The 576,716-nt window shown below is 39.5% G+C and overlaps 2 protein-coding genes, 1 non-coding gene and 1 pseudogene across 8 annotated transcripts; 1 reads left to right on the plus strand and 3 right to left on the minus strand.

The window, feature by feature from the left end:
- Nucleotides 1-4,489: 4,489 nt before the first annotated feature.
- On the minus strand, nt 4,490-455,234 carry LOC149203292 (DNA-directed RNA polymerase III subunit 1-like). Of its 6 annotated transcripts, none has more exons than XM_089403379.1 (28): nt 455,091-455,234; nt 445,921-446,090; nt 445,600-445,712; nt 443,709-443,858; nt 443,353-443,512; nt 408,816-409,015; nt 408,582-408,688; nt 408,395-408,494; nt 405,430-405,648; nt 405,167-405,315; nt 404,826-404,967; nt 404,504-404,644; nt 371,415-371,603; nt 346,231-346,426; nt 318,217-318,310; nt 297,890-298,124; nt 263,396-263,587; nt 262,991-263,089; nt 203,171-203,374; nt 202,732-203,007; nt 155,654-155,801; nt 127,314-127,465; nt 71,278-71,433; nt 70,983-71,099; nt 70,688-70,755; nt 26,905-27,109; nt 5,063-5,265; nt 4,490-4,544 (listed from the first exon to the last, which is right to left on the minus strand). In XM_089403379.1, the coding sequence occupies exons 2-28, from the start codon at nt 445,988-445,990 to the stop codon at nt 4,493-4,495; spliced, it is 4,137 nt and encodes a 1,378-aa protein (XP_089259505.1). In that variant the 5' UTR covers nt 445,991-446,090; nt 455,091-455,234; the 3' UTR covers nt 4,490-4,492. The 6 variants fall into 6 exon arrangements, with proteins under 6 accessions (XP_089259505.1, XP_089259502.1, XP_089259504.1 ...); XM_089403376.1 differs by having other exon boundaries at nt 445,580-445,712; XM_089403378.1 differs by lacking the exon at nt 455,091-455,234 and adding an exon at nt 446,455-446,752.
- On the minus strand, nt 334,850-336,030 carry LOC149203293 (autophagy protein 5 pseudogene; annotated as a pseudogene).
- On the plus strand, nt 392,960-393,061 carry LOC149203294 (U6 spliceosomal RNA). The gene has a single exon (XR_016254093.1). It is a non-coding gene; the product is annotated as a U6 spliceosomal RNA (small nuclear RNA).
- Nucleotides 455,235-514,696: 59,462 nt separating the features above from the next.
- Nucleotides 514,697-515,422, minus strand: LOC149203295 (uncharacterized). The gene has a single exon (XM_089401821.1). It carries the CDS (start codon nt 515,420-515,422, stop codon nt 514,697-514,699), a length of 726 nt encoding a protein of 241 aa, XP_089257947.1.
- Between the last annotated feature and the right edge of the window lie 61,294 nt (nt 515,423-576,716).

Genomic DNA, 576,716 nt, shown 5'->3' on the forward strand with positions numbered 1-576,716 from the left:
GATGGAGTCTACTGTCTAGGTGGATTCTCAACTACCCTCTAGTAGTAAATGCTACAATGACTCACTTACTCCTTTGAGTTCAATCACAAGGCTTCACCCAATATCCAAACGGAGTATTACTTAGTCCATTAGGTTAAATCCACTATCCATGTGATCTCTTAGTTGTCTTTTCATTGCAAGCACCACAAGAGTTTCCAATACATTGTCCAATTGATTATCAGTTATCTAGCAAGCGCCATAGTTACTCATATTGCCCTATCCAGGTGGTTAATAACTATACAACTAGCACCATAGTGATTTAGTCATCCACTAAGTCTCCCACTGACCAGTGAGGCTTCAACACACAGTTTGGTGGCCTTAAACACATCAATGTGGGGAATAACATCCCAAATCCAGAGTATAGGTTTTAGTCACAACTCCGACATTGCTCCATGCACTGCATGGCCAATGTCCGAGGACTTATCTCTCTCTAGTCTTGTTCTCCTTGCACCAGTATTTGCTTCAGTTGTTTCCTCTTCACATTTTTTCCTGTTCGCTTTTTTCTTCTACTTTCACTTCTCTTTTTTCTTTTTGTTTCCTTTCTTGTGTCTCTTCATCTATCGAAGAGAGTGCCTACCCCCTTCTTCCAACTTACTAAGTAAAAGAAAATTTTGGGCACTCCCTCTCCCTTTGTCCAATCACATCTCCTGCTATATGTCAAGAAGTGGTTCAATTAATTGTGCCACCTTCTCCATCTTCAAGGTTGAGGGGCATTGTAATCCACTTTGTCACTCTCCCACTCCTCCACTTTCCCTCGGACTTGGGTCTCTGTGTCCCTCGCTTCCACCCAACATTACATTTTTTTAATTATTTACAAGAAAATAATAATACTTTAATTGTTTATAAGATTTGTCTCAATTAGTCATGGCTTCCACGCTATATTTCACAATTTTGATCACACATACAAAAACAGGGGTAAAAAGGTGGGACTATTACAAACCCCACCCCCTTAAAGGAACATTTTCCTCAGTGTTTTGTAACTAGAAAGCAAAAGAACAAAACTAAGCTTTATAACCACAACTCTTGCATTTGCTTAATCATTAAACCAAAACTGGGTAGAGTTCCTTTTATCTTCCATCTCCCATGTTGCTTCATTTGGTCCAAAGTGCTTCTATTGTACCTTGACTTGTTCTATTACTCAATTTTGAATCATGATCTATCTCCAGTCCATGATGCACAATGTTTCTAGTTGAAATTCTCCCTCGAATTCCACTTGCATCACAAACTAATCAATTACATTATCAGTATCATGTACATACTTTTTAAGCAAAGAAATGTGATATACATTGTGTGCCTTTACAATAGGTGGTAAGGCTAGTTTATAAGCCATTGGTCCCACTCTTTCCAAAATCTGAAATGGTCCACAAAACCTAGGTGCTAACTTAGCACAAGACCCCACTTTCAGTGAGCTCTTCCTTGGTTTGATGCGGAGATATACATGCTCTCCCACTTGGAATTCTTTATGCATTCTCTACTGATCTACATAACTCTTTTTCCTATCCTAGGCTACTTTCAATTTCCACCTGATATTGATTACTTCATGCTCCATTTGTTTCAACATGTCAAGTCCAAGGACCACTTTATTCACTAGGTCATCCCAACTGACAAGGGTAATGCATTTCTGACCATACGAACAGGCTCATCTTCATTGACTCTTGGTACCTTTTGTTGTATGTGAATTCAAAAAATGGCAAGAATTCTTCCCACTTCTTTGGTTGTCGCATGACATACATCATTAACATGTCTTCGAGAATCATGTTTACCCTTTTGGTTTGATCATCTGCCTGACGATGATATGTTGTACTAAAAGCTAGTTGGCTTACAAAACTAGCAAACAATGCCTTCCAAAAATTGGAAATGAACTTGGCACCCCAATATGAGATGATTTTCTTAGATATGCCATGCAATTTGAATTTTTCCTTCATGAATATCTGAGCTATGTCAATGGCTTCGAGGTTGGAATTGACGGCTATAAAGTGAGCTTGTGTACTCAATTTGTCTACTACAACCATGATGGCATCATGTTGTTTGGTTGTCTTCAATAATCCCGTAATGAATTCCATAGATATCACTGCCCATTTCCACTCATGGATTGGGATTAGTTGTAGCAATACTACTAGATGTTTGCATTCTACTTCGACTTGTTAGCATTCCAAGCACCTAACAATGTACTCAACAACTTCCTTCTTCATCTGTGTATGTCTATTATCGTTTTCTGATAGCCAGGATGACCTGAGTATGGCCTTTATGAAACTCATCCCTTATGAGCTTCTTCGAGTCATTCGCACTAGGCACATACCACCTGTCCTTGAACAACAACATACCATCATCAATGAGCTTGTAGCTCTTTCCCATTGCTCCTTTTGATTCTTGATATAAGCATTTCTTCACATGCTAGAAATGCTCATCACATGCTAATGCCTCTTTGATCCTTTCCTAGGTGTTAAACACACAAGTGCTTATCGCTGCCAAGTGCGCTACTTGTAGACTTCTACTGAGTGCATCTGCTACTCAGTTTTCTTTTCCTTTAATATGTTTTATTTCAAAATCAAATTCACCGATTAAAGCCAACCATCTAACTTGTCTAGCATTTAACTTGGGCTTATCAAACAAATATCTCAGCGCTTCATGATCTGACATCAATATAAATCTTCTTCCAAGCATGTAGTGTCTCCATTGCAGTAGTGGATTCACTGCAAGAGCCATGGCTAGTCAACTTTCATGCATGCTATCTTAAGTGAACTTTTGTGTGGGATTCTAAAAACGATCAAAGCTCAATCATGGTATTAACAACTTGCAAGGAAGTTGGGTTTGAGATTAATTGCATACACATCACACTATAATTAACTAACTTGTTACTAATTATCATTTCCTGGTTTTATCTTGCTCTTCATATAGGATTGGTGCATTTCCAAGTTCTAGGTCATACAATTTGTGAATATGAATGAAGAGCGCAATAAGGTTTTGAAAATTAAAGTTTGCCATCATACATTAAATCATTTTGAAGATAAAGGATGATAACAACCCAAAGAATCTCGAAAATACTCTAGCTACTAGAACATTTGTATCTTCATGATATACCTCTTGTAGTCCTTATATTTGTGTGACGCGGGAGTTGAGGACTTTGTGTGCTAGGGTTTATGTAACATAATCCTAGAGAAGACTTAGAGCACTAGAGTTGAAATTTGAGTGTGATCTTCGACGCATGGAACCCTACAAAAGACTTGGAACACTTATGCTAGTGAAGCTTGCGTCAAAATCAAGGTGGAAAATCTCCTTTGCCACTTGTGTGATGCAATTGGAAGACCCTTTGGTGCACCTATTTGTGTGATGCTAACTTGTTATGCAGCCTTTGATGTAGCTAGGTGAGCTTGGCAAGATACCTTGCTGGGCTATGTTATTGCTAGTTAGAATTTATTGTTGATGGTGAATGCCCTAGCTAGGGTATAATAGCAATTAGTGTGCCCGTGCTTGAATGAGTTAAAATGATGTGTTGTACCATCTCATAATGAACTAAACTATCAGTATTATATGGTATCTTCATTTATGTTTGTATAATACGAAGTGTACCATTGTTGTCCAATTTGTATGTGTTCTCATTGTTTATGAGTGGTATCTTGGTTGTTTCTTTATGTTGATTTATTCAGACAACTTCGCTGATATATTATGTGATTCAGCATTGTACGAACCATAGCCAAACTGTCATGTATGTCTATATCAGGGAGAACTTATATCACTGAAATAACTGATTTCGTTAAATCATTGCTTATGAGTCCTATATCACATATAAAAACCGTTTATGAGCCATTCTCTTACACATGGCAATCAATTGATGTTTATGAAATTTAATAATTCCTGATACATGGATTTCAAATAAGCTTCTTCGATGACCATATTCCAAACAAATTTCGGGTATGCCTGGCACTCTATTCTGCCACTTTAACTTCCAATTAATTTAATTGGCTACATATGTGCACAATAACTCGTATTCTTGTCGAAAATTAGATGCATGTGAAGCGAGAATTCGAATTCGCATGTCTTTAGATGCAGAGTACATCATCTCCTTTCCGTTAACCATACAAACATAAGGAAGACAATGCCTTCAACACCTCTGGAAAATCGAAAATTGCATGGAAAATATCTCCGATGGTAAGGAATAGATTCCCAACCTGTATTAGCAATTCTTAACTTCTAAAACATATTTAAATTTACATGTACAGTTAAATTAACAGCTTATACAGAATCAGGTGCCACAACAATATTCTAAAACAATCACGTGAAATTTAAACCCCTATTCCTGGAAAAATGATCATTCTTTCTCAACACCAACTCTTTGCCTGACACTTTTGTCCACTTACACCAAAAAGGAAGTCAAGAAATCTGTGCAGGACTTTATCGCAAACTTAAAGATATTCCATTGCCGCTGATCGAGCAACAGCTTCTTTCTCAATCCCTATGAAATGAGTGGATTAGAACCATACTCTAGTTTCGGTAAATGATCCACCCTGCAAAACAGAAACTCAATTAAGTTTTATGATTATATGAAAGAAGAGATAAATAAGAAACATTTGATAGTGCACGCACGTTTTGAACTGATATTGACTCAATGCCTGCGATCGGTAATGCATGACAGATCATAGAACATAAATTCCTTTGCAAGATTAAAATCCATCAAAAGACTGACAATTCTGTTCATACTCTGAATGGATATGAATAGGCTCTATGTGACCTAATGGGTAAAGTACGATGACAGTAACTGATGTCTGTATCTTCCCATCCTAAGACTTTTGACGAAGGAAGTGCTTCATTGCCTACACTTTGCAGTATAGGAGTACGATATAAATTAAAACGCAAAGACCCCTTGATTTTCAGTAAATCTAGTCCAGTTGGCATTGGTATGACCATAGTAATGCACTAACTCACACCTTCAATCCAGGATAAACTTTTACCAACAAAGTGCTTCAATTTCCTAAACTTTGCAGTAGAGATGTACGACAAAAAAATGAAAATGCAACGACAATACCTTTGTCTGATTTTCAGTAGACCTGTTCCAATTGGCATTGGTATGCCCATGATAATGCACTCACTCACACCTTCAATTTGATCAAGTCTCCCATGAATGGAGGCATCAAAAAGATGATCAGTAGTCTTCTCAAATGATGCAAGCATTAAGACACTATCTTTCATCTTTGCAATGCCAAACCTTGTTATTCCCAGAACTTCACCCTGATTAAACACAATTAAACATTGTAAATCAGTAAAATTGGAAAACTGTATAATACTGGCCAGATATAGCAACCTCATTCTTCCAAATCATCTTGCAAGAACTCACCATTTTCAGTGTGAGATTAAAAGCAACAAAGCCTAAAAATTTGATCGCTCATTTCTCAACAAGCTTTGGATTGACTAGCAAAAAGCACTTTCCTAGTCTGAACTCTAAACCAATGTTGTAAACTTCGGCATTGGGATAAAATCAGCAAGGGGCTGGAAAACCAAAAAATTGTAAAAATTGCAAAAATATCAGTACACATCAGCAAACATCGGAAAAATTAACATACCACCAAATTATCGGTAAAAATCAGCAAACATCGGCCAGACCAAAAATTGCGAAATCAGGATAAAATGACGATAAAATCGATATGTTTGCAACATTGCTCTAAACATTTCAAATCACAAGAAGGTTTTGATATCAACATCCATGTCTCTTTTTATGAGTTATAATGATAAGTGATGCAGCTCTCCCAATCTGATTGGTTTATTTTCGAATGCTGAAGTTGTCGATATGACTGATGTTGGATGGGAAGTCCTTGTATCATTTAAGAGTATTTGAAGCTTAACTGATTGTAAATATAGCAAATGAAGTGTCTAAGAGTTGTTGTGAACAAGAATATCTTGTCAACACCAGCTTAGTTCTCAATAAACAATCCCTGTAATATTTGGAATATCCAGATCTTGACAAATTGTAAATAAGGGAATGAAATGCCAGAGGTTTGAACAAAAAATCCTGCCAATGTTGAGTAGTTGATGTTATCGTGAAAGGAATAACTTAGATTTTTTCCAACATTTTCTGGAATATTTTAATCATATTATTGATATTCATTGTAGTTCTCGCTTGAACTGATGTCAATCAAGTCATTCTTGTTGCTGGTCAAGTCATTCAAGTAGTGGGTAGTTGGCACAGTGTTAGGGATTCGATGCTTTCTAAGTTACAGTATTTGGTGTTAATTTTCTGAATACCATATATGATTTGTATCCCAAGCAATTTTTTATGACCCGGAAATTTATTTAACCTAGGTAAATTATTTTTTAAAATTGATGAATAAAATACACTCGTATTTTAACAATAAATTTGACATCATTGTTTCCACTGTTGATTAAAGTTATAATGAGTTCATAACAATCATGAATTGGTTGTGGATAGTAATTATTTAGAAGTAAATCAGGCATAAAATTTGGGGACAATTAATAACAAATACAATATGTACTATCATTAACTGATATTCGCTTTGATTTAGATAAATTTCCTATTTATGCTAGCTTTCATAATTCTGCCATACATCTAAGCCAGAACCATCAAAGGCATCACCATATATTCATCGGATTGAATTTTGAAGGGGCCTATCCAAGATACACTGTCTGACAAAACCAAGCCACCAATTCCACTCTATTTTATTTTCACTGATTTAACTGCAAAACCAAAAAAAATTCCAAAATAGTTATGGATGCATAGCTAAATTCTCGACTAGATAAATTATCAATGGAAATCAATGAGAATAGGAATGACAACAAAGAAAAAGTAGAGCAACTCAGAATGGATATAAAAGCAATCACTGTTGCTGCAATGTCCCAAATGCAGAAAATTTGGAACAGACAGTGATATACAAAAGCAAATGCGATTCATACACAGAAAAATTAAACGAACAACAAATGCTCAATACACAACATAAATGTGAACCAGCTGAGCCATTTTATTAATGGAGTGGAGCAAGTACAATAGTGCAGAAAATGCACCTAGGCTTGCCTCAAGGGCAAGCTTGACAGAACTCAGGTGTCAAACAGTAATCTCAATGCTGGAAAGAACTGCTCCTCTAATGCTCTGCGTTGTCTCCTAGTAACTACAATTATTGGCTAGAAAGGAGCTGCAAGAAACCCCGCCTTCGGTGCTCAGAAAGTGATGAAACTCCAGCCAAAAACTATTTGGCCAAAACCCACAAAAACCCAGAAATGGTTTGGCCCAATTTTGACCTCCCAAAATCGACCCCCCAAAGGCAATGTGCAATCCCTAGCAATTGCAATGTCTGCTGCAAAGATACGGCTGAAAACCAACTTCCAGTGCTCAGAAAATTCTGAAACATTTATATCTAGGATCCTTGTCAAAAACCCAAAAATGGTTTGGCCAGATTTTGACCTCCTAAATTTGACCTCTTCTATGGTCCACGCCCTCCAACCAGCTCCAGAAATACAACCTGCAAGGAATGACCACAAATTCCTCCTCCAAGCTCTGAAATGGAAGCAAACACCACTCCAAATATCTCCTCTAACCTCCACGGAAAAGCTCAATCTCAAGGACTGATACTCTACCCACCAAATGAGCTCCCACACACTACCTCTACGCTAGCCCAGGTAGTGCGAAAGTCACACTGCCAAGCTAGAAGCTCAATCAACTCCCAAACTCTCCTAGATGCTGACAATCCTCCCTAGCCTCCTCTCCGGAAAATCTCACATCAAATCTCCATTGCTAAGCACCACCAATGAACTCGGCCTCCTCTCCACTGCATCTCCTAGTAATACGCACAACCTGGAAGGGAATGCTACTGCTGGGAATCACAATGTGATCCTCCTCCTGAAGAAATGAAGAAAACCTTCCTAGGGTGGCACTCGAAGTCCCCCGAAGAAAGGGTGAGCTCTTTGCCTGAAGAACTCGTGCTAAACAGCTAGTGACTCAGCTAAGCAGCTCAAGCAACCAAAGAGAAATCGATATACTCCAATAAGATGATTGAAATGAGGAGGGCTACCTTCATTATATAGATTTCGTGGAGCACTTTTCCCTCCATCATGGGCCCTCACTTAACCACCTACATGCAAAACTTAACCACCTTCATGCAAACTGAACTAGGAAGTGCATCTTTCCCTAGTGTGGGTGGCCCCCATGTGTAATTTAACCACAACAAAATAACTTCTCCTAAGTCTAATCTCCTAATAAAAATCGAATGGGCCCCATCACCTCCAAAATCGGCCCCAAAATATAGAAATTAATCCTGTTCCAAAATAATTTAGGAAGGGACATTACAGTCCTCCCCTCCCAAATGTTGTTTGTCCCCAAGCAACTTCAGTGTTGGATGCTCAAGTATGTGCTCGCCCTCCCAAGTAGCATCCTCATCCGGCAAGCTCCTCCAATGCACCAAAAAAAATTGCTTGTCCTCAAGAAATGCCTGAGCAAGCATCCTCTCTAACTGTTGCTCCCCACTGTCACTGCAAAATGTGCCAGGGTCCTAGATGTGCCACTGGATCGTGCCTAACCTCTGCACTGTCCTGATATGAAAGAATCCTTCAATACCAAGATCCCAGGCCATCCTGTCCAACATGAAGCTCCTCTCGCTCCACTCATTATCCTGCCCGGTGCAAGTACTAGAAGTCCCCTGCTCCATCAGTGACTCGCTAAAGCCCAATGGAAGATTTGTATGATCTCCCCCTGTAGTAGCCAGCACATCCCTAAAGGTTATTGAGTTGTGAAGAGTTGTGATGCCCCAACTCCCTGCTAGTCCCAGAGTGGTGCCACCATGCTAATGTTGCACTGCTCTGACTATGACATACTCCCCATCGTGTGCAGACAATATCCTCCCCTCCTAAGGCCTAGTGGCGAAAAATCGGTGAGAGTCAAGCTCATCCTGCCCAGGCCTCTCCATCATCCCAATATCTACCCCTCCACTGCCAATCTCAAGTTTGAGCCATATAAGGACAAGTCTGCCTCGCCATGCAATGGAGGTTTCAATGATCCCCCATGTTTCAAACCCAAAGTGAACTGGAGCATCCTCTGCCATGACCCTGCTCATCACAAAGTGGAGTGATCTGCCCGCCAACTGGATCCTCGGATTCCCTAAACATACAGGGAGCTCATAACTCCCACTCCTCACAGGATGTCGTTGTGTAACGTCATTACCAACTAGAACCCATCTTGCCCTCATCTTTGATCCCTGTATGTATTCCCTGGCTGGAACCTAAGTACAAGGAGAAGGTCTCATGCCTGTGAACCTGCACTGCTCCTGCCAGACCACGCAGTGAAATCCGCTATACCAACTACTAATGATACACCTCGACACTGCTTGGAGTCTAGGTACCCTCCTGTAGACGAAGTCTACCATCCACTGTCCCTCAAGTGTGAGATCAGGTGTGGAATATATGCTACCTCAGCTACAAACCACACCATCCCTAAGCCTGTATCTGACTGTTCATGCTCCTACCAAGGGTCTCAACTGAAGAGTCTCCTCCTGACTAATGGCACGCGGTGTCTCATCCAACTGTCTAGGGTGAGCCTCCCATACCTGCTGCCTAAATGGAGCGTGTTAAGGGGAAACAACCAAACACTCTGTGACTGTAACCAACATTGGAGGATGATGGGCGAGTATGTCCCAAACGGTATGATCAACATTCTGACAGAATGCCCAAGAGTGATTCTACAGACAACACTCTCTCCGCCTTGGATTTGCTGATAACTTCCTCGAAGCCTTGTCTACGCTAAGCATGGTGTCCTCAGATGCTCAACAATGTCCTCATCGATCCTAGGTGAGCTGCATCTAATGTTACACCTAATGACCCTGCCCATATGCCTCCTTGGAGGCAACACTCCAAGAGCTTGCTGCGTCGCACCATGCATCACTGCACACCACCAAGCAACACCACATTCCTCGACATGCCACTGTATGCCACAACCTATCCCTATACACCACTGGATACCCCTGGCTACAACTATGCTATCATGTATTGTCCTGTGTCCCGCTTATGTCACTACACCAGTCACTCCCTGTATGTACTCAATGCGACGTGAGGCACTCCCCCATGCTTCTTCATGCCCATCTGCAAACCAATGCTCCACGCTAGATGCTCCTACCCATCCCCAAATGAGGTGGCCTAAAGTTGTGTCCCTATGCATCGACCCACACCCGACTAGTATCATCACCTCCATCGTCGCATCATCATACACTCCAGTGAATGGATCTTCACTCCAAATCCTCCCTGAGGGATCCGAGAAGTGAATCTCCCTATGTGTCAACAGTGATGCTACCCCTGCACTGCTCCTCTACATCCTCTGTGGCCCACACAAAAGTGAAGAATCCCCAACTCCATACAAGGCGCCATCTGGTGGCTTGCCAATGCTACCTCCTCCGACAAACTCCTGCGAGAGTGCTGATCACCCCGTGATCCTGTGTACAAACGTCGTACCAAGTCAACCCAAGAAGCTTGTCCATAAACTAGATGGCCACTAGTGCTCACCGAAACTCTCCTAGTGGAGGTGCACGCTCGACTGCTAAGTCAACTATACCCTCAAGGTCGTAGTCAATTGGTATACCTGGGAAATGATAGGTGGTCCCTCCAAGGTCCCAATGCCAGTCGAGGCTTCTAGCATCCCTAGTGCCTAGAAACTCTTGATGAACCCCACCTGGGTCCACTACCATCTCCGTAGCCCACTCCATCGGGTACCAACTTAGAATCTCTTGCCACCCAACCCCAAGAGAGGGATCGAATGCATGAACTCGCACGCATAGAACAACCCTAGCACTCGGGTGTTGCACCCTGTGCAACTCAAGTCGTCTCATCTCGCTATCCTGGTCAATACATAAAATCTGACTAGGTAACTCTGTCTCTCTCTGTCCAATGGGCCAAGGTAACCCAACAGTGCTGCCAACCCCGTCTATGTATGCCTGAAGAGGGTTGCTCTCACGCTCCAACGTGCACTCTAGCTGCACCAGTAGGGAATCCAACCGCCCCCTAACGTGAGTCAATTTGGCCGTGGACTCGACACAAACCACTCTCATGCCCTCCAGTTCCTCGTTCTACTGCAACATAGCCTCACGCACTAATGGGACCTTCCTTTTTAGTGCTAGAAGGTCAGCCTAAAACTGGTGGAATTGTCGTGGGCATCTATCGCCTGTAAATTCAGTCACAGCTTCAGATACCTCAGCAACTGTTGGCATCTCGTCCATGGGTGCCTCCTCCTCAACAAATGGCTCTATGTGTGTAGGCTCTATCTTCTCCACCAAGGTGTCACCTAGGGCTATCAAAGAGGTCTCTAATAAAAGAGACTCTTTTGCCACACTGGGTATATCAATTTTCTCCTCACCATCTTGTGGGCTCTCAACATCATGCTCAACCTCCTCCTCAGGCTCTTGATATCTAAAGCCAGCGCTCCACCAGCAAAAGCGCTCTCTGGTCTCACCCTCTAACTGTCTTTGTCTTGCCTGCTCCTTTTCAGGAGATTTGGTGCCCTGATCTGGTTGACTTTTCCCACATGATGTAGATGGTTGCATCCCCACAGCCCACTCACCTCCAACATCTCTGTTATAAGGTTGAGGATGGTTTTGGTCTGTCACCCTCCTCAATTGGGCTAACCGTTCATCGTCCCAGTGAATTCTACCCGAGAATTTCTGCATACTAGATTTCCCTTGAGCCATGGGTTTGTCTTCGATTTCACCTGTCACTGTGCACTCATAACTAAACCTTCCAGATCTTCTGGCTAGTTTCCCACAGTTGGGCAAAGATTATGCTCTGATACCATTGTAATGTCCCAAATGCATAAAATTTGGAACAAACAGTGATATACAAAATAAAATGTTATTCATACACAAAAAAATTAAATGAACAATAAATGCTCAATACACAACAGAAATGTGAACCAGCTGAGCCATTTTATTAATGGAGTGGAGCAAAAAAAATAGTGCAGAAAATGCACCTAGGCTTGCCTTAAGGGCAAGCTTGACAAAACTCAGGTGTCAAACAGTAATCTCAATGCTGGAAAGAACTGCTCCTCTAATGCTCTTCGTTGTCTCCCAGTGATGAAACTCGAGCCAAAAACTCCTTGGCCAAAACCCAAAAAAACCCAGAAATGGTTTGGCCAGATTTTGACCTCCCAAATTCGACCACGGCTATGGCCCATGCCCTCCAAACAGCTCTAGAAATATGACCTGCAAGGAATGACCACAAATTCCTCCTCCAAGCTCTAAAATGGAAGCAAACACCACTCCAAATATCTCCTCTAACCTCCACGACAAATCTCAGCCTCAAGGACTGATACTCTACCCACCAAATGAGCTCCCACACATTGCCTCTACACTAGCCCAAGTAGTGCGAAAGTCACACTGCCAAGCCAGAAGCTCAATTAGCTCCCAAACTCTCCTACATGCTGACAATCCTCCCTAGCCTCCTCTCCAGAAAATCTCACGTCAAATCTCCACTGCTAAGCACCACCAATGAACTCGGCCTCCTCTCCACTGCGTCCTCTAGTAATACGCACAACCTGGAAGGGAATGCTACTGCTGGAAATCACAATGTGATCCTCCTCCTGAAGAAATGAAGAAAACTTTCCTAGGGTGTCACTCGAAGTCCCTCAAAGAAAGGATGATCTCTTCGCTTGAAGAACTTGTGCTAAACAACTCGTGACTTGGCTAAGCAACTCGAGCAACCAAAGAGAAATCGATATACTCCAATAAGATGATTGAAATGAGGAGAGCTACCTTCCTTATATAGATTTCGTGGAGCACTTTTCCCTCCAATTTTACCTCCATCGTGGGCCCTCACTTAACCACCTTCATGCAAACCGAACTAGGAAGTGCGTCTTTCCCTAGTGTGGGTGGCCCCCATGTGTAATTCAACCACAACAAAATAACTTTTTCTAAGTCTAATCTCCTAATAAACATCGAATGGGCCCCATCACCTCCAAAATCGGCCCCAAAATATAGAATTAATCCCGTTCCAAAATAATTTAGAAAGGGATATTACAGTTGCAGTCCAAGATTTGAAGGACATGTCAAAAAATGTCACTGCTCAACCGATCTTGTTGGAAATCCCACCCAGTTTCCTACTAAATCTTATCCCACCTATTACTCAACCCCATAAGTTTACACAAGTGCCTAATTATACATTTGCTCCACCAACTAATATTTCACAACCTACTTTCTCTTCGCAATGTAATATTATTTCTTACCCCAATTAGCAAAAAACGACAAAATATCCAATAATCTATTCATGTCCACTTAAACCAATTTTGCTAGTCCGAATATATTAATCGCTTGATGACAAAGGGAAACCAACCTCAAGAGCTCAAACACATTCCCTCATACACATAACAAGGGGCTCCACATGCATAGAGGTTTGAACCTCAACAACTTAAATGGCAATGCCTTGTCCCAACTAGTGTTATCAGAACCGGACCAGAACCAACCAGTCCAAACACTTTGGAGGCAAAACCGATCCAACCAAGTGCCTCGAATTAGAAAATGTTGGTTCAGTACAAAACCATTAGGTACTATTCTTGTATGGAACGATCCAGTTTGGTACCGAACAAACCTTTTTTAACTAAACTAAACTATTTTTCACAGAACTTGCCTCTGTACAACATAACTAAGGACCCAAGAAATTCAGTTTTCCTTTTCTTTAAACAATAATTTATGAGTGGAGCTGTCTAGTACTCAACCATAGGGCCGTACTAATGCTATGTATTTGATGGTAATGTTAAATTCTTCTTTTTCTTTCATTTTCATTCTTTTACTTAAATTTTTAACATTATCAATAATTGTTTTAGGATGTTTTGACACTGATTCCAACCTCATTGGATTTCATAAGGAGAAAGTAGAATTTTAGATCTTATTCAAAATTCAACGAACTTTAAGGTTTTCAAGATTTCAAGATTGCAACATTTCCATTGGAGTCTATCATGTATGGGAGTATGGAACTAGCATTTAATCAAGCGCACCAAGCCCTCTATGTACCTCGCCATTAGTGGCATTAACTGTTGAACTTCTCTATCATGACCCTAGTAAAAATGTACCCTTTAGCCAAGAAAAATCACTAATTTTGCATGCTAAGTTTTTCCTATATTATTTTAATGCTTAAAGGGTAATATTGATGACGAAGATCCCAATATAGGTAATGAATTTAATGATATGTAGTTATTTGTTGTAGCAAGAATTTTTTTGGACTCTAGAGATCATTTAGAGCCTCTTTGTTGATGTAATTTTGGTCCAAAGATGGATTGCACTCTGTGTTATTTTGGTTATATGTACCCTTAGCTGCTCTATATATGATAAACTTTGCATATTTGTGTATAATGATTTGGATTCATATGGATGCACATGAATATATATGTTTTTTTCTTTTCTTTTTTTTTTAAATATTTTATGTATTTTTATAGACTTGTTATTTGGTCTAGGTTTATTCTCGGTTCTAGTCTAGTTCACAATTTGGGGATTGATTGGTTCAATGACTAGTATGATTTTGTTAAAATCTGACAGTTCTATGCAAAAACTTAAAAATTCTTTGTAGAAACTTGAAAGTTCTATGCAGAAAATTGAATGTACCTTGTAGAAAATTGAGTGTTTTTTGCAGAAAATTGAATGGAATTGAATGTACTTTGCAGAAAGCGAAATGTACTTTTCAGAAAAATGAATGTACTTTGGAAAAAATTGAATGGAACTAAATGTACTTTGCAGAAAAGTAAATGTTCTATGCTGTTGCAATTACTTAGAATGCAGATTTCTTCTTTTAAACTTTTTAGATCAAAAATTGTAGATGGAACATAAACTTAAGGATCATATGAAGACAACGAAGCACAAATATAAGACACTTAGAGTTATAAGTCCAATGACCAGGGAAAACCCAAATGATTCTTCTTCTATTAGATTTCTTCAAATGTTCAGTAGAGTATAGAGAGAGAGAGAGAGAGAGAATGAGAATGAATAAAGTCACCAATGTATGATCAACTTCCAATTGAAGTGCTTTTGCTCTTTTCTTGAATATCTCCTTCTCTTGATCAAATCTTGTCCTTCACGCTTGCTTTAGCTCTTCCCTTGCTCTTACTCTTCACTTGCTCTCACACTTCTCTTGCACACACTCAACACTAACTCTCCTTCTTCACAATGAACATGTTACTCTCAACTCTCACTCACTCTTGCTTAAATACATGAAAAGGAAGAGTTACAAAATGAATTCATGCCTTGAGCCAATAATAGGAAAATTGAATTCCATGAGGGAAGAGTTACTTGAGAAGAAGTGTAACTCATCCCAAGAATAGAGAGAAAGACACACACTTGTCTTGAGGAGTTACAATTAGAATTATGTAGAGAGAGAGTTACACTTACATACGAGAGAATATTTGGTGAGAGCTACAAATCGAGTTGAATGAGGGAGTTACAAGTGCATTTAATGAGGAGTTACACTTTTGTCATACATTGAATTAGTGAGGGAGAGTTACATTCTCTTAAGTGTGGAGTTACTATTTTATTCCAAGAGAGAGGTTCGATTTTCCAAGTAAGAGATTCTCAATTTAATTTACTTATTCCATGAGAGAATTCGTTTTTTATTAATCCATTAAAGGTAAATGACTTTAGACTATTTTATAAATAATAATATCATAATAATAATAATACTAGTAAGGATAAATATATTAATTTTTGACTTGTATAATCACGATTGATTTGATTTTAAAGTGGATTCCATATGTCAAGATCATCCTTGATCATTTAGACATGACTTTCTATTTTTGAAAAGTCACTTCCAAATTGAGACATGACTTACTATTCTTGGAAAGTCATATTAGAATTGTCAGAAATGAAATTTTATTATAGGTGGTGCAAACATAGTTGAAAGATATGATTTCTTCTAGGAAAAATTCATCCCTAAGCCGCCAAATTTTAACACTCCCTCTTAGCTAGGGAGGAATTTCTTTTTGTATCAAAGATATTTACATCCTCTGATCTCATTCATTCATCTCAACTCAACTCTGCTATGAAACATTTGTAACAATGAAGTCACAATCTAAAGAAGAATCATTCACTTGACACAAATTTGGAAAGGAAAGAAACATCACATGTCACATAGACAAAGATTACACTCAGCCAATTTTCATCTCAAAAATTAGGTAATAGAACACAGACATCACATAGACAAGACTCAAACAAGTCACACTGACAAGAATCAAACACAACCAAGTGTCAAGTAGTAGAACACCTGCAACCTAAACAAGTCTCACTACAACTATTGGCCAGATAGGTGGCTCTTCCCACATCCCAGACTGTGGGTCGGATGCATACTGAGGCCTACACTTGTGGCACATACTACACAAGAGGTCCCTCATCCTCAGGAGCTTTCCGACATCATTCCCTAATCCTGTGATCTCTGACAGGGGGGAAACGCAGCTCAGTGTTCTCAATCAGTTGTGACCACTTACCAAAAGGGTAATGCCCATAAGTCCAAGTTGCTCTCTAAAAATTGTTGGAATTTCTAAGTCTAACACGTTAGAAACCCTTCATGCATTTTGCTGATTTATTCCTACCTACTTGTTCTGTTAATTAACAAGTTATTTACCATGTAAATACTGGAAATAAATACAAATGCATGCTCAACACATTACAGATCATCAATTGAAGGAAATAGAAACAAGAACACAAGTGACACCATTGTTTTTGGACTAATGTCCCCGGAAAAGCCCAATGCGGGAAAACCGGTGCAACTATCTGAGGGTTTGATTTATTAAGCAGTTTCATAATACAATCTGGGTGCCAAATCAGGCTCACCCAATAGAGAAAAATCTCAGCAGTAGTACCTCTCAGTCGGAGATAGATGTTCCAGCTAAAACCCCAGATAAACACTCCAGCAGCTTCACAGCTCCAATCTACCCCACGAAACCCCAAAATCAGCCTCTAGGGACTGCGTCAGCTCTCTCTGGCCCAGCATTAGCCCAGCGTCACTCTAGATTGGCCTGCATCAGCCTCTGGAGGCATTATGTCAATCCTCTGGCCCTCTGCGTCACTCACGCTGGCCCTCTAAGGCACTGCGCAGTGCCTAGCTGGCTTTGCGTGAGCCTTGGCTAGCTCTGCGTGAACCCTTGGCTGGTTCTGCATCCCTCTCTCCGACTACTCTGATGATCCTCCCGGTGCTATCTTTGCCTCTCTGCCTCTATATTCACTGCCCTTCAGCTACAACTCTGATCACTCTCTCAACTTTCTCAGCAAACCCAGCCCCAGAAAGTCGAATCTTGATCTCTTGGTGTGTTCTTCAAGTGACCCTCAAGCCTCCTCTTATACTTTTCTCATTGACAAATCAACAGCCGGGATTAAGTCCCTAATCAACAGCTAAGATTAGATCTGGCTTGATCCATGACTTTTGGACCATTCTAACACAGTTTTATATTAATTCACATTAATATTTTATTTTTTCTAAGTTTAGACTTAGGGACACCATTAAAAATATTAATTATTTTAATATCTCCCAGACTGTTTAGAATTTGCCCAAACCCTTTTTGGGTATTGGAGATCTCATGTGCCTTAGACTCTCCACCAATTTTTGTGGCTAGAGCACATCCAATGCTACCCCAAATCAACACTCCCTCTTAGCGAGGACTATGCTCTGGCAATACTCCTCACTGAGTATCACCTTGATCATCGAGCATCGGTCCTTGTGCTGATGCTAGGCCTGTTGCCCATCATCTACACTGCTGCATTCTGTACTGCTACCCATGGCCTTGCCACTGCCACTATTGCATCCGTACTGCAACTCCCTCTCATCTTGTTGCATCGTGCTGCCCATAACACTGTCACTGCTAACTATTGCACTGCAACCTAGTTACTGAGAAGTAAGTAACTAATCTCCCAACTCTGACATCTCTGTCAGGCTAGAGACACCCTTGATGCTGAAACTCCCTTTGTCGCTAACAAGTGCTTCCTCTCTGACCTCTGCGCTACTGCAACAACTCCATGCATCTCGCACTGTTGCACACCTCTTTGTGCCATCCTGCACTACTGAAACACTCCCGTGCTTCTTGCACTGCTGCCTGACGTTGTCCTGCGAATCCTGCATTATGGCTCCCTCTATCGCTCCATCCGCATCCGTCTCTACTGACATCCACTAGTCCTACTACTCCTCTTCAGGGTTCCAGTAGCAAGGTCTAATCCAAGAGGCTGGGTACCTCGAGGATCCTACCCCTCATCGCCTGTAGTCCTCCTGACTACAGCTCGATGTCTCCCCACTTCTTCTAAAGTGGCACATGAGAACTCATGGCACAATCATTGTCTGTCTCCACTTCCTTCTCTGCCCTTGTTGGCACTACCTTGGTCTCGGAGGCCTCTCCCTTACTCTTCTTCCTTGGACATTGGTTCGCATAATGACCCAGCTACCCACAGTGGAAACATTTGATCTTGGAGAGGTCCTTCTTCTTCCGTTTCTCCTGCTTTCCCTCAGATGCTAGGGCAACATCCTCCTCCTCATCCTTTTTCATTCTGATCCCCTTGCTGCTGCTTCCCGCCTTTCTCAGCCTTCTGATCTCTTCTTGGCAAAGAGCAATCCACATTTCCTCCCAATCTGGAAGGGTCGCCCTGCCCAGTATGCTCTAGACAAACACCTCCTAGTCTTCTGAGATTGCGTTCAGGGTTGTTCTCACCATCAATTCTGGATCCGGCGTTGCCCCTATGGAAGTCAGCTGATCCCAGATCTCCTTCAATCGACCAAGGAATGGGTGGATCTGTTCTCCCTTCTTCATCTGGTATGATCACAACTGATTTTCTAGTAGCATCTTCCTCTACATGGAAGTATGCTGATACAACTTGGCCAGGGCCTCCCACATTTCCTTTGTCATGTTCTTCTAAGCAATATGTGGTACTATATGATCCTTGAACCCGTCAAGGATGATACTCTTAGTCCTCGCCATTGCATCCTCGTACTTGTCGTTATCAGCTGGATCAACTGGGATAGCTATCATCCTCAAGGCGAAGTGCTTGACACAATTCCTGTCTAGTACGGATAAGATTTTGGCCTTCTAGACTATGAAGTTTGAGGCTTCGTCCAATCTGTCTTGGCCTCTTACTCTGTGTAGTGCCATTTCGCTGCTCCTCTACTTCCCTCCTGGAAGTTCTCGGTATGACTCCCTCTGAGCCTCAATTTCCCTCCTGGAAACCCTTCTGCCAATGTCGAGATGCCCCTCTCCAATCGTCTGTGCAACTGCAACACTGATCTGGATTCCTTGGCTAGAAATCCACCTCGGCAGCAACTCCCTCTACCTTGGCCTTGCCTTGTTAGGTACTGTTCTGACTACAGTACCCCACTAGCTCCACTCTGCAACTTACCCACAACCTCTTAAACCCCAACAAACTGAAGGTTAGAGCTCCTAGGCTTTGCGCAATCCCAACATCGGCAAATCGACCTCCTCAGCCAACTGCATCAGCCCTCCTTGCCTCTGCGTGAGCCTGCCTTTGCCTCCCTCAGCCTCTATGCTACCTCTTCCTGGCTCAATCTTGATGACACAGGCAATGCATCACCCCTTCCTTGCTGCTACTCTGCTTGGAACTGCTTCTGTCACTCGGGATAGTTGTTTTCTGCTACTGCTGCTTTGTTCGGCTGATGTCCCCAATTCTCCTGTGATTTGCAACCACACTTTGATACCATGTTGGAATTTCTAAGTCTGACACATTAGAAACCCTTCATGCACTTTACTGATTTATTCCTACCTACTTGTTATGTTAATTAACAAGTTATTTACCATGTAAATACTGGAAATAAATACAAATGCATGCTCAACACATTACAGATCATCAACTGAAGGAAATAGAAATAAGCACACAAGTGACACCGTTGTTTTTGGAATGATGTCCCCAGAAAAACCTAATACGGGAAAACCAGTGCAACTATCTGAGGGTTTGATTTATTAAGCAGTTTCAGAATACAATCTGGGTGCCAAATCCGGCTCACCCAACAGAGAAAATCTCGGTAGTAGTACCTCTCAGTCGGAGACAGATGTTCTCGCTGAAACCCCAGATAAACACTTTGACAGCTCCACAGCTCCAATCTGCCCCATGAAACCCCAACGCCAGCCTCTAGGGACTGCGTCAACTCTCTCTGGCCCAGCGTTAGCCCAGCGTCAATTTGGCTTGGCCCGTGTCAGCCTCTAGAGGCACTATGTCAGTCCTCTAGCTCTCTACGTCACCCACGTTGGCCCTCTGAGGCACTGCGCATCTCTTGGCTGCCTCTGCGAGAGCCCTGGCTAGCTCTGCATCCCTCTCTCCGGCTACTGTGCTGATCCTCCCAGTGTTATCTCTGCATCTCTGCTTCTGTATTCACTGCCCCTCAGTCGCAACTCTGATCACTCTCTCAACTTTCTCAGCAAACCCAACCCCAGAAAGTCGAAATCTTGATCTCTTCGTGTGTTCTCCAAGTGATCCCCAAGCCTCCTCTTATACTTTTCTTGTTGACAAATCGATGACCGAGATTAAGTACCTAATTAACGGTAAAGATTAGATCTGGCTTGATCCATGACTTTTGGACCATTTTAACACAGTTTTATATTAATTCACATTAATAAACTTAGGGACTCCATTAAAAATATTAATTATTTTAATATCTTCCGAATTGTTTAGAATCTACCCAAACCTTTTCTGGGTATTGGGTATCAGGAAGATCACCATTTAGGAAAGCACTCTTTACATCCATCTGATGAACTTTCCAATTGAACTGAGCTGCTAGGGCAAGAACAAGCCTTATGGTACTCATCTTGGCTGTAGGATCAAAAGCCTCCTCATAATCGATGCCTTCCTTCTGTGAGAACCCTCGAGCCACAAGACGAGCTTTATACTTTTCTATGGTTCCATCAGCTTTGTATTTTACTTTATACACCCATTTGCAGCCTATGGGCTTTTTTTCGGCAGGAAGATCAGAAAGTGTCCAGGTGTGATTCTTCTGAAGACTCTGGAATTCGGCTTCCATAGCCTGTTCCCACTCAATTGTACCCTTAGCCTCTGAATAGGTTTGAGGCTCAAAGATACTGTGAAGGTTAGCCATAAGAGAAAAATTGACTGTAGACTGTTCTCTGTTCTTATGTCTAGAAGTTCTACCTTCAAGGAGCTCATCATCCCGGAGATCACCTATGGTTTTAGCCCACCATTTAGGCCGAAGAGAAGAAGAACCAATATCAGGATTAGAGGAACCAATATCAGGAGGAAGGGAAGAAGGCTCAAGAGCAATAGGGATAGCAAGAGGAGGATTAGCTTCTGGAGGAAGCTCAGATAGAGTAGTATCAAATCCTGATGCTACATCATCTCGCCCATCAGGTGGACTGACTGGGAGAAGAACACTGTGAGGCGGATCCTCAGAACGCTGCTCAGAAGAAGAAGACTGAAAGAATCCTCTGTCTTCATCAAATACTACATCTCGACTGAAGCTAAGACGACCAGTGGCTATATCTATCAGCCTATAGGCCTTGTGATGATCACTGTAACCTGTCATCATGAGTTTCTGACTTTTGGAATCCAACTTAGAGCGCTTAGCAGATGGAATCCAAACATATGCAACTGAGCCAAAAACTTTGAGATGACTGATCTTAGGCTTACGACCAGACCACACTTCTTCAGGAGTCTTCCCTTTAACAGCCTGAGTAGGTGATCGGTTAAGAAGGTAAACAACAGTAAATACTGCTTCAGCCCAGAATTTGTTTGGAACACTCCTGTGTTGTAACATGGAACGAGCCATTTCCACAACCGTGCGGTTGCGACGCTCGACAACACTGTTCTGATGGGGAGTGTAAGGAGTGGTTAATTGACGTTTGATGCCATGAATATCACAGAAGTTGGCAAAAGCTGAGGAACAAAATTCCCCCCCATTGTCGGTCCTAAGGGTCATGATATTACAACCAGATTCTTTTTCAACTAAAGTTTTAAACTTCTGAAAGGTACTAAGAGCATCAGATTTATTTTTTAAAAAAATACACCCACATGTTTCTACTGAAGTCATCTACAATAAGTAAAAAATATTTGCAAGCAGTGATAGAAGCAGTATTCATAGGACCACAAATATCAGCATGAAGTAACTGAAGTACCTTGGATGCGCGCCAAGATTCTCCATTGTTGAATGAAGACCGATGTTGCTTTCCTGCTTGACAGGCGCTGCATATCCCCAACTGCTGAGTCTGAATATCAGGTAAGCCTGACACAAGTCCCTCCCGAGAGAGCTGAGAGAGATACTGCATATTGAGATGCCCATATCGCTGATGCCATAGAGTGCTGATGGGAGAAACACGTGCTGCTAGAGCCACTTCTGGAAAGTCACCGGTATCAAGTAGCCTGTATAGACCATGGTCCTCTAGGCCAACAGCAACTGTTAGACTGGTCTCCCTGTCAATGATGGAGCACTTGTGTGCACTGAACATAACATCAAGCTGAGGAGAATTCCTCATAATCTGGCTGACAGATAGCAGATTAATCTCCATACCAGGAACGTAGTATACATTTAGAAATATGAGCGTGCGTCCACCAGACTGAATTTGAACTGTACCCCTGCCAGCTACATTGTACTTTTCACCTCCACCAAATACCACTGAATCACTGAAAGGTGAGAAGTCAATAAACCAGTCACGCCTGTGAGAGAAGTGGCGTGATGCACCAGAATCAATGTACCATGCAGAGGACGGAACATGTTCTGAAGACCTTTTAGCCATAAAGGCGTAAAAGGCAGAATCTGTCTGCTCGGAATGTTCTGCAACATTCGCTGTCTGATTTGGCCCTCCCTGTTTCTTCTGTTCAGAAGCAATCCTCTGTCGGCAATCTTTCTTCATGTGACCGAACCTGTGACAGTAATTACACTGCACACTTTTCTTCCTAGCAGGATCAAAAGACTGAGGAGAACCTTTCTGCTGGAAAGACTGATAGGACTGGTATTTTGCAGCAAATGCATTTTCCAAGGGCACTGATGAAGAACCACTACCAAACTGCTGTTTCCACCGATTCTGCTGCAGAAGTTTGGTACATAAATCTGAAAACTTCAAATCAACATTTGTGGTTGTAATGTTGAGAGTTTCGATGAAGTGTTCATAGGATTTTGGTAGACTCTTCAGAGTAATGACTACCATATCTTCTTCCTCCATGGTCCGACCAATGGCTTCGAGCTGATCTCGAATGTCTTTAATTTTGTTGAGATGTTCCTGTAAAGACATATGTTCATCCATCATGATGGAGAACAACTGATTTTTGAGAAAAAATGCTCTGCTTTTGTCAGATGTCTCGTGCAGTTCTTTCAACTGTTGCCAAATTTCGGCAGCGGTCTTGCCAGAGGGAATCTGTGGTAACTGATCATCAGCGACAGAGAGCTTGAGAAGCATAACAGCCTCCCGATTTCGATCATCAAATTTATCTTGATCGGTACCAGCTGTACCGGGACGAAGCTCTTTGCCCAAAATGAGCTGATCAAGACGCCTGTATTCAAAAATGGTCAGCATTCTTTGTTTCCAAATGTTATAGTTGCTGCCATTAAAGCGTTGATTTCCTTCTAACATCAGATTGCTGAGCGTAGCCATTTTCCCAAAGATAATACAGAAGTTTGACACACAACCAAGTGTAGCTGCCTGCTTAAAAATCTTCTTTCAAGATGACTGTACCAAATTGTTAATAAATGCTGTTGTGAAAGAAATAGACTTGCCCACAAAAAAAAATTACTCAGATCTGATCACGCCACTTTAAAAAAATGACTGTGATGCTGGTTTGATCACGCTGTAATACTTACTTAAAAATGACTGTGATACTTTATTCTGGTCCCACCGCTTCAAATCAGATCATAATAATCTTTAATCCACTTTCTAAACACAAAACGTGAATCTGGAGAATACCTTTACTTGACACTGCCGTCACGCGACCTGAAGAATCTCACTGCCGTCACGCGACCTGAAGAATCTCGCTGCCGTCACGTGATCTGAATGTATATACGACTTGACAGTGTTGACTAGCGACTATATACGACTTGCGGGCACAGTCAAGCTAGAATGTATATACGACTTGCGGGTATAGTCTCGCTCTGATTTAAAAAAACACGCGTTTTATTTATTAATACAAATCGGATCTCAGCAAATACCGGTGGCTCGGACTCGGATCTCAGCAAATCGAATCTCAGCAAATACCGGTGGCTCGGATCTCGTCCTGCACGTGACGGACTCTTATCTGGAGAACACCAGTAGCTATAGCAGAAAACGGTTTCGTGGATATTTGTTGACGGGCTTGCTGATACGGATCGGCTGCAACGTTTTCTGCCCCAGGATTTCTCGATTCCCAAGTGGCCGTCTCTCGAGGAAAATCAGCGGCTCCTTCTGGAGAACACCGTGAGCCAAACGTTTGGGACGCAATCAATAAAATACCACAAGACGTTAATGCAATACCACGGGAGCTATATTGCCGTAACTTTGATTACTGATATTTTGCCGTAACTTTGATTTGATTCAGGCGTGCATTTACTGATATATTCCCGTGAGCGAAGGCTGAGCGTCGAACGTTCCTGTATGGCAAAGCAATTCAAATTTTGGTGCCGCTGGAAAGTGCCAGAATTTTGATATGTTTCTAGCGTGCCTTGATTCGAATGGATCCGAAACCCTCCTCAGAACAGACCCCACAGCTCTATTTCGAATCTTGATTCTTCAAAACAAATAAACTGTTCACGATAATGCAGGAGATAAATCCCTTTCTGTATCGAGATTGACGACTGTAAGCTTTTATCACAATGAGCAAAGCCGAGGCTGAGACTCAGTGAAGGCTACCTGGCTTACAGAGGGCTCGACCTTAGAAAGGAATGAAGATCAAGAAATCTGCAGACCCTGAGAGCAGTTTCGAAATGAACTACTGAATTTTTCAATCTATGAAAAATTATTTCGAAAAAAAAAATCCCTGTGCTCTGATACCATAAAACAGTTAGGAACACTCGTGTAAAAGAATATTGAATGAATTAATTCACAAAGAGCAAACAGCTCAATGATAATACAAAGATATTTACAATAATAGAAACATCAGGTTTCTATGTACAAACAGTTTCATCTAAGAAACTGCTAAAAGAATAAAATTAGCAACAGCTAGAAGACTGAGCATTAAATACTAAATAGACATATTCTAATACAAGTGACACCGTTGTTTTTGGAATGATGTCCCCAGAAAAACCTAATACGGGAAAACCAGTGCAACTATCTGAGGGTTTGATTTATTAAGCAGTTTCAGAATACAATCTGGGTGCAAAATCCGGCTCACCCAACAGAGAAAATCTCGGTAGTAGTACCTCTCAGTCGGAGACAGATGTTCTCGCTGAAACCCCAGATAAACACTTTGACAGCTCCACAGCTCCAATCTGCCCCATGAAACCCCAACGCCAGCCTCTAGGGACTGTGTCAACTCTCTCTGGCCCAGCGTTAGCCCAGCGTCAATTTGGCTTGGCCCGTGTCAGCCTCTAGAGGCACTATGTCAATCCTCTAGCTCTCTACGTCACCCACGTTGGCCCTCTGAGGCACTGCGCATCTCTTGGCTGCCTCTGCGAGAGCCCTGGCTAGCTCTGCATCCCTCTCTCCGGCTACTGTGTTGATCCTCCCAGTGTTATCTCTGCATCTCTACTTCTGTATTCACTGCCCCTCAGTCGCAACTCTAATCACTCTCTCAACTTTCTCAGCAAACCCAACCCCAGAAAGTCGAAATCTTGATCTCTTCGTGTGTTCTCCAAGTGACCCCCAAGCCTCCTCTTATACTTTTCTCGTTGACAAATCGATGACCGAGATTAAGTACCTAATTAACGGAAAAGATTAGATCTGGCTTGATCCATGACTTTTGGACCATTTTAACACAGTTTTATATTAATTCACATTAATAAACTTAGGGACTCCATTAAAAATATTAATTATTTTAATATCTTCCAAATTGTTTAGAATCTGCCCAAACCCTTTCTGGGTATTGGAGATCTCATGTGCCTTAGCCTCTCCACCAATTTTCGTGGCTAGAGCACATCCGATGCTACCCCGAATCAACAAAAACCAAGAACTTTCCTTTCGGTAAAGGCTTGGTAAGAATGTCAGCTATCTGATCACCAATGGAGATGTGATAGAGCCTCACTGCTCCTCTCTGCACCATATCCCGGATATAGTGATACTTGATCTCAATATGCTTGGACTTATCTAAAAAGATAGTAAAAGCTACCAGCTGACTTCCTTCCCCCCAAGCTAGACAACATGTTGTGGAGCAAATTAATTTCCATATATTCAACTCTTTATTATGAAATTTGAACACACAAATAAACCAAGCAAGAACACAAGAGAACTTGAAACTGAGAAATACTTCTTATATATCATATCATGGGAGCAACCATTTCTTTATAACAAGGGAGTGAGATAGACCCTAGATGCATAAATGCTTAATGACCCCTGTAAGTCATTAATACAACTCTAAACTACAGATTAAACTAAGTCATAAAGTGCCTTTATTTTTATGCTGAAATACATAGCACCTGAAATATACAAATTGAAATGTCATTAAATTAAACTAAATTGTAAAGCGACTTGATTATTATGCTGATGTACATAGTACCTGAATTATAAAAAATGAAATGTCATTAATTTTTTGATGAGGTGTGTTGAATTCAATTTTTCGTACAAATTCATTTCAAGTTGGCATGATTTAGGGAACAAAAGCAAATGCTAAGCTTGAAGATGTTTTCACATTAGAATTTGCTGAGAAAACTAGCATATGAGAGTGAAACTGAATACAAAATAGCTAGTCATAACAACAAATATATATGAGTTTTGTAGGCTGCTATCAAGCATTTTAAAGCAACAAAGCCTGCACAAGTTTGACTGAGAAAATCTTATCATGTAGTTCATACCTTGAATGTCATAACATCTGCCAGAAGCATCATATGGCGAATATCGATGCTCATCCCGTGACTTGCCATTGTATATTGTATTTCATCAATGATACACCTTCTGGCAGCCTCTATTCCAAGTGTTCTTTCAATCTCGATAACATGATTACTTTTGGTATTCCTCCCATCCACTCCTTCTGTACCCATGACTGCCGCAAGATTTGTACTGCAGATTGTAAAATAACTGATATTAGTTAATATTCCAATTTGCAACTTATCATGCCAAGGTTAGTAATTGGTCTTATATAACATTTAAAGATTGAATTAAATTGTATAAACTTTCAAAATGCATATTGCTCCATGAATGGAATTGAATTGTACCACCCTTCCAGTTTCTACTTTTGTATATCCACAAGTGTTTACATATTATTTCAAAAGAAAGCAAAGAGGGCCAATAAAAGAAAACAAGTTTTATAATATACATCACTCTCCTTCTAGTTGATACGAACCGGAGTGCCTCCCACGAAGTCCATAACATACTTTTAAAGTAAAAGAAGGATAAACCTAAAATAGTTTCTCTGAAACTCATATTGATAAGATTAAGAAACACTAGATATAAGAATTTTCTAATGTTGACCCATAACATTTCATCCTTAAAAGTTCTTACCTTCAAAAAAATATTATGATTTAGTTCAATGAACTGACAACCTGATTAATCATCCATCAACTGAGCTTTATTTTAGAAAAAAAGAAACGTGGAGAATGCACAAATAGGAATCCATAATTTATTTTATTAATTGGATTTTGCTTGCTACCTGTTGAGCATAGAATTTTCATCAGGTAATAAACTTAGAGAGACATTGACACCAAAACTGCAAGTAATCATCCTGTAAATAATGTCAGGAGGATGAACAAGTTCTGCTAGCTTCAAATTTGTGGACAATATCCCCTAAAATTCAAGGCCACTGAGAGAAAAAAGAGATCGCAGTATGATTCCTTGCTGGATGAGGCCACTGCAACTGACATTATTAAACAAATCTTGTAGAAGTGAACTGTAACATTATCACTAAGTCATTTACAATTCATGCCCTCAGGCTAAAAGTAGGATGTAATCATTCACTGGAAACAAATATGGTTATGTTTATCTCTAAGAAGCTTTGTTTATGATGAAGGGCTTCTCAAATGAACAACACAAGATATCTGTAATCGCCGTATTATATGAAGGTTCTCATCAACTCTGTTGACTCACTGAAAACAGAGGTAAGTTCACCATGAATCTTATAGTAGACAGAGCACTGAAATAAATTATCTTTGGTCTCGGGCTATGCATTGGAGAGTCTACTATGCAACCTTCCCATATTCAAGTTGGCAATATATCTCAATAGGAAGATGATAAGAGCCAACGTTGAGCTATACAACCAAAATCTCAAAATCAATGTTGCTTGGGAGCGGGAGCAGGGAGTGGGAGCGAAAACGGGAGCGGGAGTGACCATTTTCAGAAGCTCCCGGTTTGGGAGCGAATCCGGGAGCGATTTTCTAAAAATATATATATATATATTTTATATTTTTTAATTTTTGATACATATATGTCAACAAAAACATGTAGAATGATGAATTAGACATAAAAAAACATAAAAAAACTTAGATTGATCATTGAACCATATCACATCAATCATCTAGAAATTATAATCGTCATCAACCATGTCCACAAGTTAGTAAAATACATATTACAACAGCAACATATGAGTCTCATGAATCATGATTCGTCAAATTCAATCTTAAAGTTTCAACTTCAAGCTTTCAAAATTGAAAATTCAATAACATTTATCATCATTGATCACCAAAATTGTACTTGTAAGCTAAGTAACTAAGTTTAACCATTACAAGAAGTAATATCTTAGATATTTCTAAGTCCTAACTTCTAACTGTTAACATGATATGAAATGTTATAAATTTATAAAATGAAACATGAATAATGAAATGAAATGAAACAACTTTAGTCTTTCACGAAGCATCATATTCATAATTCACAATCATTACCAATGAGTTATAATTTCCAAGGCCCAACTTCAAACTTCAAATTTTCATTGTCACAATGATATATTGTTTACAAAAAATATCATTATGATATGAAAGAGTCAAGAGTCAAGAGTCAAGGACTTAAAACTCAACAGTTATGAAAACTAAAGTCTAATAGAAACTAAAAAAGACAAGTAAACTGTAAATCTACATGTGGCCCTTGCCACGAGAGTCTCCAGGAGTATGAGTAGGTCGTGGTGGTCTTCTAGGAGTCTCCCGCACAAACCGACGACTGGAACTAGAACCTCCACGTGAGGGTGTAGATGGAGTTGGCAACAGCAAAGGAACAAGACTTGGACCTCGAGCACTGTTATTGGATGGTGGAGGTGGAGGTGGCATGGCCACTACAGCTGCTTCATCTTCATCCCTTACAAGTTCCTCTTCCAGTTCTTCAAGATGTACAATGCCATCCTCCAAATTGTCATCCTCTGGGTGATTGTCCCAAATTTTATATGTGGGATCCTCATAAGCCCGATCACAGTAATGACTCAACAACCTCAAGTTGTAGTGCACATAAACCAAGCTTTCTGCTCGGTTTTCATTAAGTCTGTTTCTTTTCACATTATGTATGTAGTTGTAGGTGCTCCAACACCTCTCTGTAGAAGAAGTATTTACAACCTGTGAAAGAACCTTTTTTTCCAATTTTGGCAAAAGTCCCTGGCCGCCATATGTTTCCCACCATGTGAGAGTATCAAATCTATCTCTGTCGTCCATTGCATGGAAGTTACCATACAAACCAGTGCCACTGAAGTATCTGCCTATTTCAAGGCGCACAGCTGCACATTCCTCCCTGTCAGGTACCAACTTTTCTAATGCTTCCAAATATCCTCTAGTTACCTCTGCATCTAAATGGGGTTTGGTCCTAACCCCACCCCCTGGTGCAGGTTGGCCCAACCAAGATGTAGAGTAGTATTTTGGCGTAAGGATATACGCCAAGCAATGTAGTGGAAGATTAAGTCTATTCCACCGTTCACACACACAATCATGAATCAGATTGTACAAGTCGGGATCTCTGTTATGAACAATATCTTTTATTTCCCCCAACATGGTATCCATCTGCTCATACACCTCGCCAATCACTGGTTTGTCTGTATCTGCAAACCGAATCATGTGATAAATGGGCTTGGTGAAATCCAATACTTGCCTCACACTTGTCCAAAACTGACCATCAAGAGCGGCCTCCTCCACCAGTTCAAAACCTCGCTTGTCAGCTGCATTTGTAGCCCTTTCCTTTAATACTTGCCAATGTGGACTTGATACCATGCTAGCCAATGACTCTCTTACCTTCAAAAGGCGCCTGAAGGTGAGGTAATAGCTACCAAATCTGGTCTTCACAATCTTCAACAACTCCAATCTCGAGTGACTGCGGAAAAGGCCATGGGTATTGGTATGATTTGTAATAAATTTTATCATTTGTTTGTCTTTCTTGTACAAATCACCAATCCATTGGTATTGTGCATTTTTGTTTTTGACAACATCATGCATCAGAAGGTTCAACGTGTGAACCAAACATGCAGACCAAAATATGTTGGGGTATTTATCCTCAATAATTGCTCCCGCTGCCTTACAATTAGGAGCATTATCAGTGATGACTTGGATGACATTGTATGGCCCAATACGGTCAATTGTTTCAAGTAATGCTTCTGCAATGTTGATGGCGGTCTTGAACTTGTCTGAGTAATCATGTGCAGTTAGAAAGATGGGACCACTAACAGACACAGCAAGAACACTTATCAATGGCTTGCCTTTTACATTTGTCCATCCATCAGATACGATGGACACCGCATGGTCAGTCCAAGAACTTGTCATTCTATTCAAAGAATGTGATATTTTTTCTTTTTCATGATCAAGGCCAACGGTTCTTGCCTTGTCATACCCAAGGCTCTTGTATCCTTTAGGGGCATCATTTATGGCAGAAACCATTTCGTGCCAATAAGGTGAGCGAAGAACATTGAATGGTATCCCACATGCATAGAGAAACCTGTAAACCTTTGAATCCACATCATTCCTACACCCCTCATCAAGGAAATCTGATATGGTTCTACGCCTTAAAGATGATGACCTTGTGCCTCCATATCCACTGCCTTGGGAGGATGCTGAAGGAGTTCTTTGTGATTGTGAGCTTGGTTCAAAGAAACCTCTTGATTTTTTTGATTTGTATTGGGCTTCCTCCTCTTCCCTTATGTATTTGGCTCTATCCGCTGCTGACACCAAAGGACAAGTTTTGATTCCTATTTGTTTGTCTCCATCCCATGGCCTTTTCCAACAGAGGTGTCTTCTAGCATGGGTGTATGAACCCGTGTAATCATTGTTGTAATGGGGGCAATAAAATTTAGTGATTCCACCCCCTCTCCCTGTTTCAGCCCTGTTAACATATTTCCACAATGGGGTTTGGTCTTGTTTAGTTTTTTGAGGGTCATGTTCACCCTCCTCCAGCTCCTCCTCACCGGGGTTGTCATCAATTCGACTTTATCCAGCTTCTTCATCCCCCTCTTCAGTTTGGCCCCTCCGTTTCCTACTCTCCAACACTATAATAACCATAAAAGGGACCAAGAAGAGAAAAATGCCAAGAAATATAGCCAGGTCCATGGTGTTTGATGTTTGTAGGGTTTTGAATCTGCAAATTAATTTAATTTATTGGGATTAATTAATTTAATTTAAATTCATGATTTTTAAACTAAATAAACTAAATTAAATTAACTAAATTACTACCTAACTAAATTAAACTAACTAAACTAACTAAATTACTAAGTTACTTACCTCTTTGCAGGCTTGCTCCTCGCTCCTTGGCGCTTGCTCCTCGCTTCTCCTTGCTCCTTTGTTCTTGCTCTCCAAGAAACTCAACTCAATGAAGTGATAATGAATTTTTTTTAAGCCCATTGGGCTTTTAAAACAATTTTTTTTTTTTTTAATTTAATTTTTTTCGGGTGCGTGGAATTTTTTTCCGCCGCTCCCAGCGCCTCCCGAAACGCTCCTGAAGCGATTTTTTAATGTTCAGGAGCGATCGCTCTCGGGCTTAAAATTTCGCTTTGAGAGCGATGGAGCAATCACTCCCTACAACGATCCCGAAAATGGCAGGGAGCGGAAATTTTTTTCTGGGAGCGATTTCGGAAGCGCGCCCCTGAGGCGCTCCGGAGCCGCTCCTGCCCGGAGAGCGATTCGGGAGCGGGTTCGGGGGGGGGGGGGGCGCTCCCCCGCAACTCTGCTCAAAATGAATGATAATTGTCACCTGTGGTATCTTGGGGTGCCACTGAAGCCATTCTTCATATGGAGAAAATGATTAGCATAATATTGATGTTTAGGCATGAGGTGCTCCATAAGACTGACCCAAGTTACTTTTAGGTAGGCCTATGTTACTAGATCCTTGCCCCCCTTCCCCAAATACTCATTGAAAAGTTTTAGATTTCTATATTTTTCGGATTCATATAAAAATACATCACGGATCTGAATTTGGAACAAAATCCAGATATAGCATGGATCCATATAGGATCACACATGGATATGTCTGAAATGGATTCCATGTCATACTATGTAAGTACAAGTTGTTTAATAGCCTAAAGTGTGAATAAATGAATCAAACTCTCTCTCATCCTTTCCTAAAATGGATTTGGTGTGGCAATAACAAGATATTAAGATCTATTTTCTTGACCATCATTTCCACAATCATTTTGCAACTTAGCAAGCAAGAATAGTCAAAGTAACACATGACTAAATACATATTACAAGCTCATACACATGACTAAAACCCTAATCTTTGAATATCTATCCTTGGTAGATTTTGTAGTAGAAATCTAAAGGGGTATTTTGCTTAAATTAACTGGGTTACTTTATCCCTAAGATCTGCTAGCAAAGCGTCCCTTGTGAGGATTGTATCTGACCACAAAATAGTAGGGGAATAGTTGCTAAGGTGACAATGGTGACTAAACCCATGGTTGCTCATAATCTAGATTGATTAGTGAGGCATGGCACTAAGGTGCTAGATTTTGCAGTAACAAGCACCATCAATGCCTTGTACCATTTCATGCCAAAAGGATGAGCAAAGAACATTGAATGGTACACTATATACATATAGAAAAACTTGTAATTTTTTCATCCATCTCATTCCAACCTTGGTCAAGCAAATCCAATATTGTTTTATGCCATGAATGTGAAGGAAAAAATACACTAGCATTAGGGGATGGAGATCGACCACCAAACATTCTTTGTGAACTCTCATGTCCAACCCTTGATTTTTTGGATTTTTTTTTGTTTCCTCTTCTTCCTTGTATTTGATTCTATCTTTGGCTAGCACTTGTAGACAGGTTTTGATTCCTATAATCTTACTTTCATCTCATGGCATGATCGCACAAAAATGCTCTCTCAAATGGGTACAAGAACCTATGTAGGTTTTATGACAATGGGTGCATATAAATTTTGTGGTTCTACCCCCTTTCCCTCTTGTAGCCCACCAAAAGTGGAGTACCACTTTGGAGAGCTTTCCTTTCCAATGTATCTTCCTTCAGCCTGTAGCAATAGCCCGTGACAGCCACCTGATAACTTTGATGTTCCACTTTATCTCCGCCACCTGAGCCACCATCATGTCTCCTCGTTCATTTGTTTTGATCGTATGTTTGTAGGTGGGCCATCCAATCCTAAAGGTATGATTTTTCATTATGTAATTAGGTAATTATGCTTTTTTTTCTTGGGCACACGTGGGTATGGATTATTGGGTGACTTGGAAAGAGGAAGGGCTTTGACTATAGTTTTGTTCCCATACCTCAATTACGGGTTAATCATGAATCCTAGTCCTGTGGGATCTCCTTTATTGGCTATTAGCTTTAGGAACGACAATACATGGGAAACCCCGATTTTGGTTGTGTGGTCCTGCTTCCCGATACCATATATCTCACTCCCCTCCACTCATTACAAGCCCTTTTCACATTTTTCTATTTGGGTCCACATTTGTTCGTCGGATCCACAAGGTGTTAGCATCCCCTTCCCCTTGTCCACAACTTGGGTCGAACCTGGAACGATGCCTTGAAGGTTGATGCAACTAAAAATAAAGGTAAAAGCATAATATGGAAACATACAAAAGGAAATAATACTACAAAATGCAAAAGATGGTCGGGACAATAACATTTAGCATGTGGGAAAAAGCTAAATGTGAGCTCTAACCCTTATCAGTATGGCCATCACCTTGGTTCCTAGGGCCCCTATGGGTGGCCAATGCATCATTAAGGAACCCATGCATGTCCCAGACTCCCAACCCTTGGTGAGCGATGAATTGCCCCACCTTAAGGGGATAGTCACTGTTATATCATACATAGCATGCTCTCATCTGTTGAAGAATCTAGGGCAATTAGATATAGTAGGATTCTTCTAGACTTGATAACAATTTGTGAAGCACTTTTTCAATTTAACTTGTTAGCTTGATCTTCTTTTCTTATTATAATTGTATGTGTGTTTACTTCATCAAACTGCTATCAAAACACAAGAAACAAGAACACAAGATATTGGCTCTCTGCTAGGGCAAAACCTCTCTCTCTTAGAGAGGAAAACCCTTTCGTAAATTTCTCTTATTGAAGCTTCTATTGATCAATGCCAAACCCTAGACCCTTGAAAAGAATATCCTCCAAGCACAAGTCAAGTCCTTCCTTCTTCTGACACTTTGTTTCTCGGCACTTCATCCTCCTTTCGGCACTTTGTTTCTCGGCACTTCGTCCTCCTTCTTCTGGCAACTAGTGATAGACCTTGTTATGTGAGCTCTAGTAAGGTCCTTCACTTATGGAGATGCCTTCCTTCTCTTGACCAACTGAGCACCTTCTTGATGTGTAGTTTCAGACTTGATATGACAGCATTGCAGCCCTAGTTTCTCACACGTGTGGGAGGTTTCCTTGTGTATTTGACTCCTTTTACCTTCTCTTGGGAGAGCCTCTTCTTTGCTTGAGTAAGAGGCCTTATAGGCCTAAGTTTCTAGCCCAAACAAAGAGAAATATATGACTGTGATATTGTTGTTGTAGTGACTGCAGAATGCCCTCCTTTTCTCACACGTGTGACTGTAATTCATCCTTAAATCAGCCCTCTAAACTTCGGTTTAGTCTCCTTCACTGCACCAGAGGCTCCTAATGCTCGACTTCTCTCACCCTTTTCTTGACTATCTGCTTCGTTGATTTCAAAGGTAGTTATTTCTTTCCGATGGAGGAGTAGACAACCTCTATATATAGAGGACTGTCCCTCCTTTAGGCCGACTTGAGGTCGACTTGACTTAAGGCCGACTTGGCTTTTCCACGTCGTTTTTGCTTCTTTGGTGATGTTGTTGCATGGAGAGGACTTGTGACTTTGCTTGGAGGGATATCTTTGACTCTAATACATAAATATACATGGTGTAACATGCCCTTAAGGGTCTTCAACATTTTCTTTTGACTCTTTGACTTACCTATAGCACTTTGACATGTGCTAGACCTATTTCAATGAGCAAGAAACTCATTGATAAATATAACAAAAATAATATTTCTTTTCTTGTATAAATACAAATATCAAAATTACATTTATGAAGACCAAACCTAGTTACACTTTCTTCAACACTCCCTCTTAACTAGGGAGGTATTCATAGATCATTACAAGGTGTTTGGCTATTTTTCAATCTTGAAGAATTCACATAAGAGAAACTGGATTGGCAATCCATCTGTTATAGCATCATAGTAACCAACATTGTTTATAGCAAGGCCTTGACTAACAACTCTATCTCTCAAATATCAAAGCACACTGATGGCCAGACCAATGACTTATAGACACCTTAATCATTGTCTCTCAAGGTACATACCCACCCGGATGTTCACTGATTATGACCTTCTAGGACTATTCTTGTCTTGGGTTCCCAACCCTCAAAGAATATTGATCCTCTTACCTACTCTTATCTTGGATGCCTACACATCCTCAAAGAGTATTGGATGCCAAATGATTACCCAATCCTTCCATTCTTTCTTCCCAAGTGAAGACAAGAGTCCTTTGACCAGAAACTTGATCAAGCTCCTTTGTGATTGGCAACTTGTTAGAACTCCCTCTTAGCTACGAACTTGTCCATTCATCAACAACTTCTTCTTCATGGGTCCTTCAACTGCTTGATCTCCTTCTTTCTTTTGATGTCATGAAGTCTTTGTTTTAACTTCTTCTTGGTAGGGCACCGACCATTGATCACTTTCCTTCCTGGCTTTTCATGTCATTGCTTCCTTTGTGGAAAGTGGCCTTCTTGATATATGTCAAGTTCTTTCGTCATCTAGTTACTCCTTTGTCATCTCACTATGCTTCGAAATATTTATCACATAGATGCTAAGTTGTACTTGCTCGTTCCCATACTTCGATTTAGTAGCACTTCATGAATTCATCCCGATATTAATTCAACATCAAATAGTGCTTAGATGGCTTCTTCATCATGACATCTTTGTAGAGTTGAATCAGTTATCTGCACCTTAATATCTCCAAGGCCTTCATAGGTGTCAAGGGTCTTTTGATCTTTTTCTTCCTTTGTCAAAGTTGTCATGCCTACTCTTATCTTGGATGCCCTACACATCCTCAAAGAGTATTGGATGCCAAATGATTACCCAATCCTTCCATTCTTTCTTCCCAAGTGAAGACAAGAATGTTGTGTCTATCTCTTCCTCTTAATTGAGGAAGACATGCCCAAGAGTCCTTTGACCAGAAACTTGATCAAGCTCCTTTGTGATTAGCAACTTGTTAGAACTCCCTCTTAGCTACGAACTTGTCCATTCATCAACAACTTCTTCTTCATGGGTCCTTCAACTGCTTGATCTCCTTCTTTCTTTTGATGTCATGAAGTCTTTGTTTTAACTTCTTCTTGGTAGGGCACCGACCGTTGATCACTTTCCTTCCTGGCTTTTCATGTCATTGCTTCCTTCATGGAAAGTGGCCTTTTTGATATATGTCAAGTTCTTTCGTCATCTGGTTACTCCTTTGTCATCTCACTATGCTTCGAAATATTTATCACATAGATGCTAAGTTGTACTTGCTTGTTCCCATAGTTCGATTTAGTAGCACTTCATGAATTCATCCTGATATTAATTCAACATCAAATAGTGCTTAGATGGCTTCTTCATCATGACATCTTTGTAGAGTTGAATCAGTTATCTGCACCTTAATATCTCCAAGGCCTTCATAGGTGTCAAGGGTCTTTTGATCTTTTTCTTCCTTTGTCAGTGTTGTCATTCCTACTTTCGAGAGATGTCTTTAATGGATCTTACTAGATAATGATCCTTTGTGGCCATGGTGTTCTTCACATGTTTGATCTCTTTCTTTATTTGTTTCTTCATGTATGTTTAGTCAACCACCTCATACTCCTTATGAGGATACTTCTTCACGTTGACCTTCATTGGATTGTAGCGACTGCTTTCGAGCATGTCATCTGTGAAAGAGATCTTTTATACTTGATCATGTTTTAGAACTATTCCCATGATTCAATAATAAATATGATGACATGACTAAACTTTGATGGATACATACCTCATCTTGATTTTGCTTTGATCATCTTGGCCTCATTTGACGGTTCTTCTTGATTGGTGTAGCCTTTCTTGCTTCATCTTTTCTTGCCTACATATCATCCTTTCTTGAATCCCGTGAATGGGACTTCCAATGAGACATTTGCTCTTATTTATCAACCTTCTTTTGAAAATTCTATTAGAGGATCTTGAAGACCCTTATCCTGCAAATGTTTCTTCCTTCTGATGATAGAGGCCTTCAAAGATTCTTAATCATGATCAATTATTCTTTCATTGTGGATGAGGTCCTATAATAGGTATGCTTCTTCTATATGAATATCTTGAGCTATATCTACACCATGCTCCTATATTCTAGAAGATGCTACTTAACCATGCATTCTATCCTATCTTTATATGCTCCTATGCTACTCAAAACTTTGATTAAGTAAAGAGGTTGACTTAGTCATAGTAGAGAACCGGAGGATCTTCCTTCTTCTACTTCTTGTCTTCTTCTTTCATTTCTTGAGTTATGTGAGCTTCTTCTCTTTTTCTCTTGTTGTTGTTTTCCTTAAGTTTGGGACAATCCCTTTTGTAGTGTCCATATTCTTGACATCCAAAGCATTGGACTTTGGACATATCTCTATTACTTGTTCGTCGTGGACCAAATTTGCCAAATTTCCCTTTCTCTTGGCCATGGTAGCAAATGCTTGCTCCTTTGATCCCACATCATCCTTTGCTTTGAGTCTAGTTTCCTCGATCTTGCATAGAGACCATAGTTCACTTAGTGGGGTAGCTTCCTTCAAGGCATATATGCTTGATGTGAAGTTGCCGCAATCCTCAGGTAGAGCATTGAGTACTACAGTTGTCATTTCTCTGTCAAACATGACTTCTCCTAGTTCTTGAAGTTGATCTCTCATCTTAGAGATCTTCATGAAGTAGGGAGCTATTCCTTCCTTTGATATCTTCATTTTGTACAAATCATTTCATAGAGATATCACTTCTGCAGTTGTGCTTACCGAGAATAGCTCTATTAGTTTATCATAGATTTCTTTTGATGTTTCAAATTTGGAAACATAAGGAATGAGAGAGTCCTTGATAGATTCTATTAGAATCCTTTGAGCTCTTATGTTATCCTTATTGTACTTGCCTAAGGCTTCAGTTTGTTCCTTAACAAGGATAGCGATATTCCCTTTGATGAGGTCTAGAAGTTCATTCTCCTTGAGAAGTAAATCAATTCTCTTCTTCCATGCAAGGAAGTTAGTGGTCCCAACCAATTTGTTGCTTTCCTTGCAAAAAGATATTGATGTATGTTCAGGAGGGGACATATATACTTGATAGAGTTTGTGATGTAGTAGTCTTGCTTTCTTCTTGAAGACTTGATGGCTTGCCTTCTTGGATCTTTATAATCTTCAAATTGCTTCCTTTAAATAGACTTGCTTGATGATGAGATATGCTTGGAGAGTGAGGCTCGACTTGTAGTGCTTTTTCCTTTGTAGATGATGTAACTTGGTGTAGTCCCTTCTTTGGATGGATCGCGTGAAAGGCTTCTCTTGTTGCTTAGTAGTCTTCCTTGATGGATAGTAGATGGTAGACCTTCTTGTCCTTGATGTATTTGAGACTTCTTGGCTTGAAGCTTCAATCTTGTAGATGTTCTTGAGATGTCCTTCCTTGATGTGTCATCTTATGAGTGTTCTTGAGATGCCCTTTCCTTGATCTATCACCTTACCTTCGATACAATGTTGATGAATCTAGGGCAATTAGATATAGTAGGATTCTTCTAGACTTGCTAACAATTTGTGAACACTTTTTCAATTTAACTTGTTAGCTTGATCTTCTTCTCTTATTATAATTGTATGTGTGTTTACTTCATCAAATTGCTCCCAAAACACAAGAAATAAGAACACGAGATATTGGCTCTCTGCCAAGGCAAAACCTCTCCAAACCCTAGACCCTTGACAAGAATATCCTCCAAGCACAAGTCAAGTCCTTCTTCCTTCTAACACTTTGTTTCTCGACACTTCGTCCTCCTCCTTCCGGCACATCGTTCCCAACACTTTGTCCTCCTTCTGGACATTGGTGATAGACCTTGTTATGTGAGCTCTAGAAGAGATACTTTATCTTTGATCCTTAGTGAGGTCCTTCACTTATGGATATGCCTTCCTTCTCTTGACCAACCGAGCACCTTCTTGATGTGTAGTTGCAGACTTGATATGACAACACTGCAGCCCTAGTTTCTCGCACGTGTGGGAGGTTTCCTTGTGTATTTGACTCCTTTTACCTTCGCTTGGGAGAGCCTCTTCTTCGCTTGAGTAGGAGGCCTTATAGGCCTAAGTTTCTAGCCCAAACAAAGAGAAATATATGACTGTGATATTGCTGCTATAGTGACCGCAGACTATCGTCCTTTTCTCGCACGTGTGACTATAATTCACCCTTAAATCAGCCCTCTAAACTTCGGTTTAGTTTCCTTCTTCGCTGCACTAGAGGCTCCTTATGCTCGACTTCTCTCACCCTTTTCTCGGCTATCTTCTTCGTTGATTTCAGAGGTAGTTGTTGCTTGTCGTTGGAGGAGTGGACAACCTCTATATATAGAGGATTGTCCCTCCTTTAGGCCGACTTGACTTTTCCACTTCATTTTTTCTTCTTTGGTGATGTCATTGCATGGAGAGGACTTGTGACTTTGGTTGGAGGGATATCTTTGACTCTAATACATAAATATACATGGTGTCACATCCCTTAAGGGTCTTCAACATTTCCTTTTGACTCTTTGACTTACCTATAGCACTTTGACATGCGCTAGGCCTATTTCAATGAGCAAGAAACTCATTGATAAATATAACAAAAATAATATTTCTTTTCTTGTATACATACAAATATCAAAATTACATTTATGAAGACCGAACCTAGTTATACTTTCTTCAACATCATCCCTTGCAGCCCCGAGCAATAAACTAAAGAAAAATCAATAAAAGGAAGAAAGCAAATGAAGAAGGTCTGAAAACAAGGGTTGGCGTAACTCATACGTCCACGTGTGCTCCCTCCCTACATTCATATACCCAAGGTGTGGGATCTCCTTATCATAGCTACCGATGTACCATGGCATGTGGCATGGAGCCTTCCCTTTGTCCCCACTTCGTTCCATCATTATTTCACATGACACCTACCAATTGAAGGATGTACCTATTAAAATTCCACCATTGAAATTCTATTGCAACAACTGGAATTAATTCTTCTAATTATAAAATAATTTAGCAGTTTATCGCTACGACAACAACGAATTAATCACACTGCAATCTTCACAAATAAAATTATTGTGGAAGACAAACTGGAAACTAAGAAAATACTGGCGCACACACAAAAATATAACACCGTTATTTTGGACTAAAGTCCCTTGAAAAATCCAACTTGGGAAAACTGTTGCAATAGCTGAGAGTTTTTATTATTAAGCAATAGTGAGGAAATTTTGAGAATAATTGGATGTCGAAATCTTCCAATCCTATAGAGAAAAATACTAGCAAAAATATTGTGAGGAATTTTCCTCACCCCCAAAAGGAATCCTGGCTCAATCAAGCCAATCGAACTGGCTTTATGACTGCCTTTGCACAGGCCCTGCATCAACTCTACGCAGGCCTGAAACTGGCTGGCTTGGAACTACCTCTGATCAGCTTTTGACTGACCACCACTTGTCTAGAAGCCTCTGGCTTGGCCCTTTGGAAATTCTTTCGGCCACTAGCACCTAAAACAACCCATCTTCCAGCTGAATCAAATTGCCCTCTAGAGACTTCTGTATCAGCCCCTATGTGGCTATCCCTACGTCTCTGCAAGCTACTCTCTGGACCTAGATGACTTCCTTCGTACTCACTGTTTCTTCCCCTCTCTGTCCCTGCTTCCATTCTTTGGCTAGAGCTCTTCCGGCAAACTTTTGTTGCTCTTTGGAAAGTTGAACTACCTAAGGAAATCGATCTCAAGTGTTCCTCCATCTACCCATCGACTTCTTCTTATAATCTCACTGTGGGACTCCAACGGCTAAGATTAAAACTTAATCAATGGCTGAGATTATTTCCTAGTCGATCCCTGTGAGTTTTAGAGAAATCTCACCTTCCTTAATTAATTCCTGTTAATCAATCAGTTTCCCTAAGTTAGACTTAGGAAAAATTTAATTATTGATTAATTAACTTAATTAAGGCATCTCTACGTGGATTTTCCTGAAACCTTTTCTGGGTTATGGAGTACTAATGTTTCTTAGCCTCTTTGATAACTTTCGAGACTAGAACACCATTGGATGCTACAAAAACTAACACTCCCTCTTAGCAAGAAAGGTGTTAGTGCTGAACTGCTCCAACACCCTGTCTCTACAACACCCTTTGTACACGTTGTTGATGTCTAGCATCTGTGACTGCCTGCCACTACCCACCAACGACTGTGCAACTCTGATGTTGCATCTATGTTATTTCTCATATTGATATAATGTTGCCAACTCTGCATCTGCACTGCAACTCCCTCTCAATTGTTCTTGTTGCTACTCCAACTACTGCAACTAAGAAGCATTCGCAATACTGAACCAACTGTGTCTTTGTGTTGCATTTGTCTCCTGAGCATCTGACTACTACTAGCCTCTGCACTATCCACTAAATAATTTGTGTTGTTGTTGACTTTGTTACTGAGCCTCCTGCTCTGCTATCAACACTGCTTTGCACTCCTCGGCACTTGACTGCAACTAGTCTGCAGCTGTCACTCTGGACTCTGATTGGATCAACTGAAACTGATCCATCCTACTATTGAATATTGTGGGTCCCCAAAGCGAGGTAATGGTCCATGAGGAAGACACCTCAATGGACCCTTCCCAAACCTCTACGCAACTCTGGGACTATAACTCCATATTGCCCCACCTCACTCCTTGAGGTATAGTTGCAAACATCACGAAGTCTTCCTCCAACTCAGAGGACAATTTGTCTAGCTCTACAAATTTCTCTGTCTGGTCCGACGTCTCCTACTTATCCTTTTTCCTTTGAGGACACGGTGTACTATAGTGACCAAACTCGTCGAACCTGAAGCACTTGACTTTAGTAGGTCTTTCTTTTTCTTCTTCTCCTCCTGTCCGTGATTGGGACCCTTTGATGCAAGGGCCATATTCTCTTCCTCATTCAAACCCTTATTGCTACTTCCATTGATGGAGGTCTTCAAAAGTGCTCACCTCATCTCCTCCTACTACAGGTTTGACCAAATCTTGTCCCACCCTGGTAATGTGTCTCGTCCCAAGATCCTTTGGACAAAGACTTCCAATTCCTCTAAGACCAGAGTTGCGGGGGAGCGCCCCCCCCCCGAACTCACTCCCAATCTGCCCTCTAGGCGGGAGCGGGTCGGGAGCGCGCTCCCGTTGTGAAATTGAAGCCCAGGAGCGATCAAGGAGAGATCGCTCCCGAGCTTTTAATTTTCGCTCCTGGAGCGACGCGCACGACACCGGGAGACAAATGCGTGAAAAAAGATCGCGGACGCCAAAAAAAATTAATTTAAATATATACATATATATAAGAGCACATTATTGTATATATTGATGATTTGCTTGTATTTAGTAGAGATGTAAATATGCACAAGATCCATTTAGAACAATTCTACCAACTTGTATATAAGCATGGATTAGTACTTTCAGATTCAGAAGAGAAGTTTCAGATTGGAAAAGTCAAGATTGATTACTTGGGTTTACACATAGAAAAAGGACATGTAGAACTTCAGCCACATGTGCTAGTCCATCTATTAAAGTTTCCTGATATAATTGCCGATGTAAAGACCCTGCATAGATTTCTTGGATGTCTGAATTATATAAGAAAATTTTATGCTAAACAATCAGAGGATACAAATATACTGCAGAACAGACTAAAGAAGAAAGTTGTCAGTAGGACAGATGAAATGACAGCCGCAGTAATTAGTATTAAGAGTAAGCTTAATGATTTGCCAAAACTTAAGCTTCCTGATACTAATCTTCCTTTTATAATTGAAACAGATGCTTCTTATCACACTTGGGCTGTAGTTTTGTTACAAAAGCATGGAAGAAAAGAATTGGTTTGTGCCTATTCCTCAGGATCTTTTGATGATACAGAGAAAAAGTATCCTTCTTCTCATAAAGAAATACTTGCAGTAAAGAGAGGAATAAAGAGATTTCACTTGTTCTTGAAAAGTGTTAAATTTATTGTCAGAACATATCTAAAGCATATGAAACAGATGTTGGCAAACAAAAGATTGTTAGAACAAGGTAGTACCAGAGTACTAAGATGGGCACTATGGCTAGAAGGTTTTGATTTTGATATTATTTACAAATCTGGTGCAGAAAATTATCTTGCTGACATGCTTACCAGAGAAGGTGCTCAAGAAACCAAGGAGATCAAGATGTTCATACCACTTAATCAGCACGAAGCTTCTACAAGTCAGTCCAGTCATTTCGAGTCTAAAAGAGTTAAGTATGTTACAGTCTGTAGTAACTGTCATTATGAGTTTTGTCTAGAATGTCTATCAAAACAGGTCTGAGTCTTGCCATTATGCTTAAGACAAATCATTTTGCAAAAATGGTTTGATTCTGAGGAGTCTAGATGGTCATATACAAAAGAGTTACCATATATATATATATATATATATATATATATATATATATATATATATATTTTAAAAAGGCTTGGGGGGCATTTTGTATTTCATTGTGACTTGAATGAGTTGAGGAGAGCCAAGGAGATTGAGCAAAGGAGTGAGGAGGAGCGAGGAGCGAGCGCCGAGGAGCAAGGAGCAAGCCTGCAAGGAGGTTAGTAACTTATTAATTTAGTAGTTTAGGCTTTAGTTACTTAGTAATTTAGTAATTTAGTTTAGTTTAGTTAGTAATTTAGTAAATGTATAACTTATTTAGTAAATGAATCATGAATCTAAATAAATTAAATTAATAAATAGTAAAACTAAATACTAAATAGTAAAACTAAATACATTTTTAATTTTCTCAAGACTCATTCCCATTCCCATTAAATTTTGCAGATTCAAAAGCCTACAAATATCAAACATCATGGACCTAGTTATATTTCTTGGCATTTTCTTCTTCTTGGTCCCTTTTCTAGTTATTATGGTGCTGGAGAGTAGGAAACGGAGGGGCCAAAATGAAGAGGGGGATGAAGAAGCTGGAGAAAGTGGATTTGATGAAAACCCCGGTGAGGAGGAGCTGGAGGAGGGTGAACATGACTCAAAAAACTAAACAAGACCAAACCTCATTGTGGAAATATGTTAACAGGCTTGAAGCAGGGAAAGGGGGTGGAACCACTAAATTTCAATGCCCCCATTGCAACAATAATTACATAGGTTCATAGACCCATGCCAGAAAACACCTTTGTGGGAAAATGCCATGGGATGGAGATAAACAAATAGGAATCAAAACTTGTGCAGCTATGTCAGCAGCAGATAGAGCCTAATACATAAGGGAAGAGGGGGAAGCCCAATACAAATCTAAAAAATCAAGGGGTTTCTTTGAACCAAGCTCACAATCACAAGCACAAAGAACTCCTTCAGCATCTTCCCAAGGCAGTGGATATGGAGGCACAAGGTCACCAGCTTTAAGGGGTGGAACCATATCAGATTTCCTTGATGAGGGGTGTAGGAATGATGTGGATTCAAAAATTTACAGGTTTCTCTATGCATGTGGGATACCATTCAATGTTCTTCGCTCACCTTATTGGCACGAAATGGTTTCTACCATAAATGATGCCCCTAAAGGATACAAGAGCCCTAGGTATGACATGGCAAGAACCGTTGGACTTGATCATGAAAAAGCAAAAATATCACATTTTTTGAATAGAATGACAAGTTCTTAGACTGACCATGGGGTGTCCATTGTATCTGATGGATGGACAAATGTAAAAGGCAAGCCATTGATAAGTGTTCTTGTTGTGTCCGTTAGCGGTGCCATCTTTCTAAATGCATATGATTACTCAGACAAGTTCAAGACCGCCATCAACATTGCAGAAGCATTACTTGAAACAATTGACTGTATTGGGCCATACAATGTCATCCAAGTCATCACTGATAATGCTCCTAATTGTAAGGCAGCGGGACCAATTATTGAGGATAAATACCCCAACATATTTTGGTCTGGGTGTTTGGTTCACACATTGAACCTTTTGATGCATGATGTTGTTAAGAACAAAAATGCACAATACAATTGGATTGGTGATTTGTACAAGAAAGGCAAACAAATGATAAAATTTATTACAAATCATAGCAATACCCATGGCCTTTTCCGCAGTCACTCAAGATTGGAGTTGTTGAAGATTACGAAGACTAGATTTGGTAGCTATTACCTCACCTTCAGGCGCCTTTTGAAGGTAAGAGAGTCATTGGCTAGCATGGTATCAAGTCCACACTAGCAAGTATTAAAGGAAAGGGCTACAAATGCAGCTGACAGGCAAGGTTTTGAACTGGTGGAGGAGGCCGCTCTTGATGGTATGTTTTGGTCAAATGTGAGGCAAGTATTGGATTTCACCAAGACCATTTATCACATGATTCGGTTTGCAGATATAGATAAACCAGTAATTGGCAAGGTGTATGAGCAGATGGATACCATGTTGGGGCAAATAAAAGATACTGTTCATAACAAAGATCCTGACTTGTACAAACTGATTCACAATTGTGTGTGTGTACGGTGGAATAAACTTAATCTTCCACTACATTGCTTGGCGTATATCCTTACGCCAAAATACTACTCTACATCTTGGTTGGGCCAACCTGCACCAGGGGGTGGGATTAGGACCAAACCCCATTTAGATGCAGAGGTAACTAGAGAAAATTTGAATGCATTAGAAAAGTTGATACTTGACAGGGAGGAATGTGCCGCTGTGCGCCTTGAAATAGGCAGATACTTCAATGGCACTGGTTTGTTTGGTACCTTCCATGCAATGGAAGACAGAGACAGATTTGATTCTCTCACATGGTGGGAAACATATGGCGGCCATGGAATTTTGCCAAAATTGGCAAAAAAAGTTCTATCACAGGTTGTAAATACTTCTTCTGCAGAGAGGTGTTGGAGCACCTACAGCTTCATACATAATGTGAAAAGAAACAGACTCAACGAAAATCGGGCAGAAAGCTTGGTTTATGTGCACTACAACTTGAGGTTGTTGAGTCATTACTGTGATCAGGCTTATGAGGATCCCACATATAAAATTTGGGACAACCACCCAAAGGATGACAATTCGGAGGATGGCACTATACATCTTGAAGAACTGGAAGAGGAACTTACAAAGGATGAACATGAAGCAGCTGAAGCAGCCATGCCACCTCCACCATCCAGTAGCAGTGCTCGAGTTCTGAGTCTTGTTCCTTTGCTATCGCTACCTCCATCTACACCCTCACGTGGAGGGCATGTGCCTTCTAGTTCTGGTCGTCGGTCTGTGTGGGAGACTCCTAGAAGACCACCACGACCTGCTCATATAGGAGACTCTCGTGGCAAGGGCCACATGTAGATTTACAGTTTACTTGTCTTTTCTAGTTTCTATTAGCTTTCATAATTGTTGAGTCTTAAGTCCTTGACTCTTGACTCTTGACTCTTTCATATCATAATGATATTTTTTGTAAACAATATATGACTGTGACAATGAAAGTTTGAAGTTTGAAGTTGGCAATTATAACTCATTGGTAATGATTGTGAATTATGAATATGATGCTTCATGAAAGACTAAAGTTGTTTCATTTCATTTCATTATTCATAATGCATTTTATAACATTTCATTTCATGTTAACAGTTAGAACTTAGAAATATCTAAGATATTATTTCTTGTAATGGTTAAACTTAGCTTACAAGTACAACTTTGGTGATCAATGATGATAAATGTTATATATTGAATTTTCAATTTTGAAAGCTTGAAGTTGAAACTTTAAGATTGAATTTGATGAATCATGATTCACAAGACTCAATATGTTGCAGTTGTAATATGAATGTTACCAACTTGTGGACATGGTTGATGAAGATTATAACTTCTAGATGATTGATGTGATATGGTTCAATGATCAATCTATGCTTTTTTATGTTTTTTTATATCTAATTCATCATTCTAAATGTTTTTGTTAACATATATGTATCAAAAATTAAAAAATATAAAATATATATATATATATATATATTTTTAAAAAATCGCTCCGGGATTCGCTCCCAAACCGGGAGCTTCTGAAAATTTCGCTCCCGCTCCCCGCTTTCGCTCCCACTCACAAGTAACATTGTCTGAGACACTATTTAGGGCCAAATGCACAAGCTCTGTAGGTTGAGGCACCTCCCCAACTGTTGAAAGTTGATCCTGGATTTCCTGAATTCTAGTGAGAAAGGGATCTATGCCTTCACCCTTCTGCATCTTGATGTTTCTCAGCTTCTCTTGCAAGAACATCTTTCGTTGCTCAGAAGGATTCTGATATAGCTGAGCGAGAGCATCCCACATCTCCTTGGTAGTGTTCTTAGCAAATATATTCGAGACTATATGGTCGCATACTCCATCCAAGATCATCCACTTCGCCTTTGCCATCTCTTTCGTGAACTTTGTATGTTGATCTACATCGGTCAATACTACCACAATTTTTTTTGCATAGGTCTTCAGGCCAAATTCATCTATCAGGAAGGACATCCTAGCCTTCCAGATGACATAGTTCGAGGCTCCCTCTATGTGTGCTTCCTCTTCCACTCGATGTTGATTCTGCTACAACGACTGCTACAAAACCTTATGCGCCCAAATAAGCTGTCATTTCCCTAATTAATAATTTTTCCAATGGAATTCTCAATTTTGCAATTTTTGGTAGTTAATGAATACTTGTCATATAAACTTAGGAAAAGTGGGTGAAAAAGAGAAATTTATAAAGGTGCCACTCCCAAACATTAGAAAATCCAAGAAGTTCAATGGGAAGTGGAGAGTGGGAGCCACTCCAAGGGAATACACCTAAGTCACATGACGCGAGGACACGAGACACGGAGGACACGTAAATACGAGTATTCAATATGAAACACAGCGGCCTGGAAACAGGACACGGGAGACACGTTTTATATATATTTAATAAATAAATAAATAAATATAAATAAATAAATAAATATAAATAAATAAATAAATATATATATATATATACCGAAATATAGTTTTTTATCCATATTAAATTGTAGGTTGCAGCTTATCTAATCAAATTAAAATATAACTACTTCTCAAAGTTCATAGTTCACTTTAAAAAAATAAATAGAATCAAGATTTACTATTTAGAAATTAGAATGTGATATGTTTGGTCTTGATTCTTGAATATTCAATGTTCATTGTTCATGTACAACTTACAAGCACATAAGAAAATAACTAAAGTCTAATCCTATTGATTTCCTCTGCTCCTCTTGCGAGAAAATGCCATAGCTTTCCTTTTCCCTCTAGATGTAGATGCTGATGCTGGTGGAGTTGGCAGTGGAGTTTGCTATGCTCTAGAAGCTAAAGAACTAGAAGTAGGAGCTATAGGAGGTAGACCACGTCCTCTACTGGTGGCAAGGGTAGCCCGAGCAGGTGGTGTCACCTGGAAACATTACAATCTCCCAATCCTGAAATCCTGAAAAACTGATAAGTCTGCTGCATTTTGAATGAAATCTAAAATGTTACTTTCTCCATATGAAATCTACTGAGGTCAGAACCACTCAAACATCCTGAGTCATTTCATGGTAATGTTAAAAATTTAAGTAAAAGGATGAAAATGGAGATCAAGGAGAATGTCACTTTTATTTTAAGAATTTAACATTATCATGAATACCATATCAATACTAGGGCCTAGACTTGATCATTAAGCTGCCCCACTCAAAAATTATTTGTTTCTTTCAAAAAAAATTGCAGCTTATGCAGGCAATGTTTTCTATCAATGGAATACGCGTTTTCTAGATGCAGGACACGACGAAAATTGGCGAATACGTTTAACATTTTACAGGACACGATGAAAAACGTTTTCGACATGTTTTAGGGCCGTTTTCGTGTCCGACACGTAAAATACGGGACACGGGACCTTGGAGGACGTGTCCTGTGACACTCCTTGCAAGAATTCAAATTAGGTGAGAAAGGGAATTCAATGGGTGGAACCCACAAGGAGCATGAGGGATGGCTGACTATAAATTGGAGGTGAGACTCTCATTTTGGGGGCTTTTGACAATTTGAATTTCTGAATTAGAGTACTCTTGAGCTGCTTAGCCAAGACTACCAGTGCTGCTTAGCACAAGGAGATTCCAGGCGGAAATCTCAGCTCTTTCTTCGATGGATTGAGTGCCACCCTAGGAGAGATTTTCAGATTTAGTGGAAAGCGATTTTCTAGAGTTTCTGTAACAAATCAGTTCTTGTTTCAGCTAGTTTGAACTTCTAGGAGGACACATGGGCAGAAGTCGTTCCACTGAATTAAAGGAGTTTCAAGGGGAATTTTGGCCTGCGAATTTAGGAGAAATTTCACTAAGGGTGGACCAACATTTGGGGTGAATTTCAGAGCTAGAAGTTGTTGCTCCTGTGAGAGCCAAATTCACCATTTTTAGGGCCTGCAGCCCTGCGTAGAGGTGTTGCCGGGCAGATTTTGTGGCATTGTATTCATCTCATTTGTGTTGGGTTTGAGAAAGGATTTCACACACATTTTTCGGAGGAATTTTGCAGGGCTACTCTACAGCTAATTGAGGAATTGTGACATATTCAGCAGTTGTAGTTTGTGGGGCACACAAAATCTGTCAAGGAGGGTGTAGCACCAAATTTGGGTAATTGCGGGAGGTCAGAATTAGCCCAAATCATTTTTGGGTTTTGATGGACTAGCCTCAAGGAGTTTGCTCCTAATTTTGTAGAATTTTGGGGGAGTTTTGGTGCCCCAAACAGCAAAATTATTTGGCAGTCAGTGGGGAGGAGTGAGCTTATTGGGTCTGAGTGGTCAATATAATTTGCCCAGACCCTTTTTGGGTTTTTCTGGGTTTTTCCTGGATTTTTGGTGGAGAGGTCAAGATTAATTTGGCGGAATTTTCTGAGCACTTTTCGAGGCTCAAACAGTGGTTTCTTCGAGCTAGCAGTTCCAAAATTTCTAGGGTCAGTGCAAAACATTGACGAAAAGCCTTTCCTTTGCTTTCGGGTAGCATTTTTCTCACCTAGGATTGTCTAGATTTCTTTGGCAAACCCAGGTGCACACATTTCAAGCAATGTACTCTTTTCCATATATAATAAAATGGTTGAATTTTGGTGCAATTTTGGTGTAAATTTGTTGGTGTTTGATTGTTATTTAAATATATTTGTGTTGTATGTGTATTTTTCTTTGGTTATCACTGTTATTTCCCTTTTGGAACATTACAGTGGTATCAAAGCATGATCTTGGCTAGCTATGGGAAGCTAGCAAGATCATGGACGTTTTGGCCATGCATGCATAGTGACTTGTGAATTTATGGGCACTCTAATGACACAGAAGGGGAAGAGTACACAGGGGATCATGGAGAAGTTGATGAGGCGGAACCGACAGTTGAGGAGGCAAAACCAACAAGTCCTAGAGAGGATGCAACAAATGATGGGGACATTGAGTCATACCCAACAAAGAAGCCATGTGCATGCACATGCAGTCCAACAAAACAATACCCATGGCTAGCCTAGCCAACCTACCATGCCTCATTTTCTGGATGAACCAAAGAAGGGGAGGGAACCCAACACCTTTGTAGATTTGAGGAGGTCCTTCGTGGATAGGATTGATGAGTATGAGGCATTGGACCCTAGGATCAGGAGGGCTTTCTCGTTTGAGGAGCATAGAGGAGGACAGTTAGAGGATGGAGCTAGGAGGCATTACTGTTGATGGAGACCGGACTTTAGATGTCAGGAGCCTGAGGAGGAGATTGAGCATGAAGTTGATGGCACACAAGAGTGCGAGGAGCATGTAGACATACCTAGTGTGACGCAGGTGTCACCCTTGTTGGAGATCCCTTTGATAGCTTCAGCTGGCACCTTGGTGGAGACCGTTGAGCATACACTTGTAGGGCCATCTGTTGAGGATGTATCTGTTGATGAGGCACCCAGAGCTGTGACAGAGCTTCCATATGATGAACACCTATAGCAGGTTGATGAGGGGCCAGGAGACATAGGGGTATCCAAAGTTGTGTCTGAGTTTACAGATGATAGTTTCCCACAACAGTTTCGACAGCTCCAGGCTGACCTTCTAGAATTGAAAGGAAGGCCACGACAGTCCGAGAGACCATTCTACAACAAAATGAGGAGCTAGTGGGCATGAGAGTGGTTTGTGCTGAGTCAGTGGCCAAACTAACTCGCATTGGGGAACAGTTGGATTCCCTAATAACATAGCTAGAGGGGTACACCTTGGAATGTCATAGAAACCCTCTTCGAGAATATATAGATGGGTTACTAATAGGTCACCTATGTACATTGGCAGGAGAGAGGCAATGTTACCTAGTCAAATTTTATGTGTTGACTAGACTAGCGAGATGAGGCAACATGAGCTATGCAGGGTGCAACATGAGCAAGATGGAGGGCTTGTTTTGTGTACGGGTCTTCTTGCATTTGATCCTTTCCTTGGGGTTGGATGGCGAGAGATTCTTAGTTGGTACCCGATGGAGTGGACTAGCTTTATAGAGATGATCGTAGTCCGAAGTGAAGCTCAACAGGAGCTCTTAGACATTGGAGTCTGGAGATGCTGGAGTGGTCCAGGTGGATGTTGGTGGCTACCCACCTATCCCATTTGGACCCCCACAACTATGTCTTTCAGCTTTTTCAGTTTCCTAAATTATAGCATAGTTTACTATTTTTAGCAGTTTTTCGGGTCCTGAACTTCCGGAGCCGTTTTGAGGCCCTAAACGACGTTTTTTGGGAAATCTGGGGCAACATGCGTCCATGGACCGATGTTGCCTCCCAAAGTGGTAGTGCTCGGACAGATCTTTCTAACGAGCTATTGTACACGTCAAACGGAGATCATATGCCAAAGTTACGACCCCGGGAAATTGATGTACCAATTTACCCAAACGGGACCCACAATTTGGCGTTTCATCTTCTAGGGTTAGGTTTTGGAATGTTAAGGGTTTTCCATTGTTTCTCAACAATAAATAGGCCTTTGAGCCTCATTGTAACACAGTTGAGAACAGTTCAGAGGCATGTAGCCGCCACATCTCTTTTTAGAGATAAGCTACCATCGCCCTAGCTGATTTATTTCCATTTCTGTTTGTAAGCACATTTCAGTATTTTACAGTAATGAAATGAAGTATTATTTCCGCTGCATCTCAGTATTTATGGTTATCTCATCTCTGTATTTATGGTTATCTCTGTAATTTGTTGCGTTCCTGTCTAAATCCGGATCAATGGTATCAGAGCGGTCTGTTTTTTCTCTGTTTTTCTTTGCATGTCCCCAACGAGGTCGGGATATAAGGCGTTAGGGCTTGAACTGGTCGAACCTTTGCAAGACCAGCCTCGCAAATCCCGACAGCCTCCCATGGAAGATGAGAAGAAAGACGCGAGGGCAAGAGATCCTATCAAAATCTTGCTCGAAGAAGCGCTCGAGCGGCAAAGGAACGCGATGATGGATAACTTTGCGCAGATCCTTCAGCGGCTACCCAGAGGCGACGCATCGGCTTCCAACAGCGACTCTGGAAACGCCACACCATTTAAGGTACAAGTTGATTTTGAAATCCCCATCTTCGAGGGTCAAATAGACGCAGATGCCGTAGGTAAATGGTTAAATCTGCTAGATGGGTATTTTTCTGTTCATGAATTTTCAAGTCGGGAAAAGATTGTTTTCGCTCTTCTCAAAGTAGCCCCCCACGTCAAGGACTGGTGGGAAACCCACTGCGAGCAGAAGGATGAAAGTACATGCTCACTATTTTCAGCTGCACCCACTTGGAATGACTTCCGAGATGCCATCAAGGAGCAGTACTACCCTGTCGGAAGCTATTAGGACAAATACATCAAATGGACCACACTGCGGCAGGGACGAGACCAAGATGTTCCAGAGTTCACAAACATTTTTCATTCCCTTCGCACACAGTTGGGTATTAAAGATTCTGAGCTGCATCTGGTACTCAAATACTGTGGCTGCCTACACAGATACATCCAAGAAGAAATGGGGTTCTTGAACATCTCCTCACTCGGCACAGCATACCGATACGCTGTCAAAATCGAGCAAAAGTTCAAACAGAAGAAGCGAGACTTTGGATCTGCAAATCCGAAGCCCAAAGAACAAAGCCAAGGCGGGGTGACCCAAGACAACCCGTCGAAGCCACAAGAAAAGAACAACACCACGAAGTCGAAGAAGGACACAAGAAAGTGGTGTGAGTTCCACAAGAGTCCTACTCATAACACCAGTGAGTGTCGGACCAAGCAGTCGCTGGTGGCCGAGTTGAAGGCTTCGGAATCAGATGCATGTTCTGACCCTGAGCCAGAACCTAACAAGGGGAATGGCAAAGGGAAGCAGATCATTGATGCGGATCCCAGCGCCATTGTTGCCACTGCCAAGATCCAGAAGAATGAACCTGCAGATCCAGAAGAGGGGGAGCACCTTTTCCACTCACAGATGTGGGTGAAGGGTTCGCCGCTGCAATTCATTGTCGACAGTGGCAGCCAAAAGAACCTCATTTCAGCAGAGGTCATGAAGCGGTTGGGCCTACCGACTACACCACACCCGCAGCCGTACAGTATCCGGTGGCTTCACAAAGGACGAGATCTAAAAGTTCGCCAACCATACTTGTGGAGGCGACATACTAGGCCAACCATACTTGTGGAGGCGACATGCTGTGTATGAGTCCAGGCCTCACGTTGTCATTATTTCTTTGAATAATTCATTATACAGGATACCGGAGGTAGCCCCACCTACCGCCACATCTTTGATCACCGCTAAGAAAGGAAGCAAGCTCATCTCCCAGACCAAGAAATTCATCTGTCTGGTTCACTCCCAAAGTAAGGGGAAGATTGTCATCACATCCATGACCCCCGCGAAGGATTCCTCCATGCAGCAGCAGCAAAGGGATACAGTCATGACAAGACACAGGAACAACTTCTCACCCACAGGAGTACCACACAAGTTTCAGGTGGGCGACAAAGTTTGGTTGCATCTGCAGAGAGAACACCTTACCAGAACCCATCAGAAACTCAGACCACTCCGACATGGTCCTTACACCAGTACCAAGGCTACGGGTAACAATGCTTTGAAGCATAACATTCCTCCATTCCTTCGCTTGCAACAAGTGATCAATGTGGACCGTCGTCGACCATGCTTCCCACCATTTCTGAACACATCAGAGATGGCAGAACAGCTCACCTGGGACCAAGTTCAGCAAATGGAGGAACTCAACGCAATGGGGACCATTGCTTCCTAAGGGGGGAGGAATGATCCAGGTGGATGTTGGTGGCTACCCACCTATCCCATTTGGACCCCCACAACTATCTCTTCCAGCTTTTTCAGTTTCCTTAGCACAATTTACTATTTTTAGCAGTTTTTCAGGTCCTGAACTTTCAGAGCCGTTTTGAGGCCCTAAATGACGTTTTTTGGGAAAACTGGGGCAACATGGGTCCATGGACCCATGTTACCCATGTTGCCTCCCAAAGTGGTAGTGCTCGGATAGATCTTTCTAACGAGCTATTGTACGCGTCAAACGGAGATCATATGCCAAAGTTATGACCCCGGGAAATTGATGTACCAATTTACCCAAACGGGGCCCACAATTTGGCATTTCATCTTCTAGGGTTAGGTTTTGGAATGTTAAGGGTTTTCCATTGTTTCTCAACAATAAATAGGCCTTCGAGCCTCATTGTAACACAGTTGAGAACAGTTCAGAGGCATGTAACCGCCACATCTCTTCTCAGAGATAAGCTACCATCGCCCTAGCTGATTTATTTCCATTTCTGTTTGTAAGCACATTTCAATATTTTACGGTAATGAAATGAAGTATTATTTCCGATGCATCTCAGTATTTATGGTTATCTCATCTCTGTATTTATGGTTATCTCTGTAATTTGTTGCGTTCCTATCTAAATCCGAATCATGGAGGCCCAGGTTGGCACTGGGATCTAGGTGGGGCTTCCTATCATATATCTGGGATGCAGGATGGCTATGGCATCAATGGGACAGTGAACTCAGTGACTAAGCACACTCATTCCTTGGGGGAGTTCCAATCGGCACTAGTAGCCAAGCGGTTCACAAGCCAACCCCATGGGTTGTTTGGGCATGTTGGATGCACATGGAGTCACAGGGAGAGTAGCATACTCTAGCAGGGGCTGGCCGGAGGAGGTGGCATCAGTAGGCCACCAAACGGGGCATTGTATAGAGACAATGCTCTCTCATGGGCACATTGGACACTAGGCACAATAGTGTCATCCTCGTTAGCATGTGAGAAGATAGACCACTCAGGTCTACTAGGGAAGATGAGGAGGGGTTGCCCACATCATGGTGGGGTCACTAGCGGAGTCGTGGATGTATTGATGCATGTGGGATGGCCGATGATACAGGGTGGTGCAGCAGTTGGCATAGGTGTTCAGTGGTGCACAGATTCGTACCACAGAGTTCAGTGTTCTAGAGAGGAGCAGAGAGGTGTATGGTGGAGTGTCAGGTTGTGCGAGCTTACACTGTGGAGTAGGAGTGATTCACACCACCTCGAGGTTCCACATGGAGCAACAACTACATTGTCACAGGAGGGGTACCGACTGATACAGGATGATATGATAGCTGGTAGTGGTGTCCAACAATGCACAAAGGGGTGCAATTGGGTGCAGTCGTGTGCCAAGGGGCACAAAGATACACGTTTGTACGCAGGGGAGCACAGGGATGCTTGGCCATAGGTAGTAATGTGTGATGCTACCTGTTGTCGCGCGGATTGACACGACAACGCTCAGACCGGGGGCTGTCACTCTGATCCCCGATCCCTCCGTTTAAGCCTGTCTCCCACGGCTAAGGGGGGTAGACCCTGAGGAAAGATGAAGGCCAACTGCCAAACAGTTGGGCCGGGAGACGAGATGCACTAAAATGGTTTTATTGATTTGATAGACCAGTGCCTTGTTAGATTGGTGCCTAAATGATTACTTTCTAGGTGATATAAGAGCATGAATCATAAACAGCAATCACCTATCATCAAATGATCAGAACAATGCTTTAAATATCCAGTAAAAACCACAAAGTTCCTCGAATAACGATATCTGGCAAACTAAGAGAAATAAATTGCTTTGAATAACAGAGAAACCAGATACTTATTTCGTATTCAGACCTCAGCACGAAAGATATACGATGATAAACAACTGAAGGTGGTAAGAGCAATTCTCCACAAAAAAGAAATTTTTATGCTTTTTCAAATTTTTTTTTTTTTTTTTTGAAAACTTAAATAAAAAAAATAAAATTCAAATCTAAAATTTTAAAATCTCTAAAACCTAAGTTTTAAAAAAAAAAAATTTAAAATCTAAATTTAAAAGCTAATCAAAATAGAAATATTTTTTATCTTTTTTATTTATTTTTTATGAAGATGAAAACTAAAAATCTAAACTAAACAAAAAAGTTAAAACTATATTTAAATCTAAATAAAATACAACCTAAATTAAATTAAAAATAAATTAAAATCTAAAAAAAAACATCTATGCTAACCTTTTCTTTTTTTTTTTTTTTTTTTTTTTTATTTTAAACAAACCCTAAAAAAAGAAAATTTAAATTTTACAAAGCTAAATCTAAATTCTAAAAAAAATTTAAAAGAAAATAAAAATGAAACTTTATTAAAACTACTTCCAAAGGGCAAACGTATATCCAAAAGCCTGATTGGAACGAATCAAAACCAAAAACGAGTTCTAATCGTGAATGAAACTAACACACGTGACCACCTAAACGACTACGCCCAGCAAGAAAACGCAGGTATGGAAACGACAGCCCTGACCCGTGCACGCAGAGAGGAAACGCGTTCTACTGCTGAACTATAATCCTAACAACCCAAAAAACGTTTTGCACCCAACCACGCCATCATAACGCTAATATTAAGACAATCCGAGATGAATCGAATGCCAAGCAAATGAAAATCGTAACTCTGGCTCAGCGTAAGGAACTGGAAATCGAAAGTGCGCTTAATCAAAAAAGAGCCGTAACTGCGCACAAATGGCTACCAGAAGTCGACAAGACCAGCCGTTAAAACAAAAAAAAACGCAGAGAGAATGAGCCGTCAGAGCGATAAGCTGAATGCTGCGGCGCTTGGGATTACACTATTATGCTTTGCCTGAGGGTTTACAGCTTAATGAAAAAGATATGAACGCTATCTCAAGCAGAAATTTTTGAACTGATCATATGCATTGCAGGTAAAACCGAGGCAAGAAAAGAAAGAAAAATGGCGATGGGATTATGCTTTGGCGTACAGAACTCAGGTCAAGACGATTTTACGCAGACATTCCAACAAGAACTGGTTTGCAAGTGAACTGAAAGCGTACCTTATGAAAATCGATTGAGAGATTACGTCAGTTTGCAGATATCTCACCCAGATTTGACAGTGTTTGTTTGTGCTAAAGGCATTGTGAGACACGACCCACAGATTCCCGGCTCTGATGACGGCTGTAGGCTGAGGGGCAGGACTATGATAATGATTTGAACCCAGTACAAAATTTTAAATTTTTTCCCGCTCCAGAAACCTTGAAAAATCTCTAGATTTTGATGTACCTGTAATCTGCAAAGACGAAAGCGAAATCTGGAGGACATACACAAAATTTTGCAGTAAAACCCTTCAAGAGAAATTAACTTAAACCAAAATTTCAAAGCTCTAGGATAGCCAGATTTGACAATAGTTGCAGTAATGTTTTCAATATATCAGGAATTTGAACTTTACTGTGAACAGAAAGAAAATCTCTCAGTGTAAAACACAAAATGAAATTTAAATGATTAACCCAGGGCACAATCAGCTGGGCTCTGCACAGAAAAGCCTGTGGGAGTCGGCTGGTTCAGCCCAGAACTTCCCCAGACGCCCACAAATATCCTTCACTTAAAATTTTCCTGCACACCTCAAGCAAACATCAGTAAAGAGGGCAAGAAATGCTACTAGATTTCAAGAAATAATGGAGATACCTGCCATTATTTCAGAAACCCTACAACATTCAAACCCTAGCACATGAGCAAGATACCTGTACTCACAATACTCTGAAAACCAGCTACTATTTACTGCTGAAAACTGAAATATGCAGAAAAAACAAACATCTCACAGCAATTCCAGAGAGTAACACCAGCCAGTTTTGAACCCCAAAGTCTTCTTTATTAATCAGAAATCAGATTACAAGAGAGCTTTCAGTACAGACTCACAGATCAGATAAACCTGTAAAATGACCCCCTAAGACCCTATATAAAGGAAATGATCCCAACGGCTAGTTTTGAGTGATCCATGTTGAAGCGATCTCGACCGTCGATGAGGGTTAAGACATCTCTTAATCTCATCCGTCGATTTTATTATTAAAAAAGATATTTGCATGCATTCACAAAAATATTATTATTTTATTGCTTAGGGTTTTTGCTTTATGTTTTTTTAATTTTTTATTATTTTTTATTTTTTAATTTTTTTTATTTATTTTATAATTTTATTATTTTTATTCATTTTTTTAAATTTTTTAATTCATTTTAAGATGGATCATCAAACTAAGCCGTTGGAAACATCACCTAGGACCTAGGACCTAGGACTCATGAGGGGATTTACAACATTTTCAACCCTCAAGACACATTTCATCATGATTTTTACAATTTACATCTCAAAGGGATGAACCCACTTAATACAGACCCTCATAGAACACCCAGTTCTGCGACACAACTATAATCTAGCAGATTAACATATAAGATTCTCCTAAAGTTCTGATGACGAAATCCATCCCGGCTTTGGGGTCAGGTTTGAAGGAAAACTCTGCCGATCGTAGATCGGTGAGACGAAAAACCTCCCGGGACGCAGATCATCATTAGAAAGTTAGGTCCACCTAGGCAACTTTACACACATGACTCTGATCTGCTTAGATTATTTACAACTTATACATGCAGACTGGGTTTACAACAAAAATGATCAAGCTGTCGATGACTGTAGGCTGGCACGGACATGTCGCTCAGGAGCTACCCCTCTCTGCCAACAGAAAGGAGGTGTACTGCATGGGCAGTTGACCAGTAGTGGTCAACACTACCCATTGGGATTTTGGAGTGTCACCTCCAGGGAGAGCCTGATAGAGGCGACCGGCATGACGATGGGTGTAACTCACACCAAATCGATGAGGATGCAAATGAGCATCATTTGATGATATCCATGGGGACTTGTGCGCCAGTCTCACTTCCACATTGTTTGCAGGCACAACGGAGTTGGATGTTGTCCCTTGATGCCTTCATCTCGGGCAGTAGGATGTAGAAGGCTCACTCAAGACAGTTAGTTGGGGCACAAAGTGTCCAGAGAGAGGCATCTCAGCGGTGGCATGTGGTCAGGGCATGAGCTGATAGGTAGAGGGCTAGTGAGTGCATGGTTTGCGAGGTAGTATATGCTCCACCCTTGAGTTCACACTTAGGGAGGTGATCATGAGTGAGCTGCAAGGGACATTTCTAGTAGGATAGCCCGAGGTGTTATGTGGGCATGAGGTACAAGGGATGATAGTCCTCGTTAGTAGGAGGATGCCTAGGCTCCAGGCAGTACCCGAATACATCGTTAGGAGTTGGGATAATAGATTTCGTTTTGCAGTCTGGCAGGAGCAAAGAATTTCATCATACGCGGGATAGATTCTTGATTCTGGATGCCCATCCATGGGATACATTATACATACATGGGCCAGAGACAAGGCACAGATGGGTCCTAGCAACTAGCAGCGTGTCACAACAGCAGGCAGTGGGAATTGGGAGTTGTGGACCTCTAGTATGGTTATGGGATCCAGGGATCCAGTTGACGTGGGGAGACTCCACTATTTAGTGAGTACGGTAAGGATAGTCAATGATCCAGTTCATTATCAGGTTGACACATGGGGGATCACCAAGGTTTTCACCATATGGCAAGGGAGGTGGTTGTTTAGGATTGCGGCCAACCACGGAGTGATAGGCGGGGGCATTGCTGAGTCCCCTTGGCAGGTTGGGCATAACCTCAATCATCATATATATTATGGCCGAGAGTTGCAGGAGATGACGCTCTGGTACAAGCATGTTAGGCAGTTAGTCGTGACTAGAGTGTTGCAGGGTCTGCAGGACAGTTCCTTCCAACGATGGGCATGGGACCCTAGTATCACAATTCTTAACAGTTCATCTACCCTTGGGAGTGACCTGGGTTTGAGAAGGGGAGATCATTCCAACCTTCCATTGGATTTTAGTGACTCTTTTTTAGCATGGGGAACTTCACCAACATAAAGGGATGATCAACAAGGGTAGTTTAGGGGATGTTTGTGTGGGAAAGGATTTATTTCCACAGGGATCGGGTTGTAAATTTAGGTGCCACCCTTGGAGTACATGAGATGGATGACTTAGTAGAGCATATGTACGTGGAGATAGACAGGACTTTATATGATCATGATGCTCTATTTACTAATGTTATGCGGAGGGCTTCGAGTGCCTATACCAAGTTGGATAATGAGTGGAGCAACGGGTGCTTCATGTTGATCAAGATGGCTTCGAATCCTAATATCGAGGGACTCATTCATGACAGTTAGCTTTTGTAGCATCAGATGTGTTCTAGCCACAAAATATGGTGGAGAGGTTAGAATACAGGAGATCTACAAAACCCAGAAACGATTTCTGGAAATTCCACCTAGAAGTGTCTCAATTAGATTATTAGTCGTTTTTTAAATATTTCCTAAGTCTAAACTTAGGGAATATGGTTGATTAATCAATATTAATTGAGATAAGGTGAGAATAGTCTAGAAACTCACACGGATCGATCCAGAGATGATCCTAGCCATCGATTAAGTTTTAATCTTAGTCGTTGGTGCTCCAACAGTGGATTATAAGAGGAGGTTGATGTGGTGATGGAAAATACACTTGAGCAGTTCGATTTCCAAACTAGTAGCGGTCAATTTCTAGAGAGAGCCAGAGATCGAAGTAGTGAGTGAGGGGCAGAGTCAATGACGTTGGAGAAAGTTTACCAAATCAAGTGAGTACATTTGCAGAGAGGCAAAAGAGCCACAGAGAGGCTGACGCAAGGATTGCGCAGTAGCTTCTAGAGGCAGTTTGATTTCCAAATTCAAGAAGTTGTTTTAGAGTTCCGGTGGCAGAAGAATTTTATAGAGGTTGGGAGAAGCATTTCCACTGTCAGTAGCAAGCAAAAGAGGTAGATCAATTTGAGATCCAGGTCGTATGGATTAGAGATTGTGCAGAGCCGACGCAGAGGGTGACACAAGGTAATTCGTAGAGGGTTTCAGAGGCCAATCTTAAGAGCTGGATTTGCCTGTGGGGTGAGGAAAATTCCTCACTAGATTTTTGCCTGTATTTTTCTTTGTAAGATTGACGGATTTGGCATCCATATTATTGTACTCAGATTTCATTGTCGCTTAATAATAAAAACCCTCACTGTTTCACTGGTTTTCCCAAGTTGGATTTTTCTGGGGATATTTGTCCAAAAATAATTGTCATTTTTATTGTGTGTGCTAGTATTTTCTCAGTTCTAGCGCTATTTATTTCCGCATCATTTTATTTGTGAAGGTTGCAGTTTGTTTATTTCGATATTTGTCGTAACAGATAAATTGTTAGATTAATTAACAATTAGAAGAAATAATACCAGTCGTTGCAATAGGACTTCAGTAGTTGAAATTTTCACAAGTTATCAAAGTGAGACTGATGAGTTGGAGAGCTCAGAAGCAAAAGAAGGAATTTCGTTGTTGAGTAAGAGAAGCAGGCCGAAATTCCCAGGGGCAGTGCAAACCATTCGCCAGAGGGTCGAGTTGCTTGTGGAAATTTGATTTTTCTAAGAGGCAAAAAAATTTTGATTTTTCCAGATCGAGTGATTCCAGAGGCAGAGGGAGCAGCTCAGAATTTTCATTGGCTAGATTTCTGGCTGGATGCAGAGGGTTTTGCAGCAGGTTGCTAGAGGAAAGCTAGCGTCGGGTGGAAGAGAGAAAAGCACACGCAGCAGAGGGAAAGTCTTTCTGAGGGAACTTCTAGTCTCGGAAGTTTGAATTTCTAGTTGCAGATTGGCAGCAGCAGCGAGCAAAGCCACGCATTCCAGGAGGGAGTGCAAGTAACAGAGCAGTAACTGAGCGCAGGGAAAGAGGGAGTTTTCAACATTTTTCAAAGATGGCCACTATCAGGCATAGAGATTAGGATAGGTTGGATGGAGCTTCCAACTACACCATGTGGAAGGCAAGGATGTCCTTCCTTCTCGATGAATATGACCTGAAAGCCTACATTGATAATGTAGTGACAGCTCCCAAGGATGCGATCAGATGAAGGAATACCGAAAAGAAATGGCATGGGCGAAAAGGTTGATCTTAGATGGAGTCCGAGATCATATAGTCTCACGCATAGTTGGCCAAGGGATGTCCAAAGAGATGTGGGATGCTCTCTCCATGTTGTATCACGATGCAGAAGGGGGAAGGCATAGATCCCTTCCTCACCAGAATTCAGGTGGTCTAAAACTAGCTTGCAGTTGTTGGGGTAGCGCCTTAACCCACAAAACTAGTGCGATTGGCACTCAACAATGTCTCAGAGGAGTGGCAGGTATCCGTACAAAGTATCTTGGGCAGAGATACCTTGCCACGATGTGGGCCGATTTGCAACAGGAGGAGTTGAGAAGAGCTCTGTTGAAGAGATCTATCAGTGGCAGTAGTAGCAGTAGGCAAAAGGTGTTGAAGGAGGAGGAGAATGTGGCCCTCACATTTAAGGGTTCCAGTTAGTGGCAAGGGGAACAGAGGAAGAAGAAGAAGGACCTGCGAAAGGTAAAGTGCTTTAGGTGTGGTGAGCTCGGTCACTACAGTACCCAATGTCCTCTAAGAAAGAAGGACAAGGAAGAGAAGCTGGAACAAGAAGTAGCTTCAGCAGAGATCAATAGGCTGTCCTCCAGGTTGGAGGAAGACTTTGCGATGTTCACCAATATACCTCCAAGAGTGAGGTGGGGTGACTTGGAGTTGTAGCCCCAAAGCTACAGATGGGAAGGGTCCTTGAGGAGTCCACCTCATGGATCAATATTAGGCAAGGGGGCCCAAAGTTTTCAGTAGCAAGATGGATCAATGGCAGTAGATGTAGTCAGATACCAGAGTGACTGTGCAGAGACTAGTAGCAATCCTAAACTGGGGAGCATAGTGCAAAGTTGGCAGCAGTGCAAGTGGCACAAAGCAAAGTCAGCAGCAACGCAGATTCTTTAGAGACAGTGCAGAGGCTAGTAGCAGCCAGAGGCTCGGGTGAGAGATGCATCATACTGAACACAATTGATTTAGTATTTTGGATGTTTTTTAGTTGCAGATGCAAAGTTGGCAGCAGTACAACAAAGTTAGCAGCAACACAGGTGTAGCATCAGAGTTGTGCAATGGCCAGTGGCAGGCAGTCACAGAGGCTAGACATCAGCAGCATGACAGGAGATGATACAGAGACAAAGTGTTGTAGCAGGGTGTGCAACAATAGAACACATTCCTCACTAAGAGGGAGTGTTAGTTTTTGTAGCATCAAATGTGTTCTAGCCACAAAATATGGTGGAGAGGATAGAATACATGAGATCTCCAAAACCCATAGATTGTTTCTGGAAATTCCACCTAGAAGTTGTTTAATTAGATTACTAGTCATTTTTTAAATATTTCCTAAGTCTAAACTTAGGGAATATGGTTAATTAATCAATATTAATTGAAATAAGGTGAGAATAGTCTAAAAACTAACACGAATCGATCCAGAGATGATCCTAGCCATTGATTAATTTTTAATCTTGGTCGTTGGTGCTCCAATAGTGGATTATAACAGGAGGTCGACGTGGTGATGGAGAATACACTTGAGCAGTTTGATTTCCTTGGCAGATTGATTTCCAAAGTAGCAACAGTCAGTGATCGAAGAGAGCCAGAGATCAAAGTAGTGAGTGAGGGGTAAAGACAATGACGTTGGAGGAAGTTTTCCAGATAGAGTGAGTGCATATGCAGAGAGGCAGAAGAGCCACAGAGAGGCTAACATAGGGACTGCGCAGTAGCTTCTAGAGGCAGTTCGATTTGCAAAAGTGTTTCAAGAGTCAGTAGCAAGCAGACGAGGCAGATCAATTTGAGATCCAGACCGTACAAATTAGAGCTTGCGTAGAGCCCACACAGAGGGTGACGCAGGGCAATTCGCAAAGGGTTTTAGAGGCCAGTCTTCAGAGCCCAATTTTGCTGTGAGGTGAGGAAAATTCCTCACTAGATTTTTGCCAATATTTTTCTCTGTAGGATTGCCAGATTCGACATCCAGATTAATGTACTCAGATTTCACTGCTTCTTAATAATAAAAACCCTCATTGTTGCACTGGTTTTCCCAAGTTGGGTTTTTCTAAGGACATTTATCCAAAAATAATTGTGTCATTTTCATTGTGTGTGTGATTTCTGCATAATTTTATTTGTGAAGGTTGCAATGTGTTTATTTTGATATTTGTTGTAGCAAACAAATCGTTAAATTAATTAACAATTAGAAGAAATAACACCAGTTGCTGCAATAGGATTTCAGTAGTTGAAATTTTCACAATGACAAGAGAGTGTTGGGGACAAGGATGACTTAGTGGCACATTTGGGACCCCGATATCATTTGCAGTAGCCATGTGGGTAAGCTGATAAAGAGGGCGCTTGTTCAGGCATTGCTTGAGGACAAACAATTTTTGGTGGGGAGGACTATCATGTCCCCAATTAATAATTTTTCCAAGGGAGTTCTAAATTTTGCAATTTTTGGCAGTTAATTAATATTTCACATATAAACTTAGGAAAAGTGGGTGAAAAAGGAAAATTTATAAAGGTGTCAACCCCAAACATTGGAAAAGCTAGGAAATTCAATGGGAAGTGGAGAGTGGGGGCCACTCCAAGGGAATACGCATCCCTTAGAGGAATCTGAATTGGGTGAGAGAGGGAATTCGATGGGTGGAGCCCACAAGGAGCATGTGGGATGGCTGACTAGAAATCAGAGGTGAGACTCTCATTTTGGGGGCTTTTGACACTTTGAATTTTAGAATTAGAGTACTCTTGAGCTGCTTAGCCAAGACTACCAGTGCTACTTACCACAAGGATATTTTCAAGCGGAAATCTCATCTCTTTCCTCGGTGAACTCAGAGTGCCACTCTAGGAGAAATTTTTAGACTCAATGGATAGACATTTGCTGGAGTTTGTGGGACAAATCAACTCTTTTTTAGTCAGCCCGAACTTCCAGGAGGATGCAGGGGCAGAAGTCATTCCACTGAGTTGAGGGAGTTTCAAGGGGAATTTTGGCCAACGAATTTAGGAGAAATTTCACTAAGGGTGGACCAACATTTGGGGTGAATTTCAGAGTTGGAAGTTGTTGCTCCTGTGAGAGCCAAATCCAACATTTTTAGGGCCTGCGCAGTGGTGTTGCCAAGCAAATTTTGTGGGGATGTAGTCATCTCATTTGTGTTGGGCTTGAGAAGGGATTTCACACACATTTTCCAAAGGAATTTTGCAAGGCCACTCTACAGCTAATTGAGGAGGGATTGTGACATATTCATTAGTTGTAGTTTGTGGGGGACGCAGAATCCGTTAAGGAGGGCATAGCACCAAATTTGGGTAATTTCGGGAGGTCGGAATTAGCCCAAATCATTTTTGGGTTTTGATGGACTAGACTCAAGGAGTTGGCTCCTAATTTTGCAGAATTTTTGGGGGATTTTTGGTGTTCCAAACAGCAGAATTATTTGGCCACCAGTGGGGAAGAGTGAGCTTAAAATTTGGGTCACAGGTGGTCAGTAGAATTTGCCCAAACCCTTTCTGGGTTTTTTGGGTTTTTGGTGGAGAGCTCAAGAATAGTTTGGTAGAATTTTCTGAGAACTTTTGGAGGCTCAAACAGGGGTTTCTTCCAACCAATAGTTGCAGAATTTCTAGGGCCAGTGCAAAACATTGAGTAGAAGCCTTTCTTTTGCATCCGGGTAGCATTTTTCTCACCTGGGATTGTCTAGTTTGGTTTGGCAAGCCCAGGTGCACATATTTCATGCATTGTAGGGAAATGCTTCATCTACGAGGTCATCATGTTGTCTAGAAGTTTAGCATGACCTGGGAATCATGTGGAGTATGAGTGGAATAGCATGCCCTCGAGGCCTCAATTTCTCTATGAAAAACTCAAGTGAAAGAAACCATTCATTAGGGGAAATGAGCATAGGCACATCAAAGTGGACCATAATTAGCTATTAAGGGCATAACAATACTTCGAACTGGGATTACCTTCAAATATCTAACTAGACCAAGTCCCATAAAAGTGTTCCCTATCTTTGTAAAGGTGGCTACGTAATCAACTCTATTAGGTACTTCCATCCCCTAAGGAGAGGTGTCATTTCCAAGGTTAACCCTTCAATTCATAGCTGGTAGTGACAATAGGTGGCAACGAAGGGGAACGACTTCATGGCTAAGTGCCATGGCCAAGGGGCCAACTAATGGAGGTCCACGTTCTGAGTGTATAGATGTAATGGGGGAAGAAATCGTGGAGGCATGAGTTACCCCTTTCTTTGGCCTACTTTTTCCACCCCTCTGGTGCACCTTTTACTTTTTGGTAATGCTTTTATATGATGCATAGCTCAAGGGTCCAAGCTTGCTTGTTATGATGTAGCATTTATTTACCCCTTTAAGATGAGTCAATTTATCACTCATCGGGGTTGGGATGTGTAAGGGATCCTTATGATGAGATGGAGCATCTAGAGCTCAAGAACTGAGTGATGGCTAATGAGGAGGGTAGAGCCCATGCTAGGATTTTATACACATGCTAATTATGTCCGGACCATCTTTCCCATTTTAACTTTTCTTTTTCTTTTATTGTAGCCATATTATGCTTTTATCATTCTTGTAGCTGCATCAACTCCCAAGGATAAGTTTTTTGGCCCTACTCAAGGATGTGGATGTATGAGTTCCAAATCGCAATGAACTAATGACAGTTAACCCCAAGGATGGATGTGGTATTAAGCGAATGATGCAAGATTTAAAATATGGAATGGTCATGGACACACTATTTCAATCCAAGTTTCCTAACTAGTGCCCCTCTTGTAACACTAAGGCCTTACTGGAGGTCCAATTGGACTAGGGCTAAAGACTAACCCCCTGGTAAGGTAAGAGAACAAGTTTACAGTCACGATTGGTCAATCATCTAGATCACCCCTTTATCCATGATAGAATGCCCAAAACATTAAGTAAAAGCACTTGATTGCAAAATTGTTAAAGTATCTATTAGAGTGATAGTACATCTTCATTTAAGAGGAATGTCGGATGGTAAGAGGTGAATGACCCATGCAAATGGTAGACGAATGTGGCATATAATCATCATTGAGCAATGTGTCGGGCTACTGGCTGGTTTGCTGTCCAAGATAGGAGAAAAGCTTTCTCCCATAGGGTTACAATTTTGGTGGGTGACAGGGAGCTAAAGTACATGCAATGCCAAATATTAAATTTTGATCTAGTTTACTTTCCCAGCAAAGTATATTGACACTCGTTAAATTGCCACTTACATATCTCTAAAAATCAAAATCAAAGTGATACATGCACAGAAAAGTTGTTATGCAATCCTAATCCTAAATCTATAAGAAACACAGTGTGTGTGGTAAACAATAATCAAAGCATTCTCATTACTACTGGAAACAGGCCCCGCCCTATGCCTTACAATTGAACATGTAAAGATTATCAAATTTCTATTCGATAATGGCATCTTGTAGAAATCCCAAAAAATTCTCTATAGAATCTGCAATCTGTTGCAAAACTTGTCAAGAATCAACATATTTGCATTATAAAAAATTAAATTATAGATTACATTATTTTTAAAATTTTCATTTATCTGGATCCTAGCACTTCGAAATTCCAGCAGATCCATATCTGTATCCTGTTAACTTAGCTTCACAGTAATCGCACACTATAACAAGACTCAGCCATTTTACATCAACAATATATTTTTCTTAATTCTTGAAAGCATCAGTTCTATAATTTAATGGTTAAACCTGAATGTTATTCCAATTGATGTTACACAACCTTAATATATCAATACAATCAGAAAAACATTGTTTGCCTGCCAAGGATCATACTTGCAAGTTCTGGGCAAGTATTCATGAGTTTTGGCAAATCCAACAAGTCTAACAAATCCATGGTGAGCTTTGAATCCTGACAAGTTTTACCCTCAAATTTCGATGAATACTCATTTCAGGCAAGACTTGGCAAAACTCATGAATCTGCCAATTCTCACTGTCTCACAACACTGGTCCTGACTCCTATGTCCTTGATTTATGGTGAATGTCTGATGAATGAGAATTCCATTTATGATAGCTTTCTTTTGGTTTTAGATTCAGATATCAAAATTCTTGTGCGTCAAGGAGTCAAACCTGTAATTGCCCTACAAAAATTCTTTTTATTCTCCCCATCACCTAAGTTGACTAAAATAGCTATCACTTCATAAAATCCCCAAGTTGCAAATTTCTTAGGAATACCCCTCAAGTTTGAAAAACATTAACTCAGAACTGACACAGACTCTGTGGTGACAAGGGCACTTTCCCTCGTTTGCTTGTACATGATATGAACAAAGTTTGTTATCAGACAAAATATTCAAAATGAATGCAATATAAAGAAATTCGTGTACACAATATGTAAATTGTATATAAGTAATTGATAGTAGAAAATATGATGATTTGATAGTACAATGGGGCCCTGTATATATACTACAGCAGACTTCCCTTTCATTAATAGCCATGTCCTTTGGGACATATCCTTTCATAATTATAATTATATTGTATTAATTATTATTATTATTATTATTATTATTATTATTATTTATTTTATACATATTTATGTTCATAACATTTTCTTCCCCTTAAAAATGCTTTGTCCTGAAAGCATATTGATAAAAAGGCTTGATATCGTTTTTTTGTTGTGCAATTTCTTTGCATCTTTCCCAATTCTCGAAGCTATCATCTTTGATGATACAATATCATATGAACCTCTGATTGATAAGCAAATTGTTGAACGGAAAAATTATCTAACCATCCCAATTCAATGTTCTATGGAAAGTTGTGCATATAGGATTTCCAAGATGAATTATTATCATGAGACTTGACAGTACTAGTATCAATATTCTTCTAGAGATGGGTTAATGTTTTCCTTATGAGTGATGTTGATACATTGACTGTTTAATGCACCTACTCTTATGATGTGGACATCAATAATGAGTTCTTGTAATAAGATTTTCCTTTATCATGCTTGTAATCTTCACACAGTGGCTCTTCACTTGAAATTTCTGTTGTTTGCACTACAACATCTGAGTATGTCTCCACTTCAATTGGATTGGGGTCATTTTGAACTATGAGATTAATGGGATCTATAGTTGTTCCCTTTAATTCAACTTGAATTTTCACATCTGAAGATTTCAATGCTTCCCATTCGATCAGTAGTTGTACTTTGTTTTACAGTGACTTCTTATCCTTCTTAAGCTTCTTAATTTGCATAAGTAATTTTTCAATAAAAATTGGCAAAAGGTCTGATTATGGTCAACAACCAGAACCGCAGAGAAACTTTGACCAAAAGAATGACTATGGCTAAATGCCAAGTCAGACAAGGTCTAAGAAGAAGTGTGTCAATGGCCGGGATCCGAATTGGATCCAATATCAAATGAGACGAACAAAGTTTGTTATGACACGAAATAAGTAATTAGCAGTAAAAAATAAGATGATTTGCTGTACAGTGGGGCCCCGTGTATATACTACAGCAGAGTGCTCTTTCATTAATAGCCATGTACTTTGGGACATGTCTTTTCATGATTATTAATTATATTGTATTAATTAATTATCATTATTATTATATTTATTTTATACATATTTATGTTCATAACAGTACAAGAAACTTAGAGACTAATTCCTAAAAGGATAATTTGAGTCATAACAGGTATGAGATCAGAATGATGCTACTTGTCCCAACCTTTCATGAAGCAAAAGATATTTACAATCAGAAATTGCAAGGAAGAGAGCAATAAGGTTCATTGTGCATGAATACTATAAGAAATAAATGCTATTTAAGATGTCAACAACTTTATCGCATATTGGAAGAAACACTTAGCAATATTTGTCAACAAATAGCCATTAAAAAACTGATAGAAGAGTTTGACAAAGTACAGCAAGATTGTGCAAATACTGAACAGAAGTGAATAATGAGATGCAACGTTACCCTTCAACCAACAGGTTGTACTTGCCCTTATCTTGGTTAATGACTGCACGCTCCACTGTTGAAATACCCTGCAAGTGAAAAATACAGAAAACAACCACCCAAGTTATAGGACATAACCCTAAAGGTCAAACTGTTGAAAATATCATTGACAACTTTAATACTTGGAAGAAACGATAAAAAATAGACATTGAATTGCAAAAAAGTTATCATCTTTGAAAGGAAGCTGTCATTTTTGTAGAAAATGAGACATTATAATGAGAATACAAAGAATTACTATAACATTTCTTTCACTGACCTTCACAATAACCTTTGGAAGCATGTTTCTCAAGAAATGCATAGCAAAGTAAAGCTTCATTCTATCTGCTTCAGGTGGAAAAATCACCAGTTTCTCATGGTCCAGAACCCTAAGGTGCTGCAAGATTTCTCATTTTAGAACCGGACATATAATTATCATATCTAAATGAGTAACTCATCTGTAAACAACTAGAAATCAAGGTTTTCCATGTCTAATAGTGAAAGCCAATGATTTTCCATAAATATTTCCGAAATTAAATCTTCAACACCAGAAAACAATGTAAACAAGAATAAACCTGCTGCTTCAGTTTCATTTTTGGAGTGACCAAAATAGCTTCTGCCACAGTATAAGCAGAAATGTCAAGCTGTAGGGACTCAATTCTCTTCATATCTAGCTTGACTGATATAAATGCTTGTCCAGGTCTCAATACTGTCTTTATGCTCTTAGCAACCTATATCAAGAGCATTTGGATAAATAAGAATATAGATTTCTATAACAGGCATCCATGTTCAGAAAATAGGATCTTTACAATTAGATACAGCACAATATATAATAAATTGCTAGCAAAATAAAGCACCGCAAAAACATCATCAATTATACCTTTAGGATTTTCCTTAATTTTCATGCAACAATATTCAACTATTAGTCACTTGAAACGTTACCATCAAAGGAAGGAAAGGAGTTCACTGCCAAAAGTTTTACCTACTTATCTGGAATCTGGATGATCAGATAAAGCAGCTTAACTAGAAAAATAATTATGTATTTACTATTAGGAAATGGGTAGGTGCACTTAATAAAGGATACGGAAGGGTTCCTTTGGTCCTGTTATATTTAGGAATATAGGCATGTATGGTTTTTAAAATTACCTATAATGCTGACCGTTAGGAAAGGAATGTGTTTCTATCAATAGCAATGTCTATAAAATGGCAATCTTGTAAGTTTAGTGGGTGTCCCTTTATGGGACAAGGTGCTACTTCAACATTGTAAGGATGAATGTGCCATGCATATAACTACCCACTGTTCAGACCTAATACCATATCTCAATAACTAGTATTAATGATAAGAACAAGGCCATGAGTATACATATATGAAAAGCAGGACGAGAGCCTCTTATATACCCCAGCAATACTACACATGTAGAAAGAGCAGTCATATCCCATATATGACCACCAATATATAAAGTACAAAAGAGAAATAGTATCACCAAAGGAAAAGTATTTCAGATTATCAAAGGAAAATGGAAAATTCAAGTGACAAGTCAAAGGATCACTCTAATTTGTAATCCCACTCAAGCTGAAACAAAAACAAACATTCAATTCATTCCCGAGTATGTTGTCAAACCGAACAATTTTAAGTGCCTTCTATTTGTTGATTTCTGATAGCATCGGATATGCTCTAAGGTTCAAAATTTGCAGTGAGGCTAGGACACATGTACTCCAGAATACCCAGAAATCGTTTTGGGAAATTCCACCCGAAGAAGGTTTTATTAAAATAAATAATTATTTTTAATGGAGGCCTAAGTCTAAACTTAGGAAATTAAAATAATTAAATGGTATTAATTAAACTGGGGGTGAAACTTCTAGAAGAAGACGAGGATCAAGCCAAAATGATATAAGCCATTGATTAGACTCTAATCGGGGCCGTTGGTTCTCAACGAGAAGATTATAAGAAGAGGCTTGATGGGCATTTGGAAGATACATCGAGTAAGAGATCAAAAGATTGATTTCTGAAGAGAGCAGTGCAGCAATTGCTCGATAAGAGATTGAGGTGATTTCTTGCAGTGAGGGGCAAAGATAGTTTCCGATTGGAGAGTTCCCTGATCCGAGGATACATCGCAGAGAAGGAAGAGAGAGATCCAGAAGAGGCAGCACAGAGCCACATTGGGAAGCATAGGGCCACGCAGAGGCAGCGTAGAGCTTGAGAGGAGATCCGAAATTTGCTAGAGAATCGAGTTCCAGAGCCAGAAGTCGGGGTGTGAGACCGAGAGGGCAGAAAGTCGAAGTTCCAGAGGCAAATCGATCAGCCAAAGGAGTGACGCAGTCCCCAGAAGCTGTGACACAGAGCAGCGCAGTGATTGCGCAGAGGCAATTAAGGGCTAGTCATTCAATGGTTGGATCAGTGTTGGATCGCCAGTGATAGTGTGAGGTATATCTCACTCATCTCTTTGTCAGTTAGATTCTCTGTATTGGATAGCCAACAAGGCATCCAAAGATTGTATTCAGAAATTACTGCTTATTAATACAAACCCTCAATTGTTGCACCTGTTTTCCCACATTAGGTTTTTCCAGGGACATTGGTCCAAAAATAACGGTGTCACTTGTGTGTTATTTCTTTTTTGCTCAGATTCTTGTTTCCACATATTATTTAAAATTGTGAAGGTTGCAGTTGTATTTACTTTGATATTTATATAAGAACACAGTAAATAACTTGCATGGATTAACAAGTACGAGAAGTAATATTAGTTTGCAGTAGTAGTCATTCGGGGATTCTCGAATTTTCACACTGTTGGCCACACTTTGTTAACAATCCAGGAAAGCAAAGTACAAAGAAGTGGAGAAAATTTTTCGAGGATCAAAGTCATCAATTGTCGTCATTCATCCTCGTAAACCCAATTTCTGCAGAGTTTATTGTAAATGATACTAGTATGACCATTTAATTATGTAACAACACCTAGGTAAGTCTCTGATTTTGGCAAAGGATTTCATCCTAGAAAGCTTTTTAACCTTGAATTATGTGTGTTTGTAAACACACCTAATCAGCATAGTTTTTCTTCCAGCGTAAACCCCAAAGCTAGGGTGGAATTCATTGACAAGGTCTTAAGTGAGTCCTAGTGTTTATCGAGTCTGATGTAAAAGTGTGTTTAAGAGTCATTTTAGTGCATGGTCCCTTGCAATCAGAAACCATGGCTATATTATTTTATTATAAGCACACTTGGTTTCATAATAGATCATATTGTGTCACAGAATTGGGTAATGTCTTGAGGGTTTGGTCTGAATGTGTATTTCCCCTTCTAAGGGTTGAATTAATTGTAATATTTTGATGTAAAAATATTTTAGTGCACGATCCCTCGCTATCAGAAGCTATGGCTAAAATATTTGAGGGTGGAAAAATTATTAATCCCCTTTAGAGTCAATTAATTATTATTTTTGGCTAAATTAAATAAAAATCCCAAGCCAAAAAATTAATCAATTTTGAGTCAAAAAAATAGAGAAATTAATTTCTCTCCAAGTGGAAAGTATAAAAGATTCGTGGGTCAAAAAGAAGTCAAATTTTGGAGGTCCTCCACCAAGAGAAAAATGGATATTTTAAGAAAATTTGAGCCCTTGGACCTTGGTGGTTAAGTCAAAGTCAATTTTTTGAGGAAATTAATCCAAAATATTAATTTTTAGATTAATAAAAAATGGTTTTGAAGAGAATTTCGAATTTTTCCTCAAAAATAAAAATCCAATGATGAAGATTGAAAAATAATCAAGTTATTTTCAACGATCAAGATTATTTTGATGAGGATCAAGCCAACTAGCCATTGTTTTCCACTTGGAGGGCTTTTCTCTATATAAGGAAGCCATTTAGCTTCTATTTCCCATCTTTGGATGAGGTAATTTTGCAACACATGTACTCAGTTGCTGCTTTGCTGGAAACATTTTTTTCATCATAGAAAGACTTTGGGGTTCAGTTCATGGTGTTCTTGTATCTGTTGATCTGTGGTATGTGTTGGCTATGTGTTTATCCTATATTGTGTTGAATATATTTCACTGTTATTTCATTTTTCGATGATAAGAACATTCTACTAGTACGAGCTATCTTAGGTGATCTGATTCACTATATAATCTAATAGTTTCTCTTGAGATTAAATAGAGATTTACAAGTACGCTAGTCCTTAGGCTCCAAGTTCACAAACTATGGGGAAGAGCCAACCTTGTTTGGGCTCTAAGCTTTCATTGTGGTGAATTATTTTGCAGGAGGGTTTTGGCTGGTCTATCTTTCCAAATCATTCATCCATAAAATTTATTTAAAAATTTCTCAAAATCTTTTATTTGACCTTGGGCTACAAAGAATTAATTAGCTAATGAGAGTTGATAATTTTAATTTGTAAATATTTGTAAATTATTGTAACCCTTGTTTTGTGTTAAAATTGGCAATTAGGGACAACTTCCACCTTAAGACAGCTCATATGATGTAGATGATTATCGAATTGGATTCTTTTTTCAGAGAGGTACAATTTTGATATAAAGATCATCTCATTCTAACAAGCAGAAATGGAATTATGAATTTATTCTTCCTATGGACAAAATTGTTAAGGTCGGCCTTAGTCAAATGTAGACCCATGAAGCCATATAGATGGGTCTCCTCACCCTCAACGAATTGTATAAATAGGAGCGACCCTTCCCTCATTTGGACATTCACTCATCACACATCACATCATCTCTCTGTTCTCTTATTTGGTTCGTAAAACTATTGGAGGCAGCTTCTCTTCTTCGCATGTGTGGCAGGAGGCCGAGTTTGTCCGGGGCAAAACAGGTTGAAGTTTCAGAGCATTGACCAGCATTGACTAAGGAGGATTTGACTAGTGTCGACCTCGGCTTTTGGGCCAAAATTCTGATTTTTCTAGGCTGCATTTATTGGCACAAAAATCGAGTTTTGGACAGGTTGACTTCAGATTTGACTATAGAAAATTACAGCAGTGTTTCTCTCTCCTTTGACTGGGTTTGACCAAATTGTTTTGGGCTGATTTCGACTCTCCTAGAAGACCGAATTGGACTGTTGTTTGGAGGATATTTTGGGACAACTTTGACCACTATTGACTTTCTGGTTAGGGTTGCATTGACTGCTGATTTGGCATATCTGTTTTGGATATTTGTAATCTCTCTCTTTGCTGAACTATTGAAGAATAAAAAGAAAATTTGATCAAAAGGTTTCCTCACTTGGGGTTTGTCCCTGGCATCTACCACATCTTGTATCCTCTTGTCTTGGCTTGTTTTCTGCATATGATTTTATGTTCTATCTACATTTACTATCAATGTTTATAAGTTAATGTGATTGCTACTGGATATAATTGGAAATTGTCATTGGGTTGCTAAAGGAACATTGAAGTAAATTGTGCTTAAGCATAGAACATACCATTGTTATAAAAAATTAACATTTTATTTTGTAGCACTTGGGGTTTTTGCGGTTTTGAAATTTTTTGTATATATTTGGGGTTTTGGGAAATTCTTTCATTCATTTTGCCTAATAAAATCATCTAACAGTGGCATAACAATTAACTTGCAAGCATATTTCATCATTGGTAAATTATTGGCATTAATTGGGCTTGCATTTCTTGGCATATTTTTTCATTTCTTGAAGGCTATCATATTTATCTAAGGTCTAATATATGTTGTGTAAGGTCTGATATAAACATAACAGTGGTGTCAAAAGTTGTTGACAATCATCTCTTTTCATTTGGCATTTGTTCCTTGCATCTTTGTGCATCTTGAATAAGTGTTTTCTAGTGAAATTTGGTGTTTTTCTTACTGCTGCAATCATTGATCTCTTGGTTGCCCCATCTTGCATTTTTGTATCACTTGCATCCATTTGCATTCTTGCATAGGCATATCACTGTTTGCATTCTCATTGACAAACATAAGTGCTCTAAAAGGTTGATTAAATTGATAAGGTTGGCTTATTGGTCTAAAGAACCATATTCTGGATTAATGCTCTCTTTCTCTCATTGATAGCTAGCATTGTTGCATCTCTGCTTGTCATTGCTATCATATTAATTGGATAATTGATTACATTGTTTCTTGTGGATTTAATAACTTGTTGCAAGTGTGCTTCAAATCTAAAAGTTTGTAATCTTGCAAATCAAGTCACTCTTAAAAGCACTTAATAGATAATCCTAATCGTGATAAGAGTAATCTTGAGGTAATCTATTAAAGAATTGCTAATTGTGTTCATAAGGAATTTAAGTTCTCTCTTTTGTATCTAATTGGCACATTGGAATTCTATTGTTAATCATCATTATCTAATTGGCATTCTAGCATTGTTGAAAGAAGCATTGAATTTGTCCATTTATGGTCATTTCATGAACAATTATCTATTGGTAATCTTGGCAACATTTTCTGGCACCATTTATTTTGTTCATTGAGCACTTTCTTTGGTGAAGATTGTCATTGTACATTTTTAAGTACTTTATTGTTCTAAATTGAATATCATTTGTAACTTGTCTCTAAAGTACTTAAGACATTCAACAACTTCACCTTAAGAGTAATCACTCATATTTTGCACTTGCATTCTAGGATTAGTCTTGCATCAATTAATTTACCTCCAAGCATAAACTTGGTTGATAGAAAGATAGGACCATCTTTCTCATCCAGCTTGCGAAGTATAGACCCTCTTTTTTGGTTAATACGGTGACCTTGCAGTCATCAGAGCCACAGTCTCTGTAGCGCTGGAGGCATCAGGTGGTTAGAACTCCAAGGGAGGCATCGTTAATATAGCCTTTGCTATCTTCCCCTAGGTTTCTCTCTCACAACCTACACTAGAGACTAGCTTCAAAATAGTTGAGAGGAAGGATTCATTTAGATAGAAATGTAATTTAAAATAAACCAAGATATTGCATTTCACTTAGATTTTAGTTGTTGTATTTCATATAAGATAGTGAAACATCCTGTTATGAAACCAGCTCACAAAAAGATAGAAAAGATAGATCAACGACTTCAAAATCAGCCTCTTTAAGGGGGCAACCTCCTTTACATTACACAAATGAATAATTCTTGGATGATACAAATGACAAGACCTCCTTTCTATATATAGCAGTCTAAGGGGTGACAATATAATCAGAGCCTACATAACAATAATATTGCAAGGGAAAAAGAATAACAATAGTGGGCTTTTATGGGGCACAATAATAACAATATGGGGACTACATGAGCACAACAATACAATAAGGGGGGTGCACTAATAACAATAAGGGGCTACACTGGTGGTATAGGGACCTAAGATGCCCCTCTCCTTCAAAAAGTGTTGTCCTCAACGCTTGAGTAGTTCTGGATGCTTCTGTATAAAATTCTCTTCCTCCCATGAGAAATCTTCAGGGGGTATGTTTTTCCACTTGATAAGATACTCTGAAATTAATCGATTTCGTAGCTGTCGGGTTCTGATTTCCGTGGCTACTTCGGGTTCCAATATGATTTTTTCTTTCTCGTCAAGTTCCGACAATATTGTTTGAACTAGGAGCTTGTCACCTATAACCTTCTTTAAGCATGAAACATGGAGAGCTGTGGGCACTTGGGAAGATGCAGGAAGCTCCAATCTGTATGCCATAGTACCAATATTTTGTAACACCTTTTAAGAACCATAGTACCTTGGTGATAATTTATTATCCTTATTAGCTTGCTTGAGGAACATTTGTTTGTATGGTTGTAGCCGTAGAAATACCCAGTCGCCTACATCAAAACTTCTTTCGCTGCGATGTTGATCTGCCTGTTTTTTCATCCTATTATGTGCCAAGAGTTGGAGAACTTGTTGTGAGGTTATCCTTTAAGAGTTGGATAACTTGTTGTTGTTGAGGGTATACCTTAACACCTTCATGAGATACAATATGACCCAAATATTCCACCTCTAGTACTCCAAAGAAACATTTGGAGGGTTTTGCATATAATTGTTTCTCCTCCAATAGTCTGAGCACTCTATCAACATGTTGAACATGATCCTTCCAAGGCTTGTTGTAGATTAGTATATCATCAAAAAATACTAACACAAATTTTCTAAAGAAGGGTTTGAAAATGGAATTCATAAAACCTTCAAATGTAGAAGGTGCATTGGTAAGGCCAAAAGGCATGACCAAAAATTCATAATGTCCCTCATGAGTTCTAAATGTTGTTTTCGAAATGTCTTCAGTCTTCATTCTGATTTGATGATATCCTACATAAAGGTCCAACTTGCTGAAGTAAATTGTTCCATGCAATTCATCCAATAATTCATCAATGAGAGGAATGGGAAATTTATCTTTAATGGTGAGCTTGTTGAGCTCCCTATAATCCAGACACATGTGCCATGATCCATCCTTCTTGTGCACCAATACTACTTGAGCAGAGAAAGAACTTTGACTAGGTTGAATTATACCAGCCTCTAGCATTTTTGCAACCATATGTTCAATTTCACTCTTTTGTCCATATAGATATCTGTAAGGCTTGATGTTTGAAGGAACACTTCCTGGAATCAAATAAATAGCATGATCATGATCACGAATAGGTGGGAGGCCTTTGGGAGTCTCAAATACCTTGGAATGATTGTCCAAGACTTTTTGGAGATCTGGAGAAATAGATGATTTCGACGTGGGAAACTCTAGAGAACATAATTGTGCAATTATGCCACATTGTTCTTTCTTTAGAAGCTTTGTCATGCCGTTAGAGTTGATTATATTTCTCGGTTTCCCTGCGATACCCCTTAATTCAACTTCCTTTCCTTCTGAAAAAAATTCAAGAAAGTTCTTGAAAATTAAAAGTTATTATACCCAAAGATTGTAGCCATTGGACTCTTAGTACAACACCAGCACCACCCATTGGAATGGAAAGCATTGGACTATTCAACACATATTCTCCCATGGATAGCTTGATATTATGGGACTTTCCAGAGCAATTTATGGTTCTTCCATTTGCAACCATCACTTGATACTCTGGTGTTGGATATAGGAAGCAATTAAATTCCTTCGCTATCTTGCAATGAATAAAATTATGGGTACTGCCCGATTCAATCAACACTATTACATTTTTCTTTTTAATATGTCCTTCTATCTTGATAGCTTTAGGAGTGGTTATTCTGGCCAATGCATTACAAGATATGGTCGGATTCATTTCTTCTTTCTCTAGGCTTTGTTCCTAGTGTGTATCCTCTTCTTTTGATGTTTCTTGTTCCTTTTCTTCTTCTTCTTCACAATCTATGTAAAATAATTTATTCTTAGTGTTGATTTGGGATAGCATCAGATGTGCTCTAGACATGAAAATTGGTGGAGAGGCTAAAGCAAATGAGATCTACAAGACCCAAAAATGGTTTGGGCAAATTCTAACCAGTTTGGGAGATCTTAAAATAATTAATATTTTTAATGGAGTTCCTAAGTCTAAACTTAGGGAAAAAAATATTAATGGGTATTAATACAAAACTGGGTTAGAAGGTTTCAAAAGTCATGGATCAAGCCAAATCTAATTTTAGTCGTTGATTAGAGATTTAATCTTGGTCATTAATGGACCAACGAGAAAAGTATAAGAGGAGGCTTGAGCGTCAGTTGGAGAAAACACCAGAGTGATCAGTCATTCATTTTGCTAGAGCGTGATTGCTAAACAAAAGTGAATCAATGATTAGCAGCGAGGGGTAGTGAGTACGAGGCAAAGAGGCAGGGACAATACTAGGAGACCAGCACAGAAGTAGAGAGAGCCAGAGCAGCAGTCAGTCTAGGCTACACAGAGCCCAACAGAGGCAACGCAAAGCCCAGAGAGACTGTGTCATCCATGCAGAGGGCAGAGGGAGTGACGCAGAGGCTCCCAGAGGCTGCGCAGTGCCTCAGAAGCTGACGCAGAGAGTCCTGCGGCTGATGCAGAGGCCAGAAGGGCTAGCGCTAAGCTTCAGTTGTGTCAGAGAGGGTTTCGTGGGACAGGTTTTCTAAATAGTTGTTTCTAGATATAGAGGTATTTTTGTCATGTATTTTTCTCTGTCGGGTGGGGCTGATTTAGGCACCCAATTGTACTCAGATAAACTGCACAATAATATAACCCTCTAAATAGCTCCACCGTTTTTTCCGCATTGTGTTTTTCTGGGGACATTGGTCCAAAAATAACAGTGTTACTTGTGTGCTTGTTTTCTTTCAATTGATGATCTGTAGATGTTGATATTTTACTTGTGTTTATTTCAATATTTACATGGTAAATAGCTTGTGAAGCAATTAAACAAGTAGGAGAAATAAACCAGATAGTACAGGAAGAATTTCTAATGGGTTAGACTTAGAAATTTCAACATGGTATCAAAGCGTGGTCGCAGATCACAGGAAAATTGAAGGCATCAGCCAAGCAGAGCATTTGCAGCAGAATCCACTATCCTGGGTGACAAGTTGATCCTTGCAAAAGGCGACACAAGAAGGAATGACACAGAGGGACTGCGTCATCATTCTTGGCCAGAGAAAGGCAGCGTAGAGGCTAAGGGAGGCAGAATCAGGCTCACGCAGAGCCATGCAAAGGCCAGGAGGGCTGACGCAGTTCGCCGGGGGAGCTGATTTGCCTGTGTCGGGATTGCGCAGAGCCAAGTGGCTCAATCCTTCAGTTGTTGGGGCATAGGAGGTTGTGGGTAGTTTGCAGAACGAAGTTGTTGGGGTATTGTGGTTAGAACAGTACCTAACAAGGCAAGACCAGGTTTGAGGGAGTTGCTGGTGAGGCGGATTTCTAGCCAGGGAATCTGAATCAATGGTGCAGTTGCACAGACGATCGAAGTGGGGCAACTTGACGTTGGCAAAGGGATTTCTAGAAGCAAAATCGAGACTCAGAGAGAGCCAAACCGAGAACTTCTAGACGGGAAGTTGAGAGACTCAACAGGAGTCGAACAGAGGATTTCCAGGAGGGAAGTAGAGAGACTCGGAGGAGTCGAAAGAAGAGCAATGAGATGGCCGTGAATGGGCTGAGAGATCAGGATAGGCTAGACGAAGCATCCAACTTTGTGGTCTGGAAGGCCAAGATCTTGTCCATTCTAGACATACATCGCCTCAAGGGCTTTGTCACGAGAGTGATAGCTATCCTAGTTGACCCGGTAGCTAATGAAAGGTACGAGGAGGCAATGGCTAAGGCTAAGTGCATCATCCTTGATGGGGTCAAGGATCATGTGGTACCACATATTGTCGAGAAGGAAACGACAAAGGAGATATGTGATGCCTTGAAGAAATTGTACCAACATACTTCTGTGCAGAGGAAGATGCTCCTAGAGAATCAGCTAAGGGCATACCAAATGCAAAAGGGAGAGCAAACAGATGTCTTCATTGATCGCTTGAAGATCTATGGCCAACTAACTTACATAGGGGCCACACCGGATGAGGAATTGATGGTAAGGACCGCACTGAACGTAGTTTCCGAGGATTGGGGGGTATTTGTCCAGAGCATACTAGGCAGGACGAGCCTTCCAAATTGGGAAGAACTATGGGTGGCTCTTCGTCAAGAAGAGATCAGACGGTTCACCAAGGTGGGAAGTAGCAGAAAAGGGGTCAGGATCAAGAAGGAGGAAGAAGAGGATGCGACTCTAGCATCTGCGGGAAAGTAGGAGAAAAGGAAGAAGAAGGACCTCTCCAAGGTCAAGTTCTTCCACTGTGGGAATTGGGTCATTTTGTGAACCAATGTCCTAGGAAGAAGAGTAAGGGAGAGGTTTCAGACTCAAAGGCAACGCCTGCAAAGGCGGAGAAGGAAGTTGAGGAGGAGGATGATTGTGTCATGAGTGCTCATGTGCCACTTGAGAAGAAGTGGGGAGACATCGAGCTATAGTCAGACGGACTACAGGCGATGAGGGGCAGGATCCTTGAGGTACCCAACCTCTTGGATTATACCTTGCTACGGGAGGCCCGAAGAGGAGTAGCAGGACTGGTGGATGCAGGTAGAGACGGATGCAGATGAAGCAGCAGAGAGTGTTATAGTGCAGGATTCCCCAAACAGTGCGAGGCTAGCAAGCTGCAACAGTGCGAGAGGCACGGGAGTGTTGCACCCATGCAGGATGGCCTAGAGAGGCATGCAAAGGTGCAAGATGCAGGGAGTTGTTGCAACAGCGCAGAAATCAGTAGAGGGAGCTCTTGTTAGCGACCGAGGGAGCTTCAGCATCGGGAGTGCCTCTAGCCTGACATGGATGTCAGAATTGGGTGGATCAGTTAATTACTTCTCAATAACTGAGTTGCAGTGCAGTAGCAGTATGTAGTAGAATAGGTTGGAGCACACAGTAATAGGGTGCAGTGCTGGGAAGATGGACCAGCAGCAGCACAAATGCAGAGGGAGTTGTCGTACGAATGTAGCAGTGGCAGTGGCAGGCCATGGGCAGCAGTACAGGATGCAGCAGGGTAGAGGATGTTGGGCGGGAAGGCCTAGCATTAGCACAGGGACCGATGCCAGATAATCAAAGTGATGCTCAGTGTGGAGAATTACTAGGGCACAGTCCTCGCTAAGAGGGAGTGTTGATTTGGGGTAGCATCGGATGTGCTCTAGCCATGAAAATTGGTGGAGAAGCTAAAGCACATGAGATCTCCAAGACCCAGAAATGGTTTGGGCAGATTCTAACCGGTCGGGAGATATTAAAATAATTAATATTTTATGGAGTTCCTAAGTCTAAACTTCGGAAAAATAAAATATTAATCGGTATTAATATAAAGTTGGGTTAGAAGGTTGCAAAAGTCATGGATCAAGCCAAATCTAATCTTAGTCGTTGATTAGAGATTTAATCTTGGTCATTGATAGACCAACGAGAAAAGTATAAGAGGAGGCTTGAGGATCAGTTGGAGAAAACATTAGAGTGATCAGTGATTCATTTTGCTAGAGCGGGATTGCTAAGCAAAGGTGAATCAATGATCAACAGCGAGGGGCAGAGATGTAGGGACAATACTGGGAGACCCGCATAGAAGTGGAGAGAGCCAGAGCAGCAGTCAGTCCAAGCTATGCAGAGCCTAGCAGAGGTAGCACAGAGCCCAAAGAGACTGTCTCATCCATGCAGAGGGCAGAGGAAGTGACACAGAGGCTCCCAAAGGTTGCGCAATGCCCTAGAGGCCTGACGCAGAGAGTCCTGTGGCTCATGCAGGTCAGCAGGAGGTTGACGCAAATGCCAAAAGGGCCAGTGCTAAGCTTTAGTTGTGTCGGAGAGAGTTTCTTGGGATAGATTTTCTGAATACCTGTTTCCGAATATAGAGGTATTGCTGCCGTGTATTTTTCTCTGTCGGGTGAACCAATTTAGGCACCTAGTTGTACTCAAATAAATTGCATAATAATATAAGCCTCTGAATAGTTGCACCGATTTTTCTGCATTGGGTTTTTCCAGGGACATTGGTCCAAAAATAACAGTGTCACTTGTGTGCTTGTTTTCTTTTAGTTGATGATCTGTAGATATTGATACTGTACTTGTGTTTATTTTCAGTATTTACATGGTAAATAACTTGTTAAGTAATTAAACAAGTAGGAGAAATAAACAAGATAATACAAGAAGGATTTCTAGCGGGTTAGACTTAGAAATTTCAATACTCAGCACACTTATGACCTTTAGTGTATTTGCTATCACAACTGTAACAAAGCCCTTTTGCTCTTTTTTTTCCAATTGTAGTGATGTCAACCTTGTAGGTTGTGGAAGGCTAGGGACAACAACACTTCCATCTTTATAGTTGTGATTGGTAGGCTTCCTTGTTGCCATAATTTTGCTTTCAATTTTTCTTGCCAACTTGAATGCCTTCTCCAATGAATCAGGCTCCCAAATGCGAACCTCATGTTGTATGTTATCATTTAATGTCCCTATGAACACATCAATCCTATGCTCCTCTGTAATATCTTTTACCCTTATATTCAATTTTTGGAAGTCCTCAATGTGCTCCACCATTAAACCTTTTTGTTTGAGATTTATCAATTGGCTAAAAAAAGTGTTGCTTTTTGTATCTTCATAATGTGCTATCATTTATTCCGTAAAAATTGCCCAAGTGACAATTTGTTTACGAGATCAAAACCATCGATACCAATCAAATTGATTGGGTTGCAAATATAAAGTTACAATGCATACCTTTTGTGTGTTTTGCACATTATGGAGATCAAAATATTGCTCCATCTGTAGTATCCATGTTACAGGATCCTTGCCATCAAACTTTCTTATATCAATCTTTGGAACTTGGTGGGTCTTTATTCCAATGTTAGAGCTTATGAAATGATGATTAACATTTCTTTTGTTCTCATCGTGAGTTTTCTCTACTACCTTTTTCCATTAGGAAGCCTTTCTTGTAGCAACTTTGTCAAACCTTCCTTCAAACCTTCCACATCTTTCTTCAAATCTTCAATGTTGTGATTCTTAGAATCATGATTAACATTTCTTTTGTTCTCATTATGCATTTTCTCTACTACCTTTTCACCATTAGGAACCCTTCCTTGTAGTAACTTTGTCAAACCTTCCTTCCAATCTTCAATGTTGTCTTTCATACCATCCATCTTATCTTCCATGTCTTTCTTTAAACCATCCATCTTAGCTTTTGTTACTTTTTATGAGAGTGAAATTTGTTGCACTTGGTCTCGTAATTTTTGATATATCATGTTGCATTTATTCCTCTTCTTCATGAGTCATGCTAGAGCTTTCAGGTTGCTTACTAGGTGTTTCCATTTTCTTTCTTCGGGACATCAATTAATGATAATAATGCTTCACTATGCCCTTTGAATTCCTTCAAACTAATTTTTCAAATCAGACTTAGGCAAAAATTTTAAAAAACTACACATCTTTTTTCACTTTGTAGGAGCTCAATATTGAATCTATTGTATCTTTGTAATTTCGGATCTCCAAGGCCTGAAATTGCGTCCTGCAGTAGCCCTCTGAGTCCTCTTTCTAACCCTGCAAGTTTGATCAAGATTGGATTCACCAAGGAAGAGTTATGCCAAACTCCCACAATGGCTTGATTATAGACTAGTTCAGTACAAAAAACTTGTACAAAGTGCCATGTGTCACTGTTTCGACCTTAGGACCTGAAACCGATACACAGAAAACTACAGGTTGTCCTCTTTCTGCAACTTCTTATGAAATTTCAATCTAATGCTCAGAAAAAAAAAATTATGTCAATATTCCCTGGTCACCTGTTTGAGATATAATTAAGGATCCTACAAAAACCCTAACTTCCTTGGATCATATCTTCGAAAATGTAGCGAGAAAATATCTGAAATTCGGACCTGAGGTTCAAAAAGATTTTTTCTCAAATGAGTTTTTTTAGCTTCTGAAACATTACAGAAAAAAAGTTATAACGAAAATGCCACGATGCCCTGTTTGGAGCAGCAAAACCCTAGAATCCAAGGCTCTGATACCAAATGTTATGAAACCAACTCACAAAAAGATAGAAAAGATAGATCAACGACTTCAAAATCAGCCTCTTCGAGGGGGAAACCTCCCCTGCATTACACAAATGAACAATTCTTGGATGATACAAATGACAATACCTCATTTCTATATGTAGGAGTCTAAGTGGTCCCAATATAATCCGAGCCTACATCACAACAATAACAATAGTGGGCTTCTATGGGGCACAATAATAACAACATGAGGACTACATGGGCACAATAATACAATAAGGGGTTTGCACTAATAGCAATAAGGGGCTACACTAGTAGTATAGGGACCTAACACATCCTAAAACAACAATTGTTCATCTAGTGGCTTGGTCGATAATTCACATAAAGCAAGTATTTTGACTCCATTTAAGGCAACGGTCTTTCAAGATAATCTAATCAAATCTCTAAACTTGCTAAATTAACCAAGTTGCTAGACCATTCAATTGTGTCTCCCAGACTTGTCAGTTGCTGACGGGTCTTGCCTCTTCACATTCCATAGGGACTACACCCCATAGCATGTTGTAGGGAGATAGCTAGAACGGAGAGGGCAGGGATCAGAGTGACAACCCCCGTCCTGAGCATTGTCGCATCTTTCCTATACAATTTGGGCAACAACACCTACTAGCGAGGAGAATGAGCCTGCAAGCATTGCCATCAACCTCTCTTTCAAATAAAATTACATTGATATAGAGTTGGCAAGTAGATTACAAATTTCAAATGAGGTTAAAAACAACTCACAGCAAAAGCATAATGATAAGATTAATAATCTAGAATTGGGCATCAATCAATACTCCCAAAAATGATAATTTGACATCATACATACCAATGGAGTTGATGAAATTCTTGGGGACTCTTGGTTGAACTCTTTTAGTACTTTTTCCATGAAATCGAATATAAAGTATATAGCATTCAAGCACCAACCAAGTAATTTGTTGATGCGAATTGGATCATTATATTGTTTGTCATCCATCTCGATGCTTATAAAGTGGAGAAAATGGAGGAATCAGCTCATAGACCATTTTTACTGACGGGACCCATTTTGTCAAATTGGTGTTTAAAACCATCTAGGAGCATGTTGAGGCATCAAAAGGCATTTTTTCGGGGTAAAAATTTGCCACTTTAGTGCAACACCCTTTCTTCCTATACTACACAGAGACCTTTCCAACAATGCAAGAATTGCCTCAATCGGAGTTTGTATGCAAAAGTTGTATGTCACTTAGAAGTTGACCTTCCAATTTTTACCTCCATAATTCGAGAGGATGCCATACCAGCCCCCATTATTAATGGAAAAGTGGCTATCCACATGATCATGATGAATAAGACTCTAGAACAGTCCATATTGTAACTCTAGTTAAGAGTTGAAGGAGTCAAACCTAACCAGTAGTAGGGTATCAAGTTGTGTTATAACGAGGCCACTAGGAGGAAAAGGGATTACATTCTTTTTGAGAACATTTTGCTCCATTGATTAGCAGAGTAGCCAAGAGGGATAGAGAAAGAGTACACAGAGAGGATTTCTGTAGTATAGTAGCCTACAGGCCACAAACATTACTTCTTTGTACTCGTATCTTGAAAATACATAGTGATACTCGTAATGTTGAAAATACAAAAAAGCTTGGCCTCAATAGTGTTGAAAATTGGCAGTTGAGGGAACAATTTCCTCCTCGAAGAAGCCCAACAACCCCTAAGGGGATCCCTCTTCTACTTGAGAAAAATCAAATTTGCACATGGAAAAATATTATTATTATGTTGGTCCAAGTCAACATGAAAAAGGTCAAGTCGACCTAGACAGAGAAATTGACCCTCCAACCCATATAAATATGAGTTCGTTGACCACACTTGGATACATAATCCAACACATCACATCTTCATCAAATGGTTCAATATCTTTTGAAATTGCGGAATCAAGTTTACGCGTGTGAAGGACAGAGAAGAGCTTATGTTCGACTTTCATTGACTTTTTGTTTCGGGCCCCTTTTGACCAACGTTGACTCTATTTGACTTTGGATTGTTGGAGCTACTTTGACAAAAAAAATTATTTCTCTTGGAGGTTGAGCCAAAGGAGATTTTGACCGAATTGTTATGGGCAATTTGACTAGCTTTGACCGTAGATTTTGTCTAGGGTTTGACCGCAGGTTGACTGTGGGATTTGACTGAATTGCAGAAAGTTTTTGGATCTGTTTTAACTAGGTTTGGTTGAGGAAGGTTGCCTTCATTGTTGTCCTGACCGAAATTTTTTGACCAAGTTCGACAGTTGACCTTCACTGGTTAGGGCAAGTCATTGATTGTTGTTAATTGTACTTCCATAAGGGTAAAAATTGTAGACTGGTACTATGACCAAATTTGACTTTATCTCTCATCAATGATTGGTTTTTGGATTGTTGATTTGAAAAGTCAAAGCATTGACTTGAACTTGTTGACGAATGTACTATTTCTTTGTTAAACAATTGTTGAATATCTAAGAAGAATTTGGTTGGATTCTTCCCATTGTGAGGTTTTACCATGCTCTTTGACCTAAATCTTTGTCTCATTGATCTTGGTTGTCGTCTATTATGCATATTGTTTATTGTTTTGTCTACAATTGCTTATTGTTATTAGGTGATTGAATATAAATTTGAAAAGTGAATGCTACTGGAAGAAGAAATTGTTTAAGTGATTGTTACAACATAGAACATTGTGAAAAATTAACAAATAGGCTTTAAACAAAAAATAAACTCTTCCCCATAATTATACCAAAAAATCTTCACAAAAAGCTTCTCCAACTCAGCTTCATTTCACCTCTTGCCGATTCCTAAGCTATGAACCTCAGGACTACTCCTTCGCTCTCTTAAACACAAATCCAAATGCTTGAGCGATACCTAGAAGTGCTACTTCATATGCTTATTTCTAGTGCATCTAGGGTCTAGGGTAGGATCAACTTGTCCATTGGCTAAGGCGTCTTATCCACTAGCTAGGCCGACTAGCAGAATGTATGACAAATATTCAAAAAGTCATTTCTCTTCAACCGTGAGGAGTTAGAAGGAATGTCATATATCATAGGAAAGGTCTAAGAATAATCTTTCTAAACATATTTTCTATGTTCCCATTTGAGCTAGGTAATTGGAGTAAAAATGCCTTAAAATATAGGTTATCCAAATGGGGATTAGTTGGACATCCTTTGACATCAATAACAACCATTTTCAACATTGCAGTCATTTTCTATTCAAAGAAAGAGAACGAAGCGACCTCACCTTCCAGATGTGTTTTCTCTCAAAAGGGTTTCCCATGATATATTTGTTAGATTTTGTGGGTGTTGTCATTATGTATTTTTGAGGTTGAGGGAGTAAACACATAGGGCATCATCAAAACCACTTTGGAAGCTAGGATCTAGCCCTACTAGCTTCAGCGAGGGATCTCTCTGTAAATTTTAGCTATGTTTGGTGTAAATTTTAGGCTAGTTATTACTGTACTGATTGTTTTGATTGGATTGTTTGGTTGATTAAATTGTTATAATTCCATTGGGCTATGGAGTCTAAAGATTAACTAGATCTACATCAAATTTTGAAGGAGTTTCACAGGGCAAACTAGGTTTCACTAGTTGGATCTTTCAGAATTTAAATGAATTATGAAACAGAAGAAAAGTAAGATTCAGTAGAAACTAAGGAGCAATGAAGAATTCCTTAATTTGACTTCAGCAGAAAACATATAAATTACTAACAGCCAGAATACGGTGTTTTGTATAACATATCCTATGACAGAGAAAAGAGACAATGATTAAACACATGAACAGAAGAAAAACATCACCAATTCGTACACCACATGAATCCTGTGAAGAATGTCCTTGTATTATTGATGCTTCCAGCAACTTAGAAAATTACAATTCACAGAGGAAATTATATTCAACAATCAACCCTTAATACTTCAAACTATGAAGTATTTATAAAAATAATTACAAAATCGTTGTCTCAACTGACAGTGTATTATTAGCATTATCCTAAACAATAAAATCGATCTTTTGCAGAATCATAGGCAAGGTGGACAACTACATGAAGACGTGGCTCTGTTTTGATGGATTCGGTTGCTAAATCAGCCTATAACTATGTTGTGTTCCATGATGTGCTGGCTGATATTATTACTGCATTCGAGTTGCTTTTTAATCCAGTAAATCACATAGTTCCTCCCACCTTTTTTCATCTGGAATGGTTAACTTAATTACCCTTCAGTAAATCTCATCAACCTCAATACACTTTGCAAATGTTGGCTTTACTATGAAGATATGTTTTACTTCATGTTGGATAAAGAAGCCATTTCCCATTGTCTCTAAGAATGCTCTCGCTGTCATGTTGCCTTTTATACCACTGAATTTAATACTGCTTCTGGCCACTTCCTTCATTTTCATAACATAATCTTCTTGAATAATTAGTTTGTCATTAATCACATATATGCTAGGAAATCCTTTCTGAATTAATGCTTCAATCTTGTTGAAGAATCTATTTACTCCCAACTCCAGTGTTTCACATTTCTCTTCTAATTGATTAATGAGATTTATTTTAGTCAAAACCTTCTTGACTTCCAAGATGGTGGCAGTCCTGTCACTAATTCCTATCTCTTCAAGCTCATACTTATTCTTTGAATTCAGGAATTTGATGATGTTGGAAGCTTTTGTAGGCATGTCTCCCAACTTTTCCCTTACTTCAACAATGGTTTCAGTGGCTTTTTGTATTAGTTCTTTTTGTTCAAAAATGATTTGGATGCATGGCCAAATCTCATTCATGGAGTCTAGAATACCCATCCAAATGGTTTCCTTGGCTTGGGCCAAGGTTTGACCAATTGATGTATCCTTCTCCACCCTCTGTAACCTCTCTAGCAGCCTTTGTGACTTCTGTACTTCAACTAAATGAGAAGCTTCAGTTCTGGCTTTCTGTTCTTGCAGAGCTTTGAGCTGCCCATGCAAATTATTAATTTCTTCTGACTAGATTGACATATTTTCCAATGTCTTTGTCACCTGTTCAACACTTGTAGCTTGAGTTGAAGAAGTTGTAGTTGTTGTTCCTGTAGCTGGGACTTGAGTGATGGGTATAGCATCCAGGGGGACTATGGCTACCCTTTGACTATGTTCTTTCTCTTTGATCATTTTCTCCATTTCTACCTCCATTTGTCTGATCTGAACATTCTTCTCTATGATTAACTTCATCATGTCAGCCTTCTGTGTCTCATTTTCTTCAATATCTTTAGTCAAGGGATCCTCTGTGGCTAGCAGTTTCAGCTGCTTTCTCAATGCTGCAATGTCAAGATTTTTCTTCTTGATGATCTCCTCTGCAGCATTTATATCTTTAGGATCATATCCTATCTTGACTACCAAATCTTCCAAATATTTGATCCTATTGTCCTTTGCTAAAGAAGATACCTTTTCCATTTTTAACTGGGACTGAATGTTTGCATATGAAACCTGCAGCTTTGACAATGACATGGCAATATTAGTTAAGGTAGAGGAAATCATCTCACCAGTTTGTTTATGCATCTCCATTTGATCAATGGGATGGATATCTTTGGTGCTGAATTCAAATGTTGTGCTCTTGTAATCTACTGGTGTCTTAGGATGTGGAATTTGGGCCTCAAGGAAGGCCATCTGCATCTTTCCTTGTTCTGTATCAAAAATTGATAATAATCTGCTCTGTGAACTGGAATTCTGCTTCCAAAACTGAGTGTAGGTGTTGTTCTTAAGAATTTCATTCTTAAGTTTGATCTCTCGGTACCTGTCAAAAATACTTTTTTCCTTTTCTCCTTGGACATCCTGCGAAGCTAGCTCTATTTCTTTTTTACCGTGTAATATTGAAGGTCCAATAGGAGATGTAACAAACTTGCTGCTTGTAGATGGTGTTTCTCCAATTATGATGGCAGCTTGATCTTCTACCTCCTTTTTTGCATATGTCCTAGGAGTCATCTTAGCTCTTTTCCTGTAACTGATTCTGAAATCCTTGGCCTCACTACCTGTTGTTGATGATGATCCCTCCTCTCTCTGTCTTTTACTTGTTTTCTCTTGAGGAGTGGGAGTCTGTAAATTTGAAGTAGAAAACAATTGCTCTTCAGCTTCTTGTAATGTATTCTCTACCCATTCTGATTGGTTCACATATTTCTCTATCTCAGGCCTTGAGGTATGGATATATGGAGTAGTTTTATTTTCTACTCTCAGCTTAGAAATGATACCCCAAGGGTCATAAGACCATGTGAAACTCAAGCTGAATTTCATCTCTTTAAGGATTTTATCTGCTTCTTCTCCTGCTAACCTAGTATTGCATATGAAAGGGCCCACCTACGTCTTTATCCGAAACTGGGACTTCTTCTTTGCCACCACAAAGTGAATATCATCTGAATTTAGCATTTGTCTGATATATTCAAGGGCAAAAATCCTCATGGGGAGGTATTTTGGGAGTTTGTATGGTGCTAACTCGCATCCATAAACTCTGATTTCAGTGTAATTCTGGTATAAATACCAGTCTCCAATCCTGAACCGTCAAATGTAGAATCCTTTTGATGTCTTCATTGATTCTGGGTTGTGCTGAGCTGTTTAGGATATTCACAGCTGGGTGAACAAACTCTTCAATAAACTATTTATAGGAGAATTTTTGATGTTCTTTCATCAACAAAGAAGTCCAAAATATTACAAGTTGTTGGTTTCCCTCTTCATCTAGCTTCTGCATGGAAAAGCTGAACCTGTCTGCTTGATAATATAGAAACATATAAACTAAAATTGAAGTGTACTTAAACACTTATTCTGTTGGAAATCTAAGAAACTGCTCATGGATGTTATCAGCCGGGAATTGACTGAGTGGGGGCCGAAAATAAATGAGTGTCATCGATCTGAGAGGTAGGAGGATCCCGATGTGTTTGATTGCAGCCCCTTTAACCATAAACGACAAACAAATTTTTGTCCATATGCGCCTTTGATATTTGCTTTTGAAACTTAGGATAATAGTTGGACTATCAAACATGGAATTAATATACATTATCCCAGCGTGCCTTTCTTTTATAATGTCACTGAGACTTATGGTAAAAGGCACATAAATACATTTATAAAACCAAACTATTCCTACCTACCCTTTAACTAAGCTAACACTTTTTTTTTCTAAAGGGGTGCATTTAGACTAGCAAACCCATAATTATTTTCTAGTATGAAAAATAGAAAACTACTCAAATCCTATCACTTATTTCTCCTATTGATTCAGATTAAACAGTTGAACCAATGTCATTTTCTACCTAATTACTGGTTTACTAATATTAAATTGTTTGGCAAATCTTTATTTTCTAATCTAATTTACAGAAATTCAAACATGTTTAACCATGATTATATTGTATGATTAAACAAATAACTAGTCATTGTGGCATTTTAAACACGCTGACACAACCTTTATTTATCAATCATGAAAAAAACTATCTATCATTAGTGGCATTTAAATTTGCAACACTTTTAGTATTATTTTCTTTTTGTTTTTCTTTCTTTGATGGGGTTCTATCTTTTATTCTTTCTTTTCAATGTTTTTTTTTGTTTTTCTGTTTATACCATTTTTTCATTTTTATTCTATTTTCTTTTGGAAATCATTTGTAGATTGATAATTATTTACAATATAAGATATCTAAGATAAAATACTCAATCACCTTGAGATCCTATAAATTATAGGACCCTAACAGTGGGCACTAGACTCAGTGCAAACACACACACACACACACACACACACACACACACACCAGAGTTGGTAATAGATTCCTATTAACTTTACGCAGTTGATGAAATGAAACACACTGATGTGTCTAACCATAAACAAATCTAGCATAGCGGACTCATGAAACCAGCAACTAGATCATGCAAAGTAAACATATTATACACAAATTTTGCCCAATCAACACTTCTTCATTAAATTTTTCATAGAACCTACTCGAGCTCCCTTACTAAGATAATGGCCCTCGAGGAAATTACATATACAACAATTACATTGAAACTAATCCAGCAGATCAAGCCTTATATCTGCCCTCAATCTAGCTGATTTGGATCTCCTTTCCTACTTTGTGCACTTTCCTTAAACCTGACACGACTGAGTATCTTACTCATAGCAAACCTACAATAGTACTCATGTAGATCACTTGTTTACTTCAAAGCAAGGTTACTTGGGAGTGGGAGTGAAAACGGGGAGCCTGAGTGTGAGCGAAATTTTCAAAAGCTCCTCGTTTGGGAGCGATTCGAGGAGTGATTTTTTATATAATATATGTTTTTTTATATTTTGATGCATATATGTCAACAAAAGCATGTAGAATGATGAATTAGATATAAAAAGCATAAAAAACATAGACTGAACCATATAATAACAATCACCTACAAGTTATAGTCTTCATCAACCACGTCCACAAGTTAGTAACATAATAACATACAACATATTAAGTCTCACAGTTCATCAATCTTAAAGTTTCAAGCTTTCAAAATTCAATATATAACATTTATCATCATTGATCACCAAAGTTGTACTTGTAAGCTAAGTGTAACCATTACAACAAATAATATCTAACATGAAATGAAATGTTATAAAATGAAATGAAATGAAACAACTTTCACGAAGCATCATATTCATAATTCATTACTAATTAGTAACGAGTTATAATTACCAACTTCAAACTTCAAACTTAAATTGTCATATATTATTTACAAAAAATATCATAATAAATATGAAATAGTCAATAGTTATAAAAACTACTAGAAACTAGAAAAGACAAGTAAATGTATTATCTATTGCTAATGCTTAGGCCTCTTGCCGCCACGAGAAATTTCTATTTTTTAGTCTTGTTGGAAAATCATGATCTTTGTCATTAATATCACCCTCTAAGCATTAACATAAGATAGAAAAAGCATAGCATGTTAAGTCAAGATTTTGTTTGAGTGATGCATACATCTTTAGGAGAGTCATGATAGAGGAGTTCGACAACCAATGTCGCTAACATCAAGGTACATAGAGGGATTGGTGCTCTTGATTAAATATGAGTTCCATACCCTAATACATGACAAAATCCAATGGAAACATTGCAATCCGCTCAATCCTGAAATCCTGAAAAACTGACAAGTCTATTGGATTTTGAATGAAATCTAAAATTCTACTTTCTCCATATGAAATCCAACGAGGTCGGAACCACTCTCAAACATCCTGAGTCATTTCATGGTAATGTTAAAAATTTAAGTAAAAGGATGAAAATGAAGATTAAGGAGAATGTCACGTTTACTTTAAGAATTTAACATTACCATGAATCGCATATCAATACTAAGGACATAGGCTTGATCATTAGGTTGCCCCACTCAAAACTTATTTGTTTTTTTGAAAAAAAATTGCATTTGGAATATTAAGTATTGGGAGTTTTCGCAGTGCATTATATTAGATATCATTCATTCAACTGCGTTAAGTAAGTCATTCATCTATGACCATTTCCATGAGAGGTAGTCGTAACTGACTAATTTCTCATGATTTTTGAATAGTCCACTTAGCACTCATTGCATCGGGTGATGCTCACAGGGGTGAAGAAGTCGGATTGAAACTAGTGAAATAAGTCACATAGCATCATCATCACTTCCAGGGCTTGCACCCGGTAACCAGGACTTCCCGGGAGGTCACCCATATATACCCAGCTAGGGTCTGCACAAAACAGAGACATAGAACTCAGATTTGTCTGAGATTTTCAGATGTCTGCCATAGAATAATTTTCCGATGGGTACAAGGGTCTGCAATCCGCACTACAGCAGGACACAACTTCGGAGGCCTCTGAAACTTCGTAGGCATAGTTACAGTCTTGGTGTAATGATAATCTCAGTACAAGAAAGAACGCAGTCACTATCTCATAGTCTCGACATAATTATAAGAAGGATCTCAATACTCTGTCTCGGCATATATACTATAAACACAATCACAGTAATCACTCTCTCACAATCTTGGTGTATTCATGATGAAGAGGATCTCAGTGATCATACAATCTCAGCATACCTTCTAGATACAGTCATGATCCCAATCACAATCATGGTCTTGGTGATATTCTAATGAAGATCTCGGTGGTAGTGCAGCAAGGTGCAATAATGATGTAACAGTAATAAAGGCCACAATTATCTAAGTGATGATGGAATAATGATGAAGCAGCAGCGATGATCTCAATAGCAATGAAGAAGAGGATTGGCGTCTTGGTCTTGGAGTGGCATCATAAGTCAAGGGTCATGGTCTTGGTATTCGTTAATTGGAATCTCTACAAGAAGAATTTTGTGTAGGTTTTCCTCTCCAAGAGGGAGAGGTTTTGGCCCTAGCAGAAAGCCAAACATCTTGTGTTCTTGTCTCTTTGTTTTGGTAGTTATTTGATGAACTAAGAAGACACACTCTAATAATAATAAAAATAGAAGACTGTGCTAAGAAGTAAAGTTGAATAACTCACAAACAGTTATCATGAGAAGAAGAATCTCATTATTTACGTTGCCCTAGATTCTTCAACATGGAATCAAAGCTAAGGTGTTGAAGTCAAAGGAAGGGCAAGAAAGAGACATTCAATGATCAAGCTTCAGAAAGAACATCAAAGCAGGTTGAAGATATCAAAGAAAAAGGATCAAGATCTACATTGAAGGAAGCTTGTGACATCACCATGGGAATCACGAAGGACAAAATCCATGACAATCAAACATGAAGGATATAGCTCTTGGGAACCTCATTGGACATTAAAGGAAAGGAAGAAATCATCCAGGACAAGGCTCATCATACATCAAGTTAAAAAAGAAACATCTGCCAGATGGGGATATGCAAGATCCTCAAGATTCTCTGGTGGAATCCTCAATGGAGGGTTCACTAATCTAGAGAGAAAGCAAGTGTTTCATCAGGAAATCCTTATGGAATTCATGAGATGATGCCATGATGACATGAGAAATGAAGCAAATTAAGGGATTGAAGATCTTTTCAATCAAGGAAGCTGTTGGAAGAAGCCTCGATGACCTAAAGGTAAAATGAGGTATGTATGCTTGTATTTAATATTATAAAGTCATGTCGTATGGTTGAAGGTAACATGGATCACTACTTCTATCTTGAGAAACATGATCAAGAGAAAAAGGATCTCCTCCTCTAAAAGGATGTAGTAAGGCATAAATCACACTAGATGAAATCAACATAATATGTCCTCACATGAAGTATGAGGTGGTTGACTACAATTAAGAAACTCTATTTGAAAGCTCCTGGGAATGGAATGTGTCAGGAAGGAAGAGATCATGAGATATGCAACCATGATGAAGGCAATCAACATCCAAAAGACCAAGCAAATTTAACTACGAAATCTCCCGGAAAGATATGAAGACTCTGATGGAAGTCTTAAAAAGATGAAGACCCTTGACAATGGATATTTTTGGGAGATGTGTCAACATGTATGCAGGATGTTGATACCTACAGGAAGATGTCATGATGAAGAGCCATCTCGTAAGGTACTATTTGATTTAATGTTATGTTTTGATTTCTTGAATAATATTTGGATGAGTTCATGCAAGGCTATTGGAACAAGAGTTGTAAGTACAAGTACAACTAGCATTCATGTGGTGGATGGAAATCCCTGAAAGAAACATGATGAGGAAGAAGTAGCCATATGACGAAGGTTCCAGATATGTATCAAGAAGGCCACTTTCCATGAAGAAAGGAATGACATGACGAACCAAGAAGGAAAGTGATGGATGGCTAATGCCCTACAAGGAAGAAGCTCGACTGAATTTCATGACATCAAGGAAAGAAATTGATCAAGCAACTGAAGGACCCACGAAGAAGAAGTTGCTGATGAAAAGGAGAGTCGCTAGTTAATATGGAGCTCTGACAAGTCCCTAATTAAGAGCGAGCTTCGACAAGTTTCTGTTTGGAGAGAACTTGGGTACATTCCTTTACAGGAATGGGCATATCCTCCCTAATTGAGAGGGAGAGATAGCCACAACATTTTGGTATTCACATGGGAAGAAAGAATGGAAGGATTGGATAATCATTTGGCATCTGATGCTCTTTGAGGATGTGTAGGGCATCCAAGATAAGAGTAGGCAAGAGGACCAATATTCTTTGAGGGTTGGGAACCCAAGATAAGAATAGTCCTAGAAGGTCATACTCAATGAACACTTGGGTGGGTATGTACCTTGAGCGACAATGATGAAGGTGTCTATAGACATTGGTCTTGCCAACATTGTGCTTTGATCTAATGAAAGATAGAGCTGTCAGTCAAGGCCTTGTTGTGGAAACAATGTTGGTTACTATGACGCTATACAGATAAGTTACCAATCTGATTCTTCTTATGAGAAATTCTTCAGATTGGGAATGACCATATAACATTATGAATACCTCCCTTGTTAAGAGGGAGTGTTAAAGAAAGTGTAACTAGGTTCGGTCTTCATAAATGTAATTTTGATCTTTGTACTTGTAAAAGAAAAGAAATATTATTTTGTCATTTATAAAAATGAGTTTCTTACTCATTGAATAGGTCAAGCACATGTTTAACTGCTTCTAGAAAGTCAAAGAGTCAATGTCATGGATGAAGCTCTTCTTGTGCATGAGAAAAATATATATACGAGTATACAATTGCCCTCCAAAGACAAGCACAATCCTCTTGAAGAAGTCAGGCAGCAAATTAACTAAATATAAATCATGTCGGCTTGCATTAACAGACACACCTCTTCACACTGTCATGCCAGCTCAATATGGAGGACAAATTACTATATATACACAGCTAGGGTCTGCGCAAAACAGAGACACAGAACTCATATTTGTCTAAGATTTTTGGATGTCTGCCACGGGATAATTTTCAAATACGTACAGGGGTCTGCAATTTGCACTATAGGAGGACACAACTTCAGAGGTCTCTAAAACTTCGTAAGCACAGTTACAGTCTCGGTGTAATGATAATCTCGATACAAGAAAGAACGCAGTCACTATCTCACAGTCTCGACATAATTATAAGAATGATCTCAACACTCTGTCTCGGTATATATACTGTAAACACAGTCACAGTAATCACTCTCTCACGGTCTTGGTGTACTCATGATGAAGAGGATCTCAATGATCATACGGTCTCGGTATACCTTCTAAATACAGTCATGATCCCAGTCACAATCATGGTCTCGGTGGTAGTGCAACAAGGTGCAATAATGATGTAACAGTAATGATGGTGTGGTAGAGATGATTTCGGTGAGAAGGTTGCAATGATCTAAGTGATGATGGAACAATGATGAAGCAGCAATGATGATGATCTCAACAGCAGCGAAGAAGAGGATTGGTGTCTTGATCTTGGAGTGGCATCATAAGTCAAGGGTCGTGGTCTTGGTATTCATCAATTGGAATCTCTATAAGAAGAATTTTGTTTGGGTTTTCCTCTCCAAGAGGGAGAGGTTTTGGCCCTGGCAAAATCCAAACATCTTGTGTTCTTGTCTCTTTGTTTTGGTAGCTATTTGATGAACTAAGAAGACACACTCTAATAATAATAATTGTTGGGAATCACGATTGTCGTTAAACCAAAACCCGCAGGTCTTAGTCAATGATCGCATCGCCAGAGATAAGGATCCACGAGAGGCGGTTAGTGCATGTCGCGAAACACACGGGGAGCGTCAGTTTATCCAATGTCCAACAATCTCCCCCCCAACATGAGTTGGGTGTGTATCGAACTCGTGACCTATGCTTTGATACCACTTGTTGGGAATCACAATTGTCGTTAGACCAAAACCCACAGGTGTAAGTCAACAATCACATCGCCAGAGATAAAGATCCACGAGGTCCATGTCACGAAACACACGGGGAACGTTGGTTTATCCAATTTCCAACAATCTCCCCCCAACACGAGTTGGGTGTGTATCGAACTCGTGACCTACGCTCTGATACCACTTGTTGGGAATCACGATTGCCGTTAGACCGAAACCCGTAGGTCTTAGTCAACGATCACATCACCAGAGATAAGGATCCACGAGAGGTGGTTAGTCCATGTCATGAAACACATGGGGAGCGTTGGTTTATCCAATGTCCAACAATAACAAGTGAAGATTGTGCTAAGAAGTTAAATAACTCACAAATAGTTATCATGAGAAGAAGAATCTCATTATCTACATTGCCCTAGATTCTTCAACAACCCCTTCAATGATGGGCATTTTATCACGTCATGAGGTAAGGATGTTCACTGAGAGTTCCTCATCATTTATAGGTTTGATACATATGGATACGCTTAGGACAAAAGTTGTTATATAATAGGGGGTGAAGCTCAAGCTATAATTGGCCTTTCCTTTCTTTATATCCCTTGCCATTTGTTTGCATTTTAGCATTTGGGTTATGTTTTTCCCTTTCTTACAAATGGATCAACCTTGGATATTTTCAACCTCTTCTTATCATAGATGATAATGGATTATGTATTTTTAGATATAATCTAGATTCTAAAATATGAATGGTAATATGAAATTCTTATTTTGTTATATATATGTGTGTCTGTGTGTGTGTGTGTCATTTCCTGCCGTATCGTATCCAAATATTTTGAAAATTTGTCGTATCCGTTTCAAACCCCATATCTGTATCCGTTTCAGTGCAACTTAGCTCAAAAGGAAGGAGTAGAGTATGATGAGATATTCGCACCAGTTGCCCCATATACCACCATCCGTTCGATCATAGCCCTTGCTGCCTCACAAGGATGGAGCCTACACCAGACAGATGTCAAAACTGCTTTCTTGCATGGCTCGTTTAAAGAGGAAGTCTATGTAGAACACCCCGAGGGGTTCGAAGTTCAAGATCGTAAGACACATGTATGCAGGTTGAAGAAAGCCCTCTATGGGTTGAAGCAAGCCCCCGGGGCTTGGTATGAGAGGATTGATAGCTATCTCATAAAGCTGGGACTTACAAAGACCGATGCTGACCCAAACCTATACTTCAAGGTTGAAAAGGACAAGCCTCTCATTCTAGTCATTTATGTGGATGATCTCTTTCTGACAGGTGATGACCCTCTCATTCATCGATGCAAGAGGGAGTTGGCTTCCGAATTCAAGATGAAGGACCTAGGACTAATGCACTACTTCCTAAGACTGGAGGTCTGGAAAAAGCTAGGTGAGATTTTCCTTTCTCAAGGAAAATACATTGTGAAGTTGCTTGAGAGATGTGGGATGATGGATTGCAAGTCTGTGTCTACTCCGATGGAACTCAACTTCAAGAAGCTATGTGGAAGTGTTGTTGGGCCTGGATTAGTGAATCCTTCCGAGTATTGTCAACTCCTGGGGGCCCTAATGTTCTCGGTCAACTCTCGTCCTGAGATATGCTTCGATGTGAACACGCTAAGTCATTTTATGGTTGAACCTCATCACATTCATTGAATTGCTTCTAAGCATCTCTTGAGATATCTCCAGGGCACAATCCACTAAGGACTGAGATACACTACCAGGAATTTGAGGCTGCATGGATATTCAGATTTTGATTGGGTTGGCAATGTGGTGGATCGTAAGAGCACGTCTGGGTGTTGTTTCTCTTTGGGGCCTGCTTCAATATGTTGGATGAGCAGGAAGCGAAAATCGGTTGCTTTAAGCACCACCAAGGCCAAATACATTGCTGCGAGTATGGCTTGCTGTGAAGTTCTTTGGTTGAGAAAGATCTTCAGTGAGTTGTTTGATCACGTGCCAGATACCACCGTGATCTTCTGCGACAACCAGAGTGGGATTATCCTACCAGAGAATCTTGTGTTCCACGACTGCTCCAAGTACATTAATCTCAGGTACCACTTTATCCGGGATATGGTACCATGGGGAGCAATAAGGCTCCAACACATCAGGACGGATGAGCAAGTCGCAAACATTCTCACAAAGCCCTTGGGGAAGGTCAAATTCTTAACCTTCCAAGAGAGACTTAGAGTCGTTGAAAGACCCTCATATGAGTGTCACGTATGAGTTGAATACTGAGCTCTAGGAGCTCGTTTGGGGTACTTCTTGGAGTTATGAGTGACCATAGGGTGAGTGGTTCACCTTCCCCTACTGGTGCGCTATGTACAAGTGAGTGGTTCACCTTCCCCTGTGATACCACATGATGGTTGACATGGGTGTAGGGTGAGTGGTTCACCTTCCCCTACGATTGCAGACACATGTATGTAGGGTGAGTGGCTCATCTTCCCCTACGATTGACATATGCATAGGACTAAGTTGCATGAAACGGGGAAACGGGTATGAGTTTCCGAAACGGGAAGCGATACGAAACGCAACCTCCCCAAATTTTGGACACGGGGAAACGCGAATATATATATATATATGTTGAAAAAATTTAAATATATATATGCGCAATCATAAAGCATAAATGATAAATTATAATTTATTACACTTAAACATTAAGATTTAATTTACATCACATTTACTCATGAATGATCACATAATGAAAATAAAAATATCGGAATATCCAAAAGCAACCTTTATTATATATCCAAATCTCAAAATCAGCCTTTATTTATATTAATATATGAGGTTGCAAGTACAATAAAGAATATAACGCTACAAGAGAGAGATCCAAATCAGGATTTTCCTGCATTCACATCCCATTCCTTAGAAGGACCACTATTTTATTGGGAGTCTCCTCCTACATAGTCGAACAACCTTAGTGCTCTTGATTAAATACACGTTTCATACCCTAGTACCCTACATGATCTTGATTATTGGGAGTTTCCCCTGCATAGAGGGCTTGGTTCTCTTGATTAAATACAAGTTCCATACCCTAGTACATGATAGAACCCAATGGAAACATTGCAATCCCTCAAATCCTGAAATCCTGAAAAACAAATAAGTCTGCTGGATTTTGAGTGAGATCTAAAATTCTACTTTCTCCATATGAAATCCAATGAGGGCGAAACCACTCTCAAACATCCTGAGTCCTTTCATGGTAATGTTAAAAATTTAAGTAAAAGGATGAAAATGAAAAATAAAGGAGAATATCACTTTTACTTTAAGAATTTAACATTACCATGAACTGCATATCCCTCAAACTTCCTGATGAACTACATATCAACACTATGGCAAAAATTCACTTTTATAACTTTAGACACGCATCTAGAAGCAACAATAAGTCACTAACATACCCTAAAAGTAAATTAAAAAAAACACAAGTTAATGAGGAAACGTGGGTCGTACGGCCCTAAAACGCGTCTCCGGTCGTACTAGTCACGTTTTTGTTTCGGGAAACGTGGCAGTACGGCCAGAAACGCGTTTCACGGCCGTACCAAATGCGTTTTCGCGTTTCGTACGGAAACGGACCTCTATACCACGTTTCCTGCAACATAGGCATAGGATGAGTGGTTCACCTTCTCCTATGGCATATGAGTAGGATGAGTGGTTCACCTTCTCCTGCCGATGCCCCAGCGCACATCCTACCCATGGAGTCTGGGGCTCATGGGAAGTACCTCTCATCTGGCCAATGAGTTGGGAAAAGATGGTTAGGGACCATAGCACTACCGCTGAACGCATCGTGTAGTGTTGTACTCCCTATGACTAGGATGCATGGTGTTCAACAACTTGATCTGGGATCAAGGACTGACTTTTGTCAATGGAGAGTGGTAAGGTCTTATGATTCACTCTCAATCACTTCTTCTTCATTATTACTTCATGGTTCAGCAGAGCAGTGCAGAGCATAGCAGTGATGACAAAGATGGTACATGATGACAGGATGGCATGATGATAACAGATGGATTGGCAGGTGGAATTCTCCCTAGTTGAGAGGGAGTGTTAAAATTAGCAACTAGGGCCAAATTCAACCTTAGCACAACTCATATGATGGAGATGATTATTGCATTGGATTCCTCTTTTCGAGAGGTCCAATTTTGATATAAAGATTATCTCATTCCGACAAGCAGAAGTGGAATTTTGAATTTATCTCTCTCATGCACAAATTGTCAAGGTTGGCCTCAGTCAAATGTAGGGCTGAAGAAGCCCAATGGATGTGTCTCCTCACCCTCAACGAATTGTATATATAGGAGTGACCTCTCTCCTCATTTGGACATCACTCATCACATCATTCATCTCCCTCTCCTCTCTTGATTGGTTTGTACAGCTTGGGCAGCCTCTCTCTCTTCTTCGCACATGTAATAGGAGGCTGAAAATTTCAGGACAAGGACAGGCCAAAATTTTAGAGAATCAGACCAGCATTGACCAAGGCTCATTTGACCAAGTTTGACATCGGTTTTCAGGGCATAATTCCGATTTTTCTAGGCCAAGTTGTTGAGCACAGAAACCAAGGTGTTTCAGGCAGGATGACCAAGGTTGACTTCTGCATTGACCTCAGATTTGACTGCAGAAAATTACAGCAATGTTGCTCTCTCCTTTGACTGGGTTTGACCGAACTGTTTTGGGCTAACTTTGACTCTCTTTGAAGGCTAAATTGGACTGTTGTTGACTGAGCTGCTTGGAGGACATTTTCGTGTTGATTTGACCAGCATTGACTTTCTGGTCAGGGCTGCAGTTGACTACTTTTGACTGCTGATTTTGACAGGCTTGTTTTGACTGTGTATTGGGCAAGTAAATTTGATCATTGTACTCTCTCTCTCTCTACTGAACTATTGAATAATAATAAGAAGATTTGATCAAAGGGTTTTCCCCACATTTGGGTTTTTCCTTGGCATCCGCCAAATCTTGTGCCCTCAAGTCTTGGCTTGTCTTCTGCACTTGTTTTATGTTCTATCTACATTTACTGTCAATGTGATTAAGTTAATGTGTTTTCTACTGGAAATAATTGGAAATTGTCATTGCGTTGTTAAAGGAACATTGAAGTAAATTGCGCTAAAGCATAGAACATACCACTGTTATCTAAAATTAACAAGTGTACAATACAATTTTAACTTGTGATTTATACTAAAGTTCCTTAAACATTAAATGACAACACTTAAATGCAAGAATGGCTAAAGTACCTCACAATAGATGACCCATTGTCATCGTATGAGTAGACTAGATTAATGAGTTCACTGACTAAAGAATGGATGAGAGGCATTTGAGGCTGGTTATTTGTGGATCTTAATAGGAGTTGTTGGCTGGCAAGCTGCATCATAGGAGAAAAAATATTACCCTAGGGTTACCCATGTATGTCAATGTGTGACATAATCTACATAAACAAACCTATAATAATACTAATAATAATAATCAAAAGCCACATCTCTAAAATGCATTTGTTCAAGCCAGGGTTGCGGGGGAGTACCCGCCCCCCCTCATGCCACTGCTCCCAATTTGTGCTCTTGGCAGGAGCGACTCGGGAGCGCGGTCTCAGCAAAAAAAAAACGCTCGCTATTTTTTCGGGAGCGCCCTCTCGGCAAAAAAAAACGCTCCCTACTTTTTCGGGAGCGCGCTCTCGGCAAAAAAAAACGCTCCCTACTTTTTCGGGAGCGTTTAATCTTTTTTGCAAGTTTTGTTTTACAGTAATATTCCAAATGCAATTCTTTTTCAAAGAAACAAAAAATTTTGAGTGGGACAGCCTAATGATCAAGCCTATGGCCCTAGTTTTGATATGCGATTCATGGTAATGTTAAATTCTTAAAGTAAAAGTGACATTCTCCTTCATCTTCATTTTCATCCTTTTACTTAAATTTTTAACATTAACATGAAATGACTCGGGATGTTTGAGAGTGGTTTCGACCTCATTGGTTTTCATATGGAGAAAGTAGAATTTTAGATTTCATTCAAAATCAAACAGACTTATTAGTTTTTTAGGATTTCAGGATTAGGGGGATTGCAATGTTTCCATTGGATTTTGTCATGTATTAGGGTATGGAACTCATATTTAATCAAGAGCACCAATCCCTCTATGTATCTTGATGTTAGTGGCATTGGTTGTCGAACTCCTCTATCATGATTCATGACCCTCCTAAAAATGTACACATCACTCAAACAAAATCTTGACTTGACATGCTATGCCTTTTCTATCTTATGTTAATGCTTAAATGGTGATATTAATGACAAAGATCCCTATATGGATCCAAAGGTAATGACAAAGATACCTCTGGATATTAATGCTTAGAGGGTGATATTAATGACAAAGATCCTGCTTTTCCAACAAGACTAAAAAGTTAGACATTTCTCGTGGTGGCAAGAGGCCCAAGCATTAGCAATAGATAATAGATTTACTTGTCTTTTCTAGTTTCTAGTAGTTTTTTCAACTATTGACTCTTTCATAGTTATTATGATATTTTTTGTAAACAATATATGACAGTTTAAGTTTGAAGTTTGAAGTTGGCAATTATAACTCATTAGTAATGAATTATGATTATGATGCTTCGTGAAAGTTGAAAGTTGTTTCATTTCATTTCATGTTAGATATTATTTGTTGTAATGGTTACACTTGGCTTACAAGTACAACTTTGGTGATCAATGATGATAAATGTTATATATTGAATTTTGAAAGCTTGAAACTTTAAGATTGATGAATCACGAGACTCAATATGTTGTATGTTATTATGTTACTAACTTGTGGACATGGTTGATGAAGATCATAACTTCTAGATGATTGTTGTTATATCGTTCAATCTATGTTTTTTTATGTCTTTTATGTTTTTTATATCTAATTCATCATTCTACATGCTTTTGTTGACATATATGCATCAAAATACAAAAGATATATATTATATAAAAAACGCTCCCAGAATCGCATCCAAACCGAGAACTTCTGAAAATGTCGCTCGCGCTCCCGCTCCCAAGTAACCTTGGTTCAAGCAGTTGATCATTCAATGTATACTTATACACAACATCGCATTCCATGATAATCATTTATCCTATTTGTTAACCTCCAAATTTTCCTATACAACTAGACGATTAAGATCTAGCTAGCTTTCCTCAAATTAGTGTTCAATGATATTTGCATCAGGTTTCACAATGAACAAAGCCCATTTTAGAGGCATATCCACCAAATTTGAGGGAAATTTCTATTTTTAGTATTTTTCTAACTTTTGGAAATTTTTACCTTACATGTCAAAAAGGATACATAAAAAGTTTTGGAGCATCTTTCACCACCATTGTAAGCCCAAAGTCACAAGTCAAAAGCAATGTAAAAACCATGTGAGGCCCTATATTAGATATCCTAGACCTGTGTCTTTGTCATTGAGTTATTTTCTTTACTCTGTCAAACCATGGTTGATTCCTTGAAGTTTAATTTTGAGTTACTCTCGTCCTGTATAGGATTGAAGGGCCTTAGGTAAACTCTCTTGTGTACTCATTTTTTTATTGGAGCCTGCAATTATAGGCATAATAAAAAATGTATGGAACAATACAGCCTACGTCAAGGCGCACCTATGTCATTCCACAAGGTTAGGGTCCATTGAATCTGTAGGTGGCCTTGGCTTTGATATAGTAATCCTTATGAAAGCTCTAAGAGCATGGTAGTATCCTTGGACGACATTTAACATTTCCCAAGGAAAGTCATAATTCCCAATACAAAGTGATCTCGGGGGTCAACAAGTCAACTTGGTCCCAGATTATGCAATTTAATGAGGATTCCACACCACGTGGAATTTTTCCAATCAAAGCATGTAGTGGCTAGTTACAACTTTGTCAAACATGGTCAACAAGTCAAAATAATTTTCAAAGGGGGTAGAACAAGCACAGTGTTGGGTAAAATTAGACATGCATTATGTCAAAAGTGATAAGTGCGAAGGGACAAACAATACCCATATGTCATATTTCAGAGATTAGCTAGGGCATTAGAGGACTAGCACATGGAGGTGATGACATAGCATAGAGGGTAAGGATGTGGAAATGCCCTAAAAGATATGGAAATTCTAAGAAAAACCTGGTACAAATACGGACCAGCAGAGTAATACCCCAGTCCCAAAATTGCTAGAAGGGCAAGGGCACTGAGGATCCAGCAGAAGGGTGGGTAAGTTGAATTTCTTGAAAAGAAAAGGTCAAGTCGAATTAGCCATTAGAAGGAAGATGGACCAAGATGTTGAAAAATAGACCAAGAAAGTAGTTGTGGTAACTTGCAAGATAAAAAATTTCAAAAAATGACCAATTTAGATTCCTTCATCAAGTCGCACTCCTCCAAGGACCAAGTTGAATTCATCATGGACCAAACAAGTGGGATGTTGAGCCAATTAAGCCTACTATTTTGACTATTGACCCGTTAAAAAATCAGAAAGGCAGAAAGATTTTCTTGTCTTGACAATCACTTGTGATATTTTTATGTTCTTATTAACGTTCTTTATGTTCTTCTTTTATCTTCTTCTCATCAAGCAATTATCAAATCAAAAACATGAAGATCAATGACACCATATTTTGGCACTCGTCCAGGGCAAAACCCCTATGAAAGGGAAAACCCAGTGAAACTCTTCCACTATCAGATTCAAATCAAATTGAGACAATCCAAGACCTTAGACCTAGACAAAGATCCTCCTTTCATCCACCAACTCAACCTCCTAAGATGAATAGATAAACTTCAATATTCAATCTTAGTCAAACTACTTCAACCCAGCTTCAACTCAGAATTTCGGCCCTCCAGCTTCAGAATTTCGGCCCTACTATAGACCTGCAACTTCGGCCCTCCTGTAGATTCAGAATTTCACACGTGTGAGTCAAAAGAGAGAGAAAAAGGTCTTTAAACTTCTTTCATCCACCAACTCAGCCTCCTAAGATGATAGATAAACTTCAATAATCAATCTTAGTCAAACTACTTCAACTCAGCATTTTGGCCCTCCAGCTTCAGAATTTCGACCCTACTGCAGACCTACAACTTCGGCCCTCTTATAGATTCAGAATTTCACACGTGTGAGTCAAAAGAGAGAGAAAATGGTCTTTAAACTTCTTTTCTAGGGCTCCTTCTTCTTTGCTAACGTATTTGTTTGCTCTACTAGGTATTTCACACTCCTCTTCACCTACAACTGTAGATCGAACTTGATTGTGTGTCTCTTTCAAATGAGTAGAGTAGTTGATTATTTATAGTGGTTTTTGGCTCCTTTTTTAGGCCGACTTGGTGGAGGAGGCACAAACGACACTTTGACACAAAAAAAAATTATTTCTCGTTTTACAAAGCCCAAGAAGGGTCTACTAAATAATGACAAGGACTAGGGCTGGTCACATAAACCCTAGAAGCCTACAATGGAGGCTTTGACCAAAAAATAAAACAAAAAACCATGAATCTCATGCTAATAAATAATTTTTCTTTCATAATAAAAAATTATTTTTCTTTCTTTTAATAAGTACATTACATCATGACTCAAATACAGTTATGAAGACTGACACTAGTTACATTCTTCAACATGACCATCGTGGACCATGAGCAAAGGGAATCTTAAGCTAATCTGTGGAAATTTGTCCAAATTGACACCCTAGTGGATGGATTAAAAATTATTTTGTAAATTTTCATGAATTATTTAGTAAGTCTCCAATAGGTGGACGATTAGTAAAATATTTTCTTGACAGAGAGTCAAAACTAGCCATCAATTAGTTGTTTTCTAACTGTTATAATTTTTTCTATTAAGGATAGCCTCCCCTTGTTTATGAGGTTGTTGTTGTCATTTGAGATTGGTGCCATCATAATAAAAGAGAGCAATCATTGCAAAATTTTGGCTATTCTATATATAATTGTGTAGAAAGATTTTTTTTTTACTTTTTTTTCTTGATATATATACTATTCGAGTGTTAATTTAATTTTCTTGGCAATAAGTAAAACCATGATAAGATTAACGGATCTTTCCATTGAGGGTATACATAGAAGGGGAAAACTAGGGTGCAACCCCACTTTGCCAATTTGTTTTGCAAGTGAATTGATCCAAGCAAGCAAACTATTTCGATGGGGAGCTTTGGATTATGCAGGATCTTGTATTCATCACACAAGATTTGACGATTAGAGATGTCATTGTTAAATTTCCATGAAACTCTACAACTACTTAGATGAATATCTAAAAACTAAAATCTAGTTAACTTTCACCAAGATACAGAGCTTCTTAACAACTTATAAGCAGTGGAATAAAAACACAGAGATAAAAATGAATGCACAAACTAACACTTACTTTTCTCAGGAAACCCAACAGGGAAAACCTGCTTGTTTGATGTGGCTATTTTATTGATTGTTCTTGAGCACTTGGATCTATTACAAGGAAATTTGTCTCTCTTGAGAAAGCATTCTACTTCTCATGCAAATCTCAGCTGATACAATTGATCTCGATTGGCCTAGATCCTGCTTGATATCGACCCTCTAGCACACAAATGTTCCTTTGTTGCCTCCTTTACTTGCTCTGCAAAACCCACTCACTTCTGCTTGGTTTCCACGCACTAGGTCCTTGTTTCCTAGTGCACAAAGGGCCCCTAAATCCTAAATCCTAACACACTTGTGCCTCCTATTTCTTAGGACACAATTCTTGTGCTCTCTATAATCAAGGCTCTCTCACAAACTCGTGAGCTTTGTCTTGTCACAAATCTTTGTGCACAAAACAATGAATTTCCTTGTGCCTTCGTCCTCTTCTTTATAGGCCCAATTTGAAAATGCGAGGAGACCCAATTCAAATTTAGAACTCGACTTGTTGATTAGCGAGTTAACCGAGAGTGATACACTTTCTCTCTCCAATCAACACTGCAGTTCTTAACTTGTCCTTCCTTAAATCAAGATTGAAGACTAAATCGCTCTAATTGAACTTCTGACTGCCACCTCATTTCTATAGTTAAAGTTTAAACTAATGAAGACTCATATTTAACTGAAGCTTCAACTCTACGCATGTTAACTTGATTATTCTAGTAAACTGGAAATAACCCATCTTAACTGAAGTCTAACTCATGAGCACGCTTTCATGCTAGGAGAAGGACAATTTGAGGTCTTCACTGGCTAAGGCACAAGCCAGAAGACCTTTTCTCGCTACATTTTTAATAGCCACTTTGAGAGAGGTCGCTCCTAAGTGGGTTCGAAAATTATCATGGAGATTAAGTCAATAGTGGGGGTTATTTATGCTCAAGAACAAACCCACTCCCTTGTGTTTAGTAAGCTATATCGACCTAAGGATTCAATTTTGCACTTCAACAAGGTTAAGGTAAGTAAAAGCATAGGTATAACCCAACAACCACCTCTTTTATTAGAAATCTAAAACTTCTTATTTTTTGCGCTTTAAATTAGCATAAATTAGCTTGCTGGTTTTAAATTATTTATCTTAGTTAAGAAACATTTCCTTGGAGAAAATTACACAAAATTGTTAGGTCTAACAAAGAATAAGTAAAGTATCATTCCTAGTAGATTTTACACTTGTATCTAGCTCATTTGCATTACAGATTTAAAGATTTCGTGACTGTAATAGATGGGATCTGCAGCGAAAGAGAGGTTTCATGCAATCCAAGTGAGTTATTCCATCAACAAACCTCTTCCATTTACTCTTATACTTCTGCATTTTCATTGTTTAAAGTAAATTTTACATAATTTCCAGCCACATTGAAAGCATAGATCTAAATCTGGAAATTTTTGGGTGAATTTATCCAAGAGGGTTTCACCCATAATTCTCAAAAGCGATTTCCAGTTTGTTGGAAATTACCCTTTTCAGCCATTTTAAGATGAGGGGAGGTGTCAAGATTTACCCTCATATCTCTCGACACTGCTAGATTTGCAATCTAGAAATTCTTAGGCACTTGTAGTGTGGTTGTTATAGACTAAATAGATTATTGTCCCTGCATTTTTTGCAGACTTTACAGTCTACTACATGGGCAGCAAATTGTTTTGATATGTAACTCTCCAACCAATAACCCAAAGTCAAAACTAATTGCATAATTGGTTAGATTATTTTTTGTAAGCCAAAATCCATAGGTCACACGCCATATATTTTATGTTTTGGTGCTACTAAAACCACTGTTTAGTTTTTTTCTGCACAGTCATATCTTTTACAGCTAAGTGGTTCCAGGAGATTAACACCTCCACTTCAAGTGATCCCATACAAGGCACTGATGTTGTTTAGGATCATTTGGGGTTATCTTAGGGACTCCTCTTTGGGCAATTTAGGAGATTGTTGGGCCTAAATAGTGGGGGCGTGGGCCGAGGTGATAGTGGGCCCATGCCCTATGTGTACCCATCCAGCAGGTTGCCAGGACCTTAGTAACGCTGCTAATCGGATCGATAACAGGCATCAAAGTTCTAATGTCTGAGTAAATCACATATTATTCATCCTTGTGAGATCATGATGCCAATGATCTTTTTCTTGGCAACATGCAAGCATTTTCATGACACTGTTATTTTTAGTAGTTAGGGTTTTAAAGCTCACATGTCGATTCTGAGTATATATTTGGATTCCAAGCAAAACAAAAAGAGTAATGACTTATTTAATTGACAAGTGAGATCCTGCTATTTTCATGTCTGTTATAATTGACAGCAATCTCATAGCAGTTCCCTTCATTTTCCGTTTTTCCTATTTTTAAGTAGTCACATTGCCATTTTTGGCACGGCTCTATTTAGCATTAGTATTTTTGGTAGATACAGGTTCTGAACTCCTTGTTCCAATGTGCACATTGTGCAGTGATGAATTGGTTTGAATTGAGCTAGTAGAAGTATTTCAGTGTTTCATGTGGCAGTCATTGAGAGGGTTGTCTATTGAGCCAAACCCTAGGTCGGACTGATGTTAAGCTTCTCCATCTCCAAAACCCTAATGTGACCCCGTTGGTATATTTGAAGAAACTCAAATGTGTGTTATTTTCAAGTGAGAATTTGGCATACTTGCTATTCTAAAACTCTTGGCACGTTGGTATTTTTCAATAATTCAAACTCTTCATTCAGCTTGAATGTGAGATAAGACCTAAACCCTATTTACCTTTTCCATAATGAGGAACCCTAAGCCGACCTCTTCCTTTGTAATTGGAATTTTTTCGAGAGATTCAAGGGAGATCAATCGGCACTCTAATTTGGTGGCATGAACTTTGAGGATAAGTGCACACTACTTTATGAGTTGACATCCATATATGTGACTGCACTATGTCTCTAGTAGTTAGTTGTTTACTGACATATTTGTCAGTTAACAGTATGCTAACAGCCTATTAAAGAAAGTCTTCTAGCAGATCAGCCAGTTATCTTGCACCTCCCAAAGCAGTTATCCAGTAAATTTGCCTTAAAACAGATCTGGGAATGGTTTAACATTTTAGAGTTTATGAAACAGAATTTTTTAAGGAATTCTACTGTTCTTGGCTACGGATCATCCCACAAGAGGCTGCCCAGGTGTGCACTGAAGGCATTGAAATTTGATGCAGAACTTATTTTTGGAAAGTGAGAGGGTACTACCATGCAAACAAAGGATCAACTGTTTTCTACTTGTTATGCCAATGTACAGCAGTAAGCATGTGTTCTATTATTAGCAGGTGCTGGTAGTTAGGCTTCTCTAAACAGCCACATAACAGCAGTGTGTTAATTATTTTGCGATGTCCCAAATGAAGAAAATTTGGAACAACCCTTCAAAAAAATTATCATTCACTTAACAAAAGATTGCCATGTAAAATATAACAGATAAAATGCATGCAATTCCATAACACGATAAGCGGAAAACAATCTCAGCTTTATTATAATATATAAACTGGGGTTTTACAAGCTGGAATAACAAAATTGCTGAGATAGCTGAGATAGCTGAGATAAAACTGGCCTCAAATAGATCTACAATAATGGCGCAATTGGCCTCCAAACAACTGAATATCAATAACTGAAACCTGTGAACCCTGAATGGATCCACCAAGGGAAGAGATGGGCACTCGCCCACTCTCACTGAATTCACCCGAGGGTTTCCGTCCTGGGGATACTACTAAAGTAGAGAACCACATTCTCAAACCTATCCACAAGAAAGAAAATTGAACTCCAAGATATCTCCAAATGTCCTCCTCTTTTATAGATCTAATAGACAGATCTTCAAGCCTCTAGAAGCATCTTATTTTATTATTTTATTATTATTCTAGAAGCTCCTCCATTGACTTTATCAAGTGACCCTTTTAATTTTATTTTATTTCACTTAAGTCACGTTTGGCCCTTTTTCCCAATTAATTATTTTTCCTTACTTAAATGACTAATAAAAGTCATTTTTAATTAAGGAAAATGCAAATTGCCCACCATACTTTATTCGGCCACTGGATGTCACTTCTCAGCATCCCATCCTGTAGATCTTCTCGTTTCGGTTCCATCAATCAATCTCCTCAGAACGCCACCTCGAGCATAATTAATTAAGTTAGGCTCCATAATAATGCTAGCTTTTGAAAGTTGTCGGAATGCGACGAAACGAAAGGAAAACTGTGCGGATGATGGAATATGCCAAGTGAATGCCATCAAATCCCATAAAAACTCCATCAGGACCTCTAATGACATAAACCTTCTCCATTGACCTGGCCATCCCCTGCACTAGCAATCCACCCTGGTTGTACTATGAAGAAGAATAAAAATGGGGACATGATAGTCCTCTACCCCAAGATTGCTTGCCCTCAAGGAATCCAAATATGTGGCCCAACACATCTGAGACCCAATGCCCGGATCCCATACAAAGCACGGGTCTACGTCACGCCTCCAAGTTATCGAAACAAGACTGGATCCTCCAATACCTGGATCCCAATGCCACCAAGAAGGAGCATAAATGCTCCATGGCTCCTGCTATGCTATAGCTCTAGCTATGAATGTTGCCCCACCAACTGTGTACCAGCTCATCACCTCTATCCAATCCAACCTCGGGCATAGGCCAAGGTCATCCCCACTTTGCTCATGCAGGGCTAATGCTAAGGAAACACTGGTGAACTATCGTTCTACCTCCCACTGCTCACTAAAACCTATAGTAACCTCCTCGTCTAAGTGCTCCTACTATTGTGCCTCGAACTAAGGTTGATACTCCATCAAAAGGATACCAACTCATGATCTCCCACCAATCTAATGTATGGACACCTGTGCAAGGGATACATCTGCTATGCTGAAATTGGTCCATGCTCAACCCCTCAAGCTCTACCCGATCAATCAAAATATGTCCAAAAAATCTTGCCTCTCTCCCTCTAATGGGAAAAAGTGGGAAAATTGTGCTGCAACCCCTGTCTATGTACTCCCGGAAAGGATTGCTGCCTGAAAATGTTGCAGCTCGGTTGGCTGCCACTACATCTGTTTCTACCTCATCAATGCGTAGACCCAAAGATGGATGCACTGCCATCTCCCTTGCCTGATAGAAAACTCCACACTCCTCCAGTCCACGAATCTCCTACCAAACTATCCTGTCATACTCTAGCATCTCCTGAAAACAAGATTCAACGAATATTGTCACCCTGCCAACAATCTGTATATCTGTCTACTCCTCATCAATGGCTAACCCTAAGGATGGTTGCTCATCCTCCTCCATCATGGACTCAACATTAACCTCCAATTGGCTCTCCCTAAAAGGCTCATTATGCATACTGTGCATAGTTGACTCATGCTCCACCATATGCTTCTCCTATTGAATCATCACTGGTGATCCATCATCCTGAATGTCTCTCCTAGGACCCACTGACTGCTCATCATAAGAATATGGCCTGTTGTCAACAACTCTACATGACTCGTGCCCCTTGGAGGCATCCTCGTACGAATCCAAGGACTCGTCCAAAGAAGAATCCTCATCCTGAGAGTCAGAAGGAATCTCCTCCTGATCTGACTCATGCTCCTCTATGTGCTCTCCATGCCAAACCCTCACTGGGAGCTCATCTCTCCGAACGTCTCCTCCCCTCACAAGGACAATCTGTTGTGCGTCACATTCACCCATTAAACATGGATGCACATCAAGGCTGCTGTCAACATTTCCATATGATGGTTCAGAAGAACCAATGGACTCCTCTATAGTAGACTCATGTTCAACTAAGGGCCCTTCAATCTTCTTCATAATCAATTGACTTGAGTTCCTTGCCAACTCTGCTTCAATTTTAGCAGTCTCGTCTGCTTCTCTATCCCCTCTGATTTTACATTTGTGATCCAATGTCCACACTCCCTGACATGTAAAACAGATCCGCTCTCTTCTCATTTGATTTTTGCTCTTCTTTGGGGGTTCTGGAGACTGCTCTTGCTTTGGCTCCTCATCTTTTCCAGATATAAACCCTAGAAGGAATCTCCTTATCAAATTTCTTCTAACAAGAGGTTCAGCACAATGGGTTGCAAACTGTCTCAATGATTCATCCATGGGCTAATAAATTTGCAACCTGCAAATCCCTCTATTACTTTAGCAACAAACTTGCTCAATAATAATACAGGGGACAGTTGTCAAATACAAGGCTATGCGTACAAATTCTTAGCAATTATGACTCAATGACATCAATTAGAATTCATGTTCAAACAACTACAGGTGATTGGATAGTTGCTTGATCTTTTGATGATACAGAGATGGCCTTGGATATTTTCCTTGGCTTCAATAATAAATTTAATGAAGTATGTCCTCAAATCAGCCCTTGCAACTTAGCAGTTACATACCTTATGCAAAATAGACCATACAATAGAGCATGCTCAGTTATGAATCCTATCCTCACAAATTAACAAGGCTTTATGTCAATAGTGGCACACAAGACAGCTACAGTAATGCAAGATTGGACATTTGACCATTACAATGGCAATTTTTTACTCAATACAAGGTCCAACAAGGTATCTTATAGGATTCAGATACAGAGATGAATGGTTGTAGTAATTAAATCTCAAACCTTTGATAACAGCAATACCAAACTTGTTCTCAGAAATTGCCACTAGAAAATAGCACAAGATGGTCAATGAGATCTCACATTTTAATGAGGTTCCGCAATGAGAGGCTTCATGAAATGTAATGAGTGAGTACTAAGGTTTTGGTTGTTTTTAACCTCGAGCAAACACACAGTGGCAACCAAATTTCAACCCTCGACCCAGGTTATAATTGACACCATTCACCGAAAATCACCTCATTGTTATGAACATTTATTGAAGCATACTATATGGGTTTCTCCTTAAATAGGTACATAAAACCAATGTGGAAAAAGTCAAAGTCGGGATTAATTCGGCAAGGGTCCAAAAGTTGAAAAATTCCTTAAAGTCGGGAGTTTTTTTTAAAAGTCGGCAAAATTAAAAAAAAACACACAAAATTATTCATTTTTTTTATTTTTTTTAACATCTAGAGTATCCACAACATCAAATAAATGCATTTCCACATAAACATGTAAAGAAAGCTAATATATAATATGTATATGAAGTCTAGTGCTACATCACATATCAAAATAGTGAGTCAACTCTTCAATCTTGAGTCCTGTCTGAGTCTCAACTCTCAAGAGTCAAAATATCAACAAAAAATATAATAAATGTATATCATGAGTCATCTAAAAGTCATAAAGTAATCAGTCACTAAGATCATCTTCCCGTTTTACGAGAATAGGGAATGGCTTTGCCTTTTCCTCTAGAGGAAGAAGGCCCTGCCCCTAGGGATACAAATGGACTCAATCATCCTCTAGAAGCCGATGGAAGAGGTGGCCTCTATCCTATGCTGCTGCTGCCCATCCTAGATGGTGTCACCTCCTCTAAATGTTTTGGGCACAAGAGAAACTCTAGGATGGTGGTTTTGAAGCCACTGATACACATCTTAGTGGGAAGAAATGAGGTCATCTGTCATCCACTCTTCAAGTATGAAGATCTAGTGGGAAGACATGAACGGGCATTTAGAATTTGCCATCCAACACCACAAATTTACACTTGGCAACATGATAGCAGAATTATGAAGGAACAACAGACTAAAGAAGAGATGAGGAACCCTTCTGATTCTCACCAGACAACCCAAAAAATATTCCAAGATATCAGAATGTCTTCAAGGTGCCTATAGATTCCCAATGGATGGTAAAGTATGTCCTCATGGGATTCTTGGCATAACAAACAACAACCTAAAGACTCTACATTAGGATTGCCATCAATGGATGCTTCCATTCTCTGAAGGATACCTGCCAACTTCGGCAACACATGTGAGCTTCCTAAAGAAAAAGTTGATAGCAGAAGCATGCTCTGGAGACAAATAATTACCTGAACTACCTGCTCCAAGAGATAAGGACCAATTGATGTGGAAGATGGAAAGAGGGCTATGCAACAATTCAAAGCAACCAATCAAGCGACACATTCCCTATGTTTGTTGGACAAAAATGCTGCCTACTCAGTTAAGCATTCTAATATTTCTTTTCGCTGTTTGATTTGGGATAGCCTTAAACTTTGCTTACGAAAACATAAATATAGGATTCGGTTTGATGATTAGTTTGCTAGTTTAAAGATTATAGTGGGCTCTATGGGTATGCCCAGTAGTCCTTTTAGAGATTTGAAAATTTTGTTATTTTATTCTACTCTGTAATCAGTAAATATCAAATCCTAAAACTGAATCTATGATATGATCAAGCATGGTAAGGCAGAGTCTAGCTAGTATGGACAAGGATTGAGACTGATGTTGTCAAGCAAAGCTTTTTTTGGCTTTATCATCAAACAATGAAACTTTAATTTTGAGGCAATGAAGCCAGAGTGTGACAATGCACACTGTTGTATGTTAATATAAAAAGTCTTTAATTTACCAAAACAAATAAGGACAAAATATCTGGAAATCCTCCAACCCATCAGGAATGCCCCTGACAAAGTCACAAAATTTCTTTCATGCCTCAACATTCCCCTACCACACTGGTGGATCATGCTAACATCCAAACACCTTAAAATTGTAGAAAAAACACTCTGTCGGCAAAAAACACTTTTGCCGACTTTTTGAGGTGGCCTTTGTCCTATCCGCAGCCTAGGAGGGAGGCCGACTTTTGGGTCGACTCTCGATTAAATCGGGAGTATAACAATTAAATCGTGATTTTTTCCTTTCTGAAAAAGTCGCCAAAAAGTCAGGGGATTAAATCGTTTAGTTGAAAAAATTGCATTTTTAGGATTAAATCACGATTTTTTGCAAACTTTATCCACACTGCATAAAACAGATCTGAAATATATATCTATATATTCTTTAATCCACACTGAAATCAACCACAGAAAAAGCAAGTTTAAATGGCATGGGAGAACCTGGTTTATTAGCTTATCTCCTCAAAGCTGACCCATGTGCTTGAGATAACATACATAAGTTTATGGAGGATTGTTTTCCTTCTTCTAGCTCGAATCTCCACTTCAGAAATTTTGCCTTGTTACTGAGCCACGATATCTTCAGTAATGCAAAGACAGCATTGACCTTGATCTACTAAAACAATAAAATATGTTTAAAATAGCAGCTTGTCCAACAGCTCCGAAAAAACTTTGGTGTCTCCACAGTGGTCTTGTTTTGGGCACCCACGATCGATCCAGCTCAATCGCAATGACCACACAATCGGATAAAGGATTGACCAGACTTAATCCATGGAAATTCAAGAAATCGTGTTGTTTCATTGTTATCGCACAGAACAAAAGTTCGCAGTCTGATCACTCGTCGTTGATTGAAGCTAACTCCTTACATGTTCTACAATGTGAGACACAAATTTGGTTAATGACACACAAGCTACCAGCAATCTGATATAATTCATCGATTCACTTAATTGACGCGTTCGATGCTCCAAGAACTCAGCCGATGTGATCATAACTGCTGCCAAGATTACCAAAAACTAACCCGTGAAATTTGATTGCGCTGCTTCTAATTACAACCATTAGAAAATGAAACCATGCTTTGTTTCTTCAATTCTTCAATGAGTACGCATTCCCTCTTTGGTTTGTATCTTAATCAATGACCTATGCTCCAGCTGCACTTGTTCCTGCTTGTCATGCCCAACATCCTTGTTCACACACACTGTGTATAGTCTGTAACAATGGACACCTGCAATCTTACAACCTATGTCACATTTTGTGTGCCGACATAACTGCAACAAACCAAAACTAGGCATCAATAACATGTGTGAGTCCTCTTAACGCCCCTACGAACACGGGCATTTAGATTATCGCCTTGGCTTTCACACAGGCTTATTAACAATCTCAGCCGAAAATATGATTTGCAAAGAATCACGCCCAGTCCTCATGTAGAGTGTGGTCGAACCTTCTACGGAACAATTATCACGACCCTTGCACAATGTGGCATGAACTCGGCTTTGAATTCAACTGCAACAATTCCACCAATGTTTGATGGCACAATGGAACTCGAGCTTTGCCAATATCTCCACCTCCAATAAAATTTGTTCACTTTAACTTTATGAACTTGAGTCGGCCCCCTTTGGATCTCAGATTAGTAACGCGACCCCCAAATTCGATGGCGGCTCTTCATCGTCCATAAACTTGGCTCAGCGACTAAACAAATTCCACTTTGGCTTTCAGAGATGAATGGGTGCGTTGTGAGCCACATTCTTGACAATAATGCTATCATTTGAAAAATGTGGCCGAAATTTACGCCTGATTTTCTCATCGCAATTTCCTCACTCCCCTTTCATAAATTATCATTCGGCCCTCTAGAATTAAAGGCTTTCGGCCATTGAAGAAAAATTCGATCCCGAGGCAATTTGGTCCTCCAATACTGAACTTTGCCCTTTAGATTTTCAAGCAGATCTTGATACCCAACTTTTAGAACAATTTCTCCTCCATATCAACATCTAAGTGGGCCAATTTGTAGAACTATTTCAGCAACAATTTGTAAGAGGATTTGTTGCTCACTTAATAAGAAAATTTGTCAAGCTCATTTTGACAAATTCTCATTTGTTGCAGGAATAGGGTTTTTTGACTTCCCCAAAAAAACCCTTCAATAATACTTACCACTGAAGACTAAAAAACCCGCAGGCTGAGCCAAGAACAAGGCTCTAATACCACTGCAATGTCCCAAATGAAGAAAATTTGGAACAACCCTTCAAAAAATTATCACTCACTTAACAGGAGATTGCCAAGTAAAATATAACAAATAAAATGCATGCAATTCCCCAACACGATAAGTGGAAAACAATCTCAACTTTATTATAATATATAAACTGGGGTTTTACATGCTGGAATAACAAAATAGTTGAGATAGCTGAGATAAAACTGGCCTCAAATCGATCTACAATAATGGCGCAATTGGCCTCCAAACAACTGAATATCAATAACTACAACCCTGTGAATCCTGAAAGGATCCACCAAGGGAAGAGATGGGTGCTTGCCCACTCCCACTGAATTCACTCGAGGGTTTGTGTCCTGGGGCTACTGCTGAAGTAGAGAACCACGTTCTCAAACCTCTCCACAAAAAAGGAAATTCAACTCCAAGATGTCTCCAAATGTTGTCCTCCTCTTTTATAGATCTAATAGATAGATCTCCAAGCCTCTAGAAGCATCTTATTTATTATTTTATTATTATTCTAGAAGCTCCTCCATTGACTTTATCAAGTGACCCTTTAATTTTATTTTATTTCACTTTTGGCCCCTTTTCCCCAATTAATTATTATCCCTTAATTAAATGACTAATTAAAGTCACATTTTAATTAAGGAAAATGTTAAATCGCCCACCATACTCTCTTTGGCCACTGCAAGTCACCTCTCATCATCCTATCCTGTAGATCTTCTCGTTCCAGTTCCAACGAGCTATTACATTGAGGTGTTCCATCAACTAATCTCCCCGGAATGCCACCTCAAGCATAATTAATTTAGGCTCCATAATAATGCTAATTTTTTAAAGTTGTCGAAATGTGACGAAATGAAAGGCAGACTGTGCAAGTGATGGAATATGCCAAGCGAATGCAATCAAATCCCATAAAAACTCCTCAAAACTTTATCGGCACCCTTGATGATATAAACCTGTTCCACTGACCTGGCCATCACCTACCCTCAAGATCCACCCTGGCTGTGTGAAAATTCCTATACTCAATGAACCCCTACTGCAGCGAAACTGAATTTACTTCTCCTATTTGATTTTAATATACATTATCAAGTTATTTTCTGAAAAAATTTAAGTAAATTACTTCTACAGCCTACACCAATTTAATTTGATTACATGAAACAAGAAATTGAGCAAAGAACAAGATACATAGGACACTGTTATTTTTGGACAAATAGTCCCCGGAAAAGCCCAATGCGAGAAAACCGATGCAACAACTATGAGGGTTTTATATTATTAAGCAATAGTTCTGAATACAATGTTGGATGCCCTCCCGGCAATCCAGTTACAGAGAAAAATATAATGGCGGAAAACTTAGTGAGATTACCTCACTTCACCCAGCAGTTTCCCGCTGATCCGGCAACAGAACTAGCAAAACTTTAGCTATCTCTGCGCTGGCCTTGCGTAGGCCCTGCATCAGCTTCAAAGGTTGTGAGTTAGCCCTGCGCTGTCTCTTCTGCCTCCTAGAGCTTTTGCGTCAACCTTCCCCAGCTGTTCTAGCAGCACCCCAGCAAAATTTCGGATTTCTGCATGAGAACAGCTTCTCCTCTGCACTGGCTCTCCCTGGTTCAACGTCAAGCATGCGTGGGCCTACACTGGCCCAGTGTCAGTCCCTCTAGGTGTTCCGCTGCCTCCACTATTAGCTCTCTGCCTCTCTGCCCAGTATTCTGAAACTATCCCTACCCCTCCGCTGCATAATGATCACTTAGTTTGAATTTCTCAGCTTCTAAGCCCCAGAAATTTCTAAACTCTAGATCAATTTGTTCTCTCAGTGTGTGTTTCTGAATGAACCCCAAGCCTCCTTATACTTTTCTCGTTGAGCCTTCAATGGCCGAGATTAAGTCTCTAATCAATGGCTAAGATTAAAAACTTGACTTGATCCACTTTCTCGAACATTCTCACCCATATTTTGATGAATACCCATTAATACTTTAATTTTCCTAAGTTTAGACTTAGGAACCCCATTAAAAATATTAATTATTTTAATAAAATACAATTCGTATGGAATTTCACCAAACGATTTTTGGGCTCTTTAGAACTCATGTGCCTTAGCCTCTCCACCAATTTTCATGGCTACAACACATCCAATGCTACCAAAAACTCACACTCCCTCTTAGCAAGGAATGTGCTCTAGCAACAATGTTCAACTGCATGTTGCTTTGTCTCTGAAGCATCTCCTTTCCGCATTGTTGTTGCCACCAACACTATGTTGCTGCTACTACTGTATTGCCGCCCATGACATTGCTGCATCTGTACTACCTCTCCCTTTGGATTTGCTGCTAACACTTCCACTGCTAGCTGTGTTCAGCATAATATAGCAGCATAATATCATGTGAATGTTGGAATCTGGCTGCTACTAGTCTCTGACCCTCTCAATCTTTTACGCTGCTGCCAACCTTGCTCTGTGTTGATTAGTCTCTAGTCTCAGGCTGTTGCATCTGTCTCTCCAACCAACCCATTGCATCATCTGACTTTAAGTCCATCTCACTACTGCTGAATCTCGGGCTCCCGTAGCAAGGAATTGATCCAAGAGGTGGGTTCCTCAAGGATCCTACCCACATGTAGTCCTCCCAACTACAGTTCTATATCGCCCCATTTCCCTCCTGGAGATGCGTGGGCACTCATGGCAAACTCATCTTCGTCAATTTTTGTTGGAGCAGCCTTAGGATCTTGTTTCTCATCATTATCCTTTTGCTTCAAAGGACATTGGGATGCAAAGCAGCCCATCTCACCACATCTAAAACATTTCACCTTCGAAATGTCCTTTCACTTCTACTTCTGTTGTCCCTTTGATGCTGAGCTGCGTTCTCCTCCTCCTCCTTGGTCTTCATGCCACTACCACTACTGCCATTGGGGTTGACTGTAACTAGATCCCTCCTTAATTCTTCTTGTTGAAGGGTTGTCCACATCACCTCCCATGAAGCTAGTCTTTCCCTGCCGAATATACTTCGAACGAAAACTTGCCATTCATCCGAGACTCCATTCAAAGTCGTCCTTACCATCGTGGTAGACTGAGGAGTAGACCCCACTGCAGCAAACTGGTCTCTGGTGTCCTAAAGACGTTGAAGATAGGAATTAACCCCTTCTCTCTTCTGCATCAATGTCTGCTGCAACTTTTGTTCTAAGTACATCTTGTGTTGTTTCGAAGAACCTTCATACAATGAAGACAAAGCTTCCCACATTTCTTGGGTTGTATCTTTGCACTGCAAGTGTGAGACCACATGATCTTGAACTCCATTGAGTATGTACCTCTTCGCCTTTGCCTGCTTGGCCTTGCACTTCTTCTTCGAATCATTGTCCACGGGAACAACCACAACACTCTTAACATAAGCTTCGAGATCGTACTCCTTCAGAACAGCTAAGATTTTGGTCTTCCATATGACATAGTTGGAAGCTCCTTCCAACCTATCCTGATCTCGAAGCCCATGTGATGCCATCTTACCCAAATTGTCGAATTGACTCCTCTAGTCACTACGCAGCACTGGTCTGCTGCCCGACAAGTGAAAAATTCAAACTTTAGGCGAGAAACGCCCTCTAAGGAGAAAATTCCCCTTCTATGTGTCTTTTCTCTTTTCCAACAGATTTCAGCCCCAGCAAAAATTGTGTCCTTCAAGCACTGCGCTAAGGCTCTGCGTCACTCCCTCTGCCTCTACAAACTCACCAACCGGAAATCGTACCTTTCTATCGACTCTCTTAGAGAGAGATTTCCTCGGAATCTTTGCTTTCCCGGCACAGGACTGCACAATCCATCCAAGGGGATTCGAATTCCTGTGAAATGCAGCTATTGGCCTCTCTACTCAGCATTGGATTTGCTCTTCCTGTTTCAAAATCAATGTTGTGATACCATGTGAAAATTCCTATACTCAAGGAACCCTTACTGTAGCAAAACTAAATTTACTTCTCCTACTTTATTTTAATATACATTATCAAGTTATTTTCTGAAAAATAAAGTAAATTACTTCTGCAGCCTACACCTAATTTGATTACATGAAACAAGAAACTGAGCAAAGAACAAGATACATAGGACACCATTATGTTTGGATAAAATAGTCCCCGAAAAACCCAATGCGAGAAAACCGGTGCAGCAGCTCTAAGGGTTTTATATTATTAATCATTAGTTCTTAATACAATGTTGGATGCTCTCCTGGCAATCTAGTTATAGAGAAAAGTATAACGGCGGGAAACTGAGTGAGATTACCTCACTTCACCCGGCAGTTTCTAGTTGATCTGATAGCAGAACTGGCAAACCCCTGGTTATCTTTGTGTTGGCCCTGCATAGGCCCTACGTCAGCGCTGCACTATCTCTTCTGCCTCCTGGAGCTTCTGCATCAACCTTCCCCGACTATTTCAGCAGCTCCACAGTGAAATTCTGGATTTCTACGTGAGGGCAACTTCTCCTCTACGCTGGCTCTTCGTGGTTCAGCGTCAAGCCTGTGTGGTCCCAGACTGGCCCAGCGTCAGTCCCTCTAGGTGTTGTGTTGCCTCCACTAGTGGCTCTCTACCTCTCTGCCTAGTGTTCCCGAACTATCCCTACCCCTCTGCTGCAGAATGATCACTTAGTTTGAATTTCTCAACTTCCAACCCCCAGAAATTTCGAACTCTAAATCAATCTGTTCTCTCGGTGTGTGTTTCTGAATGAACCCCCAAGCCTCCTTATACTTTTCTTGTTGAGACTTCAACGGCCGAGATTAAGTCTCTAATCAATGGCTAAGATTAAAATCTTGACTTGATCCGCTTTCTACAACATTCTCACCCATATTTTGATTAATACTCACTAATACTTTAATTTTCTAAGTTTAGACATAGGAACCCCATTAAAAATATTAATTATTTTAGTAAAATACAATCCGGGTGGGATTTCACCAAATGGTTTTTGGGTTCTTTAGAACTCATGTGCCTTAGCCTCTCCACCAATTTTCATGGCTAGAGCACATCCGATGCTACCAAAAACTAACAGGATGTACTATGAAGAAGAATAAAAATGGGGACATGACATTTTTTGCAATTTTTGTGTGCATGTTCAGTTATCAGCAGTTACAAGTGAAGGATTGCTGTCAATCAAAGCATGGCTACAGTGTACAAGTATGGAGTCTTGAGGTTCCATAAGAGGAGTGAAGAGGACAGAAAGAGGTGGATCATTGAGCGAATGGTATACAGCCAACATTATCTTTCTTCTTTTCCAAATTTCTTTTATTGGTACCTCCACTCTGTGCAATGCTTATTATTCAGCCAATCTTGTCATCATGATGCAAACAATCTTTTGGCCAATATACCGATAGGAATTTATTATGGCATGTGTTACAGCTCTTCAAGTCTATTGGTTGAAAAATATTGACCTTAGTGACCTTATTTTGATTTGATCAACACTTGAGGAACACATTCATCTCCTCTCATCATTCACAGTGTAGCTGTCCTGTGAAGTTGAATCTCTCATCATATAACTAAAGTTTTCTTGTGTCCTTGGATTCTTGCATACATATCAAAGACAAATACTTCGTGTACTGATCACTTGTGCTAACTATGCAGGTTTCCTAAGTTGTTGGAAACATACAATCACTAGGGATGCCCCCTGGTGACTGGTAAACAGAGCAGTAATTAGCAACCAGCAAGGACTATTTACTTAACAATTTTGTAGGTTTACTTGCAACAACTCTGAGAGATAACAATATTATAGATGCAATACATTGTTTTCATCTGTATGGGTTCCTTTATGTTATCCTATTTATTTTGGATATTTAGTTTATGAACTGGTTTGATTCAGTACACATTTCAAAAGGGCCACGTAGAAAACACGACAAGCAGGCCACAAGTATAATGTGCCTTAGGGGCAAACTACAGAAAAAACTACAGTGAAGTAGGAGACTCTTGAAATGGAGATAAGATATTAAGATAATTTTATTAAAGTCCAGCAAATGAGCACAAAGTTGGTTGATGGAACTCAAAAGAACAGTTAGCATAAATGGATAGTAGGAGCTTGAAAGCAAGTTCTATCACCACCCTGCTAAAAATAGAAAGAAAAGCTAACTGACTGTCCAAAAGAATAAAAAGAATTTCAGATACAAAACCAACGAAATGAGTAGCCCAGAACTATTCTTTACCATACTCTGTATCTGCACTCCACCTTGTCTTTTTCTCTCTTTTATTTTGATGAAAATGTCGCGTTAAATGTAAGCATCTTTAGTCTCATAGATATGTTGGCCTCATGGATGGTTTATTATCTATCTGTCACTCAAAATTTCTAACAAGAAGCTATGTTTCAAACAAGCAAAGTATTATCACATACAAAATAATTTTCAAATACAACATAATGAAATATCAAAATAACATTACAAAGGAGAACGGTAACTAACAGAAGAAAAGCTGCAAATGTTCTTAGTACCAATGTTTAAAGTACTTTTATATACACATTGCAAAAGATGGCTAAAAATATAAATACCCATAAAAAACATGCTTACTGTGAAAGGGAAATTCCTGCACTAACATAAGAAATGAGCCCTGATCATTTGGGAGAATAAAAAGAGTCCAGATTGCATGGTCATACCTCACCAAGCACAGTTTTTTCAATGCGACCTTTCACTATGCGTGCTGCTTTTACATCATTATCACATATGAGCTTTGCAGTGATAATTGGAGTACTGATATTCTTTGCTGCATTTATAATCTCTTTGATACGAGGGACTCCAAGAGTGATATCTAATTGTTAGTCAAGTAATAACAAAAGAAAAATATTTTCTTGCATCTTTGTGCCATGTTTGAAAATATATAAACAAAAAAAAATTGATATTTCAGCAAAAAAGTATAACAAGAAGAATGCTACATGACAGTGATCCAGTGTCTAGAAGATATATTCTGACCATAGAAGGATCACACAAATTGGGATTGAAATTAGAACCTTACTAATGCCTACAGTTGACCAAAAGGGATGAATTGGACTAAAAGACAACTCAACATGCAGATTGTAGAATCTTTGAACAATTCTTTGGGAAAATCTAAGTCTCATTATAATGTAACTCAACATAAATTTCTTTTCATTCTTGAAAGAAATATAAAAATAAAGGGATAACATACCTAAATAAAATGTAGATGTTGTATCATATAATCATTCCATTGATAAGATAAAGGAAAAAAGAGATCATTTTGTTAATATCCAATGAATGGCCACAAAAGTAGGAAAATGAGACTCGAAACTATAATCCAGTGTAACATTCGAGTAACATTTCATTGAATGAATTTTATAATAAGCCATGGACAAAACAAACAATAATATGTTCATTAATTAGAATTGATTGTATTGATTGTTCAAAACTTCAATGCTTTGGTATTCCACTCATGGTAGGTGGGAGAATGGTGAAGAAGTTGACAGAAAAATGCTACATAGTGGAAGCACAAAAGCAACTCCTATTACTAATCTACGAAAAATAAAATCGCTAAACGAAAAACCCGCTACCCTTCTCTACTTGATTGGAAATGTCTTAGGGCATCTTAAGCTAGAACCATAATGAGACGAATAAGAGGAAGATGACATCCCAATATAATCATCAATTGTTAGTTTAAGTGGCATCAGATGTGTTCTGGCCACAAAATTTAGTGGAGGGGCTAGAATACATGAGATCTTCAAAACCCAGAAATTGTTTCTGGAAATTCCACCTAGAGATCGCTTAATTAAATTATTAGCCTATTTTTAAATATTTCCTAAGTCTAAACTTGGGGAATATGGTTAATTAATCAGAAGTAATTAAGTCAAAGTGGGAATAGTCTAGAAACTCAAACGGATTGACTTCAGGATGATCCTAGCCCTTGATTAAGTTTTAATCTTGGTTGTTGGAGTCCCAACAAAGGATTATAAGAAGTTGATGGGCACTTGGAGAAGATACACAAGAAACACCAAAAGTTTGATTTCCTTGGCAGATCGATTACCAGAGAGCAGTTGCTGGAGACCCAGAGATTGAAGCAGAGACAGTGAGGGATAGAGACAGTGATCCGGAGGAAGTTTTCCAGATTCGGAGATGCAGCAGCAAGGGGCCGAGTTATTCCCAATGAGGCAGCCCAGAGGACTGCACAGTTGCTTTAGAGAAGCAATTCAATTTACTTGGAGAGAAATTAAATTTTAGTTCTAGAGGCCGAGTAGAGGGTCGAGAGTCCCGGAGAAGCGGTTTCTTCAGCAAAGACAGGCAGAACGACTTCATCAGAGGCAGTTCAGAGGCTAAACGTCATAGGGCCTGCGCAGAGTTTGACGCAAAGGGTCCAGGAGGACGAGTTTCTAAAGAGAAGTTGTGCCAGGGTTGCTTGTGGAAAAAGGGTAATTCCCTTAGATAATTTTGCCCAAATTTTCTTGTTGCTAGGATTGCCAATTGGGCATCCATAGATTATACTCAGAATTTCATTATTGCATAATAATAAAACCCTCACTGCTGCACCAGTTTTCCCAAGTTGGGTTTTTCCATGGACAATTGTCCAAAAATAACTATCATTTTTATTGTGCGCTAGAATTTTCTCAGTTTCCAGTGCTATTATTTCCGCAGTATTTTATTTGTGAAGATCGCAATGTGATTTATTCAATATTTGTCATAGCAAATAAATTGTTAAAATTAATTAACAATTAGAAGAATAATTTCCAGTTGTTGTAATAGGATTTCAGTTTTGAAATTTTCACATGGTATCCGAGTGTGAGTAATCATCCAGGAAGCTCAAAAGTGAGTAGGGTTACTAGCCATCCTTATGATGAATACCCTATCTATGACATAGATGATGATGTTGATTTCTGGTAGCATCGGATGTGCTCTAGCCATCAAAATTGGTGGAGAGGCTAACGCACATGAGATCTCCAAGACCCAGAAATTGTTTTCAAAAACTCCACCTGAACAAAGAGATATTAAAATAATTAATATTTATAATGGGGTTCCTACGTCTAAACTTAGGAAAATTAAAATATTAATGTGTATTAATATAAAATTGGGTGAGAAAGTTCTCAATAACGAGGATCAAGCCAAATCTAATCTTAGTCGTTGATTAGGGACTTAATCTCGGTCGTTGAATCGTCAACAGGAAAAGTATAAGAGGAGGCTTGAGGGTCAGATGGAGACACACCAAGTTGACTAGTCAATTCAATTTTCTGGGGCAAGGTTTGCTGAGAAATCGAGTTAGTGATCTATGCGAGGGGCAATTTGGCAGAAGGCCGAGAATACATAGCAGGGAGGTAGAGATAGTGTTAGAGAGACAACACAGAGGTAGCCTGGGCGAATGCAGAGGCAACCAGAGCTGATTCAGAGCTGACGCAGAGGTTTGGAGGGCCAACGTCGGTAACACAGGAGGCCGAGAAACTGATGCAGGTAGACGTAGAGGCTAGCAGTGTTGACGCTGGGCAGAAAGCGCTGCATTGTGGGGTTTTCGTGGGGCAGACTGAGAGCTGAGAGGCAGACACAGAGCCGTAGAGGGTGACGCAATCCTTGGAGGGTGACGCAGTTCCAAAAGTTAGCTTGGAGCAACTTTCGTTGTACAACTAAGGAACAGTCGAAGTTACTATAGGGCCAATCATCCGGTTGCTTATTAGCCAGAATATCTGTCTTTGGAGCAAGGTACTTCTGCCGAGGAAAATCTCTGAAGGGTGAGCCATTTTTGGCACCTTAGTTGTATTCAGAAAACTACATAATAATAAAACCCTCATGTCTGTTGCACCGGTTTTCCTGCATTGGGCTTTTCCGGAAACAATTGTCCAAAAATAACAGTGTCCCTTGTATTTGTCTCATTTCATTTCAGTTCATGATCTGTATGTGTGTGTAGTCTGCAATAGTGTTTTCATCAATATTTAAATATTTAAATAACTTGTTGAATGTAGAAACAAGTAGGAGATAGTAAACCAATGATTGCAGTAGGATTGTTGATGTGTAGATTCAGAAATTTTCACATGGTATCAAAGGGATTGCAGATCACAGGAGGACTAGAGACGCCAGCAGGAGAAATCTAGAAATTTTGCAGCGGAAACACTTGTCCCGAGAGATAGCGTTGTTCCAAAGCTGAAGCGGCACGAGAAGAGGTGACGCAATGCTTAGAGGATGACGGAGAAGCTCACGCAGAGCCTACATCAGCATTTCAAGCCAGGAGGAGGGCTAGCGCAGAGGAAGAGAGGGGCAGATCAAACCTACGTAATGCCCGGTCATCTTTCTCAGCCAGGAAGGATCGACGTTGTGGCTAGGAGGATAGATTTAGCCCAAGTCGTGATTGTGCAGAGCCTAAAGGGCTCAGATTCTTCAGTTGCCAGGGCTAAGGGAGTTGTGCAGATTTTGATTTGAGGGGCTGGTGATACGTTGTTTCTATCAGTGCATAACAGTGTCTAAAGAGAGGGAACCAAGGTAGAGGGAAGTGTTGACCCTGCCGCCTACACCTACCTACAAGTCAGTGAGAAAAGCCTTGAACCCCACAAAGTGTGGTTGGTGGCAGGGAACTCAGAGAAGGGGTTGTCACACTAATCCCGACTCTCTCCATTTGAGCATCTCCTAAGTTAGCTAAGGGGGGTGGTCCCTAATGAAAATTTAAGTTAAAAAATATGTGAGTTTCTAGGAGAATTGTTAGAGTTAAATATATCATTTCTTTAAGATTTATAAGCGAAACCGATATGAGCAATAACCATAAACACATAAGATAAGCATGAAATACATAAACAACCAATGCCTTCAAAGTATTGCTTTTTAAGAAATGAAATTGTTTTCCTTTTAGAATGAAGTGAAATGCTTTCAAATGGAAAGCCCAAATAACCTTGGACTTGAGTTTCCAATGGAAAAGGGTTACTTAGCTTATGCTTCAGCTCCCTTTCTTCAAATTTGAATTGCCTCCAAGAACACCTGTAAGAAAGCAAGCAAAAGAGTTAGCATGCAAAAGAAATAAGACCTCAAATGCTAGATAAAACCAATATGCACACAAATGAAAGAAGAAAATATATGATATTTTTCAAGGTGGAAAAGAAGCAAAGGGTTCATGAAACCCCCTCTTAAATTAATCTCTCAATGTCTTATGAGATTGTTGGATGATGATATCTGATGGTACAAGTGTCCTTTGGATCATCCTTGGCCATGGAGTCTTCATATAATCATCAGGTACCACTCCAGTGGTCAACGGGAAGCACTACCTTGACAGATTTCTAGCCAAAAAATCCAAATCCGAGTTGCAGCGGAAAAGGATTAGCGAGGAGTGGTTCGACAGTTGGCAGGGGGAATTCCAGGAGGGAAGTCGAGACTCAGAGGGAGTCTAGAAGAGGAGTAGAGATGGCAGTCAATGGATTGAGGGATCAAGACAGATTGGACGGAGCTTCCAATTTTGTCATCTAGAAGGCCAGGATCTTGGCAATCCTGGACAAACATCGCATCAAGGACTATGCCTTGAAAACCGTAGTTGTCCCAGTTGACCCGAATGCTAATGAGAAGTATGAGGAGGTCGAGGCGAAGGAAAAATGCTTGATCCTAGACGGGGTCAAAGATCATGTCATACCACATATTGTTGAGAAGAACACAGCAAGGGAGATGTGGGAGGCGTTGACCACCTTATACCAAGGCTCTTTCGTGTAGCGGAAGATGCTATTGGAGAATCAGTTGCGGTCATATCAGATGCAGAAGGGAGAGAAGATAGATCCATTCCTTCTTAGGTTGCAGGAAATTCGCGACCAGCTTACTTCCGTGGGGTCTACACCGGATCCAGAGTTTATGGTCAGGACTGCCCTGAATGTAGTCTCCGAGGAGTGGGAGACATTTGTCCAAAGTATTTTGGGCAGGGCTACTCTTCCCAGTTGGGAGGAGATGTGGGCAGCTCTTAGCCATAAAGAGATCAGGAGGATGTACAAGGCAGGGAGTAGTGACAAGGGAGGTCGAGTCAAGAAAGAGGAGGGGGAGGATGTGGCTCTAGCATTTGCAAGACAGTAAGGGAAGAGGAAGAAGAAGGATATCTCCAAGGTCAAGTGCTTCAATTGTGGGGTGTTGGGTCATTATGCATCCTAGTGTCCCAAGAAGAAAGGCAAGAGAGAAGCTTCTGATTCAAAGGTAGCTCCAGCTAAGGCAGAGAAAGAGGTCGAGACTGATGACGGTTGTGCGATGAGTGTTCATGCACCTCTAGAAAAGAGGTGGGGAGACATTGAGTTGTAGTCAAGAGGACTACATATTAGAAGCAGGATCCTTGAGGTTCCCAAACTCTTAGATCACATCCGGCTACGGGAGCCCTTAACAACAATAGTATCATGACAAGTGTCAGGTGGAGCAAAGTGTGGTGGAGCAGCAAGGCAGGGCTAGAGTGTAGAAGTCCGTAGCAGCACAATAGAGGTTGCAGTAGTGCGAGAGGCACAAAGGTGTTTGCAGCAACGCAGTGGCAACAAAGGGATCACAGGATAACAACAGAGGTAGCTTCAGCATCACGAGGCTTCCAGACTGAATGGGATGTTAGTTTTTTGGTGAAGTCAACTACTTACTTCTCGGTAATTGAGTTGCAGTGCAGCAATTAGCAGTGGCAGTGCTATGGGCAGTATGATGATGCAACATGTTGAGAGGGAGTTGCAGTACAGATGTAGCAGTGGCAGTGGCAGTGTCATGGGCAACAGTACAAGAAGCAGCAATGCAAGGGATGTGGGGTAGCAGGCCTTGCATCATCATAGGTATCGGTGCGGAGGATCAGTGTGATGTTTCGGTGATGAAGCATTACTAGAGCACATTCCTCACTAAGAGGGGGTGTTGATTTTTGGTAGCATCATATGTGCTCTAGCCATCAAAATTGGTGGAGAGGCTAAGGCACATGAGATCTCCAAGACCCAGAAATCATTTGGGAAATTTCACCTGGATGGAGACATATTAAAATAATTAATGTTTTTAATGGGGTTCCTAAGTCTAAACTTAGGAAAATTAAAATATTAATGTGTATTAATATATAATTGGGTGAGAAAGTTCTAAATAACGAGGATCAAGCCAGATCTAATCTCAGCCGTTAATTAGGGACTTAATCTCAGTCGTTGAATCGCCAACAAAAAAAGTATAAGAGGAGGCTTGAAGGTCAGTTGGAGATACACCAAGTTGATCAATCAATTCGATTTTTTGGGGCAGGGTTTGCTGAGAAATCGAGTTAGTGATCTATTGCAGTGAGGGGCAGTTCGGCAGAAGGCCGAGAATACATAGCGGAGAGAAAGAGATAGTGTCGAAGAGACAACGCGGAGGCAGTTTGCGCTAATGCAGAGGCAGTTTGGGCTGACGCAGAGGCAGCCAGAGCTGACGTAGAGGTTTGGAGGGCCAGCGCTAGTGACGCAAGAGGCCGAGAAACTGACGCAGGAAGATGCAGAGGCTAGCAATGTTGACGCTGGGCAAAAAGAGTTGCGTTGTGGTGTTTTCGTGGGGCAGACTGAGAGCTGAGAGGCAGACGCAGAGCCGTAGAGGGTGACACAGTCCTTAGAGGGTGACGCAGTTCTAGAAGTTAGCTCGGAGCAGCATTTGCTGTCCAGCTAAGGAACAACTGAAGTTACTATAGGGCCAATCATCTGGTCGCTGATTAGCTGGAATATCCATCTTCGGAGCAAGGTACTTTTGCCGAGGAAAATCTCTGAAGGGTGAGCCATTTCTAGCACCCTAGTTGTATTCAGAAAATTGCATAATAATAAAACCCTCATATCTGATGCATCGATTTTCCCGCATTGGGTTTTTCCAGGGATGATTGTTCAAAAATAACGGTGTCCCTTGTGTTGTCTCAGTTTATTTCAGTTGTTGATCTGTGTATTTGTGAAGGTTTCTATTGTGTTTATTTCAATGTTTATATGATTAAATAACTTGTCAATGTAAAGAACAAGTAGGAGATAATAAACCAGAAATAGCAGTAAGGGATTTCTGATGAGTTAGATTCAAAAATTTTCACAGATGACATCAATAGGGGCCTTGTCTTGCCTTGCCTTCCATATGATTCTAGGGATATATACGAGCCATCAGTGGATCCTTTCCTTGCCCTTTCTCACACAATTAGTGATGAAGATAAGTCATTTCCCCCTTCCGAGTGTAACCTTGAGGAAAAACAACTCATTAGATGTATCACTTCTTCTCGGCCATGCTCTGAAGACAATGAGCACACGCTGGTTGTCCCTTTTTGATGTGATCATCATATTGAGCAACCAACATGTTGTGGCTCCCCATGTCATTGGACCCTTTTCCTTCCCATCATGACCTTACAGCAACCATGAAGCATGACACCATTAAGGAGGACCTTGATCAGAATGATATGTTGAAGGTAGCCCTTCATCACAACTTCGTGAGCTTGGTTATTGATATCTCCATCTTTGGGCTGGAAGAGAGGATCCAATGGTACAACTCACGTCCCTCTTTTACTTCATCATCCATGATCTTTCATGCATGGTTGCTTTATTTTCCCACCTGCAGCCCTCATGATCTAGCATATGACTATCCTTGTCCTTGCTCCTAGATTTATCTCATGAGTATTCATAGGGGCACATGCTTTTGTATTGATCCATCAATATGTTGGTTATGTTGGCTTTTTTATTACACCTGTCATTGTATCATATGCGTGTTAGGGTAGGATGCATTGCATATTGATTTTTGCTTTAGAATTTAACATCATATTATGTTATCATGCTAGATTAGGTTCATTTAGATTAGATTTGCATTCTAGAGTAGATTTTGTTACTTGTTGATTTTATGGACTAACAAAATCCTGGGTGATCAAAGGACGCCATCAAAACATGCTACCCTATGGACTAACCAGAAGATTGCTTATGTTCTAATGACCCCCGCATTCGAGTGCATGGTTCGTGCACTCTGTTGAGAGGTCATATCCCTATTAGAGCCAGATGTTACCCACCACCTGTGCGTGATCCATATTGGAGAATTTTTCTCCCAGAATTGTCTTCAACCAGCAACCAACAACCACCTGATAGCTCAATGTGCAACCATTCTCCACCACTTGAGCCAACCATTGTGAGCCCCCGCTAATCTATCATGATCATATATTTGAAGGTGGGCCATCCAAACCCGAAGGTATGACTTTTAAGTTTTCATTATGTAATTGGGTGTTTATGTTTCCTTTTCTTGCGCACACTTGGGCATGGAATAGTGGGGGGACTTAGAGGAAAGAAAGGGCTTAGGTTGTTCTCTTGTTTCCTTATCTCAGCTTTCGGAGTTAATCTTGTATCCTAGTCCCGTGGGATCTCCTTTATTGGCTACTAGCTTTAGGAGTGGCACTACATGGGAAACCCTGATTTTGGTTGTGTGGTCCTGCTTCCTGATACCATATATCTCACTTCCCTCCACTCATTACAAGCCCTTTTCACATTTTTCCCATCTGGGTCCACATTTGTCCATTGGGTCCACAAGGTGTTAGCCTTCCCCTCCCCTTGTCCACACCTTGGGTTGGGCCTAGAACGATGCCCTTGAGGTTGATGCAGCGAAAAAACAAAGGTAAAAGCATAACATGGACACATACAACACGAAATGTACCACAAAATGCAAAAGATGGCAGAGACAATAAAATTTAGCACATGGGCAAAAGCCAAACATGAGCTCTACCCCCATCATTATGGACATCACCCTGGTTACTAGGGCCACTATGAGTGCCCTTGCATCATCAAGGAACCCATGATTGTCCCCACACTTGGTGGGTGATGCACTGCCCCACCTTGAGGGGGCTAATCATTGCTATATCTTACACATCATGCCTGCATTCCCTTGCAATCCGAGCAGTAAAATGAAGAAAATCAATAAAAGGCAGAAGGCATATGAAGAAGGGTGGAAAAACAAAGGTCAAGGTAACTCATGTACCATGATTGCTCCCTCCTATGCATAAGGCATGGGCTTCCCTCGTCATAGCTACCCTTGTACCATGGCATGTGGCTTGGAGCCTCCCCTCTTGCCCCTACCCCATTTCATCTCTACTTCACATGACACCCGCCATTTTATGGATGTACCATGGACCTATCATTCCCTCAGAGGTTGAAACCACCTAATAGGGTCTTTTATTAACCTCTCTTGCCAAGGAAACATTTGGGCATGTTTAAAGCCCCAATTGGAAGGGAAAGCCACTATGAACTGTCCACTTTTTCCCTTGATTAGCGAGCTTACATACTCAATTGCACAAATGAATTATTGTATTGGAAGGTGAGGAGACGCAAGTTCCCAAGGTTGACCCTCCCCCCTTGGTCAACACTAATACTGAACTCTTCACGGTACAAGAGGTAGAGATGGTTATCAAGAAGATGGGTGTTCGAAAAGCAAAAGACTTAGCTGAACTCCAAGCAGAATATCCATAATGGGGCTCAAATATTCTTGCACCTCACATTACAAAAATCTTCAACAACATCATACAACAAGGGCTCCGCATGGATTGGACAACTAGTCTGGCAATAACTCTTTTCAAGAGTGGTGATGTCAATAATCCCTCCAATTATAGGACCATCATGATAAACCCTTTGTTTGCAAAGCTATTTCGAAGCATGCTAGAAATCAAAATTAGCAAAAGAAAGAGATAAGCGTGCTAAAGGGAAAGCAGGTTTTAGACCTAAACATTCCACAGTTGATCATTGTGTAACTTTAAGGCACATCATTGAAAAAGTTTGGGAGAAAAAGGAAGAAGTCTTTTGTTTCTTAGTTTATTTCAGAAAAGCGTTTGACTCGGTTCCTAGGGATAAGCTTTGGCACAGAATGGAGGAACTTGGGGTTCCTAAACATTTGAGAGCAGTTGCGCATAGGCTGTATGAAGAGGTGAAAGTCAAAATTAGAACTTCAGCAGGCATTTCTGAAAGTTTTAAAAGCGATATCGGGGTCAAGCAAGCTTGCCCACCGTCTCCTACCCTTTTTGGTTTATATATCGACAAGCTTGAGGAGTGGTTAAATTCGCAAGGGGGTGATGGTATCTATTTGGGCAAGTTTGTTATAAGGCTTCTTTTGTATGCAGATGATTTTATTCTGATTGCTAAATCGGCTCTTGGTTTGCAAGAGCACTTACTATCTCTTGAGCATTTTTATAGAAGTGTGAGGACACAAGTCAATATCAACAAAATGAAAGTAGTGGTCTTCTTTAAGAAAAGAAAACATAACCAACATAAGTTCTACTTTGAAGGCAACATTCTGGAAGAAGTTGCGGATTACAAATACCTCGGAATTGACTTCAACAAAAATCTAAGCTGGAATGGTTTTAGAAAGAAAAGAACTTTGGGGGGTGTTGTCGCACAGATTGTCACGACAACGCTCAGACCAGGGGCTGTCACTCTAATCCCCAATCTCTCCGTTTAAGCCTGTCTCCCGCGGCTAAGGGGGGTAGACCCTATGGGAAAATGATTGACCAACTGTGAATCAGTTGGTTTGGGAGACACGAAAGGAAACCAGCACTCAATTGATTTTATTAATTTAATGGACTAGTGCCTTATGGGTTTGATGTTTAAACGATTACTTACTATACGTTGCAGAAATGTAAACCATGTACAGCAATCATTTATCATCAAATAATTGGAATGATGTAAGAATTCACGATGATCTAGCAATTTTAAAACTTTGAAAAGATAAAGCTTGATACACAACCACGTAAATTTGAACATTAACCAGATATCATATTCATGTAGCTAATTTTCAAAATGATCATTCATGCATGCCAACTCAAATAAGATGATAAACATTCATTCCACATTAACAAAAAAAAAAAAAAATAGCCTTAGCAAAGATAATAAAGCATGATAAATCCCTGAGCTAAGACTGAATCTGGCAAAATATTCCCAAAAAATGATTTTATGACTTTTCAAAGAAAATTAAAGACTAAATAAAAACTCTAAACAAACTAAACTAAAAGGAAAAAAAAATTATATAAAAAAAAAACTAACTAAATTTAAAATCCAAGCTCTTAGAAAAGAAACTTTTATATCTTTTTATATTTTATATATTTTTTATGATTTTAAAATTATATATACTTTTTTGTGATTTTTTTTTATGATTAATAAAACTAAAATTAAAATCTAAAAAAAAGAAAATTTAACAAAACTAAAATCTAATCTAAAACTATATATAAAAATCAAATTAAATCTAAGTCTAAAGCTCTATCCTAAAAAATTTTTCATTAAAAAAATTTATAACTAAATCAAAATAATCTAATGCGTAAACACTAAACAAAACCTAAATAAAACTTAAATTTAACACACAACAAAAATGCAAAATTAAACCTAAACTAACGTCACCTTACCATCAACGCAATGAAGTAAAACACTGGCCCATATATGTTTTGTTTTACAGGTTTTTTGACGGCGGACAGATGCATGTAGCAACAGCGTGGAAGGACTCACGCAGGTTTGCAGGTGGCCCGATGTCCTTCACGTGGATAGCAGGACGAGGACTTGAAGCACGCGGGAGGAATCAACTTGCAGGTGGTCCGACGGACAGATGCACGCTGATCCAGCGCCCCAAAAAACTTTGAATCGTTTACCTAAGCCCGTGTATGTAAAAAATGTGATTTTCTACAGTTGGCGTAAGGTGCGTGAGGGAACGACAAAGCGGATGAAGAGTTTCAACGTGTTTTGCAAGTGCGTGGAGCTCTTCAGCAACTGGAGCAGCGTTTGGATGAGTTGTAGGTTGATCAATGAAGAGCAGATGGGGTTTGATGGAGCTGCGTAGATAGATGCTGATCTGGCTATGTGTAACACTGCTCATGGACAGGCTGCAGGCCTTACGTGAGGGATGAGAGGACGCAAGGCTCCAGGTTTTGAGTGAGCTAGATGGAATAGCACAGCGAGAAAGGGAAAAAACAGCGTGCAGGCAGAGGTTACGATTTTCGAACAGCGTGGATTTGCTAAGGGAGGACCGACGGCTCAGTGGCAGCGGAATAAGAGATGGGGGCAACGTGGATGAGCAAGAAATGTACAAGAGCTCGAATTTCTTCAAAAAAATTAAAAATCTTTTTGGAGAATGTCCTTGCAAAAAAAAATGAAACCCCAAATGGCAAACTGCTTTGAGATTATCTGATGAAACCCTGAAAAATTCTCATATCCTGTGCCTGCAATCCTGCAATGGGAAAACAAAAACCCAGAAAATATATGCAATGATTGAAAATAAAACCCTAAAAACCAGCTACAAAATTACAAAATTATAGCTCTACAACAGCCAGATTTGTCAGTTATCATCAATAATATTTTAGAACTTCAGATTTACTATGAAAATACTTTAGAAATCTCTCATGCAAATCAGAAAACAAACTAAATGATTAACCCAGGATCAAAACTAGCTAGGCTCTGCAAAAAATGCTTGCGGGAGTTAGCGGGTTCAGCCGAGAACTTCCCCAAACTCCCACTGGTCTTCCTCAATAAGGGTTTCCTGCACAGCTCATTTCAACCGTCAATAAAGAGAGAAAAAAAAACAATACTAGATCTCAACAGCAATGGAGATACCTGCCATTACTTCAGAAAACCTAATACCATTCAAACCCTAGCAAGTGAACAAGATACCTGTGCTCAACAATACTCTACAATAAGCTGTTACCAATGGCTGAAAATTACAATATGCAGAAAATAAAATTGCTCACAGAACTTCCAGAGAGTAACACCAGCAAGATTTCAACCCAAATTCTTTCTTTATTAGCACCAGAAAAAGTTTACAAGAGAGCTTCTTCAGCACAAGACTCACAGATCGGATGATCTCAAATGACCCCTAGCACCCTATTTAAAGGAAAAATTCCCAACAGCTAGTTCGAGTGATCCACGTCAAAATGATCTCGACCGTCGATGAGGATCAAGATATCTCTTAATCTCATCCGTCGAATTTTTAATGTATTAAAAAATTGAAATTCTGCATTTATTTACTCAAAATATTATTATTTTATTATTTTTAGGTTTTTTACTTTATTTTTTATTTTTTAAATTTTTTAATTTATTTTTAAATGGATCCTCGAACTTAGCTTTTGGAAAAATCACCTAGGACCTAGGACTTAGGACTTATGAGGGGATTAAAACATTTCTTAACCCTCAAGACACTTTACATCATGACTTTTACAACTTTACATCCAAAGGGGGGAAAACCCATTTGACATAGACCCTCATAAACCACCTAGTTCTGCGACACAACTATAATCTAGCAGATTAACACACTAGGATTCTCCTAAGATTCTAATGACAAAATCCATTCCGGCTTTGGGGTTAGGCTGAAGGAAAACTCTGCCGATCATGGATTGCTGAGACGAAAAACCTTCCGGAACGTAGATTATCACTTAGAAAATTAGGTCCACCTAGGCAATTTACATACATGACTCATATCTGCTAAGATTATTTACAATTTATACATGCAGACTGGGTTTACAACATAAATTGATCAAGCTGTCGATTACTGTCGAATGGCACGGACATGTCAATCAAGCGCTACCCTTTTTGCAAAGAAAAGGGGGTGTACTGCTATGGGTAGTTGACTGGTAGTGGTCAACAGGGGGTTGGAAAGCATTTTATGCTTTTCAAAATAGGTGTCGAGAGGCAGAATTATGGGACTGGAAAACCACTCAAACTCTTTTTGGGCTTCTAGTGATTCTCTATGGTTGTGAACTATGGGCCAGCAGCACATCCGACATGCAGTGGAGACAAATTGAGAAAATTCAAAAGTGTTTGATTACAAACAAATTTAAGATTAAAAACGCAGTTCCTTATGATATCTTGTTAAGTGAAACAGGGACTGCTCCTATTGAAGCAATTGCTATGGTGCAAGTCATAAGGTATTCAAAAAAAATTGAGCAAATGGAATAGGGTAGATGGCCTAAGGTTGTCTTTAATGATAGATTGTGCAAGAGAAAAAAACTTGGATGCAGCAAAATAGCAAATGGTTTATTAAATGGGGTATTTGCTTGAACGCATGTCCCATAAACAAAAAAGAGATAAAAGCTTTTGTTATGGAAAAGTTCCACAAGCATACTTGGGATAAGGAGATAGGAAGAAAGAAAATTTACTATATTAAAGTATTTAATCCCACTCATAGTCATCAACCAAAAGCATACACAGAGGCCAATATCTCTTGGAGAGCCAAAATTCTTATTGCTCAGTTAAAGACTAATTCTCATCAACTCCGTTGTGAAACAGGGCACTGGAAAAGGCCAAAGGAAGTGTGGGAGGAAAGAGTATGCATTTTTTGTTCTTCCGGAAAAGCAGAAACAAAAAAACATTTCATTTTAGAATGTGAGGCCTTCAAAGACAATAGGGAAAGTTATGTAGATATGTTGGCAGCTAGCTCTTGGGATAATCTATTTAGCGAGGGGTTTGTCGAGAAGCTGGGAGCATTTATTTTGAAGCTTCACAGAAAAAGGGCTGAATACATCAAGCAGATGAAGAAGAAATCTATCCCATAGGCTATTTGTAGTGTCGTGGACGTTAAAATAATTTCTTTCTTTCTTTCTTACAAGATTGCAGGTGGGTTTTTCATCTTAGGCTTGGTCTCCCTATACGAGATCTAAGCCCTCCAGAGGGTCACAGTGGCACTTGTAGGGTGAGCATAGAGAGCCATGGGCCTCCAACCATGCAGAGCATTGATTGCCACACCATGGGCTTCTTCAGCAACACCACCTGCTTGCCAATGCCCCAATTGTTCAGAGATGATGATGCATTTGGACCACATTGCCCAACCAGCTACACATTGCACCCAACACTTGGTAGTTGATCCAGGGCACAAAGGAGGTTATGTCTTTCCTAAGGAGACATGGGACGGCTTATGTCATCTTCTGACCCTCATTGATGGAGCATTGACTTGAATATGAGCCACTTGGAGACCCATTTGGAGCCCACAAATCCCAAATAGGGGTTAAGAGATGTTTTGTAGCATATGGAGGGCATCCCCCTCTTTATCATCATTTTTTAGGCCCTCACTCTCATGCTTAGCACATGAGGCATGTTACTGCTCAAACTAGCAAGGGTCCTAAAAGGGGATCCTTGGAGGGATGTTACCTGATTAAGGGCAACAATGGAGAAATATCCCACTGTCACCTCAGTTATGGCTCCCTACTCTTTACAAACTTTCACCGGTGGGAGGAGACCTGATATAATAAGGATCACGAAATAAATAGACCAATGGTAGGGTGAGGGGTGATCTTGAGAGGCCTATTCACAAGAGAGGCTCAAATGAACAACTTGATTTCTTTGGAAGGCAAGGTTAAAGGCTCTTAAGGAAGGGCCCAAGGAGAATTTCAAGGTTTGAGTTTAGGACATGTATCTTATGACGGAGGCCCTCAAACACTAAAATTCTTGTGAAGGCTTGGATTCCAAGTGATCCTTGAAGAATTGTCTTTAATGAAGTATGGGACTATACGGGACCAAGTGGAACTGAGGTTAGGTCAAGGGGGGAGGATTTAGCAACCAATGCTATGCTTGACCTAGTCCGTGTGAAAATTCCTACACTCTGAAGGAACCCTTACTGCAACAAATTTGAATCTACTTCACCTACTTGATTTTTAAATTACATTCATCAAGTTATTCTTTTGAATACTGAAGCAAATTACTTTTGTAGCCTACACTAACTAAATATTTGATCTCATGAAATAGAAAACAAAGCAAAGAACAAGATACATAGGACATACTTATTTTTGGACACAATAGTCCCCGGAAAAACCCGATGCGGGAAAACCGATGCAGCAACTCTGAGGGTTTTATTATTATGCAGGAGAGATATCTGAATACAAATCTAGAATACTCATCAAGCAATCCTTTACAGAGAAAATACTGGCAGAAAATCTGAGAGAGTTTTACCTCACTTCACCCGGCAAAATTCCGACTGATCCAGTACATGACTGGCTAACCCCTACTATTTCTACGTTGGCTCTGCGTCAACGCTATGTCACCTTCTCTGCCCTCTGCGTAAGCTCTCCCAGCTGTTCCGACAGTTTCAGTTGTCCCAGCAGCTCTGGATTCTACGTGCAGGCAGCTTTTCTACATCAGCTCTCCCAACTACTGCATTGCCTCTGCGTCAGCTCTCTCCGCCTCTTTGTTTTGTATTTTCCAGAAAGTCCTTCTCCCAGGTTCTCTCTACCCCTCAGCCGCAAGATCTCCCCAATCGATTTTTCTCCTGAGAACTTCTCACCTCAGAAAATCGATTTCCTCAATCTCTTTGTGTGTGTTTCCAAATGAACCCCAAGCCTCTAAGTTGCACGAAACAGGGAAACGGAAATGAGTTTCCGAAACGGGAAGCGATACGAAACGCGACCTCCCCAAATTTTGGAAACGAGGAAATGCGAATATATATATATCTATATATATATATAGATATATTAAAAATATTTAAAAATTATTAATATATATGTGCAATCATAAAGCATTAATGATACATTTACATTATATGATTATAATTTATTACATTTAAACATTAAGATTAAATTTACATCACATTTACTCATGAGTCATGAATAATCACATAATGAAAATAAAAATATAGGAATTGGAAAATCCAAAATCAACCGTTATTTATATTAGTATATGAGGCTGCAAGTACAATAAAGACTATCGCTGCAAGAACTATAGAGACAAGTCACAAAAGACTAATCCTCATCATAACAATCCTCATCAAAAATAGAAGCAGCAGAATGCTCAACAGTGGATGGTGGTGCTAAAGAAGATGATGCACCAATTCCACTTCCAGAATCGTCCTCAATATTCAGGGCAGCAAGAGAGAGATCCAGATCAGGATTTTCTGCATCACATCCCATTCTTTAGAAGGACCATTGTTGTATTCTGGACCCCTACGAGATGCAAGGCGAAGGTTGGAGTGCACATAAACAAGATCCTCTGCTTTATGTGAGCCCAACCTATTGCGTTTCACAGAATGAATAAAACCATAAGTGCTCCAATTCCTTTTTGTTGATGAAGAGCTTGCCACTTGTGAAAGAATACGAATGGCAAGGCTTTGCAAATGTACACCATCTGTGGCTGAGACTACCCCGAAATGCCAGAAAAGAGAAGAGAAATATGGTTGTAGCTGAGCCAAATCTGCTGCTACTGAAATCTCCTGCTGAAATCTCTTTCTCTTGCTGCTGAAATCTCTTTCTCCTGCTGCTGAAATCTACTTTGCTCACTACTCAAAACACCCTAGCTGAAACAACTGCCAGTCTCCAAGAGAAACGGCTTGCTGAATAGTGTGATGAGAGAATGAGACAAACTGCTCTTTTATAACTTTAGAATAGGTTTCTAGAACATCCTGGAAACCCTAAAAAAAATTAAAAACAAATTAAAAAAAAAATTAAACAACAACTGTTTTTTTGGGGAAACGTGGCCCGTACGGCCTGGAAACGCGTTTCCGGCCGTACGGCCACGTTTCTGTTTCGGGAAACGTGGTCGTACGGTCTTAAACGCGTTTCCAGGCCGTACGGTATGAGGAAACGTGTTTCGTTTCGTTTCCCTTGGGGAAACGACCCCTAGGGCCACGTTTCCTGCAACTTAGCCAAGCCTCCACTTTATACTTTTCTTGTTGAATCTTCAACGGATGAGATTAAGTCTCTAATCAATGGCTAAGATTAAAACATGACTTGATCTGCCTTCTAGATCATTATCACCCATATTTTTATTAATATTTTAATTTCCCTAAGTTTAGACTTAGGAACTCCTTTGAAAATACTAATTATTTCAATAAAATACAATCGGGGTGGAATTTCACCAAACGGTTTCTGGGTTTTTAGTACTCATGTGCCTTAGCCTCTCCACCAATTTTCAAGGCTAGAGCACTTTTGATGCTACCAAAAACTAACAGTCCAAAGAGGGAAAGGGACAAAAGAGTGAATTTTCAACACAAGGCAAAGAGGATCCCAATGAGGTCCTTAGGCCCAAGGAAACCAAGGGCAAAATTGATCTTGAATCTAGCGCTTGAGGTATCTCACAATCACACCATCGAAATTACTTCAAAATTAGAGGGTGCCTAGGAGATACCCGAGCGTAGAGGATGCCAAGAGATCGAATTTTTTCAGTGGGTGGTTTGCAAGATAAATGATGCCCCAGGAGACCTAGAGGGTTAGACCTAGAAAAGAAAAGGAAGATAAAGGTAAGTGATCACCTTTATGGTGGACCAGTGCCTAATCCTTTGGGGATATTTGGAGTTGAGTAATTATGACTATGGACGTTGAATTTTCTATGTCAAGGAGGCCTCAAAGACAACTTCGCATGGCATTAGGGAAGTAGCAAAAGCAACTTCAAGAGCTTTATACTTTGTTTTGCAAAATAGATGGCTTATCAAGATGAATTTCAGTAAAGAACCATATCTAGGAACATTCTTTCATAATACATGGCCTGTACATTAACCATCACTATCTAGAAATCCAATTTCCACAAATTCGCATAAATGGATCCAACAAATTAGCCCTAGTATAGCAAAATCCCAGCAACAATGTATGTGACAAAAATAGAAAGAGAAAATAGCATTAAATTGTACTTATATGTACTAAGAGTATATCCAACCATCAACAATTTGCCAATCAAGAAGCTCCAAGACAAGAGAAAATAATCCAAACATCAAAATTCATTCCATGCTCCAAAAATTCGTCCTCCAAGAAGGATAGCAAAGTTCTCTAAAGAGATTCAAGTCGAATCCAGGTGATGATGATGAAATGAAATCACCTCACTTCTATTTATACACTTCTAATGAGTTCAAATTAGCTAATTAGGCCTATATTAATGTCCAATATAATTAACTTTTGGTGACAAGCCCACCAAACTAGCTCATAAATAGAAGAATTAGCCTCTCAAGAGGTCAAATGATCAATAATACATGTCGTTAGGCCTTATAAGAAGCCTGATGAAGTCCATCAGTGCCATAATGATGAATAGGACTCCCAATAGTAGTGGACAAGGGGATAGCCCCTTGTTCTCCTAATAATAAACCTGTGGTGCTCCCAATGGGCATGGGGGCACACAAGTAACTTCATGGGTCTCCAAGTGGATCGAAGATGCCTGTAGACCATCTGCAAAGGCTCAGATGATGGTGTAAGTCATGCCATATCAACATACAAGTCTTGGGTCATTTGCCATGTGCATGATACAACTGTGGGGGTGCTTGGGCAAGGTGAACTAGTTGCATCTTCCTCGCTCAATCGGTGAATCTCAAGCAATATCTGAACATCTCTGGGGATCCATGGAATGTTGTCTACTGTTGTGGAGGCCCATGGCTCTCTACACACCCTACATGTGCCAATGTAGCCCTCTAGACGGTTCAGACCTCGTATAGGGAGACCAAACCCAAAATGGAGACCATCTGCAATTCTTCACAAGATCCAATGCATCCCCACACCTTCCAGCATATCAAATCATTAAAGTAATCAAGTAAAAGAGTTTAGAAACCATGGAAGACAAGTGGGCACTTCATAATGGCATGCCCTTCCGTAGTGGGCTTTGGCATCTGCTAATGTCTCCCAGCTCCAAAAGGGGTTAACCAATCACCCTATTAAGTGGTCTCTACTTCTAGAGGGGGTAGCATGTCCATGGTACATCCGTCAAATGGTAGTGGTATGTGATAAAATGATAGAATGGACTAGGGGATCAAGGGGAACAACATGGGCGACATGCCATGGTACAAGGGTAGCTAATAAAGGGAAGCCCACACTTCGGTATATAATGTAAAAGAGGGAGCAATCGTGGTACATGAGTTACCCCGGCCTTGATTTTATCACCCTTCTTCATAAGCCTTTTGACTTTTATGATTTTTCTTCAATTAACTACTCGGGGCTCAAGGGAATAAGAGCATGATGTATAAGGTATAGCAATGGATACCCCCTTTAAGGTGGGGCAGTTCATTTCCCACCAAGGGTTGGGACAATCATAGGTTCCTGAATGATAAAGGAGGCTCATCTAGGACCTATAGTAACCAGGGTGAGGGCCATGGAAGAGGTGGAGCTCACGTAATGGCTATTGCTCACGTGCTAAATGTGTTTGTCTCGGCCATCTTTTGCATTTTATGATACAATTTCCTATTGAATGTGGCCAAATATGCTTTTTCTTTTCTTTTTAGCTGCATCAACCTTCAGGGCATCGTTCTAGGTCCGACCCAAAATGTGGGCAAGGGGAGGGGATGGCTGACCCTATATGGACCTAGTGGAGGAATGTGGAACCAGGTGGGAAAAGTCATGAAAGGGCCTATAATGAGGGGAAAAGGGAGTAATATATGTGAGTTGGGGAGCAGGACCATGCATCCAAAATTGGGGTTTCCCATGTAATACCATCCCAAAAACCCAAAGGCCAATAAAAGAGATCCCACGGGACTAAGGTCCAAGGGTAACATCCAAAAGAGGTCTACGGGACAGGAGCACAAACCTAGCCCACTCTTTCCGCCGAATCCCCCCATTAATTCATGCCCAAAGGTTTCCATGATAAGTAAATTATGATACTCAATTACCAAATGACAAGGCATGCCTTTAGGTTTGGGAGGTCCACCTTCAAACATACGATCGTGAAAGATGGGTGCGGGACCACATGGCTAGCTCAGGTGGCGGAGAAGTGGCACAACGAGCTAGTTGGTGGCTGCAAGGGGTTGTTGGCTGTTGGCTAAGGACCATCTTGGAGAAAAAAAATCTCCAAGAGATATCATGAAAAGGCCTAAACGCTAGCATTGGAGAGCACCTAGCATGGGTGACCTGGGCTAAAAGAAGAAATAAAATAATGATTAATGTTTAAGCCATCTTGGTTGGCTTGTAACCAAGGGTTTGTCACCTTCTTTTCACACTTTAGGGGCTTGTTCATTAGGAATTTGAACTACTAACCTTTGTATAACTACAACGAGACCTGGTCTCATTGTAAACCATAATCACTTATATTTTCAGCTAGCACATTAGAGATTTTTGGCTTGCAATTTGTGGACTGATTTGGATGAATTTTTATGTGTGGATAACTTTGCTATCTCTCTTGGAGCTTCTTTTTGGCATTGTGATGGATGGATATACTCGATTATATTGTAAGTGTTATTTAATGCTATATTTCGGAATGTTTAGTAATGTCTAATGCATGGAATATTGCCTCATGGTTGTTAATGTGCCCTAATTGATGAAATATTGTTTAAGCATTGAAACTATTAGGAGATTTTGCATGCGTTACTCATAGATAATGAAAGAATGAATGTTTCTAGGGGATTTGTTTCATATTCATCCTTGAAACTCCATTAACCATTGCAATCAAAGTGTAAATATCTAGAAGTTGTTTATTGTTGCTTCCATTAAGGGTAGTGAAATTTCTTCTAGGTCTCCTTGAAAAGCGAGTTGTCATATTAAGGTCATTCTTGACTCCAATTCTCGCAAAAGGCTAGGCACTAGTCTTAAATCCTTGGTGATCACTCTTTACTTGATACATCATACTTCTTTTCACCCCTTTTTTACCTCTTTTCATTGTCCCTTTAAGGATAAGGATGCTTCCCTAGGGCTTGGTGCGAAATCCATTAGAGGAGTGTGTTTTGAATTTCGTCTAGACAGAACTCTTCCTTAGTGTCTCCTCTAAGAATCCTCAAGTTTTGGTAGATTTCCTATGGTGGAATCTCTAGAAATTTAATGCCCTAGCCATCACACCAAGAGGGAACCCTAGAAGTTAATCCTTCAACTTGGGGATTCTTTGAAGGCATGAGCTTTAGTACTTGTTGAAGTAATCCTTACCTTGCCTTTTCTCTTGTCTACCTTGACCTCAGATGAATTCATATCTCATCATATATCTCAACCCTAGGTCTCATGTAGTTCCTTTTCAGGGGGTTTTCGTGGAAGGTTTTACTAGCTTCTCCCAAAGCTCATACCTTTGTTGAACACTTCCACTGAATGAGCCACCTTGCCTCACTTCTAACCAATTATAGATACATATCTTTCACAAGTGAGTCATACCGGGACTCTTCCCGTCGGTGAAAATCCGAGAAGAGGGACTTAGGTTGTGGTGATAGTGGGCCTCTATCCCAAGTGTTGTTGTGCCCTCTAGCTTTTGCCTATTTACAACGCCTGCTAGTTTATGCAGCAACAAGTACCATGGATTAGTGTGTCATATACATCCTTGAAATTCTCATCTCTAACATACTATTCAATATATCTTTCATGGGCTAAAGAACTATGTTGTAAAACAATGGATTCAATAATAGGTTTTAATAACATATCATCATCTTTGTTTTGTATACCTTTCTTATACCTGATGACCAAATGAAATTGTTCCAAGAATCTCATCCACACAAAATTTCATGACTACTCTAGCTTGGATTGTGATTGAAGACACTGGAAAGGCCGATGATCTATATGGACAATTATCTTTTTGCCCGTCAACATAGTGTTTTCACTTCTTCACACTCTGAACCAAAGCATACACTTCTTTTCCATTGGTAGGATAGTTTCTTATTGCACCAATGAAGGTCTTAGAATGGTAACAAATTTGTTCACTTCGTTGTACTAACACTTCTCCCATGGCATAATCACTTGCATTGGTTTCAATCTCGAAAGGTTGTTGTAAATCGAGCAATCCTAGAACTAGGGTTGTACTCATCTTCTCTTTGAAAGTTTCTTAGGGTTTTTGTTATTTTCCTCCCCACAAAAGACCTGCTTAGTAATTGTCAAAGCATGTAAAAGAGATGCAATAAATTAAAAGTTAGCAATGAACTTCCTCCAATATTGATCTACTACAAAGCTCCTAACTTTTGTTACAATATTAGGCATAGGTTATTTTTTTATGGTGTCAACTTTAGAGGGATCAATTTTCAATTCACCACCCCCTATGATATAGCCTAAATAAACTAAATATGTTTTACCAAATTCACATTTTGACATCTTTAGACATATTTTCTCCTTTTTCAAAATATTTAAGACTTTCCTCCTAACATGCATTACATGACCTTCCCAGTTTTGACTGAAAATTGGAATATCATCTTAGACTATTACAAAATCATCTATGAATGGCGTAAATACATCATCCATAACTTGCATGAAAGTAGCAGGTGTATTACAAAGCTCAAAGGAAATAACCAACCATTTAAATAGACCCTATTTTGTTTTAAAAGCAGATTTCCAAATACCACCTTCAAAAATTCTGATTTGATGATAACCACTTCACAAATCTAACTTAATGAACTAGATTGCATTCCTCACTTGATTTAACAAAACATCAATACGAGGAAGAGGGTAACGATTCTTCATCGTGATCTTGTTCAATGACCAAAAATCCACACACATTCTCCACGTATAAATTTTTTTTGGTATCAGCACAATGGGCAATCTGCATGGAGAAGTACTTGGTCAAATGATTCCTTTCTCCAACAACTCTTGGACTTGCTTCTTGATTTCCTCATTCTCAAACATTGATAACCTATACATACCAAGGTTAGCAATAAGGGCATATTAATGCAATTGGATCTCACATTGTATCTCTCTCTTGGGAGGTAATCCTTTAGATTCCTCAAACATTTCATCATAGTTAGAAACAAACTTAACTAATTCATCTTTATCTTTAGGATCACATTCTTTAAGAGCGTTTGAGTTATCACCATCGTTAGTTTTTAAAAGCACGAGTACCAAACCTTTTCTAGCATATTAACAAATCTTCTCATCTATCTTGTGTTAACAAGGGACAAATTGGTCTTCATTCGATGGGCTCTCATGATATACTCAATCCCATCTTTTATAGAATGATACTTGTTCTCCCCTCTTTAGAAGATAGTTTTCCTATCATACAAATGTGGACTTCCCAAAACAATCCCACGAATATCAACTGGTATATCTAAAACTACCTCAACAATAAAATTGGGTGTAATTGCAAATCTAAGTTTGCATTGTTTAGACGCCTGTAACATAGCATTTTCACATACCCATTCTAAAGGATATGTTTTGGATAAGGCTTAGTTTAAACACTCAATATTTTAACAATTTCTTCAAAAATAATATTGGCTTGTAAACCACTATCAAAGACTGTATCAATCTATGTATGTTTTGAGATGTTAAATATGGTAGCTACGGGAGAAATTTCCTCCTTCCCTCATTTGATTAAGCAAAGGGAATATTATTGCAAGGAGACATTTATAATAAAGGGAATTTGATTTCTCTTCAAGTCGGCATCTATTGGAGGGAAATATTTAACACGAAATTCAAAAAATTTATGTCGGCCTAAATTATAGTCATGTCGACTCAGCTTAACTGTAACGACCTTTAGGCTTTCACACGTTGAAACAATTATAAATAACCAATCAATTTTGTCATTTCGGTATGGAAAAATTCGGATCTCTCTGCAATCTTTGCTTGTCTACTATCTTCGCACGGTCTGCAATCTTCAACCTTTGGTCTGCAACTTTGTATGGAACATCTGTTTTGTGATCTTTGGATGGATCTCATCTTAATATTTCGCCAGGGTTAAGGTTTGGAGACTGGGACATTTCGCAAGGGTTTTGATTTAAGGTTCATTCAGATTATTCTTACGATCAAGCTACAGGATCATGCTCTCTCTACAGGACTATATTCTATTCTTTGGTAATAGGACTATGTTCTTGCCTTTGATTACAAGTCTTAAAGCTACATGACTACTCTCGCATCTGCATCAAGTCTTATGCTACAAGACTTGCATTTCTACTTGAGGACTCTCGCATGGCCACAAGATTAGTGTTCTACTACATATCTTTCAAATGCCTCAAATCAATTCTTTCTTGCTCACTGTAGGTCTATACTCTCTTTCTTGCATCTCTATTATGGATATGATCTCACTTGGTCTCACATCTTTTTAATGGACATGATCTCACATTGTTGTCATCGACATATTATGTATGGCATTTGGCATCCGAACTCTGAATTGAATTCATATATTTATGTGGCATCATTTCTCTATGGTCATTCATGTAGCATTCATGGCATCATCTTATATAGCTCTTGCTTGGTATATTATTTCGCATGGTATAATCATGAGTATTTGACATTGCATGCATCATTCTCTATGTCATTTCATTGGCTAGAACTATAGTGGCTCATTGTGATAATTATACAGCAGTATACTATGGTATTTCTACAGTAGTATTTCCATAGTCGTACATTGTGCAAGTTCTACAGTATGGTATCTCTACAGCAATATTATGGTATCTCTTCTGTGACTATATATTATCTTTTATCGTGACTGACATTGGATGGAATACTTTTGTTGACTTGGATGACTCCAAACTTAATAGATATAACTATGTGACAGTGACATGATGAACGATGTAAAACTATGCCAGCGGTCTCCTTTGAAGTCTTTTATGATACTTATGTCAGAAGTATTCTATGATGCAGTATTCATGATTGATGTTGGGATCCTTGTGCTTATGATATACATATATGATTGTGATCTTGCCCTTACCAGGGTAGCAGGGGTATTGATGTTTTATATGGCTTAAAAGTAATAATGAAAATCGATAATGATGTCCCTTGACAGATATAATGAGTGACAAATGCAATGATATGATTCACCCCCTTAAAGACACCTATGATGGAAGAGGTGAAGATATTAGAGACATAAAAGAATGCTAGGGTTTGAAGGACACCCTAGGCAACTTTGTTCTAACAAGAGAAGTTAGTCTTTCGTGGTTGGGGTTTGGAAGAAACCCCAGGAGTTTGGCCCGGACAATCTTGAAACCCTAGCATGATTAATGAGAAGTTATTCCAGATCATGTGATAGATTCTAGATGGTGACGTGTTGACAATTGGGCATGGCTATTGATGAAGTCAAGATGATCTTGCTCTAGTGACTTCTAGAAAAGTCATGTCATGGGGTCTAGATGATCTTAGCCATTGATTGAAATTAGATCATGGTCGTTGATTCATCAAGAAGAGATTATAACAGCAAGTCGAAGCGGCATTTGGAGACACAATGATTTGTAGTGAGAGAAAGAGTGCAGTGATAGCATGGAGGACATCAAGGGGTGAGGAATCAGCAGTAGTTGAGTAAACAATTTCCGCAGAGAATTTCTTCATCAGCTTCTCCCAGTTTCTGACATTCAAAGGGAGAGATTTGTTTGCATTTGCACATGTGGCAGAAAGAGGCAATTTCTGAAGTCAATTTCTTCCAAGGAAGGCCAAGTCAGTTGTTGGAGGAGGCCGCATTTGCTAGAGGCTATGTGGGATGAATTTCCTTCAACCAGGGCTGCACGTGTGGGCCATACGCACTTGCAAAGAGACAGGCCAAAGTATCTCAATGAGGCCAAGTTGTTTTGCCGAGGCAGGCTGAGTTCCTTCTAGGTGTTTTTATGCGTTGGTAGCTGGAGAAAAGATAATTACCATAGCTTTGCTAATTTACAGCAAGCAGTTGTAATTTTCAAGCACAATTTTTTGCTGAAGAATAATAATAAAATCTTCATCTGCAGCACGGGTATTCCCTAGGGGGTTTTTCCAAGGACTATTGTCCAAAATATCGATGTCTAATTTTTGTGTGCATTGCTTTCCTCAGTTCTTGTTATTATTGGTGAAAATTGCAGTAGTGATTTTACTCGTTATTTGCTGTGATTAATTTCTAAAGACAATCTGCATAAAATAGAAGAATAATTTCCAGTAACTGCAATTAAGGAAATTTCACACATGGCATGTCAACCTCTCACTGAGCTCTGCAATCTGGGACCCTGTTGACTTTTTTACTTTTGAGACCAATTTGCATTAGGAAGCATGAACTACCTAAGGAAGTGTGAAAATGCTACTAATTGTGAGAATGTTATATCTGAGAAACATCTAAGGGATACAACAAAGCCAAGGCCACCTACAGACTTATTCGACTTATAACCATGTGGAAAGACATAGGTGCAACCAACATAGGCTGAACTGACCCCTACATTGGTGATCACCCCTACAAAAGGAAAGCTTCTCAAAAATTATGAGTCCACATATAAGCTCACCTAAGGACCTGCAAACATATCCAGGACGAAGGGAACATGAAATGAACTCAAAGGGACCAGCCATGGTCAAACCATAGCAAGACTTGACTCAACATGACATAGGCTCTAGGATGTCTATAAGGCCTCACATGGTTATTACATGGCTTTGATTGGTGACATTGGGCTTACAATAGTGTTTAGGAATGTTGCAATGGTTATATATATATATATATATATATATATATATATATATACCCCTGCTGAAAGAGGGTAACACCAAAATTTTCATAAATAAAAATAGAGATGTATGCATTGAAGGCAATGTTTTAAAAGTCAAAACCAGAAACCCTTAAGGTCAGACTGATCCAAACCAAAACTGAACAACAAACTGTTTCTGAGACCAGCTTACTAAAAAAAAAAAAAAAAAAAAATTAAAAAAATGTATATACTCATATATATCAAGGTAAATCCAAACCATTGGACACCAAAAATGACAAGTTTGCTCATGCATATCACTAGATACCATGTGGGGGTGAATGTAATAAACAGCACCAAGTGTGATACAGATTTCAAACAAAATACATAAACAGCACTAAATGGACTCCAGAGTGCAAATAACATCAAGCTAGCAGCTACAAGCTACAGGTTGTCTTTTGTTTTCTGTTTTCAACCCTTTTTTCTGCATTGATGGGTATGGACTGGGTAAAAATGGGAACCAGCTGAACTGGCAAATCTCTTGCCCTGTTCAAGGCTCAGTTCAGCAAGTGGGAGGGTTGAATTAACCAAACCAGCCAGTTCCAATTCTGGTTTGGCCAGCTTTTAATACACTGGTTCAAGGCCACCTACTTAGACTCTACTAATGATTGGAGATTCACCCGTCCCACAGAATGTCTTCAGTCAGATGATAGAGTATGGTCAAAAGTGAATTGATCAATACCACTGGGCATTCATTGCCATTCTTCATGGTGCTGAAAGTCACAATGTTCTAACTCCTAACTCACTAATTTGTGGCTTCAACAACCTAGCATATAATATCATCAATAACATTAGGAGCAATTACAAGAACAAATGGAGAAACAATATCGAAGGAACAATTTAGAAATGAAAAGGATACTCATGCTTGCCACTCCAGCAAAATGAAAAGTCTTCAATGTCATTTGTGTGCCAGGCTCTCCAATACTTTGAGCCCCAATGGCTCCAACTGCAGCACCAGCTTCCATTCTTTTGGAATGGTAACGCTTAATGCATGTTTCGATAAAAACCTGTTAATCAACAACAGACAACACATTTATTTAATTGAAACTAGATAAAACTTTCAGACATCTACAGTGATAACAAAACCAATATTGGAACTAAGGATAAATACTGGATCTGAGAACAATTCCAAATAGCAGCTAGAAGAGAACAATTTCTGTTCATTAACCAATATTCCATGTCAGAAATCAGAGTACAGAAAAACCTTAATCTAAGATGATGTCATAAACAAGATAAAATGGAGTAAAATGAAAATAAGGGCTTCCAAGAATTCCATCACGATGGAAGATTTTGCTGTGAAGTTTCTCTAAAGGAAGTCTTAAAACAGTAAACTTTAAAGGATATATGTCCACCAATAAAAGATCCAAAGACAAGGCCTTGTTTCGTATGAAAGTAGAAGATCTAATATCAAGAACAAACCCAAGAGAAGGAATCTTGATAAAGACAGCATTGAAAAACATACAAAGGGCTAGATTCTTGATAGATAATAGACAAGGTATATCAGAAGAAATTCTCCCTCGGTGGATTGAGATGATGTTAGTATAACATGCTATGCTAGTTATGTATAATCTCCTTATACCAAAGATGATAGTCACTACAAATCTCACGTGTCATGCACTATCTTGTTCAGAAAATAAACTAGCTATAGACAAGAAAAAGTGATCCCAAATATTTCATTGTCCTTCCCTAATAGAACAGATTCAAGCTAGTTTTTCCCTAAACCTAGCACCTAGCAATTCATTCACCAGCAGATTGCAGATCTACTGAATGAAAACACACCCAAGTTTTCAACTTAATTAGCAAAAGAAAATTTCACACAACCAATCCCAATAACAATAACACAAATAGATTCTTCCCGATTACAGTTCTTCATCAATATTCAGAACTTACTTGGGATCTCATCCTGGAAAAATGGCCCAACTAAGAAAGATTGCAGATACAGAGTTTCTTGGAATTGATCCAGCAAATCAGGCCTTAGATTGGTCCTTGATCCCCATGGCTGATCTTGATCTCCAAGCTGCCATCCTACATTTCCTTAGACATGGCACACCAGAATGGAAGTCCTCCACTCCTCACTAAGATGCCTCTCTCAATGTCTTGTGTTGTTGTATGGTGTGTCATCTCCTCTCCTTAGCCTTTTATAACTTTACATTGAGCTAAATCCCTAAACCTAATCTCCAAAGTGATTAATGTTTGAGATTAGATTGCGCCTCACTTGCAATCAAGGGCTCATATTAAAACATAATCATTAAAGTAAACACTTTACTTTTCTTAAGTATACTTTAGCTCAAATAGCCAACATAATGATTGTGTTTTTCCTAAGTCAAAACTTAGGCTATGTTACAAAAGCAACTTGCTAACAGTTGAGCAAATGTCCTAAGGAGTTCATGGGTGACTTCTACATGCCTAGACACTTAGGCTAGCGCAGAAGTACCTACCCAAGTTACAAATGACAATACTCCCTCATACCAAGGGAGGTACTTCTACCCCTTGGAAATGGCTTCAATCCTCGAACTACATCCATTGCCTTGGCTACTCCCTCTAAACTAGAAGCCTTCCCCGCCACCTAGCCTATAAGCATCCTTGAAGTCTTACTCCCCTTGATCAAGTTCCTAAAAGCCTCCTACTCCTAAACATCTTGTAAAGTCATCTCATACCAAGAGACCTTGACAAACTTAGAGGTATCCGTCAACTGGTCCTCCCCACCTAAACTTGAAGGCTAACTCCCTCTAAGTTGCTCAACCTTTGGAGCTTCCTACTCCTTGTTCCCTATCATTGCTTTTCTTCCTACCATTGCTTGAACAAGTTGGCACTTAAGCCTATACAAGTTGCTCTCTCTCAATCCAATGACGCCACCCTCATCAAAGCTAGATCCCCTAGGTCTAATCACTGCCTATCCATCCTATAATGCTACACAAAACCCCTTCTTCTCTATCATAGATACTAAGAGAAAATTCCACCTAGATTCTAGTGTTGGAAAATGCAATATGGCAGTTATTAATTTAGATTTTCCTTAACTTTAATAATTGCTTGTGAACTTTATTTATCTTTTTGTTTTTTTAATTAGATCTTCTTCATCAAACAATTATCAAGAACAAAGTAGTAAAGACAATGGAGACAGGAATTAGGCTCCAAGCCAAGGAAAAACCCCTCCAAGGGGAAAACTCAGAAAAAACTCTTCTTCTTATAGAATCTGCTTCAAATGAGAAAACCAAGACCCAAACTCTAGACCAAGTCCTCCTCCAAGCACTAAGATAGCCCTCCAAGAAGCCCTTTCAATAGGATTAGATCAATAAGGTTCAGTCCTTCTTCAACCAACATCCAACTTCAACCTTGATCCCAACTTCAATCTCGTAGCTGCTAGAGAAACCCTAATCCTGGCACAAGACAGTTCTTCAATAGATCCTCCTTTGAGCAAGATAAAGTCTTTCGAAGGTCAACTAAGTCAAATTAGAATATACGCTCTTCTAGCAAATTGATCCTGCAACTTGATCTCCTAAAATTCGGACCTACAATTTCAACCTTCCTTGAAGCTACAAAAACCTGTGTGAGAGCGATAGAGCCCAAAAAGAAACTTTCCTCTTTTTTCTTCTTGGATTCTCCTTACCTTCTAGATCTTCACTCTTCCTTTTTTCTTGCTCCTAGCTTTAGATCAAACTTCTTAAATGAGAGAGATCGAATGAGTGACTAATGAGGTCGAAGTTGCATATATTTATAGGCCTTTCCACGGGGTCGAATTTTGTAGTATTCCAATTGCAAAAATTTGGAATTTTCTTGAAATTTTAACTTAGCAATACTTCAGATAAAATTTCCATTCATAGAGAGAAGATTGCCATGTAAAATTTAATAACATAGAAATGCAAATAACAATAATGAGCAAAATGAAATCTCAACTTTATTTAAAATATATATAAACTAGGGTTTTACATGCCAAAACCATTGATATAGCTGAGATAGAACTGGCCTCAAGAATTTGTTCCAATGCTGCACTAGCCCTCCACCAAAATTGAACTGAAATACCACTGCTAAACTCTCCTGTGAATTTTGGATGAATTCACCAAGGGGAGATGGGTTCTCGCCCAATCTCTCTAAATCACCAAAGGGTTTCCATCCTAGGACTACTAATGAAGTAGAGAACCGGATTCTCAACCTCTCATACTAGAAGAAATATCAAATCCAAGATGTCCTCTAATGGCCTCTTCCACCTATTTTATAGATCTGATGGACCCCTCTAGAAGCTCCTATTTTATTATTACTTTAATCATTGAGAACATTTCCCTCATTTAAAATATCTTTTTAATGTGGGAAAATGGCAAATTGACCACCATACCTCCTATGGCCACTAAAACTCCTTCCAACCATCCCCTCCTATAGATCTTCTTGTTATAGTTCCAACAAGCTATTACACTAAGGTGTTTTGTCAAGTATGCTTCCTAGAATGCCACCTTAAGCATAATTAATTGAGTCAGGCCCATTAATAACTCTATTTTTTCAAAGTTGTCGAAATGCACTGGAATGAAACGCAAATTGTGCAGATGATGGAGTATACTAAGTGAATGCCATCGGACCTCATACAAACTCCTCAAAACCCCTCCAAAAGCCCCAGGGCCTGCTAATAGAGTAAATCAGCTCCTGTGACCTAGCTGCCTCCAACCTTGGGAGTCCATCTTGACCATGCTGTAACCAGAAAAAGGAACATGACAAATCCTCCCGCCCCAAGATTGCTTGCCCTCAAGCAATCCAAACCTATGGACTAGTCTGGTGGTCCAATGCAACTGAGACCCAATGCCCAACTCCCATACAAACCACTGAGTGATGTTATGCCTCTATGTCAACCCACCATGAATGGACCCCTCAATGCGCAGATCCCAAACCAACCTCTCACTGTCATCAACAAATCCTCTTGAATCCCAATGCCACCAAGCACAAGTATCAATGCTCCATGGATCCTAGTGTGTGTTATGTAAAAAAGTAGTTTATTTTAGGTTATTGTTTAATTTTAGGTTTAGTTAGATGAAAGGGCACGATCATAAGATCATGCCCTTTCCCAAAGGGTGTCCATGGCGGTATTTAAGCTAGGAGCCCCATTGTAATCAGACATCATCTGTCTATTCTTTTATTAATAAATTATTTCTATATATATTTCTGTTATCTGGAAGTTTTACACTTCATCTGGTATCAGAGAGGGTTAGTTATCCCCCACTTCCGCTGTGCTCATAGTCTATCTCTGCAGCTCACGCCAATTTTTCTTCCGCCATACAATTCTCCCCAGCAACCCGTCCACCACAACGCTGTCCGTACCCACGTCCCTGCCTTCATTCCTATTCAAATTTCCGCTGTTTGTCATTCTTTGCGCACACAGTCTCAGTTCCGCGGCTCACACTTGGTTTCCGGGTGACCAAAACGTCATACAAACCAGCTGCGGTGGTTCGGTGTGGTGGACCTGCGGCTGCACGGAATAAATCTCTGCGGTTACGGTGATAGTCGATATTCCATATAATTGCCAGATATTCCATATAATTGCCAGCCAGCGGTGTTATTCCATTCGATTTTTTTGAAAGGTCAAAGGTCCTGCCAATCGACACGGCTGTTGACTATCCAACGTGCCTGTCGTTCAATTCAATAGCCTTTGGATTAAATAGCGGTAACAATACATATATGGTATATATATAATTAATATAATATAAATATATATATAAAAGTTATATAACAGTAACTTTAATTTAATCATAAATTATATATATATAATTATATTTTATATATAATTATATTTTATATATAATTATATTTTATATATAAACATTCATATATAATTATATTTTATGTTATATGTAAAATATATAATTTAGTTATAAGTTTTATATATATAGAAAAAGTTAAACGATATATATATAAAAAAAATGTATAACGTGATTTGGTGATTCGGTTATATATATATATCATATTTTAATTATATATATTATATATATAATTTAATTAAAAGTTATATAATTTATAACTTTAAATTTTATATATATATATAATAATTAATAATTATAAATTATAATTATTATAATTTATAATTAAAAAATATATATTAATTAAATTAAATTATTAAATTAATTTAATTTAATTTAAAAATATATATATATATATAATAATTAATTAAATTAAATCATTAAATCAATTTAATTTAATTATTTAAAAAAAAAAAAGAGAGGGAAAACCCCTAAACTGGCAGATAAATACACGCCCCCGCAAACCCGCTCAATGTCGACAATGACAATGGCGGATTTCCAGAAAAGGTTGTTGGAGGCAGAGCAAAAGATAAATAACAACCATGACGAGGTCAAAAAAAGATTAAATGAAGTCGAGAGCAAGCTGGGGGAGCAAGCGGACAAAATCAAAAATCTTGAAGATACGACAAATCGAATAGAGATAAAAATGGAAAGTCAACATGTCCAAACAGAAGTAAACTTCAAAGAGGTCTTAACAATGCTAAAAGTTCTGTGTAAAAGGTCGAATTGTACGCCCGAACAACTACTGAAAGAAGGTGAAGAGAATCAAGAACACGTCTCGTCGGATTCAACTAAGTTCACAGACTCTCATGACAAGGTTGAATCCCCAAAAAAATCAGCGACACCCCACCAAGAAGCAAGTAACACAGTCTTTACAAACAAGCAACTCTGGGATAAATTTACCAATCAACACCCTTTTTTCGCTCAACCATTAGCCACATACCAGAAGAGGGTAAAGGTTGAGATGCCTAAATTCGATGGGAACGAAAAAAACAATGTTGCATGGATAAATAAAGCAGAAGAATACTTTGAGATATATGACATCACTGACGATGACGAAAAAATCAGACATGCATCCATGAAAATGGAGGGAGAAGCATATCACTGGTATATGTGGTGGAAAAAGACAACACACATCATTAGCTGGAGGAAATTTAAAGATGCATTCTTCAAAAGATTCCAAGGTGTAAAGGAAGAAGAGTTCTTTTCAAAACTCATCAAACTACGACAAAAAAGAAGTGTCGATGAATACACTCAAGAATGGGAGACCTTAGTAACACGAGTACCTGGGTTATCAGAATCTCGTCTAATTCAGTCATACATGTCGAGACTCAAAACCCAGTTACAAGCAGAACTTGAGATGCATGATATTACATCTATAGAAGAAGCAAGACGAAAAGCAAAAACAGCCGAAAACAAATCCGAACCAATATTTTGGTCAACAGTGGAAAAAGCTTATGCAAGACGAAGGATACCCCAGTATGTGGACTCAAATAATACAAGATATGTTCCACCACATCGTCGTGAAGATGAAAAATCTAATGTGGAAATGCAAAGGATAAAAGAAGGTAAATGTAAACGTTGTGGTGAGAAGTGGGACCCCAAACATAGATGTGCTAAAGGAAAAGAACCAAAGAACCTATATAATTGTGAAGCAACCAATGATTCAAACAGTGAAGATTATGACGTAGAAGACACAGAAGACGCTCCAGAATTTTCACCAGAACTAGATGATGGAAGTATTCCACAAGTATCATTATCAGCTATGACAGGTATATCACAACCTCAGACTTTAAAGTTAAAAGGACACATAAAGAAGAACAACGTAGTGGTTCTCGTCGACTCTGGAAGCACACACAATTTTCTAGATGCAACCATGGCAAAGAGACTCAATATATTTTCATTTCCCTTACCAAACATGAAAGTGATGATAGCTAACGGTAAGAGGATTGAAAAAGTGGGAAAATGCCATAAGGTTAAATTGCAGATTCAAGACTTCAGTTTAGAGTCTCCGTTTTTCACAGTACCGTTAGGAGGAGTAGATGTAGTCTTAGGTATCCAATGGCTACGAACTTTAGGTACTTATGCCGCCAACCATCAAGTACAATTTATAAAATTCAAATGGGGAGGTCAGAAGTACAAACTACATGGATTCCAAGCACCAGAAAATCATGTTGTATCATCATCTCAGATGATGAAGCTGAGTCGAAGAAGAGCACCTGCTTATGCAATACAATGTCACCAATTAGAAATGTTATCTGCAAATATGACCAGAGAAGAATCACCAGAGATTCAAGACCTACCTATGAAGATGCTGCCTAATACAGAAATTGAGCGTAGAACAGAAGTTAAAACAGAGTCAAACCCCATCAACATCAAGCCATACCGATATCCACATCACCAAAAAACGAAACTTGAGAGATTAATCCAAGACCTTTTAAAATGTGCGACCTTGATCATCTTAGAATATCTGATCAAGTGGAAGGACTTACCCGAAGAAGACGCTTTCTGGGAGAATGAATCATTCTTCAACAACATCCGTCGTTACTTATGCTTTGAGGACAAAGCATTCTTTCGAGAGGAAGGCAATGTTATGTAAAAAATTAGTTTATTTTAGGTTATTGTTTAATTTTAGGTTTAGTTAGATGAAAGGGCACGATCATAAGATCATGCCCTTTCCCAAAGGGTGTCCATGGCGGTATTTAAGCCAGGAGCCCCATTGTAATCAGACATCATCTGTCTATTCTTTTATTAATAAATTATTTCTATATATATTTCTGTTATCTGGAAGTTTTACACTTCAGTGTGTTATAGCTATGACTATGAATGTTGCTCCACTAATCGCATACCAACCAACTCATCACCTCTCTCCAATCCAACCTCTGGCATAGACCAAGGTCAATCCCACTATGTTGATGTTGTGATGGAATGTTGATAGAAGACCAACCTATGCTCTGCTGCCAACTAGCCCATGTAGTGTCCCCTATCTCTAAGCCCCCCCATTGTACCACACTCCTGACTAAGAATGACACTCCAACAGGATACCAACTCATGATCTCCCACCAATCCATCCTTTGGGAAGGATCGGGTGCATAGGCACCTGTATAGGGAACAAGTGTAATGTGTTGCACCATGCTCAACTCATGCAGCTTTGCCCAACCAATCAACCATATATGTCTAGGAATCCCTGCCTCTCTCCCTATAAGTGGGCAACCCATGGTGCACACCCTGTCTATGTACTCCTGGAGAGGGTTGTTGCCTGGAGATATTTCATCTTTGCTAGCTGCTAGTGCATCTACCTGCACCTCGTTAATGGGTAGACCCAGAGATGGATGCACCACGGTCTCTAAAAGAGCCTCCCTCATCTAATCGGAAACCCCATGTTCTACCAGTCCACTCATCATCTGCAATACTGTCTTGTCAGGTCCCAATGCCTCCTTATGACCAATGTCTGCAAATACTACCTCCCTGGTGGTCATCTGTACATTTGCCTGTTCCTCATCAATGGTTGTCCCCAAGGATGCCTACTCATCCTCCTATATCATAGGCTCAACATGAGCCATCAACGGACTCTCCAAAGATGTCCCATCATGCACTCTATGCCCCACTATGTGCTACTCATGTTGAATTGGAATAGGTTGTTGCTCATCGATCTCCTCTACCAAACATGGTTGCATCTCTGAGTCGTTGTCAACAACTCCCCTTGATTGCTCATGCTCCTCAGAGGTGTGCATGGACTCAACTATAGAAGAAGAATCCTCATCCTGAAAATCAGAAGGAATCTCCTCCTAATCTCCCCTTGTCGTCTGCTCGATGCCACCCATGCATGAGTGGTTAGGTCCCCATGGTCCCTTGGAGATGAAGCAAAGACCCTTCCTCCTCAGCTCATTCTTGTTGCATGATCCACCAAACCTAAGCAACTCCTCCCTAGTCAATTGTCTTCTAAACAACCCAATGTTTTGCTCAACCACCCTTTCAGCTAGTTCATAAGCAGTAGGTGAAACAATTGTTCCCTCCTCCAAATGGCCAATAATCTAGACCACAACCTCCTGCAAATGGCATCATAGCCTCCCATACATGAGGACAAAATGGCTTGCATGTGTGTTATGACTGTATCAAAATGATGTTTCTTAATGCTAAAGCAACATTGGAACATCTGCAAGATCAAGTCATCACACTCCAGCTCAAACATGAGGTCATAAGATCTAACCAAGGCCATGACTTCTAGAATCTCTAACCTCTTCCCAAAGGTAGAACCCTCACTGTTATCCAAATCCTGAAAGGTCTCCACTATCAATCTGAAGATTCTCCTCATAATGTCATCATTGTAAGGAGGTATGGGTGCGGTCAGCATCATGATACACTGAGACAAGAGGCAACTAGAAGTTTGACCCCCACACAAGGATGCTCCAAAAAATTGTGTTGTATGACAACAAGCATGGTTGGTTTTAGAGCCAAAACAAAGCTCTTCCCATCTGACTGATGCACCTTGGAGAGGAGTGAAGCAACTTCTTCTAGTTTGAGAAGGGCTTTTATTGTAACCCTCATGAATTTCAAATATGTCCCAAGTGCAAAGATCTTGGATCCCATCACATGTTCATTTTGGGGTTTCTCTTGTTGTAGCATAGAAAGTATCCTCTTAGAAAGGGATTTGTTGATTTCTGCTACTAGTTTATAAAGGGAATTTGTGAAGGTTTCATCCATGTTTTAGCCAAAAAATGACATCAAGCTAACTTAGACACAACAAAAGTATACAATAATGACCAATTGACTATAGACCTCTCATACTTTACTAGTAGCATATATGGCATAAAAACCCATATCTAAATTAATGTATGTATTACGCCACGGTTCAGGGTACTTTAAATAGTTTCTTGTAGGTTGATAGTAGGATTTTGATTGCTATATATTAGCCAATATTTGAATGAATCACAAACCCATTATTTTAATGAATGCAAGGCTTGGGGAGATAAAACTTGGATTGAACATGCCCAAAAAATCTCAATTTACTTCCTCAATCGCACCTTCGTCCAAAACACTTGCAACTAGGTTTTTGACAATGGTATGCTCAATGTATAGGTCTACTCATCACACTCTTCATTGCAGCCATAGGGATCATCGTATCGCACAGCCAAAACCAACGTACAAGACCTCTATTAATGCAGAAGATATTGTGACCAGACACCATATCTACTCCAAACTTGCTCCAATTATCGGATTTCTGACATGGTAGCAGATTACACACCTCCCTTCATTGCACAGGGGCATAGATGTCGATATGTTCCATTGAACTGTCACATGTGGGTCATGCACCACAAATGCCAGCTTAACACTTGCATAACTCTGTGCAATTTAACTTGGGACCCACGTCTGAGATTTTCTACCTCAATCAACCAAGCCTAGCAACTGCTGATATGCAATGCTCTCCACCATGCACATATGAGGAATTATGTTGTTGTAAGATTAACAGCTACATAATAGAAGCATGATTTCCTCCTCATGCTTTTGTTCAGCCACGAACCAACGTTGTGTTTACTCGCACTTTGAACAGTGAACTGACCTTTCAAATCAAAATTTAATTTGGCTGCTATGTTGTTGGCACTTGCAACCCTTCTCGAGTGGCTATAGTGCCCTGTCGCCTATCCTCGATACACACAACCCGCTTAAAAACAAACTGGCCAATAAATCGAACAACTAGCGATCGTCCCTTTTGCAACCACGATTGACTTGGTTTGACAATCACTCGATTCGCTCACAATTTCGTCACGATGAACAAAGGGAATCTGGCGGCTTGATCACAGGCACAACTTCTATCTCGACACTTGAAATGGTGGCTCTTCCGCAACATATAGTTTATTCACCAATTTGTCTTCGATGCGGCTTTCAAATCAAGCGCATTCAACGGCTCCGCACAGCCACCCTTCTCAGTTGCGAATACTTGATTTGATCCAAGAGCCCGAATTGATTCTCTGCAACGTGGAGCACTCTCGACAATTGTTGTGGCCAGGAATTACAAGCAAGTAGCCACAACAATGGCCTGTGTGAGTTACCAATTACAATAGTAATCTATTGCATGTATTCTTAGCCACCACGGCGCCCACTACAATTTTCCTTGTGCGCAATTTAACCATACGCAATATGCTATGTAGGATTGGGCCCCCACTCAAATGCTTTTATACTCATTGGAGGCCACAGCCATCGTCCCGATGTTTTCCTCCAGGAGCTAGTGACTCGCACCCATCAAATGATTCCCATTCTAGTTGATACGAGATATCCAAATACTGGCCCCCGAATGGCATGCAATAAAATAGTGGTAGTTGCATAGTGATTCACACCAACTCGGCACAGATATAATTCCCTCCATCAAATCTTGGCAAACTTCCTTGATCTTCTATTGATTGGAAATATGCTTGATCCACTGCCAATGCCTCTTGAGTGACTTTGCTCCTCTTTCTTCTTCTCCTTTTTTTTTTTTGGTCCCTTTAAAATGTGATACTCCTCACCATGGATCCTTAATGGATTGACTCCTTGGCTGCGTTGCTAGAAACTTGGCCATGAAAGGATATTTGAGATCAAGATATTATGCTATTGTTCAAACAACTTAATTCAACCTTCAATAAGATGCCCTTAGCTTCAATATACTTTGGCCCAAGAATTTTGATAAGAAAGCCCTCAATAAGATTATGCTCTTGGCCCTATGTTGATTTTTAATGTACCTTGGACAAGTAGTTTCCCATGGGTTAGTCTCTACCTAGGGAAAAGTGCCCAAAATAATTCTTTTCCTAAGTGTGACTTTATAAAGTGAAAGTGACTTTATAAGTGGTAAAGTCAATGTTAATTTTTAAAGTGAAAAGTGACTTTAGACATAAAGTACAATGTGGGTACTTTATTTAATGGATGAGTTAAAAAATAGAAAGTGAGAATTAAATGCACATTTATTTTCATCCCTTGATCTAAATGAATCTGAACCATTAGATCTTAGGGTTGCCCAAAAGTCATTTAGAGAAACAAAAGTGGGAAAAGAAAATAGAAATTGCATTCATTCTTCATGAGCAGATTGGAGAAAGGAGGTTGAAAGCTGAAGGAAAGTTATGAAGAAGAAATTTGTTGCAGTGAGCTGAAGGAGTGATTTCTGGGTAAAGTTGGGCATGAAAATCAAGGCATAGAAGATACTAGAAGGTACAATACGAACAACATTTAATGCTATGAGCTGCACACCGTTCAAGAGAAGTTTTTGAGAAAAAATATATATACTTGGAAAAAATCCATACAATCCATACAGCGATACGGAAATCCGTGCAGTCCGTATGGAATCTGTACAATATAGTCCATACAGTGTATATCTATACAGTACATATTTTCAGTTTCAAGTGGGCACAAAAACTGAGGCAAAGTGGGCACGGTTTTCAAGGAGTTTTGGGCTGAAGAGATAAGTGGTATTTTGTTGTTTTGTTTTATCTGCAAATGTATTTTTACTGAACTTGAAAGATCAATAAATGTGAAGAGCTCTCTAATAGGTTTTCCCCGGAGACGATTGAAGGGGTTTTGCCTGGGTCTAAGTTGACCAAAAATATGTGTATTTTTATGTGTGTTGCTGGTCTGTTTATGGCCATATTTATTTTACGCATGTGTTGACAATCCCATTTGTTTTAATCTGAAAATTTCATTTCCAGAGTTCTATATGTTGAACATATGTTTATGGGAATGGGCATTTCACTGAATGGGAGTGATAAGGTGAAATTAATATCGGGTTGGAATTGCAGGAAATTTTTCAGTCATCAAATTTCAACATGGTATCAGAGCTACACGCTGAAAATTGCAGTTTGAATAGCAGACAGTAGTTTGGGACAGCAAACAGTAGTTTGTACAACAAACTGAATTTTTAGACAGCAAACTGATATTTTGGGACAGCAAGGTCAAATTTCACACACACTGAACTTTTGGCACAACAAGGTGTGCTGAAAAGTTCATTTCTCCATTTTCTTGGTTTTGTAAATTTTAGACAGCAATCATGGCCATGTTCGTGAGGATAGAGGACAGACTGGATGGGATATACAACTATGTCGTTTGGAAAGATAGAATTCAGACAGTGTTTGAGGAAGTCGCAATTTGGGACAGTGCAGCAAGTGGTTGTACCTCCCACTGCTGCAGATAACTTGTTGAATCCACAAAAGATAACGCAAAGGCAAAAAGGATTTTGATGGGCAGTCTAAAGGATCATGTGGTTCCTCAAGTGAGAGGAAACACATATGCATATAAGATGTGGACAACTCTAACCACTCTCTATCAGAGTACCAATGAAAGCAGGAAGATGGAACTCAAAGAACAATTGAAAAACATCTGGATGACAAAGGCTGAAAGTATAGTTCATTATCTTGGCAGGGTCAAACAAGTACATGATGATTTGACTGCTATTGGTGAGGCAGTTGCACCCACAGAGTTAGTTAGAACTTAGGATAGTTGTAGCGGGACTTCCTATGTCTTGGGAGGTCTTTGGAGATGTTGTTACCTCTAGGAAAATGTTCCCAATTGGGACAAAGTCTGGGATGATTGTGTGCAGCATGAGATACGAAAGACTGGCAGTGGTGGGGTGAAGATAGCAGATGAGGAGGATGTAGCCTTGATAGCAAGGGGGAAGAACAAAGGGAAGGCCAAGAAAGGGGCCTCATCAAATGGGGCTAACGGAAAAGAGAAGAAGAAGAAAGATACGAATATGTCCAAAGTCAAATGTTGGGCATGTCAGAAGATGGGACACTATGTTGCTACGTGTCCTGAGAGGAAGAACAAGGGGAAGAAGGGTACTGCAGCTTCAGCAAAGGTGGAGCAGTTTGCTTCACAGTTTGACCAGGACTTTGCATTTATTACTTCTACATCTAGTAGGAGTACATCATCTGATGTGTGGTACATAGACAGCGGGGCTTCCTGCCATATTACAGGTGCACGAGAGTTCTTTTTAGAGCTTGAAGAGAACGCACTTGATATTGAGATTGTACTACGAGATGACCGCACTATGAGAGTAATTGGTGTGGGGACTGTGACCTTTAAGAGGGAGTCTTTGCCTCCTTCGAAGGTCATGGATGTTTTGTATGTTCTAGGGATGAAGAAGAACTTGATTTCAGTGTTTTCTATGGAGGAGAAGGGGTTTGGTGTCACTTTCTCAGGAGGGCAGGTATTGGTGCATCCCAAGGGAGATTCTATCACTTAGGCCAAAGTGATTGGAGTCTGCTCTGGGAAACTATACAGGTTCAGTTTTCAATCGACAAGAGCATTGGTGAGTAGCACATCTAGTAGCACTCACAATAGTACCACCAGTGGTAGAGACTTGTGCGAGTTATGGCACCAGAGGATGGCACATATGCATCGTGGAGCTTTGAGAGTACTAAGGGAGATCACTACTGGAGTTCCTAATTTCGGTGTCGAGCATTATGAGGTCTACAAAGAGTGTGCTTTGGGCAAGTACACCAAGTTACCATTCCCAGCGAGCGACAGCAAATCTATAGGTATACTAGACTTGATTCATATTGTTGTTAGTGGTCATATGTCTCATGTCTTTGCGTAGTTATGAGTATTATGTTATATTCATTGATGAATACGCTAGGAGGACTTGGATATATTTCCTGAAGACCAAGGGTGAGGTCTTCAGTCACTTTAAAGAGTTCAAAGCTCTTTTGGAAAAATAGACAAGTAGGACAATTCAGGTCTTGAGGTCAGACAATGGTGGTGAGTACACCGATGGTGGGTCTTCTAACTTCTGCGCATAGGAGGGCATTAGGAGAGAGTTCACGATTCCTTACAACTCCTAGCAGAATGGGGTGTCTTAAAGGAAGAACAGAGTTATTGTTGGGGCTACTAGAGAGATGATTCATGATCAGGGGTCGACTTTGTTTTTCTGGGCTGAGGCCTGCAATATTGTTGTTTATCTTTAGAACAGGAGTCCTCACAGAGTATTGGGGAATATGACTCAGGAAGAGGATTTCACTCGAGAGAAGCCTCATGTGGGACATCTTCGTATCTTTGGATGACTCACATATTCTTATATCCCCAAGGAGCAGAGGAAGAAGCTGGAACCCATGGCATAGAAGGGTATCTTTATGGGTTACAATAAGTCTTCAAAGGCCTATCGGATCTTCATTCCTTCTAAACGGAGAATGGTGATTAGGAGGGATGTGAAGTTCGAGGAGGAGAGGGCCTATTGGAGATCACGGGAGTATGATGAGAGAGAGTCACAAACTGTAATATTCCTAATTAGCCATGGCTAATTGGAATATTCGATTTTGCTCAATTTTGTCTTCTATAGCTATTTATAAATAAAAAGGTGAGGAGAGGGGGACATACTCACTTCATGAATAAAGACACTCCCTAGTAGCACAACGTTGTAACTTAAAAGGTGAGCCAAGGGGGGCCAAAGAACCACGTAGAGGGGGGGCCCACATAGACACTTGGAATGACTGCGCAGATGGTGAGAAACACATGGCAAGAGGAAAGCTACATTGGAGGAGGTGAGCCTTGGGATTGAGAGAGGCCAATGCTATAAATGAGAGAGGAGCCTCCTCATTTTGGTATTCGATTATGTGCATTTGAGCTGGTCACTTCAACTTAGAGCACGCTGGCTGTTTAGCTAGTCTGCAGCACTGTTTAGTGCATTGAGTGTCTCCGTTCGGAAATCTCACCCTTAGCCCCAGGGGACTTCGAGTGCCTGCTTGGGCAAGGTATTTCCATCAGTATTTTTGCAGTAGTTTCATCAGCATTTTGGTGGGAGGATTGAGTATCTTAGATGACTGTGCAGTCTTGAGAGGGATGACGCAGTTCTTTCTGGCAGGAGTTCTAGATTGAGGTTTTGCAGGGGGATTTGTGCTGGGAGGTTGAGCGGGGGATCAGCCCTTGCATATTGGAGGATTTTGGCTGAGTTTCAGGCAGAGTTGTGGTGGGTTTATTTCAGTGGCAGCGCAGAGCCTTGAGGGATTGCGTGGGTCCCCAAGGGGGCGATTTTCGGGGGTCAGCCATTTCAGAAAAGCTTTTTGGGTTTTTCTGGGATTCTTGAGTAGAGTCTGATTCCATAGTTTCAGCGTTTTCTGAGGAGGGGAACAGCCTCAAATCCTCATTTGATTTCCAGCAGCAGAAGCACGGCAGTTCTCCAGCAGCTTGGACGCAGTTCAAAAAGAGGCCATTCCTTTACTATTCTAAGTGTATTTCTTCACTTGCCTTGTGCAAGTCGAAGTGCCATCTTTATGATCACCTCCCGTACTCATTCTATTACTCAGTATAATAAAATGGCTTAGCATTTCTCTCTGCATTTCTTGAGTATCTGCTTATATTTCATGCTTATATTATTACATGTTACACCACTGTTATTTTTATCATTTTGAGCTTCCCGGTTATTATAACATTTATACGTATTTGGTTGGAGTTTATTGGGGTTTGGGGAATATCTCAGAAATGAGATATTACAGTGGTATCAGAGCATAGATCTAGCTCAGCTTGTGGAGCTAGCAATCTATGACACCGGGGGAAAAGCCCTACATTTGTTATAGAGGTAGGAGATACAGGAACACTGGATGTAGGTTGGAGAACACCTACAGAGAGGGACATTGTGTTCCAGTAGTGGACGCAGAACAGGAGGAGCCTATGGTGGACGCAGGACAGGAGGAGCCTGTGGTGAACGCAGAGCAGGAGGATCCGATGGCAGATGATGATGGGAAGAGATTTGCGGACATGCTCCTCAAATCAATACAGGATTTGTCAAGGCAGATTGAGGTGATGGGGCAGAGATTCACGGCAGTAGAGGCTAAACAGCGTGAGAGCCCACGGGTTTTCCAGGTTGGTGAGGGATCAGGTGCATCCCACCATTTTCCAAAGCAGTGCGATATTACTTAGCAGGTGGGCTCGCATGCCCTACACGCTCTACCATGTCCACTTTCTTAGGAGCAGACACGGGGGCCAGAGCCCAGCAAGAGACAGAGCCCGATCATATGGGCGATTATTTTGCAGAATACTAGGCCTATGGGCAGGAGTTCAGGGAGGCTCTCTCATTCAAAGACTTTGTTCAGCGCCAGCGAGATAGTAGACCCCACGACCATCACAGAGGGTACCAGCATTATCATGATGGTGACACCCACCGTGCAGCTAGTAGATTCCACTTGCCTACGTTTGATGGTTCATCAAATAGTTCGGCAAAGTCTTGGGTGGAGAAGCTGGACATTTACTTCCAGCTTAACCAGATGTCAGAGACAGAGGCCATCAAGGTGGCGACATTACATTTGGATGGTGAGGCCCAGGATTGGTGGTTCCATGGGATGGTTACACTCGGACACTCCACAGTGACGACATATGTCGAGTTCACCAAGAGATTGATGGAGAGGTTTGACCGGAGGGATCCGGAACAACACTTTGTGGAGCTGACGAGGCTCAAACAGACTGGGAGCCCAGAGACCTACATTTCAAATTTCTTGAGGGTTTCAGTGATGGTGCCAGATCTATCCACGGCACGGAGGATCTACATGTATGTTGAGGGGTTAGCAGAGCCACTTCGGGGTCTAGTCAGATCTGCTAGACCAACCACCCTTCAGGATGCTATTAGCAGGACCCGAGACTTACAGGATGTCTTACCCAGGACCCAGACACCTTACCCCCAGCAACAAGCTTTCCAGCCTAAGGAGAAGGATGTGAGGATTCCGCCTCTGAAGGGGAATCCAGGACGAGTGCAACTTGATGATGATGCCAGGAGGGAGTTGAAGAAGAAGCGGTTGTGCTTCACCTGTCAGGAGCCGTGGGCACCGGGACATAGATGTGCTGCTAGCAAAGCACATTTTATTGAGGTCTTCTCCGAGAGCAGCAGGGAAGAGGATGAGGAGGATGATGTGGAGGCAGGAGGTAGTCATGCCGCACAGGATCGTTTGCCACCTCCACCACCAGCAGCGGGTGGTGCAGCTTTTGCACCTACTGGAGGGGCCCTTGCAGCGTTGCGAGGAGTTCCCAAGTATTTGACGCTGCGTGTAAGAAGGACAGTACGTGGCCAGCGGGTATCAGTTTTGGTTGACAGTGGGGCAACCCACAACTTCATCGATGCACAGATGGTTGAGTGGAGAGGTATACAGACAGAGAACTTCGATGGCTTTTCAGTTTTGATCCCGGGAGATCAGGCCATGGTGTGTGCTCGTTATGTTGCAGAGCTATCAGTGACAATGGGCACCTACACACTGACTGACCACTTTTTCGTGGTTGATAATCCGAACACCAACATGATATTGGGTGTTTAGTGGCTTATCACTCTAGGGAAGGTCACGATAGATTGGAAGACCCTAGAGATGGAATGGGATGATGAGAAGACAGGGAAGCATGAGAAGATACGGGGACAGCACACATACCCGCCTCAGACTATTTCAGCTCATCGAATGGAGGCAATCTTCCGGAAGGGAGACATAGAGTGGGCAATGGAGCTGCGTGCATCAGAGGCAGGGACTACAGGGTAGACAGTGCACCCAAAGATACAGTCCATCCTTGACCGGTATGCCATAGTATTTGGGGAGATTCCGCCAGGACAGCCACCGGACCGGGGGTTTGAGCACACCATTGAGCTTGAGCAGGGCATACAGGCAGTGATTACTACCCCCTATAGGCATCCCAAGGCCTATTGCCGATCGGGATGAGAATGAGCGGGCCATTCAGGAGTTGCTGGGTCTTGGGCACATTCGACCGAGCACGAGTCTTTTTGCTTCTTCTATGGTGTTGGTGAAGAAGAAGGATGGCACATTGAGGGTGTGCATTGACTACGGGGCCCTAAACAAGAAGACCCTGAAGAACAGGTACCCCATACCCAGGATCGATGAGTTGATGGATGAGTTGAGAGGAGCCCGGTTCTTCTCAAAGATTGATTTGAGATCTGGGTACCATCAGATTCGCGTGAGGGAACAGGACATTCCCAAGACCGCCTTCAGGTGTCACTATGGGCACTTTGAGTTTTTGGTGATGCCCTTCGAGCTAACCAATGCCCCAGCTACATTCCAGTCTTGCATGAATCACATCTTCCGCAGTCACTTGAGGAAGTTTGTGTTGGTATTCTTTGATGATATACTCATCTACAACAGGACTTGGGAGGAGCATCTCCAGCACATTGAGACGGTATTGCGCATCTTGGAGGAACAGTAGTTCTATGCCAAGCTCTCCAAATGTGAGTTCAGGTTGACGGATATGTTATACTTGGGACACATCATAGGAGTGGACGGAGTGAGGGTCCACGAGGAGAAGATCAGGGCCATCATAGATTGGCCGAAGCCAAAAAACGTGACGGAACTTCGAGGATTCATTGGCATTTGTACTTACTACCAGAAGTTCATCAAGGGTTTCTCATAGCTTGCTACACCCCTGATAGATTTGATGAGGAAGGGGGCATTCAGTTGGTCGGATACAACGCAACGAGCCTTTGACAGGCTCAAGGAGGTTATGAGCAGTTGCCTAGTGCTTGCATTGCCAGATTTTATGCAGCCATTTGTTTTGGAGTGTGATGCGTCGAAAGAGGGGATCGGCACAGTGTTGATGCAGGGAGGTCACCCTATAGCCTTTGAGAGTCAGAAGCTCCTCCCGCACAAGAGGTTGTATTCTATATACGACAAGGAGATGCTGGCCATCATGCATGCATTGGCTAAGTACCGACAGTATTAGGTGGGTAACAGGTTCAGGGTGAGGACTGATCACAACAGCCTCAAGTTATTTTTGGAGCAGAAGCAGCTACAGGAGAGGCAGCAAAAGTGGACATACTCCAGCATGTCCAAGAGTGTGATGTTTGCTAGAGGAACAAGGGGGAGATGAACCATCCAGCAGGACTATTGCAACCTCTTCCCATTACGGAGGGGAAATGGGAGTGTATTTCGATGGACTTCATCACAAGGTTGCCCATGATACAGGGCAAGGATTGCATCTTTGTCGTTGTTGATCGGCTGACAAAGTACTCACTTTTTCGCCATATCCGCACACCACACAGTAGCGCAGGTGGTCGAGCTGTTCTTTAGAGAGATTTTCAGGTTACATGGTCTTCCCAAGACCATCACCAGTGACAGCGACAACTGTTTCATGGGCAGATTTTGGCAGGAGCTTTTCCAGTTTCTGGGGAAGGAGTTGACACCGAGTACCAGTTATCACCCACAAATGGACGGGCAGATAGAGATAGTTAACAAGTGGCTGGAAGGCTACTTGTGTAACTATGTCAGTCGGCAGCAGCGAGCATGGCTGAAATCGCTGCATCTGGGGGAGTACTGCTACAACACTACTCATCACATGTCCATTGGTATGTCACCATTTTATGCTTTGTATGGGTATCATCCTTTATCTTTTGCTGTTGTGATGTTTGGTGCTAGCAAGGCTCCGAGAGCCAAGATTTGGATCCAAGAGAGTCGGGATATTCTCCGAGCTCTCAAGGATAATATAGCTACAGCGCAGAACGAGCAGAAGCTGTATGTTGACAAGGGTCGGGTGGAGAGACAGTTTGAGGTAGTGGACCTGGTCTACCTACGATTACAGCCATACTGACAGTCGTCACTGAAGCAAAAGGGGCTTGAGAAGCTCGAGCCCCACTTTTATGGGCCATACAGGGTGATACGCAGGATTGGACAGGTTGCATATGAGTTGGAGCTGCCCCAAGGCAGCAAGATTCATAACATTTTTTATGTATCATGCCTGAAAAAGGCATTGGGGCAGCATGTGACAATGACAGATGAGCTACCACCCATGGATGATGAGGAGCATTTGGTGTTGCATCCAGAGGCTATTATTGATGCCAGGGAGAGGCGGCTACGAAGTAGGACAGTCCGAGAATTCTTCGTGAGGTGGAAGAATTTACCGGATGAGGATGCCACTTGGGAGAGTGAGAAGATCTTGCAGCATCCATAACTTCAGTTGCTTGAGGACAAGCAACATTTTGCCGGGGAAGACTGTAATATTCCTAATTAGCGATGGCTAATTGGAATATTCCATTTTGCTTAATTTTGCCTTCTATAGCTATTTATAAATAAAATGGGGAGGAGAGGGGAACATACTCACTTCATGAATAAAGACACTCCCTAGTAGCACAACGTTGTAACTTAAAAGGTGAGCCAAGGGGGGCCAAAGAACCATGTAGAGGAGGGGCCCATGTAGACACTTGGAGTGACTGCGCAGATGGTGAGAAACACGTGGCAAGAGGAAAGCTACGTTGGAGGAGGTGAGCCTTGGGATTGAGAGAGGCCAATGCTATAAAGGGGAGAGGAGCCTCCTCATTTTTGTATTCCATTATGTGCATTTGAGCTAGTCACTTCGACTTAGAGCACGCTGGTTGTTTAGCTAGTCTGCAGCACTGTTTAGTGCATTGAGTGTCTCCGTTCGGAAATCTCACCCTTAGCCCCGGGGGACTTCGAGTGCCTGCTCGGGAAAGGTATTTCCATCAGTATTTTTGCAGTAGTTTAATCAGCATTTTGGCAGGAGGATTGAGCATCTTAGATGACTGCGCAGTCTTGAGAGGGATGACACAGTTCTTTCTGGCAAGAGTTCTAGATTGAGGTTTTGCAGGGGGATTTGTGTTGGGAGGTTGACCAGGGGATCAACCCTTGCATATTGGAGGATTTTGGCTAAGTTTCAGGTAGAGTTGTGGTGGGTTTATTTCAGTGGTAGCGCAGAGCCTTGAGGGATTGTGTGGGTCCCTAAGGGGGCGATTTTCGGGGATCGGCCATTTCAGAAAAGCTTTTTGGGTTTTTCTGGGATTCTTGAGTAGAGTCCGATTCCATAGTTTCAGCTTTTTCTGAGAGGAACAACCCCAAATCCTCATTTAATTTCCAGCAGCAGCAGCAGCACGGTAGTTCTCCAGCAGCTTGGATACAGTTCAGAAAGAGGCCATTCCTTTGCTATTCTGAGTGTATTTCTTCACTTGCCTTATGCAAGTCGAGGTGCCATCTTTCTGATCACCTCCTATACTCATTCTATTACTCAGTATAATAAAATGGCTTAGCATTTCTCTCTGCATTTCTTGAGTATTTGCTTATATTTCATGCTTATATTATTACATGTTACACCACTGTTATTTTTCTCATTTTGAGCTTCCCGGTTATTATATCATTTATACGTATTTGGTTGGAGTTTACTGGGGTTTGGGGAATATCTCGGAAACGGGATATTACACAGACTTCTCCTCAACAGGGAGATCAAGTACAGGGAACAGGACCTTAGGGTTCTGGATCGACTAGTACAGAAGATACTTCAGTGTCAGTGACATCTGGGGCACCAGTGGCGAGTTCACCAAGCACTTCTTTAGGGAGTCCACTAGTACAGAGTTCACATGACACTGCAGTTGACACAGGCACAGGTGCCAGTACAGGTTCTTCGAGGACAGGTGTTGGTACAAGCACACCAGGGTCAGTTGGCAAACCTTCAGGTTCACCAGAAGAGGATGAGGTTCCCTATGGGGAAGCTTCTTCAGGGAAGAGGAGGCCCAAGTGGCTTCAAGACACATTGAAGGAAGTAGAGTCTGTTGGTCCTCTGAAAAGGGTGAATAGGGAGAGTGTAACACATGAGCGGTTTTGCAGTTATGTAGCCAAGGCTACCAGCATTGTTGACTTTGAGCCTACTACCTATGAGGAGGTTGCCAGCCAGGAGGTATGGAGATAGACTATGGTGGAGTATGCCTCTATCATTAAGAACAATGTCTGGGAAGTGGTGCCTAGGCCTGAGGGCAAGTCAGTTGTGACTTCCTGGTGGCTCTACAAGATCGAGCATGCTGTGGATGGTAGCATTGAGAAGTTCAAGGCGAGGTTTGTGGCTAGAGGGTTCTCACAAATAGAGGGAGTTGACTATGATGAGACCTTCTCTCCCGTAGCTCAATACACTTCTATCTGATCCCTTATTTCTATTGCTGCAGAAATGGGTTGGTAGATCCATTAGATGGATGTGAAGACCACATTTCTAAACGAAGTTATAGAGGAGGAGGTGTATGTTGAGCAGCCACAAGACTTTGAGGTACTTGGGCGCGAGACCCATGTATACCGATTAAGGCGAGCACTCTACGAACTTAAGCAAGCTCCAAGAGCTTGGTATTTGAGGATTGATACTTACTTGTAGTAAATGGGTTTCACGAAGTGTGATGCAGATCCTAAACTATACTACATTGTTGTAGGGGATGATCCACTCATTCTTGTGTTGTATGTTGATGAATTGTTCATTACTAGGGCAAAGAGATTGATGAGTGGTTGCAAGGAGGACCTTGCTATGGAGTTCGAAATGAAGGACATTTGGTTGATGCATTACTTTTGGGGGCTTGAGGCATGGCAAGAGGAGGGGCATATCTTTCTGGGGTAGGGGCAGTATGTTGTGGATGTGTTGAGGAGATTTCACATGGTAGACTGTAGACCCATGTCTACACCTATGATCACCAACTTGAAGAAGCTTCATGCTTCAGATTCTAGTTTGGTGGATCCCACATTGTATAGGCAACTTATTGGGTCTTTGATGTATTTGGTCAACACTAGGCTAGATATATGCTTTGCAGTGAACACACTTAGCTAGTTCATGGTTGAGCACAGGAGGGTGCACCGGGTAGCTGCAAAGCACATTATTCGCTACGTGCAGGGCACTATTGATTATGGTTTGGACTATAGGCGGGGAGATGGATTGAGGTTGGTAGGTTACACAGATGCAGATTGGCCAGGCTATGCTTCCGACAGGAAAAGCACTTCAGGTTGTTGCTTCGGATTGGGTTTGGTAGTTGTGTCATGGTTCAGTCGAACCCAAAAGTCAGTTTCTTTGAGCTCTTCTGAGGTTGAGTATATGGCTGCTAGCCAGGCTAGTTGTGAGGCCATTTGGCTTCGCAAGTTGTTGTATGGCCTATTCAATCAGGAGTTGAGACTGACGGTTATTCACTAGAATAATCAGAGTTGCTTTAAACTCATAGAGAATCCAGTGTTTCATGACAGGTCAAAACACATTGACATCAGATATCATTTCATCAGGGACTATGTTCAGAAGAGGGCAATGAAGCTGGAGTATATATCAACAGATGAACAGGTGGTCGATGTTCTCACGAAGTCCTTGCCAAGAGGCAAGCATGTCCATTTTAGGGACAAGATGGGTGTGGTGAGAAACACTTTCCTTCGTAAGAGGGAGTATTGATTTTTAATGTAACTTGTGTTGAAATTTCTAAGTCTAACACGTTAGAATTCTTCTTGCATTATCTGGTTTATTTCACCTACTTGTTTATTCCTTAACAAGCTATTTAACCATATAAATACTGAAAAACCCAACTTGGGAAAATAGGTGTAGTAGTTCTAAGAGTTTTATTATTAAGCGGCTTTCTTGAGTACAACTAGGGTGCCAAATTGGCTCACCCAACAGAGATATCTATCTAGCAGTAATACCTCTCTTCGGAAGTAGATATTCAGCAAGTCTTCTCCACGAAAATCCTTCCAACGCTTCTCTGAGGCTCTGCGTCAGCCCTCCTGGCCTCTGCGTAGCTCTGAAACCCCCTGCGTCAGCCCTCTGATGCTCTGCGCTGGCTCTCTGGCCTTCTGCGTCACCCACGCAGGCCCTGCTAGCCTCTACGCAGTCACTCTGACCCTCTGCGTGGCTCTAGCTGGCTTTGCGTCTCAATCTCTACACTGGTCCTTCGACACTATCTTTTCCTCTCTGCTATGCACCCACTGCCCCTCGCTGCAACTCTGATCACTTGTTCAAATTCTCTCAGCAAACTCCCCTCCAAAAAATCGAACTAACTTATCAATCTTGGTGTATCTCCAACTAACCCTCAAGCCTCCTCTTTATACTTTTTTGTTGAGTCTTCAACAGCCGAGATTAAATCTCTAATCAATGGCTAAGATTAGATTTGACTTGATCCATGTCTTTTAGAACATTCTCATCCAGTTTTATATTAATACCCATTAATATTTTTATTTTCCTAAGTTTAGACATAAGAACCCATTAAAAATATTAATTATTTTAATATCTCTCTAATCGGATGGAATATCCCCAAACCATTTCTAAGTCTTGGAGATCTCATGTGCTTTAGCCTCTCCACCAATTTTCATGGCTAGAGCACATCCGATGCTACCCTAAATCAACACCTTAGACAAGTGGTTTCCCATGGGTTAGTCTCTACCCTAGGGAAAAGTATCCAATATAATTCTTTTCCTAAGTGTGACTTTATAAAGTGAAAGTGACTTTACAAGTGGTAACGTCAATGTTAAATTATAAAGTGAAAAGTGACTTTAGACATAAAGTACAATGTGGGTACTTTATTTAATGGGTGAGTTAAAAAATAGAAAGTGAGAATTAAATGCACATTTATTCTCATCCCTTGATCTAAATGAATCTAAGCCATTAGATTTTAGGGTTGCCCAAAAGTCATTTGGGGAAACAAAAGGGGGAAAAGAAAGGAGAGACTACATTCATTTTTCATTAGCGGATTGGAGAAAGAAGGCTAAAAGCTGGAGGAAAGCTTTGAAGGAAAAATGTGTTGCAGCAAGCTAAAGGAGTGATTTTTGGGCAAAGTTGGGCACGGAAATCAAGGCATAAAAGACAATAGAAAGTACAATTCAAACAGCATTTAATGCTATGAGCGGTGTTTTTAAAACCGGAACCGGTGACCGGACCGGTCCACCTAATGAACCGGTTTACCGACCGGAACCGGTCTAACCGGCACTGGTTTGGTCTAAACGAACCGGTTTTAAAAAAATACATTAAATAATTAATTTTTAATGAAACAAAACTATTTTTAAGATGTAAAACCATGATTCCAAGCCAATAGAGACAAAATACGCAAAGTTTGCTCATTTATATACCATGTAAAGGTGAATACATCAAAATGGCACCGAGTGCAATACATATCATCAACAAAATAGCAAAATACATAACAAATGAGGCTCTAAATGGCCTATAAAGTCCAAAAACATTGTTGCAAGCTATGAGGCCATTGGCCTACTACAAGTCTACAGTATACACATGATCAATCATCAAGTTCATTACCACTACTAGTAGTAGACACAAGATCATCATCAGGAGCTACATAGACATCATCTGGTTCAGAGTCTGAGGATGCCTCAGCCTGATCTGCAACCTCAGTATCAATGCCACCAATGACAATAGAAGTGGACGTAATGGAAGCACGAGTTTGTCGACCTGCATGAATAGTGCCTTCCATTGGTTCCTTGCCTTTCCTTGATGCCGCTATTGATCCTGGTTCTGATGCCACCACATAATCTGCTTCATACCCCGCCAAAGCCATGTCGATATCAAAATCAGCCTCAAACACAGGTTCTTCAGTCTCCTCCACCCATTCTGATGTTGGATCAATATCGTCCAACACAATGGGATCTAGATCAGGAGTTTTTCTTATCATTTGGAGCTCTAATTGCATTTATTGTTTACCCCCAAACCATGAAATCCTGAAAACCATTAAGTCTGCTGAATTTTTGAGTGAAATCTAAAATTCTAGTTTCTCCATATGAAATCCAATGAGGTCGAAACCACTCTCAAACATCCTGAGTCATTTCATGGTAATGTTAAAAATTTAAGTAAAAGGATGAAAATGAAAATTAAAGGAAATGTCACTTTTACTTTAAGAATTTAACATTACCATTAATTGCCAACATTGTTAGGGTTGAAACACCCTTAGTCCCCCCCGAAACCCCTCAAACACAGTCAAAAACATGTTTTTTTAACTTTATGGTGGTTGTGCCTAAAACCGGCCGGTTTAGGACAAAACCGGCCGGTTTGTAACAAACCGGCCGGTTTCGTCCTAAACCGGCCGGTTTTCACCGGTTAGGGCCAAAAATTGGGCAAATGAAGGGTTTGACCGGGTTTTTAGGCCGGTTCAGACCGGCCAGCTAGCTAACCGGCCGGTTTGACCGGTTACCGGTTTTTCTGAGCGGTTTTTAAAACTATGGCTATGAGTTGCACGTCGTTCGACATAAGTTTTTGAGAAAAAATAATTGAAAAAAATTCGTACAGTCGTACGGAAATCCGTATAGTACAGTGTGTATAGTCCATATCTGTACAATACATATTTTCAGCTTCGAGTGGGCATGGAAATCGAGGCAAAGTAGGCACGATTTTCAAGGAGTTTTGGGTTGAAGAGATAAGTTGTATTTTGTTGTTTTGTTTTGTCTGCAAATGTATTTTTCCTGATTTTGAAAGATAAATAAATTTGAAGAGCTCTCTAACAGGTTTTCCCTAGAGAAGATTGAAGGGGTTTTGCCTGGGTCTAAGTTGACCAAAAATATGTGTATTTTTAGGTGTGTTGCTAGTCTGTTTATGTCCATATTTATTTGCAGCATGTGTTGACAATCCCGTGTGTTTTAATCTGAAAATTTCATTGCTAGAATTCTATATGGGAAAGGGAATTTAACTGAATGGGAGTGATACAGTGAAATCAAAACTGGGTTGGGATTGCAGCAAATTTTTAGTCATCGAAGTTCAACACCCTATGATGATGTTCCCAGCCAAAATCAGTTGATCACGGTTCCTTGAAATTCTACTACAATGTATAAACCCTTCTTCAGAATTTCCCTTTGATCCAAGGGTTTGTATTCATAAATTAATTGTTCCAATACCTACAATAAATTTGGTCTTGCAATTCCAAAAGAAAAACCCTCATGCTGGCAGGAAAACCAGCTCTACTACCACTGTAACATTCCAAATGCAAAAAAAATTAGGTTTTCTTGAAATTTTAACTCATAAATACTTCAGATAAAATTTTCATTAATAGACAGAAGATTGCCATGTAGAATTTAACAACATAGAACTGCAAATAACAATAATGAGTAGAAGGAAATCTCAGCTTTATTTATAATATATATATAAACTAGGGTTTTACATGCCAAAACAACCGATATAACTGAAGCCTGAGATAAAACTAGCCTCAAGAATCTGCTCCAATGTTGCACTGGCCCTCTACCAAAACTGAATGGAACTACCATTTCTAAGATCTCATGTGAATTCTAGATGAATTCACCAAGGGGACATGAGTGTTCACCCAATCTCTCTAAATCACCCGAGGGTTTTTGTCCTGCGGCTACCAATGAAGTAGAGAAACGGGTTCTCAACCTCTCATACTAGAACAAATATCAAATCCAAGATGTCCTCTAATGGCCTCCTCCTCCTATTTCATAAATCTGATGGACCCCTCTAGAAGCTCCTATTTTATTATTATTTTAATCATTGAGCACATTTCCCTCAATTAAAATATCGTTTTAATGTGGGAAAATGGAAAATTTTCCACCATGCCTCCTTGGGCCACTGAAACTCCCTTCTAACCATCCCATCTTGTAGATCTTCTCATTCCAGTTCCAACGAGCTATTACACTAAGGTGTTCTTTCAAGTATACCTCCCAGAATGCCACCACAAGTGCAATTAATTGGGTCAGGCCCATTAATAACTCTAATTTTTGAAAGTTTTCAAAATGCACCGAAACGAAAGGCAAACGGTGTGGCTGATGGAATATACCAAGTGAATGCCATCGAACCTCATAGAAACTCCTCAAAACCCCTACAAAATCCCCTAGGCGTGTTGATAGAGTAAACCAACTCGTGTGACCTAGCTACCTCCAACCTTGGGAGTCCATCCTGACCAGGTCGTAAGCCAAACTAGAAAAAGGAACATGACAAATTCCCTCCCTTGGGCCGTGTTGTCGCACAAAGTTTCTAGGCACCGCGACAACGTTCAGAGTAAGGATTGTCACTCTAATCCTTACTCACTCCATTTAGACTCTCTCCTAGACAAGTCAAGGGAGGTAGTCCCTGAGGTGAATGAATGAAAATAGCCTATGAAACACAAGCTCCAGGAGACTTAAAGATGGACAACTTGATGAATTTAGAACAAATCTTGGTCAACTAAGATGGATAGATTAAACAATTAATACAAATAAAACACAATCACAAGATAGATATGATTATAGACCAATGCCTTTATATTCAATTAACCATAGACTGAACAGAAACGAGCTATCCCGAGCAGTTTATAAATGTGGCAAAGCGACGATTATGAACAATTAAATGTCAACGCAAAAAACTTTATCATGCAAGATTTTCTATCAATTAAATCCCAGATCTTAATTAAATGCATTTTAATTAACTCAAAAAATAGAAATTTTGAGTTAATTTCCCCAAAATTTTGACTTTGACTTAACCCCTAGGGATCAAAGGTTTAAAATTTAGCAAAATAATTAATTTACCTTAATCCCGAGACCTTTCAAAGTTTAATTTTTAAGGACTGATGAATTTTTCCTTTGAAGAATTTAAATTTACCTAGGACCTAAAATTAATTAAATTTCTCACTTAGGATTTTAATTAATTTTTCGCCAGAAAATTTCATTAATTAACCTATGAGGGTATAAATTATTTTTCCAACCCTCGAGACACTTTACACCATGATTTTCATATTTTTTACATCATAAAGGGGAAAACCTATTTGTAAAAGACCCTCACAAATCACCCATTTCTGCGACACAGATATAATCCAGCAGACTAAGCAATTTGTAATAAAATAACCTGACCAAAGAGTTAGGATTATTCCCAAATCACTTTTACATAGAATCGATCTACAACACTAAGATTCGCCTAAGATCCTAGTGACAAAATTCATTCGAGCTTTGGGGTAAAATTGGAGGAAAACTCTATCGACCATCCAAGAATGGATCTTTGCGACAAAAAACCTCCCAGAATGGAGACTGTCACTAGAAATGTAGGTTTACCTAGGTCGTTACATATATGACACGGATCTGCTAAGATTATTTACATTATACACATGTAGAAAGGGTTTACATAACATCTTGGAAATCAAGTTGATGATGATCGCTAAACGGCATGGAAACATCGATCAAGTGATATCCCTTTTGTGAAAAAAGCGGGTGTACTACTATGGGTCGTTGACATGTAGTAGTCAAACATCTGGCTCTACTTGGGGACATGTTGTTGCACAAGAGGAATGTGAGAATCCAGAATCTACATCCACGCAACACACAATATAACATAAGTAGTGTCCATCCACGGTCAGAGATCTAATTTTCCTCCCACTACTTGGGAGCTTACAGTTTCATGTTCTATTTCACTCCCCGATAGGAGTTCTTTTCATGTTTCCCTCACGGTACTACTTCGTAATTTTGAAATTGATAATAAATGCGTATAATGAAGCAAATCCAAATGGAACCCCACAGTGTAGTGAGATGAGTATTTGTGCTAGGGTCTTAGGGAGGGTCGATGGAATACATATACAAAGAGCTTAACTATGGAATATGCATAGATTATGTCAAATATAGTGATTTCTACCATTGAGCTAAGCTAAGCCTAGTGTTATCCTTATATTAGAGCTTACCCGGTCAATTGCTTATATGCTTGCTCCATAATTAGTGGTCTTAGTTGTCCCAAAAATCATCATATAACATTACACACAGGAAAGATATAAGCTCTTCATTTATTAACTATCCTAATAACATGAAAAACATAAATCTAACTACAAAATAAAATACTGAAATAACAGGGTATAAGGTTAGAAATACAATACAAAGATGCCCTATGGCATCAGATGCGTTCAATATAGTGCATACTGAGCATTTTCCTACTTTCAGGCAAATTTGTTGGTTGTTTCTCAGATGTGCCATGTCCAATCCTTGCATACGGTAGGACTTTTTCCTATCCGAAAGTCAAGTTGCTCGCGGCCATCAGATGGATCAAACCACTTTCTCATTCTCTTTCTCTTGCGTTTTTTCTTTATGGCAGGCTGTGATGTTGATGATGATGTGGTCGGCAAACAACTTCCTTCTTGATCCGAAAAACACTCATATGGAAAATTTGGAATGTTCAAGACTTCTGTGACCTGCGCTTCTTTATGAACCCGATCTGTTATGACTGGTGGATCAACCATTTAAGCATCAACCTGATTCTTATCAATTTCCATTTTATCCAAGTCACCTTCAATTAGCCACTTTTCAATGGAACAAATGACCTCCTCATAATAAGATGGAGCTGGCTGTAGCAGACGGGGAGGCTTATGATCTGTTGACGTTTCCTTGTTTCTTTCATTCTCTAACCGATGCTAAAACTTTTGTACCTGTATATTTTCCACTGTTATGGCATCCATCTAGCTAGAGTGTTCAGCCTTCATAGCATTGATTTCCTTGGCATGGTTTTCCTCCATGGTCAATAACCTATTCTAAAGGCATATCTAACCATCTTCCATGTCCTTTATAATTTTATCATTCTTTGCTTTCATGCCCATGAAGCAGTTTTGCATATAGTTTATCTCCTTCTTATTATTTGCTTGGATGGTAGCTAACTGATTATTATAATCGAATATCATGATGGTCATTTCTTCATCCATAGTCGACAATCTGTTCTAAATCGAACTTGTTTCTTCTTGTTAAATTGCTTTCATGGCAGTCACTTGATTTGAATGATTGAATTCCCTGATCGTCATCTTTTCCTCTAGGGCTAATAACTTGCTTTGCATAGAATTAATTTCCCTAGCATGATCAACTATTAATGTTGCTTGATTAAGTTTCATATCTTTAATAAGTCGAGCCTGAATAACTTTTGCATTCTTGATTACTTGAGCTTGATTTAACTGTATGTATTTAACCATTTGAATTAACTCCTTTAAATTATTTTCAATTTCTATAGTTTCCTTTACTACAACTTTCGCTTTGAATTTTTCTTTATCTCCATATCTATCTTCAAAGGCATCAAAGATTGATTGTAGAGAATCAAAAGTGTTATCAAGGAAATTAATAAACCAATCTAAAGCATCTCCAGATAAGGTGAGAATGAAAATCTTCATCTTCACATCTTCATATTTAGAATATGGGTGACACTTTCTTATACAGAGGCTGACATTCTGAAGGTGAGTTTCGGCAGTAAAAGCATTGTTACCTTGAAAAGGAGGAAATTCATCGATGGCTTCACCCAAAACATAAGAATAACTATGCGGAGCTCCCTGAATATTAGTAAAATCACAAGGAGCAAACAAGTCAAAATCCATGATGACTTGTTTAACGGGAAAAAGATGGGCCAAATGGATATCAGAGAGAGAGATCCCTGCTCAAGAAAACCAAAACATCTACAAGAAGCGAGCTTCTAGCAGAAATTCTTGTAAGAAATGGAAGAAGTGGAGTCGCCACTTAAGCATGAATCTCTCACAAAGTTTCCAAAGGCAAAACCGAAAAGTTAGTGGATGGAGGCAGATGGATATTCAAGGAGGGCTCCTCGTCTAGGATTAAATGAATAAATAAGTGGAGTCGCCACCCAAACAGGAAACCAACCGGAATGTCCAGGTGCAAAAAGTGAAGATGAAAGGATTAGATGAGAGAGATGACGAGAGTTAGGATGGTGAGAAATGAAGAGACGAAATGACGCTAGAAAAATGAGATGAAATGTCGTAAAGCCAAATTCCAATAAATAGGTCCTTGTGGCAATGCCAAGAAGTGTTGTCTTTGCCGGCTCAAATGAGAGATGAGAAATGAGAAGAATGATGAGGAAAATGTCGTTGAAATGCCGGGAATAAAATATTCCCGGCAACAATGCCAAAAAAATGTTCTCACACAAAGTGTCTAGGAACCGCGACAACACTCAGAGTAAGGGTTGACACTCTAATCCTTACTCACTCCGTTTAGACTCTCTCCTAGACAAGTCAAGGTGGGTAGTCCCTAAGGTGAATGAATAAGAACAACCTGTGAAACACAGGCTCTAGGAGACTTAAAAATGGACAACTTGAGGAATTTAGAACAAATCTTGGTCAACTGAGATGGATAGCTTGAACAATTAATACAAATAAGACATAATCACAAGATAGAAATGATTATAGACCAGCTCCTTTATATTCAATTAACCATAAAATAAACAAAAACAAGTTATCCCGAGCATTTTATAAATGTGGCAAAGCGACAATCATGAACAATTAAATGTCAACGCCCAAAACTTTATCATGCAAGATTTTCTAGCAATTAAATCCCAGATCTTAGAAGAATTTATCTTTCTCCTATAGTCAATATGAATTTTAAAACATTAATCGCACTTGACAATAGAGAAATCACTACCATTAAAATTAAAATTTTGTAGTTAACATCAAAAACACCAAGGAACTTTAAATTTGAATGTTAATTATCCCTTAGGTAAATGCTAAGCTTATGAAGCAATGCTTAATGTGGCAAATGAAATTTTTAATGTGACCAAAAATCAAATCAAAAGACCTCAATTAAAATTTAAAAAAATTATGGGCCGTAGGCCACATAAAAATTTCTTAAATGTAAAAGCTCAAATTCCTCTTTTGATTTAATTCCTTAGCAATTTCAAAATCACCCAATTTTATTTTTAAATTTTTTTATTTTTTTTATTTTTTAGATTGCTTTTAAATGAAATCAAAATCAAAACAAAAATCAAAGAGTCAAAAAATAAAAATGTGAAACAAAACCAAAAAAAATAAAAAATTGAAAAGTCAAAAATAAAAATAAAATTTAATTAAATAAATCCTAACATAAACAAACGAAATCAAAAAATAAAACCTAAAAAAATCAAAGCGCAAAGTCATAAAACAAAAACAAAAAACGAAATCTAAATTAAATCAAAAATAAACAAATCCACAAAATAAGAAAAACAAACAAAAAATTAAAAAAAATTGAATTCATGAAACCCAACCCTAACAAATAAACTAAGGATAAAGACAAAAAAGAAAGAAAAGGAAAACGAGTTATATGCTTGCAGGTATGACAGCGGAGGAGAAAACAGCGACGGCAAGGGTGGAGCGAGGATTTATTGCAGGTCTGCGAGGACGATGGAGCTGCAATCTCACGCAGAGGAGAGATGGCAGCGGGAGGGGCTTCGAATTTTGCAGACACACACAGAGAAATGGCTGCGGGTTTTGAAGCTTGGAATGACCGCAGATGAGAGAAGGCTGCAGCGATGGAGGGTTTTCGGAATCCACAGAAATGGAGAAGAGCTGGAAGGAAGGGAGAGGACGCAGGTCAAGAGGGCAGCTGCGGATGGAAAGAGGAAAGAGGGTTTAGGCGTTGCAGCAGGGGTATGGCAACAAAACGAGGGGATTCGAATGGAGATGGAGCAACGTTTTTTGTAGGGGTTGAAGGTTGCAACAAAAAGAAAAATGCAGTCTTGGACAATAGCAATGGAGGGGTAGCTTTCGCAGCTGGTTTTTTTAGCAGCGTTTTGCAGGCAGTAGATGGAGAATGGGAGAGGATGGGGAATAGAGGATTCTCTTTAAAAAAATCGAAATTTTCTGCAGCAAAAAATCAAAGAAACCCCAGGTAGTAGTTTGGAAAACTCAGTCAACAGATAAATGGTAGCCAGAAAACCCTTTAAAACATTTTCAGAAATTTTGATTATAATGTTGAATCCTTTTGATTTAGATTTCCTTGAAACCCTTATAAAAATTTAGAGATTTAAAACTTTTTAAACCCTTGGACTAAAAAAAATTTGAATAATGTCCCTAGAAAATTATTTTGATAAACCTCAGAGATCCAGATCTTACCCTTCAGGGCCTAGATATGGAGACTCCACAAATTTCTTCCTCAAATTTGTAGTTGCACGACAACAAGAAAACACCCAAACGTTATATACAATTATAAAAACTAAAACTCAAAAAAACCCACGTTACCAGATCTACCATTATGCCACACAAAGAATTAAATTTTTAAATGTTAAAGGAGGTATTAACTCAAGACCCTTTGTGTATCACCAATAAAATATTATGATAAGCCCGGACCTAATTTAACTAGGCTCTTCCAAGAAAACAGATCGAGAGTTAGCTGGTCCAACTGAAAACTTCCCCTAACACCCGAAGATCTAAAATCAAGATTTCCCTACAAAACTCGATCCAGCCATTAAAAATAGAGCGAGAAAATAATAATAAAACTCAGACAAATAGAGATACCTGCTATTACGTTCAAAATTTAGATTATTATTCAAACCCCAACGACTGAGCAAGATACCTGTACTCAAATCACTCTTTAGAAGCTATCATCAATGGCTTTAGAAAAAATTATGCATGAAAACAACACATCTTACAATATTCCCATGAAGAGTAACACCAACAGAACTTAACCCCAAAGTTTTTCTTTATTATCCAGAAAAAGATTACACAAGAGCTTCTTGCTAAGCACATGGCTAAAAAGTCAAATCGATCAACTGACAAATGACTTCCTATTTAAAGATAAATTTTCAAACGGCTAGTTTGAGTGATCCTCGTCAAAACAATCTCGATCGTTGATGAAGATTACAATATCTTTCATTCTCATCCTTCGAAATATTTGGGTAAATTCAAAATTTTTAATTAAATGCATTTTAATTAACTCAAAAATAAAAAATTTGAGTTAATTTCCCCAAAAATTTGACTTTGACTTAACCCCTAGGGATCAAAGGTTTAAAATTTAGCAAAATAATTAATCTACCTTAGTCCCAAGACCTTTTATAGTTTAATTTTTAAGGACCGACGAATTTTGCCTTCGGAGACTTTAAATTTACCTAAGACTTAGAATTAATTAAATTTCAGGCTTAGGATTTTATTTAATTTTTTTCCAGAAAAATTAATTAATTAACCTATTCGGGTATAAATTATTTTTCCAACCCTCAAAACACTTTACATCATGATTTTAATATTTTTTACATCATAAGGGGGAAAGCCCATTTGTAAAAGACCCTCACAAACCACCCATTTCTGCGATAGAAATATAATCCAACAAACCAAGCAATATATAACAAAATAACCTAACCAAATAGTTAGGATTATTCCTAAATCACTTTTACATAGACCCGATCTAAAACACTAGGATTTGCCAAAGATCCTAGCGACAAAATCCATTCCAGCTTTGGGGTAAGACAGGAGGAAAACTGTGTTGTCCATCTGAGAATGGATCCGTGAGACAAAAAACCTCCCAAAATGGAAATCGTCACTAGAAAAGTAATTTTACCTAGGTCGTTACATACATGACACAGATCTGCTGAAATTATTTACATTATACACATGGAAAAAGGGTTTACATAACATCTTGGATGTCAAGTTGATGATGATCGTTGGACGGCACAAATACATCAATCAAGTGTTATCCCTTGTGTGAAAAAAGGGGTTGTATTGCTATGGGTCGTTGACACGTAGTGGTCAACAAGCTGATTTGTAGTTGCCAAGGCTGACTTGTACTTTGAAGGTTTCCAAGACTTTCTAGACTCAATAAATTCTTTGACAAGGTATATTTTTCCCGGAAGGGTCTTATAATCATGGTGTTGACTCTCTTGACTCATGACAATAAATCCTATCACCTAACAAACCCTAGAAGCATGAAGAACATGCTTTTGGCTAGAATACTATTAGCAAGATATACATATTGAAATGAGTACAATAACAATTATGAAGAACAAAACTAGTTACATTTCTAACATTTAGCACTGGGTCATTAAGATCCATGTTGGCTAATGCTTTACGGACATACACAAAATTGACAAAAAAATTGAAAAAAAATCAAGATGCAATGCTTTTTACTTTGGAATTTTAGTGGGGCACGTGTCCTAAAATCACGACACGTTAGGTATGTTGATTCTTTTAGTAGCTTGTGATGTACTCCTAGCCCTAGGGTTTGGGGATTGGAGGACAAAGCATCACAAGAGTCACTTGTGGGCTTGGAACCCAAGGTATTGGTTTTGCACCCATCAAGATTTGGGCCAAAACCATGAGCACATTTTGACATGTGATGGATAAGGATGATGGCTCTCGGCGAGACTAATCTAATGCAATGAGAATCATCTGATTCTGAGTAGTAGAAAGGGAGATATGAATTTTTGAAGGTCATGAGTGGGGTTTCACCTTAAGTGTCAAGGTTGACTTGTGCCAAATAAGCCTCTTGACAAGTTGGACAGCCCAAGAATGACGTTGGAGGAGCCCGTCTATTAGTGTATAAATATAAGGAGTTGGAGGACACTTTAGGCATCCAACAAGTGCAACATAAAGGTAGTGTTTAGGAGCTAAGGAACTCGGCCAAGGGTGCAAATAAATTTGTGTTGAGGCCGCGGGAAGGAGGCAACTTCAGCGAGGAAAAGAAGGCATCGTCGAGCCTTCTAGTATCTGTTTTTGAAGTGAATAACTTTGATAATAAACAAGGTTAAATAAATATATATTAATAAATTGAATGATGATTGTTTACAGTGAAGGTCCCTGGCTTATATATCGCCATGGGCACCCTTTGGAGAAAGGGCATGATCTTATGATCGTGCCCTTTCGTCTAACTAACCTAAAATTTAAATAATTTTTACATAACATTTCCTTCCTCTCGAAAAAATGCTTTGTCCTCAAAGCATACGTAACGACAGATATTGTTGACAAAATGATTCATTCTCCCAAGAAGCTTCTTCTTCGGGTAAGTCCTTCCACTTGATCAGATATTCCTTGATTGTACGATGTCGAAGCTTTCTTTCTCTAGCAGATAAAATACCTTTTGGTTCTAGAATGACCCTTCCCTCATCATCCAAGGATGGAAGCGTTGTTTGCGCTGATTGATGGTCGCCTAGTGCCCTTTTAAGACAGGAGACATGGAAGACGTTGTGAACACAACTTTTCTCTGGGAGGTTTAAACCATACGCAACTTGGCTAATCTTTTTGTTGATCTGATAAGGTCCATAGAACTTTGGTGCCAATTTGTTTTTTCCTTTCTATTTTAAGGATAATTGTTTGTATGGTTGGAGCTTAACAAACACCCATTCTCTGAATTCAAACTCTCTTTAGGTTATGTTTCAGTCTACTTGTTGCTTCATACGATTCCTTGCATTATTCAAGTTTTCTTTTAATATTTGGACGATTTTTTGGGTTTCTTCTAGTTGATCTTTAACAACAGGTAGATTTGTCTGGACAACAGCTAGATCCTTCCATTTTGGGGGTTCATACCCATACAAAGCTTGGAATGGCATCATTTTTGCTGACGTATGATAAGTAGAATTGTACCACCACTCAGCGATATGTAATCATTGAGCCCACTTATTTTGTTTTTATGTAGCGTAGCAATGTAGGTAGGCCTCCAAACCTTTATTGACAACATTTATTTGTCCATCTGTTTGAGTATGATAAGCGTAACTCATATTTAGGTAGGTTCCTATGTGATTGAACAACTCCTTCCAGAAATTACCCTTGAATTTGGCATCTCTATCACTCACAATGACTCTCAGAAAACCGTGTAACTTATATATATTTTTGCAAAATATTTCAGCAATTTCTTTCGCTGAGTATGATTTCTTTATTGCCATAAAGTGAGCATATTTGGTGAGTCTGTCGACTACTATGAAAATCTTGTCCTTGCCTTCAAATACTGGTAATCCTTCAATAAAGTCCATCGAAATTTCTTCCCATTTCTGATTTGGAATGTTTTGAAGGGTGAAGTAATCCCAGTGTCGTAATATTTTCATTTTTATTCCTTTGACATGTGTCACACTCTGCTACATACTTCTGAATATTGCGACTCATTCCCTTCCAAAAGAAGGATTAACGTGCATTGTAGTAAGTCTTAAAGAATCCTACATGTCCAACTGACGGTGGGTCATGTGACTCCTTAAGTATCTTACATTTAAACTTGGAATTTGCATTTAGATAGATTCTTCCATTATACCATAGAATATCATTCTTCCACTCAAATTTTGAGTTGTTGGGAAGGTTATTGATTATTTTCGTTATTTCTGGATCCTTGGCATACTCACTTCAAATTTCGTTAAGCCATTCAGGAACAACAACCGAGATTGCAAGTAGTGTTGGTTCTTCATCTTTCCTGGATAAGGCATCTGCTACTACATTGTCTTTTCCTCTTTTATGTAATATTTCCATGTCAAAGGCAGCAATTTTTTCAATCAATTTCTTTTGTTCTTAAGAAAGTGTTTTTTGTTGAAGGAGGTGTTGGAGACTATTATGGTCTGTTCGAATGGAAAACTTACTTCCCAAAAGATATTGCCTCCACTTAGCTAGTGTGTGCATAATAGCGAGCATTTCTTTGTTGTATGTGGACTTGAGGTGTTCTCTTTTATTGAGCTTCCTACTTTCAAAAGCTATTGGATGCCCTTCTTGCATTAATACTGCACCTATACCGAATCCGGAAGCATCACACTCAATGATAAATGGTTTAGAAAAATCTGGTGTTGCCAATACGGGGGCATTAGACATAACTTCCTTTAATTTTTCAAAACACTTTCCTGCTTCCTCATCCCATAGAAATGAATTCTTCTTTAAAAGGTTTGTCAGAGGCGCAGTTATATGTGCATAGTTTTTAATAAACCTTCGGTAGTATCCAGTCAAACCTAAGAACCCTCTTAGCTTGGATACATTAACAGGTTTGGTCCATTCTTTTATAGCTTTGATTTTATTAGGGTCCACCTTTACGCCTTCATGGGATATAATGTGTCCAAGGTATTCTACTTCTTCCTTTCTGAAGGTGCATTTGGATTTTTTTGCATAAAATTGATGCTCTTTTAGTAGTGTAAGAACTTTATCCAGATGTTGTAAGTGCTCTTTCCAAGTTTTACTATAAATTAAAATATCGTCAAAGATTACTAATGCAAACTTCCTAAGATGTGGACGAAATAATTCTTTCATAGTTGCTTGAAACATTGCTAGTTCATTGGTTAACCCAAACGACATTACTTTAAATTCATAGTGACCTTCGTGTGTTCGAAATGTCGTTTTTGGAACGTCTTCCAATCTGATCCTGATTTGATAGTAGCCTGACCTTAAGTCCAATTTTGAGAAGTATTTTGCGCCATGTAGCTCATCCAACATTTCGTCGATAAATGGAATTGGGAACTTGTTTTTAATTGTTATTTTGTTCAATCCTCTATAATCAATGTATAGCCTGAATGAACCATCCTTCTTCCTTACTAATACCACTAGAGCAGCATACGGAGTTTTACATTTCGAGATGATCCCACACTTTAAAAGGTCTTGGATTAATTTCTCAATTTCCATCTTTAGGTGATGTGGATATCGATATGGCTTGATGTTGACGGGGTCTGACCTTGCTTTGACTTCTATCATATGCTCAATTTGCCTATTAGGAGGCATTTTCATAGGTAGGTCTTGAAATACTTTTTCATGCTTCTGAATTAGATCTTGTATCTCTGGTGACTCTTCGTTGGTCATATTTGCAGCTAACATTTCCAATTGGTGACATTGTACTACATAAGCGGGTGCTCCTTTTCGAATCATCTTCATCATCTGAGATGATGATACAATTTGATTCTCTGGTGCTTGGAATCCGTGTAATTTGTACTTCTGACCTCCCCATTTGAATTTTATGAATTGTACTTGATGGTTGGCAGCATAAGTACCTAAGGTTCGTAGCCATTGGATACCTAAGACTACATCTACTCCTCCTAATGGTACCGTGAAGAACGGAGACTCTAAATTAAAGTCTTGAATATGCAATTTGACCTTATGGCATTTCCCCACCTTTTCAATATTCTTACCATCAGCTACCATCACTTTCATGTTTGGTAAGGGAAATGAAAAAATATTGAGTCTCTTTGCCACGGTTGCATCTAAAAAATTGTTTGTGCTACCAGAGTCGATGAGAACCACTACGTTGTTATTCTTTATGTGTCCTTTTAACTTTAAGGTCTGAGGTTGTGATATACCTGTCATAGTTGATAGTGACACTTGCGGAATACTTCCGTCATCTAATTCTGGTGAGAATTCTGGGGCATCTTCTGTATCTTCTATATCAGAGTCTTCACTGTTTGAATCATTAGTTGCTTCACAATTATATAGGTTCTTTGATTCTTTTCCCTTAGCACACCTATGTTTGGGGTCCCACTTCTCACCACAGCGTTTGCATTTGCCTTCTTTTATCCATTGTTTTTCCACACTAGATTTTTCATCTTCACGACGATGTGGTGGAACGTATCTTGAATTGTTCGATTCCATAGACTGGGGTACTCTTCGTCTTGAATATGCTTTTTCCGATTTTGACCAAAATATTTCTTCAAATTTCTTTTTAGCAATTTTTGTTTTTCGTCTTGCTACTTTTGTTGATGTAATGTCATGCATCTCAAGTTCTACTTTTAAATGGGTTTTAAGTCCAGAGATGTATGATTGAATTAGACGAGACTCTGATAACCCAGATACTCGTGTTACTAAGGTCTCCCATTCTTAAGTGTATTCGTCCACACTTCCTTTTTGTCGTAATTTGATGAGTGTTGAAAAGAACTCTTCTTCCTTTACACCTTGGAATATTTTAAAGAATGCATCCTTAAATTTTCTCCAACTAATGGCGTGTGTCGTCTTTTTCCACCACATATACCAATTATATGCTTCTCCTTCCATTTTCATGGATGCGTGCTTGAGCTTTTCGTCGTCATCATTGATGTCATATATCTCAAAGTATTCTTCTACTTTATTTATCCATGCAACATTGTTTTATTCGTTTCCATCGAATTTAGGCATCTCGACTTTTGCCCTTCGCTAGTATGTCGCTAATGGTTGAGCGAAAAAGGGGTGTTGATTGGTAAAGGTATCCCAAAGTTGCTTATTTGCAAGAGTCGCGTTACTAATTTCTTGGTGGGGTGTCGCTGATTTTTTTGGAGATTCAGCTTTATGAGAATCTGTTGATTTTGTTGAGTTTGATGAATAGTGCTCTTGATTTTCTTCATCATTTTCGAGTAGTTGTTCTGGTGTAATATTCGGCTTTCTACACAAGAGATTGAGCATTGCCAAGGCCTGTTTTTGGTTCAATTCGGACTGGTTCTTATTCTGATTCATCTGTTGTTCTATTCGATTCGTCATATCCTGAAGCCTCTTGATATCATTAGACTGCCTACTAAACTTACCCTCGAGATCGCTTAGTCTCGTATTGACATCATCAGAGTTGTTAGTCATCTTATTCTCCACTTCAATCAATTTTTTATTAAAATCGGCCATTGACATTGTCGACATTGAGCGAGTTTGTGGTGGCGTATATTTATCTGCCAGCTTAAATTTTTTTTTTAAATAATTAAACTAAATTAATTAATTTAATTATATGACATAAATTTTTTTAATTAAAAAATTTAATTAATTAAATTAACGTTATATATGTAACTTATAACTTATAACTAAGTTATGTATTATATATACTTATATAGATAATTATATTATATATATATAGATATATATATATATATATATATATATCGTACGCTGCGTAGAGTCACATTTGACTGAACGGTCACCTCCCGTCAGATCGTTTGACCTCTGTGCAGATATCACCACAAGCCTACCGCAATGGAGGAGGGACCACGGTGTGAGTACAGTAGCATCGAAAAGGCGAAAGAAGTGAGGTGGACGTGGGTTGGAGGTGTAGAGGAACGAAGTAGTGGGGGAGCGGGGGTTGACGGATAACAATCGGACGATGGAGCTGGGCAGAACAGCGGGATAGCATGGGTGAAAAAAACAGCGGAAGTGCTAACAATGGGGACGGTTGTGAGAAATGTTGACAAGCCTTGGTGGTAGAAGCGGTGAAAACGTGATAGTAAAAAAAACTTGGAGATAGTGAGTCGAGGATGATTTAGCTCTGATACCAGATGAAGTGAATAACTTCGATAATAAACAGGGTTAAATAAATATTTATTAATAAATTGAATGATGATTGTTTACAGTGAGGGTCCCTGGCTTATAAACCGCCATGGGCACCCTTTGGGGAAAGGGCATGATCTCATGATCTTATGATCATGCCCTTTCATCTAAATAACCTAAAATTTAAATAATTTTTACATAACAGTTTTAAGGGTTGGTTTCTATTGCAGGAAGGCCGAGTGTGTCAAGGGCTAAACGTAGGTCAAAGGCAAGTCTGTTGGGTAGCAAACAAGGTAAGGGAACTATGTTTTGGGTGGGTTGTAGGTGACAGTGACGACTGTGGTAGGCCGCAGGCTTAACCACTTCAAAATAAGGGCAGCATGGAGAGGTTTTGGGGCAGATTTGTGCCCAGAACAACAGTATGTATGTGGAGGACTCTTCCTTAGTAGGGCCGCAGAGATTAAGGGTTGTTTGGGTGCTTGTTTAGGGTTGTTGCAGTGTGCCTATGATGCCCTAACCAGTCACTGTCATAACAACAGCAAAGCAGACTTGGAGCAGCAGTTTATGCCTTGTGTTGGGTCATAGTTTATGACCTATTTTGGATCGATTATTGTAGCAGCCTGTGGGAGCCAATTTGGAGGCTTGATTTGGTGATCGGGAGCCTTCATAGGTGCAGATCTTGCAGTGAAGAATTGGGTGCCATTGGTCTGGTGGATGTGAAAATTTCACTTCTGAAATCCTATTGCAGCAACCGGAAATAATTCTACTAATTGTTAATTAAATTTAACAATTTATTTATTGTGAGCTACAGCGAATACTGAATCAATCACACTGCAACCTACACAAATAAACTGTTGAAGAAATAAACATTGGAAGGAATTCTAGCGCACACATAAAATGACAATTAATTTTGGACAAATGTCCCCGGAAAAACCCAACTCAGGAAAACTGGTGCAGCAACTGAGGGTTTTTATTAAGCAGTAGTGAAAGCTAAGTACAATATTGTGGATGTCAAATACTGGCAATCCTGCAAAGAAAATACAGGCAAAAATTTAGTGAGGAATTTCCCTCACCCCACAGGCAATCTCCCGGCAAAACTTGCCTTCAGAATTCAGCCTTCTGAGTCTCTGTGTCTGCCTCTGCGCTACTCTGCGTAGCTGGCTGGACACCTACCCTTGGACTGGACTCTGATGAAGTCATTTTACCTCCTGCTAAGCCAAAAGACGCTTCTCTGGCACTATGGGATTCCTTCCCGGCCTCTGGAGCTAAAAATGTCAAACTCTCCCAGCAATTCGACCTTGCCTCTAGAGGCTACCACGCTACCCCAGCGTCAGCCTCTAAGTGGTTCCTCTGCCTCTCTGCAAATGCACTCACCAGATCAGGAAATCTTCCTCCAACTTCACTATCCCTGCCCCCCTCTCACTGTTTCAATCTCACTGGCTCTCTCTCCGGCAACTGATTGTTGCTACTCAGCAAATCGATCTGCTCATGAAATTGAACTCTACAAGTGTATTCCCCATCACCACATCGACCTCCTCTTATATTCCTTTGTTAGAGCACCAACGGCCAAGATTAAAACATAATCGATGGCTATGATCACCTTGGAATCGATCTGTGTGAGTTTCTAGAAGATTCACACCATAACTTAATTAATTTTGATTAATTAGTCATATTCCCTAACTTTAGACTTAAGAAATATTTAAAAATGACTAATAATCTAATTAAGTCATCTCTAGGTGGAGTTTCCATAAGCGATTTCTGGATTTCTGAGATATCATTTATTCTAGCTGTTAGCGCTTGAAATTTCACCTCAGGCTGAGAAAGGTAAACTTCAAGGCAACATCAAACCATTTAGCCTCGTAGCTAGCCCTACGGGGCAGGAGAAGGCTCTCTCCGGTCTATCTCGGTAAAATCTTCAATAGATGAGATGACCAATAAGGTAACACTGATTTTAGGCTAGTAAACTGATCAAAAGGTTTGATTTGGGGTTTTTTGGGTTTTTGGTGGCAAATTGAGGAGAGGGCAATTTTGGGTGTGGGGATTGGACACAGTTTCTGCAAGGGGTTCCTTGGGGCGAGGTAGGAGACAGTGTTGATGCCTTTAACTGAGGTGGATGGTCAGGAAAGAAAAATGAAGAGCTAAAGAGAGCAAACAATAGCTTCGAATTCTCTTTAGACAGTAGAAAACATTGAAATTAAACAAACTTAAAAGCAGAGCATGGCAGGCATGAATTCTTACTTTAACACTTCATTTGTTTAATGTGCAGAAGTAAAAGAAAGGGAAATGAATCACATAACAAGTTTACAAGTACATTGAGAAACACACCATCAACACATGAGTCCACAAGAATCCCAAAGAGGACTGCAAAACCCTGGTCTTCCTTAGCCAAAAATTGCAGAGATACAGTGAATAATACAATGATAGCTTCTCCCTCAAGAGTCCAACCATCCAACCTGAAGTGTAGAGGGCCTACCTCGAACAATCTTGAAGATTTGAGGGAGTTTGAACGGTTTCGAATTGAATTTGCAGGGGAAACCTTGACGGGTCGCGCGCCACGCCCAACGGGTCGCGCGCGCTTGACGGGTCGCGCCCGTTACAAAATGCACTGCGGAAATGGCGCTGACGGGTCGCGCACATGTCCTGAGCCCGAATTCGACCAGACTTTGCCCAAAACTCTTGAATACTTGCTCACTCTCACTCCTCAATGCCTTGGATGCACAATGAGAGTAAAAGGAGGGAGATTGAGTGTTTATAGGTTTCATTTGAAAAAATTTCATGCTCAAACCCACTTTCTAAAGTTTTCTCATTGACACTTTTTAAAACTGACTTTTTGGCTTCCTTTGTCCTGAAATTGACTCTTTTAGTGCTTTGACTTGATTCTTTTTGCAGGGAGATCATCTGAGGGATCTTGGCAAGGGGACCAGGGTTACTGCTGCCCTTTTGAAGTCTTTTTGAAATTTCATCACCTTTTACAAAAATTTAAAATGACCTTGGGTTTAAAAACAGAGTTTTTAAATCCAAGGTGAAAATGAACTGTACAAGATAAGAATATCAAAGAAACATCTTTACAATCCTCCCTCTGGCTTGCTAAGCACTTATGAACTTTCAGAGACATGACCTTGTACAGATAAATGACCAAAACCCTAGACCTAGGAATTGACTTCAAGACAAAACAAGACAAGCTTTGAAAGAGCTTAATGACTGATATGACCTGATCCAGCAATGCCAAGAGGGGCACAAAGACACCAGCTCCTCCATCAGGGTTATGGCATGCCTAATGGAATGCAAAACATGACACTGATGAGACACCTACCTATGCAAATGCAAAGAGTTTTGATCATTGATGGAGGGCTCAAGACTGACTCTAACACTAGCCTCTCCACAAAATGTCGTGGCTAGAACACATCCGATGCTACAAAAACTAACAGTGGAGGGCATCATCTTGGCTACCCAAAGCAGTCCTAGACAAGCTATCTTGAAGTGGCGAAGAAGAGTTCGAAATTGGTGTCGAAAGTGCAACACTTTGATGGACAAAAGTGACTGCTAGCCTAGCAGATTGGAGCTTGGGAATTAGCCAAACTAGAGAGAAAATTGGATCAGCTTGTGTACATGCAGCAGAAGTGACTTGAAACAATGCTTGGTGGCATCCCTACTGGAGTCTCAATGTGTTGTCCTTTGAAGGACTAAGGGGCAACTAGTGAGCAGTTCGGGAGCAAAGGACCAGCAGGACAAGATACAACATAGAAGCTGCAGCGAAGTTTTCCATTGTATCTAGTATACCATAGATTGTTGTATTATTTAGATTGGCTTAATATAACGAAGATTGGGTTGTACATTATTGTACAATATTTGTTAAAAATTGTGTATACTTGTGCGCATGTAATTTACTGCTTTATATTTTCTGTTGTGCAAAGTAATTCTTGTTGAGATTCTTGGTTTGGTAGTGTCAGAGATTTTAAGATTCTAACCTAGACCCAAGATCGTGGAAATTCAACAAGGTAATGAGTCCAACACATCCCAAACACCTATCTTGATTTTAGGACACATTCAAAAACATGTCAGACACATTTTATGGGTTGTGTTGTGTCCGACACACAAAATACGGGACACGGGGCCCCTAATGACGTGTCCTATGACTTAGCTCACACATCTAGGTTCATGCTTCATAATCCCATGAGAAAAAGCAACTTGAATGCTCAAGGTTGATGCAGCTTTTATAAAAAGGGGAAAAAACCAAGATATAAAGTTCAAAATACAAAAGAAAATGAATGGATATGAATGATAAGTCAAAAGCCAAAGTAAAGCTTGAGCTCTACCCCCTCACTATGAAGTCATTGCCCCAAGTCCCGCACAATGATCTACATACAAAACTCTATATTAAGAACTCATAAATTTTATGTGAAGCGGCAGGTCAAGACTGAAGAGTACATGTCATGTTCACCAAATAATAACCAATTCACACTGCTACTAAATAGAAAAGATTACATTAAGAGCAAAATAACTAAATAATAGCATAATCAATTACTTAAGACAGCATAGATTGTGCTAAATGGGAACCTTCAAGAGGGTTTTGGCTTGGAATAATGGTCACCTGTGCTTCAAACTATTTCAAACACAACTGTGCTTGAAGGATGGGCTTACCTGAAATTGCCGAGGAGTTAAGCCAGAAATCTCTGCTGCAATTCGTTCCAAAACTGAAGAGCCATGTTCACCATTGGCATCCATGGGCAACCCAAGTAGAGATCTAGTGTGTCTTATAGAAGAAATGCACTTTCCAAAAAATTCTGACAGTGAACGACTAAAGGCAGCAGAGCAACCTCCTTCAAGTTGCATGTCATGCATTAGCAATCTATCTTCTACTTTCCTTGAAATTTCAACCAGAGATAATGCACAAGATCCTTTTCGAGGACATGTAGCCTACAGAAAAGTTGTAACAATGTGTAAAGTACTTAAACAATCTAAACCAAAAGCTCAATACAGAGAATCTTTCCTCGTTGCATGGTAATCAACAAAATGTGATAGGAATTATACAATAAATATTTGTAGCTCAAACCTCGTATATGTTGAATAAACTACTGACCTTTGTTTTCATTAGTAAACGATCCATATTTAAGGGAGCGCCATCGTTTCCTTCCATATGAGCTGGGTCCATACCATCATCCCCATATAAAAGCTGGACAATCCCACCACTTGCATTGCGTACTGTCCCATCATAGTGAGTTGAAAGGTCTTCCAAGGCTTTCATCAATCTTCGAGACATATATCCTGTCTCAGCCGTTTTCACCTGATAAAATCCAGAGAACTAATATTAGTAGTGAACAAAATACTGCATGCTTTGTTGATGTATTTTTCATTCAACTTTGTGGAATCAAGACCCATTGAAATTTTCATATCTTATACCTAAGGAGACTGTTCCCTTTTCATATTGGAATTGTCCAAATCAACAACAATAAATTAAGAAATACTGTTTCAAAGCAACTCCGAGTCAATAACCTTCCTGCAACTCAGAAAAATTAGATAGACCACAACAACAACCTATGCCTTAAACATATTTGGAAATCTACATCATCTCTGAAATCTTAGCATTGCAAATCATAATTACAAAAGGACAAATATCTCTTACGCGTTCAGGACCCTTTTAGCATTAGGTCTTTATGCCTATATTCGTATTATATTGTATTTAATAAAGTGTTGTTTTATATAACAGTCACCCAGTAAATATATACGAACAATAACCAAAGACAACTTCTAACTCATGAGTCATGCCTCAATGTAATAATCGATGATCAATACAATCATTGGGCATTATTTGTGTTCAAAATATCTCCTCTCTTATATATGTGTATTTGTAACTAGCAGTGGTATCAAAGCACCAAGATTCAAGTAGGATTAGAGAACAAGATTCAATTGGGACAGGAGGACGAAGGCATTCAAAGAGAATATAAAATAAGAAAATTTTATTAATGTCCAAATACTGACCACTGAAGTAGGTCAATAGGACTGTCAAATACAATGATGCTCATATAAAGCAGGAATTCAAAAATGGCTCCAAGCAAGATGCATAAATTAAGCTGCTGATCACAGCTAAAGCATGAGAACTAAAAGTCCAGATACTAAGTGCAGATCTGAATGAAGGATGTACAATGTGCAAGGATAAAAAATCTGGAGTGCTTCAAAGGCCAGTTTATCAAGATCCAATAGAGCTAGCTGCCCTAACATCCAAGGCCAAGTGGAGAAACTCAAGATAGAAGACTGTCTGGACAAAACCCTTGACAAGGATCTGGACTGTGTACTGCACTGCAGCATAGAAGAAAATTGACCACCACTGGGGCTTGGGTGATCTTGTCTGACTGCTAGGATCGGATCTGGACTGACAATGTCACTGAGGCCTCCAGGAGGTGGGGATAGTCATACGAGCTTGCACTGAATGTGAGATATTTATACCAGGCATCAGAAGAGAAACAACTTAAGACATGAAAAGAGCTATTCACGAAGATTGAGTCACAAAGATTTATCACAACGTCAAGACATAAATCAAAAACAGACAGGCATGATCTCCCTAGAGAAAACATTGTGAAGCCACAAACAAGAGAAATTTTTTGCTGCCAAATAAACAAAGATGCTAGAAGATTGCACAAACAGACAAAGACAATGATGCCAAATGCACAAACACAAGAGAGCACTACATGAAAACAAAGGCAAGACTGCACAAAGACATTACCAAGCATCTTTTTGGCTGACAGACATCAATCAGTCTATAGGCAGCAGAGAAACAAAAGAGCGCTGTTGAAAATTGGCAGCTTCAGTTAGAATTTCATCGGGCAAATTATGGAGAAAATTCATATTTGTGGGTTTGACCAGGTCACCCTGAGACCATAAAGTTTTTTGATGAAGTGGATATCGATACAGTTAGATGTTGATGGGACTTGATCCTTCTATAACTTCTATTGTATGCTCAATTTCTCTTTTAGGAGGCATCTTCATTCGGAGGTCTTGGAATAATTTTTCGTGCTTTTGAATTAGCTCCTGGACTTCTAGTGCCTCTTCGTTGACCAAATTTGAAGTTAACATTTCTAATTAATGACATTGTACTACATAAGCTGGTGCTCCCTTCCAAATCATTTTCATCATCTGGGATGATGATACAATTTGATTCTCCGGTGGCTGGAATCCATATAACTTGTACTTCTGCACTTCCCATTTAAATTTTATAAATTGTTTTTGATGGTTGGCATAGTAAGTGCCCAGGGTTTGTAGCCATTGGATACCTAAGACCACATCCACTTCTCCTAATGGTACAGTGTAGAACGGAGATTCTCAATTATAGTCTTGAATCTGCAATTTAACTTTATGGCATTTCCCTACGTTTTCAATTTTCTTACTATCAGCTACCATAACCTTCATGTTGGGTAAGGGAAATGTGAAAATGTTGAGCCTTTTTGCCATGGTTGAGTCTAAAAAATTGTGGGTGCTACCGCTATCGACCAAAACCATTACATTGTTCTTCTTGATATGTCCTTTTAATTTTAATGTTTGGGGCCGTGATATACCTGTCATGGCTGATAATGATACCTATGGAATACTCTCATCATCTACTTCTGGAGAAAATTGTGGTGAATCTTCAATTTCTTCTACGTCGGATTCTTCATTGTCTGAATCATTGGTTGCTTCACATGTATACAGGTTCTTGGTTTCTTTCCCTTTAACACATCTACGTCTCGGGTCCATTTCGACTGCACACATCACTCTGTCTGCTGTCAACACACCTATGTCTGTTATTTCTTTCCGACAATCCACCAAAACACGTATTCCCTTCCGACAATCCACCAAAACACGTATTCCCTTCCAACAATGAGCTATCCCCGATTTCCCTGTCCGTTGCGTGCATATTTATCCATCGACCGACCCCACAGTTGTTCACTGCTTGTGTGAATACTCATCTATCGACCGACCCTTAGATGGTGGCACCATGGAACGTCATACAATTATCCGTATCTGCTGCATGCATATTTATTTGTCGAATGACCCCACTGTTGTCCACTGTGTGCGTGAATACTCATCTATCTACCGACCCTTGGACGTTGGCACCATTTAACGTCATACAATTATATAGTATAAAGTCAAAATACTATATAGTATTAAAAAAATATTTAATTAATTAATTTAATTTAATTATTTAAAAATATATATATATATATATATATATATGTAATTGTTTAATTAAAAAAAAAAGGATCAAGTTAAGAAAAGTTAAAGCTGGATAAGTATACTCCACCACACCCAATCAATGGCTTCATCAATGTCGATGGCCAATTTCAATAAAAGATCGATAGATCTTGAGATGAAGGTGATCAGACATCGCGAGCAAATATAGGTGCTCTAAGATACATCAAAGAGAATAGAGACTCAGCTCAAGTAGAACCATAATGAATTTAAAAGGGATCATGCAACCCTTTCAAATACGGTGAATCTAAAGATTCTAAATCATAATCAAGTAATGGTGATGTTGACCTATATATGTGACAAGTTGAAGATTACACCTGATCAAATACCCCAAAATAATGAAGCTACTCAACATCTCAATTCTCTAGATTCGTCAAACTCGTCAGACTCACATGAGAAACCCGAGTCTCCAAAAGCATCGTCCATACCCCATCAACAAAATAATAACACGAATTTTCAAAATGTGCATCTCTAGAATTAGTTCTCAAATATGCAGCATGTGAATCAATACCCTCTCTTTACTCCAACAATTGCGACATATCAACGAAGATAAAAACTTGAACTCTCCAAATTTCATGGTAACGAAAAGTGCAGTATTGCATGGCTCAATAAAGCAGAAGAATATTTCGAGATTTACGGTATTGACAATGATGACAAAAAGATCAGGCATGCATCCATGCGAATGGAAGGCGAAGCATATAATTGGTATATGTGGTGGAAAAAGACGACACTTGCTATCAACTAGAGAAAATTCAAAAATGCATTATTTAAAAGATTTCAAAGTGTCAAGGAAGAAGAGTTCTTCTCAGCGCTCACCACACTACAACAAAAAAGAAGATCTGGACGAATACACTCGAGAATGGGAAACTTTAGCTACATGAGTACCTGGATTATCAAAAACTGGTCTAATTCAATCGTACACCACGAGACTTAAACCCCATCTCCAAGTTGAACATGAGCTTCATGACATCACTTCTATAGAATTAGCAAGAAAGAAGGCAAAAGCTGCTGAAAAGAAGCACGAAAAGATGCAATGGCCAAAATTTGAAAGAGTATATTCGAGACAAAGATTTTCCCAAGCTACAAACACAGATAACACAAAATAAGTTCCACCACATCTTCGTGAAGGAGGAAAAACTAACTTGGAAATGCAAAGAATGAGAGAGGGCAAGTGCAAACGTTGCGAAGAAAAATGGGATCCTAAACATAGGTGTGCTAAAGGAAAAGATACCAAAAACCTATATAAATGTGAAGCAACTAACGATACAGACAGTGATGAATCAGACATAGAAGAAATCAAAGACTCCAAAATTCTCTCCAGAACTAGATAACGAGAATATTCTGCAAGTACCATTATCGGCCACGACAAATATATCACAACCCCAGACATTAAAAGGACATATCAAGAAGAGAAATGTAATGGTAATGATTGATACTGGTAGCACTCACAACTTTTCGGACTCAACATTTTCACATTTCCCTTGCCCAACATGAAGGTTATGGTATTGATGGTAAGAAAATTGAAAAAGTAGGAAAATGGCATAAAGTCAAATTACAGATTCAAGACTATAATCTAGAATCTCCATTCTACATTGTACCATTAGGAGTGGATGTCGTCCTAGGCATCCAATGGCTTCAAATCCTAGGCATTTACTCTGCCAACCATTAGAAGAAATTTATAAAATTTAAACGGGAAGGGCATAAATACAAGTTATATGTGTTTCAGCCACTTGAGAATCAAATTGTGTCATCATCCCAGATGATGAAAATGATTCGGAAAGGAGCACCTGCTTATGTAGTACAATGTCATCAATTAGAAATGTTAACTTCAAATCGGGTCAACGAAGAACCACCAGAAGTCCAAGAGCTAATTCACAAGCACGAAAATGCCTTCCAAGACCTTCTAATGAAGATGCCTCCTAAAAGAGAAATCGAGCATACAGTAGAAGTCAAAGCGGGATCAAATCCCATCAACATCAAACCATATCGATATCCATATCATCAGAAAACTGAAATTGAGAGGCTAGTCCAAGATATTTTAAAGTGTAGCATCATCGCAAAATGTAGAAGTCTATATGTTGCTCCAGTTGTATTATTTTGAAATAAAGATGGATCATTCAAATTATGCATCGATTATCAAGGACTAAACAAAATAACAATTAAAAACAAGTTTCCAATTCCTTTTATTGATGAAATGTTGGATGAACTACATGGCGCTAGATACTTCTCAAAGTTGGACTTAAGGTCAGGGTATTACCAAATCAGAGTAAGGGTGGAAGACATAGCAGAAACGGCATTCCGAACACATGAAGGTCATTACGAGTTTAAAGTAATTCCTTTTGGGTTAACCAATGCACCAACAACATTCCAAGCTACTATGAATTGTTGATTTTAGGTAGCATCGAATGTGCTCTAGCCTTGAAATTTGGTGGAGAGGCTAGGGCACATGAGATCGCCAAGACTCAGAAATCGTTTGGAGAAATTCCACCCCGATGAGGAGTTATTAAAATAATTAATATTTTTAATGGGTTCCTAAGTCTAACCAATGCGCTGCATGTGCCAGGATTTGGGATGAACTTACTCTCCGTATCTCAACTTCAAAACAAGGGCTATGTTGTTTTCTTCATTAAGGAGAAAGTATGTGTCAAACACCCGAGTTGGAAAAGGAAGGCCTAGATTGGAATCAAAAGTAACAGGCTATATAGATTACAGCTAGAATCTCCAATGGCACTGATAGGCAGCAATGGAGATGAACTTTAAATATTGGAATGAACTATGGCATAGGAGGATGGGACACTTACACCATGGGGCTCTAAGAATTCTCAGGAAAACAATATCAAGAGTTCCATAATTAAGTACTGAATGAGATGATGTATGCAAAGTGTGCACTCTAGGCAAGTATGCCAAAGTAGCGTTTTCCAGAAGTAACAAAAGAGCTCAGAGTGTGCTAGGATTGATACACTCAGACATCTGCAGACCTATGTCCACAAAAGCTCTTAGTGGTGCCGAATACTTCGTCACCTTCATCAATGACCATTCCAGGAAGACGTGGATCTATTTTTTGAAAACCAAGGATGAGGTTTTTGGTTGATTCAAAGAGTTCAAGGCTCTAGTAGAGAATCTGACAGGAAAGAAGATAAATGTGTTGCGCTCAGACAATGGTTGAGAGTACGTTGACAAGGACTTCACCAATTTTTGCACTAGGGAAGGCATCAAAAGAGAGTGGACAGCTCCCTACAATCTGGAGCAGAATGGAGTAGAAGAAAGGAAAAACAGGACTATTGTGGAAGCAGCTAGGGCAATGTTGTATGATTAGGATATGCCCAAATTCCTGTGGGCAGAAGCATGCAACACGACAGTTTATGTCCAGAACAGGACTCCACACATGGCATTGGGCAAAATCACTCGGGAAAGGGTCTTCACCGGGAAGACACCTGAAGTCAATCATTTCAGGATATTTGGGAGTTTTGTGTATCGCCATATACCTGAAGAAAAGAGAAAGAAATTAGATCAAACTGCTGAGAAAGGATATCATGTGGGATATCGTGAGAATGCTAAGGCATATAGAGTCTATCTTCCAGTGAGTAGGAAGGTAGTAGTTTGGCAGGATGTAAAGCTCATGGAGGACAGAGCTTTCAGCAAATCTCGAGAAATGCCTTTCGAGGAGTAGTCAAAAAACAATCCGTTGGTCCAACCACTTCGACCAGCATAAACTAGTACCAACAATTCTCCTAACGGAAAAGCTTCAAAACAGGAGGAATCTCAGGAAGAGGAAGAGTTGATAGATGTACCCACTACTAGTGGAAGAACGAGTCAGGAACTCCAATAGATTCTACGGGATGCAAAGGACTTCATTGGTGCACCCAAGAACGTGTTGTAGCAGCTATAACCACCCCCCAAAATTTTGGCCTGCACTCAATTTCGGAGCCTCCCTTGAGAGTTTCACTTGATGACTGCACACACACACGGGTTCAGTCCGTGAGCTTGTGTGAGTCTTAGCATTTGCCTTGCTTGTTCATTCCACCCAAGCTTTTGCAGGTTGATGTCAATGTCTTGCTTGCAACCATGTTCTGGTCATGCTCAAGGTCTTTGCTTCATGTGTACATGTTATGTTCGCTATGAAAGCATCTGTCGCACTCACACACGGAGTCACATTCACTATCGCGCAAGCGTCGTCACAGTCGATCAACGATCAATCACGAGTGTCGTGCTTGTCACTTGCACCGTCAGTCAGTCATGTTGAACATGTGTGTCTGGTTGGTTTGAGTCGTCTCGTCGTCAAGTCATGTGGGTGTGTGTTTGTAAGATCACATTTGCATCTTTCACTCATTCACACACTTAGTCATTTTGTTGAAGTTCTAATGACCGAACTCCCCTTTGACAGTCGAACCATCACCCCGCCATTGACTCGATCGACTGTCACCCAGAACCGCGCAGAAGCACCAAACAAGTCTATTCAAGTTGTGCTACCTGCAAGCAATTCAATTAACCCTCATGCTGGCCACCCGGAGAGTCAGACCTGGCAGCCACCCCGGGATTGACTCCCCTCAAAAATTGCGTAGAGGTTGCTGACCTTGCCCGCTCCGCTGACTGGGGAAATTGCGCAGACAGGCCGGACAGACACCCAGTGCCTGTCCTTGTCTCCCTCAGAAAATTGCGCAGTTTTCCCAATCAATCCTTTTGACAGTCAACCGATTGCTCATCCAAAAAAATTGTGCAGTCTTCATGAGCAGTCCATCTGCTGGTCAGCAGTCTGCTCAGATCAGAAATTGCGCAGAGATGATCAACAGGCCAGCCTCCCAGCATCAGTGCAATTTCTCTCGCCAGCAGCTCCCAGCAGCAGAGTGATAGTTCCCTCCAGGAATTGCACAGTTTTTGCTGCCAAGCTCCTAGTAGCTGACTACATGTTCCCCTTGGGAATCGCACAATTTATGTTGCCATTGACCCAACAACCAGCGACTAGTTCCCTCCAGGAATTGTGCAGTTTTCGCTGCTAGGCTCCCGGCTAGTTCCCCCAAAAAACTGCACAATTTCTATTTGATGATCCTCCATGCAATCCGCCCTGTTCCTCCAGAAAATTGCGCAAATTTTGTTGTCAAGCCCCTGCTACCCGCTCGTTTTGGAAAATGCGCAGATTCTGTCTGCCTTACCTTCCTGCAACCCAAATTGTCCCTCCCAAAATTTGTGCAGTTTTTCCTTCCAGCCAAGCCAGACCTCGCAGACAATCACTGTCGACTTGGATTGCCCATCTTCATCACCCAGTGACTCTTGCGCAGTTTTCATCAGCAGTGCTCAGAGCCATCATCCCGCCTCGCAACCTTGCTGCCTCTCCCAGTCACCTGCATCCGAAATGATCATGTGTCATGGTAGACTAGGAGGTTTTTGGATTTGATGTCGTCTCATCATGAGTGACTGCAGGTACAGGTACACCAACAAACATGGCGCGACGATGAATGGGATGAACGAAGGGAGCACATGTAGAAGGACAGGTTCACCAATGAATGAACGAATGATGCATGCGAAGAGATGTGCTCGTGAATGGATGATCATGCAAAGATGTGTTCGCGGACGGACGGACGAGCAAACATGCAAGATGTGCTCACGGACGGACGAACAAACGAACATGCACCTTTCGCAAACAAACAAACCTGTCGAGCCTTCCAACATACAAGCAAGAAGCAACATCAAGCGAACCAACGACCATTCAAGACTCTGCGCACCTTTCCATGGGGAGGTGAAGCTGTAACCAATGTTTTTAAAACCAGAACCGGCCACCGGACCAGTCCACCTAATGAACCGGTTTACCGACCGGAACCGGTCTAACCGAGACTGGTTTGGTCTAAACGAACCAGTTTTAAAAAAATACATTAAATAATTAATTTTTAATGAAACAAAACTATTTTTAAGATGTAAAACCATGATTCCAAGCCAATAGAGACAAAATATGCAAAGTTTGCTCATTTATATACCATGTAAAGGTGAATATATCAAAACACCTTTACTTCCCCCCCAAAACCCCTAAACCACAGTCAAAATCCGTCTTTTTGCACCGTCTTTACTTGTATTGCTATGGTTTAAGAGCTGACCATTATTTTAAATTAGTTTAGGTGACTAAGGTTGCTGTAAGCACTGATGTGGGGTCCCATAACCACCTCATGGATGGAGACTGGAATAAATAGTCCTTGTTTATTACTAAGATTGATAGAGTATATCTGCAATTATAAATTAAAATACTGGATAATGATTGATTGATAAGAATTTATTAAGAATGATATCAACATTGGGCCTCTTGACTGTGTATAGATATACAGTGATTGGTCACGAGGTGTGTGGCCTTTGACCTTTCATTGGCATAATTAGTACTGTTCCTACTACATTGCCACCCTCTTAAGAATGTTTTGTCCTCAAAGCATAGTAAATGAGATTTTCTCTTGCTGAGCATGCTTTCTTGGTAGCATCATCTTTATTTGGTTGTGGGAGTTTGACTCAATTCTTGATTTGAGTGATGGTGAGGTTCCTTTGCAGTGTGCACATCATATTCTAAAGTCTTTTGGCCTAGTTATTCAATGTGAAACCTTGATAATCCATGGTAACATACTTTCTTTGCGGTTATATGTTTGTCTATGTTTCTTGCCCCCTTTCTATTAGTTGTAGATCATTTGTGATGGGAACTTTCAACCCATATAGTTCATAATGTTGTCTTTTCTAGTTGAATTACTTGAACTATTCTTCAAGGTTAATGTTATAAGCACCCCACTGCATCAACTATTCAACACCTAGTACCCTACCCATCTCATTGAGCTGAAGAGCATAGAGTTGTGTTAAATGTTCCAATTCTTGTATTTGAACCATGACTTTATGGAATCTTTTTACTGTCTTGACCTTTTATCGATCAACGATTTTAACTATGGAGTGGGGTACACAATTAGGTTCAGTTTCTTAGCTTAGTTGATGTCTATACAGTTATGGGTACTATTGGAATCTACAAGTATTCTTTTGCTGCTCTTCTAAGGTGCACCATATCTTTCTTTCTGTTTAAGCCAACAGTCACAGCTAAAATTTCTTCTTTAGAGCCACTAGGTGGGTCCACCTCTGATATTTGATCTGATGGATCGTTTGGCAGCATAATTTTTTGTGTTATACAATTGACCCAAGACACTATTGACTAATGGCATTTTCCCTAATGGTTGTGCAACTAGGCTTTCTAGATTGTCTTTATTGTAGGGTTTCAAACCCTCTTTCTGGCCCTTTTACCAGGCTCTCTTGAAGTCTTCACAAAGACTGACCTTTTGTTGACCTGGATCCACTCTGATATTTGATCTGATGGATTGTTTGGCAGCATAATTTTTTGTGTTATACAAGTGACTCAAGAGACTGTTGACTAGTGGCATTTTCCCTAATGTTTGTGCAACTAGGTTTTCTAGATTGTATTTATTGTAGGGTTTCAAACCCTCCTTCTGGCCAGATTTTAGCAAGCTGTCTTGAAGTCTTCAAAGAGACTGACCTCTTGTTGGACTGGATGGACTATTTCTATGACAGTTAATTTTCAGATTGGGCTGTAACAACTTTAGAAGATGATATTCCTGGTACTGACTCCACCTCTCTCACACGTATGGCTGGTTGTTTGAAAAGGGGGACTCCTCTTAATGCTTTTGCTGAAGTTTCTACTAAGCTCTGTAGGACTTATCATCTTCTGAGATTTTTAAAAATGGATTAGCTTTTTGTGTGGATCGTTCTCTTCCACACTGATGTTTTTCCTTCTTGGACATACTATTTACAAGATCATTCTCTTGGTTTCTCTCGGATGTACTTTCAGTGGCAGTGTTATTCTCATCAACAGATCTTGCTGCTTGGTGCTCCTATAGTTGACCATACTAATTCAACGGTCTCTCTTTCAGATTTCCTCAAGAAGCCCCCCTTTATTTGTTGTGTAATTGTGTTGGTATTGGTTCTATGGTGTTTTGGGCTGGTTCTATTTTCAGACAGCCTACATTCATTTATATACCCTTACATTCATTTATATAGCCTTTTGGAGGGAAAACACCTTTACTTCCCCCCCCCCAAAACCCCTAAACCACAGTCAAAATCCACCTTTTTGCATGTTTCACTGGGCGTGCCTAAAACCGGCCGGTTCCGTCCTAAACCGGCTGGTTTTCACCGGTTAGGGCTAAAAAATGGCGAAATGCCCTATCAAACCGGGTTTTTTGGCCGGTTCGGACCGGCAGCCTTGCTAAATGGCCAGTTTGACCAGTAACCAGTTTTTAAAAACGGTTTTAAAAACACTAGCTGTAACACACCATGAAGACATCCATCACCCAGCACCACTGCAGCGCGACATGCACTCCAGCAGCAACACGAATATACCAGCACTCTCATGCCGCATTTTGTCATGAGTCATGTCACCCACATCTCTACTACGGGCCATGTTGTCAAATAATGTAATGTAACATGGAAGTCCAAGAGATCCACTTGTCGTACAAAGAGTCATGTAAAGTCGGAAAGTCATGGAAGTCAAACAGTCATGAGGGTAGTCGAATAGCCACAAGGGTCAGTTTCACCCTTGACTATAAATACACCCTCATTTGTACATGAAAGGACTCTTCACCTCAGCTCCTCCCACATAGCCAAGAGAGTCTGTAATATTTTCTTTGAGGAGTAAGTAGTGGCTCCAACGCCCCTCACATGGGGTTAGTGATGTATGGTGTAACGATGTGTCTTGGAACTTTCGCTTAATTCAGAAGCCTACTAACAGGCCAGCACGCTTTCACACATGTATTGTAATTGTTGTAAGACTAATCTTGAACACTTGTGATGCATGTTGCTTGAACCTGTGTTCTACATTTGAACTATTTCACTTGTTGTAATACATAATCTATTAATGAAAATGTGTTGTATATGTTGTTAATGTTGTCTCGCCTATGTAGACTACTCTCTCGGACATCAGACAGACCTTTCACATAAAACTTGTTGTAAACAACCATTGCACTCGTGTGGACTAATCCGCTGAGTGTTATACGTGTTATCTTCCCTTATGTGTTGTGACTGCCACATCTGTGTGGACTGCTCCGCCGGAAGTTGTGCACATCCTGTTGTGTTGTGTGTTCCTAGCAAAGTTGGGACTTCTCCCAACTGACTTGGGGCTCACTCTCACCCTCTCTCCCTCTACAGTGAAAGAACCATTGACACAAGTAACACTTACACTCACCAAACACGCGAACCTCACTTCTTGAAGACAAAGCAGACCACTCTCCCGTGCTGACAAGCAAGAGTTAAGGCAAATCTTTAAGATAATGGCAACCGATCCATCATATCGGATAGGACTCCCACACCAAATGGTCTGAGGTCTGGTTGGGACTTCATACCAGGGTGATCCCCTAAACGTTGGCAGGTCCAGCATTGTCAACAGAATGATAAAAGGGAGCAAAGACAGCGAGACAGATACCAAGCCCTAGTAGCTCAGGTTGGGTAACCCTCTAGTTTTAAGGTCATTCAGCATCAAGTATGGGTAGATACTATGGTGGAGGAATACAGTGCTATAATGGTCAATGATGTCTGGTAAGTGGTACCTAGGCCTCAAGACAGGTCATTGGTAGGTTCAAGATGGATCTACAAAGTCAAATAGGTTGCAGACAGCAATGTGGAGAAACACAAAGGCAAGTTTGTGGCTATGGGGTATATTCAGAAGGAAGGGATAGACTACGAAGAAACCTTCGCCCCAGTAGCCAGGTATACTTCTATTAAAACCGTGATATCCCTTGCAGCATAGATTGGGTGGGAGATTCACCAAATCGATGTCAAGACGACATTCTTGAATGAGGTGACACAAAAAGAAGTATACATTGAATAGCCAAAGGGTTTCGAGATACATGAGAAGAAATCTCATGTATGCAGATTAAAGAAAGCCTTGTATGGGCTTAAACAGACACCTAGAACATGGTACAGTCAAATTGATGGCTACTTGCAGAAGATGGGGTTTGTCAAGAGTGACACAGATCCAAATCTCTACAATCTTGTCGTATAGAATGAGCCTCTAATCCTAGTGTTAGATGTGGATGATCTTTTCCTGACAAGATCATCCAGGCTCATCAAAGACTACAAGAAGAACCTAGCCACAAAATTCGACATGAAAAATTTGGGACAGATGCATTATTTCCTGGGGTTGGAAGTTTGGCAGCAAAAGGGTGAGATCTTCCTTGGACAAGGGAGATATGCTACAGAGATCTTGAAGAGATTCAGGATGTGGGATTGTACACCTACGGCTACTCCAATGATCACCAATTGGAAAAAGATTGATGCATCCGAAGATAAAAACGTTGATCCCACCTTGTACAAGTAGCTTATAGGGTCCCTGATGTATCTGGTCAATACCAGGCCAAATATTTGTTATGTTGTTGACACCCCCAGTCAGTTCATGGTAGAACCCAAGAGGATGCACTGGGCCGTAGCCAAACATGTTCTCAGGTATATACAAGGAATAGTCGAGCATGGACTATTGTACACCCAAGGCAATGACATCAGGCCGAGTGGGTTCACTGATGCAGATTGGGCTAGAAGTTTAGTAGATCGGAAAAGTACAATTGGGTACCGTTTCAACATTGGATCAGGAATGACCTCTTGGTGTAGTAGAAAACAGAAATTCGTGGCTCTGAGCTCAGCTGAAGCAGAATATATGGCAACTAGCACAGCGTCGTGCGAAGCCATATGGCTTATGAAATTGCTTGTGAATCTATTCAGGAGAAAGATGGAAGCGACTAGGATTTTGTGGGATAATCAGAGTTGCATCAAGCTCTCTGAGAATCCAGTGTTTCATGATCGGTCGAAGCACATTGATATCAGGTGTCACTTTGTCAGAGACTGTGTCCAACGAGGGGCAGTGCAGTTGAGGTACACTCCTACAGGAGAACAGGTGGCAGACATCCTCACCAAGGCTCTAGGAAGAACAAATTTTGTTTATTTCAAGGAGAAGATGGCTATGGTGAAGAATCCATTTCAGTAGCAGAAATGGATAAGTATTGGGAGTTGCAGTGCAACAGTTAGCAGTGGTAGCGCTATGGGAAGCATAATGCAGCATGTTGAGAGGGAGTTGCAGTATAAATGTAGCACTGCCAGTGGCACTGTCATGGGGTGCAGTACAGGCAACAACAATGCAGTGGATGTGGGGCAGCAGACCAAGCATCAGCACAGAGGACCAATGTGGAGGATCAATGTGATGCTTCTATGGTGAAGCATTGCTAGAGCACATTCCTCGCTAAGAGGGAGTGTTGATTTTAGGTAGCATCGAATGTGCTCTAACCTTGAAATTTGGTAGAGAGGCTAAGGCATTTGAGATCTCCAAGACCCAGAAATAATTTGGAGAAACTCCACCCGGATGAGGAGTTATTAAGATAATTAATATTTTTAATGGGTTCCTAAGTCTAAACTTGAGAAAATAAAAATATTAATGGGTATTAATAAAGATAAGGGTGAGAAGCTTCTAAGAGACGAGGATCAAGTTTGTTTTAATCTTAGCCGTTGATTAGAGACTTAATCTCAGCGATTGATTCATCAACAGGAAAAGTATAAGAGAAGACTTGAGGATCATTAGGAAATACACCGACAGATACTCAGTATCGCAAGGAAAATCGATCCTCAAAGAGAAGGAGCGATTTCAGAGGGAGAGTTGCAGGGTAGAGGAAGAGGAGGGCATCAGCAACAGTCAGTCACTGAGGAGGAGGTGACGTAGGGGCATTGAGAGACAGTGCAAAGGGAGACGCAGTCTAGGGGAGAAGCAACCCTCACGCAGGCTGACGCAGATGGACGAAGAACCACACAGAGTGACGCAAAAGTGACGCAGAAGTGGGAGAAGGGTCTCTAGGGTGTCAGTCTCTCAATTTCTCTGTAAAATCGTTCCTTGTAAAGCGATTGTTGCTGAAGATTAATAAAACCCTCATCTATTGCACCAGTTTTCCCACATTGGGTTTTTCCGGGGACAATTATCCAAAAACAACTGTGTTGATTTAATTGGTTATTGTGCATGTATTTTTTCTATGTAATTAAGTGATAACTGTAGTAGAATTTATTTTAATGTTTGTTGAAGGGATTTCGTAAATAACTTATTGTGAAGAATAAGTAGGTGGAATAAATCAGTTGCTGCAATAGAATTTCGTGTTAGAAATTTTCACGTAAACGAGCTATTCTGTCCATATCTAAGGAAGTTTGTGTTAGTGTTCTTTGATGACATTTTAATTTATAGTAAAATATGGAACAAGCACCTACAACATTTGGAGCAAGTTCTTACTGCATTAGAAGAGCATCAATTCTATGTCAAGAAGTCCAAATGAACTTTTGGGAAAGAAGAAGTAGAGTATCTCGAACATATAATATCCAAGGAAGGAGTAAAAGTAGATACTAATAAGATCAAGGCTATAAAGGAATGGCCCAAACCAGTTAATATCTCCAGGCTAAGAAGATTCGTAGGATTGACCGGGTATTATCGAAGATTTATTAAAAACTATGCCCATATAACCGCACCCCTAACAAACCTTCTATTAGAGTCAGTATTTGCATACTGCCATCAGTGATCAAAACTCCTCTTTTCATATTCATATTAGGGTCTCGCTCAGAACTTTTTGTCATTCCACCTAGGTCCTCATTCAAAAATTTACTCACCGATGGTAGCCCTAGTCAAAAACATCACTCTCCCTTAAATTTGATTACTTGTTGGCACATTGTTATACCTTGTTGAATGTACATCAGTCATGAAGTCAAAGTCATCATGTCATCATATCAGTCATGACACCATCAATTCTGGTCAGTCAAGGTTACCATTAGGTCCCAGGGTTTTCAAGGTCCAATAAAACACCATTTCCATTGCATAATGTCAGCAAGTCTCATAGTGATCAAATAACATCTCTTCACTATCTGAGGATGATTTTTAAATAGAAAATCTTGTTTCAGCATGTAATTTTGATTTTAAATGAAATATTTTTTATTTTTCACTATGTAATTTTATGTTTTTCAAATGTAATAAGCACATGATTTCCAAGTTGCTAATTCAGAGCACCAAAACACCTCCAAATTCTATCAAAACCTCAACAAAGTCTTGTTTCCTCTTCTACCAAGTAAGTCACACCAATTTTCCACCTCTTTGCACTCCTAAACAACATTTGTTTTTAGTGTTTTGGTTCCTAAGCAAAATTGGCACTTGGGCAAGTGATAAAACCCTAAATCCATCCCTATCCCAAATTTGTTGCCCATAGACCCTACAACACCTTCCTACATCACTATCAAACCCATCCCTACCCCTACACTATCATTTCCTAGTCCATAAACCCTTTTCCCATAAAACCCTAAAATCTAGGTTTCCAAAATTCCTAGGCAGCGTCTACCATAAACCCGTAATTTAATTATCATTCCCAACTCCCTTAACATTTTCACCTCCTATCACCTCCCACAAGTCCATAATCCCTCCGCTCATCTCCTCAAATTTTTATAGCCCTATCCCTACTCCCTAAACCTACATTTCACTCCCAATTCATCTCCCTAGGGTTTCTAGCCAAGACACTATGGAAGACGAGAAACATAGATTTCATGGACGAAGAAGAGAGGGAAGAGAGAAGGCCACTTAAGGGAGGAAGGATTAACCAGCATTTGGAGAAGCTCCTAGACAAGGCCAACAAAGACAATGACATTCAGAGAAGGATGGCAAAGTATTATCGCTGAAGAAACCAAATAGCAAGGTCAAAACTCAAGAAAGTGAAGTCAAAGCCTGAAACCCTAAATATGCAAGAGGAGAACAGAAAACTTGATATCCTTGTTGTGGCCTCTTTCCATGCTTGACATACTTCATCAGCAGTTCATGTATCAATTTTGACAAGTTTCTAGGCATTTTTTTGAAATTTTTGGGTTTTTGTGCAAACTTTAACAGTTTTTGCACAATGTCACTGTCATATGTGCAGCACCCTAGGCGCCGGGCACCTTCTAAAGGCCCCCAAATGTGAAACCAAGACCACCATTGGATTCAGAAGGTAGTAAACATGCAATTTTTTACTGTTGGCACACCAAAATTGGGCAATTTGACAAGGAGAAATGGCCAAAAACACCTCAAAAATCACATTTCTACCCTCCTTTTCAGCTAGGCACTATGCATAAGAGCAGTCTTGCGAGATTGACTTTTTGGAGGGCCAAATCTTATTATTTTTTGGAACCAAGTACATTTCTAGAAACTAGACAGGACAGGCTTTCCAATGAGTTATCCTGAGCTCAATTTGGACATCCGGAACCCCTTCAAAACTCAGCTGGAAGATGGCGCTACGCACAAACCAAAGGCGTTGCGCATAGACCATTGGCACTGCACATAGGACCATAAACTAATATTTTGCTACATTTTCACACTTTCTCAGTTACTCAAAAAATTTATGAAGTTTTATTGATGTAATAGGTCAAAACTAATGTAATTATGTCTTTCAAAGTTACCTAGGGTAAATACATTAGGTGAGAACTCTTTTTTTCATGTAATGAATCAGTTTCCAAAAAGTGAGGGATGAGTCAGTTTGACCTTCCTACACTCTAGGTTTCAATTCAGATTTTGGTGGAACAGCTCCTTAGTTCATGGATTCGACCCCTGAGGATGGGAGAAGTTGTATCTATCAGCTCTTGACTCATTTCACACGTTGGATGTTGTTGTATTGATCAAAGACACTAGTGTAATCAGTGTTTGGCAGAAATTTAATGAATGAGTTGCAGCTATTTTGATGGAATACCTGTGGTATGGAATTTTGACATAGTTTCTTCTTATGTTGCATATGTTTGAATGTTTTGTACTCTCATGTTTCATTTCACTTCTATGATATGTTGATTTTCAAGTTGATGAGCAGAATACATCTTACATGCTCTGTTTTGGGGAAATCTTCATAATTTGTCCATTTTCTTCAGTTTAGAAAGAATACATGCTTGTCTTGCTCTTTCTAGCACCTCACCAGTCTGATCCATCTCACTCAAGAACCTTAAAGTGTTTGAGTGTCTACCTACCTTGCTCCATCAAATGTCTGCAATCATACCCTTATTGGCCCTGACCTAGTCTCTTTTGACCTAATCCTCATCCAGCAACCCAATTTCAAACAATCAAACCCTTTTGCACATCATAACTAGCCTAAAACCCTAATTCATCTAGCCCTCTTGGCTATGATTTTGTGGAGAGAGCCCTCTCCAACTTGGTAGGGCTAGATACCAAGTCAAAAGGTTGGTCTGTGGTTAACTTAGTTGGACTCTTCCTCAGCCTTGGAGATCTGGAGGAGTGATAACACCTTCTAAAGAACTCATTTCGATGGTATAATGAAGCAGAAAAGTGTTCTGAAGACTTGAAGGAAGTTATGTCCAACACCTCTGTATTGGCAACGCCATCTTTCTCAAAACCCTTTCTAATTGAGTGTGATGCCTCAGGTTTTGGTATAGGAGCAGTATTAATGCGAGATGGTCATCAAATAGCTTTCGAAAGCAGGAAACTCAATAAGCGAGAACATCTTAAGTTTACATACAACAAAGAAATGCTCGCCATTATGCACGCTAGCCAAGTGGAGGCAAAACCTTTTGGGAAGTAAGTTCTCCATACCAACAGACCATAACAGTGTCCAGTACCTCCTCCAACAAAAGCGCTCTCTGAAGAACAACAAAAGTGGATTTAAAAAATTGGTTCTTTTGACATGGTGATATTACATAAAAGGGGGAAGGAGAATGTAGTGGTAGATACTTTGTCCAGGAAAGACGAAGAACCATATTACTTGCTTTTGGTTGTTGTTCCCGAATGGTTTAATGAGATTCGAAGTGAATATGCAAAAGATCTAGAAACAAGTGTTATAATCAATAACCGTCCTCAGAATTCAAAATTTGAATGGAACACCGATAATCTATGGTACAAGGGAAGAATTTATCTGAATTCAAAGTCCAAATTTAAAGCCAAGATTCTCAAGGAGTCACGTGATTCACAGTCAGTCAGACATGCAGGGTTCTTTAAAACCTACTATAATGCATGCTAGACATCCTTTTGAAAGGGAATGAGTAACGATATTGAGAAATATGTAGCAAAATGCGATAAATGCCAGAGGAATAAAAATGAAAATATTATGACACATGGACTATTTCATCCTTTAAATATCCCAAATCATAAATAGGAAGAAATATCAATGGACTTTATCGAAGGTTTACCTGTGTCTGATGGTAAGGATAAAATTCTTGTAGTAGTCGACAAACTCACCAAGTATGATCACTTTATAGGAATGAGGAAATCAGACTCAGCAAAAAAAATTGCTGAGATATTTTGTAAAAATGTTTACAAATTACATGGATTTCCCAAGGTCATTGTGAGTGATAGAGATGCCAAATTTAAGGGTAATATTTGGAAGGAATTTTTCAATAATAAACCTACCTCAACATGAGTTCTTCCTACCATCCTCAAACAAATGGCCAAACAAAGGTTTTCAATAAATGTTTAGAAGCCTACCCACATTGTTATGCCACAGGCAAACAAAATAAGTGGGTTCAATGGTTACATCTCGTTCAATGGTGGTACAATTCTACTTACCACACATTAACGAAAATGACTCCATTTCAAGCTCTGTACGGTTACGAACCTCTGAAATTGAAGGACTTTGCTATTATCGATACAAAACTTCCAGTTGTTAAAAACCAATTAGAAGAAACCCAAAAAGTCGTCCAAACTAAATCTAAATAATGCAAGAAATCGAACGAAGTAGCACGCTGACCGAAATAGAACAGAGAGGGAATTTGAAGTTGGAGAATGGGTATTTGTTAAACTTCAGCCTTACAAGCAGTTGTCCTTAAAACATAAGGAGAAAAACAAACTGGCACCAAGGTTTTATGGACCATACCATATCAACAAAAAGATCAGCCAAGTAGCATATAGTTTAAGCCTTCCTGATAAAAGTCGTGTTCACAACGTTTTCCATGTTTCCTGCCTTAAAAAGGCACTTGGTGAACTATTTAGCTCCTCTAAGCTTGTCCATCAACTCATCTATGCGTGAAATCGGGTACCGATTCTTCAATGTCTTCTTGTTCAAGGCCCATTAGTCGATACACATGCGGAGGGTCCTGTTGTCGCGCGGATTGACACGACAACGCTCAGACCGGGGGCTGTCACTCTGATCCCCGATCCCTCCGTTTAAGCCTGTCTCCCACGGCTAAGGGGGGTAGACCCTGTGAGATGATGAAGGCCAACTGCCAAACAGTTGGGCTGGGAGACACGATGCACTAAAATGATTTTATTAATTTGGTGGACCAGTGCCTTATGAGATTGATTTTTGAACGATTACTTGACAAACGATGTAAGAACATAAACCATGAACAGCAATTATTTATCATCAAATAACTAGAACCATGCTTAAATATCCAGTAAAACCATAAAGTTCCTGTAATGATCAAATCTCAATAACGATATCCAACAATTAAAAGAGATGAATGCTTTAAACAACCACGCAGTTATTGACTAGATAGGATATGCAGCTAACATTCATGTACAAGTAAACATTCATTCCGCATCAATAACTTTTGAATAACTGGATTTGGTAAGCAAGAAAATTTTCCACAAGATGTTTTATGCCCTTTTTTTTTTTTTTTTTTTTTTAAAAAGCTTAAAACTCAATTAAAATCTAAATAAAATAAAACCTAAAAATCCTAAAAATAAAATCTAAGCTAAAACTAAACAAGGACTAAACTAGATTAAACGAAAATAAATCATAAATGAAAATTTAATTTCTAAACAAAATTTAAATTTATTAAATTAAAAACTACAACTACAAAAAACCCTAAGGAAATGAAATTTAAAAAATTAATCTAAAATTTAACAAAACTAAGCCTAAAAACAAAATTTTATAAATAAATCCTTTTTTCACTTTTTTTTTATTTCTCACGTATATTCAAAAAAATCAAAATAAAATTACCAACTGAATTAAAATTAAAACAAAATCTAAAAAAAAAGAAACTACGCTTAAGAACTTATATTCAAAAGATTGAAATCGAAAACAAAAACGAGACTTACGCATAAACCAAAACGACTATTCAAACAGTGAAGCGTAAACCCTAAAAAATGAATTGCTAAACGAGAAAAAAAAAAAAGACGAGTTACCTGCTACCGGCGTAAATAAAATTCGATGCCAATGCAAATATGTTTCAAGATATCACCCGAGGAACGCGTCTGATCAAAATTTTTACCTTTGTTTGTATGCAAAGGAGTGGAGGACGTTGTCTCCTGAACGAGAATTTACCCTCTGTCTCTGGTTATGCAGAGAGATTGTCGACAGCAGAAGAATTGTTGCACAGTGGAGCTCGATTTGGAAGGATGAAGCTCAGGATGGGAGCTTTCGTGCGTCGATTTGGACTAACGGTGGCGCATTTATAAGCTGGCGATTCTTTCTGTGGCAACGCTGGATTTGTGACTGTGCTAAATGTTTCTTGAATTTTCAACCCGCTGATAGACTGTATTTGTTTCTGCCGCTGCAAAATACTTTTGGAAGACCAACACGGTGACTTGGAGAAATTTGACGAGGGTTTCCAACACCAGACAGCAGCAAAACAGACGCCTTTGCAGTCACTTTCTCTCCAGTGGTATTTAAAATGTGTGTTATGCCTATTATGTGAATCCTTAAAACGCTGTCTCGCATATATAATCACCTCAAGACGTCAGGATCCTCTACAAGATACACAACAAAGCCCACAGATATATGCAAAATTTCAAAGTAAAACCCTTCAAAATTAAACTAAAATCACAAAATTTACAGCTCTAGGATAGCCAGATTTAACAATAATTGCAGTGATGTTTTCGAAATATCAGAAGACTTGAATTCTGCTGTGAACAGGAATAAAATCTCTCATGCAAAACAGGAAATAAACTTTAAATGATTAACCCAGGGCCAAAATCAGCTGGGCTCTGCAAAGCCTGTGGGAGTCAGCTGGTTCAGCCTAGAACTTCCCCAAACGCCCACAAATATTCTTCAATAAAGGTTTTTTTTGCACAACTCAAGAAACCATCAGTAAAGAGAGCAAAAATGCTGCTAGATCTCAGAAAGTAATGGAGATACCTGCCATTACTTCAGAAACCCTAACAACACTCAAACCCTAGCAAGTGAACAAGATACTTGTGCTCACAATACTCTAAAAACAAGCTATTATTAATGGCTGAAAAATGAAATATGCAGAAAATTAAACATCTCACAACACTTCCAGAGAGTAACACCAGTAAGATTTGGACCCCAAAGTCTTCTTTTATTAACCAGAAACCAGATTACAAGAGAGCTTTTTCAGTACAAGACTCACAGATCCAATGATCTGAAATGACCCCCTAAGACCCTATATAAAGGAAATGATCCCAACGGCTAGTTCGAATGATCCATGTTGAAGCGATCTCGACCGTTGATGAGGATCAAGACATCTCTTAATCTCATCCGTCGATTTTATTAAAAAATGATATTTTGCATGCATTCACACAAAAAATATTATTATTTTATTATTTAGGGTTTTTGCTTTATTTTATGAATTTTTTATTATTTTTTATTTATTTCATTTTTTAATTTTTTAATTTTTATTTATTTTATTATTTTAGTATTTTATTTATTTTCTTAAATGGATCATTTGAACTAAGCCTTTGGAAACATCACCTAGGACCTAGGACTTAGGACTCATGAGGGGATTTAAAACATTTTTCAACCCTCAAGACACATTATATCATGACTTTTACAATTTACATCTTAAGGGGACAAACCCACTTTAACATAGACCCTCATGAACTACCCAGTTCTGCGACACAACTATAATCTAGCAGATTAACACACTAGGATTCTCCTAAAGTTCTAATAACAAAATGCATCCCGACTTTGGGGTCAGGTTGAAGGAAAACTCTGCCGATCGTAGATCTGTGAGACGAAAAACCTTCCGGGATGTAGATTATCATTAGAAAGTTAGGTCCACCTAGGCAATTTACAAACATGACTCAGATCTGCTAAGATTATTTACAATTCATACATGCAGACTGGGTTTACAACATAAATCGATCAAGCTGATGATGACTGCGGGATGGTACGGACATGTCGATCAGGTGCTACCCCTTTCTGCCAAGCAAAGGGGGTGTACTGCATGGGTAGTTGACCAGTAGTGGTCAACATCTGGCTCTACTTGGGGACACGTTGCTGCACTGTAGGAATGTGAGAATCCAGAATCTGCACCCATACAACACACAGATAAAAATAAGTAGCGTCCATTCCAAAATCATCATATACATTAAGCACAGGAAAGATAAAAGCTCTTCATTTATTGACTAACTAATAACATGAAAAGTAAATCTAATCCTAAAAACAAGAATGAAACGCTGAAAAGACAAAGAGTAGGGATAGAAATACAATACAGAAGATGCCCCATGGCATCAGATATCATCTCTGAAGAACAGCTTGAGCATTTGGCCGTTCGCTGGTAGATCAAGTGGTTCGCCATCCAATCTGCTCAAGTAGAATGAGTTTGGCCCAGCTATATCTCTAATGATGTATGGTCCCAGCCACAAACTATCAAACTTATTATGTTTTCCCGGCTTTTCATTCTTGCGATCCCAAAGTAAAACCATATCTCCAACCTGCAAAGATCTAGATCGAGAGCATTTATCAAAGCTTTTCTTAATATTAGATTGATTTTTACATATAGCCTCAAAAGCTGTCCGACGAGCCTCATCTAATTCCACAATCTGATCTATCCTATTCTGAACAACATCTTTATTAGTGGAAAAATTTTGGAGAAGTTGATAAGCTGGCAATTTTAGGTGCACAGGTAAGGTAACATCCAAGCCATAAACTAATTCAAAGGGAGATTTACCAGTAGATTTCTTCTTAGTAATTCTATCTGCCCATAAAGCATACTTGATTTTGCTGTCCCAAGATTTCTTATTATCTCCTACTATCTTCTTGATAATGGTTATAAGATTTTTGTTACTTGATTCAGCCAAACCATTACCCTGAGGATAGTAATTTGACGAATGAGATAAGACAATGCCATACTTGAAACAAAAGGATGAAAACTCTGAAGAACTAAAAGCCCTGGCATTGTCCGTAGTGATCTTAGCGGGGACACCAAATCTAGTAATGATGTTATTCTCAATGAAATCCATAATCACCTTTTCAGTGGCATTCTTAGCAGGAATGGCTTCAACCCATTTAGTAAAATAATTCGTGGCAGTCAAAATCCATGAGTAGCCATTACTAGAATTTTCATGGAACTTCCCTATGAAGTCCAGACCCCAATGCTGAAAAGGTGCCTCTACAATGACAGGTTGTAGAGGAAGGGCAGCAAGCTTCTGCTTCCCAGTGAATAGTTGACAGGCTTGACACGCTCTAACAAACTTGTGCACATCAAAAAAAATCGAAGGCCAATAATAGCCAGCTCTCAAGATTTTGTGGGCAGTAGTTCTAGCGGCATAATGACCACCACAAAATCCTGAATGAAACTCGGAGATTAATCTTTTGGACTCAACATCGTCAACACACCTAAGCACTATGCCCTCAGGATTTCTCCATCCAAGGCCATCCTTCATAAGGCAGTACTTAGTGGCTTTTAGTCTAAGAGCCCTTCTCTTATGAGCGACTAAATGGTTAGGACATGCAAGATTGGTTAAGTAGTAAACTATGTCCTTATACCATTCATGCTCTGCTAATCTTTTCAATTCTGGCGAAGATAGATCGTTAAGGCAGAACAAACCAAGAGTCTTTTCATTACTTTCAGTTAACATTTGAGCTAAACCTTGGCCTTTGATCAGCTTAGTGGGTCTGATTTCCAAATCATACTCCTGTACAATGTTGCACGAAGCGGGAGCGAAGCGGAAGCGCGAAGCGGAAGCGTCATTTTCCAAAAATCTAGGAAGCGAAGCGTCCGCGGAAGCGTCTGCTATATATATATATTTTTTTATATTTTTTTGCATTTATACTCAAAACAAACATCCCAAATACCAAATTAATTGTAGAAGACATGAAAACATGCATATTTTTGCATAAATCAAGATAGATATGGCATCCATGATTCCATTGTAGTTACTAGTATGTACAACAATCATCTATATTCTAGCTATTACAAACATACATCAAATTTTTAAGCATATTATAAAACATAAAACATTTAAGCATATTATAAAACATAAAACATAGAGCATATTATGATTTATCTAGCAAGTGAGCAACTGTCAACATTTGTCATGTCCAAAATTCAAATAATAATGTTTACAAAATATGTCACTTGGTCACCGCCAAGCCAAAAAGGTTCAAAATTCAAATTCACAAGTCTACAAGTCTAATGAGTAATCTATGACAAAAAGAAGTAGATTGTGAATATATCTACTAATCTCTCCTCCTTCCACCACGAATAGAACGTGATGGCGGGCCTCCACGTGGTGGCAATGAAGAAGATGGTCCCTGTGTAAGTCGTGGCACTGGAACTGATGAAGAAGAACCCCCTGCCGTTGATGTTGAACCATGGAACCTAGAAACCAAGGGACCAGATGGGGGTGGGGGTTGTGGCATATCAACACCCGTGTCATCATCCTAGAATCGCTCAAAAAATTCATGCAAAAAAAAAAACACTAGTTAACAAAAAAATTAAAAACATGAATTAGAGAAATGCTTTATAAGGGAAAATTGGAAAATTCATACCACAATGGACATACCTGGATAAGAGAATCCTCTAATTGCTCTAGTCGCAACACTCCATCCTCCAAATTGGGCTCCTCTGGATTCTTGTCCCAAGTCAACAAGTCTTTATTAGACTTTGCATCTTCACAGTAATGGGACAACAATCGCAAGTTGTAATGAACATAAACCAAGCTCTCTGCCCGGTCTAAATTCAACCTGTTCCTTTTAACACTGTGGATGAAAGAATAAGAGCTCCAACACCTCTCTGCAGAAGAAGTGTTTACCACTTGTGATAGCACCCGCAATGCCAAACTCTGTAGAAGTGGAGTAGGCCCTCCATGCATGTTCCACCACTCAAGAGCAGAAAAATGCTCTCGATCTTGAATTGCATGCATGCTCCCAAATGGACCAGTGTTGCTCGTATAGTTGCTCACCTGTCTCCGTACCAATGCAGCCTCCTCATTATCAGGGATTAATCTACTCAATGCAGCCATATATTTTTCGTGAACCTCTTTATCTTGGTGTGGTTTTTTCCTGACTCCCCCCCCAGGTGCTGGTTTTGAAAGCCATGATGGATGATAGTATTTAGGTGTCAAAACACATGCTAATGCATGCAATGGAACATTTAGCATATCCCATCGTTTTTCCACCTCTTCACGAATATAATTGTACAAGGTGGTATCTCTAGGCTCAACAATGTCTTTAATCTGCCCCAACATGCTATCCATTTGCTCATACACCTCCCCAATTACTGGTCGATCTGAATCTGCAAACTTGATCATGTAATAAATTGGTTTGGTGAATTGCAAAACATATTTAACCTGTGACCAAAAGTAACTGTCAAGAACAGTGTCCTTGACTTCATTAGCACCATCTGTGTCAGTGTTAATTTCATCCCATGTTTCAGCACACACCAGATTAGTTAAAGCTTGTCTCACCCTCACTAGCCGCCTAAAGGTGAGGTAATAACTAGCAAATCTTGTCTTTGCAATTTTAAGCAATTGCAACTTGGAGTAAGTGCCATAGAAGTAGTTTACCCTTGTATGCCCTGTGATGAATTTAATGAGCTGCTTCCCTTTCCTGTAAACCTCAGCAATCCACCCACAATCTTTGTGTTTCACAATATCATGCATCAAAAGGTTCAATGTGTGAACCAGGCACCCAGACCAAAAGATGTGTGGATGAGTACGCTCAATAATTTTTCCTGCTAACTTACAATTTGCTGCATTATCTGTGATCACTTGAACCACATTATTCGGACCAACATCTTTGATTGATTTCAATAGGAGATCTGCAATGTTTGGTGCAGTTGCACTGATGGAGGAGGAGTCATGAGATGCAATAAATACTGCACCACTAGAAGAAACACCAAGAACATTTATCAAATGTTGGTTTCTAATATTTGTCCACCCATCTGATACAATGGATACCCCAGAATCCACCCACTCATGTGTAAAACGTGTCAAAGCTCTTTGAACCTTAGCTTTTTCTCTTTCTAATAACACTGTTCTAGCTTTCTCATAGTTGGGGGCCTTGTATCCTTTTGGGGCTTCATTGATGGCCTTTACCATTTCATGCCAATAGGGAGAGCGAAGCACATTGAATGGTACACCGCAAGCACAAAGAAAACGGACTATCTTTCCATCCACATCATCCCTCCCAGCAACATTAAGGAAATCCCCTATTGTTTTTCTACCTCCAGAGGTTGCAAAAGTACCATGAGGAGATGGGCAACTACCAAATTTAGAGGTTGCACTTGATTCAGAATGAGTTTTTTGTTTCTTGTTTTTTCGTTGTGCAGCCATCTCTATTTGGATGTATTTTTGTCTTTGTTCACTTGAAATGTTTGGGCAAATGGTTACCCCCACAGAACCCTTTTTTTCATCACTGTCTAGCACCCCACAAAGATGCCTCCTCAGACGGGTATATGAACCCGTATATGGTTTTCCTCCATGACAACCATGAGGGCACATCCATTTGTAAGATCCACCACCCTTTCCCCCTTCAAGTTTGGTCACATAGTTCCACAAGGGATTTGATGTACCTTTCCCATCTTGTGCTTCAGTGTCCTCTTCAAGTTCATCCCCTTCCTCCTCATCATACATTGGGTCACTACTATTAGGACCAAGTTCATCCCCTTCCTCTTCCCCTCTATTCCTCACCCTTGCCATCATTAAAACCAAGAGTGGAATGATACAGAGAAGCCAAAAGAACACCATCTTGGAATATGGATATAGGTGGTGGACAACCTGTAAATAAAGGAGCAAGTAGAAACAATGGGAAAGAGTAGGAGAGGGAGGAGAAAAATACAATTTTTTTTTCAAAAAAACAAGGGAGTTTGGGGTTTGAACTTACCTCTTTAGCTCTTGTAGATGAAGTCCTCCAAGCTCTTGCTCCAAGCTCCTCCTCCTTCTCCTAGCTCCTCCTTCTTCACTCCTCCAAGCTCTCCTCTCTTCTCCTCTCCTTTCCTCTCTTCTCTTCTCCTCTCCTCTCTTCTCTTCTCCAACTCTCATAAACTCAAAGTGAGAAAATGAGAAGAGAATGGGGGCTTTATTCTTTTCTAAAGTCACCCTAAAGTCACCCTAAACTCACCCTAACCCACCCCCTCATGCTAGTTAAGTTAAATTTTAAAAGAAATTAAAAAAAAAATACGTTTAATTCGCTGCCTTCGCGGGTTGCGTGCGGGTTGCGCCTGGGTGGCGTGCGGGTGGCGTGCGCTTCCGGGCAGGTTGCGTGGCGCCACCCCTTGCCCGAATCGCCTCCCGAACCGCGATTCCGGGGGGCCGCAACCTCAAATGGCAGGAATCGTTTTTTTAACCCGGAATCGCGCCACCTCAAAAACGGAATCGCGCTTCCTGTGGGGATTCCGGATCGATTCCGTACGATTCGCGATTCTGCCTTTGGATCCGGGGGGGGGGGCGATTCCTGCAACACTGCTCCTGTATCTTAGTAACCCACCTAGCACGAGTCCCTAAGCAATTGGTTTGAGTTAATATGTCTTTAACAGCAGAATGTGGGACGAAAACAATGATCTTAGAATAACCCACATAAGTTTTAAAATGCTTAAGAGACTTGACCAAGGCATAAGCTTGCTTTTCCATGGTATTGTACTTCAATTCGGAGTTTTGAAGTGCTCTACTCATGAAAGCAATAGGCTGCTCATGACCATCTTTATTCTTTTGAAGCAGGACACCGGCAATGGTATCTTCAGAAGCGAAAGAAAAAATCATGAAATTCTTGGAGTAATCAGGACTAACCAGGACAGGAGCTTTTGCAATAGCAGACTTGATTTCCTGGAAAGCCTTTTTGCCCTCTTCGTGCCATACAAATTTCGCATCTTTCTTCAGAAGACTTTGAATGGGCTTAGCTATTTCTGCGTAATTTGGGATGAATCTTCTAATAAAATTTATCTTTCCAAGGAAAGACTGAAGGGATTTAAGATTATGCGGGAGAGGAATCTTTTGAATTGCCTCAATTCTTTCGGGATCGATCTTGATTCCTTCCTTAGAAATGATATGACCGAGTAATTTCCCTTCTGTTACCCCAAAAACAGACTTAGCCGGATTCAAAGAAATTCCATATTCTCTACATCTATCGAAAACTTGCCTAAGATGATCTATATGACTGATACCATCTTTAGAGAAAACAGTAAGATCATCTTGGTAAATTTCGATAATTTTCCCGATTAACCCTTTAAAGGCATAATCCATGGCCCTCTGGAAAGTGGCCCCAGCATTTGTTAACCCAAATGGCATTCTGATGTATTCAAAAGTACCCCATGGTGTTGTGAATGTGGTCTTGTGTCGATCTTCCCTTTTAACCCATACCTGATTGTACCCAGAAAAACCATCTAGTAGCGACATCATTCCAGACCCAGTTACTCTTTGCAACAAAGTTTCCATGTTTGGCAAAGGGTAATTATCCTTTTTGCATGCCAGGTTAAGGTTTCTAAAGTCGACACAAAGTCTTATTGTACCGTTCTTTTTCCTAACAATCACCAAATTCGAACACCATGTCGAATGCCTAGTTTGAGCGATGATCCCTGCTGAAAGCATCTTTGCAAGTTCTTTCTGGACCAAGGGGGCTAATTTCGGATTAATTTGCCTAAGTTTCTGCCGAAAGGGTTTAGCATTCTCGTCCTTTAAGGGAATAGTATGCTCCATAACATCTTCCCTATAGCCCTTTAATTCATCATAGGAAAAAGCTAAAACATCTCTATATTCATGAAGTAAATCAGTTAACTTTTTCCTTTCCTCCAAACTAGTACCTTTACCAATTTTAACTATTTTCGGATTTTCAGAAGTACCAATGTTGATTTCGAGGTACTCGCCTGGGTCCATCTTGTTTTCTTCTCTAAGCTTCGTGGCATCATGTCGATCAAAATGTTGCTCTAAGGCAACCACATTTCTAGGAGTAGGATTTATGATATGTTCATGATTTAAAGATCCATCCTCCTGAGAAATTATCCGAAAATCTTCAAACTCATCCAAACTGTTAAGAAAACGAATGACTTGCTTTTCGTCGTTAAAAACTTGCCAATGCTCCGAGTTATCTGGGACAGATGGTCTAAATATTACTTCCATTTTGATTTTATCGTTAATTAACTCATCAGATAACTGGAAAGTTGTGGCAGCTACAGCAAGTTCATCCGCCAAACTATTTTGTTCTCGAGGGATTGCTTCAAGGTTAAGGGCATCGAAATGCTCCATAGTATCCCACACAGCGTTTCGATAATTTTTTAATCTTTGATTTCTACATGTGAATTTGTTCTTAAGCTGCATGATAACCAGATCGGAATCCCCCTTGATGCTAAGCAATTTAACCCTTAAAGCCTTGGCCAATTCAAGTCCCAACAATATAGCTTCGTACTCAGCAACATTGTTGGTTGCTTCAAATTCTAAACGATAGGCAAACTTGAAAATATGACCAAGGGGAGATTTAAGCACTATTCCAGCACCTTTACCATGACTAGAGGACGCACCATCGAAGTACATATACCAAACTTTATCTTTAAGATCCTTAATCTTATCATCGGGAGGAATTATGAAATTAGACATGATAGAATAGTTCCAGATGTCAGATTGCTCTCTAATTATTTCATTATGAGGCTTCTTAGGATCTTCAACATGAAATTTCCTCTCGGGCTCTCTATTTAGCCTAACAAAACCATCACCGCTAGGAGAGGGAATCATAGCATATGACCAATTCATTTGAATGCTTCCTCCTAAATCAGAGGCCCACTTTCTAGATAACAGCATACCCCAACCATCAGGTACATCAACGACAACAATATCCATAACAACCATGATGTTTGGGTAAACTGAAAGGTGAACTTGTAAATCCTTGATTAAACCATGTACTTCGATTTTCTTAAAATCCATAGCACATATATTATAGTAGGGTCTAGAAACTCTTAAGTTAAGCTGTTCCATGACACTTTTAGTCATAACGCAAGCAGATGCGCCTGAATCCAACATGCAGTTATTCAATTTATACCCGTTGACTAATAAGGTGATAAAGAAGGGTTGATAATCTTTGTTATCAGCATCTACGCTTTGCAGATATATAGGAGCATCATGATAGTCAGCCTCACGAGTCTTTTGTTGAGAAGCGTTGACTTGAGGACCCTGAATTGCTTTTAGTAACTTGTCTCTTTGGGAAGGGATCTTAGCAATTTCAGACACAGGAACCCAGATTTTTGCATTGTTGAACCAACTTCCCAAATCGACATCTATTCCAGAGTTTATGCCAGGGTTTAAAGTTCGAGGGGGAATTTGATTTCCGCTCTGATCTTTATCCCTTCTTTGGTATGTCAAACCCTTATCTCTAGCAATTTCTAAAATTTTCTCAGGAGAGGGTTTCTCACCATATAACCTAGCCAAAATGTCATCTTCATTTTCAAGGTTATTTATACTAAAAGCAGATGAAGGACTCATAACATCATAGCTCCTTTCCCTAACCTCAATCCAATCATTCATAGGCAAAGGAAACTTGCTCCCTACTACGTTTATTTGCTCACCTGTCCCAAACATTCCATTATCCAAGAGTCTTCTGATAATGGGACAAGAGGACTCTTCGTGAAAAGCATCGCAAGCACGACAGTAAGGAGGAGCATTATCAACCAGATTAGTAAGCGGATTAGGAGGCCTCTGCTCACTAGATTGACCCTTTCTTTGCCAATTACTATTTCTGTTATTATTATTTCGAGGCTGAAAATTTTGCGATTGCGCTCTTTCCATTTGAATCAACCTATTCTGCAAAGTGTTTATCTCCTTATTATGATTAATTTCCATAGTTTCAATTTTTTGAAGCAACTTGAGAACAAGCTCACTTTCTGGCTCTTGGACTGCTTTTCCCTTAGGTTCCTTTAGTTTCGTAGCAGCCCTATCAAAACCTGGGATTTCGGATTTCCCAGAAGCTGCCTTGTCCTTTTCAAGTTCTATAGCTAAGGCTTGGCAATCTCTATAATCATTAAGTTTAGCACGCCTTAACTCATAAGATGGTTCAGGACTAAAGGCATCAATGTAAAAGTCTTGGAGAGTTTTATCTGTAGGTTTATAGTCTTGAGGTAATTCTCTAATAATACCATTAAACCTTCTATTAAATTCCTCAATAGTTTCATCCTCTCTCTTTTTCATTAGACTAATAGCTTTTACAAGATGTCTTCCCTCTCTCTTATCTCCATATTTTTCTTTAAATGCATTAATGATTGATTGTAGGGAGTCGAATGAATTTGGAGGCTTTTCTGTAAACCAATCATAAGCATCACCTCCTAGAGTCAAGATAAAAAGAGTCATCCTGACATCTTCATGATCAAAATCAGTAGATCTTGCATACTTAGCCATCCATATGTTGAAATCTCGCAAATGGGAATTAGCAGTAATGGCATTATCTCCTTGAAAGCTAGGCAATTTGTCTATCCCAACAGATGCGATATCATTGGGGTATCCAGGAATGTTAGAAAAATCACAAGGGGCATACATACTCATGGTGATGTGCCTAACTTGACCCTTAAAGAGCAAATGAATATCGGAGAGGGCTTCTTGTCCAAGATTTCCAAGAAGTGTACGAGAAGGGAGTTTGTGCCATCGCACTCTGAAGACCTTTTCAGGATCAGGAGTAGGGTTGCACAGACTGCTTGGATGCCTTCTAGTGTACACTCTTGCAGATAATATAGGAAGTGGAGTCGCCACCTGAACAAGAAGTTAAAAATAGAAAAGCTTGAAAAGAAAGAACCAAGGACAGAAAAACTCTATCCCCGGCAACGGCGCCAAAAAATGTTGTCGCGCGGATTGACACGACAACGCTCAGACCGGGGGCTATCACTCTGATCCCTGATCCCTCCGTTTAAGCCTGTCTCCCACGGCTAAGGGGGGTAGACCCTATGAGATGATGAAGGCCAACTGCCAAACAGTTGGGCTGGGAGACACGATGCACTAAAATGATTTTATTAATTTGGTGGACCAGTGCCTTATGAGATTGATTTTTGAACGATTACTTGACAAACGATGTAAGAACATAAACCATGAACAGCAATTATTTATCATCAAATAACTAGGGTCATGCTTAAATATCCAGTAAAACCATAAAGTTCCTGTAATGATCAAATCTCAATAACGATATCCAGCAATTAAAATAGATGAATGATTTAAACAACCACGCAGTTATTGACTAGATAGGATATGCAGCTAACATTCATGTACAAGTAAACATTCATTCCGCATCAATAACTTTTGAATAACTGGATCTGGTAAGCAAGAAAATTTTCCACAAGATGTTTTATGCCCTTTTTTTTTTTTTTTTTAAAGAAAGCTTAAAACTCAATTAAAATCTAAATAAAATAAAACCTAAAAATCCTAAAAATAAAATCTAAGCTAAAACTAAAAAGGGACTAAACTAGATTAAACGAAAATAAATCATAAATGAAAATTTAATTTCTAAACAAAATTTAAATTTATTAAATTAAAAACTACAACTACAAAAAACCCTAAGGAAATGAAATTTAAAAAATTAATCTAAAATTTAACAAAACTAAGCCTAAAAACAAAATTTTATAAATAAATCCTTTTTTCACTTTTTTTTATTTCTCACGTATATTCAAAAAAATCAAAATAAAATTACCAACTGAATTAAAATTAAAACAAGATCTAAAAAAAAGAAACTACACTTAAGAACTCATATTCAAAAGATTGAAATCGAAAACAAAAACGAGACTTACGCATAAACCAAAACGACTATTCAAACAGTGAAGCGTAAACCCTAAAAAATGAATTGCTAAACGAGAAAAAAAAAAAAAGACGAGTTACCTGCTGCCGACGTAAATAAAATTCGATGCCAACGCAAATATGTTTCAAGATATCACCCGAGGAACGCGTCTGATCGAAATTTTTACCCTTGTTTGTATGCAGAGGAGTGGAGGACGTCGTCTCCTAAACGAGAATTTACCCTCTGTCTCTGGTTATGCAGAGAGATTGTCGGCAGCAGAAGAATTGTTGCACAGTGGAGCTCGATTTGGAAGGATGAAGCTCAAGATGGGCGCTTTCGTGCATCGATTTGGACTAACGGTGGCGCATTTATAAGCTGGCGATTCTTTCTGTGGCAATGCTGGATTTGTGACTGTGCTAAATGTTTCTTGAATTTTCAACCCGCTGATAGACTGTATTTGTTTCTGCCGCTGCAAAATACTTTTGGAAGACCAACACGGTGACTTGGAGAAATTTGACAAGGGTTTCCAACACCAGACAACAGCAAAACAGACGCCTTTGCAGTCACTTTCTCTCCAGTGGTATTTAAAATGTGTGTTATGCCTATTATGTGAATCCTTAAAACGTTGTCTCGCATATATAATCACCTCAAGACGTCAGGATCCTCTGCAAGATACACAACAAAGCCCACAAATATATGCAAAATTTCAAAGTAAAACCCTTCAAAATTAAACTAAAATCACAAAATTTACAGCTCTAGGATAGCCAGATTTAACAATAATTGCAGTGATGTTTTCGAAATATCAGAAGACTTGAATTCTGCTGTGAACAGGAATAAAATCTCTCATGCAAAACAGGAAATAAACTTTAAATGATTAACCCAGGGCCAAAATCAACTGGGCTCTGCAAAGAAGAGCCTGTGGGAGTCGGCTGGTTCAGCCTAGAACTTCCCCAAACGCCCACAAATATTCTTCAATAAAGGTTTTTTCTGCACAACTCAAGCAACCATCAGTAAAGAGAGCAAGAATGCTGCTAGATCTCAGAAAGTAATGGAGATACCTGCCATTACTTCAGAAACCCTAACAACACTCAAACCCTAGCAAGTGAACAAGATACTTGTGCTCACAATACTCTAAAAACAAGCTATTATTAATGGCTGAAAAATGAAATATGCAGAAAATTAAACATCTCACAGCACTTCCAGAGAGTAACACCAGCAAGATTTGGACCCCAAAGTCTTCTTTTATTAACCAGAAACCAGATTACAAGAGAGTTTTTTCAGTACAAGACTCACAGATCCAATGATCTGAAATGACCCCCTAAGACCCTATATAAAGGAAATGATCCCAACGGCTAGTTCGAATGATCCATGTTGAAGCGATCTCGACCGTTGATGAGGATCAAGACATCTCTTAATCTCATCCGTCGATTTTATTAAAAAATGATATTTTGCATGCATTCACACAAAAAAATATTATTATTTTATTATTTAGGGTTTTTGCTTTATTTTATGAATTTTTTATTATTTTTTATTTATTTCATTTTTTAATTTTTTAATTTTTTAATTTTTATTTATTTTAGTATTTTAGTATTTTATTTATTTTCTTAAATGGATCATTTGATCTAAGCCTTTGGAAACATCACCTAGGACCTAGGACTTAGGACTCATGAGGGGATTTAAAACATTTGTCAACCCTCAAGACACATTATATCATGACTTTTACAATTTACATCTTAAGGGGACAAACCCACTTTAACATAGACCCTCATGAACAACCTCAAAACTGACCCTAGGTGGCAGCTAAGGGAGCATCTTACAGTGAGAAGAAAACCGCAACTGCAAATGAGGTCTGTTGCACACATTTTGTCAAAGTGCCAAGGAAGGGAAGTGCCCAATTTTTTCAACATAATCAAATCAAATATCAACAGTCCATGTGTCATGGTTATCCCATTCTGTAAGTTATGTAATGTAAATGATCTTAGTAAAACCTTGAGTCTATGTAACAACCTAGGTAAGCCTATAATTTTGATGGCAAATTTCATCCTAGGACGTTTTTTAACCTCCCTGATTACCTAAGTTTTTAAGCACGGCTAATCAAAAGAGTTTGTTTTCCCTTCAGCTTAAACCTCAAAGCTAGGGTGAAATTTATTGTTAAAATCTTAGGTGAGTCCTAATGTTTTAACCAAGTATGATGTAAAAGTGATACAAGAATAATTTAAGCTAGTTGGCTTAATTATTTTATTACAAATCACTTGGTTTACTAGATCATATTGTGTCACAAATGGGTTATGTGGCTTGAGAGTCTAAGCCAAATGTGTATTCCCTCTTTAATTCTTGTAAATGTAAAATATTATGTATTAGAGGGTCGGAAAAATACTAAATCCCCTCATGTGTAAATTAATTGAACTTTTTAGCAAAATAAAATTAAATCCTAAGCCAAAAAATTAATTAATTGAAGTCAAATTTAAATTGTCTTAGGAAAATAAATTCTCCAAATGGAAAAATTCGTGGGTCTTAAAAGAGTCAATTTTTAAAGGTCCTCCGTCAAGAGAATATTGTATATTTCAAGAAAATTTGGACCCTTAGACTTTGGTAGTTAAGTCAAAGTCAAATTTTTGAGGAAAATACCTCAAAATAATTAATTTTGAGCTAATTAAAATAGAATTAAATGTTAAATTCGAAAATTCCTCAAAAATAAAAAATCAAGAGCCAAGATTAAAATATCTTGAAGTGTTTATCAATGGCCAAGATTATTTTGACAAGGATCAAATAAACTAGCCATTATTTTTCCATTTGGAAGATTTATCTATAAATTAGAGAGTCATTTGAGTCTCTAGCATCTTGATCTCTGGCTAGAATATTGTTGTTGAAGCATTTTTGTAAACTATTGTCCTATTGGGAACTATTTTTTTTGTTATAATAAAAGACATTGGGGTACAACTCGAGGTGTTCTTATTTGTTGATTTTTGGTATGTATTGACTACGGGCTTCCTATGTTTTGTTTTATGTGATTATTTTCAAATAATACAGTGTTTGCAGATACTCAATCCTTGGTCTCCAAGTTCACAGACTGTGGGCAAGGATCATTTTGCTTGGATCCTTAGTTTTTATATGGTGGATTAAATCTTCGCTTAGGCTATAGTGAGCATAAATTTTCAAAAGCATTTTTTAGCCTTTCATCAAAGGAAAAATATTGTGAAATTTATTTTCTCAAAATTCATTTAAAAACCCTTTGTATAATTTGTAAAGTAATTCTGTAATTTTAATTGTAAATTATTTTTCTAACTTGGGTTGGTTTCTTTCTAAATTTATTTTGTATATATTTGGGGTTTGGGTGTTGTGCTTTTATTTTTTGCAAGTTGGATCAAAGGATCAAGTGAAGGAATAAGTAGAACTAGATCTAGGCCCTTGAGGGTAAGATCTAGTCTCTGGACAATTTTGCAGGGCCATTCATTGAAGATTTTTCAACAAAATTCAGATCCAAAGGAAGAAAAAAAATTGAGACAAGGGTTTCACTTTTTCAGGCCACCCAGGGCCAGAAGCAGCCCTCCTAGGGCCAACGTCCTTGGCCTGTGTCAGCCTCCAGAGCTTCTGTGTCATCTTTTTAAAGCCCTTTAGGGCAGGTTGTAGCCTTAAGAGGCCTCGAACTCCCTCTCCTAGCCCAACGTTGGGACTTTAGGGCCTTAAGAGGCCTCGAACTCCCTCTCCTAGCCCAGCGTTGGGACTTTAGGGCCTTAAAAGGCCTAGCCGTGGGCCCTAGGCCACATGGATGACCTACTCTAGCCCAAACGATTGCCCTTTGGGCAAGTTGTCCTCTTTTCAGCAATAATTTACCTCATAAACCCCAGCATCAAGCCTTTCAGGCTCCTCCTTCTTCAATGTTCCTTTCTTGTGACCTTCTCTAGCCTTATTGACCCCCGATATACCTTTCTAGCCTCCTTATCCCTAAACGTTGGCCTTCCTTGGCCTAATGTTGTCTCTTCTTGCTCTTTTTTGCCCTAAAACCCTCCTCTGACTTCTCAGCATTGAATACTTGGTGGTTTTGCAGGTTTTGAAGCTCAAAAATTCTATTTTTCAAGTGGCAACTTGATCCCAAAGTTTCAACAAATTTTGACCAAGGGATCTTCAAGGCCTTGGGCCTAAGGTTTGACCTTTAAACCTTAGACTTATCTCTGTTCTATTACAGCAATTAAATCAGTGAGAATTAAGCCCTAAAATCACACACTAAATGGTCAAAATTGGTCAAAATTGTTAAATTTTGATTTTCATGAATTTTGGCCTCTTGGGCATCTTGGATTTGGCTTAGATCTTATTTTCTGTTGGTTGGAATTTTCTGCTCAACTGAAAATTCCAAATCTGAAATTTCTGAAGCACATTCTTAATTAGGATCAAAATTTTGAAGTTTTCAATTTTTGGACATTTTGGGCATTGTCTTAGGCATTGCTAGTTGGTTGATCTGTCATTTATTTACTATTGTAATAAACATATCAGATTTGAAATTTTTTGAGTCATACCCTCTAAAAACACTAAAAATTGATTTTTTCAAGTTTGGTAAGTTTTTACTATTTTTGGGCAATTTGGGTATTGGTGTTGATATCATTTGCTTGTTGATCTGTTGGTTAATCTACTACTATAACAAATAATTTCAGATCTGAAAATTTATTGAAGAATACATCTTAAGAAGGCTAACATATTTGATTTTTCAGTTAATCAAGATTACTTGGCACTTGATCAAATTTTTGTAGCATTGGGCAAGCATAAGCATTATTGATTTAGCATTTCCTTATTGCTGTCATAACATTAATGAATGTTGAATTTTCGGAAGTGATACTGCTGATTTGACTATTGGGATCTAACTCTTGTGTGGTTTGGCTAAGTTTTACAAAAATTTCATTATTGTGATTGGCATCTCATATCTGAGTATTGGCATTATTGTGATTGGCATCTCATATCTTTGTGAATAAGTTGATCTAATTGGTTAACCATCTAGTAGGAATTTATTGAAGTTTGCACTTGTGTCTCTAAAGCACTTTATCTTGTTCAAGATTGTCTTCTCATCATTGTTAAGTACTCTTGCAATAAGATGATTCTCACTAAGTACTTAAGTAACATAAACAATCTTAACTCAAGATAAATTTCACTCATCATCTTGCATTAAGCATCCTAGATCTAGCTTTGCATTAATTTACCTCCTAGAATAAGTTAGATTGATAAAAATATAGGGCAACCCTTCTCATCTAGCTTGAGGGGCCTCGGCAACTCTTTGGTAATTAACACAGTGACCTTGCAGTTGTCAGAGCCACAGTCTTTGCAGCGTCGGAGGCACCGGGTGATAGGAACCTAACAAAAGGTATCGTTAATCAGGCCCTACTCTTTTAACTGTTGGCTTCCTTTCCACAACCTACCTTGGTGCCCAACTTCAAAATAGTTAAGGGAAGGTTAGATTTAGACTAGACATATAATCTAAAACTAACCAAGATTTGCACTTCACGTAGATTTTAGGACTTGCATTTTGTTGGAACGTGTAACTAGGTCCATGTGAAAATTTCTAAATAGAAATCCAACTGCAATGACTAATATTACTTCTTCTACTTATTAATTCGGAAATAAGTTATTTACAGTGTTTCTATGGAAAATATCTAAATAAATTCTACTGCAACCTTCACAATTAAAATACTGCGGAAAGTAAATGCAAGGAAAAATACTAGCACAAGTTTAATCACAATGACACGATTATTTGTGGACAATTGTCCCCGGAAAAACCTAATGTGGGAAAATCGGTGCAACAGATGAGGGTTTCTTTATTAATCTTCAACAAAATTCTCACGTACAAGATACAACCAGCAGAATAGAAGGAAAATATTTGTGAGAATTTACTAACAACTCTCTCACACTTCTCGGCAAGATTCTGATCCAGGAGAGGGCCTGCTGCCCCCTCTGTGTCTCACTGCATCATCTTCTGTGTGGGGACTACGCAATCCCAGCGTCAGCCTCTATGTTATCCTTCTGCATCACAGCCTCTACATTGTCCCTTCTCTACTCTGCGTCTTCTGCTCCTACACTCCTAAGTGATGTTGCTACCCTCTCTCTCCTCCTCACCTACAACTCTGCCTCTGAATCGATTTCCTCTTGCCGAACTTCGACCAGTGACAAAATCGATCTTACTCGAGTAACTGAATATCTGCCTAGCATGTATTCCAAATGTCCATCGAAGTCCTCCTTATAATCTTCCAGTTGAGAACCAACAACCCATATTAGATTCTAATCAATGGCTTAGATCATTTGGACTCGATCTTCGTCTTCTTCTAGAAGTTTCACCCATAGTTAGATTAATACCCTTTAATTTATTTTAATTTCCTAAGTTTAGACTTAGGGACCCATTAAAAATAATTAATTATTTTAATAAAATTGTCTCCAGGTGGAATTTCCCAAAACGATTTTTGGGTATTGTGGAATGCATGTGTCCAAGCCTCCCTGCAAATCTTGAAACTTAGAGCACATTTGATGCTACCAGGAATCAACACTCCCTCTTAACGAGGAATGTGCTCTAGCAATGCACCCTGTTGAAGCATCACCCTATTCTATAACATCTCCTTTTGCGTTGTTGATGTTTGACATCATTGCCCACCAACTACTGAGCAAATGTTGCATTCATATTGCTTTTGACCCCGCCACTGCAAACACTGCATTTGTACTGCAACTTCCCACCACTGCAACTGAGAAACCCCCAATTTCTGCTATTGAAACGGATTCTCTACCATGCCCATCTACTCCCTGAACTGGATGAACTTAGCTCTTCCTAGAGCTTTTGTGAGTACATCTGCTAGCTAATTTCTTATGGAGACACACTGCAACTGTAATGCCCCATGTTGAACATAGTCTCTGATAAAGTGACATCTGATATCAATGTGTTTCAACCGATCATGAAATACTGGATTCTCAAAGAGTTTAATACAACTCTGATTATCGCAGAAAACATTGGTCGCTCCATCTTTTTCCTGAACAAACTCAAGCAGTTTTCTAAGCCATATAGCTTCACATGTAGCTGTGTTAGTCGCCATATATTCCGCTTCTATTGAGCTTAGAGTTACCGACTTTTGCTTCCTGATGCACCAAGAGATCACTCCTGATCCAACATTGAAGCAATACCCGGAGGTACTTTTCCGGTCTACTAGACTACCTACCCAATCTGCATCTGTGAATCCATTCAATCTCACATCAACTTCTCAGGTGTATTTCAACCCATATTTCACTATTCCATGCACATATCTAAGAATGTGCCTAGTTGCTGCCCAATGCAGCCTTTTCGGGTTCCACCATGAACTGACTAAAGGTGTTGACAACAAAGCAAATGTCTGGCCTAGTGTTGACCAAATACATGAGCGACCCAATGAGTTGTCTGTACAAGGTGGGGTCCTAATGCATCTATTTTCTTCCAGTTAGTGATCATGGGCATAGCCATGGGCCGACAATCCTGCATTCTAAATCTCTTCAAAATCTCTGTAGCATATCTTCCTTGCCCAAGGAAGATCTCCCAATTCTTCTGCCAAACTTCCAACCTTAGAAAATAATGCATCAACCCCATATCTTTCATGTCGAATTCTGCTTCAAGATTCTTCTTGCAGCCCTTTATGAGCCTAGATGACCCTGTTAGAAACAAGTCATCCACATATAAAACCAGAATAAGTGGCCCATTCTACACCATTAGATAGTAGAGATTGAGATCAGCATCACTCTTGACGAATCCCAACTACTGCAAGTAACTATCAATGCGACCATACCATGCTCTGGGTGTCTGATTGAGCCCATACATGGCTTTCTTTAACCTGCATACATGAATTCTCTTTTCATGAGTTTCGAAGCCTTCGAGTTGTTCTATATACATCTTTTCTTCTATCACCCCGTTCAGGAATGTTGTCTTGACATCCATTTGGTGAATATCCCATCCCGTTTGAGCTGTTAGGGATATAACAGATCTAATAGAGGTATATCTAGCTACTGGGGCGAAGGTCTCCAAATCATCTATTCCTTCTTTTTATGCGTACCCCTTTGCTACGAACCTAGCCTTGAACTTCTTTATACTTCCATCTGTGTGAAAATTCCTAGACTCGAAAGAACCCCTATTGCAGCAAATATGAATCTACTTCACCTACTTGATTTTTAATATACATTAACCAAGTTATTCTTCTGAATACTAAAGAAAATTACTTCTACAGCCTACACTTATTAAATATTTGATCTCATGAACCAGAAAATAGAGCAAAGAACAAGATACATACGACGCACTTATTTTTGGACACAATTGTCCCCGGAAAAACCCAATGCAAGAAAACTGGTGTAGCAGCTCTGAGGGTTTATTATTATGCAGGAGAAAATTCTGAATACAAATCTAGGATACTCAACTAGCAACCCTTTACAAAGAAAATACTGGACAAAAGACTGTTGAAATAATCTCACCCTGGCACTAGAGAATCACTGACTGATCCTCAGCTTTGGAGGCTCTATGTCACTTTCTGATGGCCTCTGCGTCAAACTGTGTCACCCTGGGCAGCTTCTGTTAGAAAATTATATATTACAGAGCAATGGAACACGTAAATATATTGTAGAAATACGAACACAAAAAACACATAAAACAAGAGAGACACAGATATACGTGGTTCACCCAATTTAGGCTACGTCCATGGAGAAACAGTCAGTGCTTCCTTTTATATTATCCAACAAACTGAAAAGATACAACCTACAGCAAATCCGTTGTAATTCCCTCTTCGCTCTCACACAATCTCCTCTCTCTTTCTCACTTAGAATGCAGATTCACATAAACGCAATACAATTTCCTCATATATAGCGAGGGGTTGCCTTCTAGGACAAAAACCCTAAGTTAAACATAACTTCTACCGTCAAATCTCCGCCTAATGAACAGCCTAGATTGACTACGAAATTACAACATTTTACAAAGCAATTTTGCATCTATTTTTGCTTCCAGGCGCTGCCCCTGATCCCTCGCCAGGGGGGCGCTCCTAAAGGTCGCAGCCGCCCCCCCTGGACCCCCCTGCAACGTCAATATTATGGGCGGTGTTGCCACCACATTATGAACTGGGGTCCAATGCGGTGATACCTCTTAATAAAGAGGATAATCAAGCTCCACACCCAACAATATCCCACTTGGAGACTGATTATAGCAACTTCATCATTGCTTCATCTGCTGGACAATGACTCCACTTTGGACCTAGCTGTTTATCTTCTTCTTCATCATACTTGAAGACCAATTGAAATGGAGAAAAATCTGTTTCTCCTTGGTTACAACTTTTGTTAACATATCTGCAGGATTCTAGCTAGTGTGTATCTTTTCCAGCTTCAACTGTCCATCTTCCAATGTTGACCGTATGAAATGATACTTGAGCTGTATATGTTTTGTCTTGGAATGAAATGCAGAGTTCTTTTCAAGATGTATGGCGCTCTGGCTGTCACTGTATAACCTGCCCAACTCTTGCTTCCTACCCAATTCATCCAGAAACCTTTGTAACCAAATCATTTCTTTACTAGCCTTTGTAGCAGCAACATACTCTGCATTCGTTGTTGAGAGTGCAACAACACTTTGCAGTTTTGAAACCCAACTGACAAGTATTCCACCTACAGTAAACACATACGTTGTTGTGCTCCTCATGTTATCTCTATCACCCGGCATATCTACATCAACATATCCCTGTAGAGCAATGCTTGAACCACAAAAGCATAATTCTTGATTTGTGGTACCTCTCAAATACCTGAGAATCCACTTCACTACCATCCAATGTTCTTTTCCTAGATTGTTCATGTACTTGCTTACAACTCCCACTGCATGTGCAATATCAGTCCTTGTGCAGACCATTGCATACATTAAACTTCCAACTGCTGATGCATATGGAACTTTAGACATATGAGCCATTTCAAACTGAGTCTTGGGACACTCCTCCTTATTTAATTTGAAATGGTTAGCCAGAGGTATACTAACTGGTTTTGCATTCAGAGTATTAAACCTTTTCAACACCCTTTCTATGTATTCACTTTGAGACAATGTTAACTTGCAATTCTTCCTATCTCTAGTTATTCTAATCCCAAGGATTTGTTTGCAGCACCCAAATCCTTCATTGCAAATGAGTTCGTCAATTTTCTTTTGAGCACATTTATTTCCTGCATGTTAGAACCTACAACAAACATGTCATCTACATACAATAACAATATAATATAGCTGCCATCATTTTGCCTTTCGAGATAAACACAATGATCAAAGTGACATCTAGTATAATCTTGTTCAGACATAAACCTGTCAAATTTTAGATACCACTGCCTTGGAGCCTGTTTTAAGCCATACAAGCTCTTCTTCAACCTACAGACTAGTTTCTCCTTCCCTTTCACTTCATATCCTTGTGGTTGCTGCATATATATCTCTTCCTCCAAATCTCCATGGAGAAAGGTTGTCTTTACATCTAACTGCTCAAGATGCAAATCTTCAGCTACTACTAGACTTAAAATAGTTCTGATTGAAATCATTTTAGCAACAGGAGAAAATATCTCATCAAAGACTATACCCTTTTCCTGTGCAAACCTTTTCACCACAAGTTTAGCTTTATACCTTTTTCTACCTCCATCTTCTTCCTTCAACTTGCAAACCCATTTATTCTGCAATGTTGTTTTACCTGCAAGCAACCTGACTAAGTCCCGAGTCTGGTTATGTGCTAAGGAGTCCATCTCTTCTTTCATGGCTTGCTCCCACTTCTTCCTGATTTCTACCTGCACTGCTTCTTCATAACATTCTAGTTCACCAAAATCAGTCAACTGTACATAATATAATGAAGGAGAGTATCGTTCAGGGGGGTCTACTTATCGGGTAGATCTTCTAACACCACTTTCAGGTGTTTGAGGTGCTTGTTGCTGTTGTGGTTATTGTTTCGGCCGTTGATCATTATGATTTTCAGGCACCATCATTTTTTCTGTGATCTCATCAAGCACTGTGTATTCTCTATTTCTTTTTCTTGTTTCTTTTCCTGCAGCTGATCCTTATACAAAACCTTTTCATTGAATATGACATCTCTGCTCCTAATGATTTTGTGTTTTTCATAATTATAAAAGCAATAACCAAAATCATTAACACCATATCTAATAAAAGTACATTTCTTTGATTTTGCCTCAAGCTTTGTTTTATTTTCTTTATTAATGTGGACAAAGACTTCACAAATAAAAGTTTTTAAAAATGAGTAGTTTACTTTTTTACCTGTCCATGCCTTCTCTGGAATACCACCATCCAAGGAACTTGAAGGCCCTCTGTTTATTAGATAAACAACAGTATCTACAGCATCTGCCCAAAATTGTAAAGGCAATCCTGCATGAAATCTCATGCACCTTGCACGCTCCATCATTGTCCTGCTCATCCTTTCTGACAAACCATTTTCTTGTGGTATTCCTAGAACTGTCTTCTCTCTGTGAATTCCATTCTCTGAACAGTACCTATCAAACTCTTTGCTGCAATATTCACCTCTATTGTCTGATCTGAGACACTTCAACCTTTTTCCTATCTCATTTTCAACCAAAGCTTTCCATTTCTTCAAAGTATCAAATACATCAAATTTATTTCGAATACAATAAATCCAAGTTTTTCTGGTTGCATCATCAATAAAAGTAACATAATAACGAGAGCCACCAAGAGATGATACCCAAGCAGATCCCCATACATCTGTATGCACAAGCTCTATTTTTCGCTCTTCTTTTCTGTCTCAACTCTGAGGAATCTGACTCTCTTCTATTTTCCATAAGCACAATTCTCATAGAATTTTAAATCAACATGCTTCAAACCTGGCAACAAATTTCTTGAGTGAAGAATCTGCATCCCCTTCTCACTCATGTGCCCGAACCTATGATGCCACAATGTCGTATTTTCTCCTATAGAGGTTAAAGCATTAACAGAATTAGAAACACTATTGCATAAATACAATGTACCAACATTTTCTCCTTTTGCTATTCCCAGGGATCCTTTAGTGACCTTCCAGGTTTTATCTGTAAAAGTAGCCACACAACCTTCACCTCCCAACTGCCCTGTTGAAATAAGATTTTTCTTCAGATCTGGAACATGTCTTACCTCCTTCAGTAGCCATTGATTTCCATTCTGTTGTTTTATGAAAATTGTATCCATTCCAATGATTTTATAGGGTTTATCATCACCCAATCGAACCTGTCCAAAATCTCCTTGAACATAAGAATGAAAGCGACCAAGAGTTTGTGTGATAATCAGAGTTGCATCCAGCTCTCTGAGAATCCAGTATTTCATGATCGATCGAAGCACATTGATATCAGGTGTCACTTTGTCAGAGACTGTGTCCAACGAGGAGCAATACAATTGAGGTACACTCCTACAGGAGAACAGGTGGCAGACATCCTCACCAAGGCTATAGGAAGAACAAAGTTTGTGTATTACAAGGAAACGATGGGGATGGTGAAGCATCCTTTTCAGTAGAAGAAATGGATAAGTGTCAGAGGTTGTAGTGTAGGAGTTAGCAGTCGCAATGCTATGGGCAACAACGTGTTGAGATGGAGCTGCAATACAAATGTAGCAGTGACAGTGGAAGTGTCATGGGCAATAGTACAGGAAGCAACAGTGCAGTGGATGTGGGGCAGCAGGCCAAGCATCAGCACAGAAGACCGATGTGGAGAATCAATGTGATGCTTCTATGGTGAATCACTGCTAGCGAACATTCCTCGCTAAGAGGGAGTGTTGATTTTGGGTAGCATCGGATGTGCTCTAGCCTTGAAATTTGGTGGAGAGCCTAAGGCACATGAGATCTCCAAGACCCAGAAAATGTTTGGAGAAATTCCACCCAGATGAGGAGTTATTAAAATAATTAATATTTTTAATAGCTACCTAAGTCTAAACTTAGGAAAATAAAAATATTAATTGGTATTAATAAAGATAAGGGTGAGAAGCTTCTAAGAGACGAGGATCAAGTCCAATATTTGGAGAGACATCGGCAAATACTCAGTATCTCAAGGAAAATTGATTCTCAAGAGAATGAGATCGATTTCATAGGGAGAGTTGCAGGGTGGAGGAAGAGGAGGACATCAGCAGTAGTCAATGACTGAGGGGGTGACGCGAGGACATTGAGAGATAGCGCAGAGGGAGATGCAGTCTAGGGGAGACGTAGCCCTCACGCAGGTTGACGCAAAGGGACGCAAAGCTACTCAGAGCCACGTAGAGTGACACAGAGGTGACGCAGAAGTGGGAGAAGGGTCTCCTATTGATTTGGAGTAGCATCATATGTGCTCTAGCCACGAAATTTGGTGGAGAGGTTGGGGCACATGAGATCTCCAATACCCAAAAAGGGTTTGGGCAGATTCTAAATAGATCAGGAGATATTAAAATAATTAATATTTTTAATGGAGTCCCTAAGTCTAAAATTAGGGAAAATAAAATATTAATGTGTATTAATATGAATCTGTATTAGAATGGTCCAAAAGACACGGATCAAGCTAGATCTAATCTTAGTCGTTGATTAGGGACTTAATTTCGGTCGTTGAGATGTCAACAGAAAAAGTATAAGAGGAGGGTTGAGGGGCACTTGGAGAACACACTAAGAGAGACTAGTCAGTTCAATTTCTGGAGCGGAGTTCGTTGAGAAATTGAACCAGTGGTCTGAAAAGCAGTCATGAGGCAACAAGTACGGAACAGAGAGACAGGAGATCAGCGTAGAAGAGGCAGACGCAAAGCCAGAGGAAGCCACGCAGAGGAAGCAGAGACTGCACAGAGCTAGAAGGGCCTGCGTCATCCATGCAGAGGCTGCAGGAGTGACGCAGAAGCCCAGAGAGGCTACGTAGAGCCTCAGTAGGCTGACGCAGAGGGTTTCAGGCTGACGTAAAGGGTTTCAGGCTATAACAGAGGTCAGTAGGGCCTACGCTGGCTTTAGGAAAGCGTTGGAAGTTTGTCTATCTGTGGGTAAGCCAGTTTGGCATCCTGTTGTACAAAAAAATTGCTGAATAATAAAATCCTCCCTTGCTGCACCAGTTTTCCCACATTGGGTTTTTTCGGGGACATTAGTCCACAATAACTATGTCAATGTGTGCATATTTTTGTTTCTTTATTACGATGTGATATCTGCAGTAGTATTTATTTTAATGTTCGTTGAAGTAATTTCATGAATAACTTACGATGAAAATAGAATTTTCACATAGTATCAGAGCAAAAAATCAGAGACAGAAAGGGAAAATCAGTTATGGGTCGAGACCACGATGCAGAGGCATCCACCTCAGGGGACTCACGCAGATTTTCAGAAGATTGCACAAGAGAGAGAGATTTTGATTTCTCTGTGTTGGGTTTCAGGTTGGAAGAAGAAGTGAAGTGCATGACTAGTGTTGCATCTTCAAAAGTATGGTATATAGATAGTGGAGCCTCGTGGCATATGACGAGAATCAGGGAGTGTTTCTCAGAATATCGAGAAGAGAAGATGAACTTTCAAATCACCATGGGGAACAAGGCAAAGTGTACTCCAGTAAGAAAGGGTACCATAGCTTTTCAGACAGAATCGGGAGAGCAGTTCTATGCCACAAATGTGTTGCATGTGCTAGGATTGGGGATGAACTTACTTTCCGTGTCACAACTACAAGGCAAGGGCTATGACGTCTACTTCATCAAGGAAAAGGCATACGTCAAACACCCGAGCTGGAAAAAGAAAGTGCATATCGGGATCAAAAGTAATCGATTGTACAGATTATAACTAGAATCTCCAATGGCACTAATAGGCAATCATGGGGACAAAGACTTGAACAAACTATGGCACAGAAGGATGGGTCACTTGCACGATGGAGCTCTGAAAATTCTCAGGAGCACTGTAACAGGAGTTCCGAATCTGAGTACGGAACGAGATGATGTATGCAGGGGATGCGCTCTAGGAAAGTATGCCAAGGCGGCATTTCCTAGGAGCAACCATAGGGCCAAGAGTGTACTAGGATTGATACACTCAGATATCTACAGACCTATGTCCGTCAAAGCTCTCAGCGATGCCGAGTATTTCCTTACTTTCATTGATGACCACTCGAGGAAAACTTGGATCTATTTTTTGAAAACCAAGGATGAGGTTTTCTGTCAATTCAAGGAGTTCAAGGCTCTAGTGGAGAATCTGACAGGTAAGAAAATAAAAGTCTTGCTCTCAGATAATGGTAGAGAATATGTCAATAAGGACTTCACTGATTTTTGCGCTAAGGAGGGCATCAGAAGAGAGTGGATAGCTCCTTACAATCCGGAGCAGAATGGGGTGGCAGAGGAAAAACAGGACTATTGTAGAAGCAGCTACCGCCATGCTATATGATCAGGATATGCCAAAATTCCTGTGGGCAGAAGCATGCAACGCAGCTGTCTACGTTCAGAACAGGACTCCTCATCGGGGATTGGGCAAGATTACTCCAGAGAAAGTCTTCACTAGGAAGACACCTAAAGTCAGTCATTTCAGGATATTTGGGAGTTTGCCATATTGCCGCATACCCGAAGAAAAGAGGAAGAAGCTAGATCAGAGTACAGAAAAGGGGTCTCTGACAGGGTATAGCGAGAAAGCTAAGGCATACAGGATCTATCTTCCAGGGAGCAGGAAGGTAGTAGTACGACGAGATGTAAAGTTCATGGAGGACAGAGCTTTCAGAAGATCTCGCGAAATGCCTTCCAAAGAGCAGTCGAAAGAGGATCCGTTGGTCATGCCTCTTCAAACAACGGAAGTGAAGAATCCTTCCTCAGATCGGGAAGATTCTCAGGATGAGGAAGAGGAGCAAACATAAGCACATGTTGGCAGAGGAAGAACCAGCAGGGAACTTCGTCAAATTCTGCGTGATGCAGAGAATTTCATCAGAGAGCCAAGGAACAGTAAAAGGGAGAGAAAAAAGCGAAACAGGTATCAAAGGTTAATAGCTCAAGATGGAGAGCTTGCCAACTTCAAGGAAGCAGCTCAGCATCAGGTCTGGCTAGATGCGATGGTGGAGGAGTATAACTCCATAATGGTAAACGATGTCTGGGAGGTGGTGTCAAGGCCTCCAGACAGATCTGTGGTAGGTTCAAGATGGATCTAAAAGATCAAATATGTTGCGAATGGCAGTATTGAAAAATACAAGGCTAGGTTTGTGGCTAAGGGGTATGCTCAAAAGGAAGGGATTGACTATGAGAAAACCTTCGCCCTGGTAGCCAAGTATACATCTATTAGGACCGTGATATCTCTTGTAGCCCAGATGGGATGGGAGATCCATCAAATGGATGTCAAGACGGCATTTTTGAACGGGGTAATAGAAGAAGAAGTATACATTGAACAACCAGAGGGCTTTGAAACTCATGAGAAGAAGTCTCATGTATGTAGATTGAGAAAGCCTTGTATGGGCTGAAGTAGGCACCAAGAGCGTTGTATGGTCGAATAGATGGCTACTTGCAGAAGATGGGGTTTGTCAAGAGTGACACAGATCCGAATATCTACTATCTAGTAGTAGAGAGCTAGCCATTTATCTTAGTATTATATGTGGATGATCTCTTCCTGACAAGATCATCCAGACTCATTGAAGACTGCAAGAAGAATCTAGCCACGGAGTTCGATATGAAGGATCTAGGATGAATGCACTATTTTCTAGGGTTGGAAATTTGGCAGCAGAAAGGAGAAATCTTCCTTGGGCAAGGAAGGTATGCTACAGAAATTCTGAAAAGGTTCGAGATGGGAGACTGTAGACCTATCGCTACACCAATGATCACCAACTAGAAGAAGATTGATGCATCAGAAGACAAGGATGTCGATCCCACCCTATACCGACAGCTCATAGGGTACATGATGTATCTATTTAATACCAGTTCAGATATTTGCTACGCTGTCAACACCCTCAGTCAGTTCATGGTGGAAACAAAGAGGACTCACTGGGCAACAGCCAAGCACATTCTCAGGTATTTACAGGGAACAATTGATTATGGGCTCTTGTACAACAAGGGGAAGGATATCAAGTTGAGTGGATTTACTGATGCAAATTGGGCAAGAAGTTCAGTGGATCGGAAAAGTACCTCTAGGTACTGTTTCAACATTGGATCAGGAATAACCTCTTGGTGTAGTAGGAAACAAAAGTCTGTGGCTCTGAGCTCGTCTGAGGCAGAATATATGGCAGCAAGCACAGCTTCATGTGAGGCCATATGGCTTAGAAAACTGCTGGTAAACCTATTCAGAAGAAATATGGAGGCAACCAGGATCATGTGTGATAATCAGAGTTGCATCAAACTATCTGAGAATTCAATATTTCATGATAGGTCAAAGCATATTGATATCCGGTGTCACTTTGTCAGAGATTGTGTCCAACATGGAGCTGTACAGTTGAGCTACACTCCTACAGGGGAACAAGTGGTAGATATCCTCACCAAGGCCCTTGGAAAGTCAAAATTTGACTACTTCAGAGAAAAGATGGGGATGGTAAAGAACCCCTTTCAGAAGTAGTGTGTTAGCAACACGAATGTAGAGGGAGTTGTAGTGCAGATGCAGTGTCGGGAGAAAGGACCAACAACAGCACAAATGCAGAGGAAGGTGCAATGCGGATGCAGCGCTGGGAGAAAGGACTAGCAGCAGCATGGATGCAGATGGAGCTGTCGTACAGATGCAACAATGGCAGTGGTAGAACCATGGGCAGCAGTATAGGATGCAGCAGTGTAGAGGATGCTGGGCAAGGAGGCCTAGCATTAGCACAGGTACCGATGCCGGATGATCAGAGTAATACTCACTGAGGAGTATTGTTAGAGCACAGTCCTTGCTAAGAGGGAGTGTTGATTTGGGGTAGCATCGGATGTGCTCTAGCCATGAAATTTGGTGGAGAGGTTAGGCACATGAGATCACCAATACCCAGAAAGGGTTTGGGCAGATTCTAAACAGATCAGGAGATATTAAAATAATTAATATTTTTAATAGAGTCCCTAAGTCTAAACTTAGGGAAAATAAAATATTAATGTGTATTAATATGAACCTGTGTTAGAATGGTCCAAAAGACATGGATCAAGCTAGATCTAATCTTAGCCATTGATTAGGAAGTTAATCTCGGTCGTTGAGATGTCAACAGAAAAAGTATAAGAGGAGGCTTGAGGGGCACTTGGAGAACACACTGAGGGAGACCAGTCAGTTCAATTTTTGGAGCAGAGTTTGCTGAGAAATTGAACCAGTGGTCTGGAGAGCAGTCAGGAGGCAGCAAGTACGGAATAGAGAGACAGGATATCAACGCAGAAGAGGCAGACGCAGAGCCAGAGGAAGCCATGCAGAGGCAGCAGAGACTACGCAAAGCCAGAAGGGCCTACATCATCCATGCAAAGGCTGCAGGAGTGACGCAGAAACCCAGAGAGGTTGCGCAGAGCCTCAGCAGGCTAACGCAGAGGGTTTTAGGCTGACACAAATGGTTTCAGGCTATAACAGAGGTCAGTAGGGCCTATGCTGGGTTTAGGAAAGCGCTGGAAGTTTGTCTATTTGTGGGTAAACCAGTTTAGCACCCTATTGTACAAGAAAATTGTTGAATAATAAAATCCTCCCTTGTTGCACCGGTTTTCCCACATTGGGTTTTTTCGGGGACATTAGTCCAAAATAACTGTGTCAATGTGTGCATATTTTTGTTTCTGTATTACGATGCGATATCTGTAGTAGTATTTATTTTAATGTTTGTTGAAGTAATTTCATAAATAACTTACGATGAAATAAGTAGGAAAAGTAAATCAATTGCTACAGTAATAGAATTTTCACATCTCCAAAGTGTCAGGAAGTTTCCAGGGGAAAGTCTCAAGTGTTTTCTCTCAGTTTCTCTATAAAATAATTCCTTGTAAAAGCGATTGTTGTTGAATATTAATAAAACTCTCATCTGCTGCACCGGTTTTCCCACATTGGGTTTTTTCAGGGACAATTGTCCAAAAACAACAATGTTGATGTGATTGGTTCTTGTATATGTATTTTCTCTATGTAATTATGTGATAACTGCAGTAGAATTTATTTTAGTATTTACTAAAGGGATTTCATAAATAACTTATTGTGAAAAATAAGTAGGTGAAATAAATGAGTTGTTGCAGTAGAATTTCAGGTTAGAAATTTTCACAATTGGATGCCCTATCCAGAGTGCAGATGCTACAGCAAGGACTGGTCACTCATGGTCTGTTGGAGGGCAACATGAGAGTGGACCAAGTGTGGACAATAGATTGGGCATTTATGGTCTGTTCGAGGGCAGAGTGATAGTGCCCAAGTTGAAGCCCCGTGTGCACCATCTTCATGGACTTACGTGGTTTCTAGAGTGTCAGAAGAAGAGCTCAAGGGTTTGATCAGCCAGGAGCAGTTTTGAGTAGCCCTAGACTTGTGTGTGGAGAAGGACATCTACAACAGAAGATGGGCAATCCTCCTAGCCCGTGTTCATTGTGAGAGATGGCATCTTGCAATGATAGGTGGCAACCCTTTGTGCCCTATGTTAGTCTTCATTGGAGCAACGCGGGAAGACTATAGTGGGCTGAAGTCCCTGACTAGTTAAAGAGCAATAGTGGGCAGTTGTGAGTTGTTCACAAACAGAGTTGTGAACAACTCAACAGGAATCTTGATGTGTTGTTCCCTTGATGGACTAAGGCACAACTAGTGAGCAAATTGGATAGCCAAGGTTTAGTGGCCAGATGGACTTGGATCATTGATAGAGGCAGATGTTGCAGATCGGGAGCCGAAGGACCGAGCAGGTACAAGGTATGACCAAGAGGAGCTGAGAAAGCATGCTACATCAGCCAGATGGTCAGAGTATCTTGTTGAGGGTAGATTGGTTGTTGATGGACTGACACCAAGCCCCAGTTTTGTATTCTTGTACTTGTGGATAATTGGGGGCCATTATCCTTAGTACGGGAGACCTAGACTGTCGTATTATTCAGTTGGATTAATATAACAAAGTTGGGTTATTGTACAAAATTTGTAAAAAGTCGTGAATACTTTGTGCACTAGTAGATTTACTATTGTCTATATTTCGTTGTGCAAACTAGCTTCGTTGTGATTCTTGGTTTGGTAGTATCAGTGATTTAAGATTTTCTATCCTAGACACCAATGTCATTGAAACTAAACATGGTATAAGAGCTACTTTGAAGGGCCAATGAATCAGAGTGTGCACAGCGAAGTAGCTCAAAGGGAGATGGGATTGTCTAGATCATGGAGCAGATGGTTCAGTTGAAGACATGGAAATGTGGTCTTAACTGGCTTGGTAACGAGGTTGGCTGGGAGTTTTGGTGGATTGGAGGAGATCTTGTGAACAATAGTTTGTTGTAGGGCAGATTGTCGATCATGCACATCCATTGATTTGCCATGGATCGTTAGGACAACTCGAGTATTGTTTTGGCATGAACGAGATTGGTTTGATCGAGATTGCTTCATGTGATGGACTATAGATTGGCAGGCTAGAGTCTTCATCGGATCGTGATGTCGCATATCCGAGATTAGAGGGATTTGCACGAGTGGTATTTGATCCAGGAGGATGAATGCTTGCAGGGCTGAGTTAGTGGAGATCGTGTAGGCTCAGAGGGAGTCTAGCCTCAGCAGGAGCATCCCTATGGAGGTTTGGGATCTTCAGGTTCAAATATAACAAGGTAGAGGCATTACTGAGATTGCAGGGTTCATTCTTCAAAGTATGTTGTAGTGATGGACGCCAGATCATCTAGTGTCGTTGGTATTGATGGAGACTTCCTAGTGTTGGAAGTACCTTCCTCGCTAAGAGGGAGAGTTGAGATTTGTAGCATGGGAGGTAATCCAAACCCTAGGCTTAAGTGTTGTGGAGGAGTTGGCACACAAAAGAATTTTGTGGGCTTGAAACCCAAGCTTGGGGTTTTGTAGCCATGGAGAGAATTAGACATGTGATGGATGAAGATGATAGAGGATGTTTAGATGAATCCAATGCAACGAAAATCATCGAATTCTGATTTTTCGATGTGTAGATATTGATTTTTGAAGTTTGTGTGTGGCCTTGTGGCTTATGTTGGAGGTCGGATAGGGTAAGATTAGCCCCCATTATAGTTGGATATGCCCACCAAGGGCATTCATTGGAGCTCTTTGAGAAAACTATAAAAAGAGAAGAGAGGTGAAGCATTTCACTCATCCAATGTGCAACGAAACATAAGAAGTATACCTCCGATTTGGCCGCAGGGATTTGGAGCTCGATGAGAGGAGGAATAAGAGACTTCGTCTAGGGTATTTCTCAGTGGTTATTGGGCAGATTCAAATTTGATGCAGGGTCGAGTACTTGAAAGGGATTATTGGCTATGTTTGGCATGATTTTTACAGGCAGATCTCTGAAATTGCTAGTCGCTAACTTGTGCAACAGTCTAGAGGAGGGTTGAGCCCTATATCTCCACTAGGACAAGGGACAAAGGTCTAAATAGAAGTGGAAATAGCCCTAGCAACGAGTGAGGTCAAGGGGGCCCTAGAAGGAGTATCGTAGTTGTCGAGTTCCAACAGCAAAGAGACAATCCAAAAAGGTATGTGATTTAGGTGTTTTGTTGCTAGTGGATCAGTCCTAGAAAAGGACAGTTTGATGAGGTCCTAGTGTAGGACAATTCTGGGTTGGTGTGTGCAAGTTTTGGTGTGGTTTTGTCTCAATAATATAGGTAGGAGATCCCTGGTATCATTGTAGAGGGGGAAAAATTTGTGGTGGTTGTTTGGAGGAGCCAAAACAACCTCAGACCTGTCCCTGGGTGGGAGCAAACGGAGCAACTTAGAGTGAGAAGAAAACCGCAGCTCTAGATGAGGTCTAGAGGCAAGGATCAAGGGCTAAGTGGATTGATATTAGCCCTAACCAGATTGCAGACTTTGCAGCAGTTCCACATCAGCTCATGAGGTGAGTGCAGTCCTAGAAGAGGACAATTTGTGAAGTTTGTTGGCAGCCAGGAGGAAGGGTTTCCTAAGAGACTGGATACCCTAACCAAAGTGCAGATGCTACAGCAAGGACTCGTCACTTGCGGTTTGTTGGAGGGCAGCGTAAGAGTGGACCAAGTGTGGACTGTGGATTGGGCATTTATGGTCTGTTGGAGGGCAAAGTGATAGTGCCCAAGTTGTAGCCCGATATGCACCATCTTCACGGACATAAGTGGTTACTAGAGTGGCAAAAGAAGAGCTCAAGGGTCAGATCAGACAGGAGCAGTTTTGAGTAGCCCTAGACTTGTGTGTGGAGAAGGACATCTACAGCAGAAGATAGGAAGTCCTCCAAGCCCTTGTTCATTGTCAGAGATAAGCATCCTGCAGTGATAGGTGGTAGCCCTCTCTGCCTTATGTTAGTCTTCATTAGAGCAGTGTAAGACGATTATAGTGGGTTGAAGTCCCTAAGTAGTTGAGGAGCAGCAGTGGGCAGTTGTGAGTTGTTCACAAATGAAGTTGTAAACAACTTAATAGGAATCTCGATGTGTTGTGCCCTTGATGGACTAAGGGACAACTAGTGAGCAGATTGGATAGCCAAGGTTTAGTGGCCAGATGGATTTGGATCATTGATAGTGGCAGATGTTGCAGATCAGAAGCTAAAGGACCGGGCAGGTACAGGATATGGCCGAGAGGAGCTGAGAGAGCGCACTACATCAACCAGATGGTCAGAGTATCTTGTTGAGGGTAGCTTGGTTGTCGATGGACTAACACCAAGCCCTAGTTTTGTATTCTTGTACTTGTGGATAATTGAGGGCCATTGTCCTGGTACGGGAGCCCTAGACTATTGTATTATTCAATTGGATAATATAATGAAGTTGGGCTATTGTACAAAATTTGTAAAAAGTTGTGTATACTTTGTGCAATAGTAGATTTACTGTTGTTTATATTCCGCTATGCAAAGTAGCTTCGTTGTGATTCTTCGTTTGGTAGTGTCAGTGATTTAAGATTATATCCTAGACACCAGTATCATGGAAAATCAATAGAGTAGAGCCACTAGACACCCATGACAGTGTTGGTGTCTAGAACATCGACCACAAAGAAGTGATCGGTCATAGAATAATTTCCCATAGTCACTGTTAGACTAGGCACATACCGGGTGCACTGCATAGTCTTGTCTCCCAGCACCAGGAATGAAAACCCCTCAAAGCTCTTAGTCTGTATACCTCTCCGCTCCACCATCTAGGCATCAATGAAGTTGTGGGGTGCCCCATTGTCCACCGGAACTACCACACATTGTCCCTGCACCGTGCCCTTGATCCTCAGCGTAGGATACTTAGTGACTCCCCTCAGTGAACCAATGACCCCTCCAGTAGGTTTGAAGAGGTCTCCACCAGGTATTCCAAACATAGCGATAAAGGGGGTGGCCCCTTGATATCCAAGTGAATGACCTTTGGTGCCCCCAAGTGGCTATGGGGGCACAAAACATCCTCATTGGTCTCCAAATGGATCGAAGAAGTCTGTATCCCATCTATAAGGGCTAGAAGAATGAAGCAAGCCCTCCTATTGTCTCCTATAGCCAGACATATCCTCATTTAGGCCCTAGACCAGCTGCAAAATGTGTGGTGCAAGAGTGGAGTTAGTTGGGCAAGGTGGTCCAAGTGCATCATCATCATCCAATAGGTGGAACACAAGCAAGCAATAGGTGGAACTAAAGGATCCCATGAAGTGGAAATCTGCTCTCTACTATGGTGGAGACCCGTGGCTCTCAACGCTCACCCTACAAATGTCAATATGACCCTTTGGAGGGCTTGGACCCCATATAGGGAGACCAAACTCCACACGAAGATCCACCTACAATCTTGTATAAGATCCAATGCATCCCCTCACCTTCCAGTACAACCAAATATTAGTGCAATTAAGTAAATGAGCTTACAAAACATAAAACCAAGTGGACACTTCATGGTGGCATGCCCTTCCATAGTGGGCTTTAGAATGTACCAATGTCTCCAAGTTCAAGAAGAAGGTTAACCAAGGACCCTATTAGGTGGTTTCGGCCTTTAAAGGGGTGAAATGTCCATGGTACATCCATCAAATGGCAAGTGGCACCTGAGATAATGGTGGAGCGGAGTGGGGCATCAGGGGAAGGTTCCAAGCCACATGCCACAATATAAGGGTAACTATAATAAAGGAAATCCACACTCGAGTATATGAATGTAGGAGGGAGCAATCGTGGTAAATGAGTTGCCCTGGCCTTTGATTTTCCACCCTTCTTCATATGCCTTTTTCTTTTTATTGATATTTATTTTATCGCTGCTCAGGGCTCCAGGGGATGAGAGCATGATGTGTAAGATATAGCAATGGATACCCCTTTAAGGTGGGGCAGTTCATCACCCACCAAGGGTTGGGATAATCATGGGTTCCTTAATGATGAAAGGGGTCGATATGAGGGACCCTAGGAACCAGGGTGATGGCCATAATGATAGGGGTAGAGCTCATGTTTGGCTTTTTCCCACGTGCTAAATTTGTATGTCCCGACCATCTTTTGCATTTTATCGTACATTTCCTGTGTGGACAAGGGGCAGGGGAAGCTAATTCCTTGTGGACCCAATGGAAAAATGTGGACCCGGATGGAAAATATGGTGAATGGGGTTATAATGAGCAGAGGGGAGTGATGTGTATGGTATCGGGAAGCAGGACCACGCAACTAAAATTGGGGTTTCCCATGTCGTGTCACTCCTAAAGCTAGTAGCCAATAAAGGAGATCCCACGGAACTAAGATACAAGGTTAGCCATCAAATTGGAGAGAAGAGACAAGAGTACAAACCAAGCCCATTCTTTCCACTGAATCCCTCCACTAATCCATGCCCAAAAATGTCCATGATAAGTAAACAAAAATATCCAACTACACAATGAAAAGCCAAACCTTCGGGGTTGGAAGGCCCACCTTCAAACATACAATCATAACATATGGGTGAAGGAGCATATGGCTAGCCCAACTTGTGGAGATAGTGGAACATTGAGCTATCTGATGGCTGCAAGGGGCTGCTGGCTGCCAGTTGAGGACCATCTAGGAGAAAAAATTTCTCCTAAGGATACTACCCATGGGTGGTTGGCAACAGGGGCCATATCTCTTGTTGTTTTGTTCATGGATTTACTTCTCTTTATGAAATATTATATGTTGAAGCTTTATTTTGGAGAAAGATTTTCTAAAGTGTTCACCGTAGATCCACAATCTCTTTATCATTCAACAGAATTTGAGATAGAAGTAAACTTACTTGACATTAACAAGGTCATGTAATTATATCTTATTCTTTAGAAGCTTGGCTTTAATCTAGGATTGAACACACCTATGGTTTAATAGTTTTCTATGTTGCAAATACCCATTTGTATTACACAAACAGGGAAGCTTGGATAAATATAAGCCTCAAATGATTAGATTTTGAACAATCAACTCATATGACATCCTCCTACAACCTTCAAGAACACGATAAGAGAATTTCTTAGTGGTGATATATTAGATTTGTAAGTCATTTGTCATCTACTCAGTCTACAATCTCGAATGTTATGTTTATGTAAGCCTCTTAGCAATCAAACAAATGTCTTAAAACTATGCTCTTCATCAACTAGGAATGTGCTTACTGATTTCCAAATGTCAAGTATAAACGTTACATAATTCCAGAAACTAGACACTGAATATGATGTACAATCAAATGACCTATAATGTTAGCCATCTATAATGAATAAGAACATATCTCCACTAATATCTTATTCATGATGGTAATTCAAACTTCGAAATACTTTGTTGAAGCACTTTACAATGTCACCTTCAAAAACTCATAAACCATGGATCCATCATTTCTGAGAACATTCTTCCATTCCATAATATACAACAATAAGCAAAACTATTTTTCATTAGGGGAAATTTCTATAAAACCAAACTGACTGTCAAGTATAATTTACCGCAGTATCCACAAGGCCTTCACGACCACCCATGGTGTGAAAGAAAAACTCTGTTGCGGTCAACCCAGTATAAAATGAATTTGCAACAAAGCCTTTGGCCTGAAAAGGATGCAAAGGTCAACGATTATTTGTGAATAATATATGGAAATAATAGTGTCAGTAAACAGAAAATATCAACATAAATGAAAGACGTGAAGGCTGAAAGAGTGGAAGGAAAAGCTACTAAAATTTGCAGACATTGTAAACTCAATTAGATACAAGCAAAATTTAATCAAGGGGTCATAGAAATGAAGACAAAGACTATATTAATAAGAGAATTATACACTATAATTCTCAAATGTCTACTATATAAAAACAGAATTAATGTATTAGCTCTTTTACACAGACTCAAACAAAATGACCCACCGCTGGTGTCTTGTCATTCCTCGGGAAGTGTGGAAGACTGCGGTCAATAAATCCATTTGGTGCTCGACGCCCTCCAACAGATTGTTGACCAACACAAGCAATCATTTGACTGATGTTAATCGGTGAACCCTTGGATCCACATTGAGACATAATCAATGGGCTGTTACGCCAATGCAACTCCCTAAGACAAACCTGAAAAACAAAAGTTTACATCAGTAACTGAAGTTAGCATCTCTTATATCTGAGACCTGTGATTCTGCTCCATATATAAAAATAAAACTAACAATAAAAGATCTAGGTACATGAACAAAAACCAGTCACAAAAAGTCCAAATTACAAGGTAGGAAGTAGGTTTTTACAATGCATCCAATTTGTAATAGAGCAACAAAAAGGCACTACATGGAAACAAATACTACTTTGAATAAAGAAAAGGAAAAAGAAACCTATACACCACTCTTAATCCTAGGATTGTTTAATAGAAAATCATCAGGAATTCCAAATGTTTAGGAAATAAATGGCTCTGACAATCCTTTCGTCACAATGAAGAACATGTAAGAAAGCAATGACTTAAGGTTGCACATCAACGCTCACTTCTAGATCATAGTAACCAACTGATTGAACATAGATTTTCCCATTGTTCTTCATAGCAACAAACAAATTTAGAGTAAACAATTGAAACAGAATTTGTATTTCCACATTGCTTTCATAAAAAGTAGAAGACCTCATAAAGAAAAATCTAAGAGAATGGAAAATGGGTGATGATGTTTTGATGTAAGCACATATGCAAAGGCATGTGTAGTGGAATATTTAGCATTTCCAACTGTTTTTCCATCTCTGTAACAACCCATCTAATTGACCCATTAATTAAAATGTTAAACTTTATAATATATGAATATATCTATATATATATACATTAAATTTATGGTATATATAGTTAGACTTTACAAATAGCATTTAATAAAAATATATATATCATTAAAAGATTATAACATATTTTGAAATGTTATAAGTATATATATACATCATTAAATATTTATAGCAGATACTTGATAAAATGTTATAAGTGAAAACATTAATGTTTGTAAATTATATTAAATAAAATGTTATAAGAAATATAATTAAAGTTAAACTAAGTATTAAAGAACAGTCATGCATATGCATAAATATAAGCTAAAGTTATGAACTTAAGCCATAACGTGACAGCATGGATATCAATCAACTATAAATACATCACACATAATATCTAAACTCATAAAGACTAACAACCTACTGAAAATTTATGGCAAGAAATATCGCCGAGAAAACTTCAATGCTGAGAGGCGGTGGCTGCAAGTGGGAGGGCGGCCACCGCCAGGCAGGGGGATTTATATAGCAGGAGCCTGACCCGGTGGAGGGGGGAGAAAACAGAGAAGGAAGGACTCATTAGCAGGAAACCCTGAGAAGAGATTTTACAGTAGAGGAGCTTGACTGATCTGAGATCTGGGCACGGAGGGACAGAGAGCCTCGGTGGAGAGCTTCTCTGGATTGAGCAACCAGTTGCTCTGTCTGGTCGGGTGGAATTGGCCGTCTCGAAATTGAATCAAATCAGCCAGCAGTTCAGGATTACCAGTTCTACAGCGCAAACGGGAGTCTGCCAGCAGCTCAGGTATGTACAGATTACAATTTATGTATTTCTGCTTTCAAATTCATGCAAAAATTCATCTGGTTGCTGTAAATTCATAATTAGGGTGCTACACATGGTATCAGAGCCCTGTTCAAACCTTCGGACCTCCCAACCCTACGCTCCTGTACGCTGTGATTAATTGAAACGATTAGAGAATTCCAAGCGTGATTCGATTTGGGGCGGAGAAAACGAAGTACGCATACAGAACTTTGAATTGATTGAATTCGATGGTCTGTCTGGGTAACAGTCCTGCACATTCACTTGAGGTGTTGTGTTCTGTTTGCAGAATTAAGAAATAAACCCCGACCTGCGACAAAAAAATCTACAATCGAATTTACTGTTGTATTTCTTTTGGGTAAATTTTAATATAAGTTAATTAATGAACGAATTGAAATTCGTCAAACCAGCTTTCGATTTCTTTTTTCCGGACGCATGAACCACGTCAAAATCGAACGGCGGCCACATGTGGCCGGCCCAGCCCTGTGTATCGACCTCAAATTAACAAAAATAAATTTTTGCCGTATTAACGCCCAAAATTTCGATACATTAGAATGTGTGAAAGCCTTCTGCTTGCTCGACTTTTCCTTAGCCGTCTTTTGAATCCGCTTTAGCCATTTCCGATTGAGCAATTTGAAATCCGCCGAGGACAGACCCCTTTAATCCAAGCCAAAGCCGACGAGGAATTTCGGATATGGCGGCTGGTACCGAGGGCTCCGCATAAAAGTTATGCCCGCGCTGCCCACGAATTAGGGATTTCCACTGGATTCCAGATGCCTGCGTGAAAAGAAAGTCGCTAAATTCGTGGTGCGCCGGATCCAAACCCTCTGAATAAATATCCAATAACTAGCTACCAATCCCCAGAACAGATTTTGCGGGGTTTTTCGAGGGTTTTGCATAGCCTGCAGAGCATTTCCGCAGTTGTTCTATCATTAAGGCCCAGCAATGGCAGTGATTCCAGCGGATAGAAATGGCCAGGTGACTATTAATGAAAAAAAAAAAAAAAAAAACGGCTCGGGCAACGGCGTTATGGCAGGTCACATGCCATGGGTTGAAGTCTGGTCCACCGCCACGTATATGGTTACGACTTATGCTACATAAAACGCCAACCCATAGTCATTTATATCATATGCTATATATGTTTCAAATGCGCCATATTTAAATACGTATTGCAATGATATCATATGGTTTTCTATATTCATTATTTTTATCTGAGTTTTACATAGTCTATGGCTTCACTCTTTTTTTTTCGAAATTGTTATGAGCTCATGACGTGGTTGAATGGATTATCGATGTGTCATTAAACCCACAAATATAATTTTCTTATTACTGTTGTTTGACGGAAGCGCACAAAAAAAAATAAAAATAAAAATTTTTCACCCTTGTGACGATATCGTTTCATGTTTGATACTCAATTGTTTTTTTTATTATTTGTGAAATAATTTAATCAAGTCACCCTTTTTGGCTTTCAACGTGCCGTAGCAGCTCATGGTCACTCAAATAATAGTCTTGGTTATTGGTCAAGACTCCAGTGCAGTGAGTTCTGTTCTATTTGTATTTTGTTCTTTGCATGGTTGTTCAGTGTTATTACAGATTTACAATACTATACATTGAAAATTACAAAGCAGCATCTTTACAAAAACCATGCAAGTGACCAAAGCCTTGGTCCATAGCAGTTATAGCCTGTGTGATTCATGGCACAAGATGATGGGGCTACACGGCACCTGCATTATAAAATGTTGCCTGTTTTGTGGGACATTGACATGCATTAAAGTGAACACTGGGCACTCAGTAATGCATGCACTTTTCATTAGATAGTTATCTTATTATGTAGGTTGGTGAAAATTTAAACTTTATTATAGGGTACCATGGAAATTGGACTAGATACGGTACCTTTATGGAGCCATAATTATGGGAGCTTCTTCATGTACAACTTCAGGTTGTCAAGGGATTAACCACCTTGAGGAGGTGATTAAATTCTTATGCTATTTTGGTGAATTAAGTGAAGAGGTTGTTAGCTCATTATTTTTTTTATCGTTGCAATTAATCTTCAAATAGGGTCCACCATTTGATTGCCTTGTGAATCTGCCATAGACCCTCTCCATCAGTTCACTTACCAAGTTGCGGGTAAACTTTAAAGTAATGCACATTTATTGATTGCTTGCTATCCCCTAATCATTTTAGAACCAATTCAAGGTGCTCATATGGCCCACCAATTGGTTGTTTAGCTCTCGATTTTCCCTCTTGAATTTCTATGACTCCGTTGCCCAAACAAGGCACTAGTCTCTCCTTTGTCCATCATTCCCCAACCTCAATTTGGTTCCATTTTGTCCTAGGTTGCTACGTTCTCTTATACTCCCATTACATACTACATTCATATTAAGTTCAGTAACTTAGTTAGATCTGCAAATGAGAGGACATTTACCAAATGGTAGTTTGTAATTACAACTATAAACCAATAACAAAGCACTACAGTTTACTTAAAAATACAAGGAAAACAAAAACAACAGTTTGATTACAAAGGAGATATGCTGTCAAAATCCAGAGTTTGCTGGCCATGTGTGCCTCCCTGACATGGTTCATGTCAGAAGCTTTAAACTCACACGATTGAAAAAATGTGATGCTGATGAAACCTTTTCAACCCAGCTAAATGAAAAAACCTTAGTATTCCAGTAGATCCGCGACATCTTCTATCAAGAACTGAATTTTCTTATTAACGGTATAATAACCATTCCACCCTTAGTTGTCATGGCAGGAATCGATAAATTGGCACACTTCCATCACCCGAAGGAAGAACTACTTCTGGGTTGATTACTTCTGACTTTTGGAAATTCCATTAGCTAATTCATGCGCCAATCAGTGGAGGTACCAGCATGTTGGAACCTATAACAAACTGCTTGCAATTTATTGCCAAGTTGTCAATGCTGGTAATCATGCAAACTAAAGATTTAATACATACCCTTGTATTTTATTCAGGGTATGGATACAGATGACCCCCTTAAATGTTATAGTCAGGTTGAGGTATGACAGTTATGTTACCAATGTACACTGTTTTCGTTTTGGGGATGTCATTAGGTAAATAAATTTTGGATGTCTTACCTTAGGGGCTAATAACCATACACTTCTGCATTATTCATTTTTCTTTTTAGAAAACCCTGCATTAGGACAAGGAGGTCGCGTGGCCACCCTCCTTGACCTCGGTACCAGTAAGATCCGCCTAGCGGGTAAAAATAGCAAAACTATACCCGTTTTAAATGTGAAGTTGCAATGAAATTAGTGTGTTAAAATTTGGTTATCCGTCTCCAATTCTTTTTATATATATACATTTTATTTGTGTTCAGGGACCATTACTATGGTAAAGACGTATGAGCGGCGACGACGTGACCAGGCAGCATCATCACCATTAATGCCGCCACCGTCGCCATCGCCACCGCCACCGTCGCCATCCCCCTCACCCTCGTCACCACCAAGGCAGCAGTCAACATCAAACGCTCAAGCGCCAGAGTTGGCTGTGATAATGAACTCTTTGCAGGCCTTGTTGGAAACATTAAAGGAATCCACTAAGGCTAAAAGCAAAGAGGAATCTCAGCATGCAGCCACCAGTTCAGCGGAACCACATAATTTGGAGCCCAGAGGATCGAGAGAAGACATCTCTAGAGAGCTTCAGAAAATTAGACTCCCAGAATTTTCGGGAGGTCGAGCTGGTGAACGCGCTGAGGCATGGCTGGAAGGGATGAACCGGTGCTTTAGGTTAAGAGAATATTCGCCTTCAGCCAAGACAAAAATTGCCGTGTTTCAACTAAAGGAAAGTGCCCTGATTTGGTGGGGAAACCTGGAAAAGCAGCTACACCTTACATCAGACAACGTTCCTTGGGATCTGTTCGAGGAAAGGTTCCGAGCGAAGTATTTACCTCCATATTTTCAACAACAGCAAGCCAGAGCCTTTCATACACTAATTCAGGGAAGTAAAACGGTGGAAGAGTACGAAATAAGGTTTATGGAGCTGGTAAAATACATTCCCTACTTAGACTCTGATGAACGTCAAGCTGAACGTTTCATATTTGGGTTAAACCCCCGCATCAGAGCCTTGGTAAGTATGTGGAAACCGTCATCGGTAGCCGAGGCAGTCGAATGTAGCCGTTATGCAGAAGAGCACCTTGGAATCAAAAAGGATATAGGGCCAGCAGGGCCTTTACAATCAGGACTCCCAGGGAAGGCTCCCCGGAACTTTTTCAGAGGAGGTAGCTCGAGGCCACCTTACAGTAGCAGGTATACCCCAGGTATGGGGACACGAGCTCCCATGGCGGTAAACACTATAGCTGCAGAATCGTCTAGCACCAGACCATGGGCATCGCGAGGGACTACCGGTAGAGGAAGGGGTGTGAGAGGAACCAACATGGGAGGACGCGGCTCGTTCTCTAGAAACTCACACCTTAATTCCAGAGGACCAGCGCAGCTAAATTGTTGGGGATGTGGGGGACCGCATTTCCAGCGTAACTGCCCAGAAGCGTCATCGGACATATTGCAAAGCACTGGGAGGGAGCCGATATCAGCCAAGCGAAGTAATCATAGGATTCATGCAGTAGTCAACCACGACCAAGCAGCCCATCAATCCACTGTAGTGGAATCTTCAGGTATTATCAATGGTGTAAAACTCAAAATCTTATTTGATACTGGTGCCACAGATAGTTTCATTTCGTCATATGCATTAAACAAATGTGGGCTGGCAGCTCGTAGACAAAATGATTTCCACCAAGTGGAAATGGCCTCAGGAGAACTCCAAACCGTGGGCTTGAGTGTGGATCAATGCAAAATTGACCTAGGGGTCTGTTCGACTAAACTAAAAGTGTACGTTACCGCCCTAGGGACGTATGATCTTATCATAGGTATGGATTGGCTGGAAGCTCACCAAGCGTGGGTAGATTGTTATGGAAAAAGGATTTTGGGCTTAAATGATGAGGGAGAAGTAATCCAAATTCAAGGAATTAAGAGAGAAATCTCTTTACGCTACATTTCGGCAATGCAGGTGAAGCGTTGTTTAAGGAAGGGTTGTCAGGCTTATGCAATTCACGAAGTAAGCCAGGATAAGGGACCGTCCTTAGAACAATATCCGGTGTTAGCCGAGTTCCCGGATGTGTTTCCAAAGGAACTACCAGGATTACCCCCGGTAAGAGAAGTGGATCTCACTATTGATTTAAAGCCAGGTACCCAACCGATCTCTAAAACGCCTTATAGAATGACAGCTCCAGAACTTCAGGAATTACAAATCCAGTTGAAGGAACTACTCGATATAGGGCTTATTCGACCCAGTACCTCACCTTGGGGCGCTCCTGTAATTTTTGTGAAGAAGAAAGATGGATCCTTAAGATTATGCATAGACTATCGGGACTTGAATCGCGCTACAGTAAAGAATCAATACCCTATGCCGCGGATCGATGATCTTTTCGATCAAATGAAAGGAGCTTCTGTCTTCTCAAAAATTGATCTTCGATCAGGATATCATCAGCTAAGGATTTCTGAAAATGATATCTCTAAGACAGCATTCCGGACACGTTTTGGGCACTATGAATTTACTGTGGTACCATTTGGGTTAACAAATGCGCCAGCCGTATTCATGAATCTTATGAACAGCGTTTTCCGTCAGTGTCTTGATAAATTTGTACAAGTCTTTTTAGATGATATTCTCATCTATTCCAAGAATGAAGAAGAGCATAAGGAGCATTTGCGGCTAGTATTGACCTGCCTTAGAGAACGTCAGTTATATGGAAAACTGTCCAAGTGTTCCTTCTTTCAGGAAAAGATTCATTATTTGGGTCACATCATATCAGGTGAAGGAATCTCAGTAGATCCTGAGAAGGTAAAAGCGATCATGGATTGGCCAATACCGAGAAACGCACATGAGATACGAAGCTTTATGGGCTTAGCTGGTTATTACCGGAGATTTGTGGAAGGGTTCTCCAAAATCGCGAAGCCAATCACAACCCTCCAGCGTAAAGGTGTTAAGTATGAGTGGACCGAGGAATGTAATAATGCATTCTCTGAACTCAAAAGACTACTCACCAGCGCACCAATCCTAAGAGTCCCTGATATGGGCAAAGACTTTACAGTATGTACTGATGCATCCAAGCAAGGGCTGGGTGCAGTATTGATGCAGGATAGGGGAGTGATAGCTTATGCTTCCAGAAAGCTAAAACCTCATGAAGAACTCTATGCTACTCACGATCTAGAATTGGCCGCTGTGATGCTAGCTTTAAAGATCTGGAGACACTATTTGGTAGGACGAAAGTTTACACTTAAAAGCGACCATCAAAGTCTACAGTATTTGTTCACCCAAAGAGACTTAAATGTCAGGCAAAGGCGATGGAGTGAATTCCTAAGTGAGTATGACTTCGGGATATTATATATTAAGGGAAAGGAAAATGTGGTAGCCGATGCCTTAAGCAGGAGACCCCGGATATTTTCTCTCATACCCATTAAGGTGGACTTAAGACAGCGAGTGCTGGATCGCCTTATAAAAGACAGCTGGTATTTAAAAGTGAGGGCAAGTCTGGAGGGGATTAAGGCAAAAGAATCTAAGTTCGAGGGTTATGAATTAGAAAGCGATGGGATCTTGCGATTCCATGGAAGGATGTACATTCCTGATGATAAAGATCTCCGAGATACCATCCTCAGGGAAGCTCACAAAGCCGTATATTGTGCTCATCCTGGAGTAGGGAAAATGTATGCGGATACCAAGAAACTCTTCTTTTGGGCAGGCATGAAGCGGGATATCACTCAATTTGTTGCAAAATGTTTGGAATGTCAGCAGGTAAAGGCAGATCATTGTCACCCAGCGGGTCTCTTACAGCCCCATGACATTCCTATGTCTAAATGGGAGACCATTTCTATGGATTTTATCACTGGACTACCTCTTACTTCTCAAAGACACAATGCCATTCTGGTAGTGGTGGATAAATTAACAAAAAGCGCCCATTTTATTCCGGTAAGAGATACTTATGATGTTGCTGACGTGGCTCGAGTATTCATAAACGAGATTATCAGATATCATGGAGTACCTAAGAAGATTATATCCGATAGAGATTCGCGATTCACTTCCAGATTCTGGACGTGCATGCAAACAGCCTTAGGTACTCAGCTAAATTTAAGCACGGCTTACCATCCTGAAACTGATGGCCAGACTGAAAGAGTAAATCAAGTACTTGAAGACATGTTGCGGATGTATGTAATGGATCAGCAATCCCACTGGGAAAAGTATTTACCCTTGGTTGAATTCGCTTACAACAACAGTTACCACAGTTCGATTGGGATGCCTCCATTTGAAGCTCTATATGGCAGACCCTGCAGAACGCCGTTAAGTTGGGACAGGTTAGAAGATCGAGTAATAATAGGACCAGAATTAATCCATGAAATGGAAGCGCAGATCAGGCAGATTAGAGAGCGATTAAAGGAAGCACAGGATAGACAAAAGAGTTATGCTGATGCTCACCGGACTGATAGGAGGTATGAAGTGGGGGACCAGGTCTTCGTCCGCATCAGGCCGAATAAAAGTACTATTCGATTCGGGAAAGGGACAAAGTTATCACCCCGATTTATAGGACCGTTTAAAATCGTGGAAAGAGTTGGACCTGTTGCCTATCGTCTTGCCCTGCCATCCCACCTGCATAGGATTCATAATGTATTTCATGTTTCTGTATTAAGACATTATGTAGCTGATCTATCTCATAACATCCAGTGGAAAGAATTGCAGGTTTCGGACGAGGGAGTCATAACGGTCGAACCGTTACGTATACTGGAACGTAGAGTTCGGCAGCTGAGGAACCGCCTGGTGGACCAAGTTAAGGTCCAGTGGGACAAGTATAGTCCTGGGTCCGCGACTTGGGAGGATACAGAGGACATATGTCAGAGATACCCTAGTTTATGTCCATTTTGAAGAACTTTACACTATGTTTAGTATATATATTTACTTCACCTCTGTCAGAGAACCAAAAACATTTGAATGATAAGTGATAAGTACAAAACTTTGCGGCATAATATATGTTTAAATTCATGCTGGTACGTGGATACCAAAATAATATGTGTTTAATTCCTGCTGGTACATGGATACCAAAACAATATATGTGATTATATTACTAATAATAAATGTTGAAGTAAAGATTAAGACCGTCAAATGAATTTACTTCTGGTAGAATTGAACAATATAAATCTGTTTTATCTAATTCTGTTATATGTAGATCATACATAAGTTATTTCGAATATGATGATGCACATCTTACAAATGTTGGGTAAGTATAAGATTGCAGGTAAAACTGCAGATAAACTACGGTTGCAGATATTTGATCCAATTTTCGAGATGACCACGTGATGACAGAACTCAGATCAGTAAAGCTCAAAGTGATTCTATGATAGGGTAATAGCCCTGATACTACTGGAGGGGTGGAGGTGTTACCCACCGTTTATCCTCTGAACCCTGGAGTCATGGGAGGACTGTGCGAGTCACGCTCCCCTAGACGTGTGATGATGACTGCCGGATGCCTACTGGGAATCAGGTCGGTATAGCCGACGCTGTTACCTTTGTGTTATGAATGGTTAGGTCAATAAATTGACGCCATGGCATACTTTAGTAGAGGACGGATAGGATGGGAGCAGAAGAGATTAGGGAGGATAGGATGAGTTTTGAATAGCTCGGGGTCCGGGATAGAAAAGGGTATGACCGTTAAAACCTTGAACCTAAAGCTCTAACTTCGGGACGAAGTTTTCAGAAGGGGGAATGTATGTAACAACCCATCTAATTGACCCATTAATTAAAATGTTAAACTTTATAATATATGAATATATCTATATATATATACATTAAATTTATGGTATATATAGTTAGACTTTACAAATAGCATTTAATAAAAATATATATATCATTAAAAGATTATAACATATTTTGAAATGTTATAAGTATATATATACATCATTAAATATTTATAGCAGATACTTGATAAAATGTTATAAGTGAAAACATTAATGTTTGTAAATTATATTAAATAAAATGTTATAAGAAATATAATTAAAGTTAAACTAAGTATTAAAGAACAGTCATGCATATGCATAAATATAAGCTAAAGTTATGAACTTAAGCCATAACGTGACAGCATGGATATCAATCAACTATAAATACATCACACATAATATCTAAACTCATAAAGACTAACAACCTACTGAAAATTTATGGCAAGAAATATCGCCGAGAAAACTTCAATGCTGAGAGGCGGTGGCTGCAAGTGGGAGGGCGGCCACCGCCAGGCAGGGGGATTTATATAGCAGGAGCCTGACCCGGTGGAGGGGGGAGAAAACAGAGAAGGAAGGACTCATTAGCAGGAAACCCTGAGAAGAGATTTTACAGTAGAGGAGCTTGACTGATCTGAGATCTGGGCACGGAGGGACAGAGAGCCTCGGTGGAGAGCTTCTCTGGATTGAGCAACCAGTTGCTCTGTCTGGTCGGGTGGAATTGGCCGTCTCGAAATTGAATCAAATCAGCCAGCAGTTCAGGATTACCAGTTCTACAGCGCAAACGGGAGTCTGCCAGCAGCTCAGGTATGTACAGATTACAATTTATGTATTTCTGCTTTCAAATTCATGCAAAAATTCATCTGGTTGCTGTAAATTCATAATTAGGGTGCTACAATCTCATTACAAATATTGATATACATGTTCACATCTCTAGGCTCAACAATGTCATCAATCTAGCCTAGCATAAAATCCATGCACTTATACAACTCACCAACCACTGCCTGATCTGAATCTGGAAACTAAATCATGTTATAAATTGGCCTGGTAAACTTCCAGGCATACCTAACCTCTGACCAAGAATGACCCATCACGTACGGTTTCCTGCATTACATGAGCACCATCTCTATTATACTTAAGTCATATCACTCATCACTCAACCCTATACCAACCAAAGCCTGTCTTACCTTCAAAAGGCATCTGAAAGGTGTTGAGAAATCTAGAGCATAGCAATTAAGTGATTTCTCTTCTACTAGTAACTGCTAGTGAGTGCTTTTTACTTCTTTAGATTAGGATCTTCTTTTACTTAGGTTATTAGTGTTCTTTTCAATCAAACAGCTACCAATGCATAAATGATAAAGGGACAAGAGACACAGAATATAGGCTATCAGCCAGGGCCAAAACCTCTCACTCTTTGAGAGGAAAACCCGAACAAATTCTTCTTCTTATAGAGATTCCAATTGACGAATACCAAGACCATGACCTAGACCCTTGACCAAAATGACCTCTCCAAGACCAAGTCAACTTTCTGCAATTTAGCCTTCACTTCTCCAACTCAGATCTGAACTTTTCGGCCTCCTTGACTGTAGTCTTCGGCCTGCTGTAGTAGACTCCTTTCTCGCACGTGTGACTGATAAAGGATAAATTTTGTCCCTTACTTCTTCGCTTAACTAGAGAGGAGCTCTATGTTAACTCGGCATGAAGCATAGACAGCATTCTTGCCTTAACTCAGATTCTTAACTTCTGCAATTTTGGCTTTTCTGCAATATGTATCTTCCCTTACCTTTCCTCGCACGTGTGACAGACTTTGCCCAGAAACAGACCTGTAATCTCTTCGATCTTCCCTTCGAACTTGATCTCTTTCCTTCGCTTGGATGTAGGGCTTCTATTGACCCTTAGATCGAACTATTTCGCACCTTTCTCACTTAGATTACCTTCACCGAAACCTTCTCTTCAAATGAGAGTCAAGCTGCCTATTTATAGTGATCTGCTCATGAATATAAGCCGACTTGACTTGTAGACTAGGCTGACATGCCTTTTGGAGATCATCTTGAGGCCGACTTCTTGGAGGAGCTTGAGCTTGGTCTTGGAGGGTCTCTTTGACTCTTTTAATGACTTACATATATTGTAACATGCCCAAGAAGGGTCCTTCATACATGACATAGACTTAAATTGACTTTTATGACTAGATGACAAATCCTAAAGGCTCACAATGCGAGCCATCACTAAAATAAAATTCCTTGCTCATGAAACCCATGAGACAAGCATTACAATAATAATTTTATGTTTCTTTTTCTCATCAATTACATAAAATCACAATTACACGGCATTATGAAGACCGAACCCAATTACACTTTTCAACACTCCCTCTTAACTAAGGAGGTATTCATAATGGTATTTGGTCATTCTCAATCTGAAGAATTTCTCATAAGAGTTGGATTGGTAACCCATTTGTTTAGCATCATATCAACCAGCATTGTCACATAGCAAGGCCTTGACTAACAGCCCTATCTCTCCACGAGATCTTAGCACTGTTAGTTTTTGTAGCATCGGATGTGTTCTAGCCATGAAATTTTGTGGAGAGGCTAGAATACATGAAATCTTCAAAACTAAATAATCGTTTCTGGAAATTCTGCCTAGAAATGACTTAATTAGATTATTAACGTTTTTTAAATATTTCCTAAGTCTAAACTTAGGGAATATGGTTAACTAATCAGAATTAATTAAGTCAGGGTGTGAATGATCTAGAAACTCACACGGATCGACCTTAAGTTAATCCTAGCCATCGATTAAGATTTAATCTTCGCCATTGGAGTCCCAATAGAGGATTATAAGAAGAAGTCGATGGGCACTTGGAGAAGACACTTGAGGAATTCGATTTCATGAGCAGATCGATTTCCTGAGTAGCAGCAGTCAATCGCCAGAGAGAGAGCCAATGAGATCGAAGCACTGAGTGAAGGGCAAAGACAGTTATCCAGAGGAAAGATTTTCCAAATCCGGAGAGGAAGCAACAAGTGAGCCGAATTATCCCAAAGAGGCAGCGCTGAAGAGAAGAAAAAACGTTCTCAGTTCCAGAGGCTGAGAAGGAGTCCCAGAGGGTCAGAGAGACGATTTTCTCAGCATCTAGAGGCAGAATAACTTCATCAGAGCCCAGTCAGAGGCAAGTCGTCCAACCAGCTACGCAGAGTAGCACAGAGCAGCACAACAGTCTATGTCCAGAATAGAACTCCTCATAGGGCATTGGGCAAGATTACTCTAGAGAAAGTCTTCACCGAGAAAACATGTGAAGTCAGTCATTTTAGGATATTTGGGAGCTTAGCATATCGTCATATACCCGAGGAGAAGAAGAAGAAGTTAGGAACAAGTTAGATCAAACAGCAGAGAAAGGATATCTAGTGGGATATAGCAAGAACGCTAAGGCATATAGAATCTATCTTCCAGGGAGCAACAAGGTAGTAGTTCGATGAGATGTGAAGTTCATGGAAGATAGGGCCTTCAGAAAATCTCGAGAACTACCTTCCGAAGAGCAGTTAAAAGATAAACCGTTGGTCAAACCACTTCAACCCGCGGAAGCCAAGAATTCTCCTTCAGAACAGGAAGAATCATAGGAAGAGGAGGAGCTCACAAATGCACCTACTACCAGGGGGAGAACGAGCCGGGAACTCCGCCAGATTCTGCGAGATCCAGAAGATTTCATCGGTGCACCCAGGAACAATAAAAGGGAGCGAAGACAGCCAGATAGATATCAAGCTTTAGAAGCTCAGGATGGGGAGCCTTCCAGTTTTAAGGAGGCCGCTCAACATCAAGTTTGGATGGGTGAGATGGTAGAGTACAAATCTATAATGGTGAATGATGTCTAGGGAGTAATGCCTAGGCCTCAGGACAAAAAAGTGGTAGGTTCGAGATGGATCTCCAAGACTAAATACGCTGCAAAAGGCAGTGTGGAAAAATACAAAGCTAGGTTTGTGGCTAAGGGGTATGCTCAGAAGGAAGGAATAGACTACAAAAAGACCTTCGCCCCAGTAGCCAGGTATACATCTATTAGAATAGTGATATCTCTTAAAGCACAGATGGGATGGGAGAATTCATCAGATGGATGTCAAAACGGCATTCTTGAACGGGTTGATAGAAGAGGAAGTATACATTGAACATCCAGAAGGCTTTGAGACACATGAGAAGAAGTCTCATGTATGCAGATTGAAGAAAACCTTGTATGGGCTCAAACAGGCACCTAGAGCATGGTATGGTCGAATTGATGGCTACTAGCAGAAGATGGGGTTCGTCAAGAGATGCAGATCCCAATCTCTACTATTTGGTTGTAGAGAATAAGCCTCTAGTCCTAGTATTATATGTGGATGATCTCTTCCTGACAGGATCATCCAGGCTCATCGAGGACTGCAAGAAGAATCTAGCCACAGAGTTTGACATGAAGGATTTGGGACAGCTGGATTATTTCCTAGGGTTGGAAGTTTGGTAGCAAAAGGGTAAAATCTTCCTTGGACAATGGAGATATGTTACAGAGATCCTGAAGAGATTCAGGATGCAGGACTGTAGGTCTATGGCTACTCCAATCATCACCAATTGGAAGAAAATTGATGCATCAGAAGACAAAGATGTTGATCCCACCTTATACAGGAGCTCATAGGGTCCCTGATGTATCTGGTCAATACCTGTTAAAATTGGCAACTAGGGCCAAACTCCATGTGGATCACCTTATTTATGGCTTCTGATATTTTTCCTAGATTCCTCTCATTGAGAGGTGTAGGATTGATCTAAGGATCATTCGATTCCGATAAGTATTTATGGAGATATTAATTTATTTTGATTATGGACAAATTGTCAATGTCGACCAACAAACTTATGTAGGCTCAGAAGCCCAACAATGATTTCTATCCAACCTCAACGTTTGCGTATAAATACAAGGAGCATTCTTCTCATTTGGACAATTTAATTCACTCATCTTCTCTCTCTCTCCTATGCATAAAAGGAGCCTCTCTCTCTCACACGTGTGGCTGAACAGAAGACATCCTAGGGCAAGGAAGAAGCAGAAAGGAGGGCGCTAGGGCAGCAGGTCATCTCTTTGACCAGCGTTGACCAAGTGTTGACCTTCCAGAAGTGCGAATTGGGTGTGGTTTCCTTTCCTAGGCAGGCTGAAATTTTTGGCATGAAAATCGAGGTGATCTGACCTCTGGTTTGACCAGTGTTGACTGCCCTAGTTTAGGGCTTCAAGTTGACATCAGAAATCTGCAAATTGACTGAACTTTTGGAGCTGTTCAAGGGTTGTTTCTTCAGGATGTTCGAGGACAAGTTGATTGGAAATTGACCAAGTATTTTAGAGTTCAATTTCAGCTAGTTTGACCAAGTTTGACTTTGTTGATCTAGGGTTTGTTGATGCTAATATAAATTACAGAATTTAGATTTTGTACTATTTCTCTCTGTTGAACTATTGAAGATAAAAGAAGATTAGATCAAAGGGTTTCCCCACATTGGGGTTTGTCCCTAGCAAGCCGCCACATCTTATGTCTCTTGTCTTGGCTTGTTTTCTATTGATCATTTAATGTTCTATCTGCACTTAATGTATATGTGATTGCTAATTTGTGGCTAATAAGAAGAAAAATAAGTGAACTGCTCTAAGCATAGAACATGCCATAATTTAACATGGTATCAGAGCTGAGGTGAAGACAAAGCCCAAGCAAGAGCAAGAGCAAGAGCAATCACCGAAGAGAAGGTTGGCAAGGCTATCTTAAAAAGAAATCATGGGGTCCATAACACACTTCCCTGCTGAAGACAAACTTCGTGAGAAGTCTGACTATCAAGGATGAAAGATGTCTCTCGATATAACATTAGAAGAGAAGGAAGTGTTGGACCATGTGAGAGGTGGGATTGTTGAACCTCCATCAAATGCATCCGCTGCTGCTAGGAACAAATGGACCAAGGGAGAAGTCAAAGAAAGGAAGATCATCCGGGACTATATCAACAAGCACTTGGTGGCCTATGTTTCTGAGCTAAACACCCCAAGGAAATCTACGATAGACTGGTGAGTTTATTTAAAGTTAATGATGCAAATCAAGTCTTGCTTCTTAGAAATAAGCTGAAGGAAATTAAGAAGGGAAAAAATGAGAGTATGCAAGCATATTTCTTAAGGATCACCGAGATCAAGAACGATCTCCTATCTATTGGGGAAGTAATTCCTGACAAGGAAATGACACTCACAACTCTTGGAGGACTGCCATATGAATGGTATATGTTCAGGAATTCCCTTCACAACGATAACGTAATTCCTGGATTTGAGGAATTAATGGCTAGATGCATTCAAGAAAAAACGAGGATGGAAGAGCAAGAAATGTCCATACTTAAAGGTCATCCCTCTGCCTTTTCTTCTCATACTAAAAGAAGAAACAATTCTGGGGCTAAATTCAAAGGAAAGGTTGGACCAAAGGGTGGAAGAAAAGGACGATGTTACAATTACAATAAAACGGGTTACTATGCAAGGGAGTGCCATGATAAAAGGGACTCACACAGGGATGATGATCAAAATCCCTCTCAAGGAAATCAAAGGAATGGCAGGTCAAATGGCAAAGGTAAAAGAAGTGTCGGAAATCAAGGAAGAGGACAACCATTCAAGAAGGCAAGAAGTTCCAAGTATGAATCTAACACTGTTAACAATAAGCAAGATGAATATTATCTACCAACAGCTCTATCTACTACTCCTCCCCTGGACTCGCCGGGAAATTGGCTTATTGATAGTGGTGCCTCAAGGCACTTCACTGGTTACAAAGAAACTCTCTATAATCTAATAGAGAAGGAAACCAACCTGGAAATTGTTCTTGGAGATAATTCAAAATATCCCGTGAAAGGCGTAGGAAATGTCACTCTTCAATTGAATCAGGCTAATACCATCCACTTACAAGATGTATTATATGTATCTGATCTCAAAAAGAACCCAGTGTCCATTTCGTCAATGGAAGACAAAGGCTACAAGGTGGCCTTCAGTGATGGCGAGGTATGTGTATGAAAAAAGAACTTTAAAGATGCTTTTACTCTTGGATTTCAAGTCGATTCATTATATCAGGTCGGTGGAAGTCCGTTGGGTGTCATGTCTTGTGACACAACTCTTCAGTTCAAACTATGGCATCGAAGGTTTGCTCACCTTCATTATAAAGCTCTACCCGATGTAAGAAAAATGTTGACCGGGATGCCCCAGTTCAGATTAGAGCGAGAAGGTGTATGTCCAGGATGTGCCGAAGGGAAGCTCAAAAGGGGACCATTCCCCTCAAGCCAAAGCAAGACCTTCGATATATTGCAGTTGGTCCACTCTTTCATATCCAGCATGATGCCTGTGAACTCCTTGGGAGGATATTTATATTACCTCACTTTTACAGATGATTATTCTCGCAAGACTTGGATATACTTCTTGAAAAATAAGGATGAAGTGTTCTCCTAGTTTTGGCACTTCAAAGCCTTGATCGAGAATCAAACCGAAAAGAAGATCAAGATCTTAAGACCTGATAATGGAACTGAATATGAATCCAATGAGTTTCATGACTTTTGCAAAGAGGCTGGCATTAAGAGGGAGACTACTACACCATACACTCCTGAACAGAATGGTGTGGCGAAAAGGAAGAATCATACAATTGTGGAAGTTGTCCGTACTATTCTCCATGATCAAAGACTTACGAAGTTTCTATGGGCCGAACCTGCAAATACTGCCGTATATGTACAAAACCGATGCCCTCATCAAGCAATGGGTTCCAAGACTCCCGAAAAAATGTTCACCGGTAAGAAACCTGATGTATCTCATTTTAGAATTTTTGGAAGCCCTGTATATTTTCATGTGCCTAAAGAAAAAAGGAATAAATTCGGTGCATCTGGAAAGAAAGGAATCTTCGCAATATTGCAGTAATCATTATTGGGATTTAGTCGGCGAGGGGAAAAAATCAGAAAAAAATCGTAAAAATCGAGAAAAAAACGTAACATACAAAAATATTCATTTTTTTTTCAATATTTTAATATCTAAAGCATCTACAACATAAAATAAATACATTGACACATAAATATGATAAAAGAACTAATATATAAGATGTTTAATATCATTTCTAGTGCTACATCACACATAATAGTGAATCATGTCCTGAATAGTAAGTCCTGACTCATGACTCCCAACTCAGCCTCAAAATATCGACAAAAAATATAATAATGTATCTCATGAGTCATATCATGAGTCATAATGTCATATAGATTGAAATTAACCAAATAACTAAAGTCTAATACTACTGATTTCCTCTACCCCTCTTGCGAGAAAATGCAATAGCTTTTCCTTTCCCTCAAGATGTAGATGCTGGTGGAGTTGGCAGTGGACTCTGTTGTGCTCTAGAAGCTGAAGAACTAGGAGCTATAAGAGATAGACTACGTCCTCTACTGGTGGCAGGGGTAGCCTGGGTAGATGATGTCACCTCCTCCTCCTCCCCCTCCACTACCTCCTGCTCTGACCAATCATCGGCAGACTCCATGAGAGGCCTCTCAGCCTCAACCCTCCATGCAGCAGTGGTGTCAATCCCATCCAATGAGATGGCCTCCACATCAGGTGTCCTCTCAAGTTGCCTCACCCACAATCGAAGATTGTAGTAGACGTAGGCCATGTCATTAAGTCGCTGGGACTCCAACCTATACAAAGATCATGAAATAATAATTATAAAAAAAAATATTGTTTAATGAATTCAAAAAATTATTTGGAAATTTGCAATATTTTAAGTGTTAAGTTTTAACCTGTTGCACTTCTTGTTGTGTATTTTTTCAAATACACTCCAGTTGCGCTCGTATCCGGAGGAGCTACATGTTTGGCTGAGGATTCGAATGGCAAGCTTTTGCAGAAGGGGTACCCTGGCAACATACATTCTCCACCATGCATCTACAACAAAATTACAAATAAAATTTTAAATAAACATAAGAAAAAAATGAAATTTGAAAGTTGAAGCAAAGTATGAAGTTATGAACTTGAAGAGACAATGAAATTTGAAACAAATTAAAAAATACCTAGTTTTTGTCATCCTATCAGTCACAGCCATGTCAAAGCCAAATGTGCCACCTGCCATCCTGTATGTCTCAATTTCTTTGGATATTTCTGTACGTTCTACTGGAGATCGCACCATCCTCTGAATACAAGTTAAGAATCCATCCATGATCTCAGCATCAAATACGGACCCACATGGGTAAGAAAATGCGGGGTTCAGGTAGATCCCTGCAGCATGAATAGGATGATGGAGTGTGTTGTTCCATCGTTCATCAATCACTTCCCATAAGAGGAGTTGTCTTTGAAACCCGTTATCTCCCTTATTATCATAGTAGGCCCGAATGGATTCTTTCGCCTTGTCCATGGCCTCATACAAATAGCCCATTGCAGGCTTCTCACCATCAACTAATCGAAGAACCTTTACCAAAGGTTCAGTAACGGTGCACACCTCCTACACTCCCGCCCAAAAGTCTTCCTGGTATAGAAGTAATCTGCATATGGCCTCTCCCTCTAGTTTGCGGCTCATTGTCAAAGCACGTCACTCTTCTGAAAGAAACATTCTCTTCACATCCCACATAGAATTCAAGAGGGATTGAAGAGATATAAAACTAGTGGCAAACCGTGTAATGGCAGGGCGCACCAACTCTTTGTTGTTGGTGAATTTTCTCATCAAGCTAAGCACAGATGTATGATTATATATAAATTTTGTAATGGTTTTTGATCACTCAACAATATATTTGACAAAGGAAATTTTCCTTATGTCCTCCAACATCAAATCAATACAATGCGCAGCACAAGGTGTCCAAAATAAAGTAGGAATACTAAGACCAAGACCCTTGACCTATTTGCCTCTCCAAGACCAAGACACAAGCCCTTTTTCATTGTTTCTCTTCCGAGCCCAAGTCAACATTAGAAAATCTTCTGCTCCTTCCTTCTTTTTGACTACCCTTCAAATTCGGCTTCCTAGTCCTTCATTAGTTTCAGCCTCCTAGAATTAGGCCTTCTTTCCATAGGGACTCTTTCTAGCTTGCCTCGGCTTCCTCTTAGACTTGTTCTTCTTCCAATTCAGCTATCTAAGAGGACTGTAATTCCTCTCGACCTTACTGCAACAGATGACCTCCTTCTACGCATATGTGACAGCAGAATTACCCTAAAACAGATCCAAGAAAAATGAAGCTAAGAGCTTTGCTTTTCTTCCTTCTCCCCTCGCTGATAATTAAGCTTCCTTCGCACTGTTTTACTTCAGACTTGACCAAATTACTGTTCTGCAATTTCTCTCTGAAATGGGATCTGAACTGGGCTATTTATATTAATAAAATCCTCCTCTACCTTGTTACAAAATTATCTTCATATAAAAGGTACGATCATTCTTCTTTTAAATTTTGCTCTACATTACTAACATCGTTAAGTCTAGGGTTTTGAATCATAAAGATTCGTGTTTGGGTGATTAATCATTAGATTGAATCTACCCTCATTATATTTTGACCATTTTTATGGAACCCTAAAAGGTTCACTATAAAACCCTAACCTAAGGGTGTGCCAATATTGATTATGAAACACTAGTCTACTTAGGGTTGATGATGAAGTCTAGAAATTATATTTTCTTGATGTTTAGAGTTTTGCTATTGTTATAATAGAAACCCTAGTTCTTAAGCGTTTGTTGTTAATGTACTGTAATCCTAGACCTATAGGGTTTGGTAAATTAAGGTTTATGAGCAAAACTCTTGTGATGTCTATAGTAAGACTCTAGGGATGAAATCTTAGGTGTGTATTCGTTTGTCTAATCGAAACCCTAGTTTTGTCCAAATTGTTATATATATCTAAGTTTAACGTATTAATGTATGTGTCTTGGGTTTACCTAGTAGATATTATTGTGATATGCTACTGCATGATTGTAAAATCATAAATATGTATATGCGAAGTACACTGACCTATTTGTTGTTTCTCATATTTTAGTTCATGAATTCTAGAGTTTGTAACAATGCCCTAGTAAATATTGATATTCTAGGACTTGATGATATTATTAATATGTTTTAGTTTTGATTACGAAAATCTAGGGTTTGGAACAAAACCTAGCAGAGTCTCTCATAGAATATATTAGTGAAACCTTAGATGCATAGTACTGTGATTGGATTATTATTTGATTTGCTATCTCAGGTCTTGTATCTTGAAATGGAATCTATGGTTTGTGACAAAATCCTAGTAAGAAGTTGAAATCTAGTATGCAAATAAATGTGTCTCTTATCAATTATGAACCTAACTATGTATTTGATGTCTAAAGTCTAAATGTTTCCATTGTATTGACATGATTTTGATATAGTTAACTTCATGCTTCGATTTGTATTTGGTTGTACTTTCTTTTGAAGATTTCAGGTACATATTCTTCAAAATGATGAAGATGTTCGTGTAAGCATGATGAAGGAAGTTATGATGATTAAGATGACCTTAATGTTGTAAGAAGGAATGGAGCCATGAAAGATTCTTCGATGTTATGAAAGAAGGAAGTGGTTAATCTCCCTAAAGTTGAGAGGGAGCCTAAATAGAAGAAAGAGTATATCTCCCCAGTTGAGAGGGAGGGCATCTTATGGCAGTGAATACTTTGAAGTAAGCAAAAGTACTATCAATTAATAAAAGACTTGAGAAGTACTAACGCTATATTTGGTGTTGTTGAAGAAGTGGTAGAAGAAAGCTTCCGACAAGAAGTATTTGGATAACTTGATGATGATATAAGCAACATCTGAATGAATGAAGACCTTGAAGGTTTGCGTTTACTTGTATATATATTTGAAAGTTTATTACTGATTGGGGTTGTGTTTGTAACTTTGTACAGGTAAATCTCTCCACAAGAAGGTTGAAACACTTTGGAAGCAAGCTCGGACAATTGGATATATCTAGTTCAGTTTATTAGGGAGAGATGAAGCATCTAATGGCAAATGTTTGGGAGGACATATGGCCGACCTATGTGTTGATGTCTAGATCCTAAAAGGGTAGGGTGGCGTTGGTCATGGAGCTTCGACCTTAGATACGCACCTAGATCCCTGGGTTGATGGTTAGCAAGTAAGCTTGATGGTACCTAAACTGGTTGAAAACTTGAGTCCATCTTAGTCCCACTCGGATAGATTACACTCGTCAAGTATCTAGTCCGCAACACTGAGTGTGGTAGAACTCTTCGTAGTTCATTTTTGAGATCTTCCATGTACCTCTATATATTTGTAATTATGAATAATGAAGAATGTAACTAGTGTTGGTCTTCATAATTATACTTTAGTATTGATGTAATGTATTAATCAAAAGAAAGAAAAAGAAATTTTTATTATTAAAGAAATTGACTTATTAAAGCATGGTTTCATGCTTGGGTCAATTGTTTTTAGGTCAAAGTCTCCATTGAAGACTTCTAGAGTTTATGTCAAGTGTAATTGTCGATGTCATAACATAAAGAACCCTTCTTGGGATTTATTTGTCAAGAAAGAAAATAATTTTCATGTAAATTAGGTCTTTTAGGCATCCTCTACCAAGTCGGCCTCAAACTGGACAAGTCGGCCAAAACGGGGTAGTAGAATTGCTATATAAGGCAGCAACTCGACTTCATTTGGAGCACCAACTCACCAAGTTCGATCTGCACTTTTTGGGCAAAGAAAAAGTGTGAATTTCTAAGGAAGAAGAGAAAAAGGATAACAAAGAAGAAGGAGGTCTCTCACAAGCATAAGAAGTCAAAACTCTATCTCTTTTCCCACACGTGTGAAGTTGTGAAGCTACTAGAGGGACCGAAAATTTGCAATAGCTGGAAGGCCGAAATTTTGCAGCAGTTGCAATACCTGGGGCTAAAATTTTTGGGTTGATGCTAGGTTGTCACTCTTGGGCAAGAAGAGACTATTGAAGGTTGTTGTATCTTATTGGAAGGCTAACTTGGTGGAGGAAGGTTTGTTGGTCTAGGGTCTTAGTCTATCTCATTTGAATTACCGAAGAAAGAGTTTTTGAGTGGGTTTTCCCCTATATAGGGGCTTTAGCCATAGCCGAGTGCCTATATCTGATGTCATTGATCTTTGTGTCTTGGTTTTGGTAATTGTTTGATGAACAAAGTTAATAAGGAACATAAGAAAGATAATAAGAATTCAAAGAGATCACAAGTAATTATCAACATAAAGAAAATCTTTCTTCCTTTCTGATTTTAACACTTCTATGGCACTGGCACACACATTGTTAACCCTGAAGCATGCACTAGCAAAATGATCTTCCTACTACTGCCTTCTGCTAGAAATTACAACCTCCTTTCCTCCTACTGGAAATTTGGAAACGCACTGAGAATTTATGGAAATTCCCTCTCTATGTGCTTTTCTCTTCCTTTCATGCACTGATCAACGATTTCAAAACCCTTGCTGCAAAATCGTTGTGCTAGATCTGCTTTGCGAAATGATTGATCTGCTCACCAAAAACACTCTCTAGCAACTCTATTTACTGTTGCTACTACTCTTGAGACAAATTGAACTTTTCCTCCAAATTGGACTGGAAATCGATCTCTGTCTCTCCTGCAACTCGCACTACCTAGCTAGGCCTGCGTAGATCTAAAATTTTGGGCTTTAATTCTCCTTCTAAATCTGCACAATTTCGCTTCCTTCACTTCTAGAGCCTCTAATCTGATCCTGGTTTTTGATACCATGTGAAAATTCTTGAATGCAACAACTGGAGATTTATCTTCTAATTGTTAGCAGTTTATTTGTCTTATGAATTATTATTAGGCAAATAGCGATAAATTCATTGTTGCATTATTCACAATAAAAACATTGTGGAAATATAAAATATGGAACTACGAAATAGATCCCAACACAAAAAAAAAATTGACACTATTGCTTTTGGACAATTGTCCCTAGAAAAAACCCGATGGGAAAACCAGTGCAGTAGATGAGGATTTTATTATTTCTTCAGCAAATTCAAGAGTGCAATGATCTGCCTACCAAACTGGCAAGGCTCTGGCAATCTATTACTGGCAAAATAATCTGGAAGACACCCTTGTCTACCTTTGCAATTGATATGGCCTCTCCTAGCATGCTCACACTCGACCTAGACAATTGTACTGCAACCCAAAAATGCGCACTTCTTGGCTAGTTATTCGTACAGCCCCAAAAATGCCTCCAGGTGAAACATCTAGCTTCCCTATACCTGTGAAACCATCTTGCTCTGCCTACGAGACCCTAATCTGGCAACTGGAACATGAAACGTGGCTCTTCCGGCAACCTGCATAGGATAAACTAGCTAACTCGCACTGTTATATTCGGCCTCCTTTGCAGATAATTTGGCCTCCCTCTTTCCTGTCTCCTGGACACAAGCAATACTGAGGAAATCTTACTCCCAAATCTTTGTTGATCCCTCGCTTCGATACTTTCCCTAGCTTCAACTGAGCCCTTGTTGAATACCTGCAACCACACACAAGACACGCAAATTCGAGTGTTTGACATGGGGCATGTAGATCCCTCAAAATAGGACACGTAGGGCACGTTATATATTATTTTACAAATAAAATAAAATAAAATAGAAATATATATATATATATATATTAAAAATTAATACTAAATAGATATTTCTTACACAAATTCTCGTTCATGATACAAATTCAGACATAGATATAGATTCTACCTTGTAAATTTAAAACTTGTAAGTTGTACAATGTAACATTATGCATACAAATACAATTGTGATAGATTCATCAACGATCCAATAGGAGAAAGACAAGAAACTGGAGTTTTCTCAATAAGTCATCAAAATCAAAATGTGTTACATAGGTAGTAGCAATGCCAATGGCAAATAGAAATAGCAAATACAAAACAACTACAAGGTAGTAGGTAGTTCATCAATCATCATCATCAAAATCAGCATCATTGTCATGGTCACCACTGCTCTCCTCTATTGCATCCTCCTCGCCTGTATCCAATGTAATCTTTGCATCTGCTGGTGTGGAGGATGACCCCTCAAGAGTATCACCATCATTAAAAGTGACAAGCTCTAGCATTGGGTCATTAAGATCCAAGTTGGTCAATGCCAACTCAACACTGTTGTCCAAACCCATATCATCAGGGAAGACATCCCACATCTTTGACTTTCCCTTCAACCACTCATCCTTCTGCCTATAAATAAGACAAAGGTTTGTGTGCATATACACCATTGTCTCTGCCCTGGACTGCTTAAGCCTGCTCTTCTTGACACTATACAAATTCCTATGTGCTCTAATTCCTCTCACAACAAGATGATGAAGTGACCTGAGAGAGGAGCCTCATGGCTAATTGTTGTAGAGGAGGGCTTGTTGCCCCATGAGTTGTCCACCAAGAATAGGGCTTCTTAGGCCCCTTGTCTCTAATTACATCATAGCCTGTAAATCGCCCAGTGCCAGTGGAAAACTTTGAAAAGGTATCCTCCACCTCATCAACGGATGCTCTATCCTTAAATATTTGCCTCAATGCATCCTTCCTCCCCTGTGAAATTTCACCATCCATGCGAGGAGAGAATCTGCAGGAAGGTCCACCATTCGTCCACTCATGGTTGTAGTATTTTGGGTTTAATGAGTGAGCCAAACAATGCAAAGGTGTGTGATTCTTGTCCCATCTACTGACAAGAATACCGTGTATGGTGGTGAAGAAGACCTTTGATGATGTCTCATACTCAGGGCACTGACTCTCTAAAATAATGGTCATCACAAACTCAATCATGGAATCCTATCCCTCATAAACCTCTCCTAGGATGGGTTGGTTTGTATCTACAAATCATAGCAAAGCAGTGATAGGGTCCATGATCTTAATAGTGAGATCTACCCTCTCCCACCAAACATCATCTAACAATATGTCCTTGACTCTTTTTTAGGCTACTTGATCTTTCTTTCTCCAAAAAGACCAAAAATTTGAAATAACCATGGCCCCAAGAGTAGTCATGACTTCCCTCAACCTCTTCAACATGATGAATGAAGAGGCAAACCGTGTATTTGCAATCCTCAACAATGATAGATGGGTGTACTCCTTGTAGATTGTGAGGGCATTTGTATGATTTTGTACAAAGTTGCGGATATGCCATGCATCCTCAATAACACTTCCAATCCAAGGCACATCAGAAGTAATAGTTTTAAGTGTTGAATTCAAGGAATGGGCAATGCAAGATGTCCAAAATACTTGTGGATATTTAGCTTCCACAATCATGCCAACAGCGTTGCAAACATGTGCATTATTTGTAATGATTTGCACACAAGAATCAACACCTACATCTTCAATAACTTTAATGAACAACTCACCAATATATTGTTCATCCTTGTAGTGTCCAAGTGCATCCACTGATTTCAAGAAAACTGGTCCATTCAAGGAAGACACCATGGAGTTGATGAGTGGGTGGCGTGTTGAATTTGTTCATCCATCAGAAACAATACTAACCCCAGATGTTGGACATGTTGATTTAATAGGCTCAAGCATTTTGTCCACCTCTTTTTTTGCCCTAGTCAACAATGTGGTTCTAAGCTTCTTTGACCCAGGAGGCACATACCCTAATGGAGCCCCTTGAGTTAGAGCTCGGTACATCTCAAAAAATAAAGGTGAGTGTGAAACATTTAAGGATATGAAGTGCAGATAAAAAAAGAATGCAATGGTGATGTCAAGCTCTTCCTGTCACTCTTTCTGAAAAAGCTTGTCTATTGGACCAAGTGCCATTGTCTTTCTTTTTGCTACTTGACCCACACCCCCACCAAAACTCTCAAATGGAAATTTGTTGTTGTTTTCCCTCAAGAATGGAAGGGGATCATCATTCTTTATTTTTAGATGAAGGGGAAGGGAACCAACTGTAGGAATTTACAGGGTAAGTTCCACAGAAAGAATACCAAAAGGACACCGCTCACAACCAGATCTCAAATCAATACACCAGTATTTTTGACGTGGTTAAAACCCTCAGAGTGCAAGGAGGGAAACAGTCCACGGCCTGTCCCAACGTGGGTACTACAGGCAATTTATTAATCAAAGAATGAAAATTTACATAAGCTTCTCTCATGCACGGATTACCCGAACAATGACCCTCCATGCGCTTTAAATAGAACTCATGGACCAATCGGGTGTCAAGCCACGGATAGAGTGTTGGTAATACCGAGGTGAGAGTGAACCGTCGGATCACTACATATCGTGACCGTCGGATTGTAAGTTACAAATTGTACAACGGTAAAGAAACACACTTTACCTAACTCTAACCTAACTCTATGCTAGACCAAGTTGAACTTAACTATATCCTATGTGTCGGAATATCCTAACATCCCCCCTTAAGAACAACTTGGGATAGGATTGAAGGATTTACAAATATGACACAATAGGAGAAGGAAGGAGGCACTAGAGCCTATCCCCCCTTAGTGACAACTTCCTGAACTCCAAGCATATATCGAAGTTTAGTGAACTTCGCCTCTGTGAGAGCCTTTGTGAAGATGTCTGCAACCTGATCATCTGTTGGACAATATTTCACTTCAAGAACATGGTCATGAATGAGCTTTCTGATGAAGTGCATGTGTAGTTCAATGTGTTTGCTGCGCTGATGCTGGACTGGATCTTTGCATAGCTGAATGGCACTTTGATTATCACACCAAAGTGTGGTTGGATGCTGCTGCTCAAAGCCAAACTCTGATAGGATCTGACAAAGCCACAAGGCTTCCTTACTAGCTTCCACGGCACCACGATACTCTGCTTCTGCTGACGAAAGAGAAATGGCAGCCTGTTTCTTACAAGCCCATGTAATAGGTCCTGAACCAAGAGTGAAGACATAACCGGCAGTAGACTTCCGATCATCAAGGTCACCAGCCCAATCAGAATCAGTGAAACCAACTAACAGAGGAGCTGCTTTGGCACTGTAATGAATCCCAAACTGTACTGTACCTCGAACATAACGAAGTATTCTTTTAGCTGCTTTCCAATGACTTTCACGGGGGTTTTGCATAAAACGAGCAACAAGGCCAACAGCAAAGGAAAGATCAGGACGAGTATGGGTTAAATACAAGAGTTTTCCGACAAGTTGACGGTATAAGGTAGCATCAACTTCAGGAGAAGTACAAGAGACTGAAAGTTTGACTCCAGACTGAAAGGGAGAAGGGGCTGGCTTACAGTCTTCCATGTGAAAATGACGAAGAATATCACAAGCATACTTGGACTGGGAAAGGAAAATACCCTCTTGGGATTGCAAGACTTGAAGACCGAGAAAATAGTGTAAGTGTCCTAAGTCTGTCATTTCAAATTTCTTTTTAAGGCTGGATTTCACATGGTTTATAAGGTTGGGATCACTACCAGTAAGAATAAGATCATCAACATAAAGAACAAGGATGATAAGAGAGTTGCCCACTTTCTTGGTGTAGACAGTATTGTCAGAATGACACCTAGAAAAGCCAGATTCTAAAAGAAAGCTATCCATTTTGGCATACCAAGCCCGAGGAGCTTGCTTGAGGCCATAAAGGGATTTCTTAAGTCGACAAACGAGGCTGGAGTCTGTTTGTATGAAGCCAATGGGTTGTTCCATATAGATTTCTTCCTGCAAGTCCCCATGCAAGAAGGCAGATTTAACATCCATTTGATGGACTTCCCATTTTAAAGAGGCAGCAAGGGAAAGAACAAGGCGGATAGAGTTCATTTTGGCAACTGGAGAGAAGGTTTCAGTGTAGTCAATGCCTTCAACCTGTGAAAATCCCTTAGCAACTAGACGAGCTTTATGTTTATCAACTTTCCCATCTGGTTTAATGGAACTCCAAGCTTCTTCTGGAGTGATATTCTCTAGAACCTTAGTAGGAGTGCGATTGATTATATAATTTGCACAATTAATTGCTTCGGCCCAAAAACTAAGACTGAGTCCTTTAGATTGCAGCATACAATTAGCCATTTCCTTTAAGGTGCGATTTTTCCTTTCAGCTACACCATTTTGTTGTGGAGTGTATGGAACAGTATGTTGCATTTGAATTCCATTTTCGGTGCAAAAGTTGATGAATGCGTTTTTAACATATTCTCCACCATTATCAGTTCTTAGCTTAAGAATTTGATGTCCAGATTGTTTTTCAACAAATGCTTTGAAGGCCAAAAAAGTGGTAAATACTTCGCTCTTGAGTTTTAAGAAGTATACCCAAGTGCGTCTGGAGAAATCATCAATGAAAGTTAAGAAGTACTTGCAGCCAGAGAATGAAGCAACAGGAAGAGGACCACATAAATCACTGTGCACAAGCTGTAAAGGGGCTGAGGCGTGCCAAGAGGCACGTTTGTCAAAACTGTCCCGATGATGTTTTCCGAGTACACATCCGGAACAAACACCATCTTTGCAAGATACCATAGGAAGACTTGTCACCATATTTTCTTTACATAGATGCTGAAGGGAGCGATAGTTTAAGTGACCAAACCGCTCATGCCAAAGTTTGCTCACTTCATCATTATGAGCAACAAATACTGAGGGAAGATGGGATGACCCAAAGTTGTGAAACTTATACAACCTTTTGGAATCATCAGCAAGACCAGTAGCTAGAATCTGTTTAGGATCTTTTAGATCCTTGATTACAACATCATGAGGTGAAAATTCAACAATTTTACCTTCACCTGAATGAGTTATCTGATAGACAGATAGAAGGTTGCAGGATAAGTTTGGAACACATAATACATCATTGAACTGACCATTGTCTAGATGAACAGTTCCAGTCCCTACAACATTAAGAGATCTATCATCACCAATATATATATTTTTGGTGTTACAATCATTTAAAGAAGAAAACATGGCTTGGTTTTTGGCCATGTGACAAGAGGCTCCAGAATCAATGAGCCACTCATGAGAATGAGAAGAAGAAGAAGATACATTTAATGCATAACCAGACTGAGATGATTGATGATGACATGCAGAAAGTGCCGTTCCGGAAGTTGAAGTTGAAGTAGGCTCCAGATGGATGTTATGTTTCTTCATTGCGGCTTCCAAGGCTTCCATCTTCTTAAAGCATTTAGATTCTAAGTGGCCATCTCGATTACAAAAGTTACAATGTCTATCAGTCTTCTTCCATTTGTTTTTATTGGTCTTATCATTTTGCTGAAATGATCTTTCATTTTGAGGCTGAGATGGTTTAGGACCATTCTTTTGAGGATATGACTTCTTAGGATTCTTTGAATTTGGGTGCTGCTGGGCGGCTAACGCTTTCGTGGAAGAGTTTCCAAGATTAAGAAGACCAAGGTGTAAGAGTTTTTCTTGTTCTCTTATTAAGGAATCACAAAAGGAGTCAAAGGAAGGGGCCTTGTAGTCTTGTCCTTGACAAATGAAAGCTTCCCTTGTAGAATGGAAAGTGGAAACAAATACAGAGTAGGCTGGTCCTAACTTAGTAAGGATGGAATAAATAAGGTTACCATCATCTTTCTTAACTTTAACACCTTCCAAGAGATATCTAAGGGTCTTGAATTTGGACAAGAAATCTTCAATGCAAGAAAAATTATTAGGATCCAAAGTAAGCAGCTCATTTTCAAGTTGATGGGATCTAATTTCATTTTTAATCCCAAAAACTTTAGCAAGTTTTTCTAATGCTTCATGAGGAGTCTCAAGTCCTGCAATGTGGAATCTAAGATCAGGAGAAATAGACATCCCTATCAAACCACGTGCTTGATCTTGTCTATTTTCCCATTTTGCCGCCTTGTCTTCATCTGTTGGTTTCTTCTCTTGGTTGTGGCTATTCTGAAGAGACCTTTACTTCTAAGTAAATCTTCCATGTATTCTACCCATTGGAAGTAGTTAGTGCTGTCAAGAATGACTTGGCATGGACTTTCCATTTTTTTTAAAAAACTGAAGCTGAAGATGCTGAAAGTAAGTGTACCAACGGATAGATCTCGAAAAAATAGGCGGTTTTAAAAAAAACGGCTCTGAAAAAGGCTTCCGGATGAAGAAGTTATGGCTTTTTGAAAAAAAACTTGTTGACGTTGCCGGCAAAGTGCGCGAATGTGCAGGAATGAAAAAATCCGCCCCCACAAAATGGAGACTTGAACCCAAGACCTCTACTCTCTAAAAATAGCTTTGAACCAATTGATCTATACAAAAAATTTGAGAGAGAGAGAGAGAGAGAGAGAGAGAGAGGGGGGGGGCCTCGGTTTGCGTGCTTGCCTTGAGAAAGCTCTTTTTCCCTACAAAACACAAAACACAAAACCCAACACGAATATGCAAAGAAAAACGAACCTTGCGGCTCGAAGTTAGCTTTAGCCAAAAAACTAGAAATTTAAAAAAAAAAAAATCTCAAGGTTAGCTTTAGCCGAAAAACTAAATATTTTTCTCAATGTTTCTGATTTTCCGAGATCACACTAAGGTGCAGGGAAAAGAGCATACGCATGAGAAAAATCCTTCCTTTCTGTTTCTGATTTGCCCAGATCGCACAGAGTCGCAGGGCAAAGAGCATACGCAGAAATGAAAGGTATAGATCCGGTTAAAAAAAAGCTAAATAAACTGAGACCGAAATAAGCAGAGAGAAATTAACAGTAAACTGCAAAAAAAACACTGTATACCTCCCGATCTGAAAAATGACGCAGCTAGGGCTACCGGAAACCTTTTCGCATGAAACGAAAGGGGTTCCTCACTGGAACAGATGCTCCGAACGCAACAGAGCAGTCCTCTCGGCCCGAAAGCAGTCAGAAACAACAGATCTAGGAAACGACAGCCGCATGCAGTTCTACCGGCTTCAGATTTGGATCACCAACGGACGCGGCCCTCAAATAGCTCTGATACCATGTAGGAATTTACAGGGTAAGTTCCACAGAAAGAATACCAAAAGGACACCGCTCACAACCAGATCTCAAATCAATACACCAGTATTTTTGACGTGGTTAAAACCCTCAGAGTGCAAGGAGGGAAACAGTCCACGGCCTGTCCCAACGTGGGTACTACAGGCAATTTATTAATCAAAGAATGAAAATTTACATAAGCTTCTCTCATGCACGGATTACCCGAACAATGACCCTCCATGCGCTTTAAATAGAACTCATGGACCAATCGGGTGTCAAGCCACGGATCAAGTGTCGGTAATACCGAGGTGAGAGTGAACCGTCGGATCACTACATATCGTGACCGTCGGATTGTAAGTTACAAATTGTACAACGGTAAAGAAACACACTTTACCTAACTCTAACCTAACTCTATGCTAGACCAAGTTGAACTTAACTATATCCTATGTGTCGGAATATCCTAACACCAACATTGGCCGCTTTTTCCATTTCTTTCCTCTTAGCTAAAGAGTAAAGACACATTTTCACATGCTCCAATTCCACAACCTGGTAAGCCCAACAAATGAGCTTTCACACGGTAATAAGTGCTCTTGAAATGATTGTTGCAATAGTTGCATTTCCAAGCAACATTGCCTCCTCCCTTCAAATTGTCATCTGGCCCTTGATCTCTTGTGACATACTTCCACAAGGGGATATTTGCTTTCTTGAGCATGTTGTCTTTCTAAATTTATTTTTCCCTCGGCATTTGAAGTTGTTGTTGCAACCCCACTTCCAACAGAGGGAACACTTACAAACCCTGATAAAATTGGAACAGGAGGGGCATCACCAATGGGGGTATTCTTCCCCATCCTTTGCCCCTTCCCTGTTGCCCTTGATTAAGCCATGAATGCTGTAAAAAATAAAGAAAAAAACGCACAAAATTGTAAAACAAAATGGACATACAAACTATTGTAGAAAAAATGCAAAAAAATAGAAGCAAAATGCACTTACCTGTTGCTTGAATCACCTCCAAAATGCCCCCAAACCCTTTGCTAGTCGCTCCCACACACCCACAGTGAGAGAGACACTCAAGAATGAGTGAGAAATGGGCCCACATCAGGGTTTAAAGGTTGCGCGGTAAGCTTTTCAGAGGGACACGTGTCCCGAAATTAGGACTCGCTGGCCCATCGAATCGGATTCGCATGCCCATCAAATCCCACATGCCAAGGCACGCTAGAGTCATGAATTGGAAACGTGTCCTAGAGAATACTATCTGATTCGTGGGAATCAGGACATGAGGGGAGGGAGGGCGAATCCGGTTTCTTACCCTGTAACTGGGTAGTCAAACTACTCACCTCATTACTGATGCTATCTCCAATCCCTTCAACTTGCTCTTGTAATCACTCGTTGGAGTTTCAATGGCTATGATTACATCTAAACTGATGGCTAAGATCAATTTCACTTCATTGATAGAAACCTCTAGAGCAAAATCAAACTTACTTAATTAATTAACTTTAATTAACCACTTTTCCTAAGTTAGTCTTAGGAAATAATTAAATTATGGCTAATTAATTTAATTAAGGCGTCTCCAAGTCTTATCTCATGAAACCTTTTCTGGGTTTTAGAGATCTCGTGTTCCTTAAACATCATCTAAGACTAGAACACATGTTCGCTACTACCAAACGCAAAAACTAACTAAGAGAGAAGAAACTTGCTCTTGCTTGGTGGAGAAAAATAAGACATCACACACTCTATTTATATTTGTCGAATGAGGTGAAATAACCCAAACGACACACCCCTTCATAGGTTGGGGAACTTGACTTTCCTGGTCCAACTTGTCACTTCAAAAATTAAATTTTTCATAATTCTTCTAGGCTGACTTGAAAAACATTTAGCCATACGGGAATACCTCCCAATGCTACACAAAAATCAACAACATCTAGGAGTTGGTCATACACCATGAACCCTAACACTCATGAAGTTCCCCAAAACATGTTCTAAACACTTATAGACTATCCTCAAAAGCAAACAGCATCATTCCATAAAATTACGATTTTTACAATGGCAACTACTACTAATAGTTTTTCTTTTTCCTACTAACAGGGCTTTTGTAAACTCTTTATGTACATATGTTTTAGTTATAAAAGTATACCATAATGGTACTAAGAAAACGAGTGGAAATGTCACTTTTGCAAGGTTATATTCTAAATGAGATGAAAATCATGCTAAGAATATCATATTAAACATGCTCCAATATTATGTAGATGAACACAACTATGTTCTGCACAACAAGAATAGAGCTCCAAACATTATATCATAAGAAAGGTAAACCAAAATATGCTTTATTCACATACACTGCCAGCAATTTCTCGAATTTTGTTTAACTCGCCAGTGATCTCAGCTTCCAAAGTTTGAGCTGAATTGCAGCCAGGTTGTAGTGTGAGCTTGCCCTTGTTATACAAGTCTATATGCATGTCACATTTATTGTAACCTTCTCTTATCCGTTCTTCCTTTTGTGCTGTGAGGCGAGCTCCAGGTTGTACATCATCTATTCCAATTGAGAAGCCATGATTTCCAATCCATCTTGCACTATAATCAATGTAGAACGTGTCAGGATATCAATCTTAACAATGAATAAATCACATGCTAAAACCAGAATAACAATTAACATCATCATATGAGTAAAACGCTGACAGAAAACATATGTATGATGTTACTCAGCTAAGTATTGATAAATGATCAAGAGTGACCAACTGCAGAAAAATACCGCCCTTAACACAAAATTACACTCAATACCAGAACACACACAGGACAGGAAAGCCCACTTCTAGAGATCAATACTAATCTCTCACTTGGTATCTAATATATTCTTCCTATTCATTGTCTACCAATATAATTATGCTTCTTTCCTTCTCAAGGCCTCTTATGCACACCCTTCAGTAGCTTATAGGCACAGTTACGGGCACAACTACCTTGCCGTACATAATTGTCACTCTCCAAATTGTCTTAGATAACCAATCTATGCATTATCTATATGGGTTGCAGACAACACTGCAGAGGATGCATCCCCTATGTTTCCATGGACCCACTGTATGGGAGTGGGAACATTGCTGTTTTCTTGGGGACATCAAATCAGAGTAAATTTATGGCTGTCTTAGGGGCAATCATGTGAAGTCCTCAACATTCCCTCTCCAAACTGAAATCGCTGAAGAAAATGTAAAAATATGATCAGAAGGCCAACCCATAGAACACACACAGAGGTGTGTGTGTGTGTGTTCTCTAAGGGGTAGCCCTTTGATCATACATCGACATGAATAAAATTTAAAAGGTCATCCCGTAGAGAACACACACACACACACAGAATGGTTGACAATGCTGAAAAGAGGATATATACCCTATGTTTCCCTGCACCCAGGAGATGGGAGGTGTGGGAAACATCCCCGCTTTCCTCTTCAGGGAGAGTCAGAGGAAGTCCCTGGCATCCCCTACCAAAACTGAAGCCCTTTAAAAAACAAAAATGTGTTTTAAAAAATATATGAGCAAAATGTTAAACACAGGTACGTGTGTGCGAGATTTTAAATACATCTGAGTGTGATTAAAAATATCAAAAATAACCATTGAGTAGTATTTAAAACAAACATATTATCAAATGTATCCCAAGGTTGAAGATCTTGAATTGCTCGCAAGCTAGAAGCCCAATATGTTCAATATTTGTTACAAAGTTTTGGAAAACTTACTGTAACGAACGTGTACAAGAAAAAAAAAAACTAGTCAAATTTAAAAAATAAAAGTGAACAGTGGGAAGCAAAAACTACGTTGAAGGCTATGTTACCTGAAAATAATCAAACGGTATCCAGAATGAATTGTTGTAACAGAGGAAATATATTGGTTCTAAAGTCTTCAGTTCCCCTACTCATTACAGAAATCAACCAATGAAACCCAACCAAGTGCACTTAAATGATTACAGGAAACATCAGCTTGCCAATACTCTTCCAGGTGGTAATAGAATGTAAAGAAAAGGGTGGCACCAAGCATCAGTCAGAGATGTTATTTTTGGTAGCTCTGAACCTTAATTGCATGGTAGAGGGAAACAGAACCACATAAATGAAATGGGAACGCGCTGGAAACATTACCCCACAAAAATCAGGAAATGGTAAATGTGATAACTGAAACTTTGAAAGAAAGCATGTAACATTATAATTTAGAATACAGATACATATTCATGAACAAATGAACAAGTGCCAAGGCCCAAGAATATAATGCTACAACAAATACCTACATATCAACAGATTCATTGCCTACATTGGGATCCTCATCATCAATATCACCCTCAAGCATTAAAATAAGATAGAAAAAGCTTAAGATGTCAAATCCAGGTTTTGTTTGAGTGATGGGTAAACTTTTACTAGGGTCATGATTGAAAAATTTTAACAATCAATGCAACAAACATTAAGGTACATATAGGGCTTGCTGCTCTTAATTAAATGTTAGTTCCGTACCTTTGTACACAATAGAATCCAATGGAAATGTTGCAATCCCCTCAACCCTGAAATCCTAAAATCTATTAAGTCTGCTAGATTTGGAGGGGGATCTAAAATTCTACATTCTCTATATGAAATTCAATGAGGTTGGAACCACTCTCAAACATCCTGAGTCAATTAATGGTAATGTCAAACTCTCCTTCAAACATCCTAAGTCAATGAATGGTAATGTTAAAAATTTAAGTAAAAGGATGAAAATGAAAGATAAAGAAGAATTTAACATTACCATGAATTACCTAGCATTGGTAAAGCCTAGGCTTGAATATTAGGCTGTCCCACACATAAATTATTGTTTTTTAAAATAAGTTGTGTTCGGCCCACACACACCACATAAGCATGTTGCACTACACTACACATGACATATGGACATTGAAAAGTGATATATGGATGCTGAAATACGGGATTTTGTGCCTGGAACAAATTTCATCCAGGCAGAAATGCATTTCAAAAAAGTGAAATGCATTTCAGTCATGGTTCGAGGTATCCGTACTGAAATGCGGCTGGTACAAGGGGGGGAGCAAAGGTCCCACATCTCCTGCAATGTAGCTCTAAACTTGTTCTCCACTCTACTTCAACCATAGGAACATTTTCTATAAGGAGAGTACTTTCTTTGGAGGGAGAGTGCTTAATGGGAGAGGTCTCGACTCTCAATTATGGTTGTTTTGCTTCAAAGCCAACTTCTTCATCTGTTTTCTCACTGGGATTAGGAGGACACACTTCTATAAAAATGTGGAGTGGATGACTTGGCACTTTAATTAAAAAAATGTGGTGTTCCATAAAAATATGTGAAGCAGGTGAATTGGCATTTTTGGGCATGTGCCTCCCTCGTTGGCAAATGTATAGTCTCCACTTGTCAATACATCTCCATTTGTAGACCTTGTCCAGGGTTAGGGTTAGTTGACTCTTCTTACTCTATAATTGAAAGGAGAAGCACATCACTTCATTATGAGTAACAAGGTAGAGGAGAAAGCATAGAGTGCAACTCCTTGTATGATTCTTCATTATAGTTGTTGTAGTCATTATCATTTTGACAATGAAGCTTATAGTAGATTACTTGGTGTGATGTTGGTTAGCTAAGGACTTCCTCCAACCACCAAGTCATCCCTCCCTTCTTCTACAGATGATAACCTTCCAGCAGTAACTTCGACCTTGCAGCAGCAGAACTTCGATCTAGTAGCAATAGCAAATCTTTGATCTAGTATCAGCAACAACAACTCGACCTAGAAGTAGCAGTACTTCGACCTTGAAGTAGCAGCAGAACTTTGACCTCTCCAACAGTAGAACCTTGACCTCTCCAGCAATAGAACTTCAACCTCTCTAGCATCAAAACTTAGACCTCTCCAGCAACAAAACTTCGACCCTAGCAATAGCCTAGTAACTTTGCACAAATGAGAGAGATAGCCCAAAACTTTGATCTTGTCCTTCTCCTGCAATTCTTCTTCTTCTCGTGGAACTTCACACTTTTTATGCTTCTCCTTCTTATGTATCGAACTTTTTGAATGAGTGAGCAAATGGATCGAACTACACTTCTATATATAGTCTCTTATGTGGGTCAAATTGCCCTAATGTAGGCCGACTTGGTGTGGAGGTCACAAATGACTTGTTTTACTCAATAATGCTTCTTTTTACATGATTCAAAAGCCCGAGAAGGGTCTCATAAAATGGACAATGACTCTAATGACTCAAGATAAAACCTAGAAGTCCTCAATGGGGACTTTGACCCAAAACATGATGACCCAAGCATGAAACCCATGCTTTAATAAGTCATAATAATAATAATAATAAATTATTTTTCTTTCTTCTGAAAAATACATTTCATTATATGACTCAAATACAATTATGAAGACCGAACCTAGTTACATTCTTCAACACTCCCTCTTAACTAGGGAGGTATTCGTAGTTACACATATATATATATATGCAAGTACAAGGAAGATCTCAAAAAACATGAACCAAGAAGAGTTTAGGCACTCACGGTGCCACACACTAGATTACTAACTAGGGAAATCTATCCGGGTGGGACTAAGATGGACTAAAGCTTTCAGCCATTATAGGCACCTTTAGGCTTACTTGCTAACCATCAACCCAGGGAACTAGGTGCATAATGCAAGGTCAAAGCTCTATGACCAACGCCACCCTCCCTACTTCAGGAACTAGACATCAACACACAGGCCAGCGAGATGCCCCCCCAGGCATTACACAATGCTTGAACACTCCCAATTATTGAAATCGTTAACAAATCTCTCCTGGTCAAACAGATCGGTAACCTCAAGCATGCTTCCAAAACTTCGAGAGATTTACCTGTACAAACACAACCTCATTCAGTAACAATTTTTCAAATACACATACGTAAACACAAACCTTCGAAATCTTTAAACATCTTGATGCTGCTTCACAATTCATCATGGTAGGACTTAGAGGCTTCTTAGAAGTTTTTTCGTTTCCTACTTCACAAATAGCAACATATTCTACAATTGGATCCTAGTTTCCTTCTCTCAACAGCAACTCAATATACCTTCTCCAGTTTCTTCTTCAAGGTATCCATCAGTTGTTGCTTGGATTTGGACCCCTGTTTGACCCCTCAAATCTGCCCAGAAAATTCTGCCAAATTATTTCTGAGGTCCTTGTCAAAAACTCCAAAAAACCCAGAAAGGGTTTGTCCTAGTTTTGACGCTCCAAAATTGACCCCAAATGCTTGGCCCTCCTCCACAAGCAAAAGATGTAGCCTGTAGCAGATGTTGTGTTTGTTGCTCCACCAAAATGCTGGAAAAGCCCCCACAACACTTCCTCGAACTCCACCTCAAGTTTTAGGCCCTAACTCCCTTCACTCCTCAACTCCCAAGTGTGTCTCCTCCAAGCACTACACAATCCCTGCGTGGTTGCTAGTGTCTCCTCCACACAAACTCGCACTCGCACTCCCACTGTCAGAAGAATCGAAAAGGATGGAACTCCCACCTTGGGCTGGCACTTGAATTCCACCAAAGCAAGGGTTGAGATCTCTGCTCAGAGACACTCGTGTGCTAAACAGCACTTGCAGACTTGACTTCCGCCCAGGCATGATATGTCAAAGACAAGTTTTTGAATAGATGAATGAATGCCCAAAATGAGTGCCTCTTGCTCTATTTATAATTCGTGGCTCCTTCTCTCCATGTGGTCCCTTCTCTCTCTCTCTTAATTCACACTCCCTTCTCTTTCCTCTCTCTTCCAAGAGTGCAAGTTCCCTCCTTGGGTCAAATTTCTCTTTCTTGTGGTCCCCACTTTCCACTAGAGCCACAATATTCTCTTTTCCTCCTAAGTCCCAGTGCCGGAATTGCGTCCTCTCCCCAAACTCATCTCTAATGCTAAAAATCAAAATTGGGGATATTATAGTCCTCCTCGCCAAAAATTGCATCTCCTCAAGCAATCCCTGAACCAACGCTTCCTCTGTATGTTGATCACCCCTATCACCATCAGTAATATTGGGGTGGTCCCAAACGTGCCACTGAGTTATCCCAGGTCTCTGCATTGTCTTGACATGAAAGAATCCCTCAATACCAGGATCCCAGTCCATCTTGTCCCACCTGAAGCTCCCCTCGCTCCATTCACTATCATGCCCGGTATAAGCACCAGAAGTCCCCTATATACCTTCAATGAGTATGGTATCAGGTAAATGCGACAACATGCCCAACTCCTCGTGAAGTTTTCCTACCACGTGGGCCATCCCGTGCACTCCAGGAGTATACTCTCGAAGATACCACCCAATCCCTGCAGAGATAGCGTCTCACTCATGTGAGCTTCTCCTGATATCATCCTACTGGCCCACTTGCCATGCTAACGAAGTCTCCAACACCATCGATGACTCGCTAAAGCCCAATGGAATATCTGCATGATCTCCCCCTGTAGTCGTTAGTGCATCCCTAAAGGTTATTGATGATCAGGTCCCCTACTAATATCAAAGTGGTGCCACCATGTTGAAACTGTGTTACTCTGATTATGACATACTCCCCACCGTGTGCGGACTGTATCCTCCTCTCATGAGGCCCAGTGGCAAAAGATATGTGAGAGTCAATCTCATCCTGCCCGGGCATCCCCATGATGCTAATATCTACCCCTCCACTGCCAATCTTGACCCTAATCCATAACAAGATAAGTCTGCCTTTGCCATGTCATGGAGGTCTCAGTGATCCCCCTGTGTCAAACCCAAAGTGAACTGGATCACCCTCTGCCATGACCCTGCTCATCACAAAGGGGAGTGATCCATCCACCAATCGGGTCCCAAGATGCCCCAAACATACGAGGAGCTCATAACTCCCTCTCCTCATAGGATGTCGCTATGTAATGCTTCTATCTGCTAGAACCCATCTGGCCCTCATCTCTGACCCCTGTATTTATCCCCTAGGTGGACCCCAAGTATCAGGAGTATGTCCCACACATGCAAACCTACTCTACTCTTGCCAGACCACGCAAAGAAATCCACTATCCCAACTCTTGACGATACACCTGGACACTATTCAAAGTCTGGGTACCCTCCTGAAGACAAATTCTACCATCCACCGTCCCTCAAGTGTGAGCTCAAGGGTGGAACATATGCTACCTCGGCTATCAACCACGCCATCCCTAACCCTGTATCTGACAACTCGTGCACCTACCAAGGGTCTCAATTGGAGAGTCTCCTCCCGGCTCATGACACGCAGTGTCTCATCCAACTGTCTAGGGTGAGCCTCCCATGTCCTATTGCATGAATGGAGTGTGAAGGGGCAACAACCAAACACTCTGTGACTATAAGCAACACTAGAGGATGATGGGTAGATATGTCCCAAAGGGGGATGATCAAAAATCTGTCGGAATGCTCAAGAGTAATCCCACAGACGACACTCCCTCCGCCTCGAATCTGCTGATAACCCCCTCGAAGCCCTGTCTCCACTAAACATGGTGTTCCCATATGCTCAACATTGTCCTCGTCGATCCTAGGTGAGCTGCATCCAATGGTACACACAATGCCCCGGTCCATAAGTCTCCTTGGAGGCAATGCTCCAAGAGCCTGCTGCACTGCATCATGTGTCACTACATACCACCAAGTATCATCATACTCCTTGACATGCCATTGTATTCTATAACATGTCCCTGTACACCACTGGATACGCTCGGCTACGGATATACCATCCTGTACCGTCCTACGTCCTGTCGATGTCAAGGCACCAGTCACTCCCCGCATGTACTCAATGTAATGTAAGGCACTCCTACTCCACAACGCAATCCAACACACTACAGTACACCACCATGCACCTCCATGTCCACCTGTAGTCCATTGCTCAATGCTAGATGCTCCCACGCATCCCTGCATGTGATGGCCTAGAGTTGTGTCTCTAGGTGTCGGCCCACCCCTGATCGGTATCATCACCTCCATTGTTGCATCACTATGCCTGTCGATGAATGGATCTCCACTCTAAATCCTCCCTGAGGGATCCGAGAAGCGAATCTCCCTCTGTGTCAGCAGTGATGCCACCACTGCTCTGCTCCTCTGCGTCCTCTGTGCCCTGCACAAAAGTGAAGAGTCCCCAGCTCCATACAAGGCATTGTCTGGTGGCCTGCCAATGCCACCTCCTCCGACAAACTCCTGCCAGAGTATGTTGATCACCCTGTGATCCTGTGTACAATCGTCATACCAAGACAACCAAAGGAGTCTGTCCATAAACTGGTTGGCCACTGGTGCTAATCGAGACTCCCCTAGCGAATGGGCACGCTCAACTGTTAGGTCAACTTTACCAACCAAGTTGTAGCCAACCAGCATACCTGAGAAATGATAAGTAGTCCCACCCGAAAGTTCGAAACCCAATGCCAGTCTACGCAAGTCCACCACCATCTCCATAGCCCACTCCACAGGGTACCAACTCAGAATCAATCGCCATCTAACCCCAATAGAGGGATCAAATGCACAAACTCCTGCACACAGAACAACCCAACATGCGGATGTTGCACCCTGTGCAACTCCAATCATCTCATCCCACTACTCAAGTCAACAAATGAGATCTGACTAGGTAGCTCTATCTCTCTCTCTCTCCAATGGGCAAATGTGACCCAACAATGCTGCTAACCTGGTCATCCCCTCTGGTATGTCTAGACAACTCTACCTCCCTCAATCCATTGCGTAGGGATGGGTTGATAACGTTGTAGATCCTGTCAGTGCGCCTCTAAAGCAAACTGTGCTAAAATCCAAATGTGTGGTCTCTATGTTGCCCCTCATCAGTGGCTAGCCCAAAAGATGGTTGCACATCCTCCTCCATCATGGGCTCGACATGAGCCTCCAACTGCTCCTCCATAGACAGCCCACCATGCAAGACATGCTTACCAGTCAGCTGTAGGTGACTATTGTCAAACAAATTTGTCATAGATCTAGATGCCCCTGTACCTATCGGTTCCCCATCAACAGTGGAGATGTCTCTCGGCACCTCATCAACCTATGGTGCACTACTATCACCTAAGAACTCGGTCACAACCCGAGATACCTCATCAATGGATACCTCAACAACGGATGGAATCTCATCAACAGTATATGCTCAACTGTCTCCTTGCCAACTGTGGCTCCTTAAACTACTCTCGTGTCTTCTTTCTTAATCCTCCTCATCATCCCCGCAAAATTCCATTGAATCTCCATTGGTTTGTGCATGCCTCTTAGTTCACAAAACTCCTAAAAAGAGAGGGACACCTGAATGCCATGACTCAAGTATGCCCTCCAGTTTGCTCCGAATAACTCCACATCAGTTGCAATCATGTCTGGATTCCCTATTGTGAAATGAATCAACTTCTCCCCCACATCAATCATCATTTGTTGCATCCTAATCACCTCATTCAAGGTTACCGCCATGTTGATTCTAACCTTTCTTTGGATCCCATGATTTCTTAGTTTTTTTATTCTGGTCTTGTCATAGGATGAAGGGTTTCCCACAAGCTGAGCCAATATTATGACTCTGATACCACTGTAATATTCCTAATGGAAATATACAATGATAAACAAGCAAACATAGCCAAAAACACATAGAAAAGTACTCAAGCATCAAAACACCATTTTAAAGCCAAAAACTGTGTTGCTAAGCCATTTTATTACAATATGAAGAGGGTACAATGAGGTGCGAGAAAGAGTGCTAGTTGAGCCCAAATGAATAATAAGAAAAACCTCTCAGATATGTTGCTACTCTATCTCCTAGCTCTGCGTTGAACTGCCCAAAAATACGTTGTTGGGTGTGAAGATCTCTTGTTAGGGCCTCCTCCAAGACTCCAAAAATTTCGGGAAATTAACCCAACCTCTCCACCAATAACCGACAAAAAACACACGAAGGAATTGGCCAAAAGTTGACCTTGGAATTTCGGCCCAAATTTCCCCTAACTCCTCTAGCTGCTGCCTGGAATGGGACCCCTGTTCACCCCTCAAATTTGCCCAAAAAAATCTGCCAAATTATTTCTGAGGTCCTTGTAAAAAAACCCAGAAAGGGTTTTTCCTAGTTTTGAGTCTTGACGCTCCAAAATTGACCCCAAATGCTTGGCCCTCCTCCACAAGTAAAAGATGTAGCCTATAGCAGATGCTACATTTGCTGCTCCGCCAAAATGCTACAAAAGCGCCCACAACACTTCCCCGGATTCCACCTCGGGTTTTAGGCCCAAACTCCCTTCACTCTTCAACTCCCAAGTATGTCTCTTCCAACCACTGCATCGTCTTTGCGTTGTTGCTAGTGTCTCGTCCACACAAACTCGCACTCCCACTGCTGGAATAATCGGAAAAGGATGGAACTCCCTCCTTGGGATGGCACTCAAAGTCCACCGAAGCAAGGGTTCAGATCATTGCTCGGAGACACTCATGTGCTAAACAACACTTGCAGACTTGACTTTCACTCAAGCGTGTTATGTCAAAGACAAGTTTCTGAATATATGAATGCCCAAAATGAGTGCCTCTTGCTCTATTTATAATTCGTGGCTCCTTCTCTCCTTGTGCTCCCCACTCTCTCTCTCTCCCCTAATTCGCACTACCTTCTCTTTCCTCTCTCTTCCAAGAGTGTGAGTTCCCTCCTTGCGTCGAATTTTTCTTTCTTGTGGTCCCCATTTTCTACTAGAGCCGCAATATTCTCTTTTCCTCCTAAGTCTAAGTCTCAGTCCCAGAATTGCATCCTCTCCCCAAACCCATCTCTAATGCTGAAAATCAAAATTGAGGATATTACAGATAAGTAAACAAAAATACCCCATCACACAATGATAAGTCATACCTTCGGGGTTTGGAAGGCCCACCTTCAAACATACGATCATAACAGATGGGCGAGGAACCACATGATCGGCTCAAGTGGTGGAGAAAATGGCACATCAAGCTATGTGGTGGCTGCAAGGGGTTGTTGGCTGCCAGGTGAGGACAATCTAGGAGAAAGTTTTCTCCTATGGATATCACCCACAAAGTGGTGGGTAACAGACTAAATGGAAAAATGTGGACCCAAATGGGAAAATGTGAAAAAGGGCTTATAATGAGTGAAGGGGAGTGAGATATATGGTGTCAAGAAGCGGGACCACGCAACCAAAATTAGGGTTTCCCATGTAATGTCACTCCTAAAGCAAATAGCTCATAGAGGAGATCCCAAGGGACTAGGACCCAAGAATAACCCTCAAGATGAGGTAAGGGAACAAGAGTACAAGTCAAAGCCCATTCTTTTCGTTGAATCCCACCACTAATCCATGCCCAAATGTGCCTAAGAAAAGCAAGCATAAACACCCAATTACATAATGAAAAATCATACCTTCGAGGTTGGATGGCCCACCTTCAAATTTACGATCATAACAGATGAGCGAGGGCACACAACAGCTAGCTCAAGTGGCGGAGAATACTATCACATCAAGCTATCAAGTGGTTGAAGGGGCTATTGGCTGCCAACTGAACACAAATCTAGGAGAAAATTCTCCTATAGGGGTCACCCACTGGAGGGGGATAACAGGTACCTAACTGGCCCTGACTGACCAATGAATCAGATTTATTGGGCCGGTTTGATATCTCAAGGAACTAAACGGCTGATTTGACTGATTTTCGCTTCGACAGGGACAGTTATTAAAACTATGATATCAAGTAGGCATCATGCTAACAAATTTGAGCCACAATTGAATTTTGGTCCCACAAGCCCAGTGCGTTGGGATACATGCAATGCCCTATAAATCATGGAATGTTGTGAACAGTGAGACTGCCATGCGGAGAAACTGACTTATATAATATATTGTACCATGGCCAAACTTCAAAGAGATGAATATTGTCCCTATGAGAAGGAAACACTTTAGATTCAAGCCTAGATCCATCGAGGTCCATCATGGAGGAAGGTCCTGTGGAGAAGGAAATGGATCCTGCTCCCAGATCCATTGAGGTCCATCATGGAGGAAGGTCCTGTTAGCGCTTGGAATTCACCTAGGCTGAGATAGACAAACTCTCAAGGCTACATCAAACCATTTCACCTCGTAGCTAGCCCTACGAGGTATGAGAAGGCTCTCTCGGGTCAGATTCGATAGATCTTTCAATATGATTAGGCTGACCAATTAATAATAAAGATTTTAGGCTAGTAAATTGATAAGGGGGTTGATTTAATGATTTTTTGAGGTTTTTGGTGGCAATTGGTGGAAGTGCAATTCAAGGTGCGGGGATTGAGCACAGTTTTCACAGGGGGATCTAAGGGGCAAGGTAGGAATGAGTGTTGATGCCTTAATCTGAGATGGATGATCAGAGATGATAGAGGAGAAGCTAAAGAGGGCAAACACACAATTCGAATCCTCTCTAGACAGTAGAAAACATTAAAATTGAACAAACTAAAAAGCTGAGCATGTCAAAACATGAGTTCAAACTTTACCACTTCATCTGTCCAATTTAGAAGCATAAGAGAGATGTGAAACACATAAACAAACTTACAAGAACATGTAGAGAACACACCATCAACAATCAGATCCACAAGAATCCTCAAAGATGTCTGTAAAACCCTGGCTTTCCTTGCCTTCAATTGCAGAAATAGATGCACAATATACAATAAAGCTTCCTTACACCAGAGTCCAACCATGAAAATGAGAAGGAGAGAGCATAATATAGACCATCTAGACCATCTAACTCCTTTCCCCACCTCTAGGGGTCGAGCTCAGCTTCCTAGGAGCAGTTTGAATTAATTCTAAACTAAGAACTAGAAAATAGGCAGCCCAACAACTTGCCTCTATTACTTAGCTAACTCATCCATGCATTAACTTTTCACTTTTTACATCATGGAAGCTTCTAGAAGGGTAAAGAAAGATAAAATCTACCAAAGTCAAAATAGTCAACCATAGTCAAAACAGTGTTTTTTGACCAAAAATGTGAATTCTGGCAAATCTGGAAGTTCTGGTCGCGCCCCTTCACAGCTGTTTTTGAGTGGGTTCCACTGGTCCAAATCAGGTGCAAGATGGCTCATTGGAAAGTTTGGCCTGTCTACTTTCCATCCCAAGTGGAATTTCTGAATTTGGTGTTGATTTGACCCCTCAAAAACCATTTCTCCCAAGGTCACTTTCTGCAACTCAAAAAGTGGGCAGAAAGTCATTTTTTAGGTGTATTTTGAGCTTTTGGAGGCTCAAAACTCAAAATCAGGCTCCTCCCAAGTATTGGTAATTTTTCTTTTTGAATGCCCTTTCCAAAAATGCCAAGTTTTCAAAATTCCGAGCAGCCCTTCAAACTGGTCTCACCCGGGGTGAGACCGGTTCCTAGGAAAAACTTGTAATTGCACAAAAAATTTACAAATGACAAAATTTTCTCCAAATTTCTTGAAATTTGGGCTGGGAGTCCCCAATCAAGTACCATGCTCAGTCAAAGAGGCTTTGGCCAAAGTTTGGAGTGGATCGGGCGTTTTCCTTCGTTTTTGTGCTTTGGCCAACCGTCCTTGGAGCACCTTCGTTTTCGCCGATATTTTTGACATTTCTCTCAAACCATGACACCTGTGTAAAAAATGAAGGAGGTTTTTCTTATTTGGCATGTTATGGACAAAAACCTCTCTCAGTTTTGAAAAATTCATCTTTGATTGCTCTGAAACATCATTTGAGTGCGACTTGTCCCGATGTGTGAAGCAAGGAATTTTGTCGAAATGGAGCGAGATGAAGGGGATAGGGGGCTTCTAAATTCTTGGGGAAATTTTTGGGAGTGGGGAGGGATGTTAGGAAGTAGGGGAAAGTAGAATCTCAGAGATTGAGTGAGGGGAAGGGGTTGAAAAGGGCAAAACACAGACCAAACCTAGAAAATTGCCAGATTGTAGCTAGAAACTAGGGTTTGTGCAAAAATGAGGAATTTGGCGGATATAAGGGATGGGAAGTGTTTGATAAGGTACTTTAAGGATAGGGGAAGGTGTATGAACATCAGGAAACAAGTTTTGCCAGTGATTTGACCATCCAAGAGAAATTGCCTTCAAAACCCTAGGAGAGGGAAATGACCTTGCCTAGGCACAACTGAAGCATGAACAAGGTGTGAAATGACTCATTAGACACTGACATGACAATGACAACCCTATGAATGATGATAGACTCAGCTGAATAGTGACATAGACTGACATTTGGGCAAACCCTAGACCTAATGGCTAGTGACCAAATTTTGCTTGAAGACTCACTGAAATGACAAAATTTGACCTTGACACTTCAAAATCACTTTGTAAGAGCACATTTGATCACTGGAGGAAGGCTGGAAAGACTGACACTAACATTGGCTCCAATGGGGATGGTAGCTCCTTGGAGGTGCCAAGAACCTTAGACCTCTGGGAGAGCAGACCAGTGCTTTACTCATTGGGCAATGGAGTCAAAAACTCAAGCTGAAGTGCATGACTGAAAACTGACACAAACTAACTTAACCACAAGACTAAAATTTGACTCATAAAGGACTCATGACTCAACTAAAAACTGACTTGATACTTGAACACAACCGACAAACTGAAAATGATGCTCAAAGGGGAGCTTATTCATCACAACCTACTCTAACAGTTTCATTCATCACCTGATCAAGTGAAATGAAACAACCAATGCAACCAAGTAAGTATCCCGTCTGTTGTTCGAATTCTCCACAAGTGTTCGCTTATGAACAACAAGAGAGAACTACTGAAAGGCAACTCTGATGGCAACTGAGAAACAGATCCGTTGAATGATATGAACTCTCTATCCGCCTCCAAAAACACTGCATAAGGATCTTGAAATTCAAGCTCACTGGAACTTAGCTCATCCAATGGATTACTTCTCTTTTCCTCATACCATGCATGCAAACTTTGATCTGAGCCTTGTGACGAGACCCCTGCTGAAAATGATGAAGAAACTGGCTGCCGGATCAAATTCATATCAGCACATTTTTCAAGCTCACACATAGTAAATGGAGAAAGACTTTGACTGCAAAACTCATCCAAAACATCAACTATTGGATCATGAAAAACTTGAAAAGACTGCTGCAACCCATTTTCTATTGGTTCCAATGTGACTACATGATTTCCTACATGCTGCTCATTCTGTTCTTTAGGGACAATATGAAAATTCTGCCTTATAAACTGAAATGCCTCGAAACAAAAAGGTATAGAATCTTCCTGCATCATCACATCATGTATTTCATCTTCCACAACTTCATCTATAATCTGACCTTCATCCTCAACATTAAAACTGAGTGATTGTTGATTTGTTATAGGCTTTTCATTTGAAGATGTACTATGCAATCGACCCTTCAAAAACTGAATTGATTCAAAACAGAATGGTACAGAGTCACCTTGAATCATTAAATCAGCTGCAATTTGACAATCAATGGCTTTCGGGGGTTGCAAATCTGAATATGAGAAGTCTTGAACAAAATTTTCATTGCCCTCAAGATGATCTAAATCAAGACTTGTTGACATTTGATTTCTGATTGCATGGTAGTTATCTCTGATGAACTGACATGAATCAAAACAAAAAGGCAAAGATCCTTCACTTACTTCAAAATTTGCTGCACTTTCCTCGTCACTGTCATAGCTGATATATGATGGCTGAACATTGTATTCAAGCTGCTGAAAATGAACTTTTTCCTCCCACAAACCAGCTGCTGATTCGTCTGCAAGATTAGCTTTTGTTTGGAGAACATAATCATCATCATACTGATCATAACGAGGCAAATCATCACTATAAAACACATCATCAAGCATGCATGTCATATCAATAGATCTCTCTTCTCCAAGATGATTAATAAGACAATCATTATCAGATCTATGACAACTAGGGTAAGAAACAAAATGTTTTGGATCAGCAACTTGTTCTTCTTCAATCAGCGAGCCATGAACATCATAATCATTCCTTGCGGTGATCTTGTCCATCATCTTTTCCACTGCACTTACCAAAATGTCAAGCTTTACCTCTAGAGATGTTGATTCGGCCAGATCTATGTTTTTCATCTCTTCTTCCTTCATCCTTGCCCTTCGGATCAGCAGATGAGCCTCTACACTTACTGCACTGTTTTGCATCTCGTGAAGTGTTGCAATGTCCCTTTCTCTCAGCTGAAACTCCATCTCCGGATCAAAGGCACCCGGATAGTGCAAGAGAGCAGATCTAGGAGAAGGTCTTATATCAACTGGCATCGAATAATAAACTTGATTAAATCTGGCCGAAAATTGTTGTACTGTCTCACCTGGCAATCTTTTCAGCTGGTTATACTCTTCTACAATCAAGAAAAGGTTCTGCCCGATCATCCACCTATCGAGAAAAACTTTGACGAACTGCTGGAAATCTGAGATGCTTGCATCAGGCAGAGCTTTGAACCAACTCTTCACTTCAGCTTGCAAAGAAAGAGCAAAAAGCCTAATACTGACATCTTCTTCATCAACTTCAAAAAGATCTAGAAAATTCTCAAAATTCTGGACATGTTGTTCAGCGTTGACATTCTTACATTCACCATCAAACATCGGCAAGTATAGATCATAGTTTTTGGGGAAAGCATGAAGAACAGGAGGTAAAACAAGAGGTTTATACCGATCTGGAATTTTACAAGGTGTAGGGATATGTACAGCAGGTATAGAATCAGACTTGGTCGCTTGAGGTTCATCACAAAATTCGGAAAAAGGATCTTGATCAAGCTCAAAGGCATGCAAATCTTTGGTATTCACAATCTTCAAAGGGAAAGAATCAACTGCAGGCCGAGGATCTCTTCTCAAATACAATATACTTTGCAAAGCCTTCTTGACATTCTTGGGAAAAGAGAAGAAATAATTTACGACAAGGAACAAAATGTCTTGGATGAAATTCCAACTTGAATACCTGATTTTGCTATATTCTCCTTTCATGTTTCTGCTGGTCGGGATCATCCTCCAGTGGAGTCTTTGGATCTGATCGCGAAAATGATTTAGAGTCGCCAAGTGAATGATTTCAGCCTTTCAAGTGTCTGATCGTTGTTCACCATCAACAATCAGATCTGAACTTGATACATGTACTGGGGTAAAGTGTCAATGAAGTGCTACGTTCACAAGCTCACGGAGATTGACTGAAGCAGCGTTTATCTACTAACGCTGATGTAAAACAAGAGCGTTTTCGAAGGCTTCTGGCGTAACTTCAGGCTCCGTCTAAGACTTATGAAACAAACACATCAATGAGCAAACGATTAATTTGTTCTCCCCAGTATGGTCGCCAATATGTTAGCGCTTGGAATTCACCTAGGCTGAGATAGACAAACTCTCAAGGCTACATCAAACCATTTCACCTCGTAGCTAGCCCTACGAGGTATGAGAAGGCTCTCTCGGGTCAGATTCGATAGATCTTTCAATATGATTAGGCTGACCAATTAATAATAAAGATTTTAGGCTAGTAAATTGATAAGGGGGTTGATTTAATGATTTTTTGGGGTTTTTGGTGGCAATTGGTGGAAGTGCAATTCAAGGTGCGGGGATTGAGCACAGTTTTCACAGGGGGATCTAAGGGGCAAGGTAGGAATGAGTGTTGATGCCTTAATCTGAGATGGATGATCAGAGATGATAGAGGAGAAGCTAAAGAGGGCAAACACACAATTCGAATCCTCTCTAGACAGTAGAAAACATTAAAATTGAACAAACTAAAAAGCTGAGCATGTCAAAACATGAGTTCAAACTTTACCACTTCATCTGTCCAATTTAGAAGCATAAGAGAGATGTGAAACACATAAACAAACTTACAAGAACATGTAGAGAACACACCATCAACAATCAGATCCACAAGAATCCTCAAAGATGTCTGTAAAACCCTGGCTTTCCTTGCCTTCAATTGCAGAAATAGATGCACAATATACAATAAAGCTTCCTTACACCAGAGTCCAACCATGAAAATGAGAAGGAGAGAGCATAATATAGACCATCTAGACCATCTAACTCCTTTCCCCACCTCTAGGGGTCGAGCTCAGCTTCCTAGGAGCAGTTTGAACTAATTCTAAACTAAGAACTAGAAAATAGGCAGCCCAACAACTTGCCTCTATTACTTAGCTAACTCATCCATGCATTAATTTTTCACTTTTTACATCATGGAAGCTTCTAGAAGGGTAAAGAAAGATAAAATCTACCAAAGTGCCATGATAATATTACATTTATCCATCATCTACAAGTAAAAATAGTCAACCATAGTCAAAACAGTCTTTTTTGACCAAAAATGTGAATTCTGGCAAATCTGGAAGTTCTGGTCGCGCCCCTTCACAGCTGTTTTTGAGTGGGTTCCACTGGTCCAAATCAGGTGCAAGATGGCTCATTGGAAAGTTTGGCCTGTCTACTTTCTATCCCAAGTGGAATTTCTGAATTTGGTGTTGATTTGACCCCTCAAAAACCATTTCTCCCAAGGTCACTTTCTGCAACTCAAAAAGTGGGCAGAAAGTCATTTTTTAGGTGTATTTTGAGCTTTTGGAGGCTCAAAACTCAAAATCAGGCTCCTCCCAAGTATTGGTAATTTTTCTTTTTGAATGCCCTTTCCAAAAATGCCAAGTTTTCAAAATTCCGAGCAGCCCTTCAAACTGGTCTCACCCGGGGTGAGACCGGTTCCTAGGAAAAACCTGTAATTGCACAAAAAATTCACAAATGACAAAATTTTCTCCAAATTTCTTGAAATTTGGGCTGGGAGTCCCCAATCAAGTACCATGCTCAGTCAAAGAGGCTTTGGCCAAAGTTTGGAGTGGATCGGACGTTTTCCTTCGTTTTTGTGCTTTGGCCAACCGTCCTTGGAGCACCTTCGTTTTCGCCGGTATTTTTGACATTTCTCTCAAACCATGACACCTGTGTAAAAAATGAAGGAGGTTTTTCTTATTTGGCATGTTATGGACAAAAACCTCTCTCAGTTTTGAAAAATTCATCTTTGATTGCTCTGAAACATCATTTGAGTGCGACTTGTCCCGATGTGTGAAGCAAGGAATTTTGTCGAAATGGAGCGAGATGAAGGGAATAGGGGGCTTCTAAATTCTTGGGGAAATTTTTGGGAGTGGGGAGGGATGTTAGGAAGTAGGGGAAAGTAGAATCTCAGAGATTGAGTGAGGGGAAGGGGTTGAAAAGGGCAAAACACAGGCCAAACCTAGAAAATTGCCAGATTGTAGCTAGAAACTAGGGTTTGTGCAAAAATGAGGAATTTGGCGGATATAAGGGATGGGAAGTGTTTGATAAGGTACTTTAAGGATAGGGGAAGGTGTATGAACATCAGGAAACAAGTTTTGCCAGTGATTTGACCATCCAAGAGAAATTGCCTTCAAAACCCTAGGAGAGGGAAATGACCTTGCCTAGGCACAACTGAAGCATGAACAAGGTGTGAAATGAATCATTAGACACTGACATGACAATGACAACCCTATGAATGATGATAGACTCAGCTGAATAGTGACATAGACTGACATTTGGGCAAACCCTAGACCTAATGGCTAGTGACCAAATTTTGCTTGAAGACTCACTGAAATGACAAAATTTGACCTTGACACTTCAAAATCACTTTGTAAGAGCACATTTGATCACTGGAGGAAGGCTGGAAAGACTGACACTAACAGGTCCCATGGAGAAGGAAATGGATCCTGCTCCCATGAAATGAATCTTTCCTTTATGAAATGGATCCTAAAATATCTGGGCCTTTTTTTACCACAAATCCCCACTCAACTATTTTTAATGCAAAAATGCCCAAATGGACAAAAACAAAATCTCCATTCATCCTCTATAAGAATACCTATTCCTCCATTACAGGATACAAAACATTGGGACTGCAGACCAATTCATCCGTCATCTATTGACTCTGTGCATGTTTGGAAGAGTAAATATCCTGGATCAAGGTTTGTCATCTACAGACTCGAGTGCTTGGAGGCCTGAAAACTGAAGCTCCAAGGGCTGTCATACAGACTAGAGTGCTTCAAAGTTCAAACTTCAACCAACTTCAACTGATTCATGAATAGGTCCTAAGAAATGTGATAAAGTTTTACAAAGGATCTCAGAAATCTTATAGCCCTTTCTGTGTGTGTACAATGGGAATGTTAATTTGTTCGACATCTACAATAAGTTGCATGGCAGTGGGGAGATAAAGTACATGTGATGCAACTGATTAAGTTTTATCTAGTTTACTTTCCCTGCAGAGGGTATGGTTCTAGACAAAGTGATACACGTACAGAAAAAACCTTGTGCAGTCCTAATCCTAACATGTATGAACACCACACTTTGTCTGGTAACCAACCATCAAAGCATTCTCACAACTGCTGGAAAACAGCCCTTCCCCTATGCCATAAAAATGAGCATGTTAAGATTATCAAGATTCTGCTGGATTGCGGCATCTTCTGGAAATCCTAAGAAATCTTATAGAGAATTTGGAATCGGTCTGGAATCTGTCAACAAACAAAATATCTGTAGCATAAAATGATAAAATATAAAATATATTTTTTACTATAACACTATTTTTATATTTTTTTGTACTTGTTTCCGGTCCCCACCATATCCAAATCCTGGGCCTTAAAATCTATGGCAGATCAATATCCAGATCTGGATCCTGGTAACTTAGGATAATAGATGACTGGTAGTTCTAAAAGTTGATTATCCCATAGCTCAAGTACCAGACAGTAAATTAACGGAATTCACGAGTATCAATAAACAGATTTGATATTCTCAATCTCTATGCAAAACACTTCCTTTCAAAATATCACTAAGGAACATAAACAGAGTAAGATATGATACCTTAATTTAGCAAGGCGATTCATACAAGAGGCAGCCGCGTGTGTGTTATAGTCTCTCAGAAGAACAGTGAACAATCCATTTTTGTTCCCATTCCCTGCAATAGAATTTTACTTGATGTTCAAATCAATTTAAGTCTTTCTAAGTTAAATAGAAACATGCAGAAAGGTAGAATAAAGCATATCTAAAAAAGTGAAAAATTATCCCTACAATACCCTTTCACTAATTAAGAATTTAAGATATGCCTCAGTCTTTGTTCTTCTATAAGGAAGACAGCTTCTTTATATAATCATCTGTTTTGCAGATTTAGTGCATGGCAAAGCTTAGAAGAACTAGCCATTTCTGTCATGTGCTGCATGTGAGGAAACATCACTAATCTCCTTGACAAGATATAGACATGTAAACAAGTGGAGTAGGCTAAATGTGTAAGCATATTCCAATAAATATGAACAGAAATTTTGGTCATGGCAATGCCACAGAATCCAGATATCTGGCTACGAATTACAACTTCTTTCTAAATCCAGATAAACTAATGATATTGTTAAGGAACTTCATGTCTAATAAGAAGATTGATCTCTGCTGAACCACAGTTTCTGCAACGATTCTTCTGTCTACAGTGGATAAACCACTTTCTAACTTTCAGACATAAGACATAGTTGCCTTATATGTGACCACTTTGGTGTTTACAACATGCACATGTTACCAGCTCTGATCAGTTGTTGGTGTGTAAAGAATTTAACTTTCTTTGTCACATATCCCTCTGTTTTCAATATGAAAGAGACAAGGAATGTTTAGAATGCTAGCATATTGCAGTAAAAGGCATCAAGGACATGACACATCTGAGGACCTGTTAACCCCTAAATTTGTCCCTTGCAAATTTGGAGGGTTAAAGACCAGCACCATTTTATTAGGTTGGAGGTGCAGAGATGGATATGGATACGGGCTGGGTGTTGGTTCTCAGGGAAACTAGTTACAGGATTGATTCATTGATAGTTCAGATACATTTTTACACAGAATGGAGAGAGTTGTTATTTTTAGCAAGTTCCCTACTTTGTAGGATATGGAGTTCAAGGGATGATACAGCAATACTGAACACATATTTGGAGTCCTTATGAACTCCGGATTCCATTGAGGCCTTTCCGGGTGACATACATGGCACTTACTATTTTTATCATGTTTCGTTTAGAGGCTTGCATGTCAGAGATAATGGTATACTGAGAATCCTTGCAAGATTATGATTCCGTGAGCTATTTACAAGTGACGTGTGAGCACCTTCTATTTTTAGCAATGTTTGCATGTCGATTTTGATCACGAATTTGTAATCCTTACTGAAATAGAACCTGCCACATGTTATCATTATCTGTAATAGAACCTGTTAGAGCATAAAAGTAGAAGAAAGCTTTGTCACATTTGGGCTTGTTGGGGTGTTCCTCTTTAACATCAGCTGTGGAAGCATGTTGTTTTCCCTTTCTCTTCTTGTTAGTAGTTATTTCGGGACAATCCATTTTGAAATGCCCAAATTTCGGACAACCATAACATTGAATCTTTGGCATGTCCTTCTTTGACTTCTTGTGATGAGAGCCGCCCTTCTTCACGGGCTACTAATGTTTGAGAAGCTTCTTCCTTCCTATCTCTCAATATAATCCTTGATTCTTCTTGAGCACAAGAGGCCCACAATTCTTCAAATGTAGGTGTTTCCTTCCTGTTGTTTATATCTGTTGCAAATGCATCCCATGATCTAGGGAGACCATTGAGTGTTGTAGTCACAAGTTCACTTTCAGGAATAGTTTCTCCAATTGCTGCAATTTTATCCTTTATTTGAGAAATCCTTACAAAATTTGAACCAACCATGTCATGATTCGCCATTGTTAAATCACAAAGTATATTCTTTAAACTCGTGGCTTGAACAACATTCTTGATAGTATAGAATACATCTTCTAAGAAGTATCCAACTTTGAAATGTAGGGGATGAGATGATCTCTAATGGAATCCACAATAATGCTCATGGCATTGAGATCATCTTCCTTAAACTTCTCTTTTCCTGCAGCATCAACTGGTTCCACAACTTTCCCTGTTACAATATCCAATACCTTGTTCTTCGCAAGAATAATAACAATTCTAACTTTCCAAACCTTAAAGTTTGAGGCTCCCTCTAACTTGTTTTCAGATTTCATAGAGGAGGCCATGGATGCGAATCAAGGACTTCAACAATGATGACCTCAAATTAGGGGTTCTTCAGAAGCGATCTCAAAGTTCCTTTCTTCACCAAAGCTCTGATACCATTTTGATTTTGTAAGTGCAATGATAATTGGCATACTATTTTTTAAAAACCCATAATTACTTTTGATGTAGATCTTCTTTTACTTATATTTCAATATATTTATATATAAATGTACAGAAGATGTGAGATGATGGATTATTACAAATGAGGGCTCGCTTATATGCCTAGGCAGGTGCCTCTTCATGAATGGCCATGTCCTTAGAGACATGCCTCTTCATTAACTACTATTATGATTATTACTTATTTATTTGTATTATTTTTATACAAATACTATTCATAACATTGCCTTCCTCTTCAGAAAGTTGTCCTCAAAGCTTATTGCTAACAAGGCATGTCATCTATTTCTATTAGCATCTTTCGAAATTCTTCAAATCGTCATCTTCGTTGATACAAAATGATAGGATCCTCTAAGTGATAAACAAAATTGTCAAACTGAGAAGGGATCTAACCATCCTAATTTAATTTTTTGTGGGATCATGCAGTTACTTGATACTTCGTGTGAATTTTTATCACAAGATTGAATTGCACTGATATTAGTAGTCTTTGAAACATAAGTTCGTTGTTTTTGTTCTGAGTGATACAAATATGCAGACTGACTGAGTTGTCTGCGCTTGTGATTCAGATCTCAATAACGAGTTCTCGTAATCGTATTTCCCCTTAACATGTTTGTGTTGTTTTCTTGATTTACCTGAAGTATCTTATTTCTTTTAGCTACAGAAGTTGCATGGTTGATTGTTGGGTCTTCAGTTGAAATCTTCGTCGTTTGAACTGCAACCTCTGAATATGTTTTTATTTCCACTGATTTGTCATCATCTTGAGTTATGGTATTGATTGGATCAATATTCATTCTTTTTTCTTAGACTTGGATTGTTACGTCTAAAGACTTTATGCTTCTTTCATGATAAATTCTTCTAATTTGTTTTTCAATAATTTCTTGTCATTTTTAAGCTTCTTAATTTGCATCAATAATTTTTCGTTGTGGTCCTTGAGGCGAGTAACTTCTTTGTTTTTGTTTGCGATAATCTTTTCAACTTCTTTCTACATATTTTGCATTTCCTTCTGGTTTTCTTAAAGAATCACCTTTGAGATATCTTTTACGTCTTTTGGTGTTATTGAATCTGATTTCAATGTAATGCCCTGTAATGTTATTTTTTTCTTTTTGTAGGAAAATGTTAAAATCTTCTTCTTTGTATTTAGGATGAAGGACCCTAAAGTTTCCATCCAAGGCGAACCCAGAATTATCACTATCGTCACAAAATAAGGTTTTAACTATGAATTGTGAGATAAAAGTATAATCCCCAATACTTAGTTGTAGATTGCTTATGTCATATTGTTTGTTAAAAAAATTGTTTCAATTATATTCAATTCAGGATTCACTAATTAGTTAGCACGTTCAGTACTAACATAATTATTAGCTTTAGCAGGATCGATTGATATTATAATATCCCTTCCTACATGTGATCCTTTGATTTTAAATAGTGCATTAACACATTTACTAAAGGTTTTAGGAAATCTTTCATTATTGGTCTCCATTTTTTTCTTTTTCGGGATGAGCTTATGGTTTTAAAGGTAACCCCTTTAACATTTTATTAGTCCTTCAAACCCCTTAAATTATAGCTCTTTTTACTTACATAATAATGAAATATATTTCAATCTATTTTTTTATAACCTTTCCTTTTCTTAAAACACTTTTTAATATGTCCACCTTATATAACAAAGGTCAACTCTTCGCTTTTCGGACGTGGGCTTGGGAACTTGAGTAACTCTTTGTACTTTAAACTTTATAAAATAAGCTCTTCTAAGGTGAAGTATATCCACGTAATAAATCAATTGTTCTATATAATAGCTTCTTTTTAGAAAACCCTTTAATATTTCTATCATTCCATTAAATGTATTTTATTTTTTTTTGACAATACATTCACCATTTAAACTCAGTGATTTATTAATCACAATGAATGGATATGATGTATAGGTACAACCTTTCAAAAAAATAATATTTGCAATGTACAGACTACACAAATAAGTTCGTGCTAGCAATGAACAGTGTAGCAGCTGTTGACTGATTGTGGCAGTGGCTGGCAACGGCAGGGAGAAAAAGGGTGGAAGGCATCAGCGATGACAAGAGAGCCAAATGGCAGGGTTGACGAAACAGGAGGAACAAGATGGCGATAGTGGCAGAACAATGATGGCGATGGTGGAGGAGAAGGCAGTGGCTGGAGAGGGCGGCTTGTTGTGATGGCCGAGTGACAAACTCGAGTGACGACAGATGTGCAGTCCATCGACGACGGCAGCTACAGCTTGTTGGGCAAGTTGTGTCGAGGTTGCGGCTGTCGACTGCAGCCAAAAAGTTTATTTTTTTGGTTTTTTTATTTTGGTTTTGTTTATATATATCTTTGATTTTTTTAATATAATTTTGTTTTTAATTCTTTTATCGCTCTTTTATGATTTTTTTTACTTTTTTCTTTTATATAATAATTTTTTTAATCAATGAATTTATTTATTTTATCCTTCCTCCTTTTTTTGTTAATGGCCAAGGGCGTGATGACAAAAATGGAGAATCTCCAAAATTGTATAGCCAAATGCTTGATTCACAACAGCAACAAAGTTCATGATAGGTTGATGGCCAAAGGTCGAATCAAACTAGCTCTATGTAGCGTTTGAGCTGCCAGAGGATCAAACAACTCTGATACCAAATGTTATATATTTATATAGAAATGTACAGAAGATGTGAGATGATGGATCATTACAAATAAGGGCCCTCTTATATACCTAGGCAAGTGCCCCTTCATGAATGGTCATGTCCCTAGAGACATGCCTCTTTAGTAACTATTATTATGATTATTACTTATTTATTTATATTATTTTTATATAAATTATATTCATAACAATCATTCGGTAACTATACTTCAGAAATTCAACCATATAGAATAGTATAACCAGGTTTGCGGGGGAGCACCCACCCCCTCGTGTCCCCACTTCGTATTCGCACTTTAGTCAGGAGCTACTTTGGAGCTAGTCAGGACCGTGCTCCTGAAATCGCTCTCGAAGGCCAAAAAAACACTACTCCCTGGTTTAAGGGAGCAGTCGGGAACGTTTGCTCCTTGACCGCTCTTGTACACTCCAAGGGCGATTTTTAAGAGGAGGGAGCGGTCAAGGAATGATCGCTCCCCCCCTCTTAAAAAGTGCTCCCATCCGGTGCAAAAAAAAAGTCGCACGACAGAGAGAGAGGGGCGACGGTTAGTGGCGGAGAAGGAGAGGAAAGGGAGGGAAAGGGGAGGGGGAAAAGGATAAATAGACCCTCTCCCCTCCCATTATTCACTTCATCCATTGGAGAGCAAGAGGAGCAAGAGAGTTTGGAGCAAGAGAGAGTTTGGAGCTTGGAGAGAGGAGCTTGGTGAGTGGAAGAGAGAGGAGCTTGGAGGAGCTTGAGGAGCTTGCAAGGGGAGATTGGAGCTTGGGATTGAAGGCCAAAGAGGTAGGATCTACACTCTAATCTAGCATTTTTTTTGTTTATGTTCATTGCTAAATAAATAAATAAATAATTTCTCTATTTCCCATTCCCATTCCTCCATTTTTTTGCAGACTCAAAACTTCAAAGTTCAAACATCATGGTTATATGGCTTGGCATTTTCTTCTTCTTGGTTCCTTTTTTGGTTATTATGGTGTTGGAGAGTAGGAGGGTTGATCATGATGAAGTAGAGGATGAAGAAGTGGGTTATAGTGGATTTGATGAAAACCCCAGAGAGGAGTACCTTGGTGAGGAGGAAGAGAGTGAACATGATTCAGCCCAAAAAACTAAACAAGACCAAACCCCATTGTGGAAATATGTTTCTAGGCTTGAAGGAGGGAAAGGGGGTGGAACCACTAAATTTGAATGCCCCCATTGCAACAAAACTTACACAGGTTCATACACCCGTGCCAGAAGGCACCTCTATGGGAAAAGGCCATGGGATGAAGATAAACCAATAGGAATCAAAAGTTGTGCAAGTGTGTCAACAAAAAATAGAGCCAAGTACATAAGGGAGGAGGAGGAAGCCCAATACAAATCTAAAAAGTCAAAGGGTTTCTTTGAACATAGCTCACAATCACATCAACATGCACAAAGAACTCCTTCAACATCCTCCCATGGCAGTGGATATGGAGGCACAGGACCAAACATCTCTTTAAGGTATAGAACCATATCATATTTCCTTGATGAAGGGTGTAGGAATGATGTGGATTCAAAAATTTACTAGTTTCTCTGTGCATGTGGGATACCATTCAATGTTCTTCGCTCACCTTATTGGCATGAAATGGTTTCTGCCATAAACGATGCCCCTAAAGGATACAAGAGCCCTGGGTATGACAAGGCTAGAACCGTTGGACTTGATCATGAAAAAGCAAATATATCAAATTATTTGAGTAGAATGACAAATTCTTGAACTGAGCATGGGGTGTCCATTGTATCTAATAGATGGACAAATGTAAAAGGCAAGCCATTGATAAGTGTCTTTGCTATGACTGTTAGTGGTGCCATGATTACTCAGAGAAGTTCAAGACCGGCATCAACATTGCAGAACCATTACTTGAAACAATTGAACGTATTGGGTCATACAATGTCATCCAAGTCATCACTGATAATGTTGCTATTTGTAAGGCATCGGGAGCAATTATTGAGGATAAATACCCCAACATATTTTGGTTTGGGTGTTTGGTTCAGACAATGAACCTTTTGATGCGTGATATTATTAAGAACAAAAACCAACAATACAAACGTATTGGTGATTTGTATAAGAGAGGCAAACAAATGATAAAAAATTATTACAAATCATAGCAATACCCATGGGATTTTCTGCAATCACTCAAGATTAGAGTTGTTGAAGATTGAAAAGACTAGATTTTCTAGTTATTACCTCACCTTTAGGCACCTTTTGAAGGTAAGAGAGTCATTGGCTAGCATGGTATCAAGTCCACACTGGCAGGGATTAAAGGAAAGGGTTACGAAGGCAGCTGACTAGCAAGGTTTTGAACAGGTGGAGGAGACCGCTCTTGATGGTCTATTTTGGGCACATGTGAGGCAAGTATTGGAATTCACCAAGCCCATTTATAACATGGTTTGTTTTGTAGATACAAATAAACCAGTGATTGGGGAGGTGTATGAGCAGATGGATACCATGTTGGGACAAATAAAAGATATTGTTCAGAAAGATGATCCCAACTTGTATACACTAATTCGCAATTGTGTGTACACAGTGGAATAAACTTAATGTTACACTACATGCCTTGGCATATATCCTTATGCCAGAATACTACTCTTCATCTTGGTTGGGCCAACCTGCACCTGGGGGTGGGGTTAGGGTCAAACCCGATATAGATCCAGAGGTATCTACAAGATATATGCAAGCATTAGACAAGTTGGTCCCTGACAAGGAGGAGTGTGCTAATTTGCGTCTTGAATTAGGCAGATACTTCAATTGCACTAGTTTGTTTGGTTCTTTGCATGCAATGGAAGATAGAGACAGATTTGATGCTCTCACATGGTGGGAGGCATAAGACAGCATGGGACTTTTGCCAAAATTGGAAAAAAAAGTTCTCTCATAGGTTGTAAGTACTTCTTCTGCAGAGAGGTGTTGGAGCACCTACAGCTTCATACATAATGTGAGAAGAAACAGACTCAATGAAAACCGGGCAGAAAGCTTGGTTTATGTGCACTACAACTTGAGGTTGTTGAGTCATTATTGTGATCGGGCTTATGAGGATCCAACATATAAAAATTTGGGATGACCACCCAGAGGACGATAATTTGGAGGATGGCACTATACATCTTGAAGAATTGGAAGCAGAACTTATGAGAGATGAAGATGAAGCAACAACAACCATGCCACCCCCACCATCCAGTAGCAGTGCTAGTGCTCGAGTTCCAAGTATTGTTCCTTTGTTGTCGCTGCCTCCATGTACATCCTCACGTGGAGGGCATGTGCCTTCTGGTTCTAGTTGTGCGAATGTGCAAGAGGAGACTTGTATAAGACCACCACGACCTGCTCAGAAATTAGACATTTCTTGTGGTGGCAAGAGGAAATTGTAGATAATAGATTTACTTGTCTTTTCTAGTTTCTAGTAGTTTTAATAATTGTTAACTCTTTCATATTTATTATGATATTTCTTGTAAACAATACATGACAATTTAAGTTTGAAGTTTGAAGTTGGCAATTACAACTCATTGGTAATGAATTATGAATATGATGCTTTGTGAAAGTTGAAAGTTGTTTCATTTCATTTCATTTCATGTCATGTTAGATATTATTTGTTGTAATGGTTACACTTAGCTTACAAGTACAACTTTGGTTATCAATTATGATAAATGTTGTATATTGAATTTTGAAAGCTTGAAACTTTAAGATTGATAAATCATGAGACTCAATATGTTGTATGTTACTAACTTGTGGACATGGTTGATGAAGATTATAACTTCTAGATGATTGTTGTTATCTGGTTCAATCAATGTTTTTTATGCTTTTTATATCTAGTTCATCATTCTACATGCTTTTGTTGACATATATGCACCAAATATTAAAAAAAAAATGTATATATATATATATATATATATATATATATATATTATATAAAAAATCTCTCCCAAACCAGGAGCTTCTAAAAATGTCACTCCCACTCCCAATTAACCTTAAGTAGAACAGTAAAGATCACAATGCACAAAGAAGAGACACGATTTACCCTGGGAAAACGCGTCAAGGGGAAAAACCCATCAACATTTTCAATAGAGAAATTCTTCTGTTCAATAAGCCACACCTAGATGTACGGTCAAACCTTGTCTTCCCCTCCAAGTCAAGCCTCCCAATCTGATCTAGCAATTCGCTCTATTGATCTACCCCAAAAATTCACCCTTCTATGTCAACATCAAAAACTCGGCTTGAGAGAGAGAGAGAGAGAAAGAAAGTTAATTTGTCCTTCTTGTTCTTCTTGATCTTTGCTAGGATAACCAAAACTTTTCTTGAGAGAGTGTGAATTGGTGGTAGAAGAATGAGGTCAAGTTGCCTTTATATAGTGATCGGCCTTAGCCAAAGGGGCATGTCTTTTGCCTGGGCCGACTTGACTTGGATGATGGCCGACCTGACAACTTTTGGAGCCAAAAATTACAATTCAAAAATTCAAATTTTCTTCTTATAAAAGTCGCAAAGGGACTTTGACTCAAAATAATTTTTTCTTTTGACTCTAGCATTTAAATTATGCTTTACAATAATAAATACAAGTACATCAAGTGACCCAATATACATTATGAAGACCGAACATATTTACAAATTCAACAACTCATTTCCAAGCAATTGATCTCCATGATACATCTCCCACTGATTTGGAAGAGGATTCAGTAATCAAGCATGCTCTTGAAGAGGATGGTGATCACAAAGAAATGGAAAGTATCAAACCATTCCTCGAAGTTGACAAATGTAAATGGGATTTGAGATGTTCTTTCTTCACTACTAATCCTATAAATGACACAGATATCGAGGGATGTCAAATTCCAAAATTTTGACCACACGAGCAACCTAGTTTTTCCATGGAGTATGCGCAGCAATATCAACTCATACAAAAGCACGCATATGTAAAGGTGCAAAAAGGGGACCTCTACATTCAAGATATCAACGAGATTTTTCAACAGTGGATGTCCTTGATAGGTAATTCCCAAATATACAAAGATCCATTTAACAAGAAGGACATTGTTGGAAAATCATAAAGGCGGAAAGATTTTCTTATCTTGATAATTACTTGTGATATATAGTTATCTTCTTAAGGTCTTCTTTAAATTTCTTTGTCTTCTTATCATCAAGCAACTACCAAAACATAAACATGAAGATCAAGGACACAAGATGTAGGATCTCAGCCAAGGAAAAGCCCCTCTTCTAGGGGAAAACCCAAAAATTATCTTCTCTTCTTTTAGAACCAAATCAAATGAGACAACCAAGACCTTTTGACCAAAACAAAGACCTTCTCCAATCCACCAAGTCAACCTCTCAAGATAATTCGTCCAATCAGCGTCTTCACTACTGCATCAATACTACATCAACCAAAATTTTCGGCCTTACTGCAGTCCTACAACTTTGGCCCCTTCCTGTAACCCAAAAACTCGCACGTGTGATAGAAAAGAGAGAATTTTCGACTTCCTCTTGCTTGACAAGTGTCTCTTTCTTCCTCACCTTGTTTCTCTTCTCCAATATATTTCACACTTCTTTTCTCCTTCTTGCAACTGTAGATCGAAACTTTTTTGGATGGATCATCAAATCGGTCGAGTAGCACTTCTATTTATAGTCTCTTCAAGGTGATCGAATCCCTTCATGAGGCCGACTTGTCTTCTCTTGGGGCTGACTTGGTGGAGGAGGTACAAATTACATATTTGACTCAATTGGTAATTTCTTTCTTGATATACAAAGCCCAAGAAAGGTCTATTACATGATGACAAGGACTAAGGCTCAAGATACAAACCCTAGAACCACACAATGGGTGCTTTGACATAGAAACAAAATAAACAAAGCATGAAACCCATGTTCATAAATAAATTTTCTTTTATAAATATTTATGTTTCTTTCTTTTGACAAATACATTACATCATGACTCAAATACAATTATGAAGACCAATACTTGTTATATTTCTTAACGGACATCCCCCGGATGCGGGTGATATGTGAGACGGGACAGGAGTGGGAGGCTGGACACATGCCGCCCCTCGGCCATCACGTGGCACCCACAGCGAACGGAAGGAAAGGACGAGGGAGGTTTAAGGCGGCGAGGGCATGGGATAGTTAATGCCCGAAGAGCGTATTCGACCCAACGGATGGCAGCAGTAATGGCGGATGTGATCCTGAGCAGGGTAGGTGAGGAGGTTGGGAATAAAATAGGGTGTGAGCAGGGAATGTTGGTAGTTATGCAGACGACTGGCCTCTCTGTCTTGGTTGTGATCCCTTCGCAGACGGACGGGTTCATCACGCAATCGACTCTGGTAGCAGAAAGTCTGGTTCATTTCGCGGCTTGCTGGAATTCTCATCCCTCAATGGTGAGACCTCGACAGCGTATGCTCAGCCGTCGAGGCTCTTCCAGAGGAGGGGTCTCACGCAGGCATGAAGGGGACAGAGTTGGCCATTGCTGCCACTGCAATCTGGCTAGCTCTACTGGAGCCATCCCCCTACATTCCAGTCAATTCATGGATGCAGGGGCATCAGGCTCGGCCACATTGCCAGCCTTTGGCTCCACCATCTTCAATTTTACCAGCTCAACAAATAACCCAAGGATCAGCGCGCATGTTTCTATACTGTTTATTGAGAATGCTCAGGACGATGACGACCCCATGGTTGAACAAGGGCAACCGATGCAAGTCGACCCAGGGCAAGAAGTGCAGGCTCCGGAAGCTGTTATGGAGCCGGAAGCAGAGGTACCGGCTACAGACCCGGAAAAAGCTAAGCACACTCAGAATGTTCAAAAGGCGGAAACTGGGGAAGAGGCAGCGACTTTTCCAACTGAAGATGAAGGAGAAACCTATGGGTGGTGCCGAATTGTGGAAGAGCAATTGGACGAATGAGGGCGCCCGCGCTCAAGGTTCTATTGGCTTTTCACCTGGTCTACTAGTCTTACCGGCAATTTGTCTTTGGTTCAGTTATAGTCTTTGGCGTTTTCTGTTTTGTCATCTCTGTTTTGTAATTTTTGCTAATGTATTGGGCAAGAACAGTCTATGGTGGTCAGTCTCCTTTTTATCTGATGCCCCTGCGCGGGCCTGCATCTACGTTCAGCCTTGGTTTTTAGTATGTTGCCCCTGCGCGGGCCTGCATCTACGTTCAGCCTTGGTTTTTAGTATGTTGCCCCTGCGCGGGCCTGCAGCGATGGTCAGTCTCGGTCTTAGTCTGGTGCCCCTGCGTGGGCGAGAACTTGCTTTTGTGTCTGGTGCATTATCGGCTCTTGGGTGTGATGCCCAGAGTCTGTCTCACACTGGTTTCGCCATGATGTATCTTCAACCTCTATACATATTTTAATAGATTAGTTTTTTACCGAGAAAAAAAAAATATTTCTTAACAGACATGAACCTTGCAATAGTGGGTAGGCCACATCACGTTCAGCTTCAAACAATTCATGAGCTCCCAGCTACCCTTACCAAAAGCCAAATGTAAGTTGTGGTTTCCAATATATTTTTGGTTTTCATGAATTTTCTCATCATTTTCGTTTGCATGAGACTAGGGGCAGTCAAGGAAAACAACAGCCTTTGTATAGGTTCCATTAGGAGCCACCATCAAAAACTCCCTTGCTTGCCAACACAACAAAGAACCATGATGAGTGGCCTTACCATTGCAATGGAAAAGAAGCCCCATTGATCTATGGATTGAAGAAGCCAACAACATCACAGAGGAATATTGACTCTTTTACGAACATGCTGAAGATTTGCCAAAAAACATGGTCCGAGACATGAAGTTCCAAAGTATACTTATATCAAGTTTAATGTTTCACTATTTTGCTTACCAACCAAGCACAAAGGTAAAATTCACGGTCATGATGAATTAATTAAAGATTACATTGGTTATACGATTTTACCTAACATATTTCAGTTCTTTTGATTGGAGTAGGCTATAGGATGAATAAGCTCTTTAGCATGAGTAGTAGATTAGCTTAGAAGTTTTGTTTTCATTGAATGTAATTTCCTTTCTAGCATAGTTCAAACTTCACTTGTGTGAGTTATGTTATTTATATGCTTGCTAGATTAGTTGCATATTTTACTTTATTTTATTGCCATTACATTAGTTATGCAATTTTTTTCTTGTCAATTATGGTTTACTTTGATTTATTGCCATGCTAGGAAGGGATAAGACTTTGATCCAACTCTCTCCCAGTATTTTATGCCAATTTTGTGGCATTGTTTTAGGTGACAGGTGGAAGATTTTGGGGTTCTCACATCCTCCCAAGTGCAGTGTGTGTCCCATAGTTGGAGCAAAGGTACAGACATTTTTCACTTTAAATCATTACCGTTGTAAGCCCAAGGCCACAAAACAAAAAGCAATGTGAAAAACATGTGAATTTTTGTATTTATGTGCCCTAGGCTTTGTGATTGTCAGCCATAACCTATTCATTTGGGCTAAGTCTTTGGTCCCCTTTTCCTACATAGGATTGGTAGAATGTGGATGGATCCTAAGGGGACTCATGGTTTAAAGCGATCTCGGTTATGTAGGGGCAATCACCAATGTATGGCCAATCCAGCTTGCATGAAGGTGTAACTATGTCTTACCACATGGTTATTTGTGCCATTGAGTCAGTGTGTGGCCTTGGTACAATATTCCTTAGACAATTCTCAACATGGAAATCTCACAAAATCAGCACTTTCACATTTCCCGAGGTAGTTCATGTTTCCCGATGCAAATGGTCCCAAAAGGCAAAAAGTCAACTTGGTCCCAAAATGCTCAAAATGATAAGGAGATGGCATGCCACATTGAAATTTCTCCAAACAGTGAACGCATGATGCAGTCACGGGTGGTCAAAGTTGGTCAAACGGTATAGGTGGTTTCCAAGTGGTGAAACAAGGGAAAAACTTGTCAATATCTACATGCATTATCTCAAAATTGGTCTACAAAAAGAGAGGAACAAGACACATGTTCCAGTTTTCCTAGATTCCTAAGGACATTAAAGATCCAACAAATGGGTGTGATAACGTGGCATAGATAGTGATGACATGGAAATGCAAGGGGCTACTTTAGCCAATGAGGCTTACTACAGGTGAAATTAAGGCAAGTGCCAACAAATCAAATGAATACCATTTAAAATTCAATAAGGCATTGGAGATCCCATGCACGGGAGGCAAGTCGACTTGCAACTAGCCACATAAGTCAAAATGCAAATGCAGTCATTGGAGGTCAAATCTAGACATTGCAAGGCCAAAAGGTAAATAATGGGGGTTAAAGGGACCATTTGTTGGGTTGCGAACACAAAAGTAGCCATTAGAATGGAACATTGAGCATCTAAGGACCAAATCAAATTCCAAGAGGACCAAAGTCAAGATGCATGGACCAAAGTGAGCCTTTAACTAGCCATTGGGTTTGAACATTGAGCTTCCAAAGGTCACTATTCATCATTTCTTGGTCTTCCAAGGATGTTGCAAAGGAAACATTGGAGTCCCAAGGAATTCCAAGCCAAGTCAAATCTTTATATGGGCAAACTCAATGAAATAAAAATAATTTTACCAAAAGCCTTACTTAGTCTCCAACATGTGGATGATGTTGAAGCAAGTGTAACTAGGTTAGGTCTTCATAAATGTACTTTTGATATTTGTATTTATTCAAGAAAAGGAATATTATTTTTGTTATATTTATCAATGAGTTTCTTGCTCATTGAAGTAGGTCAAGCACATATTTAAGTGCTTCTAGGGAGTCAAAAGGTCAATGTATTCATTGAAGACCCTTAAGAGCATATTACACTATGTATAAACTTGTATAAGAGTCAAAGGAAATATCTCCAAGCAAAGTCAAGTCCTCTCCATGCAACGACATCCTTCAAGGAGCAAAAATGATGAAGAAACTTCAAGTAGGCCAATGAAGCAACAAAACTTGTAGCTTGTTGACTTTAATGTAAAAATACACAAGAGGTATTTGTAAAAATAATTTATTATATATATATAAAATGTACTAGTGATGATGAATGTTACAATGAAGACCCGCATAATAGCATATATACTAAGTAGGTGTCATTTCTGATCCGGATTTAAATGGGAGCGCAATATATTACAGAGATAACCATAAATACAGAGATGCATTGGAAATAATACTTCATTTCATTACTGTAAAATACTGAAATATGCTTACAAACAAAAAAAGAAATAAACCAGCTAGGGCGATGGTAGCTTATCCCTGAGAAGAGATGTGGCGGCTACATGCCTCTGAACTGTGATACAATGAGGCTCGAAGGCCTATTTATTGTTGAGAAACAATGGAAAACCCTTCATATCCCAAAACCTAACCCTAAAAGATGAAACGCCAAATTGTGGGCCCCGTTTGGGTAAATTGATAAATCAATTTCTCGGGGTCCTAACTTTGGCATATGATCTGTGTTTGACGCGTACAATAGCTCGTTAGACAGATCTATCCGAGCACTACCAGTTTGGGGACTCATGTTGTCCCTAGATTTCCCAAAAAACCATCGTTTAGGGCCTCAAAACAGCTCCGGAAGTTCAGGACCCGAAAAACTGCTAAAAATAGTAAATTGTGCTACAATTTAGGGAAAAAAAACAAAAAACAAAAAACAAAAAACAAAAAACAAAAAAACAAAAAACAAAAAACAAAAAACAAAAAACAAAACAAAAAAACAAAAAACAAAAAAACAAAAACAAAATACAAAATACAAAAAACAAAACAAAACAAAACAAAACACAAAACAAAACAAAACAAAAAACAAAACAAAACAAAAAACAAAAAAACCAAAAAAAAAAAAACAAACAAAAAACAAAAAAACAAACAAAAAAAACAAAAAAACAAACAAAAGAAACAAACAAAAAAAACAAAAACAAAAACAAAAACAACAAAACAAAAACAAAAACAAAAAAAACAAAACTGAAAGAGACAGTGGTGGGGTCCAAATGGGATAGGTGGGTGGCCACCAACATCCACCTGGATCACTTTCACGATTGGGCGTGTCTTTTGGACATGCCTTTTTAGTTAACTAATGACTATTAAATAATCATCATTTTGATTCTTCATTTATTTATATTTATTTATGTTTTCGATTTTCTTCACTTAGTATCTGTGATCTCAATATATAATCTTGGCGATTGTCTCGTCATGTAGCTCATCAATAATATTCCCTTGGATTAATTTTTTTAATTAAATTAATTTATATTAATTATAAATTAATTAAATTAATTTATATGAATTATAAATTAATTAAATTGATTTTATAAATTAAATCAATTGACTTATATTAATTATAAATTAATTAAATTAACTTATTGTATTTATAAGGTTTCTTAATTGATTCACCATCGAACGAATTTGATCCAACTAAAAAGATGTGTTTCTTCAAAATACCTAGCTGGTTATGATTTACGCAGCCGAAATGGTCAATGGGGACACCATGGACGCAACAGACATCATGGATAATTATCTTCAAAACACCGTGGATGCAACAGAACATCGTTGACGTGTTTGGTGGATGATATTGGTGGAAATTCAAGGGCGTTGATGTAATTATCTTGTCCACTCGGCATGTGTTTGCGCGCTTATTATTTTGCAACTTTGGAAGACTACAGCGACGTTGCAAAAAATGAAGTCCACAATGTCATAAATGCTGCAGTCTATGTAAAACTGGCGTTGAGAAATGACGAAGAGTGTATCTTGGTAGCCTCTAATGTTGCATCGATACACAGTGGAATAGTCTCCTACCACTAGAAGGGTTATTGCCTGACCATTCTGTGGGCCCGCTGTGTTTTGGAAGGTAATGTCTTGCCCGATAAAACCTTTCCCAGTGGCAGCTGCAAGGAATTGGAAGGCTTAACACAATTAGAGGATGGTAATCATAAGAAAACTGAACAAACACGGTGTCAAAGGTATAGCCTTTTGGAATTTATACAGCCTTGTTGATATAATTTATCTCATCCCAACATTCCACTGGCAATGCATCAAGAAGATCATCTTGAACTTCTTTTAGATGACGTAAATACAACCAAAGTGGGATCTTTCCAGTTCTACTTGTTTCAAGACTGTCACTTTCACCATGGTTCTGCCGATTTGATAATCCTTTACCAAGATTTGTTCCAGAAGCACCATCCTCAACAACAGGTCCTAGCCTAAGTCGTGCAAAAATTCAATTATACCCATCCATGTCACCTTTTGCAACACATCGCCATAGCTCTATTTGATCTGGTTTTGACATGTTCATTACATTCCTTGTGCTTCCGTTCATTATGAAGGATGCCTCTTTTAGGGAATTAATAAAACTCCATTTCACGTTGTCTTCACCCTCACATGGGCTTAATATATCTGTTGGATACCCTCTAAAGTGAACTACTATATTCCATGGCCTTTCCGGCTCTGCACAAAGAAGATCAAACAAGACTCCAGTTGGAATGTACCATTTCAAAGGTAAGCCTTTGTAGTCAAACCATACTGTATATTTGTTCCAGGAAGCAAGGAACTTTGAAAATGAGGTTTTATGACAGGAATAAGAAGAGGAAGGTATCCATTACGAGGAGCCAAGACCAGAAGAGGTGGGGGGGTAGGAACTGTTGTAACTTCGGAATCGTGCAAATGAACTTGCAATGGAATGTTGCCCATCCACACATACTTGCAAGTAGACGATTCCCTTGATGAAAGCACAAAATTATGATCACTTACAGTAGCAAGCTCTGAACTTGTCACATGTGCAGAAATTTGAGAGGAGAAACAAGTCATCAAACCATCTTCCACTACTCCTTCATCAGGCACATTAAAATCAATATCTAAATGTGGACGACTCTGAATGTCATTTACACCATCAATCACATTGGTTGCAGTAATAATTGAATTGCCTTTACCCACCATCCACATCTTCAGGAGCCTGCATTTTCTCAAGAGCCACAAATGGTAGTTTTTCATTGCCAGCATCTTTATTGTTATGATATTGTACATCTCCTTGTTTCTCAAGATAATCCTCATCTTGATCTATATCAACTTTATCAGAATCATTATCTTGATCATTTTATGCAACATCTTCATTTTCATTATCATCATTCTCATCACAATCTTCTTTTCCTGCTTCACCTTGTTTCATTTCTTCATTGTTGTTGCCATCTTCCTTATTATCGATTTCCTTTCAACATGCTTTAACTTTTGCATATGATTTTTCTAAACGTTGAAATGCTTCTTGAATTTTACTAAACTGCTCCATGAATTCAAGACGTGAATGTAATGGCATATTGTGTGGCGAGCAACATTCAAAGATTCGCATGATTATATTTTGTTGATTTTTAGTAGCATCAAATGTGCTCTAGCCATGAAAATTTGAGGAGAGGCTAAAGCACATGAGATCTCCATAAGATCCAGAAATGGTTTGGTGAAATTCCACCCAGTTAGAGAGATATTAAAATAATTAATATTTTTAATAGAGTAGGAAAATTAAAATATTAATGGGTATTAATATAAAACTGGGTGAGAATATTCTAAATGACATGGATCAAGCCAAATCTAATCTTAGCCGTTGATTAGAGACTTAATCTCGGCCGTTGAAAACTCAACAAGAAAAGTATAAGAGGAGGCTTGAGGGTCAGTTGGAGATACACCAAGATGATCAGTCAGTTCGATTTTCTGGAGCGGGGCTTGCTGAGAAAATACGAACAAGTGATCTGAGTTGCAGCGAGGGGCAGTGAGTACATAGCAGAGAGGCAGAAATAGTGCCAGAGGGCCAACGCAGTGATTGAGGAGGCTATGCAAAGCCAGTAGGAGCCACGCAGAGGCAACCAGAGACTACGCAAAGGCTGAGGGGCCTGCATGGGTGACGCAGAAGGCCGGGGAACTAACGCAGAGAGGCATAGGGCTGACGTTGGGGGTTCCAGAGCTACGCAGAGGCTAGCGGGGCTGACGCGGAGCCTTGGAGAAGCGTCGAAAGGATTTTCGTGGGGCAAACTAGTGTTGAGAAGTTGAATATCTGCTTCCGAGAAGAGGTATTACTGTCGTGTAGAAATCTTTGTTGGGTGAGCCAATTTGGCACCCTAGTGGTACTCAAGAAAGCTGCTTAATAATAAAACCCTCATAACTGTTGCACTGGTTTTCCCAATTGGGTTTTTCTGGGGACGATTGTCCAAAATAACAGTGTCCCTTGTGTGTTTGTCTATTATTTCAGTTGATGATCTGCATATGAGTTGAGACTGCATATGTATTTATTTTCAGTATTTATATGGCTAAATAACTTGTTAATAAATAAACAAGTAGGTGAAATAAACCAGATAATGCAATAGGAATTTCTTACGTGTCAAACTTAGAAATTTCAACATGGTATCAAAGCATTGCAGATCACAGGAGGACTAAAGGCGCCAGCATAATCAGAAATATTTGCAATAGTAGCAGTTGTCCTGAGAGACAAAGTTGCTCCTAAGCAGAAAGCAATAGAGAGGGAGTGACACAGAGGGTCTACGTCATCATTTCGAGCCAGAGAAAGGGCCAGCGCAGAGGCAGAAGAGGCTCACGAAGAGCCATGTCATCCTACTCAATCAAGTAGGCTTGACGCAGTTGGCCAGAGGAGTGATTAAGTCTTTGCCGGATTGCACAGAGCTAGAAGGCTCAGTTCCTTCAGTTGCTAGGGCATAGGGAGCTGTGGACAGATTCTGGATTAGGAAGCTGGTGGGGTGTTGTTGTTGTCGAAGTAGAACAGTACCTAATGGGACAGAACCAAGGTAGAGGGAGTCGTTGCCTTGATGGATTTCTAGCCAAGAAATCCAGATCCGAGTTGCAGTTGCAAAGAGGATCAGAGAGGAGCGGATTGACAGTTGATGGGAAGATTTCCAGCAAGGAAATTGAGACTCAAAGGGAGTCTAGGAGAGAACTTCCAAGAGGGAAGTCGAGACTCAGAGGGAGTCCAAAAAAGGAGCGGAGATGGCAATGAACGGACTGAGGGATCAGGACAGGTTGGATAGGGCCTCCAACTTTGTCATCTGGAAGGCCAGGATCCTGTATGTTCTAGATAGACATCGCATCAAGGGCTTCGCCTTGAGAATCGTGGCTATCCCAGTCGACCCAGCTGATAATGAAAGGTATGAGGATGCAATGGCGAAGGCAAAGTGCATAATCCTTGATGGGGTCAAGGATCATGTAGTACCGCATATTTCCAAGAAGAACACGGCAAAGGAGATGTGGGATACCTTGACGACATTGTATCAGGGCACTTCCGTGCAGAGGAAGATGTTGTTGGAGAATCAGTTGCGGTCGTATCAGATGCAAAAGGGGAAGCAGATAGATCTATACCTCAGTAGGTTGCAAGAAATTCGAGACCAACTTCCTTAGGGGCCACATCGGATCAGGAGTTCATGGTGAGGAACGCCCTGAATGCAGTCTTCGAAGATTGCGAGACATTTGTCCAAAACAGTTTGGGCAGAGTTGATCTTCCAGGATGGGAAGAGATGTGAGCAGCTTTTCGCCAAGAAGAGATCAGATGGTTGACCAAAGCGGGAAGTAGCAGCAAAGGAGGTCGAATCAAGAAAGAGGAGGAGGAGGATGCGGCTCTAGCATCTGCGGGACAGCAGGGGAAGAGGAAGAAGGACATCTCCAAGGTGAAGTGCTTCCATTTTGGGGAGCTAGGTCATTATGCAACCCAATGTCCCAGGAAGAAGAATAAGGGAGAGGCTTCTAACTCCAAGGCAACTTCGGCTAAGGCGGAGAAAGAAGTCGAGAATGATGACCACTGTGCCATGAGTGCTCATGCAACTCTAGAGAAGAGGTCAAGTGACATCGAGCTGTAGTCAGGAGGACTACAGAATATGAGGGGCAAGATCCTTGAGGTACCCAAACTCTTGGATCATATCCAGCTACGAGAGCCCTGAATGACAATAGCAGGATGACAGATGTCGATAGAAGCAAGATACGGATGGAGCAACAAGGTAGTGCTAGAGTGCAGAGGTCTATAGCAGCACAATGGGGGTTGCAGCAATGCGAGAGGCACAGAGGTGGTTGCAGCAGTGCAGAGAGGCACAGAGATGGTTGCAGCAGTGCGAGAGGCACAGAGGTGCTTGCAACAATGAAGAGGCAGCAGAGGGAGCACAGGATAGCAGCAGAGGTAGCTTCAGCATCAAGAGGCTTCTAGACTGACAAGGATGTCAGTAGTTGGGTAGATCAGTTACTTACTTCTCGGTAACTGAGTTACAGTGCATCAGTTAGTAGTGGCATTGTTATGGGCAGCGTGTTGAGAGGGAGCTGCAGTACAGATGCAGCGTGTTGAGAGGGAGCTGCAGTACAGATGTAGCAGTGGCAATGACAGAGCCATGGGCAGCAGTACAAGAGACAGCAGTGCAGTGGATGTTGGGCAGCAGGCCAAGCATCAGCACAGGTACCGGTGCTGGATGCTCAGTGTAATGTTCAGTGGTGGAGCATTACTAGAGGACATTCCTCGATAAGAGGGAGTGTTGATTTGAGGTAGCATCGGATATGTTATAGCCATGAAAATTGGTGGAGAGGCTAAAGCACTTGAGATCTCTAAGACCCAAAAATGGTTTGGGGAAATTCCACCCGGTTAGAGAGATATTAAAATAATTAATATTTTTAATGCAGTTCCTAAGTCTAAACTTAGGGAAATTAAAATATTAATAGGTATTAATATAAAACTGGGTGAGAATGTTCTAAATGACATGGATCAAGCCAAATCTAATCTTTGTCGTTGATTAGAGACTTAATCTCGGTCATTGAAGACTCAACAGGAAAAGTATAAGAGGAGGCTTGAGGGTCAGTTGGAGATACACCAAGATTGATCAGTCAGTTCGATTTTCTGGAGTGGGGTTTACTGAGAAAAATCGAACAAGTGATCTGAGTTGCAATGAAAGGCAGTGAGTACATAGGAAAGAGGCAGAGATAGTACCAGAGGGCCAGGGCAGTGATTGAGGAGGCTACACAGAGCCAGCCAGAGACTGCGCAGAGGCTGAGGGGCCTACGTGGGTGACGTAGAAGGCCAAAGCGCTGACGCAGAGAGGTAGAGGGTTGACACAGGGGGTTCTAGAGCTACACAGAGGCTAGCAAGGTTGACACAGAGCCTTGGAGAATCGTTGGAAGGATTTTCATGGGGCAGACTAGTGCTGAGAAGCTGAATATCTGCTTCCTGGAAGAGGTATTACTACTGTGTAGAAATCTCTATTGGGTGAGCCAGTTTGGCACCCTAGTTGTACTCAAGAAAGTTGCTTATAATAAAACCCTCATAACTGCTGCACAAGTTTTCCCACATTGGGTTTTTTCGGGGACGATTGTCCAAAAATAACGGTGTCCCTTGTGTGTTTGTCTATTATTTCAGTTGATGATCTGCATATGAGTTGAGACTGCATTTGTGTTTATTTTCAGTATTTATATGGTTAAATAACTTGTTAAGGAATAAACAAGTAGGTGAAATAAACCAGATGATACAATAGGAATTTCTAACGTGTCAGACTTAGAAATTTCAACATATTTTGTGCCATGGCTCTGATACCACTGAAGCAACAAAACCTGTAGCTTGTTGACTTTAATGTAAAAATACACAAAAGGTATTTGTAATAATAATTTATTATATATATAAAATGTAGAAGTGATAATGAATGTTACAATGAGGACCCGCATATATACTAGGCAGGTGTCCTTTCACGATTGGGCATGTCTTTTGGACATGCATTTTTAGTTAACTAATGACTATTAAATAATCATCATTTTGATTATTCATTTATTTATATTTATTTATGTTTATTTTATTTTTTACAATTTTATGTTCGTAACAGCCTACAGTCAACAAGTCGGCCTAAAGGAGAGACAGTCCCCTATATATAGAGGCTATCCACTCCCTCATAATATCATGTACTCACCTCTGAAATCAGCGAGCAAGAAAAGTCTAAGAAAAGTGAAGAAAAGTCGAAGTTTAAGGAGCCTCTAGTACAATGAAGAAGGAGAAGACAATATCGAAGTTTAAGAGACTGTTCTAAGGGTCAAACACAGTCACACGTGCGAGAAAAAGAGGCCTCTCTGTGGTCCTAACAGTAGTAGTATATCAGCACCATATCTCACATCGTTTGGGCTAGTAAATTAGGCCTATTAGGCCTCCCACTATAGCGAAGAAGAGGCTATCTCAAGCGAAGGTTAAAAGAGCCTAATACTCAAGGAAACCACCCACACGTGCGAGAATCTAGGGCTGTTGTACAGTCACATCAGTCTACATATACATCTCAAGAAGAATCTCGTTTGGTCAAGAGAAGGAAGGTGTCTCCATAAGTGAAGGATATCACTAAGTATAGAAGAGAAGCATCTCATCTAGAGCTCACATAAGCAAGGTCTATCTCTAGCCAACTAGCCAACAAACAAAGGAGGACGAAGTGCCGGAAGAAGGAAGACTAAGTGCCGAGGAACAAAGTGCAGAAAGGAGGAAGGACTTGACTTGTGCTTGGAGGACATTCTAGTCAAGGGTCTAGGGTTTGGCATTGATCAATAAGAAGCTTGAATAAGATTAACTTAACAAAGGGTTTTCCTCTCTAAGAGAGAGAGGTTTTGGCCCTAGCAGAGAGCCAACATTTTGTGTTCTTGTTTCTTATGTTTTGGTAGCAGTTTGATGAACTGAACAAATACACTAATAATAAGAAGAAAAACCAAGCTAAGATAAATTGTAAAAATACTTCACAAATAGTTATCAAGTCTAGAAGAATCCTATGTTTTGGTAGCAGTTTGATGAACTGAACAAATACACTAATAATAAGAAGAAAAACCAAGCTAAGATAAATTGTAAAAATACTTCACAAATTGTTATCAAGTCTAGAAGAATCCTACTATACACTATTGCCATTGATTCTTCAACAGATGACAAGAAATTATTATCCCGGAGAGAGAGAAAGAGAGAGAGTAAAACTATCCATTAAATAAAAATTATAAAGATTAGCCTCTCATCTAGATGAAGTTGGTGATTTGTGAGATCATATGAGGCCACAACAAAGAACTCATTTTGCAAGCCTTTGTGTAAAAGCTTTCTGTGGGTTGAATTTTCCTATATTTTTCTTTCTTAATTTATGTTGTAAACGGACTTAATATAAAATATTTCCATAATAAGTAAGATCACACAGAAATTCAAGGGACAATCCATTGAAGGGAAACATAAACATGAGGAGAAGGTGAACTAGGCGCTAGACTACTTCATCTTTTTGTTGCAAGTGAATTGCTTGGACGATAGTTGGACCAATCTTTTGAGGAGATAGCTTCAACCGATACAACAGTAGCAATCATCTTCAACTGAACTGAAGATTGGAGACATCTTGCTAGAGACCACTCCTACTTGGATCCGAAAAATGTGGGACGTTTTGGACAGTTGGGGACGATATTCTCTCTTCGAGACCAAACCCACCTAACCATCCAAATTGCATGATCAACTCAAGGAAGATTGTAATTCACAACTCAGCAACTTGAGGTAAAGTATTGTAGTGAACAGAAAGTCATTCTTCAACACAACCATTTTATAAATAAATATCATTTTTTTTATTTTCTTTTTTCGATTGATTTGTTTAACTAGCTTGTTCTCCAAAATCTTATAATCAAAGTGTCTTGAGGTTTTTAGGAATAAAGTTAGATTAAAGCCAAGGGTCAATATATCCATTTCTAAGCTTTATTTCCATACATTCACCATGGTATATTGAGTAAACTGCAGCAAATCTGCATTGGTATGTTGTTGTTGCATAACAAATCCAACTAATTTTCAAGGTTCCAAGCACCTTTCCAAATAAGTATCTCAACTAGAACCTTGTAGGTAGTTTTTACATTGAATTTACGTGATAATATCTTGTTAATAGAGTTTTAAAATATTATTTTCCATTGGTTGTAAGTTTATTTCATTTGCAGGAAATTTCCTGAGTGGTGAACCCAATGGGGTTTAACCCCATAACCTCAACAAGACCATTGTCAGTTTGCTAGAAATTGCATTTTGTTGCTGGTATAAAGCTTGAGAATGATTTAAAAGAATTTATCCTACATCTCTTAGCCTCCCCACCCCTAGATCTTTGATCTAGAGTGCTAATGCGCTACTTGGGTGGCTATTTTCAAGGGGAATTGCTGTTGTCTCACAGTTTTTCTACAGATATTACAGTCTACAGTCAGAACAGAAACCAAATTAACAAATGAACTCCTTTAACCAAAGCTTTAATCACAAAAATAATCATACATTTGGTTAGTATACTTTCAGTACACTCATTTGGGCTATTTGCATGTCACATATCTTCATTTTTTAGTGTCACATCTTGCTGGTTTAGAGTTATTTTCCACAGACTTTACACAATAAACTAGTGGAATAGCAAACAATTAATTCCTCCACTTCATCCATAGACCCCATCTAAGGCATTGATCCTCATTTGGTTACTTGAAATATTCAAAGCAAATTCTCCCATAGCCTTTTTTGAGGAAGTTGAGCTTAAAGAGTGGGGATTTGGGCCAATGTGACAATGGGCCCTCATCCTGTGTGTACCAATCATAGTGGGCTGCAAGGAGCTTGGTAACCCTACTAAATTGATCAGTAACAGGTCCACTAAAGAAGAGTGTTTCACTACAAAAGTGAAAGGAGTTAATTTATTTTTTGGATCACGAGTCAACCCTTTAAAGAGGGATGTCCTCCTCAAAACAAGAGTTGAAGCATGTTCAAGGCAGTTTATGAACTTTCAAATGGTTCAAGGTGAATAGACATATATTTGGAGGAGTTATCTCAAAGCAGAAGATGATACATGTTATTTTGTCGTTAAAAACAAACAATAGAAAGTACCCTAAGAGGAGTGCCCTAATTCTAGGGTTTATAGCTCTTTCTTATTATTATTTTATCCCTTAGTGCTTAATTTGGGACATATAAATATAGGAAACATTCATTTGCAAAAGGCATGGTTGGAAGTGTGGGAAATCTCCTCCATTCTTAGTTGAGATCTAATGGGAGGAAGAAGTTAAGGGGCATTTTAATGTGAGATTCATCATATTTCTTTTGTCTTCTTGGGTCAATTTGATGGCCGGAAATTGCTAGTAAAGCTTTGCTAGAATAATCTTTGTTAAAACGCAATTGTGGCTCCAACAAAGGGGCATTATCGTTGAGGTGAAACCCACCCTTCCTCTTGATGTAGTCATTGTGTTTGTTGAAGGATATTTGCTTTTCTAACATTCCGATTAGGGCTGTTCACTCCTGAGAGATGCCCTACCTAGGGTTTGAAGGTTAACTGTGGCACATTTAGGCCCTTCTAATATTAGGGAGAAATCACACTTGAAGAATGATATGTTTTTGGCACTTCATCTATAAAAATGGCTGCTTGCTCTTGTCTACTTTGTGTATTGTTTCATATGTGGCTGTCCCTTAATCGTTCATGGCTGAATGTTATTTAATTGACTGAACTTGTACTTGTTGTGAGCAGCATCTTTGGAAGAGCTCTCATTTAATTTTCTGCATAATGAAGTAGGTCCATGTGATTGGCTAGAGCATGTTTATAACAACCTAGCTACAATTCTTATTCTTTTTAATATAAGTTGAACCCTCTTGATTGTTGATCCTGACTTCACCACCCATTGGATATGAATTGGTCTTGAGAATCCACCATCCCTAAAATTCTAAAAAATATCATACACACCTACCTTAGGGTTTCCCCCTAGTGCCATAGGATAGCCTTAAAATAAGAGAGAATTGTTGTGGTGACAGTGGACAACCTTCCTAAGTGTCTTTAGGAATATACTTGGTTTTGCAACTTTGAATATCTTTAAGTGCACGTATGGGAGGTACAAGTCTAACAAGTAATTACATAGCAATGTCCAAGGTATATAGTATATACTATATACCACTTGATTAACACTCCCTGTTCATTTTCACTGATATAAGGCTAAAGGAAGTCACTCACCTACATTACACTCCCATTCGAATCATTGATGATTCGGCTACTGTTTCATCCAAATTTTATGGGATTGGCATATGGTGCTTAACATAATGCATAAATTTATACTTAACAACAGCTACAAATTATCTCCTTTCAGGTATCATATATGTAATCAATTTGTTTTGTGATCTTCAGCTTCTGCACTAAGGTATGTCTGCTAGTAATGTTACAGGTATAGCTTCCATATGGTACTTAACCTAATCCATACATTATTCTTCAACAAGTTATATAAAATATTTTTCAAAGGGTATACAGATGTAATCAATCTTTTTTGTTATTTCCAGCTACTACAGCAAGACATGTATGATAGTAATGTTTCAGGTATGGCTGCACTAGAACCCTTTTTTTATCAATGTTTCAAACCTTAGATCCATCTTCACGATAGAACAAATTATGAGAAAGATAGCCACCTGACCAGTTTATGAATACAGATAATTAGGGGAAAAAGCAATTAAATGGATCAGCCCAATAAGAACAGTTAATAATAATAATAATAATAATATCATATTCTAAAACTGATCAATCTTTTCAAAAAAAAATCATTTGACTATATGCAACTACAGTTAGAGTATATGCAACCACTTGTGCCATTATCTTGGTTTATCTCAATGAAAATTTGTATCTGGTCTTCTAAAAAGATTTTCTAATTTAATTGCTTATCTACTTTAGGATGATGTATTGCTATTAATTAATACCATACCTATTTGCCAAAATGACTCTCAAACATATCTCACAACTTTTGGATGCCAACTACTTGGGATATTTTTTGCAATAATCTTTAATAATAGATAGAAAAGACATCAAATATGCATAAAAGAGAGCTGAATCTGTGGACGTGATTTATGATCTCCTTTTGTATATACTATAACCAGAAGGAAAGATAACAGACATTTCTTCATATGATTTGTGAATTACACAAATGAAAATAATCAACTTGCAAAGCTAAAATAATTCTTCCTTTGCAGTAAATCACTCTATGGGCATATTATTTAACTCAAAAGCTTCATGAATGCAATTCAAGAATACTTTCTATAACTAGAGAAACAAGAGTTGAGACTAAAGAACAATATTTTGACACGAGGTGCATAATACATATCAGTGATGGACAAAACATAAGAATTATCCAATAATAATAATGTATGATATGCCTACGTACCTAATGTAGCTTTTCCAATTTGGCCAGAAATCAATTCACTGTTACGGAAACACACACATCCATCATTGCGGCACATTGTTTCACCTGACTTGCTATAGTTCTTCTCCATAACAATCAAGTTTACAAAAACCCTCATATTTGCATTTGGACGAACAAGTACACTAAATAACTGCTTACCAGTCCAAAGCTCAACAGGCTGCAAAGAAAGAGATTGAAAAAATATTAGGAATCTTTTGTCATCTTTCATGGTGAGAACTATAAACAACAAAACAGTAAAGCGCCAAAAATTAATGAAATTTTCTGTATCCATACTTAATAATAAAACCAAAATATTTTACATACATCTGGCCAAAGAAGGACTTCTTCATTTTGGATTGGTGTTTATATTGTCTCAGCAAATCCAAAAAAGTTACACGCATGCTTCTTATGTTCTGTTATAAATACCAATGCCGTCCAACTAGACAATCACAAAAGTCCCAAGGTAAGGTCTGAATATGTCATCAATGATGCACATGAATTTGGATGGAGTGCTGTTGTGGGCAAAGGGGAGGACCATCTAATGGTGGATGTTAGATTGGTAACACCCAATAACATGACATTAGCTAAGATACCGAACACGTCCTTCCTCCCCCCCACCTTCATCTCACATATTTCACGTGTTGAACACAACACATGTGTGACACTTGTTTGACATGAGTTTAACTCATGTCATAATCGCAAGACACTAGTCAGACTCGTCTCGAACACGAACCTAATCGTGTCCCAATTTTCCCACGTGTTTGGTGAAAAATGCATATGTGACATCTTAAAACCAATTTTTGGCCTCATTCTCATGAGTCATGAGTTTTTGTCGACGGTTTTGAGCTCTCAGAGATTTTGGAATGTGGCTAAGGGCAATGAAGTAGTGTTAGAAGTATTGATGTTTGTAGCTCAGGCAAGTACTTCTACACAAGCCTAAGTGTCTAGACATGCAAAAATCACCCAAGATCTCTTTAGAACACTTCCTCAAGTGTGAGCAAGTTGCTAGTATAACTTAGCCTAAGTTTTATCTTATGAAAGCACATAATTATTTTGTTGGATAATTGGGGTAAAGACACTTAGGAAAAATAAAATAAATTACTTTAGTGATTATGTTTTAATCCCAACTATTGAAATTGAGAGAGGCGAGATCTAATCTCGAACATTAATCACTTTGGAGATTACGATTAAGGATTTAGCTCAATGTAAAGTTATAAAAGCAAGGCTAAGGAGAGGAGAACATATAGCATGGAGCAACACAAGACATTGAGAGAGGCATCTCAGTGGTGAGTGGAGAAGGACTTCCATTCTAGTGTGCCAGATCTAAAGGAGTGCAGAAGTGCAACACTGTGTGAAATTTTAAACTTTGTTGCACTTACTAGTTATTATTCTCCTATCTCTTCAGATTATTTGTCAACTACAATTAACTTGCAACAAATATTGAATAAAACATAACCACGGGAATTGAGCAAATTATACACACAAATAATGGACACCAATATTTTCGAACAAATGTCCCTGGAAAAACCACGAAGGGAAAACTAGTCTACAAATGAGGGTTTTATTATTAAAATTCTTCAGTGCAAATATTACAAATGGTTGCCATAAGATGGAAGACCTCCGGAAAATTATTCTGATCACTTTTGTTGGTCTCCCTAACCTCTTGGAAGCAATTCGTCCCACCAAAGCTAATTCAACCTCCCTTTGAATCTAGTTTCGGCTCAAACGTGTGGCCTAGCAGATAAACTCGGTCCTCCTGGAAACTTTCACTGGTTGGGAAAACTATCTCGACCTCCACTGGAAAATCTCGACTTCAACTGGAAAATAATCCTCCTTTGCAAATTTCTTGTTCCAGAATTTCTCCCTCTCTGAGAAATCCACACTGCCTATTAGGGTAGTTCGCACCCCCTGCTGGAGCAACTTGCACTACTGGAAAATCAGCCTCTTTGCAGAAAAATCAATCTCCAATTCTCCCTGGAAATCTTTGTGAAGAATCTCTCTGGGAATCTTTGTTGAAACCCTTGTTGTTGATGTCCCTATGCTACCTCTGCGACCTTGCTATCACTGCAACTTTGTGTCTCGATGTTTTCTCCAAATGCCTTTTGATTTCCTCTTACAATCTCTCATTGATGAATCAACAGCCATGATCTAATCTCAATCAATGGCTAAGATCATCTTGACCCCATCAAGCAAATTTTCCAGAAGTCTCTAGAGGAAAATTGATTTACCCCAATTAATACCGATTATTTAAGCTTGTTTCCCTAAGTTAGACTTAAGAAAATTAATCAATTGCTTCATTAAATCTAATCAAGGTATTTTATCGCGAAACTGTTTCTGGGTATTCAAGAAAATATGTTCCTTAGCCTCATAGATGCAATCTAAGACTAGAACACTTATCCAAGCTACATAAACTAACACTCCCTCTTAGTGAGGAAGGTGTTCTGCATAACACCCAACTTGTCTCTGAAGAAGACGAATCTCGCTTTCACCCAAGTTATCATCAAAATATCTACTACCTACTCATCTGTAAGTATATATTGTAGCTAAACAATCTTGCGTTGTATGCAATCCTTGATGAAGTCATATCTAATGTCTATATGCTTGGACCTGTCATGAAAAAATGAATTCTCTGACAACCTGATGCAACTTTGATTGTCGCAGTGTATCGTTGTAGTCTCTATCCCCTGACCAAACAAGGCTACAAGCAGCTTCCGAAGCCAAATGGCCTCGCATGTAGCCATGCTCGTTGCTATGTCCTCTGCCTCGACTAAACTCAATGCCATGGACTTCTTCTTGCTATACCAAGAAAATCCTTCGGGTCCCATGTTGAAGCAATGTGAAAATTTCAAGTCTGAAATTCTATTGCAACAATGGAGTGGTTTCCTTCTTTTCATAGATACTTGATACAAAGTTTCCCCATTCATAAGGTAGTGCATTGAGCACAACGGTGGTCATCCCTTTGTCGGACATTATTTCTCCTAGTTCTTGTAATTGATCTCTTATTTGAGATACCCTCATAAGGTATAAGGCTACCCCTTCTTCCTTTGATACCTTCATCTTGTATAATTCGGTTCTCAATGATATAACTTCCCTTGCAGTGCTTACGGAAAACAATTTGACCAACTTCTCATAGATATCTTTCGATTTCTCCAACTTTGCTACATAAAGGATGAGGGAATCCTACCATCATTCTTCGGAATAGTGAATCCCATCCAAGGTGGTATTCTTAGTGAAACACTTGCTTCTTTCGAGAGATGAACCTTCTAATGGAGATTCCTATGAAGGATCTTGAACATCCTTCCCGGCAAATGCTCCTTTCTAATGATGTATGGTGAGATTTATATTAGATGACTTCCTTCTTCCATAAGTGCTATTTATGCTTCTAATGAGGTCACCAGGAGCTACTTTTTTTTCCTCTCATTATTGCTGCAAGTATGTAGATTTTTACTTCAGCTATGACATGAGCTCTTGCTTCAATTGTATGCTTACTATGATGCCTTCTTACTAAGATGCATCCTATCATTCTCCAACCATGGTAGAGGTATTGTATGCTTACTATGATGCCTTCTTACTAAGATGCATCCTATCATTCTCCAACCATGGTAGAGGTCTTGTATGCTTACTATGATGCCTTCTTACTAAGATGCATCCTATCATTCTCCAACCATGGTAGAGGTCTTTCATCTTTTATTTCCTTGCTATCCATCTACATCATGAATAGAGTCTAAGGATCTGTATTGTTCCCTTCTTCCATCATGCCTCTCAAATGATCATCCCATCCTTCTTTTACTTCTTGTACCTACAATACTAATTAACAAGTACCCCAAGCATACAACACAAAAACATGATGTCAAGATATCCTTCTAGGTTTTTATGCAACCAAGAGGTCATCCTAGCGTTTCTCACATGCCCTAACATCCTATAAACCCTAGAAGTCAAGTTATAGGGAACAAGTACCTTAAGATTAGGGTTTATAACTACTAGTGTTTCACACGAGTCTATACAAACCCTAGTGTCATTACTTCAACCCTATAACATTTTATAATGAAACAATAACAGTAATATCATACATACCTTATGGATATCGACCTGTGATGCCATGTTTTCTTCACAAAGGTATCTTTGTTGTCCTTTTTGCTATCTTTCTATCTTTCTTTTACCGCTCTTCTGATGGGACCAACTTCTTCACGAGCTCTTTTTTGTTATATTTGACGGCTTCAAGACTTCTTTGTTGCAGATCTTCACAATAGAGAATCTTCTTGTTGAATTTGTCTACTCTCTATAGATGTTTATTTGCACTTTCTTTTAGAATGTATTTAAATGATTGTCAAGGTACTTCCACTGGAAGGTTAGCCTTTCTCGAATGATTGATCATTCCACAAAGAATGAGCATATGTGAAGTATTGATGTTTGCACTCTAGTGACAATGAATGTTTGACTGCCTTCATCATTCTGAGAATGCCAAGATACTTGATTTTGAAGTTGCTTCAGTAGGATAGCCTTTTGGAGAATAAGTAAACAGTCATTTCTTTCAAGGCTTAGATGCTAGATTTTCTTGCTAGAGGACTTAGGTTGATTTGAACATTTGAAATGTGCCTTCAGTTTCTTGAAGCAGTGATTTGATATCACTTTATTATGTCCATAGATTGTAGGTCCTTTTGTTTGGAGAAGGTCAAATATTGTAGTCAAGACTCTTGATTGATTTTGGAATGAGATTGGGTCTTTTTAGTGTCTTGAGAGATGTAATTCACTGTAACTTTCCTTGCGATCAGACCTTGAGATTTTTTTGTGCCCAGAATTTTTATCAAGCTCTCTTTTTGAATTCGGTCCTTAATATTCTTCAAGATTCATCCTCCTTTTGATGTGCCCCTTCAAACTGCTTTTCCTCGTCTTGCTTCCTTAGTTCTTGATGATCTCCTATTGCTTCTATCCTTGAGTGAGGTTCCCAAGAGTGCTTTGTAGAATCCTTCTTTGAACGAACTAGGGTTTGTAGATCTTCTTTATTCAAGATGATGATGTAATCTTTTGACCTTGAAGATGAGGGGATCTTCTTGAAGATTTGATGCCTTTGATAATCTTCTAGAACTTTAGTCCTTTGATTAGCTACCATTACTTGCCTTGTCACCTTATCTCTGATACCATGTTGAGAAATCTAGGGCAATAATAGTAGGTGATTTCTGTTTTATGATTACTGCTTGTGATGTATTTTTACTTACTTTAATTAGTTTATTTCTTTCTCTTGATTACATTAATGTTCTCTATCATCAAACAACTACCAAATCATAAAGAACAATGAGACAAAGGACACAAGATGTAGGCGATCAGCCAAGGCAAAAACCTCTCCAAATCTTGAGAGGAAAACCCAAACGAATTCTTCTTCTTGTAAAATCCAATTGATGAATTCCAAGACCTAAACCTTTGACCTATAACCTTTCCAAGATCAAGTCAAACTTTGCTCTTCTTCAAGTCAAACACAGTCAACTACTGCAACTTCTCCTTCTTGTCCTCGGCCCTGCAATACTAGACAAATTTTCTTCCTAAAATTTTTAGTTCCCTGCAGCTTCCTGTGTTGAAAATTGATAGCTATGGGATGAATTTCCTTGAATAAAATTTCAATTCTGACCTTTCTAAAGTGACTTTCTAAAAATATAAAGTCATGTCTATCTTTGCAACCATGACTTTCCAAAAATAGTAAATCCCTTTCCATCAATTCATAATCATATATATACAATGGAAAATCACTTTACTTGTCCTTAATCAATCTCAATTGTTTAATTTTTAGCTTAATCATCAATATTATTATTATTACTATTATCCTCTTTATGATATTATTATATTATTATAAAAAGAAATTCAAGTCTCCCAATCATGTCATATGTAACTCCCCTCAATTAATGCATATGTTACTCTCTCTCTCTCTTAATGGATTAATTCCTCTCTCTCTTTAATGCTCTTACGCACCTCTTACACTCCCTAACACAATTTAATGACTCATCATCAAAAGATTTCTCTTACACCTCTTTAATGCATAAGTTACACTTCTCTCCTAAATGCATAAGTTACACTCCTCTCCTTTATGACATAAGTTACACTCCTATTTTGGCATATGTAACTCCTCCTCAAGCCATAGGAGTTACTCCCTCATGAATTCGACCTCCTTCTCTTCCTATATATTTGTGCCTCTCATCCTCACTTGACACACTTACTTGTGCTTGTGAGAGTCGAACTTGAGAAAGAGAGAGTTGGAGAATCTAGAGGAAGATTGAGAGAGAGAGAAGGAGTCTTGAAGAGCAAGAGCAGATCTTAGAGAGCCAAAGTGATTCAGTGTTTGCATCAGCTATTGTTGTCAGAGACCTTCTTCAGATTTAAGTGAACTTCATTCTCTCATTGCACTTTGTATCTCTGTTGAACAATTGATTTCTAATAAAAGAAGAATCTGGTTGGGTTTTCCCCTTGTGGGTTTTGCCCTAGTCATTGACCTAACGTCTCTGTGTCTCATTGAGTTCTTGGCTATCATCAATTGTGCATATCGTTTATATGGTTTATGTTCTATCTACAATTACTTAACTTATTTTACAGCTTAAAAAAGTTATGGATTTAAGTGATTGTAACAGCATAGAGCATCAAAATTTCAACATGGTATCAGAGCTTTGGTGAACACAAGCTCCATTTCCAACTCTTTTTTTGTTGGAATATCTCTTGATGTCCGCTTCATTTGTAGCTCATTTTCTGCTAAAATACAGTTTGATGTCCGCTCCATTTGTAGCTCTCTTTCTGCTGAATATAGCTTGTTGTTCGCTCCATTTGCAACTCCTTTTCTGTAAAAATATAGCTTGTTGTCCGCTCCATTTGCAGCTCTCTTTATGCTGAAATATAGTTTGTTGTTCGTTCCGTTTGCAACTCGTTTTCTACTGAAATATAGCTTGTTGCCCGCTCCATTTGCAGCTCGTTTTCTGTTGAAATATAGCTGTTGTCCACTCCATTTGCAGCACTTTTTTGTTGAAATATCTCTTGTTGTTCCTTCTACTTACTGCTCATTTTCAGCTGAAATTTCTCTTCCATTTTGTTGTTGAAATATCTCATTTACAACTGAAATATCTCTTGTTGTCCCTTTCTATTTGTTGCTAAAATTTTGAGCAAATCAAGATGTCTTCCTCCTACTTTAAAAATGAAGAGAAGTTGGTTGATGCTTCAAAATTCTTCCCTTGGAAGGCCAGTTGGATATTACTCTTGAGAAACATGATGTTCTAGAGTATGTTGAAGGAGAGATAGCAGAACCAGCTGAAAACTCCAATGTTGTTATCAAGGCCAGATACAAGAAAGGAGAAGTCAAGGCTAAAAAGATTATCCTTGACTCTCTTGGAGACCACCTCATCACTTATGTTTCCAATTTGAAGAAATCCAAAGAAATGTATGACAAGCTGATTAGAATGTATCAAGTGAACAACTTGAGTCAAATTCTTGCTCTGAAGAATCAACTCAAGGATGTTAAGATGAACAAAGGAGAAACCATTCAAGCATACTTCATGAGGATATCAAAAATCAAAGATCAGTTGTCAACTTCTAGTGAAATTGTTTCTGATAAAGAACTGGTACTGATTTCGCTTGGAGGTCTTCCTTCTTCTTGGGAAAGTTTTATTACTACTATCAGTAATAATGACAAGTTTCCTACATTTGATGAGCTCCTGGGAAAGTGCAGTCAAGAAGAAGCCAGAATGATTTCCAAAGGGAGAATTCCCAAGCATGAGGAGGGAGAACCTACTACCTTTGTTGTTCAAGGAAAAAAGAAGAAAGGAAGAAGAGGAATGCACTATTCGAGAAAGTCTGCTCCCAACAACTCCTCTCAATGGACCAGAGACTTATCAAAATTCCAATGCTACAATTGTCGCAAGCATGGCCACTATGCTCGTGATTGTTCAGAAAACAAAAGAGCATCAAAATAGAACTTCAACAATCGCTCCAACAATTATGATTACAGAAGAAGAAGAGAAGCTCCTCCTACTCGCAGAGGAAACTATTGTTCATCAAGGAACCAAAGGTATGATAATAATGCAGTTGAGACTCAATCAGAGCACTTTCTTGTTTCTACTCTTTCAAGTTCATCTCCCACAGATTCTTGTGATAGTTGGTTGGTTGATAGTGATCCTTCAAGGCACTTTACTAGTTACAAAGAAGTACTCTCTCGAAGGTGCTTTAAGGAACTTGTGTCCATATCAGCTTTAGAAGATAAAGGAATGAAAGTTGTTTTCATAAATGGTAAAGTTCTCACTTGGCCATCGTGTTAAAATTGGCAACTAGGGCCAAACTTCATGTGGGTCATCTTATTCATGGCTGATAATATTTTTATTAGATTCCTCTCGTTGAGAGGTGTAGTATTGATATAAAGATCATCCGATTCCGATAAGTATTCATGGAGATATGAATTTATTTTGATTATGGAATTATTATCAAGCTGACCTACAACTCATGTAGGCTCAGAAGCCCAACAGTCGCATCTATTCAAACACCAACGTTGTGTATAAATATAGGACTTTTCCTCATTTGGAGTCACTCATCTTATTACATCTCTCTCTCTCTACTGCGCAAAAAAGAGTCTCTTCTCTACTGCGCAGAAAAGGGTCTCTCCCTCACACATGTGAAGCCGGAAGCTGCTGAAACTAAAGCTGCAACTGCAGAAACAAAGATTGACCTGCGTGGACTAGAAGATCTCCTCATCTGAACTGCGTTGTAGGTTCATCTGAACCTCCACTGAAAGCCACAACTTTTGGTGGTGGAATAAAGTCAATCTGACAGATGGTTTGCAAGATATCAACTGCCCTAGTTTAAAGCCGGAAGCTGCCGAAACTAAAGCTACAACTGCAGAAGTAAAGTTTGACCTGCGTGGACTAGAATATCTCCTCATCTGAACTGCACTACAGGTTCATCTTAACCTCCTCTGAAAGCCGCAACTTTGGTGGTGGAATCAAGTCAATCTGATGGACGGTTTGCAAGATATCGACTGCCCTAGTTTGAAGCCAGAAGCTGCAACTGCAAAACTAAAGTTTGACCTGCGTGGACTAGAAGATCTCCTCATCTGAACTGCATTGTAGGTTCATCTGAACCTCCTCTGGAAGCCGCAACTTTTGGTGGTGGAATCAAGCCCATCTGACGGTCGATTTGTGAGATATCGTCTGCCCTAGTTTGATGATGAAGCCACTAATGCTGACGCTGCTGATCTAGGGTTTGCTACTGCTGATATAAATCAGATTTATTGTACTATTTCTCTTTGCTGAATTATTGAAGATAAAATAAGATTTGATCAAAGGGTTTCCCCACACATTGTGGGGTTTGTCCCTGGCTAGCCGCCACATCTTGTGTCTCTTGTCTTGGCTTGTTCTCTGTCGATCATTTAATGTTCTATCTGCACTTTACTTTATGTACATGTGATTGCTAATCTGTGGAATATAATAAGAAAAAGAAGTAAGTTGTTATAAGCATAAAACATACCATAACTTAACATGGTATCAGAGCTGAGGTGAAGACAAAGCCCGAGCAAGAGCAAGAGCAATCACCAAAGAAAAGATTGGCAAGGCTATCCTAAAAGAATGATGGGGTCCTCAACACTCTTTCCTGCCGAAGACAAGCTCCGTGAGGAAGCTGACTATCACGGATGGAAGATGTCTATCGATCTAACCCTTGAGGATCAAGGAGTGTTGGATCATGTGAGAGGCAATATTGTTGAGCCTCTATCAAATGCACCTCCTGCTGCCAGGAACAAATAGAAGAACGGAGAAATTAAAGCGAAGAAGATCATCAGGGACTCTATCGACAAGCGCTTGGTGGCCTACATCTCTAAACTAGACACCTCCAAGGAAATCTACGACAGACTGGTGAGTTTATTTAAAGTTAATGATGTAAATCAAGTTTTGTTTCTTAGAAATAAGCTAAGGGAAACCAAGAAGGGTAAAGATGAGAGTATGCAAGCATACTTCTTAAGAATCACCGAGATCAAGAACGATTTCCTATCTATTGGGGAGACTATTACTGACAGGGAAATGGCACTCACGACTCTTGGAGGATTACCATCCGAATGGTACGTGTTCAGGACTACTCTTCTGAACTATAATGTAATTCCTGGTTTCGAGGAATTAATGGCTAGATGCATTCAGGAAGAAACAAGGGTAGAAGAGCAAGAAATGCCCTTGCCTAAAGGTCCTCCTGCTGCTTTTTCTTCTCATGCTAAGAAAAGAAATAATTCCGGGTTTAAATCGAAAAGAAAGGTTGGACCTAAGGGTGGAAGAAAAGGACGATGTTACATTTGCAATAAAGCAGGTCACTATGCAAGGGAATGCCCTGATAGAAAGGACTCTCACCGTGACGATGATCAAAATCCCTCTCATGGTAATCAAAGGGATGGAAAATTCAATAGCAAAGGTAAAAGGAATGCTGGAAATCAAGGAAGAGGACAACCATTCAAGAAGGCTAGAAATTCTAGGATGTATTAAATGCACCTAACCTCCGAAAGAACCTGGTGTCCATCTCGGCAATGGAAGACAAAGGCTACAAGGTAACCTTCAACGATGGCAAGGTACATATATGGAAAAATAATGTTAAAGATGCCTTTACTCTTGGGTTTCGTGTTGATTCATTATATCAGGTCGATGGAAGTCCGCTAGGTGTCATATCTTATGACACATCTCTTCAATCCAAACTTTGGCATCGGAGGTTTGCCCACCTTCATTACAAAGCTCTACCCGATGTAAGACAGATGGTAACAGGGATGCCTGAATTCCAAGTAGAGAAAGAAGGTGTATGTCCCGGATGTGCCAAAGGAAAGCTCAAAAGGGGACCATTCCCCTCAAGTCAAAGCAAGACCTTCGATATATTATAGTTGGTTCACTCAGGCATATCTGAGGCTAGCATTAAGAAGGAGACTACTACACCACATACTCCTGAGCAGAATGGTGTGGCGGAAAGGAAGAACCATACGATTGTGGAAGCTGTCTCTATGGGTAGATGATGTAACAATGCCTGATATGAAGGTACCCATGGATCCTATTTATCCACCTGAGCCTCCCTCTTCTATGAAGAAGCCTCCATGGCTTAGGGCGATACTTGATGATGTTGAAGGACATGCTGCACCCCGAGGAACCTTCCGTGAAAGTATGAAACCTAACAAGCATCAGGGATACCTGACCATCATGAGCACGATTATACAAAATGAGCCTTCATCATTCTCAGATGTCGTCAAGCATCAAGTATGGAAGGATGCTATGACGATTATGGAGAATGATGTTGGGGAAGTAGTTCTCAGACCCCAGAACAAGACAATTGTTACTTCAAAATGGCTTTACAAGATAAAGTTGTAGCAAATGGAAGTACGAAATAGTATAAGGCTCGTTTTGTTGCTCGTGATTTCTCCAGAAGGAAGGTATAGACTATGATGTGATATTTGCACCTGTTGCCAGATATACGACCATCCGCTTAATCATAGCCCTTGTGGCTTCACAAGGATGGAACCTACATTAGATGGATGTCAAGACCGCGTTCTTGCACAGTTCGATCAAAGAAGAGGTCTATGTGGAGCAACCCGAAGGATTTGAGATTTATGATTGAAAATCTCATGTATGTAGGTTGAAGAAGGCTCCCTATGGGCTGAAGCAAGCACCCCACGCATGGTATGAGAGGATCAATAGCTACTTGATGAAGTTGGGATTCACTAGGAGTGAAGCTGATCCTAACCTTTACTTTAAGGTTGAAGATGACAAGCCTCTCATACTGGTGTTGTATGTAGATGACCTCTTTATAAAAGGTGCACACCCTCTCATTCAAAAATGTAAGAGGGAGTTGGCTTTTGAATGTGAAATGAAGGACCAAGGACTTGAAGTGTGGCAAAATCCAAGGGCAATTTTCCTATCTCAAGGAAAATATGTGGTGAAGATTCTGGAAAGATTTGGTATGGTGGACTGCAAGCCTGTGACTACCTCGAGGATCTTAACTTTTAGAAGTTATATGGTAGTGATGTCGGACCAGATTTGGGAAATGCCTTTGAGTCTCAAAAAAAAAAAAAAAAAACTCATTCGCGTTGATTTCTTGGTGAACCTCCGTCCGAACATATGTTTTGCAGTTAGCATTGTGAGCTCCTATTTCGTTGAGCCTCACTAGATTGGTGTCAAGAATCTTCTGAGATGTCATCAGGACACAATCTCTCATGGATTGAGATACACTACCGGAAATATGAAACTGCATGATTATTCGAATGTTGATTAGGCAGGTAGTGTGGAGGATCACTGGAGCACTTTTTAGTGTTGTTTCTCTTTGGATTCTGCTTCGATATAATGAATGAGCACGAAGCAGAAGTCGGTTGTCATAAGCACCGCCGAGACCGGATACATATCTACGAGTATGATCTCGTTTGAAGCTATCTAGTTGGGGAAGCTCTTCAGTGAGCTGTTTGAACACATACCACTGTGATTCTCTGTAACAACCAGAGGTGGGATTCGATTATTGAGGAATCTCGTATTTGTCAATTACTCCAGCAAATAGACATCATCTGGGATATGGTAAGTCAATGAGAAAGGAGGCTCCATCGCATTAAGATGATGTACAGGTCGATACACCTTGTCAAAGTCCCGAGGAAGGATCTAATCTGTGATTTTCCCAAACGACTTGGAGTCGTCAAGAAGCCCTTGTACAAGGGTCTTGAGACTTGCATGTTGCATACATTGAGCTCTGGGAGCTATGAGGGCTTGCGGTTCTTATTGGAGCAACATACGACCAGAGGGTGACTCACCCTCCCCTAGTGGTGTGCACTGGAACAAGATGATTCGTTCTCTTGTGGGACAAGATGATTCGCTCTCTTGTGGAACAGGATGATTCGCTCTCCTGTGTAGCAGGATGATTAGTTCTCTTGTGAGGCCTGGATTGATGTGTTCCCCATGGCGATTGAAGCAGGATTGATGTGTTCTCCTGTGAGGCCTAGATTGATGTGTTCTCCATGGCGATTGTAGTAGGATTGATGTGTTCTCATGTGAGGCCTGGATTGATGTGTTCTCCATGGCGGCCTAGATTGATGTGTTCTCCATGGCAGCCTAGATTGATGTGTTCTCCATGGCGATTATAGTAGGATTGATGTGTTCTTCTGTGAGGACAGGATTGATTAGTTTTCCTGTCGAGGCATCCTACCCATGCAGTCTGGGACTCATGGGAAGTACCTCTCATCTGATCAATGAGCAAGGAAATGAAGTTAGGGAACATAGTAGTACCAATGGACGCATCGTTGTATCTACCGTACTCCCTACACTAGGATGACCTCCATTGATATGGGATCAATGATACTGGTCTGGGACCAGTGGTAGGAGTTGTACCATACTATGACGCTGACTTCGGGTTGGTTGAGACTGGTCTGGGACCAGTGGTACATACTCTGAGACTGACTTTGTGTCAGTGCAGTACTAATCTGGGACCAGTGAGAGTGGTACATACTATGAAGCTAATTTCAAGTGGGTTGAGACTGGTCTAGGACCAGTGGTACACTCTCTGAGACTGCGATACTGGTCTGGGACCAGTGGTAGGAGTGGTACCTACTATGAAGCTGACTTCGGGTCGATTGAGACTGGTCTGGGACCAGTGGTACGCACTCTGAGACTGACTTTGAGTCAGTGGAGGATGATACTGGTCTGAGACCAGTGGAGTTGTACCATACTATGACGCTGACTTCGGGTTGGTTGAGACTGGTCTGAGACCAGTGGTACATACTCTAACACTGACTTTGAGTCAATATGATACATCCTTGATCATTTCTTCTTCTTCATAATTCGAACAAAAGCAGAGCAGAACAGAACAATGCAAGAGCAGAGCAGAACAGAGCAGATTAATACAAATCAGTACAGGGCAGAACAAGACAAAGCAGAACAGGCAGAATAGAGCAGAGCAGGGCAAGGGTCACGCTGTACAGGGCAGTGCATTTGATGGATGAATAGTAGCGACTGACAGACAGATTGCAGATGAAGTTCTCCCTAGTTGAGAGGAAGTGTTAAAATTGGCAACTAGGGCCAAACTTCATGTGGGTCATCTTATTCATGGCTGATAATATTTTTAATAGATTCCTCTCATTGAGAGGTGTAGTATTGATATAAAGATCATCCAATTCCGATAAGTATTCATGGAGATATGAATTTATTTTGATTAGGAAATTATTATCAAGCCGACCTACAACTCATGTAGGCTCAGAAGCCCAACAGTCGCATCTATTCAAACACCAACGTTGTGTATAAATACAGGAGGACTTTTCCTCATTTGGAGTCACTCATCTTATCACATCTCTCTCTCTACTGCACAGAAAAGAGTCTCTTCTCTACTGCGCAGAAAAGGGTCTCTCCCTCACACATGTGAAGCTGCAAGCCGCTGAAACTGAAGCTGCAACTGCAAAAGCAAAGATTGACCTACGTGGACTAGAAGATCTTCTCATTTGAACTGCGTTGTAGGTTCCTCTGAACCTCCTCTGAAAGCCACAACTTTTGGTGGTGGAATCAAATCAATCCGACAGACGGTTTGCAAGATATCGACTGCCTTAGTTTGAAGCCAGAAGCTACAACTGCAGAAGTAAAGTTAGAAGCTAGAAGCTACAACTGCAGAAGTAAAGTTTGACCTGCGTGGACTAGAAGATCTCCTCATCTGAACTGCACTGTAGGTTCATCTGAACCTCCTCTGAAAGCCGCAACTTTTGGTGGTGGAATCAAGTCAATTTGACGGACGGTTTGCAAGATATCGACTGCCCTAGTTTGAAGTCGGAAGCTACCAAAATTGAAGCTGCAACTGCAGAAGTAAAGTTTGACCTGCGTGGACTAGAATATCTCCTCATCTGAACTGCGTTGTAGGTTCATCTGAACCTCCTCTGGAAGCTGCAACTTTTGGTGGTGGAATCAAGCCGATCTGACGGTCAGTTTGTGAGATATCGTCTGCCTTAGTTTGATGATGAAGCCGCTAATGCTGATGTTGTTGATCTAGGGTTTTCTACTGCTGATATAAATCAAATTTATTGTACTATTTCTCTCTGCTGAATTATTGAAGATAAAAGAAGATTTGATCAAAGGGTTTCCCCACACATTGTGGGGTTTGTCCCTGGCTAGCCACCACATCTTGTGTCTCTTGTCTTGGCTTATTTTCTGTCGATCGTTTAATGTTCTATCTGCACTTTACTTTATGTACATGTGATTGCTAATCTGTGGAATATAATAAGAAAAAGAAGTAAACTATTATAAGCATAGAACATACCATAACTTAACACATCGAGATCCAACATGAGAGATGCCCTCACTCTAGGATCTAGATGTGAAGGTCTATACAAAATCAATGGAAGACCTATTCATGCACTAATCCATGACATCAATCATCAAAGTGAACTTTGGCACCAAAGGTTCGCTCACTTGCACTACAAAGCATTACCTCATGTGAGAAAGATGGTTTCCGGAATGTCGGAAATCAAATCTGATCATGATGGCATTTGTCAAGGATGCGCAAGCGAAAAGCAAGTGAAGGGACCATTCCCTTCAAGCAAAAGTAGAACCAATCAGGTATTGCATCTTGTACATTTTGATTTATGTGGACCAATGCCTATAACTTCTCTTGGTGGTTACTTGTATTATATTATCTTTGTGGATGATTTTTCTCGCAAAACATGGATTTATTTTCTGAAAAATAAAAGTCAAGCTTTTAACATGTTCAAAGATTACAAAGCTCTAGTAGAAAAACAAACTAGAAAGTAGATCAAAATTTTCAGATCTGACAATGGAGGAGAGTTCACTTCCAGTGATTTGCAAAGAAGCTGGAATCAGAAAAGAGGCCATTGTACCATATAACCCAGAACAAAATGGTGTGGCTGAGAGAAAGAATAGAACTATCATGGAAGCGGTCAAAGCTATGTTGCATGATCAGAAATTGCCAAAGTTTCTATGGGGAGAAGTTGCAAACACAATTGTCTATGTTCAAAATAGATCTCCTCACCGTGCCCTAAACAACAAGACTCCTAAAGAAGTCTTCACTGGCGAAAAGCCCGAAGTTGGGCACCTAAGGATCTTTGGTTGTCCTGTCTACTTTCATGTCCCAAAAGAGAAAAGGAACAAGTTGGAAGCTTCAGGTAAGAAGGTACTTTTGTTGTTTATTGCGAGAATTCTAAAGCTTAGAGAATATACATACCTGGTCAAATAAATATAGAATTTAGCAGGGATGTAACATTTGATGAAGATGCAACTCTTGGAAAAGCAAAAGACACTCCTCTTCCTCCTGCTAATGTTGATAGTCAAGATGATGTATTTGAAATACAAGAAGACCCTAAAGCTAAAACTGATCTTGTCGATGTTGAAGTTTCTAATTTTACTTAATTTAGAAACCCTTCATGCGCTTTTCCTGATTTATTCCTACCTACTTGTTATTTTTTCTTTAACAAGTTATTTACAAAGTTAATACTGAAAATAAACACCAGTGCATGCTCAACATATTACAAATCAGCAACTAAAAGAAACATGAACACACCACATGACACCATTATTTTTGGACCAATGTCACCGAAAAAACCCAATGCGGGAAAACCGGTGCAGCTATCTGAGGGTTTTCTTATTAAGCAATATCAGAGTATAATCTAGGTGCCGAAACTGGCCTACCCAATAGAGAATTTCCTTAGCAGCTATACCTCACAGTTTGAGAAAAGTCTCCTGGTTGAAACCTCGGAAAACCCTTCCAGCAGTTCCTCAGCACAAAACTGCTCTGCAACCCTAGCGTCTGCCCAATCTGCACTGCGTCAACCCCTCTCTGTCTCACGTTGGCCCTGTGTCAGCCCCAGGAGGCCTTGCGTCAACTCTGGGAGACTCTGCGTCAGCTGCGCTGGCCCCTCTAGTTCTCTGCGCAACACTTGGCTGCCTCTGTGTGGCCCTACGTGAGCCCTTGCTAGCTCTGTGTCACCCTCTTTGGCTGTTGCACTGCTCTCCCGGCACAATCTTTGCCTTCTCTGTTTCTCTGTACTCAATGTCCCTCAACTGCTCTCCTGATCATTGATTCTATCTCTCTTAGCAAACCCCGCTCTAAAGAATAAATGACTGATCATCTGGTGTGTTCTCCAAGTGACCCTCAAGCCTCTTCTTATACTTTTCATGTTGACATCTCAACGGCCAATATTAAGTCCCTAATCAATGGCTAAGATTAGATCTAGCTTGATCCATGTCTTTTGGACCATTCTAACACAGATTCATATTAATACACATTAATATTTTATTTTCCCCAAGTTTAGACTTAGGGACTCCATCAAAAATATTAATTATTTTAATATATCCCTATCTATTTAGAATCTGCCCAAACCCTTTCTGGGTATTGGAGATCTCATGTGCCCCAACCTCTCCACCAAATTTCGTGGCTAGAGCACATCCGATGCTACCCCAAATCAACACCCTCTTAGCGAGGATTGTGCTCTAGCAATACTCCTTACTGAGTATTACTCTGATCATCTAGCATCGATACCTGTGCTGATGCTAGGCCTTCCTGCACAACATCCTCTACACTGTTGCATCTTGTACTGCTGCCCATGGTTCTGCCACTGCCACTGCTGCATCTGTAAGACACTCCCTCTGCGTCATGCTGCTGCTGGTCCTTTCTCCCAGCACTGCACCTCTCATCATGCTGCATCGTGCTACCCACTGCTACACTGCAACTCGGTTACTGAGAAGTAAGTAACTGATATCCCAATCTGACCTCCCTGTTGGGCTAGAGACACCCACTGATGCTGAAGCTTCCTTTGCCACTGACCAGTGCAACACTCCTGTGCCTCTCACACTGCTGCAGCCTGCTAGCCTTGCACTATCTTGGGACTCTTGCACTGTAGCTCTCTCTGTCACTCCATCTGCATCCGTTTCTACCCACTCAGCGAGTCCTACTACTCCTCGTCGGGGCTCCCGTAGCAAGGTCTAATCCAACAGGCTAGGTACCTCAAGGACCCTGCCCCTCATCGCCTATAGTCCGCTTGATATCTCCCCACTTCCGCTTAAGTGGCATGTGTGCACTCATGGCATAGTCATCGTCTGGCAAAACTTCTTTCTCTTCCCGTGTTGCGTTGCCTTAGTCTCGAAAGATTCTCCCTTACTCTTCTTCCTTGGGCACTGAGTCACATAATGACCCATCTCCCTACAATGGAAGCACTTGAACTTGGAGAGATCTTTCTTCTTCCACTTCTCCTGCTTTCCCTCAGATGCTAGGGCCACATCCTCTTCCTCCTATTGAACTTTGATCCCTTTCCTGTTGCTACCTGTCTTCGACTGTCGTCTGATCTCTTCCTAGCGAAGAGCTGCCCACATCTCGTCCCAAGGTAGGAGAGTCCCTCTGCCCAGGATACTCTGGACAAACACTTCCCAATCTTCTAAGACAACATTTAGGGTTGTCCTCACCATAAGCTCCTGATCCGATGTTGCTCCTATAGCAGTCAACTGGTCTCGGATCTCATTCAGTCCTCTGAGGAAGGTGTCAATCGATTGACCCTTCTTCATCTGATACGACCTCATCTGGTTCTCGAGCAGCATTCTTCTCTGCACAGAAGTATGCTGGTACAGGTTCTTGAGAGCTTCACACATCTCAACTACTGTTTCCCTCTCCGCTATATGTGGTACCATATGTCCTTGACCCCATCAAGGATAATGCACTTGGCCCTCGCCATCGCCTCTTCATACTTGTCATTATTATTTGGGTCGACTAGGATAGCTATCGTCTTCAAGGTGAAGTTCTTGACACGATTCCTGTCAAGCACTAATAAGATTCTAGCCTTCTAGACTACGAAGTTCGATGCTCCATCCAATCTATCCTGGTCTCTTACCCCGTGTAATGCCATGACACTCCTCTAATTCCCTCCTGGAAGTTCTCTGTTCAATTCCTCTGAGTCTCTACTTCCCGTCTGGAACTTCTCTTCTAGACTCCCTCTAAGTCCTGATTTCCCTCCTGGAAATCCTTCTGTCGCTTGTCGAGATGCCCCCTACTCTGATCGTCTTGTGCAACTACACTGTTGATCCAGGTTCCTCGGCTAGAAACCCTCGGTAACAATTCCTCTCGCCCTGCTCTGTCAGGTACTGTTCTGACTACAGTACCTCACCAGCTCCACTCTGCAATATTTCTGTAGCCTTCTAGACTCCAACAACTGCCTCTCTGTGAACTGCGTCAACCCTGGGATGCCCTGCATCAGCCCTCTAGCCCTATGCGTCAGCAACGTTGGCCTCTCTGAGGCTTTGCGCAGCTCCCAGCTTCTTCTATGTGGATCTGGTTGGCTCTGTGTCACACTTCTTGGCTTTTACACTGCTAGAAATAGCTTCTGTCATCTCGGGACAGTTGTTTTCTGTTGCTATTGCTCCGCTCGACTGATGTCTTTTAGTCCTCCTGTAATCTGCAATCACTCTCTGATACCATGTTGAAATTTCTAATTTTACTTAGTTTAGAAACCCTTCATGCACTTTTCCTTATTTATTCCTACCTACTTGTTATTTTTTATTTAACAAGTTATTTACAAAGTAAATACTGAAAATAAACACTAGTGCATGCTCAACATATTACAGAACCATAACTAAAAGAAACAAGAACACACCACATGACACCATTATTTTTGGACCAATGTCGCCAAAAAAACCCAATGCGGGAAAACCAGTGCAGCTATCTGAGGGTTTTCTTATTAAGCAATATCAGAATACAATCTAGGTGTCGAAACTGGCCTACCCAACAGAGAATTTCCTTAGCAGCTATACCTCACAGTTTGAGAGAAGTCTCCTGGCTGAAACCCCAAAAAACCCTTCCGGCAGTTCCTCAGCACAAAACTGCTCTGCAACCCCAGCGTCAGCCCAATCTGGACTGCGTCAGCCCCTCTCTGTCTCACACTGGCCCTACGTCAACCTTTCTTGGCTTGCATCAGCCCCAGGAGGCCCTGCGTCAACTCTGGGAGCCTCTGCGTCAGCTGCGCTAGCCCCTCTGGTGCTTTGCACAGCACTTGGTTGCCTCTGTGACATCTGCGTGGCCCTGCGTGAGCCCTTGCTAGCTCTATGAACCCTCCTTGGCTGTTCCGCTGCTTTCCCGGCACAATCTCTACTTTCTTTGTTTCTCTGTACTCAATGCCCCTCAGCTGCTTTCCCCGCACAATCTCTACCTTCTTTGTTTCTCTATACTCAATGCCCCTCAGCTGCTCTCCCGATCACTGATACTATCTCTCTTAGCAAACCCCACTCTAGAGAATAGAATGACTGATCATCTGGTGTGTTCTCCAAGTGACCCTCAAGCCTCTTCTTATACTTTTCCTGTTGACATCTCAACAGTCGAGATTAAGTCCCTAATCAACAGCTAAGATTAGATCTGGCTTGATCCATGTCTTTTGGACCATTCTAACACAAATTCATATTAATACACATTAATATTTTATTTTCCCTAAGTTTAGACTTAGGGACTCCATTAAAAATATTAATTATTTTAATATCTCCTTATCTATTTAGAATCTGCGCAAACCCTTTCTGGGTATTGGAGATCTCATTTGCCCAACCTCTCCACCAAATTTCGAGGCTAGAGCACATCCGATGCTACCCCAAATCAACAGTTGATGAACCCATGGATCCTTTGGATGCTCCTCCATGTGATCCTCCTTCTAAAAGGAGACCTTTATGGCTTCGTGACACTCTTCAAGATGTTGATAAACAAGCTGCCCCCAAAGGAACTTTCAGAGAAAACAAGAAACCTTGTCGGTTCCAAGGATATGTTGTAGCCATGAGCAACATTATTCAAGTTGAACCATTCACTTTTAAAGAACTTGTAAAGGTCCAAGTGTGGAAAGATGCAATGGTTGAAGAATATGAATCCATCATTCATAATGATGTATGGGAAGTGGTTCCAAGACCCCAAGGTAAATCTGTTGTATCTTCTAAATGGTTGTATAAAATTAAACATGGTGTTGATGGCAGTATTGAAAAATATAAAGCTAGATTTGTGGCTAGAGGCTTCTCTCAGAAAGAGGGAATAAATTATGAGGAAATTTTTGCCCCTGTTGCCCGTTACACCACCATCTGATATGTTTTAGCTCTGGCTGCTAGCCAAGGATGTTCTCTTCACCAAATGGATGTGAAGACTGCTTTTCTACATGGCTTCCTTAAAGAAGAAGTATTTGTGAAGCAACCACAAGGCTTTGAAGTACATGATCCACAAACTCATGTGTGTAGGTTGAAAAAAGCCCTCTATGGTTTGAAGCAAGATCGAAGAGCTTGGTATGCTCGTATAGATAGCTTCTTGATGAAGCTTGGTTTTACCAAAAGCAATGTAGATCCAAATCTTTACTTTAAGACAATCCAAGGTATGCCTTTGATTTTGGTATTGTATGTTGATGATTTATTTATGACCGGTAGTGAACCTCTTATTCTCTAGTGTAAGAGGGAGTTAGCTTCTGAATTTGAAATGAAAGATCTTGGTTTGATGCACTACTTTTTGGGCCTAGAGGTATGGCAGAAATCTGGTGAGATTTTCCTTTCTCAAGGAAAATATGTTGTCAAACTACTAGAAAGGTTTGGTATGACTAAGTGTAAGTCCATGAATACTCCAATGGAAATGATGGAGAAGCTGGGGGGTTGGGCTATGGGGATAATGTCTGCCTGTTCACCCACATTTTAAGAGGAAACCTCTGTAACATGACCATGCACAGCCGGAGGGTTGTTTGTAAAGACCTGGGAATGGGGGAGAAGGAGGAGAATTATTGCGAGCAGGAAACCTGGCAGGGAATTGAGATGGCTATGGAAGGAGGGTTGGTGATGGCGGCGTTATGCGGCTCAGGGATGGATGGACGCCTGTGTTGGGTCCTCTTTTTGCTTGCCGAACAGATAACAAAGGGCTTGCTAGCCAGGTTGGGTCAATGGCCCGTAGGCAGTTGCACCTCTTTACCTGGGATTGAGGAGACATTGCATGTCGGAGCATTGTTAAAATTTGGGTACCAGAGGACAAGTGGTTCCCTAAGGCTTTGATTTTTGGCCTAGGGAAAAGTGTCCAAATTTATTTGTACTTTTCTCCTAAAGTGACTTTATAAGTGGTGAAGTCAATTTAATTTAAAAGTGACTTTATAAGTAGTAAAGTTACATTCTAATTTAAAAGTGATTTTATAAGTGGTAAAGTTACATTCTAATTTAAAGGTGACTTTATTAAAGTCAATGAAGAATTAGAAAGTGAAAAAGTGACTATGAAAATAAAAGGCTAAGCAGGTCTTTATTTAAGTGGGTGAGTTAAAAAATAGAAAGTGATAATTAAATGCACATTTATTCTCATCTCTAGATCTAAATGAATCTCAGCCATTAGATCTTAGGGTAACCCAAGAGGTCATTTAGAGAGTAAAAGGAGAAAAGAGAAAAAAATCAATTCATTCTTTCATGAGCATTTGAGAGAAAGAGAAGAGAGAGCAATGAGAAAATTTCTGAGCAGTGAGGAAATGAAGGAGAGCAGCAAGAAGACATTTCAGCAAATCTGGGCAACAGCGTTTATTGGCATGCATCCCAAGGCAAAAACCGTATGGCAAGAGAAAGGCACAGATATCGAGGAAGAGGGACATCCCAGAAATCGAGGAAGAGGGGCAGTAGCAAGGGCAAGAATTTCGAGGCAGATTTGGGCATGAATTTCGAGGCAATCGTACTGCTGAAATCCGTACGGTCCGTACAACAAGTTCTGGGCATTTTTTCAAGGCCGTTGTACATCATTTAATGGTGTTTTATTGCTGGAAAAATTTCTATCTTGGTTGTTTGTTGATTAACACGATTTTTGAGGTCGATTTCAAGCACAGAAATCGAGATAAGTTTTGTAATTTGTGGTTGCTAGAATTTTTACTGTGTATTTCAGTTTCTCTGTAAAAGCATTTTCAGAAATAAAGAAGAGCTCTCAAACTGGTTTTCCCCAAGAGTTGTAGGGGTTTTTCCAGGGTCACATTGACCAAAAATCATTGTGTTATTTTCTGTGTGTGGCTGTCATAATTTTGCTGTGTTTTATTTTTGCAATTTCAGTAGTTGTGAAATCTTTAAATTTGTGTTTTCAGAAAATTATTGTCATTTTCAGATTTTAAAATTTTTATTATGCTTGGATTTAAAACTAAATGCATGGAGTGATAAGGAAAACTGATAACTGGAGTGGGGGTTGAAATTTCTTCAAGCATTGCTAAGGGGGGTTCCTTTTGCGAAATGGAGCCTCTGGTGCAAGTAATGGATCGGTCCTCTCTATGGAACCCGCCTGCTACCATGACGGGCATGTCACTGCAACTTACAGGGGGGTATGAAGTTGAAGGGATGGAGCGACACAACCCAACCACCCGTGTACATGCACCTTGTTGTAATACATTGAAGTTTAATTAGTCAATTGCATGTTTTGTATGTAAAACAAGTTTGTCGTGTGGTGAACCCACCCCGGCACAGGGCAACTCCAGGGCCGATCAGGGTACAGTTTGTCGAATTCTACAGGACTCGGTCAGAGAGACCATGGCAAGACCTACAAAAACCCGAGGCCGCAGTAAGAAACCTCGAGAGTCTAGGCACAACACGGAACCTGGACCTTCGGGTGGCTGACGGGGTCGAAAGTCTGTCAAATGGTTAATTAGCGAAGCGGCGGCCGCTTACCAGGAGGGAACCAATGAAGAAATTTGAAATTTGTTAGAAGAATGGGAAGCAGAAGTGAAGCAAGAGAGTGAGACGGATATGGAGTTGGAGGACTAGAGAGTCCTCGTCCCGAATCCTGGAAATACAAGAGGTAGAATCACCCAATTCAAACAAACCCTCTACCTATACTAGTTGATGAAAAACCTGCTAGGAAAGGCGATGGAGCAGATCTAGGTATGCATGGCAGTCACAATTCAAGGAATGCCAAATTATAAGTAGTTATTTCAGAAGGTACAGTTTCAACTGCACAAATAGGACGTCCGCCTTGGTCGAATTGAGCAACACCTGCCATGTATCTTGGTTCAAACGGAGTTGCCTCGTATGAATGCCAAAGTTCCAGCACTTGTGGAATCAACATTAGCTGAACAGCGTGACTAGCATGCCTAATTTCTGATAGTTTTGTTTATATATGAGGACATCTTTTAAATTTGTCTATGCAATTATATATGTATGTAGAACTCTAGAGTATGGAAGTGAACAAGAATCTGAAACTTATATTGCTTGGATAGAGAGACTTAAGATTTTTTGCTACTGGATACCATATAATGTGGATAGGTGGCCAACAGACTTGGTTTCCCACTGAGCCAGATGAGGCCACCTAGCGAGTTCTATGTGGTGTAAATTTTGCTCTATATTAATGAAAAATGAGGATCTACCAAGCTTACAAAAAAAAATATCTAACGAAATTTCAATCCTTGTCTATATTTCATTTTTGCAGGTGTAATTATTCACTAAATTGTTATGTAGATTCAAAAAATAAGACATTTTTGGGGTCGTCGTGTCCCGTGTCACAAACTTGTATTTCTATGTCCTTCATGTCATGTATCATCATGTCAAGGGACTTAGCTCATTAGGAATCAACAATACTTATGTTACATTTTATGTTAGATATGTGGCCAATGTAACATTTAGATGTTAGGGTTATTGGTTAGGTGCTCTAGGGGTGTTGTAAATATATCATGTGTGCTGACGTATGAAATGGGAGATTTGATGCAACCACATTAGTAAAATATATCCTTTATTTTCTCTCTCAACCATTATGTAACCTATATTTCTAATTGTTTAGTCCTTGCAATATTTGAATCATTTAATAGTTACATTCATAGCAATTTTACTTAGTTCCATAATCTTCAATATACCTGCAATCTAATGAGTTTTTATCACATTCTCAATGAATTCATTTCTCGTACATAGCCTCAATACACCTTTCACTACATGCTGTAAACCAGGCCTTTGCAACAAAATTTTAACATAATTTACTAGCCTTGGCATGCATTAATAAATATATAAGCATTCCAGGAATACAACAACATAAATGCAATAACTTCATCTTCGTTAAAGCATTCAACTATACAATATTGTAGGGATAAAGGGATTTTAAGCACAAAGTTATATGATGAGTTCATAATGTTAGATTCAAAATATAGATGTTTATCTAAAAGTTGCATCCAGTATCTTGAATTTGAAGAAACTCTACAAATCCAACAAATGCATGTTTTACACTACCTTTAGAATGGCCGGTGTAGGCAGATCAATAGCTTCTGTTGCATCTCCCATATAAGAGCACATGAGGGCAAATGAAGCTCGATCGTAGAATGTGTCCTTCCTTGTAATTAAAAATGATGATGTTAAGAAATCTTGAGTAGAAGCAACTAGGATATCCCCATTTTTTGGTGTGCACAGATTATTTTGAACCTGCAAAATGCCCAAGGCAGAATACTAGAGACTTAACCAAGCATAATAGTAACCAAAAAAATTGAGCTATACTACCAACTAAAGAAAAAAGAAATTTGAAATTTTGACGTGGATAGATAACAAAACATTAAATCAAAATGCCTTCGAAAAAATAGTCTTTCTCAAAGAACCAGCAAAAGGAATATTGCCTAAGAAATATTACACGACTCTCAAGTTAATAATTTCATGAGCAAGATGACAAGCTTAGAAAAATAATATGACTTTTCATTTGATCAAGTTGAAGCATATTCTTTCCTTTCGGAAAGTATTGAGTGAAAATGTTTCAATTCTACACCACTTGGGCTCACATTTCTCAATGTCAACATGCTCTTAATTGTGATTTGTACAGTTACTGAAATTTGATGGAGTCCTATGAGGAATACGCATCTCTATAATCTACTCTGGTCTATTCTAACGAACTTCCAACAATCACAATCATTGAGTCAAAAAATGCAAAGCAATAAGAATCAAAGGAAATGTAGCAGTATATACAATTGAAAAACGAATTACCAGCTACTGAATTTTCAACTAAAGATGCAAGCAAAATTAAAGAAATACAGAACTGGACTACTATACAGTACAGCAAAATATGATTTAAAAAACCGTTATTTATGCATCTCAATCCAAAAATATTGTAAACAAAAATCATTTGATAGAAAACCCACTACCAGGTTTCTCATCAATATTCACTTGCCTGACAAAGATATTTATGCTTTCCATAAAGGCCTATGTTCTTAAAAATTTACGATCCATTTCCACAGCTAAAAGTGATTGGTCCCTTCCTAATGTTCTGATGGTAAAAGGATACCCTTTATTTTCCTCTATGTCATGAATAATGAACCTGATTTCTTGTCATGATAGGACAGAGCCCTAACCTCTAGATGAAGCAAATACATTCCTGTGTATTTTACATTCAAACTGAACCACTTCATATGGCCTCTCAGAGGCACTACCAAAGCCTTGTGGGAAAAAGGATAATATCCAGAAAAAATATAATCCATTAAACATAGACAACCTATTTACAATAGAATATAGTCTATTCATATTAAATGGAATTCACAAGGAAATGGTTCATTAACAGCCTTGTCCATTGACCATATAACTATGATCATCTAATTAATAATCATGCTAAGTCATAATCATCCTTTCTTGAAATGCTTTTTATTTTTCTTTGGAGAAACTCAAAAGTATATTAGAAAAAGAATAGTATCACTATAAAGAGGGTGGACTCGACCTAATTGGTAAGCTGGTGACAAGGCCAAGTATATAGTCGAGGGCACTGGGAATATTGAGTTCCAGATGGACTCAGGTGGCATCATGGAAGTGAGGGAAGTGCTATATGTACCAAGTTTGGAGATGAATCTCCTTTCAGTTTCGGCCATGGAAGACAAAGGACTGGAGGTCAGCTTTACGGGAGGTGAAGTGGTTGTTGGGCCGAAGGGGACTGATTTCAGCAAGAAGTGGGTGATTGGCAATGGGGAGAGAGATCTCTATCTGTTGAGAGGATAGCTAATGAAGGCTCTCATCCATGAGAATGACAACCAAAGTGAGATTTGGCATAGGAGGATGGGACACCTACACTATAGAGCTCTTACGATGGTGCAAAGGATGGTTACTGGTTTTCCAAAGATCTAGGTGGAGAAAGATGGAACATGTAAAGGATGTACACTTGGCAAACAAGCCAAGAATGTGTATCCTTATAGTGAGACCAGGTCTAAGGGTGTGTTAGACTTGGTGCATTATGATATTTGTGGTCCTATGTCTGTGACGTCCATCTGGGATCTTTATATTTCGAGACATTCATAGATGACTACTCGAAGACTTGGATCTACTTCCTAGAGACCAAGGATGAGGTCTTCGATCGGTTTCAGGAGTTTAAGGCTCTTGTGGAGAACCAGACAAGGAGGAAGATTGAGGTGTTGAGATCAAATAATGGGCGAGTACACCTCCAACAAGTTCCAAGACTTTTGCAGATAAGCACGAATCAAGAAGAAGCTCACAGTACCCTACAACCCTCAACAAAGTGGGATTGTCGAGATATAAAACAGGACTAACATGGAGGCAGCAAGCGCAATGATCTATGCTCAGGAGTTGCCTATGTTTTTGTGGGTGGAGGCATGCAATATAGTTGTGTATGTGCAAAACAAGAGTCCTTAGAGGGCATTGGAGAACATGACCCCTGAGGAGTTGTTTATAGGATTGAAACCATAGGTGTCATTTGCGCATATTCAATAGCCCAGTGTATGTCCATGTGCCTATAGAAAAGATGACTAAGTTGAAGCCCTTATCTGAGAGGGGCGTGTTTGTTGGCTACATTGAGGTCTTGAGGGCCTACCAAGTCTACATCCCAGGACAGAGAAAGGTGATCCTGAGTCGGGATGTCAGATTTGATGAGGATAGGACCCTCAGGAGATCTCATGAGCGAGAGTTAGTAGTGGTAGAAGAAAAGGAGCAAGAGGCTCCCAAGGCTAAGTAGAGACCAACATCACCAGTAGGGACACATCCAGCAGATTTGGAGGATGAGTTAGAAATTCCTTCATGTTCTGCCAGGAGGAGGCCAAGAAGGGTCGAACAGACATTAAGGGATGCTGACGAGCATGTGCAGGCTCCTAATAGCACTTTCAGGCATAGCAGGCCACCAACCAAATATTCCAGTTATTTGGCAGAATCAAGCAGTGTCTGCGAGTCTAAGCCATCGACTTTTGAGGAGGCTATAGGCGAGCAAGTCTGGAGGGATGCCATGATAGAGGAGTATAGCTTCATCATGAGCAATGATGTTTGGGGTATAGTGTCAAGACCAAAGAGGAATTCTGCGTCACTTCTCGATGGAAATACAAGATCAAACATGTAGCAGATGGCAGTATTGAGAAGTATAAAGCGAGGTTCGTGGCGAGAGGGTTCTCCTAGGAGGGAGTAGATTACGAGGAGACATTCGCACCTGTCGCCAGATATGCATCTATTAGAGCAGTTATGTCCATTGCTTCAAGATGGGGTGGAGGATACATCAGATGGATGTGAAAACTGCTTTCCTGAACATAGTGATTGAGGAAGACGTGTATATTGAGCAGCCTCAGGGTATTGTAATGTCCCCAACTACTTAGGAGGCATACGGGGGAGTTTCACTAGCCTAATAAAGTTCTCGTAGGCTAAGGCAGGGAAAATTAACTAAGGGAACATGAATCGCCTAGGAGAACATTACAAATGCTAAAATGGTAAAAAGAAGGACATGTCCTAGGCTAATAAAATGTCACTTTTAATTTATAAAGTGAAAAAGCCACTAAAGTGACTATAAAAATAAAAGGGTAAAAAGGTGGCAAAAGTGGCAAATAAGTTATAAAAAGGGGAAAATGAGAAGTCTCTCCTCATTCCATTCATTTGCCATTTGAGAAAAAAAAAAATGGAGAGCTCTTATAGAAGAGTCTACGTTTTGGAAACCCTACTTGCAGATTGCTAGTTTCGGTGTTGAGACCATACACCCTAGCTAAAGAGCACAATCATTCAAATTTCACCATTGTGCTTTAGCGAAGGAGGAGATTTGAAGAAGATAAGGAGGTAACAGTGTTATCCGTTGATTTTATCTTCTAATATTGAGTTTTTCATATATCTTTGACAAGCTGAGGATACCCAAGACGATACCAAGTTTCTAAGTCCAAATCTAAGCCATAAGAAGGACGAGTTCACTGTTAAAGAGCTTGGGTATCACTATTGAAGTGGCCAAATTTATCTCTACTACAAGGCCAAATTTCTTACTATGGGAAAGGGTCGAGTCTGCCATCAAAAATGGGACAAGTGACTTCATTTCCTGGGGTCGAGATCTGATCTTTAGTTGGGAGTCGATTATTGTGTATACAGGGCCAATTTCCTCTCTTGTTGGCCGAGTTTTGGTCACCTTGTGGCTATTGTGATACACTGAGGAGGTTGAGAGATTATCCTTATTTGTTGGGCATGGTGCTACCAAAAAGGTGGTCCTGTTCACCTTTAGGAGCTGAACAAGTTTGGTTGTTGATTTTTCCAATGTTCTGGGTCGAGTTCCGAAGTGGAATATGGGGTCTCTATTTAAGAGGTTCGTTGCTTAAATTGTTGGCTAAGTATTTTCCCACAGCACCATCTCACACTTAATGGGTTAAAAGGATGACTTCCTGTGCCATATTATATGGTATGAGCAATGTTTTAAAAACTGGAACCGGTGACCGGACCGGTCCACCTAATGAACCAGGTTTCGAACCGGAACCAGTCAAATCGAGACTGGTCATGTCTAAACGAACCAGTTTTAAAAAAATACATTAAATAATTAATTTTTAATGAAAAAAACTATTTTTAAGATTTAAAACCATGATTCCAAGCCAATAAAGACAAAATATGCAAAGATTGTTCATTTATATACCATGTAAAGGTGAATTTATCAAAATGGCACCGAGTGCAATACATATCATCGACAAAATACATAAGCAATGAGGCTCTAAATGGCCTCTAGAGTGCAAAAACAAAGCCTACAAACTATGGGAACAACGGCCTACTACAAGTCTACATATATGATAATAGTGACCAACATTATCACTTGAAACTTCTCATGAGTCATCATGATAAAACTCAGTTGTTTGAGTCTCGACTCCCAAATTTTGCAACTGCTTGAGTCACAAACTTCTCTATTGGTTCAGTGACTTGACTCTCAAACTTCTGAAGGTATTCTGCCCTAATACACCCTATTACTTCATTTGGTGCTCCACATGGCTTTGCCTGGCCTCCTATCCCAGCCAAGTGTTGCTTGAACCTGTTAATACCCCCTCCTTCAATAGATTTTTGGCAATATTTGCAGATCATTTTGCCATCAATCATATCACAATGAGCCCATGCAGTATCCTTGGCTTTTGGAGGCATGATGACTACTACTTAGCTTAAACTCTTTGTTGTTCCACAACTCCAGCAAACACTCAACACTCTCCAAGCTCCAAATCAAACTCACAAATACTCCAAATGAGATCTGTGAGACAAATGAGAGGGAGAAGGGCCTTTTAAAGGCTTGGAGAGGGTGTTTTTGGAGGGAAAGAACCCTTATTTCCCTCCAAAACAGCCTAAAATTTTGGAAAAAAGTGTTCCATGAGTCCTCCGCGGCTGTGGCAGCTAACTGGACGGTTCAGAACAAAACCGTCGGCCGGTTCCGTCCTAAACTTGCCAGTTAGGGCAATTTTTAGGCGAAATGGTGGGTCAAACCAGGTTTTTCTGTCAGTTTTGACCCAGTGGGCTTGCTAACTGGCCAGTTACCGGTTCAGACCGGCCAGTTTTTAAAACACTGGGTACGAGTTGTCGATGTATTTTTGAGTATATATATATATATATATATATATATATATATATATCCCAAAGTAACCCAGCAGCCTACCTAACATGTAGCTACTAGTAAACCTTTGGGGGTCTACAGCCTATCCTCCTCTCTGTAAACAAGATCACAACCAAGGGGATTTGAATCTTGGGTCTCTAAGTGTTCTCAGGACTCATATTACTTCAATCACCAATGGAGAAAAATAAATATTCACACATGCTAAATGTTGTAGAAATGAGGTGGAAAATTATGGGGGAGTTAAAGTGAAGTCCCAAGGTGATGTGGACTCCTACAATCAAAGAAAGGACGTGTTCTCAAATAAAATCGAATTTCTGGCATTAAAGAAGAAAGTTGCTTACTTGGAAATTCGAATTTGTGAAGTTAATGCACATTTGGGAGGATTTGGAGAATATTTGGTGGAGATTTTTGTGTGAAATTGTCCCCACATGGGTTACCACCCATATACACTTGTCATTCTATCATAAAATTAAAATTTGGCACATAAAGGAAGAAGAAAATGATGTCCACTTGCCAGAATTCGATTTTTCCACTTGGCATTGGAGCTCCATTCAACAAATTCGAATTTTTCTTTGGGATTGTCACCTCATGCCACTTGTCTAATCACTTCTACATTGGGATTGGCTCCAATGCCATTTCTCATTGTCATTCTTCATTGGGATTTGCTCTCAACTCTCTATATAATAGAGCCATGGGCTCTCATATTGTATCATGTAATAAGCTATTGGCCTTGAGGAAACTCTGCCATTTTGTACTTGCATACTTTCTTAATACAATCAAAACTTTGTGCCTATCTGGCTGGTGTTCTCTTGGCGTTATGAGGTGATGCCCTTTCATACTACTGTTATTGTATTTAATTTCTTTCGTATGTTGAATTAATTTTAGTTTATGCTTGTCATCTTGCTTGGATTAATGTGTGCAAGCTATCTTGCACATATCATTGATTTAGAATAGTCTTCTAGGGATAAGCTTTCCAATTAATTTTAGGAGGAATGCTTGGTTTATCTTATTCATTATATTGCTCTAATCTTGTGCAAACTAATACATGTTCAAGTGTGTAGGAAAGATCTTTTGTATTGTGTGTAGGAATCCATCTAGAAGTGGGAGAAATCTCAATTAGATCAACTCACTCCTAGAGTCATAGCGATCCAAGACTCGGCCATTTTTTTGCTCCAAGTTTTCAATCCAACAAAGAGCAAAAGGGAGTTTTCTTAGTTTATAGCTACTTGATCATCCATTTAAAATTCAAAATATTTATTTGATTCTAGTTCTTTAAAGTTATATCTCCTATTAAAGAGTCATTTTTAAATCTAGGCAAGTATGAAGGTTCACTCTCATTACTTGAGCTAGGACTTTGTAAATTAAATTCTAAGTTTAGTTTTGGTTTCTTTTTTTTTAATTTTACACCAACAACTAGTATTTTTTTTGTGTTTTGCAGCCCATAAGCTGGAGCATTGGGCAGCAAGGAGCTTGAGGAGAAGCTTTGGAAAACTACTCACTCATCTGTATGCAGGACCCCCTCATGCTATCCAAAGACTAATTTCTAGGGAGGCCATAAGCACTTGGGAGAGAGTTGCAAACTCATCAAAGCCGTGGGCATTTTGATCCTTGTGAATCTCTTCTGGAAAGTTTTTCCATCTTCAAGTTTGTTGTTGCTATATTTTTTGGGGAGAGAGTCTAACTTTGTTAGAGACCTGTCTTTGTGAAGATCTCTCTCGTATTGTAGGCTGCCCTCTTACAGAGATTGTGAACAAATGGGTTGAGGGGTACTTGCGTAACTAGGCGTTAGGATAGTAGGAGGCTTAGATTAAGTGGTTGCATCCTAAGTCACATGGTTCGGGTTCGAGTTCGGGTTCGGTTCTAGTCCAAATCTTTTGATGGGGTTCAGATGAGGTCCGCCATTAGGCTTGTCTATATACATTTTCTATATATATGTGTGTGTGTGTGTGTGTGTGTGTATTAAGTTTAAAATGAAATATAGGATAAAATAGTAAGATATCAACACCAATAAACATAAAAAAATGTTATCACAAACAAGGAAATTGCAAGGATAGATTACAAGCTTGAGTTGTGACATGAGGTTATGAGTTTTGATCTGTGGACTTGGTCAAAGGCTACGAGGTTCGATGAGGTTCACCGAACCTCAAAAAAAAAATTAAGGTTCGCCAAAATTCGAGCCTCAAGGTTGAAATTCGACAAACCTTGTGACATAGGATGCATCTAGGAAAACATTGATACAACACTTACCACATGTCCATTGGTATGAATGCGTTATGAGCATTGTATGGCTATGATGCTCCTTCATTTGTGTATTTGGCGTTTGGGGATAGCAGGGCTCCCAAAGCCAAAGATTGTATACAAGAAAATAAGGTATCCTTAATATCCTTAAGGAAAACTTGCAGGTTTCCTAGAGCCAATAGAAGATGTATGCAAACAGGCACAAGTTTGAGCACAATTTGGACATAGGAGATTTGGTTTTCTTGAGGTTGCAACCATACATACAATCTTTTCTGAAGAAAAGTGGTACAAAAAAGTTGAAATTGCGCTTTTATGGTCCCTACAGAGTAATCAAGAGAGTTGGGGAACTAGAATACAAGCTTTATTTGCCAGAGGGGAACTAGATTCATAATGTTTTTCATGTATCATGCATCAAGAAGGCACTAAAACAAGAAGTTATTACTTAAACATAGTTACCCCCACTTGATGAGGAGGGCCAGCTAGAATTGATTCCTAAGGAGATTTTGGAAGTTAGGGAAAGGAAATTGAGCAGCAGAGTGATCAGAGAGTATCTTATCAGATGGAAAGACTTGCCAGTAGAGAACGCTACATGGGAAAAAGAGAAGATTTTGCAGCATCCTAGTTTGCAATTGCTTGAGGGCAAGCAACCTTGAGAAGGGAGAACTATAATGTCCCTCTCTGAATGATCACACCAGGGGAACAACTCGGTAGCCTATTTGATCGCTATAGTCTATAGGCGGTCAAAAAGGGGATCAATTAATTTAATTATTTAAATGTCATTTCGGTGAAAAAGAAACATGTGAAGGTGATATTGATTTAGTCAAAAGGGTAAAAGGAAATTAAAAAAAAAAGAGACCCACGGTATTATGATAAAAGAGATATTGGAGTGTTGGAATTCCAGAGTAAAAGGGAATTCTTTAACATGATAATTTCTTGTGAACATTATTTTTCTGTTTCTTCTTATTTTATTAATCTTCTTCATCAAGCAATTACCATTAGAATGCAAGAAAGTAAATACAGGAGACAAGAGACACCAGAGATAGGCCAAAGGCCAGGGAAAAACCCCACCAAGGGGGAAAACCCAACAATCCTTTCCTTATAGAGTCATAGAAGAATCCAAGTCAAACAATCATTATCAAAGAGCCAAGTCAACGTTCCACCAGGTAACATCAGCCTTCACAACATCCTTCATAGATCTGTCCATAATTCTATCCAATCACCTATCACAGAGAAATCGTCTATCACAGAGAAATCGTCTATCACAGAGAAATCACCTTAGAAGTTCGCATATATCACAGAAGATGTGTCGTGCCCAACATGTATAACCGCAGACAGAAACCTCTTATTAACTCGTCCAAATCACAGTGAAAGGTCCAAAATCTTTCTGCTACAGGTATCTGAAAATCACCACAAAAGTCCCTGAATCTTCTTTCCAAATGGAGGAATACGCTAGCCAATATATGGTTGTTTGTTCATGCAAAAAGTCACGTCTTTTCAAGCTAGGCCGACCTATCATCTAGGAGGTTCGACTTGGCTACTTGGACAACTAATATAATTTCAAAAATTCAAATTCCTTTTTCTTTCAAATGTCCAAATGGTACATGTTACTACTCAAACTAGCAGGAGACCTAAAAGCGAATCCTAAAGGGGCAACTGCTAGATCAAGGGCAACGATGGAGGCTTAGCCCACTGTCACCTCAGCTAAGGCTCCCTACTCTTTAAGGACTTTCACCAATGGGAAAGGACCCGGTGTATAGAGAGTCACTTGGGAAGGATAGATCAACAATGGGTATGAAGTGACCTCAATGATACTTTCCTAGAAGGGAGTCAAGGGTGGGGCTTGCTTGCTTCTTAAGCAAGGTACAAGGCTTTCTAGGAGAAGGAGGTGAGGATTTAAAAGCTAGGCTAAAGGAGTGTGACTTGTGAAGGATCTACCCAATCCCTAAAATCCTTGCAAAACTTGGATTCCTGAGTTGTCTTTGATGAATTGACTTTGATGAGAAATGAGACCACACGAGACCAAGTGGACCCAGCTTAGGTTAAGAGGAGGGAGTTTAGCAACCAATAATGATTTAACCTAAACAAGGAGAGGAAGAGAATCAAAGAAAGACTTTCCACTTAAAGATGCTAAAATGATCCTATGAGGTGCTAGCCTAGGGAAACCCAAGGCAAAGTTTGATCTCAGGGCTAGGGCTTGGGATATCTCACAATCCCACCATCCAAATTTCTTCAAATTTGGAGGAGACCTTGAGGACACACCAACACAGGAGAGGCCAGGAGATCAAACTTTTTCTATGGGTATTTTGTCGGGAAAATGATGCCCTAAGTGACCCAACGTGGCTAGACCTAGAGAGGAGAAAAGGTGAAGAAAATGGTTTTGACCAATGCATAATTCCTTTGGGACATGGATTCAAGGAGAATAATGAGAATGGATTTCATTTCTAACTCAAGGAGGCTCTAAGGACAACTTCATTTGGCATTAGGGCAAAAGAGAAAGTGACCTTAAAGCGTTTATACTTCGTTTGCAAATCAAGATGGTTTATCAAGATGAATTTGATCTCTAGGAAAATTCGTTCAACATACATGGCCCATACATAGAGATATGCTATATAGAAACATAATTCCACAATTTAGCAGTAAATGCATGCAACAATTAGCCCTAAAATAGTGAAAATCCCATTATCAATGCATGTGACAAAGTAAAAGAAAATAGCATTAAGTTTGTACTTACATGTAAGAGAATATATCCAACTATCAATAGATTTGCCAATCAAGAAGCTCTAAGACAAGAAAATGTAATCCAAAAATCAAAATTCATCCATACTCCAATTTCGTCCACCAAGAAGGAATAGCGAAAATCTTGAGAGAGAGAATGATCCAATCCAAGTGATGATTCAAAATGAAATCACATCACTCCTGTTTATACACTTCTTAGGAGTTCGAATTACCTAATTAGGCCTACATTAGCCTCTAAAATGAAACAAAGTGCAAAATAACTAACTTTTGGTGACAAGCCCAGTAAACTAGTTCAAAAACAAACTAATAAGCCTCTCAAGAGGTCAAATGATGAATAATACATGTCGTTGGGCCCTCCAGGAGGCCTGATGAAGTCCACAAGTGTCATACTGATGAATAGGACTCTCAAAAGTGATAGACAAGGGAGTGGCCCCTTGTTCTCCAAAAAATAAACATGTGGTGCTCCCAGTGGGTGTGGGGGCACCAAAATAACCTCATGGGTCTCCAAGTACATTGAAGATGCCTGCAGACCATTTGTAAGGGCTCAAGTGATAATATAAGTGATGCCACATCAGCATACAAGTCCTGGGTCATTTTCCAAATGCATGGTACAACTGCGGGACCAACTAGGCATGATGAACAAGATGGATCTTCCTCCTCCAATAGGTGAATCTTGAGAAATCTCTGACCACTACTGCTATGAAGGCCCATGGCTCTCTACACACATCCTACATGTGCCAATGTAGCCCTCTAGAGAGTTAAGACCCTATACAGGGAGACCAAACTCAAAATGGAAACCATATGCAATCCTGCATAAGATCCAATGCATCCCCTAGCCTTCCAGCACAACAAGTCATTGAGGCAATTGGGTAAAAGAGCATACAGACCATGGACAACAAGTGGACACTTCATAATGGCATGCCCTTCCATAGTGGGCTTTGGCATGTGCCAATGTCTCCAAGCTCCAAAGGGGTTAACCAAGTACCTTATTAGGTTGTTTCTACCTTTAAAGGGGATAGTATGTCCCAGGTACACCCTTCAAATGGTGGTGACATGTGACAAAGAGGTGGATGGAATAGGAATGACGAGAGGCAATCCTAGGCCACATATCGGGGTACACAAGTAGCTAGAAAAAAAGAAGCCCACACTTGGTTATATAATGTATAGGAGGGAACAATCGTGGTACATGAGGTGCCCTGACCTTGATTTTTCCACCCTTCTTTATATGCCTTTTGCCTTTTATGATTTTTCTTTGATTAACTGCTCGGGGCTCAAAGGATAAGAGCATGATGTGTAAGATATAGCAGTGAATACCCCTTTAAGGTAGGGTGGTTCATTGCCCACCAAGGGTTGGGACAATCATGGGTTCCTAAATGATAAAAGAGGCTCATCTAGGGCCTATGGAACCAAGGCGATGGCCATGGATATGGGGTAGAGCTCATGTATTGGCTTTTGCCTAGGTGCTAAATATATTTGTCCTAACCATCTTTTGCATCTTGTGGTACATTTTCCTTGTGGTACATTTGTCCTAACCATCTTTTGCATCTTGTGGTACTTTTTCTTTTCAGTTGCTTCAACCTTCAGGGCATTGTTCCAAGCCTGACCCAAGGTGGGGGCAAGGGAAAGGGGAGGCTAACCCTATGTGGACCCAGTGAGGAAATGTGGACCCAAGTGGGAAAGATGATGAATGGGGTTATAATAAATGGAAGGGGAGTGATATATGTGGATGAGGGAGCGGGACCACACACCCAAAATCGGGTTTCCCATGTAGTACCACCCTAAAACCAAATGATCAGTAAAGGAGATCCCACGAGACTAAGATCCAAGGGTAACATCGAAAAGAGGTCTAGGGGACAGAAGCATGGACCTAGCCCACTCTTTCTGTCGAATCCCCCCATTACTTCATGCCCAGAAATGTCTGTGATAAGTAAGCTCAATACTCAATTACCAAATGACAAGACGTACCTTTAGGTTCGGGAGGCCCACCTTCAAACATACGATCAAGGCAGATGGATGAGGAACCACATGGCTGGCTCAGGTGGCGGAGAAATGGCACAATGACTTAGTTGGTGGCTGCAAGGGGCTACTCGCTGCTGGCTGTCGACTGAAGACCAGCTTGGAGAAAAATTTTCTCCTAGGGATATCACCCACGAAGTGGTGGGTAATGGGACATAACATATTATGCAGACTGAACCTAGTTACATTTTCCAACACAGAGCTCACTATTTCAGCATACATAATCATTTCCTCATATCAATTTGGAGAGTTCTTGTGGCTTTGGAGTGCTAAGGGTGAAACCCTTGAGAAAATTGGTTTTAATGGTGAAACAAATCCACCCTAGTTGATCAGAAGGAAAGATCACTCAAATCTTTCCTAGGTATTTATTGCTAAAGATTCATCTCATTTCCTGGTCGCGGTACAACTAGAGATTGTGAGAATTTTGGGAGGTCATATTTTCTCAGGAGTTTGAGTCATCAATTGTTGGGTCGTGGCATCAAAAGGGAAGGTTGAACGAACCATCAAATCTGTTCCAGTTTAGTAATTACAGCTGTGTAAGGGGACATTCCAGTGTCGTCATCATCTCCCATTTGCCCAGCAAATCGTGCCATTAGCCATGTCTATTTATGGGCTTCCAGAAATCTATTTTTGTAACTCAAAAGGTTGCTCCAGCATGTAATTCTAGGTCAGATTAATTGGCTAAGTTTGTTTGATGTGGTAATTTTTCTTGTGGTATGAAGGTTGAGTTATTTCTTTAGCGAAAAGGGATTTTATAGTGGTATTAATAAACCAATTTGTTATATTGATTGAATTTATTTGTTGTGATATTTTGTTTTGGGGATATTGGTCGACTTCCTTAAGAAGGGATTTTACATCCATCTATGGTTCTAGTATCTATCCTATTTTGTATTTTCCATTGGCATTAACATCTATAATAGCAGTGACTCAGTATTTACGTAATACCAGTTGATTTTGATGACTTAATCAGAAAACTGCATTTGATGGTTTCCAATTTCATGTGTGTTTGTCATTTGATCATCATTCATGCAGTACTAATAAGTACTAATAGTAACCAGTTGTATGCTTAAATTTGTACCATCATCATATAAATGTTTTAGTTTCTAAATTTTAATAAACACTCATATTTTCATGTCCTCCATGTCCAATGTCATTGTGTTAGGTGACATAGTTTAAAAGTAACAAATTATCAAGAGATTCAACAAATCAATCAGGGATCAAATCATAGCAAAAGAAGGACTATCTAAGAAAAAACTACTAAATTTTGATAAGATATTATCCATGAAAGATAAAGAAATTGATCATTTTAGAAAACAATCTCAAAACTTTCTTACCAGATACCAGAAAGCAGAAAGAAATATCACTACCAAAGATTGAGAAAGAGACATATACCAAGTCAATTGAATCAATAAGGTTTTCAAAAGTGTTAATTTTAGGATAACAACGGTATGTTCTATGCTTAGAGCAATTTTATTTCAATTTATTTATTAGCCCAATATCATATCCAGTGTAGCAATCACATCAACATGATAGTAAAATGCAGATAGAACATAAACCATAACAGTAGAAGACAAACCAACACAAGAGGACACAAGATATGGCACCAGCCAAGGACAAACCCCAATGTGAGGAAACCGTTGATCAATTCTTCTTATAATTCTTCAAAAGTTCAGCAAAGAGAAAGAGTACAATTTACAATATTCACTTGCCCAAACTGATCAGTCAAAACAACAGAAACAAAAAGCCCTAACCAGAAAGTCAATGTTGGTCAACAGGGCTGAGATTGACCTCCAAAACAGCTTGGTCAACCATGGTCAACTCAGCCTCCAACATCAAGATAATGCAGCCCAAAAAAGTCCGAAAATAACTAGTCAAATCTGGTCAACAAGGCTGAGATTGACCTCCAAAACAGCTCGGTCAACCATGGTCAACTCGGCCTCCAACAGCAAGATAATGCAGCCCAAAACAGTCTGAAAATAGCTAGTGAAATCTGGTCAACAAAAGTCAATGCGACAACTTGAATTAGGTCAATCAATGCTAGTCAACACAGGGGTCAAATTGCCTTGGTTTTTGTGCCTGGAACAGTGGCCTGCCCAAACAGAAGTCTCCCTCACAAAACCGAAGTCAAACAAGGTCAACGCTGGTCAAAGTCAGCCTCCTGAAATTTCGGTCTCCTGAAATTTCGGGCTCCTGAATTTTTTGTCAAATCTGGTCAACGCAATAGCTAGAAAAAACAATCTTCATTTTGCAAGTGCGGAGAGAGAGGCAGAGAAATTCGTACCCAATCAAGATGAGAGAGAAAGATGAATGAGATGAGATGCCAAAATGAGGAGGAGGCACCTTGTATTTATATGCAACGTTGAAGGTTGTTGGAGGCTAATTTGATGGTTGGCCGACCTTGACAATTTGTCCATAATCAAAATAAATTAATAACTTCATTTGTACATGTCAGAATGGGGTGATCTTTAGATCAGTCCTACACCTCTCTAAAAGAGGAATCCAAGAAAAATATCAGCTGCCTCATAAGAGCTATCCAAAGTGATGTTTGACCCTAGTTGCCAAATTTAACACTCCCTCTCAACTAGGGAGAACATCACCTACCAAACTGTCTGACAATCTGTACCATCCCTATCACTGCACTGCTCTTCTCTGCTGAACCATGAAGAAAGAAAAAATGATCGAGAATGTATCATACCATTCTCCACTGACCTGAAGTCAGTCTCCAACAATAGAGAGTGTGTCATACCACTCTTAATTGACTCGAAGTCAGTTTCCATTGATCCCAAATCAATATCAACATCCTAGCATAGGGAGTACGGTAGTACACGATGCATCCATGGGTAGTACTATGATCCATGTCCTCATTTCCCTCTCATTGGCCAACTGAGAGGTACTTCCCATGAGTCTCGGACTGCATGGGTAGGATGTGCCAGCAAGAGAAGGTGAACCATTCATCCTGCTCATATGCCAAAGGGAGGGTGAACCACTCAGCCTATGCATATGCCACCATGGGGTATCACTGGGGAAGATGAACCATTCACCTTGTACACAGTGCACCACTAGGGGAGGGTGAGTCACCCTATGGTCGCTCATTGCTCCAAGAAGTACCCCAAGCCCCCTAGAGCTCCCAAAGCTCACTATCCATCTCATACAGGACCCTCATAAGAGGGTCTCTCCACGACTCCAAGTCGTTCACGGAAGGTTAAGAATTTGACCTTCTCGAGGGGCTTCGTAAGAATATCGGCGACCTGCTCATCGGTCCCAATATGATGGAGCCTTATTGCTCCTCGTTGTACCATATCCCGGATAAAGTGGTACCTGATATCAATATGCTTGGAGCGATCATGAAACACGGGATCCTCAAAAAGACGAATCTCACTCTAGTTGTCACAGAAGATCATGGTGGTATCCAGCACATGTCCAAACAGCTCACTAAAGAGCTTCCTCAACCAGACAACTTCACAAGAGGCCAAACTAGCAGCAATGTATCCAGCCTCAACGGTGCTTAAAGCAACCGACTTCTGCTTCCTACTCATCCATGATATTGAAGCAGAACCTAGAGAGAAGAAACATCCTAATGTGCTTTTGCTATCCAACACACTGCTAGCCCAGTTTGCATCATACTAACCATGGAGCCTCACATTCCCAGTAGTGTATCTCAGTCCATAAGTGATTGTGCCCCGAAGATATCTCAAGAGATTCTTGGCAGCAATCCAAGGTATGTGATGAGGCTCAACCATAAACTGGCTCAATGTATTCACTACAAAACATATGTCCGGACGGGAGTTCACCAAGAACATCAGGGCCCCCACGAGTTGATGATACTTAGAAGGATTTCCCAAATCAGGGCCAGCAGTACTTCTACATAACTTCTTGGAGTTAAGTTCTATCGAGTAGTCACGAACTTGCAGCCCACCATCCCAAATCTTGCAACACAATATATTTTCCTTGAGAAAGGAAAATCTCGCCTGGATTTTGCCAGACCTCCAACCTTAGGAAGTATTGCATCAGTCCTAGGTCCTTCATCTCGAATTTGGAAGCCAACTCCCTCTTACATTGATGAATAAGAGGGTCTGCACCTGTCAGAAAGAGATCGTCCACATAGAGTACCAAGATGAGAGGTCTATCATTCTCAACCTTAAAGTAAAGGTTCGGATTAACTTCACTTCTTGTAAATCCCAACTTCATTAGATAGCTATCAATCCTCTCATACCAAGCTCGAGGTGCTTGCTTCAACCCATAGAGGGCTTTCTTCAACCTGCATACATGTGTCTGACGATCTTGAACTTCAAACCCCTCAGGTTGTTCCACATAGACTTCCTCCTTAAGTGAACCATGCAAGAAGGCAGTCTTGACATCCATCTAGTGTAGATTCCATCCTTGCGAGGCAGCAAGGGCTATAATCGAACATTTGTGGTGTAGCGAGCAACAGGTGCAAATATCTCATCATAATCTACACCTTCCTTTTGAGAGAAGCCTCGAGCAACAAATCTGGCCTTGAACTTCTCAGCACTTCCATCAACACCATGCTTGATCTTGTAGAGCCATTTAGAGGTGACAACAGATTTGTCTTGGGGTCTAGGGACCACATCCCAGACATCATTCTTCGTAATTGAGTCGTACTCTTCATTCATAGCATCCTTCCATACTTGTTGCTTCACAGCTTCTTTGAATGAGCAAGGTTCAGACTGAATATTGGTGCTCATAGCAGTCAAGTACCCTTGGTACCTATTAGGCTTCTTGCTTTCACGAAATGTCCCCCTCAGTGCAACATGTCTCTCGGCATCTTCAAGAGTTTCCCTCAGCCATGAGGGTCTCCTTTTGGAGGAGGAGGGCTCATGAGAAGGAGGATCAATGGGATCCATCAATTCTTCAACATCGGGCATCGACTCATCCTGCGAATCTCCCTGATTTCCTACATCTGCTTCTTTGTCCTTCCTTGGAATAGGAAGGTTGCTAATCTTCCTTAGGGCAGCATCCTCATCGAAGGTGACATCATGACTCAACTCTAGCTCTCTTTGATCAAGCACATAGATTCTATATGCCTTAGAAGTTTCACTATAGCCCACAAAAGTTCTTTTCTTCCCAGATACCTCTAATTTACTTCTCTTTTCTTTCAACACATGAAAGTATACGGGACTACCAAAAATTCTAAAATGAGAAACATCAGGTTTCTTACCAGTGAAAACTTCTTCGGGAGTTTTGGAGTCCAATGCTTGATGAGGGCATCAATTTTGAACGTACACAGCAGTGTTGGTAGCTTCTCCCTTAGGAACTTTGGAAGTCCTTGATCATGAAGCATGGAACGAGTGGCTTCTATAATGGAACGATTCTTCCTTTTAGCAACACCATTTTGTTCAGGAGTATATGTAGTAGTAGTCTCCCTCTTAATGCCAGCTTCCCTGCAATAGTCATTGAATTCATTTGATTCATACTCGATTCCATTATCGGTCCTCAATATCTTGGTCTTCTTCCCTGTTTGATTTTCCACCAAGGCTTTGAAGGCACGGAACCATGAGAACGTCCTTCTTCTTCAAGAAATATATCCAAGTATTTCGAGAGAAGTCATCCACAAAGACAACATAATATAAATATCCTCCTAATGATGTCACAGGCAACATACCAGATAGTTCAAAATGAACCAATTACAAAATGTCTGTGGTCTTGCTATCACTTGAGGGGAATAGTCCCCTTGTATGAATTCCCTCGGCACATCCCTGACATACACCTTCATGCTCTATTTTGAATTTGGGCATACCTGTAACCATATTCCTTGCATCGGGTAGAGCCTTATAATGAAGATGAGCAAACCTCCGGTGCCATAGTTCGGATTGAAGAGATGTGTCGCAAGACATGGCTCCCAGTTGACTTCCTCCAACTTGATATAAACTGTCAACTCTGACTCCAAAAGTAAATGCTTCTTTGAAATTTCTTTTCCACACACGTACCTTTCCATCGATGAATGCCACCTTGAATCCTTTGTCTTCCATCGCCGAGATAGACACTAGATTCTTCTTTAGATCAGGTACATATAGTACTTCTTGAAGATGAACGGTGTTACCTTGATTCAATTGAAGGGTAACATTCCCAACTCCCTTCACGGGATAGGTGGCATTGTCTCCAAGGATAATTTCCAAATTTGTATCCTTCTCTATCAGATTTGAAAGAGCTTCCTTGTACCCGTTGAAGTGCCTTGAGGCACCACTATCAATCAACCAATTTCCCAAAGTATCTAAAGGAGAGGCAGTAGAGAGGGAAAATAGAAGATAAATTCCTTTTGCTTAGAATTTACAACATTAGACTCATCATACCTGGAGTTTCTTGTTCTTTGAAAAGCTCGATCATTTCCAAGTTGAGCAGCAGAAGCATTCCTTTTCCCTTTGTTGTTGAACCTGCCATTTCTTTGATTGTTGTTGTTGCCCTTGGAATGATTATGATCATCATCATGAGATGTGTCCCTTCTATTTGGACACTCCCTAGCAAAGTGACCAAACTTGTTGCAAACGAAGCATCTTCCCTTCCTTCCATTTTTGAATCCCGGTCTTCCTTGACTTTGCTTCTTTGAACCTGCATTGTTCTTCTTCTTGGCATGAGTGGAGAATGCAATAGGATTATTCCTATTCGAAGGCATCTCCAATTCCATCATCCTTGTTTCTTCTTGAGAACATCTAGTCAACAATTCTTCAAAACCTAGAATTCTGTCATTATTGAGAATAGTAGTGTTGAACACATGCCATTCAAGAGGAAGACCTCCAAGGGCAATGAGAGTGAGCTCCCTCTCAGCAATAGCTTCACCAATCGAAAGAAGATCATTTTTTATCTCGGTAATCCTCATGAAGTAGGATTGAATATCCTCACTTTTTCCCTTCTTTATATCCTTCAACTTGTTCTTGAGGAAAATAATTTGATTTGCATTGCTAGATTTGAACATGCCAACCAACCTATCACATATCTCCTTTGATCTATTCAAATCGGAGATGTAAGCAACTAAGTGCTTATGAATAGAATCCCTAGTGATCTTCTTGGTTTTGACTTCACCCTTCTTGTACTTTGTCTTAGCAGTAGCCGGTGCATTTGAAGGAGGTTCCAGAATCTTTCCCTGCACATAATCCATGACATCTTACTCTTCTAAAGTCAAATCAAGAGACATCTTCCATGCATGATAATCATACTTATCATGAAGCTTATCATCAGACTTGAAGTAGGATGTGGAAGCCATTGAGACTTGTTCTTGATCAGTGATTGCTCCTCTTAGTGATTTCTCTTCACTCTTGCTTGGGCTTTGTCTTCACCTCAGCACTGATACCATGTTAATTTTAGGATAACAATGGTATGTTCTATGCTTAGAGCAATTTTACTTCAATTTCTTTATTAGCCCAATATCATATCCACTTTAGCAATCACATCAACATGATAGTAAAATGCAGATAGAACATAAACAATAACAGTAAAAGACAAACCAACACAAGAGGACACAAGATATGGCACCAACCAGGGACAAACCCTTGATCAATTCTTCTTATAATTCTTCAAAAGTTCAGCAGAGAGAGAGTACAATTTACAATATTCACTTGCCCAAACTGATCAGTCAAAATAGCATAAACAGAAAGCCCTAACCAGAAAGTCAATGCTGGTCAACATGGCTGAGATTGACCTCCAAAACAGCTCAGTCAACCATGGTCAACTCGGCCTCCAACAGCTGTCAGCAAGATAATGCAGCCCAAAACACTCCGAAAATAACTAGTCAAATCTGGTCAACGAAAGTCAATGCAACAACTTGAATTAAGGCAATCAACGATGGTCAATGCAGGGGTCAAACTGCCTCAGTTTTTGTGCCCAAAACAGCGGCCTGCCCAAATAGAAGTCTCCCTCACAAAACCGAAGTCAAACAAGGTCAACGCTGGTCAAAGTCATCCCCCTGAAATTTCGGGCTCCTGAAATTTCAGTCAAATATGGTCAACGCAACAGCTAGAAAAGACAATCTTCCTTTCACACGTGTGGAGAGAGAGAGGCCCAGAAATCTGTACCCAATCAAGATGGGAGAGAGAAAGATGAATGAGATGAAATGCCAAAATGACAAGGAGGCACCTTGTATTCATATGCAACGTTGAAAGCTAGAGGAGGCTAATTTGATAGCTGGCCAACCTTGACAATTTGTCCATAATCAAAATAAATTCATAACTTCATTTGTACGTGTCAGAATGGGGTGATCTTTAGATCAATCCTATACCTCTCGGAAAGAGGAATCCAAGAAAAATATCAGCTGCCTCATAAGAGCTTTCCAAAGTGATGTTTGGCCCTATTTGCCAAATTTAACAAAAAGTGAAAGTGCAAAATTTGGGATAAAGAAACAATTACAAATCCAACCAGACGTGAAAATCTAAGTGTCGTTAATAATGAAATATGATCAACCAACAAAACGACTCAAGTAGATGATGGAGATTTAAATGCTGAGTTTAAAGTGCAAAAAGATTCTAAAGTTGAAATCAACAAGAAGCAACTTGCAATTGCTAAGAGTGCCTTATCATTACCCAAATCACAAATTTGTTGCAATAACCAGTCAGCTTCCCAGTGTTGACAATTCTCTAACCAAAGTCAAAATTGTACTTAAAAAAAAATCAAAAATTCAATATGAATGGAAGTCAAAAATGAAATATGTCGAAAGTTACAATCACAAAATATTTAATCAAATACCCCATTATACAATTCTGAAAGCAATCAATCACAGATGGAATGACCTTCTATATTGAGAGAATATTTTTCAAACCTTCACAGGTCTTATCGACTTGTTTCCTCAACCAAGACACCACCAAGATTAGTTAATCAAGTAAGCGAATTACAAGCCGGATTAAAAATATAACCTTCTCCTGATCATGCTTTGAAGACAGGATCCTTTTAAAAGTGTGGACGTGTAATACACAAAAATTATGTCACATACAAGAGTAATAGTAAATACATCATTAACATGAATATATGATAGCAATGGATAGTCTCTTTGGGGACATCTGATAAAAACAGTACAATATAGATAAAATTAACATGGGCCCTAAACAAGGATGACACTAATTTGAAATTGGATCGTAATAAAAATAGAAACTTTAAACCGGTGTTGTCATACTCTTCCTAGACTCCTAAGGAGTCTGGCCAAGTCTCACTAAGTTAGTTGTGGGCCTAGTACACCCCAGGGACTCCCCAATCAAACTCAGCTAACTTATTCGACTCAACTGACTTGGAAGTCTTCGCCTCAAACTCAGGAGCCTAGCACAAATCCATCAAACCCAAAGAAATTACCAAAAATACTCCACATCTGTGATTTGACCAAGTAAAACTTGTTTTGGAGGAAGTTTTAAGAGGGAAATGAAGCGTTTGAGAGCCATTTCTTCCTTGGAAGAGTATTGTGCATTGTCACTGTTAGGGGGCTGAGTTCATTATTTAGGAGAGCAATTAAAAGAGGCTTCATCATCATCACTGATCAGTGATCACTAATTGTTGTGTAAGGACGCTTCAATTCATTAATGGCTATTACCTGAAGGCTGCTGTCTGAAAGAGGTGTCCAAATCTCATTAATATAATCTTTTGCACAAAATTTACCATATTTTGAGTTTTTCTCTTTCCAGTCTTAGTTAAGTCTTTTCCTAGTCTATGTTAAGTCTTTGTCAAGTCTTTTTAGAGTCTATGCCAAGTCTTTGTCGAGTCTATTCCAAGTCTTTTCCAAGTCGCCAAGTCCCAGGCCAACTGAGTCTTTGCCAAGTCGCCAAGTCCCAGGCCAGCTGAGTCTTTGCCACTTTTCTTTAAACAGAAATGAAGAAGACTCGGCAATGAAGGTTGCTATGGAGGAAGCCCGAGTCTGCGAGGCCAAAGATGTGGTTGGCAGTGTGAAGGGCCCTACACTTGTCCCATCCACTACCACTTGCCTCCAAAGCACTACATAGTCAAGAATTGCACAAAACAATTAAAGATTACAAAATTGATAATAATAAAAAAGTGAAAGACAAAAGGACCATAAACTGGAATGCTCACAGCAAAAGCCAAAGAAGAGCACTGGAGTTATGAAGTTCGGGATGCTTTGCCTTCCAGATGCTCTGAGCAATCTAACTCAGTCTCTACACCTCTGCACAATGTTGGAGCAAGGATTCTTTGGCAAAGAAGAAGAAGATTGCACAGGAAATTTTCTAAGATTGTAATCTGTAGAAGCTCCAGATTAAAAAAATAAAATATAAAAAAGCTGATTATAATTCTGCAATTGCTGAGAAAAGCCATTATATGCCAGTTTACCATTTGGGTTTCCAGGGTAACCCTCTGTTATCTTATGGTGTGTTAATTGATTGTATGGTTGATAATTGCTATCAGTTGCTTCGTCTTGGCATATGGCTGTCTTTTCTGTTCAATTAACAAACCAAATCACTGCCAATACTCATTTTTTCAAGCCACTGTGAAGGCCACAAAAGCTGGTTATCTCAAACCATTCAATTGAGAGCTAGAGGAGATCGACAGTCTATGGGAACATAATTGTTGGCTACTATTTCCTTTTCCAGACTAGATTTCTATCTTAATTGCTGGAAATCAGCAATTTACTCCTTCCTTGGCTGTTGTATTGCTGGAGAGAAACCATATGTCTAGCTCTTCTCTTGTATTTACTGGAATTTTATTACAGTACATCACTGCAAAACTTGCTTTGATTTCTTAAGCATCTCCGCAATCGTTCACACAATCAATTAACAACAGCTATGTTTGCTGAGATATATGTGTGGAATTGAGAACCCAATCTCATAATTGGATTGATTGCTGGTTTAAGTGACTAAGTGTTATAAATGCTTAGCCACTGGCATAGTGTGTTTGCCAGTAAGCTGGTGTGTCCAATTGTCGTGTTAACCACATAGTACAGCCTTGTATTCGCAGTTTTGTATAGAGTACTCTGTTTGATCTCTTCCTATTAACTCAATGTTGACTATCTCCTCAGGTGCATGATTAATCTCATAAATCTGACCATTCCTTTGATTGGAATGTGCTGAGCATTGGACTACAAACGTAACAGCAAAGCATGATATTAGCTACAGCCATATTTTATAAGCAAACAAACAAGAAGCATAACCAAACCAAAACATAAATCTTCAGCCTTGCATTTGCAGTTTTGCATAGCGTACTCTGTTTGATCTCTTCATATTAACTCAATGTTGAATTTCTCCTCAAGTGCATGATTAGCCTCATACAATCTGACCATTCCTTTGATTGGAACGTGCTGAGCATTCGACCAAACGTAACAGCAAAGCATGATATTAGCTACAGCCATATTTTAAAAGCAAACAAACAAACAAGAAGCATAACCAAACCAAAACATAAATCTTCTTTTCAGTATTGAATCCATATAGATGAAGCATTCTCTCAGCCTATGTTGCACGAAACTTCTAAGAACCCGGCATTCCGGGCCGTACCCATACCCGATATTTCGAAACTCGACCGAAACTTGGTCGAAACTCGACCATCATGTAATTATCTATGAGAGTTCATAGAGACTTGGTTTTCCTTCTAAATTGTCATCTATGGCTCTTATTCCCTTCTTTCTTGCAAGATAACGTGTTATTCACTTTTTTATAAATTTCTTATATATATATATATATATATAGATATAAACACACACATATGACCTTTCAGCCATTGTTTCCATTTATGGGAGGTGACATTTCTAAACATACCCATTTCGGAAACTCTGAAACATTTCAGTGCTTCGTGTAACTTAGCTCTCAGCTAGTTTATAAATTGCAGAGATATGACAATTTATTTTGTGGTAAGCTTCCATGTTGATGAGGTGGATGATGCAGGAGCATGAGACTTGGGGGAAAATGGCTTCAAACTTATTCCAAAAATACAAAAAAATTTACAAGCAAAGGAGTGGGATCCTTTAGCCATCAATTTCCATGTTTTTCTAGTTAAACATAGAGCTAGAATATAGGATTTGATCATGATGTAATAAGTTTTAGTTAGTTAGTTGTAGTGGAGATTCTCGAGGAGAATGCCTCGCAGAACAGATAGGATTAATAAATTTTAGCCTTTGAATTAGGATCTGGTTGTTAGGATGAACTAGTACTTATGTAATTTTCACGCTATTGTAAAGGGATTTTGACTGTTGAAGAAATTTGGCTTCCTTGGAGCGAATTCAGTAGATTTGGAAGATTTAGTTCTATGTATGTGAATGATAAATTCTCTGTCAAATCCCGAAGGATAATCTCCTTCAAAATCATTGTTTATCGTGAATTTCCAAGTTTAAATGGTGTTTTGTGAAATTGGTTAAAACTGTGTCGATTTTGTTAAATTCCGTGTTTTTCCTTTTAAACTGAGTTTATCGTAAATTCTGAGTATATCAAGCGGAAGGTTGAGATTTGTAGAGGGAAAACCACAGACAGAGACTGAGGCAGATCAACGGTGTTCGGCACGGAAATCAACCAACAGTTAACGAGGTACCCCAAGTGGTTATCGGGCACAAGAAAGGTCGTAAGCGGTATTCACCGTTTGGGCTCCGATTCCATACAGAACGTGCCACGTAGTGGAGAGGAGAGCGAGAGAAACCACTTATCGGGCGGGTTTAAGGTGCGTAGGTTAGCTGGCCGATATGTTTGTGAGCCGTCAGATCTATTGGTGTGAGATCGACGGTTGACAGAGGTGGAGCAGGTTCGAGATCGGGGAGTATTGTAACCGTTGGATCTTGGATAGATCAACGGTGAAGAAGAGGAGCTGACGACAATTATAAATGCAGGTATATAATCTTTAAAGTCCGACTTTTGTGTTGGCGCGTTGTTTTCCATGTAATTCTATGTATTTCCGCTAAAGTGTTGTGGCCCCGATTTATAAAGAAAATTGGCTAAGTTGTATGGTTCCGGGTTTCTAAAGGCGGATTTCAAGTTTTATTAAGCTATGGTTTATATCACCGTCGGGTCCAAACTAGTGGAGGTTTAGTGGAACTCTACGGTTCTTGGACGAGTCTGCTAACCTAGTGATGCTCAAAAAGGTTATCGGTGTATTGTGATTGTCGATAGCGAAGTGCAATAGTGTATTCCATTTCTTATGGAATAACTCCGTCAATGGTGTATTTTGCGTGTTAACGCATTTCTTTTGGGGAAACAGGGCCGATAGTGTTAAGTGCCTCTGTTATGAAATTGTGCCCAATAACGAAGGTTTGGGCTATTAATAACAAAAGGATTGGTTATAGCGGCCAAAAAGGGAAAAATCAATCAAACAATTAGTCTAGAAATAGATGATTGATACTCCAGTTGAGAAAGACGAAGGGATTCTGCCAGAATTAGAGGAAGTTGTATCAAGGTTTGAACATTTGTCAATTACGCCTGTACCCCCGCCATCATTAGTGGTATCAGAGCAACCTGTTGACACTGAATTGAATCTCAGAAGTAAGAGAAGGAAGTCCAATATGGCTTTCAAATTTGGAAGAGGACGAGGACGTGGTAGAAGAGGATGACCAGTTGCAAATGCTGAGGTGATGGAAGCTATGCAACAGATGTAATCTAGATTAGAAGCATTAACAGTAGGGAGAAATATAGATGATGGGGATGTTAGTGAGCCTGAGGTTGAAACTAAAGAAGAGGAGGAAACTGTAGCAGTTACTCCTGAGATGAGATTCTTCTAATCAGTGTTGAGATCCACAGCTAGGCCAAAAACTAAGGTTTCAATATATGCAGGAGGATTGAATCCAGAAGAATTGATAGACTGGATTAATGGCATGGATAAATTCTTTGATTATGAAGAAACAGAAGATGAGAATAAAGTAAAGTTTGTTGTCACCAAGCTAAAAGGACATGCAGCACTTTGGTGGGATGGAGTGCAGGCAGAAAGAAAGAGTCTTGGCAAGCAACCAATCAGAAATTGGAATAGGATGGTAGCAAAGCTAAGAGGTAAGTTTCTACCAAGTAATTATCAACAAACCTTGTTCAAACAGATGCAGAATCTTAGACAGAGGTCTATGACAATGAGAGAATATACAGAGGAATTCTATAAGGTAAGTATAAGAGTTGGACAAACTCAGGATACAGATGAGAAGGTGGCTAGATATGTGAATGGTCTTAGGATGGACATTCAAGATGAGATAAGTATATTGTCTCCTAAAACAGTAGAAGAAGCTTATCAAATGGTACTGAAAGCTGAAGAAAAACTCATGAGGAAGCAGTCTGCCAGAGGAAGAGGTACTTTCCGAGGAAAAGGAAGTCAAGGTGGTAGAGGAAGATCTATAGCACCTAAAGATGGAGCTAGCAGCAGCTCAACCCAGCATGCAACCACAGGAGGTGATGCAGGTGGCAGAGGGAGTTTTTCCAGAGGAAGAGGAGGCAGAGGCAGAGGAAGAGAAGTAAGATGTTACAGATGTAACAAACTGGGACACAGAGCTTTTGAATGCCTTGAGAATGCAGGAACAAGTCAAAGGAATGCAATTGTTTCTCAAGTTGAGGAAGAAGCAGCAGTAGTGACAGAAGAAGAAAATGTACCAGAGAGAGAAGAATCTTTGGTAGTCAATAAAGTTTTGCTCAAGCCAGCGAAAGAGATAGTTGAACCATCACAAAGAAAGACTTTGTTCATAACAATGTGTAAGGTTCAAGGGAAATGCTGTCAAATAATCATTGATAGTGGCAGCACTGATAATTTGGTCTCTACAGAAGTGGTGGAGAAATTGAAGCTGAAGACAATGAGACATCCAACACCTTACAAGGTGGCGTGGTTACAAAAGGGACATCAGTTGTTAGTGAATGAACAATGTGAAGTGGAGTTGCAGTTGCAGTTGGGCAAATATAAGGATAAAATTGTATGTGATGTGATGCCCATGGATGTGTGTCACGTATTGCTTGGAAGACCTTGGCAATATGATAGAGGAGCTATGCATGATGGGAAAAGAAACACCTACAAGTTTGGTAAAAATGGTATCAATCATACATTGTTGCCTATGAAAGAAGAGGATGCATTAGGAAAGAAGACTAATCAAAAAACCCTATTACTAGGAAGAAAGGAATACTTACAGCAGATTAAAGAAAATGAGGTAAATTTTGCTGTAATTTGCAAGCCCAAAGTAATAATGACTTCTACTAAAGTTTATGATTTACCCATTGAAATTCAAGAAATGTTGGACAACTATTGTGATATCATTGTTGATGATTTGCCTAATGAGTTACCACCCATTAGAAGAATTAGCCATCATATAGATTTGATTCCTGGAGCAAATCTACCAAACAAAGCAACTTACAGAATTACTCCCACAGAAAATGAAAAGGTTAGGACGCAGGTTCAAGAACTGCTTAACAAAGGACTGATCAAAGAAAGTTTGAGTCCTTGTGCAGTACCAACAGTGTTGAGTCCAAAGAAGATGGAGGCTGGAGAATGTGTATTGATTCAAGAGCCATCAATAAAATCACAATCAGGTACAGATTTCCTTTACTTAGAATAGAAGATTTGATGGATTGTTTGAGTGGAGCAAAGTATTTTACAAAACTAGATCTTAAGAGTGGTTATCATCAAATAAGGATAAGAGAAGGGGATGAGTGGAAAACTGCTTTTAAGACAAATGAAGGATTGTATGAATGGAGAGTAATGCCTTTTGGGTTGTCAAATGCACCAAGTACGTTTATGAGACTCATGAATGAAGTTCTTAAGGAGTTTATTGGTAAATTTGTAGTAGTATATTTGGACGATATATTAGTTTACAGCAGGTCTAAGAAAGAGCACATGAGACACCTGAATTATGCCTTACAAAGGTTACAACAAGAGAAATTATTGCTGAATTTGAAGAAATGTTCATTCATGAAAGATGAATTAGTGTATTTGGGTTTTGTTGTTTCCGCTGAAGGATTGAAGATGGATCCAGAAAATATCAAGGCCATCATGGAGTGGCCTTCACCTAAAAGTATCTTTGAGGTAAGAAGTTTTCATGGTCTTGCTAGTTTTTATAGGAAATTCATAAAGAATTTTAGTAAGATCAATGCTCCTATTGTTGAGACTATAAAGAAGGATAAACAACCATTTAGATGGACTGCTGAAGCAAAAAAGAATTTTCAGCTGTTGAAGAAGAAGATCACTGAAAAACCTATTTTGGTTCTACCTGATTTTAATAAACCTTTCCAAGTAAAATGTGATGCCAATGGAGAAGCTATTGGAGGTGTTTTAAGTCAAGAAGACAAACCTATAGCTTATTTTAGTGAAAAGTTGAATGACTCAAAGAAGAAGTATTATTCTTATGATAAAGAGTTTTATGCAGTTGTGTAGTCATTGAAGAAGTGGAGGCATTATCTAATGTCAAAAGAATTCATACTTTATTCAGATAACCATGCATTGCAGTATATTATGCAACAGCCAAAGCTTAACCAGAAACATGCCAAATGGGTACAGTATCTTCAAGGCTTCCATTTTGTCTTGAAGCATATAAATGGCCAATCAAACAAAGTTGCAAATGCTTTAAGTAGGAGAAATACATTACTTCTAGAGAGTCAAATTCAAGTGTTGGGTTTTGTTTTTCTTAAAGAACTCTATGGGACAGATTTAGATTTTAAAGAGGCATTTAAAGCTTGTAAGAATCATGTTTTGATGGATAGGAATAAATGGTTGGATTATTTCTTACAAGATGGATTGATGTTTAAGAGAAATCAGTTGTGCATACCAAATTGTTCTATGAGGGAGAACTTAATCAAAGAAAAACATAGTGGTGGACTTGCACGACATTTTGGTATAGATAAGACTTATGAGCAGTTGAACAGATTTTATTTCTGGCCGAAAATGAGATCTGAAGTGTAAAAGTATGTGAAAACTTGCAAAGTCTGTCAATATGCAAAGGGAGGAAGCCAAAACACAAGTTTGTATATTCCATTATCAATTTTAGATAGGCCTTGGGATATGGTAAGTATGGATTTTGTTTTGGGCTTACCAAAGACTCAAAGAGGAAATGATTCAATTTTTGTTGTAGTGGACAGATTTTCAAGAATGGCACATTTTATTCCATGGTATAAAACTAGTGATGCTACTCACATTGCTAATTTGTTTTTCAAGGAGATTGTAAGATTGCATGGGTTGCCTAAGAGTATTGTTTCAGATAGGGATTCATTTCTGGAGGACACTACAGAAAAAGTTGGGAACTAAACTGAATTTCAGCTCTGCCTATCATCCACAGACTAATGGACAGACTGAAGTTGTGAACAGGAGTTTGGGTAATCTTTTAAGGAGTCTTACTGCAAAAAATCCAAAGTAGTGGGATCAAGTATTGACACAGGTTGAATATGCATATAATGACTCACCTAACAAGAGTACAAGACAGAGTCCATTCCATATAGTTTATGGAATGCATCCAAGAGGAGTATCTGAGTTAAGAAACTTGGGAAAAGATGAGATGAGAAGTGCAGAGGGAGAAGATTTTGCTTCAGAAATACAAGCAATACATGAACAGGTGAAACAACAGCTACAGGATAGCAACATCAAGTACAAAAACAGAGCAGACATGAGAAGAAGAGAAGTGAACTTTGAAGTTGGAGATTTGGTTTTAGCACACCTAAGGAAGGAAAGATTTCCAAAGAGGGAGTATAACAAATTGAAGTTCAAGAAAATTGGACCATGCAGAGTATTGAGGAAATTTTCTGCAAATGCATATGAAATTGAATTACCCCCTGATGTTGGAATATCTCCAATTTTCAATGTTGCTGATTTGTACAAGTATGAAGGTGAAATTGCAAAAGATACAGAAGAAGACCAAGAGACACAAGAAATTGACTGGGTAAAACAGTTACCTACAGCAAAGGAATTACAACCAGAAAGGATTTTAGACAAGAAAGTGTTCAAGAAAACCAAAGGACAGGAGTACTTCCAGTACGTGGTCAAATGGAAGGATCAGCCAATTGTTGAAGCTACTTGGGTAACAAAAAACATGCTACAGAAGTTGGGCAATTCTGTAGAAGAGCTCATGGACAAGAGCCCATGAAGAATTTTGTCCTCAGGAGTCTGATGCAAGAGCATGAGACTTGGAGGAAAAAGGCTTCAAACTTATTCCAAAAATACAAAAAAAATTACAAGCAAAGGAGTGGGATCCTTTAGCCATCAATTTCCATGTTTTTCTAGTTAAACATAGAGCTAGAATATAGGATTTGATCATGATGTAATAAGTTTTAGTTAGTTAGCTGTAGTGGAGATTCTCAAGGAGAATGCCTCGCAAAACAGATAGGATTAATAAATTTTAGCCTTTGAATTAGGATCTGGTTGTTAGGATGAACCAGTACTTATGTAATTTTCATGCTATTGTAAAGGGATTTTGACTGTTGAAGAAATTTGGCTTCCTTGGAGCGAATTCAGTAGATTTGGAAGATTTAGTTCTGTGTATGTGAATGATAAATTCTCTGTCAAATCCCGAAGGATAATCTCCTTCGAAATCTCTATTTATTGTGAATTTCCAAGTTTAAATGGTGTTTTGTGAAATTGGTTAAAACTGTGTCGATTGTGTTAAATTCCGTGTTTTTCCTTTTAAACTAAGTTTATCGTAAATTCTGAGTATATCAAGCGGAAGGTTGAGATTTGTAGAGGGAAAACCACAGATAGAGACCGAGGCAGATCAACGGTGTTCGGCGTGGAAATCAACCAACAGTTAACGAAGTGGTTTGAAGAAACCCCAAGTGGTTATCGGGCGCAAGAAAGGCCGTAAGCGATATTCACCGTTTGGGCTCCGATTCCATACAGAACATGCCACATAGCGGAGAGGAGAGCGAGAGAAACCACTTATCGGGCAGGTTTAAGGTGCGCAGGTTAGCTGGCCGATATGTTTGTGAGCCGTCAGATCTATTGGTGTGAGATCGACAGTTGACAGAGGTGGAGCAGGTTCGAGATCGGGGAGTATTGTAACCGTTGGATCTTGGATAGATCAACGGTGAAGAAGAGGAGCCGACGACAATTATAAACGCGGGTATATAATCTTTAAAGTCCGGCTTTTGTGTTGGCGCGTTGTTTTCCATGTAATTCTATGTATTTCCGCTAAAGTGTTGTGGCCCGATTTATAAAGAAAATCGGCTAAGTTGTATGGTTCCGGGTTTCTAAAGGCAGATTTCAAGTTTTATTAAGCTATGGTTTATATCACCGTCGGGTCCGAACTAGTGGAGGTTTAGTGGAACTCTATGGTTCTTGGACGAGTCTGCTAACCTAGTGATGCTCGAAGTATTGTGACTGTCGATAGCGAAGTGCGATAGTGTTATTCCATTTCTTATGGAATAACTCCGCCGATGGTGTATTTTGCCTGTTAACGCATTTCTTTTGGGGAAACAGGGCCAATAGTGTTAAGTGCCTCTGTTATGAAATTGTGCCCGATAACAAAGGTTTGGGCTATTAATTACAAAAGGATTGGTTATAGCGGCCAAAGAGGGAAAAATCAATTAAACAATTAGTGTAGAAATAGATGACTGATACTCCAGTTGAGAAAGACGAAGGGATTCCGCCAGAATTAGAGGAAGTTGTATCAAGGTTTGAACGTTTGCAATTACGCCTGTACCCCCGCCATCAGTGGACAGGCCATTGGCCCACTCTCTATAGATCAGACACACACAAATTGAGAAATCAACCAAAGTTAAGCCCGAGGGCCTAGCTTGACTGGGTGTCACTAATGTTATTGGGCATTTAGCTAGCTTGTGCCCATAGGTGACCAATTCAAATCCCCCTGGGTGAGGCACATTGACCTACACTGATGAGCTTACTAGGGATGTCCACAAATGTAGGGAAGCATCCCTTGAGTTTTTCTACAAGGTTCTCCTTGGACAAAAAAAATGATAAAAATGGTCCCATCCTTTCATGTGAACCACCCCTCAATGTATATATGATTAACATTGTAGCATTTGTATCTGAGTTACACATATATGGATACGAGAATGGATACATATAGAATACCTTAAGGAAAAAAAAAAAAAATAGAAAATCAAGATACAACATGACAAGGATACGTCAAGTACATACTTACATAAAAAAAGACACATATATATAAGAACTAGGTAAAAAAAATTCAAAAATACCATTCATGGATTACAAATTTGGAAATAAAACCAAAGAGAATGATAACTACGTGGGCCCAGACCCTCTATTTATAACTTGATTTGTAACAAATTCATGTTAGCATTACTCTTTTTGTTTTATTTTTTATTTTTTAAGTTTTACCATCCAAAAGATCCACTTAAACAACCTATACACTAACCAAATTGTCAGTTGAAATAGCCAATACAACATTCCAAAACTCTGAAATGCCACTGAAATGTTTCAGTGGTGTTTCAAAGGAATTTTATAAAAGGAAAGGTTTTCAAAATGCTTAAACGCATTTATGGTACCTTGCAGTGGAGTTTCCAGTAATATAGATTGAATACAGTATCATATCATATCAGCACAAACATTTTCTTTAATCATTTATTGATCTATAGTGGATATTTCATAGTTAATATATGGGTGTGTTCATTACAGTTTAACCTTGAGCAAATATGACAGAATGGATCAAAAATGTGTTTAAGAACTAAATGAAAAATTGAAACACTTTCATTACCCCCATTAACATAAGAGCTTCAGTTCTGGCTTCTTCAGTCTGAGGAACATGTAGATTCATCTCATCTCCATCAAAATCTGCATTGTATGGATTGCAGACCGATTCATTGAATCTGAGAGTTCTCCAAGGCATTACCCTTGCCTGGATAACAAATGAAGGGGACAATTAAAAAATATTTACAGGTTAACAATATAGATAACTTGATATCGCTTATGCCAAAGCCCGTGTAGCAACTAAAACACATGTGAAACAAACTACATAAAATTTAAAAAAGAGATGTATTTTCAGATTCAGTAAGAAATTGATATTAGTGATATGTCACCCTGTGGCACATGATAGACATTCGATGAAGACTTGGTTGCCGGTTAAAAAGTACAATATCTCCATCCTCAAGATGGCGCTCTACTATACAGCCATATTTCAGCTCTGCAGCAACACGTCTTGGATTCCCAATTTTTAATGATCTACATTACCGACCATAGTCACATTAAATAAATTTCCAATATTGCATTCTTCTCACCCTTTGATTGAGATTATTAAAGAGCTATTCCTGCATCAATCATCTTTTTGTTCTTCATCAACTTCCAGAAACATTATAAGTACTTTCATTGAGCAATCAAATACTAAACAAATGCAGAGCACACTATGAGGACATAAACTCACTGTCTTGAACCATCAAGAGAGATAACATAATTTGCCCCGGGGTACTTTGAAGGTCCATTACTAACACACTGCCTCAGTTTCTCAATATTATAGCGTGAAACCTTTTCAGGATATGTCAAGACCATTGCCATCAACATTGGCACAGCTACCTGTAAAACCCAATGTCAAAATGGAAATACCATAATTTTAGCTATGCCGATTTCATAGGATACAAAAAAATATCATCCTTCAGTTAATTAATATATGTCCTTGTTGAAACTAACCTCAGTAACTTTGAGATTAGGATCAGGGGAAATCACAGTCCGTCCAGTAAAATCAACACGCTTTCCAGACAGATTTCCTCGAAACCGACCCTGTTTTCCTTTGAGACGCTGCACAAATCCACGCAATTGTTTTCCAGGAGGCTGCATACCTGGAGGTAGACCTGGAAGGTCACTGTTGATATACATGGCAGCTTGAACTTGGAGCAAGTCCCAGGTTTCCTGAAAAGAAATTTCAAAATTTACAGAAGGGATAAAACAAAAGCACTGAATATCATGAAACCGAAGATGGAAGTGAATAGTAGACATGACAGGTTCTAACAAAGATTAATTAAAATGCCGATCAACAACTGAAGTTTTTTCTCAACAAATACTTTTGTATTTGTTGCAATCTTTTGATGAGACATCTTTTCACTTCACAACTAGTTCCGTTAGTTGCATGGAAAGAATATTTTGTAACACAAATATAGCTAGAATAAGTAAGAAGAGTGAGCATGTCTGTAGGAAATGGAAGAGCATATCTTGTCTTTGCTCCTTTGAATTATTGAAACATAAAATGCATTCGTTTCAAAAGATATATTAGTAATTATATAGCTAAAACAGGCATAGTAAGATCATTCAGACAATGAATAACAATCACATGATTTTCAGAATCTAAATAGAATGAGATATCTGGCAGTGCATAGCAGTAGCAAGGCTTGCTACCAAAGGCTACAAATCAGTCTCGTTCCAAACCTTCTATGGATTCCATCAATATGATTAAAGAATATCAAAACAGAATCTCTGACCTCTATACTGCTTACAGGGCTTCTTAGCAGATGTTTCCCCACAGAACAACACAGCTCTGTTAGTTTTCAGGGTTGAAGTGTTCACACCATGCTTTGGGGGCGCTTCATGTGATGTGGGACCCATGTTGTACGATGAGTCCATGGTTGTTTCATGATGGACTTGCACACAGAAGGTAACTTGCTCATTGACTGCTTCACCTGATATGGATGCTTGATTGACATTTTTCCTTGAAGGGTTGGAGACCTTGTGATACCATGATCACTTCTTTATGTAGCTGGCACATGAAAATAGAGTCGTTTGCATGGAGGGCACCCTGCAATGGAGGAGATTTGGGCATTGTGGAGGAGGGCGTCAAGCCCTAGACAGCAAAGGGTTGCTTGGATCACTTACATGTGTTGAATTTTGTAGCTATGGTCGGTCTTCATAATTAATGGATTATCCCTTCAAATACATGTAATAATGAATAAAAGACATGTTCTTCATGTCGGCTTCAAAAAGATGGAATTTGGAATTTCTAAATTTGAACTTTTGGCTCCAAGAGTATCAAGTCAGCCCTCCAAGTGTTCAAGTCAGCCCAGCTTATAGAGGCACCCATTCGGCCTCCTAGAAGACTATATAAAGGCTTCAACCTCCTCCTCGAAAAGCAATTCGGATCTCTTATTCTCCTGTTCACACATGAAGCACCAGACCAAGATTCTTTTATGGGCAGACCTAATTATCTGAGGCAGACCAAGTTCATAGCAGACTGAATCTTCTGACACAGACCAGATCTCTGAGGAAGGCCGAAATTCTCTGTGCCGGAGTTGACCACAATTCCTGAGGCTACTTATTTGTGTTTGACCAGGTTTGACCTAGTTTTGGTCATGGTCAAGTCTGACCTTGTTTTGATCGAAAAAGATCAGATTGTATCTCTTGTTGAACTGAATAATTTCTCCAAGGGTTGCTGGGTTTTTCTCCAAGTGGATTTTCCCAGGGTAAAATACTTGTGTCCTTTGTTTGGCTGTCTTTTTTATGATCCTACTAGCATTTTTGTTTCTACTGTTGAGATCTTCTGTGCAATTGCTTTATGAAGAATGTGAACACAAGAAAGATTAATTTAAGAAATCATAAGAAGTAATTATGATTTATCAGATTAGAACACCTTTGAAAAATCAACATGGAGGCTACCTTTGGTTGAGGGAATGGACTTGTAAGCAGTTGGACTCAAAGATGGCACATTTCTTTGGAGAGCTGTTGGCGCAATGGAGCACTTGGAGGAGTAGAACCATTTACTTGGAAGATTGCTTGTGTATCATCATCACCTTGGAGCTTGACATGTGTCACATGTGGGAAGCACTTCACATGAGTCTATTTGTTTGTAGTAGGTTGCTTGTAAGGGTTTAGACTCACTTGTGTATTGTTCGCCCCCCTTACCTCTCATATATATAAAGGAAGGAAAGTTTTTCAATCATCATCTTGATCATCTTATGTTTTAGAGATTTGAGGAGAAGATCACTTTACTCTCTCTCTCTCTCTGATTCTTCTTTGTATTTCTCTCTTTTCATCTTGGAGCACTAGGATTATTGGAGGATTCTTTGAATATGCTCAACCTAGAACCTTACCCTACGAAGACTAAGGAGCTATGGTTTGTGAGAAACCCTAGGGGAGAACAATCTTATGCTTAGAAGAAGAGAAGGGAGATGTCTTGCTTGGATCCAAGGAATCGTACTAGTGAGATACTAGTTTGTGGAGGAACTTTGGTGTAGCTAGGGTTTTTCATGGTTTTAACTTTTCCCTAGCTAAGATTTTGGAGCACTGGAGGATTTTGCACAAACCTTGGGATGAGGCTTTGGTATGTACATGAACTTCATTTTGATACATGTATATGAATTTTTGAGCTGTCCAACATTGTGTATTGGCACATTTAATTTTCAGATTGTCTATTTATAGTTGATGTTGTTATCTATACTGTTTACTCCTCTAGGAGAATGAAAACTACCTTAAAAAAGAAAAGAAAAGAAAAAAATACAAGCATACAGGACATGTTTCATTATATGAAATGGTTTCCTTAGCTAAACCTTAGCACTGTATACCACCAGAGACTGATTGCTCTTGACTGCAATACAAGAAAACAGAGTATTGTAACCATGATCAATATGATAAGTCCTGTATGATGCTGACTTTATCTCTTACCACTTACCATACAATTCACTAAAGGACTGCCACTTTCCAAGTGTGCATGTAAGGCCAGATTACTGCTCATGATATGTTGCAGCTTCATTGTAATATCATCTTCATTACTGCACGAAACCTGGAAAGTTCAGAACTAGGAACCATGAACTTAGATGGGATGTATGTTTGAATTGTGATCAACATGAAGTACTGACCTTCCACCATCTGTTACTACTGAAGGACGAATGGCCACAGGGGGAACTGTCAAATGTGTTACAATAAGCTTCTCAGGCCTATCATAAAGATATAGAACTTCACAATCCTGCCATTCCAAATGACTCCTGTCAAACAATACTGAACCGTATAATTGACATCTCTTTCTAATATCATTTCCAAATATAAATACCTCTCAATGAAAAATTTCAAGCAGCTTTCAAAAAAAATCTTACCTCATCTGTCATCCTTTCAAAAAGGTTGAGAACTTTAATGGGAGTAAGATCATCTTGAATTTTATTCAAATATGGTTTTATTTCTTTGTTCTGTTTCACTGCTTCCATTAGTTCTGACTGGTAATCATTTCTAACATCGGGTACCTTGGAATACTTCTCATGAGCTATACGCAAAGTTGAGGTCAACTTCTTCACAGTTCCTGCAGCAAAGACAACAGTCCATTTCACACCAAGAGCATGTGCCCAATGCAGAAAGCTATACCAGGTACCTGTTAGCAAATATTCTCTATTTCATAATAGTTTTAAACAAAATTTAGAAAAACACAAAACATATTATTTTTTTGACTGTAACCAATACCTTCAAACAAAATGTAGATAAAAGCAAAAAGAAAAAAAAATATAATTTCTTCCACTGTAACTAAAAAAAAGTTGAAGCTCAATGTTTTCTTCGGCCTTTGAGCACATTTTGATTAAACAATAAACTGTTGGCATTGTGTCACAGGTTTGGCACTATGGCACAGGTGTTGTCCTTGATGGCAACTCACTCAAATGGAAGATCTCAGTTCAGGCTCTCAGAATGAAAGAAAAAGAGATATACGCAGGTTCCTCTTAACCAGATCGCGTATACACGTGGGATTGCCGATCAAAAGGCACGTATACGTATGCACGCACTTTCATGCAAGGAAAAGCGCGTACATGTGGGAAAACTTATTTTTGGTCCATGGTATTTAGTCCTTGGTATTTGAACCTATGGTTTTGGACCTTGGTATCTCGTCCAAAGTATTAAACCCAGGTATTGCACCCCAAGTATTGGTTCTCAGTGGTTTTGGACCATGGTATTGAGTAAGGCCTAAGACTATAAAAGGGGAAGGAGATCATTAGGCAAAGGCATTCACTCAAGCATTGAATATCTTATGAAGAGCAAGATCTAGAATTAGTTTATGGTGCATTGCTGGATCTGAACCAAGGAGGAACTTGAGCGCTAAAAGATGAATAAGTTCTATTGATGGGTCAAGATCCTAAGGCTTCAATAGTAGTATCTTTGTGTGATTTTGATTTGTTATATTTGGCGCATGATTAGATCTATAAATCTGATACTCTAGGTATAACTGATGTCTGAATAAGTGAAAAGGGTAAATTATCTTTTATAGATCTGTAGGCAGGTTCGGCACATCAGAGGCGCGTATACACGTCGGTTCAGTAAATGAAGACAGCGTATATGCTAGTTGGCCTTAATACAGCAGCGTATGTACGCAGGTTTCTACATTTTGAAGTAGCGCACGTCTCATGAAATAGCTGCTTTTGTTTATTACTGCAATGTTCTGGGTTCAGGATTGGTGTCTGGTTATTGTTACTGTATTTTGGTTATAGCTTTCTGATAAGTGATTGGTTGATTCAGTATTGGTTTATACAAAGGAGATTGGTTGATTCAGATATACTTGATGTTTGATTGATGGATCCAGTCTGAAAATATATGAAACGTGGTCCCTGGAAGAAAAGAGAAGGTTGTAGCCTTCTGTAGGTCAGCACCTACATACTAGTACCTCAGCTAGTACAAGAGCTAAGGGGGTTGTAGCTCCCTTCCAGGAGAAGCTGGAGAACGAGAGAAGGTTGTAGCCTTCTACAGGTAGCAGCCTGCATACTGGTATAAGACTGCACCAGTACAGAAACATTGTAAAAAGAAGTTTCTAATTAAAAGAAGATAGAGACAAATTGCAGCAGGTGGTTTTCACCCACATTGGGTTTCCACCTTATATCTTGTGTTCTTATGTGTGACTGCCTGTTCTGTTTTACTGTTCCTGGTTACTGTTTATATGGTTTGATGCACAGATTAATGATCAACATCTGAAGAATAATTTAAATTACAAGTCTGCTGGTTATACGCTAGTTTCCTTAACTGCAGTTGCGTACATACGCGGTTTTTACTAACTGAAGTAGCGTATACAAATCTGATTGTAAAATGAAAAATAATTGACCTGATAACACTGATTCACCCCCCCCCCCCCCCCCCCAGTATTATTTCCAACATAAACAAGGAACCAGAGGTTATCTACAGCACAACACACAGACTGCTAAACATCACTACTGCCAGACATAACTCATGACATAACTCCCTATTTAATTTATGTGAGAATAAGACCCACAAAGAAGGTGTACAGGAAAACAGATGGAAGAATCAAGTACAAAACAACTATCAGGCCCCTTCATACACCAGACCAGGTTCATCTTACTGCTTCTGCTTGGACAGCCAACTACCTTATGAAACAATCATCATAATCATCTGCATACAAATCTCCATTAAGAAAATTTACAACAGTACGCAACCATAAAGGTCCAAGAATGTAGAGGCGCAACTAATAGAGAATTGCATACAAGTACAAAAATAAATCATGGGAAAAAAGATCCTTAGGTCCAAGTAGATCATCCTCAGAAGTTATTATTCTTGAGTCCACCAAAGCTAGTGTTGTTGATTATGTCCCGTCCAACCTCTCCCAAGTCTTACATGACATTCACAGCCTTGGCATATATACAAAACTCCCACTAACTGCTCATGCTTATCTCTCATTTTTGCTCTTTTGATCACACTCACGATCACATCTACCAGCTACCCAAGTGACCATTGATTTTGATCAATCATGACATCACTCAACACAATTTAATTAAATAGCTTCTCCCCCACATCTATTCATGCATACATAAATACATGCACATGCACACACAAAGTTCCCCTACTTTTATTCGCACATACACTCAAACCCAAGAAGCTCATTATGGTTATCAAGTTGGATTTATCTAAGACATATGATCATTCCAGTAGCTTAGATTTCAGACTGATCCTAGTTCATACAGGTAGGTTTCCTCCTATGGTTCGATGGATTGTTGCTTGTCTTTCCTCAGTTTCATTTACAGTTTTGATTAATGGATCTGCCTGCAGTGTTTTCAAACCAAGGGGTTTAGACATGGTTTCCCTCTATTCACCCCTCTTATTAATGTATAATATCTCAATCGAGCTATCAACATACAAGGCATCAGACTTGGAAGATCATCGGTCCTATCCCACTTGTTCTTAGTGGATGATGTGTTGTTGTTTGGGAATAGATCTCTTAGGAAGGCTGTGAAATACATAGAAATACTGAATTTACAATTTATATTGTAGTTCAATAGGCATGTAGACACTCACAAATCTTCCATTTCTTGCGATGTCCAACCCCAACTCACAAAAGGTGGCTACTCAGAATTTTACCATTCAAAAACATTGTTTTTAATAAAGAGATTAAATATCTAGGTTTTGTTATGAAACTTAACTACTATGGTTTTAGAATGTTATGAACATAATAATAATAATAAATAATGATAAGTTATTTAATGAAAAGATGTATCTTATCAGAAAGCCATGTCCATTAGTGAAAAGGCACCCCCGCCTAAGTATTCATAACGTGAGCCTCATTGTAATATTCATCGTTCTTACTCATTCTATCAATTATTTATATATCAATGCATTTATACAATTACAAATATATTGTCTTTTAAATACGAACAGGAACTGTTTTTACATTGGTATCAGAGCCAAGTTTTGGCTACCAGTATGTTTTTAGATCCATAAATTACAGAAACCAAAACATTTTTCAATGAATTAAGGGAAATAAATCAATCAAAAAAAGAATTGCTACAAGAAATCAAAGAATTAATTAAAAATGGTACAAGGAGCTTAAGATGCTAGATTCAGCACCTGCAATAGAAATCAACATTAACATGAAACAGGCTCACATTGAAGAACATTCTAACCAGGAAGAAGATTCAACCAAATTTGATGAGAAAGAAGTTAATAAAGAATTAGAGAAAGCAGTGTCTTCTGCCTCTACTCCAGCCTATAGCCCTGCACAGAATGCTGCTAGCCAAGATGGATCCAGTTTAATTATAATGGTGGACAATAAAGCAGCGAATGCAGATGTCTATGATCCATTTAGGTCAACGCCAGAAGGAAGTTTATTCAATGAATCGTCCTTGAAAACCCTTCGGACAATGAGCACATTGTGTTAAGGTCATTATGACTTAAACAAGGATGGAAGGCCAAGATATTAATGATGCAGATAATTATAAAGAAATCCCCAGCAAGTTTTTCTGTCTAATTTCAAGGGAATTCATTTTGGATCCAATTTAAATCCCTGTGCTTAACCTCACCTACGATCGAGACTCGGTGAAAGCTCTGTACAAGCCAAAAGATGTGCGACCCAATCTAAGAATGAGAGTAATAGTGGAGGAAAGGATTCCCCACTATGACCTAGAGCCTTCCATTTTTATTCTAATTATTATTATCATTACACAGTTATGTTCATTGATTATTACCTCGGAGCAATCACATCCATCCATTTCAGATATGAAAAGAGATGAGCAACAAAGAAGAGAGCAAGAAAATGCTCAAAATAACAACAATAAAACATCAACATCAAGACAACAAAACATAAATTATTCAGTATAAGGTGATCAGAATAAGAGAAGAAGAAGAACAGCAACACGAAATGCAATTAACAAGTCCCGCTGCTCATCACACTTCTGTTGGAATTACAGGTGTTGGGACTTCAACAGCAACACTAAATGTTATACCTGATGATGAGGATGACAGTATGCCGAACATACCAAGAATAAGTGAGAATAACATCAACAGGAGGACAAGGATCAGACCACTAAATGCAAGACCCCCAGGAAGAGGAGAACAAAATGAAAGAGACATGACCCCCTGAATTCTTCCAATTCAGGCAACCCAACCTCAAGCTCTTCCAGTTCGGGCAACCGAGCCTCAAGTTATTTTTGTTCAGGCAACTAGGCCTTGAGTTGTTCCTGTTCAAGCAACCAAGCCTGTCTGATGCGTGGATGTTGAAGAAAACAGAGGAACGAAGGATCTAGCGCATGCCACTTTCAAATGGTTGTGTGATATTCCCACTTAGCACTATTGCTAAGTGAAATTACAATTTTGCTCAATCTTGATAATTTTGGTCTTTGACTTAGGAGGAAGTGGGTTGAAGGGCCCCACTTGCAATTTTGGTTAAGGCACCAACATAGGGGAAGAAGGACAAATCGATTTCTTAGTGGATGGTGGAGGCCACCCCAAAAGGGAAATACACACTCCTAGCCAATTCGCAGCCTTGGAGGGAGAAAGGCACAAGGAAATTGTTCCATGGGACCCACAAGGGAAAAAGAAGGTTCAAGGATAAATAGGAGAAGCATACATCAGTTTGGGGCTTTTGAACCTTTGCTAATCAAAGTTACCAAGCACGCTTGAACTGTTGAGCCATGTCTGCAAGCGTTGTTCAGCACAGGAGATTCCAAAGCGAGATTCTCACCCTACCTATGGTGGACTTCGAGTGCCAACCCAAGGAGGAAGACCTGCACTATTTGGGAATTGTTCCACGTGTTGCATCAGGTATTTCGAGGGAATTATTCTGCAGTTTGGGCGTAGGAGAGAAGCACACACTTCCTGGGAGAGCTGATTGTGGAGCAGCAAACTTGTTGGGCTTTCTGGGAGAGCCTTGGACCATTCTTTGCTGAAGATTTGGAGTGATAGCCGGGCACATTTCAGTGGAATTTTTGCTGTAGCACTGACACCATTTCAGGGTCTGTGGGCCTGCGCAGAGGCAATCTCAGGGCCACACGTGGGAGTTGGGTGGATGGACATTTGGGGCTGGATTGAGCTGAGATTTGTAGAGGCATCGGAAGGGGAGTTTGGCTAGCAGTTGCCATCATTTTGGAGGAGCTGAGTGGTGGCATTTCCAGGTGGGTTGAATTACCGGAGCACGTGGAAATTGGGGGTAAATTCAGAGGTCAGACATAGGCCAAACCCTTCCTAGGTTTTCGTGGGTTATTTGAGGAGAGACCGAGGTTAATTTCTCGGAATTTTTTGAGCACTGGAGGAGGGCCAAACAGGAGATCCTTACCAGCCAGCATTGCAGTTTTCTTGAGGGGGGTATCTTTCCAGCATCCGGACACTTGTTTTCTTCACCTAGGACTTATTTAGCTTGCCTTTGGCAAGCCCAGGTGCATTCATTCCATACTTATAATGTACCCCCATTGATTTATAATGAAAATGGCTCAAATTGGCGCAATTTTTGGAGTATTTCTAGATGTTTAATTTCTTGTGCGAAATTTGTGTTGCATGTACTGTTGATGCTTTGTTTATCACTGTTAATTTTCCCTTAGGAATATTACAGTGGTATCAGAGCTCTAGTCTTGGCTCAACCGTGGGGATATTCCTATGACCCTAGAGGAAAAGCATAACGTTACCTACAAGAAGCAGAGGTATAGGAGACAGGAGAGAGAGTTGGAAATCACATCTGACACGGAGACACCAAAACAGGCAATAGAGAAGGTAGACATAGGGGAGCCATTGAGAAAAGAGGAGGCAGATTTTGAGAGCCTCTTACAAGCCTTCAAGGACTTGGCCAATGGACAGAAGGAGATGTTGGATGAGATCAAGCAACAGAACCGGGACAGGGCCATTCACTAGGATTTTCCCACTAGTATGACCACCATTCCCCCCTGACTCACCCACAGATTTTAGTGGGACAACCAGGACTATGTTGCCCACATTCTTGCCCTCAAGAGCTGGTGAATAGGCTAGTCAGGACGACATGCCTATGGGAGAATACTTTCGGGAGTGGCAGTCTATGGAGCAGGATTTTCGAGCTGCATTGTCCTTCCGAGATTTTCACCAGTTCAAGCAGAATGAAAAGGGCAAGGGCGTATGGGGCACAGTGATGCAGAATTAGGAGTTGCATCGTACTATTGGGAGGATGTACCTCCCCACTTTTGATGGTTCATCCAAGTGCACGGCTAGGGCATGTGTTGAGAAGTTGGACACATACTTTCAACTTAGTCAGATGACGGAGGTAGAAGCCATTAAAATGGCTACTTTGCACTTGGAGGAGGCAGCACACTACTGGAGGTTCCATGGGTTGAGCACTACATAGGAGAGTTCTTGGGAGTATCAGTGATGGTGTCGGACTTGTTGGACGCCAGGAGGGTCTACACCTTTGTTGAGGACTTGGTTAAGCTGCTGTGTGGGCTAGTGACGTCCCGCAGGCCCAACAATTTACAGGAGCCAGTATCTTGTGCCAAGGATTTGCAGGACGCAATCCCCAAGGCTAGGGTGTCAATTCCACCCCGAGCTCCTTTCCCATAAAGCGGTCATGACAGTAGACCTCCACCATAGCGAGATTTCCAAGGGCGTGGGCAATTAGATGATCAGACGCAGAGAGACCTCCACAGGGGGAAGTTGTGCTTCACTTACCAGGAGTCGTGGGAACCAGGTCACAGATGTACCAAGGGCAAGGCCTACTACATAGAGGTGTTTTTTGAAAGTGAGTCAGAGGATGAGGCAGAGCAGGAGATAGGCATTGGTGATGATGAGCCACAGGCAACAGGAGGAGCAAGAGGAGGCACATCACCCCTACTAGGAGGGGCTCCTTTCTTGCCGGCAGTAGGGGTTATCGCTTCACTACGGGGAGTGCTGAAGTACCTCACGCTAAGGATCAGGGACATGGTGCAGGACAGCAACGTGGGGCAAGGTGAATCTGACCTACAACAACATGTTTCAGTGTTAGTAGACAATGGGACAAACCACAATTTTGTAGATGCCCAGATGGTGGAGAGGAGGGACATACGCACAGATTCATTTGAGGGCTTCTTTGTTTTGGTGCCAGGAGACCACACCATGCAGTGCACTAGATACGTTTCGAGGGTGACAGTGGTGATGGGGAACTATTCGATGATGGGCCATTTCTTTGTGGTCGAAGTGTCAAACACCAATGTGGTGCTTGGTCTTAAGTGGCTCTACGCTTTGGGGCATGTTACCACTGATTGGCGGAAATTGGAGATGGATTTCACAGGGCCAGATAGGAAGTCGGTTTTGTTGAGGGTCATGCATTCATATCACCCACAAACAATGCCAATGACAGGATGGAGGCAGACTTGAGACATGGGGATATAGAGTGGGTTGTAGAGCTCAAGATATCTGATGTAGGGGGCGGGCCCAAACCACCACACCCGGACATCCAGGCCATTCTAGACAGATACCCATCAGTGTTTGGACACATCCCACCAGTTCAACCACCTGACAGGGGGTTTGAGCACGCCATTGAGTTGGAGCCAGGGGAGCAAGCAGTCATTACGACCCCATACAGGCATCCCAAGGCCTATCGGGATGAGATTGAGCGAGCTATCTAGGAGTTGTTGGCATTGGGACACATTAGGCCCAGCTCTAGCCCCTTCGCTTCATCAGTTGTTCTAGTGAAGAAGAAGGACGGTACATTGCAGATGTGCATTGACTACTAGGCCCTTAATAAGAAGACCTTAAAGAATCGGTACCCCATTCCCCGCATAGATGAGCTTATGGATGAGCTTAGAGGAGCTAAATACTTCTCTAAGATAGATTTATGCTCAGGGTACCATCAAACTCCGGTGAGGGATCAGGATATCCCTAAGACAACTTTCAAGTGTCACTATGGCCATTTTGAGTTCTTAGTTATGCCCTTTGGGCTGACCAAGGCACCTTCTAGTCCTGCATGAACAATTTGTTCCGCAAGCAGTTGCGCAGGTTCGTGTTGGTGTTCTTTGACAACATACTGATTTACAACAGGACATGGGAGGAGCACCTACAGCATATAAAGGAGGTGCTTCACATCTTGGAGGGGTAGCAGTTCGATGCAAAGTTGTCCAAGTGTGAATTTGGGTTGACCGAGATGCTCTTTTTGGGGAACATTATTGGAGAGGATGGAGTGTGGGTGCATGAGGAGAAGATTAGAGCCATTTGAGACTGGCTAGTACCCCAAAATGTGACCGAATTGAGGGGGTTTGTGGGAATTTGCACATACTACAGGAAGTTCGTAAAGGGCTTTTCACAATTAGTGGCACCCCTCACAAATCTGACTATGAAGGGGGCATTCACATGGACAAATAGGGCACATGCAAGATTTGAGCACCTCAAGGAGTTGATGAGCAGTTGTCCAGTATTGGCTTTCCCCGATTTCACAGAACCATTCACCTTGGAGTGTGATGCATCAGGTGAAAGCATTGGTGTAGTGTTGTCACAAGGAGGCCACCCGATAGCTTTTGAGAGTCGGAAGCTCCTTAGTCATGAGAGGTTGTATTCTATCTATGACAAGGAGATGTTGGCCATCATGCATGCGTTGGCCAAATTCCGACGATACTTGGTGGGCAACAGGTTCAAAGTGAAGACTGATCATAATAGTCTTCACCACTTTTTGGAGTAGAAGGTCCTCAATGAGAGGCAACAAAAGTGGGTCAGTAGGATTCAGGCCTACAAATTCAACATAGAGTATGTCAAGGGCAAGCAAAACATAGTGGCAAATGCCATATCCAAGAGGCCACCGACACTTTCACTCATCAACATTTGTCGTGATTGGAAGGCACAACTTTTAGTGGAGTACCCCAAGGATCGACAGGCATGTGAATAATGGTGCCGAAGTGCAGCACCTTGATGGACAAAGGTGACTGCTAGCTTGGCAGTTTGGAGCTTGGGAATTAGGCCTACCCAGAGAACAAATTGGATCAACCCGTGTACATGCTACAGAAGTGACTTGCAGCAAGGTTAGGTGGCAGTCCTCCTGGAGTCTCGATGTGTTGTGTCATGTCCCTTCTCAAACACACTAGTAACAGGTTGCTGCTACACAATTATGCACATTTTTTACTAAGGAAGAGGGCCCCACACTTTCGACTTAGGCAATTATGGACCAAATTGACTTTATTTAGCTGCTCATGGAATGTGGGGGCCACCCACATAGGAGTTCGAATTAGCCATTTGATATGCTTGGAGGGAGAATCGTATGGGTGGATGGAGGGGCCCACATGAGGCTAAGGGGGGCCAAGGAGTTATAAAGAGAGATCAGCTCTCATTTTGTTTTGATCTTTTGACATTTGCAAACAAACACAGATTTGTTCACTTTGTTGTTTAGCGAGTCTACTAGCTGTTTAGCCATGAGTCTCTCAAGCAGGAGATTCAACCTCTAATTCGGGGGACCATACGTGCCCGCCTTAGGGAGGCTATTCTACAGGAGTTTTGTTAAGTTTTGGTATGTTCTATGCTAGAGCAATTTATTTAAATTTTCACAGTTAGCAATCACATCAGCATTACGATAAACTGCAGATAGAACATAAATATAATATGCAGAAGACAAGCCAAGACAAGAGGACACAAGATATGGCGCAAGCCAGGGACAAACCCCACAATGTGTGGGGAAACCCTTTGATCAAATCTTCTTTTATCTTCAAAGTTCAGCAGAGAAAGAGATAGAGAGAGAGAGAGTACATTTACAACAGAAGTCAACACTTTGACTTATCTAGATCTAGTGTAGATCATTGTGTATAATGATGAGATCAGTTGAAGACATTCTGTTTCAACTGATTCTCAAGGTGACTCCTTCACCTATCATCATTCTGCATCTCGTCCATTTGTTGTACCTTACAGTGTACTGCACCACGCTGCACTAATCATCCTGCTTCATGCTGCCCATGCTCTCATACATCATGCTGCCCATGATCTCATCTATCATTCTGCCCATGATTATTATACTTCATGCTGCCCATGATCTCATCTGTCATGCTGCCCATGATCATTGTTATCTTGATACTAGATCTAAATATAGTAATGACTGTTGAGATTGTATGTCTCCTTTTACAGGTATGAGAAACACTGAAACTTATTGAGATGGCACCCAACGTAATCCTCATTACTGTTGTTTACAGCGTCCTCATCACACCTCCTAGGTTAGGTTACAACTGTACCTCAGAGACATCCGGGACTGATAACCAAAGTGACATTGTTGTTGCCTTAATTCATTCAAGAATAGCAGATCAGACGGTTTGTGTGTTACCATTCATTGACTGCGTTATACAGCATATAAGGTCTCCTCCATTTGCTGCGTATATGTATCTTCATGACCTGTGCATATATATATATATATTGCTGTGGATGCTGTGCGTATATATCTTCTGCGTAATCCCAGCTGTTCATACATATATTGCTTCATGACCTGTGCATATATATATATATATATATATTGCTGTGGATGTTGTGTTTGAGGGTCTCTTGTGACAGTAAGTTAAGGTCCTTTCATGACCTGCGGCTAGGGTATTTAGAACAGCGTAAGAGAGCTTCTCCTTCAGCTGTGAATATGCCTCCTTTACTGCGGCTAGGTCTCCCTCTAGGACAGAGAATTAGGGCCTCCTTTGATCTGCGTTGAAGCTCCCTTAGACAGCTTATAGAAAGCCTTTTCTTGATAACATAGAGGGCTTGCACTTCACTGCTAATGAGGTCTCCGTTTGCTACATATATCATCCTCATATGCCTGCGTATATGTCTCTATTTACAGTGGATAGGGTTAGGGCATCATCTGTAGCTAGGCCAGCGTATTCTTTAGTGTCCCTCCTTCTCCAAAAACCCAAGACGTGGAGAGGAAGAGATCACTCAAGAATATCTCACCAAATGACTTCAAGTCCTCCTCTATTTATACTAAAAACGTAGAGGTTGAATAGACACGTCGGCTGGGCTTCTAGAGCCTACATAAGAGCTGGTCGGCTTGATAATAATTACATAAACAAAATAAATTCATATCTCCATAAATACTTATCGGAATCGGATGATCTTTGGATCAATCCTACACCTCTCGACGAGAGGGATCCAATAAAAATATCAGCTGCCAGAAATAAGCTAACCCACATGGAGTTTGGCCCTAGTTGCCAATTTAACACTCCCTCTCAACTAGGGAGAACTCCATCCGCTGATCCATATGTACGACTATACTATCTCTGCCATTAGTGCCTTGCACTACTCTGCCTAGCTCTGCTGGCTCGGCTCTGCTTTGCTCAGCGCTGCTGGCTCTGCTAGCTCTGCTCTGCTCAGCGCTGCTGGCTCTGCTGGCTCTGCTCTGCTCAGCTCTACTGGCTCTGCTCTGCTCAGCTCAGCTCTGCTAGCTTTGCTCTGTTGGCTCTGCTCTACTGGCTCTGCTCTGCTCTGCTCATCTCCGCTGAACTATGAAGAAGAAGAATTGATCGAGAATGAGTCATATCATTCTCTACTGACCTGAAGTCAGTCTCAGAGTGCATACCACTAGTCCCAGACCAGTCTCAACTGACCCGAAGTCAGCTTCATAGTAAGTACCACTCCTACCACTGGTCCCAGACCAGTATCGCAGTCTCAGAGAGTGTACCACTGGTCCCAGACCAGTCTCAACCGACCCGAAGTCAGCGTCATAGTATGTACCACTCTCACTGGTCCCAGACCAGTACTGCACTGACACGAAGTCAGTCTCGGAGTATGTACCACTGGTCCCAGACCAGTCTCAGCCGACCCGAAGTCAGCGTCATAGCATGTACAACTCCTACCACTGGTCCTAGACCAATATCATTGATCCCAGATCAATGGAGGACATCCTAGCATAGGGAGTACAGTAGATACAACGATGCGTCCATCGGTATTACTATGGTCCCTAACTTCATTTCCCTGCTCATTGATCAGATGAGAGGTACTTCCCATGAGTCCCAGACTGCATGGGTAGGAAGCCTCGACAGGAGAACTTAATCAATCCTGTCCTCACAGGAGAACACATCAATCCTGCTACAATCACCATGGAGAACTCATCAATCCAGGCTGCCATGGAGAACACATCAATCCAGGCCTCACAGGAGAACACATCAATCCTGCTACAATCGCCATGGAGAACAAATCAATCCAGGCCTCACAGGAGAACACATCAATCCTGCTACAATCGCCATGGAGAACACATCAATCCAGGCCTCACAAGAGAACCAATCATCCTGCTACACAAGAGAGCGAATCATCTTGTCCCACAAGAGAGCAAATCATCTTGTCCCACAAGAGAGCAAATCATCTTGTTTCAGTGCGCACCACCAGGGGAGGGTGAGTCACCCTGTGGTCGTATGTTGCTCCAATAGAACTGCAAGCCCCCCAAAGCTCCTAGAGCTCAATGTATGCAGCATGCAGGACCCTTTTACAAAGGTCTCTCGACGACTCCAAGTCGTTCGGGAAAATCACAAATTTGATCTTTCCTCAGGGCTCTGTCCTGTGCATCATCTCAGAGTGATGGAGCCTCCTTGATCATCAACTTACCATATCCCAGATAAGGCAGTAATTGATGTCTATCTGTTGGAGCAATTGTCAAATACGGGATTCCTCAATAATCGAATCCCATCTTTGGTTGTCACAGAGATTCACAGTGGTATTCATCATGTGTACAAACAACTCACTGAAGAGCTTCAGCAACCAGACTGCCTCACAGAAGGCCATACTATCAGCAATGTATTCTGCCTTGGTGGTGCTCAGAGTCACCGACTTCTGCTTCCTGCTCATCCAGGATATCAAGGCAGATTCCAAACAGCACTGAGAAGTGCTCTAGTGATCCTCCATACTTCCTGCCCACTCATCATTCAAATAATCATGTGGTTTCATATTTTCGGCAGTGTATCTCAATTCATGAGAGATTGTGCCCTGAGGATATCTTAGAAGATTCTTGGCACCAATCTAGTGAGGCTCAACCAAATATGAGCTCACCATGCTAACTGCAACACAGATGTCCGGACGAAGGTTCTCCAAGAACATCAATGCGAATGAGTTTATGAAACTCAGAGGCATTTCCCAAATCTGGTCCGACATCATTACCATATAACTTCTGAAAGTTAAGATCCTCGAGGCAGTCACAAGCTTGCATCTTATCTTCCCACATTCAGAATCCAACTCCCTCTGTCTCCTATAAATGAGAGAGTCTGCACCTGTTAGACATAGGTGCTGGTACGAGAGGTTTATCATCCACAACCTTCGAGTAATGGTTTGGATCGGTTTCACTCCTAGTGAATCTCAGCTGCATTAGACAGCTATCAATCCTCTCATATTATGCCTGAGGTGTTTTCCTTCAAGCCATAGAGGGCTTTCTTCCACCTGTATACATGAGATACCTTGATCATGATTCTCAAACTCCTCGGGTTGTTCCAAACCTGTGAACCAGCTGCATGAGGGGAATGGTCTCCTTATAATATTTTCCTTCGGTACATTTCAAACATGTACCTTCATGCTTCTTTTTGAATTCAGGCATCCTAGTCACCATTTGACTCACAAACCTCCGGTGCTGAGTTAATGGACATGGTCCCCAGTGGACTTCCTGCAACTTCATACAACCCTGAACTCAAAAACATCTTTAAAAGATCTATTTTCAAACACGTACCTTTCCATCGATAAGTGCCACCCTGCAACCTTTGACTTCCATTTCCGAGATGGACACCAGGTTCGATTAGGTATATAAAAGAGATTTTGGGGTTCCTTGCTTTCGTGGAAGAGTCGACCATTTCCTTGATGACCTGCATTACCAGTCATTCTTTTGATCATTGAAGATGTCCCAGGAATGATTGTTATCTTCATCAAGAGATGTGTCTCTGCCATTCGGACACTCCTTCGCATAACGGCCGAACTTATTTCAACAAGGCATCTGCCTTTCCTTCCACCCTTAGATCCGAACTTCCCAATGAAGTGATCTTAAGATGGACCATCAGAATCTTCCGCTACGCCATTCTGATAACATTCTCTGCTTTGACTTCACCCTAGGTGAATTATGAGGAACCCATTGATCCTTCTGTCTTGTCCCAACTGTCTTCGGTGATTGCTCTTTCACTCTTGCTTGGGCATTGTCTTCACCTCAGCTCTGATACCATGTTAAGTTTTGGTATGTTCTATGCTAGAGCAATTTATTTAAATTTTCACAGTTAGCAATCACATCAGCATTACGATAAACTACAGATAGAACATAAATATAATATGCAGAAGACAAGCCAAGACAAGAGGACACAAGATATGGCGCAAGCCAGGGACAAACCCCACAATGTGTGGGGAAACCCTTTGATCAAATCTTCTTTTATCTTCAAAGTTCAGCAGAGAAAGAGATAGAGAGAGAGAGAGTACATTTACAACAGAAGTCAACACTTTGACTTATCTAGATCTAGCGTAGATCATTGTGTATAATGATGAGATCAGTTGAAGACATTCTGCTTCAACTGATTCTCAAGGTGACTCCTTCACCTATCATCATTCTGCATCTCGTCCATTTGCTGTACCTTACAGTGTACTGCACCACGCTGCACTAATCATCCTGCTTCATGCTGCCCATGCTCTCATACATCATGCTGCCCATGATCTCATCTATCATTCTGCCCATGATTATTATACTTCATGCTGCCCATGATCTCATCTGTCATGCTGCCCATGATCATTGTTATCTTGATACTAGATCTAAATATAGTAATGACTGTTGAGACTGTATGTCTCCTTTTACAGGTATGAGAAACACTGAAACTTATTGAGATGACACCCAACGTAATCCTCATTACTGTTGTTTACAGCGTCCTCATCACACCTCCTAGGTTAGGTTACAACTGTACCTCAGAGACATCCGGGACTGATAACCAAAGTGACATTGTTGCTGCCTTAATTCATTCAAGAATAGCAGATCAGACGGTTTGTGTGTTACCATTCATTGACTGCGTTGTACAGCATATAAGGTCTCCTCCATTTGCTGCGTATATGTATCTTCATGACCTGTGCATATATATATATATATATATATATATATATATATATACATATATATATATATATATACATATATATATATATATACATATATATACATACATATATATATATATATACATATATATATATATATATATATACATATATATATATATATATACATATATATATATATATATACATATATATACATACATATATATATGTATATATATATATATTGCTGTGGATGTTGTGTTTGAGGGTCTCTTGTGACAGTAAGTTAAGGTCCTTTCATGACCTGCGGCTAGGGTATTTAGAACAGCGTAAGAGAGCTTCTCCTTCAGCTGTGAATATGCCTCCTTTACTGCGGCTAGGTCTCCCTCTAGGACAGAGAATTAGGGCCTCCTTTGATCTGCGTTGAAGCTCCCTTAGACAGCTTATAGAAAGCCTTTTCTTGATAACATAGAGGGCTTGCACTTCACTGCTAATGAGGTCTCCGTTTGCTACATATATCATCCTCATATGCCTGCGTATATGTCTCTATTTACAGCGGATAGGGTTAGGGCATCATCTGTAGCTAGGGCAGCGTATTCTTTAGTGTCCCTCCTCCAAAAACCCAAGACGTGGAGAGGAAGAGATCACTCAAGAATATCTCCCCAAATGACTTCAAGTCCTCCTCTATTTATACTGAAAACGTAGAGGTTGAATAGACATGTCGGCTGGGCTTCTAGAGCCTACATAAGAGCTGGTCGGCTTGATAATAATTACATAAACAAAATAAATTCATATCTCCATAAATACTTATCGGAATCGGATGATCTTTGGATCAATCCTACACCTCTCGACGAGAGGGATCCAATAAAAATATCAGCTGCCAGAAATAAGCTAACCCACATGGAGTTTGGCCCTAGTTGCCAATTTAACAAGTTTTCAGGAGTTCTGGGCCAATGACGCACATCAGCAACAGCGCAGAGGAAGAAAGTGTGTATTTCTGGGCAGCCAAGAATCACGCGGAGGGAGTTTGAGACTAGCAGGGATCACACAGCTTGTCGAGAGGTGAGGGAGTTGAGGTAGCAGCGTTGGAAAGCCATTTTCGCTAGAGCTTTTAGCCAGCTAAGCTAGCATTCCAACAATTCGCATTTCTAGGCTGAGGGGCAGCACAAAGGCCACACTGCAGAATTTCGTGGTGCTTGGAGAGCCGCTGGGTTGGGCCAAGAGTTCATTCGAGAAGTTGGGAGTTGAATAACAAGGGTAAACCCAGCATTTTGGAGGAGTTTGCAAGTGGATTTGCAGCGAGTTTCCAGCAGGTCGAATTTGGCAGCCATAACTGGGATGAGGCTCCAAGGGGGTCGAAAAACCAAAGTCAAAAATAGTTAAAATCCCTTCTGGGTTTTTCTGGGTTTTGGCCAAGGAGTCTGGGGTTAAAAGGAAATAATTTTTCTGGGTGGTTTTAGTACCCATTCAAACTTCAGCAAAGCAGTGGTTTTCTGGGCAGCGCTGTGCAAAGTGGTGTAGAAGCTAGGCAACCTTCAACTTAGCCCTTTTCCTACCTGGGTTTGGTCCTGCTTGTCCATTGAGACAAGCCCAGGTGCAACATTCCCTCATCTATTGTATTTGGCTTGCAGAAAATTAATAAAATGGCTCAGAAGTTCTCCATTTACAGTTTTTATATGGGTGTCTGTTGAACATTTCGATTTTGTATTTTGTTGTGTAGAATATTTGTTGTTATCACTTGTATTTCCTATTTAGGATCATTACATGTTGTCCTTTGAAGGACTAGTGAGCAATACGAAAGCGAAGGACCGACAAGACAAGATATGACATAGAAGTTGCAGCGAAGTTTGTCATTGTATCTTGTATACCATAGACTGTTGTATTATTCGGATTTGGTTTAATATAACGAAGATTGGGTTGTACATTATTGTACAATATTTGTTAGAAATTGTGTATACTTGTGTACATGTGATTTACTGCTTTACGTTGTGCAAAGTAGTTGTGGTTGAGATTCTTGGTTTGGTAGCATCAGAGATTTTAAGATTTTAACCTAGACCCAAGAGCGTGTTTGAGCTACTTTGGAAGTCAATGAATTAGAGTTGTGCACAGCAAAGTACAACTTAAGAGGGAGTTGGTCACATTGTAGGTGGTTTCACGCTGGTATCTGGTATGAGGACAAGTTGGAAGGGCTGTCCAACTATAGTCCATGGAAGGAAAGGATAAAGTTGGTCTTGCAGGTCAACGGGATTTGGGAGTTCATCGAGAAAGCCATTAAGAAGCCAACTGACCCAAAGGAGATGTAAGTGTATTAGGATTTGGATACGAGGGCGAGATTGGTCATCTTAGATGGTGTGAATGATGCCCTAATACCTCATTTGTCCAGGAAGAACACTACACACGAAATGTGGATGGCTCTTCAAAATTTGTTCCAGAATAAGAACGAGAACCAAGTATTGGTATTGGACGATAAGTTGAAGTCCACCAAGATGATAAAGGGTGAAGGCATGACTTCGTATCTGACGAGATTGTCTCAGGTCAAAGATGAGCTTACTATCGTCGGTGTGACTATTTCAGATGGAGATATGGTGAGGATTGCCTTGAAAGGGTTCACCAAGGAATGGAAGCCCTTCATCAAAGGGATTGTTGCCAGAGAGAAGTTGCCACACTAGAATAGGCTGTGGGACGACTTCATTCAAGAAGAGTTGCGAGACAAGGATCTTCATCCAAAGAAGAAGACTTTTGATGATGACATGGCACTTGCAGCGCGAATGAAGGGTAAGCAAAAGAAGGACTTGAGTAAGGTCAAGTGTTTCAACTGTGGCGAGATGGGTCATTTTTCGTCAAGATGTCCGATGAAGAAGAAGGGAGATGACGAGAAGAAGAAAGGAAAGCAGGTCGCCAGTGTTGCCACTTCTGCTGAGATAGATGATCTCACCAGGAGATTGGAGGAGGAGGACTTTGCCATGATCTCTCATTTCTCGCAGGGTATTATCAATGAGGATGGATGGTACATGGACAGTGGTACGACGAAGCATATGACAGGGTCACAAGAGATTTTTGAGACTCTAGTTGAATGGGACTCGAAGTTGCAAATGGTGTTGGGCGATAAGAGTCGATTTGAAATCCGAGGATCTGGCGTTGTGCCATCCAGGATGGGGACAGGACGTGTGATGCGGGTCCAGGATGTTGTTTTTGTACCAGGACTTAGATATAGCCTGATTTCCATCTTGATGATCAAGAGGAAGGGGTTTCAAGTCTTGTTCCAGGATGGGAAGGCAAGACTCGGGCCCAAAGGCTCTGAGACCGATGGGATTGTACTCAGAGTTAGAGAGCATGGTCTCTACAGGTTGACAGGCAAGCCTGTAGATCATGGAAAGAAGCAAGTGGAGCAGGTGCAGGTTCTAGAGAAGCAGGTGCAGGTGCAGGCTTCATAGTAGCAGGTACAAGTTACCAAGAAGAAGGTACACTTTCCCGAAAAAGTCTAAGTTCCAGAGACTCAGAGGGAATCGAATTCGAGAGGGAGCTTGCAAGTTTAGAGGGAGACTTTGTAGCCCAAGAAGAGCGCGTGGTCAGTGGGGAGCAAGGGTGCTCCTACAACTGCCAAGAAGGAATCATGGAGAGATTGGAAAGCGATACAAGAGAAGAAGAAGAAGCAGGATGCTTCCAGTGACAACAACACTTCCAAGAAGGGTGTAGTTCACCGTACAGGGATTGTTGCGATTGTGAGAGCCAAGCTTGCTACCAACCACAACGAACGAAGTCAGTCTCTTAGAAATCAGTGAACAAAGTCTATTAGCGCAAGGACAAAGTCATTCTTTTCCTACTCACTAGTAAACGTTATGTTGGGCAAGTGTTGCGAGCAATGATGATGATGACGAGATACTTCCTAGTCTTGGAAGTACCTCCCTCGCTAAGAGGGAGTGTTGATTTGTGTAGCTTGGGAGGTACTCCAAGCCCTAGGGTTCAGGATTTGGAGGGAAAAATGCCACAAGGGTCACTTGTGGGCTTGGAACCCAAGGGGTCACTTGTGGGCTTGGAACCCAAGTATGGGATTTTGCACCAAATCATGTTTTGGGCATTTTCAGGAGCACATTTCTACATGTGATGGCATGAGATGGTAGAGGGCGGAAAGGAGAATCCAACGCTCTGAGAATCATCGAATTACGAGTTGTAGAAGTGGAGAAATGAATTTTTGAAGTTATATGATGGGTTTGCACTTATATCTCAAGGTCGGCCTAAGGTGTTCTAGGCTTGTGACAGGCTGGCAGCCCTTGTGTGAGGTCTTAGGAAGGAGCCCCTCATTTATGTATAAATAGAGGGTGATGTAGAGCCATTAACGCATCCATTTGTGCAACATACAACAAGTGACAAGCTCATAGAAGGGACAAGATAACTCTATTTTGGGCCGCAAAAGTGAAGGACAGACCAACGAGTTTCAAGGGTTGTTTCTAGGGCATTTTGAGGAGGTCGAAGTGCAAGAAGGAAGGTCGAGGGCTTGTTCTTCGAGGTCAAAGCAAAGGAGAGGAAGTTCGGCTGTTTGAGGGCAAACCCTAAACAGGTTGTCGCAGGCCTATGGTGCCTTACTGTAGCAAGCCGCAAGCAATATAGGGCAGGTCAAGGTTGTTGGTGAGAGCTAGACTGCCCAGAATCACAACAAGAAGTGTCAACCTCCTAACAAAGGGAAATCGCACTCCTTAACAGCAAATTTAGGCAAAATTGAAGGTTGGATATGGGATTGTAATGATGCCCTAACCAGGCCTACGTGGCAACATAGGAGTGGACCTCAAACAATGAGCTGGAGATGTCTTGTTGAGGTGTTGGATCTGAGATTTGTGGATCAGATTTGGACCAATTTTTTAGCGCCCAGTGGGAACCAATTTGAAGGCATGATTGGGTGATCGTGAGCCTTCATCGGTGCAGATCTTGCAGGGTAGTATTAGGTGCCATTGATCTAGAGGAGGGCAGTGTGTTGGCCACCCAAAGTAGCCCTAGACAAGTTATCTTGAAGTGACGAAGAGGAGCTAAAGGTTGGGTGAAGATTGATGCCGAAGTGCAGCACCTTGATGGATAAAGGTGACTGCTAGCTTGGCAGTTTGGAGCTCGGGAATTACGCCTAACCAAAGAGCAAATTGGATCAGCATGTGTACCTGCTACAGAAGTGACTTGCAGCAGTGTTATGTGGCAGCCCTCTTAGAGTCTCGATAGCACCATAGCACTACCGATGGACACATCGTGTACTGTCATAGTCCCTATGAATGGATGCATGGTGTTCAACAACTTGATCTGGGATCAAGGACTAAATTTTGTCAGTGGAGAGTGGTAAGGTCTTGTGACTCACTCTCAATCACTTCTTCTTCATTATTACTTCATGGTTCAGCAGAGCAGTGATGACAAAGATGGTACATGATGACAGGATGACATGATGATGACAAATGACTTGATAGGTGGAATTCTCCCTAGTTGAAAGGGAGTGTTAAAATTGGCAACTAGGGCCAAATTCCACCTTAGGACAACTCATATAATGGAGATGATTAGTGCATTGGATTCCTCTTTTCAAGAGCTCCAAATTCGATATAAAGATCATCTCATTCGGACAAGAAGAAGTGGAATTTTGAATTTACTCTCTCTCATGCACAAATTGTTAAGGTCGACCTCAGCTTAATGTAGGCTCAAGAAGCCCAATAGATGTGTCCTTTCACCCTCAATGAATTGTATAAATAGGAGTGACCTCTCTCCTCATTTGGACATCACTCACTCATCATTCTTCTCTCCTAATCTGATCAGTTCATACAGCTTGGGGATCATCTCTTTCTCTCTCACACGTGGATGAAGGACGAATATATGGGGCAAATTGCAGGCCGAAATTTCAAAGTTTCAGGACAGCATTGACCAGTGTTGACTAGAGGGCTATTGACCAAGTTTGACTGCGTTTTCTGGGGCATAATTTCGCTCTCTTGAGGCCACATTGATTGGCACAGAAATCGAGGTGTTTTGGATTGTTTGACCGGCGTTGACTTCAAGTTGACTTCTATTTTTACCGTAGAAAATCACAGCACATTTTCTCTCTCCTTTGACCAAGTTGTTTTGGGCTGCATTTGACCTCCTCTTTAGGACGAGTTTGACCAAGGAAGACTAAGATACATTGGCGAAGTTTTGTTGTTGTTTTGACCAGCGTTGACTTTCTGATTAAGGCTGAAATTGACTGCAGCTGACTGTAGAATTTGGCAGGGTTGATTTCACTGTGTATTGGGCAAGTGAATTTGATTTTTGTACTCTCTCTATTGAACAATTGAATAATAATAAGAAGATTTGATCAAAGGATTTTCCCCACATTGGGGTTTTTCCCTAGCATATGCCAAATCTGGTGTCCTCTTATCTTGGCTTGTCTTCTGCATTTGTTTTTATGTTCTATCTGCATTTATTGTCAATGTGATTAATGGTTAATGTGATTGCTACTGGAAACTATTGCAAAATTGTTATTGGATTGTTAAAGGAACATTGAAGTAAATTGTTCAAAGCATAGAACATACCATCGTTATCTAGAATTAACAGATATGCATGCTTCACTATGCCCCTTGAATCACTTCAAACTAATTTTTTAGACAAAACTTATGCCAATTTAAAAAAAAAAAAAAAATATATATATATATATATATATATATATATACACACTTTTTTCTTGCTTTGTAGGAGCTCGATATTGAATCTGTTGTAGCTCTATAATTTTGGATCTCCAAGGTCTAAAATTTTGTCCTGTGGTAGCCCTCTAAGTCTTCTTTCCAACCCCACAAGTCAGACTGAGATTGGAGTCTTCAAGAAAGAGTTATGCCCAATCTCCCACGATGCCCTGATTATAGACTAGTTCAGTAGAGTGAACTTGTACAGAATGCCACGTGTCACTGTTTCGACCTTCGGCTCTGAAAATGATACACGACAAACTATAGTCTGTGCACTTTCATTCACACTTGGGGAGATGATCATGAGGAAGTTGCATGACATACCTTTGGCAGGACATTTTGAGGCATTGCATGAGCATGAGGCACAACAAATGGTAGACCTCTTTTACAGGAGGGCATGTAGGCTCCAGGCAGTATTTGGGTGCATCATCAAGAGACGGGATAACAAAGTTCGTTGTGTGATTTGGCAAGAGCAAGGCATTTTAGCATGCACTAGGTTGATTATCGATACATGGTGTCCATTTGTTGATTGCATACATGGATCAGAGGAGAGGCACGGATGGGTTCCAACAACTATCAATACTATGCAGCAATCAATAGAGATTGGGAGTTGTGAACTTTCGATATGGCTGTGGGAACTAGGGATCTAGTTGGTTGCTAGATCACTCCACTTCTCGATGTGCAGATATATGACAGCGAGTGATCTAGTTAATTTTAGGGTTGACATGTGGAGAATTGCAAAGGCCTTCACCATGTGGTAATGCAGATGTTCCCTGTTGTTGTTTAGGATCGAGTCTAGTTGTAGACTGGTAGACTTTGACCTCGCTAAGACACCTTGGCAAGATGTGCTTCATGGTTGTGGGTTCAGGGCTTATAGATATTTTGGCATGTGATTCCAAGCAAGGAGGATTTTGTATGAGCACGATAGGCAATAATTTATGACCATATTGGCACAGCAAAAAATGGCAATCTCTTTTTGAGATTAGCATGGGACCCTGGCATCACAATGTGGAAATATGTAAGTAGGTTCGGTCTTCATATATACGAAATGTACTCTTGATTCTTGTATATTTTAAAAAGAAAGAAAAAATATTATTGTTATTTTTGTAGCATGGCTTTCATGCTCAAGGTCATTTTATTTTAGAAGTCAAGCACCCATTGAGTGCTTCTAAGGTTTGTCATAGAGTCAAGAAGTCAATAGAGTCATTATCATATAAAAAAGACCCCATTGGGCATATTGTAACATGTCAAAACAATTTATTTGAGTCAAAATTGTGTCAAATGATCCTCCAAGATCAAGTCGGCCTACAAGAGATCAGGTTGGCCTCAAGAAGACAATTAGCACCCCTAGAAAGCCTATATATAAGAAGGAACTCAACCTCATTTGGATAGAGGGACTTCTCGGGGAGATGACTAAGATTTTGCATTTTCGAGATACTCTACTTATTGGCAGTAAACAAACGGCCTTTGGCGTCTATGCCTTGTTGGGGTGTGAGTGGAGTGAGGAATGTTTCACGATGATCAGGATGGTTTGGGATCTCGGTGTCATGAGACCCATTCGTGCTGGTGTAGTACTGTGGTTTGGAGTGGTGCAATGGCACATTTGGGATCCTGGTATTAGTTTCAATCGACTTATGGAGCAACAGTGTGTGATGATATTACTTGAGGACAAGCAATTTTGGGGAGGGGAGACTGTAATGTCCCCAATTTTTGGATTGCCTTGTGGTGAGATTAGGATGGATTTCCAGAGCTTATGTCAGTTAGGTCACAGAAGCAAGATTACATTATTGGTGGGGACAGAGGGTTTTGAGGAGTTTTACGGGGGGCAATTGGGATCGCTTGCCATTTTTCATCAACAAGATCAATTTCGCACAGTTCAATCTTGGTTTCATCTCATTCCGACAATTTCCGTAAAACGAAGTTATTAGGGCATATTTTAATTAATTATGCTTAAGGTGTTGTTTCAGGTTGAATTCATCTCAACTACTGAGTCGAGTTTCATTAGCTATTCAAAGGGTCGAGTTTGTTTGCAGATATTATTTACAAGAGTCGTGTTATTTGTTGGGGTTCTATTTTCTTTCCAAATCTGATATTTATTTGTTGGGTTTTGTCCATCTCGTTGGAGTTGATATTTATTTGCTTAGGATTCTAACCATTTTGCCAAGGTTGATATTCATTTGTCGAGGTTAGTTCATTTGTTAGAGTAGTATTCATTTGTTGATGATCAGTTCATTTTGTCGAAGTTGAGCATTCAGCAAAGAGGTTTGGTTCTCCTTTGTTAGGCTGAAACACTACTATCCTTTGGAGGCTAAGTTGCTGAGCTCAATATCATTTGCTGAGAGGGCCAAGTTTATCTCATTTCCCAAGCCAAATTCTTTGTGGGTTGAGTCCAGTTCTCAGTGTCGAAGTCATTATCTTTGGAAGCAGAATTGGTTCAGCCAATTACCAGAGAGGTGTCTAGGGTCATAAAGTTGATATTTGCATGTAAACCCTCTATTTCAATTAATAAAATCATTGGTTACATTGCAATATTCTTGTTGTACATGTTATTTATTTTGTTCTCCAGGGGTTTGTGAAAATGTTTGCTCACTAAATATTTGACAAAAATCCTCAAAGAGTATTTTGAGAATTTGTGGGTTAAAATAGCAAATTTTAGAAAAGGGGATATTACAACATGCAAGGGACAAGAGGCACAGCGACCAACAAAGTGGGAGACAATGTTGGGCTATTAGACCTAACAACTCCAAACATGAAGAGTAGCGCATGATTGAAAGGTAAGATAGACCGGTATGTTGCAATGTACAAGAACCAAGCTGCAAGGTGTCGAGCTAAGCCACAAATGGTCACCAATTGACTCTACATGTTAGTTGCGCCGCCAAAGAAGAGTCGACAACGACCAAAAGTTGCAATCATACAAAGGGTTAAGGAAGTCATCAAAAGAGGTCATGCATACAGACCGTATGCGTAGAACAGTGACAGCGGCACATGGTACGACAACAAAACCATCACCAAAGAGGCAGCACATGAGTATATCAGATTAGTTGTACAAAATGTTAGTTTTTGTAGCATCAGATGGTGTTCTCGTCTTGACAGTTGTCAAAGAGGCTAAGAAACACTGGGACTCCATAACCCAGAAAAGGTTTCAGGAAAATCCACCTATAAATGCCTTAATTAAGTTAATTAATCAGTAATTAAATTTTTCCCAAGTCTAACTTGGGGAAAATGATTACTTAACAATAATTAATTGAGGAAGGTGAGATTTCTCTAGAATCTCACAAGGATCGACTAGGAAATAATCTCAATCATTAATTAAGTTTTAATGTTGGCCATTGGAGTCCCACGGTGAGATTATAAGAAGTCGATGGGTAGATGGAGGACAACACTTGAGATCAATTTCCTTCGGCAGTTCAATTTCTCCAAAGAGCAACAGTAGTTTTCGGAAGAGTTCAAGCCAGAGAGGGGCAGAGAAAGTGAGTGTGGAGGAAGTTTTTGAGTTCCGAAGAGTCAGAAAGAGGAGGCTAAATTTTTCTCTAGGAGGCTGCACAGAGGCGGGGAAGATCCTCAAGAGGGAAATTCGATTTCGCTAAAGAGAAGCTTGTTCTCAGTTCCAAAGGCTGGGAATATTTTCCAGAGTGCTAGAGAGACAGTTTCTCAGTTAGCAGCAGGCAGGACGGCTAGATTGGCAGCTGATTCCGACAAAGCATGAGAGGGTTTGCGCTAGGGTGACGCAGGGCCTGCACAGAGCTGGTTGGACGGCTAGCTTTTCAAAGGTCAGACAGTGCCAAGATTGCTCGAAGAGAGGGCAATTTCCCTCAGAGAATTTTTGCCAATATTTCTCTTCGATAGATTCACCAAATTGGTGATATTTATTGTATACATAATTTCTCACTGCTGCTTAATAATAAAACCCTCAACTGTTGCACCGGTTTTTCCAAGTTGGGTTTTTCCGAGGACTGTAATCCAAAATAACTGTCATACATTTGTATGTGTGTGCCAGTATTTTCTCAGTTTCTAGTTTATCTTCCGCGGTATTTTTATTTGTGAAGATTGCAGTGTGATTATTTCGTTGTTGCCATAGCAATAAACTGCTAAATTAATTAACAATTAGAAGAATTAATTCCGGTTGCTACAATAGGATTTCAGTGGTAAAATTTTCACACAAAATCATACGAAGTACAAGAAAACTTGATTACAGAGTGGTAGTACAACAGTTGTCGCAGATAGTCGTATGAAGGACAATGTCATTAGTTTGCATCCAATAGTAAGGGATTGGCAAAGGTCACGCTTCAAAGGGAAAGAAGGAGGCCATACAAATCAAAAAATTAATATTGTGGATGTTTCAAAAGACCAAAACACAAATTGTTAATTTTAGGTATGTTCTATGCTTAGAGCAATTTATTTCAATTTTCACAGTTAGCTCAATATCTTTTCCAGATTAGCAATCACGTCAGCATAATAGTAAATTGCAAATAGAACATAAACATAAATCGCAGAAGACAAGCCAAGACAAGAGGACACAAGATGTGGCGCTAGCCAGGGACAAACCCCAATGTGGGGAAACCCTTGATCAATTCTTCTTATATGTTCTCCAATAGTTCAACACAAAGAGAGAAAGAGATAGTACATATACAACAGAGGTCAACACTTTGACTTATCTAAATAAGAGCATAGATCATCTCTAAGAAGATAATACATGAGGTAGCTGAAATCAGTTGAAGACATGTTGCTTCAACTGATTCTCCAAGGTGACTCCATCCACCATGTTGCACCTATCATTGTGCTGCTCCTCATCATCATGCTACACCTTACTATGTTGCACCCATCATCACTATGCTGCATCTCATCATGCTTCACTAATCATGACTGTACCCATCATTGTACTGTTGAGCTCTTCATAGCACTATGTTGCATTATACTTGCAGCTCCCATTGTTGTACCAATGTTGCATCATGTACCATTGTTGCACCATGTACTTGTTGTCCCATGTGCCATTGTTGCACCATGTACCAGTGCTTCATCAATCAACACCATGCTACATTGTTACTTATGTCATGCTGCCACACTCCTTTAGTCATTCTGTCACACGGCCTTAACTACTAGCTATGGCCTATGGCCTAGCCCAGCAGCAAGATAGACTATGATCCATAGTCTTAGGATACACACAAGGTTGTCATCAACATGTACAATGTTGATCTGTGTGTTATAGGAGCTTCTTCTCATCAAGATATCTGAAGAGACCTCTCCTATCAAACTGATCCAAAACAAGTCAAAACAATGGCCCAACACAAGTTACTAATGGAGAAGAATACATACTTTTGCACTTCTATTTATGGGCAGTGTTTTGGTCACTGGTTAGGGCTCCCACTGTAACCTACAACAACCCAACAATCATGCCCAAAACACACCTTAAATTATGCGGCCTCCTCTCCTCTCCAAGTTAAGTGATCTCGTTGTTTGAGGAGGCACCTACAACTCCTTGTATAGGAATGTTTGACCCTCAAAATAGTACCTACAGGTCTGCGCCTAATTACAACAGGAAGGTCCCTTTACTCAGCCTGTTACAAGAGAATATCCATGTGTTTTCTTGCCCAGAACAGTCCCTAATTATTGTGGCCCTCCAGCAAGGTACTTCGGCCCTCCTTCCAGCACTCGGTCACCTGAAAACATCCCTTCAAACCCTCGTTGGCCTATCTTCCTTACTGTGGCTAGGGAAGGATAGACCTGTGTATTTGGGCAGCGTGAATAGGCCTTCTTCACTGTGCTATATCTCTCCTTTAGGCAGCATATAGGGCAAGTTGGGAAGCATATAGAAGTAGGGATCTCCTCCCTTGAACTGTGACTAGAGCATCTTCTTTAGGATTGCGACTAGGGCAGCTTGTTTAGCCTCCTTTCCTCCTACGTCTAGGGCTTCCTCCTCTTAGACTACTCTTCCACTAAAGCCCAAAACAAGTGGAGAGAAATCAAGAGTGAAGTGTGTGTGTAAATGGCTATCAAGTCACCTCCTTTATACTAAAATGTTGAGCACACATGGGGGTTGTTTGGTTGTCCGCCGACCTTGACGAATTGTCCCATAACACAAATAAATTCATATCTCCATGAATACTTATCGGAATCGGATGATCTTTAGATCAATCCTACACCTCTCAATGAGAGGAGTCCAAGAAAAATATCAACTGCGATAAATAAGATGACCCACATGGAGTTTGGCCCTAGTTGCCAATTTTAACACAAATCCACATGGTGATCCTGGCAAATCTATAAACCAGTAGCCTTTAATTATTCTCGTGGGTGCCAAGTGTTGAGAAATAGGGAAGCTTGCAAATTAGATTAGATTTCTTTTTCTTTGATAACTACTTGTGAATTTTGTTGGCTTCTTATTAATATTTTTTATGTTTCTTTCATCAAACAATTATCAAATTATAAGCATGAAGATCACAAGAGAACAATGAACACAACATATAGGCTCCAAGCCAAGGAAAAACCCCTCCAAGGGAAAACCCAAAAAAAAAAATTCTTATTGAATCAGTTCAAAGTGAGATAACCAAGACCCATAATCATAAACAGACTCAAAACATCTAGATGCCAATTCAAACCCTCCTTCTGCACAGCCAACTCATCAACAGCAAAATACCAACAAAAAATCTTCAACATGAGATGTGATGAGGCAGAACTTCGACAAATCAAACTTCAAGAGAAACCCTTCTTCAATTTTAGACTTTGGCCCTCTTCTTCTTCATTATTCCTTTCTGTAATATTTCAAATACATTCATGTGAAATTGTGTATGCAAATGAGCTCCAACTCCCCTCTGTTTATATTATCCAAAGGGGTTCGAACAAACATGTCTTCTGGGGCATGGCCAACTTGATAGATAGAGCCGACTTGGATTCTAGAGGGAATTTTGACCCAAAATTACATCTAGAAAATTATTCTCTTTTTCTTTACAAGAAGTCCAAATAGGACCTTGACTCAACAAATCCTAAAAGCATGAAGAACATGCTTAACTACTAAAAATAATAATTATTATTATTATTTTTCTTCTTTTTTCTTTTACATAAAATATACAATTACATAAGAACAAAGATCATTATGAAGACCGAACCTAGTTACATTTTCCAACACTCCCTCTTAACTAGGGAGGTATTCATAATTCCACAACCAGTACAAGGATACTCTCAAATTGAAATATTCTCATAAGAAGAGTCAAATTGATAAGACTTTTAACATCATAACCAACATTGTCAAATTACAACATAGCAAGGCCTTGACTTGACAAGCTCTAACTCTCCACAAGATTAGAGCATAATGCTAGGAGGCATACATATGGACACCACCATAACATCTCAAGGCACATACCCCATCCGGATGTTCACCAGGTATGTCCTTCCAAGACTATTCTTATCTTGGATTCCCAATCCTCAAAGAATATGTTGGGGATGCCTTTTACCATTTGACACGGTACTTGGACATTCTCATACTGAAGAATTTTCATAAGAAGAGTCGGATTGGTAAGCCATCTCATAAGTTATTATTGCAGCTTATCTCATTGCATCTCATCATACCAATCAGCATTGTCACATAGCAAGGCCTTAACTAACAAATCTATCTCTCCACAAGATCAGAGCACAATGTTGGTGAGACAATGACTAATAGACACCATCATCATTGTCTCTCAAGACACATACCCCATCCGAATTTTCACAAGGTATGTCCTTTTAGGACCATTTCTATCTTAGAATAACACATCCTCAAGGAATTTCCTCTTCGACTACTCTTACCTATTGGATGCCCTACCACATCCTCAAAGAGTATCAGAAACCAAATGCTTACCCAATCCTCCATTCTTTCTTCATAACATGAAGACAAGAATGATGTGTCCATCTCTCCCTCATGGCCTTCACTAAGACTTACGGTTGTTAGTCCTGGTCTAGTGCATGACACATGAAGTAGAGAACCATATCTGTCACTCCCTCTTAACCAGGGAGGATCCAATCATTCCTATACAAGGAATATACCCAAGCTCCCTCTTAATCAGGGACTTGCCCAAGCTCCCTTTCAACTAGGGACTTGATTCCAACAACAGTTATCTGCTTTACGTTGGAGATCACAGTACTATCAATTGCTTGTATGGCTCCTCTTTCGATGTCATGAACTTCAACTTCTTCATCCTTGAGCCTTCTTCTTCTAGATCTTCTTCGTAGGGCATCAGCCATCTTCTCCATCACTTTCCTTCAATGAACCATAGTGTTGATCAATAGTCATGTCATCCTTCTCTTCATCAGAAAGTGATCTTCTAGTTCACATCTGGTTATCCTTCATACAGCTACCTTTTCCAAGTCATGTTTCTTTCAAGATCTTCCATCCAATCTCATGAGTACTAGTTGTAGGTGACATCTACAACTCTCTTTTGGTAGCCCTGTTTCAACCCAACTAGATGATTACTCAAAAATCAAAATGAACAGTAAATCAACGTTACCTTTTCATGATGGCCTTTCGTCATGAAATCAGCGTCTTGCAACATCACCATCCTGCACATGTATGAATCCATCTCCAAGACATTCATTACCAAGATTCTTATTTTGTAGTATACATATGAAGGTATTCATACCTTCTTATTCCATGGAGATGTTATAGCTAATTCTTCTAGTTATCGGATGTTGATTACTTATCTTACGTGACAATAGTTGCATCTTTCACAAACTCTTCTTCCTTTCTTCACATATTGCTTCCCTAGGAACTGCTATATTATGTTGATTTTATCTTATCAATATGTAGAAGAGTTCAAGGCACATTATCTACATGCCTTCATGCTTCATTCTAATGGAAGAGATCCTTCGTCTTCGATCATGCTCATGATATAGAGCATTCAACCATTCTATCTGCAACCATATGATGACATTACTTTATCTATCAAATATATATACATACCTCTTCCTTCTTTTGGTCATCTAGACTTCCTTGGGCAACTTCCTTTCCTTATTTGAAGCTTAAGGTACATCAACCAACTTGACATGTTGCACTTCTTTGTCATCATACTGTCATACTTTTAACTTGTAGATCCCACATAATGTGGAATGTAGACCATCTGCGAGACACTTGCTTCTTCTTAAGTAGAGGTGAATCTTCTAACAAAGGTTCCAATGGAGGATCTTAATGATCCTCATTCTACAAATGCTCCTTTGTAATGATGATGATGTATGATGATCTCTTTATCTTGCTAGATGACTTTCTTCCAACCATATAGATTGTGCCTTGGTTGTCCTTATATGCTTCCAATGGAGATGCCATGAGCTACTTCATTTCTATTAGGATGACTACTACTACCATGTAGACTTTCTTCTTTAGCTATCCTTCCATGCTTCTATGATGATGTCATCTTTATATTGCTATAATGCATCCTATCATACTTATGATGTTTTCTATAACTGAAAAGAATTAAGTGAAGGAGATTATCTCAGTCATAGTAAAAAAGATCTTTCACTTCCTCCTTCGATTTCTTCTTTTCTAATTCTTCCACTTCTTCGATAACATGGACTTCATTTCTTTCCTTTCTCTTCTTGTTGTACTTCTTGATTTTGGGACAATTCATTTTAAAGTGCCCATATTCATTACACTCGTAGCATTGTATTTTCGACATATCGATCTTCTTCTTTTTTCGAGGATCAAACTTTCCAAACTTTCCTTTTCTCCTAGCCATGGGCACATGCTTGAATTTGTTCATTTGATCCAACATCACTCTTTGCCTTCAACCTAGTTTCTTCAGTCTTACATAATGAATAAAGTTCATTGAATGGAGTGGCTTCCTTCTTTCCATAAATAATTGACACAAAGTTGCCCCATTCATCAGGTAGTGCATTGAGCACAACGGTGGTCATTTCTTTATCAGACATTATTTCTCCTAGCTCTTGTAGTTGATCTCTTATTTGAGATACCCTCATAAGGTATGAGGCTACCCCTTCTTCCTTTGATACCTTCATCTTGTATAGTTCGGTTCTCAATGATATAACTTCTCTTGCAGTGCTTACGGAAAACAATTCTACCAACTTTTCATAGATTTCTTTCGATGTCTCCATCTTTGCTACATAGGGGATGAGTGAATCCTTGATTGATTCTATGAGGATTCTTTGAGCCCTTATTTCCCCTTTCATATATTTCGATAATGCTTGAACTTGCTCTTGAGATGGTTGGGAGAATGAACCCTTAACATATTCAATAACTTCATTCTCTATGAGGATCAAGTCTATTCTCTTTCTCCATGCAAGGTAGTCTGATGAGCCAACTAACTTGTTGCTCTCCTTCAAAAATGAAGTCATTTTGATAGTAGATTTTTAGACATAGATATAAAGATACTTACTTGTCAAGTGAAGATGCTTCTAGGTGATGATATCTTCAACTTGAAGCCTTCTTGATGTTGTTGTTTCCTTGATGATCTTTTTCAAGGATGTTTGAGGTGTGAACTTTGCTTCAATGTGAGGGAGATCACCTTGATTTCTTTCATGATGACGACAATGCTTCTTCTTCCTTCCTTGGATGATAATGTAGAATGTGGAGGCTTTCCAGGGTGCTTCAAATGTGGAGTCATTCTTTCTTTGAGTGGAGGTAGGGTCCTTGAGGTCTTCTTCTCTTTGTGATGATGTGATCCTTGAGATGAGTACTCCTCCATGGTGCTTCTTGATTCTCCTTAATGATTTCCTTGTGCCCAACCCTTATGTGTCCTCCTTCAATGGTGTGATCTTCAAGCTACCTCTTCTTCTTGTTGTAGTCACCTTCGCTCTGATACCATGTTGAGAAATCTAGGGTCAGCTAGATAAAGGTGATTTCTCTTACTTCAATAACTACTTGTGATGTATTTTTACTTGACTTGATTAGCCTCTCCTTTCTCTTGAATATTAGTTTTCTTATCATCAAACAGCTACCAAACTATGAATATCACTGATACAAGAGGACACAAAATGTAGGTTGTAAACATTTCCTCTTGAGAGGAAAACCCACGAGAATTCTTTTCTTCTTATAGAATGTTCAAATGACGAATTCCAAGACCTAAGAAACTTGTCAAAGACCCTCCAAGACCAAGTCAGACTTCTTCTTGAAGAACTTTTCTTTCCAACTACTTTGACCTAGCAGCTTCCAGCAACTTCAACCTTCCAATAATTTCTTCTACAACTTCGACTTGCCCAGCAACTTTTGCAATTTCAACTTCCCCAACAACATTTTTTGCAACTTCGACTTGCCCAGCAACTTCAAAAACTCTAACACAAGAGAGGAAGAGAGGTCCAAAACTTCGATCTTGCTCTTCTTCTTATCCTTGATTTTCATCCTTTTCCTTCTGTCTTATAGCTTCTATCTTCTGGAGTTTAAACTTGCTTGTCTTATCTCCAAATGAGGTCAAGTTCCTTCTTATATATAGGCTTCTTAGGAGGTCGAATTGTTGTCCTTGAGGCCAACTTGATTCACAAGGCCTTGGAGGGTCTTTAAGACACTTTTAACTTTACAAAAAAATCTTTACAAGATACAAAATGCCCAAAGGGGTCTTACATGTATGACAATGACTCTTTTGATTTCATAATTCTATAACAAACCTAGAAGCACTCAATGGGTGCTTGACCTACAAATAAATTTACCTTGAGCATGAAACCCATGCATCAAGAACGAAAATAATAAATTTCTTTTTCTCTTTTCATCAAATACATAAAATCATGATTACAATAAACATTATGAAGACCAAACCCAGTTACACATTTCAACACATATAATTCATAATGATGAGATACATTTATATATGTGATGTTATTTTGTATTGGTTCTCCACATTTGAGTCCTTGATTGAACAACTATCAGGGTTCAACAAGATTTAGTATCAACTTTGAGGTATCATTTTTATTTGGCATCCACTACATCATATATATATCAATGGTTTCTTCATATTTATGTGCCAATGTGTTTATCTGTTGTTTTTGCTTTATATGTTTAAAATTCTGAAAAAAAAATGAATATATTTTGCATATTTTAATGTTTGCCACGGTTTTCCAATTTTTTGCTGATTTTTTCGCTTATGTTTCCGAAAAGATGTTTTCATGACCCTCACCGAATTTTGCCGATGCCGATTTTACCAACACTCCTCATAACTACTTTCATGCATACACAGATGAGATTTGAAGGACGGATATGCTTTGAACAGATATAAAATGGTGGATCTCTATCTTTTTCTAAGTGAAAAACTTATAAATGCAAAACAAAGAACCCATAAGTTGCCTCAAATATAAACTAATAACTAACCATTATAATCTCCACAATGTGTACAAATGTGGACACGTTTACACCGTTCAGTTATTTTCTTCAACAACGCACGCTTCTGCAACACCTCAGCTCTCGGATTTCGCATACGTCTAAGGAACACTCTGCACTCATCTTCTGGACAAAGTATTCGTGCACATGACTACACAAAAGCGCAAAAAATCATTGTTATAATATATCACCACTTTGTCAATACAAAGAAAAACAAAAACAAAAATCCCATTTTCTGAACATGCATAGACCCATTCAATATCCACAGGAAAAGAAAAAATCAGCATCTACACGCTAGAACATAAAGTCCACCTAATGGGCCTGATGTATCAGAAAGTCTCGATTACCTTGCAAATACACTGTAGAAGGTTAATAATGTTTTTGAAATAGCCAATATGAAACACAGGAAGTGCAAGCTTTATATAACCAAAATGGCCTGGGCAATCTGCAAATTTCCCGTGGCAAGTTGTGCATTCCCCAGTCTTGTATGACGGGCCCTGAAAGTAATAAACAAATTAGGTATAACTCAATTTTTTATTTTTTTTAAATCATTGCATAGCTGTCCTAATAAGAAAAAGTCTTATAAACATAAACACGTTCTGTATTAATTAAATAATATTTAAAAAGGAGACCAGAAGAAAGGAAAAGAAATCCCACTGGCCCAAGAACCAGATTTCCAAACTGATTGAACCTAATGGGCTCAAAGTTGGTGATAAGAACCCCAGGGACCCAGATGATAATCCAAATCCAAATCCAAGTTTTAAGTTTGAACAAGGTGAAGGTGACAGAAGAAGCATATCTGGAAAAAAAATCAGAAGAAGACTGCCAAAGGCAACTTCAAAAGGAGAAAAAACTAACATGGAAGAGGATAAAACTGTGAACTTTGAAAAAAAGGGAAGTCCAATTATGTTGGAAGAAAATCATGAATATCTAGAATTTTCAGAAACCTCGGAAGATGCAGATGACAATACAGTCTCTGCTTTTGGGAAATAAAAGAAAATAAGAGAAAAGGAAGAAGAAATCCTCAAAATAACTAGCCAAGCAATTGTGATATTTTTGTACTGAAACTATGCAAAGGATATTTAAGCATATATATTTCGCTTTCATATTGTCAATTGGGTTTATCTCAGGTGGGTAAGAGGAATGATTATTATCCTCTCAACTCAGGTTCAATCTCAGCAAGTGACATGATGAGCTTTTGTTGTAATAGCTTCGAGCCTTGTTGTTGAGTCTGAGTAGTCCCTCGAGGATCAAAACATGTATATTCATCATATGGAATATAAGTATATTTCTCATGTGGAAAATATTTCACTTTCAGTGTTTCACATGATATAATATTTCAGTGTCAGTCAGTAGACAAGAGACGAGACTACCGTTTCTGTTAAAAGTTTTGAAAGTTTTTTCAGGTAAAAGGATATATTTCTCATGTGGAAAATATTTCACTTTCACTGTTTCACATGATATAATATTTCAGTGTCAGTCAGTAGACAAGAGACGAGACTACTGTTTCTGTTAAAAGTTTTGAAAGTTTTTTCAGGTAAAAGGAAATAAGAATCGGCATTGGTTTAGCCCTTCTTACAGGGCATTTTGAAAATTTGCCAGAAAATGGCTAGAGCTGCTTAACCGAACTAGATTACCTGATTTTGTAATCTTTGTACCTTCAAGCCCAAGAAACAGGGACTATATTCCAGTACATATATGTAGCTGCGTTATTGGCTGTTTCCTGAAATTCCGAAAGCATAATTTCCAAAAACCACACCCTTTTAAACACATATGCCCATTTCCCTGTTCTAAGTGATTTCGACTTTCAGTGATGGGAATTATGTACTTAGATGCTTCTCCTTCCTTTCGTTTTACCATATTACTCTCTATGTTAATTTAGTAGCTCACACAGCATGATAGATGTATGTATATACATATTTACAAGTTCCATAAAAACCTTAGAAAAGGGCTGTTGAAGACTTCTGCAAAACATAGGTTTTTCATGGGAAGTAAGTAGTTCAAAATGTGGTGAAATTTGAAAACCATCATAACAAATAAATTCAGATGCCGTTTGCCACCAACAGAGCATTGGTAATACCCAAGACTCAAATAAATAATTATAACTGAATGCTTTTGTTGTTTGCATGCTACGTTTTAACGATTTGTCATTCAGATCTCAGAGTTTGTCTGTTGCTAAAAATAGTACAAACATGGAAAAGAAAAACTCATATCATACCAAACGAGTATCTAGAATACCATGATCACATGGTCGTCGATCTGGCGGTACAAAAAGATTACTTTCATAAACATGTAGCTCAGCAGCCTTGACAATCTCTGGCCCAGACATGGTGGTAAAATGAATACTCTTACTGAAATGGACAAAAAGCAAGTAGTGAGAAAAAATCACTGCCTGAGGCTAAATGCTCACAAATGCTTATAACCAGTGGCTACCATATTCAATACACATTGCCAGACTTGTAACGGAAACTCTCTATTGCCTCAATCAAGTAATCCCATGTTATAACAATCTTTAAATAAAGAAATCTTGAGAAAAGAAGAAATGTAAGAGTCCTTCACATTTTGCGAGGTCCAGCATCCTCAATGAAAGGTCGTTTGCTGAAGGTAATTGATGTAGTTGGAGCAGCATTGCGCGCAAAGCTGTTGTCTCTGATTGCCATTTGGAGGAGAAGATCAAGCTTTGTCAATCTCTCTACTTATTAAATACAAGCTCCAGGATCTGTAATCCACTGTTAACAATAAACATGTAATTAATTAGAAGAAAGTATCCAAACTAAAGCAAAAACACGGGCACTTTTGAACCCTGCTCGTATTAAATTAGTTCCATAATGAAGCGCAGAGATTTCATAAGATATCCTGTTTTTTGTGACAAAAATGACCAATTTTCACCAAGGTAAAAAAAAAAGTGTATTAAAAGCATAACAGAGTTGAGCAATCAAACAGAACTAATTGACATTGTAGCTATGGAGTTTTCCCTAAGCGCATGGCTATGGCTTTTCACCAAGAGAGAATTCTGACGGCTCTTCACCTCTTATATTTATCTTTTTTCTCTTTTTATAACACTACCCATGGAACATCATTAACAACGGATACCTTATTATCGAAATCCGACAGCCCCACGATTTATTCGTGAGTTCTCAGAACCCTGTGGTGGATTATACGCTGCATGCACCAACAAAATCTTTGACACCCCGGACGATCAAAGACAAGAAAGAAGTTAATGACAAGTACTGTTAGGTATTTGCATTGAGTAGTTTTTAAATTCAATTGAATATCGTGAATTGCAGCAGACAAGCGCAAGGATACAGATATCGTGAATTGCAGCAGACAAGCGCAAGGATACAGATATCGTGAAGCTATAAGTTTGGAAGGCAACTTCATAATATCATTCGCTCATATGATCTTCTTTTTTCTAACACAGCCCTCAATTATAACAAGCTCTATATAAATTTATTAAATAACAAGTTCACAAATGGCAGTATTAGGATTTAAAAAATAACGGCAGGAGTAGATTATTTAATTAAACATTATTCATTATTACTGAGAATAGAGATAATATAATGTGGTGGATCATCAAATTTATAAAATCTTACATAAAGGATAATGTGTATAAGAGTAACTCTTTTGATGAAAATTTATAATTTATAATTGAAAATACAAATATGGAAAGGTTAATATACTAATAGTATTTATAAATGAAATATTGGAGTGAAATAGTTAATATGGTATAATGGTTTCAATTGTAAATTGGATATCAAGTTTATGAAAAATGATGTGAGGTCGAGTTTATGAAGAATTTATTGCTTACCTGTCTTGTGGCAATTAAGGAATGGGTTTTTATTACATATATTATCATTTTTAATGAAAATGATCATAGCTATTTTTTTTGCCTTACTTATCCATTTAATTAAATAAATACATTTTCATGGTTTTCATCAAAATATGGTGAGATTGTCCAATTTGGTTCATATACCTCAAAATCAGTTAGTTTTATTCATTGTTGGATTTCCTTTTAGGGTTTAATATTCTAAAATTTGAACTTTTCTTTCTTGTTTTTGATTTCTTAATAAGGTTGTGTGTGAGTGATATTATGCGTATTCCCATATATTAACCATATTTATTAATGTGATTGTGTTAATATAGATATCATTTGAGGGAAAAGAATTAATAAGGTTGTGTGTGGTTGATATTATGGGGATTTCCATATATTAACCATATTTTTTAATGTGGTTGTGTTAATATAGATATGATTTGAGGGAAAAGAATTAATAAGGTTGTGTGTAGTTGATATTATGTGTATTCAAATATATTAACCATATTTATTAATGTGGTTGTTCTTTAATATAGATATGATTTGAGGGAAAAGAATTAATAAGGTTGTGTATGGTTGATATTATGGGGATTTCCATATATTAACCATATTTATTAATGTGGTTGTGTTAATATACATATGATTTGAAGGAAAAAAATTAATAAGGTTGTGTGTAGTTGATATTATATGTATTCACATATATTAACCATATTTATTAATGTGGTTGTGTTAATATAGATATGGTTTGAGGGAAAAAAAAAAAAATACATGATGAGAAAGCTAGAGAAGGTAAAAGGAAAAACCAAATTTAAAGAAAATAGTTGAAAAAAGATCCTAATAGACACATAACTCAAAAAATATGAAATATTCAAATGCACATCTAATGAAAGAAATTTCAGCTAGTAAGACAGGAAACATTTGAGATAGAAAAGAATGGGGTCCCAAACGTTCGATTTGATGTTTTTAAGCTTTAGACTCCAATATCTTTTAGATATAATGTTGGGTGTGGAGCCTGATTATATTCTGTATTCAAAGGTTTCAGCCGGATGTATACCCTAGGAACACTGTACACCCCTCCACGTGGGGGGGCAATTATCCCACTCCCCCTACGGGGGTCTGGGGAGGTAAATCCCCTCTCGCTGGGAGGTTTGGGGGCCAGTGGTCCCCCAGCGGGGGTCTGGAGAGGTAAATTCCCTCTCGCTGAGAGGTTTGGGGGCTAGTGTTCCCCCAGCGGGGGTTCGGGGGCAACGCCCCCGAAGCTAAAAATAGATGTAAAATTGTCTTGTAAAAGTCTAGTAATTTCTAGTCAATCTGGGCCATTCATTAGGCGGATGATTTGACGGTAGAAGTTATGTTTAATTTAGGGTTTTTTGCACTAGAAGGCAACCCCTCACTATATATGAGGGAATTGTATTGCGTCTATATATATCTGTATTCTGAGTGAGGAAAAGAGAGAAGATTGAGAGCGAAGAGGATGTTACAGTGGATCTGTTGTAGGTTGTATCTCTTCAGTTTGCTGGATAATATAATAAAAGAAGCCCTGGCTATTTCTCCATGGACGTAGCCCAAACTGGATGAACCACGTATATCTGTGTCTCTCTTGTTTCATGCGTTTTCTGTGTTTATATTTCTGCAATATTTTATGTGTTCCATTGCTCTGTAATATATAATTTTCTAACCACTGGTATCAGAGTCGAAAGTCTATTTGGCTAATAAACTCGCAGGAGAGAAGGGTTCCTGGTTCGAGTGGAAGCAATGGCAGAAGATGGTAGGTTTAGGGTCGAAAAATTCAACGGCCAAAACTACCAGCTGTGGAAGATGCAGATGAAAGATTATCTGTATCAGAGAGATTTGTACCTACCATTGAGCAGAAAGACAAAGAAGCCGACGAGTATGACAGACACAAAATGGGATATTCTGGACAGAAAGGCACTTGGAACAATACGGTTGTGCCTGGCGGCGTCGGTAGCGTTTAATATTTCAAAGGAAACGACAACACAAGGTTTAATGTCGGCATTAGCCAAACTATATGAAAAACCCTCAACGTCAAATAAGGTATTTCTTATAAAGCGTTTATTTAATATGAAGATGTCAGAAGGTGGATCTGTTACAGATCATTTAAATGATTTTAATACAGTTACAAGTCAGTTAAGTTCTGTTGGGGTAAATTTTGATCATGAAGTTAGGGCTCTATTATTTCTGTGTTCATTGCCAGAAAGTTGGAATTATGGTCATTAGTAACTCTGTCTCTGGATCTAGTACTTTAAAGTTTGATGATGTTGTCGGTGCAATCCTTAGCGAGGAAATGCGACGGAAAAGCTCCGGTGAGACATCAGGTAATGCTTTGACTGCAGAGACTAGGGGAAGAAAAATAGAAAGAGGAAAGAGCCCAGGATATCACAGTAAGTCAAGAAAAGGCAGATCCAAGTCCAGATCAGGGATAGTGTGCTGGAAATGCGGGAAGAAAAGACACGTGAAGAAAGACTGCAAGTCTCGGAAGGGAAAAGAAGGAGATGCGCAACAAGAAACTAATCATGAAGCGAATGTAACAGGGGATGTGTTGCAAGATGCTTTGATTCTTTCATTAGAAAATATTATTGATGCCTGGGTGGTAGATTCAGGGGCTTCATTCCATGCCACACTTGATAAGAAACATTTTCATGATTATGTTCAAGGAGTTTTGGACAAGTTCGATTAGGTGATGATAAACCCTGTAAAATAGTTGGAATGGGTATAGTTTTCATAAAACAACAAAATGGATATCAGTGGCTATTGAAGAAGGTAAGGCATATTCCAGATCTGAAGAAAAAACTGATTTCAACAGGGCAGTTAGGAGGTGAAGGTTGCGTAACTACTTTCACAGATAAAACCTGGAAGGTCACTAAAGGATCCCTGGTAATAGCGAAAGGAGAAAAGGTTAGTACGTTATATTTATGCAATAGTATTTCTAATTCTATTAATGTTTTAACCTCTACAGGAGAAGATACGGCATTGTGGCATCATAGGCTCGGGCACATGAGTGAGAAAGGGATGCAGATTCTTCACTCAAGAAATTTGTTGTCAGGTTTGAAGCATGTTGATTTAAAATTCTGTGAGAATTGTGTTTATGTAAAACAGAAGAGAGTCAGATTCCTTATAGTTGGGAAAAAAAAGAGCAAAAAATTAAAGCTTGTGCATACAGATGTATGGGGACCTGCTCAGGTATCATCTTTTGGTGGCTCTCGTTATTATGTTATTTTTATTGATGATGCAACCAGAAAAACCTGGATTTATTGTATTCGAAATAAATCTAATGTATTTGATACTTTCAAGAAATTGAAAGCTTTAGTTGAAAATGAGACAGGGAAAAGGTTGAAGTGTCTCAGATCAGATAATGGAGGTAAATATTGCAGCAAATAGTTTGATAGTACTATTCAGATAATGGAATTTGTAGAGAAAAGATAGTTCCAAGAACACCACAAGAAAATGGTGTGTAAGAAAGGATGAACAAGACAATCATGGAGCATGCAAGGTGCATGAGATTGCATGCAGGATTGCCTTTACAATTTTTGGCAAATGTTGTAGATATTGTTGTTTATCTAATAAACAGAGGGCCTTCAAGTTCCTTGGATGGTGGTATTCCAGAGGAGGCATGGACAGGTAAAAAGGTAAACTACTCATTTTTAAAGACTTTTGGTTGTGAAGCCTTTGTCCACATTAACAAAGAAAATAGAACAAAGCTTGAGGTAAAATCAAATAAATGTACCTTTATTGGATATGGTGTTAATGATTTTGGTTATCATTTATATGATTATGAAAATCACAAAATCATTAGGAATAGAGATGTAATATTCAATGAAAAAGTTTTGTATAAGAATCAGTTGCAGGAAAAGAAACAGGAAAAAGAAAACAGAGAATACACAGTGCTTAACGATATCACAGGAAAAGTGATGGTGCCTGAAAATCATAATGATCAACAGCCAGAACAACAACCACAACAGCAACAAGCACTTCAAACACCTGAAAGTGGTGTTAGAAGATCTACCAGGATGAGTAGACCCCCTGAACGACACTCTCATTCATTATATTATGTATTGTTGACTGATTCTGGTGAACCAGAATGTTATGAAGAAGCAGTGCAGGTAGAAACCAGGAAGAAGTGGGAGCAAGCCATGAAAGAAGAGATGGACTCTTTAGCACATAACCAGACTTGGGACTTATTCAGGTTGCCTGCAGGTAAAACAACATTGCAGAATAAATGGGTTTATAGGCTGAAGGACGAAGATGGAGGAAAGCAAAGGTACAAAGCTAGACTTGTAGTAAAGGGGTTTGCACAGAAAAAAGGTATTGATTTTGATGAAATATTTTCTCCTGTTGTTAAAATGACTTCAATCAGAACTATTTTAAGTCTAATAGCTGCTGAAGATTTGCATCTTGAGCAGTTAGATGTAAAGACAGCGTTTCTCCATGGGGATTTGGAGGAAGAAATATATATGCAGCAGCCACAAGGATATGAGGTAAAAGGGAAGGAGAAACTAGTGTGCAGGTTGAAGAAGCGCTTGTATGGCTTAAAACTGGCTCCAAGGCAGTGGTATCTAAAATTTGACAGGTTTATGTCTGAACAAGGTTATACTAGATGTCACTCTGATCATTGTGTTTATCTCAAAAGGAAAAATGATGGCAGCTATATTATATTGTTATTGTATGTAGATGACATGCTTGTTGCAGGTTCTAACATGCAGGAAATAAATGTGCTCAAAAGGAAATTGGCAAACTCATTTGCAATGCACGATTTGGGTGTTGCAAAACAAATCTTTGGTATGAGAATAACTAGAGACAAGAATAATCGCAAATTAACATTGTCTCAAAGTGAGTACATAGAAAAGGTGTTGAAAAGGTTTAATATGCAGAATGCAAAACTAGTTAGTATATCTTTGGCTAGCCATTTCAAATTAAGTAAGGAGGCGTGTCTCAAGACTCAAGAAGAAATGGCTCATATGTCTAAAGTTCTATATGCATCAGCAGTTGGAAGCTTAATATATGCAATGGTCTACACAAGGTTTGATATTGCACATGCAGTGGGAGTTGTAAGCAGGTACATGAACAATCCAGGAAAAGAACATTAGATGGCAGTGAAGTGGATTCTCAGGTATTTGAGAGGTACCACAAATCAAGCATTATGCTTTGGTTGTTCAAACATTGCTCTACAGAGATATGTTGATGCAGATATGGCAGGTGACAGAGATAACAGGAGGAGCACTACAGGATATGTGTTTACTGCAACTGAAATAGCTGTCAGTTGGGTCTCAAAACTACAAAGTGTTGTTGCACTCTCAACAACAGAAGCAGAATATGTTGCTGCTATAGAAGCTAATAAAGAAATGATTTGGTTACAAAGGTTTCTGGATGAATTGGGTAAAAAGCAAGAGTTGGGCAGGTTATACAGTGACAGCCAGAGTGCATACATCTTGCAAAGAACTCTGCATTTCATTCCAAGACTAAACATATACAGCTCAAATACCATTTCATACGGTCAGCATTGGAAAATGGACAATTGAAGTTGGAAAAGATACACACTAGCCAAAATCTTGTAGATATGTTAGCAAAAGTTGTAACCAGGGAGAAACTGAGAATCTGCTCAGTTTCAATTGGTCTTCAAGTATGATGAAGAAGATGAGAAACAACCAGGTCCAAAGTGGAGTCATTGTCTAGCAAATGAAGCAGCGATGGAGTTGCTATAATCAGTCTCCAAGTGGGATATTATTGGGTGTGGAGCCTGATTATTTTCTGTATTCAAAGGTTTCAGCCGGATGTATACCCCAGGAAGACTGTACACCCCTCCACGCAGGGGGGTGCGGGGGGGAATTGTCCCCCCGCAGAGGTCTGGGGGGAAAATCCCCCCAACTAGGGGGTCTGGGGGCCAGCGGTCCCCCGGCGGGGGTTCGGAGGCAGCGCCCCCGAAGCTAAAAATAGATGTAAAATTGTCTTGTAAAAGTCTAGTAATTTCTAGTCAATCTGGGTTGTTCATTAGGCGGATGATCTGACGGTAGAAGTTATGTTTAATTTATGGTTTTTTGTCCTAGAAGACAACCCCTCACTATATATGAGGGAATTGTATTGCATCTATATATATATAAAAATATCTGTATTCTGAGTGAGGAAGAAAGAGGAGATTGAAAGCGAAGAAGGTGTTACAGCAGATCTATTGTAGGTTGTATCTCTTCAATTTGCTAGATAATATAATAAAAGAAGCACTGGTTGTTTCTCCGTGGACGTAGCCCAAACTAGGTGAACTACGTATATCTGTCTCTCTTGTTTCATGCATTTTCTGTGTTTATATTTCTGCAATATTTTATGTGTTACATTGCTCTGTAATATATAATTTTCTAACATATAAAATGTAGCTAAAGTTGTGCAAGAACCCAGAAAATCTAGATAACTCTTTTAAACAGTGAATTCAATGATTTTAAGCTTAGTTCCACAAAAAAGACAAAATCCCACAAGTTTGTTTCATTGTATACCATTTTTCAGTGTGAAATGCATGCTATAAATTTATAACAAATGTCGATCCTGATTAATTAAAACCTATTCTCCCCTATGTAATTTCTAAAAAGCAGGGAAAATCTGTCAAAAGAATGCCAACCAATGATGGAGAAACTATCTCACAAGAAGTGATATATCATACAAAAATGAAGAGGGAAAGCCTTGCAAATCAAACCTGATACGGTCAAGAATTCTTCCATGGTAAATTGCGACTCTCTTTCAAATTTAACCAGCTTTGGTTTTTGTAAGGAGCGCGGTGGAAAATCCTACAGGTTTGACTCATTCTATACCTTTTTTAATTTTTTTCTTTCTTTTTCAGTCCTAAATTTGAAGTGTGAAGTTGAATATTGTCTCGTAAATATCCTGAAAGTTTTGGCAGTGTAGGGAACAAGCCTGCAGAAATTGCAATGTAAGCTCTGTGGGCACCCCATGACAGGAGGGGTTACCCTGTTGGAACACCGCCTTGCTAGAATTCCAAGGCGTGAGGTTGGAGATTGTACAAGCTCATACCCAGAAGGTAGTTATGAATGCTGCCCGCCAGAAACGAAGTAGACCTGTTAACTAGGTTTATGCCTGGAGTTTAAGACAGTAACCTATCAAAAGGATGGTCGCAGGTTAGACACAAGGACAAAATGTTTACTTCGTATACCACCGAAACAACAAGTTTTTGACATGTAAACAAAGACATTTTCTCCATGGGATTGCGTAAAGAGTTATCAAGCACAAATTTCAGTGAATAAAATACATTTTAAAGCATTGTATTTGCTTCTCATCCAACCCGAATTCCCGTTAAAAAATAAGAAAAAGGGCATCTACTCTAGCATTGCACTGGAGCAAAGTAATTTCAGAGGAAATTGATGAAAAGCGTACATAGAAAAATTGAAAGAGTACTTAGCAAAATCAGTTGGACGCCTCAACAAAAAAAAATACAATAGAATTTCAGCCAATATGATGCTTTCCCTGTGCGTGTCACTGAAAATTTCCTGTGCGGGAAAACCTCTTTCACAGAAAAACTAGCACTTAGGGATTAAAGAACCTAGTGCGTTAAAACTCTTCCGTGGGCGCTCAAGGAAGAGAGAACGTGGCTCAGAACACACGCGCCATTTAAGTTCTTTTTCTGACGCACTAAACAGTTTTCTGTGTTCTATGGCCTGCGGTCACAGGGTTCACCTATAATTCGAACCTTAGGTGAATCTCAAAAGGAAAAAATCAAATTTGTTGAAGCTCAAAAGGTGACAAAAAAAGATATTTTAATACTTAGTGATTGAAAAACCAGAAAGAAAATGTAACTGTTTCGTTGCCTACGATTTAGCTTAACACATATAAACCCAGTAATCTAAAACGGATACAGGAATACAGGATAACGATAAAAGCGCCCCCGGAATAAGAAGCTCACCTGATCAAGCTTTCTAATAAAACCAATATGACAAAACAAGGATGCCTTGCTCCCTAATCGACCTCAACGAGTCATCTGTGGTTCTGAATGTGACAGTAGCTAGGCGTGTGAGTGTTCCAACTTCCGATGATTCTGCAACTGTACCGGTTTATATACGGCATATACTAGTGAGTCGTCACTGTGCCGTGTAATTTTTAAAATGAATTTTTTTTATAGCTTGTAACATAGGGAGGTTTAAGTTGTACTTTATATTATATATTTAATATGTAATATATTTCTTATAAAGTCATATATAATATAAAGGTATAAGTTATGAAGCATGTGAGCAATAAACCCTTCCAACAAGTTATTATGGTTCAACTTAGGCTATTGGCTCTCGATCCCGATGTGTTCCATGTCGTGTGGTATACCTTGAGAAGTTACATCCTCCATGCCCCAAGTATATTTTCATTCTCCACCAATCCCTTGATTTGCGTATTCACTTTTGCTGCATGCATATAAAGGTGAAAGAGAAGTCAAAGATGATGATGTGGATTTTTCACCCAAAATGAATTCGAAAAGTGGGAGACTTCATTTGCTCCTTGAAATCAGCGATTAAGGCATATAAAGCAACAAAGTGATGGAGACATGCAACAAAGTAATGGAGACATGTGCTAAGGAGGAGTGAGTCACTAAAGTTGTATAAACCATGTTTTAAATAACTGAGATTGAAAGTTCAAATCAACAAAAATATTATAATTTTATAAAATATTTTATTTATAAAAAAATAAAATTATTGTTACAAAAATATTTTATATTATAGTTTGAGTAGGTTTAATACTTAAGAGTATAGGTTGGTTTTTATTTTTTTTACAAGTTTAAATATAAACTCAGTATGTATGTTATTTATAAATTTTATTTTTTAATCATTAAATTGGGTGGAGTTAGTATAATAACTTGCAAGTTAACATTAGTCGTAACTTGTAACCTAGTAAGAGTCAAGATGTCATTCGTAGTGGAAACATCTACCCCTTAAGTTCTATCATAATGGTCTTGTATTAATTTATCAACATGTACAAACTCTCCACACATCTAGTTTTGAACATGTCACCTCTTCCAAGGAAACCCATAGATTTTTAGCAGTCAAATCGCTAGATAGAAGCAGGTCCCTTGTGTCGTAAACAAAGGGTTCTCATACACCAATTTGGTGTCTAGCTTAGTTGTGACCTTAAAATTGGATTATTATTATTATTATTATTATTATTATAAGGAAATAGGGTTTCACTTAATCACTTCCTCTTTTGCGTGGGTCTTTTCCCCTACAAGCCTCTACTTCAGGGGTTCTCATGGCGCAACCCTCAAGAGGGGGCATGCACCCCTCCTTCAAAAGCACCATGTCTAGAGATAGCTCAGCAGCTGTGACACCTCACCGCTCGCCACCAAATAACCATGGATCTGTAGATTTTGATCTTGTCGGTAAGGAGAGAACTTTGACGAGGGCTTACCAGCAAAATAAAAAACAAGGATGTTATCTTCACAAAGTAGTGGAAGACCTAAAGTTTGAAATTCAAATAGGAATTTTAGAGGATTGTATACATTATATGAAAGACCATGCCCTAATATGTAAATGTTTAGGACTATGGCCCACATAAATATCTTTGATCATCTAAATTCAAAACAAATGGCAACCACAAGGACAAGTTGATCTTGAGCTGGGAGCGAAAGCTTTTTTTCGTAGCCATCTTCAAGAATTTGGAAGATCAGACCAAAGTCTTTGAAAATGAACCATATTTTTTTTAACAAAGTTGGCCTCTATATGAGATTTTGGAAGGAAAGGTAAAATCCAGAGAAAGAACATTTTTTAGTAGTACTAGTTTGGGTGCGGATATTTTATTAACAAGAGAATTTTGGCACGAGGAAGTGCTAGAAGGAATCGGTAATACAATAAGGACATTCATCAAAATATCTAAGGCAACAAAATGTTGCAGGCATACTTCATATGTCTGTATATGCATTTATATGAATATCTCAAAACCCCTTCTAGCTTCCAGTGAGCTACACAAGCAATAACTGGACTACAAGCACGTCCCCTTCAAGTGCAGACAATGTCATGAATATGTCCATTTATTCCATGATTGTCCTTTAACTCAAAGGGACACCTCACAAGAACAACGCGAGAAAAAAGATGTCGAGGGTTTTGAGCAAGTTACAAACAGACGAAGGAACCCTCACCAACAAGAGGCTCTAAAACCCTAAGAAAATCCATAATCTAAATACAAATTTGTAGCTTTAAAGGACGATACAGAAATGGTCGACACCCCATGTTACACAACATTTTGTCACTGTCCCTGTACTCCCCGTCCACAATCCTGGAGGACCTCTATAGTGAACCCTACATGCTTTCCCATCATGAAGAAACTCCCAGTATGTCCCTCTTCATGAGCAGAATAATTCCCCTTTGCATCATTTCCCAAGAATCTTCCTTTTACCCCAGTTTACAAGACCGACGCTACTAACCAGTTTCCTCCTCGCGCTGATTTGCAAAGATTAAAACTAGCACTAGCATCGTACGAAGCGACTAAGCCCTTTTCCAGTCGTGTCGATCCTCTTTTGGCAAGTTTTTTAAATATGGAGTTGAAGCTTCCAGGTCTAGAAGCTTCGTAATGGAAGTCTAGTAGATGGTTGGGCTGGATGGAGCTGAAGAAGTCAGTTTGGGCTCCTTTCCCCTATTAGGATGGAAAAAACTCAAGAGATAATACCTTCTCCCATGATGAGAGGAACCATCTCCCATCCATCCAAGCTATATAAACCTCTCTTTTCCCAAGCTAAACTAGTTTTAGAGTGAGTTTGAATGATCAACAAGATATTTATAGCTTGTAGCTTTCTAGTGTATGTTTGAGGGAGAATAATGTGTTTGGTTTGGTTTGAGACTAAAGGGAAGAGGCCTTAAAACTTCCATTGTTGGGGCTATCCATGAGATGCTAGCAGAAGTGTGGGAACCTGGATACGTCGGAGGAGACCAACAACGTCAAGGCATTGGTTGTAATCTCTTTCTGATTTATATGAATACAACTATTGATTGATTTCCTACATGAAGTGTTATCTTACATCTTTATGGCTTAATGTTCCTTGACCTGTTAAGTAGGATGAATACAATATTGTATGCTATCACGTTTGTTGTTGTTGTTTGTTTGCTTGTTTCAGGTATTCGAAGGAAGGAAACGAAAGATAGCTGGAGTAAGGAAGCAGGATCATCACCAAGCGGAATAGCGTTCTAAGAGGTAGGCCCTCTTATTTGATTCTAGCTTAAGGATATTTTCCATAGATTTTTTGTTTGTGGCTAGACCCACTCTCTCGGGCTAGAGGAATTGTTTGTGTCCGCACTGAGAATTTACCTGCACCACAAATTGGTGACTCCGCTGGGGAGCCAATCCTTCTGTTTGATTGATTGTCATTTTATGGTTTTGTGTGAACTTTTCTAGTATCACCATTTCCCTTTAGTGTTCTCTGCTTTGCCTGGTTTACTGCTCTGAGCCTGAAATTTACAGTGGCAAGTCTGGTTTTAGCCTTTGAAAAAATTTATTTTTTTCCTTGAATCCTCGGTCAGCGCATTTATTTTTCTGACAGTCACGCCGATTAGCGCGAGTTTCTCAAAAACAGTCGTGTCGACCCCCTTCTGGCGCTTGTTGTCAGTTAGGCAGTCACGCCGATTCCTGTAGGTGAAGATCAAGGCTTCCCCTAAATCGTAACCAGTGTGTCTTGCCCTTATGATTTTTGTCTCTTACATTTAACAAAGCTAACATTACTTGCATGTCTCAAACATGACATTGGTTCTCTCTTATGCTTCTTGTCTTCGCCAAGGAATATCACAAAGTTGACAAAATGGCAGTCAGGCCATCATCCCCGATGGGACTCTTACTCCAAATGATGTAGGGTCTAATTTGGACGTTATACTAGGGAGATCCCCTAGTGTTGGAAAAATTTCCATCACCGTTAACACATTTGTCTACTAGAAGGAGAGCAACTAGTGCATAGTAGGTTGTTCATCACATTCATTTCCTAAATCATCACAACAAGGCAGTAATAGTCCAGGTTCGCCTATGTCGTATATAGCTAAGATAGAAGAATCACCTCCACACAGTCCAAAACATGCATATGAAGTTACATAAGAACAACTCAGAGGTTTATGTCCTATCACCCATGAGTTTATGAAATCCCTTGGATTACTTCATGTCGCACCAATTATCCCTCACAAGCGGTCAATTAAAGATACAACTTGTGGTGGTGTACTAGTCACTACAGTTCAAGATTTTGTGAAGGATTCCTTGGACTACCTAGTCAAATCGGTTGAAAAAATATTTAAACTAAGGAAACGAGAAACCACCCCATACTAAAAATCTGGAGGGAGATGGGGTAAACATCTATATTTCGGATGAGAACGAGTTGAATGGTAATGAGAATCCAAACGATGAAGAGGAAGAACCTTCAGGTTCAAACAGTGACGAGGAAGAAAACAATGAAAACATGGCATACGACAAACAATTGGATTGGATGGCCCAAGGGACACTTGCTCTTCTGGGAGCATTTCATCGCTTGCCAAAACACCCAAAAAATTTCCTAACAAAGTGTGATCCTGATAAGACTATTAAGACTGAGGACGACATTGACAATTTTTATTTGTGGTTGAGAATGTTAGAAGTTCGTTATGACGTTGTAGCCTACATATTATTCCCATATACATTCAAGAACAAGGCATCAACGTGGTATCACAGCCTTCTGACCAATTCAATCCATAATTGGAGAGAGTTCAAGAAGCTCTTTTTGGAAAAAATAGTTAATGATAAAGCTCCCACCATGTTGTTGAAAGAAATCAACAATCTTAAGATGGGGAATAAGGAGAAAGTTAAGGATTTTAATCTTATATTCACCACCAATTTAAATAATTTCCCCATGGATGTGTAACCACTTGATTTTATTATGAAATATTATTATACCTTAGCCTCGCCCACCAACATTTTTTCTCTGTTAAAAGTGTTGTTAAAGGCATGTTAGTAGAAAACTTTGATGGGGTCATAGCCCTCGAAAAGTATCTGAAATAAATTGGAATTATTACTGAAGACTCAAAGGACATATGTAAGAAACCCCAAACTTCCTCTCCTAAAACCAAGGATAAATATTTTTTTGATATGGAAAGTTTAGCTAAATCGTTGAAGCTATTGACAAACAAAGTATTTGGCTTAAATATGAACAATAGTGAGGGCTCTTCCATTAGTAAGTCCTTTAAGCCCTTTTTCAAGAAAAACTCTAATCAGTTGGCCCAATCTTTGCAAAGCCCCAATGTGGTTTTAAATGTCAATGTAATGGGTATGGAAAACTTTTATACATTCCATAAGGCAATACATTCCAAGAATACATGCCCATAATGGATGTATAACATGACTATGAGGTTGAACAAGGCCCTTGGAGATCAATGTTGATAGGAACAAATATATTCACCGAAGGAAGAAAGTGAAGCCTCCCCACCAGAAGATGATACAAATGATGGTAAATCCATTTTTGTTTTTGATCTCATTGCGAATAGTGAAGAAGAAGTTGTTGGTGAATATGTAGTTGATGACACTCCTCATACAAAAACAATCTAAATAATATAATCTTAGGAGTAAAGGACCAACACCTGAGTTTGAAGTTAAAAAGCAGAGAAAGACACTTCTAAGGAGGATGTCCTCTGAATGAACCAACTCATAATTCACAACATAATTATGGAACTTTCCAACCTTCCAAGAACACTTTAGGGAATGCTAAAAGTAAGTCTAACACACCTGGAGTATCAAAGAAGGCTTCCCCACTCACTTCTATAGCTTAGCCTGCCAAAAATGATAATGTGGCATGCAATGTTGAATACAACATTATTGAAGATATGAAGAAGACTTGATCCAACATACATATCTATGAGTTAGCTAAGTTAGAAAGCCAGAGAGAATTGATCATCAAAACTTTTGTGTCGATGCCTCTGTGAGATAAAGCAACTGCTACTTCTAAGGCTTCATCGGGTAAGTCCAAAACTATACCAAACCTTGAATCTATTGTTAGTGGTGTGGATGTTAATTCAAAACCCTCTTGTATTCCTTTTTTATTAACATTTTAAAATTTTAATTATAATTTCCACAATTATCTTGTTTATTCTGGTACATCTACAAATGTAATACCTTTATCAGTTGCTAAAAATATTAATGCTAAATTAGAAAATACAGATGCTAGGATTATACAACTTGACAAATCCCAAGTCCAAGTAATTGGTGAACTAAACAATGTTTTGATTTGATTGTCTTATGATGATAGAGTTCATCAATTCATTGACATTGTTGTTGTGGACATTTTAGAGGCTTATGGTTTATTGTTAAGTAGGGATTGGTCGAGTAAGTTACAAGGCTACTTTGCAACAGACTGGTCCCACCTATGGCTGCCATACAAGGGGAAAAACAATCATATCTGGGTGAATAGTGATCCTTTAATGAAATATATTGTCATAGAATTGGAAGCACATAACGAGCCTATAAGTGTAGTTCAAGAAATTTTGGGAAATTGTTTTCTTGAATTTGACATTAGATGTTATCTTTCACCACCATCTCTCGTACCATCAGACATTTAGTTGTAACTCCTTTGTAGTCCTCCAGCTAGCTGTAATGACACATGTACCATGGATATAAATACTTTTAGTTTAAAGACTAACCAGGTTGCTACTAATCTTTGGACATTGTACTATGATGGATCTAAGTAACGAGATGGAACTGGAGCAAGCTGCATTCTGATGGACTCAAAGGAAAATAAATATTTGATCTCTTATCTCTTGCAATTTGAGTGTACTAATAACGTTGTAGAATATGAAGCACATATACTTGGACTAAATAAATCCATTAACCTTAAGGTAGAGGGCTTAAAAGTGATAGGTGATTCAAAAATTATTACGAGACTGGTATGTAATAACATCCATTATATATCTCCAAATCTCAAGAATTATCTACAAGAGGTATGGAAACTTCTTTCTTCTTTCAAAGCTTTTGATATTAAGTTTGTACCTAGAATTAACAATTCCACTACAAATACTTTAGCAAATGCAGCAGTTAGGTTCACTTCGTTTATAGATAGTTTTTCAATTGAAATTATTTATAAGCCCTCTATTCTAGATAGTGTGACTAATTTATGTGTATTTAATGATGATAAATAGATCCTTGATTTTATGACGAATGGTGACATATTCAAGGATGTAACTATCGATGAAGATGTGCATGACATATATGTACAAGAAGCAGCTGAAGTGCCCAAAGGCCACCCAATGCCTAAAGGAGTCGTTTCATTGGAAAATATTTTTGATTTGCAAAACCATTTTAAAGGCCCACCAAGCACAAAATCCCAATTCTCGACTTTATTATATGTGCATATCAACCTTGGGACAACTGAAGATCCTAAATATGTTAATCTCGAAACATGTTTTTCCTGAAAAGAACGACACACATTCATCTATTTATTTAAACAATATTGAGACGTGTTTGTGTGGAATTACGAATATTTAAGGACTTATGACACCAGGATTATCCAACACGTCATTCTGATAAAGGAAGGGGCCAAGCCATTTCAACATAAGCTTAGAAAAGTACATCCCACGCTTGAACCCTTGATACATAAAGAGCTAAAAAAGTTGTTGAATGTCTGCATAATATTCAAAGTCCGACATTCAATGTGGGTTTCAAACATTGTCCTAGTAAGAAAGAAGTCTGGTGAGATCAGACTCTATGTAGATTTAAGAAATCTCAACTAAGAATATGATAAGGATAACCACCCCATGCCTTCCATGGAAAAAATATTACAGATGGTTTCTAGAGAATAAATGTTCTTGATAGTAGATGAATTTTTAGGATACAATCAAGTCCTTGTAGCAGAACTTGACAAACTTAAGACCACCTTTAAAACCAAATGGGGTATGTTTGCATTGACACAAATACATTTTGGGCTAATTAATGTAGGACCAACGTTTCAATGAGCGATGACCATTTCATTTTGAGGACTCCCTGGTCGAAGCATATTGGTATACCTTGATGAAAAAATAATTTTCTCTAAACTAAGATTCGACCATCTGCATCATGTAAAATAGAACTTCAAAAGTTGTAGGAAGTATGGAAAATCTTTAAATCTGAAGAAAAGCATCTTCGCAGTGTTTGAGGGAAATCTTTTAGGGAACATCATAATAGAAAGAGACATTAAAGTAGACCTATAATGGGTTAAAACTATTTCTCAAATACCATATATAATAAATAACAAGGCAATGCTATCCTTCCTTGGGAAGATAAATTTCCTTAGGAAATTCATTTCAAACTATGCATAGATCATGAAACCTTTACGAGATATGATCAAGAAGGATGCAACTTATAAATGGGATCAAAAGGAGAAAAAAACTTTTGATCGAATAAAATAGGCCATAGTTGAAGTGTCGACACTATACAACCCAGATTTTGAGGACTTCTTCCTATATACTTTTGCTTCAGACTCTTCGATTACGATCGTATTGACTCAGAAGGATAATCAAGATAATGAACAGGTAATTTCATTTATGAGTGTCAGGTTACAAGGATCAGAGTTGAACTATCCAAAAATGGAAAAACAAGATTATTTAGTGTATAAGGCAGTAAAACACTTTAGGCCTTATATTTTGAAGAGTCATGTTATAGTCTTTGTTCCCCATTTGATGGTTTGATCATTGTTTGTATAACAAGAGTTGGATGAATGAATAGTGAACTCGTTGATGTGCTTAAAAGACTATGATTTTGAGTTTAAACATGTTCATACCATTAAGGGTTGCGGTATTTTTCAACTCATCGTGAAAGCAATTGGTTCACAAGAAGAAGATATGTCTAGTTGGGAACAAGAGATCAAGATGTACAATTATGAATTCATTGCTCCGTCAGAAACACCATCATCGAGATACGTTAATATACAGTAATATCTTGAACAAGTCACTTTGCCATATCATCTTTCAACAAAACAAAAGAGGGCTATCTATCTAAAGGCATTGTCATATCAACTGGTTCACAATGTTCTATTTCGAAAATGATATCTTCCTAAAATGCTTGGAATTGTCATACTCATAAAAGGTTTTGAAAGATTTGCATGATGGACCAGTTGATGGACATTATGCAGGGGATACCACTGCACATAAAGTTATGTGAGCCAGATACTACTAACCGACTTTATTCAAAGATTCACATGTTTATGCTAGAAAGTGTCCCATCTTTCAGAAATGTGATGGTCATGAGAAAAGGTCAACCGCCCATCTGCAACTGATCGTAGTTGAAGAACCCTTTCAATAGTGGGGATTGGATGTAATTAGAGAAATCTTCCCTCACTTGTCGAAGTAGCATTGATACATATTGATTTCCACACACTATTTTACTAGATGGGTAGAAGCCATTCCCCTCAGGCAAGTGAATGATCAGGAGGTCATCCACTTTATTAATCAGAATATCATCACCAGGTTCGACATTCCTACTTCACTTGTAGTTGATAATGCAACATACTTTTCATTGTTGAAATAATATGATTTTTCATTAGAAAACATCATTGTTTTGAAACATTCATCAAATTTCTAATCTCAAGGAAATGATTTAGTAGAATGAATGAACAAGAATTTAATTTGAATTATAAAGAAAACAATTTTAAATGAATAAAGGACTGGGAACAATGCTTTGACGAATGCTCTATGGGATGATTGATTAACTCCCAAACCTTCCTTAGGAACATCAGCCTACCCCCATGTTTATGGTAAAGAGGAAATCCTACCCCGAATCTTTGCCTCCCAACTTTGCAATATCTCAGGTATCTCAGGAATCCTAAGGTAGACCCTACCAACCCATTCAAAATAAGATTGAAACTCTTCTCATGTTGGAGGAAGAAAGGCAAAAAACCAAAGAAAAATTTGATGTTCATCAAAAGCATATTAAGTGTTGGTTTGATAAGAAGTCCATAGGGAACAAGGAATTCAATAAGGGAAATATAGTCCTGAAATGGGATAAAGCCCATGAGGACAAACGGAAACACATTAAGTTCCAATCCCTTTGGATTGGTCCATACACGGTACACAAGAATCTTGGACCACACACTTATCGTCTATATTCTCTAGATGGGAAAACTAACCCTCTTCCTGTCAATATATGAGAATTGAAGTTGTGTTTTCAGTAGAAGCCTTTGGTTGTGTCTCACACTCTTACGTATTGTTCTTTTCCCTATTATTTTCTATTTTGACATTATTTTCAGTTTGTTTGCAATGCTTCTCAACCATTCGATTGTTATACATAAATAAGATCTTGTGTGAAAAAGTGTTTTGTTTTAGCTGAATGATAAATGTGGTGAAATTTTGATAGGGCTCTGTGGAAACTATCCAACCATTGGCAAAATTTAGATCTCCTTCTTTTTGTTATCCTAAATATCTCTAAATTCAATGATGTCTAGATGGAAAATATGACTCATTCCAAATCGCAAAACTTTATCAAAACTACAATGCCTGCATCTATAATAGGATCTTCCTCAAAATGATTATGTATCAAATGATGTGTTGAACGTGTTTACCCAATCAATTAGAGAAGGGTAAGGAGAAAATTTATCCGAGCAAATCTATTGTAGAGAACAATTAAGTCGCTGTAAAATAAGGAACAACATCTCTTGCCTGTAAAATAAGTCAGGATCCCTCTTCTGTCTTGGTGAAATAAAGGCCTACAAAATGCCAATGAGCATACATGAAAAATAAAATAAAGGGTGAAAGAAAAGAAAGGCTTCTTGCCTAGAGAGGCGAGGCAAGTAACTTTGTCGGGGTACTGAACAAGCTTCTTGGCAGCTAAGCAATACTTGTGATTCCTTGAAGCGACTTTGTCAGGGTATTTAATAGGCCTGCTGGCAGTGGAGAAACACCTGGGACCAATAATAAACTCTGGAAATCCTAACTCGTGAATACATATTATCTTTCTCCCTAATTGAAATGATTATGGTCTAACTAGTTTTGTGAAATGTGTGTAAATCGATAAGAGGAGTCGAAGAGACTACATCCATATCCTGGTTAAGTTGTGAAGCTAGGGTAATTCATAGGATGGATCAATAATTCCCGAGGATAAGTATTTGAGCTTAAGTAATACCTAAACAAAGAAGTTGAGGTCCTGACACTGAATCACCAAGTGTTGTAGTTGCTACAAACACCCTCCAAAATTTTCAACTTCATCTAATTTTGGAGCCCCTATAATCTTTTGAAACATTATGCTCTCATATTTGTTTAAGTGATTGAGGTTATCATAAGCTCGTATGAAGTTTTCCTAAGTGTTTCAGGATATCAATAGCCTACCTGAAAATCTCCATGAAAGAGCACACTTTTGTTCACAGGCACAGTGCACCTTTTGTTCCTAGTCCAATGCACTGTTGCTACATAGTGCTATTGCATGTCATAGTCACAACCTGCTTGTTGCACATTTTTGTGCCCAATCACATCCCTAAAGTACGCCTAGGTAGGCTTCTTTCGCACCCAAATATTGCGATGACTTGTTGATAGTGTCATTTCTTCACCTTTCTCTATATGCACCCCTCTGTATTCCACGATTCGTTGTATATTTGTAATGGTCAAATGGACGTATTTGTGTGAAAGTTTTCATTCCAATTAATTTATTCGCGCACTTTGGGACATCATTCCTCCTGCACTTAACCAAAATTTTGGTTTCCTTAACACTTGGAATGGGCTCACTCGTGCAATATTGATCTCCAACCTCAAATATTATTTCTAAAAGGCGTGCATGCGCCCTTGTGAAATCCACCTTTGAACTGAGCGCGCCATCGTAGAATAGATACCTAATGTTATACCCCAGCTCTATGAGGTGCAACAACACTCCACCTTAGGCCTTGTAACCTTGCTGGTGCACTGTGCACTTTTACTCTTCAGTCCACCCACCCCTGTGCTCCCAACTTTGTGATGGCACATAACACATTTGTAGCCTTAAGGCATGCCCACTCTTACCTCTGTCTAGTGTGCCAATGCCCAACATAAGTTCTCCCAACCTTGTGTGAGCTCATTGCGCATTCCAAATACTATAGAATTTTCCTGTAGATTCACAAGCTCATGTAATCTACTAAAACAAGAGACAAGAATCTACTTATACTCTTTACAGCAAAAGAACATAAAGATCGAGCAAAATAATAATCAACAAGAGGAAGAACATCAATGGCACATACCACAATAATTATCTGGAGAAAGCCATAGCTCAAAACTCCACTATCTGTATTATATTAATACAGAAAATCAATATGAAATTACAATGCTTGTTCTCTCTAGAAGAATCCCAACACTCAACAAATTCAATCTCCAAGTCATAAGTAAGCTGAAGGCCAAAGCTTAGCCTATTCACAAGCGCTCCAAGTCTCTATTCCAATGCACCCTTGGTCAAATAATTTGGATGAATACAATATGCTCTGCTCAACCTTTAGCTTAACATACACTATTATTTCCTATCCTCCACCTGATGACTTCCTTTGGCTTAACATACACTATTATTTCCTATCCTCCACCTGATGACTTCCTTTGGCCAATACTTAGCCAAATTTCAAAGACTCCAAGATTCTAATTCTTTGCACAGTTCCTGAGAGAATTAGCCCGTATTTAAAGGGAAATTCCTCATCCATAACTGCACAACCCCTTCTAGGTTTAGTTCCTGATTGCATGCACCATCTGTACAACTCAGAAAATTATACAACAAATAGTACATTGTCCCTCCACGCTAGTCTCAACTGGGTCTTTCTCAGAATCGACATGCATGTGTTTCTGATGAGGGAATCTTTAGTTAACTAGAGTAGCACTAGTAGAGTGCACTAATGCATCAACTGACTGTTAACTCACTATTAGTTCCTCAAAAAGTTTCGAACTAATTTAACTGGACTTAACTTAGTAAACTGGCTTAACTAATTACCACTCATACTTAACTCATCCTGGACCCCTATAATATAGGGAGAACATACACATGACTTCATAAAGACTTCCAACTCGAAATTCCTAAGTTAACTAAGTCAGCTCACTCTAGTTAAATATTACAAGTTGCTATAAGAATAAAGTTTGATTTTAATTCATAGTTTAATTAAAGGGCAAATTAAACAGGAATTTCTGGATTCTATTTTTATCATTTCTTGTTTCTATTTTCAACACTCCCTCTCAATAAGAAAGGAATTCAACTCGATCCCGATCCTGAATGATCTGATAATCACCCTATGAGTGACCTCAGTGAAGATTTATTAAACAAAAGGTATTACAAACTAATCTGCTGGTGTGTGTTCTGTGTTATTGAAACAATGGATCGATCAGATTGCCAATACACAGACATTTTAAATGGAAAGACAACAGAGAAATATAGTAAGCAACACAAAGACACAAGCAATTTTTAATAAGGAGTTCACCCTATTCTCCAGGGCTAAGTCTCCGGTCCAGCTTCAGTGGTGGCCTTGTTTTATTGTGTCTTTCAGCAGAGAAATTACAATGCAGGGACTCAATATGAGTTCTCCTGAAGCAAATTTTGCTTGGCAGGGTGGTTCTTGGATTCCCCAATCCACTTGGAGTACACAAACTCTTGTTCTTCCTACCAGCTCTGTGACCCTCGGTCTACAGTGGAAAGAGCCAACTGTGATGCTCAATCCGGACAGATTCCTCTATCGGAAGGCTTGATTCTTCAACCTCTCTAGTGCTCGATGCTACCTATGGTCAACTCGGCCCTCTGTCTCCTCTGCTTGGCTTTACTACTCTCTATGCTCAGTCCTCCTCTCAAGGTTCACTGTTCACTGTCTCTCTTGGTCACTTAGACTCTTCGTTCTGAATCAATCTCCAAATCCTCGTTCACTGTCTCTGTTCATGGCTTTAGCCATTCGACCTCCACGCCTGTTCAGTTCCTCTCCCGCCTGCACCGATTCGTCTGTCGCCTGTGTCCTTGGAATTCCCTATTCGGCGTCAACATGAACGCTCAAGAAGTAGCCACGTGTCCTCACTGGAATAGCGCCAGCCTGTTCGTCAATTCGTTTCTTTCTCCACCGTGGCGGTCAACGGATTCCAAATCCTCTTAAATCACAGCTTAATCCCCTGTTAATTACGCTTTGTCTATCGCATGCAATCTCAGCCGTCCGATCTGGGCTCCTCTAGATCCAACGTCATTCACATGCCGAGCGCGGTTGACTTGCTCGACCGATAACGCGCGATCACGGCAGTTTTTCTCTCACCTCCGCTGCCACGCGTCGATTGCTGCGGTTTCTCGCTCCGTTTTCTCCAAAACCGCTTACCGTTCAAGGGCGCCCCAATCAAACCGTCGATTTCCAGGTTGTGGGTCCCACCTTCGTACGATGGCACTTTTCGTTTCTCCGCCCATGGTCCTCTGGCCACCCAATGTGACCGAGTGCTTAAGGCTCCTCCTTTTCAGCCTTGTTTGCCCAGCGATGTGCTAATGCGCATAAAAAATCAGCTCCTTTTCCCAATCTGAGGCTCCTAGGGGCTATTTTGACCTCTTGCGCAGTCTCCATGGGCCTCGGTCAGCGCGATTTGACCAAGGTCCTTGTCGTTCCACGCCGGCTGCCATGGCCACTGGTTCAGGGTGTTTTCGATTGTCGTTTTAGATTCCATTCGAGATTTGCTTGTCCTGATATATTCATGGTTCTATGACAGTCGTTTATGGATCCGATTTGGATCACGGCCTCCCAACTGAAAAGCTTTTGGACCACCAAAAGTTGGTTTTCTTCAAGCATCGACTAAGTGAGGAAACTGTTGTCTCACTCGTCCAATCTCAATCCACTTCGCACTGCTCGGCTTCGAACCTTTAAGCCCAATTCTGAGGTATTCCACCTGTCCACTGCGCGTCATCCTTACCTTCCTGTCCAGCACTGTATCTTCCTACAACTCATTAAGATATTCAGGTAGTAGGTCATCAACAGAAGGAAATTGACTCTGCTCTTCAAGGTCCTCAATCATTGAAGGTTCAAACAACCTCAAGCAATCTGCATTCACGACTGAGTAGATGTGCATGTAAGCTGGCAGATCAAGGTGAAAAGCATTTTCACCAATCTTCTCAAGTATCCTGAAGGGTCCATACCTGATAGGTTTTAGCTTCTTACCTTCACCTTGCATCCTATCCTTGCTGATATACAGCCAGACTTGGTCTCCAACTTGAAAACTATGCTCCATCCGATGCTTATCATGCCTAGCCTTGTACTTGGCCTGGCTCTTTTCCAGTTGTTCCTGTACTACCTGGTGGATCTCCTGGATTTGTTCAATGAACCTAGTTTCTTTGTCCACATCACTGTGTCCATCAACCATGGTATCTTTACCAAAGACAAAATCCAAGGGAGACCTTGGTATGAAACCAAAGCAGGTCTCAAAAGGAGATCTCTGGGTAGAAGAGTGTTTGGCTCTATTGTAAGCATGCTGCACATAACACAAGTGTTAATCCCAAAGCTTAGGGTGTTTGCTGCAATATCGTCTCGATAACTGGATCACTGTCCTGTTAACTACTTATGTCTGGCCATCTGTTTGTGGATGAAAAGTTGTGCTTTTCTTTAGTTTGGTGTCCTTTAGTTTCCACAGACTGGACCAAAACTTTCCCACAAATCGGGTGTCTCGATCAGATATAATAGAAGTGGGTAATCCAAAATGAACCCATACATGTTCAAAGAATAATTTTGCAGTTTGTTTAGTTGTAATCTGTTTACTACAGGGTATCAAAATACACATTTTGCTGAACCTATCCACAGCAACATATATATAATCATGACCTTTCCTAGATTTAGGCAGTCCTCCAACAAAATCCATGGAAATGCTCTCCCAAGGGTGAGAAGGAACTGGAAATGTAGTGTACAAGCCTAGTTTTATGTTACTGGGCTTGCTTTTAGCACACATAGCACACCCCTTTACATATCTAGAAACTGTCTCACTCATTCTTGGCCAATAACAAAACCTTTGCAGTTGTGCAATTGTTTTACTTACCCCAAAGTGACCTGATATCAGAGTGTTGGAAATAATACTGAGAGGGGGGGTGAATCAGTATTATCAAATTCTTTTCAATATTCCCTCTAGATTTAATTTATTCTTCAGATGTTGACCATTAATTTGAATGTTAGTACCATATAATAATGAACAGGAATAAGAAAAATAGACAGTCACACCAAAGAACACCAGATATAAGGTGGAAAACCAATGTGGGTGAAAACCACCTGCTGCAATGTGTCTCTATCTTCTTTCAATTAGAAACTTCTTTTTACAATGATTTTGTACTGGTGTAGTCCTTTAGTACGCAGGTTGTAACCTATAGAGAGCTACAACCCTCTCTCGTTTTCCAGACTCTCCTGGAAGGGAGCTACAACCCCCTTAGCTCTTGTACTAGCTGAGCTACTAGTACGTAGGTGCTAACCTACTTCTTTTCTTCCAGGGACCATGTTTCATAAATTTTTAGACTGGATCCATGAACATCAAATAATCATCAAGTACATGTGAATCAACCAATCTCCTTTTACAATCAACTAATGAATCAACCAATAGCTTCTCAGAATGTAGTAACCAGAAAAGCAATACCAGTAATCAAACACAGATTCTAAACCCAGAACTCTGCAGCAATAGACAAAAGGCAGCCAACATATATTTCAAGAAAAGTCTGCAACTTCACCAATAGAAACCTGTGAATATCCGCACTTCTGCTATGTCTAGCCTGCGTAGCTCCGCACCTGCTCTGTCTACTGGACTGCGCACCTCCGCACCTACGCCGTCTACTGGACTGCGTACCTCTGCACCTGCGCCGTCTACTGGACTGCATACCTCCGCACCTGCGCCATCTACTGGACTGCGCACCTCCGCACCTGAGCCGTATCTCGCCTGCGGACCTCCGAATATAAACACTTTATCAGTCCTCAATTGTACCCCAAACTGTTAGATCCACAGATCTGATCATGCGCCAAAGAGATCACGACCCCTCAATTGATCAGTCTTCTCATGCTCAGGTTTAATTATAACTCATCAACCGATTACAAGTATTTTAGATCTTGTTCATCTTAAGATATTCAACACATAAGTGTCTAGCCAAATGATCTCCTTTCCTTTTTATATGCAAGCCCTTACACAAACCATGGATCAAAACCATAGAAAGCCAATACAAGGGACCCAAAATCGGGGGTCAATATTTTAGATGCTATACCACGGACCAAAACCATAGGATCAAAAACGTCGGACTAAATACCATGGATCAATCATAAAAATTCCCACGTGCACGCACTTCTCTGCATGAAAGTGAGTGAATTTGATGTCCGCACCTTTTGTTCGGAGGACCTGCGGGTATGTCCGCACTTTTTGTTCGGGGCACCTGCGGGTCCGCAACTTTTGTTAGGCGCACCTGCGGGTATCTCATTTTCTATTATTTTGAGAGCCTGAACAGTGATTTGCCACTTGAGTGAGTTGCCATCAAGGACAACACCTGTGCCATAGCACCAAACCTGAGTCATAATGCCAACAATCTCCCCCTTTGGACTTGATGGCAACCCCAAGATCCTCAAAGTCATTCTCCCCCTTTGTCATCAAGGGCAAAGGGTTATGCTCCCCCTGAGAACATGTTGAAAACTCTGCTTTGTTGTGCTGATCGTGCTCCCCCTGACTGTAGGCCAGATCTGCAAAAGAAATTTTCTTCAAGAAGAACTATAATCCACCATACACCATAAATGACCAAAAGACTCTATACATACATTCATCAACCAACCAAGTGGGGATCATCCACCCAACCACGTGGGGTTACATCAGAAATTTACATATGACAACCAAGTACATTATATCATTCATCCCAGACAAGGGCCGTTACATGACCTTGACAAAAGAAATATAGAGACAAAACATTAGCAGCAATCTTTAGATCAACATCCATGTTCTCCTTCTGTACTTGCTCCTTCAAGATCTTCTACAATAATGCCAACAATGCATTGTTAGAAGAATATATGCTCCCCCTGAACCTATGCCATTTGGTCTTTGACCAATCCATAAACCAGCGAATGCACGCGTATACCCCATATGAAACTCACGTACAACCAACAATCTTTGAAACAGACAAGATTTAACAGCAAGATGATGCATCAACTACCCCCAGCTTTTGCCTGAGGTATTCAAAGGTCTCCTTGGGTAGCGGTTTGGTGAGTATATCAGCAACTTGTTCTTTAGAGGGAACATACTACAACTTAACCTTTTGTTCAAGCACTTGTTCCCGAAGAAAATGATATTTGATAGGTATATGCTTGGTATTTGAGTGCATGAATGGGTTCTTTGAAATGTTGATAGCACTTGTATTATCACATAGGATGGAGATTGGTGGAGTACAAGTGATTTGAAAATCCTTCAAAGTTTGCATCATCCAAAGAAGTTGTGTGCAACAAAATGCAACAGCTACATACTCTGCTTCAGTTGTAGATAATGCTATTGAACTCCGTTTCTTGCTGAACCAAGATACTAATCTGGAACCCACGAAGAATGCACCACCACTAGTGCTTTCTCTGTCATCCACGCTTCCGGCCCAATCTGCATCTACATATGCATGAAGTGTGAGATCTGTATCTCTAGGATACCATAAGCCATAGTTTTGAGTTCCTTGAAGGTACTTGAAGATTCTCTTAACTGCCTGAAGATGAGTTTCCTTTGGATTTGCCTGAAATCTTCCAACTATTCCCACTGCATGCATGATGTCTGGTCGGGTACCTGTCAAATAAAGCAGACTTCCAATCATGGATCTATAGGTTGGTTGATGCACTGCTGCTGATTCATCATTTGCACTGAGGCTGCATCCTGTAACCATAGGGGTACATACTGGTTTCGAATCTTCCATGCCATATTTCTTCAAGATCTGCTTGAGGTACTTGGTTTGAGATAAAAAGATACTGCCTTCATTTTGTTGGATTTGTAGACCAAGAAAATATGTCAGCTCTCCAAGCAATGACATTTCGAATTCTTTCTGCATCACCAAGGCAAAGTTTTGACTCATAGCTTCTTCATTGCTGCCAAAGATAATATCATCTACATACACAACAAGTATTAGCAATTTGTCATTTTCAATTTTTATATAAAGATTGCTATCTGCTGATCCTTTTGAAAAACCTTGTTGATGAAGGTATTTGTCCAAGCGATAGTACCAAGCCCTTGGAGCCTGTTTAAGACCATAGAGAGCCTTTTTTAGTCTGCATACAAGATTTGGATCATTCCCAAGGATGAAACCATCTGGTTGCTCAATGTACACTTCTTCTTCTAAGTCTCCATTCAGAAAGGCTGATTTCACATCCATTTGAAATACTTTGAACTTCTGAAAGCTAGAGAGAGCAAGGAACATTCTGATGGCCTCAAGTCTAGCAACAAGAGCAAAAGTTTCTTCAAAGTCTACTCCTTCTTGTTGAGCATACCCTTTACAAACAAGTCTGGCCTTGTTTCTAATTACTTCCCCATTTTCATTCAACTTGTTTTTGAAGATCCATTTTGTCCCTATGACATTCTTATCTTTTGGTCTAGGAACCAACTCCCAAGTGTTGTTCTTTTCGATCTGCTCAAGTTCTTCATCCATTGCCTTGACCCAGCTTTCATCTTTGCATGCCTCTCTTACATTTTGTGGTTCAGTGGAGGAGAGTAATGCCAAATAGCTTGAAGCTTCTGCAATTGTTCTTCTTGTTTGTATGCTTGCCTCCTTTTGCCCCAAAATTTGAGATTCTAGATGATTCTTTTGAACATACCTGGATGGAGTCTTTTCTTCTATCCTTATCTGTTCCTCTGGTGCCTCATGGGTTTCTTCTTCATCATGAATCTGATTTGATGTTGATGGATAGTCCTCATCATCTTCGAAGTCTTCAGATCTTACCTGCCTGGGAGTGTTTTCTTTTTCATCCACTACTACATTAATGCTGTCGACAATTCTTCCAAGCCTTTTATTGTAACATTTGTATGCTTTGCTATGAAGAGAATAAACAAGGATCATGCCTTCATCTGCTCTAGGTTCAAACTTGCCAAGATTTTCATCATTATTTTTAATATAGCATTTGCTTCCAAAAATTTTGAAATGTTTTACCGAAGGAGTCTCACCATACCAGAGCTCATGAGGAGTTTGAGTGCTGTTCACCCGGATATTTGTCTTGTTGAGAATAAAAACTACAGCAAATGCGGCTTCACCCCAGAAGGCTGCGGGAGTTCCAGACTCATCAAGCATAGCACGAGCCATTTGCTGAACCGTTCTGTTCATCCTTTCCACTACTCCATTTTGCTGAGAAGTCCTAGCTGTAGAGAATTCCCTTCTTATTCCATGTTCTTCACAAAAGTCGAAAAATTCATTCGAGGTAAACTCCCCACCTCTATCAGACCCGAGGCATTTGATTTTGTGATCTGATTCGTTCTCCACCAAGGCTTTGAATGATTTGAACTTTTCAAAGGCTTCGTCTTTGTGCTTCATAAGTCCTATCCAACACATCCTGGAAAAGTCGTCAATGAATAATATAAAATATTCTTCTCCTCACGGTGACCTTTTCCTAGATGGACCACATACATCAGTATGGACAAGTTCAAGTGGTCTGCTAGCTGATCCTTCCTTCTCAGGGAAGTTGGTTCTGGTTTGCTTACCAAACTGACATGATTTGCATATTGTATTGTCTGGAATTTTGATGTCCGGAAGACCACGAACTGCCTAGTATTTGCATGCTTTCCTTATTTGTGAGAAGTTTAGATGCCCCAATCTTCTGTGCCATAGCCAGTGTTCATCATTCTTACTTAGATAGCATTGATGTTGTCCTTCTTTGAATATATATAAATTATTTGGAGTTCTTATGCCTTTGATCACTGTTTTTCCTGTATCAAGATCACGAACACTACATCCATTTGATCGAAATATTACCTCAGTTCCTTGATTGCACATCTGACTGACGCTCAATAGATTATGCTTTAAGCCATCGACATACATAACATTTCCAGCTTTGACCTTTTCTTTTAACTGAACAGAACTTTTACCTTTTATGAGAGCAGGGGTGTCATTTCCAAAAGAGACCTTCTTCTCCTTCTCTAAGGCACTATATGACTAAAGTGTTTTTCCTTATCACCTGTCATGTGTTTCAAACAACCACTGTCGATGTACCATTGATTTTCTTGCCCTTCTGCATATAAAGCTATACCACATCTCTCTGGTTGTGGTTCCTTCATTCTCCATGTTTTGACACTTGAGGCTTGCTCCTTCTGAGTTGTCTGTCGAAACCTGCTCCTGCATTCAGAATCTTCATGACTGAAGTTGTTACAAATAGAGCATTCTATTTCATTTTCAAGAGCAAAAAAGTTATTGTAGGTTCTTTTCACGATCCCAGTCATACTCCTTTGTTTTTGAGCTTCTTTAGTCATGATTGTCTTATAGGCAACACATTGAGCTGCTTTGTGGCCAAAGTTATGACAAGAGAAACATTCGCCATTGAAGAAACTCCTGTGATTATCAAATCTACCAGCCAAATGATTGTAGTTTCTATTGACATCCATTCTTGAGGCAAATTGAGAAGGTTTTACCCGAGGCTGGTTGTAGCTTCTGTTTGTCCTTAAAGTAGATTGCCCCCGATTTACCTGATAGTCTTTGTTCATTCATGAGGTAGATTGTCCCTGATTTACCTGATGATTTCTATTAGGCCTTTGACCGCTCCTCCTTGTTGCATCAAGAATACTTTTGGAGGTGGATGCTTGAGATGCTTCTTCATTATATCCCATACCTGTCTTGATTAGTGGAGAATGTTGCACATTGATGATCTCATCCAGAGTTTTAGATCCTTTAACAAATATAAGATTAAGAGCTTTTGTTTTCTCAATCTCTTTTCTAAGACCAACAATTTCACATTTTAACTTTTCATGAAGTTTTTCTTTTTCAGCCAGTGGAATTGCAGGGTATCAATAATCACATTTTTCTCTTCTAAACAAATTTTGAGTTTAGAAATCTCTTCATACAGGCCTTCTTCATCTATAGCATCCATGAAATCATCATCTTCAAAAGCCATTAAAAGTCTATAATTGTTACCTTGTTCATCTTCATCACTATTTGAAAGTCCATCACTGTCTTCATGAGTGTAATAGCTTTTCTTATTTACATTCTGTTTCTTGTTCCATCTGACAAGTTCCTTACCTTTATCAAGCTTATCTTTATGAGGACACTTTGCAGCATAGTGACCGACTCTTCCACAAGCAAAGCATTTGAAAGGTAACTTACCTCTGAATCTTCCAGCACCTCGTTGAAGGTTCTTGACGAAAATTGATTCTTCTTCTTCTTTTGATAAATGTCCTGACTCATAGTAATCTCCTTTGCTTGAGGCCTTGAATGCAGCTTCTCTTCTGTCTGATGGTCCTCCTTTCCTCATTTCGTAAGTAGTTAGAATTCCGTGCAGCTGTGACATGGTAAGTTGTTGTAGATTCTGTTTTTCTTCTATTGCAGAAACTTTTGATTCAAACTTAGAGGACAAAGATCTTAGTACCTTTTCAACCACAACAACCTCTTTTATTTCTTCACCCAAGTTTTTCATACAATTAACAATCTCATCTATACATAGAAAGTAGTTAGCCACACTTTCATCATTGTACATTTTGAGATTTTCATACTGAATTCTGAGGGTTTGAAGTTTTTCTCGTTTTACCTGTTCATCTCCTTCATAGCTCAGAACGATCTTATCCCATATTTCTTTTGCGGATTTGTAGGTGTTGCAAACGGAAAAGTGTACCATGTATCTATGATATCCCAAACTTCTGTACCAAGAGATTGAAGATAGGCAATAACTCTTACCTTCCAATATACGAAGTTTGTCCCATCAAAAATTGGTGGCCTGATCGATGCTTCTCTCTCATAGTTGCTCATGATGATAGATATTCCTTCAAGCGATCAAGCTTCTTCTAAAGGACCCGCTCTGAAACCAATTGTTGGAAATAATACTGAGAGGGGGGGTGAATCAGTATTATCAAATTCTTTTCAATATTCCCTCTAGATTTAATTTATTTTTCAGACGTTGACCATTAATTTGAATGTCAGTACCATATAATAATGAACAGGAACAAGAAAAACAGACAGTCACACCAAAGAACACCAGATATAAGGTGGAAACCCAATGTGGGTGAAAACCACCTGCTGCAATGTGTCTCTATCTTCTTTCAATTAGAAACTTCTTTTTACAATGATTCTGTACTGGTGCAGTCCTTTACCAGTACGCAGGCTGCAACCTGTAGAGAGCTACAACCCTCTCTCGTTTTCCAGACTCTCCTGGAAGGGAGCTACAACCCCCTTAGCTCTTGTACTAGCTGAGCTACTAGTACGTAGGTGCTGACCTACTTCTTTTCTTCCAGGGACCACGTTTCATAAATTTTCAGACTGGATCCATGAACATCAAATAATCATCAAGTACATGTGAATCAACCAATCTCCTTTTACAATCAACTAATGAATCAACCAATAGCTTCTCAGAATGCAGTAACCAGAAAAGCAATACCAGTAATCAGACACAGATTCTAAACCCAGAACTCTGCAGCAATAGACAAAAGGCAGCCAACATATATTTCAAGAAAAGTCCGCAACTTCACCAATAGAAACCTGCGAATATCCGCACTTCTGCTGTGTCTAGCCTGCGTAGCTCCACACCTGCTCTGTCTATTGGACTGCGCACCTTCGCACCTGTGCCGTCTAATGGACTGCGTACCTCCGCACCTGCGCCGTCTACTGGACTGCGCACCTCTGCACCTGCGCCGTCTACTGGACTGCGTACCTCCGCACCTGCGCCGTCTACTGGACTGCGCACCTCCGCACTTGAGCCGTATCTCGCCTGCGGACCTCCGGATATAAACACTTTATCAGTCCTCAATTGTACCCCAGACTGTCAGATCCACAGATCTGATCATGCGCCAAAGAGATCACGACCCCTCAATTGATCAGTATTCTCATGCTCAGGTTTAATTATAACTCATCAACCGATTACAAGTATTTCAGATCTTGTTCATCTTAAGATATTCAACACATAAGTGCCTAGCCAAATGATCTCCTTTCCTTTTTATAGGCAAGCCCTTACACAAACCATGGATCAAAACCATAGAAAGCCAATACAAGGGACCCAAAACTGGGGTTCAATATTTTAGATGCTATACCACGGACCAAAACCATAGGATCAAACACGTCGGACTAAATACCATGGATCAATCATAAAAATTCCCACGTGCGTGCACTTCTCTGCATGAAAGTGAGTGAATTTGACGTCCGCACCTTTTGTTCGGAGGACCTGCAGGTATGTCCGCACTTTTTGTTCGGGGCACCTGCGGGTCCGCAACTTTTGTTAGGCGCACCTGCGGGTATCTCATTTTCTATTATTTTGAGAGCCTGAACAGTGATTTGCCACTTGAGTGAGTTGCCATCAAGGACAACACCTGTGCCATAGCACCAAACCTGAGTCATAATGCCAAAACAAAGAAGTGTGTGCTTCCCTAATTATCTTTGCTCTCTCAGTTTGTGGAATGCAGAGCTTCCCACAATGATATAAGAGTCGGTCCTTCACATGATAGTCCAATTCTTCTACTCTTTTGCCTTGACTCAAAGTTGCATATACATCTTTAAAGTCCATATCCTGAGTATATTGTTCTATGTAGCTTTCATGTAACACAGAATTATGCTTAAGTATAGTAGATGCATTTATAATGGGTCTAGATAACATGTCTGCAACCTTGTTATGTATGCCCTTTTTATATCTGATGACTAAATGAAACTGTTGTAGAAAACCCATCCATCTGTAATGTCTTGATTGTTGCAACTTAGTTTGGGAGTGTAGATATTGAAGTGGCTGATGATCAGTATGTATTACTGTTTCTTTTCCCATTAAATAATGTTTCCACTTTTTCAAACTCTGAACTAATGCATACAATTCCTTATCATAGGTAGGATAGTTAACTACTGCAGGATTAAAAGTCTCAGAATGATAACATATGGGTTTATCGTGCTGTGTCAACACTGCTCCCATGGAATAGTCACTGGCATCAGTTTGGATCTCAAATGGTCTTTGTAGATCTGGCAATGCTAGTACAGGTGTTGTACTAATTTTTTCTTTCAAGGTGTCGAAGGCTTTCTGTTGTTTGCCTCCCCACTGAAACACCTTGTTCAATCCTGTCAAAGCATGTAAGGGAGCTGCAATTGAGGAAAAATTTGAAATGAACTTCCTCCAATATTGTGTTGCTCCTAAGAAGCTTCTCACTTCTGTAGTAGACTTGGGTTTAGGCCAGTTTACAATGACTGCCACTTTAGAGGGATCTATTTTCAATTCACCTCCCCCTACTATATGACCCAAATAATTTAGAGAGGTTTTGCCAAATTCACATTTGGAGAGTTTAACATAAAGTTTTTCTCTTTTCAAAACATCTAATGTCTGCTTAACATGCTTTAAATGTTCTTCCCACGTTTTACTAAAAATCAGAATGTCATCCAGATATAACAAAATCATCAAGAAAAGGTCTGAGTACATCATTTATTAATCTCATGAAAGTAGCAGGGGCATTGGTCAAGCCAAAAGGCATAACTAGCCATTCATATAATCCCTGCTTTGTTTTCAAAGCAGTCTTCCATGCATATTGCTCTGCAACTTTGCCCTGATGGTATCCACTGTGCAAATCTAGCTTGGTGAAATAAACAACTTCCTTCAATTGATCTAAAAGATCATCTATGTGAGGAAGGGGATAACGATTTTTTATCGTTATTTTATTCAATGCTCGGTAGTCAATGCACATTCTCCACGAGCCATCTTTCTTTCTCACCAAAACGATTGGTGACCCGCATGGTGATGTGCTAGGCCTGATGAACCCTTTCTCGAGCAACTCCTACACCTACTTCTTGATTTCAGCATTCTCGAAAGCAGATAACCTGTACATCCCAATGTTAGGCAAAGGAACATATTGCTGCAAAATAATATCATGTACTATTCCCTTTTTGGGTGGCAGACCTTGAGGTTCTTGAAACAAAACATCATACTCTGAAACAATCTTTTCTATATCAGCTTGCTGATCAGAATTAGAGCCCTCAAATACATTGGTTTTATCAGTTTTCTTTTCCTTTACAACCATGAGTAAGAACTGTGGGCATGAATTTATCATTTTTTTCATCTGTCCTGAGTTTATGAGAGTATAATTATTCTTGAGTTTATGAGCTCTTACAAAGTATTCGATTCCATCTTTAACAAGTAGATACTTGTTCTCGGCTCTATAGAAAATAGCCTTTCTATCATACAAGTAAGGACTTCCTAAAACAATTCCACATATATCCAAAGGAAATACATCTAACTCAACCTCATCTACAAATGCTGACCCTAAAGAAAACTTGAGTTTGCACTGTCTAGTCACTTGTAGTTGTGCTTTATCATTCAACCATCCTAATGGGTATGGTTTCTTATGAGGTGTAGTTGCTAATCCCAATTTCTTTATAATTGCTTCAGAAATCAGATTTACTTGTGAGCCACTATCAAACAATGTATCAATCTTTTGATATTTGGAAACAACTCGAATATGGAAAAGCTCACGCCTTTTTCTCTCATGTTCTTCATCAATAACAGATTGAGCGGAATTACTAGTAGATGCTTCAGAATTGTTACCTTTTATACTTGTGGCTGCAATGATTGTTTCATCTCCCGAGTCTGACCCCAAATCCTTCTGAATAGTTGTAGCAGTCTTCTTCTTCTTGCCCTTGGACTTCTTAGGTCTCAGCTCTGGATGCAGAATCCAACAGTGCTCATCATCATGCCCCTCCTTTTTACAGTGGGTGCATGAGGCTTTGCCTTTCTATGCAGTGTTATCCTTCCTTGCTTTCCACTTCTGCTTTCTTTTCTCCTTGCTCTTGCTTACAGTGGGTTGGGATGGTCCCCCAACTTCTGGATTTCCATTCTTTCCTCTAGCTTCTAGATGAGTAGCTTGTACAGATACCTCATCTATACTAGTGGGATTAAACATGAGGATGGTATGCCTCATGCAGCTGTGTAGACCAACAATGTACTTCAAAAGAGTTTCTAGTGAGTCTAATGAAATACCCAACATCAATGCTCTCTTTTGAACTCTTGAGTATACCCTTGTACACTTTGCCCTTTCAACTGCCGAAGAGTTTTCCAACTCATCATGGCTTGTTGCATGTAGGCCAATGGATAGAACTGCTTCTTGATGGCAAAAACAAAGTCACTCCAGACAGAGATGGTCTTACCATGCTTCCTCATATCAGCTTGGATTCTGCCTTCCCACCAAACCAAGGCAGTGCCCCCTAGGCGAAGGCTTGCCAGCTGAATCTTGCTCTTGTCTGAGTCTATATTTTGTACTCTGCAATACACATCAATTTGTCTTATCCAATTGTCCAACTTTTCAACATTCAACTCTCCATCGTATATAGGCAAATCAAATTTAACATCTAACTTAATCAAAGATGCTTTCTTATTATGCACAGGGCTACGAAGAGGTGTAGGGAAGCTTTCTTCTTTCCCCTTTCGTTTGGAGTGGTCATGGGAATGAGATTCATCTTCTTCTTTATCTTGCTTAGAGCCTAATGAATCTTCACCCTTATGCTTTCTAAAGTCCCTATACATTTCTTCCACCATGGACTTTATAGCTAGGAAACTTTCTATGAATTGAGAGTCTGGCCCTACAGAACCTTCTTCTGCCATTGTCTTTAGAGAATAGACTCTCCCAATTTCAGGATTAGTTTCCACCAATTCTCCTTCTCCTAATTTGAGCTTTGATCTAGTAAGCATTCACAGCGAAACCAACACAAGCTTGTCTAACCTTACAGTCTAGGACTTTGATACCACTTGATCTGATAATCACCCTATGAGTGACCTCAGTGAAGATTTATTAAACAAAAGGTATTATAGACTCATGTGCTGGTCTGTGTTCTGTGTTATTGAAACAACGGATCGATCAGATTGCCAATACACAGACATTTTAAATGGAAATACAACAAAGAAATACAGTAAGCAACACAAAGACACAATCAATTTTTAATAAGGAGTTCACCCTATTCTCCAGGGCTACGTCTCCGGTCCAGCTTTAGTGGTGGCCTTGTTTTATTGTGTCTTTCAGCAGAGAAATTACAATGCAGGGACTCAATATGAGTTCTCCTGAAGCAGATTTTTCTTGGCAGGGTGGTTCTTGGATTCCCCAAGCCACTTTGAGTACACAGACTCTTGTTCTTCCTACCAGCTTTGTGACCCTCGGTCTACAGTGGAAAGAGCCAACTGTGATGCTCAATCCAGACAGATTGCTCTATCGGAAGGCTTGATTCTTCAAGCTCTCTGGTGCTCGATGCTGCCTATGATCAGTTCGGTCCTCTGTCTCCTCTGCTTTGCTTTACTACTCTCTATGCTCAGTCCTCCTCTCAGGGTTCACTGTTCACTGTCTCTCTTGGTCACTTGGACTCTTCGTTCTGAATCTCTCTCCGAATCCCCGTTCACTGTCTCTGTTCATGGCTTTAGCCATTCGACCTCCACGCCTGTTCGGTTCCTCTCCCGCCTGCGTCGATTCACCTGTCGCCTGTGTGCTTGGAATTCCCTATTCGGCATCAGCATGAACGCTCGAGAAGTAGCCACGTGTCCTCACTAGAACAACACCAGCCTGTTTGTCGATTCGTTTCTTTCTCCACCGTGGCGGTCAACGGATTCCAAATCCTCTTAAATCGCGGCTTAATCCCCTGTCAATTCCGCTCTGTCTATCGGACGCAATCTCAGCCATCTGATCTAGGCTCCTCCAGATCCAACGTCATTCGCATGCTAAGCGTGGTTGACTTGCTCGACCGATAACACGTGATCGCAGCGGTTTTTCTCTCACCTCCGCTGCCACGCATCGATCACTGAGGGTGCTCGCTCCGTTTTCTCCAAAACCACTTACCGTTCAAGGGCGCCCCGATTAAACCGCCGGTTTCCAGGTTGTGGGTCCCACCTTCGTACGATGGCGCTTTTCGTTTCTCCGTCCATGGTCCTCTAGCCCCCCAACGTGACCGAGTGCTTAAGGCTCCTCCTTTTCAGCCTTGTTTGCCTAGCGATGCGCTAACGCGCATCGAAAATCAACTCCTTTTCCCAATCCAGGGCTCCTAGGGGCTATTTTGACCTCTTGCGCAGTCTCCATGGGCCTCGGTTAACGCGCTTTGACTGAGGTCCTCGTCGTTCCACGTCGGCTGCCATGGTCACTGGTTCAGGGTGTTTTCAATTGATGTTTTGGATTCCATTCGAGATTTGTTCATTCTGATATATTCATGGTTCTATGACAGTCGTTTATGGATCCAATTTAGATCACTGAACCTTTAGAATGTTCTGGATGCAACACTTCTCTCTAGTGTTGTTGCTCCAATAACTCCAGAAACAAAAAACATCCAACCTGAATCAAAATGATGCCTTTGTCATCAAAGTCTCTGACTACTATTGCCTCTGTCGATTGAAAACTCTGCGCTTCTATTGACTCTGCCTTTCTGCACCATTTTCAACCCTCTTTATGCTTCTTCAGTGTCTGACTGCTCTAGCCTCTGTCACTTTGATCTCTGATGGCATCAATCCCACTAATTCCTCTCACTACTATGTACTTTGGGCTCTCATAGCAAGGTACGATCCATGAGATAAAACCACTCAATGGACCCTGCCCAGTTTTAGCCCTCTTGGGACTATCACTTCACATCGCCCCACCTCACACATGGAGGTATGGTTGCATGTGATCCCTCTACCCACCTGGCTCAAAATTTCCCTCTGCTAGAGGTCTCTACGTGACAGGATGCCTCCACTCTGTCTCCTCTCGTCTTCTCCAATTGTGGTTGCTCCACAATTATCTGAGTCTGCTTCTTCTCTTCTTGAGTGGATATCTCCACTCTGTCTCTTCTCAGCTTTTCTAGTTGTGTCTACTCCACAACTTCCTGACGTTGCTTTCGAGGCTTCTTCTGGGGCTATATATTGAGAGGTAATTTACTCTCCCTCTCAACCACCAAGTCTCCAACCTTTGCCTTGCTCCTCAAGGATTTGCATGTATCTTGAACCTTAAGAGCATACAGGTTCTTGACCTGTGCATCGATATGTTTCACCTATCCCGTGGTGATGTGTCTAAGGAAAACCTTTCCCTTAATATAAACCACATCATAGCCACGGTCTTCCAATATCACAACTGAAACAAGATTCTTCTTTATTCCTAGAACATACATCACATCTGTGATCCTAAGAGGGGATCCAGACTCTCTCTGAAAGGTAACCGTACCGATCCTGGTAGCTCTATACCTTTCGTCATCTCCAAACTCTATGCTCTGCTTGAGGTCTTTCTCCTCAAAATCACTAAAGATATCTCTATTCCTCGTCATATGGAACGAGGCACCGATGTAAAGATACCACACGCCTCCCATGACAGTGCTAGCCATGCATGCAATGAGAGTGAAATCAAGTTCGAATTGTGAAGCTAGAGCCTCACCTACTGCTGCTACTGTTGGCTCCTTCTTGCTTGCTTTCTTTTGTGGGCAGTTCTTGGCATAGTGCTCGTGCTCATGACAGTGAAAACACTTGAATTTTTTCAAGTCCATCTTCTTTTCGCTCTCCTCACCTTGGGACTTCTTTCCCTTGGCCCACTTTGCCTTAATCGCTAATGCACAATCCTCTTCCACTTCCTTGGAAGAGGTCCCATCCCTTGTGTTCCTCTTGATATCCTCTTGCATCAAATCTGAGCACAGTCTTTCCCCAATCTGGCAGCTTCTCCTGACCATTGATAGAGTCTTGATAACTATGCCAACTCAAAACCCCACTGTCTATATTGTATTAATTTGGAAAATCAAGATGAAATTACAATGCTTGTTCTCTCTAGAACAATCCAAACACTCAACAAATTCAATCTCCAACTCATAAGTAAGCTCATGGCCAAACCTTAGCCTCTTCACAAGCTCTCCAAGTCTCTATTCCAATGCACCCTTGGTCAAATAATTTGGATGAATACAATATGCTCTGCTCAACCTTGAGCTTAACCTGCACAAGTATTTCCTATCCTCCGCCTGATGACTTCCTTTGGCCAATACTTAGCCAAATTTCAAAGACTCCAAGATTCTAATTCTTTACACAATTACTGATAGAATTAGCCCATATTTAAAGGGAAATTCCTCATGCATAACTGCACAACCCCTTCTAGGTTCAGTTCCTAATTGCATGCACCATCTGTACAACTCAGAAAATTATACAACAAATAGTACACTGTCCCTGCACTCTAGTCTCAACTGGGTCTTTCTCATAATCGACATGCATGAGTTTCTGATGAGGGAATCTTCAGTTAACTAGAGTAGCAATAGTTGAGTGCACTAATGCATCAACTGACTGTTAACTCACTATTAGTTCCTCAAACAGTTTGGAACTAATTTAACTGGACTTAACTCAGTAAACTGAGTTAACTAATTACCACTCATACTTAACTCATCCTGGACCCCTATAATATAGGGAGAACATATACATGACTTCATAAAGACTTCCAACTCGAAATTCCTAAGTTAACTAAGTCAGCTCACTCTAGTTAAATATTACAAGTTACTATAAGAATAAAATTTGATTTTAATTCACAGTTTAATTCAAGGACAAATTAAACTGGAATTTCTGGATTCTATTTTTATCATTTCTTGTTGCTATTTTCAACAAATACCTAACCATGCCTATCCTTGTTTCAAGCTTCTATGCTTGTGCCCAGACTGACGCATTGTTGTTCCACTTTGTTAAGTTGCGCAATCAAAATAAAGGTAGAATAGGCGTTTTCTTGGATTGATCATGTGCTTTTTCGTGAGTGATTTTAAATTTTCAGGTACCTGATATTTTCACCATATCAATGTGTCATCCTTTTCATAAGGCATGCCTCTTGTCACAAGAAAAGAACCGTTGAGGGAAATAATTGCAAGCAATATTGAGGGTGGATTAAATAGTCTGAAGCCTAAAGCACCCATACTCAAGGAAACTGCATGTTTCACCAAGAGCTCTCATTAAAGGTCAAAGATGAAGCAACAAAATACAAGGCTTGATATGAGTGCATCATGAAGGAGCTCATAGTTTTGGAATTAAAAAACTGTTTAAAATTGTACAAAATAACTTGTATTTTCATAATTTCAGGCATAATTTTGTAAAAGGGAAAATTTTGTAATTAGAAAAAGGGAAGAAAATGAAAATTCATGTAGAAGCCAATAAGTCACAAAGAAGTCCAGAGGTCGTATGGAAGGTGAAGAGCTGTGATGGAAGTCGAAGGGCCACAAGGGAGGTGATGGGTCACCTCATTTCCCATAGATAAACCCTCATAGATCAAGAAAAGGGACTTGGAGCATTGGCTTCTCTTGTTAGCATAGGAGAGGGAATTTTTCTTTTGAGAAGCAAGTTGTGGCAACCATGTTCCACCATTGGAACAAATGAAATGTCTTTGTAATCATGCCTCACAATACTTCTACTTAATTATAAGAAGCTCTTTTGAGTCAGGCATCCTTTTTCACGCATGTACCAAAACTTAATGTAAGACTACTCTTGTGAGGGTTATGGTATGTGCTTGTATTTACATGTATTGAAGAGAAGGAAATATTGTGTTGTCTTTGGTACATATCTTCATTGAAATTGTATGTCCTTATGCTTTCATGATCATGTTGTTTTGAGAAAGGTTTTTAAATCAATTAATGATTCTTTCTTCATATTTTGGGTCTTTATTAGAGTAGCACTTTTGTTATTCTTTTAAAGGCTCATGTTATTTACTTTGCTTGTGGAAGTATTTTATGCACATTATAATTGTATATTTCACAAAGCTAACATTACTTGCATGTATCAAAAGTGATATTGGTTCTCTCTTATGTTGTTGATCTTTGCCAAGGCATTTCATAAACTTGACAAAATGACAATCGAGCCATCATCCTGGGTGGGACTCCTACTCCAAATGGTGTAGAGTCCAATTGGGACCTTATACCGTGGATATCCCCTAGTGTTGGTGGAATTTCCAACACTGTCAACACACACACACACACACACAAAGAGTGAATTATTCTTATTTTTAATTATATGTTTATTAATTATATATTCTAAAATATCATGGTTATGATTTTTTTTTTGTTTGCTAAGTTGTTTGAGTCCTTAGATGACCACACTCTTAACCTTTGGTTTAAGAAACTGCGACTTAGGGGCATCTAGGCCATCAAAAGCACACGGGATCACACTTGTCCTGGGCCACACCAATCCTTAACATGACTGGATTTTTAACCTTGTAGTTTAAAACCAATGACCTTCACATCACATAGTACCTTGACAATACACCTCATCACCGTCTATTTTACACCCCATGGGCTCAAATATTCTTTATGAATATGAATCATTATTGTTTATATTTATTTTAATGTGGTATGCATATTGTGATTTTTTTTTGAAAAAAAATGTTTATAATTTTATTAATAAAAACAAAATTAAAATATAACAAATCGAATTGAATCGAATTTATTATTTTATTACTTTTTTTAAGTGAACCAACATTATGTTTTATTATCATTATTAATAATATTCTCATCTAACACTTAATTTTTCGTGCCACTACAACAACTCTCCCATACTAGGTTAGAGAACACTTCTTGACACAAATATGTAAGTAATAATCAATTTTCATTTCATATAACATATGATCTTATCAACATTTAATGGAAATCTATCCACATATTAAATACAATTCCCTTCAAATTATGCACACATATCTCACAACTAAGCTATCACGATAAGATGTTACATGTAGTTTAGCCCCTGCCTTTTAAGTTATGGAGGTATAAGTCATTAGACTATGACAATGAATATAAAAATTCAAATTCAATTTTAGAGGTTTCAAAAATTATAAATATTTATGATAGTAAACAATTCACAATGATGGTGCTATTCCAAATAAGTTATTATATTGTAGGAGAGGGTAGCATAAATATTAAACCTATTTGTGGAAGTGTTCTTCGCTTTAGGGGCCCTCATGGATGACATAGGCACATCTTAACTCAGTGTTAGAGATTGGCCTTTGCTCATTGGATTTTATTGTGCTACGTGGTATTTAAGTTTTATTTTTCTTAGTTGCCTTAGTGGACTACGACTTAGGAAAAATAATTTGACTGTAGGAAGTAACAAACCCCTTTTAGCCATTGATAATAGCAAATTTGGGATTGGGTTCTGATTCTTATGGAATAATGCTTGGTTCTTAAGTGTTGATATTGGGTTGGGGTATGTTGAACAAACAAGGTTTAAAAATTTCAAACCCTCTTCAAAATACAATTATTCCTTGTTGAGTTTTTGTTAGTGGCATTACGGATGCATTTAAGAAAGAATAACGCAAGAAATCGTTGAAAAGGTGGTAACCAATATGGAGGATGTGTGGCCAACTTTATTTGTTTTTTTTTTTTTTTTTTTAGCAATGAGTACTCTTTGCATTAATTCCATGCCTCGTTATGGAAAAATACATGAGAGGTTTACAATTGATATACATCCATGGGTTTCAATTTTGACATTTGTAGACAGACAATCCATGCCTAGTTGTTCCTGGTCGCTACAAAAGGAGACAATACTATATTTATTCTACTAGTATAGAACCAACAAAATTAAGATGGAAAACATAGTTAAAACCAGTCACTACATTTGAAGTTTAAGCATCAATATCAGTAGGGCAGTTTAGATCAATGCCTGAGTTCTGAACATCTGAAGGGGTGCTCTGTTCTTCTAGGAGGGTACTCAATTTGGCCATATGGAGTTGAAGATCCTCGATCATGTTGCACAACACCCCTACCTCATCCTCAAGCTTAGTAATATGCTTGCTTTTGACCTCTATTATTTCAGAGTTTTCATAGAACACCACATTTTGATGGTGCAACAAAACATGAAGGTCAAAGAGTTCTGCTTTAATCTCTGCATACTCTTGGGCATATTGAACACATACCGTAGGAACTGAGGGAATTGAGATAGGTTTCTTTCGACCCATTGATAGATTCTTAACATCACTTTTCACCACCCTGCCTGAGTGTGCATGCTGGTTGCCCCAGATTCCCGTAGCGATCCTCTTAGAGTGCCACTACAATGTAGAACAATAGCTGAAGGTAGAGCATAGGAAGCCTAACACCTCACGATGGGGCTTATCCTTTATTGAAACCCACAGAGCTCTCTAGAGTGATCTAGAGCACCCAAGCAGGGAAACAAAGTCTAAAATAAAAGTTGAAAACTCACACCTCTGAGGCTTTCTCAAGTTCTCCTGACCAAGAGGATGGAACCCAATCCTACCAAAATTGTAAATAATAAGAAGAATGGGAAATTTCAGACAACCCAAATGAAATTCATAGGAGTTTCCATGCTTATACCTCGTGTGGTTTAGCAGAGACAAACCAAAACCTCTAGGATCCCAATGTTGCACCATAAATTTCTTGAGAGGAGAGAGAGCTTCGTTTACTTGCAGCCAAGAACTCGGGCGGATGGACTGTCTAGTCTGAACCGCGTGGAGTAAATGCAACATGAAGGATGAGAGGACTCCCATGGTGAACATCTTCAAATTCCTGAGATAATCCTTGAACATTAAACCAGACAAGAATACTTCCCCGTTTAACTGCGGATCCGACCCAAGGAGCATCATGTGAAGGAGAGAATGAAGGCCTTGCGCCAAGAGAGAGAGGTAGTGCTTCATCATGCAAGAAAGCGGGGAAGGCCGATGGAGTGACCTCCCAATGATACCAACCAACAAGACAGGTGGGGTAAATTTTTTTTTTTGTAAGCTTGGTAGATCCTTCCATTTTCATTAAATATAAGCAAGTTACATCCACATATGAGTAGTTAGGTGGCCTCAACTTTCCCAACAGGAAACCAACTCTGTTGGCCACCTAACTGCATGATAAGCTATCTAGTAGCAAAAAATGATAAGTCTTTGTACCCAAGATATATAAGTCTGTATATCATGGCCGTGTCCACACGCTATTTTCCTATGAACATATAGAACATCATGCTGAAAATTAAAAGATAACCGCATATATACTAATCAAAATTGAGACCAACTATCATCTTATTCATCTCCCTCGACAGAAGCATATTGGATCAGGGTCGGGTCCTTAACATTGGAACCAAGAAGCACTGTCTGCGAGAGAAGGTAGGGGAGGTGATCTTCAATTCGACATAGGTGTCCATCCAATTTTTGCAGTTGGAACTCAAGTTTCTAGAAGTCATGCACCATTGTCTCCATGCTCACTAAAATTTGTTCCAAGGCCTTACTCAGGAGACTTTTCATGGTCCAATATAGATACAAAGTCTATTTGAACTAGGTCACTCTCCCGCGAGTACGCTCACGATCTGGTACCATTGCTTGCCAATCCTCCATCTCAATATCCGTCGAGCCCACCTGGTAGTTCAGATCTGCTTCCCACTCAATTAATCTTCTGATTTCTTCATTTGTCCCCTGACGATAAGCATTGATTGCATCATTAATGACATTGGCTATCGGATTATGACCCCTTGTTATGTTGCCTCAGGAACTGGGTTGTTCCTCCTGCATTGTCACTCGATGCCTCCTACCGCGGCCCTTAGCATTCGTAGCCCTCGCCATCACGACCAACTCATAGTGCCTAGTAAAAAGATGGGTGTTTCCAGATGCCTGAACGGGTGGTAGCCTGAGCCCAGAAGCCCTTTGTTTCCTAGTGAACCTACATCCCTGTGAACTTGCCATGGGAGAATGAAACAATAATTGCCATAATAAAAAATGTTGAATCTCTGCCAGTCTCGGTCCATGCATCCTATCAAGGCCTTCCATTCCACACAGGAATTCAATTTCCTTACCCCATAGCCAATTTGCATAGTAGCCAGAAACAGAGTTTAAGAGACCACCATGACCCACAACAACAACATTATAATAATCCCCAAACCCAGAATGGTGCAGACCTTCAATTGTAACCCTGTAGAAACTTCCACAAAGGCCATGGGTGCGGAACATAGCAAGACAGACAACAAAATCTTTATAGTGACAAGACCACCAGTTATGCAGGGGGTAAAACTTCCCCTCAACCCCATAAATTACAGTAAAACAGACCCTACAGGCAGATATGAATACACCCCAACCCCAAACGCTAGGGTCTTCAAACCAAACCAGACAACATCATTCCCTAGGGTTGGCGCCACAATCCCACACCCCATATAACCCCATTTGGGAGAGAATAATTTCATAGCAAATTGACACAGAGACCATAATGGTTAGCATAACATACTGCAACAATAATACTGACGCCAGTGACTTCCAACATCCCCAGCTACTCCCACCCACAGATAATTCAACCCCATGCAAAACCAAATCCCATGACCAGACAATCAGATGCATGGAGGAGGGGGAGAAGAAACAATTAACATACCAGGTTACCCTTGTCCGAAGACGAATAATCCACCACCTGACATGGAGCCGCAACGTATCTCTACCCTTACTGTCACTCGTCCATACTGCAACCCCCTGGACATTGAATCGACCTACAAACCTCACAAAGCTATTGACACCAAGTCTATCCACTAACATAATGTTGTTGCCACCTTCCGCGAGGATATTTACCACTTTCATGCAAGGATCCATCGCACCCATCACCTCGAGCGTGTGGGGGGTGGTGGGTTTGTACCCCGATGTCCTTCGCATTAAATCTAGATTGATGGGAGTGCCATTCGACTTGCACCCTGATCGGGGGGTGGGGTAAAATTAGTTACTTTGGGATAAGGGAGAATAAATTTTAAATGCCTTGGATGGGAGTGGTTAGGGGAGGGATACATAAAAGGGCTTATCATGGGGATAGTTAGGGAATGGGAAAAAAAATAGGGACCCGATTAATTTTTGAATTTCCTTCACTGAAGAGACATGCTATGTTTGTCATCGAGTCAGGCTCCCAGTTGAGGTTTATGAGAACATGACAGTTTTGTGAAATATCAAAGGTGAAGAGACTACCTTGAGAATGTTGGCGAGTCTGATTTAGGTGGTTGTCTTGAGCAAGGGAGGTGGTCCTTAAATTTCTTATTACAAGGTAGGAGTCTCCCAAAATTGTAATGTTGTTAACTTCCCTCTTCTAGGCTAGGAGGAACCCCATATACAAACCATAAACCTCAGCTTGATTATTGGTCCTTTTACCTAGAGCCCAAGTATAGTTATCCATTATTATTCCTTCGAGATTGTAGATAATCCCTCCCCCTCTTACCACCCATGATGCGTGGCCAAGTTAGAGGAGCATCTAGTTGTGAATTCCATCGAAGAAAATGTGAACATGAAGGTGGTTTTCATCCAATTTCTAAGAACACTAAACTTTAATGATGAAGTGGGGATTCTTAATAAGATACTATTATGAAATTGGAGGGTCAATTTAGGTAGCCCATGTAGCTTTGTTGCTACAACTAAAGGAGTAAGTAAGAAGACAATTTCAAAGGGCGGTTCCAACAAGCTTTCAAATGATGCAAAGGAACCTGAATCAATTCCCAATAGTGCTGAGTGACTGTACTTTTCAGTTGATCTCAATTTTTGCAAATGTAATGTAAAGCTATAGAAATATTAGGAGCAGTTGATAAGCATTTCAAGCGTAAGCTATAACTTCTTATTATACAAGCTAAGAGCTCATAGGATACAGAGGTAGAAATGAAATGATTTTGTGAATATAATGTATTGAGCTAATCAACTTTTTTCCATATGTATATCCATTATCAATAATGGAAGCCTTTTATAATATAATATTTTCTACCCGTAATCATTTTCTAGGGGGTGTGGCTAGCTAGAAACAGGGTTATTTTTCAAGACCATCCTTTAGTGCTTGACCATATCGCAACTTAATTCCTTGCTATCTTAAGTCATTTCCCTAAGAAAAAGGACCTTTCCCCTGCCAGTGTGATCAAGATGGAACATATTGATCAAAGTAGGTCATGGGCCTATTTTGATGGAGCCTCAATCAATGACGGAAAACAAAGTGGGGGTGGTTTCATCCTATTTCTCTCTGAATCTCACTTGTATGATGTCAAAATAGGTTTTGGCCAAGGGACAAATAACCAAGTCGACCTCCTAGATGTTAAACATTTGGTGTTATTTTCCCTAGAGAAGGGATGCACTCGGATCCATGCCTTTGGGGATTCTATGCTCATTATAAATTGGCTTAATACAACTCAAGTCTGCAAGATCATTTTCTCGTGCCTATTTTGGAGGAAACCATGTGACTTATTGACTCTTTCTCCTCTTTTACTTGCTATCATATTTATAGGGAGAGGAACTAGATAACAAACTGCCTCACAAAAGAAGGCCTTGATATGGACCAAGGCCCGTGGGGTATAAAAGAGCAGAACAATGGGAACACCTATGATTTTTTTCACAGACCATATAGGGAAATCATCTCAGATTAGCAATAGCATAATCCACAGGCATCAAATCAAAGTTTTTATGCAGATTTTCTTGTTGTTTCCCATTTTTATCAACAATATTCCTCCCTTTTTGGGTAAAATAATTATGCTCCAATATGGCTATAAATAACAATACTTGCATTATTTGTGGGCTTTAAAGCATTGTTTAATGTTTGGGCACACTAGTCATAGGAGTTTTTTTGTCTTTTCATGAGCTCACACAAATGATTTTTGTTTTGTTAATGAATACACATAGGATATGTATATGTAGAATATAACTTTCGATCATCTCAATGAATGAAATTACGGTTTTTTTCCTTGGAAAAAATAATATTGTCTAGTTATAGTTAAGAAAATAAAAACTTACAATAATAATATAGATTCCATTGTGCTTCTATTCACTTGAGTCTAAGGGGAGGCAAGAGCGAGAGGGGTTATTCTACGCCTTGAGGAAACTACTAAATTAACATTTTCATGGGGACTAGGCCATATAACCAATAATAAAGTAGAATCTTATGCCATGCTCTTGAGTCTTCTCCTCAGTCATGAAGGAACATCACCAACCTCTCAATAATAAAAAAATCACAACTAATTTTTAATAGTGTGAAGAAATGAATCCTCCCTAAGGAAGGCATCTTAAAAGAAACCATTAAAAAGATCCTAAGTGCACTGAAAAAACTTCAAACTTATGAAATTGATCATGTCCTAATGCAAAATAATGTCCACGGTAATGAATTGGCCAATGGAGGGTCAACCATTGCACAAGGTTTAATTATAATTAACAGGAAACAAGAAATCAAATCATTACCTTAGCAATATGCAAGGGATAAATAAAACAAATGGGACAAGTGAAGTGGACGTTAGGAATCAACGTAGGTTAAAGGACTTGTTCCACTTAGAGGATAAGTGGCCATTGGTATAATAGTTCTATAATTGGTTCTTAGTCTCAACCTATAGTAATTGGTAGAGCAAATTTTTATTCACCCACATAAGAAACATGCCTCACTCCAAAGGTGCAAAAATAAACCACCTCGTGTCACTCATCAATCAGATCCAGGAAGACATAATGGAATTATATATCATACATAATCAAATAGTCTTAATATTGAACACAATGGTGGAGTTGTTGGTAGATCAGAATTCTAGCATGTAGAAGAGTGAACGTGAGTTAATCAAATTGCATCAACAAATTGAGAAGATTTAGGCAAACTTCACTATGTGTCATTTGGATACATTAACCTCTAGCAAAGACTCAACCACAATCACTTAACTTGTTATGGATCTCAACACAACAATTTAATCTCTAAGGGAGATAATAGGGAAGAACCAAGACCCTCCTTAAATGATTTATAGATAATATGGAAACGTTGTTTGATATTGTGTGTTTTTTCGAAAATCTAAACAATTGGACATAATAGAATAGGAAGAAATGAACAAAACATTTTGATCTCTCATATTGTGAGAAATCTTCCTAAGATATATGTTGACCTAATTTTGATTTACAAACTCTTTGGAATCAAATGTATATGTTGAATTCCCAATGCATATTTTTAGTAATATAAATTCTCATTTTGGTTAAAAAAATATTCATATGAGCATGAGTTGAATGCAGATTCTAGAATATTCCATAAATATGATCTACATGAGCGAAGTAGAACAATCAACTTTGCTCACTTTTCTCATTTCCCTCAGAATTTCAAAATATTCCATAATTTGCAACCTTGAAAACTAGTCGACATATCTATCAATGTGATGACCTTAAAAACCAAATCTTCATATTTCTTAACAAATATGTGGAAAAGTTAATCCATGTATTGGATCCCGTAAATTAAGTTGAAATTCCCATATTACCAATGCAAAAAACTTTGACTTTTCAAATCATTTAAACAAAAAGAAAGTCCTTTTCAATTTAATCCTAAAAATAAGATAACATTAACCACTCTCCTTCTCCTTGTGATATTTTTTCTACATTCAATTTTAAAGCAAAAAGAAGGACAACAATTCTTGACATAATTTGAAAAATATTTAATTGTCATTCATTTGCAATAATTTTTTCCATATTTCAAACCTAAACAACTTATACAATAAACCCAACAGCTAGAAGGAACCCAACAAATGATCTGAGTAGAAATTGAAATTGAAAAATAATTTCCATCTTAAGCATGGCTTGAACATTTTACATTTTTCTATATAAAAAACCTAATATATTAACCCAATGATTAGTCAATATTAGCTTCAAATTCAAGTCACAAAAATAAATTAGATTTATTAGTCCATATTCCAATAAATAACCCAAGCATATAGGAATTTTCAATCGTATACACTTTATATTCAATCCCATACAGAAGAGACTTTAGGGTTCAAGTCCCAATGTTATAATTCACAAGGAAATGCGAGAAATCAAACTTTTTGTTGAAGCAATAATAAAACCAATAAAATCAACAAAATTTACCCTAGAACTCAAAAATAAAATCCTCTACACATAATGTTATGCCTTACACCATCTCTTAAAAAGCAAATTGATATCCGAAACACAAAACCACATGGAAAAAGAGTTAGTGATTCTGATGCCTTGATAAGAGTGTAGATTGTGTAGAGAGTATGAGAAGGAAAGGTAACACACTACAAGGAAAAGACCCTCTAATGGAGGTTTTTTTGGAATCCTCTATAAAAAGAACCCAAAATCCATTTGTAGTAGAGTTGGGCAGACATATGTTTTAGTGGATGTTTTTAACAACATGTCTATAATATACTAATGCACTGGTGTGTTACTATACTTGTACGCAATAGTGCTTAATAACATATGGTGCACCGTGACTGAGTTATTTTTTATAAAAAAAAATAATAAAATAATGGTTTGATAAGTACAAAATACTCACTAGTGCGTATACTACTCTGTTGACACCTAATCACGGGGATTGGGTGAACACTTGTAAATAATGTAAATAGTAAATAATGGAAAATGAAGAGTCATCGGGAGGTGAAACCCAAGAGTCACTCCCTTGTGTATATAACAATGATGAATCCTAATGAATAAACATAGTTGATTTGAGGAGTTACCTCCTGGCCTAACATGGTATCAGAGCGCAAGTCCCAACCACTATTTTTGGCATCCTTCTTGCTCTTGTAACTCCTTCTTGTCTCTATCCTGCATTGCATACTGACAAGTTTTGTGCATTCTATTCTAACTGTTGAAGAGTCAATTTGCTGCATTGAGGAATTTTTTTGTTGCGTCGAATGGCGTGTTGTGGCTGGTGCATTGAAGCTGAAGGTGTTGGTGTGCGGTATCTACCTAGCTGTGATAAGGTGATACAGGTCTAATCCTAATTGTGTTATGCATATCGTAATTGTATTACGCAGTGGTTTAAAACACACTACAAGCTCATCACCTTGGCCTCGCACCCTTCGTTGTGAGTGCCATACTCGACCTCTCCCCTTCAACAGTCCTCCATCCGCTCTCCCATACACATATATATTGCGCCTCCATTGATATCACAATTAATACCTCAGCATATCCCGGTAGGACCTCCATCTCTGCATATACGCTACTCTCCCCATACCACTCTGCTCGCAGCACCGGTCCCCTCATGCATCGGTGGTATCTGCTCCCGGTTTTAATTGGTATATGTAATGGTATACGTGATTGTGTAATGGTATTATGGTATTACATACCCCAAAATAATGTATATTCACTGTGTTTTTAAATATACTATTTGCAAATACCACTGGCGCTCGTCATGGGTTGTAGTTGTTTAATCTCATCCACGTGATTAAGCAACATTCTAACTATGTATCTGGCTGAATCACCAAATTCCACATACAGAAACGCTTTAATGTCTTCAAATTCCATATCAAAGTTATTGGTTCTTTGTCTGAATATGCCCAACAACGAGTCCAATGGCATTAACGTTCTCCTCCACGAATGTTGCGTGACCCTCTCCATACAGTCGCCCTCTCCATATAGTATTAAACCACCTCTCGAATTTTAATTGGTATTAAATCGTTCCCATAGCACAACTCAGCCAATACGTTGACCCTCCTACATATACAACCTCTCATAAACCCCCTCCCCCATATACTCCCTTCCCCACATTCTCCCTCTCCCAAATATACCCTCCCCCAGTAATACCTCCGTTTATACATATCAGATTGTAATTTTTTTACACCAGAACTGCATTTTTTACCACTAGAGGTGCAAATTTTATGCATTGGCAACAAAAGTATTTTTACAGTACATGTTATACTCCTAAAGTTATAGGTGTCATATTTCATGATTGACTGGTTGAGCTCTGTAATATGTTCATACCTTTCCTTGCTGTAAAGGTTTCCATATTATAAAAAAAATAAAAAAATAAAAAAATGTAAAGAGGGTATACCCTAAAAGAAAAATCAAAGGGTGAAAAAAATAAATGGTCAAAAGAAAAAATGAAAAGAAATGAACCCCAAATAAAAAAGACCAGGAAAGTGTGCAAGTCCAAATGCCACTACTATTTCATTTTCTGTAAATAAAGCATCATGCACATCTTGTTGAAACTTTTTGCCACAATTGATGAATGGCCAAACAGATTAATCCTGGCTAGTTCATGTTTGAATTTCATGTTTCAGAGATAGAGAATAAAAATCTCTCCAAACTATTTAATCTTGGTAGATAAGTAGATAGGTAGAGAAGCAAAGGAGCTCAACAGTTTAATATGAGCCCTTGAAAGAAATAAGTGCAGACTTAGGTAGGATTCCCATGAAAAGAAAAAGAAGATTTATGAGGGTTTGCTAGTCTAAGTGCACCCTGTTAGCACTTGAAATTTCACCTCAGGCTGAGAAAGGTAAACCTCAAGGCTACATCAAACCATTCAGTCTCGTAGCTAGCCCTACGGGGTAGGAGAAGGCTCTCTCCGGTCAATCTCGGTAGATTTTTCAATAGAATGAGATGACCAACAAGGTAACACTGATATTAGGCTAGTAAACTGATTATAAAGGTTGATTTGGGGTTTTTTGGGTTTTTGGTGGCAAATTGAGGAGCTGCAATTTAGGGTGCGGGGATTTGACACAGTTTCTGCAGGGGGGTCTTTGGGGCAAGGTAGGAGCTTGTGTAGATGTCTTTAGCTGAAGTGGATGATCAGGAAGAGAGATAAGAAGGCTAAAGAGAGCAAACAATGGATTTGAATTCTCTTTAGACAGTAGAAAACATAGAAATTAAACAAATTTGAAAGCAGAGCATGGCAAGCATGAATTCTAACTTTATCACTTCATTTGTTTAATATGCAGCAGTATAGAAAGGAAATGAATCACATAACAAAGCTTACAATAACATGAAGAGACACACCATCAACACAATGAGTCCACAAGAATCCCAAAGATGACTGCAAAATCTTGGTCTTCCTTAGCCAAAAATTGCAGAGATACAAGTGAAATATACAATGATAGCTCCTCCCTCAAGAGTCCAACCTTCCAACCCTTGAAAATGACTAAGAAAATACATAATATAGGCAAGCCAACCTCTTCCCTTGCCTCTAGGGGTCGAGCTCATCCTTCTAGGAGCTGTTTGAACCACTTCTAAACTAAGCACTACAAAATAGGCAGTCAAAACAACTTGCCTCTATAAACTTGGAAACCAGTTCATACAGTCAATTTTTACCCTTTTACATGCAAGAATCTTCTAGAAGAGTTAAACAAGAGTAAAAGTATCCAAAAAGTGCCACAAGTACAGTCAAGAGGACCACCATCGACCTCAGAAAGTCAAACTGGAGCTAAACTGCGTTTTCTGGGCTGAACTGGTCAAATCTGGCAAAGTTCCCTCAACGGGTCGCGCACATCGTCCTCAACGGGTCGCGCAGTTTGGATCCCTGTTTGGAGGCCTTCCCGGTGTCAGAATGAGGTGCAGGATAGCGCGTTGGAAAGGTCTCTGAGTCTAATTTCCAACCCAACTAGAATTTTTGGATTTGGAGCTCATTTTCCCAGTCAAAAGTCAATTCTCCCAAGACTACTTCTGCAGCTCAAAAAAGGGGCAGAAAGTCAAAATTTGGCTGTATTTTGACCTTTTGGAGGCCCAAAACTCCATGAAAACTCAAGGTAATGCATGGGAATATGTAACTTTGCATGACAAATTCAAAAATGTTGAGTTTTTGCAAAACGGAGCTACGATGACAAAGGGTCTCACCGGGGGTGAGACCCGTTGAGAAGCCAAAACCTGTAAATTTCCCAAAAATACCAAAATTCTCCAAAATTTTTGGGATTTGTGCTGTAGATGATGCTAGTGAGTGCCATGATCTTTGAGTGAAGCCTCAGCCAAGATACGGAGGGGATTTGGCCTCCTTCTCTGTTTTAGTGCCTTCGGTCAACCTCCTTTGAAAAACTTTCATTTTAGCCTTGCAGACATGCATCCTTGCCCAATAACCTATGATGACCGTCCTTTCCACCCTTATGAGGCCTCCTCTGTACCTCAACCTCTGTATATGACGAATGGTCATCACTTTGCTCATAAGTTTCAGTTTCTGACATGGTTTAGGAGTAAAGTGGACAAATTGAACTGCTGCCTCTGCCTGCAAAAGTACTGAACTCTATGATGTTTCAAGGGGAAAAAACATGAGGGGAATGTTAGGGGAGGGAACTTCTTAACAAGGAATGGGAATATATGAAAATAATAGGGAATTTTAAGGGAAACTTTACAAATTGTCATGCAAATAGGAACACATTTTAACATTGGGAAATCATTTGCAAAGAACATCTCATATGGGACAAAAACATGTATGATAGTGAACATGGAAGGGGCATACATGTATCAATAGGGACATAGGGACACCATACACCAAGTTTATTTATAGGAGTTCATGTGTATCATAAGGCAATTTTTTTGATAAGGAGTACATGTACATTGTTTTAACATAGAGGGAAGGTTTTCATGTACAAGGGGATGCCAAGGGCATGTAGGGGTTATGTACATGACTCTAGATATACAACAACATTTATTTTCATATGACTCTTTTCTTTATTTGCAAATGCATCTTTTCTTTTTGTTCTATTTTTTCATGTGTATGGTAGAGGGAATTAGGGTTTTGTGTGCTTGTGAGAGGGATAGGATTTATAGTTTAGGGATGGGGAAAAAGTTTACATTTTATGTACAAATAATATGGGACAGAGATGAAAGCATGACTGTGAATTAAAGGGGAAAAGAGGGAAGGGACCAAATGGGACAAAATCACTTCAAACAGTCACAAAACCCTAGCATTTTACAAACATTAACAAGCAGCCATATAAGTCTTTTCATTTGCATGATTTGAGGTTAAAATCATAGCATGAGGGCTTACATCCATCACCAACCTCCAAAACAATGTGTAAAGAGCCTATCTTGAACAAATTTGATGATTTGGAGGAAGATTGGGCAATTTTTTGAAGTTTGCAGCAAGACAGCTCAACGGGTCGCGCACCTCTGGCTCAACGGGTCTCGCACCTTGCAGGATTCTTTTGGAGGCCTTCCTGGTGTCTGAATCGGGCGCAGGATGGCTCGTTGAAAAGGTATTTGAGTCTAATTTCCAACCCAAGTGGAATTTTTCAATTTGGAGTTGATTTGATCTATCAAAAATCAAATCTCCCAAGACTGGTCAAAAAGTGCTAAATGAGGCTGCCTGAAAGAAGAGTGCTGTTGCAGTCAACTTTTGAATGCCTTCATCAACCCCAAATTGAGCTCATGATAGCTCATTGGAAATCTATTTGTGTCTAGTTATAATTTTACCCATCAAGAAAATCATTTGGCCAACCCAGCTAGGAGAAAACTTGATTTTCCCAAGGTCACTTCAGAGGTGTCTTTGATTCTCCTGAGGCAACGGAATTCTTGACATTTCTCTCAAACAATGACACCTGTGAAAAAAGTGAAGGAGGTTTTTCTTATTTGGCATGTTATGAGAAAAAAAATCTCTCAGTTTTCCAAAATTCATCTTTTATTGCTCTGGAACATCATTTGAATGCGACTTGTCCTGATGTGTGAAGCAAGGAATTTTGTCGAAATGGAGCGAGATGAAAGGGATAGGGGGCTTCTAAATTCTTGGGGAAATTTGTGGGAGTGAGGAGAGATGTTAGGAAGCAGGGGAAAGTGGAATCTCAGTGATTGAGTGAGGGGAAGGGGTCCAAAAGGGCAAAACACAGGCCCAACCTAGAAAATTGCCAGGTTGTAGCTAGAAACTAGGGTTTGTGGAAAAATGAGGAATTTGGCGGATCTAAGGGATGGGAAGTGTTTAATAAGGTACTTTAAGGATAGGGGAAGGTGTATGAACATCAGGATATGAGTTTTGCTGATTATTTAGCCGCCCAAGAGAAATTGGCTTCAAAACCCTAGGAGAGGGAAATGAGCTTGCCTAGGCACAACTGAAGCATGAATAAGTTGTAAAAAGACTCATTAGACACTGACATGATAATGAAAACCCTCTGAATGATGATAGGCTCAGCTGAATGATGACATGGACTGACATTTGGGCAAAGCCTAGACCTAATGCCTAGTGACCAAATTTTGCTTGAAGACTCACTGAAATGACAAAATTTGACCTTGACACTTCAAAATCACTTTGTAAGAGCATATTTGATCACTATAGGAAGGCTGGAAAGACTGAAACTAACACACCCAAAGAAAGAAGAAAATTTTTTAGGCAAAGTAGGCTGGGTAGGTAGATTGTTGTTGCAGAATGAGACTTGTGATAGATTTTGTCTCTCAAAGTGTTAATCTTACTTCTATCACAAGTACTATGGCAGATATTTTTTGGAGCAGCTCAAGCGAGGCTTGACTAACTCCCCTTCACACTTCTCCCCCAATCACTTACTAATCTCCCCCCAAAGATATTAAGATTTGCTTAATATCCCCAAAAAACCACTCCTTCCATTTCATCCATTGGCTAAGTAAAAACACCACTTTTACTTAGGAAATTTGTATAAAAATAAAAAAGCCCCTCTTTCCCCTTTTGCCTAAGTTTTTAACATTTGGCTTAGCGCTTTCATGTCAACAATCATATTAATTTCTAACCCTTGTTACATAAATCCCACTTTATTCCCATTCCCATATTATTTAAATTACATTAAAGAACCCCGATGTTTTAATATCCCTCCCTCGGTCGATTACGACCATATTACTGTTCAAAAGGGATTAACAGGTTTATCATAAATTTATTAATAACTTGTCCCTGCGTGATTAATGGATTAATCAACCATTTGGGTTGATTAATAACATTCCCCCGACCAATAAAAACAGCCCCGAAAACCATTAAAACCTTGGTTTATCACATCGGTCCCGCGCATTAACGTTCCACCATCTCCGTAGTGTGCAAACCGTCAGATCAACCACCTCACCATCCGACAGCTGTTATCCATTTCGCACCCCCCTCAACCCCCACGTGTTAACCTCCCACCATCTCCGCTAAGCGCCCACCGTCCGATCTCCATCGCCTCATCCGACGGTTGTTAATCATTTCGCGACCCTCTATCTACCGATGTTTAACTCTCGGGGAAACGGTGGTATTGCTCCCGTACAGGTGCCACTCGTCGCACTCCTGGCATGTTCGCTGCCCCTTCTCCCAAAACCGCCCAAGCCCAAAAGCGGTGCGGGCAAAACTGCTTACCACCCTCCCCCCCGCTGACGTCATCTGCTGACGTTAGCTGTCCTTTGCTGACATCACCCTAACACATCACCTTCTGTTGACGTAATTTCGACGTCATCTGTTCCGTACTCCCCGCTGACGTCATGCTGACGTCATCTATCCTTCAAATCAAATTTTCCTACCAAAATCATTTTTGTTCAATAAAAGGGGAAAAAGTCAGTTTTTGCTATGTTTGTTTGCGAACAACGCTCCGGGTATGATATCTGCCAAGGTCGCATTTTCAATGTTTCAACCGCCTCAGACCAAAAAGATTATAGCGAGCTCCGCAACCTCCCATTCAGCCTGCATAGTACAAACATAATTGAACCAGCACCGAAGGACTTCCTAGCCCACAGAAGAAAAAACAGAGAAACAGGGATACTTGTTGCCCTATCCAGATGCCGTTGGAGACATGATTTACCAAAGGAAAGGTACTTAGAGGACACGCAAGTAGCTTTGTTTTACCAGACAGCGATGTACAAAGATAAACAGGGCAAAACACAGTCAAAGAGTATCAGAGGAGCACTAAAGAGTATCAGATCAAAGTCAAAGTGTATCAGATCAGAATTCAAGACTGTCAGATTAGCATTAAAGAAAGCAGATCAACATTAAAGACTATCAGATGTGCACAGTTATTGCAGAAGACAACTGCGAGCCGAACCCTAAAGGCCTGCATCCAGCGCAACATCAGTTATCTTCCTCGAGCCGTTTCTACTTTGCTTGTAAATTACGTTAGGTTAAAATCTTAGATATTATCTCACAGCTGTAAATGAGATATTTTTGTACATATTTTGTTGTATAAATACCCCCTTCATCAGAGTTTTGAAGAGGTTGGGTTTGTGTAGATTTTATAGACTTTGTTGTAACACTGAACTTTTGGAATAAAAAAGCTGTTCGAATCATTTGTTGTCTGGCCTACTGGATGAAGAATTGATGCAGAGGACTTGTCACAGAATTCTTGAATCAAACTTCAGATCAATAAGTCCCTTATAACTTGTGTTTTATAGTTTTCATGTTTACTATATCATCCGTGTTTCATAATCTGAATGATAAAGAAAAAGATTAATTCAGAATTTTCTTGACTGCACTCTGTTTTCAGTCTTTATTATTCTCTGTGTTTTCTTCAGAATTACTATAAACAGTGAATTCTTAATTACTCCTGTTTCCTGGTTCTTTCATGTTGATTATTTGATAAAGAATTCTTAACTGCTCTTTGTCAGTAAGCATCCATTTTCCCTCTTTCAATATGTTGAAGGATTCTTAACTGCCCTTCACCCATTTGAGCCCATTCCATCTGTTTTCAGCTCTTTAATTTGTTCCCTGTTTGACTACCTTGCTCTGTGATGCCATCCTCTATTAAGAAACCTAATCCAAAAAACCATCTTCTTTGACTCCATCATGCCCAATGGACTGAACTATTTTGTTTTACTTCACTGTTCTATTGAAACTCACCACCCAAACTCAAAACAAAACCCTTGAACTTCATGACTAGCCTAAAACCTTCAAAAACAAAGCTAAATCATAAAGAGAGAGCCCTCTCTGGATGCAGATTGGCTAGAATCTATATCTAAAAGATTGGTCCGTGGTTACCTTGGCCGTATTCCCTTTCTTACAACTTTTGGGAACAACTTGAGTGATAACAGTACACAAATTTTAAAATGCATTCATTGATATCTATTGTGGTAGTGGTTCTTACGGCAAAGAGAACTATCCAGAATGGTCGTGGAAGATCAAACATACTCTCATTTTTATTGAGCTGTGGAAATGTTATGAAACCAGTTCACAAAAAGATAGAAAAGATAGATCAACGCCTTAGAATTTAGCCTCTTCGAGGGGGCAACCTCCTTTACATTACACAAATGAATGATTCTTTTATGATTCAAATGACAAAACCTCCTTCCTATATAGGAGTCTAAGGAGTCACAATATAACCTAGCTGACCTAACAATAATAATATAAAGGCACAAAAATAATAATATAGGGATTCTATGGGGCGCAGTAATAACAATATGGGGACAATAGGGGCACAACAATATTAATAAGGGATACAACTACAATAGTAATGGGGTAATCACTAGTATTATAGGGACCTAACATGCTCCTCTCGTTCAAAAAAGTGTTGTCCTCAATGCTTGAGTAGTTCTGAATGCTTCTGTATAAAATTTTCATCCTCCCATGTGGAATCTTCAGCGGATAAGTTCTTCCACTTGATGAGATACTCCGAAATTGATCGATTTTGTAGCTGTCGAGTTCTTGTTTCTGTGACTGCTTCCGGTTCCAATATAATTTTTCCTTCCTCATCAAGTTCTGGCAATATTGTTTGAACTAGGAGCTTGTTGCCTATAACCTTCTTTAAACATGAAACATGGAAAACTAGGTGCACTCGAGAAACTGCAAGAAGCTCCAATTTGTATGCCATAGTACCAATCTTTTGCAACACCTTGTACGGACCATAATACTTTGGTGATAATTTATTATCCTTCTTAGCTTGCTTGAGGGACATTTGTTTATATGCTTGTAGCCGTAGGAATACCCAATCACCTACATCAAAACTTCTTTCACTGCGATGTTGATCTGCCTGTTGTTTCATTCTATTTTGCGCCAACACGAGGTTATCCTTTAAGAGTTGGAGGACTTGTTATTGATGCTCAATGTGATGTTCCACTGCTTGAACCTTAGAATTTTCTCTTAAATATTATGTGATGGATGGTGGCTGATATCCATAAAGTGCCATAAATGGGGTCATTTTTGTTGCTGTATGGAAGGAAGTGTTATACCACCATTCAGCCAGAGGCAACAATTTGACCCATTATGTTTGTTTATCAGATACAAAGCAACGAAGATATCCTTCCAAACATTTGTTTACTATCTTAGTTTGCCCATCAGATTGAGGATGATAAGATGAGCTATGAGCTAACTGAGTACCGAGACAAGAAAATAATTCTGTCCAAAAATTTCCAGTGAAAATGGGATCTCTGTCACTTACAATAATCTTTGGGTTTCCATGTAGCTTTTGAATTGTTTCCATAAATGCAGTAGAAACTGTACTGGCTTTAAATGGATGTGATAATGCACAAAAGTGTGCATACTTGGTAAGTCTGTCAACTACCACCATGATGAAACTCTTTCCCTTAGACTTGGGTAAACCTATGATAAAATCCATTGAAACCTCCTCCCAACGTTGTCTTGGCACATTGCCTCTTTAAGATGTTCGAAGGCCTTTGTTGCTTCTGGAGTTCATGAAAATGCATCTTTCTTCAATAATGTTGTTAAGGGTGCTACTATTCTCCCATAATTCTTAACAAACTTGCGATAATACCCTGTCAACCCCAGAAATCCTCGCAGATGCTTTATGGATGTGGGGATTTTCCATTCCTTAATGGCTTTAATTTTGCTAGGGTCTACCTTAACTTCTTCATGCGATACAATATGACCTAGATATTCCACCTTTTGTACTCCAAAGAAACATTTGGATCTTTTTGCATACAATTGTTTCTCCTCCAAAAGTTGTAGCACCCTGTCAACATGTTCAACATGATCCTTCCAAGACTCGCTGTAAATTAGTATATCATCAAAAAATACTAACACAAATTTTCTAAGGAAGGGTTTGAAAATGGAATTCATCAAACCTTGAAATGTAGAAGGTGCATTGGTAAGGCCAAAAGGCATGACCAAAAATTCATAATGACCCTCATGAGTTCTAAATGTTGTTTTTGGAATGTCTTCAGTCTTCATTCTGATTTGATGATATCTTGAACGAAGATCCAACTTGGTGAAGTAAATTGATCCATGCAATTCATCTAGTAATTCATCAATGACAGGAATGGGAAACTTATCTTTAATAGTGAGCTTGTTGAGCTCCCTATAATCCGGACACATGTGCCATGATCCATCCTTCTTGTGCACCAATACTACTCGAGCAGAGAAAGAACTTTGACTAGGTTGAATTATACCAGCCTCTAGCATTTCTGCAACCATACGTTCAATTTCACTCTTTCGGGCATAGGGATATCTGTACGACTTGATGTTTGGAGGAACACTTCCTGGAATCAGATGAATAGGATGATCATGATCACGAATAGGTGGGGGAACTTTGGGAGTCTCAAATACCTTGGAATGATTGTCCAAGACTTTTTGGAGATCTGGAGAAATAGATGATTTTGATGTGGAAACATCTAGCGAACATAATTGTGCAAATACACCTCTTTATTCCTTTTTTAGAAGCTTTGTCATACCATTAGAGCTGATTATCTTTCCCGGTTTCCATGCAATACCCCTGAATTCAACTTCCTTTCCTTCCGCATAAAATTTCATGAAAAGTTCTTGAAAATTAAAAGCTATTGTACCCAAGGATTGTAGCCATTGGACTCCTAGTACAACATCAACACCTCCCATTGGAATGGAAAGCATTGGGCTAGTCAACACATATTCTCCCATGGATAGCTTGATATTATGGCACTTTCCAGAGCAATTTATTGTTCCTCCATTTGCAACCATCACTTGACACTTTGGTGCTGGATATAGGAAGCAATTCAATTCTTTTGCTACCTTACAATGAATAAAATTGTGGGTACTTCCTAAATCAATCAACACTATTACCTTTTTCTTCTTGATTTGTCCTTCTATCTTGATGGTTTGAGGAGTGGTAATTCCAACCAATGCATTAAAAGATATGGTCAGATTCATTTCTTCTTTATCTAGGCTTTGTTCCTGGAGTATATCCTCTTCTTTTGACCTTTCTTGCTCCTTTTCTTCTTCCTCTTCACAATCTATGTAGAATAATTTCTTCTCAACACACTTATGACCTTTAGTGTATTTGCTATCACAACTATAAAAAAGCCCTTTTGCTCTTTTTTCTTCCAGTTGTTGTGGTGTCAACCTTATAGGTTGTGGAAGACTAGGGGCAACAACACTTCCATCTTTATAGTTGTGAGTGGTATGCTTCCTGGTTGCCATAATTTTTCTTTCCATTTTTCTTGCTAACCTGAATGCCTTCTCTAATGAATCAGTTTCCCAAAGCGAACATCATGTTGGATATTATCCTTTAAAGTCCCTATGAACACATCAATCCTATGCTCCTCTAGAATATTTTTTACCCTTATGTTCAATTTTTGGAACTCCTCAATGTGCTCCATTATTGAACCCTTTTGCTTGAGACTTATCAATTGGCTAAAAAAAGTGTTGCTTTTTGTATCCTCATAATGTGCTATCAATTCTTCCGTAAAAATTGCCCAAGTGATAATTTGTTTACGAGAGCAAAGCCATTGATACGATAGAAACTGATTTGGTTCCAAATATAAAGTTGCAATACGTACCTTTTGTGTGTTTTGCACATTATTGAGATCGAAAAATTGCTCCATCTGTAATATCCATGTTGTGGGATCCTTGCCATCAAACTTCCTCATATCGATTTTTGGAATATGGAATATGGTGGGTCTTCGATCCAACATTAGAGTCTATGAAATCATGATTAACATTTCTTTTGTTTGCATCATGAGTTTCATTTGCTACCCTTTCATCGAGGTTGTTTTTTTAATTGAAAGTTATATGTCCATATTTATAAACACATTTTTCATTTAATGAAAAAAAATATGTTTTTTTTTTCTCAGAAAGAAAAATCGTAATTTTCATTATCAAGAAAATTACATGTTTTAAATGCCCTTGGCATATGCAGTAAGTTGACCATGGTCAGAAATAAAATGTTTGCAGAAACTGAATCAAAATTTACAAAAATCCCCTGCTCGGGTGTACTAGTAGAAGTTCATTACATAAATATTTACATATCCATAAAGCTATGCATAAATATTTAACAAAAAAGTGTTGTAACTAGGGCTCGTCTGCCCTCTGCAAAACTTGGTCTATATATGGTCTATGGTAGTACTGATAAACCTGTGCCTGAGTGTTCTCTCTGATCAACCATTCTCCTCGAGGATGATTCGTTGCCTCTTTCGATAACCTGTTCGCGGCTGCATTACGTTCCCTGTATATATGAGTGCAAGAAACAAAATCAAATTGTGATTTTATAAATAAGACATCATCCAAAATTGTTTTGAGTGAGAAAGCATGGCATGTAGAAGTGCAGTTGAACCAGTCTATGACCATCTTAGAGTCCCCAAATATTTGTAAGTGTCTGCAGTTTTTGGATGTAGCAAAGTGTAACAGATGGCGAAGGGTCATGAGTTCCGCAAAATTGTTAGTGCCATTTCCCAGCCCCAGACTGATATGGAAAGAATGTGATTCGGATGTGTGAAAGATGATGCCTCCACCGCACCCCTGATCTTGGGCTGCGCCATCGAAATATGCCCAGGGTATCCTTCTATCAATGACTTCAGGGGTAATGTGCCTTGTCCGGGTAATCTGTGACTCCTCCGGGATCTCAAAAAAACTCATACATATCTTTGGGATGATCAGAGCCCAAATAATTTGTTTTCCCTAAAAAATATTGTTGTTCCTGCATATCCAGATGTACCAGGATACGATCAGCAACAGGTTCCTTGTTTTCAGGGTCGAAGCATTGTTCCACCAGTTATTCCAGGCCATATTCGTATCCTCCCCTGACCAAGTATGTGCTATCTTAAGGATCTATAGGACTTGTGCCCATACATTCTGAGTTGTTGGACAAGAGAGGAAGGGATGATTGGTAGATTCCTCCTCATTTTTGTAAAGAGGAAGGGATGATTGGTAGATTCCTCCTCATTTTTGTAAAGGACACACCAAGTTGGTCCAGGGAAAGCCCGCTTCCTAAGATTAGTTGCAGTCGGGATTTTGTCCTCAATAATGTTCCACATTAGTAATCGGGTACGAGGAGGGCCCTAAAGCTTCCAGATGTTCCACCACCAGTTCTTTAAAACTTCAGGTTTGTGTCTTGCATGAATTGTTATGTAGCCCTCCTTTGGGGAATATTTCCCATTCTGTGCTAGTCCCCATAGCAGTTCATCCGGCTCATCCCTTAATCTAACATGTGATTCAGTTAAGGCTCTCAGATATGTCCCCCACTCCAAGTGCCATCTATCAGGGATGTCTAGAGTTGTCCCTGATAACCAAGCTTGCTGATATACTGTAGTGTTTTGGGGGTCTCCTATATGACCTATAGAGTAGATATCTTTTTGTTTCAGATTGTCTATCAGGGCCTGTGGTAGTAGATGTGAGTTCCCACATCCAATCCATGGATCTATGCCTATACGAGCTTCCTCTCCATTGCCAATCCTCCAAGTGAGTCCCTTTCTGATAGTGTGGAGGGTATTCAACACTGTCCTCCAGATGACCGATATGCTCTTTCTATTCCAGGTTGGTAGTCTTAACCAATCCAACAGTGGTGTTGACTAGATATATTTTTAGGTGATCACTTCAGTCCACAGGCTTCTTTGTTTAAGGAGTAACCAACCCAATTTTGCTGCTAGAGCTTGGGTGAAGGCAGATAAATTTTTTAACCCCCACCCACCCCACTTTTTGGGGATAGCTATGCTGCTCCATTTAACCCAAGCATATAGCTTCCCCTCTTTATTCCTTTCCATAAGAAGTTGCAGCATATTCTCTGAATCCTTTGTATAATTCCTTGTGGAATCCAGGCCAGGGACATCCAATAAACCAGTGTGGCTTCGAGGACAGATTTAATAAGCACCAATCTTCTTGCCCTGGATAGTAACCTGTGGCTCCATAGATTTAGTCTTCTTTCTATCCTTGTGATCAACCAAGTCCAGTCTGCTATTTTGTATCCATCCGTTTTATCTTAAATCCCAGGTACTTCAACCCATCCTTGAGGGCCTGAATTTGAAAGGGGAAGTTTTGGAGAGCAAGATTGGATTCTTGTTGAGTACATCTTGACAGGGTTATGGTGGATTTAACCTGGTTAAACTCCATCCCAGTGGCTGAGCTGAAAAGCCTTAGTATCCCTGTGAAGGTAATTATGTCCTGTATGCCTCCATCCAAAAAAATGAGGATGTCATCAACAAAGAGGAGGTGAGACAGTGAGCATTGGTCTGTTATCCTTAGTCCCTTGAGGTTCCCTTCATTCTTCTCCGAGGCAATCCTTCTGCTGAGGCCTTCCATAACCAAGAGGAAGAGTAGGGGGGAAAGGGGACATCCTTGTTTGAGTCCCCTCTCAGCCCGGAAGGTGTGGGAGACCGATCCATTGATTAATATAGCAAAGGAGACTGAAGTAATACAACACATGATCCATCTGATGAAAACTGGAGGGAACCCCAGGTGGGTGAGTAACATCCGGAGATATAGCCAGCTGACCCTATCAAAAGCCTTTGAGAGATCAATTTTGAGCATCATTCCTTTAAGGTTCTTCAACTTGATGGAGTGGAGGGCCTGTTGCACCGTGCCTATGGCCTCATGAATTTTCTGGTTTTGTAAAAAGGAAAACTATTCCGGGGAGATATGCTCCGATAGAATAGGTTTGATACAATTAACTATGATCTTGGCAATGATTTTATAGAGGCAATTGCAGAGGGATATAGGACGAAAGTCATTAAAGGATAGAGGAGAGTCCAATTTGGGGATAAGGGCTATGAATGTGGAATTATGGGATCATGTAGTCTACCCTAGGCGTGAATTTCTTCCACAACTGCTAGAAGGTTAGGTCCAAGAATGTCAAAAAAGGTAAGGTAGAACTCCACAGGCCAACCATCCGGACCTGGGCTTCTATCTCTTTTGAACCATTTCAGGGTGCTCTCCAATTCCCCCAAGGAGACAGGTTTATTGAGGTCCTCCAGTCTCTTAGGATCCACGAATCTGGGGAAGTGCCCAGCAATACAGATAATATCAGGTAGTGTAGCATCTGGAGGGGCTTTGAACAACTGTTTGAAGTGAGAAATGCCTAATTGTGAAAGCAGAGCATGAGTGTTTGCCGACGATCCCTGATCCGAGGGAAGCTGCCATATCGTATTGCTGGCTTTTCTTCCATTTGAAAATTTGTGGAAGAATTTAGTGTTGCCATCCCTCGCTTGTAACCAGATGGCCCTGCTTCTAAGTCGCCAAGTTTCTTCCCGGGCCAGTAAGATCTTAGATCTTTGGGCTTCCATCTCTACTAGCTGCACTTTTGACTCAATAGAGTTGTAGCCCCTGCCATGTTCATCCATTAGATTGGCTATCTGGGATTCTAAATCAGATATGACAAGGTCCTCCCTGGCTTTCTTCTTTTTGGCCCAATCAATCGAGAGTCGCTTGAGGTGGTACAAGTTATTGTAGAAACCTACAACCTTCCACCTCTCAATTGTAAGGGGATGGGATTTCCAGTAATCTGTGACCATCTTGAGGTAGTCTGGGTCCTTTAGCCAGGTCGAGTTGAACTTGTAAGGGGCTCGTGGTTTGGCTGTGGATCCTACCAATTCCAAATATATTGGAGAGTGATCAGATATGCCTCCTGAGCCCACCCATTGTCTGAAGTTGGTGAGAGTCATCAACAGGTCTTCATGGATAAGGAACCGGTCCAGTCTTCTCCCTAAAGCTGCCTCACCTATTCTTCTGTTATGCCAAGTAGGCATCTTCTTATTCATAGGTACGTCAATGAGGCCATGCTGATCTAGTAGAGAGCTCAGCTGATCCGAGAGTGGATCAAGTTGTGAGTGATGGCCCCAGGATTCTTCATGATCAATGGAGAAGTTAAGGTCACCCCCCAGAATAGTTGAGGAATTGATCATCGGGTTATCCAGAAATAGCTTCCAGAAGTCCAACCTATTTTGATAGGGGGCATATATATTTATAATATGGATCTGTTTTCCCAAAACTGCTAAGAAGAGATCCATACCAAGGAAACTGAGACCACCCCATGAAGCAATCACCCTAATGGTACGAGGATTTATCCCAAGGGAGAGTCCCCCTGATCTTCCAGCAACATCCATAGCTTGAAAGTGCCATCCTGGCATGATGCCCAGGAGGGCTTTTACAATCTGTTTTGAAGGCCCCAAAGTTTCCTGTAGGAAGATTATATCACAGGGCTTGCAGCTCAAGAGTCTCTTGAGGGCCAGTTTTTTTTAGGGCTGGCCAAGCCCCTGCAATTAAAGCAGAGCCATTTCATCGGGAAATATTGGTTGGGGTGTCTGCTGCTCTAAGCACCCAATCAATGGTGTTTTGACAACCCTGCGCAATGTCATCCCCTACAATTTTAATTGCTTTGGCTAATTTGGAGGGTCTCCCTCTAGTAGGCTTATGGTCAGATGAGACGAGGGTGATACCCAGGCCCAGAGTATCGGGGGTGGATTTCCTACGGGGTCAGAGGTTATAGGCATGAAGGCCCGAGGGTGTGTGCTCAGATGACAATGGGGGATCGTCCAGACCAGAAATCAATGGTGGGGTAGTGGAGAGTAAAGGCTGCAGTGGTATAATAGAGCAAGTAATGGGAGCAATATTTAAACATGTGGAAGGAGCAGACGATACCACAGAGACTGAGAAATGATTTAAATGCAAGACAGAGGAGCAGGGAGCAGAGACAATACCCGAATTAGGAGCGGCTTCCGCTGCAGATCTGGATCTGGTCTTAGGAGGAGATGGAGGCGGCATCTAGGAGGCACTAGAGGTTTGAGCAGTGTTCCCAACATCTTCCTTTGTACGATCCAAATATGGGGGTAGCACGTTCACCATCGGCTATTCTGATAGCCTATGCACCAAACCCTTAGTTGCAGTAGCCGAAGTCGTGAGCATGGGACAATCTTTGAAGAGGTGTTCGACCTTGTGGCAGCGTCTGCACTGGAAAGGCACACCCTCATAGTCAAGGTTTTTCCTGCGAGTGAAATGTTGCCAGAGCAGGGTGATCTTATCCTCCAGCCCGGCCCTAGTATCCAAGTGCACCAGTATTCGGGCCATGGTCATGATCCCGGTCAATTCGAAGGATTGATCATGATCCAGGTAGGTTCCCAAGGCGTCCCCAATTCGCTTGAAGATTGTAGGGGTCCAGTATTGCAGTGGGAGACCCGGCAGCCGAACCCAGATAGGACCCACCCCCAACTGTTCTCTCTCAGGATCAAACAAGGGATCCCATCGCTTCAGCAATACTGGCGCCATTTCAATGTGCCAGAATTTGGAAAGGATCCAATCTGTGTATTCCTCTTGGTGGAATCGAAGGGAAAACCATCCCCTTGCCAGAACATGGATGATAGGCAGATATTTAAGGAGGGAGCCCCAGATTTCCTCAGTCCAGAGTCGTAGCCATTCTACAGTGTAATTCCTCCCACAAACGCGTCCTACCAAAACCTTCTTGGCGGTATTGTCCACCTCTCCCATCGTGAGATCCTCACCCAGGGCGAGCTTTATGTCTCTGTCTCCAGCCCTAAGACACCTACCCTTTTTTTGCTTGTTTGAGCGTCTGGCCATCGGGTAATCCTTTAGCAATCCGCAAATTCCTTGGTTCACTGTCTGCGGGGTGGATGGGGTAGATTTGGGGGTAGGGATTGGGGAGCTAAAGCATCTGGAGCGGATGGGAGTGCTAGGGTTAGGGTTAGGAGTGATGGGGTTTCATGGGCTACTAGAGGGATGAGGGTTTGTGGGAAGGGTTTCAGGTGACAAAATAGATATGGGCGTGCAACCAAGCAGGGTGGAGATGTGGGGTATCTGTGGGAGAGGTGCATCAAAGGATGGCAAGGCTTGCAAGCAGGAACCTAACAGGTTCAGGGTCGCAGGGGAGAGTGGGGGGCAGTCCAGCCCAGGAATGTATTCGAGGTGAACAGGGTAGGAATGGGGCACAGTTGAAGGTCACCGATCTTGAGCAGAGTTGGAGGATGCCAAAGGTCACCGAGGAGCAGCGAAATGACCCGGGTTTGACACGGTGCGGTGAGAAGTCCTGTTGACCTCGTGGAAATGAGGGTCCATCGATTTGTCCGCCCCATCCATGTTCTTGGAACTACCAGGGAACAGGGTAATTGCCGTTGGGAGAAATGGGTAGTCCACTCTAACTATGAACTTGAGTAAATCGTGAGGGGAGGAGGTGCGACGGTGCCATTCCGGTGCCTTTAGGACAAAAGAACGAGGCCATCAGTTGTCAGGCGGCAGGGTCAGGACTGCCATGGTATAAGCACTGCCCTTGGTTCAGCTAGGTTTTCGCCATCGCCCAAAGCTTTTTCCTTCATAGCTCTACTCATAGGTTTATTTATTTTATATGTCAATCATGCAGAGATGTGAGAGGAGAAAGGAGCAATAGCAACAAGAGAAAATAGTTGACCAGTACAATATGGTACGAGAGTGGGAGGCACGAGAAAGGGAGAGGGATTTGTACCCTCGCCCTATTAACACAATGACCCAAGGCCTCTTAAGGAATGTAGGCCTCCTTAAGTATGATAAGGAGGCTGCATCCATGAAGGGGCACTCCGGGTTGTTGGCATAACTAATCCATTGATGGGATGTTGATCGACAAGCTTTCCATGTCGGCCCTGACATGTGGTATAAGCCCATTAACGAGGACATTTATTTTATCACTAGCCTATCCAAGAGAGGGAGTATTTTCCCTAGTTCCTTGATGTCCCCCATGGTGTTGCAATAGAGATTCAACTTGTCTACTCTCAGAGATATGTTGGGGATCATGTAGTTTCTCCAATAGATTTTCAAGTGTCTAGTGGATAGCTACAAATCACTTCTTTTGGTGTAGAGGAGGTTAGGTGCCTCTCACTATTAGTGAGTACCATTGCACACTCTACTAGTGATGGGAAGTGCATTAGTTTCCCTCTTTTGTTTTATGTTGATTCTTTGGTGCAGAGGCCATGATGTATCAGATGGTTTGCCATTTTTTGCGGTTGTTTTGTATAGCTTTAGATAGATGTCATGCTATGATACATGGGAGGGAAAACTTCCCTTTTGCTTCAAAGTTGTTTTGTTTATTTTTTAAGAGGTTTCCAGAGACAAGGCTTACTTTTTACCATCACCCTCCTAGGCCGATGACTGAAGTGTGAATGCACATGTGGGCTGAGATGATGCCCAAGATGGGCCAACCGGAGTATCTGACCAGGATTTCGGCCGACGCACCGAGGCTACTGGCCAGTGAGGCCGACCACATGTTTGTTTTGTGTCGTGTCCTTACACGAGGATGGATTGACGACAGTGTCACAACATCCTCTTCACATAGGATGAGCCAACAAATGATAAAGGTAATATTAGTGTTTTCTTTAAATGATTATGGTTTCATTTTATTGTCTTAATTAATTAGAATAAAAGTTATTCTAACATGTTCTTTAACTTGATTTAGTAATTTGTTTAATGAAATTGTACATTTATTGTTGTGTACTATATATTTTGTAGACATTGGTACATTCATTGGGGACATGCCTCCTCCCCCACCGGATGCAGATGCAGAGATGGACAAGGCCGCAAAGGGTGAGGGATGTCTTGGTCAAATGAAAATACACGCAGGCATGCGGCTACACTATAGGCCTTCTATCGAATTTAGGATGGATTTGGGTGACCGACTCTCTAGAATTTTGGTTGAGGTAGGAGTCCACCCAACGATGACTCGAGACATCAGTGCAAATCCTAGGCTCATGGAGCTCCAGATGGACTTGTCGTGTGATACGATGAGCTGCGTCATATCGTCAGAGCTACCAGGTTTATATTAGCATTGAGGAGGGATATTTTCCATGTAACAGATACACATTCTTCACCCAGTACAACCCCATCGGATGTTGATCAGGGTAGTGATCCTTCTGGTAGTACTCCACCTGCTCAAGATGGCTATGCAACATATACACAACCTTCACCCAAACATACTACCCCGTCAGATGATGATCATGGTGGTAATCAATCTGGTAGCACTCCACCTCATCCTCATTCACCTCATGACTGACTGCCTCATTTTTCTCATTAGAGAGTAGACCAACCACCTCCTCCTCCACCTCATTGTTGAGTTAATTTATTGACTAAATTAACACAAGTATTTAATTATCAATCCGGGTTTGTAAAACTTGGAGGCAAATCCACTGTATATGGACATCAGATATCATCAAGTTTAGAAGATAAAATTTGAAGAATTAAGGAAGTACATATTACAAATATAAACCTATTTTAACAATTTCTAATTCATTTATGTAATATATGAGGGAAGAGGCTTCTAACTTAGGAGAACTAGGTTGTCCTTCCCTACAATACTACTTTCATGAAGATAAATCTAAGAGCACTAATTAAAAATGGTTTATGATGCAGAAGATGCTCCTAACTAAGGAGGTCCAGATTGTCCTTCTTCACAATCCTACTATATCACAATCACCATTGCTTCAAACCAAAAATGCAGAAATAACTTCAAATGAGAAATGGAGAATGAAATTCAGTTTTAGTTCAAGATCAAATAAAAGGGGAATTTAACTTAAATTCTTTTGTGTCCCTTCATATGTAGATTATAATTAAACCAATATTCATTCAGCAATCATCACGCATCTAAATACATTTGAAACAAAAACTAGTCTACGAAAACTATGAAAATTGAACCAAGAAGTGTACTTAGCTTGGTGTGGGGGCCCTCCACCCTTGCCTTGCACACTTGAAGAAATCTCAGCTACAACAACTTCAGTAAATCAACCAAGCATGAACAACAAATTGGAATGAAACAAGTTCTTCAAATTAGCTCCCAACTTCAATTATACAGAAGTTACATACAAATTCCATTACAAAAGCCATCAAAGTCTTGGCTTTAAATAGAGGTTTTATGAAACAAACTGATCTATAATATTTATAACAATCATATCTACTCATAACCACCTATCTAAGTCGAACTCATCCAATTCATCCCAAGAAATATGGTCAATCCCATAAAATCTCAAAATTGCCCTATTTCCTAGGGATTTTCTGGTGACTAGTCATGTTTGACTAGCCTTGACCGGGCCTAATAAAGCTTGTTCTGGCCGAACCAAGTGGAGTTAGCTTAGTCCTAGTTCCCAAGCTATCGATCCATGTATCAAACTCGAGCCCAAGTGTCCTGCAAACATGTCATCCACATAGCTATTACGGGAATTTCTGATTCAGTCCAAAATTGCACTTGAAACTAAATTTTCATAAAAACTTCCAGAAACTGCAAAATTAAAATTAAACACCTGAATATGCATAAAATACATCAAAATGAGATGGATATGATGGAAAATGGATGGAAAATATAAGGATTAAGTAATTTTTCTTAAGCAAAAATAGACCAAAATTGAGGGCCAACACTCATTCTTCGACATCCATCGTCTTCTACTACAGACTAGGCCACCATTAGTACCATTGTATAAGATATTTTATAGTAGTTATTTGACTTGTAATATATATATATATATATAGTGCATTTTTCTGTTCATCTTAGTGTACTGAATTTATATGTTGGTGTTGATGTGTTATAGTGTTAGGTCATGTTAGATATGTTCATTTAATGTGCATGTTATAGCAGTTATTTGACATGGGATGTGTGTGGTGATGATGTTAAACAATACTTGTGTTTTGTTAGATGTGATCACGATGATGATGCTTTGTTAGATTATTAGATTTGTGTGCTAGCTAATGACGTTTATATGTGCTAGAGGTGTATATAATTAGATGATGTTAGCAAATTTGAATGTGTATTTTAGATGATGTTTATGTTTGTTAGATGGTTATCATCATGATGTTTATTTTTATGAAATAATATTTATTATAGATTATGTATTGGTGAACTTATATCAAAATTATATATATATATATATACATGCAAAACGACTTACTTTAAATAAAAAATGCAAAGATATTTTATAAATTACAAATTTTAATATGGTTGAAACTATAATTGTAAAATTACCATAAATATTTTTCTATTGCATAGATAGTTCATACATATTCATTCTAACTAAATTCTTATTCAAACAAGGGTTGTGAGCAGCATAGTCCCTGCCTATAGAAAACATAGAAAAAAATGCTTATAAAACATTTATAAAAATAGTCACTACAAAACAAAATCAATTTTACATATAATTAAATTATACAAACCTCTAAACAAAACTACCTTTTTGGGGGATGGAGCTCCAGCGAAAATAGCGGCTGCAGCCTGATGTAGGCTAGGGTTAGGTCACATGCACTTTGCTGCGACTAAAACTTTTTGCCCCAGTCAAGGCCCTGCATGTTATCACTGTCACTATTACCATCTGCACCCAACACGTTTGAGGCGACCTCCTGTTCCGTTATTGTTTTTTGGCTCTGCAATGAACCTCCAACGAACGACATTTCGGAGACTCCTGGAAGCTGGCACATCATTTTCAGTTAGTTACGGTCATGGAGCTTGACCAGGTAGACTATACCAAGGATCCTTTTGCCTCTGTTTCCATCTGGACCATATCTCCTCCCCCGATAATGGAAGGGTTGTTTCCCTGAAACCCCGTTCGGCATGATGTCTCCTTCCATACAGCCCCTTTGCCCTCGCCATCTGTTTCGGGACCCTCCTGTCCAGCTGCACCCTTGCCAGAGGACCCTCCCTCTTGGTCGGTTTCCGCTAACCCTCCACCTTCGCCGGCAACCCTACAGTTTATGGCTAGCTGCATTAGCCCGGACCCCTCCATTTACCCCTCGGGTTACTCACTATACCCTCAGGTCGACATCTCTACTCCTTTCCCCTCTTCTGCTCCTGAAGGGTGCCCCCCTGTTTTACCCAACGGACCACCTCTCTCACACTTTTCGTCACCTCCCTCAACTCATATCTATCTCTGGGAAATAAGTCTCTCGCGAGGATTCTGGTTCACCTCAACACAAGGGAGGGCCTGGAACATCATATTACTCTGCACTGGAAACACTACACGCGCATCCAGATTCTCGATTACGAGGGAGTTCCATTCCGGTGCAGGAGGTTCCACAAGGTTGGGCATTTATTCAAGGAATGTCCACTGAACAAGTCAGCCAAAGCTTTGGATCACTGGACGACGGAACCCATCATAGACACAGAGGTACCTGATCATCGGGCGACTACCAGCTCTGCTCAGAACAAGGTGGTCAAAGAGACTCCGAAGAAGTGCGACAATGCTCCCATTTGGCCTCCCTCTCCTCCTATGACGAGGGCCCGCGTGGCTGTTGTGGCTGCGCTCTCTTCGAGTATGTCTACACCTTGCTCTTTCGTTTTTTCCAATTTGTCTAGTGCATCTTCTTTTGTCTCATCTGGACAACATTGTTTTGTTTCTACTAGTCCGTCTCCACACTCTTTGGCCTGCCCTCTGAATCCACCCCCTCCCACTATCTCTTGCACCCCTCCATCCTTCCCTGAGTTGACCATCTCTTCTGCTCACTCCACCGACTCCGATTCTGGGAATCGATCTCACCCCTACAACCTCCGATCACTTCTCTGGTCTATGCCTTTGGATACCATAGGCATTGGGATCATACCCCCTTCCATCCCCCCTAAACCACCTCGGGGTAGACCTTCATCCCTCTCCAAGGCCAAGCAATAGGTGGGCTTGGATGTCGTCGCGGGTCATCAACTAGCAATTGACCAGGTTCTTAGAGCACAGAGCACCCTGGTGTCCTCCCCCTCATGAAGCTGCTCTCTTTCAACTGCAGAGGGTTAGCTAGTCCCGAAAAAAAACTAGCATTCCGTAGGCTCCTATGCATTGAACGAGTGGATGTCATATTTCTTCAGGAGACTCTGGGTTTAGCGAAGCCCATTTCACACCTTCTTGAATCCATGCTTCCTGGATGGCATTTTCATGCCCTTGATGTTAATGGGAGGTCCGAAGGCATCGCGATGGGGTATAACTCTAGGACTATTAAATTGATCAATATCTGGGGGGGATCTGGATTCATTGGGGCAGACCTATTCACATCTGAACTAGGTATTGAAATCAAAATGATCAATGTATATGGTCCATGTCAAAATCAGGCTTTCTTCTGGGAGCATCTGCTTAGATCCAGCCTCCTGCAAGTGGATAATCTTATACTGGGAGGTGATGAGCTTCATCGTTGAGTAATTATATGGGCCTTAATTGGCCTTAATTCACCTCCTAGCTTAGTCAAACCAACTATTCTCACAACTTATTGGATACTTTTGATTATATTTTGCTTATGAAATGAGTTAGAGTTGGATATGTTGCTTTGTGGTCTAATGTGCATGAAATGCAGGAATAAAGGATAAAAGCAAGGAACTATGGCAAAGAACTTGATAAAACTAGAATGGGACAAGGGAGAGTAATTATAGGAGGTAAATCCTCCTCATTTACTACCCCTCCATTCGAATATTCCTCCACTAGCTCGGAGTGCAAACAACCATCACTTTGAAGACTAGAAGACAGCTGAGCAAGTGAAAAGGACAGAAACCAGTTTTTCTTGAGTTAGAGGCCAAGCCTCCCTAATGGGAAGGAAGTTGTTAGAGACTTCAAATGTATAAATAGAGAGGCTTAGGACCTCAGTAGGATTCAGACTTCTATTGTAAAACTCTATTTTATTTATGAGTTGCAAAGACTTGTGACAGTTTGCTCTGTACTCCATGTTCTTTTATAATGAGAATGAGTTCTGTTTAAGCCAACTCTGAGTTAACTCCGAGGGCTGAAGCTCTTGGATTAGGGCCCAACCCAAGCAACCAAATCTCCTCTTTACTATACATGTATGCTAGCATAGAGTTCTGTTCTGTTTATTTGCTTAAGTAGTTTTATGGTTTTCACTGTTTATTTGCTTAAGTAGTTACACTTTCATTACAACAATATAGCGTAGATTATTCATGGTTTTCATGTTCATTTGATTCAGTAGTTGCATTTGTTGTAGTTTAATTCCATTTATGCCTTCTTTCAGTTCACAGGTTAGTTAGGAGAAAACGATCACTATCAGGTTGTGCGCAGGTGTCTTGGCCTCATCTCCTCCCTCTGGGACCATGAATTGAGGAAGGGACCCTTCAACAACCCCAAAAACACAGGTTTCTGGTTCTTGCATGAGCTATGGATTTTGTCGTTTGATGCAGTTATTTGTTCACCCACACTGGTTTTCTCTGTCATTTTCACTTAAAACCGCCTTTAGCACGTTCCTCATGCATCGCTTCCTAGCCGTCCAATCACCAACAAACCTTCATAATCACCGTCTGATTCATTATTTTCTCGAATTGCTGCCTTGCCTGAAGTCTTCCACTCAGTTTATCGTCTTTAAGTCCCCACCGTCGATTTGCCTCGCTTGATCCAATGGCTATCATGTCACCTCCACACCTTTAGGCGCTTTAAACCCCCACCGTCGATCTGCCCTGCCTGATCCGACGGCTGTCGCTTCACCTGATTGCCAACAAGCTTGGCCGATCTCCACCGTTGATCAGCCCCGCTTGATCCAACGGCTATCACGCAGTCTCGCGCAGATTAGTGCATGAATGTTATTCGCCTGAGAGCATGCGAGAAAAGTGGTTTTCTCGTGCTACGTGTCGCGCAGTAAGGCTAATCGTGTGAAATTTCAAAATACTACTTACAACTTGAAGGGCGTGCAAGAAACTACTTGCCGCCTTAGAAACCCGCTCCATCATTTCCACATGTTTCTTTTTCCCGCGATACGATCTCCACCATCCATCTCTTGACTTCACCCGCACGATTAGATCTCAGCCGTTCATTGCTCCTGTTAACCTCGTCCGTCCATATCTTGACTTCACTTGCACGATCAAATATCAACTGTTCATCTCTCCTGTTAACCTCATCCGTCCATCTCTTGACTTCATCCCCACGATTAGATCTTGGCCATTCATCTCCTTTGTTACCTTGATTCGTCCATCCACTCACTTAACTCCTCGCGATACAATCTCCGCCATTCATCCTATTCATCAACCTCGTTCATCCATTTATTCACTTAAGCCCCGCGATAAGATCTCCACCATCCATCTTTTGTTCATTGATCGATCCAATGGTCCCTATGTGCTACTGCGTCCTTATTTGTGCTTTCCATTGATTTCGACCTCAGATTGCTTTTTCTGCTTCAAACCCGATTTAGCCTAAGTTTCTTTGCTGCACCTTAGTCTAGTTTAATGTTTTTTTTTTACTTCTGCAACTTAGATAACAACATTAGATTAGTGTTAATTTAGCAATTATGCTTAGCATAGCTGTTTGGATGGTTAGTTAGGTTATGGTATGGTTTAGCATTTCATGTTGTTTTCTTCAATACTGCAGTAGAAGTAGCTATCCCCTAAGATAGATTTGCTCTTATTCCATCAAAGAGTTAAGCTTCTTCTGACACTATAGAAGTTTAGCTTAGAACCCCTGGGGTCTCTTCCCAGATGAGCAGTGACAACAAGCAGTACCTTCACTTTTACTTGTGCATATAGCACTGTCACCTCCAAGTTTGTACGAACCCCGGGTTGATAAGTAAAGCTGGTAGCCCTGGGAGTTGAAACATTATTGTTGCAATACCTAGGCTCATCACTTTTTGGCGCCGTTTCCGGGGAGGTGTCAGATTAGAAGTGATTACTACTCTTTTCTTCTATTTTTCTAGATTCCAACTTTCTTCCATTAGTTTATTGATGCAAAAGTAATCTAGTTTCTTCCTTTCTTTCAGTGGTCATTACCTACTTTCCTTTCCATTCTGCAAGTAGAATTTCAATCATAAAAAAAAAAAAAAAAAAAAAAAAAAATTCTCCAAATACCAACCCACCCCCCATTTGATCACGTGGTGCAGTAAGAGCCACATCACCATCCACTCTTGCAGGTAGAAGAAGAAAATGGCAAAGAATGTAGAAGAAATGGATGGAGATGATGACAATGAGGAAGATCCTCTTGGATTTCCCATTCAAGATACTGATGGTAGTGTGCACATGAAGAACATCCCTCCATCTTTTCTTCCAAAATTTCATGGTCTAAGGACAGAGGATCCGGAAACCTTTCTCTTTGAATTTAAAATTATTTGTAGATCTTATGGTTACCTATCAAAAACTCAAAACTTGAGATTGTTTCCAACAACTTTAAAGGATAGAGCTCTTATATGGTTCATGAGTTTAGGGACTAATTTAATAGAACATGGGATGATATGCAAATGATATTTCTAGACAAATATAAAGATCATGATCTTAAAGAAGAAATCTTTATAATGAATCAAAGAGAATATGAGAGTCTAGAGGATCTAATAGAGAGGTTCATGTACAATGTTAAGAGGGAAAAACTACATCGTTTAGGATCTGACACACTAAAAACCCTCTTACTTAGAACAATTAGGGATGAATGGATTGATCTCCTTAATATCATGAGTAAAGGTGATGTATACCAATTATCATTTGAGGAAATATGTGAAACATGCAAACACATATCAAGAGGAAAATCAAGAGTAGGTAAATCAGCATCAAGATCAGTAAGTCAAGCTAAACTTGTAAATTTGTTTGATGATTTTAAAGCAGAAATTCTTAGCAATCTAACAAAACAAGTAGAAATGTTAAGAATGCAAGATGAAGGAAAAGAAAATGTTGATATTTGTGTTGTAGAATCACAGGATGTTAGACATTGTCCATCATTACCAAGGTTGAAGAAAGTTCACCAGGAGGACAATGGACCAAGTCCATTGCCAATGCAGCAATGTTATGTAGCTCCAAGAGGACCATGGAAGCTTATTCAGCCTGATATGATGCAAGATCCTAATTCATAATTTCAGGCTTATGCACATCCACCTCCAAGTAGTTGGAACACACCTTTTCCTTGGAAACATTGGCCATCACAACCCCAAAACCAATCTTGGAAACAAGGTTGGCAAGGAACTTATGGGAGCCATCGACAATATCCTCAATATTTTCCTCAATATCCTCCATACGAAACTCCATGTTATCCTTACCATTCACCTCCACCACAACCACAACCCCATCCATGTTATCCTTACCATTCAACTCCACCACAACCACAACCCCATCCACATCCATCTCAAATATACACTCCCACTCAACTACCTGTACCACCATTTCCAAACCCACACATTGAAGTAGCTCAACCCACTTACAATGCTGAGATAAAACACTTCCAAACATCTCCTTCCGAGGTCAATGGTATTCACCATAGCTCAAAAAGAGTATTGCAAAAAAGAGATTCTCCTGATAATGTTGAAGGACAACATACAAAAGAAGAAGATTCAAAAGAGAAGATCAAATAACCATGGGCTACATTTGATGAAGAGTAGACAACAAAATCAAAGATTGAGAAAACTCCTTAATGGTTACCATCAAATCCTCCATATGTTCAAAAGAACACTCAACAAAAAGAGGAAGATTTGAAGGTCATGAAAGAAGGAGACATCTAAGATGATCCAAATCAGCAAGCGAACCAGGGATATCAAAACTACATTGAAATATGGTTCTAAATAGTCACTAAGTTGCAACATCACTCTCTTCCTCAAATATGCTTGATCCTCTCAAATTCAAATCATTTGGGCTCTGAAATCCAGGTACAAGTCAAAGCATATATTTCAAACCTCCATATCATTTTGTCTGTCATCTTTATGTGCACCTGGTTCCATTGGAAGTATTCTTATACTTGAAAGTTATTTTGTTTTTCAAGTTGGGTAGGGTAGAAAAAAAGGGGGGAATAAGAAGATCCCTGGGTGAAAACCTTCCTTGAGGCACCCAGGGAAAATATCTAGGGTGAAAACTTCTTTGAGGCAGCCTATGTATTTTTCAAAAAAAAAAAAAGACATAATTGTTCTTTGCAGGTGGGTTAGAAAGGCAATCATGGAGCAAAGAGAAGATCCAAAGGGAGCCCTGCCTCACATATATTCATCTCCTCCACTCCTTACCATGCATCCATCCATCAATTCTATTGTTTTTCACTTCATTGCTTCAATTCAGGTGAAGATTGTGTTTTCTAACAGAATCACCTCATCCATTACCATCATCCCTACATCCACACACACTCCTACTCCCTCTGTCCATTCATTACAGCATCCTCACAGCACCATCCAACAACAGGATCAAGAAATTCTAAGGGAGACACCAAACATTGCCAAGTGGTAATCTAGGAGCTCCACAGCAGCAACAACATCAGATCCAGGAGCTCCACAACAACAACAACATCAGATCCAGGAGCTCCACAGCAGTACCAACAACAGATCTTCAGTCACAGACACCTCCAAAAGCCAAGAAACCATCAGCAGACAACATAGGAGGAAGAAGAATGATCATTAGCAGCACCTCTGATCTTTGACAATTGCAGCATGGCATCAAGACCACAGGTAAGTAACCTACTCACTCACTCATATGCATCAGTTGATCAAAAGTTGTAAAGGTTAAGAGGTAGTTGGTTTATAAGTGAAAAGGTGGCAAAAGGAAATTATTTAATAAGTCAAAAGGGAATGCAAGAGTCCATAGATACAATGTTCTTATGGCAACCATTTCAGAATGTTTGAAGAATTAAGATTTGGGGTAGAAACACTGTTCACCAAAGACTCAGCATACCCTATTTCTTGATGCAATCACTCATAGACTCCAGTAGCAAAGTAAAGGAAGGAAATTCCCAGCAGTTAGTTCACCATGGGTTGATCAAGATCCTCATTAAGGATGCCCTCTAAAGCCTCAGGGTCACCATAACATGGTCAGCCTTTAGAAACTTACCAGCAGAGGATGAAATCAAAACCCTCACCTATGATGTTAGTCCTTCTGCCAGTGAGGAGGAGGCAAAACAAGAAGAAGAAGATACAGAGCTAAATGGGGATGACATGGGTGAAGAAGAAACTAATACAGAGGAACATGTTGAAACAAGAGGAGGAGGATGCTGAAACAAGAGGAGGAAACAAAGGGAGAAACTGATGGAGATGCGAAAGAACAACAAAAGGAAGAAGATAAGAAAAACATAGAGGACAGCTGCAGGAAAAGAAATACCAACTAGCGTATATGGCCAGCCTCTCCTTGAAGGCCATCCAGTGTAGGATGCCAGCTAAATCTTATGCTCTTTAACTCAGAGAAAAATGGCTGCAATTTCATATTAAAACACTAGCACAAAGGGGCACCATGCCATTTCAGGATTGCAGACAATTTATTGATCTTTATGATCAAAGTGCACTAGAGGATAGGGCTAAAATGGTCGAGTTTTACTTGCACAATATGGCCCTCACAGACATGAATATTTGGGATCCTAATGCAAAGCTAGAAGATCTACAATTAATGGTCTTGTTATCATGGATGAACCATGAGAAGTCAAGGGCTACAGAGATGAAAAGAATATCGGCCAGAGAGCAAAATGAAACTCTTTTTCATTGGAGCTGAATAATCAAATCCCATGGCCCTAATCAACACCCATAATCTAACGGAAAATGATCATCAACTGGCACCTAGATATCTCATACACATGCCTGTTAAAGGAAATGGAACACACTGCCACACAGCTTGAAGATAAGAGAATATCATTCCCCTCAAATGTTGAGAGAGGCACTCAACAGGACACCTATGTGTAAGCAATCAATGCAAAGGTTGAAGGTCAATTGAATAGGCCTAACACTCAGTCTACCACTACTCCTAGGGATGCTAGAAGGGAGAAAAGAAGAAGAGGAAAAGAGGTAGTGGGAAGAAGTAGAAAGGAAAGCGGGCTTCTATCAACACGAAGAAGAGACCACATCAAAAGCATGGGATGTCAGAGAGGCTACCAAAGCCATGAAGGACATGGACATTGACTAAGTTACTCAGAGAATGAGAAACACTTTCAGTAGGGGGGTGATGATGAGCCTCATCATTGAGTAATTATATGGGCCTTAGTTGGCCTTAATTCACCTCCTAGCTTAGTCAAACCAACTATTCTCACAACTTGTTGCATACTTCTGATTATATTTTGTTTATGAAATGAGTTAGAGTTGGATATGTTGCTTTGTGGTCTAATGTGCATGAAATGCAGGAATAAAGGACAAAAGCAAGGAAAATGCAGGTATAAAGGACAAAAGCAAGGAACTATGGAAAAGACCTTGGTAAAACTAGAATGGGACAAGGGAGAGTAATTATAGTAGGTAAATCCTCCTCATTTACTACCCCTCCATTCGAATATTCCTCCACTAGCTCAAAGTGCAAACAACCATCACTTTGAAGACTAGAAGACAGTCGAGCAAGTGAAAAGTACAGAAACCAATTTTTCTTGAGTTAGAGGCCATGCCTCCCTAATGGGAAGTGTTAGCACCTAAATCTGCCTTAGGCTGAAGGAAGGCAAAATTTAGGGTAACCAAAAATCATGCTCAGTCTGGTAGCTAGCCCTACCAGAACATGAGAGGGCTCTCTCCGAGTCACGCTCAGCGAATAAGTAAATGGAATGGTCTGAGATGACTAACAGTGAAATATTGATCTTAGGCTAGTAAGTAAATATGGATACAAGAAGCAATTTTTTATGAATGACTGAGTTTCTGGGATGGTATGGGACCAACGGACAACAATGAGCAGAGAATTTAATGCAAAGGCACATATTACTTTGTGAGGCAAGACAGGCGGAAAGTCTAGCAATTTAGTTTGAAATAACGCGGAATGGAGGAATTTCTTAGGAGGGTGAAAAGGGCATAAGTGCATGAATCCTTTTCAACAGAAGAAGAACATTGAAGATGAAATTTTCCCACAGGCAGAGCAATAAAAATGAATTCTACCTTATCTAACTTAGAAAATTTCACTGGAAATGAATATGAAATGAACTGTGAAACATTACGAAATACATATGAAACATAAGAGACACATTTGCTACACTCACAACCACATGAATCTCATGAAACAAAGCCACTGCCTTTCATTAATCCTTTGTCAAAATATACAATGAAGAACTGAGTTTCTCTCCCATAGTCTCCCAGAAATTACAAGCCAACCAACCCTTTGCAAATAGTTTGCATACAATATATAGAATGTGCCATGAAGAGATAGAACGCCCAAGGGTTGGGGAGTTACTCGAATCATTACAAAATGGAGGTGGAAAGCCAACCATTAGCTACAGGTGCAGCGTTACAAACATGACAAATGGCTTGGGTGACTGTTTGCCTTCCTTTGCCACTTGGATAGAAGCCAATCTGGAGTGAAAGTACTTTAAATTCCACCTTAGGTGCCGAAAAAGTGAAATGTAGATGAGCGGGCCCACTTGGAGAAGTCGCGAATCGAAATTTCGCGAAATGGAGGTGAAATTGGCCTTTTTCCCTATATGCGCCGCGCCACTTTGGAGCCTGTTTTGAGGCACTTTCAGGAGTCCAAAATGTTCCAAAGTATGCTTGTTGGAAAGCCTGTCTTGTCTACTTTCCAACCCAAGTGGAATTTCTGAATTTGGTGCTCATTTTCCCTTCCAAATCTTTATTCTCCCAAGACTGCTTCCTGTGTGTCAAAATAGGGGCAGAGAGGCCATTTTTTGCGTGTTTTTGACCTCCTGGAGACTTAAATCATGCCCAAATTTCTTTTCCAAGCACCAGTAGTCGTGATTTTATATGCTGAATCCAAAAATTCAAACCATTTGTGATTTGGAGCTCCCAATCCTAGGCGTCGCGCCACAGGGAGAAAAAACCTGTGTTGTGACCAAAAATTTGCCATGTGACCAAAATTGCCCCAAATTTCTTGAAATTTGGGCTAGAGATCCTCTATGAGGTGCTATGCTGGGCCAAAGAGGCTTCGGCCAATATCTGAAGTCGATCGAGCTCCCTTTGCCTCTTTTGCTTCTTGATTGCCTTCCTCAATCTCGCCTTCAAATTCCTGATTCGGGCCTTGCATACTTTGTTTCGCGCCATGTAGTGGAAAGCCATGTGTCTTAGCAATGCATGGTCCTTGTCAGCCTTGTCCAGCAGCCTCTCCAAGTGCATGTTAACTCTCTCGAGATTGGCCTCCCGATCCTCATTGATCTCTTGCTCCAATGACGTGAGCTCAACTCTTCTCCTTTGTGCAGCTTGGCGATGCTCACGAATGTTTTGTAGCTCCATGATCGCTTGCTGATCCTCAAGCTGTTTGTTCCTCTGCTCCAGATATTTCATGTTCCACTTAGCCCTCTCCAAGTCAAGGGATAAGGCTTCGATCTCTGATTGCTGCTCCTGGATGATCTCTTTGAGTTGTGCACTTGTCGGTTCTGTATCTGTCTCATCATCATGAAGGAGAACAAATTCGGTCTCTCGTTCACCTGAAGGCCCCTCATCCTACATTGGCTCCATGCCTTTGTCCTGTTCCTGTTATGTTGATGGAGGAAGCGAGGCCCCTTCCACCGCGGGTGGAGATAACACTCGCTTTGCCGCTGCAAACAAACGCCTGGTGCCTTTCTGATATGGGATGAAAACCGGCACACTAGCAGTCTCATGGTGCTCATACCGACGAGAAGGTTCACCCTCTTGCTTAACCTCTGACAATACCTGTGAAGTGCTGAAGAAGTCACGGGAGATGAAGTCCTCCCAAGCAATTCCCTGCAATCCCAACTGATGATCCACCAAAATCCTAATAAGATCAAAGTGATAAACACTGTTAAGTTGCTACTGAGGGATCTTGTGCTGCATGAAGGTGTTCATCCTCTCTATGTTCCTGCAAATGAAAAATGGGATGTTCATCATCCGTACCCTGGTAAAGTGCATGAGCAACCTGATGTGATAGGCATATAGATGAGAGAACCTCCCCTCACAACTGAAGTACTTCATGATCAACTTCATGAGTGGAGCATATTCATCTTTCAAATATCTGAATGGAAAGACTCTTGTGAGGTGCCTCAAGCAACTGACCTTGATGTAAGGCTCATAATGTTGATGATCAAATTTCTGTTTCTTGTGCCATGGTTCTCCAACATTCGGTATACCGGTTGCTAATGAGACAGTTTCGGGTGTCAGTGTGAAGGTGACCCCGGCCAAGATAGAGTGATCTCCATGTAGGTGAAGCACAAAAAGACGAGCCAACTCATGATGAACTCGAACATTAGCCCCTCTTTGACAAAACTCAAAACATGATAGATGTTGCAAACATGACATAGCAAGAGGGCATGTCTGCAATTTTGTGAGGGTGGTTGGCTCATCCCTAACATGTTTGCCACTCTTGTGATGTCTCCTGGGAGCCTGCTCTTCCGAGGATGAGTCACTTTGTGTCTCCATCTCATACTCTGATGAATGCTGTGATGCCATGACTGCTGTGTGTACTGTATTTAGGCTGCCCTTTGATGATGGTGTGAAGCTGGGTGCTTTTGTGATATCTGCCACCAAGGGGAACAATGAAACAAAAGGGAGTATTAGGAGGGGAGTAATGTGATGGGAATAGGGGTTATGGGGAGAAGTTTGTTTAGGGATATGTAGGGGGTTTGGGTATTTGATAGGGTAGGTTTTTGGGGTGTTATGTTGACAAATAAGAGGAGGGGAAAGAGAATAGGGTTTGGTAGTGTTTTAGGGTAGGGATAATAGGAAAAATGAGAAAGGGAGGATAGGGAAAAATGGTAGGTGAGGGAAAAATGGTGGGTGAAAATGGAACCTTGGCCTCAATACCACAATTATGCAACCCTAGCAACAATGGCCTTTGGTGTTTTCTTGTGGTTGATTTTATGAGTTTTGTTGCATTTCAAACATAGCCATAAACCACCATATCATTTATAAACTTTGATGAACAAGTCATGTCATAGAGCCTACCTTTCAATTTGATGGGCTTCACAAGAAATTTGAGGTGATTTGGCACGGTTTTGGCCCTTTATGGGTGTGCATCGCGCCCATTGAAAACTTGAACTGAGGGGTGGCTCTATGTGCGCCGCGCCCTCTGTGTGCGCCATGCCCCTATGTATATGCGCCGCGCCCATTGAAAACTTGAACTGAGGGGTGGCTCTATGTGCGCCGCGCCCTCTGTGTGCGCCGTGCCCCTATGTATATGCGTCGCGCTCCTGGAAACTGCCTCCAACTCTCTCCAAACATGCACTTTGCCTCTCAAACACTTTGCAATTTCTCCCTATGCACTTGATTTTCACAATGCCTCTGATTTTGGTGAAAACTTGTATATAAAGACTTGGAAGACATGGGTTAAATTTTTGCTTCTCCAAAAACCCATTTTTCTAATGTTATGTTTTGACACTTTTTCATTGACTTAAAGCAACACTAATTTTCACTTTCCCTTTGAAATTTTAGCTCAAATGATGAAATTTTCGGCACTCTTTGTAGGGATTGCATGATAGGACATTTGGCCATGGAAACCATGCTTGCACCTGAAGAAATCAACTGACGACTTTTTTTGAAAATTTTATCACAAATGACACTGTTTGACTTTTCTTCAAAACAAAGTTTTGAAGAAGAGTCGAAGTCTATCCACATGACGATGAAACTCTCTAAATCATAACTGTGTAAGGGCCTCACTCTGGCCTGCATGGCTTTGCTGGACATGATTGGAGACCAAATTGAGTAATCCCTAGACCTAACTATCGAAAATGACTTTTGTCCTTTAAAGGACCAGACCTTGACTGTCATGGACTTTGGTGATCATTGACAAAAGACCTAAGCCAGTAGAAGCTAGACATGGGGGGAAATGACTAGCAATGACCTTTTCCGTCAGATTATGGCATGCCCCTAGTGGAATGCAGCTGAGTGAACGGAGCGGGACTCCTAAAAATGAAATGCATAAAGAGTTTTGATCTTTGACGGAGGATTGACCAGACCAACTCTAACAGGAAGGAAGTCGCTAGAGACTTCAAATGTATAAATAGAGAGGCTTAGGACCTCAGTAGGATTCAAACTTCTATTGTAAAACTTTGTTTTATTTCCGAGCTGCAAAGACTTGTGACAATTTTCTCTGTAATCCATGTTTTTTTTATAATGAGAATGAGTTCTGTTTAAGCCAGCTCTGAGTTAACTCTGAGGGCTAAAGATCTTGGGTTAGGGCCTGACCCAAGTAGCCAAAGCTCCTCTTTACTGTACATGTATGCTAGCATAGAGTTCTATTCTGTTTATTTTCTTAAGTAGTTTTATGGTTTTCACTGTTTATTTTCTTAAGTAGTTGTACTTTCATTACAACAATATAGCGTAGATTATTCATGGTTTTCCTGTTCATTTGATTAAGTAGCTGCATTTGCTGTAGTTTACTTCCATTTATGCCTTCTTTCAGTTCATAGGTTAGTTAAGAGAAAAAGATCACTATCAGGTTGTGCAAAGTTGTCTCAGCCTCATCTCCTCCCTCTAGGACCATGACTTGAGGAAGGGAACCCTCAGCAACCCCAAAAACCTGGCTGCTTATTTATTTACAAAATCTACCCTAATCTGCTGTACAAACAATAGATCAGGTAATACTGAAATCCCAGATTAACCATTCAAGTAAACATGAGAAGAACGCTGCTTGAGAGTGATTCAACCAGACCACAGATGTAAATGCTGGCAGCCCTTCATGCACGTAATGAACCTGGTCACGTAGAAAACAGCCTGATCTATCAATCAAACTGAAAAACATTTCCATGTACATCGCAATTGGATCGCGAAAGCCAGACTCTGTCAGCTGCCCCAACTCTGCAATACATACCTCCAGCTGCACACTGTCAATGCAAACATCTGTAGGCAATTCTATTATTTCTTGTTTCGAAGGAGGAAGGATTTCCAAGAACTTTTTAGGGTCTTGGAAATCATATGATTGGATCTGCTCATCTAAACATTGAATCTCCTTCTCAACTCTTTCAACAACTAACTCACAAAATCTAGTTTTAGTTTCAAAAGGGAACTCTGGAGATTTCAACCAATGAAGTAAGGCACTGAAAAATTCTTCATTAATTTCAGAATCTGCTAACTGATTTCTAACCTCTTTTACAGCTTCACAAAGTGCAGGGTTTGCCACATGCCCTACCATTGCATGAATGGATCAGCAAGCACTGGAATGTCTGGATCGAGTTGGAGTCATCAGGTGAATGGTTCAGCCTGCATATGTGTCTGACTGCTGTCCACCATCAGCATCAGATATGCAATTTGATTTCATGTACTGGGACAAGACAATCAACAAGTCGAATGTTCTCCCCAGTATGGTCGCCAATATGTTAGCGCTTGAATTTGCCTCAGGCTGAAAAAGGCGAAACTCAAGGTAACATCAAACCAAGCTCAGCCTCGTAGCTAGCCCTACGAGGACAGGAGAGGGCTCTCTCCAGTCTATCTCAGCAAATTTTTTTCTAAAAGGGGCTGAGATGACTTTAAAAGAAACTGATTTTAGGCTAGTAAATTGATAAAAACGGGGTTTTTAATAAAATGATGGGGTTTTTCTGGGCTGCATGGGGCAAAGAAACAACTTGAACAGAGAAATGTAATCAAAAGCACAGATTGTCTCCTGAGGCAAGGTAGGAAAGAAAGTTTAACATCAAATTGAGATTAAATGGAATGGCAAGACTGCTGAGGAGCTGACAAGGGCATAGAGGATGAATCCTTGTCAAACAGAAGAAAACATTAAATATGAACAAACTTAAAGGCAGAGCATACAAAATATGAATTCTACCTTAACACTTCATTTGTTCAATTGGATATGATCATGAAATGAAATGAACACATAACAGGCTATACATGAAACAAAGGAGGACACAAATGTTAAATATCATACCACAGGAATCTCAGAAGCCAGAGCTGTGTATTTTCATTAAAATCTCTATCAAAGACTGTACAATGGAAGCTCTGTTTTCTCTTACACGCACACCTCTCAGAATTCTCTCCCCCCACTTCTATCACTCTTTACAAATGTTTTTTAATACCATAAACATCTCAGAAGAAAACCGATCCATGAAAAGCTGGAACTGTTTCAACTGGCACTATAAAAAATAGTAAAAATCCACTCATCGGTTCCTAAAGATCAGCGCATACATATCTGTGACCAATACAAAGGCGGAAGTTGTAGTGTGAACCCTCCAAAACATAACTGAAGACTAGGATAGGCAATCTGTCCCTATTTTTCTGCTCGGGATCGATGTCTTTGTTCTAATTTTGTCTTTGACCTGGACTGCCACGTTATACTTTCCATTTCCCTTGAATTCCTCTGATGGCTGACAAACTGGAGCGCAGATCCCGTTGGATTATTAACTGAAGCCCTTAATAGGAGATCAAATCCTATTTCTTCTGCAGTGATGGATATCTGCGTTTAATTTGGGTTTTTACTTTTCCATAAATGATTACACGTTACAAAGAGTCCTGGTCAGGATATAGATATGATTTAAAATAATTCGGTTTCCCCCAAATATATGACCCATTTGACTAAGGCGAAGAAAATCTTGGCAGCCCACTAAATTTGCACGCGTGGAAGTGAAGAATTTTCAGTTTTGGCGTCCTATGTAAAAATATTGGAAGACCTTTGGAAAATGAATTTGACACCAAAATATGGCAGTGCAAATATGTTTTAAGTGTGAAGGAACATTGAGGTAGATATCTCAATCACACTTCAAAGCTCGTGCAATTCTCCAAGTTGACAAACCTGAATCTGGGTCCATGTCATAGGCTTTTCTGTTTATAGTCATTGCTATACATATTTTTGAAAATTGCACCGTAAATTCTTCATTTTGGATAGTATATAGGTACATAGTTTGCTCATCCTCGGGCCAAGCACAGAACTCATCTGGTAACACTTGCAACAATTCTGCCGCACTCTGTCCAGAACAATACGCACACACCTTCGCACTATCATCCAGAAGGGTAACAGTAAAGATGAGGCTAGGAACTACTTCCCCGTCACAACCACAGAGACAGAAACTACACATGAATAAACTTGATTTACAGAATGCCCACAATGTGAATGTAATAATTCTAGTTTTAACCAGTGAAGCTCGACACTTCCAATGAGAACCCTGCAAATCTGTGTAAATTGAAACAAACTGAGCGCGAGATGCCTGAACCATTAGAATGTGTGTGTCCATTCCTTAATATTCTAGTTTTTGGATCATCTGACTTGCATGTGTCCAGAGGAAAAACAAGATATGAACAATCCAAAGGTAAAACCGCCAGGTCTTTTGCAGCTAATAGATTACACTTTCTCTTAATCGGCGTTTTCTTTGAAATTGGCACCTTAGATTGATATTCTTGATCCTTTTTCGACAGTTTGATTGCATGACTCTGAATATTTGATTTTGATGAATCCTTTTGAGATCTTTGACGAGCGTGTGACATTTTCACTGTTCCCATTCCTGCCATGACACTTTCCTCATTTAAAGTAGAAATTGACTCCGCTTGTCCACCTGCGGGTTCTGTAACTTGAACCAAGTTACAACCAATCTGATCATCTCTAGATACCTCCAACGGTGACGTTAAAACAATATTTACTTCGCCATCACTGGAGACAAATGGTTTATCTGAATCACAAGCCTCAGCTTTTTTCAAAACAATTAAATGGGTTGATTGGCATGTTCTTCTCAGTGCAGTCAATTTTGGAAATTAAGTCACGTTCTTGAACCCAAACTGCACGGAAAATCTTGCCAAAGTCTCTAACTTTAAAACTTGAGAAACCTTTATTACGCTGGCTTTCAAGTCCACCCTTTGCACTTGGGGACCTGAAATTTTCCGTACCCGTGTTTTCAGGCTTCTTAAGGACTTGTTTAGTCGATGGTCTAATATTTCTGCGAAATACTTCCACACTTTCGGTGAAGCATTTAGCCTCACTGAGACCCAAGTCTCCTCTATTAGTATATGAAACAATCCTTAAGGCATACTCTGTGCAGGGGCGAAGATTTGAAATTCAAACTCTTGTTTGTGTTCGGGGAAGAACACAACTAATTTCCTTTTTTCTAATGTTTGGCACTTTGTCATTTTGTTCTTTGGCTTTTTCCCCATTTTCTGTCCTAGCTGCAACTTCTGATCTCAACAAGTCTCCAGTGGAAATATGTACTAAACCATACTTTAATACAACTTTGTCTTTTGTTCCCTTTTCCAATTTTGTAAGATTTCAACGATGGCTTTTCTTCTGTTGAGTGTTTTGCAGGGATAGGAACTGCTGACGCTGAGATAGGGCTGCCATTGAGGAACTATAGAGCTTTGGAACATTTTTGACACATTACAAATGCTGAAAAACACATTTGATGATTTCTTCTTCAAAATAGGGTTTTGAAGAAGAATCAATTTTGCATTGATAACCATCTTGAAATATAAACTCACTGAACCTTCTTCTAGCCTGTAGGCATCCTTTGACACGTTTAAAGACCAATTATAAGACCTTGACTCTGAAATGACTCTTTTCTAGACCACAGTGACATCAGTGACTGTGCATGACAAGGAAAGAACTTTGGAGAATTTGACTGCAGCGAGCTGACAAGACGGAGTCTAACATTGGCTCCAATGGGGATGGCAGCTGCCGCTTTTTGGAGGTGCCAAGAATCGCAGAACTTCGGGAGAGCAGACAGTGCCTCCATCCATTGGGCAATGGAGTCATCATTTCGACAACCAACACAGACTTAGACATATTTATGGACTGACATTTGAATGAAATGATTGAAACACTTGCTCAGCAAACTTCTAACTAAAACTGTAATAAAACTGGAACAAAATGCTGCCCTTTGGCTGCTTATTTATTTACAAAATCTACCCTAATCTGCTGTACAAATAATAGATCAGGTAATACTGAAATGCCAGATTAACCATTCAAGTAAACCTGAGAATAACGCTGCTTGAGAGTGCTTCAAACAGACCACAGATGTAAATGCTGGCAGCCCTTCATGCACGTAATGAACCTGGTCACGTAGAAAACAGCCTGATCTATCAATCAAATTGAAAAACATTTCCATGTACATCGCAATTGGATCGCGAAAGCCAGACTCTGTCGGCTGCCCCAACTCTGCAATACATACCTCCAGCTGCACACTGTCAATGCAAACATCTGTAGGCAATTCTATTATTTCTTGTTTCGAAGGAGGAAGGATTTCCAAGAACTTTTTAGGGTCTTGGAAATCATATGATTGGATCTGCTCATCTAAACATTGAATCTCCTTCTCAACTCTTTCAACAACTAACTCACAAAATCTAGTTTTAGTTTCAAAAGGGAACTTTGGAGATTTCAACCAATGAAGCAAGGCACTGAAAAATTCTTCATTAATTTCAGAATCTGCTAACTGATTTCTAACCTCTTTTACAGCTTCACAAAGTGCAGGGTTTGCCACATACCCTACCATTGCATGAATGGATCAGCAAGCACTGAAATGTCTGGATCGAGTTGGAGTCGCCAGGTGAATGGTTCAGCCTGCATATGTGTCTGACTGCTGTCCACCATCAGCATCAGATCTGCAATTTGATTTCATGTACTGGGACAAGACAATCAACAAGTCGAATGTTCTCCCCAGTATGGTCGCTAATATGTTAGCGCTTGAATTTGCCTCAGGCTGAAAAAGGCGAAACTCAAGGTAACATCAAACCAAGCTCAGCCTCGTAGCTAGCCCGACGAGGACAGGAGAGGGCTCTCTCCAGTCTATCTCAGCAAAATTTTTTCAAAAAGGGGCTGAGATGACTTTAAAAGAAACTGATTTTAGGCTAGTAAATTGATAAAAAAAAGGGGCTTTTAATAAAATGATGGGGTTTTTCTGGGCTGCATGGGGCAAAGAAATAGCTTGAACAGAGAAATGTAATAAAAAACACAGATTGTCTCCTGAGGCAAGGTAGGCAATAAAGTTTAACATCAAATTGAGATTAAATGGAATGGCAAGACTGCTGAGGAGCTGACAAGGGCATAGAGGATGAATCCTTGTCAAACAGAAGAAAACATTAAATATGAACAAACTTAAAGGCAGAGCATACAAAATATGAATTCTACCTTAACACTTCATTTGTTCAATTGGATATGATCATGAAATGAAATGAACACATAACAAGCTATACATGAAACAAAGGAGGACACAAATGTTAAATCTCATACCACAGGAATCTCAGAAGCCAGAGCTGTGTATTTTCATTAAAATCTCTGTCAAAGACTGTACAATGGAAGCTCTGTTTTCTCTTACACGCACACCTCTCAGAATTCTCTCCCCCCACTTCTATCACTCTTTACAAATGTTTTTTAATACCATAAACAGCTCAGAAGAAAACCGATCCATGAAAAGATGGAACTGTTTCAACTGGCACTATAAAAAATAGTAAAAAGCCACTCATCGGTTCCTAAAGATCAGCGCATACATATCTGTGACCAATACAAAGGCGGAAGCTGTAGTGTGAACCCTCCAAAACATAACTGAAGACTAGGATAGGCAATATGTCCCTACTTTTCTGCTCAGGATCGATGTCTTTATTCTAATTTTGTCTTCGACCTGGACTGCCACGTTATACTTTCCATTTCCCTTGAATTCCTCTGATGGCCGACAAACTGGAGCGCAGATCTCGTTGGATTATTAACTAAAGCCCTTAATAGGAGATCGAATCCTATTTCTTCTGCAGTGATGGATATCTGCGTTTAATTTGGGTTTTTACTTTTCCATAAAAGATTACATGTTGCAAAGAGTCCTGGTCAGGATATAGATATGATTTAAAATAATTCGGTTTCCCCCAAATATATGACCCATTTGACTAAGGCGAAGAAAATCTTGGCAGCCCACTAAATTTGCATGCGTGGAAGTGAAGAATTTTCAGTTTTGGCGTCCTATGTAAAAATATTGGAAGACCTCTGGAAAATGAATTTGACACCAAAATATGGCAGTGCAAATATGTTTGAAGTGTGAAGGAATAGTGAGGTAGATATCTCAATCACACTTCAAAGCTTGTGCAATTCTCCAAGTCGACAAACCTGAATCTGGGTCCATGTCATAGGCTTTTCTGTTTATAGTCATTGTTATACATATTTTTGCAAATTGCAACTGTAAATTCTTCATTTTGGATAGTATATAGGTACATAGTTTGCTCATCCTCGGGCCAAGCACAGAACTCATCTGGTAACACTTGCAACAATTCTGCCGCACTCCGTCCAGAACAATACGCACACACCTTCGCACTATCATCCAGAAGGGTAACAGTAAAGCTGAGGCTAGAAACTACTTCCCCGCCGCAACCACAGAGACATAAACTACACATGAATAAACTTAATTTACAGAATGCCCACAATGTGAATGTAATAATTCTAGTTTTAACCAGTGAAGCTCGACACTTCCAATGAGAACCCTGCAAACCTGTGTAAATTGAAACAAACTGAGCGCGAGATGCCTGAACCATTAGAATGTGCGCGTCCATTCCTTAATATTCTAGTTTTTGGATCATCTGACTTGCATGTGTCTAGAGGAAAAACAGGATATGAACAATCCAAAGGTAAAACCGCCAGGTCTTTTGCAGCTAATAGATTACACTTTCTCTTAATCGGCGTTTTCTTTGAAATTGACACCTTAGATTGATATTCTTGATCCTTTTTCGACAATTTGATTGCGTGACTCTGAATATTTGATTTTGATGAATCCTTTTGAGATCTTCGATGAGCGTGTGACATTTTCACTGTTCCCATTCCTGCCATGACACTTTCCTCATTTAAAGCAGAATTTGACTCCGCTTGTCCACCTGCGGGTTCTGTAACTTGAACCAAGTTACAGCCAATCTGATCATCTCTAGATACCTCCAACAGTGACTTTAAAACAATATTTACTTCGCCATCACTGGAGACAAATGGTTTATCTGAATCACAAGCCTCAACTTTTTTCAAAACAATTAAATGGGTTGATTGGCATGTTCTTCTCAGTGCAGTCAATTTTGGAAATTAAGTCACGTTCTTGAACCCAAACTGCACGGAAAATCTTGCCAAAGTCTCTAACTTTAAAACTTGAGAAACCTTCATTAGGCTGGCTTTCAAGTTCACCCTTTGCACTCGGGGACCTGAAATTTTCCATACCCGTGTTTCCAGGCTTCTTAAGGACTTGTTTAGTCGATGGTCTAATATTTCTGCGAAATACTTCCACACTTTTGGTGAAGCATTTAGCCTCACTGAGACCCAAGTCTCCTCTATTAGTATATGAAACAATCTTGAAGGCATACTCTGTGCAGGGGCGAAGATTTGAAATTCGAACTCTTGTTTGTGTTCGGGGAAGAACACAACTAATTTCCTTTTTTCTAATGTTTGGCACTTTGTCATTTTGTTCTTTGGCTTTTTCCCCATTTTCTGTCCCAGCTGCAACTTCTGATCTCAACAAGTCTCCAGTGGAAATATGTACTAAACCATACTTTAATACAACTTTGTCTTTTGTTCCCTTTTCCAATTTTTTGAGCTTTCAACGATGGCTTTTCTTCTGTTGAGTGTTTTGCAGGGATAGGAACTGCTGACGCTGAGACAGGGCTGCCATTGAGGAACTGTAGAGCTTTGGAACATTTTTGACACATTACATATGCTGAAAAACACATTTGATGATTTCTTCTTCAAAACAGGGTTTTGAAGAAGAATCAATTTTGCATTGATAACCATCTTGAAATATAAACTCACTGAACCTTCTTCTAGCCTGTAGGCATCCTTTGACATGTTTAAAGACCAATTATAAGACCGTGACTCTGAAATGACTCTTTTCTAGACCACAGTGACATCAGTGACTGTGCATGACAAGGAAAGAACTTTGGAGAATTTGACTGCAGCGAGCTGACAAGACGGAGTCTAACATTGTGGAATCATTGTCAACTCAACTAATGGTCAAATTCAAACAAACAATTTAGTTACACATTGGGAAGGAGGGAGACTATTGAGAAAAGTGTTATCTATCTATCTATTTATATATTTAGAACCATTCCAAAGTTTTTAAAGCCACATTTGTTTTTCATAAGGGATCATCTATTCCCAGATTAGTCAAGATTTTTTTTTTTTTTTTGGAGAGCAACCAATTGAGCCCCAATGCAAGGAGCTTCTTAGAAATACAGTTTGAAGGATAAATATTGCACTTCCCCTCCATCTTGATTTATAAGCATTTTGAACTCAACCTCGAACTTTGATAGTCTTAGGACATGTACTTTTGATCTCAGGTTTCTAGGCATTTTGATTAAGCCATCAACATTGGTAGAGTTAGAGATAATTAGGCCAAGCTTGTGCTTGCTTTTGAATTTGTACCTTTTTAGGTCTTATTTGTTCGAGAGTATCCTTCAAATGGATAGCACATAAAGAGCTACTATGGCACCTTTGTTAATGTGCTCTAGGCCACTTAATTCCACCTCTTGTTCAATAGGGTTACACAACTTTGAATTCTATGTCTCACACAATGAATAACAATAAAAACCTCTTAATTATTTCATTGAATAACAATACTAATACATTGTGTTGTTTTGAAATGCATGATTGGTAGGGTTGTCTCAATGATCCCAAATAAGGCGAAAATGAAAGAAACAACTTCAATTACTTAATCCAAAGTAAAGGAAGGCACCGCCATTATATACTCTAGTACTTCCAACAAGATAACCTTCCCCATTTTTATAAACATGCGGATCTCTTCAAGATGTATAAAGAAGAGGTTGATAAATCAACATTTGCCAATCCAAGTGAATAAGACAATAACCATGCTATTACAAATGACAATGTATGAATATCCCATCTTTATAATGTGGTAATGAGATCAACAATCTTCCATTGCTTGGACATGCAACCCAAGTTCATTAATTGTATAGTTAAGTCTGCCACATCACAATGATTAAATTTGGCTGAAGGATGTGTCACTTGAACGTTTTGAACAAACTCTATAATGGTCTCAGAATTCTGATTGAAGAATGAGGTGAACTATATTTTACATTGAAAATTTCAGTTTTGTTCCCACTAATCTGTACCTGAGGTCTTTGTTTTGATGCCAACCTCAATGTCTATTAAATATATGGATGGTGTGAACAATATTTGCACTAAAAATTGCAGTTTTTGAGCCAGTAATTTATACCCAAAATGTGTCCCAATCTAAAGAATGTAGTCAGTTCTATTTGACATATGAGGGTGGCTTTTAATTATGACGATAGTAGATTATCATTATTCTTATTAAAAATAAAGTAGATTTTCCATTCGGATAGTAGGATTATCTTTCAGATAGTATATTTGTCATTCTTCATAGAGGAAGTCATAATAACAAATCTCGAGTTTAAGAAGTAAACAACTATGAAGCATGGGAATTCAGATTAGGATGTGTTGAAATACCCTATATGTCATGTTAATGATTTTTCTATGGGTGGTGGAATATTCTAGTGAAAACATAGATTGAATACGATGGACATGTGTAAGGCTTATTATGATAATTGTTTTGAATGATATTAAATTAAAAGAGAAGATCAATTTGTAGAGAAATTGGGATTTTAGAATGGGAGCTTATTTAGTCAATGAAAGACCAATGAAAATATTAGAATACAATTTTACCCTTATTCTAGTGTTGAATAAAAATGCAGTGAAAAATAATGTGTCTCTAGTTTTGAATAAAAGGACCCTCAACTTTCTTCGCAACTTTTGTGGTCACTGGCCACTTGTGAAAGGAGTAGGCATCTTTAAAAATGCGGTGCCATTTAGAAGGGAAATACTAATAGCAGTAGGGCAAAGGCAATTATTCCATTCGTTTATTTATTTCTCATTTGTCTGGTCATATTGTGAGTTGCAATATATATATCACGAAATTGTTTTAGTACTAGTAAACAATGATTAAATATATAATAAATTTGAACCTTTGACATTTAGAGGACATTTCTCTCAATAAGTATGAAAATCATGCTAGAAACAATTTTTGAAGTTTGGAGTCTTTTATTTTTAAGTTAACTAATTGGTTTGGAAGATGAAAAACTAGCAACTTGGAAGAGTGGGACTTTTATATTCACTAAGGTATTAAAGAAATTATATGCTTGAAACTTATACTAGCGCCTTCTAGTGGAATTGATAGTGCACTAATCCGTTGCTTGCCAATATTTCGGTTTTGGTACCACCTTATAGCATATCCGGGTTCAAATGTTATTTTCCATGGTGGACAGTTGAATCTGTTTCAACTCTAATTGTTATCAAGGGGTTTCACAAGGTTGTCACATGAGCATCTGTGATGCCCATTTTGACTTAGATAGCTACCCATACTAAGGCTCTATTTTGCAGTTCCATGTTATTATTTATGAACATTATGTAATATTGATGCATTTGGTTGGACACGTGAAACTACTTAGGTTTGATTTTGATGATGAAAATGTTTGATGTATGACCTAATGTATGACGTACTTGGTGATGATTTATCTAGTGCATGACTTATTAGAGCTATAGTTGCTTCATGTATGGCTTAAGTGGATATGATTTATCTAATAAGTAACATAATGAAATTATGATTTGTTTCCAATATGAACTACAAAATTGACACGTGGATACTAGAATTAATAATGTGATGATTATACGTCTTGTTGTTATATAAATGCATGAATGAGAACTAACTCACAAGGGGGGGAAAACGATATGATAGCTGAGATCTACTCTTCCATTGAGGGAAGGTCGAGACATCCCATGGGGAAGGTATAATGTACATTATTCTACTACATTTGGTATCTACTTGATATGCACTCTTATGACATGAGTAAAATGCAAATGACAGGTGGCAAGACGACCTGACTGGATTATTCGATGACAAGTCCAACAAGCTCTGTAGTGTGGTCCGTGTTAGGGCATTGACCCTAGTTGTAAGGTGGAGGCATTTCCCACCGTGTATCCTCCAAAACCTGGAATCGTGGGAGGGCAATGGTGGACATGCTCCCCTAGACGTGTGATGACGATTTCCAGTTGCCTACTAGGGAAGTTAGGTCGATATATTTGACACTTCCACCATGTCGGTTTTATCAGTGGTTAGTATGGCTGTTGCCACTGATAAAGCAGCAGAGGACGGATAGGGTGGGAATGAAAGTAGGTCAGGATGGATAGGAGGATATAGATTAGTTGGAGACTCTTGATGGGAAGTAATGTCATTGTCTGACATATCAAATTTTACTGTTATAACTCTCTCTTGTTTGCTATGCTTTCAAACTCCTTGTATCTTTTCATTCTAACTTTGGGACAAAGTTCTCTAAAGGAGGGGTGTATGTAATGCCCCACTTAAATCTTATCCTGCAAATTTTATTAATGTTTACATTATCTGAAAATATTGAGAAATATTGGTCTAAGACAAAATTCATCATTTCCATTATTCAAATTCCCAACCTGCCTCCTCAAAATTGAATCTTAGGTAGGATGTGGTCTCCTTCCATTATTTCAAATGATATATATATTCATCTCACATTCCCCAATGTAACCTCACATTTACATGGGAGAAGAAATGGTCCTCTCCAACTAACTATCAATATATATATTCATCTGACATTCCCCAATGTACCCTCACATTTACTAGGGAGAAGACATAGTCCTCTCCATTTAACTACATCTCACATTCCCAAATGTACTCACATTTACTTGGGAGAAGACATGGTCCTCTCCATTTAATTACATCTCATTCCCAAATGTACTCTCACATTTACTTAGGAGAAGACATAGTCATCTCCATTTAATTATCAATATATATATATATATATATATATATATATATATATATATATATATATTCATCTCACATTCCCAAATGTACATTCAGATTTACTTGGGAGAATACATGGTGCTTTCCCATTAATTTCCCAATTTTATATTCATATCACATTTTCAAATGTACTACCAGCTTTACTTGGGAGAAGAGAAGTCAACTGTAAGGATGGATGAGAAGTTAATGAAATTAATGAGAGGTGGTTGAGATGGAGAAGAGAGGGAGGGTATAAAAAGGGAAGGGGAAGGGAGAAAAGGGGATGTGGGGGTCTTGCTTGATTTTGGGATTAGCTGTGATTTTGGAGACCTTAGGAACCTGTGGAGGTTTCTTGGGTTGTTGAGAGGAGGGAATTATTGTTCATCTTGGTTTGGATCAGTCATCTTGGACACAGACTACATCTGGTTGGACTTGGGCTCGGAGGGCTAGGGAACCTATGGAGGTTTCTTGGGCTAGGAATTATTTCCTAGTTGGTTGGGAGGTAGATCCAGTCGGGTCAGTCAAGAGGAGCGTTCAGCAGGAGTAGCAGCTCAAATGCATCTCCACCAGCCACCGGTACAAATATTCCTCTATAGATTACTCATTTAAATTTATCAAAATGAAATGTTCACCATAAGTTATAAGGATTAGAATGTAAATGGTAAAATTTTATTTGTTTAAAAGTCTTGTAAGAAAGTAAACTATTTCCTCTTATTGCATTTAAACTCATCAGAAATGGATCTGTTAGAAGACCCTAGGATAGGGCTCTTACAAATCTCATGAAACGAGCTTTCCACGACCCATCTTGGTGTTGCTTCTACAAGAACAGCTCAGAATCCATCGACCACCTCTTCCTATTATGTCCAGTCACTGTGGACCTCTGGCTATCGACTCTCCTCGCCACCCATATCCCCAGCCGATGGGAGGGCACATTTGTCCAGGATGTGTGGTAATCTTGGTGGGCATTAGCAAACCCGATCAAAGCCAGAAACCTTCCTCTCCTCATCTGTTGGGCCATCTGGTTAGCCTGAAATCAACTCATTTTCATGAATAACATACCAAACTGGCACATCATCTTTGCCGCATTCTGGCCACCTATCATCTCATCCTTGATGATGACTATACACCATCCTCTAGGACTGTTATACTTGAAGCTATCAACAGAGACTACCCTTGGGCATACTTTGACGGGTCAACTCAAGAAGGAGGGTGCAGGGGGGGGGGTGGGGAGCTATACCTCTCAGATACACATTTTTTTAAAATACAAATGGGGCTGGGAATGGGTACAAATAATTTTGCCGAGCTCATTACTCTCAGACATCTTCTCCAATTTGCATTAGAAAAACATTGCAAAAATATACAAATTTTTGGGGACTCAAAGATTGTTATCAATTGGATCAACAATATTTCTACTTGTCATGCTTATACTCTGAGGCACATTCTAGAAGAGGCACAAAGACTCATAGCTCATTTTGATTTTTTTGTTTGCCGCCATATATACAGGGAACGCAACCAGATTTCCGATCAGCTTTCCAAGGAAGCTGCGAACCGGCCTAGAGGTACATGGATGATACAGGAATAGAGGGACGGTGAACACTATCAATACTATCACCGACCATACATGGACTTCAGAGTATAAAGGCCCGGAGGGGCCTGTTTTTACATGGATACTTTTTTGCATATTTATCAGTACATATATACAGTTATACTTGATGTATATAAAGGCAAAACAAAAACTGTACTCCCTGTGTGGAGCATTTTTGAACTTTGATATTTTTTGAAAAATTGTACTCCCTGTGTGGAGCCATTTTGAGCTTTGATATTTTTTGATGGGCGAGTTGCCTCACTTTACAGCATATGCTACACAACATCTACAATATGTAATTTTCTTACCATCAATGAAAATTATGATTTTTTCTTAAGGGGCAAAAAAAACTACCTTTCTAGTCATAGTGTAGAAATCAGAAAGTTGTGACCTATACTTATAATACAAGAGTTAGGCAATATTTAATTAATCTTTGCAAATAATTTTCAAAATGCATATTACAACATGTAATCATTAAATAAAATTTCCGAAATATTTATACTAAAAATAAAATATACCACTGATTTGTCTATAAAATCAATCACAATTAAAAAACAATGTTCATAAAATATTGGTTTATAAAAATAACATTACAATGGATTTGATTTTATAAATTTAATAAATTAAAGTTTATTTATTAATAATAATTATGAATAAATCATCATTAAAAAATATATTTATTAATTATAGTTACTATTTAAAATATATTTTTAAAATTAATATGTATTTTTAGATTTTAATTATAGTTATTTTTTTTTTAATTTTTAATTTTTAAATTAATAAATAAGAAAATACAATAAATAAACTATTATTAGTAAGATTTATTAAAAATATATAAAAATAATCTTTTAAATTTATTTATAAAATTCAATCTATTGTTAAATTTAAAAAACTTAAATCATAATTTTTTATAATTAATTTAGATTTAATATAAATTAAAAAATTCTATTTTAATAAAATTTAATTTATCACTAAAGTTATGAGAGTTTCAAGCAATTTAAATTTAATATTTATAGCAACTCTTACCAATTTAAATTTAAATTTAATATCTTACCAATTATATAAAATGTCAACAAGACGAATAAAAAATAATATAATTAGCATGGGATCTATTAGCATGGGATATTGTTAGATGTAATCACGATGATGATGCCCTATTAAATTATTAGATTTGTGTGCCAACCAATGATGTTTATATGTGTCTATAATTAGATGATGTTAGTGAATTTGAATGTGTTTTTTAGATTATTTTTATGTTTGTTAGATTATCATCATGATGTTTATTTTAATGAAATGATATATATTTATTATAGATTATATATTGGTTACAAGACTTATGAAATTATTGTATACTCGCAACGTTACCAATTGTGAGGATAAGAACGATTGCAATGAATTAAATTAATATGCGAAACAATATTGTTACGTATATAGACGAATCAATAAACATGTAATTTACCAGAGCAAACTCCTAAGCCTGGATAATCATGCGTGGTGTAAGCTCTTGTCTTCTACTAGGGACTATGAGAGTCAACATAAGTTGTTCATTCTTCATGGACAACTATAGGGGGATATTTTTATTGATCACTACTACAAGCCAAACATAATAGTTGGTGTTTTGGAGGGAATATGGGTTGCATCATCCATGACTATGTTGAGTCATAGACTTCATACTTCATCCTTGAATTTTTCGGGCCATGTATCCTCTATGCTTCATGGCTATTGAATCTGTTCGGATTCAAATAACTACCGACTCATTTCTATGTGAGGCATGCCATCCCTTCAACATAGCTAATTCTTTGCAACGAAAGAGCCTTTGAATCCTTGGGATTATAGGCATATGTCTCAATATCTTATGAGGAGGAACATGTGATTTACCCTTTATTTATTTATTTATGGTACTTGCCATGCCTACATTTAAGACATATCTCTTTATCTGCATATTCTCCTCTATATAGAATACAATCATTTAGACATGCATGACATGATATGTACTCAACACCCAACATTTTCAACAACTGATTTGCCTCTTGACAACTACCAGACAAGACATTATCACTCAGAAGAACTTTATCTTTGAATAACCTGCAGTTGGTGGGAAATATAAATGTACAATGCCAATATGTAACATTCATAACGTTTTTCCTTGTCCTTAGGTACTTCCATTTCTTTGACTTCTGCACTTTCTATTTTCTTAGGAGAATTAATGACAATAATCTCTTGTTCAATTGTTTCTTCTTTTTCTAGAGTCTTTTCTCTTCCTATAGTTTTCTATTCCTCTTTCAGATTTTCTATTGATGTGGATTCGACTTCTTCACCTGCAACAACAAAACCTTCTAATTTTTCAATTTCTATTGCTTTTCCCTTCTAAGAAACAATAAAAGCCTTTGAAGTGAGTTAATTGAAATTAAATTGCAAAAATTTAGTAGACTTTAACTCTTTGAATGAAATGTTGAGATGTAGAGCCTTTTCCTTTATAAAATTTGCGTACAGTTCCTCTCTAATTTCTTGTAATTGTCGTCTTGATTCACTATGTAGGACTTTGCCTCTTTAGACAACTTGCTGAAAATCATCAATGCATATAAAAACCACATCGAAAGGTGGTTCATAATGAATAAAATTCTAATATAACTGACTGCTATATAATGATTGCCAATGTAACCTTGAGGATCATAGTCATAAGGGGGCGAAGTAAATAATCAGATTTCCTTAAGCTCTTCGAATTCTTTGATTCCATGCCCTTTGTCTCAAATATTAATGTCACCAAAAGTTTATTGGGAAATTAGGCCAGAGTTTCTTTTGCAGCTTACTCAACTTTTTGGCTTGCCCATACAAAACAACTTGATTAGCCACTTCTCTCAAAGCAAGTCTTTTCGGAATATATCGAGGCAGAAGATGGGACCAACTTCGCTGCCAAAAACTTTGATGTAGGAAAATAATTCTTCAACAAACCAACGACCTATTGATTCTAGGCCTTCTTTCAAATTATCACTTATTTTGGGAGGTATTGTTCCAAACAGGACTTGATGCAAATGAATCAAAACATAGTGGCAAATATCATAAAAATGGTATTTAAAATTAGACTCCCATAAAATAGGATCATAATTTTGAATCAATAGTTATTGGTCATATGGGTAATTCCATTTAATGAGGGGAAACGGGACATAGGCAATAACAACATCTAACAAATAGGTAGACATACAAAAAATATAATTGAACTTGGGGGGAGATGACATTGACAACTTCACTGAATCTATGATATTCTATGACAACAACTCAACCCAGTTTAGGCGTTTCCCCTCATACAAAATCATATGGATTATTGGGATCCATTTAATTTTACAATGCTCAAGATCTCATTCCCCATATAATTTGCTTAACATTTTAATAAAAAATCTAACATGATTCTTAAAAATAGCTATTGGATAGTCCTTTTTCCTTTGAGCTTGAAACCTTTTGCTTCTTTTCTCAACCATTCTTCAATTACTATATCATAATTCTTCTAACATTCCTTCAAGACAACACTTCGAAATTTATGAAGGAACTAAAAATTAAGTGATATTTGTGGGGAACTGAGCTTATATATGCTCGATAACGCTTCAGATTTCCAGGAGGCTATCACAATTTCTTGATGGTCAGTTATTGTTTAGGTTTTAATATCAGTGCGAGAAAGAATCCACAAAATCATGTCATAATAGGGAAAAATTCTGGCCTTAGGTGCTACTTTGTGTAACTTTGTTACTCTGATTCTTTTAAATAGTTTGTTCTTTGTTTCAGTAGCTCTTGGACTTTTTAACCATCCCCTTTGCTCAAGAATTCAAATATCTCCTACCAGGTCATCGTACCTATTTTTTGTGCCTTTTAGGTTGAATCTGATATGAGTAATGTGCTAAAGTTCACTTGTTGTATTGGTCCTGTTAGACTCTGTCTTATACCAGAGATTGATTCTTCTTCAAAACAGGGTTTTGAAGAAGAAATCATTAATGTTGCTTTTCAGATTATGTAATTTATCTTCAGCTCTTCTTAAGACAGCAGCAAACTTCAAAAGCTCCTAGCCCTGCACAAGCACAATTTGAAACATTATCAGCAACCAAAGTCTGGCAATTTATTTCTGTATATTATGCTGCCTTTCTTGTTGTAATCCTCTCTTGAAGGCCTCCATTAAATTCAGTTCAACTTCTCACAGTGCTGCAAAGGCCTTCGTTTTGAAGCGCCTTGCTTACACTTTACTCTGAGAAATAACGAAAGTATTGTTTCTGGTGGTTCTTCATCCTATCAAGATGAGATCTTAGATACCATGGTCAACATAATATATCCGAGTTTGTTGGAAACCACAGCAAAGGTGATGACCGAATTGAAACTGTAAACATTTCATGTAATGTTGTTGGGTCGGCTTCTTGGGTTCCAAATCTGACATGCAGCATGTGTTCAAGTTAGTGGGATAAAACCTCCAAGCCAACATTGAATTCAAATGCGCGCTAATTTTACAGGATTGCAGCTATTTACAAAGTTCTGCAATATTTGGGCGAAGTTGGGTTGAGATCTGGGGAGCTAATGCTATTTATTTTGACGGGACTGTGGTGGGTATTGTATGGTTGTGCTGTGGATGCTGATATTTATTATATTGGTGTGCACATTAGATTTTGGTAGGTGGGTTAATGGTCAAATATGGCTGTATCATGTCATATTGATTGCTCCCATCCAGCTGTGTTAAAGGATAGTCCATATCGCATTCAACGTTCTGCTGGCTCTAAGTTAGAATTTCTGTGATCCAATTTGTTCCAAGTCACTGCCATGTATATAGTGTGGGCACTTATTCCACAACTACAGACAGTCCTCTATCATATCGTAAAGGAGAAAGAGGACCTGATAAAGGACTGTATTTTAGTTATGGGATTGCGTGAATCTGTCTATTGGACGAGTTGGTTGCTGACATATGCCGCAATGGGTGCTTTCACCTCTCTGATCTTGGTTTTGATGGCCAAAGTCACTGGACTCTTTGCTGTATCAGATACAAAAGTGACTTTTCTACTTGTTTATTCTTTCACATTATCTCTGATTACTATGGCATTTGCATTAAGCACAATGTTTTCAAAGGTCAGGACAGCAATAAGTGTCTCTGGAGCTCTCATGATTCTTGGTAGCTTTATCATAGTACCTGTAGAGTTGTTGCAATGGACACGTATAACATGCTCATTTCTTTCTTTGTTCTCGCCTGTTGGGTTGGCACTTGCAATGAATGTGATTGTACGTGCTGAAGGCAGTGGAAAGGGCTTAAATCTTAATGACTTATGGTCTACATCCATAGGAAAAGAGCCAGGTGATGGTGGCACTCATTTGAGTGTGGGTGCACTAATTTGCATTCTGGCAATGGATAGCATCTTCTACATTTTGACTGCATGGTATCTAGATAATACATGGCCGCATCCACAGAGAGGTTCAAAGAAGCCCTGGAGTTTTATTTTTTCAAAAATTTCTGGGTTAATTACAAAGAAAAATTTCCCTACTCAGCTTTTGATCAGGGCAGCAGTTTATCAGGTGCAACAAATGGAGCCATGGATGCGGGTAATTTGTTGAAACCCATGCTAGGTCGGGGAGAACTGCGTTGCATTGGAGCAACCACTCTTGATGAGTATCGCAAATATATAGAGAAAGATCCAGCTTTAGAACGTCGTTTCCAGCAAGTCTATGTTGACCAACCAACAGTGGAGGATACGGTCTCTATACTCAGCGGTCTGCGTGAAAGATATGAGTTACATCATGGTGTTCGGATCTCTGACAGTGCCCTTGTGGAAGCGGCAATTCTTTCAGACCGCTACATTAGTGACCGTTTCTTACCTGATAAAGCTATTGATCTTATGGATGAGGCTGCTGCAAAACTGAAAATGGAAATCACATCGAAGCCCACTGCTTTAGATGAAATTGATCGTGCTGTATTGAAACTTGAGATGGAACGGCTCTCTCTCACAAATGATACAGATAAGGCTTCAAAAGATAGGTTGACTCGTCTTGAAAACAGAACTAGGTCTTTTGAAGCAAAGGCAGCAAGAGCTTACACAGCAATGGGAACATGAAAAGGCTGTAATGACACACATTCAATCCATCAAGTGAGAAGAGTGCCAAGGGTAAACGTGTGATGCGACCGCTATTCAAACGGTGCCAGAACAACAGAATAGGATTCGATTCCTATTTCCCCAGATTTTAATTAATGTTGCAAACTGGATTTTCGTTCCATGCGTCGGCCATTAGAAGAATTCAAGAGAAATGCATTTGCCAATTTCGATCCTCCAGATTTTGTCTCCTAATAAGCCAATCATCAGCAGATTTAGAGCAGATTTAGAGGAAGAGGGACTCTGCATTATTTTAGGATGATGTAACTCTCCTTTCTAATTTTAATAATTGTAGTGGAAATAGCGCAGAGGTCTTGGGGTCGATTGTTTTTCCCCCAGCTGTATTTTGTTTCATATTTTTGTGATGTTAGTTAAAACAGCGCCCCTGTTTTGGGCAGCAGTTTTATTTATGGTATTAAAAATGTCATTTGTAAAGAGGAGAGAGGGGAGTTTTTTCTGAGCGCTGGGAGCTGCTGGAGAAGCAGAGAGCTTTGTATTGTACAGTTTTCTGCAGAGAATTTAATGGAATTTCACAGCTTTGTTTGCTAAGATTCATGTGGTATGTTGATTTAGCATAAGTTTTTCCCTTGTAAATTGTTTTGTTTCATTCATCCTCATGATCATATCTATTTGAGCAAATGAAGTGATTAGGTAGGAATTCATAATATTATATGCTCCTCCTATAAGTTTGTTCAATTCCATGTTTTCTTCTGTCTAAGGAGGATTCGAAGTATTGTCTGCCCTCCTTAGCTCCTCACCAGTCTTGCCATCCCATTTGAAACCAGATTTGGTGTTAAATTGCATGCCTACCTTGCCTTAGTTGATAACCTGTGTAGTCATTATATTTCTCTGTTTGACGCTGTGATTTTGCCCATGCAGCCCAGAAAAGCCCCGTCATTTCATTCAAAAACCCCAAAAATCATTAAATCAACCCCCTTATCAATTTACTAGCCTAAAATCTTTATTATTAATTGGTCAGCCTAATCATATTGAAAGATCTATCGAATCTGACCCGAGAGAGCCTTCTCATACCTCGTAGGGCTAGCTACGAGGTGAAATGGTTTGATGTAGCCTTGAGAGTTTGTCTATCTCAGCCTAGGTGAATTCCAAGCGCTAACAGGTCCAACATCCATGCTCTTAATATTTGCTTTAACCTGCACTATTTATTGTTTTTTCGCTACAGATTTTCCCTTCTTTCCCATTGTATAACCTATAAACAGTAATAAAGGATATATAACTTTTTCTTATTTAAAATTTGAAATTGAATTCTATAATTTCTAAAAGAAATAACGTTATGTTTACACATAATTTTTTGAAACTGCTATCGTGTTTCCTTAATTTAGTGGTTCTTGTAACAGGACTTAAGAAACAAGCGTGCAACCATAACACCCTAAAATCCTAAGTTTGTAATTGGATATTTTTCATTTTTTTTTACATTTTAAGAGATGTAAACATTAAGAAAGCATATATAAGTTTTGATAACTCAAAATTTGGAATTGAATTCAACAATTTGCAAAAAAAATAACATTATGCTTACACAAAATTTGTTGAAACTAGTACTGCGTTGCCTCAATTCAGTTCTTCTTTGAACAAGAGTTAAAAGAACAACATGCAGGAAAAAGACTTTAAAGTCTTAAATTTGACACTAAAGAGTTTCCTTTTTTTGGTATTTTATAACCTGTAAATGTGAATACAACATACATAAGTTTTGCTAATTTAAAATTTGAAATTGCACTCAGGAATCTCTAAAAAAATATGAGATTATGCTTACAAAGAGGCTTTTGAAACTGGTACTTAGTATACTTACTTCAAATTTTCTTCGAACAATACTCTAGAAAAGAGCATGCAGGCACAATAGCTTAAAATCTTAAAATCCTATTTAGAAAAATGTGAAAATCACAAATGAACGTGTGCATTAATTCCCTATAAACATGCCAACTATTTTTTTTATTTTTTATTTTTTTTATTTATTTTTATTTTTATTTTTATTTTTATTTTTATTTTTATTTATTTATTTATTTTATTTTTATTTATTTATTTTATTTTAATTTTATTTATTTTATTTTTAATTTTATTATTTATTATTTTATTATTTTATTTATTTATTTATTTTATTTATTTTTTTTATTTATTTATTTTTATTTTTATTTTTATTTATTTATTTATTATTTATTTATTTATTTATTTATTTTTTTCAGGAATCGAAAAATCATTAAAAAAATTATTATTGATTTAACAAATAATCAATTGAACGTGAAACGAGAAATTTTGAAAATCTTTATTAAAAAGTGCACTACACACAAATCAACAAAAAATAGTATTTTATTCGCATGATCAGACAAATCGGAGGTCGAGCGGTCGACTAGTTGAGCATTTTTTATTTTATGATTAATTTGTTATATCTCGATTTCGACTATACCATAGTCAACTATTCTCTTTATTGCGTTGATCATACAGTCAAGAGATCAGACAATTGGGTGGTTTCTTTGTTTTGTGATTCACTTATTGTATCATGATCTCAACTATACCATAGTCGAGTGATTTCATCAGGCTAGTTGGTTTGAAGGTCGAGAAATATTGGGGTCTGGAGGTCGCTTAGATTATTTATAATAAAATTCTTAGTCATCCCGAATTTCTAGTAGCATGGTCGGAAGGTCATGTAGTGATGCACAAAAGAAAAAAGGTTCCTTGTAAACCTGAAAACATGAATGCAAATTATTACCTGGATTTTTAAATTATATCTTTCTTACTAAAAAATTACAGAACATGGATCAAGGAACGAGTGAGTATTTTTATTTTTTTTTGAATCACAAAGAACATTAGCAGGAACAGAGAGGCTTTTTATTCCTCTTGTGTACAATTAATTTATGCTCATATTTTAACTAAAATTGAGAATGAAAAATGACTGGCATATGCAATTCTACCTTTAGCTCTTGTGTGATATTTACTTAATATTAGAAATAAAGGCTCAATTAGTAAATGTCTAAATAAATTTTTGATTCTAGTTACTTAAAACTAGCGATTGAGGCTAGCTTCGGTAATTTCTAAATAATTGTTTACATGTGTCATATTTAAAGTTACTAATGTACATTGTGTTTGATAACCACAAAGTAAATTGTTCAGGCAACTAAAAGCATATTATAGACTTGTTATACATAAAACTATTCATCCAAATAAAATATAAAACTGTTTTGATTTTTTTCCAAAGCGATGAAAGATATTTTTGCAACAAAAATGTTTTGAAGACACTTGTATCATGTGTAGCGATATTGTAGTGAAAGCAATGAATAAGAACCATATCAAAATAGTAGGGACAAATGAGTAACGAACTTTATGGATTTTGAATCTCTGAACAAAGGAGAGTATACCTAATATCATCACGTATATCATAGCTATCATGTTTTTCATTTCTTTCCTCTTCGGTGGCACATATTTCCGACTATCTTGCATAATGCATAATTGCAAAATCAGCAAGAGGAAATCTATGAACATTGACCAAGTACATGAAAGGAAATAGCACTGATAACATTTGTCTTTATTTCAATCAGAATCCTGAAAGAGGAGTAGGAAAATGGAATATTGCTCAATGATTGGAAGATATATGTTGTGTCCTTTGTTAACAAAAATCTATTAATAAGCACTATGATTAGGGTTGCATAGAGATGCTTTTATGTCCAAGGATCCTTAGATTGACTTAATGTTAATCAATGTTTTTTTATTATTCATAGCTCACTCACGAAATAACATTTATATACCTCTAGTTAAATTGAATGAGAAAATACAAAGAGAGATATGAAAAACAAGACAAACCTGCAAATTTTGTTATGCTAACAATGAGGGCAATAGAAGAATATCGAGAACACATGGTGGTTCCAGTATTCAAGAACCATGAATTTCCTGCAAGGCTGACAACTGAGACATAAGCACAGGTCAAACATAACCATGTATATATTGCTTAATATGTGACAAAGAACATTTTTTCCCTTGTACATGAAATCATGTTTTCTTTTTTATTGTTGCATTACAATAACAATAATTAGAATTCACTGGATATCAATATCGAGCCAAAGCACATAGGAGCGGCCTAGTACAAAAATAAATATATCATAATTCATCTTGTGAAAAAAATGCCATAGTATCAATGTAAAGCAAAAAAGTTCAAAAATCACAAGAGTAAAACATGATATTTACGACTTACTGGTTTACCTAGAAATGAGTTTAACATCATTGATGTTTTCCTAGTTTCTGGATTTAGTGACCTAGTGTAGAAACTTGTAGCACTCTGCAAACAAAATAACAATATAATACGAAGCCCATAAGAAAGTCAACATAATGAATTATTTGCAAAGGTACATGATGAAACGAATACTAAGATTGAAAATCACAAAATTATAGGGAAAACTATGCATTGTGAGATTAATTATCATATTAAAATTAAAATATTAAAATGTGCAATACATGCAGATTAGTTTCAGTTTCAAAAATGAGTGCATTATTAACTGTATCATGATTATGTGGATGCATAATACTACTGTACTGAGTATCTCAAATGGCAGATGTGTGTACTCAAAGATTGTTTCATAAAACTTCCCAACAATATAAAATAATAGGTAATAAGTTCTTAAAAAACACATACATATTTATCCATAAATTCATGCTTTCCTCCTCTCTCAGTCATTCCACTGTTTGAAGTGTGTGGCATGTGTTTTGGATTGTCGTTGACCTCAGTCCATTGATTCACTGATAATATTGGTACAATAAAAACAGGTGGCTAGAGAGCAATTGTAGACACATTTTATGTTATACTCCGTAACTTTGTTTTAACATGTTCATCTGACATATGTTTTTGATTGGTGTATTGATGAAAATAACAGTTTTTGCCTCCAATTTAGGGCTAAATAAAACTGAATTAACATTGAGCATAGTTCTACTATGCTTAATGTATACAAACATAAAAGCACTTGATTCAACGATGGAACAACTTTCAACATTTCAGAAGTAGGTGCATCCAAATATACAAGTTTAATTATATTTTTATCAATCATAATGAGTTCCATATTGTTACAGTGAAAGCACAAACTCCAGAGTTACATGAGAAATTGAAAATAAGAAATCAACGTACCAATCATTGAGAATTATTTTACACATTTCTCAATCTCTTGTTTACAATATATCTAAAGCAGTAAATTGCATATGTTAAATAATAAATACATAAAATACCTAAGGTAATATTGTTACAAAATACACTATGGTAGAGAGAAACTAAAATTTGTCATAATTTCCAAGTAAAATTGATTACGTAGGTCAATGAAAAATTTATCATAAGAGCTCATAGTTCAAAATAACTAATATATTTATTATTTATAGCAATGAAAGCGTGCTACAAAAAAGTGATCACTGATTTCAATCAGTACATATATCGTTCACCATCCATCAAAGAACCATTATCACAGACCAAACATTTGAAACTATTAACATGTACTACGCTAAACAATAAGCTATTAGCTTGAAATTGAAAAACAAGTGGCTACAAAAATGATGCATGCACGTGACCATGCATCACTGATGACCAAGAGCCAAGAATATTATCCGACATCATTCTTATAGCAATTAACATTAGAAGAACCACAGTTTCCTTATACTATAGCTAAATTTGCAATTTTTTGTAAGCTGATATGCATTACAAGAGGAAACAAAGAAAATTAGAAAACATGAATAAGATGCACATTTTGTTAATTCATTAGATAATAAACTCACAATTATATATAACTGCAATGCAACACTATATAGCTTAGGAAATAAAAATCCATGTGCAAGAAAGCCAATAAATAGAAGCACATAGTCTGCAAAAAAACACTTGTGAAAATATAAAAATAAAATTTATGAAAGATTTGATATATGTGAAAAAAAGGACATGAATGTCTGGATGCCCATGTAGAAGCACCCCTTCTTTTTGACACAGAGGGTTTCATTGAACATATACATAAATCAAGCAATTGCGATATTTGTGGTTTTTATTTCTTTCTTTCTTTGGTTTATTTTTTTTCCCCTAAGACAAAACAATTTCACAATTTACAAGAAAATTATGGTCCTATTAATGAAACAATGCACTGGGTTGTCAAAAATTTTCAAAATAAGAAGTTGCTCTAGTAAATATGCACATTGATTTCCATATATGCATCATAAAAAACTAGTAAAAAAAATTGAGTAGCATAGTCCAAGTAGCTACCATCAATGGAACCACAATCTGCCTAGGTTATATTTAAATTTCCAATTTCTTTTTTTTTTCCATGAATTGAAATGCATTTTAAGAAGACACAAGAAAAAAACTAGGAAAAAGAAATGAGATAGAAAATCTCTTAATTCATTGCACAATAAATTTGCAATTGTATATAACTGCATTGCAACACTATATAGCTGAGAAAATGGGAACAAAAAAAATCTAATTATGAAATGAACACTAAATGAAAAACAATTATGCAACTAGGAAAATAAGGATGATTTGATATATTACAAAATAAGCTGAAAATACAGCTATCTCAATTCCCTTGTACTACCTTCTTTTAACACATAGAATTCAATTGTGCATATGCAGAAATGAACACATTGATACACATGCAACTATTTTGTTTCCTTTTTTTTTTCCCTAACATAACACAGTTCCAGAATTTACAACAAATGAGAAACCAAGCCAGTATTTTAATAGTGGAGAGAAAAACATCAGCAAATATATAATTTGGCATACTAACTATTCTGGAGTTACATTATGTTACTATGGAGCTAAGATCTAATGTTCTTATTAACCAAACAATGAGACCATAGTCTTATAGAAAATTTGATATAACTAAAATATCATATTGCATAGTGTGCATTTTGCTCTTTTTTTCATGTGGAGAAGGAAAACTTATAGGAAAAAGAGAAACAAGAAATAGTTATATATAATTAAAAAAAGTATTCTTGATTGAGATATTTAAGCATATATCCAGAAAGCACTTGTCTAAATGTTTTTTTTTGTTTTGTAATTCTGAAACCTACAATAAAAGCAAAAGTATTTATTAGTATTTCTGCAATTATTCATCAATTATGAATTGGTGCCATATAAAAAACGAAAAATGAAAAGAGCAACAATAAATTAATTGTCAAAATGTATGAACTTGATGTACGAAAGAAGATTTTTCTTCGTTGGTCACAACTCTTTTATATCAGCAATAATGTTGTTAATTGTTAAAGTAAAAAGATCTTGAATACAAAATTTTCTTAAATTTAAAGTTGTAGATGATATGCTTTGCATGCATTCCTGAAAACTTGTCTCAACAATAACTGGGCAATGTTCTTTAGCTATGGCATCTGCAACATACAATCAATTTCAATTCTCTATTTCCAGCGCACATTCAACATTGTGCTCATAGGTAAATTTTGTGCCATCTTTACAAATTTTGCATTTATTTGTGGTTGGATGGACAATTTGTTTGCATTTATCACAAATTCACTGAAAAGGAGGAGAGAAAATATTTCTAGCTTTCAACACTCCCTGGATTTGTGTTTTTTTTTGCCCCAAGGAAAATTGAATTGTTAGAACCAATATGTATTATCAAAATCCAAGATTTTTCACATCAAACTAAAACTATTGTTACTCGAAGAAAGAAGCTATTGGTAAATATACATGTGTTCTTGACATTACAAAAGACAATAAATGCACTCTTGCACATTCATCATTCAATGGCTCAAGAAAAGTTGTTGATCCAGAGCGTAACTATTGACTCCCTTTCACATCATTTCTAATAATGTTTTTGAACAAATAGAGTGGAGTCATCTTTGATGCCAATTCATACTGTATTTTGAAAAAATGCTCTCTATGACTATTGTTCAATAATAACTGCAGTCAACTAGCCAACATATTTTTGGTTAAGTAATCTATGCAAAAATAATAATGAGATAATTGCTACCTTGATAAAAATTCAAAACAAAGATACAATAACACAATTTCAAATAAACTATTAGCCTTTTTGTTCAAAATGTAAGTATAGTTATTCTAGCAACAGACTTACAATTACATTGTCCTCCACAGTTTCACCATCTTTTATATTGAGTTCTAGTTTCTTGTTATTTTGGTGGAAATCTATTACTATTTCTCCTATTGACCCAACTGCATATGAATCAGTTGAAACAATGAGACTCTGTTGTTGTATCTAGAGCCAGCCTGCATTTTTAGAAACCTGTGCAATTGATTCAACCATGGTTTTTTCCTGTAACATTATGAAACATTTTGCATCTCCTCATTCATAAATACCCTCATTTCTTATTGCAAAATCTATAATTCGAACACTATTTCCAACAGTAAACATGTTTTTGAAATGATCTATAAGATTATTGCCCATGTTCAGTGTGATAGTCAATTGGTCGTGGCTATTAAACAAATCAGCGTGGAGCAACCACACCTTTACAAGAGAGTTAGGACTTTTAGTTTGTGTTGGCCCATAAATAACCAATATATCGCCTTCAAAAGTTTTTGCATATGCTCCTGAGCATATTTCAATGATTGACGAGGATACTGCTTCCATTGTTTTTTCTCTTCTTATATGCAAAATTCAAAACAACATGCTTCAAAAAACACTGACATTGATTTAATGCAAATATGTCATTTGACTATATAAACATTTAGTGCATCACAAACCTAACATTTCTGGGTTCTCATTTTTCCCATTTTTTTTTTCCAATATTTGTTTGTTAGAGCTAGATGTTTCCATGATATTGTTCTAAATGACTAGACCAATCGTTGCCAGAAAACGAAAATGCAAGTCATCAAGTAAGGGACAAGTGTACAAAGAACATTTAAAACAATGTATACTCTACAATAATAAATTATATATACATGAATTCTATTTTTATAGTACTATTAGCCATTGGTTCGTGGCTATGTAGTAAATGTGCATAAGTTACAATAAAGAAAATGTTTTATAGATTTCATTGGAAAATATACATATAGTTCACTTCTAGAAATGTGTTATTAAGAATTACCATGGGCACATTTTTTTTAATCAAAAGCAGTCACACAAGAAATAATGAAATATGAACTACAAGATAAATCAAATAATACTATTAAGTATATGGAGCAAACTGTAACAAAGTGGAAACGAAAATGCGTAAACTACATATCAAGCATCGCATGAAAAATTTTAGTTATACAAGACAAATAGAACAAATTTATGTTCATAGTTTAAACACTTGCCATAATTTGATATTTACATGTTTTTGTTGTTTTCTTTTTTTTGGCAAAATTTCTTTGTTTCTCAATGTTTGCAAATCAAGGCATATGTCAAAGGTGCATATTTGCAAATGTGATAAATATTGTGACAAGTCAACAATGAAATTGTAGAATACAAACATTGGAAAAATGACTCAAGGTGACAACAAAGATATGGTGAGACGAATTGTATGATGATCTGTCCAATAAGAATCAAAGACATGGAAAGAAATAGTAGTAGCTGAAATGTTTGTCCAAAAGTGATCTAGCATTGAGCTATAGCCAATTGTCGGTTTTTTTAATGAAAATTGAAGTCATTATTTTGCATAAATAAAATTAGTTTTTTTGTTGATGGCTAGTTTGCAACATGTCCAAATTGAAATCACCAACAAGAACAATTGGCTAGTTGTGAGATGTGTGCTCTAAAATGAATTTGATGAAATTAATTATATCTTCAATTTTTTTCATTTGGTGCAATATATACATTTGCAACTATAATGGGTTTATTTTCAACATAGAATGTTGCAATTGTTGATTCAAATTCGTCTTTTGTATAAGTGAAATGATTCTAAACCACAATATTTTTTATAGAGTATGTGAAAATTTCATGTAAATGGTATAAATGTATGTTGTCATATTTGCTAGACAATAATGGATTTGATGGAGATGATTTTACTTTTGTTTCTTGTAAACAAAAAATTCAACCTTCAATAGATCAGAGTCAGCAATGATATCTTTGAAATGAAAGGCAAAATTATGAGTGTTTAATGAACGTATTGTCAAATCATCAATTGTTTTATTCTGATATATGCTATATTCAAGCTCATAGCAGGCATTCTATCTAAACCTATTTAACTTAATAGCAACTTTGTCATTGAGAGAAGAGTTACTACGTTCCAATTTGTTTAAAAAGTACAAGGACTTAATATCTTTGACACACGAATGAGTAGTACAAAAAAGTTCATGTTTCCTAACTCCTTTTGGGTCAAAAGCCAATTTGTCCATTGTTAACCCTTGTGATCAATGTATAGTTCGTGCACATGCCAGTTGGACAGGAAATTGTTCTCTTGTAAAACTAATTTTTTTGTTTGATTCATTATTCCTACAAACTCTAGTAACAAGTTTCCATGTAGACATTATTCCATCTTTGTACAGATGCACCATTTTTCCCGTTGAATAGTGCCAACAACTAGATCAACAAATTTGATCCAAATTGCACCATTTTCAAATGTTGTTGCTTCTCTAAAAATTCCTTTTACCCCATTGACCATGCTATCCTGAATATTGTAATTTTCGCCAATTAGTTCAACAATAATATTTTTTTACAACACAATAGAAGATGGCAATTGAAATTTCATCTGTTTATTTCAATTTATATTTGTTAATTCAATTGTTTTGTCATATGCATATAATATAATTGCTTCTTTGTTGATGAGAGACAACATTATTTCGTTATGTTCATTTACATTCTTGTTTAAATAAAATATGTATGGAAAAGTTAGATCATTCAGTGCCAATCTATAACAATGCTTGTTCAAGAATTCAAGATCATCATCAATATGTGAACATGTCCTGATTTTGTTTAAGATGGATACGAATTCTCTATTGTCTTGTCGCATTACATGGTTTAGTTCATAAGTTTTCGCATTTTCTTTCCAAAAATTGTAAGGAGCATTGGTTCTTTTAAGATGCGGTTGTTTAAATATCCAACAATCATGTACAATTTATGCTTGACATAGGTTACCACAAAATATTATGTCAAGCTTCCCAAACGGGCAATCTAGAGTATGCATAATTTCGCGGAGTTGCTTGTCAATGCTATAAAGCAATCGAGACCCAATTAATGAATACTCATCTATCAATAGAAATTTAAGTTATTCATATTATTTGCTCAATACAATGAGTGTGTTAGAAGCCAATGACACCATGTGACATGGTGAAAGTGGAAAATGAAAAGCTGAATGGAATATAACACCATATGAAATATATGCAGCTTTGCCAATAAAAACAATTATTAGACCTTTTTTTTTTCAAATGGTTAATTTGTAATTTTTTGCTATAAAGTCATACAAGTGCATAGTAAAGCGCTTGTGCAGTGAATGTTTTTTCTTGTACCTACACCTCTAGTGATAAATAAATAGAAAAACTTATCAAGGTTATTCTTTTTCCATATAACTATTTGTTTGATTATTGATTGTTCCTCTTGATTTAATTGTCTCATAATTTCATGGTATGCCAATGTGTCCTAGTTTTTTCTCTTTTAGCTATCCTTTGTGAATAGAAACAAAAGATGAGTTAGATACCTAGTTTATCAAAATATAATTTTCTTTAAAAAAATATGTTTGTAATATGTGTCAAAAAGTCACTAGACATGTGCAACGATTCCCATTGTGCAATTTTTTGATACGAAAAAGAATTTCATAACATCAGTAGGGAAACTTGATCCAAAGAACAATGTCAAGAAGTTCATTTTTCAAGAACAATTTCTTGAAAAATGCCTAGGGGACAAAGCCTTTCAGAAGGTGCAATTTGTATTATTCTTGTATCAAGATCATGGATAAGGTAGGCCTCTAAAGGTACAAGGTGAGTCTAGTTCCTTCATTTTTGGACTATCATTCTAATGATCTTGTCTACTTCGATCAAAATGTTCTTTCCATTCATAGTTGATTTCTATTTGTTTTCTTTTCTATAGAGATGTGTTGCACAAGTCATGTAATGAACACATCACTTTCTGGAGTCAAATATTTTGAGACAAATAGACACTCTTGTATTGCAATTTTATTTTTAGCATAATTCCCATTGTCATAGTGTCATCAATTTCTCTAGGCAATTCTCTCTAAATTCTATCTAGACTAAAAGGAACATTTATGGTTGTTCCTGCTAATCCAATTTGTGATTTTTTGTAGCCAAGTTGTCTTATTTGTGCAAAAGCCATCTTTGGTGCCACTAACCTCTCTTCAAAATATGTCAATTGTGAAATGGACATCAATTTTTCATTTCATCGAATATAAAGAGGCGATGCAGATGTAGGGACTTTTTCATTGAGTATTGCATTGTTACAAGATTTGCATATTTTTCATTGAGTTTAATGGTTTTGAACTCTGAAGAAAGCACCAGATAGAAAATAGTAGATAATATCTCTTTATTAATAGATTGCATGTCCTTTCCAAAGGACAATATATCACAAATGAAAAATGCATATGTAGGCATGTCTTGGATTGATTGCAAATATGCCTCAATTGCTTTATTTGACTTTACATGTTGCTTTTGTGCTTCTTGTATTATAACACCTTGTGCTCGTATTGCAAATTTCAATTGATGTAAGTGAGTGTACTACTTACTATAGGCATTGGAAAAAGAAGTGGAGACTTCTTTGTTATTTTGTGTCTCCATTGAAAAAGGATTATTGTCCTCATTTGATGATGTGGAATCCTTTGATACTACAACAATTTTTTATTTTTTTTATTACTATGTTGTCAATTGACAAATGTTTCAATTGAGTAGAACATCTAGTAAACCTAGATTCTTTGCTAACATGATATCTACAAGGTACACTTGAAGTTGGGTTGCAATTATCTCTTTCCGAGATTTCCTTGGAGAATGTGTGTTGAATTGTCAATGTCAGTAATACTCTCAACATTCTGAATTTCCAAAATTGCATGGAAATATGCATGTGTTGTAGATATTGGTATATGCATAAGGTACATGACTTTGGATCAAATTTTCTATATTCAATCTCAAGGAAATATCTTTTGTTTCTATATTCTAGATATATATGTTAACCTCAAGGAGTTCACACATCCATTGTATTGCAAAAGCTTTTCCCTCCATATGTCCATATGCATATAGAATTGATAGATTTATAATATAAGCTTGCCAATCATTGATAAATTTCCCTTGGTCAATGTTTTTAGCACTTAGGTGTTATTGTAAGCAATTGATAGCTTTATCATCATTTCAAATGAAACAATTGTAAAAATTTTGTGCAATTTGTTATTTTTTTTCATATTAGATATATTAAACCATCATGCAAATGTGCAAATAGACTCAAACAAAAGTCATGACAACCATTGAAATTTTGTCAATAGATCATGGAACCTTGTTGAAATAATATTTTCTCAATTGACAATGCGTCAAATTGTCCATGTGAGAATTGGTATGGGAAAATGCATGGGCCAATCGTTCTACTTACTAAAGCTACACTATCTACTATGTTATGTAGCATCGGTGGTTCAAAGTGTCCACATGCAGGATTTTGATTATGTAGCAAAATATTATATTGATAGCCATAAATGTCTGAATTAAACTGTAGATATGCTTGCCTATTTGTAAATAGCCAAACATTGAATGGATCTAACAACAACTTGGAGAACCATTTGATACAAAATGCAGCCCCCCATAAGCTAATTGTAGTTTAGCACACATAGGAGGTGTACACAATCCTTTCAAGTACATTTCAAGATAATTAACATGATGAATATCCTGAATGTATTCAGGAGTCAATTCTGTATGCAATGAATGCAAAGAAACATCATTTTCATGAGATAAGTAAAGTCAAAAGTGGTGTACAATTTGTTGAAATATGGCAACAAGAATTCCAATTTAATTTGTCCTTGAATTAAATTGTGAATTAAAATAAAATTTAGTCTTAACAGCGACTTGGAAATAATTAATTTATTTATTTTAAATTAATTAGTTGGAGAAATTCAAGTTAGAAGTCTTTTTGAAGTCATGCAAAAGTTATCCCTTAAATTAAGGAGATAAGATTGAGTTATATTTGAGTTGAAATTAGTTAACTCAATTTACTGAGTTAAGTCTAATTAAATTAGTTCCAAACTGTTTGAGGAACTAATAGTGAGTTAACAATTATTTGATGCATTAATGCACTCAACTAGTGCTACTCCAGTTAACTGAAGATTCCCTCATCAGAAACTCATGCATGTCTATTCTAAGAAAGACCTAGTTGAGATAAATGTTCAAGGACAGTGTATTATTAGTTGCATGTGTTTTCTCATGGAGAAAACGTGTGCATGTAGTCAAGGATTCGTACTTGAGGATTGCGTAGTTTTGAAGGCTTGGTTTTCCACTTGGTAATAGGCTAATCATCCACAAGGAACAACATAAGGAAATAGGAGCTTGGAGGGCAGAGAGGAAGGTTGGAGACAAGCCAAGATTGCTTATGAGCATCTGTGAGGATTGTACTAAGAGATGGCTAGCTGTGAGAGCTAAGGCTTTGTATAATTCCTATGTATTTCCACCATGTATGAAAATACAATAGTGTGGGGTTTTTATTTGAGACTTTCCCCAAAGTATTTTCATGTGTATTGTGCCATTGATTCTTCTTCTTCTAGTTATATTGTTCAGCTCGATCTTTAAGCTTCCGCAAATTGATAGTAGAAGTAGGTTATAGTATTCTGCTTTGATTTATATTGCATTATCGGGTTAACCTATCACAGATTTTCTACATGGTATCGAAGTTGTGAACAATATACTGAGAAGAGAATTCGAAGTTTGAAGTTCGGGGTTGCAGGTGCAAATCGAATTCATATCATACTTCAAGGTTGGCCAATGGCATTCTATGGCTTGAGACTCGAGTATGCCTTGGAAGGTAGCTCGAATTACATAGCATGGAAAGATAGAATGGAGGTTGTATTAGAAGACAATGGCTTGAAGGAATTCATTGATCAAGAAATCCCAAAGCCAACTTCAACTGATACACAAGAGTTGGCTGAGTGGAAGAAGTGTGTGGCGAAGGCGAGACAGATCATCCCTGAGGGAGTTCGAGACCATATTGTGTCAAGTCTCCATGGGAAGGATACTCCATTTTCAACGTGGAAGACATTGAAGGACCTCTACCAGAACAGTAGCGACCAAAGGAAATTGGTGCTCAAGAATAAGCTTCGAAGAATCAAGATGGATAAGGGCGATACTATTTCCACATATCTAAACAAGCTCACCACCTGCAAAGATGAGCTTAGTAGTGTGGGAATAACTACTACCGATGATGATATGGTGAGCCTCGCTCTCCTTGGTCTTATAAAGAGTTGGAATAGCTACCAGGGCTCTGTGAATGGAAGGGAGAAACTACCGGATTGGGAACGACTGTGATCGGATCTTATACAGGAGGAGATCAGGAGGAGCACACGAGATGGTTCTTCATACAAGAATGATGATGAAGAAAATATGGCCTTAGCAAGTAAGGAAAGAAAAGGGAAGGGGAAGGCTTCCCATTTCAAATCTAATTCTTCTCATGGAGGGAAGAAGGTTAACATGTCTAAAGTAAGATGCTTTAATTGTCACAAGATGGGACATAATGCGACTAATTGCCCATCGAAGAAGTCCAAGAAGGGATCCTCGAAGGATCAGAAGGTGAGGCATTAGCCTCTCAATTCGAAATGGACTTTACCCTCATCGCATGCATGGTGTCATCGATGATGGGTTGTGTCTGGTATCTTGATAGTGGAGCCTCATTCCACATGACCGGTGATAAAAATTTATTCAGTACCTTAGAGGAGAAATACCTCAAGATGTGCATAGAGATGGGTGACGATAGAAGGTATAATGTTTCAGGAGCGGGCACAGTTGCTTTTCAGAGGGAGCATGGAGCTCCTCTCGCCTTGACAGATGTGATGTATGTGGGAGCACCATCTTCTCAGCGCAGGCAGAGGAGGTGACCTGAGAGGTACACTGGATACATGGCCCTTGCTGGGGAATGTGTTGAGACCGAGCCATCTTCCTTTGAGGAAGCAGTGTAGCAACCGATTTGGGTTGATGCTATGGTGGAGGAGTATGAATCCATAGTTCGCAATAGTGCTTGGGACGTGGTTCCTAGACCGAAGAACAACTCAGTTTTGAGTTCCCATTGGCCTTACAAGGTAAAGCAAGTTGCTGATGGTAGTGTGGAGAAGCATAAGGCAAGATTTGTTGCCCATGGCTTTTCACAAGTCGAGGGGATTGACTGTGATGAGACTTTTGCTCCTATCGTAAGGTACTCATCTATCAGATCTATGTTGGAACTATCAGCACAGATGGGTTGGAAGATCCATCAAATGGATGTGAAGACTACATTCCTCAATGGCCAGATTGAGGAAGAGGTGTACATAGAGTAGCCAGAAGTTTTTGAGACCTTTGATCATGAGTCGCATGTGTGCCGACTCAAGAGAGCGTTGTACGTGCTGAAGCAAGCACCTCATGCTTGGTACACTAGGATAGACAACTACTTCACCGGGTTGGGCTTCACAAAGAGTGAAGCGGATGCGAACCTGTACCACATCGTGGTGAAAGGTAAGTTGTTGATCATCGTACTTTATGTTGAAGATCCCATATTGAATGGTGATGATCAGTTGATCATGACTTGCAAGGAGGGCCTTGTAAGATAATTCGAGATGAAAGACATGGGTCTCATGCATTACTTCCTTGGCATGGAAATGTGGCAGGAGGATGGGGAGTTGTTTGTGTCGCAGGGCAAGTATGCCAACGAGATACTTAGGAGATTCCAGATGGAGAAGTGCAAGCCCATGCAGACTCCTCTAGCAGGTAACTGGAGGAAGGAGGTTGCTACTTCAAGAGAAGTGGTAGAGGCTACTGTGTACAGGCAGCTTGTGGGTTCACTGATGTACTTAATGAACACATGACCAAATTTCTGCTATGCGGTGAACCAGCTAAGTCAAGCGATGGTTCAGCCTACCAAGATGTTCTGGAAGGTAGAAAAACATGTATTGAGATACCTCAGAGGCACATCTCAGTATGGATTATGGTACAAATGGACAGACGGAGTGAAGCTACATGGCTTCACTGATGCAGATTGGGTAGGGATTCCATCAGATCAGAAGAGCACATCAAGAGGGATTTTCAACCTGGGGTTAGCGACAGTTTCTTGGTACAACAGGAAACAAAGGTTGGTTGCGCTCAGCTCGGTAGAGGTAGAATACATGGCTGCAAATCAGGTTGCATGTGAGACCATCTGGATGTAGAAAATCCTAGTTGGTTTGTTTGATCAAAGGATGGATCCAACTGTGATCTATTGTGATAATCAGAGTTGTATCAAACTCTCTGAGAATCCTGTATTTCATGATAGGTCCAAGCACATCGACATCAGGTATCATCATCTCAAAGACTGTGTAGCGAGGAGGATCATGTTGCTATAATATATTTCAACAGAGGAGCAAGATGTTGACATTTTGACAAAGGCATTGTCAAAGTGTAAATTTGAGTTCCATAGAGACAAGATCGGGGTGGCATATAATCCCTTTCTTGTTGAGAGGGAGCGTTGAAATATGTCAACAAGAATATTCCAATTTAATTTGTCCTTGAATTAAATTGTGAATTAAAATTGAATTTAGTCTTAACAACTACTTGGAAATAATTAATTAATTAATTTTAAATTAATTAGTTGGAGAAATTCAAGTTAGAAGTCTTTCTGAAGTCATGCAAGAGTTATCCCTTAAATTAAGGAGATAAGATTGAGTTGTATTTGAGTTGTAATTAGTTAACTCAGTTTACTGAGTTAATTCCAGTTAAATTAGTTCCAAATTGTTTGAGGAACTAATAGTGAGTTAACAATTAGTTGATGCATTAATGCACTCAACTAATGCTACTCCAGTTAACTGATGATTCCCTCATCAGAAACTCATGCATGTCTATTCTGAGAAAGACCCAATTGAGATAAATGTTCAAGGATAGTGTACTATCAGTTGCATGTGTTTTCTCATGGAGAAAAATCATGCATGCAGTCAAGGATTCATCCTTGAGGATTGCACAGTTTTGAAGGCTTGCTTTTCCACTTGGTAATAGGCTAATCATCCACAAGGAACAACGCAAGGAAATAGGAGCTTGGAGGGCAGAGAGGAAGGCTGGAGAGAAGCTAAGATTGCCTATGAGCATCTGTGAGGATTGTACTAAGAGCTGGCTAGCTGTGAGAGCTAAGGCTTTGTATAATTCCTATGTATTTCCACCATGTATGATAATACAATAGTGTGGGGTTTTTATCTGAGACTTTCCCCAAAGTATTTTCATGTGTATTGTGCCATTGATTCTTCTTCTTCTGGTTATATTATTCAGCTCGATCTTTAAGCTTCCGCAAATTGATAGTAGAAGTAGGTTATAGTATTCTGCTTTGATTTATATTGCATTATCAAGTTAACCTATCACAGATTTTCTACACAATTTCATGTCGTATTTCAACTGAACTATAGAAAAAGTGAAGAAAAAAATCAAATGAGTCAAATATACAGTCACCATGATAATAGAAGAAATGCTCTAATCTATGTAGATTGAATCTAGATAACTTGTGATCAATCTCTTGCAATTTTCATCCTTTTCAACGCAAAACTATTATTTGTTGCCATAAATTATATTGAGACAAACTGACAATTTGCCCAAATGTGACAATGATTTATAGCATTAAGAGCATGGATTGCATTGAATTCTTAATCAACACATATGATACTACGATAATTTTAGACCTCATGTACGATTACATTGTCTTTGTGATTATTTTCTCTCCCTGTTTTTTTGTTTCATAATACTCCAAAAATGAGTACCTAACATTATGACAAAAGAGTGGATGAAAATTCCATAAGGAACCTTGAAGATTGCATTTTTTTGCAATTGAAACACAATTTGAAACTAAAGACATGTATGATTTTATTTTTTTTGAAGCAAGAGTAGTGCCTTCTATATCATTAAGCCAACCAAAATTTACATAGTGTACAAAATTCCATCTAACACCGTGGATCTCGTCAAAAAAGGCTAACCGCCTTAGAAATTACCATCAACCTAACAAAGAATGCCTTCTATCCCTTGAAAATGCATACAAAGTTAGCGCCTAGTGGGCAGAAAAACAAAGGAAAACAACAGATCTTAACTGTCCAAACCCCCGAGCCATCCACTGGTCGAGAGAGAAATCGCCCGACGAAGTCAAACGAAGTTTAATGGTCCAGCCCACCAAACAGCACAATCGTTCCCGACTGTAGATCTGTCCCACCAGATCCAACGGTCATGAGTCATATCGCACAGCACTAGGTATCCGAACAATAGCACCCGGGGAGGGTGGTATTCATTTTCTCTCCCCTGCCACGTGTAGGATCCCAAATGGAATCGCTCCCAAAACACTAAAACCACTTTCTGCTTAAGTGTTGTGCGATCACCAGAAAACCACCATAGCAGCGGTTTTCCTTCCCGCCAAAGAAAATAGAGGAATTTGCGGTTGCCGGAAAAGCCGAGCTTCCCTTCCCATGCATTCGCTCGTCTGTGTCTGTAATGAAACCCTGGATTGTTGTGAACCTTACTACAGTGCACCCACCTGGAAGACTGCGAAAACCAGTTAACGACTATCAAGGTTTTCCGAGGCCAACCTCCGAAGACCCGACTGAAGAACAAAGGTGAAACTTTCTGCATTATAGTCATTGCATACCCGGGTCCTCTGCTTTGTTACCAAATATGTCCATATCCTCTGTGGCTTGCTTGATACAGAGAGCCTTTAGTCTGCATTGAGGTATTTCCTGCCACTTCCTCAATCCATTTACAACACACTCCTTGGTTGGCCAGGATATCCGCCAGCTTATTGGCCTTTCTTCGGACATGGTTGAAACTTACTGTGCGAAGACCCAGGAGATGACTTTGAATTCTTTGGAAAACTCAGATGAGCCTCCAGTGTTTTGAAACTTTCTCTAGTTCAGCACCACAGCTGATTCTTTTCACTAAATTAATGGTTAACTCAGAGTCTGCTTCAATAATTACATTTAAGCGGTTGTCCTGCTTCAGAAACTCTAAGCCTTGTTCCAAGGCCATTAATTCTGCCATGTTGTTGGTAGCTCTGCCTAAATGCCCGTGGAAGATAGAGATGATGTTTCCTTCTTCGTCCCTTAAAACCCCTCCAAAACCAGCAGTTCCCGGGTTCCCTTTCGAAGCACCATCAATGTTTAATTTCAAAAAACCTGTCATAGGAGGATGCCAAAAGTCCTTCTTCTCCTCCCTTGCGATACCTTTCCTCTCCAGGCTTTGAGGAATGAGCCCCTGCAAACCCAGTTGTCTGAGAATTCTTAAATCCACCTCGGAGGAAGGATTCTTGGGTTGATTACGAACTGTGGAGCTAATTGTTTCCTTAAGTTGTTTCAAGGTTAGCTCGAATAGTCTCTGAGGGGGATTTTTTCATCTTTGAAAATTCTCTTGTTCCTTTCTTTCCAGACATTCCATATAATGAAGCTTGGCGTTAGGGCCCAAGCCAAGCTGAGGAATTCATTGTCTGAGAAGTTTCTACTCCAATTGTTAAGGGTATTAATGATATTCTCTTTGTCCCTATCAGTCTTTTGAAAAATGATAGTGAAAGAATCCCATAACCAGGAGGAGTAAATAAAGTTGTTGAGTATATGCTCCATTGTAAAGACATTTATGAAATGTAAAAGAATAGCGACCAAAGAATTATTAACATTTTAACAAATTTAAAAATACAATATTTAATTTCCAAAATTCTGTAAAGAATTTTTGACAACAACTGTAAATTTGTTTCAAAATGTATAAATAAAATAGAATCCAATTATTAGCTTCAAAAACAAATTACAATATAGCTTTCTATAATAAACAACTCTAATTTAAGATAACAAATAAGAAACCATTTCTCTATTACAATCATAGAACTAAGATTACATTAAATTGCAAACCAAGCAAGGCAAGCTAACTTTGTACCATATTTCTCGCTAGACATTGAAATTGTTATCTACAATGCCATAAATAACAAATAGCATTCTAGCCACACATGGGTAGAGTAATTGCAAATAAAAACCATCGCTTAATATTAATCATAGTTCTATAACAACATTAAATTGGATATGTACTTTAGTAAATGTGTCAATTTGAACAAAACATATTGCACCAAAATTGTCTAGAAATGCAATAATTAAAGCTTCCATAGCCACTCATCTTGGAATACAGATTCCAAGTAGACATACACAACAAAAATGACTATGAGATTTAGAGGTGCATTTAATATCTCCTGATTTTAGCATTACAATTTGTGGAAATTTTTTCTCACTTGAGACATAGTGAATCAACAAATTTAACATCTAAATCACACAAAAAAATCTTGCATGTTGGCCTTTGAAAATCATTCAATGTTCTCTAGATTTGAACAAAGATATTGCATGCAACAGCATAAAAATTTGCACCAATTAAAAATGCAACTAATCCACCTGCCACATAGATTGCATTCAAACCGCTCATTATTTTTCCTATCCTCTCATTTATTTCTAGAATGTGATTTCTAATTATCAAACTCCTGCTCTTTTATAAGTTGTTGCAACAACTTGAAAATTCCACAACTACATATTCCATGACTCAAAATCATTCACAATTGCATAGCATTGTTCTATAACAAATTCCACCCAAACTAGCAGACATCACCTCAATCCAATATATCATCAAGTCAAATAATGATTATACAATGTAAATAATACTACTCTTTAAAGGCTTGTTAGTATCAACTACAATAAATAATAACAGGAAAAAGCGCTCTAAAAAATAATTTCATTAGTCAAATATGTTCAATTGTAAGTAGATTAGGCATTGTACTTCAAATCATACCAAATGTCAATTGGCCAAAAAGGTAAAATCTAAGTATCTAAAAGTATTTGAAAACCCTTATAGTTGTCTTAAGTGTTTAGATATTAAATACTATGAAACACCACAATTACAAATAACAAAGGTTGTAATGTTATTTAATTCCTTCTAGTTTCCATTTGTTTTTTTATTGCTTTCTGTTGAGCCTCGTAATTGATTCTTTTTGACACCCTTTTTCCACCTATTTTACTCCTTTTTTATCATCATAATCACTCAATGGGAAATAAATCATAGAATCCGTGGCATGGCAGGTATATGAAAGTCTTGTATTTCATAAGTTAATAATGTTCTTTATTATTAGTATAATATTTATTTTAGCTACCAGATTGGGATGATTCTGCAGGTAATATATAATTCTGTAGTTAAGTCCATTGTTTTATAGGTTCTAAGGTGCCAGCTGGAGTGAAAAATATATGGGAAGATAGCAATCAATGCACTCCACGATTCCTTCCTACCTTCATGAACCAGATTGATCAAGAAAGCTTCCAGTTACATGGTCAAAGGAAAAAGTCAACTCTGTCAGCTATACAGGCGAGCGAGGAACGATATATATGCTTAATGATTTGCTTTGTTAAATAGAAAATTGTTAGCGAATTTCATTATGATATATTTTATAATTAATTTTAGTATTTTTTTTAAGCAAAGCTAGTTATGAAGCTCTGAACATTTAATGCTACAGGCTTTATAAAAATACTTTGTAAGCAAGCAAAAACACAGTGATTTTATTATGCGACAGTGAGAATTAAAACTCTATTTTCAATTCAATTATAAAGAATCCTTCTTATTTCGATGCGTGGTTGATTGTTCAATTGGATCTCATGACCATCTGCTTGTGGAGGCCCCCCTCAAGTAGTAAGGTTCTTTTATGTTT

The sequence above is a fragment of the Pinus tabuliformis genome, chromosome 2_1 (genome assembly GCF_031772625.1).
Source record: "Pinus tabuliformis cultivar Carrire ecotype Pingquan chromosome 2_1, CPIR1, whole genome shotgun sequence".
Lineage (NCBI taxonomy): Eukaryota > Viridiplantae > Streptophyta > Pinopsida > Pinales > Pinaceae > Pinus > Pinus tabuliformis.

What these genes read in the sequence shown, in the direction of transcription:
- LOC149203292 (XM_089403376.1), bottom strand. Translation starts at nt 446,021, where the DNA reads ATGGCAATCAGAGACAACAGCTTTGCGCGCAATGCTGCTCCAACTACA. An exon ending in AAGCTCTTATGTTAATGGGG is followed by an intron (nt 371,604 to 404,503) that starts GTAATGAAAGTG and finishes GGCATTTTGCAG; the next exon opens with GTTCAAAATAATCTGTGCAC. An exon ending in AAATGAAACTGAAGCAGCAG is followed by an intron (nt 71,100 to 71,277) that starts GTTTATTCTTGT and finishes GAAATCTTGCAG; the next exon opens with CACCTTAGGGTTCTGGACCA.
- LOC149203295 (XM_089401821.1), bottom strand. Translation starts at nt 515,422, where the DNA reads ATGGCCAGACGCTCAAACAAGCAAAAAAAGGGTAGGTGTCTTAGGGCT.